The sequence below is a fragment of the Haliotis rubra genome, unplaced genomic scaffold (genome assembly GCF_003918875.1).
Source record: "Haliotis rubra isolate DU_JTF1 unplaced genomic scaffold, ASM391887v1 Scf290, whole genome shotgun sequence".
NCBI lineage: Eukaryota > Metazoa > Mollusca > Gastropoda > Lepetellida > Haliotidae > Haliotis > Haliotis rubra.
In genome coordinates this window covers 274000-828774 of record NW_025766958.1, presented here as the reverse complement: position 1 = coordinate 828774, position 554775 = coordinate 274000, and the positions used below count along the sequence as shown (strand labels likewise).

The window sequence follows — 554775 nt, the reverse complement described above, 5'->3', positions numbered from 1 at the left end:
TAATTATGTTAATCAGGTCTTGTTTGGATGGGATTTGACAGATTTGGGCGTAGATCGATGCTCATGATGTTAATCACTTTACTGTCTGGTGACCCATGAAGATCCGGGGTAGAATAGGTCTTCAACCCATGCTTGCCACAAAAGGTGACTATGATTGTCGTAAGAGGCGAATAATGGGATCGGGTTTTCAGGCTTGCTGACTTGGTTGACACATGTCACCGGTTCCCATTTGCGCAGATCGATGCTCATGCTGTTGATCACTGGCTTGTCTGGTCCAGACTTGATTATTTACAGACCGCCGTCATATAGCTGGAATATTGCTGAGTGTGGTGTAAAACTAAACTCAATCACTCATTACTGTCTGGTCCAGACTCGATTATTTACAGACCACCACCATACAGCTGGAATATTGCTGAGTGTGGCATCAAACAACAAACAAACAAACAAACACAATAACTGTAAGCAATAAGCAACAAAATGACCAGGGTAACATATACACATGACTGGTCTCTATCACTGGAGGTGAGTGTGGGTCATAACCACCTTGCTTGCCTCAAGCAACCTCAATGTGTCAGCTTGCTGGGCCTGACTGTGTTTTCATTTAAATTATTGATTTCATTAGATAAAGAATTCTTTGTACACGGTTTACATAAGCATGTCAGTCCACTATAAATATACAAGTTAATTAGAAACTTGCATGTTTGGTCAAGATAAGATGTATAAGATCATAGGATAAGGGGCCCGATCCACATTGCATTCATTGCATACTGAGATATCATAACTACAGTTTGTCATAGGTTTGCAATTTATCATAGTGCTACAAACTTGTTTTGGGGCCCAAGGACTAGAAAATAATTGATTTATTGGCTTATGCAGAGCAATTTGATTACATTGTGTTAAAGAAGAAGAAGAAAAGGTTCTGACACTTATTATTTGCAATGTGCATGAGGTCTGATAAGTAATTATGGTTAATAAAGTTTTGCAATTATCGTGATTATGTAAATTAGGTTTGAACTTTTTCACCCAGCTTTGTTATATTTGTTTTGAACTTTTCCATCCTCATCAAGTGCTACATGCTTTATTTTGATGGATATCGAAGTATTTAACAATTTCTCTTGTTTGAATGAAAGTCAAGAAGTAGAACTTGCCATGTTTGAGATGATTGTGAAAAACATGTCTACCATCATCATGATAGATAATCATTATCATCGTGGCTGTAAATTAGTGTAAATGCATTTTTAAAAATAAATAGGACATGTTCGATTAGATCAGAAACGTGAAATTCTAAGTCAATGTTTTATGTTGATTATGTCTATGTGAAGTTCTGTGTGGGGGCGTGCAATAAACACAATTAGAAACACAATGATATTTTACATGCTCAATACTTGTGTACAGAGCCACATGAAGAATCAATGGTCAGATGCTTTCACTCTGGTAACAGTAATATCTGACTGATTGTTGTTCTGATTGTACAGGGAAGGCGAGAATGCCAAGTTGTTAAACGTTTGCTTAAGACCAAAGAAACTAGGTTCGAATTCCCACATGGGTACAAATATAAAGCTTGTTTCTTGTGTAAACCGCCATGGAAGTTTACTCACTCACTCACTCACTCACTTATACACCCACTCACTCATACACCCACTTACTCATAGTCATACACCCACTCACTCACTGTGCAGAATTCTCATCTCATGATGTTGATCACTAGATTGTCAGGTCCAGAATTGCCTAGTTATGTAATTTACAGACTGCCTCCATATAGCTGGAATATTGCTCAGTCTGGCTTGAAACAAAAAAACTGAAACAACAACAGATTTGAATTTGTTACAATTAGTCTGCTTTTACACAATCTTTAGAAAAATTTTTTTAATCTTAGAATTTCAAGCCCATTTTTATGGAAACAGTAACTGATGGGCTACGAATGCCTTGTTTACCAGTGATTCATATATTCTGGAATATTCCATGTAAGCTATGAATCTAACATTTCCAACAAAATCAATACTTATCCTCCACAATCTGCGTCCATATTTACCATATTAATTAACTTTACCTACTCTACATACAGTGCATCACAATATCACAAACATTACACAGAGAACATAGCTGGTGTTGCATATATGTATATACCTGTGCTTGACAGGTGGAACAGTAGCCATGGTAACCACGCTGGGAAGTGTTATAAAATAAATCTCATCAGCTTTGTTTGAGGCAGCCTGGTAATGTGAAAACTATTATCCAATGGAGTTGTGTATCATGGCCAAAGTGGCGAGACTATATATCCCAATGACAATGACTTAAATATGAATAATTTCCTTCTTGGCGATTCAAGGTTGAGTAGCCTTGAAAACCACCTTTTTATAATAACCAAGTGTTATATTCAAAATTGTCATTACAATAAGACTATTCCCATATTTACCCATTTATTACCGCTAATAAAATAGAATCACAACATAGAGAAATTCATTTCTGGAGACAAGACCACATTTGCAGAAAAATGGTCCCCTTTACAAATATAGATGGAAGCAAACAAATGTTTGATCATACCATCCTTTCTCTCCTCTATTTTTCTTTGTACTTTATGCATACACCCACTAATCATGTCCTCTCCCATTTATTCCGCAGCTTGAATATATGTATTCTTTGTATTATCCAGCTGTATGAATATTGTATCACTTGCTATCGCAATTAAAAACAAAACAAAAAAACAACAACAAACATTACACAGAGTATATAGTTCCTGTTGCATACATGTATAAACCTATGCTTGACAGGTGGAACCAGACTGGGAAGTGTTATAACATAGATCTCATCAGTTTTGTTTGAGGCAGCCTGGGAATGTGAAAACTATTATCCAATAGAGTTGTGTATCATGTCCTAAGTGGCGAGACGATATATCCCGATACCAGTTTAATCAGGCGAGACGATATATCATGCAAGTATTGGCAAGGAACATGCGAGACAATTATCATCACGATACAATGGTGGCGATACGATACAACCAAAACACATTTCAGTTACTTGAAGACAAGTATTCTACAGTTCACAGAATTTGAAAAATGTTCACGATTATACACCAACTCCTTTGTTTATGTAACAAAGATAACAGATACAAACAATTTCTAATTCATTATAGTTTTCGTAGTAAATTACGTAAGTAGTATCAGGATGAATTGTCTCTTGTGGCGATACATCGATGTATTATGGACCCTCGCGATATTAATATTCTGATGTATTGCCTAAATGTGTTGTGTATCGATGCACTCGAATTGCGCAGTTGATGTTGCAAACATCGATACTATTGATGAAGCGTTACACCACTAGTATCCAAGTACGTTTGTACATACATTGTTTATAATGTTTCTTCTGGGATCTTGGCACTGTATCACTGTAGCATGTGTGGTGTAGTTTTGACTGGGCACAATAAATGAAATAACACTTATACTATGCATAAGAAAAATACGATATTACCTGGCTTATATTCTGTCTGTAATGTACAACAAATATATAACTTTCGTGCCATTTAAGATGATTTGTTGCTTTCGAATGTGTATTTATTTACCATATTATCGGTATGATTTTGTAGCAAATGGACTGTAGTTTTGACTGGGCACAATGCACGAAATAACAGTTATACTATGTATTAGTGTTGGGATTTGGTTCAAATCTCATAACTGATGATTGGTTCATTACCACCGATCAATCATCGAAAATAATTGGTTAGCGTCATTTATGAAAGTTGTTAATGCACATACAAGTAAGGAAGAAAAAATGTAGTTCTTTTAGGGTTTGTTTGGCAAAATTTCACATCTTTAAAGGATGACTGGTATGTTGGGAACATAAATTTCTTGGAATCTTTATGACTTGAAACGAGCTAGCAGTGCTAACGAAGTGTAACAGACAAAACCAACCATGTGAAAAATATTGTTAATGAAAACAAATGTTCCAGAATTGTTTGTGTTCGACTACGAGAAATTATGATCGATTGCTTGGTCGTTTAGTCACTTCGACCAGTCTTCAATTATTTCAATTAATCGGACCACCGCTACTATGCATAAGAAATGTATGATATTACCTGGCTTTTAAGTTATATTCTGTGTTGTGTATAAGAAATGAATAACTTTCATTCCATTTAAGACGATTTGTTGATTTTGAATTAATATTTATTTGCTAGTTCATCAGTGCGATTTTGTAGCAAATGGACTGTAGTTTTGACTGGGCACAATACATGAAGTAACAGTTATACTATGTATAAGAAAAATAGAATATTACCGTGTTTTGTATAACAAATGAATAACTTTCATGCCATTTAAGGCGATTTATTGCTTATAAATGTTTATGTATTTGCCATTTCATAGGTGTGATTTTGTAGCAAACGGACTAGTTTTATAACAGATATACTATGGACAAGAGAAGTATGAGATTCCCTTGCTTAAATTCCATGTTATGTATAACGTAGGGTGAGTGAGTCATTCATGGCCCCGAAGACCCGCATTATGACAAAGACTGACTGTATTTAGTTTGTACAAACAATTCTCCAATGGGCTTTGTACTACTTACCTTAAATTTTGGCTGGATTCTCAGCAGGAACAGCATCAAAGGACACAATGATCATGATGATTTACCTTGCACCATGTACATGTTGTAAGGTGTCAACTGTCGTCCAATATCTTGAACAACAGCTCTTCAAACAGATGCCACAAGATAGCAATGCAGAGAGCCTAAAACACATCCTGTTATTGCCTGTTTGAACAACATACAGCCTGGATTGTGTGCAGAAAAAGCCTAAAAACACATCCTTTTATGGCCTGTTTGAACAGCAACATACAGCCTGGATAGTGTGCAGAAAAAGCCTAAAAACACATCCTGTTATTGCCTGTTTGAACAACAACATACAGCCTGGATTGCCTGCAGAAAAAGCCTAAAAACACATCCTGTTATGGCCTGTTTGAACAACAACATACAGCCTGGATTGCCTGCAGAAAAAGCCTAAAAACACATCCTGTTATGGCCTGTTTGAACATTGCCTGCAGAAAAAAGCAACATATCCTGTTATTGCCTGTTTGAACAACATTGCCTGGATGCAGAAAAAAAGCCTGAAAACACATCCTGTTATTGCCTGTTTGAACAACAACATACAGCCTGGATTGCCTGCAGAAAAAGCCTAAAAACACATCCTGTTATGGCCTGTTTGAACAACAACATACAGCCTGTATTGCCTGCAGAAAGAGCCTAAAAACACATCCTGTTATTGCCTGTTTGAACAACAACATACATCCTGTATTGCCTGCAGAAAGAACCTATAACACACCCTGTTATTGCCTGTTTGAACAACAACATACAGCCTGGATTGCCTGCAGAAAAAGCCTAAAAACACATCCTGTTATTGCCTGTTTGAACAATAACAGTATACAGCCTGGATTGCCTACAGGAAGAGCTGAAAAATATGTTACTTTTTTACCTTCTGTTATACTAATTTGAACAACAGCATCTACTCTGGGGGCCAGTAGATGGCCCATAAAAACAGAGCATGAAAAACATGATTTTACATTACTTCAAGAGCATATTCTGAAAATATGATCCAATATTTAAACAACGGCATGCATCCTGGATTGCTTTTGAAAAGAGTTTAAAACAAGTTACTTTTTACCTTCTGTTACATGTTGTACAAGTATAATCCAATATTTTAAGCAACAGCATACACTTGACTGCTAAGGGAAAAAGAGCAGATGCTTCGATTTTACCTTCTGTCATTACAATGATTAACATAATGGAAAAAATAATCCAATATTTTGAACACCTGCATATAACTGGCCTGCCAACAGCAAGAACATTCAAGGACTTTATTTTTCAAGTCACATGATGTGCGATGTTGGAATATTGTAAAAATGTAATCCACTATTTGGACCCCTCGCATGTACTGCCCACAGCAAGAGCATTCAAGGACATTACTTTTTAACTCACCTCATATACCATGTTTAAATAATGAAAAAATGTAATCCTTGAAAATGGGCAGGCTCACATGAAGTTTACAGCCATGTGGTAAACACCTTCCTTGTGTTGTGATTGTGTGTGGTGCCTTCAGTTTCATGGGCGGCACAGCTTGGAGGTTTGACGTGGGTCTCGGATATTGATGGCTATAAACATGAAGGACAGCCTGTTGAGATATCAGATCCTGCTTGTATGGATGACGACAGACAAGCTGTGATTGCCAAGGTGGCCTTAATTCAGATGGATTACTGATTGGACTGAACAGAGAGGTGGTACACTCACCTGAATTTCTTGTTGTTGATTCTTATTCTCCTGCTAATCTTGAACGGTTCTACAGACAACTTAATCAATGATGATGCTCAAGAAGATCTCTTACACTGATGTTCCATGGAATATTTTCTGATTGATTTGTGTAATTTGTCTGAACCTAAAAATCCTGAACTGTGAATCCCTAACAAGCAGAAGACATGTTATGATCATCATGATCATGAACATTTGACTTCTTGGCTTCTTCAAGTCATCGTTTTCATTTGTATGTGACCCAATGTTCACACCCACTACACTGACTTCTCCAATGGCAAATCTTCCGCTACTGGACAGGGAGGATGAGAGGAGGACTCTCCTTGGTCCGGAGGATATGCAGAACCTCGAGATCTACATTGAGGTGTGGACAGGTTTTTGAAAATGTATCCAAGCATAGTGCAAGGAGACTTTCCTTGAATTACATGTCTTAGCGTTGATGGTAGTGATGTCAGATCATGTGGCCATTCTGGCAACGGGGAAAGTAATGGCTTGTGTGTAGCACTGCTGCATGGTTAGACTAGGTCCCTAGCAACCATTGCTTACTGTGAGAGGTGACTTACTTGATTGGTACTTTAGCTCGGTGATTTTGCTGTGTGTGAAAACAGCACATTGGTATCAAGTGTTCCTTGTAATATCAGTCACAGGTTTGTCTGGTCCAGACTTGTTTATTTAACGGTCGCTCTCATAAAGTTTGTTTGTTTGGTGTTTTACACCACACTCGGTAGTATCCCAGCTATATGGCGGCAGTCTGTAAATAATCGTGTCTGGACCAGACAATCCAATGATTGATATGAGCATTGATCTACTCAGCTGGGATATGATAACATGTGTCAACGAAGTCAATCTCCCAATTGCGTAGATTGATGCTAATGCTGTTGATAACGGATTGTCTGGTCCAGGCTTGATTGTTTACAGTCCGCCGCCATAGAGCTGGAATATTGCTGAGGGTGGCATTAAACAACAAACCAACCAACCAACCAATCCTCTGTCATACTGCTGGAGTATTGCTAAGAGCAGAGTCAAACCCACCTCACTCACTCCTACATTAGGAAGCCTGTCATTGGTGGATGTTGTGTTTCAGTTCCAGATCTGCCGGCGGAAGCTGGAGAGCAAGAACGAGGCGCTGATGATCCTGAAGAAGGAGATGGATGAGTGCCGGAGTGAGCGCGACCAGTTCAAGCTGATGGCCGAGCAGCTCCGGGAACGCTACCAGGCATTCAAGAAACAGCTTGTGGGATCAGTGAGTGTCTTGAAGCTTTGTTCATTGTTGTTCGAGGACGGTTGGGTGGCCTAATGGTTATGGCGTTTGCTCCACCATGCCAAAGGTCCAGGTTCCATTCCCCACATGGGCACATTTCATTGTTCACGTTTCAGGGTAGGTGTCCAAATTAGTATGTTTCATTCATGATGATGGATTGTGGTTATCAGGGCAGTGACATTCTGTGTCACAAATATTCAGTCAGGAGTTGATATATTAATCGTTATATTCAGTGAAACGAATTACATTCTTTGACATGTTTTGACCCTGTTGACATTTAGCATGACAGTGACCAGTCAAATTAAATGCATACAATTGCTGTCTATTATCCTGCCTGGCTTGGATAAATTCCATTTTGCATATCTTGCTTTCAAAAATTTCAATTGTAACATTACTATCGACTATCTAACTCTAACCTATCTTAGAAAAGAACCACTTCTTGAATTCAATGAATGTGAACTTTTGTATATGTTGACCTGGAATGAAGCTGGTAACATTCAGTCACATTCATATACTTGGAATATTGTTGACTGTGGCATTAAAGAACAACCAAAAGACATATAACATGTTTCAAAATAATGTGAACAAGACCTGGAGTAAAGGCCTGTTGCTATTGATAGTTGCCCTAGACCTTTAGAGTTGTGTTGCAAAGTATATTTGGAGGCAGTGTGCAAAATAGTTTCCAAATTTTGAAAGTTAATAGCCCACAAAATAATTCACTAGCCTGAAATCTGAATGTAGAAACTGAGCAAAAGATTACAAAAATAGATTAGAGAGAATAAGATATTGTCGCCATAACATGGGTTTCATCATTAAGCTGCTGATATGATGACCAGTTTTGTCAGACCATAATCTTGATGATTTAAAAGTTTAATATAAATTAACAAGTCGGAGAGAGTGGAGATTTACTGGCCCGACTGAATGTTTACTTGCCACGGGCTAGCGGGCCAGTGGCTATTTCGCACACTGTTTGGAGGAAGAAACAAAAGCTAATTAGGTGAGGAATGTTTCGAGAGCTGATGACTTATTGTTAGAGCTCTCAAGTGTATAACGATCTGGTGGTTGCAATTTGACTTGTGTCAAACCAATGAAAGTTGCTCATGATATCGACCTTTGGTTTGATATGCCTAAATTTGATTATATCATATATGTAGTTATATATACAATAAGACTACAGTATATACTAATATTCCCACACATGTATACCTCTGTGTCACACTATTTATTTCATCGATACAGTCTCCAGCCGGCCTTGCCAACAACCACCACGACGCAGGTTACTACATGGACATGCAGAATCAGGTACTTGTGTACTCATGTAGCTTCAGTCTGTGCTAAATGGGAGGTGTCGTATTGGATAAACATTCACTCATTAAGACAAAGACCCGGGTTCGATTCCCCACATGGGTACAATGTGTGAAACCCATTTCTGGTGTCCCCTGCCGTGTTATTGCCTAAATATTGCTAAAAGCGGCTAAAACCCAACCCAACTCACTCACTGTGCCAAACATTGATCAGTCTACAATATCTAACTTGTATCGTGGAGTTGACAATCTCGAATAAACGTTGATCAGTCTACAATATCTAACTTGTATCGTGGAGTTGACAATCTGGAATAAACGTTGATCAGTCTACAATATCTAACTTGTATCGTGGAGTTGACAATCTCGAATAAACGTTGATCAGTCTACAATATCTAACTTGTATCGTGGAGTTGACAATCTCGAATAAACGTTGATCAGTCTACAATATCTAACTTGTATCTTGGAGTTGACAATCTCGAATAAACGTTGATCAGTCTACAATATCTAACTTGTATCTTGGAGTTGACAATCTCGAATAAACGTTGATCAGTCTACAATATCTAACTTGTATCGTGGAGTTGACAATCTCGAATAAACGTTGATCAGTCTACAATATCTAACTTGTATCTTGACAATCTCGAATAAACGTTGATCAGTCTACAATATCTAACTTGTAATAAACGACAATCTGAATAAACAGTCTACAATATCTAACTTGTATCTTGGAGTTGACAATCTCGAATAAACGTTGATCAGTCTACAATATCTAACTTGTATCGTGGAGTTGACAATCTCGAATAAACGTTGATCAGTTGATTCATGCACTTTGAGCATGCTCTTACTTAATCTTGTTTTTGTTGCATGTTGATCAGATTGTGTTGTTGATGGGTCCATCATGTCTGGCTATAAATGTGTTGCATTATCACAGAGATACGTTCACAAAGATAAGTGAAATGCACAATTGATATGTGAAGCACTTTTACCATTGTTCTGTTGTTGGGTAATCCCATACGGTATAGGGCCCATGCTTGCCACAAAAAGTCACTTAAATAGGGGTTGATATCAATGGTTCGATGTGTTTCATATTACCTTGACTGTAATGATCAATACTCATGCTATCAAGCCAGTCTCGTCCCACCTTCACTCACTGCAGGCTGATCAGATATATGTTCCTTGTCATATTCTTGATTGCATCTGCTGACTTGGTTGACACGTGTCATCGTATCCCAATTGCTTAGATCGATGCTCTTGCTGTTGATCACTGGATTGTCTGGTCCAGTCTCAGTTATTTACAGACCGCCGCCATATAGCTGGAACATTGCTGGGTGCTGTGTAAAACTAAACTCACTCACTTGATTGCATATTGTCACATATCAGGGATAGAAATGCAACATTTATGATATTAGGTGTGCATATGTGAAAATAAGTGAGCCCATACTTTTGGAAGATCCTGTTGAACTTAAAACATGACAATGTTGTCATTTCAATTTAATGTAAATAAATCAGTAAACATCTTGGTATCCTGGAAAGAGCTGGATTTCCTGAACAGTCATGGCTGCAAGAATAGTTGCTTGTTTCATATTTCGTAAATACTCGTTAAATTAGTACCTGCATTCACACTCAGATGTCTCAAAAGTTCTTCCAATTCAGCAACAGGTAACTCTTGTTGGGCAAGGTGAAAGGCAGTAATAAATAATTAGGCAAGTCTTTCAAATTCTTTCTCACTGAGATATTTGATTCCCCAGGTTTCATTTTTTATGCAGTTTTGGCAAGCAAGCGAATGTTCATCACTTTCCATGAGTATTTCCAGTTTACTAGTTAGGAAACCTCTTTACCCAGAAACAAACCGATTTGGTTTACCATCCCTATTGACTGCACAACCAAAGTAGTATAAACCTTGCAGTAGATATAGTTTGGCACCAGTCACATTCAGTGCCATGGCATCCAAATTAAGTTCTGTTTTAATCACTTACAGATCTTGTTGAAAGAAGCCCTGATCCCTTGTCAGGAAATTGCTGCCATGCCTATGATTAACAGACTTGCCACGCCCACAATCAGCTGGTTTCCCTAATTTTAGAAAGTGAAGGAAATGAATGTCAGTTGTTCATTAACCAAGACTATTTTGTCTGTAGAGTCTGGTGAAGTTGTTGTGTGAGACGAAGGAGAACAACAAGTCGCTCCAGTTCGAGGCTGACGATCTTCGACAGAAACTGGCTGACGCACAGGGTGACATTAAGGTGAGTGTACTTGAACATGTCTCTGTGTTTCTGCTGCTGAAGAGATGACCCTAAAGATGAGGTGGACTGTGGGGTAGCCTAGTGGTTAAAGCGTTTGCTCGCATGCCGAAGACACGGGTTCGATTCCCCACATGGGTACAATGTATGAACCCCATTTCTGGTGTCCCCTGTCGTGATATTACTGGAATATTGTTGAAACTGTAAAAGCAGGGTAAAACTAAACTCACTCACTCACCTAAGATAGATATACATTATTCCATGGTTTGTGTCTGATCCATGTAAACCCTTAACAGTAATATCATCAGGATTTGAAGTCTAGTTTCTAAATTTGGGGACCTGTGAAGGTCCGTGTTAGAATATTGATCTTCAGTAACCCATGCTTGTCGTACGAGGCGACTAACGGGATCGGGTGGTCAGGCTCGCTATCTTGGTTGACACATGTCATCGGTTCCCAATTGCGCAGATCCATGCTCATGCTGTTGATCACTGGATTGTCTGGTCCGGACTCGATTATTTACAGACCGTTTCCATGTAGCTGGAATATTGCTGATTGCGGCATAAAACTAAACTCACTCAATCTAAATTTGGGATCTTCATTTAATAACATCTTTTGTAATCCATACCATACGTTGTTATGAACATCTTTTGTACATCATCATCATCATCATCATCATCATCATCATCATCATCAATATTTTTACTGGTTTTATAATGCAGGCACCCATTCCACAAAGTGATCATAGTGCTACAGTGATCGTAAGCCTGTGTAACAGTATGAGAGTTACGGTTACCTTAGCGCTAAGATCGCTTTGTAAAATGGGGCCCAGGCCCTCAAACCTGTATATACACTACATAGTACAGCTAGGGACACAGAACACCATCCTATAGTCTCTCTCTATAAAAGATTGTTACTCAAAACTTATCTTGATCTCACAAGTGAGAAGCCTGATACATTTTCTCCAACCTATAAGACTGATTTATACAACATGATAAGAATAGAGATGTTATTACCTGCCTATTGATTTCGTGAAATTGGTGCTGTCACAGATTTGTGTCGTACGTCATATGTCAACATTACCATACAATATTTCTGATGGGGCACAGATGGAAGTCAATTGATTTAGTTGATATCAATAGTTTGGTCAGGTATATAACAACAACATGTTGGAGAGTTGTTTTCATAGGGTGATAAAATGCAGTCAAGTTTTTACCTGCATAGGATTTTGTTGAATATGTCATCGCTTGACTTAGTCTGCATGTCAAGTCACAGCCAGGTTGTGAATGTTATAAATCGGTGCGGTCATCAATTATTTGTTTTTTGGGACTCATGGTGTGATTAAGACTGCACATATTGAAACAGGGCTCCAGATAATTTTTCAACATCAGGAGTACGTATTCCTTATTTTTGCAGTATAGGAGTACTTGAAAACCTTAAGAGTACAATTCGAGTACTGAATGGAATTTAATGCAGTATCAGTAATCTTGTGTTTCGTTTCATATATGCACCACAACATTGCTACTCTTGTGTAAATGGAGCAATAAACAATAAAATAATACGTTTTCAGATAAATACATCTGTAAATCATTCTGAGACCATACACCACTGGTGTGGTGCGTATCCGCTATGTTTTCTAAATTATTTCCCACCGTATCATGCATTTTTTTTAGCCATACATACGCCGATACAGCCCTTATCTGGAGCCCTGTTGAAACATATGTTATATTTGGGATTACACATTCTCAGATTACCAGATTTCTCAGATTAACTAGATTACCTGTCATCAGACTTCGCTATTTATGGAAGCTGCAGTGGCTAAGTGGGTTAAATGGCTGACTTTGTGAGTTGGCGATCAGGTGCCTGACTCTGAGAATGTGGGTTTGAATCCCAGATGGGAATCAACTTAACAAATAGTCTAGAATCTGTACTTTACTGAGAAGATGTAATCCAAAATAAAACATGTTGTATTTGATATCTTTCTCAGTGGCATTGTGTATTCATGCAAATATTGAAGCCATTTATTAAATACACTGAATGAATTAAATGTCTTCCTTCATAGTTTACACCTCCGTGTATGACATCAAGATATATCGGTAATAGCCCAAGGTCTGTCGAGAATATATTCTGGTAATCCAGAGCCTTGGATGATAGAATATCAAAATCCAATCATCACTGGACTCAGACAGATGTCACTCTCCAGGAAGTGAAAGATAGGATTCAGAAACGTGTGTTTGTCGAGTACACATTATAATCAATAAATGTGGGACCACTGTGATACATGTGGTTTTCTTTGCTCTCATCTTTCAGAGTAAAAATTGCAAGAGATTCCATGTCATTTGATTGGCTAACCAAGTACAGACTATATTATCAGATCAGTTGTAACTGAATCACAGGTAGATTAGGACAATGCAGGACAAAATGTGTACACAGCTGATAGCTATTTCTGGCTTAGTTTACTCATTGTAATATTTATCTATACACATAAAATTATGCCTTGCATTAGAGGAAATACAACGGAATGGTAAATTGTCTTTCGTGCAGTGATGTTAGATGAGTGATTTTAAATGGCAAGTTTCTTATTTTGATTTTCTATTGTTTGTTAACATTGGATGATATGGTGTACTTTTAGACTGGGCACAGTACACCGATTAACAGTTATACCATGCAGACAAGGGACGGTGGGGTAGCCTAGTGGTTAAAGCGTTTGATTGTTATGACGAAGACCCGGGTTCGATTCCCACATGAGCTTGCAATACAATAGTTCAATGTTCAAACAGTAATTGTCAACTAATGTCAAGTGTAAATGTAACGCTCAATTTGAAAAATAGATTTTAAGATATGGTGAATTTACTCAGATGTATGGAACATGTTATTTAAAGAATTTCGGCACAATCGGGCTGGCTTGCTGTAAATTTAGACCATCCATCAGAAATGTAGCCCATCTCGGGCAGTCGGACGGACCTTGTTTCATTGTCTCAGGATATATAGACAAGGAAGTATTATATAAGAAGTAAAAAAAAAATAGTTTGCACATGACAATTTAGAATTGTCATGGTTGCTATGTATTGCAATCTCTTATTTGTATAATACATGTACATGTTTTATTTGGGATTACACTTCCTCAGAAAAGTACAGTTTCTAGTACTTTTTGAGGATTGACTCCCATCCTTTAATGTCCGCAATGTTTTGTCTGTTTGTCTCTATTTCTATTGTATTTTAAGTTCACATCCCCTCAACCATGATTCTAGCCTTTATTCCAAGTATGATAAACATAAGGAGTGGCACCACATGTTACACTTGTCGCAAGCAGTTTTAAATATATGTAAAAATATGTAACAACCCACATTGTCTATAAGCTTATTTCAGCGTGTGAATGTTGTCTGATGCGTGGCTTAGACTATAGAATGCCCCCCATAGATGCAGTCAGTTTGACTCTGTCAAGGCTGAGAAATTATGTGCTATTGATATATAGGAGGTGGGGAAAATGTGGAAAGGTGTAACTTCGTCCATTATGGATAGAAACCGCTATTGATACACTAATGGCCTTAACATCTGTTACACATGTTTAATTATGAGCGTGTATGAAGGTTTTTTATTAGAATGGGAAATCGATGCATTTGTTCGCTTTGTCTTCTGAATGTGCATGAAAATGTTGATTTATGAATTTTGTCAATATCACCTTATTTTTCTTGGTAATAAATTAGCTACTAATTTCTTTGTACTTTAGATAAGCCTGTAGTGTACTTTTTGTAAGAATGTGATACACACATCAATAGTAGGGCCACCCTCAAATAGCAGGATCACGTTACCATACACTAGGCCATGATGTGATACACATCTAAAAAGCAGGATCATGTTACCATACACTAGGCCATGATGTGATACACATCTAAAAAGCAGGATCATATTACCATACACTAGGCCATGATGTGATACACATCTAAAAAGCAGGATCATGTTACCATACACTAGGCCATGATGTGATACACATCTAAAAAGCAGGATCATGTTACCATACACTAGGCCATGATGTGATGCACATCTAAATAGCAGGATCATGTTACCATACACTAGGCCATGATGTGATGCACATCTAAATAGCAGGATCATGTTACCATACACTAGGCCATGATGTGATGCACATCTAAATAGCAGGATCATGTTACCATACACTAGGCCATGATGTGATGCACATCTAAATAGTAGGATCATGTTACCATACACTAGGCCATGATGTGATGCACATCTAAATAGCAGGATCATGTTACCATACCTGGGTCATAATGTGATGCACATCTAAATAGCAGGATCATGTTTCCATACCTGGGTCATGATGTGATACACATCTAAATAGCAGGATCATGTAACCATACCTGGGTCACAATGTGATACACATCTAAATAGTAGGATCATGTTACCATACCTGGGTCATAATGTGATGCACATCTAAATAGCAGGATCATGTTACCATACCTGGGTCATAATGTGATGCACATCTAAATAGCAGGATCATGTTACCATACCTGGGTCATAATGTGATGCACATCTAAATAGCAGGATCATGTTACCATACCAGGGTCATGATGTGATACACATCTAAATAGCAGGATCATGTTACCATACCTGGGTCATAATGTGATGCACATCTAAATAGCAGGATCATGTTTCCATACCTGGGTCACAATGTGATACACATATAAATAGCAGGATCATGTTACCATACCTGGGTCATAATGTGATGCACATCTTAATAGCAGGATCATGTTTCCATACCTGGGTCATAATGTGATACACATCTAAATAGTAGGATCATGTTACCATACACTAGGCCACGATGTGATGCACATCTAAATAGCAGGATCATGTTACCATACCTGGGTCATAATGTGATACACATCTAAATAGCAGGATCATGTTACCATACCTGGGTCATGATGTGATACACATCTAAATAGCAGGATCATGTTACCATACCTGGGTCATAATGTGATGCACATCTAAATAGCAGGATCATGTTATACCTGGGTCATCATCTAAATAGCAGGATCATGTTACCATACCTGGGTCATGATGTGATGCACATCTAAATAGCAGGATCATGTTACCATACCTGGGTCATGATGTGATGCACTAAATAGCAGGATCATGTTACCATACCTGGGTCATAATGTGATGCACATCTAAATAGCAGGATCATGTTACCATACCTGGGTCATGATGTGATACACATCTAAAGGATCATGTTACCATACACTGGGCCATAATCGTGCAGGATCATGTTACCATACCTGGGTGATACACATCTAAATAGCAGGATCATGTTACATCTAAATGCACATCTATACTTGGGATCATGTTACATCTAAATAAATAGCAGGATCATGTTACCATGTGATGCACATCCTAGCAGGTCATAATGTGATGCACATCTAAATAGCAGGATCATGTTACCATACCTGGGTCATAATGTGATACACATCTAAATAGCAGGATCATGTTACATACCTGGGTCATAATGTGATGCAATAAATAGCAGGATCATGTTACATACCTGGGTCACAATGTGATACACACATCTAAATAGCAGGATCATGTTACCATATCTAAGGTCATAATGTGATGCACATCTAAATAGCAGGATCATGTTACCATACCTGGGTCATAATGTGATGCACATCTAAATAGCAGGATCATGTTACCATACCTGGGTCATAATGTGATACACATCTAAATAGCAGGATCATGTTACCATACCTGGGTCATAATGTGATGCACATCTAAATAGCAGGATCATGTTTCCATACCTGGGTCACAATGTGATACACATCTAAATAGCAGGATCATGTTACCATATCTTGGTCATAATGTGATGCACATCTAAATAGCAGGATCATGTAACCATACCTGGGTCATAATGTGATACACATCTAAATAGTAGGATCATGTTACCATACACTAGGCCATGATGTGATGCACATCTAAATAGCAGGATCATGTTACCATACCTGGGTCATAATGTGATACACATCTAAATAGTAGGATCATGTTACCATACCTGGGTATTGATGTGATACACATCTAAATAGCAGGATCATGTTACCATACCTGGGTCATAATGTGATGCACATCTAAATAGCAGGATCATGTTACCATACCTGGGTCATGATGTGATACACATCTAAATAGCAGGATCATGTTTCCATACCTGGGTCATAATGTGATGCACATCTAAATAGCAGGATCATGTTACCATACCTGGGTCATAATGTGATGCACATCTAAATAGCAGGATCATGTTTCCATACACTCAGGCTATGTGATGCATCTAAATAGCCATGTTACCATACCTGGGTCATGTGATGCACATCTAAATAGTAGGATCATGTTACCATATCTGGGTCACAATGTGATACACATATAAATAGCAGGATCATGTTACCATACACTAGGCCACGATGTGATGCACATCTAAATAGCAGGATCATGTTACCATACCTGGGTCATAATGTGATGCACATCTAAATAGCAGGATCATGTTACCATACCTGGGTCATATGTGATGCACATCTAAATAGCAGGATCATGTTACCATACCTGGGTCATACATGGGTCATGATGTGATACACATCTAAATAGCAGGATCATGTTACCATACCTGGGTCACAATGTGATACACATATAAATAGTAGGATCATGTTACCATACACTAGGCCACGATGTGATGCACATCTAAATAGCAGGATCATGTTACCATACACTAGGCCACGATGTGATGCACATCTAAATAGCAGGATCATGTTACCATACCTGGGTCATAATGTGATGCACATCTAAATAGCAGGATCATGTTACCATACCTGGGTCATGATGTGATACACATCTAAATAGCAGGATCACGTAACCATACCTGGGTCATAATGTGATACACATCTGAAAAGGGGGATCATGTTTCCATACACTAGGCGGGTTGTGATACACATCTAAATAGCAGGATCATGTTACCATACCTGGGTCATAATGTGGTGCACATCTAAATAGCAGGATCATGTTTCCATACACTAGGCAACGATGTGATGCACATCTAAATAGTAGGATCATGTTACCATACACTAGGCCATGATGTGATGCACATCTAAATAGCAGGATCATGTTACCATACCTGGGTCATAATGTGATACACATCTAAATAGTAGGATCATGTTACCATACCTGGGTCATAATGTGATGCACATCTAAATAGCAGGATCATGTTATCATACCTGGGTCATAATGTGATGCACATCTAAATAGCAGGATCATGTTACCATACACTAGGCCATGATGTGATGCACATCTAAATAGCAGGATCATGTTACCATACCTGGGTCATAATGTGATGCACATCTAAATAGCAGGATCATGTTACCACACTGGGCCTTGATGTGATTCACATCTAAATAGCAGGATCATGTTACCATCCACTAGGTCATAATGTGATGCACATCTAAATAGCAGGATCAGGTTACCATACCTGGGTCATAAATAATGTGATCACATCTAAATAGCAGGATCATGTTACCATACCAGGGTCATGATGTGATACACATATAAATAGCAGGATCATGTTTCCATACCTGGGTCATAATGTGATGCAGACCTAAATAGTAGGATCACGTTATCATACACTACTAACTTGTTTTTTACTGATTACAGTGTACGATAACATTCGCTCACTAACCCTGATTGTTATTATCCCCAGCAACAACGAAGTTGCAGGGAATATAGAAACGAGTTCTGTCCGTCCGTGCGTCCATCACACTCTGTCCGAAGCATATCTCCTAAACTATTTGTGATAGCTTAACCAAACTTGGTACACATGTCAACCATGGCCCCTAGATGTGCCTTTTGGGGGTTAGACCCAGATTTTTTTGTGGTTTCCATGGAAACGTGACTTAGGCTGTGGCTATGAGGATGTGATCTTGTCCAGAGCAGATCTCCTAAACTATACATGCTAGCTTCATCAAACTTGGTACACATATAAAACATGATCCCTAGATATGCCTTTTGGGGGTTAGACCCAGACATGAATTATATTTTTATCCCCCGCAACGCGTTTTGCGGGGGGTATTAAAATGGACTCCGATCGTCGTATGTCGCAAGTGCGGCGCGTCCGTGGCGTCAGGTAACATTTGTCTTTTCCCGAGCAGAACTCGTTCACTATTTCTTCACCAAACTTGGCACATAGATAGATCTGGTGGTGTACTGGTGCCTTTTGGTAGTTTTGAAATTCTAAATTTGTCTTTCCATGGCAGCAGAACTCTAAATTAGTGGTAGTGCAAAACCGTTCATTATTTCTTCACCAAACTTGGCACATAGATAGATCTGGTGGTGTACTGGTGCCTTTTGGTAGTTTTGGAATCTTGAATAAAATATTTTTGGCGTTTCCATGGCAACAAGTTTGACATAGACTGAAATTGGTGATAGTGCTCCTTTCTGGAGCAGAACTTTAAAAACCTTTCAATACTCTCCTTCCACTTTTCTATATACACACCTAAATATTTGACATAATCATAACTCGTAGACATAATCATGAAGAGTATTTTGCCATTGCGGGGGATATTGATGACTTTGTCTTCTTGTTTGTGGTTGCCATGGAAACATGACTTAGGCTGTGGCTATGAGGATGTCATCTTGTCCAGAGCAGATCTCCCAAACTATACATGCTAGCTTTATCAAACTTAGTACACATATCAAGCATGATCCCTAGATGTGCCTTTTGGGGGTTAAACCCAGATATGAATTTTATATTTTGGTGTTCATGGAAACATGACAGCCTGTGGCTATGAGGGATGTCATCTTGTCCAGAGCAGATCTCCCAAACTATACATGCTAGCTTTATCAAACTTAGTACACATATCAAGCATGATCCCTAGATGTGCCTTTTGGGGGTTAAACCCAGACATGGACTTCATTTTTTTGTGGTTTCCATGGAAACATGACTTAGGCTGTGACTATGAGGATGTCATCTTGTTGCATTTCCATGGCAACAAGCTAGGCTTCAACTGAATTTGGTGGTAGTGCTCCTTTCTGGAGCAGATCTTAAAAACCTTTCAATACTCTCCTTCTACTTTGCTGTATACACTCCAAAGCATTTGACATAATCATAAACCAGTAGACATATTCATAAAGAGTATTTTGCCGTTGCGGGGGATATTGATGACTTTGTCTTCTTGTTTTACAGTTATTACGAGAGCAGATCGCCAGACAGAGAGTGGGCACAACCGATGAAGGGATCAACACACGACACTTCCCAGCGTACGAGAGAGAGGATCTGGTGGCTCAGCTCGAGGCAGCCAGAGAACAGGTCAGTGTGGTCTTGGCTTGGTCAGCTGAGACATCAATGATCATGAGTGTCTGCAGTTCCTTGTATAAGGGGTGCCGATGTCTTGGATAATAAAGTGCCTGAACATTATTGTAACTTGGCTACCACCTTGCCTTGGATCAAAACTTAAGAAATCTAGTATCATGTCTGTGTCAAGACATACTTTGGACGTGTATAACATGAGAAGCTTGTTTCATTCCACCATGCCAAGTTTGAAAGCCGTAAAACTAATCCAGTTTCATTCATGTAATGTGTGAAAATGTATTTCGAAATTAATGAGTGACAGATAATTCACAATTCCTCATAGGTCATATTGTCTATCTGACAGTCAGCCCACTTATGCTTATGGGCTGTGTACATTATGTTCCTATTTGAATACATATAGCCATGTCTGCTTTATCTGATGTAATAGAATGAGTTTGTAAGTCAAATGAACCTTATGAACTTTGTGAAAGACTGCCAATGTAATCTGAGCAGTCATTGACCAGAACACTTGCTGGGGCCTAAAAAAAATGTTGTGATTCTGATTAACCGACTGACCCTTGAACTCTGGTGCCGACCCTATTTTTTTTATGAATAAAATATGCATTAAGATGCCATTGATTTTTCTCTGCACCAACAGACATTGGTCATTCTGATAGAAAAAGTCGACATGATGGCCGCAAGTTTGTACTTTACTTCTAAAAAAAATGTAAAAAAAAAAAATCCTACCTACCTACCTAAATTACAAAGAGTCTGTAATCGAAACCACAACATTTTTTTTCATTTGGCCTGGTCACCCTTTTGCTTGAACCAGGCTGTATCTTGATTTGGTCAGAATAGAGACTACAGCAAAGAGAAGCTGTGTGTCATTGAGGATGATAGGGGAATAACTTGTACAAATTGATGAAGTATTGATGATGGATATGGCATGTGATGCTGTGGATTGTACAGGTCACTAGTCAGGTGAAGTAACTCAGTGTTGATCACAGAGTTGTTCTTAGTTCACCAGTTTGCTGGAATTTTTATCCCAATGCTGAAGCGTATGTGGGGCGGTGGGGTAGCCTAGTAGTTAAAGCGTTCGCTCGTCACGTCGAAGGCCTGAGTTCGATTCCCCACATGGGTACAATGTGTGAAGCCCATGTTTTGTGTCCCCTGCCATGATATTGCTGGAATATTGCTAAAACCACACTCACTCACTCACTGAAGCACATGTAGCATATTTTGGTGTCTCCTAAGGCAAGTGGATTTTACAGAAATCTATCATTGTCCGCTTAGCAATGAATGAGTACCCTGAAGGATGGAAGTATTATCTAATCCACTAATTGGGGAAATAATGAGGCCTTTGAGCATGCTTTCAGTTGTGGATTTGGTGCAATATACACATGTACTGATAGTGATTATTATTTGTTGGCAGTATGTGCAGCTTGAGAGGGATCTGCAGCAGGTGCTTGACGAGAAGGAGGAGCAGGTGACAGAGAGGGACGCCTACAAGACCAAGTACGAGCGCCTCAATACAGAACTCAACTACATCCTCAAAGGCGATGAGAAGAAAATTGTGGATATTGATGCTTTGGTTAATGAAAACAAGTAAGCTTAAAAGTATTTCTCAGTAGTTGCTGATAATTTTTTTATGGGTGGCAGTGAATGACTGAGTGGTCCTCAGTTCATCATCCCTGTCATAAAAAATCTGATTGATGGACGGGCCATGTGGTCTGTAAATACTTGGGTTGGGCAGGACAATCCAGTGATTGACATCATGAGCATCAATCTACACAAATGGGATAAGCTGACGTGTCAACCAAGTCAGCGAGCCTTACCACCAGATCCTGTTAGCTGACTCTTGCGACAAAGATGGGGTACTGAAGACCAATTCTAATTCAGGTTGTCTGGTCCAGACTCGACCGCTGCTATATGGTTGGAATATTGCTGAGTGCCGTGTTAAAGGACAAACAAAAATGACAAGTATTTCTGTTTCAACATTAACTTTCTCTTATGTCTGATGGGGCTGTGGGGTAGCCTAGTGGTTAAAGCGTTGGCTCGTCACGCCGAAGACCCTGGTTCGATTCCCCACATGGGTACAATGTGTGAAGCCCATTTCTGGTATCCCGCCATGATATTGCTGGAATATTGCTAAAAGCGGCGTAAAACCGAACTCACTCATGTCTGACCTCACTCCATCATTTTCTTTGAAGGTCCGGATTACAGTTGATCTTCAGTAACCCATGCTTGTCGTAAGAGGCGACTAACGGGATCGGATGGTCAGACTTGCTGACTGGGTTGACACACATCAGCGTATCCCAATTGCGCAGATCGATGTTCATGCTGTTGATCACTAGATTGTCTGGTCCAGACTCGATTATTTACAGACCGCCACCATATAGCTGGAATATTGCTGAGTGCGGCGTAAAAACTAAACTCACTCACTCATTTTCTTTGAGGATGTGTATCTGTGGTTGAGTAAATGTAGACTGGTGATGGTTTCTAGCATGCCGGTGACTAAATGCTAGATCCACCTGATACTGTGTTTCTTACTGTCTGCTTGTCTGGTGCAGGTATCTCCTGGAGAGGCTGAAGCAGATGGAGGAGGAGAAGACGATGGCCATGGCGACAGTCTCCAAGTACAAGGTGATGATACATAGTTAACCAGGATGACATGCTAGTGTGAGGTAGTTGACAGATGTTATTGTCAGAGTGGTGGAGTATAGTCCTGTGTACAGCACAGCTGACCAATCAGGTGCAGTTAAGGAACATTGGCTGTGGAGAGATGTTGAGATAGTGAATGTCTTCAGCAGTGGATTCCTGGTGTTTCCTAAGGCTTTAGGGCTTAGGCATATGTGACATGTTTGGGATTATACTTTCTCAGTAAAGTACAGATTTGGGTACCTTTGGTGGGTTGAGTCCCATGTTTGGTTTGTACATACATTGTCCAAGTCAGGCACCTAATCCCCAGCACACAAAGTCAGCCATCTAACCCAATCAGCCATCTAACCCACTCAGCCAGTTGTCCATTTTGTTGAAGCTGCAGGGGCTGAGTGGGTTAGATTGCTGACTTTGGATGCTGTCAGTTAGATGCCTGACTCTGAGAGTGTGGATTCGAACCCTGAATGTTACATTTGACCACTTTCTATATGGCGTTATGTATTCATAAGCACATGTTGTACATATGGGTCTCATAATAGGGAGAGTGACTTTCTTCAGAATATGTCTCTGTTCATAGGTACCCGGTAGGATGAGATGGTCATGTGCCTGTTAACCTTCTAGCACCTCAAAGCAGCTTGGGTTGTATACTCCTCAGGGAGCTGAGAATGGAAATTTAGAGTACACAGATCCATTGACTGGGGTTCTAATGTGTCAGGATGGGTCTGTTGCTTTATGAATGGATTCAGTCGTGTGTTTATGTAGACCGAATGTGTTGTAACTGAGTATTGACTTTTCTAGAGCATGCTGGAGAGGAAGAAGAACAAGGGCATCCTGAAGCTTGGTCAGAGTCGGAGTGGTGGACTGGTCATCTCACAGAAACAAGGTAGGGTTCTCATGTAATGGTACACAAGTGGTTGAGTGAGTTTAGTTTTATGCCGCACTCAGCAATATTCCAGCTATATGGTGGCGATCTGTAAATAATCGTGTCTGGACCAGACAATCCTGTGATCAACAGCATGAGCATCGATCTACGCAATTGGGAACCAATGACATGTGTCAACCAAGTCAGCAAGTCTGACCACCCGATCCCGTTAGTTGCCTCTACGACAAGCATTGGTTACTGAAGGTTCATTCTAACCCGGATCTTGACGGGTACATGGTACACAAGTATCAAGTGAATGAAACATGGACATCAATGGACAAAATGATTGATCATATTAATGGATGAATTAATGAACAGAATGCTTGATGAATTGATGGTTGAATTAATGGAGGGAGAAATCAATCGATGAATGTATGTTTAAATTGGCAGATGAATTAATGAATGAATTGATTATGGACTCATGGATCCACTAATTTCCACATGAATAATTAATTTATGAATTAACAGATGAATTGATCAATCAGTTGATGGATAAATTGATAGATTACTTAACAGATGACTTCATAGATGAATTAAATGATCGATGACTTAATAGGTGAATTAATAGATAAATCACGGTTTTACCTTGAACTACAAAACTAGGGATCGAGGGGACCCCAGTTACTAATTTTGAGGGTTCTTACAGGAAGTGTTAGAGTTTTGTGAAGTATGACAGTACTGTAGAGCAATATACTGTAAGATGTAATAATTATGTTTGTATTAAAAGGGTATTTCATATTTATTCTGGAGAATGTTTGGTACAGTGAAAACTAATCTAGTGTGTATTTATTCTGCATCCAGTCTATACATTTGTTAGTTCTGGATGCATATGGCTGTGTCTTGTTAAACGTTGATAAATTAATAGATAATTGATACATTGATTGCTGAATTATTAAGCTGTATGCTGATGTTTGATGAGGCGCATGTGTGTCCACAGTTCAGCACATCCTGCAGAGTCAGGCTGGCATCCCGGGCCACACCGCAGTCGATGGCAGACCTCCAGGGGCTGTGCAGCGCTCTGCTGGACACCATCAACGACAAGAGTCTGGCGCTGTCCCATCAACGCAAGACAAACAAGTAATGCCTCTTTATTACATAGAGTATGTTCAACGTGTGTCACAGTGGCATCTTGTTGAGAAGTTAGATTAAGGGTACAAATAATACTGCATGAAAATAGAAGGAATAGTGTATGAATGCATAATATAACATGAAGACACAAACTCGTTGTTGGACGAATAATATAGGGGCGGTGGGGTAGCCTAGTGTTTAAGGTGTTCGCTCGTCACGCCGAAGACCCGGGTTCCATTCCCCACATGGGTACAATGTGTGAAGCCCATTTCTGGTGTCCCCTGCCGTGATATTGCTGGAATATTGCTAAAAGCGGCGAAAACTGAACTCACTCACTTACTCATAAAACAATGTTCTTTTCCAACACATTTTTCTTTGTCTGTCCAGAATTCTGGGGAACCGTGTGTCTGAACTGGAGAAGAAGCTGAAGACCCTGGAGGTGGCTGGGTTGTGGAACGTCCCAGGTAATCAGGGGTTCGAGGAAGGTGCGTAGATGACAATCTGACTAGGTGGAGGCTCATTTGATAGAGCATGCCAAGTCTACTTTCACCTCCTGGATGCAGAGCCCTGGAACCCTGCTGTTTCTCCTGTCTTATACCTTTGTCTTGATGGTATTGTATTGAAGGGATGTCGGGTCAAATATTCACTTGTATGGCAAAGGGAGAAGGATTGGGCAAAGAGCTACAAATGCATTTTGTCTCACTTCCATTATATCGCATGTTTTGAAAACCTGGGTTGTTTTTTGTGTGTGTGTGTGGTATTTTTAGCATGGGAGGAAAATTATTTATGTTATTTGTCACTTTATTAAAATTAAAAATCATTAGATTTTGCTTCAGTTTTGCTTAATACTTACCATGGCACATTCTTATGCATGATTGATTTTCCATCTCCTTTTATTCATATTTTTGTAATTATCAAAATTACTTTTTGTGATACACAGTTTCATAGTGTAAACTCCAGAGATGTGTAGATCCCAAGTGTAAGGGTTGGTTATAAAACTGTACGCACTTATCGTGTCTCTCATGGCGGGATTCAGACTTGATTATTTACAGACCGCCGCCATATAGCTGGAATATTGCTCAGCATGGCATAGAACTAAACTCACTCACTCTCTTGTAAAACTAGAACTTGGAGTAAGGAGACATAACAGTTGAGATGAGATGTTAACTCTGTTTAGTAGCTAAATTGCACAGCCTGCAGAAGATGCAAGGGTTCAGTTAGATTAACTGACCTCATTCCCAGTTCCTCCTTTGGATAGTACCCGTGAAGATATGGGTTAGAATTGATTTTCAGTAACCCTTGCTTGTCGTAAGAGGCGACTAATGGGATCTGATGGTCAGGCTCCCTGACTTTGGTTGACACATGTCATTGTACCCCAATTGCGTCGACCAATGCTCATGCTGTTGATCACCGGATTGTCTGGTCCAGACTCGCTTATTTACAGGCCGCCGTCATATAGCTGGAATATTACTGAGTGTGGCGTAAAACTAAACTCACTCACTCACTCTTTTGGATAGTTGATGAACAATTATAAGTTCTTTGTCAATGTTTCAGTCGCTTAACACAATACATCGTTCAATGCTCTTAGATTTTTTCTTCTTCATTTATTATTTTTATGCTTATGTTTCTTTATCTTCTTTTAAAAAAATAATTTTCATTGTCAACAATTGTATTAAATTGATGAAACTACCTGTGATTTGTTTTTCAAATATTAGTCCATTTTCAAAATCAGGATACCAGTATTAATCAGCCATGGTATTAAACGTAACTGAAATTCGGCATAGGTGTAGCTAATAGCTGGGCCTAAACATGACAACATGTATGTTTAATTGTTTATAATGAAGCTGAAATTTTACAGGTTTTTATCATCTAAAAATGCCCACCCCAATGTCATATTACTGGAAGTTTTGTTTTGCCAGTATTGAAGAAGTCACATTTGACCAGTAACAAGGCTTTACCAAGCTTAAGGATCATGTAAATGTAAATACAGTATAGGTCGATCCAAGTTCGTTTAGGGCGTCACTATTCTCCCTGAAACATCACTGTCCTAACCAACATCGTGGAAGTACTTTTCTTTTTTTCTCCAGAATTTTTGGCACATATTCCTCTTCAACTTCCTGTAGATGTGTGTTGTGTGTCATAAATTTATTTCTGCACAAGCCATTGAGCTACAGGGATACATGGCTCTACTTTTAACACTTATCTTCAACACAGCTCACTCGATATTACAGGAACTATCCAGAGTCTTGCCAAGCTGAAAGCAGAGTGTGAGGAGATGAAAATGCTGGTTCCCCGACAGATGTCTCAATCAAGTGAGAACTCTGACCAGAGGGACATCCTAGACAGCCTGGATTCGGACATCTCTTCAGTCTCATCCACGCCCAACATTAGCCCTGCTCACAAAGGTCAGACACCAGGGGGGACAACTCTGTTAATGGAAGACCTAGACTTGCTGCCCACTAAGGAAGAATGTATTCGAATAACGGACAAAGGAGAAGTTCAGTCTCTTCTAGGTAGGTCAGAGAAAGAAAATCTTAATTATTGCTGGATTTACAATGTATTGATGTATTGAATATTTCATCAGGTACGTGTATTAAGGGATGTCTGTGAATCTTGTGATTGCTACAAATCCATGAAGATCCAGGTTAGAATTGGACTTCACCAACCCATGCTTGTTGTTAGAGGAAACTAATGGGATGGGGTTGCCTGTTATTTTTTCAGGAAAATGTCCTTTGATAAAGGCACAGAAAGCTTAGCCGAAAACAATTAGGGACTGTTCATAATCTATAGCTAGAGGGTGATGATGATTTTTATGGACAAGCATGTACAATGTAAATGACTTTCCCGATAGCCACATATTTAATTGAAATAGCAAATGGCAGTTTCTCTTTAAATTTCACGAGCATGTTAAACTGACAATTTGAACTTCAATAAAATAAGTGATATTCAGCCATACTGACTCTTTAACTGCATCATATCATGACTAAACATGGAACTGAATATATACGACTATTCTTGCAGGCGATGGAGACTGTTCCAGTTTTAACATTCAGTGCAGTGGATCTAATGAAGATACTACTGATGAAAATCCTGAAGAGAGCATTGAAGAGGAGGTAACTCTTGATGATGTCGAAGACAAAGAGACAGCTGAAAAATTGAAAACATTAATGGAAGATGTGACAGCTAAAATCAAGGAACAGTCCCATGGTGACCAAAGCTCAAGGCAGTCAGACCCTGACGAAGATTACATAGACAATTGTGAAGATCCCTTGTTGAAATCAGAAACTGTTGAAAATGGCATTGATGACAGTAAGGGAGATAACTCTGATCAATCTGCTTCCCCTACTTGTGACCAACCTTTACTTGAGGAAAATGGCAGGCAGGACAATTCAGAATCATTGCATAATGTACAAGTGTAAATCCTTTTAATGAAAGTATTGTTATTTCATGATTTAATGAATGCTAAGATTGATGTGCAATGTTACATCCTGATCAGTTCAGAGATGTGTATACATAAAGATTATTAGTTGTGTCCAGTACCGTATTTTGTGTGTGATATAATTAGTGAAAATAATCGATGACTAAGGTTGTGGCAAGTCTCTGTTTCGTGTCATCATTTGACCCTGGTAGTTTTGTGTTAAACAATGAGTGTATAGAGAATCTGTTTGTTCAGACACCCTACTTTTCTTTAGCTTACCATTAAGAATATCTGCCTATGTATCATGCACTTACCCTACCCCTCTCCCTATTTCCATCGGGGCCTAGATGTCACTTCCTGGTTTTATGCTGCTTTTAGCAATATGGTGCAAGTATCATGATGAGGGACACCAGAAATGGGCCTCATACACTTTCTTAACTTCATGTAAAATATTTTAATTTCATTGGTCAATGACGCTTTAACAAGTTTCCGTGTGACCCTTCCCAGGACTTTTACCATGGGGGTAAGATAAATACGTTGTATGCTTCTCCCTCGGGGTAATACAGTCTGATGTACGCCTTTTTGTAGCAGTGTTACCCCTCACCTACCGGCTCAGCTGACACTGCTACAAAGAGGCGTACATCGGACCATATCACCCTCGAGAGAAGCATACAACTTATATTGTAGCAATGTGGGGAATTGAACCTGGGTCTTCAGTGCAATGAGTGAATGAATTGAACACTTGGCTACCCCACCGCTGTGACATCCTGACTCCAACCCAGCATCTGAGGACATGGAGTGTCTGCATTTTAAGTTCATTGGTTGTTTGATAAAAACAGATACTTTGTTATAGGTTGTCTGCTCTGCTCTGATGATATGGACACTTGTGAATCCCCGCATTCCTTACAACATGTACAATGGTGTGGTATAAAAGGTTTCTGCTGTAGTCCAGATAAGGGGAGTTTGTTATTTTGGAACTATTGAAGATGCCATATTTTTATTTTACTGTCATTGAAATCCCAAAGTCTTGTGATATGGTTGTGTTATACATGATTGTTGTTGTTATTATAGTCTGTTTGCAGTGAAAACATGCCGATGAATTTCACTTTAAACAAAAAAAATAAATCAAATTAAGTGAAATTAAGATTGCGAATCCACACAATTTTACCTTGCCAACTGAACATTTAAATCTCAGAGTTTTATTCAACTCAGGATAAAAGTTGTTTAACAAACGATCATAATTTCAAATCGCTATTATTGGTTTGTATTACAAAGGGGTAAGCGCAGTAGATGGAACAGTGAAACAAATGCACGTGCGGTAAGTGATGAGCGTTAACTTAGACCAACCCTACTTGTTCTCGGTGTTTCAGTTAATGTGCATGCCCCCTTGTAATACAAACCAATACTAGCGATTTGAAACTATGATCGTTTGTTAAATAACTTTTATCCTAAGTTGAATAAAATTCTGAGATTTGAATGTTCAATTGGCAAGGTAAAATTATGATGATTCGCAATCTTAATTTCACTTTATTCAATTTACTTTTTTGTTTAGAGTGAAATTCATCGGTATGTTTTCACTGCAAACAGAATATATCCTGAATGAAATCTTAACAGTAGATAATCATCATTGTGCCATTGGACTATTACATCTACTCAAGAGGTTCACTGAGGTCTGGAGTTCAAGTTGAATCAATTCTAGTGATGAGGCATACATGTTTTAACAATGTGTTTGGCAGGTGGCCTGTTTTGGGTCCAAGGCACATAACATTGATTAAGGTGTTCATCTTTAATTTCAGTTAATTTCTTAAGCAGAATAATCACCATTTCCTCTGAATGGTTGCATAAATAGTAGCATATTACAATTGTTGTGTTAAGGTTGTGTATATGCATGGAACCATTCTTGATATTACTCAATCTTCTGCTTCTGTTACTTCATGCATGTTTCCTAGGTCTGTGGAAGAATTCCCATTTATTGTCTGTTTTATGGGTTTCTAACTGATTTTGTCGTCGTATCAGTGTAGGCCAATATAAAGAGATGCAGAGAGAAAGGTGACACAGCAATTGAACATTTACGCTCGTCTTCTATACCCAAACTAGTAATATTTACTCTGGACAATTGAAAATCCAATGGTTTTAGTCAGTAAGTTTTGCGAATAAATTCCAAGGCAGATGACAACTGTCTGAAGATCAGTTAACAGATTAGAAATGAGATCAAGTAATTCTGTATTTAATTTTGAAAATAACAGTCTGTGTAAAGGTGATTGGTGTTATATTCCTTAATACATTGTATTTAGTCAAGGCAAAATGTTTCTAACATGTTTTAAATACAAGGCTTTTAATAATAAAATTGGTAATTTGGATAATTGTAACTGTCAAAGGGATAAACATTTAAATGATCTAAACCAGGAAAAGCGATATATACGACTTGCTGTCACTTAGAACTAGAAAGTTTTCTTTCATTATGAAATCCCTTGAACTCTAAATCTCATCTTGCGGCAGGCAGGAGGTCACGTGAGGACGATCACAGACTGATTTCCTCAACTAAACATGCATCATATCTGTAATGGAGATTGGGTCTAATTTACCTAATATCTAGCCAGTATTATACTGTTGAGGCGTGCCAGTCATTTCTTCCATCGTTAATATGTTGAAGATGATCATTGTATGTTTTTCATTTATTTAATTTATTCTGTAACAAGGACTGCAGCTTCACAGCCGAAATCAGTGATATCTGTATTTATTGAGGACGATTGATCTCACTGTAATGTGAAGTGTGCTTATATGTTTATATGCCATTACTAAATTTAAGCACAATTTATAAACTTTATAAAGTATGTTGCCATGCTTACTGCAAGTCGTAGAAACTGTACAGGGAAGGGTGTCTCACTGAATGTTTCCAACATTTACTGTTTCATCTCATCATCTCATCTTTGTTGAATTTAGTATTTACTGATAGAACATTGTGGATACCTTGTAGAAAGTGGTCAAATGTAACATGTTTTATTTCATTGTTTTGGCCATGGGAGCATTGCCAATTTACACTCTCAGAGAGGTAGACAAAGTGTGATCTAGATTACCACTTGTCAGACTTTGACTTTTGTGGAAGTCGCGGTGGCTGAGCGGGTTATGCGGCTGACTTTGTGTGCTGCTGGTGATTAGGTGCCTGACTCTGTGAGTGTTGGTGTGAATCCTGGATCCTCAACCCAGAAAAGTGTAAAAGAATCTGTACTTTACTGAGAAAGTGTAATCCCGAATGTAACATACGTTACAGATAGAACATTGTGTCAGAAATAATTGTTGACTGGTCAGTTTCGTCTATTGGTTCAATCGTATAATGATCTGGAGATGGATGGATGAACCAGGGTGTTTGATTGGATATGGGAAATAGATCTGATGAACAGCCAGCATGTGTAGTACTTGAGGATCTTCGAATGTAATGTAATCTCACTTGATATTTTGAGTGCGAGGTCAAGGGTTCATATGTCAGATGGAATTCTACACCCTTATATCAGATAGAACAGATATCTACTCAAGAAATCGATTATTTACCTTGCCATGACATTCCCTAGTCAAACTTGTTTGTTTTTTCTTTCTGTTATTTTAACTGCTTTATTGTTATATTTCAGGGTGTTCTAGAGTCATATATGTTTTAAGTTATGTTTGTGTTTACTAATGTTTTATTTCAACACAGAAGGTGAAAAATGCAGTGTTGATATGGTGTATCTATTGTATTGACATATTTTAAAGGGACACTGATCTGGAGCAATTCCCAGGGACTGGTTGTTGCTTTTGTTATTGTTTTTCCCCTGAGACTGCCCGGATGATATCCCAGAATTCTTGACTTGGTTGTGATCTCTGCTGCGCCATTGGTAGAATAAGGGCGTATCCTTACATTGATCAACAAGGCTGACCTGTCTGAAAGTCAGTTGAGCTTATGAAGTGGTATGTTGGTCTGTCATGCTGTCTGTGGTACATATATCTTCTCGGAAACCACTGGACCTGAAAATTCACCTGATGACACCCAAAGTTCTGCAAGTGGTTTGAAACTGGTTTCCAATATGGCTAAAATTACGCCAACAAAAATATTCAAATGTAATAAAATTTTGTGCAGTGTAGCTCAATTTTACATTTGGGTTTTATAAATCTTGACCTTGATTTTATCTTTGTATTTCAAACATTACAAAAATTACTTCTAACATTTTTGTTCAGAATGCCATGAAATATTTGTATGTGTTGCTCAACACATCTGTTTACATCATATTTTGAATATAGACCTATATTTAACATTCTCACTTTGACTTGCTCTTAATAGTTTTTACGCATCAATATTTATGCCGAAAATATATGAATATCAACTTCAGTGTGTTTTTGCCATCCATGTGAGCTACAGTGCTGTGATGCTGTTTTTCAAGTTGTCAAGGGAATAGAAATTCTCTGTGCAGATTTGTCCAGATTATGCTCCATTCATCAACAACAAACTCGTGCCTGATAGTGTCAACATCTGAGACTAGGCATTTAACAATATATGGCTTAGGGCATGCAGCAATATACCTAAACTTCTGTTCAATGCAAAGTAAAGTCGTTGATCTCCATAAAAACTCTTTCCTTGCAGGACACAGAATACTATTCACCAAACAACTGCTTGCCTTTTCAAACATTCCCTATTTCTTTTCATAGTATATTTCAAAGACATGATGATTGTTTATTGCCAGAAGTTACCATTACCTATCATTTTGTTTCTATATTGCCCTTGTTCTTTGTGAAATGACTATGAAAGTATTATTGTTACACTGCATTTAAATCAGTTTAATTGTGACAGCAGTTGTGTGTATATATTGATGTATAAACTGTTCAATCTTATGTAGATTGTAGACTGTGATATATTCGTTCCAGGGCCATTCTATGTTAGTGTTAGATTTTATGTTAACATATCAGTGACAGTTAGTGACTATCAGTGAATACATGAGCATTTGTGTCAAGATTGCAAGCCCCTACTGCAAACATTTCTGATTTAAATCATACAAGGAGAAGACATGATAAATAAACTAATTATGAAACCTTTTATGTGTCATTTTGTTGGACCAGACAATCCAGTGATCAACAGCATGAGCATCGATCTATGCAATTGGGATACAATGGTCCCATTAGTCTCCCCTTACGACAAGCATGGGTTTCTGAAGACCAATTCTAACCGGATCTTCACGTTTTTCAATTATTTAGTGACTCTCGTCAGATATCTTGAATGCTGTTGAATGCCAATAAACAAAACAGTTTACTTGAACGATGGCTGTACCAATCAAAGATCTCGTATCCAAAAGTACTGATGATCAGGGTGTCTATTTGGACACTGGGTGAAACAATGCAGGATTGGCATGCTGAAATGCACACACAAAAAACCAGCTAAGCTATTCCTCGTTTATTTTCTCCAAGAATTGAATTGAATGCTTGTACTTTGTAAAACGTATTCTTCAGAACTTCGTGGCAATATCTGTACATTATATTGATCCTGCCACCTAACACAGTAGGCGCTATAATCATCCTTCTGGACATGTTGGTTAATGTTATATGTCCATTATTCGATGCCGGTCAGTCCATTTGGAAGCCAGAGCACAAGACCAAATGTTAATCATTCCATGCACCAAATACTCAATAATAACAGCAGCACACAATCAGAGTTTGGGATGTTAAATGACAAGTTGAGAAGACAATATAGGGAACTGCCATTGCTGGTTCAGCTACAAATGATCACTTCACAAACCAAACTTAGAAAATGGAGCCACTTATCTGGAAAGGGCACAAAAGCCATCAAATTAGTCTGTTTGACTTCATTTTAACCGATGAATTGCTCACTAACACAAAATCTAATAATTGCAACAAAACCAAATTTTGCAGTCACATGAAATCGACAGACCAACTCTGATGATTTGTCTCATAATTTTGGACACGCGAATAAAAAGGTTGTTGAACAAACGATCATTATTTTGTTGTCACTTTTCCCTATTTCTTACGAGGGGACCACTTGCTGGCAGAACAGCCAGGTAATCAACAAGCATGTGCAATGAAATTTCAATTTCACAGTGCAATGCGCACACCTGGCTGTTCTACCAGCAAGTGATCTTCCCTCGTAAGAAATAGAGAAAAGTGACAACAAAATAATGATCGTTTGTTCAACGTTTTTATTCGGGTGTCCAAAATTATGAGACAAATCACCAGAGTTGGTCTGTCGATTTCATTTGACTGTGCAAAGTTTGATTTTGTTGCAATTATTAGATTTTTGTGTTAGTGAGCAATTCATCGGTCTAAAATGAAATCAAACGGACTATAGTAGGGATGACGATAAACATTTGCGGTCATGTGAAAAATAAGCTGTTCTTTAACTTGTTTTGAGTAGTATACTTGATGAACTTATATACATGTAAACTGACGTACAAAAGAAAGTACACACCTGATGCTTTGGTAAAATGTTTTCCTGAAAACAGCGTAATATTTAGAAAAGTGTTTTGATTGCGACTCGCAAGTCACAAACATGGTGTACGTGTTGCCATACCATAGATATCGTGCCCAATGTGAACATTGCTAGCAAATTATTTACGTTGTTTTAATAGTCTCAAAACACCAGGTGTGTACTTTCTTGTATACATCAGTATAGATGATTGTGCTAAATAACTATCACGATGACACATTCATGCAAATAGCAACTTGATCCTGATGTGTATTTGAATACACCTGCCCTATACAGTATATACAACGATGACAAAGGTTATCTGATAAAGCAACGTAATGTCTGAAGTAATTTCTTCTAAGCACAAAAACATGACTGCCTCTACCTTTTAAACAGCATCAGGTGATGTACCTGTCGTGTACACCTTGAAATAAGCCATCATATGCATTAGGTTTTTGTCTTCTAAATGTCTCATGTTTTTCACCCAGAAGCTCAAGCTGGTATTGACGATTATGACGTTGACTTGAATTAGTTTGAGACTAGACGTCCTCAGGAATGACATTCTTGGATAGTTGAAAGGCCGACCTATCAAAGCAATTATATCCGGTTTCAGCCGGTGTCAACCAGTGTCAACCTTACGCTTGATAGAAGTCCCCAATACTTTCTCGCATTTTGAGTAACAGTAAAATTGCATCTCTTTCTTCGAGTAACAGTAAAGTCGCATCTCTTTCTTCGAGTAACAGTAAAGTCGTTTTCTTTCTTCGAGTAACAGTAAAGTCGTTTTTCTTTCTTTGTGTAACAGTAAAGTCGTTTTCTTTCTTCGAGTAACAGTAAAGTCGTTTTTCTTTCTTTGAGTAACAGTAAAGTCGCTTTCTTTCTTCAAGTAACAGTAAAGTCGTTTTCTTTCTTCGAGTAACAGTAAAGTCGTTTTTCTTTCTTTGAGTAACAGTAAAGTCGTTTTCTTTCTTCGAGTAACAGTAAAGTCGTTTTCTTTCTTTGAGTAACAGTAACAGTAAAGTCGTTTTCTTTTTCGAGTAACAGTAAAGTCGTTTTTTCTTTCTTTGAGTAACAGTAAAGTCGTTTTCTTTCTTTGAGTAACAGTAAAGTCGTTTTCTTTCTTCGTAACAGTAAAGCCAGTAAAGTCGTTTTCTTTCTTCGAGTAACAGTAAAGTCGTTTTCTTTCTTTGAGTAACAGTAAAGTCGTTTTCTTTCTTCGAACAGTAACAGTAACAGTCGTTTTCTTTCTTCGAGTAACTTCGTTTTCTTTCTTCGAGTAACAGTAAAGTCGTTTTCTTTTTCTTTGAGTAACAGTAAAGTCGTTTTCTTTCTTCGAGTAACAGTAAAGTCGTTTTCTTTCTTTGAGTAACAGTTAAGTCGTTTTCTTTCTTCGAGTAACAGTAAAGTCGTTTTCTTTCTTTGAGTAACAGTTAAGTCGTTTTTCTTTCTTTCTTTGAGTAACAGTAAAGTCGTTTTCTTTCTTTGAGTAACAGTTAAGTCGTTTTTCTTTCTTTGAGTAACAGTAAAGTCGTTTTCTTTCTTGAGTAACGGTAAAGTCGTATTTCTGTTTTGTGTAATAACATAGCTAAATATTTTTGCCAACTTCGACGGTGCAAAACGCGAATGGAATGTCAACATACATATTACTACTTCTATCTTAAACCTGCAGGTGACGATGACCCCCGAGATCCCCTGCTATCCCGAGTGACTCTCCCAACTCTCATGAGTGATTCTTCACTGTCTGTTGTCAAGTCAACTAAAAGGTCGGACACTGAAGCCACCTCAATAATTTGCTTCAGTTCAAGGAAGAAGTGTGTAAATACCAAAGGTGAAGCAGATGTTGCCAGCGTCATCTAAAATTCCTTGATTTGGTTACCAAAGCAGTTACAACACAGTTTCCTCTGAAAGAAAAAAACGATATTTAATACAGTGAGCTCTTATAATGCGCGTGAGTGAGTTGACTGAGTTTAGTTTTATGCTGATTGTAGCAATATTCCAGCAACATTGCGGCGGGGGAATCAGAAATGGGCTTCACACATTGTACCATGTGGGGAATCGAACCCTGGTCTTCGGCGTGACGAGCGAACACTTTAACCGCTGGGCTACCCCACCGCCCCGGGCTCTTATACAAGTGTGCCTGGTAATAGGGAATGATTAAAGTGAAAGTCTGTCTGATGTTTTATGTCAGATTATTAGCAAATCGGAGCCTTAAGTAGCTCTATAATGGTTGGTCTTCGTTGGTCATATCCTTGGCACATATTGCATCAGCTTTGTGCAGAAACATACTGTCCAAGTCATCACTTAGACCATAAAACGATCTTAGCGCTACAACGTACGTCCTACAGGTTTTTAAGGCCTTTAATCCAAACATTATAAAACAACACTTGTATTGGTACCGGTTTTTACAGTACAACCAGAAATTATTGAGAATTTAAAGATTGTAATTTTTTATTTTTTTCGCTCATTACTTACATATTAAATGTGAATATTAGCAGAACATAACTCCAGATTCAAAGACAGGTGAATAGTTAGTATTATGTCAAGTCACCATGGGCAGCAATGCAGCCTTCAATGCGGCGGGGCATACTACTCATCAAAGAAGTTAGAAAGTCGTGGTCCATGCTGTCCCATTATCGGACCACCTCTTCTTTCATTTCAGAAATATTTGTCAGATTTTTCTTATTGACACTTTCCTTCATAAGTCCCCAAACATTTTCTATTGGATTTAGGTCAGGGCTATAGCTTGGCCAATCTAATAATGTCATATTTTGGGTCCGAAACCAGGCCTGTGAATGCTTTGAACGATGTTTTGGGTCGTTGTCCTGCTGGAAAATCCAAAAATTTCCATAGAACACGAGAGCAGATGGAAGTAAATGTCCCTCGAGAATATCTGTGTACCGCTCACTGTTCATATTCCCTTCAAATACACAGAGGGGCGTTGCCCCTAACACAGATATGGCACCCCACACGTTACATTTCGGACTGTACTTTGGGCGCTGATACAAAGGTTTTTCAGTTTGTTTGGTCCAGAATTTCAGTGTATTAGGAAACACCCAAACAGAACTTTCATCTGAGAAAATCACATTGTCCCAGTTAATATTTATATGCTGTAAGCACCAGTTCAACCTTCGCTCCTCATGCTCGGTGATGGAATTCCTCGAATTTTCTGCCAACCCATTGCATGCAGCTCAGTTCTAATTGTCTCCTTACAGACAGCCACAGTTCCTCTATCAATCATATCCAGCCTTAAGTTTTCTAAACTCCTTCGTTTGTTTTTAGAAACAAAAATACCAAGCCGCCTCCTGTCACCGACAGTCAATTTTCTGGGCCTACCTGCGCCTCCCTAGTGCTCAATGCCATATCCATTTGCAATATTTTTCAAAACACGATAAACAGTGGACAAAGGGACCCCTGTTCTACTTGAAATCACTTTAGCTGATCTGATGTCCTTGTTATAATACTCTAAAATCAACTTCCTCTTCTCTAAATCATCCATACTGAGGATCACTGAAACTGTCGTCTGCTAGCATGTAAACAAAGGGGGATAACTCTTCACAAACTACTGAAAAAGGATTAACGGAGTTGTCTCTCTTGAATGAAACCAAGCACTTGATAGCTGGTCAAGGTTGTTCATACTAGAAATCCAATTAAACATATTCCTAAAATTCTCAATAATTTCTGGTCATACTATAGTACAATGGGTGTGACTTTTGAAATTGTTTGGTTTGGTTGTTGTTAAACGCCGCACTCAGCATTATTCCAGCTATATGGCGGTGGTCTGTAAATAATCGACCCGGGACCGGACAATCCGGTGATCAACATCATGGACATCGATCTAAATGGGACACGATGACATGTGTCTACGAGTCTAACCGCCCGATCCCGTTAGTCGCCCCTTACGACAAGCATGGGTTACTGAAGATCAATGCTAACCCGGATCTTAATGGGTCTGAAATTGTATAAACTAAACTTACACTGTCGAACTCGAACCCGTAAGTAACCTTGGTCGTAATCCTGGCCTCTTCCATTAGACCAAACACAGAGGTATTTTCCTTGATCGGAAACCTGGACTCCATCTCTGAATGAATACAAGCTCAAGTAGCTTCCAGTAGTCTCCCAAATAGGGTCAGGGAAACCAAGGGAGATAACTGTCATCCCGAACAAAGACCTTGTTTCGTCGTTGTACCCCTCCTCGATCTCTTTATACCACTGTTAGAGAAACGTATAGTTTGTCAACAAAACCACAAAGTTGATAAAAATACTAACTGAGACCTAAAACACCGATTCATTTGCTTACACAAACATGAATCTAACAATGTTTCTTGGCTGAAAACCATCTATATAGAAACACACCTTCCCCTGGCAAAGGAGTTAACTAACTATTAAAGTAGACTCTTCACTCTTACAAACTGGGCTGGAATAACGAATCTGTACATGTGCGTTGTCCAATCCGAATTGCGAAACGAAATCGATATCCCGTCAACGAACAACATGGCGACCGCCGTAGAAATTCGGTCGACTGCGGTATTTGTAGAGCATGTCTACCTTCAACTGGTTGTCAGCGGATATTTTCCCAATCTTTTCTTGTATTCAATCAAAGTGAGAAAGTCATTTTATTCGCTAGGTAAGACCCGTTGTATCTGATAAGATGTTAATTATCGATTACAAGGTCTTGACAGAGCGCCGCCATTTTGTTCGAAACAGACGCACGCTTTCGTCACCACTCGCCCTTTCCGTAACCTCCAAGCTATTCGGCTTGTCCCCGACTAAACTGAGACGCACGTACAGTTTGATTGGTCAGTAGAAGGAATGTAGGAGTGACATAATTTATAATTCCAGCCTAGTTAGGCAATGATGGAAACTGGACTTTTAAGGTCAGTAAATTCTTTTGGCCTCGGATGATAAGCATCTTGGTAGTGTTGAACGCATTCATAATCAATATTTCTAAAAACAAAATAAGGTGAAACGTGAATAATAAACACAATATTTTAGGGACGTCTGAGTTCCACAAGTAACCTTATTCACTCGAAACTCCTTCTCTTGTACAGTTCCCTGCAACTGAATTTGCAATTGTCAGTTCCTTATTGGACATCATGTATTCTCTGAACTTGTACAAGAAACATAACAGACTAACTATCTCAACACTACCTGTACAGTGGGTGTGTTGTCGCTCTCTGCTCGACATTGTAAGACGCTGTTTTCACCGACAGTGACACTCCTGTTCCCCATGAAAGGAGCTATGACACGTGGACCAATGTTCCCTGTAACACAGAATGAAGACGAGGAGTTGTTGTGGAGGTTGACAATACCAGTTACAGCTTCTCAGTACCATATCCATACATGTTAAACTTTTATATAGTCCATTAAAAACTTGTATAGTTCGACTGCTGTAACAGTCATGACAGGTTCACTCTCCAATGTTGAGGAAGGTGCAAACCATTTTTACATTGGCAATCAAGAATGTTTAACATATGGCCTTCTCCATATTGGTGGGATATTCCAATGCCACCATTGTGCGGAGAAGTGCATTGTAATGTCAGGGTGGCTGCCGTTCTGTCATGGAGAAAAGTGGAAGAAGAAGCTTTAAATATGTTCAAAATGTATGTTGTTTAACGCCGCACATTCACATCACTGTACCCGTGAAGATCCGGGTTAGAATCGGTTTTCAGCAACCCATGCTTGTCGTAAGAGGCGACGAACGGGATCGGGTGGTCAGGCTCGCTGACCTGGTTGACACATGTCATCGTTTCCCAATTGTGTAGATCGACGCTCGTGCTGTTGATTACCGGGTTGTCTGGTCCAGAGTCGATTATTTACAAACCGTCGCCATATAGCTGGAATATTGCTGAGTGCGACGTCAAACAAAACAAAACTACAACACTGTAGGTGTTTATAGTCGCTTTCCATATCTGTGAACACACAAGTTGTTTTTATCCAGAGTGTATTCGTGGCATCATGTTTACAACCCGGTACATGTCATCGTATCCCAGTTGGGTAGATCGATGCTCATGATGTCAGTAACTGGATTGTCTGCTCCAATCCAATATTTACAAAACTTATGACGTCAAAGGGTAGAGTTCTTGTACTCACGAGGCAGGACAGTCAGAGTTGTTTCCTCCCGGGCACCTGACTGCACGACGTAGCACAAATACGTCCCAGCATGCTCCATACTGACGTCATCTAACTGAAGTATATTCAGATGGTTCATCTCGTCACGTGACCACGTCTCCCCTGACCCGACGAGGCGGTATGGGATGTAGTCGATGAGAAGAGCATGTCTGATGTCACACACGGGCACGCTGGTGTCTGGCTTCACTAACCACTGAAAACACAAAAACGGTGGGTTTTTCTATTTTAAGATTTGTGTTGATTGCCCCTACTCTTCTTAAAGGCCTTAAGTTTGTGAGTGAGTGAGTTGGGTTTTACGCCGCATTTAGCAATATTTCAGAAATATCACGACGGGGGACACCAGAAATGAGCTTCACACATAGTACCCATGTGGGGAATCGAACCCGGGTCTTCGGTGTGACGAGCAAACGCTTTAACCACTAGGCTACCCCATCCCACCGCCCCATCCGTTATGAGGGTAACTGAGAGTAGGTTCACACCGTATTCAGCGTCAACCCAGCAGTATCATGCCTGGGAGCATCGGCAATTGGCTTCAATGACATTCTACCAATGTTGAGGATTGAACCGGGGTTTGGCGTGACGAGCGAGAGCTTCAACCTCTACGCTTCCCCTGAAACCAAGTGTATCGGACCGTTGTTTCAGAATGAGTGTGTGACTGAGATGGGTTTTACGCCGCTTTTAGCAATATTCCAGCATTATCACGACGGGGGACCCCAGAAATGAGCTTCACACATTGTACCCATGTGTGGAATCAAACCTGGGCCTCCGGCGTGACGAGCGAACGCTTTAACCACTAGGCTACGCCAGGTTATTTCGAAATGATGACTTTGCCTCAGCAAATGTTGCATTTTGAATTTGAAGGTTTACTCCATACGTATCTGAGGTCCAGTGAACCAAACTTACACCATTACTTAGACCACTCCATTTCCAAAGCATACGTACTGCAAACAAGGGTTTTGTTTCTCCTCTGACATGGCAGTATATGGACACGCTGTCTCCTTCCTGTACCGTCACACGCCGAGGGGTCAAGGACACGATTCCAGACAGTGACTTGCTAGCCTCGTTCTCGTTTCCTTGTAATGTGAAAGAAGGAAACACTGAAATGGGAACTGTCAGCCCCCTAGTAATTTTGATTTAAGTCTCTTGTTCAAATTTCATGCCGTGCCGTATTTAACAATTCTCTAGCGTTTATCTTCAAATATGCGGGGACTATATCACTTTCAAAATTGGCATTTAATCAACTTTAACTAAGCTGAAATTCGGATATATCTGTGAAAAGAGTTTCATTTCCATCACATTGACATGGGCCTACAAAAATCGAGGAGCCAAAATCGAAATATTACCATACATATAAACAAAAACGGTTTAGTAGGATATAGATAAGCGATATTATTTGGACCTACGCCCCATTGTTCATGTTATCTTATGAATAATTCTTTAAAACTTGAATACATTTTCAATTTACGGAATATTTTCGAATCTATGACAAGCGGAGGGGCGTAATTCTCAACAAAATGTCGTAGCACTTTGTCCTACCAGCCACTTGTGTCATATCACATTGTCCTGCTCTTACACATTATATACACCTGTGCATTAATTAAGCACCACCCTATTTTGAAAATAAGATGTGATGCTACAGAAAAGTTAGGGTATAGCCATCAATTTAATCAACCTGTAGTTAAAGAAGCTTTATCCACTGACAGTTTTACAAATACCATAACCTTTTCTATTCTTTATGAAAGAATATGTTGATGAAAATGTGATGGGACTGAATTTTTACCCAAAATAACTATTCCTCTCCTGCTCAGACTACACAATTAAATTAAGTTTGGACTAAAAATAACAATTCTGTTATATACCAAGATGACATCAAGTAAACTTTAATTATGCATAATCAGGAAGAACCCGAATGTCAAAGATTCAGACCTTTTTCAAACAATTCAGATTGCTAATTGACAAAAACTGAAAAAGGTCACATTGATAAGATTTGGAATAATTTTTTTTATGATTTTAAGTTTCTTGTAATGAATAAACACTTCTCCTTACAGGATACTGATAAATGCAGCTAATACCTGTTTGTTTTGTTTGTAAAACAACTTTTACTGCATTTTAAAATTTTCCTTTTTTTTTATTTTGACTGTAACTTTTCCTAAATCTTAGTTTACAAAATTTCATCCATCCACAATAAATGACGAATGTACAGGCCACACAAAAATCAATTATTACTTTCACTTTTCAACATAAGGTAACTTGTTTTAGGACAGAAAAACACCTGTTTTTAATATAGGCAATTATCCTAATTAAAATACATGGTAATTTCAATGATGTTTTCGGTTTTGAAATGTTAAATGCTTGCTCTATCAAATTATAAAGGTTATTTTTTGGAAAGAGTTTTAGAATTTCATTTCAGACAAAATCAATTGGAAAAAAAGGGTGGTGCTTATTTTATGCACAGATCTATAAATTGCACTTTGACACTTATATGCCTACAGGAAGGCATGGCATGCTTCCCTTTTCGCGAACACCTGGTGTCATCAGTAATTTTCAGGGATTCATTCATGTTATGTACCTCACTATATTGCCTACAACGACCAATTGAATCTGTTTCTGAGACTCGTTATTCTCTGGCTTTGACGTTCTGTATTCTTGATTTTAGATGTCTACGTGACCTTACCTTGTCACATTAAAACACATACTTACCGTTTTCTTGAAAGGTCACGGTGGCTTGACCATACATAATAGTACTTCCTGTTTTGTTCTGTACCAAACAATTATACTGTCCACCTTCACGGGCGGATAACCAGTGACCTTGCACAAGAGCTGAAAGTTACATAAAAAGCAATGAACTTTATCTTAAACTTTACAGCTCTTTTTAAAACACGGTAATTTCATTGTCAATATTATGGTCATTTCTAACACCAAATTTGACACCTTTGTCGGGAAAAATTGTCTTTCTACATAGAACCTATCTCGCTACTGTGGTAACAAAAATAAGATCCATTTGAACTAATGAAGGAAGATTAGTTCCAAAGTGTGTAAAAATATAAATTAAATAATTGACAGGGAAAACTAGTTCTAAGCTATACGTTTCTTTGTAGCTTTTTCTGGATTATTTTGTAAGGTTCGTTTAAGATACAGTTTGTACTGTCAATGTTTCCTTGTCATTCTCAGTCACTGAACCTTGCCACTGAACTAAAACTAAGGACAACATTATTCTTACGACTGATAGTCATGGTGCTGCTTATTTCTTCTACACAAGCATCAACGACCCTTGACTGATTGAGGTGATGGAACACGAACACTTTCGGGTCAATAGGTTGGCCTTCCTTCTCCCACTGGAGGTAATACCCCACGTCAAGGGGCACCCGAGCTACACACGTGAGGGTGAAATTTGGTGCGCTGGTTGAAACTGATAAATCTTCAAGCTCTTCTACAAAGGCTGGTAGACCTGTGAAATACATTGAAGTTAAAAAGGTTGGTGAAATATTGATGGCTTCTATAGCTCATAAGATCCTGTAGTAACAACAGAGGTTTGTAGCGAACTATATGAACCGGCCAAGTCTTCTATAGTTCAGATATCCGAACATCCCCGAGGCATTCCCTGATCATACAATCTCCGCGTTGCAGCTCAGATTGGGCCTTTTAGCAATATTCCAGCAATATCATGGCGGGGGATACCAGACGCTTCACACATTATACCCATGTGGGGAATCGAATCGTGATGGACGCTTTAACTCTCCCACCGCCGAGTAAAAACATTGATAGGATATGTCTGAGCACTGATTAATAATTAGTAACGTTTGTTCCCCCTCCCTCTCCCTTTGGGGCGTTTGAACTAACATGGTCTCTTGTGGAACATTGCCATGACATCAGTCTATGTATTGCAATACAAGAACTGGCCCCACGTCACTATTAACTACAGACTTGGGTCTAACGCCTCTCTGAAATATATTTTTCAGCGCGACAGCTGTCTGTGAAAGAAAATCCCAAAGTGACAGGCATGGCTGTTCTTCGGTTGGTGATGTGACTGAGGTGAAATTTGCATCAGAAATATTGCATCCATGATCTTCAACTGAACACAGTATGTTGCTGGTAGATCGAAGTTCATTACCACCCGGATTTGGGATTCAAATATAAACTGAAAATTAGAGAAACGGAATAACTGCAGATATTAGCCAACAGACTGTAAAATGTTGAGTTTGCAGTTTACCAGGAAACATTCAACTAGTATTATATTTGGTTGAAGCGACTCGATGATACTGACACTGAAATAAACCGTGAAGATCCGGGTTAGAACTGATCGCCAGCAACCCATGCTTGTCGTAAGAGACGACCATTCTAAGATGCCTAGCGGTTAGAACAATCGAAAAAAAAATACATTATCAAACAATATAGGTATAGTTTTTTGATGACGTAACAATTGAATGACGTTAACCCGTCACTGCGCCATTCTAGTGTGCCCCCTCGTAATCGAACCATTTTACATTACGTCACAATGTAAGCGACGTCACGATGCATGTCAGTTGTCATCGCCTCGTACGGCCTCCTACAGTAAACTACACCGTTGCATCCAGTTTCTTGGTTTGCTGTTGCTTCACGCAGCTAACATCACTGGTGGAAACATTACGTTTATGTTTTACGACGGTTAAAATGTGTCATTTCGACTCACAAGTTTTCAGCGACACGGTAACGTTCGCAATGTTTACATTCCCACAATGCAATCGTGGAATGTCGCTTGACTACTCAGCTTCCTCTGGATGTACTGATCTAAACTTACGCTGGTAGTAGAAATGCAACGTTCATATTGCCCCATATGGTTTACGTTAATGACAGATGTAATTAATATAATTCAGAGAAGATATTTAATCCGAACGTAAACCGTCATCAAACTGTTATCATTTGTTTTTTTCTGGTAACGTTCGTCTTAACGTAGGGGGCAGACACATCAATAGAACAGCGCACCAGTTAGCCCTGTGCGAGGATTCTTAATTTAGGTCACCGACACCGTCGTTTGTTTTCTGCCTTAAATTAATCGTAATTATCTTTAGAAAGTATTAAATTTGGCATCTTAGAAAAGAAATACAGTTCGCTCTACCACCATGTATAGTGTAATAAAGCACACTTTCGCCCTGAGCTATTATAACGTTAAAGCACTCGGACGCAAGCGTCCTCGTACTTTAACTATAATAGTTCAGGGCGAAAATGTGTTTTATTACACTATACATGGTGGTAAACGAACTATATTTTTAAATAGGATCGGGTTGTCAGGCTCACTGACACATTTTATCGTATCCCAATTGCGTAAAACGATTCTCATGACTTCAATCACTGGATTGTCTGGTCGAATATTTACCGACCGAGTTCATATAGCAGGGCCTAGATTTTCGAAGCTCTCTTAGCGCTAAGATAGTCGTAAGTGCCATACATGAACAGAAACCTACGACCATCTTAGCGCTAAGAGGGCTCTTCGAAAATCTAGGCCCTGGAATATTGCTGAATGTATCGTTAAAGAACAAACTAACGAACGACAATTAAATATCTTTGTGATTAACCAAACAATCCATGAAGATCCGGGTTAGAATTAATCTTCAGCACAATATGCTTGTCGTGAGAGACAAACAGGATTGGGTGGCCAGGCTCGCTGTCTTGGTCAACACATGTCATCGTATCTCAATTGTGTAGATCAATTGTCATGACGTTGATCACTGGATTGTCTGTTCCAGACTCGCTTATTTACAGACCGCCGTCATATAGCTGGAATATTGCTGATTGGGAAAGAATAAACAAACAAACAAAAGAACCAAACACTATTCTTACCTGATTGAGGTTGCACTTGCACAATAGTACTGTTGTAACCATAACCGAAGGTATTGGCAGCAAGACAAACGATTTTCCCATTGTGAGCCCTTGTCACGTTCGGTAGTCGCAGAACATCGTCGTTTTGTGCCGTACTCTCTAGGACGACGTAGGACTTGGAGTGCACGGACAAGATGCTGGTTGGGTCGTAACGGGAGGTGCTGTTAGCCGGTACCTCCAACAGCCACTGATGGAACATGAACATGGATTATGGAACATGCAACATGGATGAATTCTCGGTTATCCAGCGTCACATATATCAAGTGTTAAGGATAAATACCTACCTACCCCATCGCTCCTATATCTGTGTGTATCGTGCGTGCGTGCGTGCGTGCGTGCGTGCGTGCGTGTGTGTGTGTTTGTGTGTTTAGGCTAGTGCTGAAAGCGTTCTCTCTTCACGCTGAAGACCCGGGTCCAATTCCCCACATGCGTACAATGTGAGACGCCAATGTCAGGTGTCCCCGCCGTGATATTCCTGGAATATTGCTAAAGTGACGTAAAAACATACGCACTCGCTCACTCACTCACTCACTCATATATCAAAGCACATAACTCGCTCACGTGAGCGATTTGATTGAACGTATGTTTTAAGTCGTTCTATTCGACCCGTGCTCAAAAAGAAGTTGTGAATGGGTGTACATGATAATAGCATGACGATATATTACACTGGTAGACTGGATTTCGCCAAGTATAATGTACAAAATTATCATATTAGGATAAAAAGAAACTGACATACAAAAGAGTGAGTGAGTGAGTTTAGTTTTACGCCGCCTTTAGCAATATTTCAGCAATATCACGGCGGGGGACACCAGAAATGGGCTTCACACATTTTACCCATGTGGGGACTCGAACCCGAGTTCGAGCGAATACTTTAACCACCAGGCTACCCCGCCGACCCTACAAAAGAGAGTAACGACGGGGGTATATTTTCACTTGTAAGCCACAATAATTTCAAAATATTTACATTGTGTTTAGGAAAATGATCCCTAAGCACCAGACGTGTACTTTCTTTTGTACTTTACTTTTCTTTCTTTTAATGGCAACACCCTCGTAAATTTTACACTGCACAAGAATAAAAGGGATAAATGTTTCACTGTGTAGGTTTCACTTGGAGTGGGAAATGGATTTCACAGATTGTACCCATGAGGGGAATCGAACCCGGGACTTCGGTGTGACGGACGAACACTTTAACCACTTACCCCCACTGGTTTCATCTGGAATTTGTATATGACTGCAGAGGCAAGATGTGTGGACAGGAGAGACAAATTGTTGAATACATGTTTACGTTGGCTGTTATTGATATTACAGCATCATCGCGGTTGGTTTGTTTGTTGTTTAACGCCGACCTCGGCAATATTCCAGCTATATGGCGGCGGTCTGTAAATATTCGAGTCTGGACCAGACAATCCGGTGATCAACAGCATGTGCATCGTTAGAATATTGATCTTCAATAACCCATGCTTGTCGTAAGAGGCGACTAACGGGATCGGGTGGTCAGGCTCGCTGACTTGGTTGACACATGTCATCGGTTCCCAATTGCGCGGATCGATGCTCATGCTGTTGATCACTGGATTGTCTGGTCCAGACTCGAATATTTACCGACCGAGTTCATAAAGCTGGGATATTGCTGAATGTATCGTTAAAGAACAAACTAACGAACGACAATTAAATATCTTTGTGATTAACCAAACAATCCATGAAGATCCGGGTTAGAATTAATCTTCAGCACAATATGCTTGTCGTGAGAGACAAATCAGGATTGGGTGGCCAGGCTCGCTGTCTTGGTTGACACATGTCATCGTATCTCAATTGTGTAGATCAATTGTCATGAGGTTGATCACTGGATTGTCTGTTCCAGACTCGCTTATTTACAGACCGCCGTCATATAGCTGGAATATTGCTGATTGGGAAAGAATAAACAAACAAACAAAAGAACCAAACACTATTCCTACCTGATTGAGGTTGCACTTGCACAATAGTACTGTTGTAACCATAGCCGAAGGTATTGGCAGCAAGACAAACGATTTTCCCATCGTGAGCCCTTGTCACGTTCGGCAGCCGCAGAACGTCGTCGTTTTGTGCCGTACTCTCTAGGACGACGTAGGACTTGGAGTGCACGGACAAGATGCTGGTTGGGTCGTAACGGGAGGTGCTGTTAGCCGGTACCTCCAACAGCCACTGATGGAATATGAACATGGATTATGGAACATGCAACATGGATGAACTCTCGGTTATCCAGCGTAACATATGTCAGGTGTTAAGGATAAATACCTACCCCCATCGCTCCTATATCAAAGCGGGGAGGTGGGGTAGTCTAGTGCTGAAAGCGTTCTCTCTTCACGCTGAAGACCTGGGTTCAATTCCCCACATTCCCCACAAGCATGGGTTACCGAAGACCAATTCTAACCCGGATCTTCACGGGTCAGCTAGATTAGGCATCCCACATACAACCCACGGGTATCGAACGCAGTCTTGACGTGAAGATCAATGCTTTCACCACTGGGCTACCCGACCCAGAAAGGAAAAGAGGAACATTGTTTGTCAGTGTTGTTATTGGCGATATCGCCGTTGTTATAACACTTTTGTAGAAGGTTCTCTAATTGAAATACCCGTGAAGGTCCGGGTTAGAATATTGATCTTCAATAACCCATGCTTGTCGTAAGAGGCGACTAACGGGATCGGGTGGTCAGGCTCGCTGACTTGGTTGACACATGTCATCGGTTCCCAATTGCGCGGATCGATGCTCATGCTGTTGATCACCGGATTGTCTGGTCCAGACTCGATTATTTGCAGACCGCCGCCTATAGCTGAAATATTGCTGGGTGCGGCGTAAAACTAAACTCACTCACTCACCCATTCTCTAATTGAAAAAAACCCCATGATATTCAGCAGCTGATTGGATCATTAGAGTGAGTGAGTGGGTTAGGTTTTACATCTCATAATCATGATAATGTTCCAGCAATATCACGCCGAAGACTCGGGTTCGATTCCCCACAAGGATTCAATATGTGAAGCCGATTTCTGGTGTCCCCCGCCGTGGGATAGTGCTGGAATATTGCTCCCTCACTCACTCAGCTACTCGCCCAACCTTTCTCTCACTCACTCACTCACTCACGCACGCACTCCAACTCACCCAAACACGGGTGAGACGACAAGGCACATACACGCCCAGCGTATGTTAACTCACCATCACTTATCCTACCTGGATATGGGAGTTGAAGTCGGACTTGTAGTTACACTTGAACACTGCCGTGTCTCCGCACCTGACCTGAAGTTTGGGTGGTTCCACCGTGATAGCCCTGGGCTGCAGGGGCTGGGAGTCTGTCAGGTAACAGCCTACATCTTTACTATGGAACTCTCACACAGTAAACACCGACATGTTTAATAGTTTAACACAGTACTCAAAATACTCACCATCATAGTTTTCACCATTCATAAACTGAACCTGATTTCAGAGATTTCAGATGATGAACAGAATTTCAACCATACATTGGGATATAGTACATTTCCATACGAGGACGGGGGAACGTTTTAGTCACGAATCATCTCGGTACAAGTGACCGTAGGATTCAAATTATAATTGCTGATTTATTTCCCTAGAAAACGGACATTCTTGTACAGTTCCGAATGTAAATACTAATGTCTGTTCCACGATATTTTGTTGTGAGTATGTTCTCGTACCTACGTGTCCTGTGTTCTCTGAAACCACGTTAAGTATCTGATTTATTCATCTTGAAAACGAAAACTCTTGAAACTGAACAGTTCCGAATGTAAATAAAAATGTCTGTTCCACGACATTTTGCTGTGAGTATTTTCTGGTACCTACGTGTACTGTGTTTTGTCTGAACACATGTTAAATATCTGATTTATTTCCCTAAACAATCTCCATACTGTGCAGTTCCGAATGTAAATACTAATGTCTGTTCCATGATATTTTGTTGTATGTTCTATTCCCTACGCTGTACTATGTTCTCTGAACACATGTTAAACTTCTTATTTATTTACCTAAAAAACGAAAAATCTCGAAACTGTACAGTTCCGAATACAAATAATAATGTTTGTTCCACGATATTTTGTTGCATGTTCTGATACCTAAGTTGTACTGTGTTCTCTGAACACGTGTTCAATGTATGATTTATTTACCTAGAAAACGAAAATTCTCGAAACTGTACAGTTCCTATTGTACATACTAATGTCTGTTTCCATATTGTGTTGTTCTCTGAACACATGGCATGTATCAATATGAGACTCTTACCAACCACGGAGACTGTGTACGTCTTGGTGATTTTTCCATATCTGTTGACGGCGCTACAGATGTAATCTCCGGAGTCCAGAGAGTCCAGATCCCGGATGGTCAACACGTTGTGATTCAACCCATCGCGCAAACGAATTTTTTTCCTATCTCCCACCACCTCCTCGTCATACCGATACCACGTGACTTCAGCGGGTGGATTGGCGGACACGGAACAGCGCAGGCGCAGAATGGCACCCTTCCGGCTGATGCTGGTTCTTGTTTCGCTGCCATGAAGAAACTCAGGCGGTTCATGACCTGTGAGAGAATGAATCAAACATACGTACAAAATCGAACACACGTACAGTCGGAAAACATGAAAGCATATAATAGTATATGTTTTCTTTCCCAGGTCTCTTCGCAACCGTTATTGCACTGTAGGTGAAAATGAGAATAAGTACTGATGATGCCTTACTTGTTTCCCTGAGTAAATTTACATAAGGTCGTACGTAAGGTCGTTAACAATACGCCACAGTATGCATGTTGCCCTATTTTGCATTACCTAACCCATCCCAGAACAATACGAAAGCAATCTGGAATTACTTCTGTCAGCATTGGACATCATTCATAATTGAGTGTAGAGCAGCCTAATTCGTAGTGTGAGTGAGTGAGTTCAGTTTTAAGCCGCTTTCAGCATTATTTCAACTTTATTTCATCAGGGCGGGGGTACACAAGAAGTGACTGATGTGCTGATGACATAATGTCTCCAGCAACGGTGACATCATGGGAATCGCAGACGTTCTGTAGTGGTGGCTTGACATCAACGACGGTGAGAGCTGATGTCAACCTTCTATGATTGTTGGTGGTGGCACAAGTGTCTTGACATCAGCAACGGTGACCATGTGTGGTCTCGCACACGTTCACAAGTACTTGACATCAACGACGGTGACCTTGTGGTCTTGCACACGTTCTGTGAACACAAGTATCTTGACATCAACGACGGTGACCCTGTAGTCTTGCACACATTCTGTGATGGCAGCACAAGTATCTTGACATCAACAACGGTGACCGTGTGGTTTTGCACACGTTTTGTGGTGGTGTCACAAGTAACTGAACATCAACGACGGTGACCGTGTGGTCTCGCACACGTTCTGTGGTGGCAGCACAAGTATCTTGACATCAACGACGGTGACCGTGTGGTCTCGCACACGTTTTGTGGTGGTGGCACAAGTATCTTGACATCAACGACGGTGACCGTGTGGTCTTGCACACGTTCTGTGGTGGTGGCACAAGTATCTTGACATCAACGACGGTGACCGTGTGGTTTTGCACGCGTTTTGTGGTGGTGTCACAAGTAACTGAACATCAACGACGGTGACCTTGTGTATTTTCGCACATGTTCTGTGGTGGCAGCACAAGTATCTTGACATCAACGACGGTGACCGTGTGGTCTCGCACACGTTTTGTGGTGGTGGCACAAGTATCTTGACATCAACGACGGTGACCGTGTGGTCTTGCACACGTTCTGTGGTGGTGGCACAAGTATCTTGACATCAACGACGGTGACCTTGTGGAAACGCATACGTTCTGTGGTGGTGGCACAAATTAGCTTGACTTCAACAACGGTGACTGTGTAGACTCGCTCACGTTCTGTGGTGGCACAAATTAGCTTGACTTCAACAACGGTGACTGTGTAGACCCGCTCACGTTCTGTGGTGGTGTCAAATTAACTGAACATCAACGACGGTGACCTTGTGGTTTCGCACACGTTCTGTGGTGGCAGCACAAGTATCTTGACATTCAACAACGGTGACTGTGACCGTGTGGTCTCACACGTTCTGGTGGTGGCACAAATTAGCTTGACTTCATCTTGACATGAACGACGCTGACCGTGACTGGTCTTGCACACACGTTCTGTGGTGGTGGCACAAGCTTGATCTTGACATCAACGACGGTGACCTTGTGGACATTAGCTTGACTTCGCAACGGTGACTGTACGTTCTGTGGTGGTGGCACAAATTAAGCTTGACTTCAACAACGGTGACTGTGTAGACCCGCTCACGTTCTGTGGTGGCACAAATTTAGCTTGACTTCAACAACGGTGACTGTGTGTAGACTCGCTCACGTTCTGTGGTGGCACAAATTAGCTTGACTTCAACAACGGTGACTGTGTAGACTCGCTCACGTTCTGTGGTGGCACAAATTAGCTTGACTTCAACAACGGTGACTGTGTAGACCCGCTCACGTTCTGTGGTGGCACAAATTAGCTTGACTTCAACAACGGTGACTGTGTAGACTCGCTCACGTTCTGTGGTGGCACAAATTAGCTTGACTTCAACAACGGTGACTGTGTAGACCCGCTCACGTTCTGTGGTGGCACAAATTAGCTTGACTTCAACAACGGTGACTGTGTAGACTCGCTCACGTTCTGTGGTGGCACAAATTAGCTTGACTTCAACAACGGTGACTGTGTAGACTCGCTCACGTTCTGTGGTGGCACAAATTAGCTTGACTTCAACAACGGTGACTGTGTAGACTCGCTCACGTTCTGTGGTGGCACACATGGCACAAATTAGCTCACGTTCTGTGACTTTAGCTTGACAACGGTGACTGTGTAGACCCGCTCACGTTCTGTGGTGGCACAAATTAGCTTGACTTCAACAACGGTGACTGTGTAGACCCGCTCACGTTCTGTGGTGGCACAAATTAGCTTGACTTCAACAACGGTGACTGTGTAGACCCGCTCACGTTCTGTGGTGGCACAAATTAGCTTGACTTCAACAACGGTGACTGTGTAGACTCGCTCACGTTCTGTGATACGTTCTGCGACCGTGATATGTTTTCTCGCCCATTGTAGCCTACTATGATTTCAGGAGCACTAGGGGGCAGTTCAATGATCATATTTTACGGAGAAAAGCAAACAACAAATATTTAGAGCTGCACAAACCAAAGCACCACGTCGATAAGAAACGGCAACTATCTATTTGAATTCCTAACAGTCATTAACACGGAACAAAATGCCATTTCCACTGTGTTTTGCGACTGGAACCTGGTACAGTCGACCCGCAGCTGGCAAAAGCACAACCCATTGACCCAACCGCCCAATCCTGTCGTTGTTATTGACTGCATGGAATACGCAGATCCGTGGGCTAAAACGCGAAGTCGTGAGTTCAAGTTTGTTCAGCAGTTGTTTGGGCAACACAGACGTTTGTTCAGCATGTCAAGCTATATGTCAACTCAAGGCATAGCTCAGACACAGCGTCAGAGCAAATGATATTGTTTTACGCCGCACACAGCAACATTCAAGGAGCACCAGTACGACCAGTCGGGATTCAGAAATCCAGTAATTAATATAATGAGAGAAGATCACTTGGGTACGATAACATTCTAACTACATCTTAAAATAATAATAATAATAATAGTCCATTTATATTGCGCATTTATCCATGCACATTGCATGCTCAAAGCGCTGACATATTACCCCTGGTCAACGAGTACAGAACACTCCGTTTGGAGAATACTACCGGTCGCCTGTCAGGCTCTCAAGGTTCAAATTCAGACTACCATCATATCATACCAGGTACCCAGTTTTACTGCTGGGTGGACAGAGGCAAGTTTGAACAAACTCACTTGCCTAAGGTGAGACCACATGTATGACATATGCTTCGTTGTGGGGAAGGACTGAAGTCCTAGAAACTCTCAGGAGTCAAGCTGCCAAACACGGTTACCCATTCGAGGACTGTCCGCGACCACCGTTGCTTAAAGTCAACTGATTGTGACCTGTGCTCTACGCGCAGGACCGCACACCACACCACACACATGCTTTTTAGATATTACTAATAGCCCATTTAAATATGTACTTGTTGTCAATATATGCGTGAGAACAAAACTCTGTTCCACTGGAGATATCGCTTGTCTGCGATCAAACGATATCTCCAAGGAGATATCGCTTTGACAGTAGAGTTTGTACAATGCTCTGACGTCATCAATTACATGAGATCAAATGCTTTGACGTCATCAATTACATGACTCACAATGCTATGACGTCATAAACTTGTGTCGTCTGATATCAAATATATCAACTCGAGTTGATAAAGTTACAAATATCCGAGGCTTGGGTGAGATTCTCTATGTATAAAGGGTTCCTAACTAAGAGGGAAATAGTTGATACGTGTTAATTCAATGTTACAACTACAAGGCGTACAGTTCTTTCCTACGAAGGGATGAGCCAAACAACTGTTTTTGACCAACAGCACACGTTTTTTCAGAGTGAGTGAGTGAGTTTAGTGTTATGCCGCACTCAGCAATATTCCAGCTATATGGCGGCGGTCTGTAAATATAGTCGAGTCTGGACCAGACCATCCAGTGATCAACAGCATGATCATCGATCTGCGCAATTGGGAACCGATGACACGTGTCAACCAAGTCAGCGAGCCTGACCACCCGATCCCGTTAGTCGCCTCTTACGACAAGCCTAATCGCCTTTTGTGGCCACCATGGGTTGCTGAAGACCTTTTCTACCCCTGATGTTCACGGGTTCTTTTTTTCATCAGATGACACGTGCAGGTTTTTTAGGTTGTTTATAAAAAAAATACTGAAGACAAATGACTTTTATCGTCATTTTCCAGATTATCTTCTGTCATTGTTACAGCCGTCCGCACAAATAGTGATACGGTCTTGTATCAAGGATGCAATTAAAGCTCCCATCAGCTCCAAGCAAAAGGAACTCTACAAAAGCATCATTCTGGTGTTTTTTGTTTTGCATTCTAAATCAGTCACTCACACCACACACGAGTCCCAAAACCATCAAACAGACCCTGGAATCATGAGTACTAATTTGGGGGTTATCTGCCACCTGAATTGCATGCCCGTAATACAAATTCAATAAATTAAATAAAGACCAAGCACGTACCTTTTTGTAAAACTCCAGAAACTCCCCAAGAAGACAAAATTACATATATAACAACAGCACGCAGGTCCATTTCACAGGCAGGCGAGGGCGAATTGAAGTCGTCATTCGCCAAAATGCGTCTCGTTCAACTGAGGACATTTGACCTGATTGGGGCACTTACCACACAGGAAATGGTGACTTCATGTTATAATGTTCGAGCTAACTGCGTGTCACGCTGAATATCTCACCAACACTCAGTGTGCTTCGTGGGGAACGTGTTAGTTTTTGTCGCCATTGTCGACCATTGTTTGGGTTATTTGTGGCTGAGGTTGAGCTCCGGTGTGTGTGGCGGTAGAGAAAGTGACTACAATTATTCAAATCGTTTGAAGTGATATAACATGGGAACGGATATAGTCGAGCGAATGTCAAACGGACTGATGGCACGAATCTGACTGGCTTGATTGAAATTTGCAAGATACGTTTGGAGGAATGTCTGGTTGAAAGCTTTATGTGCTTTATGTGTTTACGGAAGGACAGGTGGCCCACTGGTTGAAGCATTCACTCGTCACGGCGAAGGACCGGGTTCGATTCTTCACATGGGTACAATGTGTGAAACCCATTTCTCGTGTCCCCGCCGTGATATTGCTCGAATATTGCTAAAAGCGACGTAAGGCTATACCCACTCACTAACGTGTATACGAGAGGTCAGGTAGTCCAGTTGTTCAAGCGTTCGCTCGTCACGGCCAAGGGCCGGGTTCGATTCCTCACATGGGTACAATGTGTGAAACCCATTTCTCGTGTCCCCCGCCGGTGATATTGCTGGAATATTGCTAAAAGCGACGTAAAACTATACTCACTCACGTGTATACGGGAGGTCAGGCAGCCCAGTGGTTAAAGCGTTCACTCGTCACGCCAAGGACCGGGTTCGATTCCTCACATGGGTACAATGTGTGAAACCCATTTCTCGTGTCCCCCGCCGGTGATATTGCTGGAATATTGCTAAAAGCGACGTAAAACTATACTCAGTCACGTGTATACGGGAGGTCAGGTGCCAGGTACACCCCACAGACAGTATACCAGCGCTGAGCTGACAGCCCAGTCTTCTCCCCTTATACCGACCGCCTTGAGACAGGGTAACAACAACTACCACATTTTAACACTTTTAGTATGATGTGGCCAGGTGATACACCGCCGACCTTCCGCTGTCCGGACAGACGTTCTATCCAGTGTATCCACTACATCACGTATACGGTCTCCTTTTGTTAAGTCTAAAATGAGTTTAAAGAAACCTCTTGCTATCTGCGCAAGCGGTCGCGATGGTCTGATTTGACGGGCATGCAACATGTGACTGTTACGCCTTTCTCGAGTACCGAGGCATTTCGCGATACAGTGTAAGCCATTTGGTGATATATTCCATTTGGTTCAGGGCCGAGTTGCGCAAGGTTATCTTAGCGTTAAGGTGATCGTAACTCCCGTATGTTAACAAAGGCTTATTGCTAACATCGCTTTGTACAACGGGACCCTGTACCCTGGACCACATGGTTAGAATTGGTCTTCAGCAACCCATTGTGGAGGAATGGTGGTCAAACAGTTGAAGTGTTTGCTTGTCATGCAGGTTCAATTTCCCAAATCAGTAAAATGTGTTAAGCTCATCCTCTGTCATACTGAACCCGTGAAGATCCGGGTTAGAATTGATCTTCAGTAACCCATGCTTGTCGTAAGAGGCGACTAACGGGATCGGGCGGTCAGACTCGCTGACTTGGTTGTCATCGTCATCGTATCCCAAGAGTATAGACCGATGCTACCGACGTCAGTCACTGGATTGTCGAGTCCAGACTCGATTGTTTACAGACCGCCGCCATATAGCTGGAAGATTATTGAGTCCGACAGACGAGAACACCAAATACAGGAGTGAGTGAGTGAGTGAGTTGGGTTTTACGCCGCTTTTAGCAATGTTACAGCAATATCACGGCGGGGGACACCAGAAATGGGCGTCACACATTGTACCCATATGGGGAATTGAACCCGGGCCTTCGGCGTGACGAGCGAACGCTTTAACCACTAGGCTACCCCACCGCCCCCAAATACAGGAACCACCGTTCATTAAGATGAAGATAATATCGTGTATTTCGCGATAAACGGGTCACAAAAATCCCTGCTGTGATGAAACGTGAGATGTGTATCACACTTTCACATGTCCCCGACCCGATGGTGGTACTTTGTAACTTAAATGAACAAGAACTTTTTTAAACGCCAGTTTCTTTTGTGGGGATATCACATTCAGTCTAAACTAATGGCGTTTACCTTTCGAGGAGGTGTCAACGCTTGTAATTTGATACCACGTTACAAGACGCGTTGTCTTTGAGGGACCGTTTATAAATTATATACTAGGAGGTTGACGATGATTTTAATGGAGGAGCATGTACAATGTGGATTCACACACACACACACACACACACACACACACACACACACACACACACACACACACACACACACACCTAAATTTATGTGCAAAGTAAGTGAGCTCTGTTGTTGTCAGATGAATTTTGTTTAGTTATGATTATACGTATTAACAAGTGCGTAACTTTACGGACACAATCACTCAGTCATTATGTGGTTCTTGTATATACCGAAGATGTATGTTAAGTGATAGCTATTGTTGAAGTGTTTGTGTATGGGGTCCTAACCGCACAGATGTTTTATTGCAGATAAAGACTTAAGATGTGGTGACAACCGAAGCAGCTGGAGAAGGTACAAACAGGATATATAGATATGCACTTGTTTTTTTACCTGTCACAATAAGACATACCTACTTCATTAAAGCCACAAACCCACACCCCTCTCCCTTTAACCCTTTAAAAAAAGTTAAACCGTAATCCTGTCATATGTGATAACTAAGAGGTTTTTCCGAAAAGCTACCGTATCGACTGTTTCTAAAAATATGCTCGTGTTTCCATTATAGAATCAAACTAAAAACTTCGAATGAATTAATGCAACGTTGCCATTAATACGCACGAACTACGATATGAAATATTGCGACTCAAACTAGAAACGACAGCATCGAGGATTATTACTGCAACAACATTTCTATCTGTTTCAAATCATCGCCATTCGCTTTGCTTGGTTTAGCCAATAACTGCAGTAGTCGCTATAACCATGGATTGCAGGGAAGTGGCAACGAATCATTAGTCTGTTATTGCACTAATAGGATAATATTTAGGTATTTGCTGTCTCAATATCAACCCCACCTCCAGAAGAATGTGCAAATACTGTACGGTTGTGCCGTAAATGAATCAAGAGAGAAGTACCGAAAGTGAATATTAAAAAGACAACAACTACTACTTCGTTTTTATTTATAATGTTGTTTGAAAACTTGGTTATAGAAAAGTCGTCGAAGACCTCCTCGGCATCCAGCGCGTCTTCGTCTACGACCTCGGCTACCCCGGATCTTCGCCTAGGACCTCGGCTACCCCGGATCTTCGTCTAGGACCTCGGCTACCCCCGGATCTTCGTCTAGTACCTCGGCTACCCCGGATCTTCGTCTAGGACCTCGGCTACCCCGGATCTTCGTCTAGGACCACGGTTACCCCCGGATCTTCGTTTGGGACTTCGGCTACCCCGGATCTTCGTCTAGGACCACGGTTTCGTTTAGGACCCTACGGATCTTTTGTTTAGGACTTCCCCGGTTACCCCCGGATCTTCGTCTAGGACGTCGGACCTTGGTTACCCCCGGATCTTCGTTTAGGACCTCGGCTACCCCGGATCTTCGTTTAGGACTTCGGTTACACCCGGATCTTCGTCTAGGACCTCGGATACCCCCGGATCTTCGTCTAGGACCTCGGCAATCCCGGATCTTCGTTTAGGACGTCGGTTACCCCCGGATCTTCGTCTAGGACCTCGGCAATCCCCGGATCTTCGTCTAGGACCTCGGCAATCCCCGGATCTTCGTCTAGGACCTCGGTAACCCCCGAATCTTCGTCTAGACCTCGGCACTCAAGAGATCTTCGTGGACCCCCTGGTGCATAGACTTCTCTCGCTGGTGAGTATAATGTTAACTTAAATTAATATTGCACATCGCTTGATACACACACGTACTTTGAACATGCACACACGCATTATTTTCGCAGTTACATCAGCAACACAAACAACAACATCAACAGCAACATCGACAACAACGCCGGTAACAACAGTAACTAGCACATCAACGTTAACTTCAAGGATCCTGTGGGCGAGCTGTCTAAGGTGTCAGGCTGGTGATCCAGCGACCTTCAGGTGCCGGGATCGAGTCCACCTGTGACCCGGTGTAAAAAACCTTGGAGTCAACTGTTTGTGCTGACTTTTTCAGTGTTGTCACAACCCCTAGTGTACAGTACACAAACCTGTTCTCTTACAAGAACCCACGAATCCGTTGGTAAATGACCAGATGGTGGCCACATGAATACGTGCAAACACCTACAGCAACGTGCTGCACGTAAACTTGGACAAAGTACTGTGACTATGTGTCCCAGTCCACCCAGCTGTGAATGGATACTTCGTAAGGATGGGAAAGCCACCATTATCTTGGTGTGCCTAGTGATCCCCAGGGAGTTGAGATTGATAATACGAAGTGCCGCTGTGAGCAGCCAAGCCGGAACTCGGCGCTATGAAAATAGATTATTACTATAATAATAATAACATTTTATTTGTCCCAACATCGGATGACGATGACAGCTGAAATGAAATTGATATTATTGGTTACGTTAAAGAATAAAATTGAAAGTAGGAAAGGGGAAGTATAATTTCATTGCTTACCTTTGAAATGATTTGTTTAGGAGTGGGTCCGTTCTCAACTAGTTGATCAGAGATACTACAAATTGGCCTCGGGTCCACTTCTGTTTTCTTCTTCCGTGATAAATTTAAAATTATTCGTTCTAAATTATGGATTTTTTCTTCTCTTGTTTTAGATTTTTCTTGCTCCTTCGACTGAACAATTTTTTGCCAAATGTGTAGTGATTTGTTTAGAGACATAATAGAGAATGAGACTTGTGTGCGGGTGTTGTATCTTATAACATGAAGAATGTCACGTGTAGATTACAGTACCGGGATTGCCATGAAGCGTCCGATATTAGAATACGATAAACAAAGTCATTGTGATGCATTTAGGTAAATGGAGTCCAGTCCGAGTCGACGAGGGACGAAGATTAATGATTGAATATAAACGTACATGTCACGAACTTGTGATAAAAGGTGATAACATGGGTTTGACCGTTGGTAGGTAGGACGCTGACCTGTAACTTACATGTATGCAATCCACTACATGTTATACTCTTTCATTCACTCCAAAGAGAAAGCGTAAACTCGGTTGAACTGAGAAATTTATGGAATTGTCTGGGGGACACCAGAAATAGGCTTCATACATTGTGCCCATGTGGGGAATCGAACTCGGGTCTTCGGCATGACGAGCAAACGCTTTAACCACTAGGCTTCCCCGCCGCCCCATTCCACTAATAGACAGGAATCTACATGTGAACAGGAACTCGTTTTGCTATTTTGGAGGAGGACAAGAACTTTAGACTGTAAACCTCTGTAATTGCAAGAAGCAAGGTGTTGTGCTGAGAGGGTAGGCAAACCCGGAAGACGTTGATGGTATATAATTGTTTAATCTTCTAATTATGAATATCTATCGATTTTTTTGATTTTTTACTGATTATATAAATAAAAGAGACTTGATACAATTATTCCATGCCTCGTGTCGTATGTTAGGCCACATAAACATAATTTCTTGTTTCTCATTACCGCCCGACCATAAAATTTGGTCAGACACTAATTTTTTATCTTTTGCACTGGTAAATTTGCGTGTATAAACCCGGCAGACTTCTGAAATCCGTCTCAGCTTCCGGCATTCCAAGTTTTCGACTATCTATTGTATAGAAAATCTGAAAAAATAAATAAATAAATGAAAATAAAATCAGCCCTTCCCATCCATTTTTTAAAGAAAAAAGTGATGAGAAACAAGAAATTTATTTTATGTGGCCTTAATACAATGGAATCTCCGACGATTGCCACATGTAGTTGTTGCAATTTTTGGGAGGACACCCTTACCACCGCCACCATATACCTGCGCGTCCGGGAATAGCGTCCCTCTTATCTATCATATGAGTAAATATCGATAGATACGAGGGTCACAAGCGTGAAGGCGTTTCGTAAACTCCATAGGTTTGACACGTAGTGATACGGGGTAATGTGAGCTACTATACTATACTACTCACAATTTGATAGGGAACATGGGAAGTTTGAGTGAGTGAGTGAGTGAGTTTAGTTTTACGCAGCTTTTAGCAATATTCCAGCAATATCACGGCGAGGGACACCACAAATGGGCTTCACACATTGTACCCGGTGGAGTCTACTAATGCCTACAGTGAATAATGCCTACAGTGTTAAATAAACAACTTTATTACCCACGTGGTCAACGTATGGGAGTTGCATACTAATCTCGTACGTCACACGTGTGTCGTAACGACTTGACCTGAGATTCTAACGATTTGATTGGATAACCGATGACCTCTCAGTTAGGTCATGTTGTGACGGAACTACTTTTTCATTCATAACAAACACGTGGATCCATTCATTCTACAACTAAATGCATTGTGGGAATGTAAACATCGCGAACGTTGCCGTGTCGCTGTTTTATTGTGAGTCGAACTGAGACATTATACCCGTCGAAAAACGTAAACGCAATGTTTCCACCAGTGATGTAAGCCGAATGAAGCAACTGCAAACCAAGAAACGGGGTGCTACGGAGTAGTTAACTGTAGGAGGCTGTACGAGGCGAAGACAACTGACATGCATCGTGACGTCGGTTACCAAGGCAGTGACGTCATTACAGTGACGTCATGCAAATATTGTACTACAGTACAAAACTCTTCCGCAACCTCTTTATGAAACCGGTTTCGGTTTGAAACCAAAATATTAACAAAACTACGTTATTTTGTCAATTTAATGCATGTAAGACGTGGGTAATAAATAAAATACCACACTCGGTCTCATTACATACGAATTATACGAAACTCGTGACCTTCCTATGTTATCCAGTGCTGCTGATTGCACCTGCCTTCAACCTTTCAATAAAGTGGCATGGTCCTATTTCAAAGTGCACTAATGCCTACAGTATATAGAAAACAGTAACTTTCTATGTTGAGAGACATTTTATTTGGTCATTCATATACATATGTACATTCATATACATATCTTTCACATTGTTGTCATATTTTTCTTAATTTTCTTAAACTTTATTCATATCTTTCACATAGTAGTTTGTTTTGAGATAAATAAATTTACATAAATAAACATAATCATTTATTTGGATTAAAATGTAATTAAAACTTAATTTGATTCATGATTATATATACATATATACATCTTTCACACAGTCAACTACCACATTCATTAATAAAGTCATTGTGGTAACCAAAAGTAATTTACATGTATACACACAGTTTCACACATTCATCAACATAGTCATTTGGTTTTCAAGCTAGCTTGATCAAATATCCTGCAGCAGTCAGGAATTCCAGGGGTGTCTTGATACCAGATGTCCGCTCGGCCTTCAGACGAGTGAGTCTCTGGTCAATTTCTGTGTACGTCCTCTTGCGGGGTGGGGGACGGGCGCCATGAGCCATCTGCACCAGCTTATTTCTCTCCGGTTTCTCCAGCTTCTGCAGAACCTTCACAAGAGCGAAAATGTTCGGGTGGGCTCTCTGGACGGTCTTGTTGAGATGCGAATGCCAACCCTCGAGATGATTGTTCGTCCTTGGACCGCTGGTGTCGTGGTGATTCCATAGTCCGGCTCGGAACCGTGCATGGTCGTCTACCCAGGTGCTGGTGATGTAGTCCTGGAACTCATCCTTCTGTCCAATGGCAGGGGCGTCGTCCATGACCTCTATCCAGGCATTTTGTACCATGGCCACTGGGAGGAGGGGGAGTGCTGCTGCTCGTCGGACCCATCTGTGGACCTCAGGATCCTGCTGGTAGGCTTCGCTGAAGCCGAGGTTCTGTACTTTCCTCCAGAGAGCCTGGCTGTAGTGGAAATAGCATCCACGGACGTCGCAGTTGGGGATCTTGTCGTTCAGGAGACGTAGCAGGCGTTCATAGGTGCGGCGTTGACGATTCGGCAGTAGACAGAAGACCAACTGGGTCATCTTCCCTCCGACTAGGCCATGGATGACGTACAGCTGATCCCAGAGAGGAGGACAGGAGTAGAAGGTGCCGTCCATGTAGAGGGTGTCCACTTCTTGCAGGAGGGTGAGGTGGTCACTTGTGGCGAAGCAGAGAATCTTGTCATCATCTCCGTCATCAATGCAGAGGAAGGGCAGTCCATCTGTAGTCTCCTTGAAGAAGTCGGGTAGATTCACCTCGCTGAGCGTCTGGGGAAGTGGCGGCATCATCTTCCGTCTCTGCTTGTAGAGTCCACTCTTCATAGAATGGAACGACTTGACTGTTGCTGCTTCACCTCGGTCAAGTCGGGAAATCTCCTCATCGTAGATCACCTGAACTGGCGTCGTCTCAGTCTGTACCCGCTGCCTCAGGGAACTGGCAATCTTCAGGGCTACCTGGTCTTCTTGTGGGTGGTTGTGTGGGGTCTGATTCCGAACAAACTGTCCGACTGTCGTACACTTGCCAAAGCAGCCACCCTGAACACACTTCCAGTGTACACACGTCTGTCGCCTGTTGTTGAGTCTGTAGCGGTATCCTCCCAAGAGTACCTGCTGTCCTCCTTTCTGTGATGTGAAGTATTCGACTCGCTTGGGATTTGCCATGATTTGCAATGAAGATTTGTATCACAAGCATTTTAAAGCAATACATTTCCTTCTCCTTTAATAATCTCTCAATTAATTACTCTATTCTTCAATTTTAAAGCAATACATTTCCTTCTCCCTTTAATAATCTCTCTATTAATTACTTTACTCTTCAATTTCCTTCTCGTGTGAGAACTAAATGCGTATGGAATTATCAAAACATAAGCTAGCTAACGATTTAATACTCTTGATCTTACTCTTTACTCTCCTTGCTGGCCTCCCCTAATCCCTTTGTAGGCAATAGTGCACACTAAGTGGAACAATCTACTTGTGTGCAGGTAAGCGTATCGCTGTCACTGCAAACGTTGTAGCTATTATTCCCTGTAGGCATTATTCACTGTAGGCATTAGTAGACCTAACCTTGTACCCATGTGGGGAATCGAACCCAGGTCTTCGGGGTGATGAGCGAACGCTTTAACCACTAGGCTAATCCACCGCCCAGATCCATTGTTAAAAGGACATGTAGGCGGTGCCATATACACATTCAATGACATTAGATGAGCATGCAGCCACACTTTTCTTGCCTTGATGCAAACGTCACGTTGTCAGCTCACACTTGTGTGTGGATTGTTGAATGCATAGGCGTAGGAACAGTTTAAAAGTTGGGGGGCAAGATTTCGAAATTGATAACGGGGGGTGGGGTGTGGGGTGGAGAGAGGAGATATATGAAAAGGACAGACGAGTTCACTTGCTTTGCAATTTCTCCACAAAGAGTGTCCCAGCCCTTGTCTGCAGCTTTAGAATACTTCACAAGAAGGTCTTTATAATAACTTATTCTCTTTATATTTGGTCTTAAATATCTGAAAAATAAGAAATTGGAGTCACTGTCATTTTTCTTTATGATAATCATATTTTGGGTGCTGACAAATGGAACAATAGGGTACTGAAAACAATAGTTTTATACTATAAATATATTATAATTACATTCAATAACAAGGCAGAAGTGAGCACAGCTCACATACCCCCGCTTATAGTCTGATCGCCTTCAATACCATTATTGAATACCAAAATAATACTTTAGGAAAACTTTCAATTTTGGCATCATGCAATTGAAAGCCAAAACCCACAATGGCACCATAAGGGTAAGTTCCATGCCAAATTTGAAGTTTGTAAGTGGTATAGTTTTGAGTTATGCTCAGAGAAACCATTCCGGACGCACGGACACACGGGCGGTCGGGCTGAGCGCTATATACCAGCGACTACGTCGTAGCGGGGGTATAATAATGCAGCCATTCTTATTTCATACATGAATTCGGCTTTCAGATAAAACCAGCTCTCTCACTGCCAATGTATGAGTTTGAAATCGTGTCTTATTGTTATTGTTTAGATTTTCAATAAATAAATCAAACAGCACCTATTATACTTAAAATATGGCTATTACTGTAAACTAAATGTTACTGTATAGACTACACTGTAATGTCAATGTATGTTGTCAACTTACAGCTGATTCGAATCCATGTTGGCTGTTAATAACAGACTGACTGCCCCTACTTTCACTTTTGAGTGACATGAATTAAAAAAATTGGATTCTATCATTAGCGGAATTTTTTTTTTGATCATGTTATTTTATCAACGTTACCAGCGGCTTGAATTTGTATTTAATTCTCCATTATGGTCCCTAAAAAAATTTCCAGCTTGTAAAAATATGGGGGGGCAGCTGACCCCCTGCCCCCCCCCAGTTCCTACGCCTATGGAATGTTTTGGCATTTCGTTACGTTTGTCATTACATTTAACACTGAACGTCAAAGATGTCGTTTGATATCCGAGCAATTGGGGAGCATCGGCATGCTTGAATCAGGCTTCTCACAACGCAACATCAAACCAAAGCGTTGTTAACAGAGCGTGGAACCGCTTGGTACGGCAGCACACCGTCATGGTGGTGGTCGTCAAAGGTCGATTACACAACACCACTTAATTACCGTTCGGGCACATCGTCATCCTTTCTGGACAGCCATCAGCCTCCGAAACGACCTCCATAACGCCTCGGGCGTTAACATACCAACCCAGAGAATACGGAATCGTCTTCATGCAGCTGGCTTCAACTCCAGGAGGGAACGTGTTCGCATCTCTCACAGTACGTCACAGGCGGAACATTTGATTTGGGCTCATGGTCATGTAGTGCATGAAATAAGGCCCGTTCGACCGCCGGGGGCGGGCTAGATTTCTGACAGACGGTCGATATTTACAGCTAACCAGAACAATGGTCTGGTAAAATTTTTGTAGATAACATGTTCCATGAGTCAATCCAGTGATCGACAGCAAAAATGATGATGAACCGACTGTTCAGAACTGCGGAATGTCAGTCATATATATTACATAACACACACGTTTTAATACACATATTTTTGACAATAGGTTTATTGCACAAAGCTGTTGTCATGCAGCTCGCCCTGGAATGTGGTTCATAGTTGCTTCAATGTTCATACATTATACAACACAAACTATTCATGTCTATGTTATACAGTCGTTGCCATGACAACAACAGTAACCAACAAAATATCACAAACAATGCAATATTTAGTATTCTGAAGCCAAATTAACATGGGTAATCATTAACCTTGCTGCACTTTTCAGGTGTTCAATCAATGAGCAATGGGGAACTTTAGAAGTCGGCTTCCCATATTGTACCCTGTTGGAACAGGGAGGCTGTGTGTCAAGATGAACAGGGACAAGATTAGCAGGGTCTACCTGTATTTCTTGAGTCAGTGACATCCTGAACACAGGTATCTGCCCATCACTTACAAACACCGAAAAGTACTAAAGAGTATAGGGCTCTCCCCAAATCCATGTAAATGTAATTTGTTGTGAGAGAATTCATCCTGAACATTAAATAATATAAGGACCTATTCATGAGATATGGTGAGTGAGTGACTTGGGTTTTACGCTGCTTTTAGCAATATTCCAGCAATATCGCAGCGGGGGACACCAGAAATGGGCTTCACACATTGTACCCATGTGGGGAATCGAACCCGACCTTCCACGTGACGAGCGAACGCTTTAACCACTAGACTACCCCACCGTCCCCTGAACATTAAACAATATAAGGACCTGTTCATGAGATATGGCGAGACCTTAAAATATCAAATATTGCACAAATCAAAATATGTGATATATTCTCCTTTGACACACTTAGAACATGTCCACTTGAAAAAATAATTTCATTGGAAAACTATTTGTCACATGGCTCAATATTTGACATCACATAACAGAATAACAATCAACAACTTTTAAGTAGAGTATTGAAGTTTGACAAAGCTGAAATGGCTGGCATCCTTGTTCATTGTGACAGCAAGGTTGACACTTTTATCTTTCCGTCCATGGCGCCCATGAGGCAGACTCTTGTGTCGACAGATGGCGACCAGTCTACGGTTGTGACTGGACTCTTGTGACCCTGCAGCTCCATGATCTTCACGATGCCGGGGTCAGCCTCTCTGGTCTGGAAGAGATGAAGATTGTGGGATGTGGTTGTGTATCTTGGATCAGTGAGTGGTCAGTTGGGTGTGGAGGGTCAGCATATGGGCAGTCAAGTGTTACCAGTATTGGTTATCATTCCCTTGATCAAGCATTTTGTTATTCCCCTTGACAGAACATGATTATCATTCCTCTTGACAGAGCATGGGTTATCATTCCCCCTTAGTAGAGCATGGGTTATCATCCCCTTGTTAGAGCATGGGTTATCATCCCCCTTGTTAGAGCATGGGTTATCATCCCCTTGGTAGAACATGGGTTATCATCCCCCTTGGTAGAACATGGGTTATTATCCCCCTTCGTAGAACATGGGTTATCATCCCCCTTGTTAGAGCATGGGTATCATTCCCTTGATCAAGCATTTTGTTATTCCTTGACAGAACATTAGAGCATGGGTTATCATCCCCTTGGTAGAGCATGGGTTATCATCCCCCTTGTTAGAGCATGGGTTATCATCCCCCTTGTTAGAGCATGGGTTATCATCCCCCTTGGTAGAGCATGGGTTATCATCCCCCTTGGTAGAGCATGGGTTATCATCCCCATTGGTAGAGCATGGGTTATCATCCCCCTTGGTAGAGCATGGGTTATCATCTCCCCTGGTAGAGCATGGGTTATCATCCCCCTTGGTAGAGCACCGGTTATCATCCCCCTTGGTAGAGCATGGGTTATCATCACCCTTGATAGAGTATGTGTTATTGACCTTGACACAACATGGGTTATCACCCCTTTGAGAGAGACACAACATGGGTTATCACCCCTTTGAGAGAGCATGAGTTATTCACCATGACAGACCATGGGTTAACAAACCCATAAAATAACGTGTTATTCAAGTTGACAAAATATTTAGGAGATACACATACTGTGTTGGAAAATCAGAGGTATATAACAAAATTATAACAGCTCTAAATTTGATTTAAAACCGAAAGCGTAGGTGAGGTTTAAATAAAATATTTAGAGCTATTATAATTTCGCTATATACCTCTGATTTTCCAACACAGTGTGTTTATCTCCATTCTACCATAACCGTGTTATTAAGATTTTAAAAAAATACATACTGTGTTGGAAAATCAGAGGTATATAACGTGATTATATACCTCTGAATGACTTTGATTAACCAATCACAATCCAGTATTTACTGAAGTCATGGTAGAATGGTTATTGATTCCTCAGCAAATCATGCATACATGATATGTCAGAGCACATGACAAATTATTGTAAATGTTTACCTGATACAAGACTCCTTTGTTTTTATCACATGTGAGTATATACTGGCCCTCGGGGTCAAAAGCAAACAGTCTCCCCCGCGGTACTTCCTTGTTCCCTGTCGGACTGGTGGCCAGGAACGGCAGTGCTGCCCCCTGGTGGATTGCCAACTCCTGAACTATGGTGCCAGTCTTGTGGATATTCCACTGTATAAACTGGAAGTGAAACATTACAGATGTAGCCACAATACACTGGATTAGTATTTCTCATAGGCTTATGCTGTCCCCTAACATGTCAATATACCTATCTCAAGTGTCCATACTTCTGTCACCATAGGGCCGGTGGGGTAGCCTAGTGGTTAAAGCGTTGGCTCGTCACGCCGAAGACCCGGGTTCGAATCCCCACATGGGTACAATGTGTGAAGCCCATTTCTGGTGTCCCCTGCCGTGATGTTGCTGGAATATTGCTAAAAGCCGCGTAAAACCAAACTCAGTCAGTCAGTCAGTCTGTCACCATAATGAATTTGCCCCTCTAAAATCATCAATTTTTAACTGGATCAGCTATCAGTGAGCATGGTTTATGCTGCTTTCAGTAATACTCTAGCAATATCATGACAGGGGGACACCAAAGAAGGGCTTCACACATTGTTCCCATGTGGGAATGAAACCTGGACCTCTGGCATGACAAACGACCACTCAAACCACCTGGCTACAATGTTACAGTCACTAACCTTTGATCACTCATATAGGCTACACCTTTCTGATGGTGTGTCATTGCATGCCTCTTTCCTCTTATTAACTACTGCCTTTACGTACTGTCTACACAGTTACGTCCCCTACCTTCCCATCCCCTCCCATACTGAAGCAGGACGTCTCATCAGAGCTGAACTGTACAGAATGGACCTCCCCATCGTGAGCCCTACCTTCCCATCTCCTCCCATACTGAAGCAGGACGTCTCATCAGAGCTGAACTGTACAGAATGGACCTCCCCATCATGAGCCCTACCTTCCCATCCCCTCCCATACTGAAGCAGGATGTCTCATCAGAGCTGAACTGTACAGAATGGACCTCCCCATCATGAGCCCTACCTTCCCATCCCCTCCCATACTGAAGCAGGACGTCTCATCAGAGCTGAACTGTACAGAATGGACCTCCCCATCGTGAGCCCTACCTTCCCATCCCCTCCCATACTGAAGCAGGACGTCTCATCAGAGCTGAACTGTACAGAATGGACCTCCCCATCGTGAGCCCTACCTTCCCATCCCCTCCCATACTGAAGCAGGACGTCTCATCAGAGCTGAACTGTACAGAATGGACCTCCCCATCATGAGCAGGCCACTGGGTGATACACTTCTGTTGCTGGATGTCTGCAGTAAAAGATCTCATGTTACAGACTTTCAGTACACACTGAAAAGAAAACCATTCCGCTCTCTACTCCATATAATGAATGCAAACACTTCAAACATTGTGATTTTTTTTCACATTCAGTTCAAATGCATTTTCTTTGCAACAGTTTCCGCTGCCTGTTAATGCCACACTCATCAAAACATGAGCAACATCACTACTGCTGGCAAATAATCAAGATTGTACTAAACAAACTAGAGACTGACATTATGAGCACCACTGAGTGAGTGAGTTTTGGTTTTATGTTGCTTTTAGCAATATTCCAGCAATATAATGGCAGGACACAAGAAATGGGCTTCACACATTGTGCCCATGTGGGAAATTGACCCTAGGGCTACCCCCCGCCCTTATGAGCAACGGTACTATGATGACATGCAAAATAGGCCACCACCCCGATCCACTCAGTCACTCCTTAGATTTGGGTCGGTTGTTGTTTAACGCAGCTCTCAGCAATATTCCGGCTATATGGCAGCTATCAATAATTCAGTCTGCACCAACACAATCCAGTGATCAACATCACCAGCGTGTATCTACTCAGTTGGGACACGATGACATATGTCACCCAAGTCAGCGAGCCTGACCACCCAATCCTGTTAGTCGCCTCTTACGACAAGCATGGGTGGCTGAAGACCAATTCTAACCCGGATATTCACGGGTAGATTGACATGATAACATCACTTGTCATCAGCGTACAACGACATGCAAGAAGATCACCACCCTCACCCCACCACTCCGACCCAGTTAGTCATTGCAAGAAGTACTAAGGACCTAACTTCTACCACAGAAGTACTAAGGACCTATTCTACCACAGACACCCCCTGGGAGAAAAGACTCCAGCAGACTGACCAAATATCCTGATCCTTCCATCCGCAGCTCCGGTCATCAGCAGCTGACCATTATGGTTGTACTGACAGCAGTTGATGGCCACAGGGGTCGGTTCCAATGGGAGCTGTTTCTGTCAACACAATACCCCACACCTTCAGACATCTCACGAACAAAGACTGAGTACATCGTATCATTGCTTCATTCTAATGGCTACCAGCAAAGTGAAAGCATGATAAATGATACTTTATTACATGACGCGACTTTCTACTATTATTTTTATTATTATTATTGGATATTTATATATTTATATATTTTTTCCCTCTATCATTGGATGTCAGTCTCAACGTCACATCATATTATCAATCTCAGCTCCCTGGGGATCATACAACTCTTGCTGCCACAAGGCGCACTGAGTTATTGTGCCTTTCCCATCCTTACAAGGTACCCATTCAGAGCTGGGTGGACTGGGATATATAGTCACAGAACTTTGTCCAAGTTAACTGCATGTTGCTGTACCCGCAACAAGGTGTTTGCACGTATTCATGTGGCCACCATCTGGTCATATAGCAACGGATTTGTGGGTTCTTTTAAGTGCACAGGGTTGTATACTGTACACTTGGGTACTAGGGTTTGTTAGACTCAGTATAGCAGTGTTGGGAATAATTCTGAGCCTAAGTTTCCTTAGACTGTGACGACACCAGCAAAGTGAAAACATTTTGAATGATACTTTATGACTCCAGCAAAGTGAAAATATTTTAAATAATACTTTATGACAACAGCAAAGTGAAAATATTTTGAATGATACTTTATGACACCAGCAAAGTGAAAATATTTTAAATAATACTTTATGACACCAGGAAAGTGAAAATATTTTGAATGATACTTTATGACACCAGCAAAGTGAAAATATTTTAAATAATACTTTATGACAACAGCAAAGTGAAAATATTTTAAATGATACTTTATGACACCAGCAAAGTGAAAACATTTTAAATAATACTTTATGACACCAGCAAAGTGAAAATATTTTAAATAATACTTTATGACACCAGCAAAGTGAAAATATTTTAAATAATACTTTATGACAACAGCAAAGTGAAAATATTTTAAATGATACTTTATGACACCAGCAAAGTGAAAATATTTTAAATAATACTTTATGACACCAGCAAAGTGAAAATATTTTAAATAATACTTTATGACACCAGCAAAGTGAAAACATTTTGAATGATACTTTGACACCAGCAAAGTGAAAATATTTTAAATAATACTTTATGACACCAGGAAAGTGAAAACATTTTGAATGATACTTTATGACACCAGCAAAGTGAAAATATTTTAAATAATACTTTATGACAACAGCAAAGTGAAAATATTTTAAATGATACTTTATGACACCAGCAAAGTGAAAATATTTAAAAAAATACTTTATGACACCAGCAAAGTGAAAACATTTTGAATGATACTTTATGACACCAGCAAAGTGAAAATATTTTAAATAATACTTTATGACACCAGGAAAGTGAAAACATTTTGAATGATACTTTATGAGACCAGCAAAGTGAAAATATTTTAAATAATACTTTATGACAACAGCAAAGTGAAAATATTTTAAATAATACTTTATGACACCAGCAAAGTGAAAATATTTTAAATAATACTTTATGACACCAGGAAAGTGAAAACATTTTGAATGATACTTTATGACACCAGCAAAGTGAAGATATTTTTAAATGATACTTTATGACAACAGCAAATGAAAATATTTTAAATGATACTTAATAACACCAGCAAAGTAAAAATATTTTAAATGATACTTTATGACACCAGCAAAGTGAAAATATTGTAAATGATACTTTATGACACCAGCAATGTGAAAACATTTTAAACGATATTTTATAAGAACATGTCTCACATCCATCTTCATAGTGCGGAGATCCCACAACATGAGTTTTCCTGGCTTAGCCATTGCGGAGGTTTCCGAAGACCCACTTCGGAGACGCTGCACCGTGGCCGAACACACGAAACTCATGCCCACAGGGTTGGCTGTGATGTTGATGATCCTGGGACAAGCAATCAATGTCATCCTTATCACAGCAAATATAACAGTAAAAGTAAAGTTAACATAACTCTAAATTAAACTAAACATCAACCATTTTACCACAGATTCTTTCATGATCTGTGCCTATATGTAGCAATAGCTTAAAAAATGTTTAAACAGGAACACTCATGATATAAGCTAAACATGAACAGGCCCAAATATCTTTAAAAAAATGTCTTTTTGCCACCCTAGAGAGAAAATCTTGTTGAAAGACTGACTGACTGAGTATGGTTTTACGCTGTTTTTAGCAATAGTACAGCAATATCACGGCGGGGAACACCAGAAATGGGCTTCACAAATTGTACCCAAGTGTGGAATTGAACCCAGGCTTTCGGCATGAGGAGCAAACACTTTAACCAGTAGGCTACCCCACCGCCCCCTTGTTGAAAGGGAGTTGGTGAGTGAGTTTAGAGTTATCATGCCAGGGATACCAGAGATGGTCTTCACACATTCCCCATGTGGTCAGTGTATGAATTAATTTTGAAAAGTCACTGACAGGCTAGTTAAGGAAACATGTTGCTAGCCCACATCATACTTCACTGGCCCTGCAAAATATCAATATCAATATGCACATTGGTCAGAATTGGTGAGGTGCTTGGTAATGGAAGATGGTAAGTTAATGTCACCCCTTGGAACAATATAAATCAAACAAGCACAAAAAAGTATGATTTCTTTCCTTATTCCTCAAATACAAGTTGGAGAAAACACTGCTGTAATGTGCAGCTCACTTCTAGTGCAAAACTTTTGCGGACCGACTTTCAACACCATATCATGTACATTACATAAAGAACCAAATTATCTGAGATGTTCAGCTAGCCAGTCGGGATAGCTTTAACAATATAATACTGTCACGATTCACAATCAGCTAGCATTTGGCTAGCGGGCCAGTAGCTATTTCGAATGCTGCATGTGGTGTAATGAGCAATACTTCAACTACTGGGCTACCCCACCTTCCCGTTCATGGTACTGGGTCGTCTCACTTCAGTCCCTTGAATTAGGTCCTCAAACTATGGATAAACCCGTTTTTATCATCGAATCCTTTCCAATATATTCCTTGCTTCATACCTGGGATAACTTTGGTCTGCCTGAACTTCACGAAACGTCTTGATCTCTTTGACATCAAACAGACGAATATTTCCTGTACGGTTGCCCAACAGAAGCTGGAAGAAACAGAAAGATGATGATTATCATCGTGTTCATCATAATGAGTGAGTGAGTTTGAAAATTTTAACTATAAATTGTATATTTATATACTTATCCTGTCTCACGACTTCCACCTCTCTCTCTTCATTCGACCATGAGTGGAAACGAATTAAAACTTTGCTTCAGGCCTACCTTGCCCCTCTCCCGTGCTGTGCGTGCCTTCCTGTGTCAGTCGTGCTCACTAGTCCATGACAGCACGAGGCATGCGCAGTCCTCACCCATGTGATCACCTCACATACTCATTCTCGATCTTGGAGCCATAAAAGGACAAAACCGGAACGGTGGTAATCTATGTAGTGGGGAGGTAGGGAGGGACTTTATCGCGTGAGATAGGATAAGTATATAAATATACAATTTATAGTTAAAATTTTCAAATTTTTAAACTTATCCTATCTCACGACTTGCACTATCCCACGGTAGGAAGGTGGGTCATAGATTACCGAAATTCAAGCGATAACAGCTAAGTGTTATGCCCAAACAACCGTGAGGAAGCAACTACAAGGTAGGCCAATAACTACCAAGTTACTACGCGATGCGAGGGTTAGAAGCGAACCCAATTGACTTACTAAGCACAATTGCTCCCAGGAACCGAGATTCCCGAGCAATGTGGTGTTCAGTCACTACCTTCACAAAGTGAAAGGGCGTAAGCCGAGTGTAATCAGTCGACGCCCACGATTTCCAAGGTACCCCGTAATAAAAGTCTAACGACTAGTATCGGGCCAGCCCTGCTTCAAACAACCCCACAGACACCGTCCGAGGAGGGTGAAAGAGAAATTGAATCGGTAAAACTCACAATTTTAACGTTCAGTACCACAACATCATCTTATGACTTCCACTACTTACCACAGTAAGATCACATAGATGTGTATAGGCACTTAGGAGCATGAACGCTACTGAAGTGTAACACTTCGGGAAAGACTCACTTCACTGATTTAATTACTCCGTGGAGCAGAGGACAGTAAGTGAGGTGGCGACTCTCTGTAGTCTCAAACAAATGAGAGGAGAAATCTATATCCCGGAAGAAATAAAGACGTAAATCAGAAAAAGTTTTTCAGATTTATTCAGATTGTACACAAGCAGACACGATCGCGACTTGGGATCAACTGCACAGTGGGATCCATATAGCATCGGAGCACAAGGAAGTTCATTATCTGCGATGTTGTGCCGCTGATAACTGCTGGGCAAGGACGAGTGGTCCAAACTGATGAAGGCCTTGAATATCCGTCACCGACACATCTCTGAGGTAATGAGATGAAAAAACTGTGTCAGATCGCCAAAAACAATCCTCCATTATGGCAGTTAACGAGCAGTTGCTATGCAACGCCATGAGAAGCCAATGCCCTGGTTTCATGAGGGTTGACTGCCGTAGGTATTGTAGCTCGTAGCCAATATGAGAGTGTTGTGCGAGAGACTTCCGCCTTGGAAGCAGTAGACAAGTTGTATAAACAGTCTCAGTCTCTTACGCAGACAGCGGCGCTCTTGCGATGCTTTAAGGTAACGCTACGAAGTGTAACACTTCGGGAATGACTCACTTCACTGACGTAATTACTCCGTGGAGCAGGGGACAGTAAGTGAGGTGGCGACCCTCCAGCGTCTCAAAAGCGAGACCTGCGATGGTTAGTTCGAACCCATTGACTTACTAAACACAAGTGCTCCAGGGACCGGGATTCCCGAGCAATGTGGTGTTCAGTCACTACCTTCATGAAAGTGAAAGGACGCAGCTTAGCGAGTGTAAACAGTCGCATTCCCTCGATTTCCAAGGTCTGACGACCAGTATCGGGCCAGCCCCTGCTTCGACACAACCCCCACAGACACCGTCCCGTGGAGGGTGAAAGGGTAATTGAATCGAAAACTCACAAGTCCCAGAAGAATCGAAGACACAAATCAGAAATAAAATTCAGAATTTTATTCAGATTGTACACAAAGCAGAAACGATCGCAACTGGTGATCATCTGCGCTGAAGCTGATGGTTGTCCCGAAAAGCGAACAGGCGATAATGACAATGCTGAATTCCAATTCGTTGTGATGAAGGGCCCTTTCTCCTGATGACCACTGCTAGGCCACTTGATGGAGAAAGTGAGCGCCCCAGCTTGCAAGATGTGCCAACGAATAGGTGTTGAGTCGGTATGAAGGGCACCCTAGAGACTCCAACACAAACATTCCACTTGTTGAGCCACCAACGAAAGACTGAATGTAGTTGTGGGAAGACGAATCAACTCCCTGGGGTTGTCGTCCCCGATGTATGGGCACAGAACCATCTGAAGAGAGCAAGTTGCAGCTGGCCCCTGTAAGTCAGCACTTGTGCCGACGCCAACCACCCTAGTAACTTCTGCCACTGGCGAAAAGGTGTGGGTTGGACCAACACTAGTGGTGCGTTGCACTGAATCTTGTCCCACCTCTCCTGGGGCACAAACATCATGACCTGGCATGTTGAATATTGTCCCAATAACAAGAAACAGCGGGTCGGTGTTACCCCTGATTGCTCCAAATTTAGCAGCCATCCTAATTGCGTGAGCAACTTGATGATGAACTGTCTGTGGAACGGAAGGACGACTGGATCCTGCTGGGCTTGAACACAGTCGTCGATATTGTTGTCAATTGTCACGCTTCGACAATGCAGGTAGCTTGTTATCAGAATGGGTATCTGAGTAAACAACCACGGGGCTGCGCATATGCCCATACAGCAGGATCCTCCATTGGTATCAATGACGCCCCATAAAAGTAAATCGAAGATACTTCCGATAGTCTGGATGTATCCGGATGTGAAGGTAGGCGTCTCACAGGTCGAGGGACTGACTGACTGACTGACTGAGTTTAGTTTTACACCGACTTTAGCAATAATCCAGCAAAATCACGGCGGGGGCACCAGAAATGGGCTTAACACATTGTGCCCATGTGGGGATCGAACCGGGGTCTTGGGCGTGACGAGTCAACGCTTTAACCACTAGTCGAGCAACTACGTCAGTTCTGACGGAGTGCTCAATGTCATATGTTTGGCGCATGGAGATTGTCAGTCAATCTACAGGAACGTTCACATTATAAACAAATTGTAGAAATTCGTAGGATCGGTGACCTCAGGAACGTTTCTTTTGGCCGAACAAAATAATGGTGCGCCAGGTGGAGTGATATAGGTAGTAGATCGCTGCCTGGTGACAGTCCTTGCATAATGCAGTGACCTCTGAACTCAGTGCTTGACTAGGCAAACCGTTCACGGGTGTTTCTGTCCGTCACCCTCAATAAGCAGTCTCTCTCGACTGGCTGTCAAAATCCCGACACAGTCACTCTTACCGGGAATGGCAGCGTTCGTTGTTACTTGCATTTATAGGCTGGAGTTTGGTATCCGATTCGTGGGACCAAGAGAATTCTGCAAGGGCACTTCATAGTCACTCTAATCATCAAAATTCCGGTAAACTAACAGTAGTCCGCCATTTGCAAATGTTACACACGAGTGACAAAAAATACGGACAACATGGTCTTTGGTTAACCGGGCGAGTCACAACCCATAAATTCCGGGCTGAGCTATGCTGGCTATTTGACAAAACATTGCTGGTACCATGCGCAAGAACTTCATCCATTTGTTATCTGTCCAGAAACTTGCTTATCATGTAAAACAAAGGGAGCTGAAGATGACGAGCCGTCTGCAACAATTGCACCCAGGGATACACAAACACGCTGTTACCAGTAGTCTGTAGTAACAAGACTCATCGGAGCGTCCGTAGAGTATTCCTGGCTAGCAAGCACGTATCTAGTTATGCCATATCGGTGGTTGCAGAACTGATATCTACACCGAAGGGTAGAATCGCTTGAACCGAATCATTCATCAAAAGTGAAGATCGGATGGTAGATTAAATCTGGAATGAGATGAGCCCCGTCACGGAGGACTCTTGAGAACTGGGATCATCAGGCCGTCAAGTGCCGAAGCTGATATCTCTAGTTGACTGCGCTACTAACAACACATGTAAGTCAAATCGGCAAGGTGAAGCACATAGCTACTACCTCTGTACATTGATCTTGAACGGCCAGGTGAACTGGTTCGACGATAGGAGCTTTTCGACCAGGTGAAGCGATCATGAGCGGCTGGTAAATCAGTTCAGGGTGGAGAGCCGAAAGTTGACGGATCTGAATCAGTCCGATGTGATCTGAATCGCGACTGATCAGAATCGGTTCGGTAATCCAAAACGGTTAAATGAACTCAGCTGATGGAGAGATCTAGAACGCTCAGATGAACCGGTGAGGCGAGGTGAAATGTTCCGCCGAGGTGAATCGTTTCGGTGCTGTGAATTGAACCGATGATGTGAACTGTTTCGGCGATAAGAAACAGTCTTAATATTATGGCGACTTGAGTCAATGTCGTATTCACATACGGCGTGACGAAACGGTTCGGTCTGGTGAATCTATTCGTGTATGGCGAACCGATTCGGTGTGGTGAATCGGTTCGGCAATTTGACGGTACGGTCTGGTGAAACCATTCGGTATTGCGAGCCGATTCGGTGTGGTGAATCCATTCAGTATGGCGAACCGATTCGGTGTGGTGAATCCATTCGTAATGGCGAACTGATTGGGTGTGGTGAATCCATTTGGCGATGACGAAACGGTTCGGTCTGGTGAAACCATTCGGTATGGCGAACCGATTCGGTGTGGTGAATCGGTTCGGCGATTTGACGAGGTAGATCGGATGTGTGAGTCAACTGGCAACACAGAGCGTTTTGATGAGGCGGAACCACGAGAAGACATCTAATGATGCGCCCATAAAATTATCACCGTCTGACATGGGCAACTGCGGACGACGAGCAGGTAATACCGGTCGTTAAAAGCGGGGGTTTGTCGGGTGATCAACTGTTGAAGTGTAATGAGCTCTGACTGCCAGCCATCGGGAGCAAGCATGTCTACATGCTCTAAAACGCCCTTAATAAGGGAGCACATTCCCCGACAACGCTTGCTCCAGGAACATGACGATTGGGGATCCGAGGAAGTAAATATTGTCACAGTGTGCGAAAATTACGCTTACTGAGTCTAGACTGACAAGATCGGGATATCCTGATTCACCTAAAGTGAATGAGACCGACTTCGAGAATCACTCTGACGAAAACACACCGTACGGCTAGGTGAACCAGATCGAAATGGCCAACCACCTCGACCAGGCGAGACTGAACGACTACGGGAATCAAAACGCTGTGGTGAATTGATTCGACTATGAGATGGTGCGTCGAACTGAAACCTATGTTGAGGTGAACTGAGTCGGGAATGTGAACCCGTTCGTCCTGGTGAACCCCTTCAATTACGTGAATCAGTTCGGTCAGGTGAACCCATTTGATTACGTGAATCAGTTCGGTCAGGTGAACCCATTCGAAGATGTACTGGTGAGCCGCTTCGGCAGGGTGCGCCGGTTCGGCCTGGTGAGCCGGCTCGGCAGGGTGAGCCGGTTTGGCTGTGTGAGCCCGCTCGGCCGTGTGAGCCGGTTTGGCATGGTGAGCCGGCTCGGCCGTGTGAGCCGGCTCGGCCATGTGAGCCGGTTTGGCGGGGTGAGCCAGCTCGGCGGGGTGAGCCGGCTCGGGAAAGTGAACGAGACCTAGAACGACTCCTCCCAGCCGTGGAAATAGGAGAGCGGGTACGTTCCAACCGCCCCGATCCCCGCTTCGACGATGAATGCTTTGAAGTTCTCGAAGTCTGTGATCGTTCCGAAGAAGCAGACCTACGAGATAATGTAGATTGCAGGTCTGGCGAGACTTAAATATCGGTCATTACCACCCTGGTACGCTTCATGAGAACTTAAACTGGGTGAGGGAAGCTCCCCTAAAGCCTTCTAACGCTTCAGATAAATAGGAATCCGACGAAGCGTCCATAAAATCTTCGCCAGGAGAGACGGGCTGCATTGAGAACGGTGAGCAGTGAGGGTGGGGCGATCTAAGCATTGTTTCTTAGCGGGAGATGGACCAGACCCCGCAGAATTAGTCCTAGCCCTATCTGCCAAACGTCTGGCACAAGCACGTTTGTAAGATTTAAACGCCTCATTAGACAGACCTGAACACTTCGGAGAGCGTGTGTCCCAGTCACAAACACCCACACAATCAACACACGATGTGTGTGGGTCCCATGCTGAAAATACTTTATTACAACGGCGCAAAACATCCGTTTACTGGCCTGAACAGGCTTAACCATTTTGAGCAAATCTCAAAGTTTTAATTCGTTTCCACTCATGGTCGAATGAAGAGCGAGAGGTGCAAGTCGTGAGATAGGATAAGTTTAAAAATTTAGTTTTACGCCGCTTTTAGCAATATTCCAGCAATATCACGGCGGGGGGACACCAGAATATGGACTTCACACATTGTACCCATGTGGGGAATCGAACCTGGGTCTTCAGTGTGACAAGCGAACGCTTTAACCACTAGGCTACCCCACCGCCCCGATCATCATAATGATGAGCTTCCTTACTTATGATGACATCTTTAAACAATTAACAGATTAACGTACACAAATTTTGTAACATAAGAATTAAAAGTAAACCATTGTTGGAACTCTTCAGAGACATTGTCTGCTTGACAGGTTATTCCTGCAAACTTGAACTAATATTTATGTAAGATATGGAAAATGAAATCTGTTTAATATCATAAATTGTTACTCGTTTTTAATGGTTTGTAACCAGCGCAACATACATAGATATGCTTGTTTGCTGTGTAAACTTGCACTAAGCAATACTACAGCCATAAAACAGAGGGTAGTCTGAACCAGATGATCCAGTGATAGTTATTATAAGCAAATGTCCATGACATCAGGGTACAATGAAATGCTTTCTCTGAAGTCACCGAGCTTGACCATCTGATCCATGAAGTCACTGCTTACAAGGAGAATATATTGACGGGACAGTGTCTTGCCGTGCCTCCCTGCCTGGGTACCTTAACCTGACCAACTCTGTCACACACACACACAGTGAGGTGAGGTGAAATGGCTTTTAACGTTGTACTTAAGAATATTTCACTCATATGATGATGTGCATGCGTGTGTATGTGTGTCGGCTTGTACTAGCCCAGACTTAAGCTGGTTTTATAGTGCTAGCTCACTGAGATACCATGCTGCAGTTAAGCAAGAATACCCCACTCAGACTCCGAGCCGACCAGTCCTTGTTGTACCCATTAATGCTGAGCACCAGGCAGGGAACAGCAAGTACCATATTGTAAGGTCTTTTTAGTATGACGCAGCTGGGGATCGAACCTGCGACCTTCCGCTCTCTGGGCGGACCACTACACTTACTACAACCACTACACTAACTACAACCACTACACTAAGGAGGCAGTTCACCGAGCTTGACCATCTGATCCATGAAGTCACCAATTACATGGAGTATATATTACCTTGTGTGACATTGACTCCCCACTGGGGTACTTTAACCTGACACACAGTGTTACACACACACAGTGAAGATGCTCACCCATCTGTCTGACTTGCTGGTCCACTCCAGAGACAGGAACGCTGATTTGGACATCACCGTTGCTGTGGTTGCCGGCTGAGGACTCCAGGTCCAAACTCTGAACAAAGGAGATCACTGAGCTTATTTATCAACACTATCATATTTTACCTTCATAAATAAACTGCAAGTGAATCAGTGGCACTTGTGATTTGTAACCAGGCAATTATAAAGCGATTATTTTGAATTAAAATCTTGCCAAGTAGTGCTCTTTCCTGATTGACTGGATGAAAATGGTAGAGGCCGTGTATTGAATTACTGTGTCACTGATTTCAAATTGATTCTAAATATATTTTGGTGTTAATCACTTGCATAAAAGTACACTATTAGGTCAGGTTCCTATTTGGTTATTATTGTTAATGTTTTTATTTATACAATTACACTTCAAGATATTTTTGTGTTTATGGAGATGCAAATGTAGAGATTGGTGCGAACACTTTGCGTTAATCCTGTTATTATGTTTTTCTGCAGAAATAATCAATTCAATTCTTAAATGATCTAAAATATATTGACTGTTACAACTGTACATCCTACATTACAGATTGTTGAAGACAACATGGCCGATGTCAATACTTCAAGGAAGGGAGATAACTCTGATAAGGCTAGCGTCTCCAGTACACACATTGTACTCATGTTGAGAGCCAAACCCTGGTCTTCAGCTTCATGAACTAACACTTATGTGTGAGTAATTATGCAAAACATTCCTGCACAACATCCAGTTGATACTATGGTTACCAAGTAGGAAATACCTTTTGAAATAAAGTAGATGTTTGGCAAATGTGATTCAACAGTGACAAGACTGACAACAGTCCATGAACATTAACAACAAACTTACTTGACCACACCATCAGCGTCAAGACTAGCGATGTACTGCCCCGAAACACTGAACTTGCCATAAGATATAGCTGAGTGATGCTCTGCATATTCGTCCTGCAAACAAGATTAAGATCAGCAAACACCAACAATACAGTCATCCGTCGCAATAACACTCTTCGCGATACCGCAGATTCGGTTGAACCCGGGGTAATCCGTGGCTCCCATAAAAAAATAGTTGCCTAACAATCACACATCTTCACAACATTGAAAATGTAATATTTTAAGTAAAATTGATATTTTATACTTATCCTGACTCATGATCTTTTGCTTAGCTCCCTCTTCTATGCGAATGTTAGTGGAACACTTGAATCCTTTGTAGTTCCCTAAAGCGGATGTAAAGTACACTCACCAAGAGTTACCTCCCTTTCCCCGAGCAAACAGTCATGTGACCAGCCTTACTTGTCACTCTCTCCCTTTTCGCCCGAGCGGATGGTTGGGCGAGCACTGGAGTCCCGTATATGGCATATATCCTTTATATTTAGATCCTATTTATTGTAATTACCGGTACGCTGTGTATGGTATTTGGCTATAACTAACATGATTATATGTAAAAAAATTTTGAAGAAATTGTTTGTATTTTGTGACATATTGTCATCGTAATGTAACTTGTTTACATTTCATGAAATCTTGCAGTGTTTGCAGGTACCGGCTATCAGTGGCTGATCCTCACCCCCAATGCCCATCATGCATTAAGCCATGTTCTTCTACCTTGCGTTGTACATATTGCAGTGGTTTATCAAATTTACAATTTAATCAATATTTGTCTTACCATATCAACAAATCCGCTGTTGAGCTCTGGTTACCGGTAATCATGTTGTAAAGTAGCAAAATGCAGTGCAGTTTGGAATTAACAGTGTTTATCGTACATATCACATATTTTCAGATGCTAAAAACATTCAGGGCTTTCTTGAATAATCAGATGAACAGCAGAACGAAATACGATTTTATTTGGCGTTATTACCGTATTATGCAGGTGTCTAATAGCCGAGAGTCATCCATGGACCCCAAGACCCGCGTTATGGCGAGGGATGACTGTACTTTGTTTCACCTTATTTTATAGCTTAATGTAGTAAGATGAGCAAAAGTAGCTCTCTCCCAAATCACCAATAATACAAGGAACCTTAAAGGTTCCAACCACCAAAACATCTTCTTCCAAAATGAAACCAAGCACCATATTGATAGTGAGGAAATAGAGATCTTTACTTAGATGACAGACAGTGATTTCAACCATAACATCATTGACTGGCAAAGGAGAGGATCAACTTGCTCAATGCAAAAAGAGGATGGTATTTCTTCAGCAAACATACCTGACTTAGCAACAGGAAAGGACAATCTCCTTCTGCAATAAAGATTGAAATACACCTTAGTTTAGGACATTGTGTTTTATTCAACATTTCCCCACAGTGTTTCAATTACATTATGGCATGTCCGTTCAATCATACGAATGTGGTGGTAAAGGCACCATCATGCAGGTCTCACAAACACAAAATTTGTTTTCTTCCAACAAATCAAGAATCAATTGAATGAAAAGTGGGATTCAAACGAACAATCACAGGATCCGGCCATGGCTAAGGGATGTAACTCTGGACAGTGAATTGTTGCAACAAAGAGAATCTGTCCCCTAATTCAAACACCATTTAATCTAAAAAACCAGTTTGTTTGTTGTTTAATGCAGTACTCAATATCCCAGCTATATGGCAGCAATCTGTAAATCATCAAGTCTGGACCAGACAATCCAGTGATCAACAGCATGAGCATCGATCTGTGTAATTGGGATATGATGACATGTGTCAACTATGTCAATGAGCCTGGCCACCCGATCCTGTTGGTCGCCTCTTACGACAAGCATGGTATGCTGAAGACCAATTCTAACCCGGATCTCTGCACGTCTCAAGTGAGTGAGTGAGTAACACTGAGTATTGCTTTTAGCAATATTCCAGCAATATCACAGAAACCAGAGACACCAGAAACGAGCTTCACACATTGCAGCCACTGCTCCTCATCTCAAGTGACCAGTAATGCAAACATATCAGTTTCATGAAAAACTTGTACCAAGATTAAACAGATCGGGTCTGTATCGTTACCTGGAATATTAGCCACGCCCTCAGAGGAACTGACTGAGGCAGAATCTGGCATGTCAACTGGCTTGACCTTCTCCGGCTCGCTACTGATACTTTTAGCTGGACTGACTGGTGGGGTGGGGTGGGTTCGGCGAGCACCCCCAAAGGGTGGGGCAGTCTGACTGTTTGCTGAAGACGGGTAGAGGACAGGGGTGGATCTTCTGACACAACAGGCTTTATCTCTACTTTCTATAACATACAGCCATAAGAAATTCATTATCAGATTTCATCCAAATTCCATGAGATGTTAGGCACTTATGTTCTTAATAGTTTCTGTATATCAATAATGGTTGATTAATGTGATTTCCATGGAACATGAATAATCGGCGTGTCTACGTAAATGCTGTATTTCATCAAGTAAAGAATGGAGAGTTTGTCTTCATTTTAGGTACTCTAGAACCAAGTCCTGGTGGGATGAAAATGATTTATTCATAATGGCCTGAACAACCCCAAAACACTTTTAACTCTGTAAACAATTCAAGAGGTTAAAAGAAAAACATGCCGATGTACACTGGTCAGCTTTTGGTAAAACTAGAAGAAATAAATAAACACCATTCTGTATCTCACCTTTTCATTTTGCTTTTTGGCATCTAACCCAAGCAGTTCCTTCCTCTGCTTTTCATACTCTCCAGGATTCATTCTATTTCTAGGTGGCACCACAATATCAGGAGTTGTCATGGCAACAGGCCCTCCTGAAGTCTGAAACCCAGTCAGGGGGCTGACGATGGCACACTTTGTGCTACTCTTCTGAGGGATGGCTTCGGAGGCTGGGTGATGGGGTGGGTTACTTTGGAGACAACTTTAGCTGGCTTGGGGTCAACTTTCATGAGGGTTGGTTCTATTTTCCTCCGACCAATCAGAGGGGAGGTGAGGTGTAGAGGGAAGCGACGAGTCTTTTGTTGTTTCTCTTGAATTGTCGTGTCCCTGATTAAAAATCACAAAATATATTTCCAATAGATTTTAGTCTTTTCAAGATGAAACAGAAAATCATTATCTCTTACCTATTTATGGGGACCATGGATATAAATGACAATCACTCTCATGCATGTATACACACATATAATTTGTATTGTGTTCAACACAAACATGATGAAGCCATTGAAGTCAAATGGTTCTTTCAGTAAGTCCTTGGAAGATTTGGTTGGTCAGTGTTTTTTATATTCCTTTATGTCCCTATATATCAAAAATGTATCATGGCCATGTCAAGTTGGTAGCTCAAACTCAGAACGAGGCTAAATCCAAGATGGCCACCAAAAAACCCCAACATTTTCAAAAAAATGTCAATTCCAAGCTTTATGAGAAACGTTCAGCAAATAGGTTGGAAATGTAAAACAGAATTGTGGTGCTAATGTGATTAAAAGTATTTAATTAATATCAAGTTTTATTTAACTGATACCTTTAAATCATATTTTTCCTGATTTTTAAGTGTCGAAGTTGTAAGCTCAAAAAACATTTTCAAAAACTCATCATTTCATTTATTCTGAAGACAGCTCTTTAACTTTAAAAGTGAGAGCACCTTCAAGTTCCTTAAAGTGGTTTGTGATAGTCACTGTTCAGCATCATAAACGTCAGCATTGACGCTTCGGCATGTCATGTTCCTCGCATACCGTGTTGTCACAAGTCTGGTTCCGACATGTCACAGTGCATTTCAGTGCATTGGTAAGGCATTGACGCTGATGATGAAGTGGACGTTTATGATGCGGAACAGTGACTAGGAAAAAATATGATTCAAAAGGTAGCAAAGAACACAACTTGATATTAATTAAATCATTTTAATCATGTTAGCATTATTTGTACCTCCCTATTTTCATTTCCAACCTATTTGCTAAACTTTATTTACAATTAAAGTTTGGAATTGACGTTTTTCGAAATGTTGGGATTTTTTACGGCCATCTTGGATTTAGCCTCGTTCTGAGTTTGAGCTACCAAACCGACATGGCCATCATACCTTTTTGATATGTAGAGACCATAACAACTTAAAGAAACATAAAAGTGTTTGGTCCCTCAGTGGTACCGAAAAATTGTCTGGCTCATGGCCTAAGGGGCAACTTCAGGGAAGTAAGTATGGTAACGGTCATGGGCTACAAGACTTGTATTGAAACATGTCTGAACTGACTCTGAAAGTCCAGAGAAGTCGTAGATGAGGTCTGATGCTGAAGTTTTGACCTCTGTCGGCATGTCCTGTTCCTTCTGTAGCTGCTCTGCCTCGGCCTGCTGACTCAGTAACATCACCTGTAGGGAGGAACATCCTCAGTAATGAAGGGAGGCTCTCCTCAGGGGAGTTCAAACACTGACTATACACTCTGTTAAGATGTGTTAATTTTGTTCTTAAAATACCCTTGGTCCATTAACTGCCCTAGCTTCTCAGACAGATTTCAATACACCACCAACATAATAGACATTACAATGTGATCAGTTAAATACCTGCAAGATACATAAGTAAGTGAAAATTGACATTTATAGCGATGATCGCTACCGCTGTCAAGATTTCAGTTAACTGCATGATTTGCATGTGTATCGTTAACCGGCAGCAACCAATATTTTCTGAACCTTTTCATGTTTGTTATGAAGGTGCTCAATTGTGTTGACTAGGCTCCGCCATTATATATGAAGCAAATGCAAGTGATATGTAAAGTGGAATCTGATTGGTCTGCTGGAGGAGCAAAGAAAGGCCTCATAACTCATTGTCACACACAGAGTTGTAAAACATGGTTATCACACAGATGTCACACTGTTAACATAGGTATCATACAAATTTCTCACACACTCAGCACACAGATATAGCACCGATATCACACACAACTATTCACCTTGTGTTTCAACATGCTGTTCTCCTCCTGAAGCATCTTCATCCTCCGAAACCGTGTTCAAAACTCAGCAGTGTTGGCACAGGTGAGAGAGTCAAGGACTGGGACAATTAGTTTCTTACACTCACAACTTATTATTACTATATATAAAATATTTTCTTATTTCGTATTAGAGTGCCCAAGTTTGCACCATCATAACCAACAAACTTAAACTCATAATCAGGGCATCTCTGGGCCCAAACACACAATCATAGGATTCTTGCACACCCAAGGGCAGTAACTCTAGTGTGCCACCACGCCTCTTTCCACATTTTTTATCACTAACTAATAGCAAAATCGTCACTATATAGAACAAACTTATGGAGAACAACTTCTTTTTATTTGTGAGTGCGACGTCCGATACAGATTCTTGTACCGTTGTCAAGCAGCAATGGAACATGAAGAAGGGGGATGTATATATATACTGAATGTAACAATGTAACAAAGAAAACAACATAATTAACATAATTGGCTAGGCAGTAAGCTGATGAAGCCAGAGAGTAGACAAAGGACAGGCGGGGAAGCTAATGTTGTACAAATAATAATGAGATGTTTATACAGCAGAGTTTATAAATAATACAGTAGATTGGGCTTGGTGGATGAATACATCATAAGCAGATGGAATGAAGTATCCTTGGTCTCGGTTGATGGTTGGCAAAAGTTTGTTCTATATTGTACTTCCCAACTTCTAAAATGCCACTCAAAATAAGAAAAAATCGTCAATCTTAAGCAACTGTTAAGTAACATGATCCTGTTTTCATGTCATGGGTGGGGAGATTTCTCTACAAATGACACATGACCATCAAACATGGCGCTGAGACTTATACCGGTAAATGTTACGGTACTTTCAAGAGTTCTCATAATAAATATGAGGGTCCTACAAATTCAAGAAATGGTGCTGATAATCACCAAATTATTTTCTAAATAAACATTTTAATTACAGAAAATTTATGTATGTTTAGTATATTGAAAATTATTGTGCATCCTTCACAACACAATAGATATTTTTTTCTCCATCCATTTTGTACATCTGTGTGTATTTGGCACACATTCATCACAAAACCCCTCCACATAATTATCACATTTGTTGACTGAACAAACATTACTGTAAACCAATCAAGACAATGACGGTACTCATGGACAAAAGGATATGCATGGCCTGAAGGATGACGCTGAGGAAGTTGTGGAGAGACAGGATGAGGGTGTCCTGCCACTGTTTGGTGAAATACATGGAGAAAAGCGGGTTCTCCTGGGGGTTCTGCAGAAAGGGAAAGGCTGAAATCAAATCATATTTTGGGTTATTAATACATTGACAGCTGATATTAATTATTATATTTAAGACCAATGACAATTTTATTCAGTTAAACCATATACAAAATGTAGTTATTTTAGTTTAAACCTGAAATTAAATTAGCACTCACCGTTTACCGAGTTCAACAAATAGTGTTATAGTATACTTTTCTGGCCTCAAAACTGACAAAACATGAAAGATAAATAATCCTGTCATCAACATGATCAGTTGACAGAATAATAATAAGATTATCACAGATTCATTTTCAAACTAGTCAAGAACATTTACAAGAACATAACAGTAGAATTAGCATTTCTCCACAAATAACCACTCTCTGCTATCACATGTAATCTGTATTTGAGTTTGAATTTGACAAAACACATGTTATACATGGAAATTAACAAATGATGATCTCTGTTAGAATTGATTGTCATCAACCCATGCTTATCCTAAGAGGCAACTAATGAGTCGGTTTTCAGGCACGCTGACTTGCTTGACATATGTCATCATATCCAAATATCCCCTCCTGTAAAACTGTACAACAAATTTGGCTATGGTAAAAATGGAAGATCCTTGTCAACATACCAAACCACTCTCGAAACTCTGGTTGGTTCTGTAGTTCTGGTGTCATCTTCTCGAAAAACTCAACAACCTTGTCCGGCTTGTTGGTCTGAGCTGCATTGATGACGTACATCTTGAGAAGCCCCACCTCCAGCTTGCGGACGCTTGTCATGTAGCGTTGCTCTAGACGGGCGAACAGCCGGCGGTTCATGTACACCCAGTAATCTTTCAGGCTTAACATGTCGTAATTGGTTATACATGCTTGAAGCTGATCGATGATTTTGTCTGCCTGCAAAGACGGACCAAAACAATAAAAATGTGTAACATATGTTATATTTGGGATAACACTTTCTTAGTAAAGTACAGATTCTAGTACAGTTTGGGTTGAGTCCCATACGGGATTCGAACCCACACCCTCAGAGTCAGACGCCTAGACCGCTCAGCCACCGCGGCTTCCACAAAAATGGAAGTCGGATAACTGGTAGTCTAGACTGCGGACTTTGTGTACCCCTCTGATAAGTGTTAACTGGCACAGCTCCCACGACCGAAAGCTATGAAATACACAATGCCATTTTAGAAAGTGATCAAATGTAACATATATTATATTTGGGATTACACTTTCTTAGTAAAGTACAGATTCTAGTACAGTTTGGGTTGAGTTTCATCCGGGATTCGAACCCACACCCTCAGAGTCAGGCACGTAATCACCAGCACACAAAGTCAGACCCCTAGACCACTCAGTCACCACGGCTTCCACAAATATGGAAGTCGGACAACTGGTACTACAGTGGTAGTCTAGACTGCGGACCTTGTGTACCCCTCTGATAAGTGTTAACTGACACCCCCGATTGACTCCCAGAGTGTTCTAATCCTAAGAAAGAATCCCAACTCAATCCCAAAAATGTACTTCAGAATCTGTACTTTTACTAAGAAAGTGTAATCCCAACTATAACATATGTTACAGTTGATCACTTTCCTGGACTCTGAGCATTTCAATCCTGGATGGGACTCAATAAAGATGTGATTTAAATTAATCCCACTAGATCAATCACTTCAATGGGAGGTTGCACATGTTGTTAGAAATCATTCACTGGTCTGTCCAGTCAAGATTTGAATGTTTACAGGCCCTCTTCCTTTAGCTGATTCTATGCTTTGTTGTTAGTGTGTCATCATACATCAATACCAGTCATTAGTTTGTTGGGTAATTTTGAAACATATTTACATTGAAAATAAGCCCCTTCTCCAATTTACTTGAGGACTCTGATTGGGAAGTGCTCATTTATAGTGAAAACATGACATACCTTGAAGTTTAATCAGAATGGTCAGTTTATAACCATAACATATCTGCGAGTTGTTGATAATGATGACACAAAGTGGAGATGATGTCAGCGAATAACAACCAACAGCAACATAGAGATTGTAATGTAATACATGTCTGTTGTGTGATAGAAGGACATATTTTGACATATTGACATAATGTGATATATCATCAGTCTACAACGAATTTGCATGCTTAGTTAAGAGTGATACAGACTTTGGGGAATAATCCCTCAATGAAAATTTTCAAGTATGAGTTGTCTATGACATTCAAGTTGAGGGTCTGTGACATAAGGGCCTTCATAATTTATGTGTGTGGGGGTGGGGGTGGGGTTAAGAATTGATGATTTTAAGGGGGTCACCCATTTTGTTCTGAGGAGGTAGGGGGTCATCAATTTTGTACACGTTTCTAAGGGGGTCAGCAAGTTTGTACATAAAAATATTTTAAAATTATGCTTAACAAATATTGGAAGGGAGGGTCATTGATTTTGTACATGACATGCAGTGTGTGTGTGGGGGGGTGTCACTTACTTTGTCATATAAATTTTAGCGGGGACATTCACATTGTACATGCTTCTCCATATAAATCATCATCAAAACCCCATCCCCGGCCATAAATTATTAACGTTCCCTAAGATGTTCACGATGTTCAACGAGAAATTATGGGAATATCACAAATTATGATGTCGTTCTGATGATTCATATCATCTTATCTAGCCTGGTAATGTTATCATAATAAAGTTTATCATCAGTTAAATCGAAATCAACATGATCACTCTAAACATCCGAAGATCCTCCATTCAAAGACTGTCACAGGTTTACCTTACACATTTTCTCTCGGTATAATTTCAGATACCAGAAGGTGACACAAACCAGCAAACGACGAGACACACCCAAAGGTACAAGACAAAGAATCTGTGACGACCACCATGAAATCACAATTTCAATTGACAATTTTCAATTTCAATTCATTCCATTTCCAGCAGATACAAACGTTTGTATGATATAGTTTACTGAGACAGCATGCTTGCAATTACAAAATGGATGTTACCCGTAATCCCTTTTCCTTATCATTCTTGAGCTCACTGTCGAAAGCCTTCTGTGTTTGTGTAAGGCCACGAAACAGCAAATAATCTTTGACAAGTTCGTCTATTCTTCCAGCAGCTGCGGCCATGTTTATGATCATGTGCCCGTGTCAGCGCCCTCTCTAAACATTAGATATTAGAGTCAAGGGATATAACTCGTGACTCGCGTACTGATAAAAAAAGTTAAACTTGGACATGATTTTGCCCTCAACTCATTTATTTCTCACATAAACCAGTCACGTTGGTAATAAGATTCAATTGTAAAATGTAAAGAATGGCAGCGTTTAACACACACGATGATTGAGTTTTTAGATTGAGTAGAAATAAAGTTATATCCGCGGTAAGAAATGCAAAGAAGATGTACATGAATAAAATTGATGAACAAATAAATAATGAACATGGTACAAAACATGGTGGCGTTTAGTTAAGAATTATATAAAAGCAAAACACACCACTAATATTAATACTTTTCCTTCGATAATCCAAAACGATAAACTATATGATGATAGTGCTGATATAGCAAACATTATGAATGATTTCTTTGCAGATCAGGCAAGAGTAGCTGCTCCTAACAGGGATATTCCTGAAATTCGTTTAGAGGTAGATAACCCATTATGTGACTTAACACTCAGTCCGCAAGAAATCCATGATATTCTCTCCTCTGTTGATATCATTAAAGCAACAGGCCCAGATGGTATAGGCAATAAATTTCTGAAAATGAATGCTAGACAATTAGCAGTTCCCTTATCTGAAGTTTTAATCTATCATTAAAGAATACAGTGTTTCCTGATATCTGGAAGGAGGCATCAGTTGTTCCTATACATAAAAAAGGCAGTACAAATGAATGCTCTAACTATCGACCTGTCGCACTAACAAGTTGTGTAGCAAAGATTTTCGAAAATGCATTTTTAAACATGTATTTAATTATTTTAGGGATAATGAAATGCTTACAAACTTACAATCCGGTTTCATGCCAGGCGATTCAACGGTTAATCAACTAACGTACCCGTATGACTTTATAGCGGGTGCATTAGATAGCGGTAAGGAAATTAGGGCTGTATTTTGTGACGTAAGTAAGGCTTTTGACAAGGTCTGGCATAAAGGTATTATACATAAGCTAAGACGTTATGGTATCGGGGGTAACTTGTTGAAATGGTTTGAGAGTTATCTAGACAATAGAGTTCAGCGAGTTGTTATTAATGGTTACGCGTCTGATCAAAGATCAATCCTAGCCGGGGTTCCCCAAGGCTCTGTCTTAGGACCATTATTGTTTATAGTTTATATCAACGACATCGTTGAAGGAATAAACAGCAATATCCGTCTCTTTCTGATTGGGCTGACAAATGGCAAGTTACATTTAATCCTAATAAAACAGATTCTATACAATTCTCTCGTAAAGTTCAGCCCAGCCCAAAACGAAACTTAACAATGAAGGATGGTAATATTAATGACGTTAATAGCCATAAACATTTGGGACTTACTTTACAGCACGATTGTTCCTGGACTGATCATGTTAACTGTATCGCTAAAAAGGTTGCACCCATGGTAAACTGTCTTAGAGGTTTTAAATATCGTCTCTCACGTAGAACTTTACAAACAATGTACAAACAATATATCTTACCTATTTTCGACTATTGTTGTCACATCTGGGACAATTGTACCAAACAGCAAGCACTAACACTGGAAAAACTTAATCTTGATGCACTTAGAACGATTTGCGGTGCTGTTCGCGGCACGAGTCACAACAAAAATTTATGATGAGACAAACTTCCAACCACTATGTACTCGAAGATACATCCAAAAACTAACGTTTTTCTATAAGATGGTTAATAATTTTACTCCAAAATATCTGAGTGATCTCGTCCCTCCTAAGGTATCTGACACAACAAGCTACATTTTCCGAGACCGCTTGAAGCTCCAAACTATCGATAGTAAAAGTGCAAATTATGCTAAGTCATTTCCCCAGATACAGTAAGATTGTGGAATTGTTTGTCTACCGATTATAGAGAAACGGCTACTTTGGGTAGTTTTAAGAAACAGATTAATGGGTCAAATAAGAATAATAGTCAAAATTACTTCAATTTAAGCTTTGGAACAAGATTCTGTCAGATTATCCATTCACGCCTCAGGCTCGGTTGCAGCGATTTAAACGCACATAAATATCAACGATTTATATCCTCAAATCCCTCTTGTTCTTGTGGCTACTGTTATGAAGATCCAATTCACTATTTCTTTTCGTGCGTTAATTACACTGACATAAGACATAAAATGCACTTCTATACTAAAGGATATGACATCAAATCAATACTATACGGCCACTCTCATGGATCTACTAAAGGTAATCTTGAATTATTAGAATCTATCCATTCTTTCATTGTACTGTCAGGCAGATTTGAGTTGTAATATATAAACGAAATTGCACTTACTATTAAGCATTTTCCGACACTAATGGTTCTAACGTTAAAAGTGGCATGTTACAGTTTATGATTGTTACATTTCCAGAAAGCTATTGTTTATTGTTTGTTGATATCATGTTTTTCTCCGTACGATTATTATATCTATAATATATCTGTATTCCGGAGCGGTATTCATATAAGCACCATACTGCTTGTTTACCAATCCGGTTCCTCTTTTGGAAATAAATATGGCAGCGTTTAAACCACACACGATGATAACATACTACTAATTATACATTTACTAACTATACACGTCATTAAAATGGGTCTAGGACAATCCCAGGTAGATTGCCACCTGAACAATTGCCACCCGGACAATTGCCAACGGATAATGGCCACCCAGGACAATTGCCACTTAGGACAATCGCCACCCAAAACATAAAAAAATAATTCAGTTTTGTTACCAACGTTTATTAAGTTTGACATGGTAATTAATAACAAAAGATAACCCTTTCTTCCATATGACCAACTTTCAGCATCACAAGACAAATCTTGTACTTCAACTTCAATCTAGACTTTAAGACCAAACACTATTAAAATAGTATTGTATTAAATAGAGTTGCATATGATGCATGTACTATTACATGCATAATACTTTAACATTGCACTAATCATCTTTGCACTCACAAATAAATACCCTATTACATAGTCATGCACAGTCAGCACACATAACACATTTCTTAAAGTTCATCTAGAGGATCTCAATTCATCCTTCTGTTGTGGGCCACAGTGACAGAAACATGCCTTGATCTCATCATCCGAGATTTGTACTGCTTTTCTAGCAAAGTCTGTCTGCTCACCTTATCAAAACATTCATCTCAACGTATGTATATAGAAGACAGTAGGACCAAAGCTTTAATAAATTGGTTATCTAAACACTTGATGTTCTTAGCACTTTGATCTTATTGTTTTAGTGCTTTGAATGCATTCTCTCGATTATGTTAGTAAAAATGTCTTAAGTTTTCCAGTTTGATCTTTTTTTCTAATCAATGTACATTTTTCCATTGTCTCAATTATTTTAGTAACTATGCCTTAAGTTAACAGGCTTTCATCAAAATCAAAATTTCATCAAAGTCAAATTACTTCAAGTTTAAAAATTGATCAAAATTTGAGAATACCAAAAAACATTGACTTTTCATCATTTAAAGTTGTGATTATAGACAACCTGCATTCATTTTTTCTAATAAAATTGCATAAACATTCTGGGTGGCAATTGCCCTCGGTATTATAGTAAAAATAACTGGGTGGCAATTTTCCTTGGTGGCAATTGTCCTGGGTGGCAATTGCTCAAGGTGTCAATTGTCCTGCTCCCGATTATTATTTAGAGAGGCATTTCAGATCTCTTACAATGTGAGTTGCAAACGTCTCTTGAAGCTAGACCAATTGGGAGACGTGAGATACTGTTATTTAAGGGTTCATAACGCTGTTGGAGAAAAGCCCCACATCTAAATAAATAATGAAATTAATCGCTCACAGCAATTGAATCACAGAGATGGCACTGGCGGTCGTCCGCCTCATCGATGTGGTTAGATCTGGTTATGTAATTATCGGGGAACGAACCGAGGGTAGGGTACCTGCTTCGCGAAAGAAAAATGGCTTATACCAAAACCATCTTGATGCTAAGATGTCTTCATACAGTCTACTGCCATGTTCCGTTTGTCTCCTATCTATTGTTTCGACATCTGAAGGGGCGGTGGGGTAGCCTAATGGTTAAAGCGTTCGCTCGTCACGCCGAAATGTCGTCGACATCTGAATTCTGTATTGTTCAAGACTACCAGCTCACGAGAGAAAAGCGATCCATTTTCATACATGCGAAATTGAATTTCCTATATCAGAAATGTTTGAAATGCCCAATACTGTTTTGTAGATATCCTTTGCTGTACTCAATCAAAAACAAATGTGAATATATTCGCGAATTTGTTTTGGATTTTTTTGCGAAATGACAAGAACTCGTTATTCGGCTGGTCCCGGATTAACACGAGTTGGAAACGAATGCATTATGTTTTTTGGTTCCTCGGGATAGTCAAGTGATTTAAAAAGTGATGGCTCGTCACTCCATCACCCACATGGGTACAATCTGCGAAGCCCATTTCTGGTGTCGCCCGCCATGATATAGCCGGAATATTTCTAAAAGCGGCGTAAAACCATATTCACTCACTCACTTGTTTTGTCAGTACTTTGTTCACGGATTGCACAGAAGCTATTTTCATCAGCATCTCACTTCAGGATTTCGCCTTTTCACGCGTGCTATATGGCGAAACCAACAAATCCTGACACAAGTAAGGGGCACAACTCTGAACATGAAACAAGTACGCCTCATACTGCTGCCCCATACCTTTCTCCAAGCGAGAGTTCCTACATGTATCTGACACTGCAATGTACATACACAAGATCCTGGCTCGATTTCTCACATGTTCTCGTTTAATGAATTCAGAAGCTAATTCTAATGGTGTCCTCCCATAAGAACGTCCACCCATGAGAACTACATCCCATGAGAACTACATCCAATAAGAACTATATACATCCATGAGAACTACATCCCATGAGAACTACATCCAATAAGAACTATATACATCCCATGAGAACTACATCCCATGAGAACTACATCCCATGAGAACTACATCCAATAAGAACTATATACATCCCATGAGAACTATATACATCCCATGAGAACTACATCCAATAAGAACTATATACATCCCAGAACTATGAGAAACTATATACATCCCATGAGAACTACATCCCATGAGAACTACATCCCATGAGAACTACATCCAATAAGAACTATATACATCCCATGAGAACTACATCCAATAAGAACTATATACATCCCATGAGAACTATATACATCCCATGAGAACTACATCCAATAAGAACTATATACATCCCATGAGAACTACATCCAATATAGGGCTTCCACGGGTACTCTTTGAGTACTCGAGGACGAGTCGGGTTTAGCTGGACTCGAGTCCATTTTCAAGGACTCGAGGACTCGAAAAGGGAGATAACTCGAATTATTGACGTTGACAGACTGTCTGCCATGTGCTAAGCATGAGCGGCCGTTAACGTCTAATATTAGATAAGATATAACTTTATTATCCTGGAGGAAATTCTTATACATCCAACTGTCTCAATATGAATATATACACAGTTCACAAAAATATACACAATAATTACATGCAGAAAACGAATGCTATTTTACACAATAAAACTGACATGATATAATTCAATTAACCACATAGGTAAAGAGGCTGAATAATTCTAGTTGTAATCACGTGATGGTGATTCAAAATATTGTTGCATTCACGAATACTCGATGGTATGAAAGACTGTCGAACTCTGTTTTGAGGGAAGGTAATTGACAGCAGCGTCCAGAAGGAAGTAGTTCAAAATGATAAGATCAAATATGTCAACTATCAAATCTAATTTTAGTTGCCTTTGTGACAATCTGGCGCTCATAGATAAAGGGAATATACTTAAAAGACACTCCAGAAATTTTGCAAGCAGTATTGACAATTTTGAAAGCTTGTTTTTTGTTGCAATGAGACAGACTCCCCATACCAACATAGAAAAATTGTAGGTCAACACACTTTGAATAGAGGTTTGATAAAAAACTGTCATTACGGTTTTGTCAATGCCTTGACAATAATAATCTTCAGAATCGGAAATTAGGCCAGTAACAGTGGCGTCATCTGCGAATTTCACAGTAAACACGTCATATATTGACAAGTAACAGTCATTGGTATACAAAACGAAGAGTACGGATGAAGGAACACAGCCATTTGGTTCTGCAGTAGAGGTTGAGAGAAAAGAAGATTGATAGCCATTTACACTGACATACTGAGTTCTATGTACCCATCTGATAATGATTTTATTAAGACCTATATTAAATAGTTTACTCCTCATAAGGTGTGGCTGTATGGTATTAGTTGTTACAATTCTCTGCAGATGAGAGTAAATATTATACATCGTTTGAAATTTCACTTCTTAAAATGATAAGGTAACTATCTTGACAATTGATAGACATGGCGAAAGATAAAAAATCAAATGTATGGGCGTATCTTGATCTGGATAGAAAAAATAACCAAATGCTGCCTGTGCGGTATATCACTGCGTTTTGCAGGCAATACAAAGGTGAGTGAGTGAGTTTGGTTTTACGCCGCTTTAGCAATATTCCAGCAATATCACGGCGGGGGACACCAGAAATGGGCTTCACACATTGCACCCATGTGGGGAATCGAACCCGGGTCTTCAGCGTGTCGAGCGGACGCTTTAACCATTAGGCTACCCCACCGCCCCTGGCAGTACAAGAAGTACGATGAAAAAAACAAGTGTCAAGTAAACATCCAAATACTGATTCTGACCAATGGGAAATGTTAGTCACATAACGATATGAAGTCGGAATGAAGTAAGTAGTCACTTGTGTGATCGGAACACATGTCATGCAAGTTACGCTATTGTTTGCTTGAAAGGTATGAATTTCGAGTACTCGGGTCCGAGTCGAGTCTCACCCCTCGAGTACTCGAGTCCAAGAAAATGGACTCGTTGAAGCCCTACTCTGTGAAGACTCCAGAGATATTATCTCCTGTGTGTGGAATCGACGGATTTTATTAGATATTTGTTTTCATTTTGTATTTACGTAAATATAAATGATATTTGTATTAACACGACAGCCGGATGAAATATTTACTGTATATCAAGATCAAAGTCCTACATACTCAGATATAACGCTCAGCTCCTCTGCCCCGTAAGATTATTCAGGGCCCCGTTCCTCAAAGCGATCGTAACGCTACGACAATCTTAAGTCTATGTTAAAGTATGGGGTCATATAAGCGCGACGGTCGTTAACGTGGCTCGGGTAGCCTAGTGGTTAAAGTGCTCGCTCGTCACGCCGAAAGCCCAGGTTCGATTCTCTTCATTAAGACGCGGTATTGCGGAATACAGCAGAGCGCGACCTAAGGCCATACACACTCAGTGACATACTAGACCTCATCACTGTGGTGGCCATAAGAGGATGAATAGAGTGTTAAAGTTAAGTGGATCAGACGTCATCGTACCTATCAGATATCACTAGATTATTTATGGTCTGTCCTCATACAGCTGGTATGCAGCTGGCCGTTGGGTTGAACAACAAACAAACAAACAAACAGAGCATCGAATAGATCTCAATAGGCCTTCCCGAATAAATCACACGCCTTACTTGCTAACCTTACTTACCCGTGAAAATCCGGGTTAGAATATTGATCTTCAGTAACCCATGCTTGTCTTGTCGTAAGAGGCGACTAACGGGATCGGGTGGTCAGACACGCTGACTTGGCTGACACATGCAATCGGTTCCCGATTGAGCAGATCGATGCTCATGCTGTTGATCACTGGATTGTCTGGTCCAGACTCGTTTATTTACAGACCGCCGCCATACAGCTGGAATATTGCTGAGTGCGGCATAAAACTAAACTCACTCACGCACTCACTAACCTTGCTAAGCCAATGTGTCCGATGCGACCTTACAATCTGACTCACCAAACCAGTTATCGGGATATCCATAAGGTTTTAAGAGTTTTCCATCTCATCTCCCGACAGCCGTGAATTTTCATCCTACGTGAAATAATGAAAAAGGTGTGTTTTTTTATTTTTTCCCCACCTCTATAACAAATTATGGCCTGGTGTCATATATTTTACCCTTCCCCACTAAACAAATCCAGGTCGTCTAGATGTTTTTTCATGTACTTTTGTCAAACATCTGTTCTCGAAGCAAAGCGACTCGATCTACATTATAAATTGATTTAAAGACCGTTACCAATGGATCTAAATTTTACAATTTCAAAAAATAAGTAACACATTTTGTGAAAGAGTTGGGTTTTGAGTTTCCGAATGTCCGAGTATCCGGTTGCTTTTTCCACTACACAGAGGCGATGTGGAGGAAGACCCAAGCCGTCGGTCTTGCAGTCCAGAACAAGGAAGACCCAGAGGTTCAGCGATGGATCCATAGAGCTGCCGCTCTTCCTCTACTTCCCCTTGCAAAGGTACAGGATACCTGGCTGGAAGCAATGCAGACAGGACCAGACGTTCTCAGAACCGTTGACTTGAATGACTACGTAGTTTCTGCCTGGGTTGATGACGATGCTCTCTTCACCCTTGTACTGTGGAATCACTTCGAGAATACCAGCCCTAGGACAAACAACAGTCTGGAAGGATTTCACTCCCGGATCAACCGTTCTCTGTCCTGCCGACATCCCAACATTTTCAAGTTTCTTGAACTGATGTGCCGGGTGGAAAAAGTAGAACGGACGAAGATTGCCCAGCTCGACTTTGGTGCTGCGCCTCCAAAAGGAAGCGCGTGTACAAAGAAATTGACAACAGATAAGATCGATTGAAAATGCAGCTTCGTCGAGCAGAGAAGACTCCACTTGAGTATTTGGATGCTGTCGGCCACCTTGGAGGAAGTGCCTATTGACACTCCCAGTAAAACAATCTAGTGAGATATGTGAAACCCAGTAAAACAATCTAGTGAGATATGTGAAACCCACTAAAACAATCCAGTGAGATATGTGAAACCCACTAAAACAATCCAGTGAGATATGTCAAACCCACTAAAACAATCAATGTGAAAACAATGTGAAATACTTTACAGTGCTGATATATATTATTATTATATGAATAAATATGAATATAACATACAAAATACAAAAGTTAAGAACACAAGCTTGTTTTGTTTTCACTTATAGTTCACCCTGTAGCTTTTATCACCCTGTAGTTCTTATGGGAGTTTACCGAGTTTTCCGACTTATTGGTCCACCTGTCCCGACATAGGTATCAGCCTGGTGCAACCGACCCTGACCAGGGTTGTTTTAGACTGTAGTTCTCATGGGATGTATATAGTTCTTATTGGATGTAGTTCTCATGGGATGTAGTTCTCATGGGATGTATATAGTTCTTATTGGATGTAGTTCTCATGGGATGTAGTTCTCATGGGATGTATATAGTTCTCATGGGATGTAGTTCTCATGGGATGTAGTTCTCATGGGATGTATATAGTTCTTATTGGATGTAGTTCTCATGGGATGTAGTTCTCATGGGATGTATATAGTTCTTATTGGATGTAGTTCTCATGGGATGTAGTTCTCATGGGATGTAGTTCTCATGGGATGTATATAGTTCTTATTGGATGTGGTTCTCATGGGATGTATATAGTTCTTATTGGATGTAGTTCTCATGGGATGTATATAGTTCTCATGGGATGTATATAGTTCTCTCATGGGATGTATATAGTTCTTATTGGATTAGGGCTTCAACGAGTCCATTTTCTTGGACTCGAGTACTCGAGGGGTGAGACTCGACTCGGACCCGAGTACTCGAAATTCATACCTTTCAAGCAAACAATAGCGTAACTTGCATGACATGTGTTCCGATCACACAAGTGACTACTTACTTCATTCCGACTTCATATCGTTATGTGACTAACATTTCCCATTGGTCAGAATCAGTATTTGGATGTTTACTTGACACTTGTTTTTTTCATCGTACTTCTTGTACTGCCAGGGGCGGTGGGGTAGCCTAATGGTTAAAGCGTCCGCTCGACACGCTGAAGACCCGGGTTCGATTCCCCACATGGGTGCAATGTGTGAAGCCCATTTCTGGTGTCCCCCGCCGTGATATTGCTGGAATATTGCTAAAAGCGGCGTAAAACCAAACTCACTCACTCACCCTTGTACTGCCTGCAAAACGCAGTGATATACCGCACAGGCAGCATTTGGTTATTTTTCTCTTTTCTCTATCCAGATCAAGATACGCCCATACATTTGATTTTTTATCTTTCGCCATGTCTATCAATTGTCAAGATAGTTACCTTATCATTTTAAGAAGTGAAATTTCAAACGATGTATAATATTTACTCTCATCTGCAGAGAATTGTAACAACTAATACCATACAGCCACACCTTATGAGGAGTAAACTATTTAATATAGGTCTTAATAAAATCATTATCAGATGGGTACATAGAACTCAGTATGTCAGTGTAAATGGCTATCAATCTTCTTTTCTCTCAACCTCTACTGCAGAACCAAATGGCTGTGTTCCTTCATCCGTACTCTTCGTTTTGTATACCAATGACTGTTACTTGTCAATATATGACGTGTTTACTGTGAAATTCGCAGATGACGCCACTGTTACTGGCCTAATTTCCGATTCTGAAGATTATTATTGTCAAGGCATTGACAAAACCGTAATGACAGTTTTTTTATCAAACCTCTATTCAAAGTGTGTTGACCTACAATTTTCTATGTTGGTATGGGAGTCTGTCTCATTGCAACAAAAACAAGCTTTTCAAAATTGTTAATACTGTTTGCAAAATTTCTGGGGTGTCTTTTAAGTATATTCCCTTTATCTATGAGCGCCAGATTGTCACAAAGGCAACTAAAATTAGATTTGATAGTTGACATATTTGATCTCACCATTTTGAACTACTTCCTTCTGGACGCTGCTGTCAATTACCTTCCCTCAAAACAGAGTTCGACAGTCTTTCATACCATCGAGTATTCGTGAATGCAACAATATTTTGAATCACCATCACGTGATTACAACTAGAATTATTCAGCCTCTTTACCTATGTGGTTAATTGAATTATATCATGTCAGTTTTATTGTGTAAATAGCATTCGTTTTCTGCATGTAATTATTGTGTATATTTTTGTGAACTGTGTATATATTCATTTTGAGACAGTTGGATGTATAAGAATTTCCTCCGGGATAATCAAGTTACATCTTATCTTAATATTAGACGTTAACGGCCGCTCATGCTTAGCACATGGCAGACAGTCTGTCAACGTCAATAATTCGAGTTATCTCCCCTTTTCGAGTCCTCGAGTCCTTGAAAATGGACTCGAGTCCAGCTAAACCCGACTCGTCCTCGAGTACTCGAGTACCCGTGGAAGCCCTATCACAGAGTAAACAGAGCCGTCATGCATTAATAACAAACACTGAAAAATAACACAAAGAACCTCCGAGGTTTCACAGAAAAGGCACGTTGGCATCACTGATACTGATCGAAACCACACAGTGGGAATCAAAACGGCTTAGCACGATTAAAAACTACCATTGTGCCTGCATGTTAATAATACAGGAGAAAACGTTCTAGTTTGTTAGTCTACCCCTCCACAAAGGGTTCGCTGTTGATATCTGCATTGTTAGTAAAGGAAGTTGTCTGAGAACAGCCATAGTCAATATGTTGGTCGGCGTGGAAGGATTGTATTTGTCAGGGATTGATGCGGGAAGTAGGTCGTTGATTGTCTGTAGAGATCTTTCGGTGTATCCGTTAATACAGGAAGTGTATCCAAGAGTAAACATTTAGGGGTGGGGTGGGGACGGTCGGAAGGCTGTTTCTATATATTGGATTCGGGGAAGGCTCCATATTGCCAGATCTGAGTAGCTGGTATAGATATGTAGTGAGACACATGGGTAGAAAACACGTCGACGATTTCAGTGATGTGAGATGGACTGATTACAATAACACACACAGATAGACAGTGTGCTTGTGTGAAGAGGTGTGTGGGGATTTCTAATTTCTGTTATTGGAATGGTTTTGTTTGTTTGATGGTTAACGCCGCACTCGGCAATATACCGGCTATATGACGACTCCTGTAAATAATTGAGTCTGCACCAGACAATCCAGTGATCAGCATCATGAGCATCGATCTACGCATTTGGGATACGTGTGACCACCCGATCCGATATGACAAGCATGGGTTACTGAAGACCCATTCTAACCCGGATTTTCACGGGTAGAGGTGAAACGGGGTTTGTTGTTGTGTTAAGGACTGTTTTTCACTTACATAACGACGTACGATCTCTAAGCACTATTTCTCTTTGTTTTATAGAGCTAGTCCACCGATATAGATTGTCATCGTTTAACATGGATCAACCAAAGAAATACTCACTACTGACTCCGAGCCGAATAGTAATCGTTCTATTCCATTGTAGCCAAGCGCGAAGCAGAAACTACGAGGTACCATCTTGTAACAACGTTTGGTGTTGCTTGATGGTGGGGATCGAACCCGATCTTCAGCTCTCCACGCAGAAGCTCGATCCACTACACCACGGGGCTGTTGCACACACATACAGATAACTATGGAATCCGAGAACATTTGTCGCATTGTCGCGTGTCGCATTTTGGTTTATTTTGCCTCATTTTACTTGTTTTTGAGAGGGCAACAATGCGACAACGCGACAATGTCCCTTCCAGGATTCCATAGATAACTGATTGAAAAAGTTCCTTTGCAGTTGAAAAGTGGCACGGGGACCGTGCAAATTTGCATTAATTACCATGAATGCTTTGAATGCACCATGGGTGTTACCAACCTTGCAAGTGAGTGAGTATGGTTTTACGCAGCTTTTAGCAATATTCCAGCAATATCACGGCGGGACACCAGAAATGGACTTCACACATTCTACCCATCTGCGGAATCGAACCCGGGTCTTCGGCGTGACGAGCGAACGCTTTAACACCACAGCCTCACCAACCTTGTAAACGTCTAAGACCTACATTCTATGACCTTCATTGTGTCATGTATCCAATTCCAAACCGACACGCCATGCTCTAACCGAAATAACTGCTCAAAGCGGTGTAAAACACAACTCACTCGTCCACTTATTGAATATCATGTCGATATATACAGTTGCATTACACCCACACATACGATACTTGACGCACGCTACTCTTCTCCACGTGTTCCAAACTGCCCTTTACAACACTAAATACATTAGCTAGTATCTATATGAAGCCCGGGACGACGGATAGAGACCACATTAGGGGACAAAGACGCCTTTGTAAATCCGTCCATGACGTTGACCCCGAGGTTAGTTTCACAACACGTTAGGGTGCCCCGCAGCCTTTCACAGGACAATTTGTAACAGTTTAATGACGACAGCCAAACGAGATTAAATCATGTCACCCTCTGAAAAGTCTTCACAGTTTAGTTCATTAACCTTGTTTGGAGCGTCACGATTCCATCTCTCCGCTATACCCATCTCTGTCCGTTCTATTATCCAGTTAAGCGGTGCATACAGAATTAAGCGGGACACTCCGCAAATAGCTTACAGCGGTAATGGAAGAGGGCTTGGTAAGATGAAAGAGACGGGTCATTCTTACCAAGATGAGACGACGACGATAAGGGCTGCTGATGGCGGTTGCACTATATTGTTTTCACGTTGCAGCTATTATTGTCGTCGTTCGACGATGGAATTTTAACCCGGATGATATTTGTCATGTTGTATGATCACCACGTTGTATCCGTTTTAAAGTAGTTGTCGTGTTGGTTTAGCATGGGATGTTACCAAGATGATAGCTGCTATACTGCATTGGCATCATTTTGGCGTCATTGTAGAGCTGTTGTTGAAACACGGGATGTCAATGAGTGAGTGAGTGAGTTTAGTTTTACGCCGCACTCAGCAATATTCCAGCTATATGGCGGCAGTCTGTAAATAATCGAGTCTGGACCAGACAATCCAGTGATCAACAGCATGAACATCGATCTGCGCAATTGGGAACCGATGACATGTGTCAACCAAGTCAGCGAGCCTGACCACCCGATCCCGTTAGGCACCTCTTACGACAAGCATATTAGCCTTTTGTTGCTAGCGAACCTAACCAACGTGATTTTGCCAGGATCACCCAACCTCTCTGCTGCATCATCGCGATATTAAATATGTCTTTTTTTCAGAACACGGCTAGTCACTGAATTGTCCATGTGTATAAGTGTTTAGTTTATCAATAGTGAAACCTTGATGATTGGTTGCTGGACATCGATAGGTCATTTTAATCAATCGCAAGGGTGAATCAGCATCGAGCAGGGCCAGTCGTAAGAGGCTACTACAAAAACCCGGTGACGTCAGTTATAACAAATCATCTGACCCTGAGTGCTACCCGTGAAGATCCCTGTTAGAATTGGTCTTCAGTAACCCATGCTTGTCTTAAGAGGCGACTAACGGGATTGGGTGGTCAGGCTCGCTGACTTGGTTGCCCTATGCCATCGGATCCCAATTGTGTAGTTCGATACTCATGCTGTTGATCACTGGATTGTCTGCTTCAGACTCGATTATTTACAGACCCCCGCCATATAGCTGGAATACTTACCCCGAGTTCACTGTGTGCTGCTCATACTATTAACCACTAGTTTGTCTTGTCCGCACCTGGTTGTTAAAGGCCGACCTGATATAGCGGTAATATGTCCGACAACAAACATTAGCAAATGGTGGTTTGAGACTAACGATGGTTTGTAATGAAATTTGTCAAATGGTCCCTGGCTGAATTATGCAATAAGACGTGTCACCGTGGATGTGACAAGGGAGATTAGTTAAAAACCTGCCGAGAAAGAAAGGTCATTATAGCATCCCATTTAATAACTTTGTCACCGGGGAAATTAGGACAAAGGTTACAGAGATAGACAGTTTCAAATTAGTACAAAGTAACACCACAAAATATAGTCAGTGAAGTTACACTGTGCAGAGATTGAAATCTGATCCGTGTGGGGGCTTTGTGTAGACATTGTATAGAGCGTGTGTAGAAGGTGTATAGGCAATGTGAAGACCGAGTGTGCATTGTGTAACATCACATAGATATGGAAAATACGTAGGACACATTTGTTGTCTTATTGCCATGTCTGTGGGAAGTATGCAGTGAGTGAGTGAGTTTAGTTTTACGCCACACTCAGCAATATTCCAGCTATATGGCGGCGGTCTGTAAATAATCTAGACCAGACAATCCAGTGATCAACAACATGAGAATCTATCTACGCTATTGGGATACGATGACATGTGTCAACCCAGTCAGCGATCCTGACCACCCGATCCCGTTAATCGCCTCTGACGACAAGCATGGGTTACTGAAGATCAATTCTAACCTGGATATTCACGGGTTTGGGAAGTATGTAGACAGTGTATAGAGAGTATATGGACAGTGAAAACACAAGAACTGACAATGCGTGGACAGTCTGAAGACCGTGTATATGAGATGTTTGGACAAAGCGAAGACCGTGCACGTGACATATACAGACAGCGTGAAGACCATGTGTATGAAATGTTTGCACAAAGTGAAAACCGTGTGCATGAAATGTGTGGACAGTGTGTAGGTTGAGAGTGGTGAATGTGAGGACAGTGTGAAAGTCGTGTACATGCAGTGTGTGGACAGTGTGAAAGTCGTGTACATGCAGTGTGTGGACAGTGTGAAAACTGTGTGCATGCGAGTTGTGGACAGTGTGAAATCCGTGTACAAGCAGTGTGTGGACAGTGTGAAATCCGTGCAGTGTGTGGACAGTGTGAAATCCGTGTACATGCGATGTGTGGACAGTGTGAAAGCCGTGTACATGCGATGTGTGGACAGTTTGAAAGCCGTGTACATGCAGTGTGTGGACAGTGTTAAAGCCGTTTACATGCAGTGTTTGGACGGTGTGTGCGTGGGGTGGGGGGTCAGTGTGTGGACGGTATGTGCGTGCGTGTGTGTGTTGGGGGGTCAGTGTGTGGACGGTGTGAGTGTGGTGTGGTTTGGTGTGTGGGCAGTGTGTGTGGTGATTGCGTAGGCCGTTTGTAGGCAGTATGTGGACAGTGTGTAGGCAGTTGGTCGGCAGAATGTGATGAATGTGTGAGCAGTGAGATTTTTTTCGGGGTATTGACCGAATGTGACCTTTTACTGATCTATTTTTGCCGAAAATGTCGCCATGTTGTTGAATGAACACCTCACTCACATTGTTTTCAAATACCTATTTCTTTATGTTTCTTGTTTGAACGGCAATCTAATTAAGATGGAGAAGTTACACATGGGACGAAAAAGAACAGATGAGTCTGAAAATAAAGATCATAAAAAAGGTATCATGAAATACTCACGTCTATTGAATAACGTAATTTGGTTCTATATTCGCAAGTGCTTGGAGTCTGATATTTAGTTAAACATATGTAAAAACCACGTCTTTATTACAATAAGGAGCGACGTTTTGCTATAGGTTCTAATACCGTTATCGCTTGTATCATAACGGTGTCAGGGCCTAAACCGAAACGTCTCTCCTAATCGTTCATCCATATATCTTATTTATCATATCTTATCTCATTTACTTGGTACTCCAGCTTCTAAACAACCTTCAGGTAAGTTATCCTACATGCACTGGTGCATTTCATTTCCAGCGGAACTTTTTTATATCTCCATGTTTATTTACAGTGTTTCAAATCAAACTTGTTTTTCAATGCATAAAAATGGCTTTCTAGATATGGCTTGTTGGTATTTTCTATATACATGTATATCATTATTCTTTTTCACATGTATAAAAAACTGAGTCACCTAAAACTGTGTGTATAATCTTTCCGCCTGTCAAGGACACGTCATATACCCATTCTTCTTCAAACCCGCACCAATATGGAACTGTTTTCCCAGACACCATGCAGCTAATCCACTAAGACGCCGTCGTATAATGTTGCTTGGTAACCAAGAGAAAATCAAAGAAAACACATGTTCCATAATATTTAACTTAACAGTGTCATGGAGTCTCTCACAACTTTCAACCTTTTGCCTACTTTCCTGTAAAATCCTTCCCATAACTTTTCCATCTCGATTAAGCTGGGTTCTTAAGCCTGAAGGTCGGAGTCAAAGACATGAAGAACATCATGAAGGTGACAGTTGCGCCATGGAAGTTGTCTGGTGGAGGCCCCCAGCTTACTCTGTCTCCACAGGACGGTAGGCCTGGAGGGAACGTCAAGATATAGACAGATGTACAGTCAAACCAGAGTAGGAAGGATGGCAAATTATGCATCTACCTGCTGGATGAATATATATGACACTCTGTATAATATGGACCCCTTGTAGTCCGACAGGCTCGTTGTGAGGATGAGTTCTGATGTATTGCTGTCTAGAGAGAGAAGACCACATGGTTGTTTGTTAGTTTGTTTGTTGTGAACTGCCGTTCTCAGCAATATATGGCGGCGGTATGTAATAATCGAGCCTGGACCAGACAATCCAGTGATCAACAGCATGAGCATCGATCTACACAATTGGAATAGAATGACATATGTCAACCAAGTCAGCGAGCCTGATCACCCGATCCCGTCATTCGCCTCTTACGACAAGCATGGGTTGCAGAATACCAATTCTAACCCGGATCTTCACGGGTAGAAGACCACAGGTATAACAGCTAGACGTGACGCTGGAATATTGTGTTGATTGGCATGTGTCAAGGATTGAGGTACATAGGTTATAGTGTGTTGCAGTACCAACATACAATAGTCAGATGTCCCGGGATGTAAGAAGATCTATTTGGCCCTAGATCTATTCAGTTTGTTTTCACATTCTTGCGACAATGCAAAATGCATTCAAACACTATAAAATATTATCATATCTTCACATCAATTATCATGTATTGTGTATACAATTATAGCTGTGGAGTAGTCTAGTGGTTAAAGCGTTCACTCATCACTCCAAGACCCGGGTTCGATTTCCCACATTGGCACAACATGTGAAGCCCATTTCAAGCGCTTCCCCTCTTGATATGGCATGAATATTAATAAAAGCGGAGTAAACTTATTCTCACTCATTCTCATCCCTTTTTATTCAAAACCTGAAACCTTTCATTATGTTCTGTTCATTATATTCTGTTATATCTGTTCTGTATCCTCTTCTGTACTGTTCATTATATTCTGTTATATCTGTTCTGTATCCTCTTCTGTACTGTTCATTATATTCTGTATCCTCTTCTGTACTGTTCATTATATTCTGTTATATCTGTTCTGTATCCTCTTCTGTACTGTTCATTATATTCTGTATCCTCTTCTGTTCTGTATCCTCTTCTGTACTGTCCATTATATTCTGTATCCTCTTCTGTTCTGTATCCTCTTCTGTACTGTTCATTATATTCTGTATCCTCTTCTGTTCTGTATCCTCTTCTGTACTGTTCAATATATTCTGTATCCTCTTCTGTACTGTATCATTCTTCTGTTCTGTATCCTCTTCTGTATCCTCTTCTGTACTGTTCATTATATATCTGTTCATTATATCTGTATCCTCTTCAATGTATCCCTCTTCTGTACTGTTCATTATATTCTGTTATATCTGTACTGTTCTGTATCCTCTTCTGTACTGTTCATTATATTCTGTTATATCTGTTCTGTATCCTCTTCTGTACTGTTCATTATATATTCTGTATCCTCTTCTGTACTGTTCATTATATTCTGTTATATCTGTTCTGTATCCTCTTCTGTACTGTTCATTATATTCTGTTATATCTGTTCTGTATCCTCTTCTGTACTGTTCATTATATTCTGTATCCTCTTCTGTTCTGTATCCTCTTCTGTACTGTTCATTATATTCTGTATCCTTCTGTTCTGTATCCTCTTCTGTACTGTTCATTATATTCTGTATCCTCTTCTGTACTGTTCATTATATTCTGTATCCTCTTCTGTACTGTTCATGTATCCTCTTCTGTACTGTTCATTATATTCTGTATCCTCTTCTGTACTGTTCATTATATATATTCTTGTTATTATGTTCTGTATCCCTTCTGTACTGTTCATTATATTCTGTTATATCTGTTCTGTATCCTCTTCTGTACTGTTCATTATATTCTGTTATATCTGTTCTGTATCCTGTATCCTCTTCTGTACTGTTCATTATATTCTGTATCCTCTTCTGTACTGTTCATTATATTCTGTATCCTCTTCTGTACTGTTCATTATATTCTGTTATATCTGTTCTGTATCCTCTTCTGTACTGTTCATTATATTCTGTATCCTCTTCTGTACTGTTCATTATATTCTGTTATATCTGTTCTGTATCCTTCTGTTCTGTTCTGTTCTTACTGTTCATGTATATTCTGTATCCTCTTCTGTACTGTTCTTACTGTAATTGTTCTTATATTCTCTTCTGTATCCTCTTCTGTATCCTCTTCTGTACTGTTCATTATATTCTGTTATATCTGTTCTGTATCCTCTTCTGTACTGTTCATTATATTCTGTATCCTCTTCTGTACTGTTCATTATATTCTGTATCCTCTTCTGTACTGTTCATTATATTCTGTATCCTCTTCTGTACTGTTCATTATATTCTGTATCCTCTTCTGTACTGTTCATTATATTCTGTATCCTCTTCTGTACTGTTCATTATATTCTGTTATATCTGTTCTGTATCCTCTTCTGTACTGTTCATTATATTCTGTATCCTCTTCTGTACTGTTCATTATATTCTGTATCCTCTTCTGTTCTGTATCCTCTTCTGTACTGTTCATTATATTCTGTATCCTCTTCTGTACTGTTCATTATATTCTGTTATCTGTTCTATCTGTTCATTATCTTCTGTATCCTCTTCTATCCATTATATTCTCTTCTGTACTGTTCTGTTCATTATATTCCTGTTATATCTGTTCTGTATCCTCTTCTGTACTGTTCTGTACTATTATATTCTGTTATATCTGTTCTGTATCCTCTTCTGTACTGTTCATTATATTCTGTTATATCTGTATCTCTTCTGTACTGTCCTCTTCTGTACTGTTCATTATATTCTGTTCTGTATCTGTTCTGTATCCTCTTCTGTACTGTTCATTATATTCTTGAATCCTCTTCTGTACTGTTCATTATATTCTGTCTGTTATATCTTCATTATTCTGTATCCTCTTCTGTAATGTTCATTATATTCTGTTATATCTGTTCTGTATCCTCTTCTGTACTTGTTCATTATATTCTGTATCCTCTTCTGTACTGTTCATTATATTCTGTATCCTCTTCTGTACTGTTCATTATATTCTGTATCCTCTTCTGTACTGTTCATTATATTCTGTATCCTCTTCTGTACTGTTCATTATATTCTGTATCCTCTTCTGTACTGTTCATTATATTCTGTTCTGTTCTGTATCCTCTTCTGTACTGTACTGTTCATTATATTCTGTATCCTCTTCTGTACTGTTCATTATATTCTGTATCCTCTTCTGTACTGTTCATTATATTCTGTTATATCTGTTCTGTATCCTCTTCTGTACTGTTCATTATATTCTGTTATATCTGTTCTGTATCCTCTTCTGTACTGTTCATTATATTCTGTATCCTCTTCTGTACTGTTCATTATATTCTGTTATATCTGTTCTGTATCCTCTTCTGTACTGTTCATTATATTCTGTATCCTCTTCTGTACTGTTCATTATATTCTGTATCCTCTTCTGTACTGTTCTGTATCCTCTTCTGTACTGTTCATTATATTCTGTATCCTCTTCTGTACTGTTCATTATATTCTGTTATATCTGTTCTGTATCCTCTTCTGTACTGTTCATTACATTCTGTATCCTCTTCTGTTCTGTATCCTCTTCTGTACTGTTCATTATATTCTGTATCCTCTTCTGTTCTGTATCCTCTTCTGTACTGTTCAATATATTCTGTATCCTCTTCTGTACTGTTCATTATATTCTGTTATATCTGTTCTGTATCCTCTTCTGTACTGTTCATTATATTCTGTTATATCTGTTCTGTATCCTCTTCTGTACTGTTCATTATATTCTGTATCCTCTTCTGTTCTGTATCCTCTTCTGTACTGTTCATTATATTCTGTATCCTCTTCTGTATTCTGTTCTGTATCCTCTTCTGTACTGTTCATTATATTCTGTATCCTCTTCTGTACTGTTCATTATATTCTGTTATATCTGTTCTGTATCCTCTTCTGTACTGTTCATTATATTCTGTATCCTCTTCTGTACTGTTCATTATATTCTGTATCCTCTTCTGTACTGTTCATTATATTCTGTATCTGTTCAGTTTCTTCTTGTGACCAGCTCTGTATAATCTTCTGTACTGTTCCATACCTTCTTCTGTATCTATTCTGTATCTTCTATATCTCTTTTGTCTATTTTGTGTTGTGTATTTTATGCAAAGTTTCTATCTGTTCTAAATTTTCTTCTGTGCTGTTTTGTTCTGATATAACAAGAAGATAATAAACTTGCTTGACAACGGTGTTAGTACCTACACCGAAACGTCGCACTCATTGCAATAAAGAAGTTGACTATCCATAAACTTGGTTTTCCTTCATCTATACAACTTCTAAAATGCCTCTCAAAGAAGTCAAGAAGATAATACAAGCCAAGAAACAGAGCAAATGCTTTTCAAAATAGAGGAACGGTAGCATACAAATGTGCCTCGTTTTGAATGCCCAGCTTGAACTTTCTCATGAACCAGACGGACACAAAAAGCTAAGCGTCATGCACTTTCCACCTCATTCAATTGGAGAGACAGATACATGCCTCTTACGAAGGAACAGTACGGTTCCTCCTGGTGACAATGCCCTTTAAGTGCCAATTTTCTACATGGACTATTTCCCCATCCCAGCATTAACTAATTTTCCGTCGTGCCAATTTGGTCGAGCTGTGAAGAGGACGTTGGCGGGTCCACAGAATTGCATTAGGCCTGCCTTAGCGCCAAAGTGGACCTCTTCTTGAATACCGGTGGGATTTAAACGAGAAAGTCAAGCACACGTTCTACCTTTTAGCCATCTAAGCACACAAAAGGTAAGTCGGTATCCATATATTGCCAATGTAGTATTTTTTTAGTTTTCTTAAAACCTTTCTGTGTCAGATAATAGATTAGAAATATTTTAACTGTTTCTATTCTGCAATACCAAAGGACAAATCGGTACCTACATAGTACTTGTGAGTAATCATTGTAAAGGGAATGGCAGCACGGTAAACATAAGCAATTGAACATGTCATATTTTCTCATATTTGTATTTGAAAACATTTCATTTTAGGATGTGGAGCTCTGTACCTTACTCGTTCTATAGTGAAATACATGCGTATACTTCAGTAATTTGATACATGTCGACATGTAGTCAATACCTTCATCATATGCCAGTTCAGTTATTAACATCATCATGATTGTATTCCTTCTTATGGGAATGAAAATACTTTGCTTCAAGATAGCATTGTAACTCGCAGAAACAAGAAGATTCCAATACGTTTAGCATCCCGTGCAATAATAAATAATAAGCAAGCACATGTTGCTTGGATGTGTTGACCTTGCTTGTGTTTGTTCCTTATCCAACCTTCTTACAACAGTTTCTAACCATTTAGTACCAGCATATTTAAAATATATCAAACTATATGAAAAAAATATAGAATTTTATCTCATTAGTCAGGTTTTAGATTATATTGATTTTCAACATTACTCTTATCATCATGGGGGCGGTCGGGTAGCCTAATGGTTAAAGCGTTGGCTCGTCACCCCGAAGACCCGGGTTCGAATCCCCACATGGGTACAATGTGTGAAGCCCATTTCTGGTGTCCCCCGCCATGATGTTGCTGGAATATTGCTAAAAGCCGCGTAAAACCAAACTCAGTCAGTCAGTCTTATCATCATGCTAAATATGTTGTTGTAAGATATTACTCGCCGAGAGTGGATGCAAAACAGCTGATGTGGCGTTAAACAATTTTCACTCACTCACTAAGTCAAAAACATTTACATCACAAGCAGAGCTTCAGTATATGGAATATGATACAACGTGTTTTACTTCTTTTAAAGAACGAACAGACCTTTAACACTCGTGGTATTTCATGAATCATACTTCTATTGATATGATATGCATGATATAATTCTCAATAGTATAAGAAAGGATTCTTATATAAAACTACACTAGATTCCTTTGTTTTCAGAAATGGCATTTGAACGTATTAGAAGCATTCGTAGGAAGTGTGAGCATTCCACGAAGTTGGCCCTGTTCATCGTGTTTTATACCAACATGTTGGACAGTCTGTTGTTGACGGCGGTTGGTAAGTACTTGTGTTGCAAGTCAAGTATCACTAAACAGACAACCTGCAGGTTGAAAGAAAGTATACAATTTAAAACAGAACCAAAATCGTTACGAACGTTTATCAGCGGTTAAGACAGGCGTATCGGAAACATCACCATCCAATAGCCACTTCCTGTCTGTTTCATTATTAGCCAAAAATCAAACGTGGGTTTGTTTTTTTTCTCAGACAGTTTATTATTGTAGCATTAGCATTGTCACATTTGGTTTCTATTACGAAACACATTTTACCCCTTTCAGCAAACGACCCCTGAAGATCCGGCTTAGAATTGATCTTCAGTAACCCATGCTTGTCGTAAGAAGCGACTAACGGGATCGGGTGGTCAGGCTCGCTGACTTGATTGACACATGTCATGGTATCCCATTTGCGTAGATCGATGCTCATGATGTTGATCACTGGATTGTCTGGCCTAGACTCGATTATTTACAGACCGCCGCCATATAGCTGGAACATTGCTGAATGCGGCGTAAAACTAAACTCACTCACTCACTCCCTTCCTTTCAGCGAACTCCTACTGTCCTCACTGATTTCCAGCAGCGATCCATTCACATGATTGTCAAGTTGTGTGGAATGTGTTTCGGCAGATTAAGACTATTAAGATTATTATCCGGCTTTGACCTTTTCAATTTATCCCTCAAAGATACCTTTTACGCGAAGTCGGTTGATGGTCAGAAAGGAAGGTATATATTTTTTTATTAAAAGTCTATTTTAAAAGCCATGCTGGGGAATAAAAGTGTTTAAAATGTATTTCCTTCATTGGTTTATTACGTAGTTGTCAATTTAAATTCAGGACAGAGTAATTTTAATATTTAAGTTTCTTTGTTCAGGTAAATACTTTTGAAATGTCGATTTTATTTAATTTATGTAAATTATGCAAGCATTACAATATCTTTCATATCATTATCAACAAGATATACAACATCAACGCCCGAGAAGAACTGTCTCGAGTTTCCCATATGGCATATAATTCAAAATAGCAATGGAAATAACGTGATGTAAAGTGCAATTCTATATTTTTTAATTATTTTTTTAAAAGTATTTATATTTCTATTATTAATAAGTAATTCTATATTGTTCATCTGTTTGAAAGATAAGACGTACTCAATGACTGAGGGTCGGTGTGTCATTGATAAACTTTGCAGTATTCAGTTGTTCGGAAACACTTATTCACAAGAGTCGGTAATGACCTTTGGTTCGAACTCTGTGATTAAATGCAAAGGTGGGTTAAGATTTATAAAACATATACCTAAGTATTATCCTTTATATAATTTGGCTATATAGTTCAAGAGAACAGTCTACCAATATTTGTAACTTTGCACTTCCATGGCTGGCATACCATTCACGTTGGTACAGAACGATGACTTCAATATATTGACCACCAATTAAATGCATGTAAATATGACACTAACACCAATATATTCATAATGACATACATTTAGTAAACATTGATATTTTCACACAAATACATTACTCCGACATTTTCATTAATCCGACATTTTCGTTAATCCGACATATTTCTCTGCAACCACAAGTGTCGGATTAACGAGAGTTGACTGTATAACCTTATAATACTGTCAAAATATTGCTATTAATACCCTCCTAATAATTTATGGTGAAGTGCTGAAGGATGATATATTTATATATATATATATATATATATATATATATATATATATAGAGAGAGAGAGAGAGAGAGAGAGAGAGAGAGAGAGAGAGAGAGAGAGAATGAGTATATCTATACTCTCGGAAATGAATTGTATAATGTTGAAAACATGTTTTTATTATATTTTTCATCTCTGAGAGTTTCACAATGATTTCATTACGGTACAAATGGGTGCTTTAAGCACAGATTACTAACATTTATATGATTAGTTATGTCTCTTGTATGTGCTCATTTTATCATCTATAAGGTTTCTTGAGTAGATTTGTTTATCGAAATATGTATTATACTTTCCCAATATATCTTTTTACGTGTATCATTAATCATTAGTCAAGGGTCTGTTTCTGCTATTTCTATGGAAACCCGCAGCAAATTACCATATCCGACGAACCTTCCTTGAATAATTGAATTGAGAGCGTCACATTTCTCAGCGTGAAACAGAACATATCTTGGGGGTATAAATGTAATTACCATCTGAGTAGAGTAGCTTATATATGGAACAACCTACGGCGGTTTTCACTTCGTGTTGCAGTGAAAATTGAACAATAAAAAACATGTTGCTGAGGATGCATGCAAATGTGACTTTTGCCCAACAGCCTTGATGTTGGATGTGTGCATTTAAAGGATCATTGAACAGATTCGTTAATGTGTACATTTTGATTTGTGGAAAAGGACGCCGTAGGATGAAGTCAATAGCCGTGATGCTGTATGGTGAACGGAACCTGTAGATGGGAAGTTATTTCTGTATACGCTAGGCCACAGTAAAATGGACAAGGCTCGTTTTACATAGCGGCCTAAACGCTAAAGGGAACTCCCACACTAGAGCATATAATTGAGATACGCATAGTGCTTAGATCGCTGTAAATAGATCGAATTCGTTGAAGTAACTATCTTCATCATCTGTATTTCTCGAAGACCCACCAACGATGGTGCAAACCCGATGGCACAGGACGTCATACGACGTCATTCCATGATAACGTAAAACACATGTAGATGTCTGCTACTTTAGATCCTTTGTATAAGTAAGGTTCTTAATAACCATTTTAGACCAGCATCTTGTATATAACCTGTTTTGAAGCCAGTTACATCCTCTATGCCATCAATATAAAACGCAAGTACAACCTGCCTTCTTTTGGGGTGATGTATTCTGATATCTTATCATCAATTGCTTAGATCGTTTAAATTAGATCGATTTCGTGGAAGTAACTATCAAACCCCATTGCACACGACGCCATACTGGTAATGACGTCATAAGACGTCATTCCCCGATGACGTAACACACGTAGGTGTCTTTGTCTCCCTTTGTATTATTGAAGCTGTTCATAACTATTTTCGAATAATATCTAGTATCTCTGTTTTGAAGCCAGTTACCTTCTCCTTGTCATCAATATGAAACTTACAACCGCCGTTGTCTTGTGGTGATGTAATCTGACATTTTATCACCAACTACATGTTAGTATTATGCGCGCTATATTGTGGCTTTCATGAAGGATGATAGTTAACGCTACTGGTGGCCGAAACACAGATGCTAAAGTAAAACAGCTGGAAGATTACACCATCCGAGGGGAAGCTGTATCTCACAATTTTGCCAGAATGTTTTGGGCATCTCATATCACGATAGCCCCATAAACACATGCTCTGTCATCGTATCCAAGGTGGCAATCACTGGAATTGTCTGGTTCAGACCCGATTTGTTTACAAACAACATCATACAGCTGTAATACTGATGTAACAAATATCTGCTCGCGATATAGTCACAATTTAACAATCGACTCTACTTTTGGCAGATATTTCTTATGAAGGTGGAAAAGGGTTTTGTCGCTTCTATCTATAGACAAGTATGTGAATCTATGTCGTCATAAACATCTGAATATCACAAGGACATGCATGTCAATGTTTCTATACATCCCTTATAGAACTGGCAGGTTTAATTCCCCATGATATTGTTTAAATATTGTTAAAAGTGACGCTTAACAACTTACTCTCTCATTCATGGGTTTAGACACGTTAGTCTGTTTGATGCAAGGAAGCAGGATCTTGAGATTTCCAATTAATGTTTAGTTTAGCATGTCAGTAAATGTTCGATTCTAGTTTGTTCTGATTGTAATTCTGCTCTGACCGATTTTTCAAAGTTTCTACGTAATGTAAATGAACACTATGTCCCACGACCTTGTCCCTATCTTCTTCGTAGTCATAGACGCTGTGATTAATACTGCAATTATACTTGAGGGACTTGAAGCCAATTTGCTAGGACTGACAAACTGACCAGCCACAGCAGTGACGTAGATACGAGTATGTATATAGATACAGTGTACCAACAGAGTAGAACATGTTCTGTTCCCTCCCATTATCAGAGTGGTCAGTGCAGTTTATGCATATGTGTAGTGTCGTTTGATCTATAGGATTGTAACCGGTTTTGTATTCCTGTTTCGGTTGCCATTAGCCTATTCGTATCGAGGATCGTAACTGGTATTGTATTCCCGTTCCAGCAGCTGTGATCCCACTTGTCTACCGGGTCATTATTGGTTATATTTTTGTTCAGGTTAACCTTTTGCTCTACATAGTGGCAATCAGTCTAAATCTCTACACGATCGAAACTGGTTCCATATTCCTGATTCAGTTCCTGTGATCAAATTGTTAACCGGATCGTTACTGGCTGAATATTCCTGTTTCAGTTCCTGTGGTCTTATTGTCAACCGGATCGTCACTGTTTTAGTATTCCCGTTTCAGTCCATGTGATCTTATTGTCAACATGATTGTAACGGGTTTAATATTCTCGTTTCAGTTCCAGTCATCGGGTTTAATATTCCTGTTTCATTCTGCAACCCTATTGTCAACATGATAACAGTTTTAAGTTCCTGTTTCATCGTAAACCTATTGTCAACAGGATCGTAACAGGTTTAATATTCCTGTTTCTCTGTAACCAACAGTCTCTTTAATATTCCTGTTTCAACCTTATTGTCAACAGGATCGTAACAGGTTTAATATTCCTGTTTCAGTCTCTGTAACCCTATTGTCAACAGGATCGTAACAGGTTTAATATTCCTGTTTCAGTCTCTGTAACCCTATTGTCAACAGAATCGTAACGGATTTAATATTCCTGTTTCAGTCTCTGTAACTCTATTGTCAACATGATTTTAACGGGTTTAATATTCCTGTTTCAGTTTCTGTAACCCTATTGTCAACAGGATCTTAACAGGTTTAATATTCCTGTTTCAGTCTCTGTAACCCTATTGTCAACATGATAACTGGTTTAGTATTCCTGTTTCAGTCCCGATCATCCCTGACATCTTGCTGGATCTGGATGAGGCCAACTTTCACTCCAGGAACAGGACCTTGTACAGAAATGAATCAGGGCAAAGCTTGAATCACACCCAGAGCCAGTCTTTGACACAAAAAGCCTTCTCCCTGTCCGTCAGTGCTCTCAATGAAAATACTAAAGTTGGATGGCTGCTCTCCTCCAAGGCGATAATACAGCTTATAGCGGGACCTCTCATCGGACCGCTCTGTAACAGGTAATGGGTGTTAGCGTGTATACATACTTCAAACAATGACAACCCCTTAATCTGGACACTGTTTTTCCGGAAACATTGCCCCCATATCATTTTCTGTTTATATGGATCTGTGAGTACGGAATTCATTTTCTTTGTTAAATCGTGATGCAGGTTTGTATACACATTTATAACCAACGACACCTCGCCAGATCAGACCCTGAAACTCCGGACACCTCTCGTTTATGAAACGTCCACTGATATTATTTGTGAAAATGTTTGCAATCTGGAGTCTCTAGCATTGTGTTTAGCATCATCAATATTAATAATTTGTTGCACTGAAATAACTATATGCTGGAATGTGGAGGGTTTCGAACTGACAAAATCAGGACTATTTCATTCATTCATTCATTCATTCATCCAATTCAATTAAGAAACTTTATTAATATTAGAACACCAACATGATATCTTTATGCATTTCAGCATAGTGGCGGCCATTGCTTTTATACAAGTACTCGTAGCAGATGAACCGTGTTCTCATGTTTCCCCGAATGCGTGCCTACAAAATGTCATTGTGATGTTTGGACTAGCGTCATAGAAAACTCCGTGCAACTGCCAACCAAATTCAATAACACAGAACAGTAAAATAGTACATTTGTTGGATTACCGAACTGATGACAGCACAAAATACATTTACGTTCTTTAATCTAGCTGTAGCCCTAAATTGAGAAAACTCTCAAAGAGCGGTACGTCAATCAATGTTTTGGAGGTACTGAGGAATTTAAAGGTTTGTAAATACTATTAACATGTACTGCAAGGATGCGTGAAAGTACGTAGATACTAGACTTGCACAAGTCTCTAAGCTAAAAAATAATAGTTTAAATGATAATTTCTAAATGAATAATAGACAACGGACTGGGCTCCTTAGTCTGTCTCACAGCTGCCAAGCCCTCTCTGCAATGCTAAAGCTCTACATGAAGCAAGTCTACATTCCCTCACGTTCTGAATCTCTGGTCTCCTTGGGGCTCATTGTCAGTTTAAATGGGTTTATTTTGTTACTATCAAAGTTACATATATTCAGAGACTAAGCGTTCGTCTATGGTGTCCTTAGAGACCGGATTTGCCTGATTTGTACTGGAACACCCATGTCAATATTGTTACCAACATGTCGTGTGGCGACAGCCTTATCTGGGCAGTCCTGTCAAGAATCTTAGTTGCTTACAGTGATGTGCATGACTCGTGGCAGCAAAATGACAGATTTGACCTCAAATTCACTCTCATAGCCTCACAGCAATAGGCACCTGGTAGTCTCAGTGTTAGTTTGCCTTTATGAATGAAATGGACCAATGTGGATACTGTCCGCTTATCTAGTCTTGCCTCTTCGAAGGATAGAATTACTATACATCCATGAGCTCAGCATTCAGTACAGCCTTGGGGCAAGGCTGCGTAGATACCTACATGACAACCAGCATCCGCCCCATACGGTCAGTATAATCGCAACTTAGTTTCAACGAGCAGACCATTCAAGCGATCCTCATCAACTGGGCAGGGTGTCCTCGTCTTATTGAATTATTCTTGTCAATCACCTCAATTACATCACAAAGCCAGTCTCCTTCTTCAGCAAATTGCGATTTCATGGACAGAGCATCTCAATTCCATCCCGTGATTCGAAGTCACTCGATTTCACGCTTCTCGCCCCCTAATGACATGAATGGATCTGCTAAACTTAAGGCTTACATTAAGGCGAAAATTTAGCACTTAAATGCTGTCATTAAGACTGAAATATAGTCTTTTATGCAATATTTTATGGATAAAAAAGTCTTTAATATCGTTCGCTTTCCAAAAGAATGATTAAACAATCTCGATCTGTAAAATATAGTCAGAGTTTTATTAAGGATGAAAATAATGCGTTTAACACAAAAATGTTGAACGTTGATCAATATTGTAACGCAAGAGTAGCTGAAATGATGGATTCGTATTTGTCAAAGTAATATGAAAGCGAACCAATCGTTTGATGAAAGCTAATAACGTAAATCATATTTCCATGGACATTCTTAAATTCGGAGCTGAACATCATCTAGCTGCGACTATTCTGCAATCAACATTTTTGGGGTGTATTCACATTTTGAATTTGGGGATTCATGTTTATATGTCCCCAACGCAATGTCTCTGAATATATATAAGTTTGGAAGTTGATAGAACCAATAATTCCATTTATATTGGAGAGGAGAGGTAGTGGGAAGGGAGAAAATCTAGACTTGCTTCATTGAAGGCTTAAGCATAATCTGTCTCACAGTCCCTGAACCGCAGTATTTTCCCTTCCGCCTCAGCCCTTTCTGCCATGTTAAATGGGAGTTCAATGAAGCAAGTCTAGATTTTCTCAGGTTCTGAATCTCCATTCTCTCTTGGGCTCCTTATAAATGTAAAAGGAATTTTATTTGTTCCTATCAAAGTTATATATATTCAGAGAATAAGCGTTAGACTAGGCTTGAGCACTGAAGAATGGGCTGGGTTTGTTTGTTGTTTAACGCCACACCAAGCAATATTCCAGCTATATGGAGGCGGTCTGTAAATAATCGAATCTGGACCAGACAATCCAATGATCACAAGCATGAGCTTCGATCTACGCAAATGGGATACCATGACAAGTGTCAACCAAGTCAGCGAGCCTGACCACCCGATCCCGTTAGTCGCCTCTTACGACAAGCATGGGTTGCTGAAGATCAGTTCGAACCCGGATCTTCACGGGTGGGTGGACGGAATTTGTTTTGCTTCGGGGACTGTGAGACAGACCAGAGGTACGTGAAAAATCGGGTCGTCAGACTCAGTCACCTGATAATTGTGTGCCATTGTTCATAATATCAACCACAGATTGATGCTCATGATGCTGATCACTGAATAGTCTGGTCCAGACTCGATTATCTACAGACAGCCGCCATATAGCTGCAGTGCGGCTACAAACTAATGGAAAACCATTCAGTATAATTTACCGCAGCATCACGGTTCGCTTATTCAATTCTTAAAGAACTGACGTCGTGTTTCGAGAGGTAACCATTTGTTTTCCATGCATCGATCCTACTACATCGAAACAGCTTTACAGTAATCTATCCCAGACTCGGCAACTTCGTGGCCGAAAACTCTCAAACCCTTCTGTCTCACAGAGCCTAGTTGTCTAATTACAGTGGATTAATAGTTAGTAGAGATGCAACCCCTGAAGATCTGGATTAGAGCTGGTCTTCAGTAACCCATGCTTGTCGTAAGAGGCGACTAACGGGATCGGGTGATCAGGCTCGCTGACTTGGATGACACATGTCATCGTATCTCAGTTGCGTAGATCGATGCTCATGCTATTGATGACTGAATTGTCTGGTCCAGACTCGATTATTTACAGACCGGTAAAATATTGCTGAGTGCGGCGTTAAACAGCAATCAATCAATCAATCAATAGTAGAGATACAGTTGTTATTTTAGTTTTCTTACCCTAATTGCCCTCCCTCTCAAACAATCACAAATAACTATTTTTCAGAGTGGGTTATCCCATAGTCTTGTTCTGCGGGTGCGTGGTGATACTGGCCTCAGCTCTAAGTAAGTACATGTTTTAAAGTTTTCATTTAACCATTTCACGTTGCTGAAGCAAAACAAAATAGATACAAATGCTATATGTCTGCTTAAATTAATCATGGTTTACCGATTGAGAATGTGATATATATACTAGTACTTAAAATAAACAACACCATACAATGAATTTAGTCTTTCACCGGGGTGGTGGGGTAGCCTAATGGTTAAAGTGTCTGCTCATCACTCATCATGGGTTCGATTCCCCACATGGGTACAATGTGTGAAGCCCGTTTCTGGTGTCCCCCGCGGTGATATTGCTGGAATATTGCTAAAAGCGGCGTAAAAGCCGACTTACTCTTTCACCACTTTGGTGGAACACAAACCAAGAAACAAAACTTTGGATTGGAATCCACCATAGTTTCTGTCACGCTCCTTGCGCCAACCGTGGTTCTCTGTAAGAGCGCGATGTCAAGAGTTGATTTCCAAGTTGAAACTAAATGATAACAGGGAATGAGTTGATAAAAGAACCAGGCATGAAACCAGCAAACAACAAAGTATTGCGATCTAATAAACAAATGTATCTTAAATTTAAAATTTCCAAATTAATACACAAGGTATGAGTGGCTGTACAAAATGGTGCAGTCGTGAAAAGACTAAGGCAGTCAAATACAAAAACAGTGATTATAGCATTAAAGACAGGGGTTCTATTCACCTGGAACAGTGGTCAAGTATCCCAAACAGGCCTAGGTGTGGTATACAGGTTCGACTGATCGTCACACAATTGCTGGTCCTCTTTTAACTTGAGAACGGCGGGGTAGCCTAGTGGTTAAAGCGTTCGCTCGTCATGCCGAAGACCCGGGTTCGAGTGAGTGAGTGAGTTTAGTTTTAGCAATATTCCAGCATTATCATGGAAATAGGCTTCACACATTGTACCCATGTGGGGAATCGAACCCGAATCTTCGGCGTAACGAACGAACGCTTAAACCACTAGGCTACCCCACCCCCTATTAAACTAGGAACATTGTTACACAGTGAATAACACTGCAACATAACAGTAAATAGCAGGTATGTATTATACGTTTTCAGTTTTTGCCTGTTCCGAGTTGTATATCCCCCTGTTCTTCGCCCGGGCCGTTCAAGGTTTGGGATCCGCTGGCACCGTCATAGCAGGTAGGCAGTGTTTATAACACAACACCCAGCACTTTTGTCTCCCAGACAATTTTTACATGGATAATTCCCCACACAGCAATATTACACTTGTCAAACAGTGAAGGAAATGTAAAATGCACGTAAAGACAAGCGATGCGTGTGTCACATTGAGGTCATGTAGGGTATTACATTAAACATTCAGCATGAAGATTGATATTTGCATATCTTTTTCTATATTTTTCTTCACTATTTTGTTTCGGTCGATAATCAGGACTGGCTCATTGTTTGATCTGCATTCTAGAAGAAGAAGTTAGTCAAAATGAAGCATACACTATGTAGATGACAACGTCTTGTTTATTACATAGAGCGACATTTCGCTGTCGATTCTTTCCTAAAAGTAGCTTGATAACGCATAATTATCGACTTCTCGCGTTGACGTCGTTCTATGCTATATGCAATAAGTAGTTGTACAAGTATAATTAACTTTAAGGGACAGGGTGCGTTGACGCGTTGTCTATGTTAAGGCATGGGATATATCAAAGCCATAAAAATCAAACTTAATACATCATGCAATTTTATGTCAAAAACAGGTGCGCCTAACATTAAAGATTGCCTACAAGTATAAAGTAAAGTAAATGTGTGTGCTGAATCTTAGTGCACTTGGTAAATGGCAAAGCCAACGAGGAGGGTTGCCACAATTTATCTCATCACTTAGGGGGTTGGGGAATTAAATCTTATAATGCAACTTAGAATGCAACGATGACTTATCTCGGTGTCCCCATCCCCATAGGTAATTAAGAAATTGCCCGTCCAAGACTGTTGGATTTACACAGAATTACGTTCTCAAATGAAATGAAGCAGAGTCTTTCCTATTCCAGAAGCACAATATTTAAAATTGAAATATTAAAACCAATTTTTTTTTATTCCATTGATACAAAATGAAGCGGGCAGGGATAAAAAGAAGCTTGGCAGTCTAGTTTTCCCAATTGAGCACTTATATATCGATTGTGCAGTTTCACAGGAGTGCTGGTAAAACACCTGCAGTGTCAATTGCAACATTGATTCTTGTTCTGGACCATTGCCTCCATGTATGCATTATTTACAGGGATGAGTATAGTTGCATCTCGATACCCGGATGACAGAGCGAGAAGCGGAGCTATGGGTTTAGCTATGGGAGGAGCAGCATTTGGAGTACTTGGTAACGCTATGATTTTAACAAATCAATATGACATTGTTTTTTCACACGTTCATGGTGGGGGATAACCTGGTTCGTCGCACAAGAATGACGGGGTTCGATTCTACATTAAGGTTATAAAGTTCGTGGCTTATTTTGGTGTGACCGAGCGCGGTAATGCTGGCGAAAGAAACTCACTCACTCACTCACTCACTCACTCACTCACGCACGCACTCACTCACTCACTCACTCACTCACTCACTCACTCACTCACTCACTCACTCACTCACTCACTCACTCACTCACTCACTCACTCACTCAATCACTCAGTCACCAAACTATATTGAGGGATCTTGACCTGCGCCACTCATACAAGTCAAAACATTGAGTATACATCAGTCTCGTTTCCTGTTGACTGGGTTCCGTCCTATCGCGCAACTTAGTATAATAACCAGTCCAGAATTTTTAGACCAATTCATTTAACTGGATGCATAACTATTAATCGGTATTATTTGATACATCTAAGCAATTGTATAATGCAACACTACGGTCCTTATAACCCTTGCAAACATGTCGTGCAGCGAGCTCTGACAAACAGAAACCTGGAAATCGTGAAAATATCAAAAGTAGGCTCTGCCGCTAAAAAGCTAAAAAAGTTTGGCGGTCTGGTACGGACTTAATATGATATCAATCACACTGTCCGTTACAGCACTACACTGCATAAGCGCAAACAATACTTAACAGGTGTAACCAATGAGCTGAATGAATTGTAAATCATTTTACGACCTCATCAAACTGGGGCAGTCTGTGAAGTCTTAGTTAAGGTATGCTGCCAACACCTCGCCAATAAAATATAGAAATACGATGTTATTAAAGTTTAAAATTAAAATTCATTTGTAAATACCATTTTCTTATGGAAACAAGAAAGTGGAAGTCAGTGTAACCATAGTTGTTTGTGATGTCTATTTTCACTTTCACACGAGAAAATTTGGATCGGCTGAAAAGTAGGTCATTGTCTGAATAAGTTAATGAGACTCATGTTTCGGTTTGCACTATCAGTTTTGTCAGCTCATTCGATGATATACGTACGGAAAGTGAAACCAAAAATCGTTTCAATTCAATATTTGTATGACACTGTTTCCTATTTTGACAGTTGGCTATCCGTTTGGAGGATTTATGTACACGTTCGTGGGCAAAATGTCACCATTTCTTGTCATATGTGTCCTCATATGCGTCGACCTCGGTAAGATGTACATGAACTTCACCCTGTCAATGTATGTATGTATGTATGTATGTATGTATGTATGTATGTATGTATGTATGTATGTATGTATGTATGTATGTATGTATGTATGTATGTATGTATGTATGTATGTATGTATGTGTGTGTGTGTGTGTGTGTGTATGTATGTATGTATGTATGTATGTATGTGTGTGTGTGTGTGTGTGTATGTATGTATGTATGTGTGTGTGTGTATGTGTGTGTATGTATGTATGTATGTATGTGTGTGTGTGTATGTATGTATGTATGTATGTATGTATGTATGTATGTATGTATGTATGTATGTATGTATGTATGTATGTATGTATGTATGTATGTATGTATGTATGTATGTATGTATGTATGCATGTATGTATGTATGTATGTATGTATGTATGTATGTATGTATGTATGTATGTATGCATGTATGTATGTATGCATGTATGTATGTTGGTTTTGGGGTTTTTTTGGTTTTTGTTGTTGTTGTTGTGTGTGTGTGTGTGTGTGTGTGTGATGTGTGTGAATGAGAGAAAAAGAGAGATTATTTAAGTTTGAACAAAGCTAGACGTTTGAGGTGAATCGTTTAAAGGAATATCAAAGAATATTTATGATTCGATTCTTCGTGAAAAGATAATCAACATATTCGAGCAGGTTTTTATGAATTTTTACAATTTTATTTTCAGGATTACAATGGTTTGTCTTCAATCTCTCAGTCACGACTGAAGTAAGTAACATGAATATCATCAATCGAAGATTATTTTGTTGTTAACTTATATCATTTCACCAGTCACAACATGTTTGGTCAACCATCGGCCCCAAAAGATGTAGAAAGAGAGAATACATTTTGTTTCGCATCAATGTTATATATATTATGACGGCCTATTTCTTCCGCAGAGTAACCCAAAGTTTAGAAGAAACTTCATTCGTGTCTTCTGTACTAAAAGGTTATTCCGTATATATCATACACCTCGCTCACATAGAATAGTGATCTCAGTACGTATTCATGAAAGGTGCCCGTATTCTGATCAAACAGTGAATTCACAAACTGAATTCACTGATTCACCTGACAAAAATCAAGAGAACATGGTAAAAATCAACATTAAAATTGAATCAATTTCTTCATAAAGTCTTGTGGATAGTTTCTTCACCTCTGTCATACAATTTTGACGACAGCAACTTTAAAACAATGCGAAAACATATTCCCTATTTTCTGTCACCCAAATCCAAATTAATTACCATGTATCTTCTCTATGTATGTTTTAGAGTGATTCCTATGTACTCAAATATTGTTTTCATTTTAATGTATACAGCTATGAAGACAAAGATAATTATTTACTACGTATTATTTCATATTGTTTGTTTTTGTGATGTCGTCCCAGTGTTTTGTTTACTGATTTCATTCTGAACCATCCTTTTCAGAATGCCTGTCGATCCACACCTCTCCACAAACTGTTACGTGACCCCTACATACTGATAGTGTCAGGTGAGGCAGTGCCACGTGTAGTGTTTGTCAGCTGTTAAATCACACATGAAAAACTGACGTCAATAATTGTAATTAAATGACACATTTAATTCTGTCTGCAAAAATACTTTTTGACTGGAGTTCATTTCTGTAAATATATTTAGCAAATAAACAAAGTCTTCCTTTATGATATAGGTTAGGCAGTGGTCTTTGAGTGCTGGCGCTTAGGCGCCTGACCCTGAGGGTGTGGGTTTGAATCCCGGATGGGACTCAACCCAACAAAAGTACTGGAATCTGTACTTTACTGATTAAGTGTAATCCCAAATATAACATATGTTACATTTGACCTCTTTCTAAATGACATTGTGTTTTTATAAGATGAGATGCTGAATCCCTAACAAATAAATGAATAAAACTTGGTCACCAATAGTCAACTATGTATATAACGAACACGCTTATAGAGAACTACGGATATAACGAAGTGATGTGTTTATTACCCCGGCCACTTGTCGATATGCGGATAACGAACTACGGGTATTATAACTAACTATATTTAGCAGACACTTTGAGTTAGATATAACCGTAGTCTATTGTATTTCAAAGCAATAAATCAACAAGTCCCTATAACCAACCACCTTTACATAATTTCATTGTTAATATATTCCTGTAGGAGTCATCATGATCACGACGATGGCCATGTCGGTGTTAGAGCCGACGGTGCCGCTTTGGATCCTGGACAAGATGCATGCCCAAAAGTGGCAACTTGGTACAACATTTGCTTTCAATATTCCTTGTTTGTTTTCTGTTCGGCACAAACACTCCTCGAATGTCGGCGTATATATACTGTGAATAAAAAGTTAAGCGCCACCCAGTATATTTTGGCCAATACAGGTAGTCTCATAGGAAATCTTTCAGAAAAAATACAACTATAATAATTTGGTTTAGTACTTTTAGTTTAAAAACAAAACCATTGTGGAAATTATCTTTTACTTTAAACAGGATGTAGGCGCTTTTGGAAAACATGCATTATGTTTTCCTCCAAAAGGTTTCCTTCTTTTGAAAAGTGAAAATCAGAAATGACTGTTATACGGTCACATGATTGTCATTTTTGACAAGTGAAACCTACGTTTAATAGTGTTGTATAAGCAGAATAGGAATAGTTATTTTGCTTTAAAAAGCAGTGCCATCGTATCTTTAACAATATTTCCTTTAATTGTAAATACAAATGATTATGATATCTCTAAATCAGTTACCAGATGAACCTTCTCTAAATATGGACTTATCTTCTCAATTATTTGAGCCTAACATTTCCACAGCTTCACATCTTAGTTTTGAATAGGCTGGCGCTTAACTTTCTATTCCCGGTATATTATCATGGTATCTTGAGTCTTATTTTCACAAGAAAATGCTATCTGTTTTACTATGTTATCGCCCATGTTGATAAATAAATATTCAATAATTTTCATTCGTGTCTTTTGTACTAAAAGGTTATTCCGTATATATCAGAAACTTAGCTCACATAGAATAGTGATCACACTATGTATTCATGAAAGGTGCCCGTATTCTGATCAAACAGTGAATTCACAAACTGAATTCACTGAATCACCTGACAAAAATCAAGAGAACATGGTAAAAATCAACATTAAAAAGTGAATCATTTTGGTCATAAAGTCTTGTGGATAGTTTCTTCACCCCTGTCATACAATCTTGACGACAGCAACTTTGAAAGCAATGCGAAAACATGTTCCCTATTTTCTGTCACCCAAATCCAAATTAATTACCATGTATCTTCTCTATGTATGTTTTAGAGTGATTCCTATGTACTCAAATATTGTTTTCATTTTAATGTATACAGTTATGAAGAGAAAGATATTTATTACGTATTATTTCATATTGTTTGTTTGTGTGATCTCGCCCCAGTGTTTGTTTAGATAACAGCAGTTTCCTTTGTTTACTATGTTCGTATTGTGTTCATATGTGTTCATATATGTTTGCACGAAGTCAGTGATCTTAAGAACAGCTATACTTGTGTAAATACGAATCCATGCCCCGTTTCACAAAGCTATCGTAGCGTTATGACTGTCGTAATGTTACAGCATAGGAGGTATGACAGTCGTAACGCTACGATAGCATTGTGAAACTTGGCCCTGTCTTACATGTTCACGAAATGTCTTAACAGGACCTAACTGTACCTATTTCATCTCTTACCATGAAAGCTCCTTAAAGATTTTCCCACACAGAATATTTTAATTGTTTAAAGAGCAAATTGATACATTATTACACGAATGATTTTTTTTCTTCACGCAATAATAAGGCTGTTATGAACAATTTTCAGGCATAGTATTTCTCCCGGACAGTGTTGGGTATTTAGTTGGAACCAACTTCTTTGGAATCGCAGCCAGAAGCATAGGAAGGTATGTTCGTACGCAAATATGTTTCCTAATGACGCTAATGATGAATAAATTACTTAGAATTATACTTGATTGAGTATGGCTTCACTTTTAGTAATCATTTCACGGTTTGGATATCAAGAATGGGCTTCAGGCAATGTATATATACCTATGTATGTTTTGTTTGTTGGTTGGTGTTTAACGCCTCATTCAGCAATATTCCAGTTATATGGCGGTGGTTTGTAAATAATCGAGCCTGGACCAGACAATCCAGTGATCAAAATCATGAGCATCGATCTACGCAATTGGGATACGATGACACGTGTCAACCAACCTGGCCACCCGATCCCGTTAGTCGCCTCTTACGACAAACATGGGTTGCTAAAGACCAATTCTAACCCTGTAAGGAATCGAACCTTAACGAGTTAATGACACGCAATCTCACCGCCCCATTGTAATTGTTAACTCTTTTAAATACATCCATAGCGGCAATAGCATAAATGACGATTAAACTCTTAAGACGGTTATTGTTTCTCCATTTGTAACACAAATTAGTATTGTTTCACTATATGGTTTTACAATGGCAAAACTAACGATGTCGGTATTAAAGTTTTAAATAGTTGTAAATTTCATAAAAATACAATAAAGTTAGTAACAATATCAAATAAGAAAAATAAATTTAAACACTCTTAAATGATTTCTTCTCTAGCCGCATTACAATTCATGTTGTCTCACTACAAAACATGAACTAAAAACGTATTTCTAAACTAAGTATGTCGGTTTTCATATTAATGTTTTGATAAAAGAATTTATAAAGTGAATACTTGTTCTCTTATCCTTATATGTGTCTCAGATCGTTGTATTGATTTCGTGTTATAGGTGGATCACCACTCTATGCTGTATGCTACTGATTGGCCTGTGCCTCGTCTGTGTGAGTATTCATGATCGATATGTAGTTTATTCCTGTCGCCATGGGATCACCGTGCAGACCGCTGAGATTGAGTGAGTGAGTGAGTATGGTTTTACGCCGCTTTTAGCAATATTCCAGCAACATCGCAGCGGGGAACACCAGAAATGGGCTTCACACATTGTACCCATGTGGAGAATCGAACCCAGGCCTTCGGCGTGACGAGCGAACGCTTTAACCACTAGGCTACCCCCACTGTCCCTTCCGCTGAGAAGAAGATGGCCAGATAGATTGATGATGTGTTTCTCTGAATAATTTATCTTCGAGGAACGAAACTTAATTCTGAGTGAGTGAGTGAGTGAGTTACATTTCAGCACTATCACGGCAGGGGACACAAATTGTGGATTGCATCCTTTGATGCTTTTCAGGACAGAGTTACGACAGGGAATTTTTGCTTGTATATTTGTTTGTTTGTCGGGATACGACGATGGTCAATGAGCCAAGTTGCTAAACCTGACCATCTATCCCATGTAGCTGCATATTACTGACCTGGAAATTTCTAATGGGGTGCTATACCTATGCTACACCGTGACATGATTTTAGCTCCTGAACATTATATACATTTATATTCGTTACATCATTTCTCCTTCGACTGCAAACTACACGAAGAGTGCAATTTAACTGGAACGGAAAGAGTAATTAGAATGTGTTTGTTCAGCCAAGGCCGTGTTGTGTCCTCAAGTCCGTAAATACAGAAAACTACGGTTGTAAAGAAACTCCAACGACCACTAATTTTAATTCGTTATAACCGTAATTCGTTATAAGAGTGTTCATGATACCTTAATTCATGAGTGTTCGTTATAACCGTAATTCGTAATAAGAGTGTTCGTGATAACCGTAATTCGTGATTAGAGTGCTCGTTATAACCGTGATTCGTAATAAGAGTGTTCGTTATAACCGTAATTCGTCATGCATTTTGTTATGAGAGTGTTCGTTATAACCGTACTTTACTGTACATATAGTTGCTTACATGTTGTAAAACTGAACACTTTCACTCAAAGCATTAGCCACCTGTTCTCTGTGCATGTCAGGTTCTAAATTGCCCAGTAACATATGCCATCTTAATACCCTCTGATTTGTTTCAGCTTCCTTTCGCAACAAGCGTACCCCAGCTTATCTTACCACACTTTGGCATAGGACTCGGTATTGGTATGTGTTATTATTAAATAAAACAATTATGTACTCTTAAAACCATGCGAGGAGTCATTAGTATGCCAAACATTCAAAGACGTCACTCGATGAGTTTCGTAAATGAAACACCTTCACTCGCTATAACAATCTCTAATGCATATGTCAAACTTTCAAAGACGTCACTGGATGATTTTCTTTAATAATGCAGCGTCAGTCGTTAATTTCAGATTCAACGCATTCTCAAAACTTGATGGATGACTTTCGATAATAATGCACCTTCTCTCGCTATTATAATCTCTAATGCATACTCCAAACTTTCAAAGACGTCACTTGATGACTTTCTTTAATATTGCACCGTCAGTCGTTAGTATAAGGTTTATGCATTTTCCTAATTTTCCCAGATGTCTGGATGGCTTTCTTAAACACTGTTTCAGGCATTACGGATGCCGCCTTGTTTCCTCTGCTGGCGCTTCTAGTGGACACGCGCCATGATGCTTTCTATGGAAGTGTGTACGCTATTGCCCAACTCGCTGTCTGCTTGGCGTATTCAATAGGTAACGGGGCATATATATTGTACATGATTGTATACAGGTTCATGTCGAATATTCTAACATCCAGGGTCCCGATCCATAAACGTTCGTAGCGCTACGACATTCGTAAGCATATGATAAACTACAGAGTTGCAACAGGTAACGTTATGAACGCTTTGTGGGTCGAGACCCTGAATACAATAAATATATGTTTTTATGTGCATTGGACAATGGGGCTGAAAACCAAAACTAGGGAGGTGTTAAATTCAGCATGACAGTTGAGGTGTTGACGATGTGAATTACAATCTGATAATGGAGTTTGGCATCACCTTCTTGGGTTATTCAAGAAGCACATGATTCAGTGTTTAATCATTTCACTTTGCCCATTGGAATCACTGGAATGTGTCTTCGCTAATATATTGAAACTTAATTATACTCCGTTGATATTTCATATATTATGTTATATGAATATAAAAATATTGAATGTCAGGTTACTCTCGTGGCAGTATTACGCGAGTAAAATAAGAATATATATCATTAAATATCAAATATACTTTCAGGGCCATCGGTGGCCGGGCAGATCGTCAAGGCAATTGGCTTTCCATGGTAAGCGCAGATAACATGCAACCAAATATTTTTGTTTATTTTTCACACCGCATTTAGTAATATTCAGCTATATGACGGGGGCCTGTGAATAATCCACGCTAGAACAGGCAATCCTGTGATTAGTGTCAAAGCACTTTGTGTTTCGATACCGTGACAGGTATCAATCAAGTCAGTGTTTGTTTTTTTGTTTGTTGTTTAACGCCGCACTCAGCAATATATACTCATGCCAATAATGGTTGTCACCCTCCCCACCCCAACCCGTCACACCCCCACCCCACACCAATTAAAAAAATTGAAGGGTGTGACAACCATTATTGGCATGAGTATATAACCGTGGTCTGTAAATAATCGAGCCTGGACCAGACAATCCAGTGATCACCAGCATGAGCATTTATCTACGTAATTGGGATACGATGACATGTGTCAACCAAATCAGCTTGACCACCCGATTCCGTTACAACAAGCATGTGTTGCTGAAGACCAATTCTAACCGGGATCGAGGGTTACCAAGTCAGTGAACATCCATAACAGCATTGCTTGCCAGGGACTACTTGTCACAATTATATGGCCAAACATTTATCTCAAATCAGGAATGCTATACAGTTTACGAAATAGTTTCCAAGTTTTGGTAGGCAGGCGCGCTAGCTATGCCTGCAAGTAACTAGCCCACAAAATAATTCACTGGCCCGAAATTTGAATGTAGAAACTAAGCAAAAGATAACAAAGAGGTGAAACACCATCATTTATCAGGCCATAATCTTGCATGATTCAAAAGTGCATTATATTTTAACAAGTCGGAGAGAGTGATTTATTTAAAAAATGACCCCATGAAAATTCACTAGCCACTCGGGCCAGTGACTGTGGATATTTACTAGCCCGACTGGATTTTTACTAGCCACGGACTAACGTGCCAGTGGCTATTTCACACACTGATGTTATAGTGTTATTGTGACGACAATAGGCACATGTAATAACAACCTATTAAACAAGGACAGACATATAGTAGAGTGAGTGTGAGTGAGATCAGATTTATAGTCACATCCACAGCTTCAAGATACACAATACACCAGACAATTAGCTGTGTATCTTCTGTAACTGTGTATCTGATGTCTGTATTTACACACCCATGAAGATCAGGGTTAGAATTGGTCTTCTGCAACCCATGCTTGTTGTAAGAGGCGACTAACGGGATCGTATCCCAACTGCGTAGATCGATACTCATGATGTTGATCACTGGATTGTCTAGTCCAGACTTGATTATTTACTGACAGCCGCCATATAGCTGGAATATTGCTGAATCCGGCGTAAAACTAAACTCACTCACTCACTCACTCAATCACTCTATTTACACATATACCGAATAGAAACGGACCATAAATTGCCAGCAGTTAAAGTTAGACCATCTTATATTTAAACGTACGGACGTACTTATTGTCTGAATCCCCAGCAGGATGTAGGTACAGATGAAACATAGACAAACGCTTAGTCTCTGAATATATATAATTTTGACGGTGACAAAAAAATCCAATTTAAATTGAAAAGGAGCCCCAGTGAGGACATGAGGAAATCTAGACTTGCTTCAATAAGGGCTTTATCGTTGCAGGAAAGGCTAGGCAGTAGGGGAAATAATGCGGTTCTGGGACTGTGAGACAGACTGGTAAACACACGAACTAATGGACGCCTGAGACATCGATACCGTTAACATTGTAGCTGCTGATATCGTATAGTTGATCACCTACTTTTACAGGTTGATACGAGGAACTGCGATCCTCAATCTGCTGTATTGTCCCTTGTGCTTGTTCCTGAGAAAATTTCCCAGGACGGATGAAGAAATACCAGTGAGTTTCCTTTGTTTGTTGTTAAGGCATAGTCAGCAGTGTTCTAGTAATATACGTGTATGAACCATCTAGTTGGAACCTGACACACCGCTGAGTGATGTTACTGTGTAATAGTGCTGCGCAATATAACCGGTTTACCGGTATTTACCGGTTCAGACATGAAAACGATACGTATTGCGATGCGCTGATCGAAAACCGGTATTTTGACATGCATTCGGAAAACCTCGTAACACTCGGACATCTTCGGATATTTCCGTTTTTTAAGTTGTTCCTTTCCTTTTTTGTATTTGTGCCAAATATTATTTACATTTGGTTTTAGTCATGATTAAAAGTTTTTATTAAATCTTAATCAAGCATAGTGATTTTGTTGTGTTTTTGCTTTATAAATCAAGCATTAACTCGATTATACGTAGTTTTTTGTTGAAAAAAACCTTCTTGCAATATATTGGAATACATATCGCAATATACGCTTTTGCATCGCAATATATCGCAATATGAAAATTATCTGCAATACCCACCCCTACTGTGTAACATGACGTCGGGGTTTGATAACCTGGGTTCCGTTTCACAAAGCTCTCGTAAGCCTCAGATCTCGTAACTTTTCTCGTAGTATTCGTACCTCCTATGTTACAGGGCCAGGGCCTCCTAACACAAAGCACTAAGGTGATCGTAAGTCACTAAGGTAACCTTAGTACAGTGTTAAAGAATGGGAGTTAAGGTTAACCTTAGTAAAGGTTGTTTCGTGAAAGGAGCCCCAGATGATGACAACCCCACCCCATTACCAAGTCACCGAGCATGACTAGACAATCCATTTTGTCTCATTTTGAGACAGGTTTTCCAGGAACCAATTTTAGATACTTAGAAGTGAGTGAGTGAGTTTAGTTTAACGCCGATTTTAGCTAGTATATTCCAGCAATATCACGGCGGGGACACCAGAAATGGGCTTCACACGTTGTACCCATGTGAGGAATCGAACCCGGGCTTTCGGCATGACGAAATGCTTCAACCACTAGGCTACCCCACCGCCCCAGATTGTAAGAAGAATTGTAAACTATTAAACCAATTGGACAAACTAACCCACTGTACACAGTCGTACCAAGGCGTGCAGGCTTCCTTCACGGTTGTTCTATTAATCCGTCAATGAACAGGTTGACTTACACAGGACATAGAGTTAGATATCACTAAGGTCACCGAACTAGAAGCGATGTGGTCAATGGACGTAACGATACTGATGTTATGATAACATTGATTTCAGGTTATCATGGCCCACAAGACGGAAACCTACACGAAGGACACGGACACAGAGAACAGTAGCTTTTCCTACGGGCGTTTGTGTGAAGATGACTGAATTGTAAGAAGGGATACTTGCACACTCTGATGAAATCTTCCCGTAAAAGGAATTCTCGGATCAAACCTCCAATATATGAACGCCCACACGCTGAACGCCCACAGGCGTAATTCTACAGGACATTTTACATAATACACATTGATTGTTTGTTCTTTAAGGCCGCTCCGCAAAATTCAAGCTATGTAACTTTAGACTGTAAACAGTCAAACCTGGACCAGACAATCCAGTGATTGACATTCTGCGCAACGTCCTGTCGAGGCACTGACACACAATCAACCAAGTGGCCTAACCTGACCATCCAATACACAAGTCGCCTCTTACGATCAGCATGGGCTTCTGGGAATCGCAACGAAGGTGTCATATAGTGACTAAGCAAATGCGTCATGTGTGAGATATATATCTAGAGTGTTTAATGATGTACTAAATAATTAACTTTAATGTCATAAAATAATGTCATGGTTCATGAAACAATCTGCTTTTACATATATAACCAAACATTTATGAGTTATTAGTGTTACGTCATGACTTTACGTTCTACTGTAATGTGACCAAGTGTATATGGCGCTGCGTTTGCTATAACAATAATGGTTATTTACAAAGCGCTTGTTTCCACGTACTTGTGATGCTCAAAGTGCTGATGGAGTATAACCCAAGTTGCCTGTAAGGCGCTAAGAGGTTAACAGTCATATGACCTATCCCACCGGGTACCCATTCACTGCTGGGTGAACAGAGGGAATTCACTTGTCTAAGATGAGACCACACGTGTCGTTGAAGTCCAAGAAACTCTCAGGAGTCAAGCTGCCAAACACGGTCACCCATCCAAGTACTGTCCGCGACTTCAGCCTGGTTCCCGGGGCCTGCTGCGCAACGCATCCACACTGACCCCAGTAAGGTCTGCGCAATGGCGGCTGTCACTACTGGGCTCCTTGTCAAATATTTACTATAGAAAAATCCGAGATTGGGTGGTTAGTATTTTTAATATCATTTTCATCCATGCTAATTCCAAGTATACGTCACCAAAACTACGACCATCGTTACTTTTAGAGAACGTGTTTCGAGACGCGAATTTAGCATTGTAAACAATGACACACACCCCATTTTCAACACTGACATGTGCGTTGATATTTCGTGTCAGCTTGCTATTGTCACGAAGCGTAGCGCAGCAGACCCCGGGAACCAGGCAGTGAAGACTTAGTACTTTGGATTCGAAACCACCATCAACTTTTTTCGCTCCGTCTCTGTATGAGTGAGTGAGTGAGTTTAGTTTTACGCCGCACTCAGCAATAATCCAGCTATATGCCGGCGGTCTGTAAATAATCGAGTCTGTACCCGACAATCCAGTGATCAACATCATGAGCATCGATCTGTGCAATTGGGATACGATAGCATGTGTCAACCAAGTCAGCGAGCCTGACCACTCGTCTTACGACAAGCATGGCTTGCTGAAGAGCAATTCTAACCCGGATCCTTTCGGGTTCCAGACCTGTAAATATTGGTCTTTTTTCAGTTTTTAGGACATAAAGGATCTGCGGTGTATATTGTATTAACCAGACATCGGTGAAAACCAGATTTTCTAGTACTGATTTGACCTGTAACAAAAACACGATCCCGTTAGTCGGTTCTTACGACAAGCATGGGTTGGTGAAGACCAATCATAACCCGGATCTTCTGTATGAATTGTCACCTCTATATAAGTGTCTGCGTGCCCGTATATACTCTCCGTAGTTCCTCGATTGCCAAGAGTATCATGTTACATAGCCTGGGCCCTTTTGCGACTCTACCATTTTGTTAGGAAGTGACGTCACTATCCATGTCACTTATTACAGAAGTGCAGCCATAGCTGCTGTGTTCAGAAAACAAGTGAACGACTGCCATTCAAGCCGGCAATTTATGCCTGAATTCATGCATTATGCATGTGCATCTCGATTGCAATGTTGTGTTAGTGCAAACTCTTCCCTTTCCACAAACACATTTCTAACCTCAATATCAAACAATACTTTATTGGGCAAAACAACTCCACGACCACGATTCATGGTTTCCTCAACCTTGACTTCCGGTGTATATTTAAAAAATAAATAGGTTCAAATACTCCATAGATACCTAAATGTCATTTCAGATATTACGACGTTTCTTCTGCATTTCAGTATATATCATGAAGTCCAAAGGTTAGGGGGAAATGCTCCTCAGGGATATGTTTTTCGGGGGAGAAAGGGGGGGGGGGCCCTGATCTGTGACACACAGTGACACCTTCAGCAGTACCTTTGCCCTGTGTGTCCTAGTGCACCGAAGCATTGTTATTCCCACAGTGATTGCTGACACAGACAAAACAAAGGTGCGCGACCAGGACTCTCTGGCTGAAACACATTTTATTCAAAAAGTATATGGCTCGGTAAACAAGCCGTAATGGCTTTTGCGAATACTTCTCCATTACAAATATTTCGAAGCGAATCTATAATGACAATAATAATGATGATATTTATATAGCGCCGGTTCCACATCACTGAGGGACATGCTCAAAGCACATCATTGCATGTATACATATATACAGAAGACAGACAGCAGTAAAGACAATTAGTGGTAGCGTCAGAAGAGGTATGTTTTTATTCCAGATAGCGTAGGTGCACTCTTGAGGTTAGTCGGGGGGTGCATTTATCTGACAGAATCGAGTTTAATTCAAAGTGAAGTTGGGTAGCATTTTGAACATCCCATTAGTTGATGCATCAGTTGGTTCCATAGCTTCATTGTCTCGGGTGGGAAAGATTTTTCATAAAATTCATAGTGACATCTTGATGTCCGAATATTAGCAGTGTTTCTTAATTCCTGAGTACGTAATGTTTAAACCAGAAGAATACGTAGGTATAAGCCCAAGCATAATTATTACTCATACACTAAGGCTTAATTGTGCTTAATTTCTGATATTAATTTTGCCGCGTGAACTGGTTAATCCCAATTGCACCTCCCTATTTGAATTGTATTTTATCAGAAATTAAGCCCTTATATTGCACCTTTCCATTTGAAATGTATTTTATCCGAAATTACGCCCTGAAATTGCACCTTCCGATTGAAATATATTTTATACGAAAATAACCCTGGGAAGGTGCTATGTTCAGTACGTAGATCTGGGACTTAACTACTGAAGGTCCTGGTATTACACGTCAAAGCTGAAATATACATAAGCTCCAAAACTTCGGTAAACGATAAACGGAAGAGCTACTTTGCTGCCTTGGCAATACTTTGTCTTTCAGATCCCAAGCTTCCTTAGCGAAGAGAAGACAACAGGGAGTCCATCTATTGGACGAGGAACAGGCATTTCCTCAATAACTGGATATTTGTTCAATAGATCCCACCTACAGTTTACAGCAAGTTCGACAAGGAAACATTTAAGCATGAGCTTTCCTAGTTCTTTGCCAACACACACTCTTCTTCCAGCCCCGAAAGGAAAGAAGGTTTCTCTTTCCTTTGTCAAAGCATCCCATCTGTCAGGGTTGAACTTGTCTCCATCTGGGAAACTGTCGCTTTGTTCTTGAGCTTCACGAATGCTGAAGGCGACAGTCCACCCCTTGGGTATTTGGTAACCCTGAATCCAAATGGAACAAAATAAAATGGTTTTTTCCAGAGTTGTCATGTTATATTTGTAACTGCGATGCATTTTGTTACATCCTGATTCGTGATAATGTTTCAGTTTGAATGAAACGAGTTCTTAAGAGCACCGTGTAATCAATATAAGCATATGTTTCACTGGAATGTGGTGAGTGAGTTTGGTTTTACGCCGCTTGTAGCAATATTCCAGCAATATCACGGCGGGGGACATCAGAAATGGGCTTCACACATTGTACCCATATGGGGAACTGAACCCGGTTTTCGGCATGACGAGCGAACGTTTTATCCACTAGGCTACCCAACCGGCCCGGAAGGTGGTGATTCTGAAATTCGAGTTTTGCAAATTGTATGCGGAAGTATACAGACACCGTTGAACTTTGATGTACCGAACTATGGCTGTCTCGAAATAGAAGCTTGGTTCCTTCGTATGCTTTGTTTATTCATTACATTTCAGTTGTGTCGAAACTTAGATAACTCGAAATATACTACCCATCAAAGGTTTAGACTCACTTAAAGCACTCACTATATGTTATGCATATATGTGTGGTTACATCGAAGATGAGTTTCTCCAACTAACTTTGGGGAACCAACTGCAAACTTTATGCAGATGAATTGCACGAGGATCATGCATGAAATTGCTAAAAAGCATGTGCAAGTATCGTGCATGTGAACAGCCGTGTTGTGGTGTAAAACTTTGTTAAAAATTCGCCAATTTTCACTCAGTTTCATCATTTTTTTAACCCATGACAATAATCTTTTCAACGTTACGAATTTGTTTTACAATGCATCAGTTCATGTGTAAACAGTACTATTAAACAGTATGGTAAATTTTGCAAAATCTAGTTTAGAAGAGTTGACTTAAGCAAGTGGCTACATTTACACTAGTGAGTCTAAACTTTTGATGGGGAGTATATTTAGGTAGGTTCTTTTAACTTTTGACTGCAATTCGTCTCTAAATATCCGATTAAATGTAAACATGGTTATGGCTTTAAAACAAAGTTTACGCGTTTAAATTTACTTACATCTAACTCGAAGGTTTTGAGTGCCTTTCTGAAACCTCCGCCGACAGGTGGCGCAATTCGCATCACTTCCTTCACAACGTTAGATACATACTTCAGTTTCCCTAGTTGTCCAAGGGTTATCTTCCCTTCATCGTCGTCGATGTTGTGTTGTCGTAGTTCATCGACTACGTGGTTAAGCACCTGAAACGTTATGCATGAAAGCACATTGAAAACTGTAGACATATTTCCACATAACGAATAAGTAAGACTCACAATAATTTGAAATGCAATGTCACTTTTTTATGGCTTCTCCTGCTGATCATTAGTCTGAAATACATCTTCAAGCCTGATGATGCTGATAGCCCACCTCTGCATCTAAAGATGTTCTCACCTATCTGTTTGAAGCAGCACTCACCTGTCTATTTGAGGCAGTACCCACCTCTCTATTTGAGGCAGTACCCACCTGTCTATTTGAGGCAGTACCAACCTGTCTATTTGAGGCAGTACCACCTGTCTATTTGAGGAAGTACCAATCTCTCTATTTGAGGCAGTACCCACCTGTCTATTTGAGGCAGTACCCACCTGTCTATTTGAGGCAGTACCCACCTGTCTATTTGAAGCAGTACCCACCTGTCTATTTGAGGAAGTACCACCTCTCCATTTGAGGCAGTACCCACCTGTCTATTTGAGGCAGTACCCACCTGTCTATTTGAGGCAGTACCCGCCTGTCTATCTGAAGCAGTACTCGCCTCTCTTTTTGAAGCAGTGCCCACCTCTATATTTAAAGACGTTCTCACCTATCTATTTAAAGTAGCACTCACTTCTCTATTTGAAGGTACACCCACCTCTCTATTTGAAGAAATACTCACCTTTCTATTTAAAGCAGCGCTCACCTCTCTTTTTGAACTAATACTCACCTGTCTGCGCAATTGGGAACCGATGACATGTGTCAACCAAGCCAGCGAGCCTGACCACTCGATCCCGTTAGTCGACTCTTACGACAAGCATCGGTTGCTGAAGGCCAATATTCTAACCCGGATCTCACTCTCTGTTTGAAGCAGTACCCACCTCTCTATTAAAAGAAGTATTCACCTTTCTATTTGAAGCAGAGCTCACCTCTCTGTTTGACGAAGTACTCACCTCTCTATTTGAAAAAGAACTCACCTTTCAATTTGAAGAAGTACTCACCTCTCTATTTGATGAAGTACTCACCTCTCTATTCAAAGCAGCGCTCACCTCTCTATTTTACACAACGCTGACCTATCTATTTGAAGCAACTCTTATCTCTCTATTTGGAGAAGTACACACTTCTCTATTTGACGAAGTACTCACCTCTTTATTTGAACAAATACTAACCTATTTATTTGAAGCAGAGCTCACCTCTCTATTTGACGAAGTACTCACCTCTCTATTTGAACAAATACTAACCTATCTATTTTAAGCAGCACTTACCTCTCTATTTGAAGCAGTATCCATCTCTCTATTTGAACAAATACTAACCTCTCTATTTGAAGCAGAGCTCACCTATCTGCTATTTAAAGAAGTATTACCCTTTCTATTTGAACCAGTACTCAGCTCTCTATTTGATGAAGTTCTCACCTATCTATTTAAAGTAGCACTCACGTCTCTATTTGCAGCAGTATCAACCTCTCTATTTGAACAAATACTAACCTCTCTATTTGAAGCAGAGCTGACCACTCTATTTGAGGAAGTACTCACCTCTCTATTTGAACAAATACTAACCTCTCTGTTTGAAGCAGAGCTCACCTCTCTATTTGACGAAGTACTCACCTCTCTATTTGAAGCAGCACTTGTAAACCTCTCTATTGGAAGAAGTACGCACCTATTATTTGAAGCAGTATCAACCTCTCTATTTGAAGAAATACTCACCTTCTATTTGAAGCAGTACACATCACTCTATTTGAAAAGGTACTCACCTTTTACTTAAAGAAGTACCCACCTCTCTATTTGATGAAGTACTCATCTTTTACTTGAAGAAGTACTCACCTCTCTATTTGAACAAATACTCGCCTTTCTATTTGAAGCAGTGCTCACCTCTCTGTTTAAAGAAGTACTTACCTCTCTATTTTTCCCCAAGTAGAGGAGTAGGGAGCAGGCAGCGCTGCCAGAGGTCACATGTCCGGTGAAGAGCAGCTCCATGACCACCTCCTTCAGCTCCGTCCGTGTCAGCACCTCCTCCGACAGTTTCATCATGTACGTGAGGGCATCGGGGGCACCGACCCAGTCCTTCCGTCGATCCAGAAATTCACCGATCTTCTTCATCAGTTTTTCGCGAACTATCATACCCTACAGTCAAACATACAATCAGGATACAAGTCTTAATTCATGATATAATATTATTATATTTTTTATTTTAATATTTTTTTTTATTAAGAAGATAATACGCAAATACAAATACATAATTACCAATGGTACTAAAATGGAAAAACATGACGTCATACAGTACAACCAGAAATTATTGAGAATTTAAAGATTGTAATTTTTTATTTTTTTCACTCATTACTCACGTATTAAATGTGAATATTAGCAGAACATAACTCCAGATTCAAAGACAGGTGAACAGTTAAGTTGTCAAGTCACCATGGGCAGCAATGCAGGCTTCAATGCGGCGGGGCATACTACTGATCAAAGAAGTTGGAAAGTCGTGGTCCATGCTGTCCCAATATCGGACCACCTCTTCTTTCGTTTCAGCAATATTTGTCAGATTTTTCTTATTGACACTTTCCTTCATAAGTCCCCAAACATTTTCTATTGGATTTAGGTCAGGGCTATAGCTTGACCAATCTAATAATGTCATATTTTGGGTCCGAAACCAGGCCTGTGAATGCTTTGAACGATGTTTTGGGTTGTTGTCTTGCTGGAAAATCCAAAAATTTCCATAGAACACGTGAGCAGATGGAAGTAAATGTCCCTCGAGAATATCTGTGTACCGCTCACTGTTTATATTCCCTTCAAATACACAGAGGGGCGTTGCCCCTAACACAGATATGCCACCCCACACGTTAAATTTCCGACTGTACTTTGGGCGCTGATACAAATGTTTTTTCAGTTTGTTTGGTCCAGAATTTCAGTGTATTAGGAAACAGCCACACAGAACTTTCATCTGAGAAAATCACATTGTCCCAGTTAAAATTTCTATGCTGTAAGCACCAGTTCAACCTTCGCTCCTTTTGTTCAGGTTTAATGATCGGTAATGGAATTCCTCGACTTTTCTGCCAACCCATTGCATGCAGCTCAGTTCTAATTGTCTCCTTACAGACAGCCACAGTTCCTCTATCAATCATATCCAGCCTTAAGTTTTCTAAACACCTTCGTTTGTATTTAGAAACAAGAATACCAAGCCGCCTCCTGTCACCGACAGTTAATTTTCTGGGCCTACCTGCGCCTCCCTAGTGCTAAATGCCATATCCATTTGCAATATTTTTCAAAACACGATAAACGGTGGACAAAGGGATGCCTGTTCTACTTGAAATCACTTTAGCTGATCTGATGTCCTTGTTATAATACTCTAAAATCAACTTCCTCTTCTCTAAATCATCCATACTGAGGATCACTGAAAATGTCGTCTGCTAGCAAGTAAACAAAGGGGGGATAACTCTTCACAAACTAATGAAAAAGGATTAACGGAGTTGTCTCTCTTGAATGAAACCAAGCACTTGATAGCTGGTCAAGGTTGTTTATACCAGGTTGTTTATAACATATTCCTAAAATTCTCAATAATTTCTGGTCATACTATATGTATGAGGTGACCGTAAAGTGTATCGGTATATTTTGCTTGTGAGATACCCATAATCAGAACCTCTTTGCACCTGTAACTCATTTCACAAAGTGAACAAAGGATACACTTCCATGTGTCTAAATCCAAAGAGTTTATCTTTATTTCATATCATCTAGAATTACAATGACAGTTAGGATACTTTATGAACATAGAAATGAAAATCATAATTGGAGCTATAGGTGTTTTACCTTGTGGAATCCTGATCCTGGAATGTTCAGAGGTATGGAAAAAAGTCCCTCTGCAAACACAGCATATAACTCCATCAGTTCTTCGATTTCTTTCTCGCTGACTTTAAAGCCTATCAGTACGTGACAGGCAAACCTCAAGGACAGCTTCTTGCATTCATCGAAGCCCAATACGGTTGCTTGGCTGCACCATCTCTTTATGTAATAGCGAAAGGTGACCTGAGATTCCAGAAGGTAAGAAGACATGGCCTCGTGGTTGAAAGCCTTGCCGATGGACTTCCTGCGTGTTTTGTGGATTGGTCCCTCGGAGTGGCTTACTGTTCCTTCGCCCATGAGAGTCCGGACACTTTGTGGCCAGTAAGAAGCCACGAGAGAGGTCTCTCCCATCAATATCTTGCGGACGTTCTTTGCTCCAAGGACGAGAATGGTTGGATTCCCAAGGATGTTGGTTTTTGAGACGCTGCCGTAGGATTTCAGCCTATTCCTGTAGAAATTGGCACCCTAAAACATGAAAAATGAACCTATATATCCGAATGTATTTTATCGTCTATTGTAAAAAGTATTCTATTACAAATGATCCGTAAAGGTCAGGCCACCTAAGGGATCGGGTGATAAGCTCGCTGCTTGGTTCGTGCATGTCATTTTATTACAGATCCATGATCATGATGTCAATCACTGGATTATCGTGTCCATAGTCGATTATTTACAGACCAGTGTCATACAGCTGGAATATTGCTGAATGTGGCGTTAAACAACAAACAAACAAACAAACAAAACCTCTCTCTTGACAAAGTATTAAGTTCCAGACTACAATTAGTTAAAACCAAAATATGTCAATAAATATCTATAATGCAGTTTAACTAATAAGAAAGGTCATTTACCATTAACACAAAATGAAGACTTTCCCCAATCAAAGGAAGTCCCATGCTGCCAGGCGGTAGTGGCAGGCTGCATGTGCGGTCTCTGAGACTATAGTTATGCATGTTCCACAACTTCCAGATGATAAGACAAAGAGCGACTGGAACCACTGACGCCAAAACCTTTAAGGAGTCTTCCCTAAAAACAAACGTCAGTGCAAAAGAAAACCCAGCCTTTTTTACTCACAAACAGATTGAATTTGGTTTAAAGTAACTGTGGTAGGATATGAATTTACCACGCAATGTCAGCGACGACACTAGGTGCTCGCGAAACAAACGACAAAGAAAAAATAGATAGAGATTGTTCTTTATGTTATCCTTATCCAACTTGAGGAGGACAAACTGTAACATATAATTTCAAAATTAGTTGAATTTTAATGATCAACCAACATTTTTTCATGAGTTTATCAAATAAATCAAACAAAATCAGCGATGTGCCAATGGTTTCAAACTTACCCGGAAAGCATTGTCTCAGAATTGCTTGTCTCTCCCACACCAAATGTGTTGTTCAGTAGGTGACCATATGATGCTGTAGTTCTCGCCAAATGGTCACATGGTCAAATCAGAAATGAGCCAGCACTCCCCAAACAGTGATTCGTACTGCAGAGCTCGGTAATGTTTGCGCTACTGTTCGTGTGAAAATGAGCATTGGGTGTTGGTTTCATTTGTAAAGGCCTTACGTAACAATAGCATGCACTCCATTTGAAATGTTTTGTTTCAACAGTTTTCACATGCTCAACGCAAAACAAAGCAATAGTCTATAAATATACTCTTTAAAAAAAAGTAGGGGAACTTCATTTTTAGTTTACGATTGAAAACATTGGAAGATATATTGGAGTCAATCAATGTTGATATGATAATAATGAATGTTTTGAGAGTGCATCACTACTTGCAATTCCTTATGACCATAGTTGTTTGTACATTTATCGCTCTTGATACGGTCTTCATTCAGTAGTCTGTGATTCCACCACTGAGGGTCGGACGACGAGGCATGCTGTGTATGAGTCTCCCAATAACCCACTGGGGGAGTCTGTTCCATTCTTCCTGAAGCGCACGACCAGGTTCATTCAGCGTAGTCGGCGGCCTTTGACGTTGACGCACACGTTATCCTACATGTCCCAGACGTGTTAAATGGGGGAACGATCAGGGCTCATTGCTGGCCATGCAAACGATAAATGTTGTGTTGCTGGAGGTGATTATTGACGATACGTGCATTGTGAGCACGGGCATTGTCATCCTGCAAGACGAAATGACGATCGAAATGCCTAGCAAATGGGACAACAAAGGATGTCAGTATGTTGTCCCGAAAGTACTGCCCTGTGACCCTTCCTTGCACAACATGAAGAGGGATTCGGTCTGTCATAGTGATACCACCCCATACCATAAGTGTCCCACATATAATTTGGTCGTGTGGTCTCGCGTTGATGTTAGCGTGACGTTCATTTCTTCGTCGCCAGACCCGACCACGCCTGTCAAGGAAGTCCAAAGTGACTCTAGAGACATCCCAAAACATGACACGTGACCAACGACGATTCCTCCAGTGTCTACACCATTCTCTTTTTACAGCCATATGACGATCAGTCAAGGGTGGCACAACCCAGCATGCAAGTGAGCCGCATGGAAGCGATTCCTAATCGTCTGACCCGTAACTCGAACACCAGGAGTCTGATACAAATTTTCTGCAATTTGATGCCGATTCGCTCGATTTCTTAAAGCCTAGTTCCGAATGAAACGATCCTGTCCTCTCGTTGTTGACCTTGGACGACCTGGACGGTTTGAGAAGAATTTCCGAACCAACTGTCGACGGAATAGATTCGACTAAGAAGGCCAGTTGTCGCCCTTGTTTTGAAAGACTTCCATCGGCGCAATCGCTTGCGGTGGTGTCGTAGAGTTCGGAACTGGAACCTTAGAAACTGGAGGCGAGTCTGGTTCAGTTATGACTCACGATTTCTTCTTCACCGGTGAAATGGAAGACAGTATGTTTACCGTCGGAGAAATGAACGTTTTGCCCCTAGTTGCATTTGACAGGTCGACAGATTCGGTCGTGTCATGGTGTGGGGTGGGATGTCCATCACACAAAGATCTGATTTAGTGGTGGTTCACGGCAATTTGACAGCAAATCGGTACATCAACAAAGTCCTTGCACGTCACATGCTTCCGATTATGGACCGACAGAGGGAGTTGTTACAGCATGGCAACGCTACTTCACATAAAGCAGGCGTCACGGCCCGCTACCCTGCCAATTCTAACGTCAAAGTCTTGTCATGGCCTTCACGATCACCAGATCTAAACCGATAGAACACCTTTGGGATGAACTCGATCGACGCGTACATCCAGTCTGTACCAAGAAGGTGCCGAGCAGTAATTGCTGCCAATGGTGGCCGTACAAAGTACTGACTTTGACGCCATCCTGTGGACCATGTAAACAGAAACACAGCAATAAAGGAGTTAGGCGTACTCATTGTCTATGGACATGTGAATTTCCACCTTTTTCCCATTGACATTGCATGAAATAATTGCTCTTAAAATGAAGCAATAAATTCTTCTAAAATGCCTTATGCGTTTGGTTTGTACTTCCCATTGGTTTCCCTATTTTTTAAGAGTATACTATCAGATTTCTGGAATAATATTGCTCCCAAACCATTACGACTCAGAAATATGAAGCTTCGGTAAGCGTGATATAATGTTGCTGCAGACACAAATGCAAAACACTTACGATGTAATAGAGAGGATTAGTAACGTTCTAGTTGAAGTTATAAATACAGTCAAGTGTTTTTGTTACAAGTCAAATCAGTGCTAGAAAATCTGGGTTTCAGCGATGTCTGGTTAATACAATATACACCGCAGATCCTTTATGTCCCAAAACTGAAAATGACAAATATTTACAGGTCCGGAACCCGTAAATCCGGATTAGAATTGCTCTTCAACAACCCATGCTTGTCGTAAGACGGCATCGGGTGGTCAGGCTCGCTGACTTGATTGACACACGTCATCGTATCCCATTTACGTGGATCGATGCTCATGCTGTTGATCACTGGATCGTCTGGTCCAGACTCGATTCTTTACAGACCGCCGCCATATAGCTGGAACATTGCTGAGTTCGGCGTAACACTAAACTCACTCACTCAACAACTAAACAAAAAATGAAACTATTGTCTGGAACAATACATGTACTAAATCCTAAAAAAACTCTTTGCAAAAGATTGCCCATCATTTGAACATAATCAAAATACCTATGATTTGAAACACACAATGCCACTATTGTACTTTCTATTATAAAATCATCGGCTTCCAGTTGAAACTGACAGGTGGAAGAAAGTACCATTGTATGAAAAAAGATGGCAACTCTGTAATCAAAATGATATTGGCGATGAATTCCACTTTATATTTTCTGTTCATTATCACTTGTTTGTGGTGCAGTATTTGAGAGGTCGTTGCATGGAATGCCGTTCCTGACAAGATGTTGACATGTGCCATCAACACAGACTTTCACAGTGCATGACACATGTGTTGACAATAGCTTTAGGAATGTTGAACTCATTTAAACAAAACAGGCATCACATATTTCAATGGAAGAACTTCAGTAAACTTATTTCAATTTCAAACGAGTGTTATTACAATTTGGAAGGTGACCCGTGACGATCCGGATTAGAAATTGATCTTCAGTAACCCATGCTTGTCGTGAGCGGCGACTAACGGTGGTCAGACTGCTGACTTGGTTGACATTGTACCCCAAAAGCGCAGATCAATGCTCATGCTGTTGATCACTGGACAGACCACCGCCATATATCTGGAATATTGCTGTGTGCGGCGTTTAACAACAAACACCAAACCGAGCATGATGGTGAAAAACCAAGGCTAGTGAGTGAGTTTAGCTTTACGCCGCTTTTTGGAATATTCCGGCATTATCACGGCGGGGAAATGGGCGTCACATATTGTCACCCATGTAGGGAATCGAACCCGGGTCTTCGGTGTAACGAGTGAACGCTTTAACCACCAGGCTACCCCACCGCCCTCCAAGGCTCTTAATTAGGATACAGTTGGGATTCACACAAACGGTCATCAAACCCTGTTGCTGCTAAGGGTTTAGCGAAATCAAATAGAAGCACAATATCAAGTTTTGGATGAGTAGATGTGGAGCGATGAATAAAAAATATGAGCAACTTTATTATACACTTAAACGTGAAAGAGAAAAATGATATTCTATCTATCACCTTTGGGACGATATTCAAAGAAGGCTGAATGACTTCCAATCAAGTCCGACAGCTGCGGCTGGAGAGGCACTTCCCATAGTAAGTGCATATGGCCTTCATCAACCGGCTAATTCATCCCATGTACAGACGATGCAACACCTTCCACGATGCCCACGGGGGACCACATACTTTACTGACCTTTAGGTATCCTAATTGAGGTACCATTTTTGGTGATTTTGTTTGTGTGAACTCTAAATGTGATTCCCGAAAATGTGTTGACCATAATTGTCAGGTTTTGAACTCAATCCTCCGTTTTGACTCTTAATTAGAGCGAATGAAAGTGTGTGGTTTAAGATTCAACAAAACGGTGTGGCGTTTCTTTTGCGGCTCAGTATATATAGCACTATAGTCAATCCCATCAACATGCATGCTCAAAGCGCTTTGGTTTTCCCTCGTTGTCAATGTCAACGGCACATGGTATTTTCAATCTCAACTCCCTGGGGATTATACAACTCGTCCAGCCACTAGTTAATGGACTATCCCATCCTTACAACGTACCCATTCACAGCTGGGTGGACTGGGACACATAGTGACAGTGCTTTGTCCATGTTTTACTGCACGTTGCTGTACCTGCAACTAGGTGTTTGCATGTATTCATGTGGCCACCATCTGGTCATATACCAACGGATTCGTGGGTTCTTTTAAGTGCACAGGGTTGTGTACTGTACATTAGGGGTTGTGACAACACTGAAAGAGTCTGCACACAAAGTTGACTCCAAGGTTTTTACACCCGGTCACAGGTGGGCTCTATCCCGGCACCAACATGCTCGCTGGATCAATCACTATCCTGGCGCCTTAGACAACTTGCCCCTTGTCACATCAACTCAGTAAATGGCAATATGTATTTCCCGAAATTAATTTGGTCAGCAAGCCTGGACATCGGATAACTAGCCCCCAGAGAATACACCTCGGACCGATCAGCTGATCGGCGTATCATTCCGTAGACGCGGGCACAGAGAGTGTTACTGTAAGTGACTTTAGAGTGTTTTGTCCGTGTGGAGTCTACGCCTCTGTTCAGAGCACTTGAGTTATGAGTTGGTAGCGTTCAAAACGGATATTTTATGTACAAGAGGCTTGATTTACATCGAATGACAACCGTAATTACCTGTCGTTATGCTTACTGACACTGTAAATAGTTTAGTTTATTTCCAATCACTACTCTTCTCTTTCTCTCGGGGCGCCATGTTCTTTTTACGTTGATGCTAAGACCAAAAAGGATGGTTTGATGGATGTTATTATAAGTGGTGATTCTAAAAAGCAATGACAATAAATATAAAGATTGCAATTGATACAGATGTATGTTGTCACGATTTTTATTTGATTTTCGAATACCGAACTATGTTTTATCCGGGCGTTAGTTTACAGCTGGGAGACTTTGGATTAGAATCGATTATTTTGGATTAATTTTGTTTAAATTTAATAAAACAAACTGGAAATACTGAATAAATGGCATATTTCATGTGTCTAGTGACATATGATGTATCTGTCATCTTGTGGAGTAAAACACGTAATTTTGTTACACATGAAATATCCCCAATGTATTTTCTATTTTCATTTCGACCATGTGCCCTGTTTTAGTAAATAACGTACTGCAAAATATGTTGATCATGTTGAGGTTGTAGGTAGTTTCCAAATCGGAACCGGTATGTAACTTGGTACCCGTGAAGGTCCGGGTTTGAATTGGTCTTCAGCAACCCATGCTTATAGTAAGAGGCGACTAACGGGATCGGGTGGTCAGGCTCGCTGACTTGGGTTGACACATGTCATCGCGTCCCAACTACATATATCGATGCTCATGATGTTGATCAATGGATTGTCTGGTTCAGACTCGAATATTTACAGACCGCCGCCATATAGCTGGGATATTGCTGAGTGCGGCGTAAAACAACAAACAATCAATCAATGTAACTTGTCCTCTCCCTGTGAAAGCGGGGACATTTAACTGAAACCATGTATATCATCTCTGCTGTATGCCAGCATCAGCGGAGGTCATTCATGTTGTGTCAATTCCAGCATGACCCAACCGTGACATTGACATTGTAAAAATACTGCCTAACAATAAAACAACAACATGCGCATTTGTTTGATTTGTTTTATTTGCAAAAATGGTGACACATAAGCAAAATCAGCGTGGTAGTATTTGACCTTGTAGACACAGAAAGCAGACTGAAGCTGGGTGTCTGTAAAATATATTTGAAAAGCACACGTCCGTGTCTATTTGGTATGAAACAATATAGTAAATGTTCCGTATCTGTCCATCAGATACTGTATTGAATTATTTTTATACACAACTGAGATCAATTTCAAAGTAAGTACTGACCACAGCAAATATATTGCGATAATTCCAAAACTGAATCGGGCGGTGGGGTAGCCTAGTAGTTAAAGCGTTCGCTCGTCATGCCGAAGACCCGAGTTTGATACCCCACATGGGAATGTGTGAAGCCCATTTCTTGTGTCTCCCGCCGTGATATTACTGGAATATTGCTAAAAGAGGCGTAAACCCATACTCACTCACTCACTAACTCAAAACTGAACGTTTCTTATAACTTGTCATGATAGCGTTTTCTGTAAAACGTTTCACTTTGAGATTCTTACTTCTCTATTCAGCTACAGCTTCAGGAAACACACGACCAAAACAAATTGACGAATAACATTGAAATGAATTTCTGCTTTGTTTCTTATGTACTGTTCACTACTGGAAAATCTATTTGACTATTAACGTTAAATAGAACGTTAAGATAACGTAAATACGTTAGCATCAACCTTGTGTTGACGTAAAAATGACGTATCACAACGTCAGGCCACAACGTTGTGACAACGTAAATGGAGTCCACAGAGTAACGTAACAACGAAAGCATAATGTTGTGACAACGTGAACTTGTTTGCTGGGATATTGTCTAATTATAGGTTACCGTTAACACGAATGTTAGTATTGAGACACATCCAACTGATACAGGCGTAATTCTTAATCTTGGATACTACTGCTGTCTGTGCCCATATAAGGTATGTCGTGACGGAACGGTTCCTGTTACAATACTGATTATATACTGATTTAAACTTTGCAAATTTGAGCTATGTCGTAACCAGAAACAAATATGTATCAATAATATTAACAAGAAATATTACACCATATAAAAGTGTCAACAAATGAGAGTAAAATAGCTAGACTGTCACAAATATATATTTATTAATTGGCATGTCCAGTCCATTTGATTTCATTTGAGACCAATGAATTGCTCACTAACACAAAATCTAACAATTGCAACAAAAGCAAATTTTGCACAGTCACATGAAATCAAACGGACTGTAACCATAGCGACTGAGCTTATATTCACAGTCACATGAAATCAAACGGACTGTAACCATAGCGACTTAGCTTATATTCACAGTCACAGCAGCACTGTTTCAACCAAAGATTGAGCCAAACAAATTATTTGGCTTTTAAAATTAACTTTTAACATTTTTTCAGTGACATATTTCCCCGGCTAATTCACTCCTAACAGACCTAGCTATCAATGACATTATCAACCAAGAATTCATGAACAATCAGAAGTAATCATTACATTGTCACGTGTAAGCATAACCTATAGCTTTCCATAAATGCTTGGTTTGGGTAATTTGTTGTTTAACGCTGCACGCAGCAATAGTCATATATATGGCGCAGATCTGTAAATAATCGAGTCTGGACCCGACAATTCAGTGATCAACAGCAGGAGCATCGATCTGCGCAATTGGGCTACGATGACATGTGTCAAACAAGTCAGCGAGTCTGATCACCTGATCCCGTTAGTCGCCTCTTACAACAAGCATGGTTTACTAAAGATCAATTCTAACCCGGATCTTCACGTGTAGTTAAATGCAACCAGTGTGAAATAGATTATATTTGTAAGATATGGCATTCTTAATTGGGCCTGCAGATCCTTTTGAATATCAGTATGTGCGTTATCGGTTTCATATGTGGCTCTGTACAAAATTCGGTGTAAAAATCTAGGCTTCTACGACGACGCTTGCTCAAAAGTGGCATCAGGATTACATTATTCAAGGCCTGAGAAACACATTAAAATTTAACTCATCAGTAAACAAATACGATGTCCGAGACAATTGCCTGGTTTGACTTGACTTTTGACATTCCGTGTATTGTTCAGGTGAGCAATTTCAAGTTTTGATGACAGCTGCTTCCGGCTGCTGACATTTTCGCTGACGCCTGGTAACATCGATGTTTTAAAGGGCTATATGTAAACATGCTTCTGCTATTATCGGAACGGCACTGCAGAGACAGATTTGTACTGATTATGGAACTAGTGTTGTCTCGTTTATACACAAGACCGTGTAACCATTATTGCCGGCAAGTTGCCACCATGGATGCCTTGTCTCCGGATCTATTTCTAATGCAGTAATTAAAACAAATTGTGTTCATTTGTTCTTTAACGCAATCAGCAAAATTCCAGATATATGGCAGCGGTCTGTAAGTAATCGAGCTTGGACCAGACAATCCGGTGATCAATATCATGAGCAACGATCTACGCAATTGGGATACAATGACATGTGTTAACCAAGTCAGCTAGCCTCACAACCCGATCCTGTTAATCGCCTCTGACGGCAAGCATGGGTGGCTGAAGACTAATTCAAACAAGGATCTTTACGAGTTAGTTATCAAAATGGTCGTGCACATTTTACCCGTTAGACTACTGATAAATATGATTTTATCATAAAATTTCACACAATGCTCCTAAAATTTAGTATGATAAACTCCTGTTTCATCTTACTGCTTGAAAGTACCATTAATAAATTTAAACATTTCAATGTTAAGAACACATGGATATAGGCTTCTAGTTTTGAAACATGCTTTGAAACGTGCAGCAGCTTTCCGCTGATCCGTTTGAAAACAATAAGAAGCCGTGCAATTAACTTCTAGTGAAGACACGAAGACAAAGTACAAGAACGTTGTGACCTTCTCACGTTTAGCTGTTGTCAGAAATAACAAGCAGTCTCACTTAATTAAATAGCAGTCTACTGTCCTCCTCACATATCAGTCATGCAAATATGTCGTTGGGAAACTCGTATACTAAATCGTCTTGTGCTACAACAATCGGTATCCGTCTTTCACTGTGTTTTGGCATAACACGCTACACGTAGTTATTACTTCGTAGTTCCAATTCCAAGCTGTGTTAAAATTTGGCTCCGTTAATTTCGAAAACAGGTTTTTTTCAGTCACTGATAACGTTCATCCACAAGATTTTATCTAATCCCTTTAGTTGGACAAGGGCAAGGTGTTAAATTAATAATAGACACATTCAATGCATGTTTCAACCACACCTGTGGGTGAGAAACCCATGTTAGACAACTGGTATCAAAGATATGTGTGAGATCGAATTCCAGGTCCGTGATTGGCTACTCCATGGTGATGACCTAAGTTCACTTTATGACGGACTACTTTCCTGGTTGTAATTTATTGATATGTTAGTCGTGCTTCGGTCGAACTGTTTTTCGTCTGTGTCGAAGCGTTGTGGCTTTCGTGTGATGATAACTGTTCTTACGTCTTACGTAGATTTCGTGATCACATTCGCCCTATTAATCCACAGGCATGGAGGAAACGTTTGAGTTGAGGGTCACACCAGGTGTGAGTAGTAAGCAGAAGCTCGGATGACGTCACATATGATCGTTGTGCAATATATTAATGCGCCACTCAAATCTAACGATTGACAAAATATATGTGGGTATGATGCTAAAACGGTGCGGTTTTACCGCAGTTGTGCCTCACAGATTCTCGTGTCGTAGTCTCTGTTTCTCAGCTTGTAGGACTTAACACATCAGATACAGATTCCAGCCACTGTCGTCGGCTGATGTATGGTTGTTGAACTCGGTGATCAGTTGACATTCATCATCAGCGACCCGGATGTTGATGCCATAGCAACTATTGTCGTAGTAACATCTCCTGGAACACTCCGCCCGCGTCAGTCCAGCCTGAGCCTGGTTTGAAGAAATCATCTTCTTCCCCGAATAAGTATCGAATTGTCTATCTGCAAACAATCAAAATATGGGTTAAAAGTCACAAGCGAATGAAACACAACATTTAATGGATCTCTGATACGATTGAGTGAATGAGTTTAGGTTTACGCCGCACTCAGCAATGTTCCCGCTATATGGCGGTGGTCTGTGAATAATCGAGTCTGGACCAGACAATCCAGTGATCAACAGCATGAGCATCGTTCTACACAGCTAGGATACAATGACATGTGTGAGTCAAGTCAGTGAGAATGACCACCTCTTACGCCAAGCGTGGGTTACTGACGATCAATTCTAACCCGGATCTTCACGGGTAGATCTCTGATACGGATATGGTTGTACGTTATATATCACACAATGGAAAAGTTGTTATTGTCACATGTTCTCATTGCCATATGGCTGCAATTTTGGCGATGCAATGTAAACGTTTAACTCACTCGCTATTGTTTTACGCCGATTTAGCAATTGCCAGCCTTCTCCCGGCGGAGGGACACTCTACATGGACTTCTTACGTATCAGGGAGATTTGGCAAAGTGAAACAGACTACATATGTAAGTGTTGTTTAATATCACCTTCAGCAATATGCTTCTGTATTACAACGCTATATACATAAATGGTCCTAATTAGATCTCCTCATCATCATCATCTTCATCTTCATCATTATCATCATCTTCACCATCATTATCATCTTCATCATCATCATCATTATCATCATCATCATCATCATCATCACCTAACCAGATAACCAGTGACTGATGGTATGACCAGCAATCCAAACCATTGGGGCACCGAGACACACAATTAGCCGACTCATGGAGTCTGACAACTGATCTATTTTGGTCTTCTACTACCCGATGCACACGTTAGCTCAGCCTTAGAGACCTGTGGCTAGGCTTGAAAATCTACAGATACCAAAATATTCCTGATTTCAGTTTCAATACGAATATTAATTTCCCCACAAGTTCAATTTGTACCTTTGAACAATCTCTACGTCTAACAAAAGAAGGCGAGGTGGGATAATCTAGTCGTTAAAGCGTTCGCTCGTCAAGCCGAATACCCGGGTTCGATTCCCCACATGGGTACAATGTGTGAAGCCCATTTCTGGTGTCTCTCGCCGTGACATTGCTGGAATATTTCTAAAGGCGATGTGAAAACGTACTCACTCACTCGCATATGTTAGCAGTAGACAGTTCTACTCCGATATTCCCACTTGGTCAATAACACTTTTGAGAACAATTGTTAACACGGAATTGATGACTTCGTTACATGTGGCAACTTTAAGACCCCTAAGGAAGTCACTGTTGATCAGTTCTGTAATCACGTGTAAGGTCGCATTCAGCTGAGTATCATTAACGAACACATAATGTGCTTTGCCGCTAATGTCTCCCCTCAGACTCTGACTGTCACACGAATCGTAGACAACTCCCACTGTGGTCCATTGGGAGAACATACTGCATGGTATCATTAGGTTTGTTTCATTATATCTATGCGGTGAGGTAGCCTAGTGGTTAAAGCGTTCGCTCGTCACGATGAAAAACCCAGGTTCTTTTCCCCACATGGTACAATGTCAAGCCTGTCCTGATATATAATCGATATAAAATCTCTAACTGTCCTCTGTAACATGTCTTTTCGCAAATATCTGTTGAGGTTTTGATATGTATACATATAAAGTGGGGGTGGGGGTGGGTGGGTTTCTAACAGGTATATCTAACACACTTACATGCATGTAGAGCCAGCCTCACCTAGAATATGATACAAATGCAGCTGTTTTTATGTATTATTTTTCTACATATTATCAGTCAGCCTCAAGCAAATTGGTTTTGCTATGTTTCAGCCTCACGATCCCCATTTTGTGTGACTTTGTATCTTAGCTTGGTACTCCCAAAAAACATAAAATCTGCAATAAAATCCATCACAAACTTCAGGAAACCAAATATGCAAGAAACATTTTTGCATGTTTGAGATTGGTAGAAGTCCGCTAGAATCAAACATATTGAAACTACAATCGCTTGTTCAAGTGACTCCCCATTCTGTTTACTGAAAGAACTCGAGAAAGAAATGATGGATTTTGTTCAAATTTGGTACCAAATTTTATTGACTAGATGTACCGACACCAGTTGCATTAAGTGACCTTGAGGTCATTTTCAAGGTCACAGCGAAGGTGTAACAGTTTTGCACATGCCAAGCTTGGTAGCCGCGAACTCAGGAAAGAATAGATTCTGATCCAATTTTATGTAAAGGTGTATTGGCGGGATTTCCCCCTACACCAATTGAAACAAAATACATGTATGCAAGAAACATTTTGTATGTTGGTAAAATTCCGCTTGAATCAAACTTAGATATTAAACTGCACAAAAAAGCAATTTGAAACTACAATCGCTTGATGAAGCGACTCCCCCCTTCATGTTTACTGAAAGAGCATGTTTTGGAGACGCTACCCATCCCCCTTTCAGTTGACGTCATCATAAGAACATAACTTATCCTAATCTTTTCACTTATTCATACATGATGTCAAGGGTTCAAACTAAATACTGAATGGTCACACAAGTGTCAGCTCTCAATATATTGTATATCTTGACACAATGCTTTTGAAAAATTAAAATGAGGGTGTCCTTAAAAAAACAGTTCCCGTCTAAATATAAATCAAGCCATCCAAATCTTTGAATGTTAATGGTGACGGGAAGTCATCCAATACTATGCTGAACATATTTTATATGGTATTATCTGAGATCATACCATTATCCAAGAGCTAGCGCAATAGTGCCGTGGTAAGGCGTCTGCCTATAACGCTGAAGGCCCGGGTTCGAGGAGGCACCTAGGTTCGGGTCCTGAGACGGGTACATGACACTTAGATCCACATTGTCTCAGTTCACCCAGCTGTAAAATGGGTGATGTGCTATCAATGTGAGTGTTTAGTTCATTGCGCCTAACAGGCAGCATGGCTGTATGATCCCCAGGGAGTTGCAAAAAGTACCGGAAACTACGATAGTGTCCTATGATCGGGGATAGTAATGTACGTAGCGACGTGAGCAGGCAATGTGCCTGGATATGAGCGTCATATAAGCGGACTATTACTATTACTAGATACCAAATGACAGATCGTTTTCTATTTTCAGCAAATTTGTAAGACACATTATACCCCAATGTGTTGTGATGACTGATATCTCGTTAACCACATTACCCACATGGAGTTTTGGATATGACTTTGCTAATGATTCCTTCAAAATAAAATGGAAGCTTTTCAAACATTGGACATAAAGACTGACTGACTGACTGAGTTTAGTTTTACGCCGCTTTTAGCAATATTCCAGCAATATCACGGCGGGGGACACCAGAAATGGGCTTAACACATTGTGCCCATGTGGGGAATCGAACCCGGGTCTTCGGCGTGACGAGCCAACGCTTTAACCACTAGGCTACCCCACCGCCCCGAACATCAAGAACATACATTAGTTAGACTGACTACTTTTTCAACGCCCCTCGTAACATACTTAAAAGAAAAGAGAACGTCTAAGGAAAAAAGCATTTCGATCTCTGAATACTTCTGAGCTATTTAAATACAAAAAGCAAAGGAATAAAGTAAATAATCTGAAAGGAATAACCAAGGAAAACTTTATATCTAATTTTGATAACTATTTATCACCCATTCCCCCTCTTGTCACTGATGATTCTGGCATACCTTCAGTTTTTACAGAATTGGATAACGCTCAAACATTAAATGAATATTTTGTATCTGTTTCAAATGTTAATAAGGGCGGCAAAACTTTGCCACCTGTTAGCCATCGCTGTGTTAACATTATAACAAGTGTCATTGTAACCGAAAAGGAGGTATCTGATAAGACCTTACCAGCAAACAAATCTAGTGGACCTGAGGACATTAACATGAGAGTGTTTGTACATCTATAGCTGAACCTCTTTGTTGTATAATATATCATTGAGTGACTGTATTTCCTACAATGTAATGTCACTCCTATTTTGAAAGAAGGAGATACATCCCTCCCAACTAATTACAGACCTGTTAGTTTATTATCTATCCTTGGGAAATTTACAAAATATCACAATAATGTTTTCAACCATGGACATTGGCCAAGTTCCAGACGTGATCTTCAGTAATGAACATTTGGAGTGTGTACATCAACATAAACATCTTAGTGTTAACTTATCGGACAATACAAAGTGGTCTCATCATGTAACTGCTGTACAAGAAAAGGTCACTAAAATAGTTCCCTCATTACGATCGTTAAAGTACGTCCTATCTAGAAATATTCTATCAAGCATGTATGAAATGTATGCTAGACCTATCTTAGAATATGCGTCTGATGTCTGGGATAATAAATTATTATCCCGCAGATATTTGTGATAAACTTTAAATGGTTCAGCTTGAAGCAGCAAACATTGTAACCGGTCTGCCAATATTCGCTTCAAGAGCTAGTTTGTACAGTAAAACTGGTTGGTTACCTTTATAAATTAGACATACGCATAAGAAACTTTGAACATTTTACAATACTGTTAACATGCAAACTTCTGATTATCTTATTGACTTATTTCCACCATCTACTGAAACTATTTCTCAATACAAGTTGTGCAACAAGTCTAATTTGGCTATTCAATCACAGTTCTTCTTTTATATAAGATTGTGCTTTTTATGGAATAATTATTCCTCCACAATAAAATGTACCAATTCATTTCCTTTATTTAAAGTTAAATTATCTGAAAAAATGACGTTCATGTAGTTCCTCAAATGCTGATAATTTCTTTCTAAAATGTCCAAAGTATATTTCAGCTGCCAGTTTGATTTGATACAAGGCTTTGAAATCCTAAAAGTTAGCTTAGATATAAACACCAGTCTGTACAGCAGCCTTAATGTCCCCTAAAATATAAATGAAAATATACTGAGTCAAAAAAGAAACTTCACATTCCTTCTTCAGGGCACTTTAAAAGACCAAGAGATGGTAAGATTGTTAAATTGTTATTATTTCATTGCTGAGATCTGTGTGATGTACTCGATACACTGACAGTGCCATAATCAGTTCCATTGGGCTACACCGCCGTTCCAAAACATGGGTATACAGAATGTCAAGTCACAAGAATAAAAATGCGAAATTTCTCAGTTCAATATCGTGTATGGCCGCCCCGCGCATTCACCACTGCCAAACACCGTCTCCTCATCGACTGCCTGATGCTTGTGAACACGTGGTTGGGGATTCTGCGCTATTGCTCTTGCAAGGCAGCGCCAAGTTCCTGCAAATTCTGAGGTTGGTTCCTAAGACCACAAAGTCTTCTCCCAAGTGCATCCCAAACGTGCTCTATTGGATTAAGGTCAGGGGACCTCGATGGCCAGTCCATGACGTTGATTCCAGCGTTTTGGAGGAAATTTCGTGTCAACATCGCGGTATGCGGCCGAGCATTATCATGCTGGAACTGTAGACCTGGGCCATGATCCGCCATCAAAGGAACGAGTTCAGGGGTGAGCACCTGGTTGCGGTAAGCAGCAGCTGTGAGGTTTCCACGGATGACCAGAAGTCGGGAACGGTTGTTCCCACAGAAAGCACCCCACACCATGCAACTTCCGCCCCCGAATCTGTCGACATCCTGTACACAACATTGGACATACCGTTCACGACGTCGTCTCTAGGGTCTATACCTGTCGTCCACGAATCTGAGGGTAAACCTGGATTCATCGCTAACGACGACTCGATTACAGTCTCTCTGGGTCCATCGGAGGTGACGTTGGGCCCACAGCAGACGTTGACGTTGATGAAACGTCAATATTGGCCCACGATATGGACGTTGAGAATGGAGATTGGCAGCCCGCAACCGATTTCGAATGGTCTGTGAGGACAGTCGACCTCTAAACATCTCAACCCTGGTTCGTGTAGCCGGCAGAAATCTGTCACGTAGGTGTCGTATGACGATTTGACGGTCGTCTTCTCGTGACGTCACACGTGGACGACCCGACCTTGGGCGATCAGAAGTGGTGCCAGTTTGTTGTAGACGACCTCGCAAGTCATACACAGTACGACGGCTGCATCCCATTACTCTTGCGACGTCAATAACTGATCTTCCCGCTTGCAACATGCCAACGGCCCGTTCACGTTTCACACTTGACAATCGTGGCATTTCAAGTACGGTTAGAACTGTGGTTTAAAAGTGTTTTTTCAATTCTTGAGGCCAATGCAAACACGTGCATATGAAGAAAACTTCGATGCGAAGATCACGTGATCGACTGCATGTGCAAAACCTGATTTGTCACTAACGTCGTTTGCACGACGAATGGATGGGTTTGAGTGGGTTTTGCGAACGTTTTTCTAGAGTCGAAAGATAGGGATCCCATTTCGGATACATAGATGTATCATCAGAGAAAAATTATTCATTATTTTTCAAATTACATGTTGTGAAGTTTCTTTTTTGACTCAGTATATTTTTAGTCAAGTCCATAAATTCATTGTACGTAGTAAGCGTTTCAATTAATGTGTAATATGTCACCCCTCTGTTCATTGTCCATTACATGTATTTTCCTTGTTATTGTCGGAAGCCGGCTTTAATAAGTTGAATAACTTGAGCACAATCCCTTTCAATACTGAATGAAATTTATGAAAACAACTTAAATACATGTAGAGGGTTGGGATGGGGATGGGATGGGATGCGTGGTGTGTTCTAACCGTTATATCTAGCCTAGTTTAAGACATAGAGGGGGCGGTGGTTCTAACGGTTATATCTAGCCTAGTTTAAGACATAGAGGGGGTGGTGGTTCTAACGGTTATATCTAGCCTAGTTTAAGACATAGAGGAAGGGGTGCTAACGGTTATATCTAACATACTTAAGACATAGAGGGGGATGTGGGGGTTCTAACGGTTATATCTCAAATACACGTGGAAGGGGGAGGTCTAACGGGCATATCTAACATACAACAATAAAAACTTTCATGTATTTATGACCCACATTTTCGAACCTTTTATCAGCCTCTGAAAAGGAGCTGGTAATAGATCTTTAATGAGCTTCGTCCTTCAAGCCTGAAAACCTTTTAATACGGTTGAATGATCCTTTGTCATTTATCAAAAAGTAGTGAGGTTATGCATTTTTGTTATAGATTTCTAAAACCAATGGACACTATTGGGACGTTGGTAACTTTTACCAGACATTATTTGAAGACATTTCTCATGGTCAGAATATAACCGACTTTAATAAAGATAAATTTGAGTGCCCTTGTCATATCATGTTTACAACACAACTGTCTAAATCTTGGTATTTTTGGAACCAGAGAAGGGGCATGCCGATATTTAGGTCGTTAACATACTTTTATTTGTATGACATGGTCACGAATATAATCTGCTATTTATTACCGAAGTCTTTAATTTAGGAAATTACGCGATAATCTACTGTCTAACAAAGGCAGGCTCCCCGTCATCGTTGTATTTAGAAGGCGGCTTCTTAGAAGCAACGTGACGTCATAACATTGTTCATGATGTCATGTCACCATGACAAAGTGATATTTTACCCGGTGCATATCGTATGAAAACAAATTATCCCCGATATGTTTGCCCTCGTAGGTTTATAAGCATTGTTATCATCATTCTTTGAGGTTAATCATCCGTTGATTTATTTGTTGCATTTTGTGCGGTGAAACTAAATAAAGTGATTTCTTTAGTATACCCATAACAATTAAGGTGTTAACTTACATTGTATACCCAACATAAAGAAGTTTGACTTTATTTTGATAGCGAGCACATATGATCGATTCCTTGAAGTAAATGATACAATAATTAATTCAATACCATTTCTACATTTCATTTTAAATGCATCAATCAAATACAAATGAGTAGACAGATTGACTGCTATGTGGCAAGGAATAACCAGGCGCTAGCGATTCATGATATCCTTAGCAAATGTAACATAAAATTCCCTCTCATAAACTACACTAATATGTAGTAATATGATGAAGAAAATAATTCGAACCAGGTTAAACTGTGACAACGCAATATATGAATGTATGATCGAAACATAAATCATAAGAAATCACATATGATCAAAACATAAAATTAACTTCCAATATGTCATTGCGTCAATATAGAAAATAATTCGAAAATGAAGAAGAATAAACGTACATTTCAAAGCGCAAACAAACAATATCCTGTTAATTTTGAATATGCTATGAAGAACTTCAAATTGTAATAGAAATAACATGAAATTATTGAAAGCTATTGCTCGTAACATATGTCCTTGCGTCAACATCGAAAATAATTCCATTATGAAAAAACAATTAACTTTAATATTCGAAACATACACAAATAATCTCTGGTCTCGAATAATTTCACAGCCGGTAGAATAACATGAAATTATAGAAACCATTTACTAAGAAAATTTGAAAATTAGTAATTCATTAGTTTTTGAGATATTGTAAGAATACACGCTGTGACCTTGAAATTGACTGGCGTTAGACGATACTCCCAATGCATCTTGGTACTACCTTTAAGCAAAATATATTAACTCTGTCTTGTGTTTTCGCACTAAAGAGTTAGACATGTGCAAAACAATTTTCACTGTGAACTCAAAATGAGCTCAAGATCCCCAATCAATTGGTGCAGGGGAAATCCCGCCAATACACCTTTACATAAAATTGGATCAGAATCTATCAATTCTTTCCTGAGTTCGCGGCTACCAAGCTTGGCATGTGCAAAACTGTTACACCTTCGCTGTGACCTTGAAAATGACCTCTAGTCACTAAATTCAACTGGTGTCGGTAAATCTAGTCAATAAAATTTGGTACCAAATTTGAACAAAATCCATCTTTTCTTTCTCGAGTTCTTTCAGTAAACAGAATGGGGAGTCACTTGAACAAGCGATTGTAGTTTCAATATGCTTTTTTGTTCTGTTTAATATCTTAATTTGATTCTAGCGGACTTCTACCAATCTCAAACATACAAAAATGTTTCTCTCATATTTGGTTTCCTGAAGTTTGTGGTGGATTCTATTGCAGAATTTACGTTTTTTTGGGAGTACCAAGCTAAGATACAAAGTCACACAAAATGGGGATCGTGAGGCTGATACATAGCAAAACCAATTTGCTTGAGGCTGACTGATAATATGTAGAAAAATAATACATAAAAACAGCTGCATTTGTATTATATTCTAGGTGAGGCTGGCTCTACATGCATGTAAGTGTGTTAGATATACCTGTTAGAAACCCACCCACCCCCACCCCCACCCCCACTTTATATGTATACATATCAAAACCTCAACAGATATTTGCGAAAAGACATGTTACAGAGGACAGTTAGAGATTTTATATCGATTATATATCAGGACGAATATCATTTTCGTCATTTAGCTAAGATTTGTCAATTCTTTCTTGGGTTATCGCGCTAACAACAATCTTTATATCTGCAAAACCCTCAGACTTTTGCTGTGACCTTGCAAATTATCTCAAGGTCAGTCAATTTAACTGGTGTCGGTGAATCTCGCCAATATACCTTGGTACCAAATTTGAACAAAATCCATCATTTCTTTCTCGAGTTATCCCCCAAAACAAGCTTGTATGATGCATGAAATGCAGCGAAAAACAAACACACGCGTATTTACGAGTGATTAAATCTGTTATTACAATATTTACGTAAATATTTATTACATTTTACCGCAACTAGAATTATTACAATTTACGTCAATTTTTATTACAATTTGCGTATTACAATTTACGTCATTTTTTATTATAATTTACGTTTTTATTACAATTTACGTCAAGTTTATTACAATTTGCTGCAAGTATTACAATTTGCTTTTTTATTACAATTTACGTCGTAACAAAGCCTATTTCTGGTGTCCCCAGCCGTGATGTTGATTGCTAAAAGCGACGTAAAACTAAAATCACTCACATTCATCATATCTAAAGTATAAACTCAAAGCATTACCTTCCAGGCATTGGTGAACAGGAACACCTTCAACTTTTACTTCACAGATGATTAGAACGTCATCGTTAGGGTTGGTTATGAACTCTGGTAATTTGAGCACTCTAACATATCTCCCAATTGTCCCTTCAGCACAGGTCAAATTAACGTTTTCACCGAGTGACGCTTGCCCAGGGTGAGATGCACACGTTGTCATGTTGACGCCTGGGCAATGGACTGGGCTCGCTTTGTACACTTCCACTTTGAAGTCATGAAGCTTAAAACCTGAAAACAAATACATATTTTACCATGTATTTCAAGGTGAAACAAGGGGGTCGTCACCCAATCAAAACCGATGAAATTTATCAAAGCGCGATGTCGAGATAATGCATTGCCTCGCCTTGAATACATATTTAAGTCATAAATATAAGTAAATAGCTGTCAAAATGTTAGTGGTATTGTTCGTGTATCGCTCTTTGATTAATTGCCTGTGAAGATACGGGTTAAAATTGGTCTTCAGGAACCCATGCCTGTAGTGAGAGGCGACTGACGGGATCGGGTGGAAATTTGCGGAGTGCGGTGTTAACCATACACAAGCAAAATTGGGGTGGGGTGGGGTGGGGGGGTTGGGGTTCTGCTATTCTTTGCATGGTTTGGTAAGGTCAACGCTGCAGCAATGTCCCTTCTGGGATTCAATAATTTCAATCTGTCTGTCACATTGGCGATATGTTTTGTAGACTAAAATGAATGTGTCACAATAGGCACCATAAACCATGTTATAACTTGATATCTCACCCTCTGTCTGTCACATTGGAGATATGTTTTGTAGACTAAAATGAATGTGTCACAATAGGCACCATAAACCATGTTATAACTTGATATCTCACTCTCTGTCTGTCACATTGGAGATATGTTTTGTAGACTAAAATGAATGTGTCACAATAGGCACCATAAACCATGTTATAACTTGATATCTCACTCTCTGTCTATCACATTGGAGATATGTTTTGTAGACTAAAATGAATGTGTCACAATAGGCACCATAAACCATGTTATAACTTGATATCTCACCCTCTGTCTGTTACATTGGCGATATGTTTTGTAGACTAAAATGAATGTGTAACAATAGGCACCATAAACCATGTTATAAGTTGATATCTCACCCTCTGTCTGTCACATTGGAGATATGTTTTGTACACTAAAATGAATGTGTCACAATAGGCACCATAAACCATGTTATAAGTTGATATCTCACCCTCTGTCTGTCACATTGGAGATATGTTTTGTAGACTAAAATGAATGTGTAACAATAGGCACCATAAACCATGTTATAAGTTGATATCTCACCCTCTGTCTGTCACATTGGAGATATGTTTTGTAAACTAAAATGAATGTGTCACAATAGGCACCATAAACCATGTTATAAGTTGATATCTCACCCTCTGTCTGTCACATTGGAGATATGTTTTGTAGACCAAAATGAATGTGTCACAATAGGCACCATAAACCATGTTATAAGTTGATATCTCACCCTCTGTCTGTCACATTGGAGATATGTTTTGTACACTAAAATGAATGTGTCACAATAGGCACCATAAACCATGTTATAACTTGATATCTCACCCTCTGTCTGTCACATTGGAGATATGTTTTGTAAACTAAAATGAATGTGTCACAATAGGCACCATAAACCATGTTATAACTTGATATCTCACCCTCTGTCTGTCACATTGGAGATATGTTTTGTACACTAAAATGAATGTGTCACAATAGGCACCATAAACCATGTTATAAGTTGATATCTCACCCTCTGTCTGTCACATTGGAGATATGTTTTGTAAACTAAAATGAATGTGTCACAATAGGCACCATAAACCATGTTATAACTTGATATCTCACCCTCTGTCTGTCACATTGGCGATATGTTTTGTACACTAAAATGAATGTGTCACAATAGGCACCATAAACCATGTTATAACTTGATATCTCACCCTCTGTCTGTCACATTGGAGATATGTTTTGTAAACTAAAATGAATGTGTCACAATAGGCACCATAAACCATGTTATAACTTGATATCTCACCCTCTGTCTGTCACATTGGAGATATGTTTTGTAAACTAAAATGAATGTGTCACAATAGGCACCATAAACCATGTTATAACTTGATATCTCACCCTCTGTCTGTCACATTGGAGATATGTTTTGTAAACTAAAATGAATGTGTCACAATAGGCACCATAAACCATGTGGTATGTCCCTGTCAAATAACATGTTACGTCATCTGGTAGACTTAAAAGGTTTATTTGTTGTCAGAACAGCCAATGATATAAACATATAGAAATAAATATCCTATCTTTTCATATGCAAACTGTCACAAAACGTAATGTAAGAGATTCTTTACATTCTTTGTTAATGTGAAAATTCGCTCATTTCGTGGTGTCGTCATTTTGCTCAAAAGTGAGTGTGCTGTCTGTCGCATCCTTTCGTAGCGATAGTTCTCGCAATTGCTAATATAAGCACATAAGCTGATGTGTTGGTCTATTGTTCGACGACATCCATGGCAACATACCAGCTACATGACGTCAGTCTCCAGATAACCCATGAGCACCGATCTACGCAAAAGGAAAATATGATGGCATGTGTCAACCAAGTCAGGAGCCTGACCACCCGATCCCGTTAGTCGCCTATTACAACAAGCATGGGTTACTGAAGACCAATTCTAACCCGGATCTTCACAGATTATTGCAATATGTGGAATACTTCAAATTGACATAGGCAGAAGCAAATGCTTTTGCAGACGTTCTATTTTTAATTGACACCAGATTATAAGATGGTTCAGTGTTGGTTTGAATCAGTAAAATTCATACCAAATAATGACAGTTATATTCTTCAAACTGGTCCAGACTCGATTATTTACAGACCGCAGCCATATAGCTGGAATATTGCTGAGTGCGGCGTAAAACTAAACTCACTGACCTGTTTTACCTATTCTGTTATCCTTACCATGCATATCACCCTATTCTGTATCTGCACCGTTGTAATCCTGTAGATGGCCAAGAGATCCACTGTCCACCACTGGTCAATTTCTCCGTGTAATGTGTGAATGCAGCTACGTTTGTCGAAACGTGGGTTGGCGTTACCATCAACAGCCCGATCTGCGATACCATTCTCGCCAACTGAACTCTGTGTTGCTGGTTTACCCAAAGCAATGTTGTTTGTTCCAACACCTGCTTCATGTCAAAGTAGATAACAAATTAAATTAAAATGTAAAACGTCAACCCAAAACAATACATAGGCCTTGGCTATGTTCAAAAACAGATTCCTATCCGTGTAAAGAGAAAATAAGATTGATTTTGGTGTAGCAGCGAAAATGCTACTGTGCCTATGACAAATCATGGGATTTCAATCCAATACCAGAAGCATCGTCCCATGTCAAAGCAAGGGTACAGACACCGTGGTCTTCTGGTCTGAACGTTCAGACGTACATAGCATTCAGACAGTATCAGACATACAGGCCTTGCAGCATGAGAGATAATTTTATGGATCTATGAACTCCTTTCAACATTCAATGTGACGTTTTGGTGTAGATTGTAAAGCCTCCAGCATGTCACTTCTAAATGCCATTTCATGAAATTACAGAGTTGCTTTTGTTAGAGTGAATCAATGAGTGTGGTTTTACGCCGCTTTTATGAAATTGCATATTCCAGCATCTCACGGCGGGGGACACCAGAAGTGGGCTTCACATATTGAATCTATGTGGGGAAATCGTACCCGCGTCTTCTACGTGACGAGCAACCGCCTTAACCTCTATGCTATCCCACCGCCCCTTCTTTTCTTATACGTACACATTGTTCAAAGGTACAAATTGAACTCGTGGGGAAATTAATATTCTTATTGAGACTGTGAAATCAAGTATATTTTAGCATCTGTTGATATTCAAACCCAACCAGAGATCTGTACGGCTGAGCTTTTTACATTCAAACTCTGAAGTGATGAATACTGATACTTCAGACCTAGCCAGAGATCTGTAAGGCTGAGCTTTACATTCAAACTCTGAAGTGATGAATACTGAATCCTTCAGACCTAGCCAGAGATCTGTAAGGCTGAGCTTTACATTCAAACTCTGAAGTGATGATTCAGACCTAGCCAGAGATCTGTAAGGCTGAGCTTTACATTCAAACTCTGAAGTGATGAATACTGAATCCTTCAGACCCAGCCAGAGATCTGTAAGGCTGAGCTTTACATTCAAACTCTGAAGTGATGAATACTGAATTCTTCAGACCTAGCCAGAGATCTGTAAGGCTGAGCTTTACATTCAAACTCTGAAGTGATGAATACTGAATCCTGAGGCTTTACAGAGTGATGAATACTGAATCCTTCAGACCCTAGCCAGAGATCTGTAAGGCTGAACTTTACATTCAAACTCTGAGTGATGAATACTGAGACCTAGCCAGAGATCTGTAAGGCTGAACTTTACATTCAAACTCTGAAGTGATGAATACTGAATCCTTCAGACCTAGCCAGAGATCTGTAAGGCTGAGCTTTACATTCAAACTCTGAAGTGATGAATACTGAATCCTTCAGACCTAGCCAGAGATCTGTAAGGCTGAGCTTTACATTCAAACTCTGAAGTGATGAATACTGAATCCTTCAGACCTAGCCAGACTTAATATCTCTTACGTAGGACTTAGTTTCTCCTACGTAGGACTTAGGACTTAGTTTTTCCTACGTAGGACTTAGGACTTAGTTTTTCCTACGTAGCCCTTAGTATCTCCTACGTAGGACTTAGTATCTCTTACGTAGGACTTAATATCGTCTACGTAGGACTTAATATCTCTTACGTAGGACTTAGTTTCTCCTACGTATGACCTAGGACTTAGTTTGTCCTACGTAGCCCTTAATATATCTTACGTATGACTTATTTTCTCCTACGTAGGACTTAATATCACCCCATCGTTTGATCTATCATGCATACATCTATTCACAGAGAGAGAGAGAGAGAGAGAGAGAGAGAGAGAGAGAGAGAGAGAGAGGAGAGAGAGAGAGAGAGAGAGAGAGAGAGAGAGGTGAGTTGGGTTGGGTTGTCTTCAGATGGGCCTAGGTTGGATCGCATACAACGCTCGTTTGCGGTTTTCGTTTTTTCATGATTGTTTACAAGTTGACTTGACTGGGGTGGACAAGTGTTGAGTGCGGCGTAAAACAATACGAAATTGAAAAAAGGCAAAAGATTGTCATTATAGTTGTTTGTATAAGTATTAGGGAATAAGTACGCATAGATTGCCACCGATAGTCTAAGACACGCCTGTGCACGCAGATTATGATTCATGTGCGACGACCTCTGTTATATCCAACGCATAATAGTAAAGTGTAACAAAGTGCAACATATAACAGTGAACTAACTGCAACGCGTAACAGTAGAGCGAGGCAGTAAAGTACAACAGTCCAACACATAACAGTAATTTGCTACAATCAGTTGAACACATGACTCTAATGGTGAAGGAAACAGTAGACTCTTCTAGTAAATGAAAGACATGATAGTAGACTCTAATGGTAAATGTAACACATAACTGTAGACTCTAATGGTAAATGCAACACATAACTGTAGACTCTAATAGTAAATGAAACACATGACAGTCCTAGGGACGAGTAGTTAAGAATGGGTTTACAGGGCCGGTGAGATACGGCACGTTGCGTTCTCTGGCATTCCCTCTCTGCAGATGATGCTGGCTTTCAGGCTGACGCAAGGACTCGATGTATGGCCCAAGCAAACATACAAACACAAAATCTTCTTCATCTTGGGGGGTTCCTGCTGCTGTTGTGTCCCGGCATACAATGGCTGCTATTGCTTGGGAGGCCTTATTTTACATACTGTGGGTCCAAACGTGCCCCAAAGCTGGCCGGCGTCCACGTTTCATCCGTAGAAAGTCTTGACAGAACGCGCAAAACGTGTCAAAACCTTGATCAAAACGTGAGAAACGTGAGGGAACCAATCAGACTGCGACAGGCTGGGGGGGAGGGGGGGAGTAATGGCATCCGTAATGCGCCTTCCATCTTCCGGGACTCCGCAGCCTGTTTATCCCAACGTGATAGTGAGTGAGTTTAGTTTTACACCGCACTCAGCAATATTCCAGCTATATGGCGGCGGTCTGTAAATAATCGAGTCTGAACCAGACAATGCTGTGATCAACATTATGAGCATCGATCTACGCAGTAGGGAACAAATTACTTGTGTCAACCAAGTTATCGAGCCTGACCACCCGATCCCGTTAGTCGTCTATTACAAGCATGGGTTACTGAAAATCAATATTCTAACCCGGACCTTCACGGGTCACGTGATAGATCGTGAGAGAACTTGACTTTAGAGGAAGGAAATGGCCAAAATCCCACGGCGCACTACGTTTCGGGGAAACGGGGCTGCCGTGGCCGCCAGGAACATAGTGTAGCTCTATCATTAGATCATATACTTTCCTGTGTGCAAAGGACAGCAAAATAACTAGAATATCAGTTATAAATTTAAAACTCGTATGACACTCTAAAACATCTTAACTATGAAAGACAATACAATAAAAAACAGGCTATAGATTGCCAACAACTGAAGGTAGATCACCATACTAGGGACCATGGAGACTTAGAGAACCCTTGCTTCCTGCATGGACCCGAGTTGGATTTACACCATCCCTTCAGCTGTCAGCAAGTTTAGACAATTAGCCATAAAATAGAATAACACATATTCTACAGTTCTGTTGGACTTACGTACCCCCACAGGAGGACAATAATTTTACGATACTTCAACCCCCTGTATGGATACAGCCACTCACAATCTCAGCTGCTCAATTAAACTACCAATTTTAAAATATTTGTCTGTTTACAAATCATATATCAAAATTGATATAACAATTCTATTTTTTTTAAATGCAATTATTTAATGACAATTGACGTTAAAAAGATCCTTCACTGTTTTCACATTGAAATTCTTATCCCTCGTAATGGAAAAATCAATGCGACCAAACAGGACATGCTTCATCTCAGTGGATGCCAAAACGGAGGATCTTCACCTTGCAATAAATATTCATGTGTATATCGCGTATGGCCAATGCGACATCGCCGCATGTTGACTTCCTCAAATCTGGACTGACAACCCAAGTAGGTGTATGTTATTTATTGATACCTACTTGGGTGTCCCACTTCTTTTGCATTAGATTTCGGATATATGATCTAATCACGGCTTTATAATCAGAGTATGGAATAAGAAGTGGTGTCACAGATTGGTTGAGTGCTGCCTTAGCAGCAGCATCAACCATTGTGTCACCACCATTGATTCCAACAATGTAACTAACAAGAGTCGATGTCGCATTGGCCAGTAGCAAGATGATTATAGTAGCAAGACAAATTTTTAATAGCCTGAAGGCAAGAAAGAGAGTCTGAAAAGACTATGTATTGTTTGTATTTAGGGTGTTTAGAAATGTATTCAAGATATGCTTGCTTATATGGCATTAGCTTCTGCTGTGAAAATCGAGCTGTTGTCAGGTAAATCAAGAGGATATTGTTCTGGGTCCAATGACAGTGGCTCAATCCACATGACTCCAAAAGACAGGATAGACAAAATAAAGAATAACATACAAAACAATGAATACACAAGCAAACATTGATTGGTTAAAATATGATTAAATAGTATTATATAAACTATCGACTTTGTTTTATTTTTGGAACTATAAACCGATGCTATACTCATTCCATCCCCCCTAAGATCATCTGGCAACTCGTAGTGTTCATGACCATACCAGTTGGCAGTGTGACTTGTCAAAGGTCTTTCTCCTGTCTTCGAAGGATCAAGCTGTGGACACGTGCAACAATGAGCACTGAACGTCTAACTGGTCTGGAAATGCTGCACACATCATAATTTTAAGGTTGATCACAAATAGAGCATTCTTTCTGGCTGACTTGTCTTGTTAAGTTGAAATGAGAAAACTGATTGAGTGAGTAATATTGACTGACTGATTGACTGAGTTTGGTTTTACGCCGCTTTTAGCAATATTCCAGCAACATCACGGCGGGGGACACCAGAAATGGGCTTCACACATTGTACCCATGTGGGGATTCGAACCCGGGTCTTCGGCGTGACGAGGCAACGCTTTAACCACTTGGCTACCCCACCGCCCCTTGAGTATTATTGAACAAACCTGAAGATAGCATATATATTCTTCCAAGGCATTTAGAAGTTGGTGTAGTAATACAAGACAAATTTTATGGATTACAATTTCTTGATTTATTTTTCACAACGTTATCAGGGGAAGAAGGGGAAAGAACTAGCCCAGAAACGTTGTGGAAAATAAATCAAGAAGTTGTTATCCATAAGATTTGTATTGTATTATCGTGCATATGACGTGCAATTTCTGGACTGTCAACTGAATTTAATAATACAAATATTGTATATCAATACTTAAATTGAACCGAACGGTTATTTTGCATATATACAGATCTAAACATATTTATAAAGTTAAGTTCAGAACAGTACGAAGAGATGCTACAATTTTGAACAAAGAAACTTTCTAAAAAATAACATGAAAAAATTGTCAAACGTAGCAGGAAAAAAAATAATATTTTATACAAAATTGTAGATTACATATGTGGAGTCATTTTACCTTCAGAAAGCAGGAAATTGCATCTGAGTACATCTAATTTCAAAATATTCACGGTGGAGCATGCCCCGGACCTCTCTAGATCCTCGGCCGCTTCACGGCCTCAAACGCGGATAGTGCCCCCTGCTATTAAGACAAGTTAACTACTGCCCTTGGATTAAAGGCACAATGTCACACATTATCGACAATATATTTGCCTAAATGTTATATATATATTGGGGGCAGTGTAATGCAACGTTGCATTAATTCATTCGAGAACAATTAACTTATCAATGATAAATACACTCAGGTTATAAAGACTGGTCGACAGTGGAACAAAAAGAGCGTCATCCATTGTATTTTTAACTGGCATACAATCATAAAATGGTATTACTATACACAACATTTCTATATAGAAACGGGCTATAGATTGCAAGGAACTGAATGCAGATCAAATGATATTATGAAAACGTAGTACATTTGCTACCCAGTTGGATTATTATGAAATATTTGACATAACAAAGCCTAACTTTTAAAGAACATTAATTCTACGATTAAGACGCTGTTAGACATAGAACTACTTGGAATGATGTGGTCTTTCATACACTCTCTGGAGGACAATGATTGTATCCTACTTCAGTTCCCTTTGAGGGTACAGCCAATCTTATTATTAAATTTATTCCATAACGTTTAACTAAGTCCTTTATTGTAGACGTGTAGATAAAAATATATGGAGCAACTCAATTACTTTAAAGCTTAGATGCAACCAACAAAATAAACATAATTAAAACACAATAATCATTTATTCATGACATATAATATACATTGCTGATTATGAAAAAACAAATAAACAAAATATAAGCGTACAATCATAAATCAAAAGTGCAATATTTTGTACTTTGGTTTCCTACCCTCGAAACGAAGCACCCGGGATACCGAACCCAGTCAGAGCGGGTGGGTGTGCACTTATATGTAAGGAACACTTTCGTTTGCTTCTTCATTTGCCGATACCCTCAGGGCTCTTTGTGTGTGTATAGGCATCCCGGTTCAATCCGCGCGAACCTATTCACTGCGCATGCTGGGTTTTTTTTAGTGAATCGTTTGAATTCCGATTTTGAGGGATTTTTTCTCATTGCGTTTTTTTTCAAGTTTATAAGTTGAATTGACATTTTTGATAATTTGTTACTGTAAGTCCATACCTAAAGGTATCAGAATCTGCAAAGTTGTGTTTTGCGTTGCATGTAAGCTTTAAAAACCTATAACTAAATGAGGACTTAGAAGATCAACAAGATCAGTAACGTCCCACTCGCAATCGTCAAAATGTTATTCTCAAAGAAAATATTTGCATGAAATGTCGAGATTGTCTATCACCTTGTCAGTGGATGCCCTTCCTTGGCACAAACAGCATATCTTTAACGACATGATGGCATGGCTCGTTGCTTCTACTACCGTCTTCGCTTCGCCATGCCTGTGGCTTTGACTCAGAGGTCCATCCACGGTACGACCCTGAACATGTCCAGGGCGTCATGGAAAATGACAGCTTTAAACGTCTTTTGAATAGGCCCTTATACAGCCTCAGAAGAATTCCAGTTAACAAACCTGATCTTGTCCTTTTTAATAAAGCCAATGAATGTATTTATATCTTTGAATTTCCTGTCCCTTTTGACAGCAACGTGATTGGAAAGATTCAGGAAAAGCATGCTAAATATGCGGACCTCGCCTTTGAAATGTCTCGCTTGCATCCCAAGTACACTGTCGTCAGCTTTCCCATTGTTCTCGGTGACCTTGGTTTGGCACCTCCTGATCTCTTGGCGCAGATCAGGAGAGTGCCCGGGTTCTCAACCGGGAGCACACCCCCTTCTGACACTCTGGGTAATGCCCAGAAGGCTGCAGAGTTGGGGAGACTACATATTCTCCGGAAAGTTCTTGGTGGGTACAACTTGGCAGCGTTTCCTGGGAGAAGTGTCATTCGCTCTCTGGGCTGCGTGTAGAAGGGCAAGGGTTCTGAGCTGATGATAAGCCTTACCAGCCTGACTGTGCCAGGATCACCCAAACCCTCTCTGCTGCACTTTCATCTTAATCTGTGAAACATAATAATAATAAATGGATATTTCTTGTGCATCCAGAGAGTGCTCAAAACGCTTCACATAAAAGAGTACCTAGAGTCCATGAGGAAAATATGACACTTCTTCAAAAGACCATCAGAACATTTGGCAGTTATAGGTTGTAGAATTTTTTAAAGATGTAGGTTTTGAGTCCCGGCTTGAATGCTTCTAATGATGAAGCATTTTGTATGGGAGAAGGAAGACACAGGATTGGTATTGCAAATTTGAATGATCTATGCCCACAGAGTTTGAGGATGAACTTGGGGAACTGACAGATGATCTTGATTCTGGCAGCGGAGAGAACGGGCAGGCATATATGTTGACATCTGTAAGAGATATGGCTACAAGAAGATGGTTCACATGTTGCTCCATGGTGAGACAAGGATCAAGATAACCACCTAGGTTCTTGACACTGGGTGATAGTGGGATATCTGAGTTGGCTACTGTGATGTCCGTAGAGTTGATCCTTTTCAGACATTGCGATGTGCCAATCAACATAGCCTCAGTCTTATCTTCAGCTCATTTGTCATCATCCATGAACTAATTGCCTTCGTACACTGACATGCTCTTGATCTGGCTTTTGTACGTCCTCTCAGTACGCGGTGATTCTTTCATCACAAGAGATACATTAAGTGCAACAGAGGTCGGGGTTGAATTTCAGACAGCAAGGTCACCCAGGGCAACCACAGATACTGCGTACGATCGGCTTGTAACGATACACTGGCACTATTTCAGACATAGCCATAGGAAGGCATGATTCTGTCTTTTAAAGTTTTATCGGTAGCGATCCATGAACTGTAAGGTAACTTCCAGACCAAACGTCACCTTACCTGAGCCAGCAGATGGAAAACAACTTGTGAAATATACACATATTCACAGTACATTTATCAAATTTCCTCCCGGAATCTTTTCACGATAACAATTTTCTTGTTTAAATGGACACGGAACCAGTTGCCCTGACGAGTGTTTCTTTGTTGTACTTCGTAGGAAAGTAAGAAACGTGAAAGTGAGTGAATGAATGAGTCATTAATACTTAACGTCACACTATTTGCAATGTGTGCAATAGTTTAGTCATATTGTGACGAGAACAAATTTGATACAAGGAACACATGCATGTTTTAAAACCCGTCGTCAACGGACAGTCAAAAAACTAGAGTATCACAGTTGGAGATGTAAAACTAGAATGAAACGTAAACACAAGTTGAAGTGTGACGGTTAAGTGTAACGTTTGACATAAGTGTTAAATTTGAAAATGACACCAAACAAGATGAAATGGACACAATGACTTTCAACTGTTTGAATACAGGTTCCTATAACCGAGAACATAGAGGTGATATAAAAGATTTGAACTCTATTCAAAGCATGTTCGAGAACTGTTCAAATCTGTTACCACTCACTTATATCATATATATGTTGATAAAGTTGTATCTGTACCAAGGATCTTCAGACTTTGGTCTTTCACAAACAAACAAACAAACACAACACACACACACACACACACACACACACACACAAAAATGGTCTGTATCTATTTTGATTACCTTTTGAATTTAGAAATGAAGCATATGTATGTTATTTGATACATTGGCCATTGTACACCAACATTTTCGCTGCTCATCGCAGGAGTTGTTTGTTGACACTGGGCGTTATATTAATATTCCTCGTAATCATAGAACTTGAAGCCTCTATAACGTTCATGCTTTGGAAGACGAATGCCATTGTCTTTTTATCTGCCCCGCATATAAAAACCTTAGAAAGAGATATTTAACATCCTACTGTAACACCCATCCAAATGAAATAAAAATGACTATATTATTAACAAATGAACATACTATTGAATTACAGAACCTGTCAATGTATATCTATTTTGCATTTATACATAGAAAATCTGCTTAAAATATTTGACATACGATTTTCTGCTGCTCAGTTGTAAATATTGTGTATATAAATGTACTATAGGCCTGTGGCCTTTCAAGTACCGAAGAAAGATTGATTGACATACCAATATTAGAAAAGGTACATACCTGATATTGTACATGTGTACACACACATAGTCAACCAGTGTATGTTTGTGCTATCCATTGCTCTCCTAGCGTATTTCTGAACTTGACACCTTCCTCAGAGTGAACATAGCATTATAACGTACCGTCAGATAGCCACAGACTGCCACGGAGATCGATTACCTGTTTGCCGTACTTTGTAGAAATCCTACACCGTAACCGTTCACTGGTGCGTTTGGGGCGGTGATGCCAGTAACATTGAAAAATGGAGTTGTAACTCCACTCCTGAAGAAGAGAAGTTCAGATCAAGAACTCTACAAATATTATTGGCCTGTCACAAATTTACCATTCACCTCAAAGTTGATTGAGTGTGTGGTCTCAACAAGTTTCAAGGAACACATGACCTTAAATGGGTGTTTCGAAGTTATGCCGGAATTTTCACTCCACGGGAACCGCACTCGTTAAAGTTCACAATGACATCCTGAGAGCTCATACTATTCTGATGTATACACTTGAGACCAGGATGGGTATTAGATGCACTGCTCTTCAGTGGTTTGAGTCCTATATATCAGGTTGGCATCAATCAGTGATCATTGATGGTCACATCTCCAGTCCTAAGGATCTTGCTTACGGCGTTCCCCAAGGATCGGTTCTTGGACCTCTCCTTTTCACCATTTACACATCTCCTCTACGTGACATCGTCAGATCCTTCAACCGTGGACTGCATTTATATGCTGACGGCACTCAGATGTACTTATCTTTCAAACCCTTAGTTTCTTCATCAGTTGAGTCTTCATTTCACACCATTGAAGAGTGTGTCAGCAGCATAAAAAACTGGATGTCGTCACACTACCTCAAACTGAATGACGATAAATCAGAACTTATAGTTTTCCACCCAAAGCGTCTCCGAACCAGTATCTATCTTCCTAAATTCAGCATCGGTCAGTGTGAGATTCAGCCAAACCCTGCGGTACGTAACTTGGGAGTTATTAATTATTCCTCACTGTCCATGGAGCCACACATCAATAACATCTGTAGAAGGGCGTACTACCACATTCGCAACATCGGCATGATTCGATGATACCTGGACGTCAGGACAACAGTATCCCTTATTCAGGCATATGTAACATCTCGGCTGGACTACTGTAATGCGCTTCTTGGGTCTCCTAAATCATCTTATACACAAGCTTCAGAAGGTGCAGAATACAGCAGCCTGAGTGATCCCTCAGTCAAAGAAATCGGACCACATTACTCCCGTTCTTCACTCACTTCATTGGCTTCCCGTCCATTACCGGATAAAATATAAAACTCTACTCCTTGTTTTTAAAAGTATCCACAATCTAGCTCCTCAGTACCTCCGTGATATGTTCCACCGTTGTACTCCTGCACGTTCCCTCCGATCAAATGACCTGTGTCTTTTCACAATTCCTGTGACTAGGACAAAAACATATGGTGACAGGTCACTCGAGACGGCTGGAACAATCTTCCATCTCACCTCAGAACACAACCAGATTTAGCTGTTTTTCCATCAAATCTAAGTCTAACTCTATGTAATATCAAAACCATCTTAGAGCAAAAGCGCCTTTGAGCGGTTTATGGATATGTATGTATGCATGTATGCATGTATATGTGTATGTATGTATGTATGTATGTATGTATGTATGTATGTATGTATGTATGTATGTATGTATGTATGTATGTATGTATGTATGTATGTATGTATGTATGTATGTATGTATGTATGTATGTATGTATGTATGTATGTATGTGCATGTTTAGGCCGCATTAAGCGATATTTAGTATTGTACCACCTGGAACAGAAAAACATGGCCCGTGTTAAGTAAGGGAATGAAAGCAGGGCCTTCAGAATAACCAGGTGACGCTTCAAGCACATGGTTACCCCATGGTTGGAGAGACCCTTCAAAACAGCGTTCGAAATTAACGTCTGTCCTTAGGCCCGAAGTCGATCGAAAACCCATAGCTTTTGTTTTCCTTATGGCCAACAGCTTTTTCATTCCTAATAAGTAATAGCATTATTTTACAGAAAATAGCATTCAGTAATTTCTAGTTTTTAAATATAGGGCCTACACATTCTGTTCAGGACCCACAACTTTTTATGTTTCTGGGTCCATAGAGCCTGCAGCTGTTCTGGGTTACGGGCAAACACTGCTTTAAAACCCATTTGCATCATGAAGAATAAGGTGACTGTCAAGTTGCAGTACCTTCACATGACGCGCCTTTCAAGAAATTCCAGAGTGAATTTCAATTCATCTGAAAACATTACATTGGTGTCTCGAAACACCTATATCATCTGGGTAGAATGTGTCGTATTGACACAGTGGTACGCCACGTAATCATGGAACACGTTATTGTCTGGTAAGCAACGCAAGTAAAAGCAGTTTGATTGGCTGTTTGAACACGATTTCTTCAAGCCTGGTTTCCGATTAATCGATCCTAAACTTGTTCTTTTTGCCCTTAAGCGCCCGATCGTTAATAATTCACGTCTGCAGAAACGTGTTCAAAGGTCTGCAGGACAAAGACTGAGAAACATAAAACGTGACTGGCTACCTCTCGCCGAGTTCTACAGTCTGATGCATAGCCATAACATCTTGGGCATTCATCACGTTGTAACCGATCCACGCCCATCTGATTACAACTTTTGCATTGGGACAAGAGACGAACGTTCTGTGTTACTGTGGATAATAAAATTCAGCAATACTTATATCTCTGAATGATTTGATAACCTTTCAATCACTGATGCATCAAAATCAAGAGGGGCGGTGGTGTAGTCTAGTGGTTAAAGCGTTCGCTCGTCACTTCGAAGATCCGGGTTCGATTCTGCACATTGGTACGATGTGTGAAGCCCATTTCTGGTGGATCTGTAAATCTGTCGGTGAACGTATTTTCTCAGAATACCATGGGAAAGATGATTTTACCTTCACAGTTTGGAGGCTTGGAGGTGCACGTGCATTCAATACGTCTGAGAGAGTTTCATGATACATATCGCAAAGTTCATCCAAATCAAAGAGGGTGGATTGTTCAGTAAATCTGAACTAAGCAGATCCATTTTCAAAGCAAACCTATCTATTGCTTTCAGGTTTCGACATTTAACTATTGTATGCTCACGTTCAGGGGCCGACATGTTAATACTGAAAGTTATTTGGAAGTGATCTGAAAGCTGAAGATCTTCCGCATGAATATTTGCTATCAGATTGCTGTCCTCCCGTGACAGTGACCAGTCCAAGGTTTGGCCGGGTCCCCACTAGGCTGTTTTAAACCATACACATCAATAATTGATAATTGAGAAGAAATTTCTTCTATTCTTCAATGTGAGCTTTTCTTTCGAAGGTGGAGATCTATATATATACATGTACTACGTCCTGACAGCACTTTGATCATGAGAAATAATCACATCTATCAGCTCAAATGACTTTATCTCAGACAAGGGCAAAGGCGTAAGTACCATGTAATACAAAAAGCATCTGCTTACACTTTGAAATTCAATAAAAGCATGTATTTATAAGAGATATATTGAGGTTCTTGTAAAATGTTTTCTATTTTATTGGTCAAAGTCATCAGAACGCGGAGAACGATTTTATCCAATCACACGATGACTAGTTTATTGTAACAATGTTTATAGAAGTGACAAAAAATGTTTATATTTAATTGTGTGGCATTCGCGACTTTTGCTTGTGTCAGACCATACACTTACTCCGTTTTGTCAAGTTGTTAAAATCTATTTGCATCAAAATACAAGCATTTTAACAAATTAACGTTTAGGGAACTACATTATACAGTTAATATAGATAACAAATGAGGTTAAATATTCAGTCATTTGGTCTCCGAAAATCATGAGTAAAAAGTTTAAAAGTGAGATCTGTAAAAAAAATAATTCTTTTTTCTTTTCCTTTTTGTAAAATTGCAGTCACAAACAGAGGTTCCATCTGCTAGTTCAACCAACACGAATTCTAATAACTGTTCTGTCGAGGAAGAAGGCGCGACTTGTAAGCCATCACTAGCATCAGATTCACCGAAACTAACTTACAGTTTCTCTGGTACTGATATTGGCTTGTACACAGAAGTGAAATCAAATCAGATCAAATTCGATCTACTCCTCTGAAAAATTTACATTCAACAGATGTAAGGGCTGACAAAAATATCCTTTAACGGAATTTAGAGGTGTAAAACGGAAATGTAATCCAACACATCTTGATAACAATGATTGGCTGAGATATTCTCCTTCAACCGATGGCGTCATTTGCTTACCATGTGCTCTTTTTGCAATTGACAATCAAAAAGGCGCATTTGTTACATCGTACGTTCATGATTGAACAAATATCGGGACACTTATTAAGAGACATACCAAACTTGATTTTCATCACTTTTGTGCCGGGAAATCTCTGAATTCTAGAACAATTATCAGTCATAAACAGGATGATATTTGTTGCCAACTTACTAATGCGCACAAGGAAACCGTTGAACGAAATCGTTCAATTCTCAAAACACTAGTTGAGACACTCGTTTTGTGCGGGAGACACAATATTACTATTAGAGGTAATGATGCTGAGAAAAGCAATTTTGTAGCCCTCTTGCATTATCGTGCAAAGAACGATGAGTTATTGAAGAGCCATCTGCAAAACGGCCCAATTAGAAACAAATATTTATCACCAGCCATTCAAAATGAGTTTCTTAATATTTGCTCATCACAAATTAGAAACCAGTTGGTTAATGACTGCAATTCACAGAAAAGATTTTCTCTCATTGCTGACGAGGCAACAGATTCATCAACCAGAGAACAAATCTCTATCTCTGTTCGACACATTTCATTGAACGACCAGGGTCGAACTATACTCAAGGAATCAATTTTCGGTTTCACTAAGGCCTTATCCGAAGTATGGGGTTACGAAATGCTATATGAGGGGTCAAGGTTATGATGGTGCCTCAAGCATGAGTGGTCATTTGAATTGAGTACAAGCCATCATGAAGCATTCTTTGTTCACTTTAAGTCTCATTGTTTGAATCTGGCCTTGGTTCATAGCTGTTTCATAACATCAGTCAAGAATATTATGTCAACAGTACAAGCATTGCCTTTGCGTTTTCGTATTCGACAAACGTCTCTTGGCATACACTAAGGAACTGGAATCAAATGAGAATGCTCAGGAAGCAATGGGGCGAAAGCGAAATATTACTGAACTCTGTGAAACACGTTGGGCAAGTCGTGCGGGTTCGCTATCCACTTTTAAAGCATCATTCGATGTTATAGTTGAAAGTTTGAGTGTCCTTGAGCCCTTGATGTTCCATTCAGTCTTTTGACTTCATCATTGGCCTTTTTGTTACTCAACACATAATCAAGTACACAGTTCAGTTATCTATCATGTTGCAGTCTCCGACATTGACCTTATTCGTACATCAAGCGAGGCCTCTGTTTGTCATCAGCAGTTTGAGACAGATTCGTGATGACGAGTCTGTATGGGGGGAACTTTTCAGTGAGGCATCTGATATGGCAAGCAAATACGACATTATTCCTACTAAGCCAAGGTGTGAGCCGTCAAACGATGCGCGACAATGCCCCTACATCCACACCTGAATTCTACTGGAAGAGGAATCTTGTTTACCCTTTGCTAGATCATATGGCTCAGCAATTAGAGGACAGGCTTATCTGTCCCAATGGCCGATTCGAAGCTCAAAATTTTGTACCTACTTCGGTCCATAATATGACCGAGGAAATGGGTAGGCGAATATTCGCACAGGTCACTGAGCTGAAAGAGAACTCACATGAGCAACGAACGGCAGAAATCAGGCGATGGCAATCACGTTGGCAAGATGTTCCAGCAGAGGAGAAACCATCGTGTTTGTTGGCAACACTGGACTTCGCAAAAGAAGGTCTTTATCCAAATATCCACGTTGCCCTCAAAACACTTGTGACAATGCCAGTGTCTACGGCAGCTGCTGAGCGTTCCTTCAGCGCAATGAGACGTGTTAAAACGTATCTCAGGTCAACAATGGTAACGGAACGGCTTAATGCACTTGTACTACTTCATATTCACAGGGATTATGATGTCAACTTTGATAAGGTGGTGGATGATTTTGCCGAAGGAAAAACCCGCAAAATGGCACTTCTCTTCAAGTAGAGTTGTTGCATACAGTAACTGATGATAGCAGATCTGTTCCTGACTGTTTTTCAAACAATTTCATAGTTGATTTAGCTCTTCTTGTTCTTGTTCCCTTTACAACGTTCATGTTTTTTCTGAGAGTTCCGGTTTTATTGTTTTGTGGTTTAGTGTACGTGTACTTTATAGGCCCAAGCTGAAACAGTTGCCCTGATATGGTGTTTAAAATAGTTACAAATTGTTTCACAGCGTTATTATTATTCCAGATAATGTTTGTTATAACCTGCTCGTTTGGTTCGCCTGGTGTTTTAGTCAGTTTGCGGTAATCGTTAATCAAAACGTTAAGCTGTGCTTACAACTGAAATTTTCCCGCGGGGGGTGTTAAATCACGGATACTCAATACATCTCTCAGATAATTGCAACTCCACATCCTTTTGTTTTCGCGTGATATACACTAAACGCCAAAAAGAAAGGTTACCCTCCTTTCTTAATGACGGAGGTACCTATCTTCAGCTGGCGTTGTGATGCGTGGACGTCCACTTCTTGGTCTGTCTGCGGTGATCCCAGTCTGTCTGAAGCCCTGAATAAGTCTTATAACCGTGATACGGTGGCTTCCGAGGGCGTTGGCAACAGCATTGTATGTCGACCCCATCTGCACCATCCCAATGGCTCTTTCTCTTTCTTCAGCTGTTAATCGTGGCATATTTCTCGTACTTGTGTATCATATCATGTATTCTAGGCTCTCTTTATACCCTATAGAATCATTCTACATGTGAAATGGATGCAAATACTGCTTGACTATTGCTGCGTTTTGGCGACTGATATTGCTATGTGTAAACCGAAAATAGAAAAATGTTATTTTGCACAGCAAAAATGTTAACAAAGATAATTTTAGATGTTCCTACACATTTTTTTCACAATATCAAAGACACGTTTTACTTGTATTCACTAATGCAAATCAGCAGAAAGTGCTTTAAAAGCCTGAAATCATAGGAATGATTAGTTTACAATTTACACACTCTACAACAGTTGTTTCTTGTTTTAATAGTTGAAAATGGTCACTTTAAATATTTTATTTCAACATTTCTTTTTGACATTTAAATCACTGTTATTGGTTTCTTTCGGCATGAACGAATATAGGACAATTCAACTCTTCTGAAAAAGATGCATTTCACCTAAATATGAATGCATTTGAGAATTCTTTTTCGTGATTTGCATAAAGCTGTGTTGTTAAGCATTCTTGTAAACTAATACCTTCTAACATATCTTTGATAGTTTTTCAGTAATTCATAAAGGTAGGAGGGTAACGTTTCTTTTGGCGTTTAGTGTATGCTTGAAATTGAATCCATTATTAATTTTTCTATTAACTCTGCATGCCCTAGTTCTATTGAGTATATCTGGACTTGACTTTGTAGTATTTAGTAAACCTTGGCTTGACCTTTTTCTATTGATAATGCCCTAGTACTATTTGGTAAATCTGGACTTTGTCTTGCTGTACGATCTGATGTCCACTTCTTGTCTGACAGTCTTACCCCAAAACTTTACATAGCTGTTATCAATGAAAACGCTTTCTCATATTGACAGGAAAGAATTAGCACCACGATAGGTTGTATATCGTGAAGAGACTGGTCATGCTTCTGTGTCTACATTGAAGGATAGTGTTGATGTCAGTACAAGTGATATTGATTGTATAAGTGATAAGTTATCAGGTGCCTTATATATGCATCATACTTATAGCCATCAAAAAAGATCTGAAAGTGACATGTGCACTTGATCCCAATACACCAGACTTTGAGTTCACGGATATCAGCTCTGCTGTGCGAATGACAACGGTGACGTCAGCAACCACATACTAGACCAGGGCCCCGTTGCACAAAGCTCTCGTAAGCCTAAGATCTCGTAACTTTTCTCGTAGCATTCGTACCTCCTATACTGTAAAATAGGAAGTATGAATGGTACGAGAAAAGTTACGAGATCGTAGGCCTACGAGAGCTTTGTGAAACGGGGTCCTGGGCATCGTTGTACAAAATAACCTCAGACTAGACTGTCGTAAGTTAACGCTAAGGTACGGACGTTACGAGAACCTTAGCGCTGAGATCGCGTTGTACAAGGACACCCTCGTAGCTATTGTACAAAGCGATCTTAGAGAAATCGTAACTCCAATACCTAAACAAGACTTAAGACTGTCTTATTGTTCCGTTTGTTTTGAAAAACGACACCCAGCTGGATGAATGTATGTATAGTAACCACCTACCAGCTTTCAGTGAATGTCTATAAGAACGTTCATAAACAATACAGAACAAAGTTTATGGATAACAACTTTATTTCGTGAGTGCGACGTTTTTGATGCAGATTCTTGTACCGTTGTCAAGCAGGAAGTTGTTATCCATAACGTTTGTTCATTATTGTACGTCACAACTTCTAAAATGCCACTCAAACAACGTAACGTTCGTGTGTTTTGAGGAGCATGATCAATTGTGTACTTTCTTCTGTACGTCGGTTTATAATAGTTATATCGTCACGCCGAACACCCGGGTTCGATTGCCCACACGAGTACAATGTGTGAAACCAATTTCTGGTGTCCCTCGCCGTGATTTTGCTGGAATATTGCTAAAAGCGGCGTAAAAGTGTAATTACCCGTGATCTTCCGGGTTAGAATTGCTCTTCAGTAACCCAAGCTTGTCGTGAGAGGCGATTAAAGGGATTGGGTCGACACATCGGTTGTCATCGGTTCCCAATTGTGCAGATAGATGCTGATGCTGTTGCTCACTGGATTGTTTGGTCCAGACTCGATTATTTACAGACCACCGCCATATCGCTGGAATATTGCTGTGTGAGGCGTAAACCTAAACTAAACTGGGTAATAGTGTGCTATATGTAGACAGAATTCTGGAAGGTACTACAACCCTATGGGTCTTTCCACTCTATTCTGACCCAGGGAGAAGGAGGCTTTTGTCTTAGGTATATGAGGGGATTTAACTCTTGCCTCTTAAGAAGACCAGAAAGTGTGTGAAGATCATTCATACCCTGGGTACTCCGCCAAGGGCCTATTTTGGAAACTTCACCATTCGTTATTGCTATGTTCACTGCTTTTGTATAACACTACTTTGAATTTGTACTCCCAGTCTACTTTGTACTGACAATGTAATACCTTTGCAGCTATTTGTATTAATTTCTAAACGTAGTTAATTTTATAATATAAGTGTTAATTATACCACATGGCTATGTCGTTTGTTGGTTTCACATGGAGTTCTATTACGGACTCATTCCCTGTTAACTAGTGCATCAGTTTCAACTTGGGAATCAATGCGTAGCAATGTGCTGATTGCTTCCCACAGCATTGGTATGTAGCAAATGAAATGAAGAACAAATCTTTTGTTTCTTTATTTAAAGTTTACAAGGTTTTGACAACGTTCAGGTCTGCGGAATGAAATGTTTGCTATAGGCGGACATATTATAAAACCCATTTGCAATGTTTGCTCTTTCTCTGCTGCATTGCCCTCAGGCAAGTAGTGATGCTTTCGCCTATTTCCTTCTCGTATTTTCTCAATGGTTATGGATCATTCCTCTCACGTCATGATTGTCAAGATTCAACTTTGCATTCTGCTTCTCCTTCGCCTGCTGAACATTCTTTGAGCCATTGTGGACATATTAATGACAACTGTAAAAGAGAATAAGCGGACCCTAACAGACAATGGAGTATTTACGGAGGATAATTGATATGCGCCAGCACAGCTTGATTGTGATAGCATTCATCAACAATCTACACTTATTTTGAAACCAAAACTAAAATAATTCTAAAGTAATGTATGGTTGTGTACGTATGGCCTTTCTATCATGTCAGTGAACTGCTGCCTCCACAACACCATTCAATGTCCATGGCATTTGAAATGTGAAGACAAAACAATTCCCAAGGGAAAACTAGGATACACTTCCATTGTGTAGCTTCTAATAATATACTGAGGACGAATTCCCTTACATTATTCAATGGAGACGATCGCGAACTGTAGGGTCTAATCAATATCAGTACCTTACAATAACAAGTCGAAGTGTCAGTCCCAATATGATTAGGGGCGGTGGGGTAGCCTAGTAGTTAAAGCGTTCGCTCGTCACGCCGAAGGCCCGGGTTCTATTCCCCACATGGGCACAATGTGTGAAGCCTATTTCTGGTGTCCCCCGTGATATTGCTGGAATATTGCAATGCCCCTGGTGAACACATCACCTGACTCAGTGCAATGCATGGTGAACACATCACCTTGACTCAGTCCAATGCATGGTGAACACATCACCACAAGGGACCATGACTCAGTTCCAATGCCAGTGAACACATCACCTTGACTCAGTCAATGTTGGTGAACACATCACCTCCGCCCAATGCTGGTGAACACACCACCTTGACTTGACTCAGTGCAATGTTGGTGAACACATCACCATGACTCAGTCAATGTTGGTGAACACATCACCTTGACTCAATGTCCAATGACTCAGTGGTGAACACATCACCTTGACTCAGTCAGTCAATGTTGGTGAACACATCACCTTGACTCAGTCCAATGCAATGTTGGTGAACACATCACCTTGACTCAGTCCAATGTTGGTGAACACATCACCTTGACTCAGTCCAATGCTGGTGAACACATCACCTTGACTCAGTCCAATGCTGGTGAACACATCACCTTGACTCAGTCCAATGCTGGTGAACACATCACCTTGACTCAGTCCAATGTTGGTGAACACATCACCTTGACTCAGTCAATGTTGGTGAACATCATCACCTTGACTCAGTCAGTGCAATGTTGGTGAACACATCACCTTGACTCAGTCCAATGTTGGTGAACACATCACCATGACTCAGTCCAATGTTGGTGAACACATCACCTTGACTCAGTGCAATGTTGGTGAACACATCACCATGACTCAGTGCAATGTTGGTGAACACATCACCATGACTCAGTCCAATGTTGGTGAACACATCACCATGACTCAGTGCAATGTTGGTGAACACATCACCATGACTCAGTGCAATGTTGGTGAACACATCACCATGACTCAGTCCAATGTTGGTGAACACATCACCATGACTCAGTGCAATGTTGGTGAACACATCACCATGACTCAGTCCAATGTTGGTGAACACATCACCATGACTCAGTGACTCAGTGCAATGTTGGTGAACACATCACCTTGACTCAGTGCAATGTTGGTGAACACATCACCTTGACTCAGTGCAATGTTGGTGAACACATCACCATGACTCAGTGCAATGTTGGTGAACACATCACCATGACTCAGTCCAATGTTGGTGAACACATCACCATGACTCAGTGCAATGTTGGTGAACACATCACCATGACTCAGTGCAATGTTGGTGAACACATCACCATGACTCAGTGCAATGTTGGTGAACACATCACCTTGACTCAGTCCAATGTTGGTGAACACATCACCTTGACTCAGTGCAATGTTGGTGAACACATCACCTTGACTCAGTGCAATGTTGGTGAACACATCACCATGACTCAGTCCAAATGTTGGTGAACACATGACTCAGTCCAATGTTGGTGACTCACCATGACTCAGTGCAATGTTGGTGAACACATCACCATGACTCAGTGCAATGTTGGTGAACACATCACCATGACTCAGTGCAATGTTGGTGAACACATCACCATGACTCAGTGCAATGTTGGTGAACACATCACCATGACTCAGTGCAATGTTGGTGAACACATCACCATGACTCAGTGCAATGTTGGTGAACACATCACCATGACTCAGTGCAATGTTGGTGAACACATCACCTTGACTCAGACTCAGTGCAATGTTGGTGAACACATCACCTTGACTCAGTGCAATGTTGGTGAACACATCACCATGACTCAGTGCAATGTTGGTGAACACATCACCATGACTCAGTCCAATGTTGGTGAACACATCACCATGACTCAGTGCAATGTTGGTGAACACATCACCATGACTCAGTCAATGTTGGTGAACACATCACCATGACTGAATGTTGGTGAACACATCACCATGACTCAGTCAAATGTTGGTGAACACATCACCATGACTCAGTGCAATGTTGGTGAACACATCACCATGACTCAGACTCAGTGCAATGTTGGTGAACACATCACCATGACTCAGTCCAATGTTGGTGAACACATCACCATGACTCAGTCAATGTTGGTGAACACATCACCATGACTCAGTGTGCAATGTTGGTGAACACATCACCATGACTCAGACTCAGTCAATGTTGGTGAACACATCACCATGACTCAGTGCAATGTTGGTGAACACATCACCATGACTCAGTGCAATGTTGGTGAACACATCACCATGACTCAGTGCAATGTTGGTGAACATCACCATCAGTGCAATGTTGGTGAACATCACTCAGTGCAATGTTGGTGAACACATCACCATGACTCAGTCCAATGTTGGTGAACACATCACCATGACTCAGTGCAATGTTGGTGAACACATCACCATGACTCAGTGCAATGTTGGTGAACACATCACCATGACTCAGTGCAATGTGGTGAATGTTGGTGAACACATCACTTGACTCAGTCCAATGTTGGTGAACACATCACCATGACTCAGTGCAATGTTGGTGAACACATCACCATGACTCAGTCCAATGTTGGTGAACACATCACCATGACTCAGTGGTGAACAATGTTGGTGAACACATCACCATGACTCAGTCCAATGTTGGTGAACACATCACCATGACTCAGTGCAATGTTGGTGAACACATCACCATGACTCAGTCCAATGTTGGTGAACACATCACCATGACTCAGTGCAATGTTGGTGAACACATCACCATGACTCAGTCAATGTTGGTGAACACATCACCATGACTCAGTGCAATGTTGGTGAACACATCACCATGACTCAGTCAGTCAATGTTGGTGAACACATCACCATGACTCAGTTGGTGAACACATCAATGTTGGTGAACACATCACCATGACTCAGACTCAGTCAAATGTTGGTGAACACATCACCATGACTCAGTCCAATGTTGGTGAACACATCACCATGACTCAGTCCAATGTTGGTGAACACACATCACCATGACTCAGTGCAATGTTGGTGAACACATCACCATGACTCAGTCAGTCACACTCAGTGTTGGTGAACACATCACCATGACTCAGTCCAATGTTGGTGAACACATCACCATGACTCAGTCAGTGTTGTTGGTGAACACATCACCATCACCATCACCATGACTCAGTGCAATGTTGGTGAACACATCACCATGACTCAGTGCAATGTTGGTGAACACATCACCATGACTCAGTGCAATGTTGGTGAACACATCACCATGACTCAGTGCAATGTTGGTGAACACATCACCCTTGACTCAGTCCAATGTTGGTGAACACATCACCATGACTCAGTGCAATGTTGGTGAACACATCACCATGACTCAGTGCAATGTTGGTGAACACATCACCATGACTCAGTGCAATGTTGGTGAACACATCACCATGACTCAGTGCAATGTTGGTGAACACATCACCATGACTCAGTGCAATGTTGGTGAACACATCACCATGACTCAGTGCATGTTGGTGAACACATCACCATGACTCAGTTGGACTCAGAACACATCACCATGACTCAGTGCAATGTTGGTGAACACATCACCATGACTCAGTCCAATGTTGGTGAACACATCACCTCTCAGTGCAATGTTGGTGAACACATCACCATGACTCAGTGCAATGTTGGTGAACACATCACCTTGACTCAGTGCAATGTTGGTGAACACATCACCATGACTCAGTGCAATGTTGGTGAACACATCACCATGACTCAGTCCAATGTTGGTGAACACATCACCATGACTCACCATTGACTCACACTCAGTGCAATGTTGGTGAACACATCACCATGACTCAGTGCAATGTTGGTGAACACATCACCATGACTCAGTGCAATGTTGGTGAACAACACATCACCATGACTCAGTGCAATGTTGGTGAACACATCACCATGACTCAGTGCAATGTTGGTGAACACATCACCATGACTCAGTGCAATGTTGGTGAACACATCACCATGACTCAGTGCAATGTTGGTGAACACATCACCATGACTCAGTCAATGTTGGTGAACACATGTTGGTGAACACATCACCATGACTCAGTGCAATGTTGGTGAACACATCACCATGACTCAGTGCAATGTTGGTGAACACATCACCATGACTCAGTCCAATGTTGGTGAACACATCACCTTGACTCAGTCCAATGTTGGTGAACACATCACCTTGACTCAGTCCAATGTTGGTGAACACATCACCTTGACTCAGTGCAATGTTGGTGAACACATCACCATGACTCAGTGCAATGTTGGTGAACACATCACCATGACTCAGTGCAATGTTGGTGAACACATCACCATGACTCAGTGCAATGTTGGTGAACACATCACCATGACTCAGTGCAATGTTGGTGAACACATCACCTTGACTCAGTCCAATGTTGGTGAACACATCACCATGACTCAGTCCAATGTTGGTGAACACATCACCATGACTCAGTCCAATGTTGGTGAACACATCACCATGACTCAGTCCAATGTTGGTGAACACATCACCATGACTCAGTGCAATGTTGGTGAACACATCATCATGACCTGATTCCCTCCAATGTTGGTGAACATATCAGCCGTATGTGATAACTTTCCGCCCCAAAGTATTCCTACTTCACGATATATCCTATCTCAAGGCGCGTTCCCACGTTACAATTTGTTGTATAAAATTTGTGAATTGCAACGAATTTCAAAACGAACTCCCGAGTTGGACAGATTTATGTTGCATCCAACTTGTCGGAAGCGAGTTGCAAGCAATAGAACTTGCTCTAGTTTCTGATCTCATCACACCTAAACCAACATAACAGTTACAATCTGGGAACAACAATCAACTGTTCTTTTGTTTGTTTGTGCTTTTGTTTGTTTATTTGTTTTTTTAACGCGGACATAGCAATATTCTAGCTATATGGCGGCGGCCTTTGATATTGAAATCTTGACCAGACAATCCAGTGATCGACCGTCACAGCATTTAGCATCTCTCTACGCAAATGGGATACGATGACATGTATTAACATATTAAGCTGGCCTTACCACACTTACGACAAGCACGGGTTGCTGAAGACCAATTCTTACCCGGGTCTTTACGATTAGAACCATCAACTGACAGTATCAAGAGCCCAAAGCCCTGTTGAACATACATGTAAATACTTTTTCTAAAGTAAAGAGTTTTATTGCTTTTATTTCCTACGCAGCTGCAATTGGAACAAATTTCCACTGGATCTCCCCCACATGGGTACAATGTGTGAAGCCCATTTCTGGTGTCCCCCGCCGTGATGTTGCTGGAACATTGCTAAAAGCGGCGTAAAACCAAACTCAGTCAGTCAGTCAGTCCACTTGATCTCAAGACTTCACACAACTGACCTTTCGATATGGAGTCACGACACCAAAGAATTTCACTCAGCAAACAACACAGAATTGTGTATATACATGTATAAGTCTTGAGTTGTACTTTCACCTTCACTATAAACAACCATTTGGTGGATGTAATGTATTGCTTTACAAAATTAAAGAACTTCTCGTAAGAAATGCTATACAGAAAGAGTGAGTATGGTTTTACGCCGTTTTAGTAATATTCCTGCAATATCACGTCAGAGGACACCAGAAATGGGCTTCACATATTGTACCATGTGGGGAATCGAACCAGGGTGTTCGGTGTGACGAGCGAACGGTTTAAGCACGAGGCTAAACACACACACACACACACACACACACACACACACACACACACACACACACACACACACACACACACACACACACACACACACACACCATTAGAAAGACGATAGTATGACAGACAGTTCCAGGTATTTGTGGGACGCTTCAATATTTTGTCACCACAAGTGTGACCACATAACGGGGAGTCGTCCTACATGCTCTCAAGGATATTACATAATTATATGAAAGTGTTTCCATGAACACTTTTGTAGCTATAATTATAAGTTGAAATTATATAAGTGGCCTTGACATGCCTCATTCTCCATTCAGCATACGCTTGTCAACGAAGCTGAAGCATCTGTCCAGTAAATGACAGTATTCACTGACGATCTGACCTCAATACAATTGAGTGAGTGACTTTAGTTTTACGCCGCGCTAACCAATATTCCAGTTATATGGTGGCAGTCCGTAAATAATCGAGTCTGGATCAGACAGTCCAGTGATCAACAGCATGAGCGTCGATCTACGCAAATGGGATACGATGACATGTGTCAACCAAGTCAGCCTGACCACCCGATCCCGTTAGTTGCCTCTTACAACAAGCATGGGCTACTGAAGATCAATTCTAACCCGGATCTTCACGGGTCAGCTATAATTGTAAGTTATTACAGCTGGAATAATAAATGGCCTTGCCATTCTTCGTTCTCCATCCAGCATACTCCTTTCAACGAAGCTGAAGCACCTGCCCATTAAATGACAGTATTCAAAGAAGATCTGACCACAATACGATTGAAAAGATACTCACAGAACGATGCTTTTCATTTGGCTACTGTGTACTAGAAGACACAATAAAAATGACATTGAAGCCCTTTAACTTCCATGCATCAGCTTGTTTGTACACTATATTTCTATGTGACTAATGCGATTCTCTTTCAAATTCAAGATTCGTAATTCGTAATTCTAGTACAAACGGATTTTGTATTTCTGGGTCTAAAGAGTATAAAGCTGATATTGTTAAGTTTCATCACATATGAAGCTAAACAAGTGAATAGAACTCTATAGAAAACACATGTGTAATTATATTTTCCTTGATATCTAAACAAAGTCTCAGCCAAACCTTAGTGTTTAATAGAGAAGGCTAATCGAAACTGTCTGTTACAAGAAAGTCTAAGATTTTGCTGACACCTTGTTCAGCGACTTTATCGGAGGAATGGACAATTATCTTTCTAGACAATATGATATGTTCAATCTAATTTAAAAAACGTGCGGATCTAAAACTTTAACCATTAGAACACTTTAAAAAGGGTTAAAGATTATTTTTAGCTTTAACATTACATTTAATCTATGGCTAGGTATTCTTTACTTAACATTTCAAAGGGCAAATCTTGCTGACACCGTGTTTAAACCTGTTGCGACTTTATCGGAGGAAAAGATATTAATCAGGGCCTAGATTTTCGAAGCTCTCATAGAGCTAAGATAGTCGTATGTTAATGTTATTGCATGGCACTTACGACTATCTTAGCGCTAAGAGAGCTTCGAAAATCTAGGCTCAGGTCATCTTTCTGCACACTGTGATATGTTCCACCAAATTTCCTCGCAAGGCCTAACACTGCGGATCTCAAACTTAAGCCATTAGAACTCTTTGAAAAAAATGGTTAAAGAATATGTATCTTTAACATTTAATCCATAGCTAAGGTATCCAATTACTGAGCATTTATTTAAGGGCAACGACTGCCATTGTGTAACGATTGTTCTAATCACTAGGCGTTGGAGAAACCTAGTGGGTAAAGCGTTCGCTCGTCACGCCGAAGACCCGGGTTTGATTCCCCACATGGGTACAATATGTGAAACTCTTTTCTGGTGTCCCCGGCTGGGATATTGCTGGAATATTGCTAAAAGCGGCGTAAAACCAAACTCATTCATAATTTGGTAGTGAATCCAGTGCTGTCCATGGTAACCTACATGTGCAGGATTTGTGGTGGGCAGGGATACATGCTGTCTTTCTTCAGTATCCAGTGAAGATGCATTTTGATTTATATCCTTTAATCATATTTATAATCACCTTTAAATAATAACCCGGTTTACTTTTTGAGTGAAACCGGAACAAGGTTACAAAAGAGAGTGTCTTGTAGGTATTCTTTCAAAAGATAAAATAAAATAAAAGCTGATATATATCTCAGAATATATTTGTATTTATTAAAAGAAGGACAAGTGAAATTCAATCTAAATTCAATGATCTACAGTCAAACAATAACACAGATTAAAGAATGATACAATATTTAACATCACAATTCTAGTTGTATAGAAATAACACGTAAGCACGTTCATAGTTGTAGATTTCATTATTACTAGAAAAATAGAAACTAAAAAAGAAAAGAGGAATCGCATGTTACTCCGATTACACAAATTGAAAGTAGACAATAAGAACATTAACCAACATTCAGTTACAGGATGGAAAGATAAGGTGACGATACCTATTTATTCTGGCACCGAGGAATGAGATCTTCGGAAATGGAGAGCGAACATTATGGCAACATGTTGTTTCTTTCATATAACTACATAAGTAAAACCCCCGTGTCTTACGTAAAGACAGACAGAACTAGACACCGTTTGTTTAAATGAGTTTACCAATTTTTCTAATATTGTATCCCCAAATGTGACAAATCAGGATATACAGAAAGTAAAGAATATATGCCAGAGAATATGCCCTAGTCTTTCTCACAGTCCCTGAACCATATTATTTCCCTACAGCCTAGCCCTCCCTGCAATGCTAAAACCCTAAATGAAGCAAGTCTAGATTTCCCCAGGTCTGAATCTCTGGTCTACCAGGGACTCCTATTCAATTAAGATGGATTTATTTGCTACAATCAAAATTATATATATTCAGATTAGCGTTAGTCTAAATATGCCCCAAATATCAACCGATTCCTTTTGGGCAAAAAAGTCAAAATAGTTTTAAAACGAATGTGATCGGATCACTGAAAATCAGTTATGACACACACAGAAACCATAGCTCTACTGCTTGCACGCACATGTGAATACAAAATTATGTGGATAGGGTTAGGGTGCCGGGCTTCTGTGTATGAGTGAGTGAGTGTAGTTTTACGCCGCTTTTAGCAATATTCCGGTAACATCACGGCGGGGACACTAGAAATGGGCTTCACACATTGTACCCATGTTGGGAATCGAACCCGGGTCTTCAGCGTGACGAGTGAACGCTTTAACCACTAGGCTACCCAACCGCCCAAACCGAGCTTCAGATGTATGGCAGTAACAAAAGCAAACTGATTAATGATTAATCTATTTAATATTTCATAATATGAACAGCTAAAAGTAATATCAGAAAGCTTTCAAGACAGACAGATAATTTTATACGTCTAAAGGCCAACTGATTCATCATACTAAATACAATTAATCATATATTTTCTCTAAGAGCCTCTTTATTGATAATTTTTCTGTTGACAAACGTGTACATTAAACCATAAAAAGATTATCATAGTATCAATTTCGGATAATTGACAGTCTATTCCCCAAAAATAGAAATAACTTTAAAATGTCCCACCGACGTGCACAAAGAGGACAATTATATAAGCATGACTTTCACCATCAATTACATGACACTGTTTACACGACATCGCATCATACGTATTACGTAGATGTGGTCGACAGGGGAGCTATGCTCAGAATTATACGTACAATCCGTTGACGAGAGGAAGGAGGTGAGGTGAGGTGAAATTGGGTTTTACGTCGTGCTCGAGAATATTTCGCTTATATGAGGACGTGCATGCGTGTGTATGTGAATGTGCGGATGCTTGTACTAGCCCAGACTTAAGCTGGTTTATAGTGCTAGCCCAATGAGATACCATGCCGCAGTGAAACATGAATACCCCACTCAGACACATTATACTGACTCCGAGCCGACCAGTCCTTGTTGTACTCATTAATGCCGAGCGCCAGGCAGGGACCAACATGTACCATATTTTAACGTCTTTTGGTATGACGCGGTCGGGGATCGAACCCGCGACCTTCCGCTCTCCGGACGAGAGGAAGGAATATGTTGAGTTCAAACATCTTTAGTTGGTTACACAATACATGAAATAACATGTATACATAAATGAGGTGAGTGGAGTTCCTGCTCAACACCAGGGCGTTTCCTACGATCGGCATTATCCTGCCCGCGGTCGTCCCTACACTGGCCATCGGAATACCGGACTCCTAGACAATATAGATGTGAGCATATATAGTTACAGACAACAATGGACAGGCGAAGACTCAACAATGGACAGATAGAGAAATAGTAGCACTTCCTTGACCAGTAGATGTGATGGCAGACACGGCCAAGAGGGATGGCCAATTAAGGATATAAACGTCATATACAGTAATTAATGAAAGTGACAGAGTGGTACAGGGTGGTTGACAATCAATCAAGACAATGTATACTGCGGTAGTGATAAGGAATAAGAATGCAGATTAACGTCATACAAATAATTACAATTATGTCTAACATGGCTTGGCTACATAGTTTAGGGTTTTTCTTAAATATTTGGAGGATGGCTGTTCTTAATTAGATGCTATGACAATACTAAATATTAGCACTGATACAAACAAGCTGAATATCAAGAGTAATTTGTCCACATCTACATCTAGTAATTAACGTTCTATATCTACAATGCTCAAAATTTGATAAATATTTCTCAATTTGTACAAGTTGTGTTATCACAAGCATTTGACATGGGAAATATTATAAAGAGGACAATTGCCATATTCACAGATTGTAGTTCTATGGCTATGGAAGCGTAATAGGATCATAGCCCAAAAAAATGTGACCTTCGAAGATCTAAGCGTCATTTACCTAGATCTAAGTATCAAGGTTTACCTAGATCTAAGCTACGTAGACGAAGGGTGGTGTTTTGGACTGTGGCACTAATACACTTCTATAGTCATTTTGCTTCTGTATAGTAAACAAAATACAAAATTTGAAATGAAAAGAAAATACAGTTATATTATTTAATTTTATACACATCAGAATAATACTTTACATAAATATATAAGACTACTTCCTTAACCGAAACATCATAACGTCTGTTTACTCACTCAAATGAAGTTTCACAGATTACCGTACAAATTACTGAGGGGGTGAAGAAAGTCCCAATTTTACAGGCATTAACTGCTTTCATGTGCTCACCTTTAGAGAACTATTTCTTTGTATTTTCTCCCATTATAAACACATAACTGTTCTCAGTATCAATATTCTTGACAGGTTACAAGAGTTTAAATGTAATTCATCATACATCTTTGTATAAAATTGTCAACAAACAACAGAGCAATTGTATTCAACATTTCCCCTAAAATAGACACTCAATGCTGGAATTTACTTTCCAACTAATTCGTGCATACACAACGACAAGAGTACAGGAATAAGAGAGCAACCTTGTCTTACCCCACTATCTAAATAGCTCGGTCATGTGTTACCATTGCTTTATATACATATATATGTACACTTACTGCGGTAACATATAGAAGAAGGACTGCAAGCTGAATCATTCATTGAATTATTCACAGGCGCTAGTTGCAGAGAGGAGCTCTTATACAAATACTAGTAATAGTGTTCTCTGCTTAATAACTGTCCACCATCATGTCTAATCAGTTCCCAAAGTCACTTTCAAAACTGTTACTGGAATGAAATAAGATACTCAGGATATGCCTGCGTATCTCTGAAAATGACAAATATCTTTGGATCTGCAGGATCGTCTACAACGCTGTCATACAGTTCTGGCTGGCCAGGGTTCTTTTGTGGTGGTGTTCGTATCTGAGTTTGTCCCTGGGTGTATGATCCTGTGAGAACTTTACAGAGGAAAATGTATCGGTTGCCCTGACCATCTGTCGGTGCATATCGGTCCCTCGCAGCATAGGCGGCGTCAGAGGTAAAGTACGCTCCTTCTCCTAGGGCATTATCTGGAATCATAAAATATAACCTTGCATAAATACGTCCAAGTAGCAACAATGTAAAACCGTCTTAAAGGTTGTTGGAAATGTTGCTGGTTAGTTCGTGGTTGTGAATGAACCTCACTTTCTTTGTCGCAGTAGCTCCTGTTGAAGCCATACGTCATGATGCTCATGGTCGCCTCTCGTGGAGTCCCATGCCACAACGTCCTTTCTACTTGTGCGCCAGGGTTCTGCGTCTCCATCTGTTGTTTTTTTTGGCTTGGTACTGTTGGTAGAGGGTCTTGCTTTGAACTCTGTCGATCTGGACACATAGCAATGAGCATCAGCACAATAGTTTGTTTGTTCAGTGTTAAATTCTCAGGTATATTCCATGATGGCCGCTTGTAAATAATCCAGTAAGAATACCCAAAAAATGATTGATATTAAGAGCAACGAGTCAAAACATGTATCAACTATTTCAAAGGGTCTGATTGATATTTATGTTTTAAGAAATTCGATTTATGTAAATTCTAGAAAATTCAATTTCGGACAAAGAATGGCTACGTTATGGTCATCAATATTGTTTTCAATATGGAAGCTCTTCCTGCTGTAGACGTCCTTAATGACGGATTCACAGGCTTTGAACACACCCAGGGACTGGGAACAAGCACATAACATTTTTGGTTTCATTCCCGTGGTTTTGGGTTTGCTTGTTGCCAGCCAAGTCAGCGAGCGTGGTGCTTGATGAGATGACGTCTCCAGAGGCTAGAGTGTGTCACTTACCCTTCGTATCTGTGCAGGCAGATTTCCCAAAGCTCCTGTAAACGTCTGCTGTACCCTGTTGAATTCTAGGTTTCCATTTGGTACCTGTCGAATCTTGACATCTTCTGTAGGAGTCATGCCATCCCATGTGCTTGGCAAGTTGGCGGACGCTCCTTAAATGATATACATAAAACTGAATATATTTTCATGCAGGTGAATGACAGCTTGGGGACATTATGCCAGTGACAGAGATAAAACATGAGCATGACGGAAGCACGAGGGGATGAGGGCACGATGACAAATAATTAGCCAAATGACAGAACCTGACGAGGCAATATGTCTCTCAACAGCAATGCATGGACGGGAGCCTCTTCTACCCGGCTATGCATAGGTTATGGCAATTAATACTTATTTATGTGAAAATGCCAGAAGATATGTTAGATTGCAAGTTCGTGTTATACACTTTTGTCTATCATTACTTCTTTGTGCAAGGGATATTCCAATATTCGTAATGGTTAGCTGCACTCATTTAGAAGAATGATAACAGTGTGCATACAATTCTATTTAACCAGATATATTGTTCATAGATACACTACGAAAGATGATTATCAAGGAAACGGTACCGCCCTGATTAATTACCAACAACATTAAATTGATGATAATCAACATATACAACAATTCTAGTTATATGACGGCAATGTGTAAATAACCAACCAATCCAGTGATCAACATGGTGAGCATCGATCTACGCAATTGGGATACGATGACATGTGTCGACCAAGTCAGCGAACCTGACTGATCTCCCGATCCCGTTAGTCGCCTCTTACGACAAACATGGGTTGCCGAAGACCAATTCTATCCTGGATCTTCAAGGGTACGGGGAAAAGTACATGTACGCACATTGTTTTGAGTAATCAACATTTGAGAAACTCATATATCCCTGCTTTCCTAACTTTACCACAAAAATGTAACCCAGCAATACTTCACCTGCAACTTTATCTCGACGAATCATTCTCACTGTGTCAGTCGGATCTTCTGAAGGATACTCTACCCATCCGGTGAAATCAAAGGTATATCCCTCGTACTCCAATTTGTCCTTTTTTTTATGTGTGTAAGCTTTCTCCAGCATTGCATTAACTTTCTTATCATATGCAACAACTCTCTCATCGCCTTCTTCTGTTAGCTCTACATATGACCATTCAACAACTCTTTGTAGATCGTCGGCGTATTCCTCGTCTTGGCGCTTCTTGTCCAACGCTCGAATCATCTCGTGAACCTTTTGACTTGCATCAGGGAGATTGTTCTTTAGGCCGTGCAGAGAGATACGTCCTAAGGCTCTGTTTACAGTGATAGTAACTCCACAGTCTTGTTCAATCTTTTTGAGATCATTGATCTGAAAAGAAATCGCATGACATCCCATCAACTGAAATGATGTCTTCTAGATCTCCCTTAGTACTCCCAAATGAACGGAAATACACTCACACACACATACATTATAACATTACATACATTACATGCTTGCGTGCGCACATTTCCTTGCCGAGGAGGCGAAGGTATCGAAGCACAACTGATTCGCGTCAAAATTGTATATTTTGTACATCATTGTTTAAGAACATGTATGGAAATCATGAACTCACCTCATCTGGGGACCACACTTGAACAGACTTCTCCTGTATAAGTAATGTGTCTGCTTTGCTGTCCCAGTCTTTGTAAATCATGTCAACAGCTTTATTCACATTGGCGTCAACGTCGGTGTAAATCCATATCTTAACGTCTGATGGGTTAGGAACAGCCCGGGCTGCAGGAGGTTCTTTTCGAACGGGAGGATCAGGTCGAGGGGCCTGAACAGGTGCATCACGCTTCCGTTCCTTACTGCTGAACAAGTTGCCAACTGCCTTAACTGCTCTGGCAATCGACATTGTAGCACTTTCATCTCGCTTTGCTTTGTCTGACTTTAGTTTATCCCTGTAGGCTTCCAGTTCCTCGTCCCTCTCTGCATCAATTTCTTAAAAAGAAATTCCATCTCTAATCGTTTTTTTATTGTTTGATGTTTAACGCCGCACTCAGCAATACTCCAGCTATATGTTGGGGTCTATAAATTATCTAGTCTGGACCACACAATCCAGTGATCCACAGCATGGTCATCGCTCCACTCAATTGGGATACGATCCCGTTAGGCAATTCTAACCAGGATCTTTACGGGCCCCATCTCTATTCAATAGACACACATGTGCTGCAGAGACAACCCCTTCAAACATAATTGGCATTGTACTACAAGGACGTTGTCTATGATTAGTTAATGATTTACAATGAATCAATGTTGATAAATCATTTATATCTTGTCATATACATTATATGCTGACTGACCATCTGAACTAACTTGGGCCGAAGGTCTACATTCTTCATGAAAAATTGTGTGTCTATCTAAATACAAAGATTCAAACTTGTGACAAGATGAATGAAAGGCGGCATTAAAAAATGTCCGTCTCAATGTTACCTTTCTGGGACGAAGGTAGTGTTCCTCCAATAAGCTCAATGTATTTCCTATGTTCAGCTTCAAATGCCTAGAAATAACAGAAGCAGTTTACTTAAAAGAAAGATTCTACAAAATTACAATATCCCCACAGTAATATATTTAGGTGGCATTTTAGAAGCTACAGAACAGATGAAGACATTTTTCTGAGGTTGTTCTGAAATTGATTTCCAGAGTACTGGACCGGCTTTAGAGATGGTTCTGTCACCCCAGGAGCTGGAGCAACCAATATAGACAACAAATTGCTGGATCATACAGATGGAGCTAGGTCAAGATGAAGAGTAATGAAAAGTAATAAAGAGTAATCACCTGAATTGTCCTCTCGTCTCCGGGGTAGACAATAAATAGCACATCATTGATGGTCGTCTCTGGGTTGTCCTTCCCGAACTGGACTACAGTGTCATACATCAGCTTAGCAACAAGGTCTCTGGAGTATCCGAGGTTACCTGTTCCTAACGCAGGGATGGCCATTGTCTTCCAGCTTGACTGATGAGTCTTCGTGAGGAGGGCATTGAGCGTGTCCGTGAAGGTCTTTTAATAAAACAAAGTGAATTCTTTAATATATATGCCATGTAGAAATTAAAATCATTATACATTTTATTTTCGTTCTATCAACATATTGATTATAGGAATTGCTTTAATCAAAGAGATATAATTTTTATTGTTGAAAAATGTATTGATTCGGATAAAGTACAATGACATGTGAACTTTTGAACACAGATAAGGTCAACATGTTGAATATATTAAGTTGTGGGTCATACTTAAATGAGAGGTGCACCAACCACAATAAAAGACATTTATACTTTATATCAAAGTCAGTTTGTGAGATAAAGCCGGATATTGGACACATTTCGACAGTCCCATATACAAACAGTTATTTCCCGTCTTCATTAGTCATCTAATTACTCGTGTATACAGATTCGTGAAACTAGAAACCTTAGATACTATGACAGGCAGATCAAAACTTCACCTTACATTCATGATCAAAACGTTTCAATCTTACTACCTAAATCAGAATGCAGTGTTCACTTCCGTCTTAATTACATTAATTCCAGTCAGAGAAATGCAGTAGAATGTTGAAATTCTATGTTCTGTGCTAATGATTTGATTATCAAATTGCGACTATGGGTAAAACCTCAATGTAAACATACTATACCGATTGGTACCTTGCACAGGGAGTATGTGTTTTTGCCAGAGGATTTGGCCTTTTATTTTCAGTTTCAAGTATTTCAAGAACCTTCCAAAGAATGCATCAACGAGAATAATTTTTTGTTGTAGTTGTTTCAACGCCGGTCTCAAGCAATAGTTATTCCGGCATCGATATCAATTGGCATCGATTAGTTTGGGATGGGACAATGACATGTGTCAACCATGTCAGCGAGCCTGACCACCCGATTTTAGGAGTTTAAGGAGTTTATGGAGTTTAAGGAGTTTGCCAAATGTTAGGAGCTTATGAGCCAAATGTCAGGAGCTTATGCCATACGTCAGCAGTAAAACTTCAGGAGTTTAGGCCAAACTTCATGGAGTTTATGCCAAACTTCAGGAGTTCGGGACTCTATGCCAAACTTCAGGAGTTTATGCCAAATGTCGGGAGTTTATGTCAAACTTCAGCAGTTTATGCCAAACTTCAGCAGTTGAAAGAGTTTATGCCAACAATTCAGCTGGAGTTTATGCCAAAATTCAGGAATTTATACCGAACTGCAGGAGTTTTTTCAAAATTTCTGGAGTTTATGCCAAACTTCTGGGGTTTATGCCCAATTTAGAAGTTTATGACCAATTTTCTTGACCTTAAGAAAATTCTTCACGAGGTTTCCAGAAATCGTTTTTGAAAAGTATAGGATCGTGAACTTCATGTACATTTAGTATCAAAACAAGCATACCTCTATCCTCGCTTCACAAACGTGTTTAAGAATAAGTGCCTGAGTATTACCTTTTGGCCCGTTATGGCCTTCCATTGTGGTAGAACACAGTGGTAAATTTGTTCCACACATTGCATATCGCCTCCTTTTGTGACAGCGATACCTCCCATGGGGACACCTTGTGGGTACTTCTTCTTGCATTCGATCTGGATTGCCTTGCCAGCATGCTTCAACAGTGACTTAGACACTTGACCTTGACTGAGATCGAGATGAGTGTTGCTGGAGTTGACGATCACATCAGCCTAACATCAAGAAGTGCTTGCAGCTATAGTGGGTGAATGATTTTATGTTTACGCTGCTTTTAGCAATATTCCAGCAATATCATGGCAGAGGACACCAGAAATGGGCTTCACACATTGTACCCATGTGGGGAATCGAACCCGGTTTTTCGGCGTGACTAGCCGACGCTTTAACCACTGGGCTACCCCACCGCGCCGATTGCAGCCATAGACTCATATAGTTCATGAGATGGTAACAATAACAAGTTAAAGTTCAAAGCTAACATGACAAAAAGAGTTTGGGTTCTAACAAAAGCAACCAAACCCTTCCAAAATCTCTCCAAACAAATGTCTGCTAAAAGCAGAGTCCATTATGCAATTCAGACAAAATCATCAACAGTCTTTAGGTGTCAGTATCAATTGCTGATGATATTAGGTGTTAAAATAGTTTTAGCATTTGTAAATATACTCATGCCAATAATGGTTGTCACCCCTTTAATTTTTAACTGGAGAGGGATGTAGGTGGGGGTGAGGGGTGGAGTGGGGAGGGGGTGACAACCATTATTGGCATGAGTATATATGCGTCTATTTTGCAGTATTTTGTGTAAGTTGCTTCCACATAGCATTGATGTAAAGAACCATTCGCTTTTGTTTGGACTCAAAGTTTGAGTATAAAATCCCTGACGTACTGATATGAAATTTAATATCATTTACTTCTGACGAACTATCTCACCTCCTCTACTCCCATGTCAGCTTTCACAAGTAGAATCCTGGGTTTAAGTCTGTTGGAAGTGGGGGGAGGGTCTTCCTCTAGACCACCGGATGCTTCTCCAAAGTCATCCTCCTGGACTGTATCACTTTCATAGCGACTTGCATTTACTACATATCAAGAAATACATAAATCTGTCAACACCATGAGCATCAGTCTATGCAATTGGGTAATCTCAGTTAACTGGTGCAAAACATTAAACAAAAAACCAGATAAAAAAATACAATGACAATACGAGGAAACAGCGATTCTTGATTAATTACCAAAACGTATTCCACTAAGGATAAAAAGCAAAAAAAGAAATGACGAAATCCATCTCAATTGTTCATGGCCTGGTTTTCCATTTTCAGTTTGTTTTTGTTTTTTTGTTGTTGTTTTTTTCTTTTATATTTGTGTGTCTTGTAACATTTTTTGAAGTGACAATATTCACAATACATTTACCACTATTACAATTATACATTACGTTAGTAAGTGTATTAATGGACAAACACGCCCTTATAACTCACACTTTCTGTGACCCATTCCTCGACGTTGTCCCCCATGGAGGGAATCTCTTGTATTTAAGCCCCCATCATTGCCCTTCACATTTCCCTCACCAAAGACATCCATTGCAATGTCCCACAATGGCGTACACTGTGGCCAGTCTTCAGTACAAAGGAAAACATGCTTCACGCTACTGTCTCGGTTGTCACAGAAGAATTCGTGCACAGCTTCAACCACAGCCTGCAAGGCGTCGTCAGAACTAAGATACAGTGATACGGTTCGGGTATTGAAAGCAGGAAATGCCACAGATCTCATGCTCTTCTTGGCAGCAGTTTCCAAACTTTCGCAGACAACAGTCTTGATGACGTACTCAGGGTCGTTGTCACCCGTTGGTCCAACGCCATAGATAATCATTCTGCAGCTGAGAGCGCCTGCTGAACTGTTGACGACATCCCCTTCCGTCATCTGACCTGGCAGCCGTCGGATCTCTGAAACAGCTGCATCTCCAGCTGCAATACAAATTGGGGAATACGTTAGTCCAATAACGATGCTGGGTAATGAGAGAATGTATTCATTCCCTGACCATAACGTTAAGAGTGACTGAGTGAGTTAACTTTTACACCGTTTTTAGCAATATTCCAGCAATATCACGGAGGGGAACACTTGAAATGGGCTTCACACATTGAGCCCATGTGGGGATCGAACCCAGGTCTTCGGCGTGACGAGCGAACGCCTTCACCACTAGGCTACCCACTGCCCCGATAACGTTAAGAGAATATTCTTTTGTCACATTATTGATTAAGTTGCAGAGCTGTTATCGTTAATGCCTCATTTAACAATGGTGCAGCAATAGTACCACAGGGTACACTTAAACCTGGCCCATCACTCAGTAAGTGAATGGAATCAGGGCCCTAACGTTTTAACCACAATGTTACCCACCACCCATAGAAGCTTGAATCATAACATTGGATGAACCTACATTAGAACAACTCAACCCATAACATCTCACTTCAGAGAGTGCGATTGTGCAATAGTGTAGATCAGAAAGACTGGAAAATTATTAAAATATCCACTCAACTTCATTTCAGAGAGTGCGATTGTGCAATAGTGTAGATCAGAAAGACTGGAAAATTATTAAAATATCCACTCAACTTCATTTCAGAGAGTGCGATTGTGCAATAGTGTAGATCAGAAAGACTGGAAAATTATTAAAATATCCACTCAACTTCATTTCAGAGAGTGCGATTGTGCAATAGTGTAGATCAGAAAGACTGGAAAATTATTAAAATATCCACTCAACTTCATTTCAGAGAGTGCGATTGTGCAATAGTGTAGATCAGAAAGACTGGAAAATTATTAAAATATCCACTCAACTTCATTTCGGAAGAGTGCGATTGTGCAATTGTGTAGATCAGAAAGACTGGAAAATTATTAAAATATCCACTCAACTTCATTTCAGAGAGTGCTATTGTGCAATAGTGTAGATCAGAAAGACTGGAAAATTATTAAAATATCCACTCAACTTCATTTCAGAGAGTGCGATTGTGCAATAGTGTAGATCAGAAAGACTGGAAAATTATTAAAATATCCACTCAACTTCATTTCAGAGAGTGCGATTGTGCAATAGTGTAGATCAGAAAGACTGGAAAATTATTAAAATATCCACTCAACTTCATTTCAGAGAGTGCGATTGTGCAATAGTGTAGATCAGAAAGACTGGAAAATTATTAAAATATCCACTCAACTTCATTTCAGAGAGTGCTATTGTGCATATAGTGTAGTTCAGAAAGACTGGAAATTAATGGACAAATCCAAAAAAACGATCAGCTTACATCGTGCTTCTGATGCTAAAAATGGTTTATACTAACCTCTACTGATCACTTCCCAACCTTGCTCTGAATCACTGCTTAGTCCAGGAGTGACTTCCACCACAACTGCATCCACGTCTGGGACCAAGGAAACCAAATCTCCCACAGCAACATGCAGCTGCGCTTCATTTGGATGATAACAAACGAAGGCAACTTCATGGACCATGGATGTTTCGTCTTCACTCACATCTTCAGTATTGTCTTTGTTGGCTTCCCTCAGTGAGATGACGCATCTGGAATCGCGTTCAATCTTTTGCAAGACAGAGGATGCGCCTTCTAAGTAGCCTTTCATTCCTGGACGTGACATATTCTGCATGTGTTTTGTTATTCTTTTAGTGATGCAGTCTATTAGCTTGATGGCATGTGGCTGTCCAGCTTTTGTGGACTTCAAAGACAAAGCAAAATCAGGACCTTTGTTTCGTCTTACAAAATTGACACAAAACTGCTCCAGTTGTTTCTCTATTGCGTCAAGTTCATTCTCACAATGGAGCATCACAAATTTTAGTTGGATTGCATCACTCTTATATGGCACAGTGTAAATGGTGTTTCCCTGAAAGAACTTTTGCAGGACAGACTCTACGGGCGCACAATGTTTGCTGACTGCGGTTATGACTATTTGATGCTTCTCAGGTTCTGGGGTGATGATGACTCTATCCTCGTGTGCTCGAGTAAGTTCCGACACACATTCCTTGAACATAGCTGATGACAGTAGCATCTGACTTTCGCGATCAAGTGGCAATGTGATTTCTTTCAGTGAGGTCCCTATGTACCTTAAAACATCTGCGATCTTATCTTCAGTGATATAGTAAACTATGACCCCTTCTTTACCTGGTTCCCAAGATCCACTCAAAGGAGAAGGCTGATCCTGTAGGTTTTTTATGAGAACCTCAGATACAGCCCTATGATGCAGAAGTTCGACTTGTTTCGGAGTAAATCTACTTACGTTTGTCTGCTGCTGTATTTTACTCAATTCCTCATAAGCTTTCATTTTGCTACATTGAACATCCTCCTTTTGACCAGTGAACCGTATTTCCCCTTTATCGTCATCCACTTCCACAAGCAAGTTTTCAGTTTGTATAGTTTCCAACATTCCTTGCATTTGTAAAAGCCTCAGTTTTGCTGGCTTTGTGGACAGTTTGTCCTCAATTTCATTTTTCTTCCTATCGTACTGTTTTTGTATGCCATCTACAGTCTCTTGTATTTCACTGACAATGTTGGACAGCGTTTCCTCAGGACCTGTAATGACAATGACTCTTTCCTTGTCTGAAAACACCTGTATTTCCTGTGGAAATTGTGTTTCTGTCACTTTCGATTTGACTTGAGTCCATATATCACTACTGACCGAAATCTTCTCCACTTTGACTGAATTCTGTTCATTTGTAAACTCAGCCTCTGCATTTTCTCTCCAGTTTTTACAGATAGATCTTGCATCTGGAGTATTCAATGAAAAATTGGGCGTGAAGGTTGCCACCCTGTCTATCAGATTCAAGTCAATATCTGTATTGGCATTCGCCATTTTCTCTTTAAGACAAACACTTGCTGTATTGTTTTCCGCAAGATGTCTTAATGTCCATTCATCCAAATCAGAAACTGTGAATGTGGCCGGCAGTTTTGAACAAGGTGGTTCCAAGAAGCCTCCAGACTCTCCAAGACACTGGAAGTAAAGGCTAACTTCAACTGGAAGATTCATCAACTCGTGTTTTCGTTTGGACACACTCTCAGCAACTGCAAATAGCACAATTTCACATTGTCAGGGTGAAAAACAACAAATTACCGGACGGACCTAAGAAAGCACAATTACGCAAAACAAATTTCATACTTATAATTATAATGTCACGTCATGATTTTTGATGTGGGTTATTTTCCACAAAAGACTAACGAAACGTGTTAGCGCATTATATATTGTTTTCATTGCTGAGACCTTTTGCATTCTGGAACCTGATGACTGCATATCTGTCTTGACTGTTCCTGGTGACATCTTCTACATCAGCTCCACCACTTCGCCTGGTGTTCTCGAAGTATAGCTTCAGCTGTTCCTCTGTTATCTGATCTGGGATGTCCCACACTGTTATACTGGTTGTCTCTGGGACAGTCTCGATGTTGAAGGCAACTTCCTTTCCTCTTTGTTTGAAAGGTTTCTCCTTCATTGTATTTTTCAGGAACTCCAAATCTGTAACAGATGTGTTTGTAACGGCCAAATTGCAAAATGCAGTTTCTGTCTCATACTAATTTGGTTTTACTTGATAATTAGTCACTGTGGGTTTTTTAAATGTAGATGATTATGCAACCATAGAAAGGTCAATCTCATTCATGTCTTTTCAGTAGATAAGTTTTCGTTTCGTGTTTAAACAAATTAAAATAATATATATGCTCCAAAAAATATGGGGATCGAGAAATATGAAGTGAATGCCAATGATTTTAACAAAGATAAGTGTTGACGACGAAGGTCCTAGGTCCAAGCGGTAATGTCCATGAAATGAAGGGTTGTAGCGATCGATTACAAGAGCGATTATTTTGACATATTGGTCTGTTTGTCAATTGTATTGATCCAGTTACAGTGGAATCCAATTGACTTCATTCATATTTAATTCTGTGAATATAATAATTGGCTATACCATAATAACACTTTATCGTAGTAATGCAGCCTATCAAATGTTTACATACTACTTCTGCAAGTGTAACAAGTACAAAACAAGTGTGTAACAAATACAAGTATGTAACAAGTACAAAATATACAAATTGTAAAATGTTCTGGAAAAGCAATCTATTTTAATATGTCTTGTCTTATGTTCCTGTTTGGAATCAGTTCATAACACCTTAAACAATAATACAATTCTTAGTGAAAAGGTTTACATTTTCACAAGTCCATGATTTATTTTTAGTCACCACTGGGTCATGGGTGGAAAGTAGTTCCTATGCAAATTAGCCAAGTCTTAATGAGGTCAGGTCTGCTGTCTTGTCCTTGGTTTTTATTGGCTGAAGATGTGCAGCATCTTGATTGGATGTTGAATTTAGTTGCATTTGGAAAGTGTGAAGTTTGTTCACTTGCTGTCTTTCTCCCAACCTGGCAAGGTGGTTTGAAAGTCATGGATGGAGGATTTTGACTTTGGTGAATTACAGGTTAGTTACACTTGGTTTTATATAAAAGGAATAAAATACAAAAATATGTTAAATTGTTGAAAGGTTAATTCAGTATTATTGTAACTGAATTTATGCATTTGGGGGAGATATATTTTGACCTATGGTTAGAATCGTTGGTGTCAATAATTTCACTTACAATTGATTCAGATTAATGTTTGAGTCCAAACAAATTGTACGTTTAATTTACTGGTGAGAATTAGCATTTCCATGCTAATTAAAACATACATATTCTAGGTCCTTGGTGTTTTGTTGGTGCCTCACAACATGTGGCCAGTTCGAAACAAGTTGTCCAATAGATGGTAAGACACGTTGATGTTTCATTGTTATTTGAAGATTCCTATGGATATTAATATGAAACTGAACCATTGATTTTGTGATGTCAATTTGTTTTGAGTTCTTTTTGTATGTTCAGTGGTAGTGCTGTGATTGTTAATTATCTGAACAATGTGCAATCAAATGAATGTGATAAAATAGGTATTTTGATGGAGTGTTATATATTCATATACATTGTTTCAGACTTGTATTATTTATACAAACTACCGTAAAAAATCCGGACTACAGCCTCAACGGAGTTGTGTTGTTGAGTGAGATCCATCCCCGTTATACAAGGTCGAAATGTTCATACACAAATAATTCCACAGCATGTCACGTAAATGTGTCAAATTTTACTTGAAACTGAAAATATGTAATCCTGATGGGTCCTGTTGGTGTATTCATTTCATGTTTCTATCAGATCAAGGTGATGGGGTAGCCTAGTGTTTAAAGCGTTCGTTCGTCACGCCAAACACCCGAGTTCGATTCCCCACATGGGTACAATGTGTGAAGCCCATTTCTGGTGTCCCCGTCGTGATATTACTGGAGTATTGCTACAAGCGGCGTATAACCATACTCACTCACTCACTTCAAATGAAAAAGTCTGTCACATGTTATGAGATTGTTGCAAAACGCTTGCATCCTACCTTTGAAATCTTCCGAGAATGTTACCAAAACATCTCCATCTTCTTCCCCAAACAGAAGCTGCCGGACATCAAGATGTGTCTTCCCCTCCATGTAAAGGATCAGTGCATCATAACTGTGCATGACCGGTACGCCCCTGAGTAGTATTTTGTCCTTGTACATAACTTGGGGTGAGGCCAGCTTTACCTGCAGCAGTCTACCAGACGGTTTGTGTTCTCTTGTGACTACTCTCTTCGCAACTTGAAACAGTAAAAAGCATAAGAAAATAAGGACAACGTCATTCACAGCTGAACCGTCAAACACTTGGCTATTATGATACATGTATACTCATTTAAAAAGGTAGGGGTACTTCATTTTCAAATTACGATTGAAAAAATTGGGAGATACAGTGTATGTCGGAGTCAATCAATGTTGATGTGATAATAATGAATGTTTAGAAAGAGCATCACCACTTGCACTTCCTTATGACCATAGTTGTCTGTACAGTAATCGCTCTTGAAAGATGATTGGTGTATGACGTGAAATTTGCATATTTACGATTTTCATTTTCAAACAAAAATACGACGGCTAGAAACACAAACACTAACAACTGTGTGTCGCAAGATGATTGTCAAAATTAATGGTCTACAGTGATCTATCGACCTTCTTTAAAACCGTCAAAATCAAGAATGACGCCCAATGCATGTGTATGGGGCTACTGCTTTGTGCATGTGCATTCCATGCGTTGTGTTTAGGGTTGGTGATAAAGAGAAATGGTGGTGCGTTCATAAAATGTCTGTCTTTGAAAAGTGTGTTAACCTGGAAAAAATCTACCAAACTTTCTATTCAACACTGTTTAAATGAAAATCAGTAATGACTCATCTAACGTATAGTACCCATCAACAGTTTAGACTCACATAAAACACTTACTATGTCTTATGTATGCGTGCATGCGCGCGCGTGCGTGTGTGTGTGTGTGTGGTTACATCGAAGATTAATTTCTTAATTTGGGGGAACCAACTGCAAACTTGATGTAGATGAATTGCACGAGGATCATGCATCAAAGAGACGAAAAACATGTGCAAATATCGTGCATGTGAACAGCTGCGTTCTGGTGTAAAGTTGTTTAAGAATTCGCAAATTTGCACTGAGTTTCATCATTTATTGAACTCATGACAATAATCTTTTCAACGTTACGCATTTGCTTTACAATACATTAATCATGTCTATACAGAATCTTTAAAGGGGAAGTGTACACGAATAAATCACATTTATTCTTATGTGAATCAAAGTGAACTGTTTTAATTAGTTAATACCAATGTTTGAAAATATACACTCATTTTTCTTACAATGTAAGTATAACCCTCAAAATAAGTGCTGAAATGTTATGCCAATCTGAGGTATTCGTTTGCCGAGCTAAACAGGCCTGAGTTACCGCCCTTTGATTATGACGTAATTGGTGCCACTTGATTTTAAACTGGTCTCCTGTCTAGTCCAAAATCAAAAGATAATAATACTGATATTAATCACGTGAAAAAAGGTTTGTGAAAATACGAAAGAAGCATAAGAACAGAAAATGTAAGCAGCAGGACGGATTGATCGTGTGTATTTTCATTCATTACCACCCCTCAGTGAAAATACCAATATGTATAACAATGTTGACGTCCGTATGACATCACTATCGGGAATTTAAGCGACTCTTTCAAAATGGCGTGTTCACTGACACGAGTAGGCCGGAGTTTTCGAAGGAAATTTTTGTTGTTTCAAGCAACGTATATGCATAAATGTGACATGTAAGTAGTCCGTAAATTTTGTCAGTCTACTGGTTGTTATTTTCTTTTTGTTTTCATTGTGACCAAGGGAAATAGTCAGAAATTAAGAGAAGTACCGTCATCGTTATGCGTGAGTTTGCGTCAGTTATGTCGTCATGCTTTCAAAAACTATAATATGTTGTGAAAATCATTTTCGTGTACACTTGCCCTTTATACAGTATGATATATTTTGCAAAATCTAGTTTAGAACAGTTGACTAAAGTAAGTGGCTACATTTACACTAGTGAGACCTTGCCATGTTTATTATTAATGACAACAAGCATTGTCACTAAGGTGACATAATCCCCCGCAGCAAATTATGAAATCAAACTTATAAAGTAATGAAAGTTAAATGTCAACAAAAGCATGACCAGTCAACCGCTCTTGATATCTTGCTCTTTAGGTGTTAAAACATGCACATATTTTCAAGACCGACTTTGACTTTGACATGAATGTCATAGTGTATGAAATATGCAAAAATAGCACTAAATAAATTGTTAATTGAAATACATTCAAGAGAAGTCTTGAAAGTCTATGAAGAAAATCCAGTGAACCGTTCTTGAAATATCTTGCTGACAATTCAGGTTAACATGCTGAAATCTTCAAAGTGTCATCGTGACCCTGAAAATTATGTGAAGGTCACCAAAATTGACTGGGCCCTGGGCCTTCCCTAGATGAAGCTTGGTGTCATATATAAAGAAAATCCAGTGAATATTTTTTTGCGATATCTTGCTGACTATCTTAACATGCCATTTAACATTCTGAAATCTTCAAAGTGTCCCCGTGACCTTGAAAATTATGTGAAGGTCACCAAAATCGACAGGGCCCTGTCCCTTACTTAGATAAAGCTTGGTATTGAATATGAAGAACATCCAGTGAATGGTTCTTCAGATAGCTTAACATGCAGGTAAAACGTTAAAGTCCCCTTGTGACCTTGAATGATGGTCAAGGTCACCAAACCTGACTTGGACCTTTCTTATACTGTGATGAGCCTAGGTACCAAATATGAAAAGAATCTAGTGAACGGTTCTTAACATTTCCAGTTCGTATATTCATATTCGGACGTACGGACGGACGGAAGGAGCCTAATACTATATCCCCTAATAACCTTTTGGTTATCAAGACACAATTTTCTGCATTCCGTAAATGTTATAACTCTTCGTTTGTATCGTGCTCCAATTACATTCTGTGAACCTGGGTCGATGGCCTACATTCGAAATAAACAACATTCGTTAATTTTCATCATAATTTTACAGATGACATAAGGAGTGTTATCTATTTCGTTCGGATCTTTGGGACAAACTCTTCAAGATTATCATGAAGTGATTTATTCGAGCATATTTAAGTGGATATTCAACGCAAGTAAGAGAGTTCTTATGGACGTCAACATCTTTATTATAAGGAACCGAACATCATTCACCTGATGAAGGATATACTCCGAAACTGTGTTCCTCATAACACAGAAGATGACATCCATCAAAACTCTCACTTCTAAATGCCAATCAAAGACCTGTACTCAACGCACTATAAATATGCATTTCAAGTAGTTTAAAAACTCTTACCTTCTTCAGTCTCAAATGTTATATAGATAACGCCTTTCTTGTCATTCCGTTTCAGATCAGTTGTAGGACCTCCACCTGATTTGCGTTTGTTCTCAAAGTACAATGCAATTGAGTCGTCCGTGGCCTTTTTGTCGTAGCCTCGTATCTCAATCGTGGTCGCGGGCTCTTTGTCTTCCTCATCTGCATCGGATTGCCCATCTAGTTCCTCCATCCCTGCTTTCACTACCATCAAGGTCATACCTCCAACACTATGGCTACTCTTGTTCAAAACTCGATCTGCCACTGAAACAATGTAATTGTGATTGAGACAACGTTTCTGAACTGACGCACGTCGGTATTCTGTTGTGAATGAGGGGCGGTGGGGTAGCCTAGTGGTTAAAGCGTTGGCTCGTCATGCCGAAGACCCGGGTTCGAATCCCCACATGGGTACAATGTGTGAAGCCCATTTCTGGTGTCCCCCGCCGTGATATTGCTGGAATATTGCTAAAAGCGGCGTAAAACCAAAACCAGTCAGTCAGGCTTGTGAAAGAGTATGATTTGACGATTTTCATTCTGAGAAGATCGGTTAGGTAGACATATTATATGACTTTCAGTGAGTGAGTGAGTGAGTGAGTTTTACGTCGCTTCTAGCACTATTCCGGCAATATCACCTCGGGAGATACATTGTACCCATGTAGGGAATCGAACCTGGTTCTTCGACTTGACGAGCGAACGCTTTAGCACCTTCGCTACCCCACCGCCCCCATGGCTTCCAGGGCCTTGATTTGAGAATAGAAGGGGATAAAGGCTCCAAATTCATCACTATGTATATGTACCTGCTTGCTCTTGGAACGTGATGTATATGACACCATTTTCTCTGTGGTACTTTTCAATCTCTCCCCCGCCAGATTTTTTCTTGGATTCGAAGTACATCTGTATCGTGTCATCATCAGATTTTGCTCCAAACCCTGTGATTGCGACAGCCTTTGGAGACCAGTTTGGTCTTGACTTTGGCCTCTCGAGTGTTACAGTCAAAGGGTAGCCTTCAAGCTTGTGATCCTTCTTTGCTTCAACATCCTGGGCAGCTAGTTGTAAAATGATATAATGAAATAACATCAAAACAAATATAACATGCAGGAGTGTTATACATTGCCTTGAAAGAAACGCATTTTGATCAAATTTGGCGTCAATGATAAGTTTTGAGAATGGGAAATGTAGACATCATCAAACTACTTGATGTGAAATTTGCTTTTTTAATTTATCCCGAATGGTATACATGATTAAGACATCGATTACAACATGGTTGGTTGGTTTGTTGGTTATGTTTAACGCCATTATTGAACGATACCCTAGCCGTATGTGAGTGAGTGAGTGAATTTAGTTTTGCGCCGCAACTATATGGCGGCGGTCTGTAAATAACCGAGTCTGTACCAGACAATCCAGTGATCAACAGCATGAGCATCGATCTACGCAATTGAGATACGATGACATGTGTCAACCAAGTCAACGAGCCTGCCCACCCGATCCCGTTTGTCGCCTCTTACGACAAGCATGGGTTATTGAAGACCAATTCTAACCCTGATCTTCACGGGTCACCTAGCCGTATGTGATAACTTATTGTACTGGTCCCACTGCCCGTTCATCTATAAGAAACCCCAACAAATCCCATTTTTATTACAATACGCCACCTTATAGCTGGAATATTGCTAAGTATGGCGTTAAACAACAAACAAATGCTATTAGATGTCTTATAACGAGATCTTTCAATAACATATTTACAATGTTTGTGCAAGGCTTTTTCTAGCAGTAAATTCGGATTTTGTTCGCACAATACAAAGACTAAAACGGATATTCTGTACCCTGTTTTGTTTGACTAGAATAATAATATGCCCGATTCCAAAAAGGCGATGATGAACAGAAAACAGACATCTGCTACGTACCCCCATCCTTCATAAATTTGATGTAAAACACATCCTTATTCGGTGAAAACCATGCTCCACTGACACTCCCTCCTCGTGAACGTTTGTTTTCAAAGTACATCTCTAGAGTGTCTTCTGTCATTGTTGGCGGGAACCCTGTTACTGCGATTGTGTTGGTGTCCAACTCAGAAGGACTCTCATCAGGATCGTACAGAGACACTTTCAGAACGCGACGGTTGCATACATGATCCTTCTTCTCGGCTACTCTCCTTGCAACTAAAGAATGCTAAATTGTATCCGTGTCCAAATAACAGTAAAAAGAGAGAGCAACATTCGACTGGATTTCAAGGAAGAATTTACCTGATATGTATGACAAACACAGTTAGTATTTAATGTAAGAAAAATAATAAAACATATGCCACTCCTTAAAGGTCACATGCAACGTAAAACACAACTTTGCAGATTCTGATACCTTTCGGTATGGACTTACCGAAACAAAGCGTCAAAAAATGCAAATTCAACTTATAAAGTTGAAAAAAAACGCGATGAAAAAAAACGCGAAATCGGAGTTCAAACGTTTCACTAATTTTCCCCAGACTTTTCTGGGGAAAACGGGTTTCAACAGCTGGGCTGCGCTCATAGCACGTGCGCAAGTAAATAGGTTCGCGCAGCTTGGAAGCGGGTTGTCGGGTGAATTCTCGGTGAAGGCTTTGGTGTGAGCTATTTTTCTAATGTTTTGTTGATATCTCACAGGCGCGAGATTTTTATATGTTATGACAGTAAATTAACTGTTTATATAACTTCATTTGTCTATTTCACCACACGTTCTTCTTACCGAGTCACTTTCTCAGTTCGATACTTAAAAGCAATGTCATTATTTAGCGTTGACACAATTTCTAACTGTGATATAGATATGTCGTTGTCACAGACAAAACTCAATGTCTTGTTTTATTGACACCTGTGTGTCTGCCTGCCTGTCTGCTAATGACAATATTCAATACACAGCTGCTATCACTGACCACATGCAATTCGAACTTAACACCAATCAGGCTATACACCATAAACAAAACGCATTGTTTATGGCCCGAGTTCGGTCTCTGTCACATTATGTAATTACACAGACAGGCAGGTGTGATACTTGAACACATGACATGTTATGATGTCTGTTGATTGCAAAATGTTATACACAAAAAATGAGCATGTATTCACAAAACCCAACATCTCTATATATACACACACAATGAGCCGTGAAGGCGGCATCTGCTAATGAACCAGCCGTTACACTTGAGTGCACACCCAACCGCTCTGACTGGGTTCGGTATCCCGGCTGCTTCGTTTCGAGGGAGGTAAACCCAAGTACAAAATATTGCACTTTTGATTTGCGATTATACGCTTATAATTTTGTTTATTTGTTTTTTCATAATCAGCAATGCATATTATATGTCATGAAGAAGTGATAATTGTGTTGATTTTTGGGTTGCATGTGACCTTTAAGAGAAATCCACAGTGAGTGGTTTTCACTAGCCATACATATTAACACAAATAAGATAGGAACATAATATATATTCTGAGTACATGAACTTGAGAATGAAATGGAATTTCAATGTCAGTAAGAACTTCAAAAAGAGCTTTTAATGACACCTAGCAATGAACTTTGATATCTTTAAAGTCATTGTCATCATTTGTCACATAAAGTATATAAATTATATAAAGAGTAATACAAAACAACTAAATAAGATCTACCCAGGGGGGTGACGACACAAACGATTGAACAGTTCAGTGAAACTCGGAAAAATACTTGGGCCATTTAAACATAGTTTTTCATACCATTTATTGTTGAATTTTAATTCCCACAATGCCAGGTTTAACAAAAATCAAAGTGGCAATGTTATGCAGTTTTGGAGAAAGGAGTCACACAATTGGAATTATTTTGGAATGTTGATATTTTCTTCAATTCACAAGTTGTCAGTGTTTTCAATCAAACAATGTAAATTCTGTAAGACAATTGTTATTCAGTCAGATATCAAAATATGCCATCTAAATCGGTAATGGGTCCATTAATCTGGGAAATTTGGATCCAGAAAATGCCTAGTAATATCCCTGTGGTTTAATATTACTTTGTCTAAAAATATGTACGAAATATCCAGATTTATTACATTATTACCTTCTTCACTCTCATAAGTGATGTAAGCTGTCTTCTTCTCCTTGTCCATCTTAATCTGTCCTTGTATTTCCCCTCCTCCCGACCTCCTGCTTTCGAAGTACATCTCTAGGATATCGTCAGTGGAATCTGGATCAATTCCTTCAACAAGGATGGTCTGGAGAGGCTCTGAAACAAAGGTCGAGATAAAATATAGTAAAGTTCCTGTAGATCAAATAGTATTTCTATTGTTTTCACCTCGCTTTCATTCATTAGTATAGTCACTAAGAAGTAGTGCTAAAAGTTTACATGTATCCACAATGGACGGTTGTCGAAATTGTATTATCACAAAGATATGCTGAACAAATGAATGGCGCAGCTGATATTTTGTAAGATATTTTAAGATATATACTCATTTCTACAAAATCCCTTGGTAGAATTCATTTTTGATAAATATAGCTTCCTTTATTTGAACAATAACATTCATTTCGATTTACGTCATTACACAGAGAGAGATACTACCTTTCTGCCTCTTATAATTTGGATGTTCATTCATATAGCCCTCTTGTTGAGCAGCAGGAACAGATGGCATAGGATGTTGTTGGGTAGTGAACGACTGATGCTGCTGCTGCTGCTGCTGTTGTTGTAGGAAAGGTTGATGTCTGTAATGCCCTTGATGCTGTTGTTGATCATGTAGTTGCTGAGGAGGAGGAAACATAGAAGATGGTTGACCATGGAACTGCTGATAATACTCCAAGTCAGCTTGATTAGGAGCCCGATAGGGCGGGGGTGGTTGTGCAGGGTATCTTGTGTTTGGGTCAATGATTGGTCGTTGGTGTCTTGTCTGGGGATGATACCAATACAGTGGATTTTGCATCTGAGGAAACCTGTGAATTTGATAACCCGGGTGATGAGTTCCATGAGGTCCAGGAAACCTTTCTGGTCCATATCCAGCATGTGCCATGTTCTGAGGTCCCTGGACGTTTGAATGCACATCTGGGTAGCTATACATATTTCCTGCTGAAGGGAAACCGGACTGGGCATCTGCTTGTCCTTGGTAATACTGTGGAGGTATGTTCCCATGTTGGTACTGACCATGTACGTCGGAAGCCACTGGACCAGTATTGGTTTGTTGGTAAGAAGCAGTCGCAGGATCATTCTGAAACTCATACCCTCGTTCCTGTGAAATGTACTCAGGCTGTTGTGGTAACCCAGGTGGCGCACCTGGAGGTACTTCATAGTTTCTTTTGCTCTGTTCATAATGAGCAGCATCACGCGTGTACTGAATCTGAGTCTGTGGTGTCTGTTCCGGAAGTTCTTCTTCAGCACCTGGAGGTACTTCATAGTTTCTTTTGCTCTGTTCATAATGAGCAGCATCACACGTGTACTGAAAATGAATCTGTGGTGTCTGTTCCGGGAGTTCTTCTTCAGCCATGTGCCATTCTTCATTTTCGTTTCCTTGGCTTTCATAAACATTCTGCTGTGGCGACTCAAAACGGCTCTGAGGTCCTACATCGTGCCGTTCATGTAAATAACGTTCAGTCTGGGGAACATGTAGCTGTGGATGTATTAGAGTGTTAGATGTTCCATAATTCTGTCCGAATCTGTCCCCACATTCAACATCTGACTTGTTACATTCCTCCTCCTTATCTGGATTCGAGGATCCATGCGGATTACATTCATTCTTATCATACTTGGGAGAACGATCTTGGTTATTCTCAAAGGCATCTAAGCCTGCCTCTCTCTGAGGACTGTGCAGTGGACCTTTGGGCCCATACAAGTCATTATCATTGTCAACATGCTTGTAGGAACAATCTGGTTCATTTGCATGGGCGTCTGTTTCCGTCTGTCTCTCAGAACCGGTCAATGGATTATAAGGCCCATACAAATCATCATCGCTGTCATCATTCTTGAGGGGCCTCACTGGTACATTTGATTCGTCGTCTGTGTACGTCTCTCTCTGAGGAGTGTCCAGCGGATTCGGAGATCCAAACAAATCATTATCATTGTCATCATTCTTGAGGGGCCTCACTGGTTCATGTGATTCGTCGTCTGTGTACGTCCCTCTCTGAGGAGAGTCCAGCGGATTCTGGGATCCAAACAAATCATTAACATTGTCATCATTCTTGAGGGGCCTCACTGGTTCATTTGATTCGTCGTCTGTGTACGTCTCTCTCCGAGGAGTGTCCAGCGGATTCGGGATCCAAACAATTTATCATCAATGTCATCATTCTTGAGGGGCCTCACTGGTTCATGTGATTCGTCGTCTGCGTACGTCCCTCTTTGAGGAGTGTCCAGCGGATCCGGGGATCCAAACAAATCATTATCATTGTCATCATTCTTGAGGGGACTCTCTGGTACATTTGTGCCGTCGTCTGTGTACGTGTCTCTCTGAGGAGTGTCCATATCAGCATCGTTATCATCATGGTTGTCGGAACTATCTGGTTCGCTGTCACTATGGGAATCTGTGTCGGTGGACCTCTGCTGACTGATTGCTTCTTCGTTGACATTCCTATCTGGGTATATACTGCCACTCTTGTCGTCAGTGGATGAAACTTCACTTCTGATATCCATATCTTGAAAACTATCTCCACTCGTGTTCCCAAGTGACATGTCAGTCCTGCTGATATTGACCCAACTTTCAAGGGATGCATCTCCCAAATCTGTCTCCTGCTGTGGATGTGCCTCCCCGCTGTTACTGTGGCACGGTGAGACTTCATCTTCAAGTTCTTCTACAGCTTTAGACTTCTGTGAAACTGAATCCTTCTGTTTGCTATCAGAAGGGGAATTGTTGTTATCTTCATCCTGAGTGTCGGTGCATGTCACAGCAGGCAGATCGGTATTAATTTCTGATCCTTTTCCGCCTGTTTGGTTACCAGTTTGAACATCGGTTTGTATCTCAGGAAGCTGGTTATCGTTTGGTTTAGATTGCCTTTCGAGGCTACTGTGAGCATTCTGTTCTTTCTTCTCTTGATATGTCGTTTCTGTTTTATCATTAGAAGCCTCTTCAATCGTCTCTGGGGATGATCTGGCATCCACATATTCATCAGAACAATCCATCTTCTACAACACTGGGCTGTAATGAAATAAATGCAATATTCATTACAACTATCGTAGCTCAAATTTGGCATGTTGTAACATTAGTTCAAACAGGTAATAAAAACACAAGGTTAACGACTCGTGAAGATATGTAGAAATGATCTTTAGCAATTCATGCTTGTCGTAAGAGGAGGCAGGATCGAGTTTTCAGGCTCACTGACACATGCCATCGATGTTGATCACTGGATTGTCTGGTCCAAACTCGATGATTTACAGACCGGCGTCATATTGAGATACTGTTACTGAGTGTACGGTTGAACAAAAACAGCCAATCCATACTTATCGCAAAAACGACAAAGACAAACAGAAATATCTATTAAACAAAATCAATATATGCATTTCTAATGGTGTACACATTCACGGCTGTGGAAGAACATAAGCACCGCATGAGGAGTAATTAGAGACAGATCACAACAGTGCATACAAAAGACATGCCATCGTGATTTTGTCCCCACTACATCGCGGTTTGATGTGAGAAAATGGCAGTCAAGCAATTGGCATGACTTAACTCTCATGCCACTGATCTCAATACAGTGGAATGTGTCAAATCCGGATTCTGTGTAATCCGGTTTTCTCCATTATCCGGACTACTCTCTGAGTTCCGGCAAAATTGTTCTTAATTTATCTTTAAAGCTTGCTTTATAATATGGACTCTCTCAATTACGGATAATATGTAGCACTGTCAAAAGGCTAAAGTAGACGTGAAAGACATGGATGGTATTGGACAGATGCAGATCAATATCAAGAACAACTCTGAGAAGGTAATCAAACTTGGGCAAACCTTTGAATGTAACATGATTAAGATCATTGTTGATAAGGGACAGATTCAGATCAATACCAAGAATAACACTGAGTGGATGCTACATGATTAAGCTGATTGTTTATCACTAGGATATTTGAGGGACACAGTTTCATATCCTGAAGCGGTATCCTCCCAAAACGCAGACCCGTTGAAACAACACTTCTTATAGTTTCATTTGTTTGAGTGGCATTCTAGAAGTTGGTGGTATAGTGATGACAAAACGTTATGGATGATCAACGTCGCCATTGATAAAATAAAGAAGTTGATCATCAATAAAGTTTTGTCATCACTTGTTATGGTTGCGACCGCCTCCGTGGTGTAGTGGTTAGAGCGTCCGCCCGGAGAGCGGAAGGTCGTGGGTTCGACCAAAAGACGTTAAAATATGGTACTTGTTGGTCCCTGCCTGGCGCTCGGCATTAATGAGTACAACAAGGACTGGTCGGCTCGGAGTCAGTATAATGTGTCTGAGTGAGGTATTCATGCTTCACTGCGGCATGGTATCTCAGTGGGCTAGCACTATAAAACCAGCTTAAGTCTGGGCTAGTACAAGCAGCCGCACATTCACATACACACGCATGCACGTCGTCATATGAGCGAAATATTCTCAAGCAAGACGTTAAACCCAATTTCACCTCACCTGTGGTTGGTTGCATCCGTGATTAGTAGAGGTCTGACAATTGGGAGTAGACTGTGTATGTGCGCTGAATTGCATTTGGAACAGTCACAATAGCCTAAATTGATAATTCCCTTTAAACAAAGTAAGCTCAAACCTCGAAATATTTGAGCATTGAAAGTGTGTTCATTAGCCAGTTAGTCAACTTTATGGCATATAAACAAATCTCACTCTAGTTTCTGTCAGTTTTAGTTTTTAGTGTTCCTGATTTCTCTCAAATTAAGTTTTACACCGTAGGTCACTACTATAAGGTACCGTCGTTCAGTGAGACGCAAAGAATATCGGATATAGAGCCACATGTCTGTTGTCCCTAAAATATACTGTCGATTCCCATTGTGCTTTCTTCCAAATGTGTAGAGCAGCACGCTTCCTGGTATATAGGACTTATAAGAGATACAGCTGATAAAGAAAGATATCATTATATCAACACATATTAGAAATAATACGGATAAAGCTAAATATGTGAAAATGTATAAAAGTATGACGATAAAAGTGTGAATATGTACAGATCATGATCAGAGCGTCGCCGGTATGTAAAAACAATAATACATCAAGAGATGAAAAAAAGTGTGAAAATGTACAGATCATTATTATGGTGTATTCAACCTATAATATATACGTACATATGTTATATTTGGAATTACACTTTTCAGTGAAGTACAGATTCTAGTACTTTCGTTATATATTTTATAACATTTATAACATATGTAACATCTGACCACTTTCTAAATGGCATTATGTATTCATATAATATATACAACAAATGAAGATGAAAGTATGGAAATGTACCCATAATGATCAGAACGCAGCTTGTTTATAATATTATGAAATATACAAGAGATAAATATATATAAAGTGTGAAGTAATATTTTACCTTAGTAAAATATATTTTGATGTGTAAAATTACCTCCCTTTCACATTTTCACTCACGTTGGTTCCGCGCCCACATTGCGTTTGTCGTCCAGCGTTTGCTATTTTGTCAATTGTTTGTTTACGGTCACCAAGTCGTTTGTGATGGCCGATGTGAAGCCAAAACACAGGAATGCAGGACTTAAAATTATGGAAGCTTTGGAGTCAATCAAACATTCGCCTCATGATGAAGGGTCACCTAACGATCCGACCACGTCGGCGATATTGACGTCACCAGTTTTCGCTTCAAGTTCACGTGGTATGGATGACGATACTCGTTCTTTGGAACTTGAATGTGAAGCCCTTGAAGCTGAAATGAAACGTCTACACCTCGAGACCAAGCGGATGAAACCTGGTAGAGCGCCTTAGACAGGAATTAGCGGTTGGTTAATCTAGCCAAAGTGTTGAAGATGATAAAAATGGCGTCTCGGAGTCGGATGTGCTCGAGGCTGTGACAAGTAATGGGTGTAAGAAGTCAGGAAAACTAAGAAAACTTGCTGATTATACATGGGAAGATTCTTTTGATACCTTGGGCATACAGTGGAAAACAATACACCTTGGCAGGGGTATTATGTTGAATAATTGGAATGTAATAAAATCTTGGGAAGATGAGGACATATGCGATGTGCAATGTGGACATATGCGAACATTGGTGTATTGAAGGACATGATTCAGAAGAAGGAGGCTGATCTCGCCGACGTGTTAGACTATTAGAAATACATGCGGGATGTGGCACGTCTACCGTCCAGGTATGTGTGGGGCAGCGTGCTATTGTATGACAAGGGTTATCGTCAGAGGCAGCATGATGAGGGGTTCTCATGAGGAAAACCCTACCAGGAAATCAGAGACTTTCAACTTGTACCCAGGCCTAATTCTAACACCTCGAAAGCACTACGTCCTATGGAACAAGACGGTAACTCTAAGCGTCAAGGGTCCCGTGGTCCGTTCACGGGTGATGGGAGAGAAATCTGTCGTCGCTTCTACGGCAGCTGCAGCCGGCCTGAGTTATGTACACTTGCTCATGTTTGTCTGGTTTGTCGCCAGGAAGGACACTCGGCCCACCAACACAACCCCCAGGTTCCGGTGCACAGGAGTGCCGGACCTGGCAGCCAGCCCGAGCCCAGGGCAGCCTACCACGAGGCAAAATACTTTCGTCAAATGACACAAAATCACTAACCTACGAGTCTTGGGGAAAATGGTTACCACAGGGCGACCCAGGCAGAGAATATATTTTAACTGGAATAATGCATGGATTCAAATCAGCGGAACTTGATAACGCTAATTTATTGAATGTTTTTACTTAAAATCGTAACTCTACTTTAGTAAAGAAAATTGAAACAGTGAAACAAATTTGTGAGGGAACAGATCGGGCTAATTATGTGATAACCGGTTCTAAACCCGCAGTTGTGAGCCCCTAGGACCAATTCCCAAAGTCAATGGTAAAGTACGTCTAATTCATGATGGAAAGACTCCCAAACAATGCAGACATGAATTCATACATGATTGATTGTGAGTGATACATTGACCTTAGGTACGCTCTTCGACTTATCAAACCCGGCAGTTATTTTGCTAAGGTGGACCTTAAGAGAGGTTACAGATCGCTTGATACCCAAGCAACTTCGCTTTGACTGGATTACACTGGTGGTTCGGAGGGTTGCTGGCGTAACTTACATTACTCTTACTATTATTCCAATGTATTTATATAGCGCCATAGTCCATCCCATGTGCATGCTCAAAGCGCTTTGTTTTTGTTTGTTTTGGTTTTTTGGTTTTGGTTTTTTTCCCTCGATCATTGGATGTCAATATAAACCATCGTATTTTTCAATCTCATACAACTCGTGCAGCCACTAGGCGCACTAAGTTAATGTGACTTTCCCATCCTTTCGAGGTACCCATTCACAGCTGGGTGGACAGGGACACATAGTCACAGTACTTTGTCCAAGTTTACTGCACGTTGCTGTACCCGCAACTTATGATTTACTGGAACAAAGTTGATAGGCCCTGTCAACAGATTGTTTTCCTGGGAATGAACACTGACACACTGAGTGGGACGTTATCACTTCCTGAGGCTAAATTGGCTGATTTATGAGAACAATTGACAGCAGCTTCCACGCGGATTTCCAGTGGTGGCTGTGTTTTTGGAAACGTTATAACGGAACCACCAACACACGTCGAATGTCTAGTACTACTGTCTACTGTGTGTACTGACGCATGTGATGAAGAGGCAGGGGTCACTACAATGGTGATTTCTATTACATAAACTGGAATACTGACCTGCCAACAAACTGAAACATGGGTCTCATTAACCTATTCAGACAATGGGCTACTTTTCAGCCGATCCGAATTTTCTCGTGTGAAAGTGAAAATAGACATCACAAACAACTATGGTTACACAGAATTGTAATTCCTTGTTTCATAAGAAAATGGTATATACAAATAAGTTTTAATTTAAAACTTTGATAACATCGTATTTCTATATTTTATGGCGAGCTGTAGGCAGCATGGCCTTAACTAAGACGTCACAGACTGCCCCTGTTTCATGAGGTCGTAAAATACTTCACAATGCATCTGGCCCACTGGTAACACCTGTTATATGGGTTTTTTGCGCTTATGTGTAGTTCTGTTACGCACAATATGATTGATATAATATCAAGTCCGTACCAGACCAACAAACTTTTCTAGCGGGGGGTCCTCGTTTTGAGATTTCCACGATTTCCAGGCTTCCGTTTGTCAGAGCTCGCTGTACGACAGAGCACGCTGCACGACGTGTTTGCAAGGATTAGAAGGAGCGTAATGTTGTGCTTAGATGTATCAAATAATACTGATTAATAATTATGTATCCAGTTAAATGAATTGGTCCCAAAATTCTGGACTGGTTATTGTACTAAGTTGCGCAATAAGACGGGACCCAGTCAACAGGAAACGAGACTGCTATGTAATCAATGTTTTGACTTGAATCAGTGATAAGCACATACATGTTAAAGAGACTCTGGCTATTTTACTGGCCGCCTATAAAGTGTGGTGTCAGCTCTGGAAAATCCAGAGTATTGTTGTAAAAAACTGATAAGCAGGTTTTATAGCAAAGGCTTCTATTAACAAAGGGTCATGTAGGATTCCATTAGTTATGGATTGGTTGAGGTACCTCTGGTGGTTTATAACTTGTTTTAACATTGCTCTTAGAGCTGAATATATTCCTGACTAGCTGATTATATTTACATGAACCAGGAAGCTTGTCCAATGTATATGATATTATGCTACCCCACTGGAGTTTGTTTAGTTTTAACTTAGTATTGTTATGCTCTCACATGTCACTTGCTTTCATCAATTCCAGGTGGAGGCAATGTCTAGTCCGACCTAAAGCAGACTGTAGCCAGTTTATGTCTCAAGGGTGGTCGGAGTTAACGAAATGCACTTATAAGTTCCAGGTGAAATGTCTCATGGAATTTAGTGACTTAACTTGAGGGAATCTGGTACCATTGTCCTCTGATACGATTGCTCTTTACGTTGCAGACTTAGTCGACTTTAAGGAGATGAAATACTCATCCATTAGCAAATATTAGAATGCTGTTAGTAATTTACACAAGGTTAATGGTTTTGATGATCCATTAAAGGCTGATTGGCATTTAAACCAGCTCTTGGAGGGAGTCAAGTGTGAATTTGGGGACTCTGTCTTGCCCTATTCCGATCACCTCTGAACACCTACTTCTCTTGAAAGGTAGTCTTGAAGGCAAATCTTTGTTTAGCTCATCCGTATAAGTGGCATGTTTCCTTGGACAGTGTTCAACAAACAAGAAATGTATAGAAAAACAGACTTGGACTCTACGGAATGTTGCGTCCGGGATGTTTTTGGGGTTTTTTGTGCAGGTCAAAATGCAATCCAATTAAGCATATAACTGTGTTTGATTTTTGCGTTATGCTCACGGGTTATCGTATTTCTTTGAAATGTAAAAAGACATTGCTGTTCCAACAGATATTGCTTGATGTTTTCCAGCCGGACACTGGCAGCCATCCTCTCGAGCTAGCTGCAGTCATGAGATGTCTCTGGCAGCAACACAGGCACTTATCTGCTACACATCCGCTGTTGTGTAATAATGACTGGACTCCTCTGTCCTGCTGTGTTTTTCTTAAGCCTGTGCGCGAAATGGTGTCACTGTGAACATAACTGGACACTTTTCAGGCGCGGTGGTGCCAGTGTGGCATCATGTTGGAATGCCAGGACAACACTTTCAGGACATAGGCTTTTCGAAAAGCTCAGCATACTTAAGATACCTAGAGTTTAGCTTTAAAATGAAAGCACTGAACGTTTTGGCAATAATTTACCATGTTAACCTTCCTATCTTTAAATAGATTATTAATTACTCATCCAGATATTTACTTTTTCTTCATACCTCCTTTTCCTTTCCAACTTTTATAGACTGGGGTTGGGGATTCAATCAGGAGTCTTTCTTCGCCCCGCATGTTGGCACCTTTTCATGACACTTATTTGTTTGCTTAATCCTTATATATTAAAGTTCCATTCTCTTGACATATGTGCCTTTTGTTGCCTTTAACGAGTTGACATCCAGATTGTTAAAAATGTACACATAATAATCAGAACATCACTGTTGTGTAAACATTATAATATATACGGGAGATGATAGATAAAGGTGTGAAACTGTATCCATAATGATCAGAACGTCCCTGGTGTATAAAATATATAACATATACCACAGATGAAGATAAAAGTATGAAAATGTACACATGATGAACAGTATGTCCCTGGTGTTTACAAACTATATTCCACAGATGATGAGAAAAGTATGAAAATGTACACATGATGAACAGTATGTCCCTGGTGTATACGAACTATATTCCACAGATGAAGAGAAAAGTATGAAAATGTACACATGATGAACAGTATGTCCCTGGTGTATACGAACTATATTCCATAGATGAATATAAAAGTATGAAAATATACACATAATGAACAGTATGTCCCTGGTGTATATGATATGAAAATGTACACATAATGAACAGTATGTCCCTGGTGTATACGAACTATATTCCACAGATGAAGATAAAAGTATGAAAATGTACACATAATGAACAGTATGTCCCTCGGGTATACGAACTATATTCCATAGATGAAGATAAAAGTATGAAAATGTACACATGATGAACAGTATGTCCCTGGTGTATACAAACTATATTCAACAGATAAAGAGAAAAGTATGAAAATGTACACATGATGAACAGAATGTCCTTGGTGTGTACGAACTATATTCCACAGATAAAGAGAAAAGTATGAAAATGTAACCATATTGAACATAATGTCCTTGGTGTTTACAAACTATAACATCTTCCACAGATGAAGATAAAAGTATAAAACTGTACGCAAAATGAATAAAATGCCCTTGGTGTAAACAAAGTATATTCCACAGATGAAGAGAAAAGTAAACTATGAAAATGTACACATAATGAATAAAATGTCCTTGGTGTATACAAGCTATAATATATTCCACAGATGAAGATAAAAGTATGAAAATGTACACATAATGAACAGAATGTCTTTGGTGTATGCAAACTATACTATATTCCACAAGTGAAGATAAAAGTATGAAAATGTACACATAATGAACAGTATGTCCTTGGTGTATACAAACTATATTCCACAGATGAAGATAAATGTATGAAAATGTACACATAATGAACAGTATGTCCCTGGTGTATACAAACTATATTTCACAGATGAAGATAAATGTATGAAAATGTACACATAATGAACAGTATGTCCCTGGGGTATACGAACTATATTCCACAGATGAAGATAAAAGTATGAAAATGTACACATAATGGAAAGTATGTCCCTGGTGTATACGAACTATATTCCACAGATGAAGATAAAAGTATGAAAATGTACACATAATGAACAGTATGTCCATGGTGTATACGAACTATATTCCACAGATGAAGATAAAAGTATGAAAATTTACACATAATGAACAGTATGTCCCTCGGGTATACAAACTATATTCCATAGATGAAGATAAAAGTATGAAAATGTACACATGATGAACAGTATGTCCCTGGTGTATACAAACTATATTCAACAGATAAAGAGAAAAGTATGAAAATGTACACATGATGAACAGAATGTCCTTGGTGTGTACGAACTATATTCCACAGATAAAGAGAAAAGTATGAAAATGTACACATAATGAACAGAATGTCCTTGGTGTATACGAACTATAATATATTCCATAGATGAAGATAAAAGTATTAAAATGTAACCATATTGAACATAATGTCCTTGGTGTTTACAAACTATAACATCTTCCACAGATGAAGGTAAAAGTATAAAAAAGTACGCAAAATGAATAAAATGTCCTTGATGTATACAAAGTATATTCCACAGATGAAGAGAAAAGTAAACTATGAAAATGTACACATAATGAATAAAATGTCCCTGGTGTATACAAGCTATAATATTTTCCACAGATGAAGATAAAAGTATGAAAATGTACACATAATGAACAGAATGTCTTTGGTGTATGCAAACTATACTATATTCCACAAGTGAAGATAAAAGTATGAAAATGTACACATAATGAACAGTATGTCCCTGGTGTATACAAACCTATATTCCACAGATGAAGATAAATGTATGAAAATGTACACATAATGAACAGTATGTCCCTGGTGTATACAAACTATATTCCACAGATGAAGATAAATGTATGAAAATGTACACATAATGAACAGTATGTCCCTGGTGTATACGAACTATATTTCACAGATGAAGATAAAACTATGAAAATATACACATAATGAACAGTATGTCCCTGGTGTATACGAACTATATTCCACAGATGAAGATAAAAGTATGAAAATTTACACATAATGAACAGTATGTCCCTGATGTATACGAACTATATTCCACAGATGAAGATAAAAGTATGAAAATTTACACATAATGAACAGTATGTCCCTGGGGTATACGAACTATATTCCACAGATGAAGATAAAAGTATGAAAATGTACACATGATGAACAGTATGTCCCTGGTGTATACAAACTATATTCAACAGATAAAGAGAAAAGTATGAAAATGTACACATAATGAACAGAATGTCCTTGGTGTATACGAACTATATTCCACAGATGAAGAGAATAGAATGAAAATGTACACATAATGAACAGAATGTCCTTGGTGTATACGAACTATAATATATTCCATAGATGAAGATAAAAGTATAAAAATGTAACCATATTGAACATAATGTCCTTGGTGTTTACAAACTATAACATCTTCCACAGATGAAGATAAAAGTATACAAATGTACGCAAAATGAATAAAATGTCCTTGGTGTATACAAAGTATATTCCACAGATGAAGAGAAAAGTAAACTATGAAAATGTACACATAATGAATAAAATGTCCCTGGTGTATACAAGCTATAATATATTCCACAGATAAAAATAAAAGTATGAAAATGTACACATAATGAACAGAATGTCTATGGTGTATACAAACTATACTATATTCCACAAGTGAAGATACAGGTATGAAAATGTACACATAATGAACAGAATGTCTTTGGTGTATACAGACTATGCTATATTTCACAAGTGAAGATAAAAGGATGAAAATGTACACACAATGAACAGAATGTCCCTGGTGTATACAAACTATACAAACTGTACACATAATGATGGGAACGTAACTGGTGTATAAAAATCGTAATATATACAGGAGCTGAACATAAAATTGTGAAAAAGTAACCAAAATGATCATACCTCCCTGATGTATACAAGCTATAAAATGTACAATAAATGAAGATGAAAGTATGCAAATGTACACATAACGATCAGAACGTACCTGGTGTATGCAAACTATATTCCACAGGTGAAGGTTAAAGTGATAAAATGTATCGAAAATGATCACAACATCCCTGGTGAATACAAACTATATTCCACAGATGCAGATAAATGTATGAAAATGTACACATAATGAACAGTATGTCCCTGGTGTATACGAACTATATTTCACAGATGAAGATAAAAGTATGAAAATATACACATAATGAACAGTATGTCCCTGTTGTATACGAACTATATTCCACAGATGAATATAAAAGTATGAATATGTACACATAATGAACAGTATGTCCCTGGTGTATACGAACTATATTCCACAGGTGAAGATAAAAGTATGAAAATTTACACATAATGAACAGTATGTCCCTGGTGTATACGAACTATATTCCACAGATGAAGATAAAAGTATGAAAATTTACACATAATGAACAGTATGTCCCTGGGGTATACGAACTATATTCCACAGATGAAGATAAAAGTATGAAAATGTACACATGATGAACAGTATGTCCCTGGTGTATACAAACTATATTCAACAGATAAAGAGAAAAGTATGAAAATGTACACATGATGAACAGAATGTCCTTGGTGTATACGAACTATATTCCACAGATGAAGATAAAAGTATGAAAATGTACACATAATGAACATAATGTCCTTGGTGTATACGAACTATATTCCACAAGTGAAGTGAACAGTATGAAAATGTACACATAATGAACAGAATGTCCTTGGTGTATACGAACTATAATATATTCCATAGATGAAGATAAAAGTATAAAAATGTAACCATATTGAACATAATGTCCTTGGTGTTTACAAACTATAACATCTTCCACAGATGAAGATAAAAGTATACAAATGTACGCAAAATGAATAAAATGTCCTTGGTGTATACAAAGTATATTCCACAGATGAAGAGAAAAGTAAACTATGAAAATGTACACATAATGAATAAAATGTCCCTGGTGTATACAAGCTATAATATATTCCACAGATGAAGATAAAAGTATGAAAATGTACACATAATGAACAGAATGTCTTTGGTGTATACAAACTATACTATATTCCACAAGTGAAGATAAAAGTATGAAAATGTACACATAATGAACAGTGTGTCCTTGGTGTATACAAACTATATTCCACAGATGAAGATAAATGTATGAAAATGTACACATAATGAACAGAATGTCTATGGTGTATACAAACTATACTATATTCCACAAGTGAAGATACAGGTATGAAAATGTACACATAATGAACAGAATGTCTTTGGTGTATACAGACTATACTATATTTCACAAGTGAAGATAAAAGGATGAAAATGTACACACAATGAACAGAATGTCCCTGGTGTATACAAACTATACAAACTGTACACATAATGATGGGAACGTAACTGGTGTATAAAAATCGTAATATATACAGGAGCTGAACATAAAATTGTGAAAAAGTAACCAAAATGATCATACCTCCCTGATGTATACAAGCTATAAAATGTACAATAAATGAAGATGAAAGTATGCAAATGTACACATAACGATCAGAACGTACCTGGTGTATGCAAACTATATTCCACAGGTGAAGGTTAAAGTGATAAAATGTATCGAAAATGATCACAACATCCCTGGTGAATACAAACTATATTCCACAGATGCAGATAAAAGTGTTGAAAAGTACACATAATGATCACAACATCCATGGTTGATGAATACACAATGCAATATAAAAAGTGGTCAAATGTAACATATGTTATATTTGGGATTACACTTTCGTAATAAAATACAGATTCTAGTAATTTTGTAGCCGTGGTGGCTGAGCGTTTTAGGCGGCTGACTTTGTGGGCTTGTCATTAGGTGCCTGACTCTGAGGGTGTGTGTTAGAATCCCGGATGGGACTCAACCCAACAAAAGTACTAGAATCTGTACTTTATTACGAAAGTGTAATCCAAAATATAACATATGTTACATTTACATCCTTGGTTTATACAAACTATAGCCCACAGATGAAGATAAAGGTGTTAAAATGTACACATAATGATCAGTACGTCCTTGATGTTTGAAATCATTGAACGGGATATATGTATCTGTGTGTGTATGTGCGTGCATGCGTGCGTGCGTACGTGCGCGTGTGTGTGTGTACATGTAAACATAGTGACCAGAAGGTGTATAAAGGTTATTACAAATGCCAAGGAATAAGTATGCTACTCTTTAATTGAACACCGATTCATTATACGATTTTTCTGGCGTGTAAACGTACTTTCGCAAGAAATACAAGAGAATGTATTTGTGAATATGTCTTTGATGATGTACTGACAAACAATTCTAGACCGCTGGAGTATACTAGTAACTATTACTAAATAACTAATAAGGTATGTAATTGTCATTTGTGAGAAAGCCTTTACTTCATGTACCCCCTATTTGTTCTTTACAACATTATACATAACAGATATAGAATCAATGAAAATCAGGCTAAAATATTCTTATGTTCCAACGTGTCAATCGGAATGTTTTGATAAACGAAATTTAAAACATCAACACCAGTGAACAACCAGTCTGGACTATCTGACTGACTGACTGAGTAGGGTTTTACGCCGTGTTTAGCAATATTCCAGCAATATCACGGCGGGGGACACCAGAAATGGGCTTCACAAATTGAACCCATGTGCTGGACTATCTCCCATGATGTGCAGTATATGACTTGTAGCTGTAAACACTGTCAATGAAAACATTCTTCTTGCCGTAAACAATCCACGGACATTTGACAGTGAGATAACCCCTGAATATGCCCAGATAACCCCTGAATATGCCCAGATAACCCCTGAATATGCTCAGATAACCCCTGAACATGCCCAGATAATCCCTGAATATGCTCCTAATATTCGGTGGTCACTGCATCGTTATCACAGCATTAACCACGACAGGCGTATCGGGCACATACACAGCGTGTGTTACTTCCCTTGAGTAACACATGACCTGGTACAAAGATTACACCCTCGTGCTTCTAGATTTCTTTGAGAGGCTAAACACACCATGGCCAGACTGAAACAACATTTTGTATTTACTCATATATCCTATACCGTGTTCGTGATAATAAAATTGCAAAAATGATATGGTTCATTTTGTGCAAGAAGAATAAGGAAATGATACTGCCACTGCATTGCATGACCTCGGCTTTGTCATTGACATGTGGTTTACCAGAAGCATGTTCTCAACTATAGACATGTAACAAACCTATATTGGATATCACATACATGTAATTACCGATATATGCATTACCACGGACATCTAAGGGCATGTTAATTAAAGCGAAAGTAGGCAGTATCGCCATTTGCAAATGTGTGTATTCAGACATACATGTATATCATTGAATAGATGTCTACAAGAGCCTGAAGTATATTATTTATATTATACATTCGTCACAGATTGGTTTTAACGTTTTCTTCTCTAAAATGTAAGGGGTACTTTGCTGTACTATTTTCCTGTAATATTTTCCTATCTTAACAATAAAAGAAGTCAATATAACGTCTATCTCTGTATATACCATTACACACATACCTCTAGGTCAAATGTTTACTGTTCACATATTTAGCAAATGATTTACATTCAACTAAACAGCTATGAATGTATTTTGTTATTCCTGCGTAATTGGATGCTACATATTGATCATTGACTTGTGTCCATTGTGTAAATAAACACATATTTCTTTGTCATGAAAATCTGTGGGACATTACCTTTTCCGGGATCTCCAGGATGAAGAAAAATGGGTTCTGGACACAAGAAATGGGTAAACGGTGCTCTAACACCCCTCCGATGTTTGTGAATGCAACATGTCGTTCAGTTTCTAGAATCGAAAGTGATAGTAGACACGATAAACCAATCGGAAGAGTGAGTATTTTTAGCGAGGGAAAACCCAGTCACCTCCAAGAAGCTTATCGGCTTGTCACGGAATAACACGAGTTGGTCACGAATGCTCCAAGAAGCTCTTCGGCTTGTCCCGGAATACCACAAGTTGGTTTACAGAAAGGGGCGAGTGTTGGCGACAGTAACACATTCTGGTCATGATTACTCTGAATCAAATAAGTCTCTTAACCAAAACTGTGGTTTACATCACATAGTAGATGAATATTTTTATGAATTTTTAAAATCCTTGAAACAGTGTCTGTTGTAATAAACGCAGGTCCGGTTGAGCTGTTCTTTGGGAATCGTGTGCATTTGTAAGGATACTTGCGTTCTTGGTCCTCTTATCACCCCGCTGTCTGTCAACAATCAACATCCAAACATGTTAAATTTGTGTGTGGAAATATATACTTCTGTAAAAACACACACTGTAAATGTCAGATGCATAGGTTTATCACATGCATGCCATATATATTGTCAGAAGCATGCCATATATATTGTCAGATGCATGTCACATGTATTTGTCAGATCCATGCCCCATGTTTGTCAGTTGAATGACATGAATTTATGAGTTGAAGCCCGTGTATATACACAAATAACGTAATTAACCACCCCCTGTATTTTTGCAATGATTGTTTGCAATGATAAATTTTCAGCACGTACATAACACTTCTCGTGGTGACCACAATGGAAAAACATGAGTTTTTTTCTGAGCCGCGTGATCCTTTGACTCATAAAAACAACAAAATGATTGGAATCCATGATGATCTTATGATGATAATTGCTCATTTTAAAAATACCCACTGATTTTCATGCAAAACCATGTCTGTACAGGTATGGTCCTGGAATGTTTAATGTTGAATTTATTGGTGAATGTGAACATTCAAAATGTCATTTTGCGTGTCTTACACGATTCAAGGTCAAGGTCAATACCGAGTGTAACCTCCATGTGACTGTATGAGAGCCACCACTCTCCTCCTCATACCCCCTGTCAGCCTCCTGATCCTCAGAAGGGCCAGTCTACACCATTCCTCATGTAAAGCAGCTTCCAACTGGACCAGGTTCCCTACAGGAGGATCCCTTTGTTGCACACAACGACCAATCATGTCCCAGATATGTTCCAAATGGTTAAGATCGGGGCTCATTCAATAGTGAAAAATGTCAGGGGGTGTTTAACTAAGTTCTTTGTGTAGATACCATATGCCTGCCACATATATCTGTGCAATGAAACGTGTATGTTGCAGATGCATTTGATGTGGATTTTGTTTCAGATGCACACCATACATAATTGTCAGATGCACTTCAAACAACTTCATTTGTATGATTCAGATTCTTTCAACTGTCAATATGCCCCTGTAATATGTAGTAATAATGAATGCATGTAATTGTCATTTTCTTTCATTTTAATGTCTATTTGGAGAGACCAATGAAGATCCGGGTTAGTATTGGTCTTCAGCAACCCAAGAGGCAGCTAATGGGATCTGGTGGTCACACTCACTGACTTGGTTCACAAATGTCATCGTATCCCAACTGTGTAGATCGATACTCATGCTGTTGGTCACTGGATTGTCTGGTCCAGGCTCAATTAATCACAGACCGCCACCATATAGCTTTAATATTGCTAAGTGCAGTGTTACACAACAAACAAAACGCTGGACAAGGAAAACAAACAAGAAGCACCCGTTTTCACTTGCAATGCATATGTATACTTTATTTTATCACTAGTCTTATGTACAAAACTTGAAGCTATATACAAGAAATACCTTTGTACAACAGCTATATACAAGGTGAAGAAACGTTTTGGTTGCCATCAAATAGAATATGTACAATGATACATAAATGATACAAAGTGTTGACCTTCAATTATGACACCTTGTGACAAAATCTCAAAGGTAGGTAGTGTTATTGTTGTCAGTATATTCCTCATAACCTTGCTTATGATTTCTTTCCATTCCCGATTATAAGTATTTCAATATGCAGTTTCTTTATGTCAATGACAAAAATATTTATATGTGTATGTCAATAAAAATTACAGACTCAATTTGTTCACTTAATTCTTGCATGTTCATGTACCATAAGGACCGTATTTCCTCTAATAAACACTCAGGTGCTAATTTTTCAACGACTTCCATACCCGGTGCTTATCAGAGGAAATACGGTATATTAGATAAATATTACATTATAACTATACACCTATCCTTTAACATTCCATATGTCTGAAAAAAGACAGTGTGTTTCTTCTATTTTGATAAAATTAAAACTTGTGTATAAATATTTACCAGACTCACAGAGTACTTTAAACATTAAAGTCGTTAAAACAATGGCCCAGTTAATGGGAACAAGGTGATGAAGGTAAATATGAGTATCTGTTGCTAACTTTGATTTGAGCACAAACACAAAATATCACTGGAAAAACATGACAACTAAAATTTGCTTTAAAAACTAAAAACATCTGCATGAAATGGTTTCTGATATATATAGGCACATGATTTTATTATAAAAAACATATGTATTGAGCTGAATAGGAACTATGGGTCCATGAATAAACTAATTCAGGCAAATTACAATATTTCCATGACATTTTTGTTTCAATGAGCAAAGGCTTATCAATGATGTTTCCTGCATAGACTAAATGTTGAAACTATGAACAAACACATGTAACGATGCATGTGGAACACAAAGTAATGTAATACATACCAAATGCTAGTGTTAATGTAAACATGAATATAATGGTTGTACATTGTAGCAGGCTTCAAATGAAAGACAAACCTTACAAGATACTTCAATCTGAAACAGCCATATAAAATTCATTTCCAAAATAAATCAGGCAACATTTGACTATAACACAGTTGGTACAGGTTGATTACAATGCATTGTTCATGTCTACAAGTATGAGTGAGTGAGTTGGGCGAAATGGGTTTCACACATTGTACCCATGTGCGGAATTAAACCCAGGCCTTCGCCGTGACGAGCAAAATTGTTAAACACTAGGCTACCCCACTGCCCCTCTACAAGTATGAGCAAGAAACCCAGAAACGATTAAAGCCAAAGATTGTCCTTATCAAGAGCTGTGCTATGATTGTAAGAATAAAATAACCCCTTCCTATTATTCCTACATACTGATTAGATGTTGGAATGAAATGGAAGAAAATTGTGCAAGAATAAAAAATAGTAGGAATCACAATTTGTTTGAAAATATTACCAGCCACACAATCAGATATCTAGTGGTAGGTTGCTTTTGTGTACACCAATATCTGTCACATATTAGTATTTTGGGGCACCTTAAAAGGTGTACCAATATGTCATTTACAGGCATACGTAAGAGAAACCTAAACAAGATGACACTTGGCATTATTCCTAATCTCCAGTATCAACCTGAGCCTCACACTAAGAAGGTCCGGGTTAGAATATTGATCTTCAGTAACCCATGCTTGTCGTAAGAGGCGACTAAAGGGATCGGGTAGTCAGGCTTGCTGACATGGTTGACACATGTCATCGGTTTCCAATTGCATAGATTGATGCTCATGCTGTTAATCACTGGATTGTCTGGTCCAGACTCGATTATATAAAGACCACCGCCATATAGCTGGAATATTGCTGAGTGCGGCGTAAAACTAAACTCACTCACTCACTCTAAGAACAACTTTTAAACCAAACGAAGATAGTTGTGGTGGTGGGGTGAGGATAGTGGGCTGGTGAAGTAGGGTGGTTGGTGTGAGTGAGTGAGTGAATTTAGTTTTATGCTGCTTTTAGCAATATCACGGCGGGGGACACCAAAAATGAGCTTCACATATTGTGCCAATATGGACAATCGAACCCGGGTCTTCGGCGTGATGAGCAAACGCTTTAACCACTAGGCTACCCCACTGCCCCAGGGTGGGGGATGTTGGGAGTTATGTCCACGCTATGAATGGCATGAAGAGATATTCCTTCAGATCAAGTACACGGCTACACAGGAAAGTTTGAAGTTAAAAATATACAGCAAAAAGACCTTAAGGAATGATTACACTTGCTTCAATGACGTACAGCACAATAGACAGAGAGGGTCTTACCAAAAGTAAGTGATGGCCATGCCACTGAATATCATGAAAACAGAACAGTATCAACCGGAAAGGATGGTCAATGATCCAGTTATGACAAATGTTGACCAGTACCTGGTCATTAGATCACAGGAGCAATAACACAGGCTTAAAGGTCAGTTACCACAATAGCAGGACATAATTAACTCACAGAATGGACACAAAACAAACCTATTACTTCTTTCTTGACTTCTTGTACAGTGTTCTTGCTGTATTTGGGATGATCAAATAAACATGAATGCAGTAAACGTTGTTATCCATCATTAAGAGTGTCAGTGTTCTCAGTCACCTTTGACCAAAACTCCCCCAAATACATGTATAAACTGATTATAAGTCAACGTTGTGTTACCCAGGTAAACCAAGGTTAACAAGGTACTATTCAAAGAAGCGAAAATGAGAAATTATAAGAAACATTAAATACAAGAACATCAAAGGAAAACAGAAAGTTCAATTTGTGAAGATGAATTTGATTTAAACTTATGATATATATCCTGACTGAAGACTATACATTCGTATGCACACAAGATTTCCATTTTAAGGAACAATGAAGCGTTAAAGAACTGACACTGTCCAGTTCTAAAATAACATTTGCTCTCTACAGAAAAATCAACAGATACAAAAATATAACTATTTGCATTGCCAGCATATAACAAGTGGGTTCATATGGACAATAGTTTGCTTCGGGTCAGTGGACAACAATTGAAATGAACATGTCATTAAATGACACAATACTCGAAAACAGAAAATGAGTTCTTGCAAACATGATATGAATATCTTCGATACTTTAGCCATTCCAGACATTCCAGTGATATATATCATGAAAAATCTTGCTGCAAATTGTCTACTAAAAGAATTTGTGCAGGAACCTAGACCAAGTTAGGCAACATACATAAATACAATAGCATCACTTTCAGATTCAGCAACATCCAGGAGATGAAATGAACAGATTTTAGGAGACTGAGTGAAGACACAACCACACTTTCCATGAACAAGTGGTATCAAAAAGTAATTTTCATATACACTTAAATTTTAGAATTTTCAGCTGCCAAGAGTTTAAGCCATGGGCTTAGCCACAATGTTCTATGCATAAGCTTTACTCACTGAGACCCTAAAGTTTCAAATACATGCATCTGCACTGGTTATTTCAATAATCGCACTTAAAAAATTCCCAAGACAGGTCCAAGTTGATTTTATTTCTCATTACTGCATCATCCATAGTGTTGATATTCTGTTCACTTGTAAGGCAAGTATTTCATATCTAGGATTATAGGGTCACCTTAAGCATGGGGACAAGGATCTCACAGTTATTTCCAGTTGCATCACTTTTAGGTTCCACTGGCGATGGCAAACCTTTGTATTTTGTCTGAAATAACTGTTCCAAGGACTGGTTTGGTGTAAACTTCCATAGTACTGTAAATGTACTCCTCGTTCATACTGATCATTTTGTGCAAATAACTTAAAATATGTCACATTTAGATCGAAATAGAGCTCAAAGATATTGGTAGTGTTTTCTTATATTATTTTAATTAGAGAATAAAGTCAGCACATACTTATTCATTCTCCACTTCTACATTTGATTCAGATTGCATGTTTTAACGTCCACTTTCTGTACCTCTGGAACAAAATACACTGAAAGGTTATTTGCCCAAAAAGGTGGAATGTTCTACAGTTAGAAAGAAATGATATTAGTGAGCAATTCTTGCATTGCGGTCTTGAATATCAATGGATACACAGTCAACTGTATTATCACATATGTGTTTCCTGTATTCACATGTGAATAGACAATGTGAATACAAACATGCTTACCAATGCTTCAAATTCACAACTGAAAATATCATCATACCATTATATGATGTATATAAGACTATGAAGTCTTATCCCATTCTACCCCAGAAGTTCTTAATATTTTAAAGTTTGACACAATTAAAATTAAACATCTAGATTCTGTCTGTTATTAAATAAAACACATAAAGTTCATGACAAGAGTGGGTTGTCACAAAAGTTCAAAGCAGGCTATTGAAAATGACCTGCTTTATCAATTTAAACTACTTTCATAAATATCTCACATCTTAATCTCCATCTTGTTGGAATATGATATTCTGTCTGTGTTCCCATCTTCATATTAACAAATTTACAAAATGTTTTTTTAAAAATTCAAAATTAGAACAAAGTCCTACCCCACATCACCAGTGTTAACAGCTGAATGAGCTGAGATCTTTAAATTCTTGTTACCATGGGGCAATAAAACCAGACATTAACTTAATGAGCAAATCCACTTATCATTAGGCTAACCACATGCTGAATTATTGAAAGTCGCTGTTTACTATGAACCTCTGTGATGATCACCAAATCCCAATTCCCAAACTGTCAACATTATAATTTAACATTTCACTGACAACTTAGAATACAGGGTATACAATTTCATTAATAGCTATTTTATATACACAGATCTGTAACAAAATCTCATTGGTCAGGTTATCGATCAACGTAAACAAGACTTTACAAGTGGAACCGTGAAACACTTAAATACAATAAATTATTTCCATACTTTACTGACATCAATATACAAGTCTCCATTGACATCAAACCCTTGAGAAATCTCCAAACCATGATTGTTTCATTGTTTCAAACTGATAAAACACAATCTGACAATATCACACATGTAAAGAACCTTTCTGCCTGAAAAAGAATTCAGCACATCTAGAAATGATGGGTGTTAATGAATGGCACTTTAATTTGAAAGTCTGTTCCTTTTGGCTTCTCTTCACCATCTGAATATTTTGAAGAAGTATCTGTTTACATCTTGTCATATAAAGACTAGAGAAAAAAGCTGAACTGTATCTGCCAGCGCACCCTGATGATCTGGGTCCCGATCCACAAGGTCTTCATAAAGTTACGACATGTCATAACTCTATAATTTACCATAAGCTTACTGATGTTGTAGCGCTATGAACGCTTTGTGGATTGGGACCCAGGCTTGTTCCAACATTTGTGGAAAGTGTTCGTAAAGTTACGACCTGTCGTAACTCTATTATTTACCATAAGCTTACGAATCCTGTAGTGCTATGAACGCCCAGGCTTGTTCCGACATTCGCCCATGAGTGGAGGTGTGTACAGATGATACTGCTCGGATGCTGGTCGGACATCAGTGAGGATGATGATGGTGGCAGCAATGCCAGCGGTTAATATCACATTTGCTGAAGACACTCCTCCACAGTTACTCTCATGACGAGTCTTCTCTCGACTCGCGGTGTATCGACAACACTTGAGCAAATTTCTTTTTATCACTGTTCATACGTATTGTGTCTATACTGCGGAACAAATTGTCTGCAGATATGTCCTCAGGTAGTTTTGTGAGAAACTGGGCAAGATGGATGAAGTCCATGTTAATGAGAATTCCTTCATACAACCTTAATATTCCTGAAAAAAATAGTAAAGCAATGAAACAATACCATTCATATATATATATTTCTAAACATTTGTAACATATGACAATGATAACTAATTGTGAAACCAATTGCCCATATCACCCAACTAATTCTGTTTGGTCGTGACCCTATTCAGATCTGGACGCAAGTCCTCATAATTACATACAGATTGTGAACATTTAACAAGTTTTATTTGTTTGCCCATATGATATCTGTTTTTCTGATATCATTTTCTCCACTGTGAAATATCAAAACCAAAATAAGAAGTGGGGTTCTTTCCGCAAACCTACCATAGCTCTGATATGATTGTAACTACTATACTTAAACGTTGACATATGATCATCATAGACACATAGAGAATTCCAAGTACTTTGCTCCATTGCTGAATCCCCTAGCTTCTGTAACTCATAGTGAGTGAGTTTAGTTTTACGCCGCACTCAGCAATATTCCAGCTATATGGCGGTGGTCTGTAAATAATCGAGTCTGGCCCAGACAATCCAGTGATCAACAGCATGAGCATTGATCTACGCACTTGGGAACCGATGACATGTGTTAACCAAATCAGCGAGCCTGACAACCCGATCCCATCAGTAGCCTCTAAACGACAAGCATGGGTTACTGAAGATCAATTCTAACGCGGATCTTCACGGGTCTGTAACTCATAGCCCCTTAAACATCTGGTGCATATCCTATTATCAGTCTCACCTAAAGCTGTGCGAAATAGAAACTCCTCGCCATCACGACAGAAGACATCCCAGACCCGACAGGCTACATCCAGAGGTAGAGACTTGCCATAGATTAGAAATATCCTGAAAATATACACAGAAAGTCAACACAAGTCAAAACTACTGCACTGATGCAACAGTAACATGACCTCTGCTGTTAGCTATCATGGTGGACAGGATATGGTATCTTCATCCACCATTCATGTATTAATATAGGAGAAGAGAAACCCTGTAAAACAAGAATGATGCATCTTCTTGCTACCTCATTGGGCACAAATCGTCCTTCTGTTGACCCAATCTGATCTAATACAGGGTTTTGGACGATGCGCAAATGTGTGTCCAGTACGCACAAATGTAGAGAATGGACATAGAAAAACAATACACAGCGTCCAAAGGAATGCAAAGTATTATTCATTGTACCGAGTGATCTTTGACTTTGCTAAATGTTTGGTTGTTTCTTTCAGAGCTGATTCGTGCATCATTTCATCCATCAGTCCACATGATCAATGATTCATTCCAGTCTCTAAAGAAATTATCAAAACGTACAGTTCTACACAGGACCCTCATAGTGTCTGTAGGGACCCTTAAAACTAATAATTGGGGGTCCTGGGACAACCATGTTTGTGTGTCAGGTAAAACCCTGTTAATATCATCAAAATCAGACCTTTATTCCCCTGCCATAATACTGCTGGAACACTGCTAAAATGGCATAAAACCCAACTCCCTCACTAACTGATCCACTCACCAGTCTAGAAGGTAAAGGTTAGGTGTGAGAGCCTGGTCGACAAAATGATCGTGTAGATGGGGCAGGTTTTCTCTGAAGAATTCTGTGAATGTGTCATAGTAGGCCATCATCTGAAAAGACAAAAAATAATAATAAACCAATAACATTCAAGTTGCCAGATTCAGGTTCAGACTTGTTGCTAAAGTTACATACTCAAAGCGATATTTGATAATCGTTGGTATAATTCCTATGGAAACAAAACCACACAAAAAATTCAAATATTTCAAACCCTATGCATATAAATCAATTTTACACCCGCAACTCTCAAGGTTATAGACGTAAGGAAAATAAAGAAATTTATGGGTGATCTCAAGAGATACTTTTAGCTTGATACCGGCATAAGAATCTCCACAGAAACATCGCTCTATGAAATTAACAAGAAGTTGTTATCCATAAAGTTATATGCCTCATTATCGATATAATGAGAGTTTCATGTTGAGTTATCACTTAACAAATACTGGAACAAGAGACAGCTGTTACTGACCATGGCCTCATCCATACGGAAAAAGGTGACTTGACACGGTCGGTTGAGCAAGTTGGCGAAACAAACAAAGGCATCTGCCACATCCATGTTTAAGAGGAGGATGGCAGCGATGAACGACATACCCTGAACCTGGAAGGAGAGATGATGAAGATGTACATCAGCTGCAGGTAACATATCCTCATCCTGTGGATCAACAGCAAACATTTCCCCATGGAAATATTAGTTTAACTACCATATATGGCTGTGTATAATGAGACCCAATGTATAAGGTTGTCCATCTTCTAAAATCATTCAAAATCGATGGTAATCTAACCTTCTTTGATTGGCATTCTAGAATTTGAAAAGATGAAGAATGAGGAAATATTTTTATGGATTTACAACTTCTTTATTCTGTGTAACTATTTTGTCTGTTTTGTGAATAAAAGTGAAGGTAGATTTTAATTTAACCATAAAGTTAATTATAAAATGCCATATATTTCTATGAGTGTGTGGGTGAGTGAGTGAGTGTGAGTGAGTTTAGTTTCACGCCGCCCCAGCAACATTCCAGTTATATGGTGGCGATCTGTAAATAATTGAGTCTAGGCCAGACAATCAAGTGATCAACAACATGAGCATCAATCAAAGCCATTGGGATATGATGACATGTGTCAACCAAGACAGTGAGCTGACCACCTGATCCAGTTAGTCGCCTCTTACGACAAGCATGGGTCACTGAAGATCAATTCTAACACGGATCTTCACGGGTACCGGTTCTGAGAAAAAAACATTGCAATACATATTGCAATATACCAGTAAAACAGAGCAGTTCTAGCAACTACACCAGAACTTACATATCCCACATCAGGCCTGTAGCATGCATAAGCTCCCAGTAGGCTGTGAAGGAGGTCGTGATATGGCCCGCCCTGAAACATTACAACAGTCAACACGTTGTGCATCACCAAACTAGGATAAGACACTACCTGTCAAACTGTCTTATTCATCATGAAGCCCAGTGTACTGCTCAAATAACGGTACAACTCCTAACTGAAATTGTCTAGTTGAATTATCTCCCTTGGATTGTCAAATACAACTATGATACAGAGGTTTTATTCATGCAATAATAATTCTAACCAAAACATTGTTAATTTGCATGATTGTTGATCATAGTGTATCTGTATATAAACTATTTAGTTGACACAAACAAAATATTTACCATTTTGTGTAACAAGTCTAAGTAAATTTTATTACCTCTCAATTTATGTAATTAGCAAAATCTGAGCTTGCAATCATTTAATGATTCCAAGATATAACAACTTTCAGGCAGCAGTAAACGTGTTTAAGCCAAGATTCAAACAAACCACTGACTGCTAATAAAACCCATGATCTAAGCCCAATATTCTATGTAGAGGTAATTATATTCATAACGTTATCCAAGGACAGGTGATCTCCCACAAAGTATGTACACAAACTTAAATGAACAAAACCTAATGATACAATGATGTTTTTTTTCAATGAGTATGTTCAGTAATCTTCAAGTGTCACAATAAACTCCTGGAACTACACAGTCACTGTTACATACCTTCTGGAATATACAGAGTTGAGGGAATGTTCGGGATACGTCAAGTTTGATGACATTGACGCTGTCTTCTTTGTTGGACGGAGGTTCATTTGAGACTGAAAACACAAAAATACAATAGTTGTTTGAGAATTGAAAGCATTAAACAAAACATACATGAAACATTCAAATTTGTATTTTATAACAAACTCTAGTGACAGCATCCCTATTAGAAAGAGAGCATCTCCAAATTATTTCTTATATTCCTGTTAATGCAGATTTTCTTTGAGCAGAAAGTGCCAGGAATTTGTAAAACATTGGATTGAATGTGTGATGTGTTATGGATGAGAAATGATAAAATGAAAGAGTTATCTCCCCTTGAACACAAACCTTCTGTTGCTCCTGACGACTCACTGGCTGATTCTTGCATCAGTTTGATCCGGTCCTCTGCTCGGCTTACACAGATCTCGTACAATTCTGAGAAAAAATCACAATTATGTTTTTAGGGTGTAGCTTAAAAATTTGTCTTTAAACTGAACAACAGAAAAAATGAGAAAATGAAAATTAGAAACTTACATCAGTGGATGACTTAATACTTGAGTTTGAGTCAAGATCCTGGATAGGTTGAACAGTAAAATATGCTAATCATTCTCCAATTTGTTTTAAGTATTCATTTGTGAAATGATTGAACTTATTTCATGAATGTGTAACTGAGAGCAAGCAACAAGCAGTTTAAAGGAACTCTTCACACCCTCAGGCCATGTTACAGAATCACCCAGATCCCACACTGTGCCCAACAAATCCTAATTAGCCAGATCTTACAACAAACAAAGAGTACTACGAACACATTCAGCCCTGGAATCCCCAGAGATCCGCCATGTGGGGTGTTGCTATACCTACCCTGAGTGATGTTTAGGTCATTGCCGAGAGCCAACCTCCACACCTTCCCCCGGACGTTGGGCGGCAGACCGATCCACCACAGGTCACGTGCCTTCTTACTGCCTTTCCTGTTGGGGGAAACAAAAAGCGTATATCATCTGAATTTCATTTTCACACTCCTCTCATATACAGAAACGATTATACCAGGGTATTTCATCTCAATGCCTTTTGGGGAACACACAGAAGTTCTCTTATTAAGCATACATGATATCAGTCACTCCGTCCCAACTGTGCATCTCAGTGACACTCCGGCGCAGTGATGACTTAACTTAACATCACTACCACAGGCATAATTTGCATACGCAAGCTTTTCGGTGCTCTTCACCATGTTTTACATTGTTACATGTATATTCTTCCACAACTACGCAAGTAAGGTTTATGACAATACATATTTAGATATCAAACTGGCTGCAGCGTTTGTTCTCCGTCGGCTTCGATGACAGCACGTGGAGCCGCAAACCTATGTAAACAAAGGATCGCTACGCAATTCGAAATAGTGTTACATGTTTCAGCATATTTTCTCAGTGAAACTAAACCATTCTATCAAAGATGTTTAATTAGACGTATAGACTCATCAAAAATAAAAGAGTTAAGAAATATTACGTTATATTGAATGGACTGTGTAAGATGTGACGAATCGTCACATCTTTCTGGCCTGTGGCAGAGGTACTATGCTGGCTGGCCACATGGAGCTCTGGGTAGGAGAGTGTGGTGTTCCACTGTGTTCTAGTTGGGTGGTCATTGTCCTGATCTCTAGACGCCCACACTATCCCATGCTGGTGCTGGTTATCACTCACAATATGCAGATCAATAATCGCAGAAGGACTTCCTGAACCCCCCTCCCTCTCTCACCACCCGCTCTCCATCCAAACTTTCCATCACTGTAAGACCCCTCAAGCCTCTCCCCCATTCACTGTGTCTCACAATGATCTCTCCCCACCCGATCTCTTTAACCCTCTCCCCCACTCACTGTGTGTCCCAGTTGGGCAGGACTTCGTTGTTCCAGATACGTGCTGCGGCCACCAGCTGGTCCTCCTGGCGTAGCTGCTGCTGTAACTGCCTCTTCTTCTGCTTCATCTCCTTTTGTTCTGCAATCCAATGACAATGTTGTACTCACTGTCCACTACTTCTCTGTCAACCGTACATCATACAAATCACAAGTACTGCAACTTCATCATCACAAAAACATTTATCCCATTCAGAATGCTTAATAATGATTCTTGTCCAACCATATAAAACATTATCAAGAGACAGGTCAAAATCTGGACAGCTAGTTCTTTTCTCCCCAAATCCAAGTTATCAATATAATCACTGGTCAAAATTTAACAGAGAACATGTTGGATTTGAAAATAGTATATCACATATAAACTGTAGCAAATAGTAAATACCATGTAACACATATGGTCACACCTTAGGCAAGCAGGTTTGGTCAAAATTGCCTCTGTTCACCCAGCAGTGAAAAGGTACCTGGTAGGATAATATGGTCATTTGACTGCAAACTTTCTAGTGCCTGACAGGCATCTTAGGTTAACCAAGGTAAATATATTAAGAGCTCTACAAATGTATTATTACTACTGTACTACCAGATGGTGAATATGACAACAGTCGAACATAATCTTGGAGTGGTGTACCAAGCTTCCATACAGTATTCTCGAAATCAAACTTGACTACCTTTTCTCCGTGCTGCTTCCACCATTGTTTCATACTCTTGTCGATGTTTCTCTGCTTCTTCAGGATTTTTGGATGGGAGGTTCCTGAAGCCAAAGAGTTAGTGATTGAAATCTTATGTTGGGATTTTGAATGACTGAGCTAAATTCAATGTCACCTTAAACTATATTTCAGTCACTCCAGTTTAATGTAGATGGAAAGCCTTAAGAGAAGAATATTGTAAATGTTTCAAAACCCACCAGAATGTTGCTGACAAATGAAGAATCATAACTGACATATCTGAAAGTCACACACATGGGCATGAAAACAAAAATCAGTAATCTGTTACTCAAGGTTGGAGAAACGACTAAAGTGATGCAGGTGTTACACAGTGAGTGAGTGAGTGAGTGAGTGAGTGAGTGAGTGAGTGAGTGAGTGAGTGAGTGAGTGAGTGAGTGAGTGAGTGAGTGAGTGAGTGAGTGAGTGAGTGAGTGAGTGAGTGAGTGAGTGAGTGAGTGAGTGAGTGAGTGAGTGAGTGAGTGAGTGAGTGAGTGAGTACTGGGTTTTATGATGCTTTTAGCAATATTCCAACAATAACATGGTAGGGATATCAAAAATGGGCTTCACACATGTACCCATGTGGGGAATCGAACTCTGGTCTTTGGCGTGACGAGAGAACGCTTTAACCACTAGGTTACCCCACTGTCCCTTACCACTTCAGAGACACCCAGATTACTGACAGAATAATGATCACATTCAGAGATTTCATCTAGCTGATCTGACCATCTAAGGGGCATAACTTACACAAGAAACACAAGACAGATTGCAGTGAGTTTGGATATAACAGCATAATGTCATAGCGCCAGTGTTCTTTCAGAAATCATCTAAAGCCAACAATCAGAGACATGATGTTTAACAATGAACAACTCTGCTGATGAAAATCTCAACACGAAAGGTCACCTCAGAAATGCATTCTTGTGCTTATGTGATCTCAGCCAGATATTGTGAAAAGAGTCTAAAGAATCAGCTTTTGATGGAAATGTGCGGACAAAATAGAATGACAAAATTCAATAATCATAAAAAAATGATTTTATAAACCCTGTCAGCTCTCACCAAACTAATATCCGTAGCATCTTAACTCATGGTAATTTGAAATGTAGTCTAGGATATTAACAGCAGTAATATTCATATATGCAGTCAACCCATGATAGACAACCACAGCCAGATAAATACATCACTCTTTGGCCTTCTCCGTTCCATCGTCCTTAGCATTCAATCCATATAAGCCCATCTATTGAATAATGCATGTAAACTTCAAACACAATCGTTTTCAACCATATTGTTTCATGCAAAGCGCAGCAGACTTTTTACTACTTTTTACCTCTGCAAAAAATGCATACTGGTCTGCATCAAAGACCATTTCATGAGTTTCACAACCCAAAATATCCTTGCATCAGCAACAAAGTACTTGAAAATTGTCGCTTCTCCTCAGACTGCAGAGGGCAAAGCTTAATATAAATGTTGCAGGACTATTTCAATCAATATCTCTTGGAAAGAAGGAATGAGGTTTGTTGCTCAATTTTATGAAAATTGGATCCTAATGGCAGCCTAGGAAGGCGTATTGCATGGTTAGAGATAGAGTAATTGTATGTTCCCGGTTTCTGTTGCAAGAAAATCGCCTGACTAAAGGACAGCAACAACACACATCATGATAGTCTCACACTTCGGTACACATCACGACCTCTTAAAGAGAACCTGAATAAATGTCTAAGATCTCCTGTGCTTTTAAAAGATGATGAAAAAAACATGACATGGTTTAAAAGACCCATCACACACACTGTTCGAAAGAGAGTCTGAGTTGTCCATACGAAGAGCTTTGGGGGAGCTGGATCATCTGTGAATGTTGGTTAAGGTATAGGATTTCATCAGCTTAATGTTGGAGAAATGACTAAAATGATGCAGGTGTTACACAGTGAGTGAGTGAGTGAGTGAGTGAGTGAGTGAGTGAGTGAGTGAGTGAGTGAGTGAGTGAGTGAGTGTGAGTGAGTGAGTGAGTGAGTGAGTGAGTGAGTGAGTGAGTGAGTGAGTGAGTGAGTGAGTGAGTGAGTGAGTGAGGTTTTCACAGCGGGAGACAACAGAAAAGGGCTTCACACATTGACAAGCATGACAAGAGGACGCTTTAACCATTAGGCTACCCCACCGCTGTAGGTGTTACACACAAAGCACTTTGTGAAATGGTTAGGTGGTGAGAAACCTAGACCCGAAAACAGGCCGATCCGGCCTTCACAGCACAGCACAGCATTCTGTCACAACTATATGAATGTAAGGGATCTCAGTCACTACGTACATAAACAGCCAATAAATCATCCATTTTGGCCATCTGATCCACAGTCATGATCATCTTGTTGGATACTAACGCTAACCTGTGTCCACTTCACACTGCTAAAGTATCAAAATACTTGTATATTTGTAACTGTGCAACTCTGTATTTTATTATTCAGAAGAAGAACATGAAAGTTACTGCATGTTCTAACTAATGTGACACTTTTCAAAATATCCTTGGTGGGATTAATATTCCACTGAAGAGTAATTCATTGGTGCCACTGTGTTTGATCACCATCAGAGATAGTGTGGTAAATGAACCCACTATAGGCAGATCCTGCAACAACTAAGGGATGTAACTCAGCACAACAAATTCGAGTGACTTAAACATTGACAATAATGATGATGATGATGATGATGATGATGATGATGATGATGATGATAAACAATGATGAGCACAATGTACTGAGAACAGTTACATGACTATTGCCACACAAACATCACATCCCCAACATATGATGAGAGCAGTTTACTGGCAACAGCTGTCTGTCATCTCACAGAGTTACTCATCCTCACATGCATTGCCTGCACTTACTGTTAAATAGCCCACTGACCCCATCAAACAGGTTTGTGGCTCAGAATGTTTCACTTTAACATGCTACATTCACCGGGGTTCAAAACTATCTAAAGTCTGCTTGTGGGAGCACAATATTATTTCCTTGTGGACAACCTCTGTTAAGGTAGATGGCAATTCTGTAGCACATCATTTAGGAGACAAGTGTCAATACAAACTAGCCCCTAATTTATTTACTACAGTCAGTGGGTTGTGTTTAATGCTGCTATGCTACAGATATATAACGGCCTGGCAGTGAAATATGATTTAGGTCACTTTCGGTATTGAGTGAGTGAGTTTAGTTTTACACTGCACTCAGCAATATTCCAGCTATATGGCGGCTGTCTGTAAATAATCAAGTCTACATCACTGCAACGGTAAAACCTACAAGCACTAGCATGGAACTGAAAAACCTTGAAGCAACCAGGAATTCAGACCCACGATCACAGGATTCTGGTATGCTAAAAGGAGGCAACTCCGGATAGAGAATTGCAACAACTTGGATATAGGGCCTTAGATATAGGGCCACCTAGGCAGCCCGTGTACCATTTTAGGGTCAGACTTGTTTAGGGGTTAGGGCGTAACACAGACTGAAACTTAAAAACATGCACTCAGTAACAACATTTCCTGAATATATCCATCCTCCATCATGTCACAGGGAGACTCACATGGGTCTGTTCTCCAGAATAAGGGCTGTGGTGGAGAGAACTTCAATATCTTGTTTCTTGGTTGTTCGACTGGCAGGGAAATGGGCACTGGCTCTCTGCTTGGCCTGATAGTCGGTGGAGATCTGAACCGAGTCCTTCTCTGTGGCGGCTTTGGGAGGTATTCGACCAAACAGCTTCCATCCTGGAGCACTTTCTGAAGACGCATTTTCTTTGGCTTTCCGGGAAAATAAATTTCTGAAAAAGAAGAAGCAACTTTTGAACAAGTTTGAAAACATTTTGCGAATGGTAAGAAACAGAAACGTACACCCAGTCAGTTCACAGTATCTTCAGATACCTGAAAGAAAATATTATTACTGGCACTGAGACTAAAGTGGATGAACTACATAAAGAGAAACGAATTATGACACATCACATAAATTTATATACAACCTAATCAAGTCTAATTAAACATACTAAAACTAAAACTAGAGAGAAAAGCTACAAAGTTTGATCTAAACGCTACTTGTCCATACTGACAAGGAAAACTACAAAGTTTGATCTAAACGCTACTTGTCCATACTGACAAGGAAAACTACAAAGTTTGATCTAAACGCTACTTGTCCATACTGACAAGGAAAACCACAAAGTTTGATCTAAACGCTACTTGTCCATACTAACAAGGAAAACCACAAAGTTTGATCTAAACGCTACTTGTCCATACTGACAAGGAAAACCACAAAGTTTGGTCTAAACGCTACTTGTCCATACTGACAAGGAAAACCACAAAGTTTGGTCTAAACGCTACTTGTCCATACTAACAAGAACATGACAATGATGGATAGAGCCCAGTGGTAGATTGTTTACATGTTAGTTATTTAGGCCGGTGGACATCTGATCCCGCCAGGTCTTGTTGTAGCATCTACAGCGTGAGGTCTCAGACTTTGGACCAAGATAGTGGTATTATGTCACCCATGGGACACCGCTCACGGTGACTCACACTTTCTGTCAAACACTTTATGAGCAACAACTCCATCAAACTGACACAACTCTACTCACATACTACGTCCATGGAGATGAATCATGTAACGTTAAATATGTTATTGTCATATTTCAAAGTATATTTTCTTTTTAATTGCGAATGGCATATCTATAATGGGATATATCTCCACTGTGATCAACTTTATCATGTTGTTTTAATGTCTAATTAGGAAATGAACATTTCAATCGTTAGTTTTAGATTTAACGATAAATTGAATCTGGAAACAAAAGCACAGCATGAGGTTTCAAATGTTGAATTTAGCATGGTTAGAACCCACATGTAACCAAGGTCCACACATACGACACAGAACGTTTATCTCCACTCTACCACCATTAAATATTTCACAATCAGTTTGGTATCAGCAAATATATTGACTGAAGGGGTATTTCGAGTCCCGTGCCTTGAGTGGGTTGTTGATCTGAATTACGGAATCACCGACAATAGCATTAAGACAAAATATGACATTCTGTGAATTCAAGCAGTTTGTGTATATTGTAAAACTTCACTCAAACACAAGAAAGCATGTAGCACGGCTACTTTGCAAGTTATCATGAGTTGGGCACTCATAAAGAAAACTAAGCACGCCTTACAAGGGTTTCGCAATTCATAGCTGTCATTATGATGTGAGGACGCTCATTGTGAAATCACAACTGTATGCAGGAGAGTGCCAAATTCCAAAGTTCATTGTCCCCAAATTTTGAAATACATTCTCAATTATACTTTCTGCAGAATATGTATTGCCATTAAATGAGTCACCACATTTGCATTTTGTAACCAATAATTGTACAAACAATTATTTAGATTTTTCAGGGTCTTTTTCCATTACTGTGACAAATATTACAATATATTTTATGAATTAGGGTAGCCTAGTGTTACTGCAATCACTTGTCACGCCGAAGACCGGGCAGGTTCAATTCAATACATGGGTAGAATGTGTGAAGCCCATTTCTGGTTTCCCCTGCCGTGATATTGCTGGAATATTGCTAAAAGCGGCGTAATACTAAACTCACTCACTCACTAATACTAAATATGGCCATGCTGTACAAGGACACTGCTCCCGGGTAAATCGGGATCCCAACGTATCAGCAAGCTGTAACTGCTTTCTCATCAGCTTATGTTATACCCTACGGTCAAGAAACCTTTGACAGATCTATGTACTTCAACACAAGGCCACCTTGTCACACTTCACTGATCCCACCCTCAATGAACCTTCCTAAGGCTATGGGCTTGTGATCATTGCAACTGTTTTGTTTGAAGACAGCTGTGAATATTATGTTTTATTGCATCATAAAGCTTGACCCCAGTCACCTCCTCCTGATGGGGATTATAGTCCAAAGGTCCTTCTGGTTCCCAAGTGTACTATTTAAATCTAGTATCTCTCTGAAAGCTAACCTCAACACTGGCATCCTGATAAGAAGCCCTCGCTTATTGTGAAATACTGATATGGGTTAGAATAAGAAATAATGTTCGCTGAAATTTTAGCTCAACATTAATATCTCATCATAGTGGTTCAATGTCATCCACTGTCAGTTCAACAAGCATGCTTCCAAAACACCATATAGTATGTGATGATCCTTTCTCAAGGAAGAATGTCAACAATTTGGAGACGCTAGCAACCATGATTGCAGGTTCAAATCCCTGTTCATCCAGATGACGTATCTGGGTTTAGCAGTACCAAATGCATGAACTTGGGTTTCACCAAATTTGTAAAGTGTCTGAGACAATCATAGATTCAGTCTTTCCTCCCACAGAACTCACTCACTCACTCAATCACCCACCCACTCTCACTCACACACCCACTCACACACCCACCCATTCAAACAAACAATGTACATATACCCTGTACCAGTTACGTCATCCAAACACACCAACACCCCAAACCATGATCAGTTGCTAACCTGCCCACACAATACCTCAAGGCCATTTACTGAAACAGTCCAACACAAAACCATGTTTACATATTCTTGTGAACTCCTCAGGGTGTTTCTTCCCTTGTGTCAAGTTTTCCCACAGTAGAAACCATAGCTGTTGTTATGATAATGTCTAGGCTTAAGTTTCACACTGTTATCAGTCCTGAACACCTTATCTATATTCATAGGACACACACCACTATTACCCCCAGATTGATTACCTACCCTGGCTAGTGTTACACTATGTATGCTGACCTACACTGTGGTGGACACAAAATCCTATCTACAAACTTGTATACGCTTAATCTTCTTAACTAGAGAACATAAGCCATCCACACTTTCCCGTCAAGTTGAAAAGACCACAACAACTTAAGATGTCATAAAGAATGTACGCGTCTTCATCATCAACAAACAGGTATCGATTCAACTCATAAGGGTATCAGCATGTTGATGACAATGCAGATTTTACCGGATTAGTAAAAGGACACACGTCAAATGTCATGTTACAAAAAGTGCTGTCTTTTCTCCACCAGTCGCCAGAGATTTCCCTACATGACAGACTGACCTTAAGGATGTCTGGTATGAGTTCGTAATCACTGCAGAACTTGAAATGTCATGCATGGGAGTTGTAACGACATAATGTAAGACAATCTGTCACTGATATGAAGCTGTACAGCCTACACTGTAAGGAAAACCATCAAGGTTACAGCTTATATATGTCAAAGATGGAAATATTTCAGTTAAACATACAAGGTGAGAGTGGGCTTAGTTATACCTGCTGTTCCCTTGTGTTACATCCACACATGAATCTGTTAATGGTGTAATCCCGGGTCATCATATATATGATCATTAAGGTCTGTTAGCATCATACCAATAACATGTGGACTCACCTGCGTGGTCCACATCCAGACCTGGGTCACTGAGGCCTGTGTCTATGTCACCTATTGATCAATCCCCAGAACTGATGAAATTGACAAACATTTATTTCGTGAGTACAATGTTTTGATATTCATAAAGTTTGTCAACATTGTATTTCTCAACTTCTAAAATCCCACTCAAAAAGCTCCAAAATTAAGTTGACACACTTTGATGAGACTGTTATACTATCAAAACAGCACAGAGCCCAACTCACTCACTCACTGTTATCACATCTAGACTTGAGACTCACTAAGGCCTGTAAGTCACTCAATGGCCAGTCTACATGAGTAAGCTGATTCACTAAGGCCTGTAAGTCACTCAATGGCCAGTCTACATGAGTAAGCTGATACACCAGATAAGACTGACATACTATCCCAACAGCACAGAGTCAACTCACTCACTCACTCACTCACTATTGTTATCACATCTTTATATTATTGATCAACATCACTGATGTTTCAATAATGATTCTAACTTCACATTATCAACTGCGTTTTCTCTGGGACATCCCTCCTTCAACATTGATCCCGAGAATCAAATTTCTCATGTCCTTTGTCACAGTAGGTCTAAAATTATAAGTGTGTCAATGATGTTGTTTCGCAAGACACTAAAGGGAATACTGATTGTGGGATTACAACAGTCATCCTTTCTCCACCAGTCACCAAGGAGAGATTTGCCTACATGACTGGCTGACCTGTAGGGCTGAGGTCAGACCTACTTACAGCAGGAAGCCTACTTAGATTAAGTACACAGCACTGGAAATAGCAGCTACATTTTCATAAATACTCTGGCTAAAGCTGTGGGCTATGGGCTATGGATGTCTTATATACAGATTCTCCTATTCTTGGTGCTTAGATACTGAATTCTTAATAACGTCTGACCACTTCAGTTCCATTCTATTTAAAGCTGTTCCTGGTTAATCTGCAAGAGGCTGAGGAGGAGGAGGGAAAAAAGGAAAATTGAAAATGTTGGTGTGGATGGAAGGAATAATTGAAACAGCTTCATCAAATTATGTTGATATTATGCAACCACTTCAATTCAGGGTATAAGAGTTCAGCACACATCCTGAATGCACACATCGACCTGCCCTCTGACTTACCATCCATCCACCCACCCTCTCTACTCACTCACCCTATCCACCCACTGACCCTACCAAAACACCAGCTAACCCTATCCAACCACCCACTCACCCTATCCATCCACCTGCCCACTCACAATATCAACTCACTCACCCTATCAACCCAACCACTCACCCTACCTAAACACCATCTAACTCCTATCCAACCATCCACTCACCCACCCTATCCAACCAACCACACACTCACTCCCCCTATCTAACCACCCATCCACCCACCAATTCATCAACCTACCCATTCACCCTTTCCAACCAACCTCCAACTCATCCTATTCAACCACCCACCCAATCACTCCCCTATCTAACCACCCATCCACCCACCAATTCATCCAACTACCCACTCACCCTTTCCAACCAATCTCCGACTCATCCTATCCAACCAACCACACACTCACTCCCCCTATCTAACCACCCATCCACCCACCAATTCATCCAACTACCCACTCACCCTTTCCAACCAATCTCCGACTCACCCTATTCAACCAACCATCCAATCACTCCCCCTATCTAACCACCCATGCACCCACCAATTCATCCAACTACCCACTCACCCTTTCCAACCAATCTCCGACTCACCCTATTCAACCAACCATCCAATCACTCTCCCTATCTAACCACCCACCAATTCATCCAACTACCCACTCACCCTTTCCAACCAATCTCCGACTCACCCTATTCAACCAACCATCCAATCACTCCCCCTATCTAACCACCCATCCACCCACCAATTCTACCAACTACCCACTCACCCTTTCCAACCAATCTCCGACTCACCCTATTCAACCACCCACACAGAAACATAACACTGAAGATTCCAAGATATATCACAAAATGAAAACAAACCACCACCCGCAACAAGTTTCCGACAACATTGTATGAAACTGACCTTAAACCAATCACTAAGTGACCAGACATAAAATATCCCATAGTATGTCAAACCAACACAGTTCATGAAAGCACAGACACATCACTCCAAATGTAGCCCCAATTATACCCATCACAAGACTTTTAATATCTGTTTCTTTTAATTTTCAACAAAGACAGTTTGTGCCAGTTCTCATGAAGCTGTCACAAGCCGTTACAAACAGAACAACAAGAGGTCATCTAACATGACATCTAACTGTGTGCAGCTGTCAAGACTCGAGGAGAAACTCATTCTTCTGTTTCCAAAAACAAAGCAAATGTAATTTCCTCAAAGATGAATATTCATGTGCTAGAAAATAACTGACAGTAAAATATTCATGTTGAATTAAATCCTAAAATGTTTTGGAATTCATCACTGTCATTTCCAATGCCATGAGGGGAAGATATTTTTTCATCACCAAATCAATTTTAAATCTCAAACCCATTCCTTAAACGGTTAGCAAACTTCTCCAAATGTAATTTACATCAGTATGCCAGAATATGAACTGACGACGTCTATTTGTTGAGTTGCTGATAATTTCAAAACCAATTAAAATCTGTTTGCACTTGAGCAAAGATTCCAACCAACCGAATCCTAAAAACTGCAAGCTTGAACACAAAATACATCGGTGAATACCCAATGAGCATTAAATAAAGAAGTCTATCGCATTTAGCAGAGAAGGGAAAAGATCGTCAGCCTCAACCTGTTTAAGTCAAGTGATTGGCAAGATAGAACTATGCACTAAATCTCACTTCGGGTTAAAAACTGATCCCCATCAATGAACAACTGAAATATCAGAAACACACACATGAACAAAGACGAGACAGATTCAGGGATCAAGTGAGCTACAAAACTGTGAAGCAATGCTTTTATTTTCTGATTGATGCGGTTACTGGGAATCGATCAAGGATGGAAAACTTTGCTGTACTTAGCTGAAGAAAATCAGAGTGATTTAGTGAAGAGCACGAACTTTGTTGTATTGGTTGATTAAAGTGAGGGTGAGTGCATCAGTAACGGCACTGAGGCTTACAGTGGCGAGAGGGCTTAAATGTGTGATGAGAGTGTAGGGCTTAGCAGTATTTTCAAAAATTGTCAGCAACACGACAACAAGAATGTGTTGTTTATTTTTGGTTTTATTGTTTAATGCCGCACTCAGCAACATTCTAGCTATATGGCGGCGGTCTGTAAATAAACAAGTCTGGACCACACAATCCAGTGACCAATAGCATGAGCATCGATCAACACAGTTGGGACAGGTTGGCATGTGTCAACCAAGTCAGCAAGCCTGACCACCCGTTCAAGTTCGTCGCCTTTCACGACAAGCATTGGATGCTGAAGATCAATTCTAACTCAGATCTTCAAGGGTACCACAACCAGAAATACTAATGACTGGGAACAAAACCTAGGTCATGTTGAGATGAGAAAACACCTGTAACCATTGGGCTGCCCTTCGACTAATAAACAAGATAACATTGTAAGTGAGAACAGTTTTTCAGGAAAATAACATCATAAGAAGTCAGCTTACTTAAACCTGACGAAGGAAAAGAATACAACTATGTTCATGAGGCCTTAGGGGGTACTTCTTTAAGCTTCTTTGTAAATATAGAAGAAATATATTGGTCCAGTCAGGTTATAGTCCGTTTGAGACAAAATGATACCGATGAATTGCAATCTAACACAAAAACAAATAGACATAAAAACCAAAAACAAACCAACGCTGACTGCAATAAAAACAACAGACCAACTCTAGAAAAAAATTGCATAATTTTTGTCACAAAAATAAAAAAGTTGTTTAAGAAACTGTCATCATTTATTTGTGCGTTTTCCCAGTTTGTTACAAGGGCACAGTGGCAACTAAAGGAACAGCGAGAAAAAGCGAGATGCATGTGCATTAGTGACGTCAGGGACGTGTAATTACTGCTGATTGACAAAGTGAGAGAAAATGAAAGTCTATAATTTACAATGTCTATGATTTCTTCAAGGATAAAAATGACAGGGGATGACCCAAGTATGCAATAACTAAGTTCATACAGCGCACTGCCTGTGCAGCTGGGGTGCGTCATCTCGCCAGCTCAAAATTGTTTTGTTGAGAACCTGTTAACGCACGTGCATCTCGCTTTTCGCGCTGTTCCTTTAGTTGCCAACGCCCTTGAAACAAACTGGGAAAATGCACAAATAAATGATGACAGTTACTTAAACAACTTTTTATTTTTGTGACAAAAATTATGCATTTTTTCTAGAGTTGGTCTGTTGTTTTTATTGCAGTCCGTGTTGGTTTGATTCTTTTATATCTATTTGTTTTTGTGTTAGATTGCAATTCATCGGTATCATTTTGTCTCAAATGGACTGTACATGAGATGGAATAGCAAGTGCCCCTGAACAAACCTCAATGATAACACAGGCAACAAAGGTTTTATTGCAAGAATATATAATATTGGTCACCCTCTTGGTAGTCAATACTGAGCATTTTCAAAGGTGCAAATCAAATCCATTATCAAATAAGTATTTGATGTTGGCATTTTAAGATTAACAAAGTGCATGATCTTGCCACAGTAAAACCATTAATTTGCTGTAAAACAAGTCATAATCATTAAAGAGGGGACACCCAAGATGAAATCAGACTTAAAGAGATCCAACCATATCAAGTGACCACCAAATAACAACATAAGGATTTGGAAAGGAATTGTCAAAAGGAATATAACATGTCATTGCATTCTCTCAAAGGGGAGATAACTCAATCAAAGAAAGACAACTCCGTAAAGTTTTGGTAAGTTTAGGTTGAACATATCAGGATGTTAATTTAACCCCGAACATATAAATATATCTCATAGTTCTCACTTAACATACGTGAATCATAAGTAAGACAAATGATCAGTAATTAATAGTAATAGTTAAAAACTCCAATGAACGTAATCAAAGACACATGGAGGAAATTAGCTATTGCCAAAATGTCAAGCATAACAGCCAAAGGTCTGCAGTTGGTCAATATAACATTAAACAGCACTTGACTCCAACGCTAAGTACTATGTAAGGGGATTATGGCCTTGTATTGCCCAGCTGCTGCCATACATGCAACCTTGCCCAGTGTATACAGGACACATTGTAACCCAGATACCATAGTGCAAAGCCTCCATGCACTGGGCCAATGTTTGGCAGTCAGTGGTGGGTCTTCCAATAATTCATTTTCATTTACAACAAACTATTTCATGAACGGCAAGCTGCATCATGTTTTCCTTGTGGTTGGAAAAATCACCAGCTTATGGTTGCTCCTGGATTACAGTAATTCAGTTGAAACTGAACTATGGCATCAATCAAATAGTTACTTTCCTTTAGTTCAACTAACGATCAAAGTGAAATGGATTCAAGTCGTATAAACATCACTTTGTCTGCTTGCTCCAAGTTGAAAGAGGCGACTAATGGGATCGGGTGGTCTGGCTCGCTGACTTAGTTCACACATGTCATCGTATCCCTATTGCACAGATCAATGCTCATGCTGTTGATCACTGGATTGTCTGATCCAGACTCGATTATTTACAGACCACCGCCATATAGCTGGAATATTGCTGAATGTGGCATTAAACAACCAACCAACCAACCAACCAATCTTAGTACTGGTATCTTTGCAGGAAGTATTTCAATCAAAATTGAAAAGACAGAGATTTGGCTTTCACATGATACAGCTTAAGTCACAATGTCAAGATCAAGACTGGATATTCGCAACATGGAGCAAAGACATTCTTTTACCAAAAACATAATTTCTTATTAAGATATAAAGTTTCAGATCGTGAACCACATAGCACATTTGGCCATTCTTTATCTGAAAGGAAATCAACGATCAACCTACTACAATACTGTTGCAACTACTGCAATACGACTGCAATAACTGCAACGCCTCCTCTAGTCACCTCTACATCTCAGAGACCAACACATGATCAATGGTTCCAGACTACAGCACGTCCATCAACCTCCAGCAAGGAGAAGTATCTGACCTTTAAGCTGGTAAACAAAAGTAACTCAAGTAGGTTTATATAACTGGACAGTGAGACACTATCACAGTAGTGGTATCAGGAAGCCTAGTATCTGCTGGAATACACAACTTCCCTTTCAGACAGTAACAGTTCGCATCAACAAGGGGGGTCTGCTTGGTTGGAAGGGACCAGTTGGCCTCAATGCAGTTATGTCCCTTTGATGTACTCTCATGCACTGGTTCTTGAGTTTACATCACTGGTCCTAAATATACTGAAGTATATGATAAGCAGCCATTCCTTATTATGTGCATAAATCAGCAGTCCTTATGATGATAAGCTTTACAAGACACAAGTCGTTATTTTGTGTATAGTGAGTGAGTTTAGTTTTGCGCCGCACTCAGCAATATTCCAGCTATATGGCGGCGGTCTGTAAATAATCGTGTCTGGACCAGACAATCCAGTGATCAACAGCATGAGCATCGATCTGCACAATTGGGAACCGATGACATGTGTCAACCAAGTCAGCGAGCCTGACTACCTGATCGCGTAGTTGCCTCTTACGACAAGCATGGGTTACTGAAGATCAATATTCTAACCCAGACCTTCATGGGTCTATTTTGTGTATAATAAGTCACTAGTCCTTATGATAAGCTTTATAAATTAAGAGTCCTTATTATGTGAATAGGTTACTAGTCCTTGTGATGCTAAGCCTTACCAGTCACAAGTCCTTATAACGTATATAATAAGTCACCAGTCCCTATGATAAGCTTTTTAAGTCAATGATCCTAATTGCGTGTATAACAAGTCACTAGTCCTTATGATGCTAAGCTTTACAAGTCACAAGTCCATAAGATTAGCACAATAAGTCACAAGTCTTTATAATGGCATATGTCATCAGTAACTTATTCATAGTTTCTTCAAGTGATGTTGATAGCATAATTATGCAACCTTTCCTTTATGAAATGTGTAAAACCTTCCCAGATTTCTACTTACACTTTGACAGTAACGTCCTCTATCAGATGATAAGAACAGGCCATGAACGTGTGTCGGTGCTACAACCCTTAGCTAATGGTGTAATACAAATGAGATATGTCACCAATGTCCTGCTCGCAGATCAGTCAGTATGCACAGAATGTTGAGGGACTGATTCGCTGTTCCTGGACTTTGACAAGACATTCAATCAATGAAGATTAATGACAGCACACATTATAGTTTCAGACTGCATCTACTTCAGGCATTGCTTCTTTTGTTCCAGCTTATAACTGTAGCCTTTGTAAGACAGCAGACCTCAATTATGGTAACCCACTTGAACTCTGAGTGAATGAGTGAGTGTGTGAGTGAGGTTTCACGCCACTTTTAACAATATTCCAGCAATATCATGGCAACATCACATTGTACCCATGTGGGGAATCGAACCCGGGTCTTCAGCCTGTTGAGCGAACGTTGAATTAACCACTAGGTTACCCCACCGCCTCTTGGTTAGGGGAGAAAAGGCATAACACTAATACACTACTCATGAAATCTATCAAGTCTGAATACAGAAGCCATCAAATTTCAACTCATTTGGGATGACTAAAATGCAGCAGAATGTGCAGATGGAAAAGGGCTTCACAAAAAACAGCATCGGCAAGGAAGGCCTTTGACGGGATCAATGAGGTGTGAGCGCCACCAACACCTGCAGCTGTAATCAACATACCTGAGTCGACACAGCACAGGTAGTCATGTTGCAGCTAGGCAGGGTGTCTCACAGGGAGTGGTTTTCACTGAGCCAAACATTAACATACATTCCACACTCAATGTTAACCAGCACAGTTGAGTTGCAGATTGATTTTCCACCTGTGTATTTCTTTGTACTTTTGAAGCAGAATCTTCATTCAGTTAGGGAGTGAATACTGCCTTATGCTTCATCAGCAAATTTGCTGATCTGAGTATAAGAAGTCTCTAGTCAGCCTTTGTTACATGCTGATTGAAATGCAGTGGTAATCTGATATGTCTGAATAGATAGGATAGAATCATATGTGGAATATATCTACAAATTACAGGTGAGAACTACCAAGGTGTACAAGTGTCTCTCTCCAGTCGACATGGGGTCCAGAGAAGCTGCAATACCACAACAGAAGTATTTGTTGGTTTGTTGTTATTGTGTTGTGTAAATAAATCAGACAATGTAGTGATTGACATCATGAGCATGGAAATGGACCTGATAACAACCATACTGGTGTGCCTCACCACCCCATCCCATCTAAGACAAGCATGGGTAGCTAAGACCATATCTAACCTGGATCTTCCCAGGTAATAGGGTGGGAGATGTGTGCCTGTGAGGGTCAGCATGACAGTCCAGTAGACAGGGGTACACAGACACCCTGAACCACATTATTTTCCCTACTACCTAGCCCTCCCTGCAATGCTATAGCCCTAAATGACTGACTCACTGAGTTTAGTTTTACGCCGCTTTTAGCAATATTCCAGCAATATCACGGCGGGGGACACCAGAAATGGGCTTCACACATTGTGCCCATGTGGGGAATCGAACCCGGGTCTTCGGCTTGACGAGCCCCTAAATGAAGCAATGCTAGATTTCCTCAGGTTTCCATCTCACTGGGGCTCCTTTTCAATTTAAATGTGTTTATTTGTTACTGTCAAAATTATATATTCAGAGACTCAGCGTTAGTCTAATTCCATACCAGAGGTTAGGTGACTTGGCCTAAGGAGTGTGGGAGGTGAGTAGATGTGTCAGTGTGTGTAGGCAGGGTGGATCCCAGATCGTAATGTCAGATTAAGGGGCAGGTCCCAGGGGATGGGTTATCTTCCCTCACTTCATCACAGACCACTAATACAGGTTATGCTAGGTGTGCTGCTGACTCACAGGTATTACATTTCACAAGTTCATCTTCCAGTGAACATTGTTTTACACAGCTGCCAGGTAAATGTGAGCTGTACTTCCACACACTGAAATCCTCAAATCTACAATCTCAGCAGGTTGTGGTTCATAGCATGATTAAATATCCACGTCAGTGTGTCACACATAACATAGCCTCACTGACAGTTATATACTGAGGCCTCACTGATGGCTATATACTGAACTGCTTGCATGGGTTTCTTGGGCAAAATACAAAAAAATGAGTTGAAACTACTTCAGAAATTATAGCCAAAACCCCTATGAAGCATCCAAGATATACTGTTAGACATTAATTGATCCAAATATTACTAGTTCCAAACTTTTGGACTGGTTCTAACCCAAGTATCACTATAATTACAGGGATGAGAATGAGTATGAGTGAAAAAAGAGGAAAATGAGCTGGGCGGTCTTGGGGGCCGCAGCTTTAGACTCTTCACAAGAATGACCCCAAAGCGATCAAATCCGCAGAATTCTGTGGATCCTTGCAAAATTCTCATAGCTGTAATTAACAAATCCAAGTTATCATTTCTAATTTCTTGTACCGATAGTTACATCTGGCATATTTAAAACACTGCTACAATAAACAAATAAACCAACAACTAAAAAACAGTGGCCATCAATCAAATGGGCCCAATGCATGCCAGTTAGTCTAAGAAAAGTTAATGAATGTTGTTTAAACATGAAAAGAGGAGCTGGTAATCTCCAAACAATTAACTGAAAGTCTGTTTTTGCTTTGAAGGTGTTTGGGACACTAAGATGTCAGATCCACATAAAGCAGACCCTGAAACAAAGAACCCATTCGATGTCATAAAGCACCTTGCCCAAAAAACCTGGAATACTCCGCAGGTCAGAACTCTGCAAGACAGCTTCTCTGACATTTTATTTCAAAGAAAAGACTGTGAGAAATGTCAAACCACCAACCCTGTGTCTAACCATTGTCAAGGCTCAACTATGTTTTCATGGCAAATATTTCAACAGTTTCTGAAAGCTTGACAATGCCTAAAGGCCAGGGTCTGTTCGTTCATGGACGGATAAAACCAGTGAAAATTGCCCTGTGGCAGGTAACCAAATTGATAATGTGGTATTTGCACCATGTCATAGATTGTAGCCCTATTCTTATCTGCCTCTGTAGGTTTGTGATGTATGCCTCACACGATAGTTCACCTGTCAGGTGTGATAGATGAGTATGCATGTCTACCTGTGCTAACGAGGAAGTCTCTTACCACCTGGACATTAGGTTAATGAAACTGGATATTGTCTTGTGGGATGGTAAAGCCTTGTTAGGGAACGGAATCTTCAGTAATGATACTACTACAGTAACAACTAATAATGACAAATGTTGTTGCTTAACGCTTCACTCAGCAATATTCAAGTCATATGATGGCGGTGTGTAAATATATCGATTCTGGACCAGGCAGGCAAGTGATTTGACACCATGAGCCTCGTTCTATGCAACTGGGATTCAATAACATGCATTAACGAAGTCAGCGAGCCTGACCATCAGATCCTGTTACCACCTGTAACAGGAAGCATGGGTTACTGTAGAACAATTCTAACCCTGTCACAGGGTAAAAATGATAATAATGATAATAGGATATGGCGCAGCTGTTGTATGAGTTTACCATGTTGAATATAAGAATACAGCATGGGAGACCATTGATAGACAGTCACTGAGAAAGTAGCCCTTCTACACAACTTGAGCCTAAGATAGCTTGCCGATGACTAATAACATCTGTCACCAACATCAACATATTCTCCCATAACAATACTACTTATTCCAAATACTGAAATTACAGATATCAAATATCAGCTGACAGGCAACAATAATAGAAATAGGTACATGTTGGTCTCACAGTCCCTGAACCAAATTATTTTCCCTACCACCCAAAACGAAGCAAGTCTAAAATTCCTCAGGTTTTCCAAGCTCTCTGGGCTCCTTTTCTATCTAAAAAGAATAATTTATTTCTATCAAAATTATATACATTCAGAGACTAAGCGACAGTCTATCAGTCATAAACCATGGACATATTCATCTGGGTACACTGCCTATGTGAGTAAAGTGCAGTAGGCTGGTGACATTTCCTCTACCATGTACATCAACCTAACAGATCATCAGTGCGACAGGAAGCTCCTAGCATCCTCATCACAGTTGTCATAAGCCCCAATCTCCATCAACAGTTCTGACATATGAAAACATGCCTGTATAAAGGTTAACAGACCTATGGTGTTCTGCCGCTAACGACCACATGGGTAGATAGTAGAGTTTATAATAATGGAATCGGATGTAAGTTGACATGTGTTCATCCCAACAATTTCCGGGAATTTTGGACAGACTATTGCAGTAAATTGAAAACAAGCTTCTGTGATTATCTTGAAAATTTTAAAAATTTGGTTAGAAAAATTCACTTTCTAAATTCATGAAATTTTAACAAATGAGAATAACAGGGACAAACAAATATTTTATAATTTATAAAATTACATTTACATAACTGTACAGTGTTTGATAGCTGTCACATCACAGAGCATCTACATTCAGTGGGAAAACATTCAATCACATCTGAAGATCCAGCCTGAGGGTTTTACCTCTGTAATCAATCAGGTTATAATCCAGGTCAATTATGAGTTACTCAGAAGAAAAGTATGTCCGAAGTGGCAGGTGCTTCATAAACATAAGTAAATCATCACCTCTCTTCAATGTTTAAACAGGAAGACATTTCTAACGACGGACACCTTGACTGACCCACAGAGTGTTCACAGTCGAACATGAAAAACAAACAAGATTCCATTACTCACTTGCTAAGCCTTACAGGAATTACTTGCACATGATGAATAAGAAGATCGGTTTCTGAACTCTCCACGTGGCCATTCATTACAACTGTGTGCTGCCCACTGTAATATTCCATAACTTTCATATTCCCATCACATATGAAACCTGGATCGAGCTGTGGTCTGAATCACCAGCCACATCCCGTAGACTCCACAGCTCCGTAGCGGTATAAAGGAAGGAATATTGTCATCATACAGTTATCCTAAGCAGCGTGGCGACAGCTTGAAGCAAAGACAGTCCCACTCACTATGTGAGCCTTGGTCGATAGGTACTACACAAAATATCAGCCCATCTCCAGTCAAGACGTTGTTGGGGTTTATTGATGCGGAAAGATCGCACACATGCTTCTGCTGGCAGATGAGTGTCAATTCATAAATACATATCGATGTCAGTGGTATTTAGGATGTAAATCACATTTTCCAGCACAGCACCATCCAACAACATCTGTGTGATCATCACAAAGGAAACATTCAAAATGAGGAGCTTCTGTCAAGGCACACTAAAAGTCAACCTCACTATTCTTAATGGGAAATTTCAAACAAAGAAACTATTTACATTTATAATTGATGCGGAAAGCTTTTAACGGAAATATCCCTTTCACAGTTATACACACATATCTATTACTTCTCCATCAAGCAATTCTGAACAGATGACTCATGTATAACACCAATAATTTCCTGGATGATATCACCAAACTTTCAGTAGGTAACAGTTTCCTTCAACATAGATTGACATAAGCATTCAACAGTTTCCTTCAACATAGACTGACATAAGCAAACAGTTTCCTTCAACATAGACTGACATAAGCATTCAACAGTTTCCTTCAACATAGACTGACATAAGCATTCAACAGTTTCCTTCAACATAGACTGACATAAGCATTCAACAGTTTCCTTCACATAGAGCATTAAGCATTCAACAGTTTCCTTCAACATAGACTGACATAAGCATTCAACAGTTTCCTTCAACATAGACTGACATAAGCATTCAACAGTTTCCTTCAACATAGACTGACATAAGCATTCAACAGTTTCCTTCAACATAGACTGACATAAGCATTCAACAGTTTCCTTCAACATAGACTGACAACAGTTTCCTTCAACATAACAGAACATAGACATAAGCATTCAACAGTTTCCTTCAACATAGACTGACATAAACATAGACATTCAACAGTTTCCTTCAACATAGATTGACTGACATAAGCATTCAACAGTTTCCTTCAACATAGATTGACATAAGCATTCATAACATAGACTGACATAAGCATAAGCATCAACAGTTTCCTTCAACATAGACTGACATAAGCATTCAACAGTTTCCTTCAACATAGACTGACATAAGCATTCAACAGTTTCCTTCAGACTGACATAAGCATTCAACAGTTTCCTTCAACATAGACTGACATAAGACAACAGTTTCCTTCAACATAGACTGACATTTCAACAGTTTCCTTCAACATAGACTGACATAAGCATTCAACAGTTTCCTTCCTTCAACATAGACTGACATAAGCATTCAACAGTTTCCTTCAACATAGACTGACATAAGCATCAACAGTTCAACATAGACTGACATAAGCATTCAACAGTTTCCTTCAACATAGACTGACATAAGCATTCAACAGTTTCCTTCAACATAGATTGACATAAGCATTCAACAGTTTCCTTCAACATAGACTGACATAAGCATTCAACAGTTTCCTTCAACATAGACTGACATAAGCATTCAACAGTTTCCTTCAACATAGACTGACATAAGCATTCAACAGTTTCCTTCAACATAGACTGACATAAGCATTCAACAGTTTCCATTCAACAGTTTCCTTCAACATAGATCAACATTCAACAGTTTCCTTCAACATAGACTGACATAAGCATTCAACAGTTTCCTTCAACATTCAACAGTTTCCTTCAACATAGACTGACATAAGCATTCACTGACATAAGCATTCAACAGTTTCCTTCAACATAGACTGACATAAGCATTCAACAGTTTCCTTCAACATAGACTGACATAAGCATTCAACAGTTTCCTTCAACATAGACTGACATAAGCATTCAACAGTTTCCTTCAACATAGACTGACATAAGCATTCAACAGTTTCCTTCAACATAGACTGACATAAGCATTCAACAGTTTCCTTACAAGGATAAAAAAATAACTGATTTAAAATCCCTCGCTTAAAACATTTCTAATTTTGAAATGTGGAATAAGGAACCAAACTTCACCCGAACTTTGGATTTGATAGACACTGATCACTAAGAATATCCTGAATTGTCCACCAAAGAGCCCATGTCTTACTGCCTCAAGCTGAACTCAGCCACTCTACACAGTCTCCCACTAACATGCAACGCTTATCATAAAGTCTGTTACAGACGTGCGAGCAGGGCTTATTGTTCCACGGGTGACTGGATCCAGGTGAGTCTTTGTTTCCCCATGTTAACTACCTGATCACCTTAAAGGACCTGCTTACAGCTACCTGAAGCCAACAGGTGATAACAATAGAAACACTGACATCCAACATCTGTTTCTGATACACAAGTTATCACCTGGGCTTGGTGGAGTGTGGGGGAAATTCTTCTGAAATTTGCTGCCGTTCACTGGGTAATTTAGATTTCAAATTTTGACATAAGCTACAGTGTTAATGTTAAGAAGACAGCTGTCATACAACAGAAAATTCTGTCATTCAGGTTTCAAATGTCTCTGCTCTTGGTGTGTGGTGGAGGTTGACAGAAACATAGCATATCAATATCTGGGTGGTGTGTACAGTAAGTTGTCATGTCACACATACATACAGATCACCACTTACACCTGCCCCATATACATAATGTAATACCATAATCCTTCACGGGTGTAGAAAAACATGAATCAAAGGCTAATCTTACCTTGAAAGTTAAACAGCTTAATGAAAATTCTATGGATTTCAAGTTATACCTGCCCCATATACATTGTGTAACAATAATCCTTTATGGGCGCAGAAAACATGAAGTTGGGGTGAAAATTAAAGGTAATCTAAGGCTAATATCTTAAACAGGTAAATGAAAATTCTATGGATTTCAAGTTATACCTGCCCCATATACATTATGTAACACAATAATCCTTTATGGGTGCAGAAAACATAAATTTGGGGTGGAAATTAAAGGTACTCTAAGGCTAATATCTTACCTCGAAAGTTAAACAACTAAATGAAAATTCTGATTTCGAGTTACAACAATGTTAAAGGATGAAAATGTTTTGACTGACACCCATGAACCCGGTAGTTGTTCATGTCAAGCAGACCTGGGTAGACATAAAGGACACAGTTAGTTACCTGGAGGGGTCAGGGAAGACGTTTATAAAAATAAACCAATATCCATACGTCCCAAAACACTTTCACTGAATCAATACTTTTCTTCTTCCCACAATCCAGCACAGGTAGGTCAATCAATAGAAAACATGAAGACGAACATTTGTGATGTCTGTCAACAAACTACTCACTCTGCAATGGTGATAATCTTCTCCCCCGTGCACAGAACAGTATCCCCGATATCTCTTGGCATGTTGTGGGACATAGAGGACCCACACACTGCGTGACAGTGAGCTAGTAACCCATCCACTGTTTAATCCACAACTGTGGTGTCTGTCGACTGTATCTCCGACTCACTGGCTTGCTAACAGCACGACGGCAGACAATCACTTCCCTCCCCTTGTTTCCTCATGCTCTCCGACACAAGCTCTAGAAACGTGACTGAGGCCAACCTGGCCTACCGGTCTGTTTGAACTCACGCCACTGTTGAACTCACACCACGATATAGGTAGCAGGATGGAGACAGGTATATATTTATAACACCAAGCTGAGGATAGACATATTGCTGGTGTCGTGATTTGGACCAAGCTATTCCGAGTAGTCATGTGACTGAAGCCTGTGTTGTATAAACAATCAGTCAGGCGTGTTGACATGCACCACCGACTCCTGACAACTCCCTCTGGTGGCTGGAGTGACAAGGGTGACTGTCACCACCAGCAGCAGGTCAGGATACAGTTCATACAAAAGGACATAGCACATTTACAGGAACACATATGTCAAGCCAGCAAGCTATCCCTGTTGAACTGGTGTAGGTTCATATAACGGGGGAAACGGCCTATGTTATAAATTATGTTAAACATGTTCTGACAAGTGGTTGTTAGAGCAAAGATAGATAACCTTAATGGGCCAAAATATACAACAAAACATTGCTAAGGATCAAACCCTTGACTACAGATAACTATTTTTATCTTTAGCAAATGTTCTGTAGTATTGATCCTTAGCAAATGTTCTGTAGTATACTTCAAAGGGCAAAGTGACCCTGTCAAAGTAAAGGAGGTAAGCAGTAGGACTGACTGAGTATGGTTTTACGCCACTTTCAGCAATATTCCAGCAATATCACGGCGGGGGGACACTAGAAATGGGTTGCACACATTGTACCCATGTGGGGAATTGAACCTAGGCTTTCAGCATGATGAGCGAACGCTTTAACCACTAAGCTACCCCATCGCCCCTAAGCAGTAGGATAATCGTTAGTGCTTATGTGGGTGCTGCTATATAATTTTATTTGTTAAACCAAATAAAGCATGCTTGAAGTCAGTCATTTGTGTCAGGACATTTAATAACAGTCAGATATTGCAATTAACATTTCTAATGCCAGACCACCAGAAATGGGCTTCACACATTGTACCCATGTGGGGAATCAAACCCGGGTCTCCGGCATGACAAGCAAACACTTTGACCGCTAGGCTAACCCACCACGCCCCAAATATTGTGAGTTAACACTGGTTACTCTGTATCAGATCTGTGTTAGAACTGGTTTCCTGCAACCAATGCTTGAAATAAGAGGCAAGTAATGGGATCAGGTGGCCAGCCTCACTGTCTTGGTTGATGCATATCATCGTATCACATCGTATTGATGCTCATGATGAAAATGACTGGATTGTCTGGAGACCACCATCATGCAGCTGGAATATCACCATGGGCAGCGTCCAACAACAAAACAACACATCAGCTCGTGGTAGTGAAAATTCTTATTGTGGCACAGTTTGTTATTAGCATTTTGTGAAACAGAAAATTATAACTCCAAACTTAATTATATACAGACCGCTATGTATTCATACCACCACCGCAGCGCTATTCTGAGCACTGACACAAGTCACAGCAACACAACGATCCACACACAACCAGGAAGTCAGGCTCACACATGGGTCACCTGGATCTACAGCAATATTTACTTGTAGGATTCAGTTGGACCAATCAAAGGACACAAACAACAATAATAAGCAAGGAAGAAGAGGGTTCGTAATAACAATATTTATTAACTGAGCCAGTACTAAACCACAGAATAAGACTGCGTAAATTGTTCGTTGCAACATCTTTGTAATGTGGTGGACCCTGTGGAGATCTAAGTTCAGTTAATTTTGTACGACACTGACTCAGTCATAATAAATTTGGAAGAGACTTTTTTTAAATTACAACGGACATTTCCAAATTTGGTTTAGATTTGCGAAAATGTCCTGTCAAAAGTCACTAATGCCATTATCTGCAGCGAAGTCCCTGTTGTAAGAGGTATCTTGACATTTTGTCCCAATAACAGAGTTATCTTATTTCAAGATAGAACAACAAAATCCGAATGGCATGCCAGAATGATGCTAATTTCAAGACTTTATGGACTTGCCCAATCATTCTTGTCTTGAGTTGGAATCCCTTTTTACATACCGGTATATGAACAGTCTGGGAAGCAGACTTTTCTACTCTAATTGGGTGAACTTTATGGCATTGATAATACCTGACTACCTGTCACACTATGGTCATGTTCTTCAGACTGTACCCTAGTCTGGGCAGATCTGGCACCTTTAACATCAGCATACAGATACCATTAGCTCTGATGTCCAGAGACTAGTGGACATTAGAATGGACAACCTGTCATCACTCATTATCCAGCATCATGTAAGAATGTCGAGTTTTGATTGGTTCAACTGAGTCTGATAAAATACCATGTACACCCGTCACAATCCGCGAACAGGGAGTACAAAAGTCATATTACCCGCCACGCCTCGGTGACGCGAAGTGAGAAAAGCATGCATCCCCAAGCCTTTAGTAACGTGCGCTGCATCGATCAGCTGGTGTCAACATGGCAGCAAGGAAAAAGTTTTGCCACAACAACTGAGAATAAATTGATGCGTATTGTTTTCTTTTGATTTAGTAAAAACATTCGGCTAGATAAATGCGTTATCACATCATGTCGAGGGAAATACAGGGTTTTATCAGTCCGTCGTACCTCCGGCTCGGGGAATACAACCTTACTCTGGACTGATAAAACCCTGTATTTCCCTCGACAAGATGTAATTACTCTAAAAAATCAAAATATTATATAACTCTTGTCTGAAATGAGATGTGGACATGTTGGATTTAACTTATAGCATCGGCTCCTGCTCAGAGCACAAATTACTACTTAAAGCATTGTTCATGAACCAGGGTCAGGAGTACCAGCTTTAGTATTTATGCTGATAGTGGTGGAAAGTGGGTGAGCCAATGAAGATGTCTTCACAGCTCTAACAAAAGTTCAACTCTATCACCAACCTCTGTAATGAATGAAAAATCTGGGTCAGTTTAATCATTGGTTGACATCTTGACCAAAAAACACAAGTTTCACAGCTCAATGCCAGCTCATTACAATAACTCCAGTCTTATTTTGGTGAGCTCAGTCCCTGAACCGCATGACTTTCCCATTGCAGCCCTTCCTGCAATGCTAAAGCCCTAAATGAAGCCATTCTAGATTTCTACAGGTTCTGAATCTCCAATCCCACTAGGGTTCCTTTTCAATTGAAAAGGAATTATTTGTTTCCATCAATATTATATATATATATTCAGACACTAAACATTAGTCTAGTCAGTTAATGTTACCATGAGGTACTGATAATCTTTGTGACATGGAGTCATCATGGGTCTCTGGTGAAAGCAGTGAAATGCTAGACGCTATACACTTTCTCAACAGGAACAGCAATGTGACAGTCTGATACTTTGGCAACAAATAAGTTTCTAGTCTAAAACAAACATATTTTCTTCTGCTGCAATAACATTAGCTTAAAACAGCCAATATCTGGGAACATCTTCTGAAAAGGGTCAAGTTAGGGGCAGCAGACGCAAGGGTTTTGGGCACAGTCTTCATTTCAAAAGCATGGCCATCTTTATGACCATCTAACAGCAGAAGTCATCACATCTTTCAGTGAGTGAGGGTATAATGCTTATAACTGAATCAGCATTATCTCAGCTATACAAGGCTGACCTCATTCAGCAGCTCAGTGCTCTCTTCTTATTCAGCAGATCAGAGTCTGTTTATTCATCAGATCACACAGGGCTTCACACTGTTGGGAAGACTATTGAAATGAGATGGCAACAAGGCCACATCTTAGAAATATACAGCTAGGGATCCATAATGCTCAGAAATTGGCATCATTTCATCTTCTGTGGTCAATGTTCCAGCCCCGGCAATCTAGGCATGGATCAGTACAAACACATGACCATTGGTTCCTAACCATGCTAACAGGCTGAAAATATGAAAGAATACTGCATACATATTATTCATGAACTGTCTTCAAATAGTCTAGTCAGCCACGAAAATCATTACACAATTACAAACACGAACTGATTACCGCCTCGTTTTCCATTGACTGCTAGTTTAATGTAACATCGGTAAAAATGTGTGAATTTAAATGGCTTCCGTATTTTACCCCATTCCATGTGCGTACAACTTCTGCTTACCACGTTCATGAGGGTCCGTATAACCTTAGTGTTGATTATATATATTTTACATAAAAACTGTAATTAAAATTACACAATGCTAGGTTATATTTCTTTGGGTTAAATAATAGTACTCTGTATTATATTTTACTGATGACTGCGTCAGAATTCATCCCGTTATATTATTGTGCATGTTTGAACTTGTTCGCTGCTGATTGCTATTTTCGGCTCAAATACACACGGTAATCTTAATCTTAATTAATTTATAGAGCAAAAAAAACACTGTAATTAAAATTACACAATGCTAGGATATATTTCTTTGGGTTAAATAATAGTATTCTGTATTATATTTTACTGATGACTGCGTCAGAATTCGTCCCGTTATATTATTGTGCATGTTTGAACTTGATCGCCGGGAAACATGTGCACAGCTGATTGCTATTTCCGGCTCAGATACACACGGTAATCTTAATCCCTGCAAATAATACAATGCCCAGCAAAAACAACTTAGAACTTAAAAGGTAAATAATCTTGTCTAGTGATGTTTAATTGCAAATTGACGTCTCTACTGACAAAGTCGTCTTCCGTTGTTTGTTCATGCGAAGTGATACGATGTTGTTTTCTTACCCCTGGAAAAAAATTTGACGAAAGCGTAACCCATGGATAAGATGACCTCCTTCTACAGACTGAAAATTCGGCTTATAGACGGTAATATACGGTAGTTCAGAGACCTTACCAATGTGGCTCCCGATCTTGTCATTAATGAAATTTACATGTAAAACCATAGGCAACATAAATACAATAAATGACAAAATGCTTCTTCACATATGTCCATCAGTATTAAAACGCTCAATGGGAAATTTCACAACTGACAAAACAAATTTATTTATTATCTTAAGCCATTTTTAACTGCTTACAGAAGCGGAGAAACATGACGAGAGAATGTCATGAACAAATATAACAGAAAGAAAAGAGCAAACAGGAGGCATGACAACATGGGGGGAGATTGAAATAGAGGCCAATCATCGCGTATCAGTCAGCCAATAACTGTTGCCGTTATTTGAACATGCCATCTATACAAACTCATGACTGGAAACAAACTCAAGGCCTAAAAAACCCAGAGACAGCCTCATTACCTTTCTTCACAGATGAAATAATCCTGTTGACTCTACTTGTTAGGAAATTCTTCAAATGTTTCAAATTGTTTCAAAAAAAAAGCTTGAAATGTCTAGAAGAGTCAACATTACTAAGCTTAAACTCACAATATTATCCTCTCTGTGTAAATACAGGAGAAGCCGTCGAAGTCTTCCATTTACTTTTGCTCTGAGTAACAAGTTCCTGTTTCACATTACAGTTTGAGCCATTGCAGGCTTGAAGAAATTACATCAGTGAGTCAGTGAGTTGGGTTTTACACCGCTTTTAGCAATATTCCAGCAATATCACGGTGGGGACAACAGAAATGGGCTTCACACATTGTGCCCATGTGTGGGAATCAAACCCGGGTCTTCGGCGTGATGAGCAAACCCTTCAACCACTAGGCTACCATGCCGCCCCCTCCATTACATGAGAATCCTAGACATGGCAAGTTTATGATGAACAATCAATCTAGGTTCAACACAAGTTCAAACTCATGTCAAAACTTTTCTTGTCTCTTGTCTTATTAAGACAGTCTCAGGAGAAATTTAGAGCCCTTATTTATCACAATATTCTCTCCAGTGACAATGATTAAATATCTGGTTCAGTTGGGCTGTCATTAAAATGAATCACTGATAACCAGTTGATAAGATATGACAAATTAAATTTGATGTTTTTGCAACACTTCTACCAAAGTTGTTCAGAAATACCCTCAAATTATAGAAAAAAGCCTTGTTATAACCATTGCACATCCTGTGTAATGTATTTTCTAGGGTCTGAGAGACAGATTACTCTACTCAGTGTGAAACTTGGTATACTTTAATTGCATGAACTTTATGGCTTTGAAATATACATAATACCTGGAGGCTTCAACTACAAAAAACATTTTGTTCTTTTCAGCTTTTATGAATAATTATTTGTTTGCACTTTCATTCAATTTAAATTAATGTCACTAAATTACCTCAAATCAACCGATATTTTACATTATCTTTTGATGTATTGAGTGAAAAATTCAGTAAAACAAAAAATAATCACATGACTCAAGAAATTTTAGCAATAACAAAATGTTTTGACAACCAGATTCCTGATAAATGGACCACAACCAGCAATTATCTCCCATGACATCCACAGAAACAATATGGCTTCCGTATGACCTTGTACTCCAGACCACAAACTGTGTAGTCTACAGAAGCCATCATAGTTGTAGGCCAAACTACACAGTAATTGGGCAATTGTCTAATATCAACAAGCCTGGTGAATCTGATCATTAGATGACCACATTATCAAAGCAGTCTGTATTTACACATCACTTAACCCTCGTGTGTTGTGGTGGTCAGGGCTGTGCCTGTTGGAAGCCAAGCCACTCACTGCTGTCATGTTTCACATTCATGGAAATGTTTGCTGATTAACCTGCCACACAGATTTGTGACTGACCATTTTGCTCATGTTTCCTAAATGGAGTTTTGGTATACCTTGTTATGGGTCGTTATCTCATTATCATCATGAAAAGATGAAACAAAAGACTGACTGAGTTTGGTTTTAACGCCGCTTTTAGCAATATTCCAGCAACATCAAGTGAGGGGACACCAGAAATGGGCTTCACACATTGTGCCCATGTGGGGGATTATAGAACCCAAATCTTCAATATTGTCAATATGTAAGTATTGTATGTTGTTGTGTTTGCAAAAGCTGCATAAAACAATAATCTCTCAACCAAACAGACTCTAATGACGCCTTTGTATAAATCTCAGCTCTCATAAATGGCTAAGCTGTTTTCCAAAATAATAATACTTTTTATTGTTATCCCATATGAAGTTGCTATTCATCAGGTTTGATGTAATAGTTTCCAAATGATCAGAGAATGGTCACACACATTAAGCCTTGATTCAAACAGATTAGTTCCACAGAATGAACACTATAAATGCAAACAGCTAGTTTATTGTTTAATGTAGTTAAACCCAAACTTTCAGCTTTATGATTTACATTATCTTTGATGTATTGAGTGAAAAATTCAGTAAAACAAAAATAATCACATGACTCAAGAAATTTTAGCAATAACAAAATGTTTTGACAACCAGATTCCTGATAAATGGACCACAACCAGCAATTATCTCCCATGACATCCACAGAAACAATATGGCTTCCGTATGACCTTGTACTCCAGACCACAAACTGTGTAGTCTACAGAAGCCATCATAGTTGTAGGCCAAACTACACAGTAATTGGGCAATTGTCTAATATCAACAAGCCTGGTGAATCTGATCATTAGATGACCACATTATCAAAGCAGTCTGTATTTACACATCACTTAACCCTTGTGTGTTGTGGTCAGGGCTGTGCATGTTGGAAGCCATTGCCACTCACTGCTGTCATGTTTCACATTCATGGAAATGTTTGCTGATTAACCTGCCACACAGATTTGTGACCGACCATTTTGCTCATGTTTCCTAAATGGAGTTTTGGTATACCTTGTTATGTGTTGTTATCTCATTATCATCATGAAAAGATGAAACAAAAGACTGACTGAGTTTGGTTTTAACGCCGCTTTTAGCAATATTCCAGCAACATCAAGGCGGGGGACACCAGAAATGGGCTTCACACATTGTGCCCATGTGGGGATTCGAACCCAAATCTTCCAAATGGATATTGTCATATTCAATTCGTATTGTATTTGTTGTGTTCTGAAAGCAAAAATCTCATAGCTCTCTCATAAATAGCTCATAAATAGCTTCTAAGCTGTTTTCCAAAATAATAATACTTTTTATTGTTATCCCATATGAAGTTGCTATTCATCAGGTTTGATGTAATAGTTTCCAGATGATCAGAGAATGGTCACACACATTCGCCTTGATTCAAACAGATTAGTTCCACAGAATGAACACTATAAATGCAAACAGCTAGTTTATTGTTTAATGTAGTTAAACCCAAACTTTCAGCTTTATGACCTGTAATCCACAAAACCTTGAATGTGAATTGATAACACAGTAACATATTGGAGTAACATATAAGGTCACACTTTATATTTTAACAAATTTTTGGTAGGTAAAAATGCAATGATCAATAAATGTGTATGGGCTGATATGTTTAAAAGACTGACTGACTGACTGAGTTTGGTTTTACGCCGCTTTTAGCAATATTCCAGCTACATCAAGGCGGGGGACACCAGAAATGGGCTTCACACATTGTGCCCCTGTGGGGATTCGAACCCGGGTCTTCAGCGTGACGAGCCAACGCTGATATGTTTAAAAGAAGTAATTATGGATTATTACAGTGTTTACTATGTATATATAGTAACCCACACACATTTATAGACTAACGCTTAGACCCTGAATATGTATAATTTTGATAGTAACAAATAAACCCATATAAACTGAAAAGGAGCCCCAGTGAGTTGGGAGGTGGGGAAATCTAGACTTGCTTCATTTACGGTGAGTGAGTGAGTGAGTTTAGTTTTACGCCGCACTCAGCAATATTCCAGCTATATGGCGGCGGTCTGTAAATAATGGAGTCTGGACCAGACAATCCAGTGATCAACAGCATGGGCATCGATCTGTGCAATTGGGAGCTGATGACATGTGTCAACCAAGTCAGCGAGCCTGACCACCTGATCCCGTTAGTCGCCTCTTACGACAAGCATAGTCACCTTTTGTGGCAAGCATGGGTTGCTGAAGACCTATTCTACCCCGGATCTTCACGGGTCTTCATTTAGGGCTGTAGCATTGCAGGGAGGGCTAGGCAGTAGTGAGTGAGTGAGTGAGTATGGTTTTACGCCGCTTTTAGCAATATTCCAGCAATATCACGGCGGGGGACACCAGAAATGGCTAGGCAGTAGGGAAAATAATGTGGTTCAGGGATTGTGAGACAGAATAACATATTTACTGTATCAAGAGAATTATTCAAAATTGATGATGTAAATAATTAATGATTACTATTAATAATTACTTCAAATTGGTTTTTACAGTTGTCACTCAATGTTTTCTAATCCATCAAACATGTCTAAGACAGATATTGGTCAAATTAAAATTAAACATTTAAACTATTGAAGCTCCAGTTGGTCAGAAACAAACTGAAAACTTTATAATAAAAGTGTTGCCTCCTACTGTGAATGACCTTCAGTGTGTGTGATATCATACCCCTGTATGGCCTGTGATCACATTTACAATGTGCATGCTGTACACATGTGATCACCTTGAATGTGGGTCATTGTTTGTTTTTTCCTCTGAGCTCAGCTCACACATTTCCTTGAAGTATAATGAACTTAAATGAGGAGCATTGTGAATCTTTGTGAATATGATTAAATAACGGATAACAATCAGCTGAGTGTTTTATAACAGGAGATCCATGCAGTCTAACTGTTCATCACCTGACTTAGAATGTGTCAATCACATGACCGATGACTGACAGGTCAGAGCTTAATCACTTTGACCTACTTTTTGTCTTCAACAGATATGTCAAGCAGATCAAAATTAAATTTCGATTTTGAATGCATTATTATTGGCAAAAAACAGACAATCAGATCGCACTGAGAGAATAATGGTTATGATGAAAATAGCACTGGCAAGGATGAAGATAATAAGAAGAGATGCATGGCTCACTGCTTGTCAGCAATTGGTTCAAATTTCAAGATTCATCATCGGTCTTAAAAAGCAATCGATGATCAGTTTTTGTCCTTTCAACGGTTTGCAATATCAGTTTACATATTTTTGTACAATCGGCGAAAATCTGTTGAAAAGGAATCGCGTTAATAACAAAACAAAACATAATGGAAGCAATTTGAGAGACAAGAATGTTTTCATATCCTTCTACAACATACCAATTAATAAAAATAATGCTAGTCAATTTGTATTGCAATTTTCTATGCTCAGTATCATGCTCAAAGTGCAGCCAGGGAAGAAAGATAAAAAATCTGATACAAGAGAAAGATTTTGAGTAGATCTAAAGGTGGAACAGTTTGGAGAAGCAAAGCATTCATGGGGAAGACAGTTCCACTGGCATGACAAAGTGAAGGACAAGTTTCACTTTAGGTTCAAGAAAGAGATTTTTGCATTTTTTCTCGACTGAATGAGTAGGTGGGTAAATTTTATGCCACTTTCAACCATATTAGACCCATTATGTTGGCAATAAATATTCCCTGAAAAGTGATTGCTATATATATCACAGCTAATATAGGCCACTGCTAAAACCAATAAATAACCATTAAAATATATCTTTTGAAAACTATAACTCCCATATCACCACTATTTAAACCAGTTTCCACCAAGTCAACTGCCATAACCATTTACTAAATAACGGCTATCACTGAATAGATTCATATGAGTAACTCTGACAAGGCAAATTCCTTTTAAACTTGCAGCAATACAATGCGACCTAAATGTATCAAGTCTAGGTCCTGAATCTCCCAACTCGCTGGGGTTCCTTTTCAATTTAAATCGGTATATTTGCTACTCTCAAAATTATATATATTCAGGGACTAAGCATTAGTCTAGGCCTAAGCCTGAAGGAACCTGCACAACACACAAAGGAACACAGTCATCCCCCCAACCACTGTTGTGTCTACAGAGAATACAAACCAGACCACGTCCAATGAAGCTTTCCCAACATGAGTGACCGCTGGTCAATGCCATGATAAACACTAGTATGTGTCTGGACTAGGTAATTGACTTCAGGTGTCGGACAACCCTGACTGTGATTCTACTGAGAGGGAATTTCAAAGATGGCTGCTGTGGAGTTACTGGTCAGACTAATGAGATGTGTGATCAGGTGCTGCTCCACACGAGTGAGTGAGTGAGTGAGTAAACTCACTGAGTGAGTGAGTGAGGACAGTCACTCAGGGCACACTTACAACCATCTAATTCCCAATAACCTGTCCTTTAAAAATACAGTATACAACATACATTGTAAACCAAAAGTCAGTGTGTTCCTTAATCTGATTGGTTGAAAAACATGATCAAATGGTATTCGATTCCCAGAAATTCGCTGCGTATTAATACATATAAACATCGCTCACACCATTGTATTGTTACGTCCTCAGCTGTGATGACGTCATTAAAATCATATTGTGACGTCAAGTCTGAATGACGTCACAAATGAACAGTTCCAGATGCTAACATAGGAGGCAGCCGAAACGGCCGGCTGATGACATTTCACTGCTGTACCCATACTCGGTGTCAATGAGTGCAGACACAAATACATGTGTAGACCTTTTGGTTTACTTTTGTGCTTACAATGTCCATAAACATCATGTGTTGGCCAATTTCCGGGTGTTATTGAGTATTTGAAGCACGGGAATATTTCATTTGAATGGCCAATTTCCGGGTGTTATTGAGTATTTGAAGCACGGGAATATTTCATTTGAAACCTCCGGCTGACGCCGTCGGTTCAAAATGAATTCACATGCTTCAAATATTCAATAACACCCGGAAATTGGCCAACACATGATGTTTATGTAGAGGGTAATGTCCTCTCCATTCCTTACAAATAATGGAACCGAGGCCCCGGAGGGGCCGAGGCACATTATTTTTAAGGAATGGAGAGTTACGAGGATATTACCCTACTTAAATTACATTCGAAGTATTGGGAATATTTCTGTTATCAAAATTAAATATCAAATTGACAAAATGAAGGTTTTATTTTGAAACTGGTACACATCGCTCCATTCCTGAAAAGTAATGGAGCGAACAGACAATGGAATGACTTCACAAATGTAATTTAACTCCTAAGTATACAGACCTACTCCAGATGAATAGACAATAGTTCTTGTCATGAAATGTTGAATTCAGTGTGTGACTTAAGCTCTAGTTCCACACTCGACTCTTGTAAAATTATGTTTGGACTTACTAGCTAAGCAAGTAATCGCCTCATAACATTAAAATCTTAAAAAGCCTGGTTACATCCATTTTAGTGCTCTTAGACACAGGTTTTTTGCACAGGCTGATTTATGTGTGAGTGAGTGAAAGACAGCAGAATGTAATCCTGCTGGAAGCAACAACAGCAATATCTCACACCACAATGAGACTTTGCTTACAGATTATACCAAAGGGAATTGAACCAAGGCTGTTTGAGAAGCACATCCGCTCACTGTCTCAAAATAGAAACAAACAGCTGTGATATATTTTCGTGCATAGTTTTAACATTCAGAAAGGTTTCTTCTTCCCGAACATGCTCAAAAACATCTTTCATACATGTTCTATTGATGACAGAAACCTAGGTTCCGATTATTAATTATACATTTTCCTGTTTCTTTTTCCGATTTCAACCCCCCTCTGCCAACCGCTCAAATTTAAAAAAAAAAATTGAATGAGGTTTTATAATCAAAGCTGAAAAAGCAGAGCTAGCTCACTAGATTAGTCTCTCACTAGATCTGATCAGTAAATTCCGGCTGAAACATGTAAACAACTGTGCCTCTCTGACATTTTTTCTTCAGCCATTACTACCAACACCCTTCTCCATACACTTTCACCAAAATCAGACTCCCCATTCTTATTTCCATGAATCTAGACCCTCCTACCTTATCAAAACAATCACGAGTATAATGTGTGTGGTTCCTACATACTGCATTCCAACAACTATACACAACACCCCAGTCATTCAACACACAGCCCACTTACCAACAAGGGACCATCTCAATACACATTTCTCTGATTTATTCCCCACAAAATTTCAAACCAATCTGCCATTATTCCCCAAACAAGATAATGACATGGATAGAATTTATTTCATATTTTTTCAGATCTCAAACCCTCCCTTGTCACACCCTGATTGTAATGTGTTCTGACATTCCTGAAGGCTTTATAAAGTTATATACTGATAAGTTTTGTCCTATCAGCATGTTGCTATCTGCTCTCAGCTCGCATTACCTGAGCAGTTGTGAGGTAATCGTTATCTAAGGTTGTAAATTAGGCAGTTTTCTGAAGTGTTTATTTACTTGAGGAATTTGGGTTCACCATTTACTTGAAGTGTGATGGACCGGTATGCTGTTTATTTTTACATTCTCAAAGATCAAGGTACACATTGAACCCGTTATACAAGTTAGCCAGCATAATACATGGAAACATAAACAACTGACAGACAAGAATGTATTTCAGGATCAATAGCCAGCACATTTTACACAATATCAAACTCAACAAGTCCTATTAACAGTCTATTTTAACACCTTTTTCTTAATTTACTCATAAAATTGTTATAAACACATTCAATAAATATACACCCTAAGGCTTTTTCACACTTTATCCAAACTTGGAATGCGTTAAGTTTCCTTTTACACCTATATTTTATGCTTGTCTCCAATGTTACTTATAAAGATTTGACGCAGATGTCTGATCCAGTATGAGTAATAGACAATATTGCAAAATGGAACTGAGAAAAGGTGTTAAAGACAGGTCGGGGAAATGGGATCTAAGATCATGACAAGTCTTACTCACTCACAGGGGTGGTGGGGTAGCCTAGTGGTTAAAGTGTTCGCTCGTCAAGCCGAATACCCGGGTTCAATTCCCCACATGGGTACAATGTGTGAAGCCCATTTCTGGTGTCCCCCTCTGTGATATTGCTGGAATATTGCTAAAAGCGGTGTAAAACCCAACTCACTCACTCACAGCTCTCCACTGTAACAGCATTTTTGGGGCAAGACAAATTTCTATTTCATTTCAGCTATTATATAAATGGTGTATTGAGAATGTTGGACCAAAGTTTTTCCGTAAGTCTGCAATCTCAAACCAATGTGATGAAAACAACAAAACCAAATGTACTCATGGAAAGAGTAAGAAAGTCAGAAACTTTATCAAAGTTCACTTAAGACATACTTAGACACATAATATCACTACACTTGTGGTTTAAGGGCAAATTAAAGGATTCTTGTAATGTCCACATCTACACTTTAGGCAGTGATGTGAACCTGAGTTTAACAAAAGTATCATGCTGACAAGGAGCAAACAAACATTTTCCTGGACCATTCAAGGGGGATAACTCAATGGCAAGTTGCCATAGCTGAACAACACTATTCTCAAGTTGTCAACCATTCAAGGGGGATAACTCCATGGCAAGTTACCACAGCTGAACACAAACTATTCTCACGTTGTCAACCAGTCAAGGGGGATAACTCTATGGCAAGTTCTCCAGCCATCCAATACAGTGATAGGATAAGTGTGGTTTTACAAACAAACATCACATATATTGCAATTGCAACAGTTTCCAGACCTTCAGATCAATACCACAGCACTGACAGCATAGTCAGTAAACAGAACCAGGCCATTACTTTATTCAGCTGTAAACGTAATGTGCCGCCATGATTTCAATTACCTTCACACAACAAAAACTCTCCTGATAGAAGTTAAATCAATACGTGGATGGTGGACGAGACACAATATACCTCTGTTCAGCAGGGATGAAAACATATGCTTACACCGGCGAAACCAATGGATTCAAGAAGACATAACAATTTGATAGTTTACAGCAGGACCATCTCCAATCATGAGCCCGCAAAATTATCTGGCCCCTCTGCTTCTGACCCTCACAGGAAAGATAAACACGTACATGGTTGTTCTGGAGATCAAGAAGAACTGATTGGATATCAGTTTCAAGTATTGTGGTGCTCCAACCAGACGCCTGCCTTACAATCTGCATCCATTACATACAATTACGAAAACAACGAAGGAGTACAGAATCAGGAGCCGAGAACATGTGGCATGAAAGCCTGAAATGTGTTTCAAGGACACAGAGACAACTTCTTTAAAGGACTGACTAAATCTTGGACTATGTAAATGATGATTGATTGATTGATTGTTGTTTAATGCTGCACTCAGCAATATTCCAGCTATATGGGGCAATCTGTAAATAATTGAGTCTGGACCAGATAATCCAGTGATGAACAGCATGGGCATCTTCTACGCTGATGGGATATGATGACATGTGCCAACCAAGACCAAGTCTGACCACCTGACCCCGTTAGTCGCCTCTTACGACAAGCATGGGTTTACTGAAGACCAATTCTAACCCAGATTTTGTCAAGATGAAAAAAAGACACTATGCACAATGAAAATTTAGGGGACAAAATATGAAAGGACAAACAGTTCTTATAATGAACACAGAAAAATCTGAAAACAAGTTCTAGATCCTCAACTTGTAGGCAGGTTCTATGCCCTACACTGATCAGTAGCCTCCATCTGAAGATAACAACTGAACAAACCGCATAGAATTCAAGTGACTGAGTTTGGTTTTACGCCGCTTTTAGCAATATTCCAGCAACATCACTGCGGGGGACACCAGAAATGGGCTTCACACATTGTACCCATGTGGGGATTCGAACCCGGGTCTTCGGCGTGCAGAACCAATGCTTTAACCACTAGGCTACCCCACCGCCCCCATAGAATTCAAAACAACACAAGGAGATCAGCCATCTGAAGATAAGATCTGGATCACAAATCTGAAGACAAGCTCCAGACCCTCTTCTTGTAGGCAACGACTTTGCCCTACATAGATCCACAGCTTCCATCTGAAGACAACACCTGAACAAAACCGCATAGATTAAAACCAGAATTCAACCCAACACAAGGAGACCCTGAATCAAATCGAATGTCCTCAGGGCCAGCAGACATCAACGCCAAAGGAACCTGTCTTCATTTTCTCCTGCCTCAACCTCCCTTCTTGCCACAGCATCAATACCGGACGAAAATCCAATGCCATAATTTCCATTTATATTACAAAACTGACACATTTTGGTGCTCTGGGTACCAGGGGTTAAATAAGCCATAGAGCTCACGTCTGGTGCAATGTAATCGTCATCAAGACAGGGACTTCCTGGGCTAAGTGCCAGAACACTCTCTTGATAATAGGCAACATGGCATGCAGCTCATTCCATACACAGTTCTTAACAGTAAGAGTAAATTTTGCAACAAAAAGATCAATATCTTTCAATCAAACCTAACTTTTAAAGGTTAAAGTATCTTTTTTCTACTTTTTGACCTATAAAAGATATATATCTGCCAAAGCTGAAAGCTTTTTGCAAAAGTTGTTCTCATTTTTGTTTAGAAAGAGTTACAGCATGCCCAAAGGGCAGACATTGTTCCCGCTCTGCTAATTACCAATGAGTTTTTTCAAGTTCTCTTGAAGGGCTGTAACAGTAGATCTAGGGAGTATGTAACACATTTTATTTCTCTGCATACCCAACAGCTGCTATCCTGCAATCATTGTGTAATAAGTCTCAAAACACTTTTAGCAGAGACTCTAAAACATCCACTTGAAATCTGAATTTAAGCCAATTGACTATTCCATTAACTTTTTCACATGCACAGTGTGCGAAATAGTTTCCAAATTGTGCTCGCCAGTCGGGTCACCTATGCCTGAAAGTCACTAGCCCACAAAACAATTCACTAGCCCGAAATTTGAATGTAGACACGGATTTCATCATTAAGCTGATAATATGATGAACATTTTAATCAGGCCATAATCTTGCATGATGAAAAAGTGTGTTATAACTTAACAAGTTGGGAGAGTGTGATATATTTATAAAATGACCCCATGAAAATTCACTAGCCAGCCGGGCCAGTAACTGCGAAGATTTACGGGCCCGACTAGATTTTTACTAGCCACAGGCTAGCGGGCCAGTGGATATTTTGAACACTGCATGCACATGATCTATTTGAAAACACATTGGCATTTGACTATACTTATTTAAGTTTCACTTATCAAACATATTTGAATGTGCTATATCTACTAATGGAACAGTTGAACCATAAGTAGGGCTGTGCAATATAACCGGTTTACCTGTGTAACAGGCCAAACTTTCCCCCTTGCCAAATCCGGGGAAACTTTGGCCTAGGCCAAACTTTCCCCACTCTTGAATCAACTTTAAAGGCTACTTGTTTCAAACCCTTGTTCTTATATCAAAAGGGTGAGATTCTGGCCGAGCTAGGCTATTTCTTCCCAAACCTTGTTTTCATGTTCATATTCATCTTGAAAAAGTCAGAAATGAAAACAAGACATAGCTATTCACATGAACACATTGATAAGATATTCATATTGATGTCAAGTTCCATTAACAATTTACAGGTCATCTTCATCTTCATATATAACATGTACATGGTTCACATTTTGTTTCAATATCCTTATATCAGGTGACATGAAAACGATATGTATTGCGATATGCTGATTGAAAACCGGTATTTTGTCAGGCATTCGGAAAACTTTGTAACACTCGGAAATCTTTGGACATTTCCGTTTTTCACACCGGAAGTCAAGTTAAGTTCGGTTTGAAGTTGTGTTCTTAATTTTTGCTCAAGTGTTTCACAATATTTTCAATCTGAATGTTTCAAATATTTACTCATTAATGATCTCTGATATGTCCTGACCAGGTCAAGTTGCTGTCTAACATCTCAGGGCTTTTTCTGAGAATGGAGAAACTAGTTCAAACTAGTAACCAGTGTTGATGTTAAATTGTTCTCTTCCTTGTTTCATGTGTGCCAAATATTATTTACATTTTTATTTTGTCATGATTAAAAGTTTTTATTTAAGCTTAATCAAGCATAGTGATTTTGTTGTGTTTTTGCTTTATAAATCAAGCATTTATATAAACTCGACTATAAGTAGTTTTTTGTTTTAAAAAACTTCTTGAAATATATTGCAATACATATCGCAATATATGCTTTCACATCGCAATATGAAAATTATCTGCAATACACACCCCCAACCATAAGTCACCAATACTTATTTCAAGGATTTATAACGCTGTTTGTTTTTGTTGGGTTTTTTAAAAATAGTTTTTTTCTTCTGTTTCATTATTTTGTTTTTTGCAAGGGGTGTGGTCAGGGTAGGAGTTGATGGATGTATATATAAGAATTCTGAAATTCATCCTAATTTCACAAAGTGAGGTGAAATAATGTGTTACTGAGTTGTCTATCCTGGTAGTCATTACGAAAAGACATTTTGTGATAAACTATTCTGAGACTGTCATGTGCCATCTCCTTGAACATCGGCCTGCTTCCAATGTCAAGCATGTTTCTAGATACTTCACACCAAACATTATCGAACAAATTGTCCTTCAATCCATCTGCCGCAAGGAAACTCAAAATTCTTCAAACTGTTCCTCAGAGCGACAGTTACACAACACCCATACTGTATTCCCAGGTAAGTATCACAAGGAACCAAATTGACAAATAAAATTCAGGTTAGTATAGCATCCGCTGACTTCTCATCAACCACCATACCAAACAAATGACTAAAAATCAAACAAATTAAAGGAAGAAGAAAACAAAAATGTCAAATCAGTACAGACTACAGGACCCATGCCACAGAGTGAGTGAGTGAGTGAGTGAGCAAGTGAGTGAGAGTGATATGTGAGTGGATATGGTTTTACACCGCTTTTAGCAAAATTGCAGCAATATCACAGCGGGTGGACACCAGAAATGGGCTTCACATATTGTGACCATGTGGGGAATCGAACCCAAATCTTCGGCGTGACATTGAGGACGCTTAAACCACTGGGCCACCCCACTGCCCAGCCACAGAGTGACCTCAATGCTACAACTATCATAAACCTATGTATGATCATCTCAGCACTAAGACTGCTATGCGGAACAGGGCCAAGATCCACACATCAAAACAAGAAAAGTCATTAGTCACAAAACTAATTCCAATCCGACCCCACCCAACAAGCCGTCCCCACCCTGTAATTCAGGCTGTCCAATATCTCAGGTATTGATCCTACCTGCCTCTGCAGCCATAAAGCATGTTATATAAGCCGGTTCTACCAGTTGTCTCTACCAGCAGGCTCTATCGCTCGGCTCTATCGGTCGACAGAGTGAGGTGAACTGTACATGGATTCAGTTTCCTCTTATAACTTTATTAATACATGTTATGCTCTTTAATGATTCGGAACTGATACAATATCCCTATGAAAAGGACAATTTTCATTTCCTGGCCGACAAAATAAAGGTTGTGAAACATTAAAGGAAGGGGTGTAATCCGTCATATCCGTCTTTTAGGATGGTAAGGGTGTGAGTGAGATACTGTAATTTTTGTATTTGTAGTTTTCCAGCTATATTATTGTGGTCTGTAAATAATCGAGTCTGGACCAGACAATCCAGTGATTGACATCATGAGCATCTATTAACACGGTGACATTTGTATCCCAATACACGAGCTTGAACACCTGATCCTGACAGTCGCCTCTTACAACAAGCATGGGTTGCTGAAGATCTATTCTAACCTGGATCTTCATGCACGCTGAGATACTATGACTAACAAATCCATAGACTTTCACAAAATTGGACTTAAAATATCACTAGTTATATTGGATATACTTAAAAAGAGTATAAAAATAAACATTTCTTCACCTACATTCAATTCGACAGCCTAAATGCAAAATTCTTGTAAGCAATATGTGTCTTCCCATTGCTCAGACACAAAATGACGAAGAATGTATCCCAGTCTAAAATGGAAGCAAAAGACCTTTACAGAGTGTTGTTACTGACAAGTCTATTACTGGTGGCCTCAACTACCGGCTTGTCATTACACTCAAGCATTCATTGTCGTTACATGGTCATTATCTGTCTCCCACGCAGCACACAAAATGTTCTATATGCAGCCATAACAATGATAGCTTGATGAACCTGACAAGCAAATTATATAAGTGAAGACACTGATTGAACTTGAAGGCCACCAGCAATAGCTGAGGACAGATATCTTGGTTGCCAACACCTACATTGTCTTTTATGCCTTGCTTTGACATAATGACACATTCTAAACACTGATGTTTTTATCAGGTGAAATAAACCATATTTTCTTGCATATTGTGCACACCTTTTTCCGCAAAAAATACAGCTGTGTATATTTATGGTAGACACCATAATGCATTTGTATATTTTTTCCCAGTATTTGTGAAATATTTGAGCTTTTCATGTTCCTTGTGAAACATTTACGCAGGTTAAACTTGGATCATTTAGCTCGTAATTTAAGGATCCAATAAACAAAGCTGTTTCGGTTCTGTTACAAAACCATGCATGATTCATATAAAGGTCATTGTTGCTACATACATCCTGATTCCAAACAATAGAGTCAGTTAGTCAGCCAGGATACAAGACAATCGCCATCATATATCTCCAAGCACTTCAGGATACAGTTGACAATATGATAGCGTCATTATTGTGCAGGGATTGAGAAATTGGATTAGTCTTAGTCAGCACTTTTTCTGCTGCATCAGCATTCGTGATGGTGTGGTTAGTTCAGTGGATAATGAAGCAGTGGATGTACAGCAACTAGTTATCAGGAAGTGCTGTGGTGACTACTTTGCAATGTCACACAAGAAAGTTGGTTTTAACAGTTATTAAGCAACAATCACCACTGTTGTCTCCACCACCTTCTGAATAACAGCTGGGTATGATGACAAACTGCATCACAGGGGGCTAGATGATACAGATAAAAATATAATACCACAATTCATCATCATCTTCTTCATCATCATCATCATCATCATTGTTGTCGTCAACATCATCAACAGTCCTATTATCATAAGGTAAATAATGATATAAGCAACTGTCACTGGAGTATTCAATACTATTTTGCAGGATGTTTTTTTCAATTTGATAAAGGGCATCAACAATAAGGAAGTATTTTCTGGTATGTGACGTCAAACTACATCAGCTGTTTCACATATGTAGTTGGTCTTTCAGTTAATCATCATCATCATCATCATCATCACATCAGCAGCAGCAGCAGCAGCTATATGAGAGCGCTTCTGTCAGAGACTCCTCATGAAAAACATGATCATCAGAATATGAAACTCAGCGCCAACGTTCTATAATGGCAAGGCTGACTCTGTGACAAATCTGAGGCTAACAACCAACCAGTAGTCACAGCTCCTTGTTCAATAATCATAACAACAAAATTCATTTCTCAGTCTACTCTCTAACAAAAACCCCAATAAATCTCCGTCCATCATTACAACATAGAGGTTGCTTATTCTTTAAATTAATAAGGCTGCAGGTTTCATCAGTTCCTACAATGGCAAAGACTAACAGTCTCAATGTGGCACCTCTGAAGTCATACAAGACCATAATACTGTCATCAAGGAAGACTCCTTGCTTTCTGCACAGGTTGATTGCCTTCTGATCGACAATTACGGAGGCAGTTCCTTGCCAACTGAGCAGGTTCAGATCATTGAAGCAGTTTCTTCACGTTTTATATCCTCATTATATTAGTGTTGTGCTGGATTTATGATCAAACAGAATATAATACAACTTGTATCACATCTTAAAATGTTACACTCCACTCTTCATATTTCTTCCAACAAGCAGCTTTGTAATAAAGCCAAATTACTCATTTTTTTCTTATTATTCTTATTATGTATTAGGAAGTGAGTCAGCTGGAGTCTTAAAGTCCTTGAAGAACTAAAATATGGTTGCGACTATGTCATATATTTTAGTTGAGCTGAAACAAATCTTCCGAAACTAAAAACACATGTTCAAAAGTCTAATATGCATAAAAGATCTAAAGACCAGACACTTGTATCTACACAGTAACTACTTCCAGCTTGCTTTTTTTTTTCTCAATATTCGACCCAACAAGAAAGCTTCCATCACGTAAACATATTCTTGAGTATGTTTGGTAAAAGTTTAGATGAGATTCATAATAAAGAGATAGTTAATTACTGTTTGCATGTTTGAGCAATAGCTGTTTGATGTTGAATGAGTTTAGGTTTACGCCGCTTTTAGCAATATTCCAGCAATATTAAGGCGGAGGACACCAGAAATGGGCTTCACAAATTGACCCATGTGGGAAATCCAACCCGGGTCTTTGGTATGACGAGTGAAAGCTTTAACCACTAGGCTACCCAACCACCTGATGTTGAGAGGAACTGCAAATGAATCTGACGCTTGAAGACTAGGGCGGGTGAGTAACTGGGCTAATCATCCACAGATTCTTATAACCTGCTTTCTGAAAATTATACATGAACCTAGTTTTTAAAATTGAGCATGAAAGTCATTTGTCCTTCATCCACTTAAGCTTTCAAAAGCTTGAGGGTCCACAGAATCAAAACCTATTGAAGTCAAAACAATAACATTCATGAAAAACCAAAAATAACATGAAAAGGACAAATCCATCAGTATGACTGCCATCACTGTCTCCTCTGAACCTTCACCCCTATAGGGGCGGTGGGGTAGCCTAGTGGTCAAAGCGTTCGCTCGTCACGCTGAAGACCCGGGTTCGATTCCCCACATGGGTACAATGTGTGAAGCCCATTTCTGGTGTCCCCCGCCGTGATGTTGCTGGAATATTGCTAAAAGCGGCGTAAAACTAAACTCACTCATTCATCCCTATATACTAACATCATATCTGGCTAAAGAGTGAGTGAGTGAGTTTTACCCTGGCTAAAGAGGTCTGTCCAGTAACGGGATGGAATCTTACAAACCAGTGGGTGATAGCATCACAACTCAAGTTCATATTTCCATACGGTTACCCATCCAGATATATTCATGTACCTGGAAGATGGCTATTCATTCATAACAGTAAATGCTACCTTTTCAATCGTTTCACTCAGCAGAATCAACCAAACTGCAGAGAATGAACTCTTGATAGATTAACTCTCTTATGATCAGCAAAGGTTATTTGGAACCTACTTTAACAGAGATTCCCCAGAAGTGTTTTTTCTTGCACCAAGCATGGGTCATTGTGAAGTGTTGAATTATTCAATGTATCAACATAATAATTATATTTCTCCATTGATAAATCAATACTTGAGCGATTAATCAATCAATGCCCACTGACAAGACAACCGATAGAATAGTTCTGCTGTGGACACACAAAGCAGCATCAATGGTCTTCTGGTCCTCATGTGTACAGTTAGAGTTCTCTCCCCTTACACCTGCCAATCATCTGTTCACTATCAGCTGACCAGTAGCTTTAGAGAGTGTTTATCTATCGACATATTTAGCTGGACTGTTGGCACGGTTAAGCACATACAAATCAACACAAGAAACATTATTGACGGAGTGACCTATTTGAATCAATGATTTACACATCATCTCCCATCTTATCATGTATAGGCACATTTCAGTCAGGTTATTTCTTAACACAGTGTTTGTTGCTACATCAGAAAACCGTAATTACGAATGGACACAAGAGAAATCAGTCTGAAACCTCTTTGAAAGTTCATTTTGAGCATATGAGGCATACTATTAGCACATGTAAGATGCTCATTAATATCACAGGATTAATGCATCAGACATGAAAACTCCATTAGGAGATCTGTTTTCAAGAAACTAATCAATAATGTTACCTTTTAAACACATTTGAAACTTCTCAAGCAATCACAACACTGAGATTTGGTAGTAATAATGTCAAACAAGAAAGAGTAAACAGAAAAAGGCTGAAAATAACCCAGGTCATCACTGGAAGGACACTCAAAGGAGGTCAAACTCAGCAGACGTAAACTATTCAGCACAATTCAGAGTCACTATACAAGTCCTTTGGGAATCAGCAAACAGTATTTGCTCACACAAGACGAATGTATGCAACTTTTATGTACTGACATGAAAGCTAGGGACCATCTCACAAAAAGACTGTCTTCTATCTATGCCACAACATATTGATATTCTACCAGGACATTTTAGATTCCTGAATTCTGACTGGTCTACAATAACGTAAGTTGGATCACTTGGCTTTATGTGGTTTTATGCATCCCTCGTTAGGTTTTATTCCATGAGCCGGTGAGGACTGGGTAAATGACATTGTAAAAGAATTTAAACAAATTGGAAATTGATAGAAAATATCTGTTGAGCTGCGGTTAACTTGTGTTATGTCACAACTTTCATCGATGGTCTAGCAGCATGCACCTTTTGCTTCACAACAGGGCGAAAGGGATTTCTTCTCCCACTCAGAAATCCATGTGAAGTATGTTTCATTCAGATGAACGTAAGGGATTTATCCCTCTAATACAAATTTAAAGTATTTCATCAATATATCACGTAAACTAATCAGACCTCAACATTCATGGAAGTAAGATAAAATTCTGTAGGACAAAGATTTAGCTGATCTTGTATCACCCAAGATGAAACAAAGTAATTCAGAGCATATCTTTCTCAAACAAAAATGCTGAAACTGCCTTTGAGAGGCTCCCCTGTGCATGTCAAGTGTATAATCAACTGTAGCAAGAGCAACTTGGCAAGGATAAACATGACTTCCATGACAGCTAAACTAAATATACATCAAATGCATTTCAGAACAATACAATAAGAATATTCATATCTTGTATGACATCTAACAACATAGCCTGTCAAGAGTACAACAAGTCTTCACAATGTGACATTTAAAAAGACAATAATTAAACATAACCTTGATGTATGTATTACTCTGAATTGTGAACAGCAGCACTTGGATGATAAACAGCATCAATACAGTCTGGTACAAAAACATGTTTCACAGAAATGGAAGCTCGACATCACTTTGACTTTCCTTACAAATAACACTTAAACACGACACACCTTAAGTCAATGACGCACCTGGACTCAAAACAGCAGTGAACCTAATCATATCATCAACACAATCAGATAAACAAGTACCTCTTCAGATACAAAGTTTGCTTGTTTGTTGTTAAATGCCACACTCAGCAATATTCTAGCTATATGGAAACAGTCTGTAATAATCCATAATCCAGTCTGGACCAGACAATCCAGTGATGAACAGCATGAGCATCGATCTACACAATTGGGATACGATGACATGTGTCAACCAAATCAGCGAGCCTGACCACCAGATCCTGTCAGTAGCCTCTTACAACAGGCAAGGGTTGCTTAGACCAGTTCTAACGAAGATCTTCATGGGTTCAGATAAAAAAGAAATAAATGCAATATATGTTAATGGTTTAGTTGCTTGCTTGAGTAAGCCCGAAGTGAAGAATTATCGATACAGCTCACTGAGTTTGATGAACAGAGTACAATCTTTCCTACAACCAAATCATATCCCAAAAGTTTTCTCCACTTTATAATATTGATTACTATGGTTACTTAGTGTTTATCATTTACCACTTACTCAATAACTCCCCAAACAAGATCAGCGAGGGCAGAATTTACAAAACGACAAGTTCCTCATTCAAGAGCAATCAATAGAGATGCAATTCTACCCATCTAGCACTCGTACATCCAATGATGATAAGTCCCAGAAGCACTGGCAGCACTCCTTGAACTCTACGTACTCGGGTCTCTCACCTAGGACCCAGGATGGGATATCAATCAGGTAGAAACCAATACCTCGGTACCAATAACTCATTCCAAAATAGCAGGGTGTTAACAGGTGAGCTGACCCAGATACCTGCCCTATTAGTTTATTAGGTTTCAAAATGTTTTCTGTTACATCCAAATGCCAATATTGTTTTTCTTAGGACAGACTAATTCATTGTGTCAACATTTAATTATCTTCAGCTTGCATCAAGGTGATTCATAGATTCCAACCCCATTCCAAACAAGCAAGGCAGTGGCAGGTGTTTTGACCCAGATTCATAGAGAATTAGCCTGCCTGAGTTTCAATATGCTTCGTGACTCAAAAACTAAATAAAAATACTGTTTTTTCCATTGTTGAATAATTCATTGTAAATTGTAGCCATCTTTAATTATGTTGAAGTTGCATCATCCAAGGTGTGTGGATGATTGTAAAGCCACTATATTACCATGTCCTCCTTGGTGGCTCCCAAATACTATACATACCACTAAGTAATTCTAAGGATCATAAGGGGTCAGTCCTTTGGCTTGTTACTTTTAGTCAGTGACTTCAGTAAGGCCATAGATACTCTATATTTACATATCATTCTCAAGCCAGAGTTACATTTGAACACTCACAGCCTAAGTCAACAAAGCATTAATATAATTGTAACTCTCTTCCTTAAAGCTGTGGAAATGCAGTTAAGCTTGGGCACTATTCCTCAAAGAGGTCTTTGTATTCAGATGATCAGAACACCCATGCTTCAACACTAACTTATGACAATGCATGCTCAAAGATCACTTGAATAACTACCCGTGAAGGTCCGGGTTAGAATGAGCCTTCAGTAACCCATGCTAGTCGTAAGAGGCGACTAACGGGATCGGGTGGTCAGGCTCGCTGGCTTGGTTGACACATGCCATCGGTTCCCAACTGTGCAGATCAAAGCTCATGCTGTTGTTCACTGGATTTTCTGGTCCAGACTTGATCATTTACAGACCGGTGCCATATAGCTGGAATATTGCTGAGTGCGGCGTAAAACTAAACTCACTCACTCACCTTGAGTAACTGGGGTGAAGTCAAGGCACTATTCCACAACTAGATCTAAATATTAAAATGACCTTAATCCCATCCATAAACGACGACTAACACAATGCCAGCCATAATCCTGATGTGCTTTAAAACTGACTTCTGACAACCCTAGCACCAAAAGAATTTGTGGAATATAACCCAGTTCTTTCAACATCAGTTTCCCTGCTGGACAGTTGGTTTTTGTTCTAACTGTAGACCATTATCCTCACTAAGGTCACTCCGACCTGGGAACCAACCTCTTATGATTCGGCATGAGTGAGTGAGTGAGTTTAGTTTTACGCCACACTCAGCAATATTCCAGCTATATGGCAGCGGTCTGTAAATTATCGAGTCTGGAACACACAATCCACTGATCTACAGCATGAGCATCGATCTACACAATTGGGATGTGATGATATGTGTCAACCAAGTCAGTGAGCCTGACCACCCAATCCCGTTAGTCACCTCTTACAAAGAGCATGGGTTACTGAGATCAACTCAAACCCGGATCTATACAGTTTCTGACTGCCAAAGAGCGAACATATTCAGATGGAATCTAACAGACTCAAAGATAGACTAACATCTAGTCTCTGAAATGTACATATGTTACAGAAAAATAAACGGTTTCTAAATCATGTTGATAAGATATATGAAAAAGGAGCCCAGAGACTTTCTTCATTTCCTGTGGCAATCTAGACTTGCCACACATTCTAGTACAATGGGCTGCATTGGGTATATTTGATTCTGACAGACTAACTAACAAAAGGGCATTGACAATCAGAGAACAGAGGGATATCTGAGCTCAACTTTTCATTCTACTGCAGCCATGACGCAGCTTCCTGGTTAATCTCCCTGCCACAAACCTATACTCTCATTTGTTTCATCTCAGCGGTCTCATTCTCTTTTGAGATAGGTGTCCGCTGAATCCATTTAAACTAACAGAATTGATAGGAGCCTGGTACAAATGATTGATGAATAGCAGAGAGAAAACTGCAAAAACAGCATGGCTGGGGCCAAGGTATGAAGTTCTGGACAATTCATTTTGTAGTAACTGTATCTGTCAGATGACTTGTGCAAAACATCAAAGAAAAGCCAAAATGTTGGATTAATAACTCTTTCTATTTTATCCACGTAATTTACTTTATTCATTCTGATGGCCATTCTAATTTCAGGATGTTTGAAACAGCATGGCCGTCACACGAATCAATCTGGTGTATATATTGGTAAGTTGATCAGTGTGATATAAGTCGGAGTGAGTGAGTGAGTACAGTATGGTTTTATGCCGCTATTAGCAATATTCCAACAATATCACAGCAGAAGATACCAGAAATGGCCTTCACACATTGCACCCATGTGGGGAATCGAACCAAGTTCTTTGGCTTGACAAGCCAACGCTTTAACCACTAGGCCACCCCACGGCCCCGATAAATGTTGGATATGGAGAAAGTAAGAAAAATGTGCTGATCTGCCCAAACATCAAAACATGTACATGTGAAAACTCTAATGAAATGAAGCATAAATTGATATTTATTATACTAAAACATATTTGACTGTCTGTGATGAAGATTATGAAAAAGTAATCATACAAAAGAAGTAAAAAGACTTTTTAGACCGGCCATTTATTGTTAGTGGGGGAACAGGGAGCATGAGAAATGTTAATGAAAATGAAGCAAAGTATGTAAATATGACACAGTTTAAAGATCAACTTCATTCCCTTCAGCCTTTCCATCACTAAAAGCATCTGCACGTCTTGCAAACATTAATGAAGTAAAAATTGAATATCTTCCATACAAAAGTATAGAAAATTACAGTAGAAGCAGTGACATAATAGAAAGAAAATTACAATTCTTTAATATCGCATCAAGATGTAACCCATCCCGTTCACACATTAGCTCATGGAAACTCCATAATCATCTCGAAGAACGGCAGTGGATTATGGTTTGATTATGGTTTGATAAAGGCTAATAAGCCAATATTATTGTATCCAGTGTCAGCCTATGTCTCCCAGGAGACATTAAACAAATGATAGCACTGAATCAGAGAGTCTAATGGACATCTGATTAATGATCTGCAGCAAGACGATGACAACAAACGGGAAACGAGGCTGGACTTAGATATACATCAAGACAACAGTGTAACCACTTACATAGAATTTATAGCACTGACCTCAGTGGAGGGATAACATTTGAAGGAAATATGTCAACAATGCCTGTAATATTTCAAATATTTGCTTCCCTTTCTGTTTGAGTTGGATGTGTTAGAGTTCTGTTGAATGTTTGACAATCAGTGATAACAAAATTACAAACAAACTTCAAGCTGTGTGTGGTAAGGAGGGTATGGAGTTTGTTTGTCTTTGACGATTTCAGTTTTTCTTCAATATTCATAATGGAAGTTGGGTTGTTAAGTTCAACTGGTGTTGATCTATCAGATGTTTGAAAATGACCGTTTTTTATCACTTGAAAAGGATGATGCCTTGTCTTTAGAGGAATGGCTAAAAGGTCTACAAAGGGCATACAAGGACAGGACAGTTCTCAAGCACTTCACACTTGTTCACTAAGTCATGCCACTAGTGAAAAAAGGTCTGATTTTGAGTCCATGCACTCAAACTGGGTGGATTGTTGTTCATGCTATTAACCACTAGTTTACATGGTTTAATCTCCATGTTATTTTATTTTACATACTTTGCTGTGACAACATAGACAACTCTGTACTGTTTCCAATTTTTAGGTCCCTCTTATGTAGAGATGATTATTTTTGACAGGCTCAATGGCATGGCAAGGGATATTGGTTGTCAGCTTAACCAAATGGGATTGACTGCAGCTCAATTTAATCACTGGACTGTCTGGTCCATGCACAATTTGATATCAAGCTGTAAAACAAACAATACATGGTTCAGGAATGACCAGTCTGAACTGCCAAACTACAACATTGACTTCAGCCCACCATGATGTATATGCCCTCAATGACAGACAATAGTGAGTGAGTGAGTTTAGTTTTACACCACACTCAGCAATATTCCAGCTATATGGCGGACCAGCAAAGGAGTGATCAACAGCATGAGCATTGATCTACGCAATTGGGGTACGATGACATGTGTCAACAAAGTCAGCGTGCCTGACCATCCGATCACATTAATCGCCTCTTATGACAAGCATGGGTTACTGAAGATCAATTCTAACCTGGATCTTCATGGGTCGACAGACACTTAGTCCACAGGGGATCATGTGTCTGGGGTCAGCCCTGTTTCATGGCTGTGTCTGTCATGGCTGTGTGTGTGGATCACACCATCACCAGTATTACACTATATACAGCAGGGAGAGCCCCACACTGCCATATATATCCCCATGGTTTAACCTGTCAAGGACCCTGATTCCCAGGTCAGCAAAATACTTCACATTCTCTGTTTCAGGGTCCTGAGGCATTGGATTCGGACAGGTTGACATTGCAACAATCAGCATGGGGAATGTTAACTACATCAATACAGAAATTTTCACTGTAGGAATAAGTATCAATACTCTGTGGGTCACTCTTTAACCTGCCATGCATACTGACCATTCTTTTAGACTATACTAGCTCACTGTAGGAAGAAGTATCAATACTCTGTGGGTCACTCTTTAACCTGCCATGCATACTGACCATTCTTTTAGACTATACTAGCTCACTGTAGGAAGAAGTATCAACACTTCATGGGGTCACTCATAAACCTATCACGGATACTGACCATTCTTTTAGACTGTACTTGCCTTTATATAACAACCTCTTTGGGGTTTTGCTTTAGCCTCATCCCAGATTTGAGGTTTTATTTTCTTCAGGGAGGACCAGGTATGAGGTATGAGGTTTTACTTATACTTAAGATCAAGCAAGTTGATCAAATAGTGTAGCAGTCAAAATTTGGACTTAGATGTTTGGAATGTGCAATTTTCTAAAACCAAAGACAAGAATTAACACTTTTTCATCATGGATGATGGAAATCCACCTCCTTCTCAGTTTTCAGACTCCACTTTAACCACAGAAGTGGTTGAAGAAGGTGCTTCATTTAAAGGCTCAGTGCATAATCCAGACTTGATATATTTAAAAGTCAGTGAGTCCGGTTTTATGCTGCTTTCATCATTAGTACAGCAATATTACAGCAATATCATGGCGGAGATGCCTGAAATAGGATTCAAACACTGTACCAATGTGGGAAATTGAACCTGGGTCTTCTACATGATGAGCGAACACTTTAACCACTGGGCACATCTCATGATCAAAACATCATGTGATGGCACATGAAAGCATATCAGTAATCACGATGACAACACAACATTTTCAGAGAATCAGCTGGCTGCCTGTTAACATATTTTCTACAGCTATTTCCTGTTAATCATGACAAATACATTCAAAACACAAGCAAAAGTCATTCTTACTGTGTAATTGACAGAAATGCATCATTGTTTACTCCAGTAGAAAACTGCTTTTCCAAACAAAACATCAACTAGGAGTCTGACTGAGTTTGGTTTTACTTTAGCATTATTCCAGCAACATCATAATACACCCAGTATTCTTTACCCATGTGGGGATTCATGATCTTAACTGAGGCTACCCCACAGATTGGAGTCTACTGCCATCATAAAAGTATCTTTTCATGATCTAACTGAGTGATTGAGTGTATATGGTTTTACGCCGCTTTTAGCAATATTCCAGCAATATCATGGCGAGGGACACCAGAAATGGGCTTCACATAATGTGCCCATGTGGGGAATCGAACCCGGATCTTCGGCATGACGAGAGAACGCTTTAACCACTTGGATACCCCACCGCCCCTGATCTAACTGAATTATCTATATAGGAGACAATTTATCAGGAAAATAGGCTTAATGTCAACCTGCAGTCTCTATTGTACAAAGGTCACTCAATCTAACAGGAAAAGGATTCTTCAACCTATACTTCCTTACCAATAACCTTCAACTTCAAAACAAATGGGTCATGTCTCACACATCAATTTCTATTGTAAACATATCTTGATTATTAATGGTGCAGCTCTCATTGTGTTGTCACTCACTCTAAGAAATCAGCAGAACAGCAAAATCAGATAAATATAACCAACACTCCTCACTACTTTGTTGGAATTCAAGATGTCCAATGACCCCATGTTTGTTGTGAGGATAGGATGAAATGAAGATCAGGTGGCCACAAGGAGTAACAATAACCAGATCCTGCCACATAAATTGGGAGACAACTCTGCAAGTATTGCTGAGCTTAAACAACCATACCACTTGTGCAAACTGAACAATTCAGAAACACAAACATTCACTCATTTAATCTTAACTGTTTTAAAGTTATAGTTTAAAAAATCCCAAACACTCCAGTATTCCCCAATTCAAAATTCATTACCATGACAACCACCTACCTTTCTCCAACCAAATCTTTCCCCATGTTGTCTACGCAGTCCAATGCACAAACCTGCTTCTGTGAAGAACACAGGGTGTGGCTGAGAGACACAAACAACAGAAGACAAATTAGCCCAGCGATCACGTGTAAACTGCTAATCACAATATTGACACAAGGACTTACATATCGTGTCATCCTCCATCTATAATGCTGGCTAATCATCTCAACATCAGCAGCAGCATGATGTGTCAGGAGACTGCATGGCCAGTAGCAGGATGCGTGCCTCACCACGACACACTTGTTGATTAAGCATGCAGGAAAACATTCACTGACATATGTTTTTCAGCTCTTGTGTTTAACTTGATGTGGAGGTCAAGAGGAACCAAACCTGCTTTTGCATTAAGTAACCCTTCAACAACAGGACATGTTGTCTCCTAACTTTATCACTGCTCAACAAACCTTCGTAAATCATTATCTGTAAGTACTGTTTTCATGTTAACTTCTTAAGTTTTTGAAAATTTTAATAATGAAATGGGGCAGTGGGGTAGCCTAGTGGTTAAAGTGTTCATTCATTACCATAAAGACCCAGGTTCGATTCCCCACATGGGTACAATGTGTGAAGCCCATTTCTGGTGTCCCCTGCCGTGATATTGCTGGAATATTGCCAAAAGCAGTGTAAAACTAAACTCACTCAATAAGGAAATTGTTTTATTACTAATCCAGTTTTCTGAATAAAATGAGAACTGTTTATAGCAATAAAAAAGCAAGTTAAAGTCCATACATTATATCAGTTTAATTTCTGTTTTCACTTTTCATAGGAGAAAGCTTAATAATTCATTCTCGACACAAAGTAGTGTTTTAGTGTACAAGTTAGTTGATTTTCTACACCAATTACATGACATGGAACTGAACACAAAGAATGTCCTTCATACATTGTGCCCACATGGGGAATCAAAATCAAGGTTCCAGGAGAACCAACATTACCAAAATCTCTAATTTTTACATGGTTGTCATAAGCTCTTTTGACTTAATTCTTAATTTTATTTTCCTTGCTAAAATAGATACAAGATTGTAACATTTACTTGTTTGTTTTTTAATGCCAAGATCAAACAATCCAATGACTGATATACACAAGTGTTAACAAAGTCACGCAGCCTCACAAACCTGTAAAGATCCGGGTTAGAATTGGTCTTCAGTAACCCATGCTTGTTGTAAGAGGCGACTAACGGCATCAGGTAGTCAGGCTTGCTGACTTGGTTGGCACATGTCATCATATCCCCATTGTGTAGATTGATGCTCATGATGTTGATCACTGGATTGTCTGGTCCTGACTCGCGATTGTTTACAGACTGCTGCTATATAGCTGGAATACTGCTGAGTGCAGGAGTTAACAACAACAACCAACCAACCAACCAGTCGAGCCTCACAACAAGACCCATTTAGTCATATCTTACAACCATCATTGGTTGCTGGTGACCTGCACTGACCTGGACTCTCTACTGGGATTTCATGTGAAAAATATCACCCCGGAAAGGCACCATGGGGAGTAAATATGTCCATTGATTCATCATTGGTTTCACCGTATTCAGAATTACCTCAAATGACCAAACCCTCAGATGTGGGTTTCCATCAGCATAATCAGATACTATATAGAGTCCTAGTGATCAGGAACTTATCACTGTCATCGGCTGTAGGCTCTGATCGATAGACAAAATGAAACTGATGACTTTATTTAATCAGAAACACAGCATGAGTGATGGTCTTAATCAGCCCATAGATGCTGGTTTACACCAGGGTGACATCCCTCACTAGGTGTCTGTGATGGCCATGATGAAGTGACAATAACTCGGTGATAGTGGTGTCTGCTGGACTGCACACAACTATGTGGGTTTAAGCTGCCCCTTGCGCATCTATAGGTGGAATGGTCAGTGGGGCTGGAGCTTAGAGAATGGCAGCTATGTAATGGTCAGTAGGGCATGAATGTCAAGAATGAGGGCTGGAATGGTCAGTAGGGCTGGAATGTCATGGTAACAGCCATGGAATGGTCAGTGGGGCTTGAGTGTCAAGATAACAGGGTTGGAATGGTCAGGAGTGACAAGAAGGGCACTTCTGGTCAGTGGGACCTGGGAATGGAGCCAGTCATTGCTCTCACCATTGTTTTCATCTATCATGTATGTGTGTTGGGTATTACTCTTCTGGAACAATCAGTCCACACCCTCAGGATCTAATCGCACAATATGCCATACATCACTGACAACAGGTACTCTGTTAGACTTGCACAAGTCTCTAAGGTAATAATAAATAGTTTAAATGATAATTTCTATAAAATCAATATTCCAATCCTCTAACGGACTGGGGTCCGCTTATCTAGACTTGCCTCTTTAAAGGATAGAATTACTATACACCAATGGGCTTAGCATTCAGTACAGCCTTGGAGCAAGGCTAGTACTCTGTGAGAGAGTCAGGTTTTCTGCTGCTTCAGCAAGATTCCAGCCAAATACAAGAGAGTGGACATGAGAATCAAGATCTGATGCAGGAGCAAGAATTAGCTCTGAAACCTCCGTAATAAAGATAAAAAAGAAGTTGTTATCTATAAAACATGTCATGTATTCAAACAATACCACATTTTGAAAGAAATCAAAAGTGAGTGAGTGAGTATGGTTTTACGCCGCTTTTAGCAATATTTCAGCAATATCACAGCAGGGGACACCAGAAATGGGCTTCACATATTGTGCCCATATAGGGAATCAAACCCAGGTCTTCGGCGTGACAAGAGGACGCTTTAACCACTAAGCTACCCCACTGCCCGAAAGTAATCAAAAGAATTATATTAGATACATAATACATAACACGCAGCTTGCCTCACAGGCAAACATACAGGAAGTGACAAGTCTTTGGAAACTGAGCAGATCGAGGATAAGTCTTCATTGATTTTGCCTTGACAGCTCATGGAATATTTGCCCATGATCTTAGCACACCTTCATCTGAGGAGACCAACTTTGGGGAGTGACATTTACTAACATATACTTGGTATTTGCAGAGTTAAGATTCATGTAACATGGTAAGCAAGGGGAAATCCTGTTATTTATCTGGATAAAAAGGTACAGATTATTTCATCTGACTGTTTCCACATAGATGATGGAAGTCATGTCAGCCTTGTGACATGATTTAATAGAAAGGTTTGTAAGTTAACATAATGACATATTATATGGATAAAAGTTGACTGCAACATCTATTGCAAACAAACAAGAGGTATTATCATGATTATAACCAGTTGTTAGCTTGCCAGGTTCAATGATATAAAGTCTGATAATACTCTAATTATGAGTATTATTCAAACAATACCATGTTTCATCAAAGCAGTATGGGTCTCTAACCAGTGTCTATTTGGTCTTCAGTCCATCATACAGTAATATTACTGACATACATATAATTATTTTATAATGAATTTGGTGGTAGGGCTCGGTGACATGGTTGGTAGCTTGAGATTGTACCCCGATAGCTAAGTAACAGCCTTTCAATGTGTGTGTATGTTATAGAAAGAGAGTGAGTATGGTTTTACGCCGCTTTTTAGCAATATTCCAGCAATACAACGGCAGGGGACACCAGAAATGGGCATCACACATTGTACCCATGTAGGGAATTAAAGCCGAGCCTTCGGTGTGACAAGCTTTAACCACTCCAAGGCTACCCCACACCCCCCATTAGAGAAAGAGGGAGAGAAAGACAGCGATAGAAAGAGAAAGAGGGGGAGGGAGAGTATTCTTTCTGCCAAGTCAGTCTATTTCAGTTGTCTTATTTTCAAATTTTCCAACACTGACAGATGTTTATGTTTGTGCTGAATATAACAGTGAGGAATCTATATTGATGCCACCCCTGCAACACTCAGGCATTGACAGCCCCTCCGCTGACAACAATAACCCACCTGAACAACGCTGATTACAATGATATCGTCTCCCATTATGGGAGACAATCAATAAGTCATTAAGACAAGCATCAATTACGCAGGCGACTGATCTAGATAGATCCTGACAGATGAAATAAACATGTCCTGTCTATACATTAAAGCCCAATATCAACATGTGGCCGTGCTGTACTCAAGATCATGAAACTACCTACCGCTTTGAAATTACCAGAGTAACAGCAATGTGATTTGGTTCAATAACATCGCTATTGTATAAATCATGTCTGTGCATAGAGTAAAGGTTTATACACTGTCTTGGAATCGGTAGCAATTAATACTAATTGTTATATTTCTATTTTGAATCTTGTAATTGTTACACTTCTATTTTGAATCTTGCAATTGTTACACTTCTATTTTGAATCTTGCAATTGTTATTCTATTTTGAATCTTGTAATTGTTACACTTCTATTTTGAATCTTGTAATTGTTACACTTCTATTTTGAATCTTGTAATTGTTACACTTCTATTTTGAATCTTGTAATTGTTACACTTCTATTTTGAATCTTGCATTTGTTATACTTCTAATTTTGGATCTTGCAATTCCTTTGGTTTACGTGTACCATGTGATAAAACAATACATTTAGATATAGAACCTAATCATGTGACTGACACCAACCCAAAATAATGACACGTCACATGATCAGAACTGACATATCACGTGATGAATATCGACTCTGCCAGAAAACAAGATGGCATCTGGTAGTAACATTTCACAGTTTGCAGGTCACTATAATGAAACAGAGAATGGTTTGAAAGCTTCATAAACTTTAGACTGAATTTCAGCATAATATCCCAAATGATTTACACTTGATGCGGCTAAAATGCAAAAACAAAAATCCTTTGGCTCAACCAATTCTGCAGTGTGACCACCTGAGGCCTCCTTCCCATATTGACCTCATCAGGTGAAATTATTTGCATATTCCGTTTTACAGAGTAGAGAAAATCTGCTTATTCCATGACGTTCATATACTTAAGATGCAGTATGTCTTTGATAAGATTGCAAAATATACTCATGGAAGTGAATAAGGGAACACATGAAAGTACAAGTGTTCCTTTATTCTTTACCAGGTTTCTTCACAAGGTATGTGTTGCAATGTGGGTGAAATTCTGGAAATAAAAAAAGGAACACTTGTACCTTCATGTGTTCCCTTATTTGTTTCCATTAGTATAAATTTGCTCCCTGGAACGATTAGGTTATTATCAAATAACTCACATTAGTTAATCTTTTCTCAAACAGAAGGGGTTGTGGAGTAGCCTTTAATGGAGTGGCATTAAATGAAGTCCTAGGTCTGAATCTCAACATGGATACAATACGGAAAGCCATTCTAATCCAAATGTTTCAGATCACTATTCTTTGAAATTAATCGCTTTCTTTGGTTGTCCTTGGCATAACCAACAACCTCCTCTATTACAAGTAAAATATATTTCCTTAAACGCTGTCACAAATCAGACAGTGCAATAGTTCGGATTGCTTCACACACCATACTGACAAGTCGAACCATTCCGTCATAAATCCTATTTCTTCATCACACAAACGTCTAAGTTCTAATGCCTCGCACTCTATGTTCCCATAATTCATTTCTCTCCTCGCTGGTCCATTACACAATATACAGAACATCCATACAGCTGTACCATCATTAGCACCGGTTGCCAGGCAACACTGTCCATTGTAGTGTTATGAGATAATAACCCACCTTGAGAGATGGGGTGGTGCACTCAGTACCATCAGCAACAGGTTCTCCCAAGAGAGAGAAGCATGCTGTACTTCATTTTTCTTCAATCACAACACAGAGGACAAGGGATGCCTATAAGCCTTGTTGCACTTCAATGACAAGTTCTTCGGAAACAGACACATTATCAACTTACAAACACAGATACATAGACAATCAAAATGAATAATGCTGCTAAAATATCCTTAACTTTGAGAGACATGAAGTATAAGATGCAAATAGTAAAACTGGTTTATACGTATCTCCCAATAATCAATCAAGTTTGTTCAGAATCACTACCTGCTCCCTCGTTCCCATGCAAAAAGTAATTGCACATGTTAATTCGAACAGTTACACTGACCGGAATCCCATAGTTCACTACAAGACTCTATTCAGCAGCTGCTAATAGTCCAATAAGTCGCCACGAATAGCTAAGAATTTGCTAATGCAGGGTATAGAATATGCAAAAAGAGGTACCTTCTAATTTACAGTCTTATAAATCAAGATCAGAATCACGACCAAAGTCAAGTTGAAAGACTATCCTTGAAGTTAAACTTGAGCTTAACCTTAAACCTTCTGTATCCTCTTACCACAACCTTATTTATTCACCAGTTACATGTACTGTCAAATGAACCATTCCGTTTTCTTGAAGCTACTAATGTGCAGTAAATGAAGCTTGAAATCATCCCCTTGTTAAATTGCAACGTCTCTAAAGATCTAAAGGTCATCTAAAGATGAATAGAAGCGAGTCAGTTTGGTTTCATGTTGCCCTAAACAGTATTTGAGTTGTCATGGTTATATTGCAACAACCTGAAGTGTGAGGAAATCCCAAAGAGATCCAGGTCTAAGATATTTTCAACTTTAGTGAAACCAAAAAGTGAGTGAGTTAAGTTTTACGCCGCACTCAGCAATATTCCAGCTATATGGAGGAAGCCTGTAAATAATTGAGTCTGGACCAGACAATCCAGTGATCAACAGTATGAGCATTGATCTACGGAATTGGGATACAATGACATGTGTCAACCAAAGTCAGCGAGCCGGACCACCTAATCCCGTTGGTCGCCTCAAATCCAAAAGCAAAATTAAGGTGTTGTCTTACAAATTTATAATCACCTTTCTAACCAGGAGGCAGAATATCAGTTTCTTTCACTAAACTAGTTACAATAGCCTGCCTCACAGTCCCTAAACTATAATATTTTCACTAAACCCTACTGGAATGCAAAAGTCATAAATAAAGGAAAGTCTAGATTTTCCTCAGGTGGCTCCTTTTCAATTTTTGGAGTTCTTTTCTGCTATCAAACTTATATTATACAGATTCAGAGACTAAGTGTTGCTGAAGGGGTCGTTGTCGGCACAGGTACTACAGATACGTACCCCAGGTACGGTTCTGTATACAGATATCTACCCTAAACAAAGTCAAAATACAGAAATGTACCCGCTACCGTAAAAGACGGACGAATCCATATGCCGCAATCCAAAACCGAAACCGCATGTAGGTGTTCCCGTTCAACTGATTGCGATTGGTATTCATATGCATCGCGAAATATCCGTTACTGTGTATTTTCATTACTTAGATAACGCAATCAAATGTATCTAATACAACAGCATGACAGTTCCGATCAAGAATACGACACAATGGGAATCGAGTCGTCCTAGGGTACGTTTCAGTATTCCCATTATGGCCAAAGTACGTTTCTGTATACAGAAACGTACCTGGGGTACATATCTGTAGTACCCGTGCCAACAACGACCCCTTCAGCCTAAGTGTTATTCTAGTTCAACACCGTGGACAGCTGGCCTCCTTTCAAGTCTCCAACACTGACCCAGAAACCATGAAGGCTCCAGACAAGATAATGAGTGGCACCAGTGGCCCCAGTGTGACCCCAGCCCAGCCCCTGACATTGTTTCAGCATGGTGACTCAGTAGGGGCTGATTCCACCAGAATGAAGGGGTGACAGTGATCAAACTCTGTAATGGCCTCAGCAAACCCTAAATTGATTGAATGGATAGCAGAAGCAACAGAGAATTCCCTTGGTGGTCATCCAGACTCCACTGGTAGTGCTGTGAGTTGTGTTAATGTTGTTACCTCAGAACACATTCTGGTCAGGGCAACACATTCAACACTGTCATAATCACTCTCATGACCGGAGTTTCAATATGCAGGATTACTGCTTCTGGTTACAAATACATGATTGATAACCAGTAGCATGAATATGTATGTCTCCGGAAGAGATTCAATTCAGAAACGTTGAGACCTGGCCTCTTGGCGATGCTATGGAGAAAGAATTAGCCGTTGGCGGTTAGAAATATGCCCACTGTTCAATCTGACGATTGTTTGTTTTATCCAATGCTCAAGAGTGGGAGTGGGCCCACATGCACAAAGCAATCTTAGCCCTAAGACTAGACTAAGGCTTAGTCTCTGAATATATATAATTTTGATAGTAACAAACAAGCCCATTTATATTGAAAAGGAGCCCTAGGGAGACCAGAGATTCAGCCTGAACCTGAGGAAATCTAGACTTGCTTTATTTAGGGCTTGGCAGTAGGGAAAATAATGTGGTTCAGGGACTGTGAGACAGACTACCCTAAGACCATCCTATTCTGTGCTAGACAGGGATTGGGAAAGGCAGGGGGCCATGGGCCATTTTGCACATTAGAATAAAAAAATGGCCCATTAAAATTTTGAAGTTTACTATTGCTACAAGGGCAGTGGCCCATTCCAAATTCAGAAAATGGCTATTAATCCTGAAAATGGCCCATTGTCAAAGTTCTCTATCGCAATCCCTAGTTAGAGTATGGGAGTTACGATCATCGTAACACTAAGATCACTTTGCGCAAGTGGGACCAGGGCCCTGTTTTACAACTGTTTTAAGTCTATGTTACAGTATAGGAGGTACGACAGTCGTAGCGCTACGATAGTTTCGTGAACGGGGCCAGTACTGAAGATCCTCAGAAATAAAGTTCGCATTGTACCATTCTACTGAATACTGAACAAGCCCTACTGGAATCAATTAAGTTTCAGACTTTCTTCTGATATGTGACACGTGCACTTCATGCAGTCCAGCACAGGATGTCAAACAAAACAAGAACTTGTGCCTACTTTAATTTGTTCATTGTTCCAATTTAAGTGAGATAAACAAGCAGCCTTAAAAGCAATCTAATGCAAGGCAAAAACAATGTTCCAGGTATCCGTGGTAACCTCTGTATATATATAGTATACTTATATATACTGCAAGAAACTCCAAGATAGGTAAATCAAAAGGATGTCATTCTGTCTCTGCACATAAAAAGCAGCATTTCTGCAATTTAGTTGCATAAATTTAACTAAAGTACATGTATTTGCTATTTGTGCATTGAATTGTTAATGATTCCACATTCCCTCTTGTACATTCTCGCACTGTTCAGACAGTGTGAATTTTAAAGCACTTTTCAAACACAACACAAAAACAGTTCAATAAAACATATCAAAACATATTGTACCGGACAAGTTGGACTGCAGTTTTACATCCTGTACTTTGAGGAGTGAAATTGCATTTTCAAGCAAACGGCCAAAGCAGGTTTAAATGTCATTTTGACAATTCAAATCGTTGTTCAAAAGGACAGCCAGATCTGGATAAAAAAGACCTTTTTCAATAACCTGTGAATGAATGAAATTTCAGTCTAAGTCAAACTTGTTGCCATGGAAACGCCAAAAATATTTTATTCAGAATTCCAAAACTACCAAAAGCCACCAGTACACCCACCAGATCTATCTATGTGCCAAGTTTGGTGAAGAAATGGTGAACGGTTTTAGAGTTCAGGGCCTAGATTTTCGAAGCTCTCTTAGCGCTAAGACAGTCGTAAGTTAATGTTAATGTATGGCACTTACGACTATCTTAGCGCTAAGTTAGCTTCGAAAATCTAGGCCCTGCTCCGGAAAAGAGCACTACCACTAATTTCATTCTAAGTCGAACTTGTTGCCATGGAAACGCCAAAAATGTGTTATTCAGAATTCCAAAACTACCAAAAGGCACCAGTACACCACCAGATCTATCTATGTGTCAAGTTTGGTGAAGAAATATTGAACGGTTTTAGAGTTCTGCTCCGGAAAAGACAAATGTGCACGGACGGACGGAGTCCATTTAATACCCCTGGCAAAACGCGTTGCGGGGGATAACAAAAGACTAACCATTGCCAAGAAGGTTCATATTTCTTTCTTAATTCTTTTTTCAAATTGAATGAAAACAATGTTAGCTGGAGCTTCAGTTATTAAAGTTGAAATATTGATGCCAATTCTCAGTAAAAATGTGTCATAAAGAGAGAAGAATCTAAAGCAGATCATGATGAGATTGTCCAGGGCTGCAATTGTAAACAATAAGGATAATCCACATAGGTTGTGACTAACAATTGTAAACAATAAGGATAATCCACATAGGTTGTGACTAACAATTGTAAACAATAAGGATAATCCACATAGGTTGTGACTAACAATTGTAAACAATAAGGATAATCCACATAGGTTTGTGACTAACAATTGTAAACAATAAGGATAATCCACATAGGTTGTGACTAACAATTGTAAACAATAAGGATAATCCACATCGGACTAACAATTGTAAACAATAAGGATAATCCACATAGGTTGTGACTAACAATTGTAAACAATAAGGATAATCCACATAGTGTGTGACTAACAATTGTAAACAATAAGGATAATCCACATAGGTTGTGACTAACAATTGTAAACAATAAGGATAATCCACATAGGTTGTGATTAACAATTGTAAACAATAAGGATAATCCACATAGGACTAACAATTCACAGACACTTGCACTAGACCTATAGAACATTCAGTATAATTCAAGCATTCAATCAACATGATAAGGATTCCAGTATTGCTACAAATTATCATAAAAACATTTAAGAAGTACTGTAACGGGGGCTTATGTATAGTCAATACATTAACACTACTAACATTGTATAGCCTGAAAGCTTTTACCCAAATGCAATTATCACATTAATGAAACGTTGATGGAAAATTCTGCTCTCCTTCAAATCACTTTCCCATTTCATCAGTGGTTGTAAAGAGAAAATGTTATTTTCCCACCAATATCCCTCCCAATCAAATCAACAGTCACCTTTGTATATGCTGCCATACCCCATCGACCATAAAACTTACACATTGCAGGAACCAGCCACCATCACAAATGTATTGCCATTGCTTGACTGATCTCTATATTTATAGAATATATATACATCAAGCTGATTAATGTCCTTGGCATTGTCAGCACCCTCCAAATATCTAACTTTCTGCCTTAAGGCATAGAATACATCCCAGGGTATTTTCCATCAGTCAGGCTGTTTCTTCTGGATATATTAGTGGACAATTCTGTGATGCATGTGTTACTTGGAAAAGACTACATGAGGTTAGCTGGTTCTGATTGTAATCATGTTAATACAGATTTTGTTAGTTTTTAACTTGCATCTTCCTTCTTGGAACTGCCTCTGCATAATTTAGCGTTATCTTCAGAAAAACATCATTTTGTAATTTTTTGCATACATAATACATAAATCATGAACTCTGATACAAATATGCTGCTTCTGAATGTGAATATGATAATAATAGTCTTTAAGAAAATTATAAAATCGAGAGAGTTTCTTTGAAAAAAACAAACTTTTTTTAGCTACTACTCCGTATCTTCAAAATGACCGGCCACAACATAGCAAGGCTACGTTGATCAAGGAGAAATCTATCTTTTGATGGTTCTCAATGGAATAGCTAATTTCAGGCACGACAATGAATGCAATCGAAGAAGTCCACACCCACAACTGGACCTATGCTCTCTCACACTCCATTGATACTATTACCAGCCTTCATAGTTTAGTAGAAACCATTTCCCTACAAATGACTCTACAGAAAGACATTTAGCAGACGGCAATGTTCAGGGCAATGAATGCTCCATCACGTCCCCTCACACAAGCTACAGGCCTACAAGATGAAGAGGGTTCATGCCACACTACAACCATCTTGTCCAATCAATTTACACGCTACAGATACCCTACTCCCAAATGTATCCTACCGGTACTTTCCTTATCAGGAGCTTAAAATGCTAACCACAACATCCATATTCTATCCACTCAAATTGAAAGATATTCACTTCTAAAATAGAAGTGAATGATTTAAAGGAGAACTTTGCAAGTCATGTAGATACATAAAATACTGGAAATCATGTAAATACAGATGAATTAAAGAGTATTTTGCACCATTTTCATCAAAATACCTCATTTAAACCTAATTGATGTTAAAAATCCTAAAAATGAAGTCGTCACTACATCCCGATGAAAGAAATTCTAAAATTTCCAAAGGCACAAACTGTGTTCAAAATTCAAAATGAGCACTGCCTTTAAAATTTCCCGATTTTATCTTTGCATCTGTATACAAAGGGTGTAAAAACTGAATTGTGCATCATCCACAGCCCTTACATATCAAATAGCAAAACTGAATAAAGTAAAAAACAGACTAAATTTTAAAAGCAGACGAAATGGAAAAATAATGTCTACCTACAGCTAATGCCACACATAATTGTTTTTGTCAAGCATCCGCAGTACTTCTCTTAATGACGATGCTCAAGTCCCTTTGCGAATTTCACATGTTGCAAAAATGTCATTCCAAAATGAATCGCTAGTTGGCCTAAATCATGAGCAAATAAGTAAGTGTGTTAATAGCACTATAAGAAGGTTGACATATGGATCCTCTCCTTGGAAGTCGGCCATTTGGGATTAACCACAACTAATTCGAGGCATTTTTTTTGCTTGATAAATCAAAATCTCACTTTGTGCCACTCTCTATCAAATTCCAATTCCAGTAATGTCGTTATGATCAGCTCAAAAATGCTGCATGTTTTCAAAGTGACAAAAACATAAATCTTAGGAAAAGGGACCTTAAAATGTTACAAGCATACATCATTAAGCAGCGTACACCAAAACCAAACCATGACCAACTTCCAAACATGACTGTCCACAGTTTCTTGTGAATATTTTCAACATTTGAAACAGAAAACAGGAACATAATTGGAGATTGTATGAGCTCAGTAACTGTTCCCCAAAAAGTTTATTTTCATTAACATTTTAACAAAAATATGTTCACTTATGTTCAATTCCTGATAATAATTCTATGTTGTTGAGAATAGTTTTGATAGACACCCTCCTTGTTAATTTTAAGTGGAAAGGGAACCATTCCTCAAAGCGATCATAGCGTTATGACAGTTGTAAGTCTATGTTAAAGTATGGGAGGTACGATCATCTTAGCGCTATGGCAGTTGTAAGTCTATGTTAAAGTATGGGAGGTACGATCATCTTAGCGCTATGACAGTTGTAAGTCTATGTTAAAGTATGGGAGGTACGATCATCTTAGCGCTATGATCGCTTTGTAGAATGGGGCTCTGGGCCCTTGTCATGGTAAATGCAGTAATTACAAAAAATTGGTCAGGATACCTGGTTGACTGGAAGTAATAAGTTGTAATATGTACGGTTCAACTATAAAAATCAACCACAGATTGTTTAATCCAGGTTTAGCATTTTAATAATGCACAAATAATTAAATATTTGAATGATTTGTTTTCAACTCTTTGATGTTTTTATTTATTATGAGCATCATAAGTGCACTTCACTATGTTCAATAGCCAAGTGCCTCAAAATCCAAAACTCAGAAAACGGGATCTTTTGTGATTATTAACTTTAGAAACTAGTCAAAACTGCGAAATATTCATCAGGCTGATTTTCAAAGTTAAAATAGGAAACAATTTCCATGACTTATATTCAACCTTGAAACCATTCCTGGTCATACTTGGGGCGGTTTCAATTACAATATATTTTTTACAAATTATCATATTCTGGACCATAATTCCCAGCAAAGTTAGATCCAAAACTATTATCTATATCAAGCAGAAAGAAATGTTGATCTATTATTCTATTACTGAACAGGTAAAAAGAAAAGGAAAATTATCTTTACATTCATGAAAAAAAAATCTGTAATTTTCATGGAACAATAAACAGATGAAATATATCAAGATAAAATGGCTACCTCTTTCAGCTCATCTATATTTTTTGTCACACACTGTAACACATGTTAACAGTAATACTTAACACATCGTATTCTACTATATTTTAACTTAAAGGGTCAGTGTTCATAAGCTTCCATAACTCAATAAATCACGGCACACAAAGATATCAAGTTCTTATTCATGAAACATCCTCAACATTAACTCATGTTCCACAAGATGGATGGTTCATATCTCAACCTCTGAGACAATGTCAGATGAGTCAAATCTACCCTTACAAAGGAAACTAGCAATTTACTTTGTCCACTGACGAACAACACCTCAAGGCAAGTCTACCCACAATCCATCAAAATACATGTACACAAATTCCATTTGCTGCATCAAGAGTGTTTTAGCTTTCATCTAGTCTGTTACACATGAGTAATATTGGAAAAATGATTGGGAAAAAACACCACTCCTCTCACACTTTGAGTGACCTCAATCAAGTTGAAGTGAGTTATGAGGAAAAGAATGCTGGGTTTACGACCGTTCTGCGAGTGTGTAATTATTAGAGATGAAACGATGTATCAGCGCACTGGTGCATTATGAGTTTCCTGTAATTATATTATACGATATGATTTTTTCTGTATCGATACAAGCATATACACTTGCTAAAATACATACTACTCTTTTAATGTCCACCCAGCATTTTCGTCAGCCAAATGTAAAAAATGTATTGTAATCATCATTTCAAGTGTGCTGCTAAAAATAGCAACTATGAACATAACTTCTTTGGGTGGCATTTTGGAAATTGGGATGTACAACATTGAACAAACTTTATGGATCATAACAACTTCTTTTATTTTGTGAGTGCACCGTTTCGATACAGATTCTTGTACTGTTGTCAGGCAGGAATAAAAGAAGTTGTTACCCATAAAGTTTGTTCAATATTGCTATGAACATGTTTCTACAGCTTGCCTCTCCTGAAATACAGTCAAAATATTTCCACACTATTTGACAAAAGTATGCACATCAAATAACATATCATATTGTTACTTAAGTATCATGTTGTGACCTTGCTGTGATTTGTTTCATTACTAATGCATGTGTGGGCTTGTAGTTAAAGGATTCGCTCACCACTCTGAGGGGCCAAGATCAATTCCCCACATGGGTACAATGTGTGAAACTAATTCACTAATATGTGTGTGTTTGTTTCCTATCATACTCAGTAACATTCCATCTATATGACAGTGGTCTGTAAATAAGCCAGTGAGCAAAACTGTCAGGCATGTGTCTATCTCAGAGTTGTCTCCCTTTGTTAACCATTTAAGTACATGTCACTGGAAAATCATAAAGCTGACAATTTGGGAATTAGACTGACTAAACATGGCAGACACTGAAATCAACGCACACCATCAGCTTAACACCAGCAACGTATGGTCTGTGACTAACTCAGAGTTGTCTCCCCTTGTCAGCCATTTAAGTATGTACACGTCACCGGATAATCACAAAGCTGACAATTTGAGAACTTGACTGACTAAACATGGCAGACACTGAAATCAACCCACACCATCAGCTTAACACTGGCAATGTCAAGCCTATGACTAACTCAGAGTTGTCTCCCCTTGTCAGTCATTTAAGTACACGTCACTGGATAATCATAAAGCTGCCGATTTGGGAACTTGACTGACTGCGTCCATCACCAAAGAAGCATAGCGATGAATACTCAATACTCATTACAATGGCCACTTCACAACATTCATGCTCAACAAAAAACTTCAATTTCACAGCTGCCCAAACAAATATAACCTTTTCCTAGAAGTGACATCAGGTTGAGTGGAATGTGTGATATTCAAAGAAAATATTCCAATATCTAATTCCTCAGCTACAGAGTAATTTCCTAACTCAAACACACTGCACCAAGTTACAACATCTATTGTGGAAGTTGTAGCATTAGCAAACTTGTGAAGCGAAATTCCTGAACTGTGTTTGAAAAGTGGAATTTTCACCAGTGATGACAATAACAGTTAGAAAAGAAAAGTATTCACAAATCATTTCAAAACATCAAATTTCCATAACGTTTTACAAATTGTCATTTGAACTATTTATTTTCTGCATGATTTGAATTTATAAACTTGAGGAAATTATTAAATTTCCAGATTGGATTTGTTTTTAATTTGGCCATGGTGATATTTCACAAGTTCAGGGAGACAGTGAGATTTCCACTAATTTCAGAGGGTTTAACTATACTCCAGCAACATCCCAACTGGGATACCAGAAATTGGCTCCAGTAATTGGATCCACACATTTGGGAATTGAGCTTGGGCCTTCGTGTGACGAACACCTTAATCTATCATCCGTCATAACTATCATATGCAGATACTTGATGTATGTTTAATTAACTAGTTTCAGTTTTAAATTAGCATGTGACACTGAATGGATCTATATCCGAAATTGAGATCAATTTGATGTTTCACAACCCTTCTAGCAGCAATTCAATTAGGAGTGGACATACTGTGTTTTGAAATTTGATGTAGACCCACTGTTGAGTAGGTAGCTATCTCTTATTTTAATTTAGAACACAGTGCTTTAACTAATTTTCTTTTTGAGGAAATACAGTGTACAGTTCTGATGAGTGCTGAGCAACCATCTTATATAAATTGATGAGTGAGCTATTGATGTGTACACACCAATGTATTCATGTGCACAGATATTATGTGAATAGGCTAATTCAAAAGAGGTCTCAGTAGCAAAAGAATACATCCCATCTACCAATCAGAATCAAGCATTCTTCAACGTCATGGCAGAATTGATTGCATCTTGGCTCAGAAACCTGTGCAGATCCAGGTTAAAAGTTATCTTCAGCAACCCATGCTTGTCGTAAGAGGCAACTAACGGCATCGGGTGGTCAGGCTCGCTGAGTTGGTTGACACGTCATCAGTTCCCAATGGTGTAGATCGATGTTCATGCTGTTGATCACTGGATTGTCTGTTGATTATTTACAGACTGCCACCATATAGCTGGAATATTGCTGAGTGTAGCATAAACTTAAACAAACTCACTCACTCACTGTTTTCAAGTAGATCCAAGTAGGCAAATATATGATTGACTGAATAATGTTATGCAAGATGTTTACAGCCAGTGTTAAGTAAACCGGAGGAGAATGTAAAACATAACGACAATACCAAAACATGTTGTATCTTCTACCATGGAACCAGCCAGTCCTGGCAGGTAAAGGACAGGTTATTTATTCCAGACACAGGCCAGACAGCTTACAAATGCTATCAGTGATGGATCTAGAAATAGGATGATCAGGGACATTTGGCCCTGTGTTCTAAAAAACAGGACATTCATCAAAAACAGGAGACAGAAAAATAATGCATGTTTCTTCTTTTTAACTAGGTCTTTGAACTGACTGACTGAGCTTGTTTTTTACACCACTTTTAGCAATATTCCAGCAACATCACGGCGGGGGACACCAGAAATGGGCTTAACACATTGTACCCATGTGGGGATTCGAATCCTGGGTTTTCGGCATGACGAGCCAACGCTTTAACCACTAGGCTACCCCACCGCCCACAAGGTCTTTGAAAGTACAGAAAAACAAACACTTCAATAAAGGGCAGTGTTTTTACACGGAAATGTCACACGATTCTTAGCTTGCTGTGATAAATAACCAGCATTGTGGAGTCATTAGTCTTCCAGGAGAAGTATAACAGATAACTTTTATACTAAAAACCTACATGCAATCAATTTATAGTTAGGGGGACACATGGGTCAGTGGGATTGGAATATATGAGACATTTATGTTCTTGTACGTCAATGCTGCAAAGGTGTGCCTTAGATCCATCACTGCACTATGTGCATTAATTTCCAACACCACACACAAACAATAAGTTGACTATCTTAACAATTTTAGCTCTAAAAAAGGGCTTAACAAATTGTATCCATGTGAGAAATGAAATTGGTATACCAATCCAAAACTTCTCAGTGACACATCCTCCAAACCAAATCTGAGGTACTATCATTACAGATTAAAAATTTGGAATGGGGATGCTCAAGCTCTCTTTGTGGCAGAGGATCAAGGTCACAATGACCCATGCATAAAAGCTGGGAGGTCGCAATACAATCTTTGAAAAAAGGACATGACTACTGTCTTGAACATGGCTCCTACCGTGTTTATGTCTTGTCATATTGACTACAATTAACTAAGTTTACTAGACTGAACAGAATTTTACTAGACACGAGCTTCAGACCAGTGGCTATAGTCACAGACAGCTACAAATGCTACAACCACGAACCCACTGAAGCATGAAGGGGAAAACAATTAGTGACATCAGTAAGCCATTTAATCATCACAACCATTATTTTCAAACACATGTTAACAAAACTAATTAATTCAATTCAAACAGCAACCAAACTCTTACATCCCTTAGCTTAAGAACAGCGTCTTAATTCCAACAAACTGATTAAACCTTCATTAACTGTTACTAATTGTACCTCATAGAAACACTGAGTCTTTAATGAGACTAAAAAACATGGCCGAAGACGGTTCCAGCCGTTGGCTGAGATGTGGGTCCATGCATCCCTTTGTTTGTAGAACAAATTGAGCTGTTAAACACCTCCTTACAGCAGCCAGTCATGTAATCAGCTCCTCATCTGCATCCCTCAGCTGCAAACATTGTGTAACATTTCACTAATAGCATCAAAGGGGCTCACTCCACCTCAGCTAACCTGCAGCAGCTAAGTGGAAATTCATTTTGAGAAAGTATTTATTAATTAACTCAGGGTGGTCTGTGTTGTTCAATGAGATTGAAGTCAATGCCATAATGCAAACAAAGAGGAACAGCTTGTTCCATAATCTTCTTGACCAAACATGGATTTAGAGCTTTTTCAGCTGATTTAAGTCTTAACATATGTACCAGCAAAAGCAATTGGTATTCATGATTTTATTGCTGATCTTACTTTCCTGAAACAAATTTTACTGGACTCTGGCTTTGTATCCATGGCTATTCTAGACTTGCATGGTCTGTATTGTGCGTATTTGTTTCAAGGTCTGTAAACCTGTGAAGATCATGGTTAGAATTGCTCTTCACCAACCCATGCTTGTCGTAAAAGGCAACTAACGGAATCAGGTGGTCAGGCTTGCTGACTTGATTGACACATTTAATTGTATCGCATAGATCGATGTTCGCGATGTTCATCACTGGATTGCCTGGTCCAGATTCGATTATGTACTGGCTGCCGCCATACAGTGGAACTTTGCATGCTTAATTTCAGACACTACATAATTGGTTCCAAATCAAGACCCTTGAAATGTTACATGTCCCTGTTCAAAATGACTTGTCAACAAGTCCTGTTTATCGACTGAGTTACCTGTATATCAACATGGGTTACACTTATCATCTGTTAACATGGTAAACAGTTATTTTTTTAGTGTATGAATGTCTACGTGTCACTAATCTTAAACCTGTGCTTATGCCAATTCATCTGCAGATCAAGTGTCTAAGAGGCCAGTTGGCCCTCGTCATTTACAAATGGAGCTACATATCTATGTTGATATCAATGCAGAAGTCACGCTTACATGTTGTGATAGCTGACACGTGATTAACCCTGGAACTATCATATTCTGCATGTTTTTTGTACTCTCATGTTCTGTATGCTCTTTATACTACCATATTCCATATGTTATTTATACCATATTCTATATTCTTCTTATGCATAACTATAACAGTCAATGAAAGATATATTTTAAGGCAGTCTTGCAATCATGTGACCATCAGTGATGAATTGTTACCGGAAAATATGGTTCAGCTGAAAATTGATTGGGAGACAAGACAGTGTGTGAAATTAAAGGAATTTTGGGTTCTTACAAATGCAATTGATTCTCAAAATCTCACAAATCCATCAGTTTGTAACATATTTTGATTGGTTTACGGATTCAACTGAATATAAAAAAACAACAAAATGTGGAAAAAGAACTCTCTTAAAACGCAAACTTACATTAAACTGCTGGGTAACAGGTCTAACGTTGAACCAAAAAATATCTACCACTTCACAAATGGCAAAATATTCAGATGAGTGCAAAGAAGAAAATCTGAAAAGACTTTTTATAGTTTCTAAGTAAGGTGACATCAAAGCCATAGAACTGCTGTTCTCTTATCAAATAGAGATTTCAAACTAGTCATCGGGAAAACATGATCCCCATTTTTACATATTCTGACTACAGTCATATAATCTTTAGTCATTGTTCGGTACAAGAAGCAAAATAGTATAATATTTATCCAGAAAGTAATTTTGGGGACAGAAAACCCTGTAACCATGGTAACAATTAACAAATCAATGTGAGCAGCAGAAACATAATCAAAAGCCATTGTTCGTACGGTCACATGCACACAAATGTATTATCTCTAACCACTGGGGTGCAGCAAAGCTGAGTGTTTTCATCATTCAATCAACAATCAAGTCCGAGTATATGAATATGTCAGTGTTACAGAGAGTGATTAAACTTTGTTTAATGCCACACCAGCAATTTTGCACCTATTTGCAGCAGTGTTATAGAATAGACATTGTTCCATATCAAAAATAACAACAGCAAAATCATTAAAAGAAACTCGTTGAGGAAAAATGCAAAACTAAGATATTATGCACAGAAGAACGTTTGGTAAGCATTATTCATGCAATTTAAAATTAACACATTTCTGTTTATGATGCTTGTAAGGATATTTCTACAATGTTTTAGTTGTCTCATGTTGTAGAACATTGATAATCGTTCCATAAAATGTTCCAGTGAGAGAGTGAGTGAGTTTTATGACGCTTTTAGCATTATTCCAGCAATTTCATGGCAGGAGACACCAGAAAAGGGCTTCACAAAATTGTACCCATGTAGGAAATGGAACGCGGTCTTCGGCGTGGCGAGTGGACGTTTTAACCACGAGGCTACCCCCCAAAAAACCTAAAATATTCCAAAACTTCCAACCAAATTGGTTAAGCTACTGAAGAATGTCCTAAAGAAAATTGGATATAACCATGAATACATTCTCAATTATTTTCCAAAGACTTTAAATACAGGTCAAAGTGGTGGTAAACTCACTCACTAACACAAATGACATCCATCCAAAGCAATCATGCCTTCGCCAAAGAATGAGTTCATAATTTTGCCACAAGATAAACTTTGTATCCAAACGCAGACTGATCAGAACCATGATGGGATTTCATTTGTCTGCAGTGCTCTGCACTAAGGCTGCAGCTTAACAGTGCCAATCATCACTATAATCACACGGATTAAGATACAGTAATTAGTATCCGAGTAGCTTCCCGACCCTTTGCATTGCATTCAGTCATACAACAACTCACCCTGCACAAATTCCTGGCATGCTAGGCAGCTAAATTATTTCATGCATTTTATATGTACAAGTGTTAACTGCAACAGATACTGACGTGAACCATCAAGAGATCAAGAATGTACCTGTTATTGGGCAGTTATACATATTTATCAGATATACCCTGTGGCAATTATTCTGCTTGTTCATTACATTTTGGTTACCAAGGTAACAAGGTCATCACATCTGTTTGATTGACAGCACCACTGGACATACTGAAAGGGGTATATGATATTATTCCAGAAAAAAAGTGCAATTTCATCAAGAACGTAGATGTATGGAAGAGTAACATTACATTGTAAATTCAGAATATGTTAGGTTTGAAATGAAAGCTACATTATTAATATTATTATTATATGGGTATTTGTGAACCACTATAGTCCATCCTATGTGCATGCTCAAAGCATTTTTTCCCCTCAATCATTGGCTGTCAATCTCAACGGCACATCATAATCTTCAATCTCAACTCCCTGGGGATCAAACAACTCATGCAGCCACTAGGTGCACCAAGTTAATGTGACTTTCCCATCCTTTTGAGGGGGGCGGTGGGGTAGCCTAGTGGTTAAAGCGTTGGCTCGTCACGCCGAAGACCTGGGTTTGATTCCCCACATGGGTGCAATGTGTGAAGCCCATTTTGGTGTCCCCCGCCGTGATGTTGCTGGAATATTGCTAAAAGCCGCGTAAAACCAAACTCAGTCAGTCAGTCAGTCAGTCAGTCCTTTTGAGGAACCCATCCATAGCTGGGTGGACAGGGACACAGTCACAGTACTTGGTCCAAGTTTACTGCATGTTGCTGTACAACGCAACTAGGTGTTTGCACGTATTCATCTGGCCACCATCTGGTCATTTACCAACAGATTCGTGGGTTCTTTTAAGTGCACATGGTTGTGTACTGTACACTAGGGGTTGTGACAACACTGAAAGAACGGAATGATATTAAACCTGACATTATTGATTATAATGAAAACCTTCAGCAATCCGAAACATGTACACGGGAATGTGAAATATTGATGCTGTGTCTTATTGAAAACATTAATATTTTTCCCACGAAAATATTAATGTGAACTCTCACAAGTCCATTCTGGTTAAAACTTGTCTGTAAATCTCAAAATAACTTTCACCATGAACAGTGAGTGGACAACACTATACAAACAAAACGTAGATGGATTTCAACTGATTGTTACATAACGGTTGCTCAGTATTTTATTCTGACATTTTTAACTTTTCATGCTTATAGTCACAAAATAACAATTGTAACATAGGTTATTTTGGGGATAACACTTTCTCTGTAAAGTACAGATTCTGTTATATTTGGGGTTGAATCAAATCCAGTATTCGAACCTTCACTCTCAGAGTCAGAATCATGCATAAAATTGCCAGCTCACATCGTCAGTGATTTAATCCACTCAGCCGCAGAGGCTTCCACCAAAAGGAAGCTTATCAACTGTAAGTCTAGCTCACATGCCCCTCCCACAAGTGTAAGTTCGTATTTCGTGGTCATTACTTTTCAAAAAACACAATGGTCAACAGAAAAGAATTGAAATGGACATCGAAAACTGTGTCCACACAGATCATATGAAAAATCTGTCAAGTCAGCACACTTGTGCACATGTCATACATCAAGACAGACCACTTCACAATAAATCTGTCTTCATAAATGTCATGACTAGAAAGCAATAACTGTCCTGATGGTAAGGAAATAGTTGGTCTGACAATCAAAACACTGCTCTATCACCTGAGCGAGCTCATTAAGCCTGACATAAATTAATGAAGCTGCAGAATTTGCTGGTTGAATGGCCAGTGGAATCAATACCCTTATGAATCCATCAAGCAGAGACCTGATGTCCTCATCATTAGAATATTGGTAATTTGGTAATCAACACTACCAACAGGCAGAGTGCAGGCATACGGCTCGCATAAATACCAAGCATGTACCCCGCAGGTCAATAGTCAGTATATGTGTGTGATTAATAAAACATAATGACTATCTGATACAGTCCAGACTGTCACTGAAAATCTTGCTGGCACTCTTCAATATGAATCTGAGCTTGGCTTGGGAATTGAAGTTTAAGCTAAAATAGGTACCAGTAATGATGGTTGCCTCTAGTTCTTCAGAATGATCAACAATACAAGACAATTAAAAGCAAAACAAACATCACACCTGTCAACTGTATTGTTGATGTTTCTATCGTAGTATGTCCCACAATTTTTATCATCATATCTCCATTAAATGCATTTAACCTGTATTTCTCATTTCTCATTCGGTTTATCAATGTTTCAGCTATTTTGTACAATACCACTCTCTACATATCGCAGCAACTCTCAAGATAACAGTTAAATTTTCATTGGAATCAACCAGACTTGAAACCATACAGTGAGCTCCACCTGTATCTTCAAGTCTGCTCCATGTTCTCAGTGCAAGTCCCAGCTGTCAACATCTGGAATAACCTGCCATTCTAACTAAAAAAGTATGACACCTCTGAACATGCTGAAATTTAACTGATTAAAAAATCGAAACCTTAAAGAAAAATCACAAAATGCTGAAAGTGAAATTGCTCAAGTTAAACAAATGAATCCATTGTGCATTTCAAGTAATTTTTGTGAATGATATCACCTGCAGTTGTACATCATCTTTGAATGTGACTGTAATGTAGTGTAACAATGTTGCATCTAAAAACAAGACAATGTACAGTTTTCAATAGAACTATCTGTCTAACTATGGTTCAGAAAATGTAGTGTTATGAAATAAGCAGGAGATGGTGTAATCAGAAAACACTGCAGCATACTTGTCATTGTATGTTGACATCTTCGGCATATTCTAAATGTACAATAATAAGCCGTCAATTGGGCTATTACAGTTGTTTACAAACATATGATCCAGATACATATTAGTGGAGAATGGAAATGATTGCAATGTTTTTGTTAAACCATTGTCACATGGCTCAATGCATATAAATGATGAACCTTCTGTATGGCATGTTTTAGACATTCAGCTGTTGAATGAAAAAGGACAAGAGTCTTACTAAACAATGCAAATAGATAAAAAATGATGGCATCTTGGTTAATCAATAAGTTTAGACTACTCCATGAGCTATAAAGTGTGGATGAAAATCTATTTTGGAAATTTGTTTGTATTTACCTTGAGAGAAATCCTGAAAATGTTTTGCGCTTAGACTTGCCACCCTTGTCTTCAATACCACTGTCCTGTGACACATTCCGGCAGCGTTCATAGGAGTTTCTTGAATGCAAATTGACATCCATGAATCCACCATCTTCCATATCAAGAGATATACTCTTTGACTCCCCATATTCTTCTCCTAAAGAGGCTGCTGATATGGAGAAGTCAGTTCCAGTGCTTATACTGGACAAACTGGACACATCAGTGTATCCTCTCATAACTGAATCTCCACTAGATACATGAGGTAAAAGACAATCAACACTGTGTAGTGTGATCTGATCTGCTTCTCTTACTGTCAAAGAATCAGGACAATAACTGGCACTACCATCACTTCCATCTGGAGTACCTGCCTCTTTGACATCAGATCCATTGACAGACCCTTCTTGAGATCCATTGCAAACTGAATCTTCATTTCCCACAACTGTTTCCCCATCATTAATGTGACTTTTACCAAATTTGTTACTATCAGAAGAATTCTGTCCTGCTACAAGTTGTTTTGTTGTAGGGATGTACAACAATGGTAAAGGCATACTTTCTAACACACGAGACAGTCTGTTTGTATTGCTTGTGCTCCCAACTGACACAGGTACGTCTTGCGTTAACGTTACTGGAGACATCACCAGGCCAGACATTATCCCTTTCGGAGCTTTCTTGTTTTGATCTTGACAAGGAATATGACCATTTTGATCAATAGCTGACTTTGGTTGTGCTGTAGATGTCTCAGTTGATTCCCCAGTTGTACTGGAATTGTCCTCACTGTTGCCGTTCAACACAGTTGCATTACTCTCTTGGCTACAGTTTTGACCATCAACACTTTCACTGCACAATATGGTGTCTGAACTTGAAATTGAATGACTTGCATCACTCTCCTTATCGTAGGTGTTATAGAGCACGTCTATGGAACCATTTCCTTTAAGATCACAATCTAATGCGCCGATATCATCTGCATGTTCCTTGGTGTCACTGGCCTCCGAACGTTCGTTTGGTATACCCTGAACTCGTGATTTCAATTTATCAACATCTTCATAAGTGTCAAATAAATTAATGGTTGTCACACTACCGTCGTTCTCCTCTTGAGTCTGCCGCATCTCTACCAATGTCTGATCTTCACCCTCCTCACACATACCTTTTAATTTCATTCTTTCTGACACGGGGCCGGCAGGTTTACCCATTGTTGACATTCTTGGCGACTAACACTGCTCGCATACCAGTTCAACTCACTGGTCTGTGGTGCTCTAGTGGCCATTCTGGACAACACTCAGGGTTCAGACAAGCCGAGTAGACAAGTATACAATTGAGCAAGTAAACAAATACATCGTATTGCTGAATGTGATCACATAATGGTCGGGTTATCACTGAGTTTACATGCACACAGTTACGTTTCAACTTTGCTGGCAGCCATTACGGAAAATGCTAATTAGGGGGGTGGGTATTCATAGCGATGAACCAAAGTTTTCAATATGATATCTAACATATTTTTACCAGAAATTGACGTGCCTATACACAAGCCTTTTTATGTCATTAATTGTCGGTCCGATGCACTCATGAAAAATTCTAACAAGACCCAAATTATAAGAGTAGTGTCACCTATTCTATTTCCCATCATGCCTTGTTGAACGCGCCATTTTGGAAAAGGTGGCAGAATTATGGAGTGTCTGATGTAAAAGATGGCTTAATAAATACATGTTCTGTTTTAAGAAGACTCTGGGGTATGATTACTTAAATAATGATCGTATGAGAATAAATTAACAGTTTATAACTAATGTCAATCACTCTGAAAGGTAAAACAGAAGGGTTTGTACGAAACGGAAGCTGCAATTGAGATGATCACATATTTCGCACCAAACGTACAACCAAGATCACGAGGGCTAACGATATCATTTTTGACCGGTGTCGGCTTTTATACGAATTTGTACGAATGTATGGACGAAACTAGACCGACCATTATGTGCGCAACAAGGTGAAATTAGAATCGGAATAGGGGCGTTTAATAGGTTAGACCTGTGCTCATTAGATAACAAAATGCACATATAAGACAAGTGATTAAAATGATATAACTGACTTGGTTGAAAAGAGATAATTGTCAAAACACTCAGGGATTTCCCGGTGGCATACAGTCAAATGCCCAATTTTGGAATGTTTTTACAACGATCTTACAATTCTCGTCCATATTAAGTTAATAATCAATTATGGTCATAATTGGAATTAGTGTTATGGATGAAACAAACCTGTTTAAATTCCTGCATGGGAAATTACAGGGTCACAAGGGAAAGAGTTCCTTTCCGTTCCCCCAACCCTAAACCTAACTCTAAACCTAACCCTATTATATATTTTGAATTTTAGTCATTTTGTGAGTTCTCTAGTAATTGTTTTGTGGTAAGACGTCCATCCATATCCCCTAATTTTTTACGATGAGGAAGACATTTCTTTGAGCAGCATTTTTAGAAGTTGGATATGTCTTTCAGTATGTTCAGACCAATTAAAGAAACATGTTAAAACTCATCCTTATCAGATGAGGACAGATATTGGAGCACCTTTAGAATACAGCACCACAACTTCTCGTGAGGACGATCTCTGCTGTAGGTGACGTGTCATTAAGACAAGCAACCAGTTTGTGAGAACCCGTCGGACGCGAACCCGCGACCTTCGGATTGTTAGCTCGACAGCTAACCGACTGAGCTACGTCCACACTGTTGCGAAATGTGCAAATTTATCGAGTCATTCCTGTGACGTCACGGAAATGAACGGAAAGAGTCGAATAGGTCACGGACAATTACGAATGCTACAGGTAGACTTGGTGTCTCGTGATTTTATTCTCCGGACAATTGCCGAATGGATCCGATGCCATTTGGCACACTCGTCCCATTCCGTAATCTACAAATTAACGTGTGGGCATGGAATGAGCCGATATGCCTCAAACTGAAAAGGGTTGTTGACGTCATATGTAGATTTCCACGGTGCATCATGAATGACGCTTTTATATAAATCGGTGATTTTGTGACAGAAAAGTGATGTAGGGAACACTGTAAGGATAATGTGGATCGCACTAAAGAACGAGGGAGACATGAGCATGTGTAGTGGCGGCACTTTCGGGTGAGTTAGCCTTCGAATCATTACTTTACAAAATTTATGTTGCGTGTGAAAGAGGCTTGAGTGCAAATTCCAGACCAATTTCCATTAGCCCAAAATTTCTACATTAAACCATTTCATAATGTACTTTCGACGTTTTGGGTTTCCCGTTTTTGTGTGAAAAAAAAGTATTAAAATGCAAAAAGGAAAAACAACAAATGGTACTCACGTATTACACCAGACATGTACCTGCTATATAGGATTAGGTCCCCAACCCTAACCCTAAACCCTAAACCCTCAGCCCTAACCCTAACCCCTTGAAATAATCCTAATAAATAGAATGCATTGACCGAACCACCGGACATGTACCTACTATATTGCATTAGGCCCAACCCTAACCCTAAACCCCAAACCCTAACCCCAAATCCCTAACCCTAGTCCTAGTCCTAGTCCTAGTCCTAGCCCTAGCCCTAGCCCCAATCCCTTGAATTAATCCTAATAAATAGAATGCATTGACCAAACCGGCACAAACACGACTGACGTGTCTAGTGTAATGCATTATTACCGCTTCGAAAAATAAAATACTAATAAAACACTTTTCTATGTAATGGTGCAAATTACTGAATGACAAAAATATATATGTAAATTAAAATTACAAAATACAAAATACACAAAACATAACACCTCAGCAGCCCGTAATACAAATAAATATGAGAGTATTAGTGAAAAAAGAAAAATATTTCAAACTGGTGCTTGCAAAATATTACGCATCCGCCGGTATGCAACTACTGGAAACTCTCAACATCGTTGGGCTTATGCAATGACATAGCTCATAGAGATGAAACACCAGTGAGCGGAGCTTATACACACTCGCTGAGCCAGACAACCGTGTTGCCATGCAGGCGTCATAGGGCATTGTTTCGAGAACGTGCGTTAGAACAAAATCACATAACATTACGTAAAAGGGTATTATGACGTATTTTTAAAGTTTGTGGTGCTGTATTCTAAAGGTAGGCCGAGGTATATATATTCAGGTGACTAGAATGAAATTTAAGGGGGATACAGGTGGAAGTCTTTCCGCTGAAATAATGCTAAGTGTCATCAAACAACAAACACACTTTTTGATCATCTGATGAAGGTAGAAAACATCACTCACTTTTGTAGATCACAATATTCTTCAGAATTGAAATCAGCTATGAATAATATTTGGTGGGTTGAAATGTTTCTCAGCACTTGTATATTAATTTATTTATGTACTACCATTTCAGAATACATTAGCACGATATGAGTGCCTGTTTCCAGAAGTATGTTGGTAAACAAGGTAAAAGGAAGAAAACTGAGGACTCAGACACTGAAAGAGCTGCTCCAACACCAACAACAAATACAGATGAGGTAACGCCACTCACTCCAGTCAACAATGCCGATGATGCACTACCATATTTGAATACCGGTATTTTTTCCCATCAGATAAAATATCACACCCATGAAGATCAGGGCTTTAATTTCTTCAGCAACCCATCCTTGTCCTTAGAGCAATGAGAGTTCAGACTTGCTGACCTGGTTGATGCATGCCATTGTTTCTCAATTTCGTAACTTGATGCTCATGATGTTGATCACTGGATTGTCTTGTCCATATACTGTAAACGTACTTATTTTCGCATGGTGCAATTTTCGCGGAATTGACAGTTTAGACTACATCGCGCGGTCAATTATTCGCGCAATCAGTAATTGCCGGAACTGCCAGCTGTCTCTTTGGCCGCCGCTAATAGCAGTGAAAACAAACAGAGTGGCTTAACCTGTCAGGCGGCGTTTATTGCTTATTCACAGGAAATCCCTATCTGTGCGATATACTAGTACACAGTAATCCGTTTACTCCCGGAAGACATCAGTCTTATGTTCCAAATTCTGACGATTTGACGAATTAACTTAAACTGTATATGAAGCTCTTTGTGATTTCAAACAAGCCAGGTTGTTGTGAATGAGATGATTGAGTGTTAGTGACTATTCGCTTCATGATGTACTGGTGAATAAAATCTTAATGAATAAATAAAATACTGCAGTATTATTTCTTTCCGAGTCGTTTCACGGTAATCTGTTTTGTATCAAACCATCTGTCATGTGACCAATTTCCATGGCGGCCACAACACACATTGCTGTTTTCGCAATTCGGCAATGGGATTTGGCTCATTATTTAATTATGTTTTGGGAAATCCATTACAGCGACAGTTAAGTATGATCAGTCGTCATTTTAAGATTCCCGTTGATTTCTGTCTTCAAACGTGATGTGTTATGGTAACAACTCGGGGGCGAGCGTGGCTAGACTGAATGAATGACAGGTTTATTCGCGGTGTATAAATAAAACCTGCGCGAAATATAATACGTTTACAGTAGCTGGAATATTGCTGAGTGTTGAGTTAAATGACAAAGCAAACACTGTTGCTTGAACAAAGCTACGAAATTTGCTCAAATGGTTAGGCTTGGTTAGCATGTCAATCTGACACGATTCCCTAATGATGTGAGACATTCTTTTATTACCCACGTGGTCAATGTATGGGTAGTTGCATACTGATCTCGTACGTCACACGAGTGTCGTATCGCGTTGACCTGTGTCGTAAAGACTTGACCTGAGATACTAGCGATTGATTGGATAACCGATGACCTCTCAGTTACGTCACAGTGTGACGGAACTACTTGTTCATTCATAACGAACATGTGAATTCATTCATTCTACAACTTATATGCATTGTGGGAATGTAAACATTGCGAACGTTGCCATATCGCTGTTCACTTGTGAGTCGAACTGAGACATTATATCTGTCGAAAAACATAAACGCAATGTTTCCACCAGTGATGTTAGCTGAGTGAAGCAATTGCAAACCAAGAAAAGGGGTACTACAGAGTAGTTTACTGTAGGGAGCTGTATGAGGCGATGACAACTGACATGTTACCAAGGGGACAGTCGAGAATGACGTAGTGATGTCAATACAGTGTGACGTCATGCAAAAGTGACTACAGAACAAAATTCATACGCAACCTCTTTATGAAACCGGTTTTGGTTTGAAACCATAACAATAACAAAAATACACTATTTTGTCAATTTAATGCATGTAAGACGTGGGTAATAAATAAAATACCACACTCGCTTTCGCTAGGTCAGATACCATAAAAAGAACACTTGTTTCATATAATTCGTATGCAATGAGACCTTGTGTAGTGTTCTCTATTTACTCTTAAACACTGGTTTACAGACTGTTGTTATAGGACTGCAGCATATAAACATCCTGTGACTAGTTGCAAGCTCTATATTTCAGGTTGTCATATCTGATGACTCAAATGGACATGGGAGGACAGATAGGCTAAAGAAGCGAAGAAAACGCAATGAACACGTAGATAAAGACGAGGAACTAGCAAAAGCTGAACAGTTGATTCAAAATGGTAAGAAAATAAACTGATGAAGTATTTTGATGTCAAGGTATACACACACTGCACTTTTATTGCTTTGACTGAATAAACAACATCATTATCACTTGGCGTGAACAAACAACAGAAGACGACTTTGTCAGTAGAGACGTCAAATTTACTATTAAACATCACTAGACAAGATTATTTACCTTTTAAGTTATAAGTTGTTTTGCTGGGCATTGTATTATTTGCAGGGATTAAGATTACCGTGCGTATTTGTCTCGTTACACAAAGCCGAAATAGCAATCAGCTGTGCACCGTTACCCGGCTGAACAAGTTCAAACGCGTGCACAATAATATAGCGGGATGAATTCTGACGCAGTCGTCAGTAAAATATAATACAGAATACTATTATTTAACCCAAAAGAATTTTATTTACAATTTTTATGTAAAATATATATAATCAACACTAAGGTTATCACGGACCCTCATGAGCGTGGTACGCACATGGAATGGGGTAAAATCTGGAAGCCATTTAAATTCACACATTTTAACCGATGTTACTGTAAACGTATACAATGAATGTTTCTCAGTTCTCAACCCAAACAAAGGAAACATGGACAACACAATTTAATCTCGGGTGTGTAAATATGCCTGAACAATGCACTGATATGTTTGGTATAACATATATTATATTTAGGATTACACTTCCTCAGTTAAGTATAGCTTCTAATAACTTCGTAGGTTGAGTCCCTTCTGAGATTCAAGCCATCACTCTCAGTGTTTCGCACCTAGTCACTTAATGTATATTCCCATGATAAGTGTGCAATACCATGTGTATCTAGATACAGTATGTTTGTCATACGTTCTTTTAATCTCCGGGGTGGTGGGGTAGCCTAGTGTTTAAAGCATTTCTGGTGTCCCCTGCCGTGATGTTGCTGGAATATTGCTAAAAGCGGTGTAAAACCAAACTCAGTCAGTCAGTCTTTAACTCTCCCTTTGTCAATCAGTGTTGTCATGTGAAATATTACCATGGTGGTAAACTTCTGATACATGTTTCACTTTGGGGGGTTCTCTTCCACGTTATGCTTGCAACCCAGGATATTACTGTAAAATTGTTAAAAACCTGAATCAAGAGTTTATGGTATTTTGTACAACATTGTAGGTTTTCGTGCTGAGACTGAGAGGCAACCCTATTTGTACCACTGTCTTCTCAAATATTTTGTGTGCAGAAAATGAGAAACTAAATGTGGGTAGTAAGTAATAGATCTTTGCCTTTATGGTACATTACTTGGTAATGGTTTTGCATGCAGTACATCATTATTTGGTATCTGTTACTTAGTTGGTAATAATAATGTACGTCATAATTTGTCTCTTAGATTTCGGGATTACTGTTGATGATGGAATGTCCAGACAGGAAATTATTGAACTGGCTGTAAGTACCATTTTCACTTCTTTTCATATACTTCATAAATAAGTGATTTTATCCCTTCGACTCTGATATAGACAAGACTTCATCCGTCTGTGCATCCGTCTTTCTTCCTGCCTATCCGCCTGTCATCATTTTGTTTCCGGAGCATAACTCAAAAACTGCTCTATATCTATCAACAAAACTTTGCAGATATTTCAAACAGATCCTGGATTGATGCCTTTTGCTACTTGAGGACGATTTACATTTTTATCCCCCCGGCATGTAATGTCAATATCTTTCTTCAAGACTTGGTAGATATATCAAACATAAGCTAAAGTGGTGCCTTTGGCTATTTACAAGTTTATGTAATTTTTATTTTTCTTGGTTTCCATGGAAACGATTTGGACTTAGTCTCAAATGGGAGGGGCTTCATTTCTGGAGCACAAATTGAAAATCGTTCAATATCTTTCAGCACAACTTGGCAGATATATGTGACAGATGTTGAAGTGGTGCCTTTTGCTATTTGCAGCTTTTGTTATTTTTATTTTTCTCGGTTTCCATGGAAACGATTTGGACTTAGTCTAAAAAAACAAATCAAGTTGGACTTTAAGTAACCGTCAGATGATTTGTTCTTTCAAATATGTGGGGGCCGGGGGGATATGTCATCTTCTGATGACTCTTGTTTCCCTGTCTCCATGGAAACAAGTTAATCTGAGCTGAAATGGAGGCAGGTCTCAACAAAACTTGGTAGATATATCAAACAGATCCCAAAGCGGTGCCTTTTACTATTCATGGATATTTAACATTTATATTTTTCTCAATTTCCATTGAAATGATTTGGACTTAGTTTCAAAAGGTAGGGGGGTGGATTTCGTTTCCGGGGCACTGCTTAAAAGCCATGAGACACTTTTTATCCAAATCGGGTACACGTATTCACCAAGGGCTGAAGTGATGCCTTTTGCTATTTAGGAATTCGAAGAAAATGAATTTGCTTCTTGTTTCCATGGCAACAAGTTTGACTCTGACTCTGTTCATAGTTTTGTTTTTCTGGATAGGTATTCTTGCATGAATTGTGCACACACAAAGACCATGTTGTCAACTGCTGACTTTTGCTTTTAAATATTTGTTATATTTGTATTTCTTTCTTTTGACTTTGATATTGGTGTGTACCTGATATAGAAGTACAACGTTACAATCCCAATTCCATGTTATTGTTTTGATTGCTCAATAATTATTCTTGTATACAGATGGACAGATTAGACCCAAATTCTCTCATCAAGTTGGATTTCAGTAACTGTCACATGATTTGTTCTTTCAAATTTGTGGGGGCGGCGCCAGGGGGATTTGTGTTCTTTGGATGACTCTTGTATTATCTTTGGTGATGTAATAGCGAGACCCTAGTGACAAACTCTTATTTTTTCACTGAAAACCTCAAGTACAACACAGTGCACTATTATATGCACAAATACAGTTCTATAATGCACCATAGCAAAAACTGGTTCCCTATTATTATATCCCGCAACACGTATTGCGGGGGGTATTTGTATGGACTCCATCTGTCTGTCCATCCATACATGTGTCTGTACAAATTCGTCTTTTCTGGAGCAGAACATAAAAACCGTTCTAAATTTCTTCACCAAACTGTGCACATAGATAGGTCTGGTGGTGAACTAGTGCCCTTTGGTAGTTTGGATTTTTTTATGATAATTGTTTTGCGTTTCCATGGCAACAAGTTTGACTTTGACTGAAATTGGTGTTGGTACTCTTTCTGGAACAGAACATAAAAACCATTCAATGTTTCTTCACCAATTTGGCACATACACACAGTAGTTGGCCATAAGTGAGTCATCATTAGTGAAATTTCCATAGACTTACATGTTAACTATTGCAAGAATAAATTTCATAAATTGAGTAGAAGTTATTATATTTTGATATTTTGCAAACATCTTGGAAGTCATCTTCAGCTACGTGTACATAATTTTCTTTCATCTTTCCATTGATTAGTTATCGAATGACACCTGATTAAGCACCATAAGTACAACTTCATTTTAATCTATCCCATAGATAAACCATGTTAAACCTGATTGGTATGTCTAATATGTGTTGTTTAAATAGTTGCAGTTTTCTTAATAATCGTCGGAAAATTGAATGGAAATTATGTGTATGTAGCTGAGATGATTTCCCAGCTGGTAGATAAGTATTGAAAGCAATTCGACTGAAACTAAATTTATGAAAAACATTCTTGCAAGAGTTAATTAGCATGCAAGTCTATGGAAATTTCACAAATGATGACTCAGTTATGGCCAGCTACTGCAGATAGGTCTGGTGGTGTACTGGTTTTTGGTCAGCAAAAACAAAGCTTGCTTCTGAAGAGAATTCTCCAGCCCCTTCTCCATATTCTTGTGTGGTGGCGCAGGTGTTGGAAAAAATCACATGATAAACACTATGTCGAGGTGTTATTTGTGCTCTTAGAAAACTGGGTCTTACAACTGACAATGTCCTTGTAGTTCTTACTGCAACCACTGGAAAGGCTGCAAGCAACATTCAAGGAACAACGCTCCACTCTGCATTTGCTCTACCAGTTCGTCAGATGGGCAAATTGAAGTAAAATGGAAACGTATGGATCATGACACATTATGTACAGTGATTAATATCATAAATAGTGAAAAGACAGAATGTATGAAGAGTGAAGCATGTACAAAGTAACTATCTGTTACAAGTACCCTAATATAATAATCCAATATAGGTATTGAAGATTCAGAAATAATGAAGTCATAAAAATGCTTTCAAAAGTGTTCCTGATCTATATTTTCTTTGGAAAGAAAATTTGCCATATTCACGTCAAAACATTTGACATAGTCATAGCTAGTTGACATATTCATAAAATGTACTTTGCTATTGCGGGGGATATTGACGACTTTGTCTTCTTGTAGATGTGATAAGTTCTGGATATAGACTGTGCATGGTTGATTTGTATTTGATGTATTTCCCTGCAGATGGTTCTCCTACAGTCCAAGGAAGAGAGAGAGGAGTCACCAGATGCCAACAAACCCAGATCTCTCAAACAATGTTCTTCAACAACTCGAACTAGGAGAAGCACATCAGATGATGATGATTCATTAGATTTGAATGTCCCAAACTCATCAATAGGAGAAAGAGGGAAATCTCCCATTCTTAACAAACCTCAGTTTTCAAAAGAAGATATTAGAAACAGAAGAGGCAATAAATCCCCCTGAACCCAGTACATCGTTTACTGTAGAGGATGGTGTCGGGATATCTCTAAGGAAGATTTCAAGAAGGAAAGTGACAGGAGAAGGATGCAAAGATAACTCACTTGATGATGTGATATTTAAGGGAGGAAGTGGAGATGCTGTGGATGATGATGAAAAGGATCCACCCGGCACGAGGGTGAGCATACCAGTAATTTCATTCATTGTAATCATAGGTCTATGCTTTGGTCAGTTTCAAGCACTCAGCCATATTCCAACTATTTGACAGGGGTTTGGCAATAGTTGAGTCTATACCAGAAAATCCAGGATCTAACTTAAGAGAATGGATATATGCAATTTGGATAAGATGTCATGTCAACCAAGTCAGCGAGCCTTGACCAATTGGTCCTATTAGTCGCCACTTGCGACAAGCATCGGTTGCTGAAGACCAATTCTAACCTGGAGCTGTGTTCCAAATAAAGAAGTTGACATCCGTAAAGTTCTCACCTTTCAGGGGTGGAAATAACCCATTGCCAGACGTCCGAGTCCAGTGTTTTTTTCTGTCGGGCAAGCAAATTTGTATATCACACTGTACCGGTGTCCAGTTGACTGTCCAATGCTAATTATGTTGTTTATTTAAAAAATCAACAAGAAAACGGCCAGTATGGTGGAAAAATTATCAGGGCAAGTGATTTTACATGTGCCACTGTACCGGAGTACACTAGCAATTTTAAAGTTATTTCCACCCCTGCCTTTATGTGTAGCACTTCTAAATGCCATTCAAAGACCTCAGTATGATATTAATATCTGTTAAGGCCATTGGTCCTTCAGAGTGAGTAGGGGCGGTGGGGTAGCCTCGTGGATAAAGTGTTCGCTCGTCACGTCGAAGACCTGGGTTCGTTTTCCCACATGGGTACAATGTGTGAAAACCATTACTGGTGTCCCCTGCTGCGATATTTCTGGAATATTGCTAAAATTGGCGTAAAACTAAACTCAGATTGAGTAAATAGTATCACTGTTTCAGTATAAGACGTTTCCATGACATTATTTCATTTTGTTGTCACAGAATCAAAGGAAGATTGCTTCAGAGAAGCGTCAGAGGAAGCGAAGACTCACTGACGAGGCTGTTGGTGATGAAAGTCACAGCTCACAGGAAGCTGACAGTGCTAACACCAGGCTGAAGAAGTCTCGCAATCTGCTGCTGAACAAGCAGCAGCTGGAGACCATGCAGGCAAAGACATCCACTCTGCTGAAGAAGTCAGCTGCCAAAGTCAAGCTGTCTCAGGTAGTACTCAACTATTTATGTCCAAATGAGTGAGTTAAAATATAACATCGCTTCGGCATTGTTTCAGTCATATGGCGCCATGGCCAAATGAACTTGGGGAGAAATTTTTTTTACATGGAGAATAAACATTGAGCCTCTCAGATATTTTTTTGTTATCAAGCCCATTGATAATTATGACCAGTCATATTTTTCTGTACAAATACCCATTTTCAATAATTTCGAAAAAGGCAAATGAATCAAAATGCTTTGTTGAGGGCTTAGTTTTGAAACTTTTGACAACTTCTTTATTACCCAAATCACAGACAGTTAAACAGCACAGTGCCTAAGCAGTCTCTAAAATTAAGATGATCTTATAGACTTCCTCCTATGGTATTTGAATCTGGGGTGCCTCAGAAATTTTAATTTTGAGCATTTTTATACAACTTTTTGAACATTTTTATACAAAGGATCCGAGTGCAGCCCTAAATTTCAAACACTATTGTCACATCCTGTCTCTATGTGTAACACTTGATTATTTGAACCACTTAATAAGGCCAGGCCAATTTTAATTGTTTTACAGATTTTCGTCCTCAGAAAACCTAATGGCATCAGTAACATTCCTTTTAAATACTTACGGTGTTTTACTTTCATGGATTGTATATGGGGCAAATAACCCCAGAAAACCTTTTTGATTTACATTTTGGCCAATAAAAACATTAGGATTTATGAGTGGGGAAAATGTGTATATGGGGCAAATAACAACCCCAAAAAATCTTTTTTGTAAGTTTACATTTTTGGCCAATAAAAACATTAGGATTTTATTTTTTGAGTGGGGAAAATGATTTATTTTTTTCTTATTCTTGAAAAAATACGACCGGAGGATCCGTAAAACAAGAAATAAAATTGGTCTGGCCTAATAAAGGTCTTTCAACACGTGTTATTCATCCATCTGTTGACCTTGTGATTGATCTCGGGATTGAAGATCCAGGTTGGCATTGGTCTTTATCAACCCTACTTCTTGTATTAGGCGATATGGGGCGGTGGGGTAGCCTAGTGGTTAAAGGGTTTGCTTGTGACGACACGCCGAAGGCCAGAGTTCGATTCCCCACATGGGTACAATGTGTAAAGCCCATTTCTGGTGTTCCCCGCAGTGATATTGCTAAAAGCGGCTTAACACTAAACTCACTAATACTTTAATAGGCGATTAACAGCATCAGGTGGTCAGACACATTGCGTGTCATCGTATCCCACTTGCATAATCGTTGTGCATGATATCAGCTGCAGGATTGTCTGTTCTAGATTTGACTATTTATAGACAGCCATCTATCGTTAAAAAGTTGCTCACTGCAACATTCAAACAAACAAACTGAATGTTCCATCCCTGCTGTGTTTAATCCAATAGCATGGCACCAACATTTGGAAATGATCTTGATTTTTCAGCTGATTATACTAGTAACAATATCTTGTAGTTCGTCACTGACCACAGGATGATGTACTAGCCATTCAAGGGTTGGTTACAAAGTAAACTTAATGTGTAATACACTGTGAGGACCCTGAATGAAACCTAATGAGGGGCAGTGGGATAGCCTTGTGGTTAAAGCATTCGCTAGTCATGCCTAAGACCCAGGTTTGTTTCCCCAAATGGGTACAATGTGTGAAACCCATTTCTGGTGTTGCCGCTGTGATATTACTGGAATGTTGCTGAAAGTTGCGTAAAACCATTCTCACTAACTCTCATAAAGTCATGTTGTAATTGTTCCTGATGGGAGCTCAGTAAAACAATGTTATACATTAAGGTGCACTGTATTGTCCTCCTGCATGTATTGTCTGTGTCCCAGTTGATGCAAAGTGTGTTTTGATGATGGTCATTTTGCAATATTTATGTGTTAGATGAAGGATTTTGCATCTAATTCTTTAGAGGTGATAAGGAGAAAACTAATTTCTTTTATGTACACATGTTAATGTATTTACTAAATAACATGTGAAGTGTCAGTTTATGCTCACAGTAATATTCAGTGATGGATCTTGAGCCCGGTTTTGTGGCATTGGCACACAGATCCATCACTGAATATACCTGGATGAGGTGGTGTAGCTCGCTGACTTGGTTGACACATGTCATCATATCCCAATTGCTTAGATTGATGAATCATGATGTTGATCACTGGATTGTCTGGTCCAGACTCGATTATTTACAGACAACCGCCATATAGCTGGAATATTGCTGAGTGTAGCGTTATCTAATAAGGTCCATGATCATCCGATTCCATCACTGAATATAACAGGATAAGGTGGTGTGGCTCGCTGCCTTGTTTGACACGTCATCGTATCCCAATTGCGTAGATCAGTGCTCATGCTGGTCAGATTCAGTTATTTACAGGATGCCTCCATATAGCTGGAATATTGCTGAGTGCTGTATTAAACAACAAACCAACCAAACAACTGCTGTTAGATAGGATTGAATATTGTTCCTTGTGTTTTATACCAACCAACAGACCGCCTCCGTGGTGTAGTGGTTAGAGTGTCCGCCCGCGGAGAGCGGAAGGTCGTGGGTTTGATCCCCGACCGCGTCATACCAAAAAGACGTTAAAATATGGTACTTGTTGGTCCCTGCCTGGCGCTCGGCATTAATGGGTACAACAAGGACTGGTTGGCTCGGAGTCAATATAATGTGTCTGAGTGGAGTATTCATGCTTCACTGCGGCATGGTATCTCAGTGGGCTAGCACTATAAAACCAGCTTAAGTCTGGGCTAGTACAAGCAGCCGCACATACACATATACATGCATGCACGTCGTCAAATGAGCGAAATATTCTCAAGCACGACGTAAAACCCAATTTCACCTCACCTCACGTCACCAACCAACAACAAACCAAAACTCAGACAGCTAATACTGCTGGTTACCTTTTTGTTCTAGTGTAGTTTTGCTCTGTTGTTTTCATTATGGGGGCTTAAGGTTAAGATAATTTCTGTGTTTTCACACAACTCCAGTTTATTTATATTGGGATTTTATGACATCTTCACAACAGTCTGTTCGCTACACATTTATAGGCCAAGTGGAGTTGTCTCCCTTCAATCACTGACCATTACATCAGATGTGCATGTGACATGATTCATCTTCAAATGTAAACGTGAACTGTGAATGTTTTCTCATAGAATGAGGTGTTTTTGCTAGGTGGGTAGAAGTAGGTTTATAAAAGCTTTTTGAACTCATTTGTGCTTAAAGCACAAACTTCAGACTGCGAGTCAGAATTTGAAATATTTCCTGTTTGTTGTTCATTGTTATCAGTGAGTGGACTAGCTGATTTCATTACATACGAAGAACTTCGGCTTGCAGATTTGTTACCAAGACTGCCATATTTGTGACATCTCAGGCCAAACCTATATTTATGTACATGTATTAGGTGCTCTCAGTTCTAATTTAGTGGGTTCCAGAGGTCCTTGTGTTTCTTTTCAAGGTCATTTTTTATTAGAATCATGACAAGGTGCCCCTGATATGCTACAGCCGTGGTCAGCATGAGCATCTAAGCGTCCCTGTCATAACCCTCATGTAAAGTTTCTAACTCTTTGGATGGCTAGCCTCGTGATTACAGTACTTTGCCGTTGCATAGAAGGCCTGGGTTAGATTCAGTTGTCCTTCACTGTGATATTGTAGGGAAAACTGCTAAAAGCAGTTCTCACTCACTCATTCATCCACTCACTCACTCACTGACACACATTCCAATTGTGTAGATCGATACTCATTCTGTTGATCACTGGATTGTCTGGTCTAGACTGAATTATTTACAGACCACCACCATATAGCTGGACTATTGCTGAGTGTGGTGTTATACAACAAACCAACCACACACATCCACTCAAAATTTGGAGGTCCCTAGATTAAAATACATTTAGATAAAACCCAAATTAACCTGGATCTCTCCCTTTCATCCTCTTTCTCTCTTCCTCTTTCTCTCTTCGTCTTCGTCCTCTTCCTACACTCTATCCTTTTAGAACAGTTATAGGCATATGCACATTAACATAATTGTTTCGAATGCGCTAGAATCAGCATAATTTTGCATGGTTGAATTGATGGTTTGTAAGGCAGACTGGAATCAATAATATTTACGAATTATATACAAATACCATTCCATTTCATTATTATGCCAGCTGTTGTTTGTGGCTGATAGTATGCATGATCGTCAACATAAATTAGATAAGAGGCTTGGAAACAAGCTGGAACACTACGGAAATCAGACAGACAGGTTTGAGTTTTGGTCATAGAATCATATTTTTGTTGTTCTGATAGTACCTTTTATGTTATTTTAGGTATTTGGTAAAGAAATGAAAAAGCAGAGCTCCAGATAAGATTTAGCTCATGTGGGTACTGTACCCACTGTATTTTTTTGGAGTGGGTACTATAAATGTTGAGTGGATGTTTCAATTTCCGTTACCCACTGCTTTCAAATATGTGCGTATTTCAGTCATTTTACTCACTTAAGTATTATGTCATTGAGTAAGTTTACTAAGCAGGTATGTTCTGCCTTATGTCATACCTAATCAAAACCAACTTAAATATAATGGAAATCACTCATCCTATACTGACAGTACAACACTTGCCCTATACTGATAGCAATCGATGTCATTTTCATTACGCAAGCGATTTTTATAAATATATTCCGTATGCATTTGTTTTAAACTTTTTGCATATCTAACATTTTAAATGCATAATTGGTACGCAACAATTATTTTTCAATGCGTAAATGGGAATTTTCTATGAGTATTTTACCCGGATACGCAGCTTATCTGGGCCTCTGTGAAAAAGTATATTTTCTGTCTTCATCAAAGTGAGTTAAGTAACTAGATCTGTAAAGATTGGATCATTGATGATTCATTCTCATGATTGAAATTCTTGTTGGCAATACAGTAATGACAAGGTAATATGTTCTCGAGTCAAGTTAGAATATTGATGATTTGAGAGATGGATAAACTTACCGGTAAACAGTAATGGAAAACCTACTGAACCATTTGTTTGAATGAAAAGTAAACTTATCTGCATCAAATGAAGACAAGCTGTAATTGTAACAACTAGCCCTGCAATCTGCTACACATCTGACATGGCAGGATAGGACATTCCAACATGGTAAATGGTGCCAGGAAATCCTCATTGGGGGAGGAAGAGGGGTTCATTACTACCCCAATACTTTTACCATGGTTGAAATGTCCCCATGTGTCTTCATACAAGGGCTGTAATGATGCATCTTGTTACAATGTGATGGCCATCTACAGGGATTTACAGGACGCAAATTCCTGCATCCTATACTCATAAAAATTGACCATGGACGCAACAAAATATATTAGCGCGTCCACAGGGACGCAGAAAAGTCCAAATGCTTTTTGTAAAAATTACGATCAAGTAGCAAGTTGTTATCACTGAGTTTGCTACTAGCCGGGGATAATTTACAATTTAATTACTGTAACAATGTGATAAACATGATACATAACACAATAACAGTAACTGATTTTCAACAATATTACAACATAGTATTAATAAGAATATTTAAGAGTCTGGAACCCCATTTTGTAGTCCAGGACCCCTGAGAATTAAGAGTATGACTCACAGGGACCCTCAAATACAGGACTCAAGGTAAATCCCTGCATCTAGGTAGAGAGGTCACAACATGGAACCTATACACTTAGTCAGCATTGCTCACGTGTAGCAATAACCATTGCAGGACTTGTGTAAGGTACACTTATATGAATAGATCTTCAGCACATTGTTTTGTTATTAATGATGTATATGATAAACATCTTTTCAATGACCAGCAGCCTATGAGAGTAACTTTGGAATATGCTTGTTGACGCCTGTCTCATTGCATCCTTTTCAGTTTATTATACAGGGTTCGCACAGATTTGAAAAGTGCTTGAATTTAACTACATTTGATGAAAAGTATTTAAATTTGAAAATTTACCACAAAAGTACTTGAAAAGTACTGGATTTGTTAGTGTGTCCTTGAAAAGTGCTTGAAATTTCATTAAAATATTTGTTGTGGTTCCACTGACAATCAATCGATTGTTTTGATTTAATTGCGTCTATTTGCTGGTTCCTTACATCATGAAACAAGAGAAACGGGGCTCTCTCTCTGAATCTGGCGTTTGCGCTGCATTCTGATATATCATTGTTAATGCTGGAAGAGGCAATGTCGAAACCGAAAGTGAAACTTGTCTCCGATATTTTTGGGGAAAAGTGTTGCTTGAAAACATCATGTGTCCATGAAAAGCCCTTGAAAAGCCCCTGAATCTCATGGGCTCTTGGCTGTATGAACCCTGTTATATTTGTGTTGATGTATGGCCTTTAATCAGTAAATCTTACTACACTTATTGAAATGTCATAAAACACACTATGGACCTGTGGCTAAAGACGCGAACTGGACCAATGGCGTTTGTTGTTGTTGACTTCCAGTCTTTGGTTGTCAAGCCTGTCATGTTGATGTTCCAGGAGAGTGTGTCAGGTGGCAGCCAGCCCACCCAGACAGTGGAAGTTGATACAGAAGAAACTCAGGCACCAGGCTCACAGGAGTTATTTGAAGGAGAAACTATCCCCATGGTGAGAGATTATTAATACACCTTCATTCCATCTTGACCTGTACCTTTTAACATTCCAGTTAGGTTACTGGGAGCAGGGTCACAGGCCCAGCAGAGGCAAATAGCTTTCAGATTTTTGTCATGTTCAAGAATACTGAAATTGCGGGATCCTATCCAAATGGGACCATTCATGATTTATGGCTAATGATGGGGTGATGATTTTTTTTAAAGAGGTGGGTGGGTGGTCACCCATTTTGTTTTGTTTTGTTGTTTTTCTTCTTTTTCTTCTTTTTTGTTTGTTTTGGGGGGAAGGGGGTGCCAGCAATATATTAATAATAATATTAAAAGAATTATGGGAAGGGGTGGGGTGGTGAAATTTTAAGGGGGATGGGGGGTCATTCACATTGTACATCCATAAAAATCATCATCTGTCATCAATCAATCATAAATCTCACCAACATATCACCAGTAGGACTGCTGAGAAGTGTTACCATAGTTACTATCATTTTGGATCTCATCGTGCTATTGGTCTCATTTGGCTTGTTCAAGCAGATCAATTATTAATATTATGAAAGGTTACTCAAGACTTCACACCTCTACAGTAGCGCCATTTCAGTTTCATCTAGCCAAAGTATAAGTGAAAAGCAGACACAGCAAAAGCTATCAGTTTATTGTAAACTTACAATAGTACAGTATGAATGTGAGAGTGAATTAGTTGCATTTTTTGGTTGTTTTTGGGGGGTTTTGGTTTTTGGTTTCAAAAAAGAAAATATCAGAATTTCTGTCAATTAGCTTTAATGCTGTACAAATAAGGGTCACCCTTTCCCAGGAGGTGATCTTCAATCTTGTAACAGGGACTTTCTGACAATAACTACATTGAAGTTAAAAAACATATGAAAGGTTACTTGTATTTTGTATATTGTATTGATTTTGTCATGATTTGTACTTCTGTCCCCTTGTTTTCCTAATGCTTAGCCTAGTTAATGATATGTGTGACTATTAAGCCCATTTCTGGTGTTCCTTGATATTGCTGGCTGGCTAAACTCAGTCAGTCAGTGAATTCAGTCAGCTCAGCTACACGTCTGCTGCAGTATGACTATGCTTCTGATTCTGATTCCAATCCCTCCTGTTGCAGGATTTACCAGGAACAACAGTTTCAGATGAAGAGGCCGACCACCACAAGGGCAAGACAAGGTACAGCCCACTATTGAGTTGTTTGACTGTACAGTGTACATACCCCTGAACAAACAAGATATAGGTGACAGTGATGTTCATCAAGGAGAGACATTAGAAAATAAACAATGTGTGAAGAGTGAAGATAATGTCATTTAGTACCAGATTAATCTTATCAAAATATGGCAATGACCTAACAATACACATGGCACAGTTGAATATGTCGCCTCAAAATACCATATTTTTAAACTTATCCGATCTCACGGTATGCACTTCTCTCTCTTGATTCGACACTGAGTGGAACGATGTAAACTTTTTTCCCTTGGCCTCTCTTGTCCATCCGCCAAAGCACTCCATGCTACCCTCATTATAAGACAGCTTCCTAGTTGTCATGCAAAGCATGCAGCATGCACCACTAGCTACCCACATGACTATCTCCGAATCATCATTCTCTTTCTTGTCGCACTTGAGTGTGAACGTATGTCTACAACATGGGGAAAGCTGACCAGCCCCAAAAGAGGAAAAAATGTTCCCGGTGTAATAAAGTGTTCTCCGCGAGTGATCCACATGCGTATTGTGTTGACTGTATGGGACAGTGTAAATGGGACTCTCGTTGCGATAAATGCAAGGATCTTACCTTCGAGGCGTTTGGTGACTACACTCCAGCTTGCGCTCGTCATGTTGCTGACAGAGCTCATTATGCCGCTTCACTTGACGGACCCAGTCCCTCCAAGGAAGGAAAGTTTAAGCGTCCTACTTTGTCTGCTCGGCGGTCACAGTTCCCTCCCTCGAATGAAGAGGATTTCATGAGCGTCATCAGATTCTGTTAAGACCTTCGAAATTTGTTGGACTCTCAACATTCCAGCCTGAGTCCTTCGTCTTCCACCACGTCCCAGGTAGTGGTTGTCGAGACTGCTACCACCCCTCAGGATACCTCTACACAGCGGGACCTTCGAACTACACTCTGTCTCTCGTTTTCCGGACCAGTTATCTTGGCAACCTGGCTTATCTGTTTCAGACAAGAATCAGCTCGTCACAACGTTCGCCGAAACGGAAGACTTCACCGAGATGGCATGTGGTGAAACGACTTTTTGTCGAAACGGCCTTCTTCCAAGCGGTATTCAGCGGAATGCCTCTCTCCGGATCATCTGAGTACTTCCCCGAACTCTGTTGGATCCTACAGTCACGTCTCCTCAGCATGAACGCGGCTTTCACCGAGTCGTCTGGATCAGTCTCCTATTATTATTATCCCCCTCAACGCATTTTGCGGGGGGTATTAAAATGGACTCCGTCCGTGCGTGCGTGCGCGTCTGTCCGTCCGTGCACATTTGTCTTTTCCAGGGGCAGAACTCTAAAACCGTTGAATATTTCTTCACCAAACTTGGCACATAGATAGATCTGGTGGTGTACTGGTGCCTTTTGGTAGTTTTGGAATTCTGAATAAAATATTTTTGGCGTTTCCATGGCAACAAGTTCGACTTAGACTGAAATTCGTGGTAGTGCTCTTTTCCGGAGCAGAACTCTAAAACCGTTCACTCTTCGACTCGTTCACATTCAACTAAGCACACGCCTCCCTCTGCTTCGTTGAGATCGGTTCTTCGTTCCAAGTCACCTCCTCGGACTTCGTCTTCTCATCATCATGGGACTTCCTGTTCTGCGCTCTCGAACCGTCAACCTAGATATCCTTCACGGTTGACTGCTGCCTATCGTTCAAGATCCAGGGATCTTCGTTATCGTTGCGATACCTCCCCTCCTCGCTCCCATTCTCCTCAGCGGGCCTCCATTTTTCCATCCTCTCCCGGTTCGTCCCCCGCCAGACACAGATATGGTTCTACGGATCGTCGATCTAATCAACAGGGTTCCGAGCTTCGATCACAGCATGCTACGACTTCTGACGGGACTCCTGCCTCCTCGCATCTCTCTCCTCGGATTGTGCCAGATTCCTGGACTCCTGCGCAGGAAACTACTCCTCCCCCAGATCTGGCTGTGGTTGTCTGCAGAACGGGACTTGCACATCAACTTCGAGTTCTTGGCGGTTCTTCTCGCCATTCGACATTGGGTGATGGAACTTCAGGGGTCCTCCCTGCTGATTCAGACAGACAATTCCAAGATCGTCTGGTACGTCAACCATCTCAGGTCGACAGGTTCAGCTGGCGTTTCGCTTCTTCCATCTGAATGACTCCCTCGCCATCGATGCTCGAGCCAGACACATTTCCGGAGTCAGGAATGTCATCGCAGATGCGCTGTCCAGCTCCGATCGGCTGTCTCCCAAGGAGTGGCAATTGAAGCCACAGATCTTTCGGGAACTGGTCTTCCCGTTATCAAGGCCCCAAAGCCGACCTATTCGCCACGTGGTTCAACCCTCAGCTCCTGCAGTTTGTCTCGCCGATACCAGACCAGCTAGCGTGGGCTCTCGACGCTCTGGCGATTTAGCGGGAGGGGCTCAACTCTTACGCCTTTCCCCCTCCGGCTCTTCTACCCAGAGTCATCCAGAAACTCCTGGCGACCAGGCGGATTCTACTGCCTTTGGTCGCGCCTTACTGGCCAGTCAGGAATTGGTTTGTCGATCTCGCACAGCTGGCAGACCTCAACCCAGTTCCTCTTCCCAATCGGGACGACCTACTGTTACACCCTCACTCGGATCTGCGTCATGTATCCCTTTGCACCCTGCACGTTTGGCGCATCTGCAGAAGTCCTTAATCGCCAAGGGGTATTCTCGGAGAGTGGCTATGGCCATCCCTTCTTCTCATCGGACTCCTGCTCACTTTATGATGAGAAGTGGAAATGTTTTGAGAGATATTGCACATCCAGAGGCATTACATCTCCCGTTTCTACTTCGCCTCAAATTGTCGCTGAGTTTCTTCAGCATTTGCGGTCGTCTAAGAAGCTAAAGGGTTCCAGTTTGGCCACTTATCTTGCTGCGATTAACTCAGTCCTGGCTACCACTACAGGCTCTAAGGTTTCGACGGTTCCGCCTCTTCATTCCGTTGGGGTCCTCAACATCCAGGGTGGAAGTGTCTCGCACCACATTATCCTTTTGGATGAGAGCCACCATCCTATGGGCTTACACTTTCGCTGGGTTACCGGCCCTGACAGCTTCCAATCCACATGAGACACGGGCGTTAAAGCGTCTACAATGGCTCTGCATAGTAACTGCTCTCTCCACGCCATTATGGAGGGATGCTTCTGGCGATCTGACTCGGCCTTCTCCTCGCACTACCTTCGGGACCTCTCAGTCAAGGATGTCCAAGGCCAGTACCAGTTTGGACCCCTTGTTCTCGCACAACAGCTGTCTACGGCCCACCAACGCAGATAGGGAACGGTCCCACGCAGTTGCTGCTTCCCTGTATTTTCCTGAATATAAGTCTGAACTTGATGTCTGCCTTAGGTTTTGATTGCTTATGGGTTAGAACTACTTCACTTAGTTTTATACTAAGACACGGAGATACTACCACCTCGGTGGTTGGACGAATCTGAAGCTCGATTCTGTATCACGATGTGGAAGGGTTCGACATATCATGTTTCCTGACCTCTACTTTTCGAAGCAATTACGTCAATGAAGTGTGTCATTCCAGTGGATTTCGTTGCGTTCTGACTCCAAAGTTGTCAGGCTCATCCTTTGACTAAGCTTATGTAAAGGAGTGAGGGTCAATTTGATGTTGACTGGAACTGAGTTGTTCTTCTCTTTCACCGGCCCCTGGTCGGTGTCTGTGGGGACCGTCGCGAAGCAGGGGCTGGCCCAATTATTGCCTATGACTTTAATTTACGGGGGTACCTTGAAAATCGTGGTGAAGTGACATCCTTTCTCGCTGACCTGCGTCCTTCTTCGGAGGTTGCGGCCGAACATCACATCGCCCGGAAGCACCCATCTCACTGGGAGACGTGCTTAGTAAGCCAAGGAGTTCAACAGAACTCCGCACAAGCATAGGAGTTGCGCTAGTCGTAACAGGCCTCCCTTGTGCATCGCTATCTACGGTTGTTTCCAGTCTACACAGTTCTACTGTTCGCACTGACAAGACACGGGGTATCTGCGTCCTGCCATCCAACCGTGGGATAAGTGCATACCGTGAAATAGGATAAGTTTTAAAATTTGGAAATTTTAAATATAAATTGTATATTTATATACTTGTCCTATCGCACGCGACGGATTCCCGCCTATCCTCCCCGCTATGCAGATTCTCCAAGATTGATATTCCAGTGGCTCCAAGAATGAGAATGATGATTCGGAGATAGTCACGTGGGTAGCTTGTGGTTCATGCCGCATGCTTTGCATGACAACTAGGAAGCTGTCTTATAATGAGGGTAGCGGTAGCTTGGGCGGATGGACAAGAGAGGCCAAGGGAAAAAAGTTTACATCGTTCCACTCAGTGTCGAATCAAGAGAGAGAAGTGCATCCGTGAGATAGGATAAGTATATAAATATACAATTTATATTTAAAATTTCCAACTCTGACAGTCTGTCTTGATCAGGAACATGCCTCAATCCTAGAACTGCCTGATAAATTGCACATGGATGTTCTCTTTGGGACTTCAGAGCAAAGTGTTCTGTGAGGTACTAAAGCTATGTATTCTGCCAAGTTCCTTTAAGTTCTGTCTCTCTTTCCTCAGGGCCTTGAGGAGTGAAGGCAAGAAAGTTGCAGCTGCAGAAAAGGTAGGTTTTTTCCTTGTTTAAGAATCAAGACATCACTGTATCATCTATTATACAAGCTTATATTTTTTGGCATCCCTAACTATACAAAAGCTAATGTCAGACTAAGAAAACAGCACATAGGTAATTTTAGGTTCATATAGCTTCAGTTGAATGCTGGTATTTACATGACAAAGCATAAAATTGTATTTCCAAATATAGTCCAGTCGGACCAACTCTTAGTTCATGTAATTAGAGAAACTAGACTGTTTTTACAAAAGTTTCCCCATATTCTGCACATTCCACAACGTGAGGGTGATGATCAAGATTTTCGTGTTTAACTTGGTTAATGTCAGCAAGAATAAGTGTTGTCAAAAATAAAAATTTCTGTTGATACTAAGCCCATCTGAATTGGAACAGAATATCTCCCAAATTTGTCTGAAAGAGTTGGTAACTCTGACAGAGATATATTTTCATGCTTTCGTTACAGGATTCTCTGTTGTCCCCCTTGATTCCCATGAAACGCAAATATTCAAAAGCTGCGTAAGTATTTACTTTGTTGCTTGTACAAACGTTAACTATGATTTGTCAGCCATTTTCATGGTCTTAGGTGGATAGGTTGGTTTGACAATTGAGACTTATTCAAGTCAACAGTAACAGTGCTGCCTAAATATAGCTTAGTAAGTCTTCTTACCTTTCCATGTCAACCACTCTTCAAATTACATCCCTTTCCATGCTTATTTTCCTTTGATTCATTCGGCTTTGGCCTTGATTGGTGAATTCTTTGTCTTCTAGGTGTCTTGTAATTTTAATAAAATCTTTTCTTTCTTCTTTTTGAATCCAAACAGGTTACTCAGGAGGTCACAGGAAAATGTAAGTTCATGTTTTGGAGTGTTCTGATGTGTAGTTGATCATGATGAAAGGGACATCCCACATGTATTTGTGTTGAATGACTAGTCCAGTATGCTTACCATGACAACCTCTAGTATAGATATCTATCATGATACCATTTGGGGCAGTTGGGTAGCCTAGTGGTAAAAGCATTTTGCTCGTCACACCAAAGACCCAGGTTTTGGCCACTTACCTTGCTGCGATCAACTCGGTCCTGGCTACCACCACAGGCTCTAAGGTCTCGACGGTTCCTGAACTTCAGTATTTGCTCTGGTCCTTGAATGGTTGGTCCAGTATGCTTACTGTGACAACCTCTAGTTTAGATATCTATCATGATACCATTGGGGGCGGTTGGGTAGCCTAGTGGTAAAAGCATTTTGCTCATCACACCAAAGACCCAGGTTTTGGCCACTTACCTTGCTGCGATCAACTCGGTCCCTACATACGTACAATGTGTGAAGCCCGTTTCTGGTGTTCCTTGCTGGGATATTGCTAAAAGAGGCACAAAAATTAACTCACTCACTCATGATGTATAGGGTGGTACTGAATTTGGGCACTACATGTTCCATGTTTAATGCTGGCTGGCTGACAACCAGTCATGTCCTTCAATAAAGTTTATGATTGACTCAAATTATAGGTAGTTTATACTTTATGCAGTCAGATGAATGTTTTGTTTCTTGAGAGGTGAGATAAGGCCTGATAATTGCAAAACTTCGTAAATATTACCTTTTTGAGAAAAGACATAGAATGAAATTCTGAATGGATACCTGGGAAGGCTTGTTGTGTGTCATTGGGCTCTGAGGGATGGATTACTGCTCAGTCATTTGACCACTGGATTGACTAGCCCAGATTGAATTTGTTGCAGGGTGTCATGATATCATATGGCTGACTGGCATAAAATAACATTCAGTCACTCACTCAAATAACTGCTATCTTTATGAAGTTTCTTAGCATTATTAAACTATTTGTTCAAAAATTGAAAACGATAATCCTTCTGGAAATTATTGCTTTGTAATACTTCATGTTAAGAATCAGTGTACCGTAAATATCTTTCATAAACTAATTTCAACTTGGGTGATGGAATGAGAAATGGAAGTAAGTATTGTGAAATTTCTTTCTGTGTGTTACCCATGAAGATCCGGGTTAGAATTGATCTTCAGTAACCCATGCTTGTTGTAAGAGGCAACTAACGGGATCAGGTGGTCAGGCTCGCTGACTTTGTTAACACATGTCATCATTATCCCAGTTACTTAGATCGATGCTCGTGCTGTTGATCACTGGATTGTCTGGTCCAGACTCGATTGTTTGCATCCTGCAACCATATAGCTGGAATATATCTGAGTATGGCGTAAAACTAAACTCATTCACTCACTCACTTACTTACTCACACTTTCTTTATGTCCAGTTTTCTAAGTTCATGTGTGCATGTTTTATGTATTTCAACAGGACACTTCCAGAAGAAACTACTATGCTCCTGTCTCTGCTGACCACATATCCTACACTAAAGTCATCATCCAGCTGTTCGATATTTATTTCCGTAAACTGAGCAAGGAGCAGGTGAAGGCCGACTCTTATATTGAATGGGGGGAATCAGTTAAACCTGGTAGACATATGACCCGTACAATTGATGCCAAAGGCCGTGGACAGAAATCTTATTCTTGGAGTTCTGAATCAGATGAAGAAGTTACAATTCGTTTTGAAAAATCCTCCGATGAAGAAGTTGAGAGCGGCGAAGGCCGTTTAAGAATTAAATCCCGGACGGGAGAAAGATTGTTACGAGCAACAAAATCCCGGAAGCTCGTCCACAAAAGTAGTTCCCCTGACAGTCCTAAGAGCTCAGAGACTGATGTGAATGAACATAAACGAATACAGCCACGACGAATAATCCCAACACGGAGAGATCCATCGAACGAGGATGAGGAGAGTCTTCCAGATATTGGAATTAGTTCAAGCGACAAACCCCCTGAAGCAGGTCAGTGTCATTTCAGTGAGGATGCAGTGGCGGACTCGCCAGTCTTCCCCACGCTTGTACCACAGACTCTAGCCATGGAGGAGGACCTCTATATGGCTGACACAGAAACGTTTGAGCCAGAGCTGACGGAAGTACAAAGCAGGGACTCTGACAGTCCCATGGAAATTCAGCCAAGGAAAACCATAGTGAACAGTCCAACTGAAATCCAGAAAAGGGAGACAATAAAAAGACTGGAGGATGTGAAAGAAAGTGGTGATCCCAAATTTACTTCAGAAGTTTTGCCAAGGAGGTCGTTAAGAAAATCTAGTCCGTCAACCGTGACCTGCTCTCAGGATTCGAGAAAAGACAGTATCAGTCTCAGCCCCAAACTTCCTGGAAGTCAGGCTAGCAGCCAGAGCAGAGAGTCAGGTTCCCTCATTAACTCCCAAGGGGAGATTAAATCTTTCCAAAAAGCAAAGTCTGAGAAGACGATGACTTTTGATTTTGATATAGACGAAGATGATTCCAAAGATTCTGATGTTGGATGTTTTGTTACCAAGAGGAAGCATCAAGTCAGCCCCAGACAAGCATTTGTTGGTAGTTCCCTGTCAATATCTGAGAGTGGGACTAAACGGGATGTACAGGACAAGGCCGCCAGAGGTAAGGAAAGACTTACAATAGACATTGTGTCATCAGATTCTGAAGGAGAGATCCCTGGCAAGGAGAGACTTCCTTCTGTACATGAAAGCCCTATTCTCTCTGTAAGGAGAATCGGACACAACTTCACCAGGAAGAAACGTGCAAGCATGACCACCACCAGACAGGAAGCCATGTTGGATGATGATTTCTTCAGCAAGGACAATTCTGATTTTGAAACAAATAAGTCTGGATTAAAAGTGAGGAATTTGAGTCCTAATTCAAAACAGCCTGCAGTAGCTTCAACGTCAAAGGACAGGATCATTCCAATAATTGTAACAGACACTTATGAAAAGGAATCTACTTCTGCCAGTACCTCTCAAGTTAAAGGGAAGAACTTTAGGAGTAAGTTGCACTTTGCTGACTCCGACGATTCTGGGGAGGTAGTTGAGCCAGGACCGGAGCTGTGCACAGAAGGAAAGGTAATAATGTCAGATTTTGAGGCTTTTATGGGTGTTGGTCTTGATGAAGATGGGTGTTGGGGTATCTACCAATCACACCCAAAGTCCAACTTCAATTTCTTATGTGAAAACAATGAGAGCCTTCTTTTGTGATGTTGATGTGTGTCCCCTTTTTTGATATTCTGGAATATTGAAAATGTAGTGTACAGCCATTTCACTCTTTCTGTTTGCACATTGATGACACCATAGATCGATAGATGAGTTCACAGAATAATCGTTTGTGTTCACAGATCCAGTGCCCAATGTGTTCCAAGCTGTTCCGAGTTAACCTCATAGAGCGGCATGCCTCAGACTGTCTTGGTCAACAGGAGGTGACATCAACAACAGGAGATGATGGTATGCAGCATCAGTCTGACACTTTAACCCCTAGTCTATCACCTCAGTAACGAGGGCTTTATAAATTGGGACATATTTTCCTTATCCTGACTCATGCTCTTTTGCTTGTCTTCTTCTTCTTGCGAACATAGTGGAAACACTTGTATCTCCTTAATTGAAGCTCCCTTCAATGTAAAATCACTAATCAGTACTCACCACGAGTTGCTCCCCTTTGATCCCTTTTGGCGGAAAGGTGTCGCCACCTCATACCTCGTGGCTTCACTCTCTCCTTCTTCGCCCAGTGAGCAGGATGTGAGAGCCTGTGTCTCCTTACACAACATATCCTTTGATTTTTCTTAGTTTTTACCTCCTATAGTGTACTATAGAGGTATAGCTAGTATCCTTCAGCAATTTGTATTGATTATTTATCGTATTTCTACTGTTTATTCACGGTATTCGTGATTGTTCAGCTAGTATTACGCTGATGAAAATCTGTACTATTTGTAGATTACGCTTTTCTGCCTCAGATCCGCATGTAATATGCCCTAGTTGTTCTACTGCAGTGCTTTGATTCACGCTGCAGTTATTGCATTAATTTATCTAATTCTGCATTTAATAAATACTATCTTTGCGCCTTAAGACGTGCTGCAGATAGGTCACGCAAACAAGGGCTAAATATGGCTGATACCCAGATACTCCATCTAGTCAGCTGCTGGCGATCGACCCCTACCGCCTGGTGTTCTGCTAGAGACCCCATCGAAGAGGGACGGGATGCAGTCCGTCACCTCTAAGAAGCGGCCGCCTCCCCAGACATCCCGCCATCGCAGATAAAGTCCAAGAGGGCCTCGACGCCTTCTCAACGCAGACTTCGTGACTTCAGGGCAGCGCCGACATCCAAAGGAAGTCTACGAAGACAGCGAGAACTTTCTCAGCCGAGATCGTTCCAGCCGAAGAAAGGGGCCTCTACGATGACCAGCCGATTATCATCCCCGACATACGGCACAAGAAGCGGCCGGTGTCAGCGACAGTGACTTCAGCAGAGATCTTCATGCAGCCTGATGCCTCTACACCGATGTCAGACGTTATTGCTGTGGACCCCATCATTAACACCGCAGAGAAGGCGCAGACAACATCGTCGCAGACCATCCCTGATGACCTGATGCAGCAAATTATGACGATGATGGAAGACCGATATAGACTGCAGAAGCAAGGACCGAGCCTTCGCGAAGGCTCCAACGTAGACAGCACCCCAGAGGCACCCCCCGTCAACGTAGCAGCCAAGACGATGTCACCTTCGCGAAGGAAGGCACGGACCACCTCCACGAAGGACCTAGATGTACAGCCTTCGCGGCCTTCGCGGGCGGATAGATCTTCACCCTCGCCATCTTCATCCCAAGATGTGGACTCGACCATCAGACATCACGAAAAGCCTTCGCTAAGGTCTTATCGTGAATCCTCGACCGACGCAGAGGAAGCTTCGCCGGGCATTCGCTGGCCAGCTGAATCCAGATCTTCATCATCTAGAAGGACATCGAGGGACTACACAAGAGCTTCGCTGGCTATCAACGTTCTCCTCACAGGTCACCGAGAAGATCAACCCATAGACGAGATCACCTAGACGATCTCCTCTTCGCTCATCACCACCAGATCACCTTACAGATCACCATACAGAGCTGCACAAGCATCGCCGGACGTAGAGACAGAAGCACGCAGTCCAGAACAGCACCAACCTCTCATCAATGATGATGGTATAGAGGATGATGGAGGAGTTATTTTCTCCGATGCTGAGATACGGTATTGGATGGTCAATAACCTAGATCTCTCATCACCATCTAAAAATGGCAATGTGGCGCAGACATATCTGATGAAAGAAGACGATGCAGATGCTATCACACTACCACCGATCGAATCCCGATTGCAGCAGTTCCACAGAATCTAGATGCAGCATTCCACAAAGCCACGAAAAGTTCAGACACCACATCTACCAAACTTTCATGCCAAGAAGTTCTCCACGCATAACATGGACCCCTTCTTCAAAGCTCAGGACATCGATGAGAACTATAAGTTGATCAACGATGTCAAGTACAAGAATTACAAGATTGATGATCGCAAGTTAGTCCAGATAGAAACCATGACGAGACGTATGTTTTTTGGTTTAAATAGATCTAGAACGATCAATGAGACTCTTATCACCAGATTTCGTGATACGACTTCTGAGGATGATAGAATGATTTATTCTGCCTTACTTATGCAAAAGAAAGACCAGCAGTTCCTAACAGATCATCTTACATCTATTTCAGCAGCACTGACCTTAGCTCGTCGTCAAGGCCTCCTCGCTTCCTGTAACTGGGGTGAGAACTTTACAGCCCCACTGTATACAGCCCCGTGGTCTTCAACATCCATCTTTAATGGAGAAATAGACAAAGTTTCCAAGGAAGTCACTAAGGATTCCAGAGAAGTCCTGATGATTAAATCGATGGACACACTAGCCAGTGTCATCCGACAGACCTCTCAAAGATACTCAGGAAGATCTAAATTCACGGGCCTACAGAGAGCACGAGACAGGAAGATAGCCAGCTCTAGAGGAAAAGATTCTTTTCGTCGCCCATTCGGCAACTATAGAGGAGGTTCAGGAAGAGGCAGGACACCCAGAGGTTCCCGCAACTATAAACGCTGAAAGACAGGTTCGGAACGACTGGAGTCTTCCACCCCCAGCCGTTCCAGTACAACCATCTCAAGTGGGTGGACGCCTCCAACTTTACTGGGAAAACTGGGGAATATTACAAGACCCTTATGTCTCCAACATTCTTCGTCACGGATTTCGTATCCCACTAAAGGCCAAGCCTCCGCTGACAGTCAACCCTCACAAGTTCGACGTACAGGCACAACAACTACCGAAGTTAAGAGAGGCTGTTACATCACTCTTAATAAAGCAGGCCATAGAAGTACTAGACCAAGACAACATAGAACCAGGTTTCTACTCCCCAGTTTTCCTAGTTCCCAAGAAAAACTCCAAGGAGAAATACAGACTCATCTACAACATGAGCTTTTTCAACAAGAACTATCTACGCAAACCACCGAAGTTCCGCATGATACATTTACCTCAGTTACGGCAGTTGATTCGCCCCATGGACTACATGGGCAGTATCGATCTACAGGACGCTACCTGCACATCCCGATACACGCCAAAGCCAGGAAATACCTACGGTTTACCTTAGACGGGCAACATTACCAGTGGAAAGTGCTCCCATTCGGAATATCATCAGCCCCCTGGCTTTTCACGAGGATAACGAAACCGATTATCACCTATCTTCATCATCAAGGGCTACGCAGTGCGTTTTACCTCGACGACGGGATACAAGTAGATCAAGATCCACAGCATCTCAAACTACAGTTAAATTACATCATAAAGCTACTAACACAGCTAGGATGGTTAGTAAACTTACTCAAGTCGGACCTAGTACCGTCACAAGACCTACAGTTCCTAGGCATTCGATTTATCACAAATCTCAACCGTATCGTCGTACCAGAAGACCGTTGGATCAAGATCCAACAGACCATTCCACCAGCTCTACGCTCTCCGTTACCACTTCGACAATGGCAGAGCCTCCTAGGTCTCCTCACATCAGCCCAAGACATGACAGTCAGAGGCAGGTTACAGTTACGTCCCTTACAGGTCTTCATCAATGCACATCTCGACGATTTACAGCCATTCAGTCTACCGAAACATCTCAGACCTCATCTACTATGGTGGACAAAGAAATCGAATGTCTGCGAAGGGATTTGTTTAGCAGAGCAGGAATTCAAAACCCATCTATATGTGGACGCGTCACTTCAAGGTTGGGGAGCTCATCTCGCCAACCAAACGACATCGGGAATATGGAATCAACAAGAAAGCAAACTCCACATAAACAACTTAGAGATGAAAGCTGTAATCAACGCCATTCTACATTGGAGCACATTTCTACAAAATGCGCACCTGATGATTCATACAGACAATTCCACAGTGGCGTTCTACGTAAACAAGCAAGGCTCAACGAGATCACTGAACCTTTTGAATCTAAGCTTTCAACTATTCGATCTAACCCACGATCTAAATCTACAGATCAGAGCAGTTCACATTCCCGGAGCCAAGAATGTACTAGCAGACGCTCTATCTCGGCCTCATCTACCATCACCGACAGAGTGGATGCTCAATACGGAAATATTTGCTCAGATAATCAAGCCGCTAGCAGCCGCTAATAGATCTATTCGCCACAAGATTCAACAATCAGTTACCGACATTCGTGTCACCAATCCCAGATCCACAAGCTTGGGAAACGGACGCTCTAAGTATATCTTGGGAAGGCCTCAACGCTGCAGACGCTGCTTCCGCCAGCCAGCAATAATACCTCAAGTATTACAGAAAATCAAACAAACACAGAGTCTACAACTCACTTTGTCGCTCTCTACTGGCTGTAGCCAGAGTATGGTTTCCCAGTCTAATTCAAGAAATCGGTCAACCAGTATTAGAGCTACCCAAGCCAAACCTGTTAATACATCCACACACAAAACAAGTGCATCGGAAACCCAGAAGTTTACCAACTTCACGTGATGGACTGTATACAAATGTGTTTAAACAAGAGAGGATATTCTGCCAGGGCGGCAAAAGCGTCACGCTTTGCCTTACTTACGACACTCAACTCGTGAATCTTGTACGACGACAAGTGGCACAGTTTCGAAAATTATGCAGCTAATAAAGGATTTACAGCGAGGGATGCTTCACATCCTCAAGTGGCAGACTATTTGTGTTACCTGCGGCAAAACAAACATTTAAGAGGTTCGACGATATCAACATATCTTGCCGCGCTTAGCTCTGTGATTACTATGAGAACGGGTGTCAAGCTGACAAAATCTCCAGAGTTACTGGCCTTACTACGTGCTTTCCGATTGGAGGACCAAAAGCGGAAGTTCCACGCCCCAGCTTGGGATCTGAATATAGTGTTACAACACCTCACAAGTGAGGCTTATGAACCCTTGGAATCGACAAACTTTGAATTTCTCTCACAGAAAACACTATTTCTGCTATCTCTAGCCACGGCAGCAAGAATATCTGAAATTCACGCTCTGGATTACGAAAGGATACAGTTTGATGACAATCAAAACATAGCGCACCTCGGATTAAGATGGGATTTCATCGCTAAAAATCAACTACCAGGTCAACCAGACAGGTTATTCCATGTACCAGCTTATCCTCCATTCTCGATCACAAGATACACAAGACTTGTCACTGTGTCCAGTCAGAGCTCTCAAAGTTTACCTACGACGATCCAAAACAAGGCTTAAGATTTCTCAAAAGATTATTCATCCCCTTATCGCCAACTTAATCAAACAGAAGTCTCAAGCATACCATATCTATTTGGATAAGGACTGTCATACTTCAAGATATACAAGGCAGCAGGCTTGGACCCACCAACAGCATCAAATCCGCATGAGATTAGGGCACTGGCTTCCACCCTCTGCACGGTAACTGTTCATTGAACACTATTATGGAAGGATGCTTTTGGAAATCGAACATGGTGTTTGCGAATCACTACTTGAGAGATATCACCACAGAAGATGTCTCTGGCATTCACCATTTCGCCCTTTGGTCCTCGCCAACAGCTGACAGTCCCTCGTAGGCGTTAAAATATTACAATCACAAAGTTAATATGTATTATATACATAATTTAGTTAGCTTATAACTCTGAGGAGTTCTAGAGCTATGTATATATATTCAGCTTAGGTCTTTCACCCCTAAGTATATATGGACATTATATTTAGTTGTACAGCGACTCTATCAGAGTCACTTATGTATATATAATTTATGTAATGGGTTTTTTTCAATATATATCAATGTAATACACAATTATGGCATTATAAAACCTATGGTTATATACAGGAAATATCCTAAGTCTATGCCTTCATGAAGTTCCCATACCAGTTATTACAGTTATATTTATACAAAATCACTAATTATAAATCCAAAGTATTCTGTTACTCCCTCCTCCGTTCCGTAGGATTCTACAAGCAAAAGAGCATGAGTCAGGATAAGGAAAAATATGTAATTTTTAGAATAAAATTGATATTTTATACTTATCCTGACTCATGAGGTCAGCCCTCCCATCCTCCCCACATAACACTTTGGATTTCCCTGTAAATTCAAGTGTTGGGCTCGCAAAATCAGGAGAGAGTGAAGCACGAGGTATGAGGTGGCGACACCTTTCCCGCCAAAAGGGATCAAAGGGGAGCAACTCGTGGTGAGTACTGATTAGTGATTTTACATTGAAGGGAGCTTCAATTAAGGAGATACAAGTGTTTCCACTATGTTCGCAAGAAGAAGAAGACAAGCAAAAGAGCATGAGTCAGGATAAGTATAAAATATCAATTTTACTCTAAAAATTACAGGTGCAAACTTTCTAAGCAAGACAAGTATGGTCAGGGGCACACATTGACGTGTCTCTGGCGCTGCAGATCACTCACTGTTGTAACCCTTATTTGTGTCGTTATGCTATGAAAATCTGTAGAACTGTTTGTATGTTCCTTGGGGCTGGAGGCTAACAGGATCAGGTGGTCAGACTCACTGACTTGGTTGACACATGTCATCGTATCCCAGTTGTGTAGATCGATGCCTGTGCTGGTGATCACTGGATTGTCTGGTCCAGACTCAAATTATTTACAGACTGGCGCCATATAGTTGGAATATTGCTGAGTGCGGTGCTAAACAACTGAGCAACCAACCTTAGTGCTTGAGCGATTGATGGAACAATCAGCCAATCGATATATCTCGCTTGCGGACCCGTGAAGGTCCTGGTTAGAATGAACCTTCAGTAACCCATGCTTGTCGTAGAGGCGACTAACAGGATCGGGTGGTCAGGCTCGCTGGCTTGGTTGACACACGTCATTGGTTCCCAATTGCACAGGTCGATGCTCATGCTGTTGATCACTGGAGTGTCTGGTCCAGACTCGATTATTTACAGACCGCCACCATATAGTTGGTATATTGCTGAGTGTGGTGCAAAACTAGACTCGCTCACTCACTCACTCACTATATCGCTTGCGTCATAAGATTAAAAAGTATGTTTCTTATTGTTATGTTTGTTAAATCAAGACCTAAACAACTGATCCAGTTTCCTGACTCGTAAAACTGCCATGTAAACAACATACTCCCATGTGTGTCTCAACAAGAAGTATCCTCAAACATGTTGATCGTGGTATTAATCGGTTTCGTTTGCCCACTGTTATGATGCTGCCCACATTAGCTTTGTGGTGGGGTTTATGATTACAATTGATTACTGATCAATTACGGATCTCCAATTATCAATATACATATTGTGAGCGACAACCATCACTAATGCTCCTAGGTTGTGATCACCATACTTGTACAGTTTGATTCCCGAAAGTGGGAGATATCTGGGCTATCCTCCCACATTTAGATGACATCAATGGAATAGGCAAGGCACTTGTCTGCTTGTCTTTGACTCGTGAAAATCTTCAGGGACTGGTCTTTTTCTCTTGGCATCTATTTTAGATGATCTTTTAGTCTGCACAAGTTTGATGTGATCAGTGGAACCTACCCCTACAGGACATTGTTTTAACCCAACTATTGTTCAAACAGATGCCCAATTCACGGAAACAATACTCAAATATACTGTGTACATGGTATAAGGAGGGTGAGGTAGCCTGGTCGTTAAAACATTCGCTCGTCACGTTGAAGACCCAGGTTCGATTCCCCACATGGGTGCAATGTGTGAAGCCCATTTCTGGTGTCCCACGCCATGATATTGCTGGAATATTGCTAAAAGGGGCATAAAACTAAATACACGCACACACACACATGGTATAAATTGTATTCGTCCGAGGTGATATGTTATCAGCATCAAGAAATGCAACGACAGTTGTGATCAGCTAACGGACCAGATGTTCTTACCATATAGATTTATGTCCTTCATAACTGATGCTTGTCGTAAGAGGCGACTAACAGGATCGGGTGGTCAGGCTCGCTGGCTTGGTTGACACACGTCATTGGTTCCCAATTGCACAGGTCGATGCTCATGCTGTTGATCACTGGAGTGTCTGGTCCAGACTCGATTATTTACAGACCGCCACCATATAGTTGGTATATTGCTGAGTGTGGTGCAAAACAACAGTTGTGATCAGCTAACGGACCAGATGTTCTTACCATATAGATTTATGTCCTTCATAACTGAAGATGATGTAGACTGTATGCTGGTTAGTATTCATTTACCTTGCACATTTAACACTCACTTTGAAAACAAGGGAGATGTATTTTGTGACATAAACAGCTCAAATGATGTGTTCTATGTCCTGTTTTGTGTTTCAGCACACCTGCAAGCTTCCGTATCCAGAAGGTAAGATATAGCTTACTGGATGACTTCTACATGGGTTTCTTGTTCCCTCATTTATCACATAATGTTTATTTGTAGCAGCAGTGTAGGATTCACCCACGGTCCTTAATTTACATAAATATCATCACTTCACTAAGAGCAAAACAACTGTTAAATTGGGTTTTGTAAATGTTTCATTTTTAACAGTTTTGGTGTCGTAAAAAATATAAACTTATCAGGAAAAAAGTGTGTGAAAAGTGAGTTAATAGTGACCACTCTGAGAATTACAAAAGGGTACTTTAGTCCGTTCTGAATAGTTACAGGGTAGTTGTCACATCCTTCATGCTAAAAATTAAAAAATTAGGGGTCCCTCGGTTCAATTACTGTAGAAGCCAGCCCAAGGTCCCAAGAGCACCCGACCTGTGAAGATCCGGGTTAGAACTGGTCTCCACCAACCCATGCTTGTCGTAAGCTGCTTGTCTGGGACTCCCTTGATTCAGTTACTGAAAAAAGCTAGCCACAGGTCCCTAGAGCCCCCGACCCATGAAGATCTGGGTTAGAATTGGACAACCCATCCTTGTCGATAGAGGTGACTAACGGGATCGGGTGGTCATGCTCTGGCGTCCTTGTTGTGCCACAAGGTCAGAACAGAAAAGATCCCAGTACGTTATGCTAATATCTACCATATATGACGACAGATAAGCTGATCTTATAGATATGATGAGGTCCTCATGTGACCCTTGAAATCAGTATCGAAATGGGATGTTCCATAAATGAGCCGAACCACAACTATCTTTCATCTTTCATCTTCTTGTCGTGATCAGTCTTTGGACATAGTGTAAGTGTGTTCTGGTGGTATGGACAGATTGTGTGAGTATGTATCCTCTGTTTTCTAAATGTGAAAATAGAATGTGCCTGTGGTGCAATATAGAAAGAGCTCTGTTGCACTTGCAGTGTTCATAAAGCTGTCCCCTGTACCCTAGTGTTTGTCATGTGACATAAGTGAGTGAATGCTGTTTTCTGTAAGTCAGCATTTTCCTGTTTATTACACAGGGGAGTGAAGCATTTGGTCTGCAACAGCAATCTTCTGACAGAAAACGTGAGCCATGTTTATTTCATTTTCTGTTCTCCCATCAATTAATGCAGAGTTCATGTATTCACTGATTATCTTTGATATTTTTCACTTATAAGATCCAGTCATGAGGATGGTAACAAGGGAGACTACTCTGGCAGGACTAGAACTGTTAAGGAACAAGGTAATATGCTTTCATTACATAGATGCTATCAGTCCAGTAAAATTATTGATGATTATCATGCCAGATGTACTAATTTGTCAAATTTTAAGTAAAATGTTCAGCAAAACAGTAGAAACTGTGACTAGTTATGAAAGCAGTATATATATTGTAACAGATCCAATTTGAAGATCTGGGTTAGAACTAGTTTTCAGCAACCCATGCTTGTGAGAGCGGCGACTGTAGTGCTCGGCTGGTGAGGCTTAGTGACTTGGTTGATGCATCATGCCGCATGTCATTATATCCCAGTTGCCTTGATCCATGCTCATGATGTTCAGGATCCTTGAACAGGAAGTTCAGAATTGTATACTGAAATGATAAACGAGTTGTGATCTCCACCACTGTCTGCGTTCTTCCTTTGTCAATAATGAATCTATTTTAAGTTCCAGATGATGATGTAGAAGAGCCAGTACCAGTCAGAGTTAAGCCAATACCACAAAGGTATGAACTCGAGCTTGTGTCACGGAAACTCAAGATTGGTTTGATTTGGTTGTTGTTTGATTGCTGTTGTACCCAGCAATATTCCGGCAATATGGCTCCGGTCTGTAAATAATGGAGTCTGTAAATATCCCTATTAGGGCAAAGGGGAAAGTGCAGTACTTGTCTGTTTGGCTTACTTGAAAGGATTGTAGTTTTTCCTATATTGTGTGATGCAAAACAATGTTTGTTAAAAAGCCCTCATTTATGACATGTTTATTTGTAGCAGCAGTGTAAGATTTACCCACGGTCCTTAATTTACAAAATATCCACACTTCACTAAAAGCGAAACAACTGTTAAATTGGGTTTTGTAATCATTTCATTTTTAACAGTTTTGGTGTCATAAAAAATATTGACTTGTCTGGGGGAAAAGTGTGTGAAAAGTGAGTTAATGGTGAACACTCTGGGAATTACAACAGGGTACTTTAGTCCGTTCTGAATAGTTACAGGGTAGTTGTCACATCCTTCATGTTAAAAACTAAAAAATTAGGGGTCTCTGGATTCAATTACTGTAGAAGCCAGCCCAAGGTCCCAAGAGCAACAGACCCGTGAAGATCTGGGTTAGAATTGGTCTTCAGCAACCCATGCTTGTCGTAAGAGGCGACGAACGTGATTGAGCGGTCAGACTCGCTGACACATGTCATCATATCCCATTTGCGTAGGTCGATGCTCATGCTGTTGCTCACTGGATTGTCTGGTACAGGCTTGGTGATTTACAGACCGCTGCCATATAGTTAAGCAACAAAGCAAAGAAACAACCCTAGAGCCCCCTTTTGTTTGTGTTTCATACACAAACTCACTTCTATCTTGTTTGCCTTACAACCAGTGTGTATGGATGTTTTCCTATCCCTTCCTAATTATTGGTGAGATACACAAGAAACATAATTAATTTAGGCACATTCATTCCATTGTTAAAGGGTGGTGTGTAGCTTCGTCGTTAATCTGTTTGTTAGTCACACTGAAGACCCAGGTTAGATTCCCCATATGAGTACAGTGTGTGGAGCCAATTTCTGGTGTGCCCCACTGTGATATTGCGGGAATGTTGCTGCAAGTGGCATAAAAACAAACACACACTCACTGACTCACTCTTTTATTTATAATACATGTTGTTTCAGTCGGAATATGGAACAGTGCTGCGTTTGTAACAAGCTGGTGAGACAAGACCTCATCGAGAAACACACAGATCAGTGTATAGCCAACAGAATGCGGCAAGCAGAGGAAGTAGGGCAGGATGTGTATGACCTTGACCTTGAAGCTGATGAACCAGAGCCAAGAGCCACCCGGTCCAGAGGACGAGGTACACAGATGTCTAGTTTTGAATCAACCTGGCATCAGTTTGAGGACTTTAATCAGTGATTTGGTAACTTTTGGACCAATTGGGTATTGATCTGTCCTCTACTCTGCATGTCTTGGTGGGTTTGGTTTTAGTGTTAGTCTGTTTACAGTATGCATGGAGTAGATGGGATATTCTCTCGTATTTCATTTTGTTTCTTTTTGAAATTCATCATTCCAACAGTTTACATCACGCAGAAATATTTGTTCAGTAATACACATTTAGTGTATGGATGGAAGGGAATTGTTTCTTCCTGAAGGACGATTGACAATAGGCCCTGTAATTACATCATCTCACAACACACTTCACCAATTACAGGACCCTTTTATTTTCTGTATGGACCCTTGAAATTAATTATTGGGGGTTCACTAAACTCTTATTTTGGCTCATGAAGGCATAGATGATAAGAGGTTATTAGTTAGATGGGGGCGGTAGGGTAGTCTAGTGGTTGAAGCGCTCACTTGTCACGCCGAAGACCCAGGTTCGATTCCCCACATAGGTACAATGTGTGAAGCCTATTTCTATGATAGTGCTGGAACATTGCTAAAAGCGGCATAAAAGCAAACTCACTCACTATTAATAAGATGGCATGGTAGATTCAGTGACCATGTGGATCATGCATCCCAGCTCAAAACATCAATCACAGGATTGTCTTGTCCAGACTTGATTAATTAACAGACTGGATGCAGCAGGAATAGTTGCATGAACTATTAAACAACACACACGACCACCTTCAGACAAAAGAGCATTCTATTAACAAGCGACTTCCTTGTTCGCAGCCTCCCAGCCCTGGGCAGTAGTTTCAGAAGCCATCAGAATGTGTGGTAATTTTGAACTAGCTTAGCAACAGGCATGGTGGCAGTATCCCGTTTCAGTGTGGTAGATCCGCTTTCAGTTTGGCACCTTGTATAACCTTTCCATTTTTTGCCTGCTGCCATAGCACTGAACCTGTTCCATTAGGTGATAACAGTACTGCCACTATCGTCAGCTTTGGGAGTGTTGCTTGTGTTTGCGTTGATATATTGTTGTGGTACGGGGTGGTGGGCTAGCCTAGTGGTTAAAGTGTTCGCTCGTTACGCCGAAGACTCGTGTTCGATTCCCCACATAGGTGCAATGTGTGAGGCCCATTTCTTGTGTCCCCCTGCCGTGATAATGCTGGAATATTGCTTTAAGCGGCGTAAAACCAAACTCACACATTCACTCATTGTGGTACAGGACCTAGGATCAGAAGAGAGTAAACGGAGCCAGTGGTGACTTGTTAATCTGAAAGTTTCATCAATGCAGCAGTGTACAGCAGTATTGAAGTCACTGTAATAATATGTGATAATGTTTTATTCCACATCAATAGGTATGGTTTAACTTCTGCGTAATGTGAGAATGTTTCATAAAACAATGCTTCATGAATTATATGTCCAAATGAATACAAGGACAGCAAATGTTTAACTGTATAAGTATAAGTGTTTATTATGGCCACCGGTGTTACCTCAGCAAGTGCAAGCAATTAGATCGATGAAGCAGAAATAACCCAGTCTTGTTCTGTTGCAGGGCACCAAATTCCATCAGGGATGCAACGAAACGTGTAAGAAGAAATTTGATATATTTGCCAATTAGTTTTAGCACCAACAAATGTTATTCCATCAATATTTTGCATCATGCAAACCTATTCAGGTCAGGTCAGGTCAGGTCAGGTCAGAGGGGGACTAGACAAATAAAAAGACAGCTTTAGAATTAGTCCTGTCTCAATTTCGTTTCAGTGCACAGGATCAAATGTTTATCATTTGACCAAGGTAGTGCTGTTACATGTGTTTTTGTTGGACAATGGTAGGACGTGCTGATTGTTCTGAAAACAACGTGCTGTGTGTTAAAAAAAATTTGTTTGGCTGCTGTTTTGTTTTTTTTAAAGTGTATGAAGCACTGATTAAAAAAACTGCTGTCTCCACAAAAGACAAAAAAATGGGCTGTCCAAGGTCGTAGATACTTTTGCCTTCTTGTCTTCTGGGTTTGCTTGCCAGTCATTTGCAGACTACATCTACATTCAGCTGGAATATGGCTGAAAGTGACATACTACAACACTCACTCAATCAAAACAACACTGAACATGGACATGAACGGTCCTTCTGTAATCCAGTACCTTGTCATTTCCAGAAAGTATCGCATAATGGAGGAAGAAACAGATTCTCTGTCCAGTGAGATGTCTGACAACCACGACCCCAACTGGACAACAGCACCTACAACATCGGAGGTTGAGTCAGATTCGCCGATAAAGTTCAAGAAGATATCCCAGTTAGAAGAGGTAGAAATGGACTTCAAAAACCAGTTTAAGTCCAAGTCTGCAGGAAGAGGTGGTAGAAGGGGTGGCCCCTCCCGTGGAAGAGGACGAAAGTGATACGTACACTTGTACGGTTCTGACTGTACCTTATTTCTGGAGACATATATTCTGGACAGTTGTTTGTAATATCTCACTATACCATGACCTGTATGCTTGATGGGGCAGTGGGGTAGTCAAGAGTGTCACGCTGAAGGCCCGGGTTTGATTCCCCACATAGGTACAGTGTGTGAAGCCCATTTCTGGTGTCCTAGCCGTGATATTGCTGAATATTGGTAAGAGCGGCGTAAAACCCAACTCACTGCATGATTGATTCATTATTTAAGACCACTTCACACGAAACTGGACTATATGTGCATACAGGGTTTCTATGTTCGTTGTTTGTTATTTTTGTTATATAATCATGATAAGTATGATAGGAACTACTATTACTTGTTACGGAAATCGTATTGTGAACTGGATATGTAACATTGTTTGGCAATGTGTCGGGACTGAAAATAATCTCGACAGAAAGCGAATACATGTTAATGAGGACAATGAAGTAGACCAGGTAAAGTTTGTTTCTTAAGGACTTGCCACACAGCTTAACTTTGTCCAAAGACTGGTATTTAACGTCTTTATTGCCAGTATTAGAAACTGAGAAGCAATTTTACAACTGCATAAAGTAATCAGAGGAAGTGTAATGTAATGTGTGTTACATACAAACCTTGTTTTTCAAAGTACAATTTTAGTTCTCATAAATTCAGCAAGATGCAGTTTGTATTATTTCATGTTGATAGTCATTGCAGTTACAGGGCTTGAGAGAGAGCACCAGGTGCAACCTAAGAAAAAAACCTAGTTGCACCTGCCAAATTCAAGTTGCAATGTAGTGTGTTAAAACGTCAGAGGTTTCAGTGCACATAAACATATTTCCGTGATGTAGTACCCATGAAACCATAGCAACACAGAGATGCAGCTGATCCCTGTTTACAAGAGCTGTCATAATCTATAGAGGTTTAGCTAGTATCCTTCAACAATTATATATTGATATTTAGTTGTGTTTCTACTGTTTATTCACGGGGCCTTCGTGTTTGTTTCAGTGGATTACGTTGATGAAAATTCTGTACTGTTGCAGATTACGTTTTATTCTGCTGCTGATCCGCATTTAATATGCCCTAGTTGTAATCGCCATGTTCATTTTTTTCGCGTTGCAGTTGGGTACGGTACTAATTTATCCAATTCTGCCTTTTATAAATATTTACTTCGCGTTTGAGGGCCAGCGCAGAGCAGATAGGTCGCTGTGATGCAGAGTCTAGCATGACTGATACACCTGAACCCCTCACCAGTCTACTGCTGTTGGTGGACCCCCTCCGTGTGGTGTTCGGCTAGAGTGGTGGAGGCGTGGGGACGTAGTCCGCCAGCCTCAAAATCCTGCTTCCCCAGACATCCCATCGTCACAGCCGAAGACTAGAGGGTTTCTACTGCATCTCAGCGCGAGACTTCCGCACCCCAGGGCAGCATCGACCTCTGAGGGGAAATCAACGAAGTCTACTAGAACTTTCTCAGCCCGAGATTGTTCCCATCGTAAGATTTGGGCCTGTATGATGATCAGCCGGAGCATCATACCTGATGTACATCAAAGAATGACCGATGTCGGCAACAGTGATGTCAGCGCAGATCAACATGCAGCCTGATGTACCAACGCGCTGATATTCGATGATCTTCCTGAAGGTCCATTAAGCTACCAACACTCAATGCAGACTTAGCACCCCAAGGGCGGCGTCGACCTCTGAGGAAATCAGCGAAGTCTACTGGGACTTTCTCAACGAGATTGTTCCAGCAGCTGAACTGGGCCTCTCGATGTTCAGCCGATCATCATCCCCGGCGTGACGCCACACAAGAAGCCGACGGTGACAGCTACAATGACATCAGCAGAGATCGCCATGCAGCCTGATGTCTCTACACTGATGTCCAGGCGACTTCCCTGATGGCCCCGCACCGCTAACATCGCCAGAGAGGGCACCGACTACTTCGGCCGCAGACCATCCCAGATGAACTGTTGCGGCAAATCATGATCATGATGGAGGGCCACTACAGACTGGAGAAGCAGCCAGCCCAGGGCCTGAGCAACTTTCGCGAAGGTTCCAGCGCTGGAAAGAGCGACACCCAGGTCACCACACAAGTCTGCACACAAGTCTACAGTCAGGTCTCCCCCAGCGTCACCCGACATAGAGATAGAAACACACAGTCCACCATCAGAAGAGCATCAACCTCTCATCAGCGATGCTGGGATAGAAGATGATAGAGGCATCATTTTCTCAGGCGCTGAGATCACGATATTGGATGGTAAACAACCTAGATCTCTCTTCACCTTCCAAGGTGGCAACTCGCGCAGACATACCTGATGAAGGAAGGCGATGAAGACACCATCACATTACCTCCGGTCCCGACCGATTGCTGGCGGTGCCATAGAATGAGGACACAGCCTACCATAAAGCCATGAAAGTTCAAGCGCCAGAGGCATGCATGTTCTTAACCTTAATAGATCTAGAGCGATCAATAAGATTCTTATCACCAGAGTTAGTGACCACGACTTCTGAAGATGATAGGGTGATCTACTTTCGGCTCTACTTATGCAGAACCAGCAAGAACCACACCTGTATGAAGCTAGCGGCTCATATATTGTTGGGACTATAAACACTTCGCTAAGGAAGTCCCAGGCAGCCTCCAAGGAGCTAGAGCCTCACCAGTTACAAGGGGCGTCACGGAGGAGTAGCGCTTCACCGACCCCACATCCTGTTAAACACAGAGGCGTTCAGCGAAGCAAGCTCATATATATATATATACTAATCGGGCTTTGACTTCGATACCTTAGCGAAGGTCAGCGAAGGCTAAGTGGCTCAAGTCTACTTCACCCAGAGATCTAGAGGGATGCTTGAGGCTTAGCGAAGTCTCAGCGTTCACCGAGGAAGTCTCCTCCAAAGGTCTCCATATACTAGCCACTTCGTCATATATGGCTACTTTCGTCAGTCCGTTCAAGACAGCACGCATAAGTTGTCTATCAACTGTATGCCAGATGCGATCTATAAACCCTGGCGAAGACAATTGCACAGGCTATTTACAACACAGAGCGTCGCTGTATTAATTAGTCAGCGTGACGTTTCATAGATCTTCACAGAAATCAACTGTTCATTATAGATTGCTAGAATATGCAATCCCGGACGGCGATCACGATTATCTACATGCGTGACCATTCAGCATATCTGCAGACAATTCAATGCTCGAAATTGAACAGCAGCCTTGTTACAGCGAGTATAACTCATAATGCGTCCAGCGTTTCTGAGAAGAAATATGTACAACAAGTTCAGCTTTAATTCTACAATTAGGACGATACATTCATGTATACAGTCTACAAGCTGACAACTTGCAAGTTTATTGTACCTTTATATAAGGAAGTCGAGATTATATTCTAAACTGAAGTTACTTTCCGACAGCCAGGAAAATAACCTACCCAGCATTAATATTACAGATCCCGGGTTATTTGGCGGAGGTTTGTAGCGTTTACCATTAACCCTCGAAACACATGGTCACTTCGGGTAACCGGGAAGCTACGGTGAAGACCGGCGATTATGCTAATATCAGCGGCGGCAAGATTTTATACAAGGTTTTTTCCTGCTACACGGTGACATCACAGCGGGGTATTCTTCAGAATCAAAATGCCTTGTTCTGCAGTTGGACGCGATGGACAACGACCTACGCGGAGGTCGATCTTAGTTCACAGTTCAAGACTTACGTTACAAGTGACAACTATATATCAGTGAGCGAGCAAGCCTCCTTACAGTCCAGTTAATCTGAACCTTCATGATTGGGCTGCTTTCTTCAAGTTAGAGACCTCCCCTGTCAAAGTTAGGGCTGAGGGCACGGCAGTCAGGCGATTTTACATAAAGTTCAGCGAGGACAGACACACCTGGTTGTGCACCTACATGCGTCAAAGGACCGCTTGGCGAATTACCTAGGCGGCGGGATACAAGTGGATCTAAATCCACAGCGTCTCAGACTACAGCTGAATTTCATCATCAAGCTACTAACACAACTAGATGGTTAGTAAACCTACTTAAGCTTTCTGATTGGAGAATTAAAGCGGAAGTTTCAAGCTCCAACTTGGGGATCTGAATATAGTGCTCCAACACCTCACAAGAGTGAGGTTTATGAACAACGCCTGGATGACATACTTGGACTCCATGATCACGATGATTCTATCCGCGATGGCCAGCAAGAGCACTGTAAATTTATCTCCACCGAACCAAACAGGAAGGAAAATGCAACAGATTATTTCCTCTATCATCAACTTCGCAGAATGAAGTCTCGCATACTATATCTCCGTTTGGATCAGAACTGTCATACTACGTGCATACAAGGCGGATGGACCCAATCCGACCCTCCATGAGCTTTTAATACTCATGATATTAGAAGCGCTAACTTCTACAATTGATTTACACAAATGTTATTTGAAATAATGGAGGGTTTATTTCTGGAGATCCGATATGGTGGTTGCCAACCATTATCTGAGAGATATCACCACGAGGGCGTCTCAGGTATCCACCAATTCGATCCCATGGTCCTCGCACAACAGTTGACAGTTCCTCGGAGAAGATAAGTCAATCTTACAGATTTCTACTTATCTTATAACAGTACTAAATAGCTACATGCTATATATAATTTGCTTAAGTTCCTTTTATCATCACAGTACTATGATTATTACATCATACAATATATAAGTTAACAACTCTACAGAGTTTGTTATTATATATTTACCTTAAGTTAATCATATCTTAAGAGTAGTACTATGGTTACATGATAAATGCATTAGCTAAACAAACTCTACAGAGTTTTTGGCTATTATATCGTAGCAAGTTAAATTATATCCCTAAGCATGGTACTATACTCATATTGTAAAATATATTAGCTAACAAACTCCGCGAGGAGTTTTGCTATTATATAGGTAGCTTAAGCTTATTCATATCTTAAGCTCAGTACTATGTTTATATCATATAAGTATATTAGCTAACAAACTCTAAAGAGGTTTTGCTATTTGGCTTAAAGATGTCATCATATCTTAAGCAATATGGTTACATTATAACAGGTATTAGCTAACAAACTCTACTCATATTGTAAAAATATATTAGCTAACAAACTCTCACGGAGTTTTGCTATTATATATGTAACTTAAGCTTATTCATATCTTAAGCGCAGGTACTATGTTTATATCATATAGGTATATTAGCTATCAAAATCTAAGAGGTTTTTGCTATATATATTGGCTTAAGTTTCATCATATTTTAAGCTTTATGGTTACATTATAACATGTATTAGCTAACAAACTCTCTGGAGTTTTGCTATTATATGTAGCTTAAGGTTTCCTTCATAAACTCAATACTACTCAATATAAAAGTATTTTAGCTAACAAACTCTAAAGGGTTTTTTGCTTTTATACAATTAGCTTAAGTTTCATCATATCTTAAGCAGTATGGTTTACATTATAAAATGTATTAGCTAACAAAAACTCTAACGGAGTTTTGCTATTATATATATATACGGTAGCTTAAAGTTTAATCATATCTTAAGCTCAGTACTATGTTTATAACATAAAAAGTATATTAGTTAATAAACTCTAAGGGTTTTTGCTATATACATTTAGCTTAAGTCTAATCTTATCTTAGAAAGCTTAGTACTATGGTTACATTATAAATCTATTAGCTAATAAACTCTACAGAGTTTTTGGCTATTGTATATGTAGCTTAAGTTAATTATATCTTAAGCACAGTACTATACTCATATTGTAAAAAATATATTAGCTAACAAACTCTACAGAGTTTTGCTATTATATATGTAGCTAAAAGCTTATTCATATCTTAAGCTCAGCATTATATCTATATCATATAAGAGTATATTAACTAACAAACTCTAAAGAGTTTTGCTATTATATAATTAGCTTAAAGTTTAATCATATCTTAAGCTTAGTACTATGTTTATATCTTAAAAGTATTTTGGCTAACAAACTCTAAGGAGTTTATACTAGCATATTAACAAGCTTAAGTCTATTAGTCTTAAGCATTGTATTAATGTTATATATACTTTATCATAATAAATTACATTGTAATAACCTTTATATGGCAACTGATAAGTTAACAGCTGGAATTCATCAGTTCAGTGCCTTTATGAAGTTCCCATAGGGTTATTACAATCATCACAGTTCAAATCACTAATTATTAAAATCCAAAGTATTATATATTCCCACCTCCTTTTCCGTTCGGATACTACAAGTAAAAGAGCATGAGTAAGGATAAGGAAAAAAATATGTAATTTTTAGAGTAAAATTGATATTTTATACTTATCCTGACTCATGAGGTAAGCTCCCTCCCATCCTCCCCACATAACACTTTGGATTTCCCTGTAAATTCAAATGTTGGGCTCAGTATATGAGGGAGAGAGTAGAGGCACATGGGTGGAGGTGAAGCCCTCGTTTCGCAGCTTGTGGAAGGGAGGTAGCTTCGTGGTGAGTACTAATTAGTGATTTTACATTGAAGGGGCTTCAATTAGGGAGATACAAGTGTTCCACTATGTTAGCAAGAAGAAGAAGACAAACAAAAGAGCATGAGTCAGGATAAATTATAAAATATCAATTTTACTCTAAAATTACATTTTGGTGCCACAGCTATTCAAAGTTTAGAAGACATGACATGATTATGCTTATAATGTTAGATTTATTGTTGATTTATTTCCTAAAAATTGTAGGCGTTAGGGGTAGCCCTAGTGGTTAAAAGCGTTAATTCGTCCATGCCAAAGACCTGAGGTTGAATCCCCATGTAAGATTTACAATGTGTGAAGCCCATTTCTGGTGTGTCCACCAGTGATGTTGCTGGAATATTGCTTTTAAAAGCGGTAAAAACTCAGTCAGTCAGTCAGTCTAAAAATTGACTTGCACCTGGCTCAAGGTTGACTAATAACTAGGTTACACTATAATATTGGGTTGCACCAGTGCAAGTATCAAAGCACTAAATTGAGCACTGAGGTTATGCTGAAGCTAAGGCCTCACTCATGTATGTTATATCACTGCAATTGTGGCAGCCTGGCAGCGATAGAAATCATCAGGTATACTGAGAGTTGGTACAAGTTCAGGGCTATTAAAGGTCACCCATTTGCTGCTAATCTAGTACACAAGTTGCTCAGTCGTGCAACATTCATAGGTTTGAAACCAAGATTCACTCTGATTACGTTCCTATGTTTGTCAACACAGTATCCATGGTTAGTTGTGGACATCGCTATAGCTACCAGCAACATCAGTTTCATGTGATCAGCACAGTATGTTCTCGGCAATATGTGAATATGTGATTTCATGTTCTATAACCATGTTACATAATCAATTGTATATATTTTATGGTGAGAGCAGATATCAGCAATATTTATCTACAGAACTCAGTCTAAGTAAACTTAGCCTCAGTATTATTCGTTACCCTACTATACTGAGGTCTAACAAAACCGTATGGAAGGTCGCGTCAGGTGACCTTTGAGCGACCTATGACCGCCCAATCAAACGCGAGACGGCCGAACAGAATTCACCAATCAGACAACGGCTACTATTTTGCGTACGGCGGGACTTGCAAAATGGCGACTCAAGATGAAATTGACAGTGCGCTCGGAAAAGTTCTTCCGCATTTCCGGTGTAAAAGAGATGAAAAGCAACAGAAAGAAATTTTTAAAGTGTTTGCTGGCCGATAGCGACTGTGTTGCCACACTACCAACTGGATTTGGCAAGTCACTTGCTTTTCAAACTTACATTCCCGTTCGTCGCGTGTTGGATTCTACACATACCGGCAGGATGATCGTTTGCTGTCCGCTCGTGTCACTAATGCACGATCAAGTAGATAAACTCTCCTCCATTCCGGGCATTGCTGCAGCATACAGAGGTATGAACATTTTATGTTAATCTTAAAGAGCCTAATATGTAATGAATTTGTTTTAAATGTACTTATTATAGGAAGCATTATATTTTGAAAATTACACTAATGTTCCTGTTATTAGCTACATTTCTTAATTAAATTCATGTACATGAGACGTCAGTAAAATATTTGGTACGAAATTCTTATGTAAAGCTTACCTTTTGCTGCCAATTATAACAATTTTGATTACATTTTTGACACCGCACAACTTCTATCATTATCAATTCTCGACAGTCATCTTGAATACACAATTTTAGACGAGTATAATTTAGTACCAATACTCCTAACCTCCATTTCTGAATGTTTGTTTACATGGTTCAGTGTTTGTAATAACCACTTTAACCATCTGTGAAAACATCTCCGCCAGAAAGTCAAAATAATCTTATAATTCCTATAATTCAGCTTGTTCATCTTTGTAGGTTTCCAGTGGAGTCAAGTGACAAACTTATTCAAGAGGGATCAGTAGATATCATCTATGCCTCTCCAGAGACACTTGTTGGTGACCCACTTTGGAGAACAGCACTACAAAGAAGCTCAAAGTTGATGTGATTGTCATCGACGAGTTCCACACAATTGCAACATGGTATGTCTCATCAAAAGACTAAAATGTCAACAATATCATCTATACAGCTTTAAGTTTCTTCATACTTGATATAACCATTTTATCACAAAAGTCATTTTTATTAAGGTTGGACACATTTGTTAATGTTTTTGCAGTTTTAGACCAACCTGACATTTGAACAATTAATTGAATATTTGTTCAAGTAACTGTTAGGTTTCATAACTTGTTTCAGGGGACATGGGAGTGATGGTACCGAAAAGACTTTCAGGAAATGGTTTGCTCACATTGGGAACTCGCGATCATTGTTTCCTGATGCATGCATACTAGCACTAAGTGCCACATGTACAACACAAAATTAAAGCGTGTACTGAAAGTGCTGTCCTTAAAAGAAAATACATATGTCATAAACATGTCTCCAAACAAGACCAACATCAAACTTGTTGTAGCTAAAGTGCCCAACACTGTTGAAAGTGCCATGTCTTGGCTTGTGGGCCCGGGTTAAGAGACTTAAGAATCATTTTCCTAGAACTGTTATGTACTGTCAGACTATCAGGGGATGTAACAAGAATGTATACCTACATTACGAAGAGCAGCCAGATCTTGTGAAGCAAGTGGACATGTTTCATTCACATACACTTGGGATAAAAGATGGACATTTTACAGGGCTTGAAAGATACCTCAAGTTCACTAAGGTTGGTGGGTGTGTACAAGTCGCTTGGCATGGAGTGTTGACACCTAGCAGGTTTGACAGTGTTATAATATCACGGAAATCCAGGTAACACTGTTGATCTTGTACAGGAAATGGAGTGAGTTGGACCGAGGAGGTCACATAGCCATTGCACTGTTGTTGCACAACTCCATTTCACTTGAGAAAGTCTGACACTGAAGTAAGAAATGTGTACCAGTTAACAGAATGCAGAAGAATGTCTCTCATGACATCATTTCTCACAGTGAAACAGTTGGATGAACTCAAACTTGAAACCGGCTGTCATACTTGTTGTGACATCTGTGCTGAAAGCGTGTTCATGTGGAAAGTGTTCTATGTTGAAACTAGAAGAACTGTTTGCAGGAGTGGAGCCTGTTCTATCAGACTCTTCAGACAACAGTTCCAGTACAGATTTCTATTACACATCCGATTCGGGTGGTGAATCAGATTTTTAGCCTCAGCTTGCAGAAATGATGTTTGATGTAGATAATGAACTGCAGCAAGTATTTTCATTTACATTGAGTACCTGTCATGGAATTTATGATATCCACAACAACAATCTTGTGTTGATTTCATGTAATGATTTAACGTCTAAATGTGTTGGAAAAGTAATGCAAATGAAATAAGTATTTTTAATAGACAGTGCAACCTGGATATAATGCCGTGTTTATGCCAGAACAGATTTTCTGCCCTTATTAAAATGTATTTTGCATTTATGTGCAAGTGTACATGTGCTATGTAACTGAGAAATAAAGAATAATCAATAAGAGACATGCCTTCTCCTGGCAAAATGGTGGCATTATAACTAGGGTATACTGTATTAAATGAGGGAAAAGATTCAGCAGTGTTTGAGAATAAATGCTTTTATTAAAACATTTAGTCTTGCAATCTACTGGGATGTTTGTACATTTCTTTACCCCATGCTGTAACACAGCCTCAAAATGGTCTTAGCACAAAAGGCGATCTTAACTCCCATGCTGTAACACAGCCTCAAAAGCGATCTTAGCACAAATACAATCTTAACTCCCATGCTGCTAACACAGCCTCAAAGCAGTCTTAGCACAAATACAATCTTAACTCCCATGCTGTAACACAGCCTCAAAAGCGGTCTTAGCACAAATACAATCTTAACTCCCGTATGGTAACACAGCCTTAAAAGCGGTCTTAGCACAAAATCGATCTTAACTCCCATGCTGCAACACAGCCTTAAAAGCATCTTAGCACAAATACAATCTTAACTCCCTGTAACACAGCCTTAAAGCGCAGTCTTAGCACAAATCTGATCTTAACTCCCATGCTGTAACACAGCCTTAAGCAGTCTTAGCACAAATACAATCTTAACTCCCATGCTGTAACACAGCCTTAAAAGCCCAGTCTTAGCACAAATCACGGTCTTAACTCCCATGCTGTAGCACAGCCTCAAATCGATCTTAGCACAAATCGATCTTAACTCCCATGCTGTAACACAGCCTCAAATCGATCTTAGCACAAAGATGATCTTAACTCCCATGCTGTAACACAGCCTCAAAGCGGTCTTAGCACAAATCGATCTTAACTCCCATGCTGTAACACAGCCTTAAAAGCAGTCTTAGCACAAATCACGATCTTAACTCCCATGCTGTAACACAGCCTCAAATCGGTCTTAGCACAAAGATGATCTTAACTCCCATGCTGTAACACAGCCTTAAAGCGGTCTTAGCACAAATCCTCGATCTTAACTCCCATGCTGTAACACAGCCTCAAATCGGTCTTAGCACAAAGATGATCTTAACTCCCATTTTACACAGGATTATTGTCAATGTAAATGTCAAGATGTTTGATCAAAGGATATTAAAATATTACCATCCACATGATTTACCTCTCTTTGTTCTATAACATATTTTTTAGAAATAATAACTAAATCTAACCTGAAGAGTTACTAGTTTAAATTTGAGAATATCGAGAGATGGTGATTGTGATTAACAGTTACTCTAAAGATACATACACACCTGTTGGAAATTACAATCAAGCTTTTAAACTTTCTATTGCAATAAACATTTTGGACATGCAGTTAATATTGCCTTATAATATTCTGGCACAAAAGGCTTATCAGAGTGTTCAACACTATTATGATGTTGAATGTAATGCTTTGAACATCAGTGAACTTGAATAACAAGTCAAAGAGTGAGCACACATCCACATATCCCGGTGAATTAATATCACAGCTTGTTTCACAATCAAATATGCTTTGTTATTGGAGGAGGCGTGCAAAGGGGACTGTTGGTTTGTGGCGATGTATCATAGTAGACAGATTTGATTCACTGTTGGCAAATGGATTCCTGTCACTACACAGATCCTTGCAGTGGAGTGAGCGGCTCAGGTTTTCGTTGTGAGCACATCTAATTGTCTCAGTTCACTCAGTACCTTGTGTACATACGGCACCATAGTTTGGCAAGAGTGATGAAATCCCTTCCTCTGTTTCAGATTGCAAAATGTCTTCAAAATTCCGCTGAGACTGGGTAAGATGTGGGTACTCCTTGGAATGCTGAATGATACTCTCTTTGGTCTTGTGGCGGAACATGCAATTTTGCTGTCGATTTAGCATTTCCAAGTTACTCATCAAAGAGCAATGTTGTTGTTTTTTCCCCTTGCAAATTCACAAATCGATTAGCGACAAAATTAAGCTGCGCTCTGTTCTGCTGGCAAAGTGCCTGAAGTAAGGGCAGTTAAATAATACCGAACCGATGACATATTTCACCTTGTTTGTCTTGTTGTACAATGGAAGTTCATACTTTCTTGAGCGAACAGATCGACAACCATCAGCCATGTCAACAGCTTGGTCTAAGTTCTTGTAATGAAGCATTGTCAGCTTAAACACCATTAAAGATGGTCTTTCAACTGATCTGATTTCTTGGTTTTGCTTTTTGGTTTCTTTTTTCTGAATGTTCACATTGTGAAACTTTGCTTCATGTGCCTTAAGTGACCCAATATATGCATATGTCTTTTTCACAAAAAATGACACCTTGACCACGCCTTCATCAAGGTTTGACACCCAGTAGTTTTCCTGATGTTCAGGATTTGGAAAGAACCCTTCTCAGGGATTCACAAATGTCCTCTGAATCTTCAAAAACCACTCTTTAATGATTTCCTCTGAGATATCATTCAGCCACTGTACCCTTTCCCTGCTGACAGGTCAGTGAAGTTGTCAGGAAAGCTTATCTTGAGTGTCAGGGTCATCCAAATGCAAATGGTGTAAGAACAGCAGCAAGCATACATGCATCCAAGATGATGTAATACAATATTTTTTAAAGGGCGATAAGCATTTTCACATCTCCCTTTACATTTCTCATGTTCAGCAGGTTTCCTGAAGAAATACACAGTTCCCTTGTCATTTCCACTTTTTGTGCTGTAACTCATCTTGTGTATTGCCTGAAAGAAGGAAACATTTAGTATTTGATAATATTCTTATCATGCATAAAACAAGCGTAACTAAATTATATCCAGTAAGTTAACATGTACAGATTGAATGCAGTCTGAAGAATAGTTAGTTCCTGTCTGATAGGTTGTATCAAAAAAGATTTTTCAGTCATTGATCAAAAGGTTCAACTCCCTCAGAATTAGAATTATGAAAGTCTATCCTTATCATTACCTCGAGTAAATTCATCCCAGTCTGTGAAAATCCTCTATCTTTGAGATGAATCCTTCAAAGTCTGTCTTTTCGGTGTTAATCCATTTCCACTACAGACTGTTGGTAGCTTTTTGACTGAACCCTTCTCGCATCAGTAAAGTCTGTCACCTGAAATGAATAGATATATGTACAGGCCTGATGAGGTAAAATGTGAGAAAAATGTTTCTTTTTTTACAGATACCTGTTCAAAGTAATGGGTATGTCTGAAAACAATGCTTGTTAACTTTGCCTCCCAGAAATACTGATTCCACTATTTCTCCATCGGCCAGAATGGCACATACTCTTGGTGAGATCAGTCAAGAGCTTTATGACATCCTGTAGTCTTGTTTTCATTACAGTCAAAAGCCCAAAGCGGATACTGAAGCAAGGCAGAAAAAAAAAACCATTGATATTATTCAAATGGATTGGAATCAAGAGTATCGCGATTATTACATTTTCACTGTAAAACAAATGCATCCCACATCACAGCCATGACATGATCCCTTTGGCTTCACCAGCGAGGCAATAACAATATGATACAGGGGGTGATCAAACATTTCAGCTGTAAATTAAATAATGAATTAGCTCATAAATTTAGTAAAGATGGATAATTGTTTGGTCAAAAGGTCACTAAACACAGACTAAATATTATTTGGTAAATATAAATAGCGTTACATGTGTATTGATTGAAGCATGTCTTGATTCCCTGCTGTTGTTGACTGTATTCATCAATGGTAGATGCTGAGGGAAGATTTTTTCCAAACTTGCTGTTCAGCTCAGGGTGATTAGCAATGACTGATGTTAAGAAAACAGGAATGTCATCTCTCTCCAGAAACAAAGCCTGCTCTTCCTTTGGGTGGATGTATAAAGGTCAACAATTCCAAATCCAATGGCATTTATAACTTTTTGTATAGGATGCAGATGGCTGTGGGCAGATTCATGTCAACAATGTAGCATACATGTTAAACAGATGAAGTGATACAGTTTTCCTGTCGAGGTCCTGTAGGATGGCAGAATGTTTTATCCCAATTGTCGCAATCAGTTGGATACTTCTTCTGTCCTCCAGCAGCCCATTCATTCTTCATATCCTTGATCTCTGAGCTGAAGCTCACTTTCCCAAGAAAGCAGCTTCTTGATGTAATGTAACTGGATGCATAGTGAATCCTATACTGTGACAGCCTCTGAATAGCCTTGAAAGAGAAATACATTTGATTAGGTATGTAACTAAAAATGGACTAAATAGTTGAGTTATTGTGATGTACTACTTCTACAACCACTTTCCTTCAAGAAATACATGAAACAATTTACATGGAATCATAATAATCCTGTGTAAATGCTGGAAGTGAATAATTAGTGGTAATGGTGTTGTAAGTCTGTCATGCATACACACATAAATACAGTGCTTACTAGAACTTAATAATTTGCTGCCATGTATTACATCAGACTGTCAGAATACTGTTGTTGATGGAAGATGAGTGCTTATACACTTAAAGGGTATCTTATGTCACCCATGTTCATAAACATTGTTGCAATCACCTGGGGCAATTTAATAAGAAATCATGGTGCTTTTATACTGAAAATTACTGCCATAATTAAAAACGTTTTACATATCATGAGCATATTCAAAAAGTACCTTCTGAGTACAACCACCATGGGTGGGAAAGAAGAAAGCCTGATATGTACTGGAGGGCTGACATGTCTTGGGATCTACCATGAAGACCAACTGCTGCCGTCATCAACATGTGGCGGAATGCCTTGCTGGTTGCTTGTATTGGCATCACTCACAATTGCTGACAAAATGGAACAAAGTCCTGGGCACCTGGCTGTAAGTTCATGGTAGAAACTTTTCCCATGTGAAATTCTGCTAATGTCATCATGAGTTTTCAGCATTAGAAGTGACTGGAGTGCTCTTTCTGCATAAGGTTCTGCACTCATGTGCAACCCACTTTGAATGGAGCTTTTTAATGACATCCATTGGTTTTGAAACAGTTATGTGGTCTAAAACAACCTTATTAAAGTCAGATCCTCTAACTATGGCCCTGCATTTTTCTTCTGCCCTTCTTCCTCAACAATCTTTTTTTGCACAGCTCTGGTAGAAGATTGTGACCTAGGTAAAAACAGAATGTTATCACAATTTTTTTTTTCCTGATGCATTAGTGAGTGAGTTAACATTCAATGTCACACCAGTAATTTAATAATAGCATTATTTGGACAATACTTAATAAAAAAACAGGCAATAGATTGCCATCAACTGAAGGTATATCACCATACTAGGAACCATGGAGACTTACAGTACTTTTGCTACCTGCATGGTACCTAGCTGGATTTATATCATCCTTCAGCCGGCTGGCTTATTTTGGTCAAATTTAGCCATAAATTAAAATCACCAAAAATACTCACGTTTCAAAGAATCTGGTAAGTTGAAATGTACTTTGAAAGTTTCTTGACTTACGTACCCTCAGGAGGACAATGAATTTTACAATACTTTAACCCCTTTAAGGGCTACTTGCATCAAATTAACAGTAACTAAAGTCAAGACCCCCTCTCCTCAAATCTGCCTTTGTACCCACAAATAACAAATGCCACCAAAGATTTTATCAGTGAGTATATAGATGATTTTTTGTATTATTTTCATTTAATACTGAGAGTCTGTTGTGTTATGCTCAGATGTTTAACTACCCAATAACTAGACCTGGGTATGATACTGTTGCAAAACAGCATGCAAAATGAACATCTGAAAAAATTGAATAGAACTATTAACCTCTTACCCAGAACCTGAAGATGGAAACTGATGAATTACAAGGCAGTCAAAAAGAATAACATATGGTTCAGTTAAATCTTTAATCCACTTAATAAAACTTTTTTCAAGTATAGATAAACTTTTTTCAAGTATAGATAGCATATAACATATGTGGGTGAATTGAACTTTCACTTCATTGCAAATCAAAAAACAGAGTTAGTATTAAAACAAGCCGAGTGCTTGGAAATCTGAAAATTATAGTTAGTATAGGTTAGTATAGTCAACATAACTACAAAAACGTAACATGATCAAAGCTAAACTTTAAAAGTTTCTTAATAATATACTCTTCTTTTTAAGTAAGCTGTTAAATTTTCTTGTGAAATCACCATACACATTTTCAACTCAAATTTTTGTTTTATGTAAAATTAGCTTGATTTGCATATTGAATGACCATTTTAAGGTTTCCATGACTTTGATGTTTTAATATTCCACCAAGAAAATTATAAGTCTTTTGCTTTAGCCATTAGTAATACAAATAATGTGAAATGTCTCTCATGTTAACATCTCAAAATCATTATCTAGAATATGTAATACTTGGACACTCCAATTCTAACTTCAAAGCGTCCTTTTTAATTATTTGTTCTTGTTCAAAGAGTGTTTTGTTTTTGGTGAAAGTTTAAGTAGAACATATCCATTTCAGCTGAGTACACAAAACACAATAAATACTCAGCTTTAAACTCAAATCATGCAGTGGAGATTCACAAAAACATTAATTTTGTATTCATGATCATTCCAAACACCTCTACTTCTCGTCAGGTCTTTCCAAAGTCAGGAGATTTTTCTGACTGTTTAAAAAGTCAATGTAATGATCTTACGTGCTTTGATCTTTTTGGCTTCAAATTGTCTAAGGCATGAAAGATTTTTGAAAAATTAATACAAGGAAAAACTTACAGGTGATTCAGATAAATGGTTAATTATATATGTCCTTTAGTTATTTTTTTATCAATAATACCGCTGATATAACCAATTTTTTAAAAGTGTAATACTTCGTGTTTGACTTGAAGATTAGTTCAGATGGCTTGATATATTCCTGGAAACATATTAGAAAATAGGTAACATTAACATTTTAGCATGCTGTAGTTGTGTGTGTTTTAACTCACCTTCACTGCTTGGTAAATTCTCAACTCCTGGTAACAGAGGTATGCCTGGCAACATTTGCTTTGGGGAACATACTGTTTTCCTGTTGGAAGATTGCAGTGGCTGCAGAGTAGATAGCTGCACGGGGGTACTTTCGCACCACAGTTGTAGGAAACAATTTTGTAGCTGTGGATAGCTTGGCTTCTTGTCCTGAATGTGGGGATCTTAGCAGTCTTTTGGTTACTGTTTGTTTTCGTGGCGATGGCAAAGTCAAGAGGGTGTTATCTACAGTTTTTCTTGACTTGTTTAGCGATTCAATCTGATTTTCAATTTCCTTCTTCATTTTAAAAACGTTCTCAACCCGTCTGAAGCATTTAACACACACGCCATTGGAATCTTCACACGACGGTTCCCTTTCAAAATCACCAATGACTAGATGAATCTTCTCAATCCTTTCAGAATTGAGTTTGAGTTTCTGCGTGAAGTGTTTTTGGATTTTCTCTTCCCCAGTCGCTGACACTGACCTCTCAACAAACGAAAATCCGCATAAAACACAGATATTTGACCATACGAGTATATACGCTTTGGGGTTACTGTTGACATGGTCAGATGGTTTACCGTTAGCTAATATTTCCGCAAGCTGACATCCTTGAATAATGACAAAACGATATTTTCCGCGACTGTTTATCTCTCACGGTTGTGGCGCGCTCCATGTGCATCAACCGGAAGCGATCGTTACGGAAAATTGCATTCAGGAATCGTTCGGGTACAAACTTTTTCGAGGTAAAAGTTCAAAGGGTTTATTACCTGCAGATGTCGACTTTCGCGATCTGGTAAGCTCTGTTCTGATTGGTCAATCTCAAAGGTCACCTGACGCGACCTTCCATAAGTTTTGTTAGACTCCAGTAGAGGAGTGTAACGAATAGTATTGAGACTAAAGTTTACTTAGACTGCTGGGCAGAACTGTGTGATATTTACTAGGAAACGCTTAATTTTGGCAGAGGACCATGAATTCCATGAATTCCTTTCAACATCTAGTAGGCAGTGAAATTTTAGGATTGTTGATTGTTTAGATGCACTTTTCTTTACGCCTTCAAGTCTTGCCAGTGTTTTACCAGGGTTTAAAGGTTTGTAACATGAATGACCTTTCACTTGGTGTGTTGATTTGAGAGTGTAGGGCCAAACTGACTAATCATTGAAGATTTTAAGGGTATATCACACAGATACTGAGGTAAATCAGTAGTTTCCTGTAGACTGCCACTGTCTGTCTGGATCAAGTCAAATGTGCATTGGTTGTTTTGTCACTGGGATTGGTTGAAGGGAAGATGTTTGTCCATGGGCATTTACTCAAGATTATAGGGTCTAAGTGTTGAGAAACTGAAACTCAAGATTGAAGGGTGTAAGTGTTGAGAAACTCAAGATTGAAGGGTGTAAGTGTTGAGAAACTCAAGATTGAAGGGTGTAAGTGTTGAGAAACTGAAACTCAAGATTGAAGGGTGTAAGTGTTGAGAAACTCAAGATTGAAGGGTTTTAGAGTTGAGAAACTCAAGATTGAAGGGTTTTAGAGTTGAGAAGTTCAGATTAAAGGGTCTTAGTGCAGAGAAGTTCAGATTAAAGGGTCTTAGTGCAGAGAAGTTCAGATTAAAGGGTCTAAGTGAGAAACAACACTGCTATATGTATGTATTCCTTCTTGCATATTCAAGGCTTTTCCCCAGGAATGTGAAAGTAGTCATTCAGTGTTTTGTCATTTCAAGAATACAATCTTGTGAAAATGTATGAAAATCAAAATGGGTCACTTGCCTTGCCAGCATACATTGTGATAAGTACATATTAAAAACTACAATAAATTATGAATCATTCTTTTTCACTAGCAAACTCTTTCACACCATGTGAGCCACCGAAAATTAGTCAGGTTATACTGTCTACCACCTGCTGCTAGTGATTGTTTAGATACACTATATCTCCATGTGAATAAGGGCTCTGTTCTTAAGATTGTTGAATTGTACAAAATTGATGTTAATAAAACCTTTCAGGGTTGGCATTAAGGCCTTTGTATTTTGTCCATGATGAAGCTATACCAAGCTGGATGCTACAGCTCATTCAGCTTGACCTGAGCTACTCTACATATGCATGACCCGGAGGTACAATGGCACAAACGGCAGGTGGAGTTAACATTCTCTAGTTATTAATGTTGCATTTCCGTGCAAAACATGCATGCATGGATTCGTTACAGAACTTGTCCCAGAAAACAACACTTCTGAAAAACAATCATTTCGTGTTTTAATTGAATTGTTTATCCAGTCATATGCTATCTAGTTTGGTTTACTAACTTTACAATGTACAGGCGTCAGTTACTTTCACAATCCGATTCACTCTCGCTATCACACTCTACACCCCAGGTCAATTATCTTCTTTTTTATTTCATGTTCAACTGCAATATGTTTGAAGCTTCATTTTTTAAAAGAAAGTTGAATATTGCCGGCTGATTGTGAAACTGCATCTCAACACTGTGATGTGAAAAGGTGACCTTTCGGTCAATAATAGACCCAACCAGCTGTGACACGCGGTCATACAATACATTAGTATTCATTTGATCAGGTCCAAGCTTCGAACATGCTGTACTTCTGTTGTACAAAGGTGCACATGTGTGGCTTTTATACCAGTACAATGGGTGCATGTGTTGTCCAACAGAGTAAGCACCATGATGGACAAAGGAGATGACCCATGAAGATCCGGGGTGGATTTGGTCTTCAGCAATTCATGCTTGTCGTAAGAAGCGACTAATGGGATTGGGTGGTCAGACTCGCCCGACTTGGTTGACACATCACATCCCAAGATCTATGCTCATGCTGTTGACCTCTGGATTACTTGGTCCAGACTTGATTATTTACAGACCATTGCCATATCAGTGGAATATTGCTGAGTGTGGCGCTATTAAACAAAACCAACCAACTACAAAGGAGATAGTATAAGGTTCCTTTGTGTCCACTGGAAATGTTAGACCGCCACCGCGGGTGTAGTGGTTAGAGCCCGAAGGTCGCGGGTTCGATCCCCCGACCACGCCATACCAAAAGGCGCAAAATATGGTACTTGTTGGTCCCTGCCTGGCCGCATTAATGGGTACAACAAGGACTGGTCGGCTCGAGTCAGTATAATGTGTCTGAGTGGGGTATTCATGCTTCACTGCGGCATGGTATCTCAGTGGGCTAGCACTATAAATCCAGCTTCAGTCTGGGCTAGTACAAGCAGCCTCACATACACCGCATGCACGCCGGCCATATGAGCGGGGAAATATTCTTCAAGCAGGGGCGTAAACCCAATTTCACCTCACCTCACCGGGAAATGTTAAATTTTACTGTTATGGGAAAAGGTGTAATACTTGATATGTATGTAGCGGAGGTATTCTGTATACACTGTGTGTTGGTTCAATGATAGCCGAACACTTGTGTGGGGGTTTCAAGGGATTTATTCGGCGCTGGTGAAGTGGGATAAGGAGATCCCCAGTTGGCTGAACTATAACAAAAGCGCCCTGAATAACAAAATATCCATCAATTAATACATGTCTCTTGTCATGAAATAATGATTATCATGTTATACATTCAATATGGTTACCACTATACTATTAATACATCTGATAACTGCCAATCATCCAGATTTAAGCAAAGACATGTACTCTGATTATTACTCACATATATAACAATTATGATTACTAATATTTACAATCACATTCTGAAAAATAATACCTCACCTCGTCTCAGGGGCTTAGGCAGAATAGAGGCCAACAGTTACTAAAACATCTGATTCTCAGTGAACCTAAATAAACAAAGTATTGCCTAAGTATACTGCTAGTATATACAGATATACATCATAAATGGCGTTAGCGAACACATAAATAGTTATTTACCCTAATACATACATAAATATGCATATAGAAACTAAAACCTTATAATAAACATACATGATACATTACTGTATCATGCCAATCATCGAAATAGCTAATACATATACTTATACATACTACATATGCATGGTACAAATTACAGCATCATGGTAGTATACTAGTGTACTAATTTACACAATACATCATATATTTGTCTAAAATACTAAGCATGCATATATTTATAGACAAACACCTTACATACACTAAATATGATAAAACACTATTCCTTAAAATATGTAATCTAATACACTAAATCCTAATAGCACTACAACACATGTAATACTAAAAGATCTAGCAACTTACCCCCATAATGTGCTGGTGCTGTGCAGGTATTCTGGTCTCAAGGAGAAAAATGTATACTACCACAAATGAAAGGCAGTAGAAAGCTTTAAATATGATGAGAGAAGCTGAAACCTATGAAACAATAGGAACCTTGACAACAGGCCAATGCAGAGATTGAACCTGACACAGATCACTTACCCTTAACAATAGACCCCAAGCTAGCTTACCAGTGAATTAGTTAAACAGTGCAAGTGTTAGTGTTAACACAGGCCAGTTTGATAATGATAAAGTTTTATACCTAAGTTTAAAATAATGAAGTTTAACACATTAAAATGACATTTATTTACACACTGTTACATGTATAGGTTAATCACCCTTACAAAGTGGTTATTTAAATAAACGGCTTACACCACAAGGGCATACTTATTTAATACCGCGTGTAATGTATTTGGCATGATGAAGATTATCAAAATGAGTACAATTTTATTGTTTTTCAATCGAAATAATTGCCCCAGGGCAGTTATTCAGTTATGCTAATTAAACACTTCCAGGAACAATGGACATAACTTTCCAAGCGTGGTTTAAGTTCAGATGGCTCCCATGAAGATCCGGGTTAGTATTGGTCTTCAGTAACCCATGCTTGTCGCATGCGAGGTGATTAACGGGATCGGGTGGTCAGGCTCCCCTGACTTGGTTGACACATGTCATCGTATCCCAATTACATAGATCGAGGCACTGGATTGTATGGTACAGACTTCGATTATTATACCCCCGCTGAAGTAACGGGGGTATATAATATTCATTCCGCCTGTCCGTCCCGAAACTTTGTCCGAGACATAAACTCCTAAAGTTTACATGCTAGAGTTCACCAAACTTCACACACATGTTAATCATTACCCATTGATGTGCCTTTTCTATTTTAATTTTTTCAGAATTTGTTTTGTTGTTGTTTCCATGGAAACATGACTTGGTGCAAAATGTGTTTGATGGTTACCTGGCCACAGCATATCATCGAAACTATACATGCTAGGTTCACCAAAACTTAATACACAAGTTAATCATGACCCACAGATATGCCATGTGCTAAAAAACAATCTTCATCTACATCCACTTCATTGTGTGTGCAGGGACGGTGGGGGTACCCTAATGGTTAAAGCATTGGCTCGTCCGCCCGAAGACCGGGTTGAATCCCCACATGGGCACAATGTGTGAAGCCCATTTCTGGTGTCCCCAGCCGCGTGATGTTGCTGGAATATTGCTAAAGCGGTAAAAACCAAACTCAGTCAGTCAGTCAGTCATTGTGTGCAGCAAGTTCAATTGTATGTCAGGGTTTCCAATGAAAACACAAAAAATAATGTTTCCATAAATTATTACTGTAATGTCAGGGTACATGGCAAAACTATTATCTAACATGTATATAAAAGTTTAGTAGTGTCAAGGAGAAAGTCTTGTGAGCTGCTGATCCTTGTCACATTATATATATCAATATCAGTCATTTCCATGTCCCACAGTGGAAGCGGGGTATGTGAGCTGTGCTCACTTCTACACTTTGTTTACAGACGCTGGAATACCGCTGAGTGCTGCTTTTAAACTAACAAACCAAATGGTTTATGGACAAGAAGCTCGACCTTTGAAATTTCACTATGGACACGTAAGTAATTCACGTAAACTTTGATGTTGAAGGCGCTATAGAGTCACTTTAATCCGCTTAGGTGTTGTTTTAAGATTTTCCATAACCGAGTATATCGTAAGGCGGAACATAGTTCACTCAACATGTCATCAATGTTATCATACATATGAGTGTGTGAATTCACATGATGAACATATTTAAAAGGAAGGAACACGCGGTAGATTGCATCTAATTTCGTATGGCAAATACACAGTTACATCTCGGTGGAAGATACCTGTGTGTTGGTTGGATTTATGAGTGAAGCTAAATTGGATATCCTGAAGTGCACAGAAAAGAAGTGTAATTTCACCGCGCCAACTGTCAATGACATTGTGACGATGGTGAAAGGAGACCACGCCATCCCTCGGTGTCCAAGTAGACATAAAAGGTAAGCATCTTGTCAATGCCTGATATCAATCTGTTACTAAGGAAAATATAAAAGTAAAATAGATATATCAAATCTGGGTGCCATGTTTTGCTATTAATAGATTTTTGTTAACAATTCTAACAATTTATATATAGCAAGAGTGGGTGTAACGTGGTCTGTGTAAAAGAATGTGTAAAAAGAAATTAATAAATCTACAACTTTCACTTGTCATCTCACCTACCTCATGTTGTGATTTTGTACAAATGGATTCAATATGCAGAAAATCACTAAGATGCAATCCCTGTTAATTGCATATATGCAAGACAGGACCTTTCTTAACTGACCTCTATTAGACATCCATGCCCTGTCTAAGGTGGTACCCTCTAGTCTGAATGTAATCACACAACACTCATCTCCCAGTATTTTCAACAGCAGTCTTCACTGTCAACTACATTCATCTAGTTGTCAAGATAATAGTACCGCCAATCAGCATCTATGAATACACAATTCCATTTAGAAAGTGGACACATGTAATGTTATATATGGAATAACACTTTCTCAGTAAAGCAGAGGGAAGTGGGTTCGAATCCTGGATGGGACTCAACCCAAAAGTACTAGAATCTGTACTTACTAACTAAGAAAGTGTAATCCCAAATATAACATAAAGTACATAGATTCTAATACTTTTGTTGTGTTGAGTCCCATCCAGAATTCGTACCCACACCCTCAAGAGTCCAACACCTAATCACCAGCACACAAAGTCAGCAATCTACCCGACTCCAATACCACATCCTATTCTTCCTTCAGTTTGGCCAACAGTTTATTGTATCCACATTCCTCCAGGGCTCTCTCAAGGTTCTGCCACCAGTAAGGAGCCCTCTTTAAGTAGTTCCAGAGTGTCTGGTTCACGTATGGCCGTGGCTTGACATCAGACTGATTACGTATGTGTTCCTGAAAAGATATCATAGACATTTTGCATCCCATTTAAGGAACTCACTTGCAAAACCAAAAGAATCAGATTGTGTTAACTGAACTCCATCAGTTCCCCTTGTGAGACATTATTGCTGAACTGGTAAAAAAGCTCTCCAGTATTTGTCAATATGATGAAAATGACAGCCATCAAAAGGTAATCCTAGTGCATTTGAGGAATGGCACAAGGAGTGAGTACCATGGATTGTCTGATAAATGTCCAACCTCACTGTGACACTGGACACCACCAAACTGTGTTTAAAGCATTATGACGCAAGACCACCTCCCATGCTCCCCACCCCCACATTTGCTGCCTCCCTTCCCCCAACTACTACTACATACATTGGACCTGACAGAAATATCAGACCTTTTCCTCACAAAAAAGATAGATCCACTATCCTCGCACACAAACAGGAGACCCCATCCCTCACACAAACAGGAGACACACCATCCCACACACAAACTAGCGACCCACCATCCCTCACACAAACAGGAAACCCACCATCCTCACACACAAACAGGAGACCCACCATCCCAGACACAAACAGGAGACCCACCATCCCTCACACAAACAGGAGACCCACCATCCCAGACACAAACAGGAGACCCACCATCCCTCACACAAACAGGAGACCCACCATCCCTCACACAAACAGGAGACACACCATCCCTCACACAAACAGGAGACACACCATCCCTCACACAAACAGGAGACACACCATCCCACACACAAACAGGAGACCCATCATCCCACACAAACAGGAGACACACCATCCCTCACACAAACAGGAGACACACCATCCAACACACAAACAGGAGACACACCATCCCACACACAAACAGGAGACCCACCATCCCACACAAAACAGGAGACCCACCATCCCACACACACAAACAGGAGACCCACCACCCCACACAAAACAGGAGACCCACCATCCCTCACACAAACAGAAGACACACCATCCCTCACACAAACAGGAGACCCACCATCCCACACACAAAAACAGGAGACCCACCATCCCTCACACAAACAGGAGACCCACCACCCCACACACACAAACAGGAGACCCACCACCCCACACAAACAGGAGACACACCATCCCTCACACAAACAGGAGACACACCATCCCACACACAAACAGGAGACACACCATCCCACACACAAACAGGAGACCCACCATCCCACACACAAACAGGAGACCCACCATCCCACACACAAACAGGAGACACACCATCCCACACACAAACAGGAGACACACCATCCCTCACACAAACAGGAGACCCACCATCCCACACACAAAACAGGAGACACACCCATCCCACAAACAAACAGGAGACACACACCATCCCACACACAAACAGGAGACCCACCACCCCACACAAACAGGAGACCCACCATCCCTCACACACAAACAGAAGACACACCATCCCTCACACAAACAGGAGACCCACCATCCCTCACACAAAACAGGAGACCCACCATCCCTCACACAAACAGGAGACCCACCACCCCACACACAAACAGAAGACACACCATCCCTCACACAAACAGGATACCCACCATCCCTCACACAAACAGGAGACCCACCATCCCACACACACAACTAGCTAGACCCACCATCCCTCACACAAAACAGGAAACCCACCATCCCTCACACAAACAGGAGACCCACCATCCCAGACACAAACAGGAGACCCACCATCCCTCACACAAACAGGAAACCCACCATCCCTCACACAAACAGGAGACACACCATCCCACACACAAACAGGAGACACACCACCCCACACAAACAGGAGACCCACCATCCCTCACACAAAACAGGAGACCCACCATCCCTCACACAAACAGGAGACCCACCATCCCACACACAAACTAGCTGACTCCACCATCCCTCACACAAACAGGAAACCCACCATCCCTCACACAAACAGGAGACCCACCATCCCAGACACAAACAGGAGACCCACCATCCCTCACACAAACAGGAAACCCACCATCCCTCACACAAACAGGAGACCCACCATCCCTCACACAAACAGGAGACACACCATCCCACACACAAACAGGGAGACCCATCATCCCACACAAACAGGAGACACACCATCCCTCACACAAACAGGAGACACACCATCCCACACACAAACAGGAGACACACCATCCCACACACAAACAGGAGACCCACCATCCCTCACACAAACAGGAGACCCACCATCCCACACACAAACAGGAGACCCACCATCCCACACACAAACAGGAGACCCACCACCCCACACACAAACAGGAGGCCCACCATCCCTCACACAAACAGGAGAGACACACCATCCCTCACACAAACAGGAGACCCACCATCCCACACTCAAACAGGAGACCCACCATCCCACACAAAACAGGAGACCCACCATCCCACACACAAACAGGAGACCCACCACCCCTCACACAAACAGGAGGCCCACCATCCCACACACAAACAGGAGACCCACCATCCCTCACACAAACAGGAGACCCACCATCCCACACACAAACAGGAGACCCACCATCCCACACACAAACAGGAGACCCACCACCCCACACACAAACAGGAGACCCACAATCCCACACACAAATAAGATACACTATCCTGGCACAAAAGGGGAGGTGGGGTAGCCTAATGGTTACAGCGTTCGCGTTGTCACGCTGAAGACCCAGGTTCGATTCCCCACCTGGGTTAAATGTGTCCATTTCTGGTCCCCTGCAGTGATATTGCTGGAATATTGCTAACAGCGGCATAAACCCATACTCACTCACTCAGTCCTGGCACAAATAGGAGATCCATCATCAGGAATCCGATACACTCACACCAGGTTAACCACAGTCCCTATTTGAAAGTATATACTGAAACACATACACATTGATAATCCTTAAGACATCCCCTGAGATGCAGCTGCAGCAGTCCTGGGTCAACCCTTTCAGTGAACATAGGCATGATAGCCTCCATTTTCTCTTTCATGTTGTCATCAACTTCAGCAGGATACTGAAAATGAAGAGAAGTAAATTCAATACCCACAGGATATGCTTGTGTGTACCAGCTATAGGACAAGCATCCATAAACAACAAGGAGAGTTCTGTGGATAAGTTGTACATCCATAGAACTCTCCTCGTTCATCATACCGATATCTAGATGCCACAAGCATCCATAGTTACATCACCACTATGGCTCATCGTACCAGATGGTTTGGTTGTTGTTTAAATCCGCACTCAGCAATACTCCAGCTTTATGGCGGCGGTCTGTAAATAATCCAGTCTGGACCAGACAATCCAGTGATCAAGATCATGAGCATTGATCTACGCAACTGGGATACAATGACATGTCAACCAAGTCAGACCACCATATCCCATTGCCTCTTACAACAAGGGTATTGAGGCTGAATAAATATACATGTAATGTTATGGCATTGGGTGAATGTGGCAGAGTTCCCCTTCAGTATAATTACATGTTAAAATCGGTTAAATATTGGAGTAAGTTGATTATGATGGATAACAATAGAATACCTTATCAAGCTTATTGTATGCTTAAGACACTTGATGATGTAGGGAGAATTACATGGGCATCGCATATCAGAAATAGTTTATTTCAATTTGGTTTTGGTATTTTATGGATAAGTCAAGACATAGGAAATGTAAAAATGTTTATCTCACTTTTTAAGCAGAGATTGTCTGATTGTTTGAACCAAGATTGGCATCATACTGTTTCACTTTTGAGCAAATGTCAGACATACTGTCAATTTAAGACAATTTTGCAAGTTGAAAGATATCTGTCCTTAGACATTCCATGGTATTACAAACATGTTTTAAGCCAGTTCAGATGTAATAACTTCAAACTTGCAATTGAAACAGGGAGGCATAATAATACACTGTACTGTAATAGACTTTGTTTATACTGTCATAGCAAAGGCATGTCATTAGTTGAAGATGAATACCACCTATTGATGGTTTGTCAATGCTATAAAGATGCAAGAATTAAATGTTTCCACCATACCTATATTAAAAACCCAGGTAGGGAAAGTTTTGCAACACTTATGTCATGTAAGGATGAAAATGTTTTGATAAGTATTGCTAAGTTTCTGATGAAGGTTCGTAAAATTACACATTAAGATCCATATGTTATTTCTTCGATATGTTATGCCTATACACTGTGCAAAAATGCCAGACAAATTACAAAGCAAAATTGTATGATTGTTACGACATACTGTCACTTTATGACACTTGTGCAAATTGAAAGAAATTTTTCCTTAGATATATTTTACAGTATTATAAACATGTTTTAAGCTAGTTCAGATATAATAGCTTCCAACCTCCAACTATAACAGGGAGGCATAATACACTGTACTGTAATAGACTCTGTTTATATTGCTATAGCAAAGGCATACCAGTAGTTGAAGATGATTACCATTTAATTGTCAATGTTTAAAAGATGCATAAGATTGAATGTGTTCCACCATACCTATATATTGGTAACCCCCGTGGAAGGATATTCCACCTTACCTATATATTGGTAACCCGTGTAAGGATAGTTTTGTTAGACTTGTGTCATCTAAGGATGATGTTTTGATAAGTATTGCTACTTTTTCTTTAGAAGGGTATATTATGCCTGTACATTGTGCAAAAATGTTTCCATAGCTTTCAAAGTCAATAATGTATGACTGTTACTGGTTTTACCAGCATCAAATAAAATGTAAAATTATTCTGTAATGTGGGCCATGGCCTTATATACTGAAATAAAACTGTCTGTCTGTCTGTCTGTCTGTCTGTCTTACAACAAGCATGGGTTACTGAAGATCATGAAATACACAATGCCATTTTAGAAAGTGGTCAAATGTAAAGTATGTTATATTTGGGATTACACTTTCTTAGTAAAGTACAGATTCTAGTACTTTTGGGGGTTGAGTCCCATCCGAGTTAGAACCCACACCCTCAGAGTCAGGCACCTAATAAGCCAGCACACAAAGTCAGACACCTTGACAGCTCAGCCACCGCGGCTTCCACAAAAATGGAAGTCGGACAACTGGTAGTCTAGACTGCGGACTTTGTGTACCCCTCTGATAAGTGTTAATTGGCACGGCTCCCACGGCCAAAAGCTATGAAATACACAATGCCATTTTAGAAAGTGTTCAAATGTGGTTCGAATCCCGGATGGGACTCAACCCAACAAAAGTACTAGAATCTGTACTTTACTAAGAAAGTGTAATCCCAAATATAACATACGTTACTGAAGATCATGTAATGAAATGTTGTAGTGTACTGAAGATGTGGTAACTACTTTGATTACAGGAACTTTGTATTTCTTGTCAATAATTTGGTACAGTGACTTTTCTTGTGCAACTCTTGGAATGCAATAATATTCTGCATCTATTCTGTACATTTAGACCGCCTCCATGGTGTAGGTCGCAGGTTCGATCCCCAGCCTCGTCATACCAAAAGACGTTAAGATGTGGTACTTGATGGTCCCTGCCTGGCGCTCGGCATTAAGGGGTACAACAAGGACTGGTCGGCTCGGAGTCAGTATACTGTGCCTGAGTGGGGTATTCATGCTTAACTGCAGCATGGTATCTCTCAGTGGGCTAGCGGTATAAAACCAGCTTAAGTCTTGGCAAGTACAAGCAGCCGCACATACACATACACACGCATGCACGTCGTCATATGAGCAAAATATTCTCAAGCACGGCATTAAACCCAATTTCACCTCACCTGTAAATTCATGTGTACTGGACACACATTTCTGTGTCTCATAACACTCTGACCTTCAGGACATTTGCAAGCCTTGTACCACTCATGTTACTAGCTTTAAAGGGGCGGTGGGGTAGCCTAGTGGTTAAAGCGTTCGCTCGGCACGCCGAAGACCCGGGTTCGATTCCCCACATGGGTACAATGTGTGAAGCCCATTTCTGGTGTCCCCGGCCGTGATATTGCTGGAATATTGCTAAAAGCGGCGAAAAACAATACTCACTCACTCACTCACTCACTAGCTTTATATGTTCATGTTGACATTATTGTCTTTTATAGATACATCACTTAACAATGCCATCACTCTGCAACAATACATGCCTGGATTTTTAAGACATTTTTCAATGGTTCACCGATGTTTCCACATAAACAGAACACATAACCAAAAACATTTGCAAACTTACTGGTTCTTTTTTTAATTTCTTCCTCTGTTTGGGATGTTTACGTGTAGCTCTTGCCTCTCTGTCACCATGACTACTCCTTACATGACCTTGAGTTGCCCCAGAAGGTGAAGCTCGTTCCATCCCAGCTCCCCCATCTGTCCTCTTGTAAATCACTTGGTCCGTACGTCTTGAACTGGTTCCTGATTGTCTGTTTTCTGATGTTTTGCGGGGTTTTTTTCGACTTTCCTCACGAGGTGGACCAAGGGGGTCCATAAGACAGTGGGATGGAATGGAGTGGTGACTGTCCACATCTGATGGATTGTACTCTTGTCCATGTTGACCAAATGAACTGACTGCTTCTCCTCGTCCACTGGCTTGACCACCTGCTGATCTCCCAGGCCTACAGAAGTTGCTGCTGTCTGATGGTTGTGACCTCATGGGGGAGTGATAGCCTGATGATGAATCAGTTTGAATAACAGAACTTCCACAAGAACCTACTGTTAAAGTGGTTAATTGACTGTAGATGGATGGCAGATCACACCCTGTTTCATCCCCAACATAATCATCATTAACTCCCATCTGTAGATGTGTTGGGTCATCCAGCTGGTCCCTGTTCCCTGTTTCGAGAGTCTGATTATTTGAATTACTGCCATGTTGGGACTGGGGTGATGTTTCATCTCTGAAGATTTCGGCATTGTTTGCACAGTCCAGGATCTGTTGGGGCTTGATCCATGTTATAGCTCTGTTGTATGTGTTCTACCCGTTGTATGTGTACTCCCTGACCTGGGATGAAGGGAGTTCATATTCCCTTGACCAACCATCAAGCCAGGTACCTCATGGTGTTGTGGCTGAGGCAATGAACTGCTCTCCTGTCCAGTATTACAACCACTGATGTCACCATCCCTGTCTGGGAGCTGACTTCTTGTCCGTGGAGCTCCATGGCTGTGATGGGTTTGGTTGCCATTAGTGTCCTGTGTAGGCAGCACGGACATCCTAGACTGACCCAAACCAACCTCCACTTGGTCCCTGTCTGCAGTCCCACCACTTCTTTCCTCATCCCACAGAATTACTTTACTGCCAGTGTCACAGTTGTCACTTCCATTAGTTGTCATACTCCTGGTGTTCATTGTCTTCTAATCAATCTATTCTGGCAAAATATACAAGCTAATTAAATGAACTCATTATTTAGAATGGGCACTTAACATCATAGAATTTGAATTTTGAATTTTTGACAGGCAAGATATAGGTAGTCTCCGATAAGTATAAGTTTATGTGCACTGAAAATATGTGCACAGAAAATAACACTTTAGCTATCAAACAGTTATAAACATTTCGTCTGTTGTTATCAACGATATCATATCGGATTTTATATTGGTAAAACGAATCTCACCTTTTCTGCCCACCTGTCAGGAGGCTGCCACCTCATCTATTTATGGTATCGGTTTTACCAGGGGATTCCCCGACTACTTTCGCTATCATTTACTCCAAAAATGTCCTCAGAACGACAACAAGAATTGAATATGTGATATAATAAACGGACTTGATTTACAATGAGCGACTTCGATCAACATTAACCGTTCATAGTTTTTCCAGTGTTTCCATATCTATTATATGGTTTCTGCTCGTACACAGCGACCTCCTCTATTAGGGTCCGGGGTTTGAGACTTTGAGACTAAGTTCAATCCTAACTCCACGCAGAGACAAATTCACAGTTGGCACTGCACGAAGTTTATAACTGAATTTCAATAACAAACGTCCAGGACGCATAACCAATCCATTCCATGGCTGAGAGTTGGCCTTTGTCGTTACTGTGGTAGCCGCCGTGCCCACCACGTTCCCACTACGGTCGAACTTTACACATTTTATGAAATGATTAAATTTTAAAATAATACATGCATATTTAGTCAAAACTTGTAGAGCCTGATGTGTGTACCGTTTTAAACAGTATCGTTTCAAATGGAAATATGTCTTCTCCTTTCCTTCATGTTCGCTATGTAAGTTTCATTACAAAAATAATGTCGGTATTTTGCTTCAGTTATGGTGCAGCTTCGTTTGTATTTCATACATACATCTGATACATCTGGTGGTTTCTTGATGGTGTACAGCTGCAGATGGAGATACTGTTGGTTGTACGTCTAGTTTGGTGATTGTACTCTTGGTTGTACGTCCAGCAGTTTGGTGATTGATACTCTTGGTTGTACGTCCAGTTGTTTGGTGATTGATACGGTTGGTTGTACGTCCAGTGGTTTGGTGACTGATACGCTTGGTTGTACGTCTTGTGGTTTGGTGATTGATACGCTTGGTTGTACGTCTTGTGGTTTGGTGATTGATACTCTTGGTTGTACGTCCAGTTGTTTGGTGATTGATACGGTTGGTTGTACGTCCAGTGGTTTGGTGATTGATACGCTTGGTTGTACGTCCAGTTGTTTGCTGATTGATACGCTTGGTTGTACGTCTTGTGGTTTGGTGATTGATACGCTTGGTTGTACGTCCAGTTGTTTGGTGATTGATACGGTTGGTTGTACGTCCAGTGGTTTGGTGACTGATACGCTTGGTTGTACGTCTTGTGGTTTGGTGATTGATACGCTTGGTTGTACGTCTAGTGAGTGAGTGAGTTATTATTTAACGTCACATCGGCAATATTTCAGCCATATCGTGACGAGTTGTACGTCTAGTGGTTTGGTGATTGATACGGTTGATTGTACGTCCAGTTGTTTGGTGATTGATACGCTTGGTTGTACGTCTAGTGGTTTGGTGATTGATACGCTTGGTTGTACGTCTAGTGGTTTGGTGATTGATACGCTTGGTTGTACGTCTAGTGGTTTGGTGACTGATACGCTTGGTTGTACGTCTTGTGGTTTGGTGATTGATACGCTTTTGTACGTCTTGTGGTTTGCGGATTGATACGCTTATTGTACGTCTTGGTGGATTTGGTGACGTCTTGTGGTTTGGTGATTGATACGCTTGGTTGTACGTCTAGTGGTTTGGTGATTGATACGCTTGGTTGTACGTCTAGTGGTTTGGTGATTGATACGCTTGGTTGTACGTCTAGTGGTTTGCTGATTGATACGCTTGGTTGTACGTCTTGTGGTTTGGTGATTGATACGCTTAGGTTGTACGTCTTGTGGTTTGGTGATTGATACGCTTGGTTGTAAGTCTTGTATGTTTGGTGATTGATACGCTTGGTTGTAGATTTGTGTACGTGATCTAGTGGTTTGGTGATTGATACGCTTGGCTTGGTTGTACGTCTAGTGGTTTTGAGTGATTGATACGCTTGGTTGTACGTCTAGTGGTTTGTCCAGTGATTGATACGCCTTCGGCTGGAACGTCATGGTTTAGTTGCTCGATACGCTGGTTGTGCGATCCGAGTGGTTTGGTGACTGATACGCTTGGTTGTACGTCCAGTGATTTGGTGATTGATATTCTTGGTTGGCTAGTTTGGCGATGATCCATACGTTGGTTTGTACGTTGTTGGTGATGATACGCTCAGGTTGTGCGTCGTAGTTGTGGTGATTGATACTCTTGCCGTTGTACGTCTAGTTTTGGTGATTGATGCACTTGGTTGCGTCGTCTAGTTTGATGATTGATACGCTTGGTTGTACGTCTAGTGATTTGGTGATTGATACGCTTGGTTGTACGTCTTGTTGAAATTGATTGATATACCTTGGTTGCGTCGTCTAGCGGTTTGCGACGTGATGCACTGGTTGTGTACGTCTGATGGTTGATCGATTGACATTCTTGGACGTAGGTCTAGTGATTTGGTCGATTGAATTACGCTTGGTTGTAATGTCTTGAAGGCTATACGAACCATGCTCGTGTTTTAACCACCCCAATCATCTCACGTCCTTCCTCACACTAATTTCTTAAGTACCCAGGTGCCTCCGTCGTTGTTTTAAAGGCTTTTATTGTTTATAAACCGCCGCAGAACAGGCGTTGCTCGCAGCTCGGTAAAATTCGACACCAATGAGCGCCCCAATTGCTTCGAACAGCCTTCAGCAACAATGTCAGTGATGGTTAACAGTAATGACATTTTCGCGGACCGCTTCATTCCTCTTCGGATTCAGAATGCGCTTTAAACCGAGCAGAAATATCAACTTTAACTCAATTATTTTCTGGTTTTGCCTAATTTCGATCAAACACACTGGCGACAATTCTCATCGGACCAGCGAACTGCTACTGTGACTCAATTGGTCTGGAGCCGCCAAGAAATGTTCTTTGGATGAAACAACGAACGTTAGATGCTGCAATTAATAATGCGGAAAACCTGCTGGCGGTGTCACCGTATGAATCATTCATTTCTGAACCGGAAGATTAACCATTTCGCAATGCCAAGACAACGAATATACGCTGCCGGCGGCGATTCTTATAATCCATTGTCCCCGCCTCTGTGAAAATATAATATACTAATAAATAAACAAAATCCTCTTATCTCTTCTTGTAAGTCGTGGTACGACGATGCAGCAATCATTTCAAATCTAACCACTCTTCATTAAACAACGAGAACGGCGGTCGCTGCAATACCTAATTATTTTAACCAATGACGCACTGGACTGAATCTACAGCATAAACTGTTGGAATTATGACCAAATGATCCGTTTGTCAAAACAAACGCTACTATTTGATTTCGGTTGATGACGAAACATAAAACAACTCGGTGTACTCAACCTTTACTACTATAACTGCCGAGCAAATCAGGCCATTGAGTTTGGATTTGGCGAAGCCCAACTTTACCAATATTCCAGCAATATCACACAGGAATTAGCTTCACCATTTGTATCATGTGGGAATCGGGCCAGTCTTCGGCGTGACGAACCCGAACAGCACTAATTCGCCAGATACTATAACGGCATAGTTTAGCCAATGCCACATTTTGGCATTGAAGACTATTTTTCGCCGATTTTGTTTCAAAACCTTGTTAGTGCAAGATTGAGTTTTGTCAATTAAACTATGGAAACGAATTAACACAGACTGGCGGTCGACTTGGTCGGGATGCGATTCTATTTATTCTCTCGAGATCACCACCGGAAAACTTCGACGTATTTCAGTAAACAGGTAATGATTTAGTATCAAACGGCAGGATGGCAAAATGGCTAAGAGCGTTCTTCGTTTCGTATCTCAACGCAAACTGTTGAACACCAACGAAGTGGTAATCTCGAACTTCGGTCGGCAGGATATACCATTGTGACAGAGGTATTATTCGATATTGCTTGTATCGCAACCGTTAGCGTCGCGCGTATCAACATGGTATTCCCTAGTGTAATATTGCTGTAAAAACGTACACTGCATTATCTTCCACGGGCGAGTTCCACGGCCGTCGAAATACTATTGAAGAATCAATTCGACTGGTAAAACCGTTTATTATGGAACTCGTTAAATATCCTCTTTATTACTCGCCCGTGATGGGTAATATTTTACGGCATTATTGCTGGTATTGCCGTAGGCTGGTTTATCAATTTATGTTGATGGCATCAACGATGCCAGCAACCGTGGGCTGGTACGTATTAAACTCAATGAATGGACTATCAAACTCGCTTTCGCTCGTTTGATGCCAAATCGATAACTCGTTTAATAAAAATGGTATTACACGGAAGCAGTTTAATTATCCTCTATATATCATTGCGTAAATCATTTTGCCATCGAGCAGCTTCATAGTACTGCTTATAGATGGCGCTGCATTCGGTTGGTTTGACGTGAGAGTATCCTCGCGCGTGGGCGAATCACGGATCGCATATGTTTTGTGCGGGCCGCTAACATGCCTTTAGCTATTCATTCATTGTCCCGGAACCAAACTTTGATGCTGTATACGGATAACGGATATTAAAACTGCGGACCTCACAAACCTGCCGGGGTTGGGGTGGGCATATTTTCAAATTCGCTGTTCGCTATCATTAAGCGTTGCGTATTATCAGGTTGAACGTATTCGACATTCAGACGAACGTTCACCTGAATATTTTTGTCGTTCGCATGGCTGGCAATATGTTTGCGGTATGCGAGCTTTCCGTACGAAAATATTTGAACTTTACATGCATGCTACTATTGGCGCGCCCTCTTAAATTTGTACATGCAATTCGGAATTGGCAGCCCTTATCAGAATCAATCACTGTCATATGTTGTATCATAAATTCCTTACATACCGGTATATGGCATATCCTCGACTAACTGATAGATAATGATATGCAGTCCACCGAATCTCATTACAAATTCTGCGCGGCTGCTATTCCCCAGATGGACGTTTACGACAGGATGATAAAGGTTATGGACCAAAACTACAGCTGTACCCTAATAAGAGGAATGGGACCTGGTCTTATTGCCGCTTTCATGGAGAATTATTCTTATCTCAGGGGACGCGGATCGTTATAATGTAAGTTACATGCTTCTTATACGCACGGTATTGCTTGATTGCCCTGGAGACGCGGGGTACAATGTGTTCCCAACGCACCCCATTTTCAGTCGCAACCTCATAAATATCATTGCTGGCGCTAACCGAAGTTCTTCTTGACGCACTGGTGAACGCTATCGCCACCATGCTACACTGACCAGCGACGATCACCACCCAGAGTAGATGTTGTGTATTACCGGCGGCGAATAAGCAGCTCGCATAACAACTTGAATTGTATGGGCGTGAACGGTGTATGGCAGTCAAACATGGAGATAAAAATAATCATTTCTAATCGTTTGCCCCTGAACCAATGGAACGGACGCCAATTGGAGGTTAACAACGCCCCCAAAAAGTAAAGGAGATAGCTCTCAAAAGGTTAATTAACATAACTGTCCAAAACCAACTGTCAAAATGTTGATTTATTCTACAGAAAAGTTCCGCTGGAATCGACCGTCATCAGATAAAGTGGTGGTCAGCTGCAAGAAGCTGGCTACCGCCTGTGCGGATTCGTTAATTTGACGTTCTACTCATTTGTCAGTTCATTTGTTTTAGTTCGGGCAGGTGGCGATACGTTAACTGAAAGTCTGCAGAAGTTAGATTCGTCATAACTGCCATAATCCTCAATTTGGATTCAATTCAATCAGTGGTACGATCCTACAAAGCGTATGTGCGTCAACGGTAGAGGTAACGGATCCCGATCACAAAAGCCGTTCGTAACGTTACGAATGTCGTAGCCTTCGAACGCTTTGAGGAATGTCAGATCCTGGATTCCTGCACCGTTGACTGTGAACATTGGACACGTTGATCTTGCAACATTTGGGTTTCTTTTAACTTCGTCCATCGTCTACGATAAGCACATTGGTGTTGGGGGTGGGGGTGTTTATGATTTTCAGCGCATCATGAATCCTGCGAGACCCTCTGCCCCTAGAGGTATAATCGGACAACTCCACTAAATTTATGATTCGGTTTACGGTTGCCTAGTTCCGGAATATTCTCACTTCACTATCTCATAGCGACGGTGGGCTATTGTAACGGTGGAATTTTACCTCGTCTGTTCTGAAAGTGATCGTTTGAGAAACACACGCATTACCTTTCATCTCTCTATCTCGCCAGTCATACCCTCTCAAAACTAATAATCTGCCATCGTCGGTGATCGGAAAACTGCTGTTTGAGATCTTCTGACATGACATGACGACACAGAATTTTATCGTTATATCTTTAAATTCACAACTCCATCTTTCTGCATTTGTTCACTTCCAGAATGTGCGCCATGTTACTCCGCTTTTTCTTTCTTTTAACTACCGGTTTAACAACTATAACAACGAAAACCAGACGGCCAACAGTGTGAAACACTCCTGGAGAAACTTACACTGCGACCGATGGTGGATCCATTTAACTGAAGCTCTAGAGAAATGCGAGAAAGAATCAGCAGCCTCCCTTTTCAAAGGTATTTCGACATCAGTGGACTTGGCGAAGTTCCGGGTTAGAATTGATCTTCAGTAACCCATGCTTGTCGTAAGAGAATTCGCGGCACAGGATGGTGCGTCAGATCGCATAGCTGGACTGACACAAGTCAATCGTATCTGAATGCGACGTAGAACGATGCTCATGATGTTGACCATTGGATTGTCACCAGTCCAGACGATTTAACTATAAAATGTAATTCTGTCAAAAGAAGCCTCGTTTGAAATGCTTTTCCGCTGACTGACCGACATATATAGTATTCAGTGACCGCGTGAATTACATTAGTGCGCCAATGCTTGAATAATAGTTGATAATAGCTTGTTGACAAGAGGCTCACAAAGAAGAAAGGAATTACCCTACCTAAAGCCCTACCCACCAGTTGGTATGGAGACAAAGTTACACACTGTATCCCGGTGTATTCAGGATCGAATATTTATCGAATACAATCCCAGAACCTGAATATGATACAGAGGCATCTAAATCGAAACCGTTTGTACATGTAATCATCATGAGGTGAGTGAGTTTGGTTTTACACCACTTTTAGCAATATTCCCAGCAATATCACTGCGAGGGACATCGAAATGGTTTCCCAATGTGCCCAGGCTGGCAATCCCAAGTTAGGGCCACCAGTGACGAGCGAACCCGCCCTAATTTCATACTGGATAATGAAGAGGAAGAACCCAATGAATTTCATACAGCAAAGATATACACAAAAGAAAATTGATTGGCTACAGTACTGTAATAACGTTTTTGTTTTACACCCAATCGTATCAACGTACTGAAATTCTATTGTCCATGGTACGGAGTTTGCGCTCACCTAGAAGTAACTTTGAAATCAGTCTCTTATGTTGTGTAGTGATGTTGGGATTCGAACCCGGACTTTACGTAGAGGTACGCATGTTTGTAGTATAGGACGATTGTGCAGTTGTTACATTCCATCTCAACAGGTCATTGCCTGGTGGTGAAATTGATTATGGTTTCACGCCGCCGTTGGCAATATTCCAGCAATATCATGGCGGAGAATACTAGAAATGGGTTTCACACATTGTCCCCATGTGGGGAATCGAACCCGGAGTTTTCCAGCGTGACGAGCGAATGCTTTAACCATTATGCTACCCCACCGCCCCTGGTCGTTGCCTGAACGCTACAGAGTGCTCCATTGCCTTTGGCCATCCACTATTAATGCTGGTATGTCACCTACTTCGTTTCAGATGAACTGCCGAAAGGATAGGAATCAGAAAATCAAAACTCTCAGCAAGGGAAAGCGACCCACCACATCACAGCAGACACAGAAGCAGAAGAGTCTAACGGATGCTGATTCAGCCTCTCCATCTGCATCTTCAACAGCCTTGCGATGTCCCGCGAGGCAAAGAGATCCAGATGATTTCTCTTCTTGGGAGCTCTGCGGACAATGATCCAACTGGACTTCCGCCAGGGCCTATCAACCAAAGGCAGACTGGTGCCTCATCCTGTGGACGGAACTTGGCCTGTGGTGGGGAAACAGATCAGTCAGTTTCGATGGAACAAAACGGACCAGTTGCTGAGTGGGAAGATCCTAAAACGTAAAGATGACATATGTTTGGAATGTGACAGTTCTGACAATAGTCAACGGACATATACACTAGACACGCCTTTGAAACAGGCTCCAGCTACATTGGCCATGAGCATATACCGACATCTAGATTCTAAAACCAGGACAGGAAACTACGAGGATCTAGCTGGTGAATTAGGTAAATAGCTCGATTAATTGATATAGCTCCCCACTTTTGAAAGACTAGTAACCATAGGATAGGTCACTTCCCTGTCCCTTGGATTGTAGCCTTGAGTGGTAGGAGGGGGAAAGGGAGGGGGAGAAGTACATTGTTACATGCTAAACTCAAATTGAATTCATTCAATTCAATATTAAGCATTTTCAACAAAACAAATTCGGGGACAGGGAATACCCCTACATGACGTGTTTGGCGAAAGGTACATATTGTGCGCAGTTTCTTGAGTATGACTCATAGAGGTAGAGGTGCAGAACAGTTTGTATTCGGGGCGAGGAGGCAGAATTTGGTTTGAGGCAAAGCATCATTTTCGTGCAATTCTGCCAAGACAATTTACTATTCTGAACTTGTAACTGAGCTAACAATGTTCACAACTCAGTTGTGAACTCAAAGACACAATATACTTTTCCAGCATTTTCAGGAATAGATGTTTTTTAAAAGAATAATCACAGGTGATACATAGTCTGTCTCAGTCCTGAACCCCATTATTGTTCCTACTGCCCAACCCCCTCTGCAACACTAAAGCCCTAAATGAAGCAAGTCTAGCTTTCCTCAGGTTCAGGAACTCCCATCTCACTGGGGCCCCTTTTCAATTTCAATGGGTTCATTTGTCAATATCAAAATCATATCTATTCAGAGAGTAAGCGTTAATCTAAGGTGATACAGGGTTTCTTAATGTTGGCGGGGCGGTGGGGTAGCCGAGTGGTTAAAAGAAGTCTTCGCTCCGTAACGCCAGGCGGCCAAGGTTCGATTCCTCACGGGCACAATGTGTGGAGCGTCGTAAAACCTCAATTTACTCACTCTGTAATGTTTGCTTACCAAATTACACGGTTGTTTTTGTTTTGTTTTTGTAGGGTTTAACCTTGAAGACCAAGAACCTTTGTTAACACCGAAAGTGTTATTCAGCTTTTCTCACAAAAATATCCCGAAGAAGAGTACATTCCGTGTCCTCATGGAAGCTCTCCATAAGATGGGGGAGAAAGGATGTACTGGAGGACATCAAACAGCACATCGGTCTGGTTTGTCAGGTAAAGGAGCAGGACAATGAACTGCATGACACGCCAACCAGGACATTGAACAGAACCTGCGAGAGAATGCTTGGGAAGGTTGCTGATCGGTGTGACGATGTTCCTGATGACCCAGGTGTTATCCCTTCTGATGTCACGCATGCAGGATATCATGATGGGTTCGGCATCCCTCTAACGTTAGCCAAAATGAAATTCAATGCACCTACAGCTAATCCAAGCGAGGGGCTATCACCACCCTAGGCCAAGAAGACTGTTCATGACAAGACATCAGAAAACAGGGTAATTGAAGATGATTTAGCTACAGCTGTTCGCTTAGAAGAAGGAGTGATGGCTCTGTATGGACAAAGACAGAAGAGTATAATGGGGAAGATCACAAAAGAATTGCCACTAATAGGCGTCAGAAATACCAGGTAATATTGATGATGGCGCAAAACCTCCCCACCATCCCTAAGCGTATTACCAGGCGATTCTGGTACAGGGGCAAGACCAAAACTATACTCTGCTAATCACGATCAAAGGGAAATTTATCTTCCTCCTGACGACATAAATGGCAGACCAACACGGAAACAACTGCCACATGGAAGATCAACGGAACAAAGCCCTTCTCTTGGCGAGACTGTCTCCTACCTCCGCGCACCAAACCGCGAGGACACTGAACATGGAGACCAGGCACTAGTGCCCACTCGGGGAAGACAATTGTCGCGACAGTGTACAAACATTCCCAACTTCGATGTTATACTTTCCACAAATGTGGAAATTAAGGAAAAGGGAGATTGTAGGGAAAATGGTACCTCGGAACCTAAATTCGCCGACTGCTATTCTTGGAGTCAATATTCTGAAAATGCAAGTGTCCATGACAGACTTGCACAGGAAGTCCTCGAGAAGGAACACCTCAGGGGTGGGGATCGACTGGAGTTCAATGGTTCAGATGGAACCAGAACGGCAGCCCCAGATGACACCGCCATAGATCACCATAGTAACCACACCCGGGGAGACAATGGACCAATCCAAGAAAAATTTGATTTGGGAAAACTCGGATGAACCTTGGTCCATGTCTTTCAATTGACGACAGTGAGTCTGAATCATCATCTGCAGGTCATGGCGATGAGGGCATGGTCACTGGTAATGGTTCTGTGGGTAACTCAGGTTTGGTGAATCAACAGCTATCTGCTGGTGAGGAACGGAAAAACCGCCCTTCCTTCCCAACTGGAAAACTTTATTTTGAAACTGTCTTTACAATTACATGATTGCATGTATACAAACACTCTTCCAAACTGGCAAACTTAACAAGAGAACTTGATTGATGGATGGACAGAATATCTATGGGCCACAAGCAAAAGGATGTGAAATACATTCCTTGCTTCAAAATGAAAGCATGCGTCCTGCTTAAGAGAGGTGATGAATGTAAATCTTTACTACCCTTTCCTCCTCATATCAGTCGTCTTCTACGACAAGCGAAGCTATTGATGACTTCACAACTGGGTGACGGGTATATGTTCGGTCCAGTACACTGGCTTCGTGTTATAAGTTCACTCTTTTCAAAATTTCGAACGGTGCATACGTTATACAGAGCTTAAGAAGCAATTTCATTACTCGATCACTCGTCATAGTAATCACCAAATAGGTTAGCTTCCCACTTAATTTCTTGCTTCTACATTTGTCTTTTTGAGATCAATTGTCATTCACATTTTGCCACCGACTTACATGTAATTTTAGGATGGTAAAACCATCTGTAGAAACAAAGGAGACCAATGAAACAGCGTCACGTGTTTCATATTCAGGTCTATGCATAAACATTCAGATTGACTTTTACTTTTGTCAGGTAGACAATTGACTTTCCTTTGCGTGTATTCAGTGTGAAGGATACGGTCACACATAGTGCAACCGCTATTTGATAGTAATTCACCGGTGCATGCTTATGATAGTGTCTGTATCGTCCGACGGACCTAATTTTTAGCATAGATTTCATATCGTTATGGAGATGGTTTTGTCGCTCTTATCTATACATATCAACTATTTCCTTCATTGTCTCTATATAAGTGTCGCTGGTACTTTTGTGGTACTGCTCGCTGTCCAAGGGGGCAGACTTATCCAATATATTCAGCACATAACATTCTGCTGTAGCAGCTTCGAGGAAAACAGTATTCTTCTTCTCAAAGAACTGCAAAAGTTTAGTCAAGTCATCGATAACAAATGTCGTGTATTATTCAAGAAATAAACATGGCCATTTACTGGCAAAAGTTTTATATTTTCCACGTATCTTGTAACTTGTAGTTTGAACCTGAAACCAGTTTAACTGATTGGAAATATGGCAAGAATAATCACATTAATACTGTCACAAGACTGTCATATTATCGTAAAGGGTTTAGCGCAACAAATCCTTTCACAAAGCATATGCACGATGGCATATGACACTTCAAACAGAAACAGGGGGCGATGGGGTAGCCTAGTGGTTAAAGCGTTCGCTCGTCACGCCGAAGACCCGGGTTCGATTCCCCACATGGGCACGATGTGTGGGCCATTTCTGGTGTCCCCGCCGTCATATTGCTGCAATATTGGTAAAGCGGCGTAAAACCATACGCGCACCTCACTCCCTCGAACAGAAACATGTTTAGTTTCAAAATGTTTTGTACAGCTTGTAACAACACTCTGCACACACAATATATGTTGTTAAAAAGACTGAGTTTGGTATTCTATAGCTGTCTCCACAGTAATGACGACAGTGATGAACGATGAGGAAATGGTCACTGGTAATGGTTCTTAATTGGGTAGCTGCTCAGGTTTGGTTCAGGTTCGGCTGAATTTCGGCACACAGGGCTTGTAACTCTAACAACTGCCATCAAGGTATGTATACTGTCAGTAACGTGCTTTGACCCCGTTAGTGACAGTAGGCCTACATACCTTGATGGCAGACTTTAGCAAAGCCTGTGTTCGGCACTTACAAACTGACTTCACAGTCGCCGATATTTATTATAGGATATTTATATAGCGCACATCCACGCATTAGTGCATGCTCAAGGCGCTGGTATTTTTTCCCTCGATCATTGGATGTCAATCTCAACGGCACATCGCATTATCAATCTCAACTCCCTGGGGAGTATACAACTCTTGCAGCTACTAGGCGCACCAAGTTATTGTGGCTTTCTCATCCTAACGAGGTACCCAATCACAGCTGGGTGGACTGGGACGCATAGTCACAGTACTTTGTCCATGTTCACTGCACGTTGATGTACCCGCAACTAATTGTTTGCACATATTCATGTGGCTACCATCTGGTCAAATACCAACGGATTCGTGGGTTCTTTTAAGTGCACAGGGTTGTGTACTGTACACTAGGGGGTGTGACAACACTGAAAGAGTCTGCGCACAAAGTTGACTCCAAGGTTTTTACACCCGGTCACATGTGGGCTCGATCCCTTTACCTCAACCTCGCTGGATCACTAGCCTGGCGCCTTAGCCAGCTCGCCCACCGCGCCCCTCTGACGCAGGTCTGCCAGGGGCATACGTCACATCAGTCAAGATAATGGCATTTAAGCCCGTTTCTGATCTCTCCTGCCGCGATATTGCTGGAATATTGTAAAGCGGCGTAAAACAAAACTCACTCACTCGTGAAAGGGTCGCCGGTACTGTCACATAATTGACACAGCAGAGGCTCCACTGCAATTTAACGCATCGGCGGGTTTTAAATGCTATTGTTGGAAGGTCAAGGTCTACACTCACGCTATCATATTATCTGATTTGAAATATTATATGAATACAAGCAATTTATGAATATCATCTGTAATATCACTGAAGTTCTGATCACCATGTAACAAAACACCATCAATGAAAATCTTTTTCAATTGAACTGTCTCCGATCTCTATATCCATTTAGGCAAATGTCCCTCTAAAATGTATCATTATATAGACATATGTAACAGCCTATTGGGCGAATGTATATCGGTGATGGAACAGAATGTCGTTTTCTGATTGGCTGAGCCCTCTTCTATTAATTTCAATGTACCCCGCTTACAATTGTTGCCGAAATAGCCAGAATATGTAGCAGACGACAAATGGATTAAAAAATAGTCACGTGACATCATGGTCGACCATGTGACAAGATACTACGACGATACGCTGTGTCGTTTTTGAGTAGCAGTAAGCCCATTTTAAAAACGGGCATCGCTATACACGATATCAACGCTGTTACAATTGTACGTAATAATATGGACACGCGCTGTAATTCATCAATATTGTAATTCCCGTATTCTTGAATATACGAATGGTCCTCTCAAAATAGGAGAAAATGCTACACAGTGTAAGATCGGAATTGTGATGATTTGTTTCAACAAGTACACTTTTCACACCTTATCTATTTTGCTTGATTTCATACAGACACTTTGTATTGATGACAAGACCATATTGCTTTAAAAGCAAACCACCCATGTTGATTAAATATTTTGTGAAAATTGGCCTTTGTAAATAATATTTGATGAACAAAGACTTAGCCCCCGTGTTGACGCATCAAAAGTGTTCTTGTTGCTGTACTAAATAGTCTACAGGACAAATTCAGCATTTTCTAAGTTAATAAATCAACACTTATATATCGCCACAAAATATAATAAATTCATTTTCCGACTTACTGTTGATTTTGTGCCAATGTTAGCGCACCTACCCGCTCTAAAACATACATACCTTTCTGACGTCGTCCGCGAGGAAGTTTGGAATATTTGCAATACGAGATAGCACTACGATCGCTTTGTGAAACAGCGGTCTGTTGACCCCAGCAAAGTGTTATTATACAATTGTAGACTGGTGATGAGGTCTATTGTATAATATTATAGGGTATTTATATAGCGCACATATCCATGCAACTAGTACATGCTCGAGACGCTGGAGTGTTCCCTTGATCAACAGTTGTCTTTTCAACCAACTCAACTCCCTGGGGAGTATTCAACTCATGCAGCCTGTTAGGCGCAGCGAGTTATCACACAGCCTCATCCACAGAAGGTACCCATTCACAGCTGGGTGAACTGGGACACATAGTCACAGTATTTTGTCCTGTGATTCTGCACGTTACTATTCGTTGGTTTCACATTATTTTTCAACTCGCTGTGGGCATGCGCAGAGCGTGTGAAAAATAACCACTGCATGTTTCCGGTTTGGTCGTATGTTTATCGATAGTGTAAACACTCCAAAGAAAACAAAAATCAAAACAAATATATAGTTTTATGTCGAATATAACTGCTCCCAATTGATTTATGAAACAGAGGCCGGGATTAGTTAAATAAATAGCTTCATTTATGTCAACAAGCTCTTGTATAAAGACATCTCACCACCACCGTCCTTCCCGCACATCCCCTTCTCACAACTAAACAAACACATCTCTGATGGAATTGCAACCAAAATAGGACATCAATTATTGAAAAGCAGAGGCAAATGGAAGTATGTACGCAACTATGAACAGTTGTCACAACGTAAATAATTTTCATAACAGCTTTTATTTAGGGTGCATTTACACTATCGATAAGCATACGATCAAACCGGAAACATGCAGTGGTTATTTTTCACACGCTCTGCGCATGCCCACAGCGAGTTGAAAAATAATGTGAAACCGCAACCAGCTGCCTGTACGTGTTCGTACATATGATCTTCACCATCGGATGAGTGGGTTCAACTTCTTAAAAGTGCAAATGGTTGTGTACTGCACACTAGGGGTAGTGACAACACTGAAAGAGCACAGACACATGCGCCTAAACAAAAAGAAGTCAATTCTGTCCCGCGCTGCGGCTCGAGCTGTCAGACAGACGCGTTTGAAATTCGCGCCTGGAAACTGGCACTTCCGCATACGAGCAACCTCGTTCTGACGCAGCTCGAGCGAGTGGACTATCAAAGTTCTGTACATATCACCTACTATACGTACGGATCCACTGGATGCTTACTAGAACTGCGTACTTTCAGTTACACTGTTGAACACTGAAAGATGGGAGTTACACAACAGGTGCGTCTATTTCTTATGTAGCCTATACTAAATTATCCATTTGGTAATTGTGAATTATAGTTTAATATCGAAAGTAGGAGTTCCACTTCAGATGGATCTCATGTAAATTTTAATCGTTTGGATTAAATCGATTCTTACGTTTGCCTCAAGCCATCATAAGTGAAATAGACCTGATTGATATCAAACTTAAACCATTGCTTGCATTGTAGACAGATTTAATCTGGTAGGGTGCGTTGTCACTGGTGATTACAGGGCTGTTAAACATATTAGATACTGGGCGGATACAGCTTTTTGAGGAAGGGGGGGTGCACACTATTGAGAAAAGGGAAAGTGCACACTTCATTTTCGTACGAGTTTCAATGGTCATTTAATAAACTTTCAAGACAAAAGGGGGGGGGGGGTGCGCACCCCTGCGCGCGCACGCACACACACACACACACACACACACACTCTCTGGATCCGCCTATGAGTTATATGAGATAAACTGATAGAATGTCCACTGTTCTGCTTCTAACTAATTTACTTGTCTTCCAACTTGTTAGGTCGATGGAGAATCCCTGTCCCAATACGCCTTAAGAATGTTGTTTAATACTCGTCTGGCTGGTTTTGCAGTCAGTCGAGTTGTATTTTTTATGTTTATGTTCACGGGTTTACACAGGCGTATCTAATTTTGAAAGAAGACTCCTAGTCTGTCTCACAGTCCCTGAACAGCATTATTTTCCCTAGCAATGCTTCGACCACCAACCCCGTTTTGTGCGGACACATCGTCATCCATTTGTGTCAATATCGTTTAGTTGAGAGTCAAAATCGGGTTTCAATCGACTTGCAGAAATAACGATAAAGAACTGGTAGGTGCCATAGTGGTGATCGATAGGCCAATCACCCATGATTATGTTTACATTAAGTTTTAATCGATTGTATGCGATGGTAGGGTAGCGATCGGCAAAGCAGGCGGGTGGGGTACACCGAAGTGTCCGGCCTTGTCATAATGTATTGTACTGTGAAGCATTTCGAGTCGGGGGTCATCTCAAACTTTTCATACTGTTCTTAACATCATTAATCCTCGCCAAGACTCGAGGGCCTGTGGTTCAGGCTCCCTTCTCAATGTTGCTCCTTTTCAATTTAAATGGGACCATTTGTTTCTATCAAAATTATATATCTTTTGAGACCAAGCGTTAGTCTAGAAGCCCCAACGACGACAGTTTTTGCTATTCTATCTATAGCAACATGTCATGTAGTTGGGATTTCACAGCCCAATACATGATCTTATGCAAGCCTACTAACATCTTATAAAGGCAACGATTTTAAAATAGGAAGAATAATCCAAATATTCTTTTCACTCACAGAGAGAACGAGCTTTTTCACTCGGGGCTGATAATTCGCACTTTAATGTCTAGTGTCACTCGCAGGTCACAGCACAGTACACCTGTAAAATTATGCTGAAATTCTAAAGGCTTGCTTTAGGCTTGGCTGATTTCATTGCTTGTGCGCTTATTTACAAACTAGAGACAAGATTACACAATGCCATTTAGAAAGTGGTCAAATGTAACATATGTTATATTTGGGATTACACTTTCTTAGTAAAGTACAGATTCTAGTAGCTCAAAGGCGGGTTCACTTCTTGTGCTGGCGATTAGGTGCCTGACTCTGAGGGTGTGGGTTAGAATCCCGGATGGGACTCAACCCAGAAAGTACTAGAATTTTTTCCTTACTAAGAAAGTGTAATCCCAAATATAACATATGTTAAACTAGAGACAAGTCTGACCACGTCATATGCAAATTTGCGCGTGGCAGCCTATGTCATCCAATCATCACTACGGCGTCGAGAGTGAGGTGCAATGAGTTCAGATAAATGCTGGGACTACCATATAAATGCTGGGAATACTATATCAAAGCCGTGTGCGAAATACGCATGATGTCTGAAAGCGCACATTAAATCTCCAAATCATCATCATCATCATCATCATCATCATCACAAATAGGTTTCAAATAGTGTACAAATGTTGGAAATTGAACCCAGACCTTCGTCTTTACGGAGGGACGCCGTAACCACTAGGCTACCCAAACGCCCCACGCAGCAATCACTAAACTGCCCATATGCAAATATATACTCTCCCCTAAAAAAAGAAACGCATCATGAAAATCGCAATTTCATGTAGCAATGAATTAAAACGTGATTCATTTTACAAAATGTTTTGCTCTGTTTATGAGTCCTATGGTGTTTATGTTTTGAAACATCACAACAAAACGCACCATCCGTAAAATACCCGTATTTAACAGCATGATTTTCAATTTCGGCGTGTAGTGTCACAGAATACACAATTCACATGCAATGCACGTGAAAGTTGGGGATCAGATAGACTCAATGATGGGTATAAAAGGTTGATCGCTGTCTGTCGATTATTCACTGTATTTGGAATATTGTTGACGAACGCAAAATGCCACGTCTAAGTGAAGCCAACTGTCATATCGCCATTGGTTTGCTTGAAGCTGACCAGTCTCAACGTGCAGTTGCCCGACGCATAAATGTTCACCAAAGCACCATTTCACGGCTCTGGGAGAGATATCGCCGGCAGAATGCGGTAGCAGATGCCCCTCGTAATGGGCGACCTCGAGCGACCACTGCGGCGCAGGATCGCTACATCCGGGTACATCACCTGCGTCATCGAACAGCTACGGCGACCAGTACCGCTCGACAAATACCCGGATTGAGGAGGCTTTCTGCACAGACCGCCAGGAACAGGTTGAGAGAGGCTGGTTTACGTGCCAGAAGACCTTATTTTGGCCCTGTGCTTCGACAACAACATCGTCGACATCGAGTTCAATGGTGCACCAACGTTCAGGCCTGGAACCTACCGAATTGGCGTAGAATCTGGTTCAGTGATGAATCACGATTTCTATTGGAACGACACGATGGAAGAATGCGGGTGTACAGACGTCGACGTGAACGTTTCGCCGACGCTTGCGTTCCCCAGGTGGACAGATTCGGCCGGGGCAGTGTTATGACGTGGGGAGCGATCACCTGCCGTAGGAGAAGTGATTTGGAGATGATCCAGGGCAACCTGACAGCTCAACGGTACTGTGACGAAATCCTACGCCCACACCTCTTTCCAATCATTGATCGCCAGAGGGAGTTGTTTCAACAGGACAATGCCAGGCCCCACACAGAACGTCACACTAGAGACTTCCTCCAGAACCACAACATGTGCATCAATGTGCTCCCCTGGCCCTCAAGATCACCGGACTTAAACCCGATCGAACATCTGTGGGATGCCCTGGACAGACGGGTGCGACACCGTAACCCTCAGCCCCAGACACTTCAGCAACTCGCACAGGCACTACAGGCACAGTGGGCTGCGATTGGGCAACATGAGATTCTGAGACTTATTCGTTCGATGCCGAGGCGATGCCGTGCAGTTCTGGATGCCCAAGGTGGTCTCACGAGGTATTGACTTCAGCGCCACCACACGTCTCCATGTGACATTCAAACTGACTTTCCTCGAGTTGGTGCCAAAGACGGATAAGTCTGCATTCCCAGTGTGCAATTTCGCTATATTTCATAGACTCATAAAGCCTACAAGATGTTTCAAAATAAACATATAAATACAGTTAAAATTCCTATATGCGTTTGTTTTTTGGAGAGTATATATAGGCAGGTAATTAAACTCGATCATTTAAACTCTATGAGTAAGAGGTGGATGATATTTTTGTTGTCTCGTGAACCCGCTTTTATATCATCGAGTGACCTGGTTACGTTGATATTTTAGTAACTATTCTCACAATACAAGAGAAGAGATAAAAAAGAAACAAATGTTCTCTTCATTATGAATTCTTTTTACAACATTAGAACCAAAGCATCTCCTCTCCCAAACAGATGGACAGTACTTCCTGTATAGAATATGATTTTATATAACTTATACTTTTGCAGATAAATACGGTATTTATGCAAACACAATAATGACATACACATGATGGAACTTCTTCTAAGGATATTAGCTGATATTGACCTTCGTTAGAACGTATAAGTTGGTTCAACGTGTTTAAGTTAACATCTATTATTCATTCGAATATTTGAACCTTGTTTCCAGATATCCTCACACGAAATGAGCAGAGTGATGAAGAGTGCTGTAAAGGGGGTATTGTGCACAGTAATTTACAATATGGATCCACAAGTCATGCTCCCAATGATTTGCGAGACTGGAATTCTTACTGTGGATGGTAATGATCCGTACTATGTAAGTATACTCTCACCTTTTGATAACATTTACAGCCGTCTCTGAATTGAGCTTGTAGGCTAGAACCTAGCCTTGTTCCAAGGCTGTTCTGAGGGCTAAGACACTGTATAGTAATTCTATCCTTAAATTAAATAGGCCAGCCATTACCACTGGGGAGTAGGCCTACAGGACGTTAAACACCAAACACACAAAACAACAGCACCTTAACTGACTGACTGAGTTTAGTTTTCGCCGCTTTTAGCAATATTCCAGCAATATCACGGCGGGGGACACCAGAAATGGGCTTATCAGCACCTTAACATTCGTAGTGTCCAATTAATCATTTGCTGTCTCTCCAACACTAGAGCTTGCCTAAACCCACGCTAACCCCTGCATCCATTTCCTGTGGTTACCCGCCCTTATAAGTACGTTTGCTGCAACCGTCAAGATCCCGGTTAGAAATTGATCTTCAGTAACCCATGCCTGTCGTAAAATACGACTTACGGGATCGGGTGGTCAGGCTCGGTGACTTGGTTGACACATGTTATCGTGTCCCAACTGTGTATAGATCGATGCTCATGCTGTTGATCACCGGTTTGTCTGGTCCAGACTCAATTATTTCAAGACCGCCGCCATATAGCTGGAATATTGCTGAATAAACTACCAACCAACCGTTTACTGCAAAATCGTACCAATGAAATGGCAAATAATATACATTCGAAAGCAAGAAATCGTCTTAAATGGCATGAAAGTTAGTCATTTTTCCACATACCAAATCATCTCTATAATTAGACATTGGCATGGGAGACATACACACATGCTTTCCGTGGGGATGCATTTGTTGGTTTTAATTAAATCGCCAAAGACCGAGTTGTTGTGCCCAAGTATACAAAACTAGGTCGTCAGTGCTTGGCTTTACTGCATGATGTGTTTTAAGCTTTAAACGTTATACCCCACTGAAACCTGAAGTAACAAATATAATCATATTTCATGTGTGAATGCCATGACATCGTAGAGATGATTGAAGACATGTTATGATTCTGATTTCATTGTCTATTGAAGGGAAAATTAAATAATATGATTCGACATGGGAGAGAGGATAATTCGGTCATAAACCACACCCTGCTTGACTATCTGTTCACTCGACACAAGTGGTGGATTGTTTTCATCACTGTCTGTCAACAGTGTGGATACCATGGAGTCATCGAGGCAATTGAAGGTATTACACATGGCAAATATACAGGTTATCCCCCGATGACTGATCCATTGTCAAGAGCCTGAGTCCTTTCGCAGACCAGACATTGTATTTAGTGAGGTAGCATCTTATAGACTGACATGCATGTATGTTTACAGGCGATGAAGTTTTCGATGAATTGCATCAAAATTCATAGTTTCAATGTTCTTTCTTAGTTTTCATGAAATGTCTGAATTTTATATATATTAAGACTTCAAAAGTCCCAACATAGAACTAATCAGTAATTATAATATAGAAATCCATGCAGCTGGAACTAACCAGTAATTAGAATATAAAGATTCACGTAGCTGGCAGTTCCTTTAATCCCTGCTTTAATGAAGCGGCGTACCTTCAAAGATACCTGCACATAACCATACACAGGTTCAAATTCAGTCGTTTGGTGTATATTCTGGTCTTTAAAGTTGTTTGTTCTAATTCCATACTTCAGGAAAGTTGACAACAACTGAGAAATCTGAATTACACCGGCAAATACAACGCAGTACAAGACAGCCCAGTATTGAGGGAAGAGCAGAGAGACACAGCCTGTCACATTCACACAGACCACCAGGTGTCCGGCAACATTCCTGTGAGCTAAGCCTCGTTCCTCCAACCATGGCCACGCCACCAAGTCAAAGAACAGATCCTGCACAGGGAAACATACCATGGGGCAGTGGTCAATGGGACACAAGAAACCAGAGCAAGCCCAGCAACACTGGTCGATCTCCTGGTCAGGAGTAGTTTCAATATATTTTTAATGTATTTTGTGTAAACTAATTTTATAAAAAGTTGAATATTGTTTCCTGAAAAGGCAGTCTTTAGTGTAGATAATCAAAATGTTGATATGAGATCACTAGGGCAAACAAATGAGACCACGTTTTTCTGTAAGTTTGAAGGGTCGATGTCATTCTCAGTAATGTATGTATACTTCAAATGAAAAAGGCCAGGTGGTCTAAATCAGTTAACTGAACCATTATTGTCATACACGACTTCTGTGCTCAAATATTTCAGTCCAGTAACTCACAGTATAAAACTGATTGCGGTGTAAATGAACAATCATTTCATTTGAATTCCTTAATTTCTGAAGTATTTATGCAGTTATAGCAGCTATCACTCACTCGATTTGTTTCAGGACCGTTGAACGAACTCCCTCCGCCACACATGCAAACTCATATTCGTTCATCGCAGAGCAGTCGCGACAGAAAGCCTGAAGGACCACAGGGCTTGTCACTTTCCGACAGCAGACGACAATTTGAGAAACGTTCGTCTGATTCAAACGTATTGGATGAAACATTAGCAAAGGCCTCGACCCGAACAACAGATCCTACACCGGGTAACATACAGTTGAAAGGTGGTCAAATGGACGTAGAGTACCAGAACACAGAGATGAACAGTAACATTGGACGATCTCCTGGTCAGTAACACATTTTATACGACTGCTGAACAACCTGCCTATTCACGAATACCTCAATGGTTTTACATGTGTTTTCTTGAAAAGACACATTTAACACATTTAAAACCCTGAAATTTCAATTAAGGTATTGTATGAAAAAGTTAGTTGAACAATTACTTGGTAACAATTACATGCAATTACAATTAGTGTAAAGTGAATGAATATTTCATTTCCAATCCAGGAGGCCTGATTGATGACGAGAAGAAAATCAATATCACAAAGGAATATATCCATTTTGCTCCAAAGACCGAAGGAACAGATACAAACAACCTGTCTGAAAATGCACCCTACAATTCTAAAGAGGTCAAAACAAATGTGGGAACAGTCAGTAACATCGGTTTGAATATTCCAGTTCCGGATAAAAATGCAGTAGGTTCGAATTTGACAGGTGACGAATCAAACATGGTCAAAGTCAGAAATATCTTGTCACTTGAGAATCCCAAGATCCAAAACCAGAGAGAAGATGACATGGATACTAGTGTCGTCACCGATGATGTAACAAACAAATGGATATACCCCAATATTCGCTATGACAACGGTGAAGGAAGAGATGATGACAATGGGAAGCAGGACTCTCCTGCTATGGATGGATCCGACACAGTACCTTATGTTAGTAGCTTAATCATTCAGACACAGCTTGGCCAGCAAAGAAAGCGTCATGGTACAGCATTTGATCAAGAACAGGTCATTGTTGAATATGAGAGCAGAGAAAAAGAAAGCTTGGAAGCTGATCCGCCAGAGAAGGAACACCGACATGATGTTGAAGGTCGATATCATAATTCCGAGGAAACGTATCGTAAAGAGAGTCAAAGTGTGAACAGCCAACATACAAATACACGATGTGACCACCAGCCCAAGGTGATGAATACCGAGAGACCCAACCCAGAATTCTCCGCATCAGCTGAAACACGGGCAGACAGTGATGTCCCCTGTGTATCCGGCCCTGACCACGTGTCTGAAAACGCTTACCTGGTTGGTAATATTCCCAATTTTGGATTGCTGGGTGATGCCGCCTTCGAAACGACAATACAAGGTGGTGATATCTCAGCTGATTGGATTGAAGAGGAAACTTCACAGAATGCCGTTTCTGACAGTCCGGGAGATGACGCATTGCCCACCGTTGATAATGGTTCGAATCCGACAAACCCAACCAAAGTGATGTCTGAGAAGAGAAGGTCCTCTGCCAACACCGACAAAGTAACTTCAAATGCACTGCAACAGGCTTGCTCGCCTCTACGTGAAACTTCCGGTGGGAGTGTATACCTTTCTCCATACTACAGTCCCCGATCTAGCTATCCGCAAGCAGCAGACTATACTCACATTCCACCTCCAGCCCACATTTTGTCACTGTCTGACACATCTGAACCTTCCCCTATCCATGAGAAATTAGCTAAGAGGGCACTTAAACAAAAGACCGAAGGAGCAAGTACAGTGAAACCCCGTTAATCCACAGCCTGCTATTTTGCAAACATTTTCATCAGTTTAATGATGGGGCCCCTGAAGGTCCGGGTTACAATTGATCTTCAGTAACCCATGCTTGTCGAAACTGGCGACTAACGGGATCGAGTGTTCAGTCTCGCTGACTTGGCTGACGTATGTCATCGTATACAAATTACGTAGATGCTCATGCCGTTGATCACTGGATTGTCTGATTTGACTCGATTATTTACAGACCACCGCCATATAGCTTGAATATTGCTGAGTGTGGCGTAAAACCAAACTCACTCACTGTTTAATAATGGACGTTCACATGTATATATCTGCATGGGGTCAGAACAGAGATTCCGGTGGCAGTATGTCGTCGGCAACCTATACTAGTGATATTACATCGTCTGGATTACATTGTATGGGTTAACGACGTGATCATTACATGTCATTGTACCCTCGATAGTGTGGGACGTTGCACACTATATCAATCAGTTGACTGTGTGGTCCAGATACGATCATTATCACCGGCATATACCTGGAATATTGCCCAGTTTGGGTTAACCCAACAAAGCCCCTACAATCCTGAGACTTTGTGGGATACATAGCATGTATGCAGATTGGACACGAAACACGGCGTCAGAATATGGAGCTTTCTTATGACTGTTGTGTCCATACAACACGGAGGCAAAATATAAATAATCACACTGACGAACCTTGTGTCCATAATCACACTGACGAACCTTGTGTACATAATCACACAGACGAACCTTGTGTTAAATAAGACATTGACGAACCTTGTGTGCATAATCACACTGACGAACCTTGTGTACATAATCACACTGACGAACCTTGTGTACATAATCACACTGACGAACCTTGTGTACATAATCACACTGACGAACCTTGTATTAAATAAGACACTGACAAACCTTGTGTGAACCATCACACTGACGAACCTTGTGTGCATAATCACACTGACGAACCTTGTGTACATAATCACACTGACGAACCTTGTGTACATAATCACACTGACGAACCTTGTGTACATAATCACACTGACGAACCTTGTGTACATAATCACACTGACGAACCTTGTGTACATAATCACACTGACGAACCTTGTGTACATAATCACACTGACGAACCTTGTATTAAATAAGACACTGACAAACCTTGTGTGAACCATCACACTGACGAACCTTGTGTACATAATCACACTGACGAACCTTGTGTACATAATCACACTGACGAACCTTGTGTACATAATCACACTGACGAACCTTGTATTAAATAAGACACTGACAAACCTTGTGTGAACCATCACACTGACGAACCTTGTGTACATAATCACACTGACGAACCTTGTGTACATAATCACACAGACGAACCTTGTGTTAAATAGGACACTGACGAACCTTGTGTGCATAATCACACTGACGAACCTTGTATTCAGCATCAGTTGGTGGATTAAGGCATTAACAAGGTGTTAGGAGCAATTTCTATCTTATTGACCTTTCCCCTGATTTTGTTGATATAGCATTTTAATGAACTACGTAACTGGCTTGCTCACGAACACAAACGTGTAGATAGCTAAATAATCAGCTTTATCCTTCAAATAAGTGTATAAAACATGAGCATTCTGTTATAAATGACACTGGGTTGCTTCGGATACTGTAACTTTAGACAGTGGAAGGAAAACAGTAAATACAAGCATTCCATCCTGAACTATTAGGGGTTTAAGTAATAAAGTCGTTTTGACATGAACACGTACTTAAAAATCCTTATTATAATGGACCATTGTTGCACCCCGTATACAACCTGATATTAAAGGTGGGTTGGCATGGTGTTGATGGCGGATACAAGGTGATAGCACTTACACAGCGGCGGGCATGGAGGTGTACGCGTATGGCTTCTTTAGTGTGTCCGGATTTGCAGAACAGAACGGCGGTACCGCGACGATAAACCCATGAAGATTCGAACCTTCAGGTGCGATCATATAGTGGAAAAAAACAAGTTACCGTTTGTCAGCACTGATGGTGTTTGATGAGATGTTTACAGGAACCGAAAGAAAATGTGATGGGCAACCGGAGCCTACTTGTTCAAAACAATCCTGGCGTTAAGACTATTATATATCTATGTTCAGTGAGTGAGTTGAGTTTGACGCCGCTTTTAGAAATATTCCAGTAACATTCCGGAGCGGGGACACCAGAAGTGGGCTTCACACAGTGCACTTAAATGTGGTGAATCGAGCGGGACAAGAGAAAGTCCAGACCAGACCTTAATTTTTAATGTTGAGTATTTACTCCAGGCACAAGAAATGTCAAACGGGAACCTTTGTTTGGTAATCTGAGTGGTGTTACCACTAATTATACCTGTTATAATTTATTAACTGACCATCAAGTGAATGATGGCACATAACGGTTACAGCAAGGGAGTAGTATTCGCTGTATTGCATGCAATTTTAATTGCCTGAAAAACCTTATGGGCCGATACTGTTTTGAGGATACGAACGGAACTTGTGTTTTTAATATCATAGGTAAACGACATCATGTTTTTAATGGCATGATTACATATCGAGGTAAAAAACACAGAAATAGGATCAAATTTGATCAGTCATTATACCATCCAGACATTAGAAAATCTGGAAAATAACTACACTGCTGGGATACTTTATTACAGTCAGACAAGAATTACCAGGAATTTTTTTCAAATAAGGGCATCTTCATCTTTATCCACCCTTCCTAATGTCCCACTGTTTGGTTGAAGAAATGCTGCCAAGGTGGACAGCAGCCCAGTCCCCGTGTCTGTTAGCTTGCAGCTCGGTTTCGTACTTTCACTGTTGGCGTGAAACATTAATCACTCTGGATCAGTGCCCTTTTTAGTATGCACAGACAGAGTTGAAATTAATTGTGACCCTGAATGATCATCCAAGAAGGAAGGAGCAAAGAATAAATTTTAGACGTAATCTCCAGACATATCAACTGACAACACATGAACCACACATATCGTAGAGCTGATTACAAATCTTAAATTCCAACCTTCTGCTACGTTCTCGTTTTCCCAGGCAGACTATATAAGGGGGAGTGGTCACTCCTCGGAAAGACCCTAAGCTATGCCTGGCTCGTCACGTGACCAGTGTAGCCAATGTGGCGGCAGCGTAGTTTTTAAGATTGAGCCCGGTTTATTTTCAACAGCTGATTACATACGCTGAGTGTTGTGACAACTGAAAACCTACATGTAGAAGATAAGTTACCTATTCTGTCACTTCATTTTGAGTCAAATAATTGTTATTAGTGTCAGTATTAGTACATTAGATTTGTAGTAAAGTTTCAAGTCGGTATGTTGTAGCTCGCTGGCTTCAATTCTCAGTACACAGCGAAGAAAGACTAAATTCTATCGCTTAAAACTTCTTTCACATATTCGTTTAATTTTTAGAAGGGAAATATACCTTTAGTTGAAAGGTGTCTGCAAGTAATAGTGATAGTTCTATAACTACTTTTTTTTTGTTAGGGTGTATTTGAGGTGTGTGAAAAATAAGACATATCGCCGATCTGCCATTGAAATACTACAGGGCGTTGTTTGAGTGTTTCTAGTTATTGTTCTAAAACATCTTTCACATGCACCTTTAATTTTTATGAGGGGAATATACCATCAGGTGAAAGGTGTTTACAAGTAATAGTGATAGTTTTATAATTCAATTTTTTTTTGTTAGGGTGTATTTGAGGTGTGAAAAATATGACATATCGCCGATCTGCCATTGAAATACTACAGGGCGTTGTTTGAGTGTTTCTAGTTATTGTTCTAAAACATCTTTCACATGCACCTTTAATTTTTATGAGGGGAATATACCATCAGGTGAAAGGTTTTTGCAAGTAATAGTGTTAGTTTTATAAAAAAAAAAATTTTGTTAGGGTGTATTTGAGGTGTGTGAAAAATATGACATATCGCCGATCTGTTCCGATACGCCATTGATGCTTGTGATGCTTGAGTGTTATAGTTCTAAAACTTCTTTCTTTCTTGTTGATCTTAGTATTTGACAAAACTGGAAAGGTCTTTACAACGCTTTGTGATAGTTCTAAACTTTCTGTTTTTGAGGGGTCTGTGACAGTGTCAGTTAACATTCTGTCAATGCCCATGTCATTCCACACATGCAATAAGATATCTGAATTAGTTACTAATGTAAAAAAATGTCTCAAAGTAGATTTTTTTTTAAAAAGGACAGCTGATGTTAACACCTGTGTTCTACCGATAGTTTTGCGTTCTTTAACACGTTTGGGGAGGGGTGGCCGTGGTGTATCATTTATTCTTTCATTCATTCACATATGTTCTTTTTCTTTTGTTCTATTTCTTTTGCTCTTTTTCTTTATTTCTTTCATTAATTCACATATAATTCTTGCTCTTAAATCATTCATTCATTCATTGTAAAATTCCGACTGATACGGCACCCGTGAAGAGCGACCTCCTCTTGGTGGGTGCTGGGTAACGCCAAGAGCTCTTCGACCCCCCGTTGTTGACCCGGGGGTATGTTTGGTCCACCAACCTGTTGGCCGTGGGTTGCGCCCCTGTGTCGGTGGAGGAAGGGATTCTGGTGGTTGAGGGCACTGGTTCCAGGAACAGTGTTCCTTTGCCCAACACACCACTTCGGCCCTGACTTCACCTAGACGGGTGGTTGAATGGGCCCGGTTCAACCAATCGGCTGGTCATGTCGAGCCCTGTGCATTCTTTGTATTTACACAAATTCTATTTTGAACTGTATTTATTGACTTTAGGTCTCGGCTCTTTTTGTCTATAATACATTACTTGATTTTGACCTATGACTTAACTTCTTTGCCTAGAGTCTTATGCCCAGAAGGCTGTGGCTCATGGGCCAATCTGGTAGGATTTATCTTTTAAAGATACTTTCTGCTTAAGTATACCCTCCTAGTATCCTTGGTGCCGTCTGCAGGAGACCCACAGACATGAGGCATCGTCCTTGTTGACACTCCGTGGTGGGTGGGGAGCTAGGAGGGTGAACCTAATTCCATACAATCATGGCACCCCCACTTAAAAACCGATCTCATGAATCGGATGATTCGTGTTCTTCGGAGGATGAGGCTACTGTAGTCCTTGCAAACGCTGACAACTGGCCTCGTTTCATTGTGATGTCAGCACCGGATGGTGGCCCTTTGAAATTAAATCCTTTTGCTGTAGCGAAAGGCATTGAAGGTTTGGCAGGTGATGTTAAGGAAATTAAAAACTACGATCTGGCTCACTGCTAATTGAGTGTCGGAAACTGATACAGTCTCAGATTCTGCTCTCAAACAAATCATTAGCTAATGTTCCTGTGGAGGTGTCCCCTCACAGGACACTAAACAGCAGTAAAGGCATTGCCCGTGATATTGGACGGTGCCTTTCGGACATGAGTGAACATGACATTGTCAAAGAACTACATTCTCAAGGCGTTACTCATGTTAAACGCTTCACTGCAAAAAGGAACAATGAAACCTTCAATACTAATACCTATTTATTCACTTTTTGTCTGCCAGTACACCCAAGCTCACTGAAAGCGGGATACTGCAACTTACGGGTAGATACTTTTATCCCTAATCCCCTAAGGTGCTACATCTGTCAAAAATATGGCCATGGGTCAAAGGCTTGCCATAATACAGCTGCATGCCAACGATGTGCTGGGACATGTGCAGACAGCAATCTCTGTGACAAGCCTCCTGTTTGCGTTAACTGTTCTGGTAGCCACCCGTCATCATCTAAGGAATGCCCTACCTGGAAATTGCAATCCAGAATTTCGAAGGTGAAACATGAACAGAATATTTCATTCTCAGAAGCAAAAAAGACTGTTCTTGCACAAGAACAGTTGGGTCCGTATCAGCTTCTATTCTGGCCTCCAAACCAAAACATGTTTCCTGTTCTTCAATCGGTTGCCAGACGGATTACACGTGGGCTAGGACTTCTGCCCCTACCCTACTGTCTGCAGAGATCCAGGCGAAGCCTTCACAAGTCACCTCCGCTTCACAAACTGTGTCTTCATCCAAAAGTGTCATGCAATCTAAGACACCTTCCGAGAAGGATACATCTGCTTCTCAGAAACAACCAAATATATCAGACACAAATGTGAAACAAAATGTTAAAAAAATTATCCAAATCTAACAATGGCACATCCAAAACGTATCCAAATAACAGACCCCCAAAGGGGTCGGACAATCAGGTCCAGCTTTTTAACAAGTTTGGATCTCTTGAGGACATGGATGTGTCTGACCATAGCCATGGTAGGACACATAGCTTGTCACCCTCAAGGAAGGTGAGGGGTAGATCTCCTGTTCATCCGCCTAAGAAATGATGTCTTCACCCATAATTCAATGGAATTGTAGAGGAATTAGGACTAATTTAAATGATTTACAGTTATTAGTCCAAGATTTAAATCCGTCAGCAAGAAACTTATTTGAAACAGACAGATACATTTGACCTCCGTCAGTTTAATGCGTATCACTATTTTTCTCCTCCTGGTGATAGAGTTTCTGGTGGAGCATCTATTCTGGGCATGAGGAACAATGTTATCCATAGCCCAGTTCCGCTTAAAACAAATTGCAAGTCGTTGCAATTCGGCTTACATTACAGGTTGCTTTTACTTTGTGCTCTCTGTACATCCCACCTTAATCGGGTGTTCAACTAACTGAGCTGCAAGCTCTCTATGATCAATTACATAAACCCTGTTTAATCATGGGGGATTTAAATGGCCACAACCCACTCTGGGGTGGTACTAATACAAACACCAAAGGTAAATTATTGGAGGATTTCATTTCAAATAATGACATGCATTTATAATGACGGTGACAATACTTATTTACATCCTGGCACAGAAACATATTCAGCTCTTGATTTGTGTATTACGGTCTCTAACCTTTTGAGTGAATTTGAATGGTCAGTCCACGACGACCTTTGTGGAAGTGACCATTTCCCAACAATACTAAAACCCGTGAATCCATCTGACGTTCCTCCATTATCAAGATGGAATTTTAAAAAAGGCTAACTGGCCTTTATATGAAATTCTGTGTGCCGATGCCATAAAATGTTTTTCAGATAACCTAAATGACATAGCTGACGAGTGTATCCCAAAGTCCTCTTCAATTCCTCACATACGAAAACCATGGTTTACAGATGAATGCAAACAGGCTAGAAAGGCACGGAAGAAAGCTGAACATTACTTCCGTCGCCATCCTATGGTCCACAATTTAGACAAATTTAAAATTGTTAACGCTAAATAACGGCGTACTCTCAAGCATAGTAAACGCCAATCTTGGCGAAACTATGTCTCAAGAATCAATTCGCGCACACCTATATCAAAGGTGTGGAATATGATCCAGAAAATCAAGGGTAAGGGCTCTAAATCTAGCATTCACCATCTCAAAGATGGGAATCAGTTATTCACTGATAAATCAGATATTGCAAATAAATTTGGTGAGACGTTGGCCAAACATTCTTCCTCATCTAATTATGTACCTGAATTCCAAAAATATCAAAAACAGCAAGAAATCTCTTAATTTCAATTCAGACAATGGGGAAGACTACAATGAAACCTTTTCGATACATGAGCTACATACTGCTCTTGATCAGGCTCATGATACTGCTTCAGGGGCTGATAACATACATTATCAACTCCTGAAGCACTTACCTGAATCATGTTTAGAGACGCTCTTACATATTTTTGATGACATTTGGACATCTGGAAATTTTCCTTCGTCGTGGCGGGATGCTATTATTGTTCCAATACCTAAACCTGGACGTGATCATACTGATCCTTCCAATTATAGACCAATTTCCCTGACTAGCTGCGTTTGCAAAACCATTGAACGTATGATCAACAATCGACTTGTTTGGTACTTGGAAACCAATAACCTTATAACTAATATACAATGTGGTTTCCGTAAAAACCGTAGTACCATCGATCATTTAGTACGTTTAGAGTCTTTTGTGAAAAATGTCATAATTAATAAACAACATGCAGTGGCGATATTTTTCGATTTAGAAAAAGCATACGACACATGGAAACATGGGATTTTAAAAGATTTACATGACTTTGGATTACGAGGCCGTTTGCCTCAATTTATATCCAACTTTTTAAATGACAGGCAATTTCAAGTCCGAGTGGGTTCAACCCTGTCTGACCATTACAATCAGGATCAGGGTGTTCCACAAGGCAGTATTTTGTCTGTCACATTGTTTAGTATCAAGATAAACAGTTTATCAAAGGTTTTAAAGGATTCAATTGATGGATCACTTTTTGTGGATGATTTTAATATTTCTTGTCGTGGTAAAAATATGCATACCATTGAACGGCAATTGCAGTTGTGTTTAAATAAAATAAATAAATGGTGTCTTGAAAACGGCTTTAAATTAATTGTCTACACTTTTGTAGAAAATATAAGCCGCATAAAGACTCAGAACTATCTTTAAATGGCACTCCCATCAAAGTCGTTAAGGAGGCCAAATTCTTGGGTCTAATTTTCGACTCCCATTTAACTTTTTTGCCACATATTAAATCACTTAAAGCCAAATGCCTGAAGGCACTCGATTTGTTGAAAGTTGTTTCTAACTCAAAGTGGGGAGGGGATCAAGCTATCCTCCTCCACCTATATCGATCATTGATCCGCTCGAAACTTGATTATGGCTCCATCGTATATGGTGGAGCTTGCAAAAGCAACCTAAAACTACTTGATTCTGTCCACCACCAAGGCCTAAGACTTTGTCTTGGGTCCTTTAGAACCTCTCCTATTGATAGTCTATATGTTGAAGCAGATGAGCCCTCTCTAACACAACGTCGTATAAAATTATCTTTACAATACATTACTAAACTATATTCTAGCGAGTCTAACCCTGCATTTCACTGTATCTTTAATCCCCTCTACGGGGATTTATACAACAAAAAACCTTCTCTTGTTCCGCCTCTTGGGCACAGAATTAAGCCCTTCATTTCTGCTGCCGGCATTGAGCTGGAAAATATAGCTCCTTCACGTCTTCTTTCTTCTCCTCCTTGGCAACTGGTGAGGCCTGAAGCTGACCTAACTCTGACAAAGTTTAAGAAATCTGTAACTAATGAATTACAATATAAACAAGAATATAATCAATTAAAAATAAATATAATACTTACAAATCCTTATTTACAGATGGGTCCAAGGATGGTGGCGCGGTGGCATGTGCCACTGTCATTGGATCCCGAACAATATCTTCTCGACTACCAAATAACAGCTCTATTTTCACAGCAGAAGCTAACGCCATATTAACAGCTCTTAAATATATTCAAAGACATCCCAAACATAAACAATATATAATATTTTCAGACTCTCTTTCCTGTCTTCGGGCTATTAAAAACTTATCCTGTAAACATCCACTTTTAATAGAAATTATTGAGTTATATAATGAACTTGCTACTGGCCAATGCGACATCGTTTTTTGTTGGTTACCAAGCCACATTGGCATTTCTGGGAACACAATGGCTGATCTTGCTGCTAAGGCAGCACTCAACAAATCTGTGACACCACTTCTTATCCCATACTCTGATTACAAAGCTAGCATTAGAACCTACATCCTTGATCTGATGCAGAAGAAGTGGGACACCCAAGTAAGTATCAATAAAGTACATGAATTAAAACCCTACATTGGTTACACCTACTTGGGTTGTCAGTCCAGATTTGAAGAGGTCATTATGCGACGATGTCGCATTGGCCACACTAGATATACTCACGAATATTTACTGAAAGGCGAAGATCCTCCGTTTTGCATCCCTTGTGATGAAAGAATCACAGTCAAGCATGTCCTGCTTGACTGTGTTGAATATTCAATCACAAGGGATAAGTATTTTAATGTCAAAACATTGAAGGATCTTTTTTATAATGTTAATTATCATTTAATAGTTGAATTTTTAAAAGAATTAGATTTGTTGACTGATTTGTAAATAGCTAAATATTTTATGATTGAAAGTTTGAATTGGTAACACAGATTGTTAGTGGCTGTATCCTCGAGGGGGGTTAAAGTACTGTAAAATTATTGTCCTCCTGAGAGGGTATGTAAGTCCCAAAACATTCAAAGTAAATTTCAACTTTCCGTTTTTTAATCGTAATGTGTAATTTTAATGTATGGCTAGATATATCTCAATTGCTAACAGCTGAGGGGATGATGTAAATCCAGCTAGGGTCCACGCAGGTAGCAAAGGTACTGTAAGTCCACATGGACCCTAGTATGGTGATCTATCCTCAGTTGTTGGTGATCTATTGCCTATTTTTATATTGTGTTGTCCCCTATAGTTAACATGTTTTAAATTTAATTACTAGTTTTACATTTATATCTGTGATATTCTAGTTGTTTTTACTGTCCTTCGTCGACAGGATTTTATAACGTACATATATTCCATTTCAATGTCAAATGTTCTCATTTCACTTTTTATTGTATAAATAGTTTTCGTCGCGATATGGCTGAAATATTGCCGATGTGACGTTAAATACAAACTCACTCACTCCGACTGATACAATACACTGGCTGAAGTACTGTTAAACGCAGCCGAAGTTGCGCTGGGAACGAACCAAGTCACTGTGTGCGTTGGAGCATGACGAGGCACACGTTAATTAGAACAAATGGTAAAGAAAGCCAGCGAGTGACCTATCCCTGTTGTAGAGTATCCCTGGTTTTCCTAAACAGAAAGCAAGACTGTTACATTGTCACTTCCCTTCAACAAACGATGGTAAGCATTGTCAAAACTCGCCTATTTCCGTAACGACGACTTGTCCGGTAACACTCGGTTTCATTCGTAACTACTCGTGTCATTCCGACGAGCCTGCTTGTAGACCACGGAAAGAGTTTGTTACGAATGACTCGACTTGATCCGGAAAATCAAATGTAGCAGATACCACGTGACGTCTTTCTGTACGTCACAACGGGAGACGGGTCATGGTGACATTGCACACTTAGCGAACCAAATATGTGAAAGTGTCAATTGTAATCATCATACTATACCAATTATATTCAGAGCACGTAACTCGTTAATCAAATTGGTAACGAAGAAAGTTGTCCAGTTATTCATCCTCAAGAATTATCATTCTCTTGAGAGAATGCCTGTTCTATTTATAGTAACTGGGAAAATCCCGTCAGAGCTGTTATCATTTGGAGCCGCCCGCCATCGCCAAGTCGTGAACGAGTCGAGTGACGAGTGGATTTAAGGATCGGTTACGCCAAGGTTAGTTATGTTATAATAACGGATCCTGTGTTATTCTATGAACTATTCACCTGTGCGGTGTTGTCCTTAAACTATGGAAGAACAGGCTAATAGTAACTTTGCTGTCGTAATGAATTACACCACTCCGCGATGTGGCAAATGCTTCAATTTTCATGCATAGACGAGACAACTTCACAAGGGGAAAATACTGCGTTTCTATTCAGCTATGAAGGTAGATATACTGATACTATTTCATTTATCTCCATTATATGCTCTGGTACAACTATATATGCTGCCGGGGAAATAACCCACACGGTAGTCCATCACCACCCCACCTTAACATGAAACATTGTGTAGTAATGACAGGGATCATTGTGCAGTAATGACAAAGATCAGTGTGTAATGAGATGGGTCAGTGTGTAGTAATGGCGTGGATCATTGTGTAGTTATGACATGGATCAGTGTGTAGTAATGACATGGATCAGTGTGTAGTAATGACATGGATCAGTGTGTAGTAATGACATGGGTCAGTGTGTAGTAATGACATGGGTCAGTGTGTAGTAATGACATGGACCATTGTGGAGTAATGACATGGCTCAGTGTGTGGTAATGACATGGACCATTTTGTACTAATGACATGGATGATTGTGTAGTAATGACATGGACCATTTTGTACTAATGACATGGATGATTGATTGGTAATGACATGGATCAGTGTGTAGTAATGACATGGATCAGTGTGTAGTAATGACATGGACCATTTTGTACTAATGACATGGACCATTTTGTACTAATGACATGGATGATTGTGTAGTAATGACATGGACCATTTTGTACTAATGACATGGATGATTGTGTAGTAATAACATGGATCATCGTGTGGTAATGACAGATCATTCTGCAGTAATGATGTGTATCATTGTGCAGTAATGATATGGTTCATTGTGTAATGACAAGGATCATTGTGTAGTAATGACATGGATCATTGTGTGGTCATGACATAGATCATTGTGTTTTTATCTTTGGTAGTCTGAAAGGCCTCACATGGACCATTACATGCAGTAATATTACTGGTTATCACTGTTTTCACAACTTTAGCCTTCATTCATTTACTGAAGAACAACATGAGATGGTAGTGTTGTGTTTCTCAGTATGTTTTACAATTAAATGTTTATTCTCTTCTACAGTGTTTACCTACTCACTAACTAGACAAGAGCAGGTGCCCTGGTGTGAATACAGTCACATACTCACACAAGTATGATATCAGCATGATCTGTTTTAACATGCTTAAGGTGTTGTTGGTAATCTCAGAACACAGATATTGTAGATGTTGTATGTGTCATGGCCACAGAGGTTGTCCAAAGTGTCTTATTTAATTTTCTTTGTTTATAATTTTTTTTTGCATTTTTATCTTTATTTACAGATGCCTTCAAATTTGGAAGAAAAACTGAAGAAAGCAATAAATAAGAACTATGTACAAATAATCAACACACTGGATCCCAAAACGGTGTTGACACATCTGAAGGAGACTGGCATCCTCACAGTTGGGGGTTATGACACATACTATGTAAGTAACCATGGTAACCACCCATCAAGTATAACGCTAAATAGTAGCATCATTAAAATGGAATTTCTATAGGCATTTATAGAACTGAAAGAAAATATGAGTGATGCAGTAAGCATGATTAGAATGAATGATTGTCAACTTCCACTCACAGCAATTTTCAAGCCAATGATTCCTTGAAATGTTTTGTGTCAGTCTAAGTAAACTTAGGCTCAGTATTATTCGTTACACTGCTATACTGAGTCTAACAAAACAACCTAGTAGAATGTCGCGTCAGCTAACCTTTGAGCGACCTATGACTGACCAATCAAACACAAGACGGCCGAACCGATTTAACCAATCAGACAACGACTACTTGTTAAGGTTCGGCGGGACTTACAAAACGTTTTTTGGATTTTCTCTTGCCTGGTCGCTGACACTGATCTATCAACAAACAAAGATCCGCATAAAACACAGATATTTGACCGTGCAGTATATACGCTGATGGGTTTCGAATGACATGGTTACTATTTGCTTATATTTTTGCAAGATGACATCCTTGAATATTGACAAAAACACTATTTTCAGCGATTGTTTGCTCATTGCGCGTATCACTCGGAAGCGATCGTGCGGAAAATAGCATTCAGAATTGTTTGACTTTTTGAGGTAAAGGTTCAAACGGTTTGTACGAATGTTAACTTTCACGATTTGGTCAGACCAAAAGGTTAGCTGACACGACCTTCTACTAGGTTTTATTAGACTCAGTATAGCAGTGTAACGAATAATACTGAGCCTAAGTTTACTGAGACTGTGTTTTGTATTGAGTTGTATGTGTGAATTCTTTAGAATGGTTCACCTACCCTTTTCCCTTCTGTCCCTTAACATGATTACCATATCTGTATCTACATCATTTATTTATCTATTCGGGTGGTGGGGTAGCTGAATGGTTAAAACGTCCACTCATCACGCTGAAGACCCAGGTTCGATTCCCCACATGGGTACAATGTGTGAAGCCCATTCAAAAGGGGTGTAAAACTAAACTCACTCACCACTATTTGTTTATTCAAGGAGGAACTCAACAATATGCTTACTCATGGAAAAACTAAACAAGACATCAACATAAGGTTACTTGACATTCTGTACACACGAGACAAATGGTGGATAGCCTTCTTAAAAGCATTGCATCAGTGTCAGCTTCAAAACATCATTGGCATACTGGAAGGTAATGTATCAATTAATGTTCTTGTGGATATTGTTGTCAATGTATGTACGTACCCATGCCTGCACAAAGTTAAGATGTGCTAGATCGTGGCCCAGTTCTCTGTTGTTCTGAATTTCAAGTGCAGAACCTTAATCATGGAAGCATCCACTGGTTTGAGATGATGATTCAAACTAACTCAGTATTTTTTTTGGCACATGACTGTATCAAATCTGTTTCTTTTCCTTATAAAAGATGTAAGGATTGTGGTTGAAAAGGCTGATAGAAATGACCAACTAATTCTGTGAGATTTTATGAATTGCCTTAAAACTTGACGTTTGTTTTTTAGGAGCTTTGTCAGAAAGAGAGGTGTATCGACTGCATCGAGAAATAGGGGAAGATTGCAGGCCTAGAAACAATGGGAGACCACCTAGATCTGACAGAAGATCGTATATCAGAGACAGACAGCCATCCGACACTGAGTCAGATCTGGGTTCACAAACAGATAATGACAAGTATAATTCCCTTCCTGACTCAAGATCTCAAAGGAAAACTTCCCCTGAAGTAGATCAGGAAGTACCATGGCTGAACTCTCCAAAACGATACCGTTCGGATTGCAATGCAGCTCCAGATGCTATACCACCAAATGAACTCAGTTGGACACAGGAGTCCCATGGTTATGTACCCAATGGGGATCTTCAGCATCCTGAAGAACAGGATGATCCTTCACATCTTCATCTAAGTGAGCCTAGGGCAGCACAGACTCAAACCTCGATGCGTTATGAAAATGGATCTTCCCATAAACGTTCTTTTCACAGTGGACCTACTCAGTCTTATCCCGGATACAGGCCTGCAGTAGGGAAAACAGTATTGGCTCGATCCTCATCTGCACCTTCAGGTCCTCAGCATTCAGATGACTTGTGGCACTCCAGTCCAAGACAGAGCCACAATCCCAGCAATGCATTCCGAGGGAGCAGACAGAGAGGTCAGGGTCAAGTGTCCAGTGGTCAGCTCTCTCCTGCCATCACATCTCCTTCAGCCTTAAGTGACCAAGCCACACGGCAAGACAGAGCAATTGAAGGGGGTCCAAGAACAAGTGGTCCACTGGGTACACAGACTTGTGGTCCTCAGTCAGATAGACCCACCTCTTGCAATGACCACTCATCCTTAGCTCCTTTGTCAAGACAAGAAAAGATTCATGTCAATTTCAACACTCCACTGAGTAACGTACCAATGAAAGTACTCACACTGCTTCACAGACTCGATCATGATCAGAAGTGGAGTGAACTTGGTTGCATCTTAACTGACAGTGAGTATGATATTGTGTCCAGGTATAAACCGTCGTATACCAAAGGGAATTCCTATTATTACCATAAAGAGCCAGTAAGCTTCTACACATCTTGTTTCAGCTTGAAAGCATAAAGAATTTATGAGAAAAATATTGCAAAGAACCTCTGGCAGCATCAGCATGATAAATATGCTTCTTGAATAAAATGATTGTTTTACAGTCATCATCAAAATTATGCAGTTCTAGATAATCGTTCTACTACTAGTTAGGTATTGTTCGTTACCCTTGGTTAGAACAAGTTGCCATGAACCCATGCACATTGCACCTAAAGGATATGGGGTTTAAATGAGAGGTTTGAATTGGCTCAGTAACCTATACTTGTTGCTTCATAAGGGATTCTGGGTTAGAATAGGCCCCATAGCCTATACTTGTCGCTCAGTAAGGGATTCTGGCTTTGAATGGGCCTAGAAAAATAGGCTGGTCACTTCTGAAGGAATTCTGGGTTTAAATAGACCCTGTAGACTATGCTTGTCACTCCATAAGGGAATATGCTTATTGCTTCTTAGGGAATTCTGGGTTTAAATATGAACAGAACCTATGCTTGTTGTTCCATAAGGGATTCTCGGTTAGAATAGGCTCAAGTTACCCATATTTGTTGCTTCTTAAGGGATTTTTGGTTTCAATAGGCCCAGTAACCTATGCTTGTCACTCCATAATGGATTCTGGCTTTGAATGGGCCCAGAAAAATAGTCTGGTCACTTCTCAAGGAATTATGGGTTTGAATAGATGCAGTAACCTATGCTTGTCAGTACATAAGGAATCTTAGGATTCTGGCTTTGTATGGGCCCAGTAATATATGCTTATTGCTTCTTAAGGAATTCTGGGTTTGAGTAGGCCCAGTAACCTATGCCTGTTGCTCCATAACTGTTTCTTGGTTTGAATAGGCCCAGTATTATATACTTGTTGCTTCTTAAGGAATTCTGGCTTTGCATGGGTCCTGGCTAGCTATTCTCGAAATGTTCGTATCCCTACGAACTTCTTAAGCCCATTCTTAACACATTGGCTACGATCAAAGTTAAGAATTCTTAGAGCTACGAACGTTTCGAGAATAAGGGCCCAGAAAGATATGCTTGTCGCTTCTTAAGGAATTCTGACTTTGAATAGGCTGACAATGTACTGAGACAAAATAAATTTAACCTTGACGCTGATTAATTCTAATGCAAATTTGTATTTCAGAATTTTTAAGTCAGGACTATGATAAAATACTGACATCTAACCAAGAAGAGCCTAAGACCAAGCAGGTTCTGGATTTCTTCAAGGCAACCGAGGGAGAGAGGGCAACTTTGGGTAGACTCATAACAGCTCTACAGAAAATGAAGAGACGAGACATTTTATATGACATAAAGGAACTGACTGGGTTGACCTTTCAAGATGAAGAGGATGAGATCAATGAACATACGAGAAAAAACAGCTGGGCTGGAACGAGCAGTAACATGGTGGACTTGGACATCCCAACTCCTGACATCACACCAGCAAATGTAAGTAGTGCAGCAAGAGCTGATGCCATCGGCCAATTTGAACAGAGTTCCATATCCTCCAGCACTCTTCCTGTGACAAACCCAAACAAATCCAAAGATGAAGCCCAGCAGTCCTGCATCAGAACCACAGAAGGTGAAGTCTCACAGAGTTCCTTCACTGGCACCAGATCTGGCATGTATACAAGTAATCAAATCATCTTGTCACAACTTGAAGAAGAAAAGAAACTAGAGGAAGCACTGCAATGTGAAAATCGAAGAAATCAGAACAGGCCTGTAGAAAGTCCCAATGAAGAGCATCCGATAGAACCAGAACATGGTAATCCTCCATGCCTGGAAAGTGACTCCTCTGATGAGAACAACCTTCATCAAAATTCTTCCAACAATGCTGAAGGGGGTGCTACAAAAATGGAAAATGCTAAAAACCAAGATACCAAACCAAAACCAGAACTTGAGTCCAAAGTCATCAATACCAGGTCCAGTGACAGCCCAAACAGAGATGCAATTGCCAGTACGAACCAACAGCCAAAGCCCTGTACAACTCCTGCAGCTGCCTCCAGTTCCCCTTTACCCAGCTCTATGAATTCAACAGGGACCGAAGCTGATCTTTGTCAAAATGGTCAAACTAGGATATTTTATCCTCCAGAACTTCCTGTACATGCCAAGGACGAAGGATCTCCTACTTCAGAGAAATTATCTACCAGTTTTAAAGCATATGAACCTGTATCTCCTGGACAGCTTCCCAACTTTGATAAGATCCAACCTGTTTCACTTGAATCATCAGGAAGATCAAATACTTCCCAAAGTATTCATGGACACAATGTTGCAGCTTCAAATAATCCAAATCATTTGTTGGGTCCCGATTCTGGTGTTACTGCTGGAACTCACCCTAAGGTAGGAGATAAGACGTCACCAAACAGTGATGTAGCTCACCATGAAACTATGCCCAAAACCGTAGCAGACTCCAGTGATGATAGCATTGAAAATGGCAATACAGCACCTAAGTTAATCTCTGGGCAACAAAGTTCTAGTGTCGAGGCTACCACACCACCTGAACCCACTGGTGCAACAGGGAGCCTTGGACCAGACTTGGATGTAACGTCTGATGGCAGTGTATGCTTTGTCGGAACACTTGGAAGCTCCATTCTGGATAATACACAAAGATACACTTACCCGGAGAACAGTGAAGATATTGGAGAAAGACATATTTTGACTATGTCTGAGGCATCTGTGTGTCCATCCAGCATTGCTAAGTATGAAAACAAAGTACTTCAACAGTCAATATATTATGAAAGAATGACAGACACTAAAGGGTGTGATGAAGGTGGCTTTATATCTTTAGGTGAAAGTGTTGAAGAAGAGGAGGAAGTAGGGGAACTCGCATCAGGACACACTGAGGTCAAGGAAAAGTCTTGTCAAGGTCAAGGTCACTCTGGAGCAGAAGGATCAAGAAGCATCAATGGAGGGCTTGGAGTCCCTGATGGGACGGCGACAGCAGACTCCAGAAGCATTGCACCTGCTGCTAATGGAACAGGAGTTATGTCTTCAGCTGCATCACCTCCTTTGAAAGGAGCATCAGCATCCTCAACTACTGGATGTACGTCCTCTTCAGCAGATGGAGACACTTCCACTGGGCATGCAGGGACATCAGCTAATACAAATAGAGGGACTTCCTTTTCAAGTGTGATTTACTCAGGATTGAAGCTGGTTAAATTTTTTACTATCGCCACTGATGTAAATAAGTTTTATTCCTCTTGATTGTCCTTTACCCTCCTGTGTTTGACTGTGCCTTACCTGGTTGAAGCTCAACCATCAACCGTGTTACAGCTGTACATAGATCAAGTTCATTTAGAAAGTTTCACTGCCTTGTTGACATGTTATTGATAATTTGCTTCTGTCGATTAATCAGCATCTTTTGGTGTCTGTCTAAAGACATTGTTCTTCCAGATTTAACCCCTCACCTCGGTTGTTGGCGCAGATGTGAATATTGATTGTAAGAAGTAGCTACGATGGGGCTTTAAGTTAAGGATAACTTGACATTATAAGTTGTATGCTCCTCTCGAGGGTAAAACGGTCTGATGTACGCCGCTTTGTGGCAGTGTTACCCAAGGGAGAAGCATACAACGTATTTATCTTACCGCCATGTTAAATTGACAAAATATTATTATATTTTATTTGGAAGATCGCTACCGACTATATGACATGTAAACAAAATCGGGTCTGTTTCTCAAATGGAATCAGTGAAACATATTCTGACAAGCTTAAAACTGCTATAAAAATGGTTAATTATGTTTAAGTTGAGTGTGCAAACGATTCAATGTATATAATAGTTTAAATAAAGCAGTAAAAGTCAGTGAAATTAATGTGTACATAATGAACTCAAAAACAGCTTATCGAACGGTTTTCGAACTCCGTGCTCTGCATGTGTCATATTATGACGTCATATGATTGTTAGCGATACAGCTTCTTGGCGGAGAGTTTGGCGGTTACCGTGGCAGCGTGTAATATTTTTTCCAGTTGTCACCCTCCTCAGAGGGGTGACACGGAAACTTGTTAAAGCATCATTGACCAATTAAATTAAAGAATTTTACATGAAGGTAAGATAATCATTGTTACACATAGTGTACATTTATAGAACATCATACTAGTGCATTTGGACAAAATGTATGAATGAGAAGATGTCACAGTAGGAGAGAAACGAGCACATTTCTATGTTGCATAAAACCCTGGTGATGTAATGGATTCGTTTTTGCAAGAGATAGTAAAATGAGACCCAGGACTACCTGAAATGCCTTTACCTATGTTTTTAATTTGGGCGGTCAATCACAGCTATCTGTTCTGATGGAGAGACTCAACCTTCTTCATGATGTATATCTGTTCATATCAAAAGTCATCAATAACACTAACACAAACATTTGTACAGATGAAGACAACATTACAAGAAGGTTTTATCTGACTATTCGTAATCTAGTGGCCATTTTTCAATAGGCCTAAAAAGATAGGAGCAGCCCCAACTGAAGGTATAACGCACAACAACCTAAATTTTGTGGTAGATATATTTCATAGTGACACTTCAGACTAAAGCTGTGTCTGGTCAGGATTCATTTATTTAGTATCTGTGATATGACCTTATATTGGCTGGACTGTTGATGGTGTAAAACATCATCCAACCACTTTTCTTGAGTTGATGTTAGGACTATAAGACTATAGTCATCTTTACACTTTGTTGCCTTGTAATGCAGAACATGTTAGAACTGATGTAGGTCTCATATTTATTTCTGTCAAGTAAGCTGCTTGGTTTTGCTAAATTTGTTTGAACCCAACACAATCCAAAATACTTGGTTTAACAATTCATTTCTGAACTATTTTACCCAAGTGAGACAAGATTACGACCCATTTCAGATGTATTTTCCCACCGACAATGTGCTGACTAATGATATTACTGAAATATTGTGAAGAATGAGTTATGCTTTGGGGTGATGGGTATTTATTTTGTGTCTTTTAAACAAATACACAGTTTATTTGGAGTCCAAGTGCTTTGAAAGAAATAGCTCCACTTACAGTGCTCAAATAACCCTTTTACTGTGCCATTGCTACAGTGCTGAAGTATGTACTTGGTGATGTACAGGTATTAGTGCTTGTTATTAAACAGGTGTGACGATATGACGAGGCCACAATATGATGCATATCCCGTTAGGGGTGCGATACGATTTGTATGCCAATACAGTACCTTTTTTTCATAAGTTCATATTCTCTCACCTTTTTGTAAGTGAATCACAACCCTTAATCTTTTTTTAAATTTCAGACAGCATGATAGGATATGGTAGGACAGAAATATATAAACTTGGAGGCACTGTGCAGATTCTGCTATTTATTGCCAACCAAGAAATACCAGAGAATCTGACAAAGTCTGGTTCTTGAAGAGTTTCTGTTATTATTACATGGTTTTACATCAATATAACTTGTAAACAATGTATCATATGTATTGCAGCACAGGAGTTGTATATTTATGAGTTTATTCACAACCATTGTATTGCGATATCATACTGTATTGCCATATCGTTACTACCCTAGTCATCAAGATGTCATAAATATCACTGAAAATATATGATAATTTGTAGATTTTTCAGTGAACAATCTGCTAGTGCTATTTCCTTCAACTGTTATTATTTCACTGTGTCTTTGTGGATTGTATTTAACTGTTATGCTTGTACATGGCTAGCATACTGGTCAAATCAGTTTTGTAAGCTTTTGTCATCATGGTAATATTCTTACCATGTAAAAATATTCTTGATGCAAACATCAATTGTTAATGTATTATGTATCCTAGAAGTAGTTGTGCTTTGTTGAGGTGATTGTTGCAAACATATCTCGCCTGTGCAGTTAAGGGCTATCAATATAGATCATAGAGATATATAATCGTTATTCCGTCACAAAAGTTTACATACAATATTATCGATACCACAATTTTCATATTGATAATCATTAATAATTTTTCCTATCGGCGATATTTCCAATTATCAATGTTTTTTCAAGCCATTGTACAGTTACAGTTGAAGCTGTCTAAACCGGCACACGTCGGGACTGAATAAATAATCTGGTTTTGACAGCGTGCTGGAATGTAGAGCTGACATGGTTACCTACGTCTAGAACTAAACCAGTTTTATCACTCTCATATACATTGTTGTATAATGTGGTTCTTTCAAGGCACTAATCACATGTACAAGTACACCCATACTGAACTAAGATTAAAATATCTTTGTCGGCAACCATGTAGTTTCAACACAGGATTACTGACTCCTTGCCACACGCCGGATTAGACAGCGCTGATTACTGTATAAACACATACATATTCGGGTGGCTCATTTCATGCCGAGATCCGGAATTGACAGCTGCCGGATTACAGAGCTTCTAACTGATGATAAATGTACTAGCCATGGACAGGACAGATTTTATGCCGATGTTGACAACTTGTCGGATTGGACAGCTGCCGGTTTTGACAGCTTCCACTGTACCATTGTTTTTCTATGCCTGATTGATGGCATATATTACATTGTATCAATTTATTTGAGCTAATGGCATTTGCTTTCTTTTGATTTTCGTTTTTCCATGTTAAACGATCTTTGATATTGCTTGTTATATATGATTGTAAATTATAAGAGTCTAGTCACTAGTTATAGCCATACACTAGTTTACTGTAGTAAACTTGATTTATACCAAGCTGTTCTGATGCTTGCCTCGTAGCCTCCTCTGGGGCAATATATCAAATCTTTGACGAAAATAATGTTTCATAATTTATTTGGTCTACAGATTCAACCAACCGCAGCCAATATCCACATTTAGAAAGTTAAGTATTGTAGTTCAAATATATTTTTGTTTGCCCAAGTCCTTTTTTCATGGATTACAAAACCCAACTCACTCACTCACTTTTCCAGTTTTTTTAGCTTGATACATAAGCTGCATAAAGTTGGTTTATGAAACTGCCAGCCATACATGGAATATATGCAGGAAAAACATTAAAATTCCTCATAAGTCTCTGTTACTAACTGCTGACTTGGCAACTGAAAGTTGTGAATTGTCATATCTAGAAGTAAGTGTATGAATCAAGGATGCTCGTTACTGTGTTCATTATAAAAGGTGCTTATTGATGGCTTCAATAAAGATTCTAAACAGCAGCTTCATACTTTTTTCTTAAATACTTGTTCGATGGTGGTGCTGTTCGTGGGTAGAATGTGTGTTGTTTAGTGAGTTGGTGGATGTGTTGTTTGGTAGAGATGGTGGTGTGAAGTGGGTATGTTGTTTGGTTGTGGTAGGTTGGTGGGTGTGTTGTTTGGTAGAGATAGTGGTGGGAAGTGCGTGCATTGTTTGGTTGTGGTAGGTTGATGGGTGTGTTGTTTGGTAGAGATGGTGGTGTGAAGTGGGTATGTTGTTTGGTTGTGGTAGGTTTGTGGGTGTGTTGTTTGGTAGAGATAGTGGTGGGAAGTGGGTGCGTTGTTTGGTTGTGGTAGGTTGATGGGTGTGTTGTTTGGTAGAGATGGTGGTGGGAAGTGGGTGCGTTGTTTGGTTGTGGTAGGTTGATGGGTGTGTTGTTTGGTAGAGATGGTGGTGGGAAGTGCGTGCGTTGTTTGGTTGTGGTAGGTTGGTTGGTGTGTTGTTTGGTAGAGATGGTGGTGGGAAGTGGGTGCGTTGTTTGGTTGTGGTAGGTTGGTTGGTGTGTTGTTTGGTAGAGATAGTGGTGGGAAGTGCGTGCGTTGTTTGGTTGTGGTAGGTTGGTTGGTGTCTTGTTTGGCAGAGATGGTGGTGGAAGTCGCGCATTGTTTGGTTGTGGTAGGTTGGTTGGTGTGTTGTTTGGTAGAGATAGTGGTGGGAAGTGGGTGCGTTGTTTGGTTGTGGTAGGTTGGTTGGTGTGTTGTTTGGTAGAGATGGTGGTGGGAAGTGGGTGCGTTGTTTGGTTGTGGTAGGTTGGTTGGTGTGTTGTTTGGTAGAGATAGTGGTGGGAAGTGCGTGCGTTGTTTGGTTGTGGTAGGTTGGTTGGTGTGTTGTTTGGTAGAGATGGTTAGGAAGTGGGTGCGTTGTTTGGTTGTGGTAGGTTGATGGGTGTGTTGTTTGGTAGAGATGGTGGTGGGAAGTGGGTGCGTTGTTTGGTTGTGGTAGGTTGGTTGGTGTGTTGTTTGGTAGAGATAGTGGTGGGAAGTGTGTGCGTTGTTTGGTTGTGGTAGGTTGGTTGGTGTGTTGTTTGGTAGAGATAGTGGTGGGAAGTGCGTGCGTTGTTTGGTTTGGGTAGGTTGGTTGGTGTGTTGTTTGGTAGAGATACTGGTGGGAAGTGGGTGCGTTGTTTGGTTGTGGTAGGTTGGTTGGTGTGTTGTTTGGTAGAGATGGTGGTGGGAAGTGGGTGTGTTCTTTGGTTGTGGTAGGTTGGTTGGTGTGTTGTTTGGTAGAGATAGTGGTGGGAAGTGGGTGCGTTGTTTGGTTGTGGTAGGTTGGTGGGTGTGTTGTTTGGTAGAGAGTGGTGGGAAGTGCGTGCGTTGTTTGGTTGTGGTAGGTTGGTTGGTGTTTTGTTTGGTAGAGATAGTGGTGGGAAGTGGGTGCGTTGTTTGGTTGTGGTAGGTTGATGGGTGTGTTGTTTGGTAGAGATGGTGGTGGGAAGTGGGTGCGTTGTTTGGTTGTGGTAGGTTGGTTGGTGTGTTGTTTGGTAGAGATAGTGGTGGGAAGTGCGTGCGTTGGTTGGTTGTGGTAGGTTGGTGGGTGTGTTGTTTGGTAGAGATGGTGGTGGGAAGTGCGTGCATTGTTTGGTTGTGGTAGGTTGGTTGGTGTGTTGTTTGGTAGAGATAGTGGTGGGAAGTTGGTGCGTTGTTTGGTTGTGGTAGGTTGATGGGTGTGTTGTTTGGTAGAGATGGTGGTGGGAAGTGCGTGCGTTGTTTGGTTGTGGTAGGTTTGTGGGTGTGTTGTTTGGTAGAGATAGTGGTGGGAAGTGGGTGCGTTGTTTGGTTGTGGTAGGTTGGTTGGTGTGTTGTTTGGTAGAGATAGTGGTGGGAAGTGGGTGCGTTGTTTGGTTGTGGTAGGTTTGTGGGTGTGTTGTTTGGTAGAGATAGTGGTGGGAAGTTGGTGTGTTGTTTGGTTGTGTTGTTGGGGGAGTTATTTGGTGGTGTTGTTGGGTGGGTGTGGTGTTTTGAGGTTTTGGTGGTCATGGGGTTTGTTGTATTTGTGGTGACAGTGGTCGGTGCGTGCGTGATGTTTGGTGGAATTGGTGGTGGTGCAGCACTCCACAGTATTCTAGATATATGACGGCAGTCGAGCCAAGACCAGACAATCCAGTGATCAACATCATGAGCATCAATCGATGACAGGTTGCTGAAGACCAATTCTAACCCGGATCTTCACAGGTGTAGTTGGTGGGTGGGTTGGCAGTATTGTTTGGTAGTGTTTGGAGGATACTCACTTATGACCCAGTGTCTGTACTCCCTCCGTCTTGGCTACTTGGTAGAACTCACACTAAACCAAGTGTACCATGGCACACAATCAGCCATGTCACAACTGTAAATGGCCAATTCCTATTCTCCAACTGTTCTTCAGGAAGTCTCACTACCCAGTACTTTGCATATTTCTAAACTGTGTCAGTGTGCAGACTTTTGAACCATAACTGTAAGGAACCGGAAAAGTGACTTAAAATTTGGAATTATTTCAGTTCTGCTGGGGCGGCGGTGTAGCCTAGTGATTAAAGCATTCACTCGTCACGCCGAAGACCCGGGTTCGATTACCCACATGAGTACAATGTGTGAAGCCCATTCTGGTGTCCGCATGATATTGCTGGAATATTGATAAAAGTGGCGTAAAACTAAACTCACTTATTCACTCACGCAGTTCTGCAGGAAGTGCAGTGGACTAAGTTCTGAAAGGATTGCCCTCAGACGATATGCTAATGACTAACAAACACTTCAACAAGACCAATCACCACCCCTTCCCACCCTGACAGATCTGGATGAAACTACAGTGATTGAAAACAAAAAGTATTCAGTAACATGACTAACCTGTTAACTTCCTTTGCTTTGTGAAAAGTCACAGCATTTTGATGACCAGAACATCCATTCCTTTGTGAAAGGTTATGTCTCAGACATGGTCCAGCTGATTTTAATACAGTCATGACAAGCCCATGTTACAGCTTAAGTGTATAACTTTAACACATTAGATCACACTATCAACAAGAGGGGCGACATTGACAGAAAACGTTATACCTTCAACAAGAAGGCAGCATTGTCATCAAAATTAAGGGCATGATTGTCAGATTGAATGTCATACCATCTAAATGAGGACAGCATTGTCAGATAAAATGTCATACCATGAAACATAATAGCAGCATTGTCAGAAAAACATACCATCAATAAGGTGCCTTTGTCACAAATGCATTATACCATCAACATAAGTTGCAGCATTGTCAGAAAAACATCATACCATCAGCAAGAGGGCAGTATTGTCAGAAAAAAACATAACATCATCAAAAAGTGAGAAGTATTGTCAAAACAACATCAATTCATCATCAAGAGGGGTCACATTGTCAGAAAAAAGTCATACCATTAACATGAGGGCCAGCATTGTCAGTACAAACCCGCCATACCATCAGCATGACGCAGCATTACCTCAACACTATATACCACGAAAAACAGGGGCACTATTACCAGATCATCATACCAACTAAATTGGCAGAATATCATACCATCAACGTAATTATGAATGCATTAATATGCAAATATACATTAAGTATCACTTGTGCTGTAAGCTATCCTACTCTATTGAGATCAACAGGTTAATTATTTAAACTACGTCAGCTACAAATATAAATGTTTCGAATGTCAGTCCAACTGAACGTCGGTCACATTGTTCTCCTTGTTGGTACTAAAGCAGACGACAATGTCACGTGACCCATCTACAACACGTAAAAACTGCACGCGCTGGAAAAACCCAGATACTGGGACCGGCGAATTTTGATTGGATGATATTCACCAATGAAAACATTGAATCCTTTTATTCATAGCCTGGCAGAAAGCCAGCGAGGCCTGAAACTTTGGGATTCCCAGATGTGTAGTCGAAAACGAAACTGAACTGGAACGCGGCTATCTCTGATCACGTAAACTAATAAAGTACTCAAATAGCTGTTCTAAAAATACTGCTGATGTGTTCTGAATGCGATATTATAATGTCGTAAAAGTGACATTGAATACCAGAGCATTTAAGTAAACACGTGACGTTGGCTTTGGGTGAAATGTGTGACTGGACATTATTCTGTCACTGTTGGGATTTTCCCCCTATGTAAAAATGTAAAAGCAGGCAACGCTTATTGGGTGCTTTGTGTGTGTGTTTTGCGGGGGGAGGGGGGGGGGGCGTCATCTATTCGCCACCACTCGCATGTTTCCGTAACCAACCACAAAGAGTTGGCCACGTGTGCGATTTTTTGTCAAAGCCGACCAATGTGAATCGGGTGGTTCCTCATGTTCTATAATTATTTAACCTGGCGGGAATTGGTGCACGTGCAACTGGTCCCTCTAGAATCGAACATGTGCGTAGCTCGAATATCGTTACACGAGGAATACAGAAATACAACATTCATCTTAATTCCTGACATTGCCAAATAACTGAATGAATGTTTGTTCTCTTTACTTGAGTCAGGTCCTTCTTCCTGTTTATTTTTCTCGGAAAAAAAGAGTTGATAATTCATTATTTTTTCATAAACGTGTCCCTTTATCTTTAAAAGAAAAAAATGAAGCCTTTCTTTTTCCATGCATTTATTTCACACGGGGCTCCTTCTAGCCTGGACAGAAGCTACAAGTTATAAAAGAGATTTTATTGCTAAAAGCGGCGTTAAACCAAACTCAGTCAGTCAGTCAGTAAAAGAGTTATGGCGAGCGAATTCTTCGACCACTCGCCGCTCCTAACATACACGTATTATCGTATAGTGTCAATACGAAGTACTACATGGTACAGATACAGCTGTAGCTGTAGAAGTCAGTCCACGGGTAAGGACATAAATATGCAAATACTGACACAATCTCCAATACTTGCAGGGGCGGATACAGCTTTTTTAGAAGGGGGTGGGGAGGGGTGCACAGTATTGAGAAAAGGGGTTGCACACTTCATTTTCATCGGAGTTTCAATGGTCATTTAATAAACTTTCAGGACAAAAGGGTGCACCCCCGCACGACGCCCCCGATCCGCCTATGACTTGAATGATTTCGGCATTCAATAATACTTAACATATATCGATTAAATAGTAAGTATACCTTTCTGAGTCTGCAAGATTTTCAGTTTGTCATAAAGTTCGATAATAATTGTTAAGTTATGACAATCTTGAACAAATTATTTGGGTTCACTATATATATTCGTTATCTGTATAATTCATTTTACATTATTTGTCTGTGTTATTTTTGGGTTACAATGTGGGTTAGCGCGTCTGTCCTTGAACAGAAGCCAGATGATTGGATCCCCGGCTAAGTCACATGACGAGACGTTAAGCCATGGTATTTGTTATTACCATGCCTGTTGGTCGGCAGTAAAGGGAGACAACAAGAAACGGTCTGCGTGCATACATTTCGATATATATAATCAATAATTTTAAACGCAACATTAAAACCCACTGGGCTATATCCTAGCTCTGTGTGACAGTAAGTTAGTATTATTATTTGTTTGTTTTGTTGTTTAACGCCGAATCAGCAATATTCCAGCTATATATTACGACGGGAGTTCGTAATAAATTGTATAAGTGGACTTAAGGACATTCAGGCTGATAATGTACTATCAATCATCGTCTGTGTCATACCATCTACTTGCACACGCCTGTAGGTATTGCACAATTCACCTTGGCTCACAGAGTTACTGCCCTTGTTTACCGAGCTTCCAAACCATAGTGAGAAAACAGCTTGAGATGTCTGGTCTATTTAGGGTGAGCCTGGGGGGGGGGGGGGGGGGCTTTTCGCCCTGAAGTCAATTATGCGTAATTGTAAATTCCCGGTTATCTCCCAATTGACAGACACCCATTTGACAGACACCCAATTGACAGACACTGAACAAGAAGGTTAATTAGGGTAACACCTACGGGTATAATGGAACAGTCCACTGTCTAGTGAGTAGAGCAGGGTGAGCCTGAAACAGGTTCGTTACTGAGAAGTTTGATTGTGGGTAAATAGAACTTTCTCATGATTAAATGATAAATGATTTCTCTTCTCAAAATTGATTTTACTACCAAGTACTATCGAATATAAAACAGGTTTGTCACTGAGAGGTCTGATTGTGTTTATTGATAGAGAAGACCCCTCCCAATAATAGGATATGTACAACTGAAGTTAACTGAGAAAACGTTTTGTTGGAGAGATATAGATATGTACATATTTGAAAACATTCTGATTTGCAGTAAATGAGACACCTGCATTGCCATGTATGATACGATTAATACCAATCGGTGTTCTAATTTTAACAATACTTTCTAAGATTGTAACAGTTTATGTCTTTGAATAGTATACAATAGAGATTCAAGGAAGTAATGAAAAACTCGCCATATATCTTAATATTGTGTGCAAAAAATATAACTTCTTTATTCCATATGAATAATATTTAGGTTCACATTTGTCTTTTTTTTATTTATATGATACAACAGTGTCGCAATTTCTAATAGCTAAGTTAATGTTTTCAATATGATGATCCCGCTAGACTAGAAGGTTAAACCGAAATGTTTATGAAAATATTTGGACAGGGATGTTGGGAAAAACAAACACACAATATGTACACAGAACATTTCACATAATTAAAATATTAAAATCTCAAGTTTCAGTTCTAAGTACACGTTGATCACTGGATTGTCTGGTCCAGACTAGGTTATTTACAGGCTGATGGAATATGGCTGAGTGTGGTGTTAATCAACAAACAAAAAGAATTTTAAAAGAATTTCGTGATCGAGCGGTAAACATGTTTCATCAGGAATGGCATTTCACTCTAGAAAGCATCTCTCGTTACGAATGATATAGAGCATTTAAAAACCTATTACAACCTGAACTGTATTTATCTAAACTTACTTTTAAGTGTAACAGAAATATATTTGTCAAATATAGGACTGGTTTGTTGGACTTAATGATAAATAGAGGCAGAAAACTGTCCATCCCAAAATCTGAAAGATCTTGTCCTTTATGTAGTTCTTCAGTAGAAGATGAACTACATTTTACCCTTGACTGTCCATTTTATGAAGATTTACGTTACATGTATATCCCAGAACGTTATCTGTCGGAACCACCACTGATAGCTTTTACCAGTTTATTAACAACTAATAATGAATCCACCCTATGTAATCTAGCTCTCTATGTTAAATATGCATTTATTCGTCGTAACGAGCACTTACAGTTAACCATGTCCTAATGTATGTAACTCGCTTGTATAAGGGCCGGTGGCCTAAAATACAATAAACGATTGTCTTGTCTTGTGAACAAACAAAACCAATCAAAGTATACTAAGATGCATAAGTCACTGTTATCATACAAATTGAATGATAACTTGGAATTACTAAAAATAATTTCCGTATTACCTAAATGATCCGTGTACACAGCAAGCCACTTGTATTCTTGGTCAGTGGTGTAGTGGATGGTGCGCCTGACTGGAGATGGATGGTCAGTGTTCCGATCCCCTGCCGTGGCATGGCAAAGGACGTCAGAAGATAGTACTTGTTGTTGCCGTGTCTGGTGCTCGGCATGACGGGAATAAAACAAAGACCAGTCAGCCCGGAGTCAGTGTCCAGTGTCTGACTTGGATACCAATATTAAACTGCAACAAATACCCAAAAGATTGATAATACACGAATATCTTAATGAGTAAAAAAAACAAAAACATAAAAACATTCACCTCAAATTTAACGTGTAAAGCTTCTGCAAATGTATCTTATTGGAAAATAAACGGATTTATCATCAAAACTTGTGTCACGAGAACGTGTTTTATTATTTTTGTTCCTGAAATCATTAGAACACCCGGTCTGACTATCCTGTCCAGTACGTTATTCAAACCGATCAAAACTTTCTTGGACAATCTGACAAAAATTGAGTTAGGTATTTTTAAAAACACAAAGAAATTACCTGTCATTAATAAAAACTATGAGCTCAATCAGTAGTTTTAATATATATAATATTCCATTGTTTTATCAAACAATTTAGTCAATATCAAAGGTATTTCAAACTAACTGTTATTGCTTCAATTATAGATTTAAACAAGCTGTTCAAAACACCCCTGCAATCAAATTACATTATAATACTAGATAATACTCTAATTAACATAAAAACACGCAAGTAAACTTACACATTTCCTCAGAACCACGCAGGTACCCGGGATAACAAGTTGGCATGTATGTGTATATACGTATTCTGGTTGATAAGTGATATGCCACAGGTGAATGTCCTCACTTCGTCGGAAGATATCTCGCAACCGCTGATTGGTTAAGAGTTGTGAAACCGACACAGTCAGCCAATTGCTATGTAGCTTGCATTAACTTCCGAAACTATATATAGCCTGTTACGTGGGCGTGGTTATGTGGGATCGTATCATATGTGCTACTCAATATAATTTGAGTATAAAGCTAATATGTCTTGTGGATATTGAAACACACAGCCTTCAACTGGGAACGTTCTTTGACTTTTTAGTTGTATGTGCGGATATTATATAGATTTCTACCAATAATTTACTTAAAAGTTGATACCTTTTCGATACGTGTATATCGATCACTACATTTTGGGTGGCCTATTTGCTATAGTTGTTTGTTTGGAAATATGACGTCGGTATGTTTGAATTCGAGATGACATGCAAATAAACTTATCATTGACGTCCCTCGTAACGAGGATATTGGTTAAGTGGTTGGGTGAGTTTAGTATTACGCTGCTTTTAGCGATATTCCAGCAATATCGGGGGAACTAGAAATGGGCAATGGACCCCAGTTCTTTGACGTGACGATCGACCCCTTCAACCACAAGGCTCCCCCAACCGCCCCGCAAACCAGGAGAAGAAGACATTGAAGCATGGAAATATTTCATTTGAAATCTCCGGCTAATGCCGTCGGTTCCGAATGAATTCCCGTGTTTCAAACAATCAAAACACTCGGAAATTGGCCAACACATGATGTTTATCTCCTAATTCATTAACGGAGTCACAGAGCCTGCATGACAAGCCGACCCATTTAGTCTCCTATTACGACAAACACAGGTTACTGAGGGTACATTGAAACTGGAATCACCATGCATGGATGGTTCGAAGGGTGATTAATCAGTGTACTGTATATTTTTTAAAGTTTTATGATGTGTTATTTACTTGAGATTTGTTATCGTGTCATAAAGCAACCTCAATGATCGGAAATCGCAAGATGTGACCCTTGAACTCTGTTATGGCGCCCTTATATTACCAATTGCGTTTGCGGGTGGCGCAGCAGAGATCGCAACCCAGTCAAGAATTCTGGGATATCATCCGGGTAGTCGCGGGGGAAAACAATACCAAAAGCAACAACCAGTCCCGTGGAATGGCTTTGGAAGAGTGTCCCTTTAAGGCTGACGTTATCTCTCACGAAACAGTCCAAACTCAGGTAAACCCAATTTAGGATCGAAATCTAAAGCCCAACATAAACACAAGGTTTTATTTTTTTTAATGTATTTTATAAATGTATTTTATTTGACAGAATCACTTTAATCTTTCAAATAAAGATAACATAAGCAACGATTACATGGTAAATTATTACTTCATTTGGGAAAAAAATAACATTTCTATATCTTAAGGGCTTTTTTGACTGAAAGAAGTGAAAACACTTACTCACCCAATTATTGCAAAACAGTACAACGTCTGTGATTCACCACTCGATGACAACCTGTTGCTATCTTCAGTATGTTGGTTTCCTTATACGATAGGGGCGGTGGGGTAGCCCACTGGTTAAAGCGTTCGCTCGTCACGCCTAAGGCCCGGGTTCGATTCCCCACATAGGTACAATGTGTGAAGCCCATTTCTGGTGTCGCCCGCCGTGATATTCCTGGACTATAGCTAAAAGCTGCGTAAAACCCAACTCTCTCTCACTCCTTATACAATTGTTTCTCATTTGAACGTTCCCTTTTATTTGCCAATCCGCCATTAAGCATTTTATTATATAGAAATACATCGAGTATGTTACTTGTTTTAACATTTGGGGTTTTTCTTTGTGTGTGTTGAATTTGGAAGTACTTTAATTTCTATTCACCGAACGGTTGATTCCTAATCTTCCCATAAATACGGATTTCTGATGACGTCACAAAATGACACATAATCAGATAACTATCTCATCCTAGACCAAAAAATATCAGTGTTAACCTTCGATTTCTATTAACGACATATTTTACACCTGCACTATAAACCTAAGAGTTCTAGTTCTGAACACTATGAGACACCCTTCCTGTAACAGATTTAGAACGCAGTCGGAGTGTTCTGATTTAGACACAATGTGTTCTGCCGTCAGAACACTAGTGTTCCCCTTACAGAACGCTCGTGCTCTAGATTTCAGAACACTCTTTGTGTGTTCTGTATGTGTTCAATTTAGAACATCCCCGGACGTCTCGGACGCTGTAACAGATTTAGAACACCCTTTGAGTGTTCTGAGCCTTATTTCAGAACACTAGTGTTCTCAAACTTTCACCAGCCTAACATGAACGTATAAAATCAACAACAATATGAAATGATTCAAAGCTTTATTAAAACTTACATTGAGTACGAAAACGTGTTATTGTTATTATCATTTTGTTAGACCGCGGACGGCTAAATTTAGTGTAGGAGAAGAAGATAACTTTAACTGCAACAACTCATTCGTGCACATCTTATAACATCTGCAGTTAAAGTCGCACATCATTGAAGAAAACGCTGAAAAAAAGCTCCTATACCTCAGGGTCGGGCAAGGATGAGATAACTTTCCCCATTTCTCTGAACCTACAAAAACATCGTGTGTGCTATGGGATAGCTTAAATTGAAACTGTAGTACATCGCTATCAGTTTCAATACCGCGGCCATGATGCCACCGTCGACATTCACCTCGCATGCATTACACGGTGTCGGCAGCGATTTATAGGCCGGCCAGAGCATCACCTCTGACGAAAGCGACGATGTTTGGACCCTCTGAGGCTTGCTTATGTCTTCAGAGCCCCGTCAATCTCATCAACGGTCACATCCTACAATAGATAATACAATTTTACACTAAATAATTCATTTGAAAGATATGATGTGGCATACACGTAATTTCAAATTTCAACTGAACTTAATTCACGACACACAATATTGAATGAAAATACAGTTTTATTTCACCCATACACAAATACGAAAAACGCTTATTCAACGGTTTTAGTCAATACAAAACAGGTTCCATTTTGTAAGAATATGCAATTCACGTTTGTACGTTGTGGAAGAATCTTTGTAACCACTATATAAGTTTCCTTACATAACAGAAAATAAAAGTATGTAATACATGAATTTTAATATACCACTCACCGTTTAACTTCTATTATTGACCTCTTTGCGGTCTTTGTCATCCGGATGGAGTCTTGTTTTGTCTTCGATAAACTAAATCACAGGCAGCAGTTTCATTTTGACCTGTGGCGCCAAACGACTTTCGGTAGCGTTGGGGAAGAGACAACTGCGCGTGCTTATCATGACGTCACTTTGTTAGAACATCAGTTGTTCTAATCAGAAAACTCGCGGTCCGAAAAGATATCAAATCAAACCTTATAGAACAGCTACCTTCCTAACGTGTTCATTTTATCAAATGTAACGGAACACTATGCGTTCTGATAGTCTTCTTTAGAGGTTGCTTATTCAGTTATTTATGAATTGTAAACCATATATAACCAGATTTTACCCAGTTATTTAGAACATTTTAAGGAATCATTTTCCTCTTGCAAAATACATGTATTTTTATTCTCCTTCTGGGAAGGAAAGGTTAAAGTTAAAATACAAAAATTATTACCAATTTCTTTAAATTCTTTTTTAAATGTCCGCTTGAATAATGTTCAACATTGTCTTAAAATATCTTAACAGGTTAATGATTATGTTCAACGTATTTTAGTCATTTCATTTGTTGTAACCACATTCATTTACGAAATCACAGTCTTTTAATAACACATTGTGTTCTGAAATTAGAACACCTACCTCACAGACTTTGAACACATGTGTTTTTAAAACAGAACACGCCTGTTCTAAATATGGCCTATGTGTTCCAGAATATGCACGGACGCGTCCACTGTTCTGCTTGAACCTTGTGGTTTAGAGTGTGTCATTATATATAGATCTATATAAAAACATGCAACTAGCTTAAGATATAACTTATTGAAACATAGTGTATATCCAATTGCTGTAATGCAGCCTGTAACATCTTATTGTGTGAGTACGTGGGCCGGAGGCCTTAAATAAAAAGAAACTTATTTTTTCTTTCTTCTTCTTTTTCTATAAGCGATATTTGAAGTACGCCTACGTTGAAATTGAAAATATATATTGCTTGTGATTTTTGATTGACTTACGTCATCCAATATATATTTCCTATTTTTGAACATATTGTATTCAGTATTGAAAGGGATTGGGCACAAGTTATTCAACTTATTCAAGCCCGCTCCTGACAATTACATGGACACAAATTACACATTAATTGAAACGCTTACTACTTACAATGAATTTATGGACTTGACTAAAACTATTTTCATTTACAGTTTGTGGCAGACTGAGGCTGCCGTACAGAATGATGTTAATATCGAAGTTAACTTTTAGGATTTCAAAGCCTTGTATCAAATCAAACTGGCAGCTGACATACTTTGGACATTTTAAAAAGAAATGATTGGCTTCTTCCACCAGAGCACCACAAAGGCAGATTTTACTTTCAGATAAATTGACACGGAAAAGATCAGCATTTAAAGAGCTACATAAATATCTTTACTTAGTGTGTAGAATATTAATATTTCCTATGTTTAGTTATGGTAAACAAATATGACAATTCAATGTGAATATTTTATCGATCAGTGCTATGACGAACGTGTTATATTGAAACACAGGTATTCCTTGTTTCAAGATGTACCAGGAATATTTCCCAAAACGGAAAGACACTTTTAAAATATTTAAGTCTACATCAAACTAAATTAAGTTACTTTGGCTCTACACGCAAGGACCAGGTGAGGTGGGGTTATATCGAAAAATCAATAGGAAATTAAAAATTCATTTAATGAAATGTTCCCATGGTTTTGGTGTTTTACGCCGAACTCAGCAATATTCAGTCTATATGGCGGTGGTCTGTAAATAATCGAGGCAGGACCAGACGATCCAGTGATTAACAGCATGAGCATCGATCTACGCAATTGGGATATGATAACATGTGTCAACCAAGTCAGCGAGCCTGACCACCCGATCCCGTTAGTCGCCTCTAACCCGGACCTTCACGGGTGTTTTTCATGGAAAAGATGTACATGTACGTACATTATGTAAAACCATTGTTTTTGATCATCTAGCTACACCACGTACTGGCGTTCTTCAACATATCGGTTACATGGTATACTTGGAGTATATATAATAACAACCCACAGGCTTACCTTTGCCAATAAGATACACATTGATAAAAAACATACACCACCCGCCTCTCCATAGGTAAATCCGTGCAGGCAACTGTGTAGAGCGAAACAACGACGTTCGTCATGCCAAGTCGTAGCAGCAATGAACAGCTAGACGGTCTGTGGTTGGCTAATCTTAACAGCCGTTTTCCCCGAAACTAGGTATATTCCTTGAAACACCTTAATAATGAAACAACAGATTTGATTTCAAACACAGAGGTTTATGAAGGCTTGGTTTTCGAATCCTCCTCAGTGAACCCTCCCTGAGTTTGTGTAGAATGTTACTCTCTATACAATACTACTATATCCGGAAAAACAGTGTGTTAATCTGGCTGCATGGCAGGTATTGTGACACACACACTCGACAGACTGCAGGTGGGCCTGTTCCTGCTCCGGGGTAGTATGTATGTTACAGGGAATGTGTGAAACCAGGGATTTCACGTAATCCCTGAAAGAGTCAGTGATTTCATGAAATCACTGTAACCCCCCATGCAGGGATTTCAACTATTCTAAAATTTCAAGGGATTTCATGAAATTACTGAAATATTAGCTCAGGGATTTCATGAAATCCCTGTAAGCCTTTATTGAACAGTGTTCAGTAAAGACAGTCGATCCATTATTTGTCTGGAAACTAGATCTAGCAGCTGGTGATTGATCTAGTCACACATAGATGTGAACTTGCAATAATGTAATCAAACGTCTCTATACTTTGACTGGTAACAGGATCTAGGTTGAGGGGCATAGTTCGCTCAATTAATATACATGAGTTTGTTTAATCATACTGAAGTGTTACTGCGAGAATATCAGCCATAAATCAGTGGTTGTGAGTGAGCGTGTGAGTGGGTATGGCATTACCGGGAGAATCGAACCCGGGTCTTCGGCGTGACGAGCGAACGCATTAACCACCAGGCTACCCTGCCGCCACTACAGTGCTTATGGATTCTGCTAGATTTTACGATTTCAAGGTCATTTGATTAATTTCTCTCCTGCTACCACGTCCACCGTTTTATTGATCGAGACAGTCTTTATTTGGGGCGGTGTGATAGCCAAGTGGTTAAAGCGTTCGTCACGCCGAAGACCCGGGTTCGAATCCCCACATGGGTACAATGTGTGGAGCCCATTTCTGGTGTCCCCCGCGATGATATTGCAGGAATATTGCTAAAAGCGGTGTAAAACTAACCTCACTCACTCACTTTATGAAGCTGGCACAGCAGCCTAGGTGTTGTCAGCATGTCAATAAATACTGAGAGATAAACCGTACAGATGGTAATGTGGAACACGAAATAGTGTAATCGTACCGATAATTAATAGACTTTCTTTTGTAGGAAATGGATCTATAAGGGACTCATTTAAAATTAATGTGGTTCCAGTTGTGTTATGGTGAACAGGCACGCTTGAAAATACTGCCATTGGAGTGAGTGAGTGAGTGAGTGAGTGAGTGAGTGAGTGAGTTTAGTTTTACGCCGCACTCAGCAATATTCCAGCTATATGGCAGCGGTCTGTAAATAATCGAGACTGGACCAGACAATCCAGTGATCAACAACATGAGCATCGATCTGGGCAATTGGGAACCGATGACATGTGTCAACCAATATTCTAACCCGGACCTTCACGGGTGCTGCCATTAGAATCCACTGGGGTTACACAGGTGTATATCTCGATCTGTTCTGTAATTATCGCGGCTTACATGGGACGGTGGGGCTAAAGTGATGTAGGACCTACACGGATAAACGTCTGTACCACTTTATACTTCCCCACGAGCATGGATCATATTTGGGATTGGATCTCAAACATCTTGGAATCGTGGAGTAGCCAAGGGACGCACCTCTACACAGCAAATTGTTGGAGGGTATTCGAGGGGGCTGTCAGTTTGAACGCCATATTCTGTACGAGCTTATGTTTGATAGAAATGAATGAAACACTGGCTACAGGAGCGAGACCAAAAACACAACTTTGTAACACGCATAAGGGACCCTTCATAATGTATGTGTGTGCTGATTTTTATGCAGAAGCCTGTACATTGTGAACGACCCACCCTAAAATTTATGTACAAAGTATGTGACCCCCACTTGCATATCCTGTACAAAATCAATGACCCTCGCCCTCCCTTCCCATACTTTTTAAATAGCCTTATGTACAAAATTAATGACATCCCCAACCTCCCCGAGAACAAAATGGGATGTCCCCCAAAAACCCCCAAATAAATAAAAATAATCCCAAAAACAATAATCATCATCACCCCTAGCCATAAATAATGAACGGTCCCTAAATCAGTTAATAAACTAAATATACGACCAATACTTTATATCTAAATATCTGAATTGTTTATGCATATCAAATGCAAGTTGAACGAGACATTTTTCTTGTTCTTGTCATCACCAGAACATCGTGTAATGCTTTCAAATTTGAAACAGGACTTATAGTAGATTCTTTTCCTCAGCTCATGTCACGGATACAGCCTTTGATATACGATAAGTGTCCTTTGTTTGAATGCTGAGAAATACCATATCATCACCTATCCTTGAGTGAGTGAGTGAGTGAATAGATTCACACCATGTAGGGAATGGATCCCGCGTCTTCAGCGTGATTAGCGAACGCATAACCACAAGGCTACCATGCACCTGTATTGATTTAAGTGTTTGTTTAATAACGACCCAAAATATTAAATCAAGATTTGTTGCTTTTCTACTTGGTATTGTTAGCACATATAAAGTGATGTGACTCGCCATGTACTTCCTTAGTGAATGGTAGTCCTGTCATCCTACGTCATGTAACCTAACTTTACACAATCACAATCGACACGTGAAGATCCGGGTTAGAATTGGTCTTCAGCAACCCATGCTTGTCGTAAGAGGCGACTAACGGGATCGGGTGGTCAGGCTTGCTGACTTAGTTGACACATTTCATCGTATCCCAAATACGTAGATAGATCCTCGTGCTGTTGATCACTGGATTGTCTGGTCCAGACGCGATTATTTACAAACCGCCGTCATATAGCTGGAATAATGTTGTGCGCGGAGTTAAACAAAAAAATCCAAACACACACAATCACAATGATATAACAAACCATACTTACACGAATCCATCCACAGTGTGCTTCTGAATCTGTACGCCCCAACTGCCATGGATATTGTTAAACACCGTTGTTTCGTCACAATTTCCTTAGGAAAATTAACTTGCCGATTTCATTTGTTCCTGTTTCGCGTCACGCGTGCTACTTCCTTTCACATTTCCTAATGATGGGCTTTTGCCAAATCAATGATACTACGACACTGAAACAAGCTGCCCACATAATGTATGTTCAAAGTTGCATATGAGATGTGTGGGTGGGCGTTACCACATTGTTGGGTCTTTACCAGGACACAGTTACAGGACATTTTGTAGGTGTTTTAAGTGTATCTGTCCATGATATTGTCCCCAGTATACTGTGGGCCCATTGACAGAACCCGCTGGTGGTGGGTTCGAATCCCAGACCCGCTCCCATTACGACCCTTGGTCAGGCAACAGCATGCGAAGATGTGGTTTTGTTCTTTCTTCCAACATGAAGATGGAACCTTGGATAAAAATTACATCCTGTGAGGACAATGTGGTATGTGTCAGTATTATTCACTGTGCAACAATGTTCTAAGCGTGTAACAGAGTGCAGGAGAGGGTTTGGGGGCCTTCTCACAATATTCTGACCCAGGGCACCCGTGAAAATCCGGGTTAGAATTGATCTTCAGTAACCCATGTGGTCGTAAGAGGCGACTAACGGGATCGGGTGGTCAGGCTCGCTGCCTTGGTTGACACATGTCATCGTATCAGTTTCGTAGATCGATGTTCGTGATATCCATCACTGGATTGTCTAGTCCAGAATCGATTATTGACAGACCGTCGTCATATAGCCTTGATAGTGTTTTAAATAACAAACAAACATACACACACAGGTCATAGACAGTCTTAATTAGCTAAATTAGCCTTAATGTGCTAAAGCAGTTTTCTTGCTGTTAAGACGCAAAATTCAAACCATTTATCACTTTGATTACCTCATCAACTTCTTTACAAGATATCCATATTGCTTGCCGCCAAGAAATACAACAAAAATCACAGTATGGTTTTGTTTTTTAGTTTTTTATTTTGCAAAGGCGTTTAATTGACATGACAAATCCAAGACAGTGGAGTTTATAGAGCATTTGTACAGCTATACAAGGGAGATAACTCTGTCATCTCACTGAACACAGGCCAAGAAGGCGCGCCGTGACTGAGGTACTGGAACAAAGCTGGTTCGTCCCCAATAGGTCCAACGCGTGTCACAATATACTCGCGACAAACTGCCTCCAATATGACCTAAACATATAAACGCATAAATTTCTTGAAATTTGACACAGACCTAATATTTGTAACTGCATGGACAATCATCTGGAGGTTAAAACAGCCCTCATATTGGTAATCAAAATTCTTCACCGACACTTTTGTGAAACAAAACACTTTCATGAAATTTGACAGTGGCCAAAGATTTGTAAGTGCATGGACCTATTGTGGGACAAGCCTTATTGCATCACAAGGTATTCAGCAGTACAGACGGTGACAGAGAGTGGATGTAATGAGTTTATGACAGGCTGCACAAAACACTTCACCATCATAGTGATGACAATTACATTGTAACAATGCCACAACTTGAGCGTCAATACATTTCTTCACTAGTGACATGTGCCCTTCAACCAAAGAAAACAATCTTGGTAAAATTATCCAAGAAAAAAAGGAAACAAAAAAAATTGGTTATGACACATCTGAATGTGAATCAGATTTGGACAAAACTATTATCTGCCCTAACACAATAAAATGTTCCTGCTAACATCTCTTTGGGGACCACTAAGGAAAATGGATGACACATACTAAGAAAAGGGAACTACCTTGGTCAAGATTGGTCTATTATGCCTTGTTTGAACAATTTACAACATATCACTGATTTATGGAATGATGAAGAGTTTTAAAACAAAACCTTACTCCTAGGACTAATCACATGTTCTCTATCTTCCGGAAGTTCTTCCTACTCTATACTTTGCTCAGTGTCAGTGCATCAGCTAATGTGTTATTCTGTTACCTGAATAACAATCTGTATGGTTCAACAATATTTATGACTAAAGAGTACACTGTTTATAACATATTTGTTTTAAAAATGTAGCTACTTCTCAGGAAGAGTCTATTTATGTAAATGTTCTACCCTGTGATTATGAAACCTATCTTCACTTCATGAACATCAGCCTTCATGTGAGCAGACGTTGTGGATAAACACAACAGTTGGTTCACTGACAGCTTGAAGACATTCTGTGTTCACCTGAACATAAATTAGTGCGCAACCAAAACACTGAATTTTCTAATATAATCAATATTTCAGGCAAAACATGCTTTCCTGTAAACAGATCCTAAAATATTCCTTTATTGATATGGAGAGACTGTTTTAATGTTATTAATGACTTATGCAAAATAAACCAACTAGACGTAAAAATCTCTAATTCTTGATGTATAATTTAATCTATAATACAAAAATAACTGTAGAATTCTGAAGGAAATATCCCTTATGACAACATCAATTTAATGCATAATCAAACACTGAAGTCAAATATAAGGGCATCCACTGCTTTTTCAAATCTTAACATGGATTTAAATTCAACGTGAACAACTTCAATGTTATATTGCTATAAGGCACTGCATCTACAATTAAATGCAAATTCCTGACAATGTTCTAGAACAACTGAATTAGTAAACTCAACAACTAGAATACCATCAATTCTAACAGTCAGAGGCCTACTGAGACCAGTATTTGCTAAATCAGCAAGTATTCACATCACTTAAACAATATAGTTTTTAAACGCCAAAGGCAGAATATCTAAAACAAAGTGACCAGCATTACCAAATTTCTTTGGAACTCCTTAGGAACACAAAACGGGTTTCAATGTGCCTCTTAAATTTGTAATTTTAAACATCAGTTTAATTCATGACTCTTTCATAACTCCAAATATCTCAAATTTGGTAAAAAGATATTTGAATATGATTATGCTTGATGTTTGAATAATCCTGAATAATCTAACCAATGACAACGTTTCTATTTCAACTCAGTACATGGCTGCCTATTTCTACAGCATAAGCTCTGATGTAGCTATTTGCAGTTCACCGCAATAAACGGACAATATCTCTCTGGTTCATTAGCAATATCAAAGATGATAGTAAAGGCTGATGAAATAAAAATATAGGTTGTCAGGTAAAAGGCATAAAAATGTGCTCTTGTGACTGCTGCTTCTCAGCATAGAAAAATATCTTTAGTCCTTCAGAAAATGGAACAATCTCTTTTCCCTCACCTGAAGAATTGTTCCTCTATAATTAGGACAACTCATTAACCCTTCAAATGTTCAACAATGGAATTTTTACAACCCTAAATTGTTAAAAATCCTACTTATTATACCAGCAAATTTAAACCTTTGATCAAATCAAATGCTCTTGTCTCTTGTGAGTTATTCTGAGAACCAGGATTATTACTTTTCATCAACATTAGAATCTTCTGGTGAACAAACTTAAGAACAGTCACAACCTGACAATTGAACCCAAGGATCGGGGACTACAGAACCCAAAGATTGGTATTATCTGTGATGTTGATATCAACAGCCCTGGAGAAAAGGTTGTGAATGGATGACAGTAAATGTGTCAAGTTTATGTTACCAGTACACACTGGCACATACAGAGCATGAACTCCACGAGAAAGTGGTCACATTCCACTGCAGTGCCTTCTACAACCAAACACATACTGTTCACATCAATATTTCTTAAGTCTGTTCATCAGTATCAAACAGGTGAGTACTGGCTCAACAATAGGCTTCCACGCTAATATCTCCCCGACAGCTATTGTTTAACAATGGACAACATGAGGAAGCTGACTGGACAATACGTGTGATAATGTTGACATCGGACTAGACAACAATGCAATGGCAAGGATAATGTCATGACATTAAGACAAGTATTGAAGAGCTTACTACCGGTAAATGTCAAATATTCAGTCAATGAAACATTTTAATTAAATAAGCCATTTATATTTAATTTGAAATATTCAATATCTGTCAGCTGAAATTCTGTATTCATATTCAACAGACAAACCACAACATCATAGTTTTAATGAGAAGATTGTCATTTAAATGTATCATGAAAATAATAAATTTTCACGACTTTTAATATCATAGTCAACATCTAAATCATATATTCAAGGATTTGAAGTAGTGGTAAAGACTTAATCTAACCTATTAATTATGCCATTTAGAAAAGTTTTGCAAGATTTCCCTCAAACTCTCAATTATATATCCATTCAAGTGGAAACGTTTTCAAGAGAAAACATTGCTTTAAATCACCTGATTGTCACGTCTTGTATTATTATTCAAAATATTGGATTCTATGAAAATACAGGAGTGAGAGTATAAGGCTGTTACAGTGGTTTCCTACAGCATCAGGCTGCACCATCAGGGAAATATTTCAAATAAATAGTGGGAATCCTCCTAATATATATACTGATAAAACTGGTTGTCTAGACCTGATTCCAGGAACACCTGTCTTCGTACACAACAGAATGACTCACAGTTAAAAGGTCTGAATAGACTATTTGCATTTCCAAAATTAAAAAATCCTTCAAATATTAATCATCCAAAAAATAAAATAACATTCCTGCCAACATCTATCTTTGTGTTTTAAGTTTTTAATTTTGTTTCAAAGGTAAAGTAAAAATGTCTTTAAATAAAGACCAAAGTTTTTTTAAGACAGGTATTTGAATCACTAACATATTTGTCTAACATGACAATGAAGTATGATTATGGAACATGTAATATTACAACACTATACACAGTTCAAATGTTGAGTATGTACACTATACATACACATGACGGATAATATCATGCACAGCTTTGGCAGTTTGTGAGCAGTTGTTACACACATACTAGCTTCTAACAACTACTTACAGCTCTGACAGAAGGCAAACATCTTAACAGACTTCATGAAAAGACTAGGCAATTCAGAGTGTTGTACCTGGATAAATATTTGATTGATGTATTTAAATGCATGGTCTGGATACTCATACAAATGCAAGTTACTCTGGACTTAATTTAACGTTCAGCAAAGTCAGAAGGAAAACAGTATGTGCTCATCTTGAAGCAGACTTCATGAATAGACTAGGTACTTCATGACAATTTAGGTGGATATATATTTGATTGGAGAGTTTAAATGCATGGTCAGGGGACTTTTACAAATCAAATAACACATACCTTACTCTGGCCTTCCAACTTTCAGCAAAATTTCTTGCTGCGTTTTTTAATGTCACATCTCTTTTGAGAACCTAATTTACTAAACAGTTACTACATTTCTGGAAAACACATAGTCTTCTATTTGGTATGTAATAAAATCAAATCAGTTTGTTTCCAGATTTCATAAAAAAAACATGTCTTAATCAATACCCCCTCCCCTCTAAACGACATGGTGTATGTTATCTATTCGGACTTCTGTTGTGGACACAATAATAGCTCATGGGCTTATTAGCTCATCTGTATACTTGAATCAGTCATATGACCAATTGATTTAGTTTTTTTTATCCTATCAACTCAAAAACAAAATAAAAACTTTAAGGAGGGTGAGATATTTTTGGCCATGAGACAACTCCTAACATTTAATTTACACATTGCAGCAATTTGTTAAGTACTGTTTTATTCCCAGATGCAACTATCCACCCACATTAATAAAGTCTCTTCCTGGACTAGCTGCATTCAATATTGAGTTCTACAAATTGAATAGATTTGATAGAAACCATGCACACGAACATTTATATGTATCCATTCCAACAGAGTAACATATGTTTACAAAACGCAAATCACACAAGGCATACAATGTTTTAAGGAGCTTGTTTGTTTGAGCAAAGGACTTAAGATCCTAAAAACAGTACATCTTTGGTTGGCAAATAAATCTTAGGTAATCATACGACTGGTACATGATACGTATTAGTACCGTCCTATCATTACTTCACAACTATCAACATAGCATACTCAAGACTCATGACAGATGCCATTACACTGGTGTATCATATCTTCACATGCTACGACAAATGACAGCACATAATACCATTACATACATGGTTTACTGGTAACCATGGCAACTTATAAACAAAATGCAGATATTTTCAAAATTTGCTATAATTTGGAGATACGACACAGGTACAGATATATATGATCACAGTATGATGCATATATTTAACAATTCTGTTCGTCATTTTCAAATGTACATATATGGAGAAAGGAAAGGGAGATAATCCTTGCAAGTTAAACATTAACATACTTTTTTCATTAAGATTTAATCCATCAAGGGTTATAACATAAAATTAAGTCATAAAATTTCACTTAAGTACATTTTGATGGAATAATATCATAGTTTCTCATAGTTTGATGACTATAAAACATTTTTTTTTTACATAAAGAAGAGGCTACAATCCATACAATACATTTTTGTCATTTCATAATGACAAGTCTCTTTCTAACTGGCTAATGAAATTTTCATGAGAAATAGATGATAGTCATGACTAACACAATGTTGGCACTGACGAGAAACCAGGTAGGAAAGGCGGGATGAAGCCAAATCTTGGAAAACATTCCTCCTGTAACTATGGCAACACAACCGGTTCCACAAGTAACACAGAACACCACATCATGATGAAGAATGTCATATTTGCACAGTACGGTCATTAATGAACATCATTTAAAGAATCATGTTTGAAAAGATCATGTGCCTTATGAAAATAGAACCATATGAGATGTACAAACGAATATTCCACGTGAATTAGATCTTCCAGGTCTTGGAGATGGAATGCCCTCTGAAACACATCAAGATCAAAGCTGATTGGAAAAGGCAGATCTCCTTCTCTTCTTTCCTTGGAGACACTCTATGAAGCAAGCTTGACAAGATACTGACAGACCAGAAAACAGACTGCTGCAGACATATTGGTACACCTCCTTCATCAACAGGTCAGTTCTGTCCTACAAGAGATGCAGCAAGCAGATGTATCTCTCCATGTCTGGTAACACAGAGTAGACGTCCGTCTGCTTCCATTACAGAATAGTCTGTCCTCTGATGTCCTTAGCTGACACTTCTGTTGGTATTCATAGTAACTTCAGTCAGATGTCTCTTGTGCTGTGATGTCCAAAGATATCAAAGCTTCCACTGAACATTTCTACTGTTGTGTCCACAGATTCTGACAGTTGATGGTAACTTCTGTCCCTGCCATATATTCATAGTTATACCACTCCGACATAACATCAAAGTACAGTAGATGCCTGTATAGATGTCTGAAGTAACTTTGACCGAGGTTCTCCTGCTTTGATGTCCACACCTAAACTTAATAATTTCATTAACGTCACATGTCTGTATCACACAGTATGACCTTCAACATACCATTTGCTGTAAAGTGACCGAGCAGCTGTCTGCTACCAGGAGCCTCTAACGTGTTGTATTTGTCAACACTGGAACAAGCATTCACTGTCCACAAACTTCTCCAGAATAATAAGCATTAGTCCTCAATCTCGTGAGTCGAGCACATACTCAAGTCGAGGCAACAAGTGTCGCATGGTGTATGGATGTATGGATGATAGTAATGCAGGGATACTACCAACTCTGAGATGCGTTAATGTTGTGGTTTGGCAATGGAGTGTTCAGGTCTAGCTTGTGGAGAGCTGCCTGGCTGTGCCGGACCGGATCTGCTTTGCCTCTCCCATCAGCGTGTGCAGCATTTGACTCAGTTGATCATCATCCACCTTCAGGTCGTCTAGAACACCGTCGGTCATCGAGTTACGATCTGCAAAACACAAACAGCAGTGAGACCCAGTGACACCAACTTCAAACTTATTTTTGTCAAAAATCCTAATTTTTAGAGTAAAATTGATATTTTATACTTATCCTGACTCATGCTCTTTTCCTTTCTGCTTGTCTTCTTCTTCTTGAAGAGCACACATCAGTAAAGAACATAGTGGAACACTTGTATCTCCTTATTTGAACACTTGTATCTCCTTATTTGAAGCTCCTTCAAAATAAAATCACTAATTGGTACTCACCACGAGTTGCTCCCCTTTGTCTCCCCTGGCGGAAAAGGTGTCGCAGCCACCCTCTGGCCATGTGCTCCACTCTCTCCTGATTTAGCGAGCCCAACACTTGAATTTACAGGAAATCCAAAGTGTTATGTGGGGAGGATGGGAGGGCTAACCTCATGAGTCAGGATAAGTATAAAATATCAATTTTACTCTAAAAATTACATATTTTTCCTTATCCTGACTCATGCTCTTTTAACTTGTAGCATCCTCTGAGCGGAGGTGGGTAACAGAATACTTTGGATTTATAATTAGTGATTTTGTATAGATATACTGTAATATCCCCTCGGGAACTTCATGAAGTCTTAGATTTAGGATGTATCCTGTATAAAGAAAACCATAGGTTATATAAAGCCATTAAAGGGAATTACATTATGAATATATTGAACAATACATATAAATTATATATATATATATATAGGTGACTCTGATAGAGGCACTGAAATTGACTATATCAAGTATATGCTTAAGGTAGAATACTTAAGCTGAACATATATACATAGCCCTAAAACTCCTTAGAGTTATAAGCTAGATGAGTATGTATAAAATACATATTAATCTTGTGAGGCTAATATTTTAACGCCCTCTGAGGGACTGTCAGTTGCTGGCGAGGACCAGTGGTCGAAATGGTGAATGCCAGAGACATCTTCTGTAGTGATGTCTCTTAGGTAGTGATTAGCAAATACCATGTTAGATTTCCAATAGCATCCTTCCATAATCGTGTTCAAGGAACAGTTACCGTGTAGGGCGAGGGTAGAGGCCAGTGCCCTGATCTCATGTGGATTTGATGCTGTTGGTGGGTCCAAGCCTGCTGCCTTGTAGGCACGGAGAATGACAGTCCTTATCCAAATAGATATTGTGGTCCGTGACACTTCTGTTTGATTCGTAGGCGATAATGGGATGAATAAACGTTTGAGAAATCTTCTCCTTGTTTTGGATCGTCGTAAATAAACTTTGAGCGCTCTTACCGGACACAGTGATAGGTCTTGTGTATCTTGTGATCCGAGAATAGAGGATAGCGCCGGGATGTGGAATAATCTGTCTGGTTGACCTGGCAGTTGATTCTTTGCAATGAAATCCCATCTTAATCCGAGGTGCGCTGTGTTATGATTGTCATCAAACTGTATCCTCTCGTAATCCAGAGCGTGAATTTCAGACATTCTTGCTGCTGTGGCTAGCGATAGCAGAAACAATGTTTTCTGTGAGAGAAATTCAAAGTTTGTCGATTCCAAAGGTTCATAGACCTCACTCGTGAGGTGTTGTAACACTACATTCAGATCCCAAGCTGGGGCGTGGAACTTCCGCTTTTGGTCCTCCAATCGGAAAGCTCGTAGTAAGGCCAGTAACTCTGGAGATCTTGTCAATTTGACACCCGTTCTCATGGTGATTACAGAGCTAAGCGCGGCAAGATATGTTGATATCGTTGAACCTTTTAAATGTTTGTTTTGGCGTAGGTAACACAAATAGTCTGCCACTTGAGGTTGTGAAGCCTCTCTTGCTGTAAACCCTTTCTTTGTTGCATAATTTTCGAAACTGTGCCACTTGTCGTCGTACAAGTTACGAGTTGAGTAACGTAAGGCAAGCGTGACTGCTTTTGCCGCCCTGGCAGAATATCCTCTCTTGTTTAAACACATTTGTATACAGTCCATACGTGTAGTTGGAACATTGCTGGGTTTCCGTGCACTTGTTTGGTGTGAGGATGAATTAACAGGTTTGCGCGCTTGGGTAGCTCCAGTGTTGGTTGACCGATTTCTTGAATTAGTATGGGAAACCACGTTCTGGCCGGCCAGTAGGGCGCGACCAAAGTGAGTTGTAGGCTCTGTGTTTGTCTGATTTTCTGTAATACTTGAGGTATTATTGCTGGCGGCGGAAACGCGTACGCATTGAGGCCTTCCCATGATAGACTTAGAGCGTCCGTTGCCCAAGCTTGGGGGTCTGGGACTGGTGACACGAATGTCGGTAGCTGATTGTTGAATCGCGTGGCGAATAGGTCTATTAGCGGCGCTCCTAATTGCTTGATTATCTGTGCAAAAATTTCCCGGTTGATCATCCACTCTGTCGGTGATGGTAGATGAGGCCGAGAGAGAGCGTCTGCTAGTATATTTCTGGCTCCCGGGAATGTGCACTGCTCTGACATGTAGATTTAGATCTTGTATTAAATCGAACAGTTGAAAGCTTAGGTTCAAAAGGTTCATCGATCTCGTTGAGCCTTGCTTGTTTATGTAGAACGCCACTGTCGAATTGTCTGTATGGATCATTAGGCGCGCATTTTGTAGAAATGTGCTCCAATGTAGAATGGCGTTGATTACAGCTTTCATTTCTAGACTGTTTATATGGAGTTTGCATTCTTGCTGATTCCATAACCCTGATATCGTGTGGTTGGTGAGATGAGCTCCCCAACCTTGGAGTGACGCGTCTACATACAGATGGGTTTTGTATTCCTGCTCTGCTAAACAAATCCCTTCGCAGACATTCGATTTCTTGGTCCACCATAGTAGATGTGGTCTGAGATGTTTTCGGTAGACTGAATGGTTGTACATCGTTGAGATGTGCGTTGATGAGACCTGTAGGGGGCGTAACTGTAATCTGCCTGTGACAGTCATGTCTTGGGCTGATGTGAGAAGACCTAGTAGGCTCTGCCATTGTCGCAGTGGTAGCGGAGAGAGTAGAGCTGGTGGAATGGTCTGTTGTATCTTGAGCCAACGGTCTTCTGGTACCATAATACGGTTGCGATTTGTGATGAATCGAATACCTAGGAACTGTAGGTCTTGCGATGGTACTAGGTCCGACTTGCGTAAGTTTACTAACCAACCTAGTTGTGTTAGTAGCTTTATGATGTAATTTAACTGTAGTTTGAGGCGCAGTGGATCTTGATCTACTTGTATCCCGTCGTCGAGGTAAAGCGCACTCGTAGCCCTTTGACGATGTAGAAATTTGATAATCGGTTTCGTTATCCTCGTGAATAGCCAGGGGGCTGATGATATTCCGAATGGGAGTACTTTCCACTGGTAATGTAGCCCTTCTAGAGTAAATCGTAGGTATTTCCTGGAATCGGGATGAATGGGGATGTGCAAGTAGGCATCCTGTAGATCTATGCTGCCCATGTAGTCCATAGGACGAATCATCTGGCGTAACTGAGGTAAATGTATCATGCGAAACTTCGGTGGTTTGCGTAGATAGTTCTTGTTGAAAAAGCTCATGTTGTAGATGAGTCTGTATTTCTCCGTGGAGTTTTTCTTGGGAACTAGGAAAACTGGGGAGTAGAAACCTGGTTCGACGTTTGCTTGATCTATTACTTCTATGGCCTGTTTGGATAGGAGTGATGAGACAGCCTCTTTTATCTTTGGTAGTTGTTGCGCTTGTAAATCGAACTTGGGGGGTTTGATTGTCAGCGGAGGCTTGTCCTGTAGAGGGATACGAAATCCGTGTTGAATAATGTTGGAGACGTAAGGATCTTGCAGTATTCCCCAGTTTTCCCAGTGTAGTTGGAGCGTCCACCCACTTGAGCTGGTTGTACTGGAACGGCTGGGGGTGGAAGACTCCAGTCGTTCCGAACCTGTGTTTCAGCGTCTATAATTGCGGGAACCTCTGGGTGTCCTGCCTCTTCCTGATCCTCCTCTATAGTTGCCATATGGGCGACGAAAAGAATCTTTACCTCTAGAGCTGGCTATCTTCCTGTCTCTTGCTCTTTGTAGGCCCGTGAACTTAGATCTGCCTGAGTATCTTTGTGAAGTCTGACGAATGGCGCTGGCTAGTGTGTCCATCGATCTAATCATAAGGACTTCCCTGGAATCCTTAGAGACTTCCTTGGCGACCTTGTCGATTTCTCCGTCAAAGATGGATGTTGTCGACCACGGGGCTGTATAAAGTGGGGCTGTAAAGTTCTCCCCCCAATTACAGGAGGCGAGGAGGCCTTGACGACGAGCTAAGGTCAATGCTGCTGAAACAGATGTAAGATGATCCGTTAAAACTGCTGATCTTTCTTTTGCATAAGTAAGGCAGAATAAATCATTCTATCATCTTCCGTCGTGGAATCCGAAATCTAGTAATAAGAGTCTCATTGATGCGTCCTAGATCTATTTAACCCAAAGAACATCGTCTCGTCATGGTTTCTATATGAGCCAACTTGCGATCATCCATCTTGTAAATCTTGTTCTTTACATGGCTGATGATCTTATAGTTCTCATCGATGTCCTGGAGCCTTGTAGAAGGAGTCCATGTTATCGTGGAGAACTTCTTGGCTTGAAAGTTGGGTAGATGTGGTATCTGAACTTTCGTAGCTTTCTGGAAAGCTGCATCTAGATTCTGTGGCACTGCCGCAATCGGGTCGATCGGGGGTAGAGTGATTGCATCTGGATCATCTTCCTTCATCAAATACGTCTGAGCTGTATTGCCACTTTTAGATGGTGATGTGAGATCTAGGTTATTGACCATCCAATACCGTATCTCTGCATCAGAAAATATGATTCCTCCATCATCCTCAAAACCATCATCATTAATAAATTGTAGATGCTCTTCGGGACTGCGTGTAGCTGTCTGAATATCTGATGAGGTTTGTGGCGATCTAGTTGACTTGTCGCGCTCTATGTGGAGATCTGATGGGTGATCGACCTGGTGATGAAGCGGTGGAGATCGTCTATGGGATGATCTTCTGGAGACTTGTGAGGTGAATGTTGATAGCTTCGCGAAGCTCTTGACGTCCCTCGATGTTCTTCTAGGCGATGAAGATCTGGAATCATATGTCTTTTCGCGAATGCCTTGAAGCTTCATTTAACGTCGGTCGGGGGATCGATGATATGACCTTCGCGAAGGCTTCCGTGATGTCTGATGGTCTGAGTCCATATCTAGAGATGAAATCGAAGATGGTGATGATCTCTCCGCCTTCAGCGAAGGCCTTCCAGCGAAGGCTGTACATCTAGGTCCTTCCGTCAAGGTGGTGCGGGACTTCCTTCGCGAAGGTGACATCGTCTTGGCTGCTACGTTGGCGGGGGTGCCTCTGGGGTGCTGTCTCGTTGGAGCCTTCCTTGAAAACTTCGGACCCTGCTTGCGCGGTTTGTAGTGGTCCTCCATGATGTTCATAATCTGCGCATCATGTCTTCTGGGATGATCTGTGGCGAAGTCGTCGGCGTCTTTTCTGCGATGGGGTTCACATCAATGGCGTCTGGCGTCGGTGTAGAGCATCAGGCTGCATGGAGATCTCTGCAGAAGTCACAGTCGCTGACACGGTCGCTTCTTCTGCCGTAAGTCGGGGATGATTATCGGCTGATCATCGTAGAGGCCCAACTCTGCTGCTGGAGCGATCTCGGCTGAGAAAGTTCTTGCTGTCTTCGTAGATTTCCCTTTGGAAGTCTGCGCTGCCCTGGGTGTCCTCAATCTGCGTTGAGGCGGCGATGAGGCCCTCTTAGACTTAGTCTGCAATGGCGGGATGTCTGGGGAGGCGGTCGTTTCTCCGAGGTAACGGACTCGTCCCGTTCCTCTGCGCGGGGTCTCTAGCAGAACACCAGGCGGGAGAGGGTCGATCGCTAGCAGCTGACTGGAAGGAATATCTGGACTCTCTGCCATGTTTTGCCCTTGTTTGCGTGATCTATCTGCAGCGTCTTAAGAGCATAAAGATGATATTTATTAAATGCAGAATGAGATAAATTAATGCAGTAACTGCAGCGTGAATTAAACGCGCGGCATTAGAACAACTAGGGCATATTACATGTGGATCGGAGGCAGAAAAAGCGTAATCTACAAATCGTACAGATTTTCATGAGCGTAAAGCTAGCTGAACAATCCGCGAATACCGTGAATAAACAGTAGAAATACGATAATTAATCAATACAAATAGTAAAGGATACTAGCTATACCTCTATAGTAACCTATGAGAGGTAAAACTAAGAGATTATCAAAGGATATGTGTGTAAGGGAGACACAAGGCTCTCACATCCTGCTCACTGGGCGAAGAAGGAGAGAGTGAAGCACATGGCCAGAGGGTGGCGACACCTTTTCCCGCCAGGGGACAAAGGGGAGCAACTTCGTGGTGAGTACCAATTAGTGATTTTATTTTGAAGGGGCTTCAAATAAGGAGATACAAGTGTTCCACTATGTTAGCAAGAAGAAGAAGACAAGCAAAAGAGCATGAGTCAGGATAAGGAAAAATGATGGACCCACGATCACTGAGATAACCGGTCCCTCTTGAGTGGGCAGGTATGAGAGGCAGTGGCATCTCTTTATTCCAACACACTTCCAGCACTATCCTGAGATTGTGACATGAGACTGCAAGGTTGAGCGATGTAGACTTACCTTGGTGACACTGAGATTGTCACATGAGACTGTATGTTGAGCGATATAGACTTACCTTGGTGACACTGAGATTGTGACATGAGACTGCAAGGTTGAGCGATGTAGACTTACCTTGGTGACACTGAGATTGTGACATGAGACTGCAAGGTTGAGCGATGTCGACTTACCTTGGTGACAGATACAGTGACGAGGGGCTGCGTGACCTCCACATCCCCCGGAGATGACCAACACGCCAGCTGGAGGTTCTTGAGGACGCACCAGTACCGCCTCCACTTGGACAGGTCATCATCCTCCTGGAAACAATCAGTACAATGTATAATGTACAATGTATCAGTACAATGTATAAGTACAATGTACAATGTATCAGTACAATGCATTACCAGCATGACATACTTAAATCGCCAATATCACTGCAGGGACACCAGAAATCGTCTTCACACATTGTACCCATGTGGGGAATTGAACCTGGGTCTTTGCCTTAATAAGCAAACGCTTTAACCAGTAGGCTACCCTATCGACCTGCATAAATATGGCTTCATGCTCAATACAAACTTAATATCAATGCAGGCTAATACTGTTGATACCTCAGTTTCGACTACAGATTTATCATTCATCATCAGACTACTTGTGAGACAAATATCGTGGATATAACATGTGACATACCTGTAGATTCAGGAATCCTGTGACAGTGGGGTCTGCCAGACAGTTGGGGAGAGCAGCTAGGCGGCAACAGTAATGTCCGAACAATGGCAGCTCATGCACACTACCCTCTGGAAGAATGATTAATTTTTTGTCAAAATTTGTTTGATAAGAACAAATGTACACCTCTTAGTATTTCTGAATCATCTACGTAAAGATATGAGTAGGCTTAGGGCATGACTTTGATAGCAGACAAAATCCAATGCTTGATGCATACAATACAGACATGTTAGTTTGTTTGTTGTTTAATGCCGCACTCAACAGTATTCCAGCAATATGGCGGCGGCCTGTAAATATTCAAGCTGGACCAGACAATACATTGTAAACCAAAAGTCACTGTGTTCTTTAATCTGATTGGTTGAAAAACGTGATCAAATGGTATTTGATTCCCGGAAATTCTCTGTGTATTAATACATACAAACATCGCTCACACCATTGTATTGTTACGTCGTCAGCTGTGATGATGTCATTAAAATCATATTGTGACGTAAAGTCCCGAATGACGTCACAAATCAGCAGTTCCAGATGCTACCATGGGAGACAGCCGAAACAGTCGGCTGATGACATTTCACTGCTGTACCCGTACTCGATGTCAATGAGTGCAGACACAAAAAACGTGTGGACCGGGGTGTTATTGAATATTTGAAGCACAGGAATATTTCATTTGAAACCTCCAGCTGACGCCATCGGTTCCAAATGAATTCCCATGCTTCAAATACTCAATAACACCTGGAAATTCGCCAACACATGATGTTTATCTCCTAATTGATCAACAGCATGAGCATAGATCTATGCAATTGGGATACAATGACATGTGTCAACCAAGTCCACCGATCCCATTAGTCGCCTCTTACAACAAACGTGGGTTGCTGAAGATCAGTGTGGGAACTCGACAACCCAGAATGCATCACATCATCAACTAGAATACCCTGAGGACAAACGAAGTTACAACAAGTGTATAGGTTGTCTTACTATAAACAAAATAACAGCAACACAACAGTGATGGACACATAGAACAGGTTGACATCCTGAAAAACGGAGTCAAACCAGTCTTTAATTTGAGTGAACACACTACCCATTAGCCCAACATTTAAGAACAACTATTTCCATATTTCCCCACACACCTGCATTTGTCTCCAGCTGAAGGTCAAATGTCCTTATAGAGTCATCAACATCAGATAACTTCAGTGTTCCTTTGGCCACAAGCTCAAACTTCGGTCCTCTGTGGTGAAAGAGTAATGAAAACATATAACATCTGCAGTGTAGGAAACTGTGATCAATACAAATGATATACAGAGCATCTTGCATGTGGTTTGATAAACACTTGACATCATTGTGCCAAAAAGAACATGCATAAGATATCTTCATTAAATCAGTACAAATTGTCCAGATTTTGTGAGAAAGATAGCTATTTTGATGATATACTTACAGAACCATGTTTCCAATTATATCCGAATCATTCTGAAATAAAGGAAACAGATAATTAAATTCCATTAATATGAATCACAAATCCATTCAAAACAAGTGTACATGTACCAACACAAATAATGGGAGATAACTCTGTAAAGCTTAGCTGGACAAGCCAGTCTTTGGCCATTTTTTGATGGATAAAATAGAAAAGGACAAATTATCATCATCAGCTGCATACAGTGGAGACGGCAAAATTCATCTCATGCAAATGTTATCGAGGGCTGCCATCAGGTGAAAGGCGAGTCTAATCATCATACGAAATAAATTTGCCAACCAATTTAACTAATTTTCAGAGATAATGAAACTTTCAAAACGACACATGACAAATGTTCTCTTGGGCCCAGCCACTTGCTATATTTTTTAGTTGAAATACGTATATATAAACTAAAAATAAGAACTTTGAGTTCGTTATAAATTGTTAACTGTATGTTAAAAGTAAAGAAAGTTAATGTTTAAAGAGCAAATAGATTGTTCTGCATGACCAGGATGTGTGTGCCCAGTCAGAGGTGACTCACCAGGCCTGACAGCCTCTTCCCAACACTTCTCCCCACGGAGCCCGAGATATCGTTTATCTTCTTCCTCAGTTTCTTTGGAGTGTTTGCGATGGAGAGATCATCATGGAGCTTGTGACAATAGACCTCTACTTTACACTCAAAGTCATGGGGGATGTTGTTGCTGCAACAGAGCAAAACGGTTAAAACATGTCTATTCTGGGTGCTTGACACCAACAAATCTTAGCATGTCTCTATTCTGGGTGCTTGACACCAACAAATCTTAGCATGTATCTATTCTGGATGCTTGACACCAACAAGTCTTAGTATGTCTCTATTCTGGATGCTTGACACCAACAAATCTTAGCATGTATCTATTCTGGATGCTTGACACCAACAAATCTTAGCATGTCTCTATTCTGGATGCTTGACACCAACAAATCTTAGCATGTATCTATTCTGGGTGCTTGAAACCAACAAATCTTAGCATGTCTCTATTCTGGGTGCTCGACACCAACAAATCTTAGTATGTCTCTATTCTGGATGCTTGACACCAACAAATCTTAGCATGTCTCTATTCTGGGTGCTTGACACCAACAAATCTTAGCATGTCTCTATTCTGGGTGCTTGACACCAACAAATCTTAGCATGTCTCTATTCTGGATGCTTGACACCAACAAATCTTAGCATGTCTCTATTCTGGGTGCTTGACACCAACAAATCTTAGCATGTCTCTATTCTGGGTTGACATGACACCAACACAATCTTAGCATGTCTCTATTCTGGGTGCTTGACACCAACAAATCTTAGCATGTCTCTATTCTGGATGCTTGACACCAACAAATCTTAGCATGTCTCTATTCTGGGTGCTTGACACCAACAAATCTTAGCATGTCTCTATTCTGGGTGCTTGACACCAACAAATCTTAGCATGTCTCTATTCTGGGTGCTTGACACCAACAAATCTTAGCATGTCTCTATTCTGGGTGCTAAATCTGACCCAACTGATTTTACAGGAATCAAACTAAGGTTTTCTGCATGGACAGAAAACACTCTTACCACAACTTCTTTGAGTGTCATTTTAGAGGTTGGGAAGTCCAATACAGACAAACTTTATGGATAACAACTTCTTTATTTCTTGAGTGCGACATTCTGATACAGATTCTTGTAGCGCTGTAAAGCAGGAGTGTGCCACATATCCATATAGTTTGTCTATATTGTACTCTAACCACAAGACTAGCAGGTATCCTTACTAACAAGCAGCATGTGTTTCACTTACAATAATATCACATCATCGAACGTGATGTCTGTCATGCTCCTGTCCACGTTGCTGATCATCGTGGTGTCAAAGATCTCCGTGCCGATCTTCAGCAGGCAGAATACAGCATACCGACGGTAATCTGGGGACAGAGATAGCACACTTACTTCCCTGACCACTACACTGGTACACTGGTACAAGCACACAACAGCTTATCATCTTGTGTTCCAGTCTGCTTCAGACCAGAAACTCAGTCACGACTTTTTTCCATCTTTTCATTACATGGAAAATTCACTTATCTCTATTAATGTATGCTTTAGCACTTGGGTCTGAGTGGTCATTTGAAAATTCATGCATGAAGTAATATGCAATTATTTTGATTTCTTTACATTTCTTATTCTGTGGTTCATGGAGTTTTGCTAACCAACAATCGCTTGGTTATGATTAGTCATTATTTCTTATGCTTTTTAGTTTTTAAATAAATTTCAAAAAAAAATTTAATCATAGTATTTTAAATAACGTTTTGAGAGTTGACTTATTTTTGGTCTGCAGAATAAAGAGCCCTCTGATTTTGCCTTTTTTTAGTATTTATTTTTGCATTTTAATATTTAGGAGTCAGCAGATTAGTAAACCAAGCTATTAAAACAGCCTGAGGTTATTTATTTACTTTTGAGAAGGTTTGTACTCTTTCGAAGCAACAAACTATAAAAAATCTAAAATAGAACCAACAAGTGATAAAAATAATTTAGCTACATTGAAGTTTTTGACATGGACATATGTTCAGTATCAATCACACTGTAGGCAGTACATTTCTGGCATAGGTAAACACACCTGTCAGTGTGACTGATTGACAAGGCTGGACACCCCCCCCCCCCCCTGGGGTGAATGTGACAGCGTGTCCTCAGGGGACCCCCTCCAGCCCACTACCACACTTAAGTAGTTGTGTGGATAGTAACATTTCTAGTTTTTCCATTGGCATGGGGGCTGACACATGTGTCCCTGATGATCAATCTTGTAGGCAGATCCTAATGAAAGCTACTTAATCATTCTGAAACCATTAAGCATTAATTTGGGACGGTTAATATTTTTATTTTCCCCCCTTTGAACTTTGGATATCTCAAGGTATTGAATATTCATAATAATCTTATAGATTTTCAGGAACTACTAAAATATTTATGACACGTTTCAGTTTTCAATCACACACTTTCATGTTTTGTCCATAAATGTTCTTGTAACTAAAACAAAACCTTAGTGAATCCCTTAAATATAGGTAACATTCCTCATCCCTTTGATCTAACATATCAGCACTTTGCTGGTCTCATGATTAGACACCTGTGCCCCGTTTCACAAAGCTATCGTAGCGCTAAGGTCATCGTAACTCCCATACTTTAACTTAGACTTACAACAGTTGTAACGCTACAATCGTTTTGTGAAACAGGTCCCTGGACATTTGTTCGATGATCCCCAATTTTGGATGCATAAGAAAATAAATGTAAAAAGGTCAAAATGTCATTTTGACTCAATGTTGAAAATTATAAAAATATAGTTTCTAATGCAATGTGAATAAGCAGAAAATTAAAAAAGCATTGTAAAATGCATAATAACTCCTTTTATAATATTTTTTCGGTATGTGAAATATTAAAGCCTGAACCAGCCTTCTATGACAAACCCGTACATTTTACCCGGCTTAGTGTTATCAATTTATCAGTGAGAGCCACACTATGAGTGTCAAGGTCAGTGACAAAGGGTTGTTATGTTGAGAGTTGCTATACCTCCTTTATTCTTGAAGTGGTCACTATCCTTCCACATAAGTGGTATCCGCACATCTGAAACAGGAAGTGGCAACATGAAGAGTGGTACAAATGTGTTCGTGCAGATTGACACTAACTTCGGATAACACGCTTTACTGATGATAATGATTCAAATAACATCTGACATGCAGACTAAGGACACCATTGAACTACTGATGCACCCTGACAGATTATCTCAAAGTATTGAGTGGACGTTGGGTAGCCTAGTGGTTAAAGCATATGCTTGTAATGCTGAAGACCCAGGTTCGATTCCGCTCATGGGTACAATGTGTGAAGCCCATTTCTGGTGTCCCCCCACCATGATATTGGTGGAATATTGCTAAAAACGGCATAAAACCAGTCACAAAATAAAATTCAGCAACTGTACATGTTTCTAAAATATAGATATTTTGAATTAGCACAAATTCATAATGGTCAAAGAGCTTCAACACAAGCTATCCATAGAAATTTCTAAAATGTGGAGGGCTTCCCAATTTTATCATCATTAAAATGGCAACAAAAATGATTTAGCTTCTATGACTGCAGTAAAAGAGATTTCATGCAATAAATGTAAATACAATGTATATACAAAAATATTTCATTTACCAAAAAATAATGGAAGCAAAGTTAAGAACATATCACTAGAATGTTTAACAAACAATTGACATAATTCTTAAAAACACCCACTAGGCATGGTATTTTTGGTCACAAATGCAAAATATATCAACCATAAAATTTTTTTGCTGTGGTTTGTGCATGTTTCTTCTCTATAAGTATTCTAACTTTACTACATAGCATATGCACCTGTCAATGTAGGAACATAGAATTCAATCAAATCATTACGCATATATTTTGCTTTTTGTCTGTTCTTATCTCATTATTTGTTTGTCTTCAAGTATTCAGTGATATATGTTCAAAACAGGACACTGGTTGACAACCAGCTGAAACTGGGAGAACGTTATGGAAACATCATCAGTTTTGACACATCTACACCACAAGGTCGGCTTGACCTACAGTGTACTCGTAGGCATGGAAGTCTGCCTCAAATGGCAGGAGAGTTATCATGACACTTCTACACAACTTTAATTAATCTGCTTTCACAACACTTGCACAATGAGCTACAACATTTGAAGGAACTGACACCTCGAGCCGATCTTGTTTCAAGCCAGACTCTGTGACTCCTCTTAAATATAATTGGATATGAAACTCGTTCTTTCAAAATTTAAAATGAATAATAAAAACTGCTTGTAAGAAGTTTATTATCTTATCAGCAGCATGGAATTCACTTTTCAAACTGTAAACCTGGAGTTTCTTGTGATTTGTCAATTTTAATCCAGTAATTATCTCTAAGACATAATTAAAGATGGCTGCCGCTGATTCCGAGTCCAGTCAAAAGCCTGTTGCATGTCATAAGTACTCTATGTTCTGGGTGGCCAGTGAAAAGAAGACTTTCGGGATCAGTTATCTGACATCAGCCAGCTTCTTCTGGGGCATATACAGTTCCCTATTTTCAGATCTTCTCAGTAACACATAGCCCCGGTTAACGAGATCCAAATTCTATGAAGCGGGTTCCAACGCAGCAGATTGGTTTGTATCAGGCTATCTGCCACCCAATCAGCCCAGATTAGATATTTCTTTACGGAGTCTTTGACTTGATGCTTTCTTGATGTGTTTTCTCCCAATTACTGATTTAGGACAATCGCACAGCTTTATAGCTGCAAGCTGAACACAAAGCCGTGTCGTCATTTAATGACAAGTCATATAACAGTGTACCACAGGACCTTGTTACCCCAAAGCTGACTTCTTTGACTGTGGTCTTATTTACTTAAGAAAGTACGGATATAACAGCTTTCTTCAGTTATTTGACTTGTTATAAAAAAAATTGGAACTCTTTAATGCCAACAACAACAGAAATCTGTGATCCTTTTCTGGTTTGTTTGTTGTTTAACGCCACACTCAGCAATATTCCAGCTATATGATGGCCATCTGTAAATAATCGAGTCTGGACCAGACAATCCAGTGATCAACAGCATGAGCATCGATCTACACAATTGCGATACAATGACATGTGTCAACCAATTGACTGAATCAGGTTTGTCATAGGATTATGACTGACTGACTGACTTTGGTTTTACGCCGCTTTTAGCAATATTCCAGCAACATCACGGCGGGGGACACAAGAAATGGGCTTCACACAATGTACCCATGTGGGGATTCGAACCGGGTCTTCGGCGTGATAAGCCAACGCTTTAACCATTAGGCTACCCACACCACCCCATAGGATTATGAAGAACAATCCTTAAGGATTAGCATTACCATTTAGCAATCCCTCACCATCTTGTAAACGATCAAACCAAACTGTAAGGAATCTCTATCAGCATCCAGTACTGAGATGGAAAATGTCCATGTTGGTTCACATTTCCCTCTATATATTATAGAATATATATCATTCACAATACAGAATTATTGAGATAACATCCATGCTGAAGGGGTATAATAACTACAGTTACTACAACTGAAGAAGTTATTGTTTCATTGAAGTTAGAATAATCGCTTGAGCACAGAAAACATATTTAACTTCTTGTGTATGATGTATATGAATGTAGGACAAAAAGTAACAGGAAAAAAAATATTTTATTCAGAATTCCAAAACAACCAAAACGCACCAGTACACCACCAGATCTATCTATGAAATAGTGAATGGTTTTAGAGTTCTGCTACGAAAAGAGCACAACCAACAATTTCAGTCTATAAAATTGTATAAACATATACAAACACTTAATTAGGATTGGGATGAGCTTTGATCATCTTCTTATTTAAGTTGTTGCTGTTACTTGCTGTTACTGAGCAACTTCTCACCTAGTCAGCTCACTTGATCGTATAAACAACTTTGTTAGGTAAACTTTCTCCCAGTTGATGACGCGAGGGAGGGTATGGATCATCTGGAGGACATTGTCCCTGAAGATGCCGAGGAACTACTCACCTACTTTGACGAGAACTATGTGACTGGCACCTACAGACACATTAGACTCAATAAGAACAACACTTAGTTAGAAATAAACTTGCTGTTACTGACTTTGTTCATTGAAATAAAACTTTCTCCCAGTTGATGACGCGAAGGGTATGGATCATCTGGAACATTGTCCCTGAAGAAACTGAAAAGAACTTGTGACTGGCACCTACAGACACATTAGACTCAATAAGAACAATTTAGTTAGAACTAAACTACTTTGTTCATAAATAAAATACAAAGAACTAAAAAAGTGTTTATTGTTTTCCTGTTAACTTTTTTTCCGTTTCTTTTTTTCCTGTTACTTTTTTTTCCCGATCACCGATGTAGATAGATGTCCCTTCCTTCAATATCCTAAGCAAACATGGTTTATGAAGGCGAATACGGTATGTTGGTTCAGCACATCATTCCACAAAGAGGTAGTTTTTCCGATGTTATCAGTAAGGTTTTACAGTGCTGTTAAGCACAATTCCAGCTCCATTGGAAACAACAACAAAAACGTCTTCTTTGTATCCCTTGAGGGGAATCATAATTCAAATCTGAGTCTTACAGCATGTTGAAGTAACATTAAACCCACTAGACCACCACCCACTGTATTTCAGCAATGTCAGATGAGGTAAAATGGGATTTGACCCTGCATTCAAGATTACACAGAATATTTTACATGGTCATGCCTGTGTGTGTGTCTGCTACGAATACATGTAATTTCGAGTTCTGCTGTTTTATAGTGTGAGCCCACTTGCTACCATGCCACACTTTAACATGGTGGCCTAGTCTGTCTCACAGTCCCTGAACCACATTATTTTCCCTACTGCAAAGCCCTATCTGCAGTGCTGAAGCCCTAAATAAAGCAAGTCTAGATTTCGTCAGGTTCAGGTTCTGAATCTCTGGTCTCCCTGGGGCTCCTTTTCAATTTAAATGGGCTTGTTTGCTACTATCAAAAGTATATATATTCAGAGACTAAGCGTTAGTCTACATGGTGGTCCTACCTTGACACAATATACTGACTGAACAGACCAGTCCTTGTTTCCTTAATGCAGAGTGTCAGGCTGGGCAAGAACAGGTACTAATGATCTTTTAATGTCGTAATGTATGATGTGAATAGGCGATAGAGCCGCCAACCTTCTGCCCTCTTGGCAGACACTATCCATTAGTTAACTGTGCAGACTGTCTTTAACAGGGTTGGTAACTTTAACAGGGTTTTACTTAGTCCTACAAAATAAGGGCCCAGGGAAGCCCCAATATATAATTTTAAGGGACCTTAAAAGAAATAAGGGCCCTGTAAGGTAATGAAATAGTGAAATGGACTGTGAACCATAACTTTAAATAGGAACCATTAATATTATACATTCATAACCAGGATGTAATATCCAACATTCTGCACCTATTCTATACATTTGTGCATACCAAACGCATATTTCTGTGTCATGTAAACACATATTCTTTTATCCTTAACCCTGTGAAACTAATTTTATGTTTTGTATAGCATTGTGAGTACCACAACATCACTTCAATACATTAACACCAAAAAGAGTATTTGAGAAAAACAATACCCGAAGAAACTTAGCATTACTTGAAAGTTTCTTAAATATACCCAGCACAGGGACAAATAAGTAACCGACCCGTGAAGGTCCGGCTTAGAATATTAGATCTTCAGTAACCCATGCTTGTCGTAAGAGGCGACTAACGGGATCGGGTAGTCAGGCTCACTGGCTTGGTTGACACGTCATCACATATCCCAATTACGCAGATCGATGCTCCTGCTGATGATCACTGGATTGTCTGGTCCAGACTCGATTATTTACAGACCGCTGCCATATAGATGGAGTATTGCTGAGTGCAGCGTAAAACTAAACTCACTCACAAATAAGTAACCAGGCTTTAAAATAATCGCTGATGAGAGTAGATTTTCTGAGATGATTAAAGCCAGAGAACAAACACAAAGATATATTTGTACCATACTCATATTGGTCATGAGACTGATGACATTTGGTGCAGGTAAACAGTGATCATTATAATGTCCTCTCTCATCAAGCCGCAATGTCTGGACATAACATCAAGGGGATTTCTTCAGCGGTAAACTTATGGGTGAAAAGCTAAACAGTCGGGTGAGGAGCCAAACAGTCGTGAAAACTGTATCATTAAAGCAGCTTATCTCACAAGCCTTCCAGGAACTTTATCAGTGACTGGAGAAAAGCAAGGCAGACATTTTGAATTATAGGACAGGTTTTGTTTTATCTCTAAGACGAGCTTAATCATCAGAGCTGGTGTTGCTAATGCATCTGAGATCTTATATAAGTTGGCAAAATAGGTACAGGTTTTTAACAAGGAGTAACGAAAAAAAATCTAATTTGAATCAACCAATTTCACATTATGATCAAAATCTTTCTGGCAAAGAGTGAGTCAGACTTGTGTTTCTATGGGGTTTAAACAGCATTCAAAGCAGACTTATGAACCGTCTCTATGAACCGTTGAAAATGAGTCCTTGTGAGATGGGATGTTCAGACCCGAGAAATACTCCTGACTTCCTTCGTTTATGGACTATGCGTTACAGAAAGGGAAAGGACTGGTGGAAGGTAGATTGCTCATGGGCTGTCAGAAAGAGTAAGTACTTCAGTTTATCTTGACATTTAAGTTGAGAGAAGATACCAAAATAAAGCAAGTCTTAGACGCTTACAGCACTGGTATACTGCTCACAAACCAGTGAGTCAGTTGGGTTTTACGCAGCTTTTAGCAATATTCCAGCAATATCACGGTGGGGGACACCAGAAATGGGCTTCATACATTGTACCCATGTGGGGAATCAAACCGGGTCTTCGAAGTGACGAGCCAACGCTTTAACCACTAGGCTACCCCACCACCCCGCTCACAAACCAAGAATCGTAATTGGGTAATCCACTGCCATCGGATTGTGACAATGCTAAGGGATATAACTCTGCACAGCAGATTGTGACTGGATGGGTGGGTGTCTGGAATAGCTGTGTGGTTCAGAAATTAAGCCTGGAGAAGCCAAACCATTGACAGATGGGGGGAGTTTGGCTCCCTACAGTGGTCAGGTAAGGCAAAGGTTTCATAGAAGTTCTGGACTTACCTGAGACACTAACTTTAGCTGTGCATGGCAGCTGGTTGCCTTCCACCGATCTGAAGAAATTAATTACGTCGTTAATCAATCATTTCAACAGAGGATTAGTCAAGAGCATTAATGTTGTACATATGGAGTTACAATGGTAAAATACAACATAAAATTCTGATCCTGATAACTCAAAACTACCATTACCATTAGAACAAAAGGAGTAAATATTGACTTGTAATTAAAGACAGTATTATACCAGTCAACTTCAGACAATCTCCCAGACAATTTGAACATATGATCAGGGCATTTGAAGAAATGTTTTTTTCACACTCACTGATTTTTGCCGAGCACCTCGTCTGTTTTGCGTTTCTGCAGCTCATGCATGTACGCGTATATCCTCGTGTTGGAAGTGAGGAGGTTCTTGGCCGCCTCCAGCATCTGGGCAGGGTGTTTGGATGCAGCCAGCAACTTGGCTGTCCCCTCACGCATCTTCATCTCATGGTCTATCTTCTGCTTCAGATCGTGATCCTGCAACACAAATGGACACTTAGTATGCTTGAGTGTTATGAGCTATAGAAAGTTCTTTTTCTATCAAGAAGGACCTAAATTACAGTCACATCTTGGCCAAACAACATAGTGGTTGATAGTATGATCAACGTTTATACTGTCGAGGTACAATCCAATAACTACCAGATCCACATAAATTGCCTCCTAAAGACAACCAATAGAGTGCTCGGGACCAACCAGTATTTAAACCCTTGTTCTGACCCAGTATCAAGTTCTGTGATGCAATAGCAATGGGTGACTTTCCCAAAATATTAGAGTACATAATTTGATATGTTCAGTTATTTCTAAGAGAGTAAAACTTTATACTGACTGACTGACTTTTGGTTTTACGCCGCTTTTAGCAATATTCCAGCAACATCACGGCAGGGGACACCAGAAATGGGCTTCACACATTGTACCCATGTTGGGATTCGAACCCGGGCCTTCGGCGTGACGAGCCAACGCTTTAACCACTAGGCTACCCCACCACCCCCTCAAACTTTATACAGGATAAGGAGTGGATATTGTTCATGGAGGTAAAACCAGTACACAACTCAACATGTTCCAGGTGATAACACTCAACAGTGGACCACTCTCACTACAATTTGTTACAGCAGGTTGTGCTGCAACTTTATGAGGCTGCCATACATTACAACTATTCAGTTTTTGTGCATTGCATTGTGATGTGAATGCATAAAGTTATTGCGACCTTACGAGGTTACGAACAACTGGTTTTGCACATTGTAACCATGTGGGCCATGGCACTATAACGACGCACAAGTTCCAGATTTGACATGATGCTGTACAGATGATGATGTGACATCAGCCATTGACACTAATGTTAACCTTTTCTCATTAAATGGTATGAGAGGATCAGAACATGTAGTAAACATATTTCAATCAAGATATGTTTTTACATCATTCTGACCCACATTCGAGCAATTATTAAAAATTCCATTTTGTTTCATATCAGTACCCAAAGGCAAAATTATGAGAGAAATGTTCTGTAAACCAGCTAACTGATAGGTTTGGGTTTGGTTGTTGTTTAACGCAGAACTCAGCAATATTCCTGCTGTATGTCAATAATTGAGTCTGGACCAGACAATCCAGTGATCAACAGCATGACCATAGATCTACGCAATTGGGATATGATGACATGTGTCAACCAAGTCATCGAGCCTGACCACCCGATCCACTCGTAGATATACGAGTCAATATGCAAATTTTTATTTTGGCAATTTACAAAATGTTATAGCTAGTTTACAAATGGACTGAAAATCAGTCCGAAGAAAGACTGAATCAGGCTGAAAATCAGCTCATTTATTTTTTCACAATAACAAATTCCAAATACTTTAAATTTTAATTTCATCACCAAATATTTAGAGGATTCATAAATTGCCTGTGATTGAAAATTTACACACTGACGTATAGCCGTGGGGTTACTACAGGGTCCCCCTGGCCAATTAGAACAAGCCCAACAAGCAGAACAGCCTATTCATGTTCCTACCAGTCAGTATGCAAAATAGTTTCCAGTGAGTGAGTGAGTGTGGTTTTACTCCGCTTTTAGCAATGTTCCAACAATATCACGGCTGGGGACACCAGAAATGGGCTTCACACCTTGTACCCATGCGGGGAATCGAACCCGGGTTTTCGGCGCGACAAGCGAATGCTTTAACTACTAGGCTACCCCAATGCCCCCAAAATAGTTTCCAAATTTAGCTATGCCTGAAAATTACTAGCCCACAATATAATTCACTGGCCCAAAAATTTGAATGTGGAAACTAAGCAAAAGAACAGAAATAAATGAGAATAAGATATTGTTGGCATGAGCCGGGTTTCATCATTAAGCTGCTAATATGATGAACATTTTTATGAGGCCAAATCTGCGTGTTGTAAAAGTGTATCATAACTTAACTAAACGGAGAGAGTGATATATTTACAAAATGACCCCATGAAAATTCACTAGCCAGTGGGGCCAGTGATTGTGGGGATTTACTGGGCCGGCTGGATTTTTACAAGCCACGAGCTAGCGAGCCAGTGGCTATTTTGCACACTGCTCACAGTGTACATCAATATTCAAGCGAGGTGACTGGGGTAACTAGAGACTAAGGCTTAGTCTCTGAATATATATAATTTTGATAGTAACAAACAAGCCCATTTATATTGAAAAGGAGCCCTAGGGAGACCAGAGATTCAGAACCTGAGGAAATCTAGACTTGCTTTATTTAGGGCTTTAGCACTGCAGATAGGGCTTGGCAGTAGGGAAATTAATGTGGTTCAGGGACTGTGAGACAGACTAGGGTAACTACACAGTGTCCTCCTAGTCCACTAGAACAAGCCCAACAAGTACAACAGCCTGTTGTTTCATGGTCCTCCCAGTGTATATCAATATTCAGGAGATGTTGTGTGTGTCAACACCCAGGTGTAACAGCCTCCAGCCAGACTAATCAGTGGTATCAGGTGTAAATACCCTTTCATCCCTGGACAGTAGACAGGACAGGCAAGAATGACCACCACTAATGACCAGTGTTTTGCCTAGCAGGTGCCCCTCCCTGTAATAAGGGTTGGTCTAAGCTGTCATTGTTGTACTGGGTACTGGTATAATCTCAGTGCTGATTAGATTGTGAGTAGATGGTGTCAGATCAGGCAAACAGGAAACTTACAGGATCCGGTTACTGTTTGTTTACTTTGTTCAATGCACAATAAACTTTGAACACCATCCAGTGTGCATATCAACAATTCATTTGCTTATTATACAATGTTTCTAACACTATATTTACATTTTGAAACACCAAGGAGTTTTGGTTTAAACATATTTATTTCATGAAAAAAGCAACGACAGAATTTTCATGAACTGGATTGGTCAAAAAGAACTTATATGAAGACTGCTCCAATATACATAGATATATGAAACAGTTTCATGACAAGAAAAGATGATATCTAAAATGAAAGTAGATGATATGACATGTAGTCGGAAAATTAAAATCATGATGGTTGTATACATTTAAGGAGTTTTGATGTTGAACTGTACAGAGGACATACTCCAGTGTTCACGAATAGCGTCTGACCCTCTGACATATCTGGTGGATTCCCAACGGGTCTGACAGACGTCTACAACCCACCGGCCCCAGTGTTGGACTGTATATTTCACAATGACTTTGACTGAAGTTGTTATATGTGACATGTGACACTTGTTTGCAGTTTATAAATCTTATGTTTGATGATAATTTCAATGCCAATTATAACAAATATTAAATCTGAAAAGTGTGTATAATTTTATTCTGTGGGTCCTGTGAATTTTCAATGGGTCAGACAGACATCTGAAACTTACAGGACCCATGTCCTGTTACTTGGAAACACCATTCGTGAACACTGATACTCACTGAAATCACTGAGGACAAACTTACTTTACACAGCATTTGTTGGTACCTTTCACAAGGAATAAATTTACATTTTCACTTCATTTGAATAAATACTTAAATTTAACTAACACTGAAGTTTTGAGAAAATATATTCCTACCGATAAGAGGACTGGACGGCTCTTGGTTGGTCCTCGGAATTTGCATACAAAATGAAAAACTTCATCGTCATCATCTGAACTGCTGTACGACATGATGACAGCCCAAGGACAGCAGAACAGTGTTGGTTTACAATGTCCTCATAAGTTAAACCATTTCCTTCATATAATCCGATGACCACCGATAAATCCACAAATTGCAACAGAATCAAAATCCAGAGATGTCTTCAATATACAGACCGGTAGAGATATAATGTTGTGTATCATATCAAATATTCACAGTCAAACAAAGCACATCCGACCCAACTGGAGTGAAGGAAATCACAACTCCACCTGATGGTATCATAAGTTGTGACCAGAATAACGTCATGGGACAGCTCACTGCACACTCTCATTGGCTTGAGGGACTCTGCCAAACTGTCAATCACTGAATAGCATTGTCTTTAACCTTGACAACATTAAAAATATTAAGTGAATTAGGCTGGTATCCCATTGACATGATGTGGTTGATAAAGTCCAGGTGGAGAAATAGTCCAACAATCACCAGCTGTGTAATTCACGTCACGGTCTGAGCATCACTTCCTGTGTAGCAATGGACTACTCCCAGTAGGAATTTATGCTTCACTGACCAACTCCTTCACATTTCTGATACAGACCAAGCCTTATACAGGAGATACAATAAAACTGAACTCAATAACCAATTAAATTGAAAAAGAAATATCCTACCCAAAATTCAACCGAAAAGAGTAAGCTTCATGGGCTAAAATTAACACTATATTTAGAATTTGACAATACTCTTAAAACAATTAGCACAAATTTTCATCAAATCTGAAAAACATCTGTATTTTCCTTTAAATTATGTTAAATAAACAAGACTAAGCGAAATGATTTTATGAAATGAAAAAGTCATAATTTCAGAGAAGAGAATCGAAGTCCACAGCAGCATTTATCAATGTTGTCATTCCTAACTGTAATATGGCAGCCTGCCTACTTCACTGACAAACTCCAGTAATTGACAAACAGGTCCCTCATTGCCTGCTGTGAAATGCTCCAGCATGTATAGCACCTGTAATCTGGTTAGTAGCATAAGTAAGCCAGTAAGTAACCCTCGTTATCACCTGTCTCAGTGACCAGTTCAACTTTGACCCAGCACATGACTTGTCACATGACCTTGGCCCCAACAGGAGGGAAGACTACTGCAGACCCCAAGTACTCTGGTATTGCATACAGGAATGGTATAAAACCAGTTATCCAATATAGCTTAATTTCATACAAAATACTGTATCACTGGTTTAACACATGGATAAAAATCCAATATGAAAAATCAATACTCACAGGGAAATATGAAGATAAAGCTATTTTCTGACAGAGACTGTTCTATGTTCTCATGTAATTTATTTTATTTCATGATTTCTATAATTAGGTCAATATAAACTATAATTTGGATTAGAGATGTGAACTTATTTATTGTATGTTTCATAAATGAATTATTTACCAAAACATTATCAAGAAAAAGTTGAACAATGGATCTCTGAACAATTCATCTGCTTTTAGCATAATTTTTTCAGACACTATTTAGAGTACTCCCTGACCCATATTCAAACAGTAAAACCACTTCCTTTATGAACATAATGAAAAATTCAATTTTGTTCACATTTCTTTCACAGAATCTGAATAGTTCATTCCCAGCCACGTTGTGTAAGGTTATGTTATGTCTAGCCAAGTAACTAATACAGCTCCTTCACAGGCTCTTACAACTCCCATTCAGACTCCACTTGGTTCTGCTGTAATCAGCTTAAGGCAGCCCTACAAATGATGTAAGGCGAATATCTGAAATCCAGGTGTATGCTGAACACACCCACTGACTCACCTGTAATTAACCAACTAATTAGACAACTCCTAAAATATTTGAACAAGTGCCCCTCTACCTGTGCACTCGACACACACAGTGATATTCCTGTTTGAGAGGTTTTCTTTCAGTAAACACTCCTCCATCGTTTTACCGAGTAAATTTGACAAACCTAAAAAACAGATATGGACATTCATTCATTCAAATACAGAAAGATTTTCATCAATAGTTAAAATGTTCTGGAAAACAGGCCATTCTCCATGTGTAACTGTGTGATATAAGAGAAATATAAACATCAAAACTTCATTCATTTCAGGATATACTTTGTATTATATCTTAAAAAAGGGACATTTATTTTTAAATAGGATACATAACATACACAGGGAGACTTTTTGTTCTTTCGATATTCAGTCAGCATGGGAATTACTATCTGTTCTGCTGAGGTTTTAAGCCTGCCCTAAAGGTCAGTGAGCCAAAACATTTATGCTAAATGTCATAACACTGACCTTGTATGTTTTTCTTTGGAACAGTAGAGCTTGCCTAAGAGAATGTCTACACCTTTCATGTATTACCCACCTCTCCTGTCAGTGCAATCATTTAGCACTAACTAGAACACAACTTTTACCTTAAAACAATCAGTAAATTGCATGAGAAAGGGTCCATCATTTAAAAAACCTAAAACAGGCATTCCTTGCCTTCTGCAGTGATTCATGCACTCCTATGTTAAAAACATCTCATGTAACACTGGTACAGATCCCTTGCACTTAGATATATTCCATCTATTTCCAAGACAAACTTCAAACTGTTTCGCATTCAGATTATTCATATGGGTTAGTAATTCAGAGAAATTCTTTGACATCACTTCAATGATATTTCCTTACATAACTTTTCAAAGTTTCTGCAAAGAACAATTGTTCCCAGAGAGAGGTCTGGCATGCTTTGTTTGCAAGACAAATGTTTAGGTGACACAAAACTTGCCAAAGGGGCACCTGTCATAGCTATGTCATATTTTTATGCAATTGTCTTCATGACTTGTAAATTGACTCAACTTTTTTTTATCACAACCATTCTCATGGAGGTCCCACAGATGGCTCCAGATATTTGTAAGCGCAACAAACTTTGATCTTGTGATGTTGTATGCAGGAATACTCTGCTAGCCTGGACTTCTGCGATATTTGTTATGGAAGTCAGTTGGGTTTCACACTTGTAGAACATGCAGAAAAGTAAATATATCAAGCCTGATGGTAGAATAGCGTACATAGGCCGAAGTGACACAACAATTGGACATTTGCAAACCTCTGAAAAAGGATGTGGTGATGACAGATTACTACATGAACTGACTATAGACTTATTACCCATTGCATAGCGAGGAATAATTTGGTTTAATATGTGTTATGACCATATGTATGGTTATGACTAAAAAGTGTGGGGATTTCACCACTTTTGGGAGAGGAGAGTATTATTCATGCAGCTAGGGCTTGGCACTAGAAATCCACCATACTGTACAGGAACCAAACTGACGGCCATCATGTATCGGCAGTTCCATTGGAGCCGCAAACACATTGTGACGGAACTAATTGCAGCAGATACATCAGAGAAACGTTTCCGAGAGTTGATACTGAAGTTGTTACTGTTACAGACAGGGGTCATAATCAGCTGAAGGAGGTCTGACAGGCTGCAAGCAGATGCCTATTCCAACTGAGAAACATCAGGCGTACATCACTGAGACAAACATTAGCTAATATTGGTGCGGGAATCAGTAAACACAACTCAGACAGTTTTCATCAGAGTAAATTGACAAAGGTTTCACGAATCCTACAGGTTAAATAATGTGTCAATATCATAAACAGCTGAAGGATCTTTCGCATATGAAACCAACAGATTTAAATGAAACCACTATAATAAATATTGTCAAAGATATGCGAAGTTAGAAAATCTGGCCAACAGAATATTTAAAAAAATATATATTAGATTTTATGTTACTTAAGAAAAAATAACTCCACTCAGACATTTCTACTGAAAACACTTCAGGAGGATTTGACAATTTTTTCCTGAATCATTCCTTGAAATCAAATACCATATAAGAAACAGATAACACATTGTCCCACGCTATTCATAAATTTGCTCTCACAATAAAGTATTTGTACATGCTGTTTACAAAAGGAAGTTCTTATGAATTTGTCCAGCCATTAAGTCCAAAATTGGATCAATATTTAGACAAGGGAAACTGTGCCTCGAAACAAGCAAATATCAAGAAGCATGTTTATCGAGACAGATTTTTATGAATTCATCAACAAGGCAAAACAAAACAACAAAACTTTGAGTCATGGGACTCGTTGTCCTTAGCTGCCCAAGGCAGATGGGTTTGAGACTGAATGATCCACTATAAACTAAAGTATTAATCTTGCTGGAAAACAAGTAACTCATTTATTCATTCATTCATTCATTCATTCTTCCTTTCTTTCTTACTTTATTCATCTATTACTTTCTGACATAAACAGTCATCAAAACAGGCCCAGTTCACTCGGTAGTGATGACAGCTTCTGTTATCATATGTCAGTGAAAAGTATGTAAATACTGGAATGGTCGAATTTCTTTGTGTTAACAAGGAACAGAAATGACAGTTAGGGCACTGATCCAAAGGGAGATAACTCTACATGGAATGTGATCAACTTGATTTGGGACAGATTTCAGCCATGACTTGTTAACACAGGAAATGATTCATAGAAACTACATCAATCAGTCTTATTTGATGTCAGCTTCACAGATTACAAGTATCCATTGTGTAAACATGTTTCCACTCTTTATCAATTCGCTCTGCTGCCTGTATTTCCTGAGTCAATGACTCCAGTGACAGGGGAAGGCAATAATTCATTGATTTATGTGTCAAGAACAGATTCACTTCACTCAAGTTTTCAAAAATAGGATGATTTACAAATACCCATTGATAAAGATTTAATACACAGACGTGGGTCATTTGATCAAGTAAGTACAGGTGTTGACGTTCTTTAGAAATTCTGCCATATTTTTAATTCAAACGTCCCAATAAAAACCTACCGGTACCACATACCTTTTGACATATGCATCTCAATAAAACAACAAAAATATCGTCTGGGTTTTTCACACAAAGCCCCTCTTCAGTTGCCCATATAATTATATCATACACAGGCAGTAACTATGAACACAGGACTTCAAATGGCACGACAGTCGGAAACCCAGTCTCTAAGGTATCTGTCAAGGTAGTTACCTAGCATATGCCAGTACCACCTGCTACAGTCTCACTTGAAGACTCTAGTCTAGAGAACTGGTTTAGCCCCGTCACATCTTGGACACATGCCTGCAACCCTCCACAAGGTCCTCATGACAATATTATCTCAAGTTCATCCATCTTCAAGTACCTCTACAACCTCAACAAATGACACTCATCATGTTCACCCACAAATAGGTGCTGAAATTCCTAGATCTATGAAACTTTTGATTTCCCCACCTCTTCAGAACTCAGTGTACATTTAGCTTCAAATAAAGTCTGGCATGACGAATGCATGACGAATGGAAAAAAAAACTTGAATGTGAAAACAGTTAGAGGAAATCTGGAGATGGTCTCATAAACATGATTGGGCTTAGGGGAGAGTCATGTAAAATGAAACAAACTTTGAGGAGGGTGGCAATAAAAATAGGATTTTTAAACTAAACCATCTCTTCTCTATCGGAAGTGATTATGGTTTAGGGACAAGCATTTAACGAAGGCCTGCAAAAAGATGACAACTTTTTTAGACAGTAATAAGAAAAATTCCATTACTATAAAAGAAAAACACTTCAAATAATTATTTAGTCAATCATTGTTGAGTTGAAGTTTAGGGACTTACGAAAACACTTCTGGAATTATCAGAAGATTGACACAACCTAACAATTCACGAACAAAGAATGAATGTAAAGGAACCAGGTATTTATTCGGGACAACCGTTAGAAAGTGTTCAACTGTATATGTTTAATGTCTCTGCTAATATATTTATTGCAATCACTATCATTAACACAATATTATTCACATTGGGAGACATATTGTTGAACTACATTACGCACACTTGCCTGACAGTACCAGCTGAAAGTCAGACTACCTTATTCATAACATGTCTGCAACATACAAATTGATGTATAATGAAGCCGAGTAGAGTTGGGTAACAGAAAGACTATTTATTATTTAGCTGGCGACTGTGTCTAATTGAAACTTGTGCCACAGGCTCTGATTATGGAATTCCTTTGATGAAATATCATGTTAATGTTGATTGGTCAGTTCAACAAAGAAAACAGAACACAAATAAATAATTACAAACTAATCCTCTTAGTCATCCAGACTAATTTTCGTTCTTATTCTGTTGTCATGTTTGAAATATTTGAGACATCCTACATAACATTGGAAGTGCATCTTTACCATAATACATAGAACATATTAATACATGAAAACGCTCACAAGTTATACCAGTATTAAAAATTAAGAATAAAAGTAACTTTAACAATACAGACTTAGAGGTATATTACTAATGCAGATCCCCCTTAACATTGTACTGCAACAGTTTCCAGACTGGGGCTGAAGACACTATGCATTGCCATCACATTAAACTCAAACTGAAGTGTGATGAGTTATTTCAAGCTCATCATTCTGCTTTATCCTTCTGCGGAAGTTTGTATTAAGCTGGAAAATCTAAAAATACATAATCTGGCAAACATTATTCCAATTGATGATTTATAATTGTTTGGGGCAAAGCATCAAAAGATCACAAATTTGTTTTGGTTTTGTCAAAACACTGAAGCATAAGACTGCGATTAACATTCAATTAAGATATTTCCTGCCTTCCATCTCGTTGCAGAAAATGTCACTTAAATAGGCACAAGAAGTTATCCCAAGTATTTCATTGTCCTGCTTGTTTCAATTCAAGTAATGCTTATGGCAAGAAAGGCAGAGAGTCAAACTGTTCCACTTGTGGAAAACAAACATGGCTGCCATTGTTAGCATCTCAATGAAACTCCCCACACAACTACTTCCACAGTGACATTCTTTTGTTTCCCAGGCCTTCAGATGACCAAGTCCATGTGGTGATGGTTACTTGGAGACACAGGATATCACACATGGAACAGAACATTTATGGACTGACATTTTATTGCCTTATGAGTAATTCTCAACCTTCTCACAGAATGAAACCACAGGTCATGTTTGGTTGAGAGGAGAGTCAAACTGAAATAGATCTGTTTTACCATGTGTACTCAACCTATTGCTCTTTGACAAAGAGGGACATAAAAAGACTGGATGGGCTTCCAGATTATTGAGCCAGAGAGTGAGTAACTGAGTTTGGTTGAATTCTTTTTTTGACCAGTTATTTCAGTTACCTGTAAAGAGTGAGTGAGTGAGTGAGTGGGTGAATTTAGTTTTATGCCACACCCAGCCTGTAAAGATGCTGTATCTGGAGTGAGGGAGTGAGTTGGGTTTTACACCACTTTAAGCATTATTCCAGCAATATCATGGCGGGGGACACCAGAAATGGGCTTCACTGGAGAATTAAACCCGGGTCTTCGGCATGATGAGCAAACGCTTTAACCACTAGGCTACCCCACCGCCCCTGCTTTATCAGTATGATGTAAAAGGATAGCCTGACGTGATGCAGGTCTCAGACTTTTACCATTATAATGTAATCCACAAGCATGGGTATAATGCTGACAAACCAAGAAACATAGTGAGGACTTGAACCCAGAGAGAGGCTGGACTCTGGGACAACTAAGGGACATAACTCTGCACAGCAACTCATAGAGGCCTAGAGAACATTATCAAGAGATGATTTTGTTATGGGTATTCGTTACAAGATCAGTCTTTAATGCATGTGGTATTAACCATGAATTCATTATTTATCAAACATATTTTACCATGAGTGTTAAAATGTTAGGACATGGGTTAGGATTCAAATATCACACTGAATAAACTGGTACAAAATTCCAGACTGTGTGTGAAGGCAAATAGCTGGTACATAGCTACATACCCTATCTCAGACTTCAAGCAGCAAGCATTTTGTATCTACTGTCAATATTTTTCTTCTTCTGAATTCCCTTAAAATATATATGTTGTTTTAGCCAATGTTTTTCAAGTTACTTAAATGAACAAATATATAGACTGTAACTCTTTATGCATGTAATTTCCTTGTGGAAGAAGTACCATTACATTTCTGTATTCCTGCTTGGCAACACTTACTAACCCTTTATCGGTTCCCAAAACTGTTTTTTATGGCAGTCTGTACTAGCAATCTTGTTTTTATCCATATTACTTCCAGATGTATTTTGGAATGTACGTCTATTCATATCCAGCACGTTTAAACATTACTGTTACATTCCTGGTATTTAAAACTACTTTCCACATCAACCTTATATACCTGCACTAACAGGATCAATAGTTGCTGCAGTGCACACTAAAAGAAATATATCCCCAAAACTTAATACACTATCAATCTTCTTGCAATCAAATCGCTCTCAGGATATCAGCGAACAAGAGAGGATCTTGCCAATCACTATTTTATCACTGGTAATAATGATTCCAGGTAGTGCAGAACTATCTGTGGGGCCCACAAAGCCAGAGGGGGCACCTGCTTAAACTGTTACTCTCTGACACGGTGTCTACTTCACCATCAACACAGGCAATCCTGGGCTGGGAAATTGCTGTACAACATCCTTATATTTAGGACATTCACCTGTGTTCTTGAGGGGCATCCATGTCATGTTAGCTGGGAGGTGTAGAACCTCCCTATGTTTAGGATGTTAAAGCCTGTGTTCTTGAGGTGCATCCATGTCATGTTGGCTGGGAAATGGGTGTACAACCTCCCTATGTTTAGGACGTTAAAGTCTGTGTTTGAGGGGCATCCATGCCAACTTGGCTGTGGGGAAACCCCTGCTTACATGGACCTGTGAGTCATCAGCTCTGCCAGCGTGGCCAGAAATGATGGCAGTTAAAAAGTCCACTTCATCAATGATGCAACAGTTCTGCAATGCTGGCAGTAGTTATACATACTTGAAATAGCTTCATGAACCATTCATATACACACACCAATGAGAAAGTAATTACAAGCTCATTAATAGGGAGGGAGTCTTGTTACACTCATTTCTGAAGTACAAAGTATGTTATGTATTTTTTTATGCATTTGTGTCTGAAGTTATGTACTTTTATTAGCATGAGAAGTCTTCTTTCATTAGGATGCCATTTCAAAAATATGTTTAGTAGTGTTCATTCAGTGCTTTTACATTAATATTATTATTCTAAAGTGAGTGAGTTTTTACAATATTCCAGCAATATAACAGTGGTGTGACACCAGAAATGAGCTTCACACATTGTACCCATGTGGAGAATCGAACCTGGGCCATGAACGTGACAAGCAAACATTTTAACCACTAGGTTACTTCACTGCCCCTATTGTAAAGAAATAACCGGGGGCAGCCAATACAATAAACTAAAGTTATAACAAACTCAGGATTAAATTTAGTTCATTATAACCATAGTTCGTTATACACATTTTGAAAAAAACAACAAGAAAAAAAAAAATCAACCAGTGTGCCATATATGTTTTGTGCGTCCTGTGTCCATTATTGACACTGTTTTCTGTTATGGTCAATACACAATGACCACATATAGGGAATCAAACGTGATAGTGTCACAAGCTATTGATTAACTCTTCCTCGTTCAGTTGTAGTCACAGAAATATCTTGTCTGGGAATCTACCAGTCAGTCTGCCTATTACAGCCAGAAACAGCTTCTCCTGCATGCATATCTACATCTGTCATCAGATTTATGTGGGTCTATCTGGCTCCTGTTTTACAGATTGGCGTATTTATAAAACATACTGAACCAAGTCAGACTGGGAAGCATCAACCTCCAGCACGGAGGTGCTGTCACAACTCATCAAGGGAGATAACTCCAACCCCCACAGCTGGCGGTACAATCTATTAAATAACAAATATTAGCTATATATAGCCTGTTTAGAGATAGTGAGTGAGTGAAGCTAGGTGTCAATTCTGTGATACTTGATGTTAGTGTGGCGTACTGGTTACTATGGGAAGGCAAACCGTTGGAAGTCCCACACTTGAACACAGACTAAAGTAGCATGAAGATGGAACAAGCCCAGGTCCCACCAAAACATCCTGTCATATTGCAAGCACTTGAAAAAAAGCATGGGAGCTGTGGACCCAGGAATTCCCCTGGGAGAGCCTTGTTTCAGCTTGGACAATGAGACAGGTTTGTGGTTCTGATGTAAGAAGGTGTGGCACATTTGTCAGATTGGTGCACACATGTGGAATCAATCCTGCAGGTGGCAGATAGGGGCTACTCACATCAACAAGAGATGGACACCACCTGTCCAGCCAGTCTCAAGGAACCTCTCTCTCTATAAAACCCAGTGCAACCCTGAGTTTCAGAGACCTCTCTCCCCTCCTCAGTGCAACCCTGTGTCACAGAAACCTCTCTCCCCTCCTTAGTGCAACCCTGTCTCAGACCTTTCTACCCTCCCCAGTGCAACCTTGTGTCTCAGACTTCTATCCCTTCCTCAATGCAACCCTGTGTCTCAGGGACCTCTCTACCCTCCCCAGTGCAACCCTGTGTATCAGAGACCTCTCTACCCTCCCCAGTGCAACCCTGTGTATCCGAGGCCTTCATACCCTCCTCAGTGCAACCCTATTCTCAGGGACCTCTCTACCCTCCCCAGTGCAACCCTCAGAGACCTTTCTACCCTCCTCAGAGCAACCCTGTGTCTCAGGGATCTCTCTACCCTCCCCAGTGCAACCCTGTGTCTCAGGGACCTCTCCACCCTCTCCAGTGCAACCCGGTGTCACAGGGGCATCTCTAGCCTCTAGTGCAACCCTGTGTCTCAGGGGCATATCTAGTCTCTAGTGCAACCTTGTGGCTCATGGGCATCTCTAGCCTCTCCAGTGCAACCCTGTGTCAGAGGAGCATATGACTCAGGGGCATATCTAGCATCTATAGCAACCCTGTGGCTCAGGGACATCTCTAGCCTCTAGTGCAACCTTGTGTCACAGGGGCATCTCTAGCCTCTAGTGCAACCTTGTGTCTCAGGGGCATCTCTAGCCTCTAGTGCAACCATGTGGCTCATGGGCATCTCTAGCTACAATCCCCAGCGATAAGAAACTCAGAAATGGAGGTAATTTCTGTTCTAGTAAATAAATGTATACATCATTCTTTCCTCATAGTTAGTTAGACCTTCTACAAACAGTAAGGTGAAAGTCACTAGGTCATCTCCAAATGCTGTCAGATATCAGACTCACAACATTAGAATAAATCAGATACATAATGTATTCACCCACCATATCTCAGGCAGAGGGCATTGTTCTACACACATTTCATGCTTAATTATACCATATCTATGACAACTTCCTCAACCAGCATGCATCCATTTGTCAGTAAGTAGGAGTCTAGTTGTCATGGGAATTGTCTGACATGTTGAAACAATTCCATTTTGAAATATGCCCTTTGTATTATGCTATGTCATCCTATATACACCATGTGATTACTAAACAAGGTCATTAACCATGAGTAACATAACATAACTGAGTGAGTGGGTATGGTGTTATGCCGCTTTTAGCATCATTCCAGCAATATCATGGCGGGGGACACCAGAAATGGCTTCACACATTGTACCCATGTGGGGAATCGAACCCAGGCCTTGAATGTGAGGCATGGACGCCTTAACCATTAGGCTACCCCATTACCCCCATAAAGTAAATTCAGTCAAGGTAACTGTTGTAAATGTTGACTTATTATAACATTACACCATTTTATTTTTCTTACAGAACACGACCTACCGGTAATGCCATATTTCCAAGTTCCAACCCTATCAAAGACTTTGCTTCACATAAACCCAACCATGCAATCAGACTCAGGTTTTAGCATATTTGAACACTGCTTTTTCCATGAAGCTACCCTGCTACACTGAATAAACAAAGAGCAAATCATTATTTTATTTGTTAACCATTTATACATTAGTATGGCTGTTCATCAAAATGCCCAGACAGTTAACAGTTGCCAGTCAATCTGGAAATCTCCACCAGAAAAAGCATTAATGAAATGCTAATGTCGAATGCTAATAACTATCAAAGCAAGTGCACATTCATGAAATGGAACAATATTTGTCCAGCTGACAGGCCTTCTGTCACCACACTGGAAGTTGGCTGACACAGCCACCCACTAGCTAGTTTACTACAAACTGTCAATGTTGTGGAACCAATAGGATGACAGGAACTACTCTATGTGAATAACATTATAATGTAAATATATACATTGGGTTACGAACAATATTCTTGTTTTTAATTTTTTTTCTTGTGACAACATTTACAGCAAGTGGTGGTGTGACATAGAGCCCAAGTCACAAATCAGTAAGTCACGGAGAGTCCATGGGTGAGTGAGCATGTTGGTAGCTTGACTCCTGAGAGTTTCTTGGATTTCAGTCGGGCCCACAATGAAGGACATGTGGCACATGTGGTCTCACCTTAGGCACTTGGTCAAAATTACCTCTGTTCAACCAACAGTGAATGGGTACCCAGTGGGATAAGTCATATGACTGTTAACCTTCTAGTGTCTCACAGGCAGCTTGGGTTAACCTGGGTAATATTGTCTTAGTGTCTTTAACATGCACACATGTCTGGATACAGGCACTTCATAAATGTCCATTATCATTATTTTTAAGTAAAGGTGAGTGATCCTGTTTCATGTTTTAGTCAGTAATATTCCAGCATTGTGATTATCACAGATGCCTGTTAATAAATTAATCTGAACCAAGCAGACCAGTGGTTGATAGTATGAGCACAAATCCAAACCATCTGGGCACGTTGACACACAGTCATTCAAATCATATATATATCACTCAGACTGACAGTATATTATTCAGCAACCTCCTCCTCACACCAAACCATGCACTATTTCCTTAACAATGCTGATTTAGGGCCAGACAAAGAAAGGTAAGGACATAGCTATGGATACATATGACCCAAATTGATGGATCTACCTGTAGACAGAAACATGTGTACTGATCACTCACACCTGGTGAAATGGTTACCTGTACCTGACGACGTTCAAGGTATGTTTCAACTTCCCTGCATGGTTCAACATTAGCAGCAAAAAGCATAGCTGTAACATCCTTTCAGTAATCATGCATAACAGGTGCTTGAAAAAATTATACTCATAAATTATTTTTTGAGATCAAAAACTTGGTGTTGCTTGATAAACATCTTTAAACCACATGAGAAATGAGTAATGTAAACATATTTGTGTTAAAGTGGTTTTTTCTTTTGTCTAAGAAGGATATCACATGTTTGGACTTAGTAAACTGTGAGATGTTTGACGTAGGCATAACTGAACGATTGCTCAAATGTTTCATTTCTTGCTTGGCAGAATGATTTCTGTAATTCTGAAGTTGATGGTCCATTTAGTTTAACCTGGCCTGAAGGACTGAGCCAAATATTTTTCTGTTTGGCCAGGTAACCTCATGTAACAATTGTCCACATATAAAGATAAAGAAAATCTACTAAGTGACTGAGTTGGGTTTTGTGCAAAGTGAGCTTGTTTTTTGGTCTCAGTATTCCAGCAATGTAATAGTAGGAGACACCAGAAATGGCCTTCACACATTATGTCCAAAATGGGAATCAAACCCATAGTTTTATGCCACTTTTAGCAATATTCCAGCAATATCACGGAGGGGGACACCCATGGGGAGGGGGAATCGAACCCGGTCTTCGAGGTGAAGAGCAAACGCTTTAACCACTAGGCTACCCCACAACCCGATGATGTTGTGACCAGGGCAATACGCTTGGTGAATTTCATAAAGAGTAAACCTTTAGTGCAGACGCAACTCCAGCGGGTGTATGATTTATTGCAAGCCTAATTGCTGAATCACCTCAACTCCTGACAGGGGCACCTGCACGATATCAACTACAGAAATTTAAATCTTGAAAAAAATCAACCGAAACAATTACCACTTCCAATTAATTCCGACTTGAACAAACCACACACAGACTCAGATAGAAGGAGAAACCATGCCACAGTTAATGAGCAGGAATACAGTTTCTCAGCTCCGCTACAACGCTTTCTTGGCACTGGGACCAAATGGTATATTTAGAAGGTTGAATAACACAGATTCTTGACTTCCCAGTGTTAAATGTATATAAGTGTAGCCTTCAAACCCTCCACCATGCATGCTTTCATGGTAACTGGTCTGAAGTTGTAACTGTATTGGACTTGACAGAAAGAAGGCAACCCACATGTATTACCAAATATTCTTGTTTCATTGTTGATTTGCTGATGGGCAAGGATTCTGAACATATGTATGTCAACAATAACCTTGAATAGCATTAAGGAATTCAGGATTTAATACTGGATGGATTTATACCACTATCAATATTTAAGCAAAATCACATGGAGATTATGGTGAAGAGTAGGACCTTAATCTGTCTCGGTCCTTGGCTGTATTATTTTCCTTTCTGGCCAACGTTTACTATTGTGCTTAACCCCAAATAACAAAAGTCTAGATTTTCAACACTTTCTGGTTCAGTGAGTGAGTGATTGAGTGAGTGTGATTTTACGCCACTTTTAGCAATAATCCAGCAATAACATGGCAGGGGACACCAGAAATGGGCTTCACACAATTTATCCATTTAGGGAATCGAATCCGGATCTTCGGCGTGACAAGCAAACACTTTAGCCACTAGGCTATTCCACTGCTCCCTTCTGGTTCAGAATCACTGCAGCTGATTTACACTTTGAAATTTAGTAATTCATTTCTATGATATAAAAACAAATTTTCACTATATTAACATGGTGAGGACTGTCGTATAATTTGGTGTTACAGTATGAGCTTGTAATGGCGGTGTGTCATTGTGTGTTGAGACAATTGGTCGATGCTCTTGCCATCAATACTGGTATGCCTGGTCCAGACTTATATTTGTTACAAGTGATACATCAAGTATTGATGACTGTATCATCAAACAACACTGACTCCAGTAATAGATCACATTAGACATGTCAGGACAGGCCGTTGTATCCATGAAGATCAAGGTCTACTAATTTTTGTAAATCTTTGTAAACTTTAGCACATATTAGATGGGATGAATTTCCCTCCTTGTGCAAACTCCGAGCATGTTTTGGGTGGAATATAACTAACGTTTGGATTGATTGATTGACAGCTGACAGTAAGGAGGAATGTCTGTGGAAAATTGTAAGATTTTATAGTGTGAGGACATCAATTAGACAGAAATAACAGTTATGATGTAATAGAGAAGTGTATTTGAAGGAATTATGTAATTCGCATATCCTAAACACTTGAACTTAGCTACTGAGAAAGTAATAAACTTTACACCATGATGTGGAGCAGATGGTTGAGAAACTTGAGGGATTGGCAAATTGTGTCTTTAAAAAACATGGAACAGATTTCAGGACAGAGACACTGGGAGACTCTGACTCAAGTTAAGGATTGGCCTGTTCATTAATTTTATCTCTTCACTCCTTCAAAAGTTGAAGGCATCAAGGAGAATATTATGAAATAGTTATGTGATTGGCAATGTTGAGCCTCAGTGTTGCTGGCAGCCAGTGTTAAGGATATATTCCAAGAGCGATAAGAAAACAGATTAATCTTGGTGACTCACATCCTGGCAACAGGTAATATTCCGACTACAAAAATTGAACTCTTTCCATAATACATGGAACATTATGGTCTTTGAAAGCTGTGGAGCTATGGGTCCGTAAATAAATCATTATTTTAGTGTGTATCATTACAAACACAATTTATCACATGTGTTATTGGACTTTTCCTGTCTGTTTTTAATACACTTGATAGTGCCAGGAAGGGGATTCAACCCTAAAGACAGAGTGAGTATGGTTTTACGTCGCTTTTAGCAAAATCATGGCGGAGGACACCAGAAATGGGCTTCACATATTGTACCCATGTGGGGAATTGAACCCACATCTTTGACGTGATGAGCAGACACTTTAACCACTAGGCTACCCAACAGCAGAAGGACAGAACTACTATAGAGGGAAATTTATCAAATATTAACACATATGAATCAAAATCATATTTGTGATGAGTAACACTAATTATTAACTAAATAATGGCTCTACATCTCTCAATATTAAGTTGGAGCAAATCAGCAGAGTGACGATAATGATTTGGGCAGAAAGACAACTTTGTTTATTGCCAAGCTATGAAATACCCTGAGGAAACACATTTTTCTAAATGTTTGAGATGTGACTTTAACAAAAAAAATCTGTTCAAAACAACCAGCAGAGTGATGATTTGGACAGAAAGATAAATTTGAGAATGTATTGCAAAGCTATACTACACCCTGAGGAAAATCATTTTTCTCAATGTTCATGAGACTCGATTTTAACAACAACAAAAATAAAAAAATGTGTTCTCAAGTGCACATAAATGTGAGGTCCTCAAGCATGAAGGTGTACAGTCAACAATCAATTTGAAGTGTTGGTCTTTGCAAGCATGAATGACAAATATTATCATCATTACAAAAGAGATTTGAAGTATCTGCCACATGCTCTCTCGCCCCTTCAATTGATGTGGACTAAGGTAACATTTATACTGGGACAAGATGAACCTGCTTCAGTGGGTGTGATGCTGTGTTGAGGTTGTGAGGCTGTGAGGGTTGATGACTGTGACACTGACACCCTCAACACAAACACACAGTGATTAGATCATAGCTCACTTAGCCTGGTGTGAGTTTGTGAACCAGTGAAGAAGTGCATGAGTGAGTGCAATTGATTGATTGATTGAGTGAGTGAGTACGGTTTTACGCCGCATTTAGCACTATTCCAGCAATATCACGGTCGGGGACACCAGAAATGGGCTTCACACATTGTACCCATGTGGGGAATCGAACCCGGGCCTTCGGCGTGACGCCCACATTGATCAAGGTTTAGATGAGTTCCTGAAAAGAGTCTTAGCAATATTCACTCTGTATCATAGTGTTTGCCAACAACTTCTATCTACTTGCTTGAACATTAGCATCTTTTTAATAATATTTTAGTCATGACCTACAAGCTTACAAGACTGAAAGGTATGTCGCTATTAAAGTTTGGTTTTCAAATCAAATGGTTTTAGCCACAAAGAGCCAGAGATATTTCAGCTGGGGAATCCAACCTGGGTCTATGGTGTACCACGAATATACTTTGAGTTAGGCTAGGCCCTTTTACTCAAGTTTTCTTGGTTTGTCATGGACTGGATATTTGCTGTGTTATCTCATTTCCCAGATATGTATGATCTGACCTAGATACTATGGTGTGCTGGCACTGATATCTTTCATCATGTAAAGACAATATGAAGTACAAACAGTTTTCACACATTGTTCTCCCATAAACATGATAATGAAACAAACCACACAGGGAACCAAAACCCACTAAGCAGCTGAACTAAGTTGTGTGCCACTACTAGTTTCATGCCATATGCTTTTCTGTAAGTGTAATGCAAAACAACAACTTTAGATGTCCATATGTGGTGTCAATAACATAATGGATCTAGAACCATAACCATGACATACTGCCAAGTATGCAGATAGCTAAGGCCAATAATCACAGACGGTGCTGTGTGGAGCTGGTGAGTCAAAGTGACACAGAATCTAGATGCACCATAGCAATGGTAACCCAAGACTGAGGGCCTGGGTGAGATATGTGTCTGTATCAGGCTTACAATGCTGATGGATACCAACACTAACTACAACCAACACATCCTTCTGACACAATGACAGCAACAATATCCCTGTCTTGGGCCTCAAGGTATCATGGTGTGGCCCTTACTATGTCTGTCTCTCAACATGTCTTTACCGTGAGACCTATGACAAGGACCATGGATGTGACCGTAGTCAAAGACAAACACTGCATTTATTTGGATGGATATATTTGTCCTTAAAGGCTTCAAGTTAAAACAAAATTTAAAAAGATTTTTTGAAAAGGAGACCCAGTGAGATGGTAGATTCAGAACCTGGGCTTTGCCATTGCAGATAGGGCTAGGCAGAAAGGCAAATACATGTAATGAGGTTCAGGGAGTAATAGACTACAGCTTTACTAAAGTTCTGACTAGGATTACAAGAAATGGTATCCAACCAAGCTGGTCCACCAAATTCTCCAGGGGCTGATATAAGTGCCCACTGAGTTTAATGACCACAGCCTCTACTGGTCTGTACAAAGATCTCTTGATGGACAGCTACCTTGCTGGAGGCAGGTCAGACAAACACTCCACCTGTCAGCCTCTCTCACCACTCCTTACTGACCCAGGTGGGGTAGCCAGATTTGTCAGATAGACCAACATGTGGAGCAAGGAATCAAAACTGTCCAAAATGCAGGTCTTTCGACCCAAAGTGTTGGTCTCTAATTTCAGCCATACAATATTGGGAAAATCTTAGTAATTCTCAACACCCATGGCTTTGAACCTTATCTTCAGATTGTAGTGTATCTGGGAAATCTTTACAATACTTGACAATGTCATGACCAATACTTGACCCTCAAAATTCAGACCGTAAGATGTTGGGAAAATCTTAACAATACTTGACACTGTCATGACCAATACCTGACCCTCCAACTTCAAACCGTAAGATATTGGGAAAATGTGAACAATACCTAACACTGTCACATGTATGACCCAATGATCAGGGCTGTACCTTCAGGCTGTATTGTATTTGGATAAATTAAACAATAACGACAAACTCTCATGTTTTAGCTCATACTTGGCCCTATAACTTCAGGTGGTATGATATAAGTAATATCTAAACAATACAGGCACACTGTCATGTCTTTAAACCAGTGACTGTGTCTCTAACTTCAGACTGTACAGTGTTTGCAGAATCTAAACACTACAAGCACACTGTCATATGTTTGACTGGATGCTTGGTTTCCAGGTTCAGGCAATACAACATTGGGTTAATCTGATTCCTGACACAGTCATGTGTTTGACCCATTGCCTTGGGCCTCTTAACTCAGGAAAATGTATAAAAAAATTCACTGCTTTGATCATCGTTAAGTGGGAAGTGAATGTTGTCCATGTCTTTTCAGAAACCTGGTAATGATTTATCATCATAAATTGTTATTGACAATTTGTGTAATTGAAGAAAAGATTCATACTTAATTTTGAACATGGCTGAATTAAAATAACATATTATATTGACATAACTGCACTTCAATATTAGTTGAAGTACATTTTTGTCAGGAAAGTTGAATTGTAGTGTTTCTTCATTAGCCAAAGGAATATTATGAAAAATAAGATGTTTCAATACTATTGTTTAACAACGCAACTTGATTTTATTGCTCTGCACAACCACCTTACATAAATGCATTTAAATGTTGTATATCTTAACCAAAAAATTCAAAAGATGTCACAAATCACAAACTGACAGGCACATGGCTTTCTGCTGTCTAAACTGACATCTTGAATATTACAAAATATTACTTGAGCTGGCTGACTGGCAGAAAAAGCATGAACCCATGTATTTCACTGAAGTGTATATGAATATGATTGTACAACTTAGACAGTAATAAAAAGCAATATCACCATGGGTAACCATAGTAACACTAATAATAGATGTCATAATCATACCCATATGGGTAATCAAACCAAACACCTCTTTTTTTCCGTGAAGGAATCACTAAACTGATAACTATATTGATGATTGGTTAGTGAATAACCTTCTGTGAAATGGGCCAGGTTTACCTGCCTGCTCCAGGCATGGGGCAGTAAAGGTGGTTGGCTTCTTACCTGTAGACTAGATGCCAACTGGCGGTAGTAGAATAAACTCATATCCTCAAGTATAATCGGAGGAGAAGTCGGTTCTTCTTCCCCAGCCATTCTTAGTGACTGGGAGCGACCGTAAAGTGAGCGATCAGGAGCTCCCATTGGTAAACGTTTATCCATGAAGAGAATGTGGACACTTTTATCCAGCTCCTGCAATAGTTCCGTAAATATCCCCTCACATGTAGGAAGCGGGCCAATGAAACCCTCACGCAGCCACAAAACAAACAGTGGGCTACAGCTGACGTAGGTAGGTAAGCTGGTTGTGTGATGTTAGACAATACTGCTACAATGTATGGGAAACTACCCACTTCTCAGGCTGGGGACTCGGTGGCAGCAGTTGTCGCACAGTGGTGCTGCAAGTCCTAGCACTTGGGTGTCAGATGTGGGATAGTGTGCTGAAGCCAAATTGTATGGATGTAAGTTTTAGCTGGAAAACATTACTAGGTAATTGTCTCATTGTTCCTGTTTCATGACTTCCATGTGTAGAGGACAAGTACAAAATAACTATTAGAATGGTAGGACTTTCTTAAATTTTGTTTCTTTTTCAAGTAAATGTATGTACCGTATTACTTAATCTTCAAAACTATTTCTGACTTATTACAATCAAAAGAGCAAAGCTTTATAGGAAAAGTACCAAATAATTGCATGATATCTCTTGATACATTTTACTTCAAAGTCTATTAGATTTTAAAGTTGTAGACTCTTACAAAAACCTGATCAAAGATAAATAACTTTGACAGTTTATTTTGTAATCAATATGGCTGCCAGGAGCAGACGACATGCTCTCTCAGGTGGATTTATATCTGTTATAATGATGATAATGACTGTATCAGTTACCTGTGGCAGTGTTGTCGGAGGGGTAGTCATTCGTCTGTGTCACAGAAGGGTTATACCTATTGTTCCCAGTGATTGTCAAGCAATAGGTCATACTGTAGGTGACGACTCGGCTATCTTCCCCTACTACTTTGCATGCTGATCTTGTGGACCTCGAGTTGAGTCGATGGCTTGAATTAAAGTCTTGATAATAGATATGGCTTATATATAGGCCGTCTATACTGCTTCTGTTAGGCTGCAAGCTGTGACAGTTGGAACATGCTGCATAGACTCAATATTCGGAACAGTTTCCTAGTCCAGTTTCTTCAGATAATGCACTGATGATGTATATCAGGTACCCATGGATATGTGATCTTGAACAAATGTTCTGATACAGTGTGTCAACTCCAGCCAATAGCAAGAACACTCAGCCCTCCACTGTCACACATCACAAATTAGTCCAGTAGAATCCAATTTACTTGTAAAAAAATCCTCTCCAATTTGCAGTTTTAACTGAAGGTCAGCAAGAACAGAAAACGTACAGCAGGAGGCTGATAAAAAACATCAGAAAATGAAACGGAAGGTGGACAAGTTTTCTCCAACTCCCTGAACCTGGTCAATGTTTCCCACTTATCGAATCCACCTGGGTGTTTCACTTAGCAGGCAGTGTGGGTGAGAGCTGCCAGGATGACAACCAGACCCAGCTGGCAGTGGTGAATGTACCTGGCGATATGACTACAATATGGAGTAGTACGTCCAGAATGTGTCCTGTATTGACACTCTCTCCCACAGGTCTGCTCAGGAGATTGTTATCCCAGCTGTATTGAAGGCCACTCGGTCCTGCTGTCTTATTTCTGCCACGTCTTTTTTGTGTCGTACCAGGTCAGTGTCCTTCCACTAGGTGACTGCAATTATCAATCACTCCCATCAAACTATTGCTTGTGTTGCTATTCCGGTCTTGGTATTTGCTCTAATCCACCGCTGCTATCAGAAACTTTATTCCAGGTGAAAGAAACCAAATCAAGGCCTCTATAAACTTCTATTTCTGTTATATTGCCTGTTTAAACAAGATGAAATACTTCTTTCCGAGGCAGTACCAATTTGTTGATCTGAGGCGCCTAAATGGTACTGCTCGCGGTGTCAAGGTCTCAGAATCTAATTCTGATTATTAATCACTTGAAGTAAAAGTCACAACACAGCATGTGTACATTGTTCTCTCACCCGATGACATTATTCGCAAAGGCATGTACGTCAATTCATAAAAAAACTTCTTTGACAGTAACCTTTTTATATGTCAAAATATATATCAGCAGTTTTGTTGAATGGAAAGTGAGTCAAACTTCCATAAACCAACTCATACCAGGAGTGTTAAAGCATTTCTATTTCGGTGATGACAAATCTGGTAAATGTAAAGTTTTTGATCATTTCCAGTTAGTCAGTGTAATTGTTTCACAGCGAAAACATGCACTTCCAGTTGTGTGTTGAGGTAGAGCCTCTGTTGACGAAAAAAAAAAAATCAGGCACAATACATGACCCATATATTACCAGGCTGTATTTCAACGTAATCCTCCAGATTCTCAACACATCATCCAGTTAATGTCTTTGTGCAAACCAGGTTCTGTGTCCGATTTTCACAATCTTGGGTCAGTCGGATATGCCGCCAGTGAATAATGTATACTTGTCACCCAAAGTCTATCCACACCTATCCACAATGTGTACACAGCTTCTTCCTCAAACACAGTGATAAATGGACATTGGCTCAAACGCTGGTCTGATTAGGTCTGATTCATGTTTGGTTCAAGAGGATTCAAACATTTGCATTCATTAAACTACAATAAACAGACAGTTCCAAACTTTCACAAAAAGTAGCCTGATGGTTTATGTGTAATTCTCATTCAAACATTTTTTTCCAAAAGTTCAATTTGATCAATATTTTGTAAAATCTTCCTGCATGAGAACTCTTATCACACTTTAAAAAATAACACCAAACTGTTAATTATCAAATGTCATGCTTAAATGATACAATGTCTTCAGTTCAAAAAGTGTGAATAAAGTCAGTTTTTTATTGATACAATTCACACGTCTGCCACAAAAGGTGTAAGCAGACGACAGTCAGTCAATTTGCAATCACCTCCAACATCAAAGCATATAACAAGCTCTTGTCCAACACTGCAATTCCTGAGGGAATCTCTACAAAAACCAACAATGTTGACGAAAGACTCACAAAACAAACCTGCCGAAATTGTTTACTTTTTGGTTTTTCCTCTGTCCAGGCTCAGATTTACACAGGTGAGACTTCAGTCATGATGCTGATGTCTCCAACTCATAGTACAGATTTCCATCAACTACTGTCATACTGTTTCCATTCTCTATACAATAAACAGAACAGATGATCATAAAACCGTTGATGTTGATGCCATAATGTTTTGTCTGTCAATATTTCCCATGTATGTCCATCTGATCTTCACTGTATACATTATCCTATATCACAGTCGATTTTATGTATTCAACAAGTAGTAGTGATCCTCCTGATATTCAAACACTGACATCACACAGATCTTAACAACAGAGTCATGTTTCTGAATTCAGAATCTTCCTCTGGTTAATCCATAGTTTATCAGCAGCTCTCCTATCTGCAATCCACTAATTCCTTGCAGTCCATCAATTTAGTCATCCATCCTGTTAGTCCACACTACTTGTTACAGTGCTGTTTGTACATCCAGAGGGTGACACTATTTATTGCGGGCTGTTATGTTTACCACAGACCCCTGGTATCCGGCCCAGTATTTGTGATGAAAGTGTGGACTACCTCAGATGTCATCCCACTCACACTGTCCAATGAAACTTGTACTGACCTCTATCACAGCCTGGACAGTCAGTATCAAGTTCATAACCTGGACAGGCGATATCAGGTTTATAATCTGGACAGCCGATATCAAGTTTATAACCTCTCCAGGCTACCATACGATTAGTTCAGTGTCGTGGACCCTCTGTAACATGTGACCGCATGATGTCCATTCATCCATTCAATGATAATGCCTTCATTCAAACCCATATAATACTATTTCCTTCAAAGCAATAAGCACACCATTGTGAACCGAGTGCATGGTAGCCCATTATCAAAGACCTGAATGAGACCTGTGCTGGCGGCCTTGGTGTCTCCCTCACCTGCCTCCCAAGCTTGTGTGATTACTACACTGTTATCCCCAAGACTTCATTGACAAACAGAAGCACACGGACAGGCCAGACGCCTCTATGGCTGCCCTCAACAAGAATATCTGTTTACATGGACATGAGCAATGAGTGTCCATTTTTCTATCAACATTGACATGGTTACAATACTACCAAATTTTACTGACTGAACCGTGGTTTGACTGTTTTCAGATTCTTAATGGCAGAGTTACACAAACACAGACTTGAAGGTCCCAGATTTCTGCACCGATTTGTCTTTACATCACAAAGCAGAAACATGATAACCAACCTTTTTACATGTCAACTTAAGATCAAAGGCTGAAGTAAAGACTAACATGTTATTTAATCTTTAGTGTTCTCTACCCAGGCAATCAGGTTATTCAAGTATTGAGCAGGAGGTCAAGCCACTTGGTCTTAACCCCATCAAGACATTTAGTGCTTGGTTACCGGGAGTGGTGACCGATATCTGATATGTACATAAGGCCATGAAATTTATAACCCTGGTTAACATAGTCTACTACTTTAGATTCTCCAGAATGTATATAAATCCAAGATTATATCTGTGAGTCATGCTTTTTCAAGAGGAACTGTAGAATCTGGAATGGAATGTTTCTCTTGTAAAGTATTAAAAGTTACAACAATTTCTAAAAAAAAGTATGACCCTGGTCTTTATGGAGTTTTGGGTGACAGCAGTTACAATGAGCAGATTGTCAAACATATGACTTGAACTGTTGAAAATCAAATATATCACCACTGTTTGTGAAGGAATGAGGTCATATTAAAATACTGTGACTTCAGGGAGAGTCACCCATTATGAACAGGTAGAGTATCAAATCCAGCTTCCTTGAGTGAGTGAGTTGGGTTTTACGCCGCTTTTAGCAATATTCCAGCAATATCACGGCAGGGGACACGAGAAATTGGCTTCATACCCATGCAGAGCAAACAGAGCAAACAGTTTAACCACTGAGCTACCTCATCATGCCAGCTTCCTTGATGACATGTCAACACTTTAATACAACTTTCACTGTCTTAATGACCTGCGACACCTACACACTCAAACGGCTTTGGGATTATCCAGGAATCTCCTGAATCTTTAATTCAGTCATTGAGTTGCATTATAACAATGACAATTTATGTGGGTTTTTTGTTTGTTTTTACAACAAAATTTGGCTTCTGTTGATTGTCTGTCATACAGACCTGGGTGCCGTTGTACAAAGCGATCGTTACACTAAGGTGAACGTAACTATGCTAACGTAACATCGACTAATGACAATCATAGGGCTGAGGTTATTATGTGCAACGGCATCCTGAACAAAATATAACAAAAGAAACTTGATACAGTTTGTCAAGTTGAGAAATTTTCATAATTAGAATGAGGAGAATCGCCTTACTACAACATTTCATGAGACAGAAATAACTGTAGAAATCCCATCACAGTTTTGAGATCGGTGAGAGCAGACAGGCAGGCAGGCAGTTCTCCACTTTCCCTGTCACCTACATCCCCAGGGTGATCCCCTGCACTCATCAGCTCTGTTGACTCTGGGATTACTGAGATTGATGGAAATCCAGGCAGGCTGGGCTCGAACTGTGACACAACACATCTCTCAGATCCCATGTGGTGATAAGTATCTAAATCACTAACCCACCTGCTTACAAAATTCAAGAGGATTATTGGAAAGTTGCAACCATGTGTCCTTTTCTTCTATAGACTGACTGACTGACTGAAGTTTTCGCGCAATATTCCAGCAATATCACGGCGGGGGACACCAGAACTTCAACCTGGGTCCTCGGCGTGACGAGCCAACGCTTTAACCACTAGGCTACCCCACCGCCCTTTCTTCTATAGAAGTAGAGACACTTTCCTTGTGCAATCTGATTGAGCAGGCTATTTTGGGATAATTCTCTATAATCTGGTGCTTGATTTCAGTCCACGCTTACACATTTTGTAATAAGTGCTGTTCATGAACTGTTAGATTACTGTAATTGCTGTATTAACTGCTCTGTTTGAAAAAGTGACCTTACTAACTTTCAGACCAGTCTGTAAGTTATTTTTGTAAGCGTTGTATACTCAGAAGCATATAAAGCATGCATAATTGCTCAGTAACTATCATCAAAACTTGCTTGATATTTAACAAGTTTTTGATTATAAAAGCACTCCTCATCAATGTTTCAGCACCAGGGTATTTATTAAGGCACATGTATACAGTTTGTCAATATCTCTTTGTACTCAGCATGATCTCAGACTGATAGACTGTTTGTTGGTTTATGGTTAACCAATATTCCAGCTACATGACAGCAGTCTGTAAATAGTCAAGTCTGGATCAGACAATCTAGTGATTGAAACAATGAGCATCGATCTACAGAGTTGGGATACGATGACATGCACCAACCAAGTGAGCCTGACCACCTGACCATGTAGCTCGCCTCAAGTCAGACATGGGTTGCTGAAGATCAATTCTAACCAGAAATCTTCAGAGGTACACGGATTAACTTGATACAAATAACATTTATTTATGCAGACAAAGTTGATTTTAAATGATTTGAATGTAACTTGCTAGGACTACACATAACCAAATAGCTAATATACTCCCAGTACTAAAGTCATTTTCTAGAACAGGGCCTCGTTTCACGAAGCTCTCATAAGCCTAAGTTCTCGTAGGGTCGTACCTCCTATGCTACGAGGAAAGTTACGAAATCTTAGGCTTACGAGAGCTGTGTGAAACGGGCCCAGACCCTGACATACAAGTGATGTATTCACAGTCTGAGTTCATCAACAATTCATCTTAGATAGCATACAGCCCCTGGGTATGGCTTTGAATATATCACTGATAAGCAGATTGGAGTCGGGGGAGATAACAAAGAGTAAATATTGGTGGCACAGCCTCCATCCCTCATCTAAATTGCTGAAACATACAACCAGGTATCTTGAGTCAATATTCCTGGCTAGGGCTGAAAGGATTCACCATAGTATCTGGCTATCAGGATATTTTGTGCCATGAAACTCGTGCCACAATGGTCTTTATTGGCGGAGTATGTTACATGTACACAGAATGAGGATATGAGTCCTATAGTTTTAGAATGGCTTGTAAAATTTTTTCTATAATTTTTTCAAACAGAAGTTAACTACACTTTTAAACTATCCCTGTGACTAAGGACTCCTAAACCCGTTCATCTGAGTGAGTGAGTGAGTTTAGTTTTATGCCACACTCAGCAATATTCCAGCTATATGACGCAGTCTGTAAATAATCTAGTCTGGACCAGACAATCCAGTGATCAACAGCATGAGCATTGATCTACGCAACTGGCCCCTTCATCTGCCATGTATCATGTTTTCATGTGTGACATAACGTAGATGCATCACATACAACATTAATATTAAGATATATATCATACGGCAATAAAACTATATGACATACACAATCACTATGTTTCTATTTCTGACACGCTGATTTCATGTCATTTTACCCTTGTAGTGAGGACGGTTGCTCGTAATATCAATCACTGGTTTGTCTGGTCTCGACTTCATCACTACCAGGGTATTATAAACTGTAATAATGATGACTGTGGTATTAAACAACAGATTTACTAAGTGCATGGTAATTTGGCACCTGATTTGGCAGTACTTAACCAGCTGGTGGGAGAATTAACCCAAGTGGGAACACACTGTATAAACCTGGACATGTTGTATACGTAATGCCACACACGTAGGTGGGGCAGTTGACCACATTCAAAATGTACACGACACTGATTCATGGGGTGTATTTAAATGGCAATGAATACTTAAATTAAAGGTCAGTTTGTCAATTATAATCTCTACTGATGTTGTGTTATACAAGCTGTTAGGTGGAGTTATGTCACCTGATACTGGAAGATAATACAGGAATCTGTCATAGGAAAAGAGCTGTGTTTTTGTAAAACAATATCTGTAATGTTCTAACTGTCGCCATGATAATTCAGATAAATGTTGCATATATTATAGTCTGTGAAGTATTCTATACTGACTGCAGATGACCTTTCCTGTTTCAAAATAAACGGAATTTTATAGAGAATTTTATTAGCAATGTTGTTGATATAATTTTGCTGTGTAGATAAATAGCCCTTACCAGACGAATCAACAATTGGGCAAATGTCTTAGTTTGAAAAGAGTTATAACCAATTGCCCGAGGGTGGAAATAATTGCCCGACGTCCGAGTCCAGTGGTTTTTTCTGTCGGGCAAGCAAATTTGTATATCACACTGTACCGGTGTCCAGTTGACTTTCCAATGTTAATTATGTTGTTAATTTAAAAAATCAACAAGAAAACGGACGGTATAGTGGAAAAATTATCAGGGCAAGTGATTTTACATGTGCCACTGTACCGGAGTACACTAGCAATTTTTAAGTTATTTCCACCCCTGCAACAAACGCTTGTTCAAAACACTGTACAAAAGAAAATCCATAAGCAATTGCCCGACATCCCCCATCAACATCCGACACACCGAACCACGTGTGCTACACTGTCAGGCCACTGTTGTAGCGTGGGTGGCCATACATCACTACAAGACAACAATGTCGGACATCAGGAAGAACGTGACACACAGAAGATGCCCGTGACTCCAGGTAGCTAACGAACAAACCACAGGTAGCAATGACCTGCTGGGGGATGAGCAACACAGGAAAACCAGCGTGACTAACATGTCTCACACAACTGGAGGCTACTCTGACTGCCCACAGGGGAAGCCATGACCACCAATGAAAGTCTTTTACCTGTTGTTTCTATACAGAGGTAGCATCACATAAAGAAACTCAATTGTGGCTTCACTTGATGAAATTCACCACAAGGGGTCCAAGTAAACATTCATATTTCATATAAATCACATCCATCAACAAAAAATGTATAATTTATTTAAAGTTTCATTAAAACATTTAAAAATAAAATATAAATGTGCTTGCAAGTTCCTGTTACCCCCCTCTCTCTCAATATTCCAGCTATATGGTGGCAGTCTTTAAATAATCAAGTGAGCCAGAGAAGCCAGGAATTGATATTATGATCCAAACATGGAGTATGACAACCAATTTGTCTGAAAATTCTGAAGATGATTCACTTGACCCACAAGTATTAACAACACATAAAGGTCTGATGTCTTGGATGGGAGGGCGCTGTTTGTATTTGTCAAGACACTCATGGATTCTATAGTGATGGTCCACTTTGATACTGTGACATAAATTAGGACAGACACACTAACTAATTCAACATGTCAAGCACCAGGCAGGTAAACACCAAGTACTGCCTCTTAACCACTTTGGGTGTCATGGCCACAGGATCAATTAAAACCACTGACCTTCTGTTCTCAGGGCAGACACTATATCCACTCTGCTTTTGGTCAAAGACTGCGTATTAACATAGAGTTTTGTATTAACATACAGTGGATAAAGAAACAATACAAGTTTGTATGTCATGATGTAATCACTGAAAATAACAGTGATTGTCATGCTTGTGTATTACAACACCCAAGAGGCCATTAACTACTGTCATTTTGAGGTGAGGTGAAATTGGGTTTAACGTCGTGCTTGAGAATATTTCGCTCATATGACAACGTGCATAAATGTGTATGTGTATGTGTGGCTGCTTGTACTATCCCAGACTTAAGCTGGTTTTATAGTGCTAGCCCACTGAGATACCATGCTGCAGTGAAGCATGAATACCCCACTCAGACACATTATATTAACTTGGAGCCGACCAGTCCTTGTTGTACCCATTAATGCCGAGCTCCAGGCAAGGACCAACAAGTACCATATTTTAACGTCTTTTGGTATGATGCGTATGATCGAACTTCCTTCCAATGGATCGGGTAATGAAAAAGAACAAATGTTTGTCCTTCCAATCTCCGGGCGGAGGCTCTAACCACTACTGTCATTTTGAACTTTCAGGTAATGAAAAGAACAAATGTTTGTCTTTTCTATCTAAAATTCCCCAGTTAAACTGTTGGAAAATACAACAGCTCAAAACAAATTCATCTATCCCTACTGTCAGTGAGAGATGAGGCATGAAATCCAGCCGGATTTCTCTGTAGTTGTTCAGAGCGTCACTGGTTTAAAGTAATTACCTGTGAAGTGAAGGCAGACTAGCATTACTTTGTTCAACAGTAAACAGTCACCCTTCCCCAAACTATCAAGTGTTTCAAACATGTACCAGGCTAAGCATGCAAATTGTTTTTCTCCCAGGAAGGGTTTAGTTCAGTGATATAATCTAACAGTGAGATAAAACAAGTGTTCAGTTGCTCTCACAAACTGATGTGGAAATGAACAGCTACAACAATAATGAGTGAGTGAGTGAGTGAGTGAGTGAGTGAGTGAGTGAGTATGGTTTTATGCCGCTTTTAGCAATATTCCACGAATATCACAGCAGGGGACACCAGAACTGGGCTTCACACATTGTACCCATGTGGGGAATCAAACCTGGGTCTTCTGTGTGATGAGCGAACGTTTAAACCATTAGACTCACTGACTGAGTTTAGTTTTACGCCGCTTTTAGCAATATTCCAGCAATATCACGGCGGGGGACACCAGAAATATGCTTCACACATTGTGCCCATGTGGGGAATCGAACCCGAGTCTTCGGCGTGACGAGCCAACGCTTTAACCACTAGGCTACCCCACTGCCCCTGAACCATTAGAGCAACCTACCGCCCCAATGAATGAATGAATCAATCAATGGATGAATGAATATATATCATAGCCAAAGTACAAGATAATGAATCCTGTCATGTGGTGATTTTGTCAGGCATGTCCATTTATTGTCCACACCAGGCAAGGCGGACAGGTATTTTATACAGAAGTTGACCTCTGACCTGTACTTAATTACCTCCCTTGTATGCAGAATGAGCCATTTACTGAAAGATGAATGGCTTTGCTTTCCTAAGGTTGGTATAAAACACATGATAACAATGGCAGTATAGCGTGTTTGAGACAGACTCCCAAGATGGACAGTTACTATTGACTTCACAAAGTGAAATCAGGACAACAGACATTCCAGAAAACAAATTGGTTTATAGATCCACTGACTGACTGACTGACTGAGTTTGGTTTTACGCCGCTTTTAGCAATATTCCAGCAACATCAAGGCGGGGGACACCAGAAATGGGCTTCACACATTGTACCCATGTGGGGATTCGAACCCGGGTCTTCGGCGTGACGAGCCAACGCTTTAACCATTAGGCTACCCCACCGCCCCTATAGATCCACTGACCCTAACAGAGCATAAACAGTAGGAACAAAACATAAATACCTTGGAAAGGAACTTATTTTTTCTTAATTAACTGATTCCAAACACATTCCCCACAAAAAACAAAAATGGGAAGGGACCAGATTAATAAACACTGGAATGACAACAAATTCAATGAAAAAAAGAGAAATTTGAAATACCCTTTTCTTATCTGACTTAACACACCAGGATTTTGTTACAAAACAATCTATAAACAGTGAAGACATTTTCTGCTTTAAGTAATGCCATGACTGTGTTTCTATGTTGACTCTAACTGCAGCATGTCAAACAAAATATTCCATCATTCTGTCACTTTCAGATTCTTTCATCTTCAAATTATTAGATTATAGTAGTAGTGATACAGGGTTTAACGTCACAGTCAAGAGTATTTGACTCATATTGCAGTCTGGATCTATGTATGTGCTAAGTCAGAACCTATGGTGTTGTATAGTGCTAACCCACTAGGAGGCCATTCCAGAGCATAACATAATATAACCAATCAGAAACATCATACTGACAGTGCCAGACCATTCATGTGTTATCCTCTAAAATGCTGACTGCAAGGTAACAACAACTACCATCTTTTACCATCTCTTGGTATGAACCAACTAAATACGCTGTCTTTAGGTAGGTACTCTTTCAACAACATCACAGATTTGTTTGTTTGTTTCTTTTTTAACACCTCACTCAGAAATATTCCAACTATACTGCACAGCAAAAGACACAATTCAAGAAATCAAAACAATTTATTCCATTGATCAAATCCAAACTCATGCTGAAAAGGTATAAACTCATGAATTCTGAGTTGCATTTTTATTGCTGGTCATTATATATGCCAGCGGTCTGTAAATAATCGAGTCTAGACCAGACAATCCAGTGATCAACAGCATGAGCACTGAGCATTGCTGAAGACCAATTTGAAACCAGATCTTCACAGGGCTATGCCACAGAGGTGATAACAAAATATATTTCACCTTCAAATCATGTTACTTTATTATAACATTTTCACATCACATATTCTTAATGAAAAGAAAATCTGAAATGAGTGATATTCAAAACATATTTGCCAATTATTCTTGTTAATCTTTATGGGTTTAAGGTCATATTTGTCATATTTCACAAAAACCAACAACACTGTTAGCTTTGCTGTTTGAAGATGATAAATCTGAAGTGTTTGACAATGAGACAACAAAGACATTTTCCTTTCTGAGAACCACACAGCTAGGAACAAAGACTTTAGTGCTATTATTTTCAACATTCTCAAATTATTTTCAGCTTCAGAGACTCCAGAAAAAAACTTGTTTACCCAAACCTAATAGGTCACCATATTTGTCACAAAAAGCTGAGATCCTTTGGCCTGGATGCACCTTTATATCTCAAGGTTACGCTAGACATGTATAATCAGGACTCAATAGGGCTGGTATTTACGGCAAAGACAAGCCAGATGGGTACCTGATACAGAGCTGTGTTGGAACAAGTCATACAAATAGACAGGCTTGATTACAGGGATGTATGATACCACCACCCAGGTGACTCTTTCTGAAGGAACTGCTTTTACGTATATTTAGAAAACACAACCGCTACTTCTGTTTTAGGTAATCTCAATAAGCCATCATTTTCATTTGAAATATTTGTGTCACGATGGTGCTTCCTTAATTTCAGAGGGTGTCATTTCATCACTGACATCACTATTTAAAACTTTGAATGACATTGGAAATAAATATTAAATCAGTGAGTGAGTGAGTGAGTGAGTGAGTTAGTATAGTTTTGCGCCGCTTTTAGCAATATTCCAGCAATATCACGCAATATCCGGGTGGGGGACACCAGGAATGGGCTTCACGCATTGTACACATGTGGGGAATTGAACCCCGGTCTTTGACGTGACGAGCGATTATGCTTTAACCACTAGGCTACCCCACTGCCCCTTTAATGAGTGAGAGAATAAATGAATAGTGTTTGATGTGATGTCAGCTGTCACAAATCTCTATTCACAATGAAAGTGGGCCAGACAAGCTAATGACTGGAAACATGACACAATTTATGCCAGTTATCATGAGGGCACAATAACACTCGGTCAGTCTGTACATTCAAGTCACCAATCCTGTCCATCCAATCTCCTTTAGTCGGACTGACTGAGTGAGTATGGTTCTACCCTGCTTTTAGCAATATTCCAGCAATATCACGGCAGGGGACACCAAAAATGGGCTTCACACATTGTACACATGCGGGGAATCGAATACGGGCTTCAGCATGACAAGCGAACGCTTTAACCACTAGACTACCCAAAAGCCCCTAGAGACGAAACAGAAGGAGGCCTCCCTTTTGTTAACTCTTACAACAAAATTGTGGTACTTGCAAGCTACCTGTCCCAATGTATTCAACAGGGTAATTAAAGTTATGATCTTCATCACAAATAATAAAGATCAATCTGCATTGGAAATCTCAATATTTGATTACTTGGATGGAACATGGACATTGATCCTGAAAGATTAGATTCAATCAACACTAAAGAAAGATCCTAAATAACCATGAGTGCACTCAACCAAGTGAACACACAGTCAGCTCTTTATAAGATGCCTCAAGGCTGAGGGTAAGAATCAACAATACTATCACTGTAAGTAAATGTACTGTGACATTAACTGGAAGTCTTGTTGACAGAAGTCAAGTGGATTGTAAAATCAACAAAGCTTTACCACGGTTGACTACACACCCACATCCTTACCGACCAACTGAAGCAAGACATGTCTGCAATAAATGCATCTACTTCAAACATCCTGAAAGGCAGGTGTCGACCTTAAGCCTGGCGGGACACCAACCCAGTTGTGATATCATACTGAGAACCAACCTGAAGATTAACCACTTCACGTAACTCAAAGAAAGTTTTGTCAATTATTATTAAACTTCCAAAATCCCTGCTTTCAATACATAAAGGATAGTTGTATTAACATGCTAAGGGGAATATATAATGTAAATAATGTTATATACTCAACAACAAAAAGTTAAGGACCACCCCTCTATTCAACATTTAAGTATTATGTGGATCATATTATGAACTATTAAATACTTTAATATTGAAAATTGGGGTGGTCCTGAACTATTTGTGTTGAGTATATAAAGGGATAAACGTAAGAAGCAGGGGTTAAAGACTTCAGCGATTGTGTTCATGAACAAAAGGAACATGAACTATTCCTGTTAACTTATTACATTGACATTATTGACATGAGCTTTGGGAACCAATGTGCGTGGAGTAGGCACTTCCTCTTCCTCCAGCACTGACCCTTGAGATGGGTAAGTGGAGGACACAATCCTGATGTAGAGCTTACTGGACTTTTTAGTTTCAGTAAATAAAAGGCATGTTTGACTAAATATATCAGAAGCGACCTTTGAAGGTTGTATGTGTACTCGAAATGAGTGACTGATATATTTTTGCTGCAGTCACGCCAACCTGTAAATATCCAGCCTATATATATAAACAAGTGGTTGACAATGTGATATACAATGTGACCTTGAAGAAGACTAGTTATCAAGGTCACACCTGACCATCTGATACTGATTAGCAGCTCTACAGATCACTAATCAAACCAACAATGTCAACAGTCAATCAAATATACAAAACAGTCCTGAAAAAACATAGTTCATTAAAACTTTCACATCACCTTGGTTGCTCGCTTGCGTAGTGCAGCTGTAGCAATGATCCTGATCTGGTAAAATATGGGATTCAAACCCATGATCATAGGATCTAAGGGTAAACAACTCTATAAGACAATTACAGCTTACTGAGTGAGTGAGTGAATTTAGTTTTACGCCGCTTTTAGCAATGTTCCAGCAATATCATGGCGGGGGACACCAGAAATGGTAATCACACATTGTACCCATGTGGGGAATCAAACCTGGGACTTTAGCGTGATAAGCAGATGCTTTAACCATTAGACTACCACACCCCTACAACTTAGACTGGACACACGCACAAAATGCAGGCAAAACATCTTCTCTGAAAGACTGAGATGAAAATGAAGCAAATTTACATCCACAGCAAAAACAACACCAGACATTTGGGTTACCTCTGCTGATAAGTATGCATGCTAATAAGATGACAAATCTAGGTTTCTGGGGTAAAGATTTAATCAGTATCTGGAGCCTATCTTGTGTGTAGTGTCAGAAATAAATGTAAAAAAGGTATGTTTGATTATGTAGAGTTAGCTGTTATCATAAAGTATTTTTTACCTTTTGTCAACAACGGCTGGACCAGCCAGCATCAGATGTCAGACTAAAAACATTGTGGGTAAACATGGTGGTTCTGGAAGACCCTCTCAACAAAAGGCTGGCATTGTGGGTCTGTGTCAACAATGGTGGATTCAGGGTAGATGGGTGGTGGGCAGATTATTACAATCTGTGTCTGTATCACAACTGATACAGACCAAACCTTGGGTCAACTCTTCAGTCATATGATCACATGTGATTATGACAGAATGACGCTGAAGTACACATGGTCTCATGTGGCAAATAAACAAGAATTTGTTAACAAAATATACAGAAATGGAAAAAATGTCTATATTTCGACCAACACTAACAGTTGAAAGCAAAAACTGTCTAAGAATTGCCCTTATTTCACCAACAATATCAGATGCATAGTACCAACACTGTGATATGCAAGTGCATTAACCACTTGGCCATAAACCACTCCGCCTATTCATCTATGTATCTATTCATCATGTTCAGCATGGATAGCACTCATGGCTCTACAGCAGTTTTACCTGATGCGTGGGCGAAGCATACAGTATGATCTAATACCCTACAAACACTATAAACAATCCACATCCTACTCATGAACTACAACTGAAGACTGCACAATTAGCACAGTCTTCTATGATGATGGTGAGCTGAGTCCAAGGAACCTGTGATCATTAGTGGTGTTCCGATTAATTGAAATAATTGAAGATTGGTCGAAGTGACCAAACGACCAAGCAATCGATCACATTTTCTCATAATCGAACACAAACGATTTTGGAACTGCTGTTTTAGTCTTTGAAACATTTGACCATGGAACATATTTTCGAAGTTGTCAGGGCCTGAAAACTTGTTTAATTCTTAGAAAACTCACTTCACTAACTGAAAAGTCATGACTGAATATTTCTTGAAGACCCCAGAAGGTTTATGTTCATGATATATCAACATCACTTTAAAGTAGCACGGTGCATCATGTTATACATATCTGCAATAACCAACCTGGATAGGAAAATCTGAAAATTGACGCTAACCAATTTTCATCGATGATTGTTCGTTGGTAATGAAGCAATCAATTATGAGATTTCAACCAATTCCCAACACTAGTGACCATGGGTTTGAACCTCACTCTGATGATGCCAGTGTTAGTCAGCACCATACCCAGGGGCTCCATCAAGGCGTCAACACTGAACACCAGCATGACTTTGGATATCCTCCGGGAATTAGCAGACGACCTATATAACAAGCTGTTACATAAGTGGACATTTTTCAAAGCCACAATACAATAAAAACTTGCTTACTAAGGACCCCCCAAAACAACTGACATACTTGGTATATTGGATATAGACTTGTAATGCCTTGTATTCAACAGGACGAAACCATACTACTCCTCCACCTCTCCTACCTCACAGGTTCTCCAGGTACTCCAGAAGTCGGATTCCTCCATGTTACAATGTACAGATTGCTCGCAGGTATTCTCAATGATATCCCTTCAACACGCAACATACAAATGAAACCCAAACACCTATAACTATTATTTAACGGTTTTAATCACAGACGTGGGCTGAAAGTTTACTCAAGGACAATGTGCTGCCTATCCCGGTCTACTACGTCAGTACCCTGCGGTATAATTATTTGAAGTAGACTGCATCACTTGGCGAGGATGAGCGCCCCCTACAAACAGGGCAAACTTGACAGGTATATGTGAGCGGTGATGCTTGGGAGAGAAGCTGAGACAGGTTAAACATGAAGCATATCCTGTTACACGTTGATGGAAAGCTTGAGTTAGTGATAGGATGTCAAGAGACAGGTGGATAGTGGGTGCATGAGTGAGTGAGTGCAATCTTGTGCAAAAATGAGTCTTACAAGCCAGCACCTGGAGCAATACCCTGTTGAATGAGGCTTAGTTAAACACAACAGTCAACATTCTTTTCAAATTAAAAATAAATACAGTCCATATTTCCATAATTTACAAATGTTCATCCCATTATTGATATTATATGAACCTATCATATGTTTATAAGAATATTTCCAACAATCCCCATGATACAGATGTCCTATCCTTCACATTTAAACTTGTACAATAGTTGTCAGGTGGTTCAAATAGCCATTCCAGATAGAGTGAGTGAGTGGGTTTAACTTTTAGCAATATTCCAGCAATATCATGTCAGGGGGCACCAGAATCCTTCCAGATAGACTAACGCTTAGTCTCTGAATACATACAAGTTTGACAGGAACAAATAATTAAATTGAAAAAGAACCCCAGTGAGATTGGAGATTCAGAGAGCATCACTAGAACACATAACTGACGAGAATGAGTATTTAAGCATTGAGCAAGCACACCATCCCTTTATTGACATGTCTAATATCATGCAATTGAAAAAAATGTAACCTGGGAAAATCTAGATTGCTTCCTATAGAGGCTTTAGCTTGTAGAAAAGTTTTGGTGGAAGTGAAAATAATGCATCTCAGGGATTAGTATGAGACAGACTACCCTTCCGGACTTCCTTCCTGGGGCATAGCTAAAGGGAGGCAACTCTAAGACCTGACTGCTCTCATCTCACATCAAGCTTTCAGTGTAATATAAAGAATACTGGAATAAAATACCTACCTGTATTTGAATTCACTTACAACATACACTAAAATTTAATATCTGACAAACCTCATCAGTATTCCAATATTTGAATGTTATCTGAAAACTCGATCTATATAATGATATTCCAGCTCAGCCAATTTGTTTCTGATGTACTGAAATCAATAGGACATCAGGTACACAAATTGATTTACACTATCTACCAAACCTCATTTCCTAAACAAGCAGACAAAAATCCTAGCAATGTCTTTCCCCGACATGTGTCCTAAATAATTCAATACTTAGACTGTTGATACAATTGCTTGCAGCTCAAATGTCAACGCGAGTCCTGTAACAGGCATAACTTTGTCATTAATCTAATAACCAGCAGTCTCTGACAAGCTGTGGTCATGACATGCACAAATCAATTGCACTGTCTGAGCTAGCAGAAACTAAACGGCACCTATCTACTCTCATGGATATATTACTCTAATCGGTCACCGCACTGCTTTATCGACTTTTCAACCTGAAATGGCTGACGTCTGGCTTGTCTTTGAAAGAAGATACTTGAAGGGAGACCATATCCAATATGGGAGATGTAACTTAATTTGGGTTGACTTCTGTGAGTATAATAGTGACAGGGGAAGGGGTATGGTACTGGGGATCTGTTCTATTCTGAAATCCTGATGGGGAACAAGCATGGGGTGCTGGGGACCTGTTTTACTCTTGATTCCTGATGGGGATCAAGCATTGGGTGCTGTGGACCAATTTTACTCTTGATTCCTGATGGGGAACAAGCATTGGGTGCTGTGGACCTGTTTTACTCTTGATTCCTGATGATGGGAACAAGCATTGGGTGCTGGGGACCAATTTTACTCTTGATTCCTGATGGGGAACAAGCATGGGGTGCTGGGGACCTGTTTTACTCTTGATTCCTGATGGGGAACAAGCATTGGGTGCTGGGGACCTGTTTTACTCTTGATTCCTGATGGGGAACAAGCATGGGGTGCTGGGGACCTGTTTTACTCTTGATTTCTGATGGGGAACAAGCATTGGGTGCTGGGGAACAATTTTACTCTTGATTCCTGATGGGGAACAAGCATTGGGTGCTGGGGACCTGTTTTACTCTTGATTCCTGATGGGGAACAAGCATTTTGGGGACTCTTGATTCCTGATTGTGAACAAGCATTGGGTGCTGGGGACCTGTTTTACTCTTGATTCCTGATGGGGAACAAGCATTGGGTGCTGGGGAACAATTTTACTCTTGATTCCTGATGGGGAACAAGCATGGGGTGCTGGGGACCTGTTTTACTCTTGATTCCTGATGGGGAACAAGCATTGGGTGCTGGGGACCAATTTTACTCTTGATTCCTGATTGGTTTTACTCTTGATTCCTGATTAGGGAACAAGCAACCAAGCACTCTGGGTGCTGATGGGAACAATTTGGGTGCTGGGGACCTGTTTTACTTTGATTCCTGATGGGGCTGGGGAAGCATGATTCCTGATGGGGAACTGGGGTGCTGGGACCTGTTTTACTCTTGATTCCTGATGGGGAACAAGCATTGGGTGCTGGGGACCAATTTTACTCTTGATTCCTGATGGGGAACAAGCATTGGAGTGCTGGAGACCAAGCATTTTACTCTTGATTCCTGAACAAGCATTGGGTGCTGGGGAACAAGCACTCTTGATTCCTGATGGGGAACAAGCTGCTGGGGACCTGTTTTATTTTTCCCTGACTGCTGGGCACTTTTACTCTTGATTCCTGATGGGGAACAAGCAAGCATGGGTTTTACTCTTTGCTGACGGGGACAAGCTGTTTTATGGGGAACAAGCATTGGGTTGGGGACCTGTTTTACTCTTGATTCCTGACGGGGAACAAGCATGGGGTTCTGGGGACCAGTTTTACCCTGGAATCCTGAAAGGGGGACAAGCATAGGGTGCTGGGAACAAGCATTGGTACAGTACCATGGAATACCAATGGATGCTTGAGACCTTTTCTAAATATAAATGCTATCTCTGAAAAATCATTGAGGTAGGTTATCTGCCTTGGGTAAACATTGCACAGCAAGCAGGCAATTGCAACTCTAGATAAAATTCATCTGTTGCCTAAACACATCTATCAATGTGTTAATTAGTGGTGTAACGATTCATCGATAGTATCGATGTTTGCATCGTCAACTACGCGATACGAGTGCATCGATACAAAACACGTTTAGGCAATATATCAGGATATTTATATCGCGAGGGTCCATGATACATCGATGTATCGCCACAAGAGACGATATATCCCGATACTACTTAAATATTACTTAAAGTTGTAGGGAGTATTGCATAAGTAATAGGAAGGGAGTCTCTTTGAAATTTTTCTGAATTTTAAAAACAAACTGAACCTAAAAGGAATTTGTTTGTGTCTGACAGCTTTGTTACATGAACAAAGGAGTTAGTGTATCAGTGAAAGCATGTGAACAATCTCTGTGAACTGTAAAGACTTGTCTTTAAGTAATTGAAACATGTTTTAGTTGTTTGACAAATAACACCATTTATTAACAACTATGAACGATGTCTTAGCTTTGTTAAGAAAGAGAAGATAAAATTTAGAAAGCATACTTATGAGTTTTTTACAGTGATTCTGATATAAATTACTGTATAAATTGCCTGTGCAAGCATTGGTGCAGAAACACAACTTTCCAAGGGAAACCTAGAGCAAGGTATACTGAATATATGTTTGATTGTACTTTCTTAAGCATTAAATGCTGAAACTTTATTACATGAACAGCATTTTAAGTGTGTGTAAATGTAACACATGTTCTGTCTGAATAACAAATAAAGATTCAGTCATTTTATCTATCATATATGTCCTGTTTTTTAGGATTGTAAAGTATCGGGATAAGTATCGTATCGCCATCACTGTATCGTGATGATAATCGTCTCGCAGGTTCCTTGCCAATACTTTCATGATATATCGTCTCGACTCATTAAACTAGTATCGGGATATATCGTCTCACCACTTAGGCCACGATACACAGCTCTAGTGTTAATAGTGAAATAACGTCAAAGTAAATATTATGCTAGGTGCCTTGTTCAACATCCTGAATATGTTGGCCTGTTGCATACCATAAACAAAGATTATCAGCTTCTGTATATTCACAGAATGATAAGTCAATACATCCAACACATCACAGTGGCTCGATGAATGAAATAGCCAACACAAACAATCACATTGGGCAAAAGTAGTATACTCGCGTTATGACGAGGGATGACTGTATTCTCTTGTCTAAGGGAAATCTAATATAAAGTTTACAAATGTACAATATATACAATTAATGCTTGCATCGCATGAAACATCTTTTTCAAAACTGAGAACATATTTTGTATATTATCCGTTCATGCTGATCAAAAACAAATACAGACACTTTAGTAGTCATACCCCGGTAATTAGTCAGCATGTTCACATCAGACAGCTTTGCTTATATCAAGGGGACTAGATATATACTCATGCTGTTGATCACTGGATTGTCTGGTCCAGATTATTTACAGACTGCTGCCATATAGCTGGAATATTGCTGAGTGCTGCGTTAAACTACAAACAAATAAACAAAGACATTTACAATGAAAAAGTTTAGTAATATGTGGTAAGTGGTGAATATACGTGGTATCTGTGCAACTATCATGTACAACAAATCTGAATGCATGATTTTTTAAAGAAAATATTTATTGTTCAGTGTATAAATGTTGCGTACTTACATTATTCAACTGTTGCAATTACCTGTCAATCATTGCAGTAAATCAATGGATGTAACATTTTAGAGAGCCTCTTGTGGTTATTGTAAATCTGATATATTTCCTAACCATGCCAGACAGTAGTGGTATATGGAGTGTCCTCTGCCAGAAACTATATATTTTTAAACTCAAGAGGTACTTAGTTTAATAAGTTTTATGAAGTTAATGCCCATTAGTTCTGCTGAGGATGTGATCAGTACTGTTGGTTTAATCTAACATGAGCCCAAACTAGACAAGATAGACATATTTCCGCACAGAGGATTAATCTTTTTGATACATGGCCAAAGGGCCTTGGTTCCATATTAGTCTGGTCTGTGTGCTTCAGACATACGATCTACTCTACGCCATCAGCAACACAATTTCATGTTACAAATCTCATACTGATTTCGATCAATAGTTCCCAGCTTCGAGACACCTTAGGCTGAGAAGCAAAGGACAATCACTGCAAAATGTTTGCAAGTGTCCTTCTGTAGGATTCTCATCACTGAGCTAAGTTGTCAAGTAAAGGTCACATCGAAGCATGCTCATTCGTGTACTTGGCTTCCATACTTATACCAGACGATGACACTCTGAATGTCCTCCCTCTAGGGATCCTCGGGTAGAATGTGTCTCTAGCATCACTTGCTTCTTGTCAGAAGGGATTAAACAGACAACTGGGTAGTCAACATGGGTAATTGCAAATTGTGGTGCTCCAATGGTGTAGAGAGTTGCTCATGCAGTTTACCTCTGATGGGCCAGGCTAACAGGACTGTCTACATGCAGGCAAAGGTGATATGGCTACAGGAAGCAACATCAAATCATGCATATACCTTTTCAGATTTAAAATTTCAGATTTGTTGCCATCCATTCCGGTTGTCACTGATATGAGATCTAAACACTTAGTTTCCATTTCTACATCATGTATGTATGTATCTTGTAAGAGTTGAGTCCAGTGTCAACTGGATGATCCAATTGGGTGACATGAGTTGTTGCAAAATGTGTTGTCTTAATGGCTCTTGTTGGCCAGGCCCCAATAGAACTGTCTACAGACAAAGGTGATATAGATACAGGCAGCAACATCAACTAGCTATTTCAGGCTATTTCTTTAACTTGGACATGGTACCATCCTCTACAGTACTCACTGACAAGAGATAAGATCTAAACCTTTGTATTCCATTTCTATACCATGTGCAGGAAATAAGTTCAAGGTAGTTTTTGGTAAGCTGCATCTACTGCAGTAATCAAATTGACACCATGAGATGTACACCATGAGAGAAAGCTGCACAAGTTAGCATATTATTAGATACCATTTCCATGAAATGAGTCAAATGTAGAAGCAAAATTGTTTAGCATGTCATTGTGTTTATCATAAAGACTTCTGGAAACAGAAACTACACCCACTGAAGTTCACTGGTGACACAAGTTTAGACATTAGCATGATTGCACCAAATGGGCCTGGATATGTATTTGCATTGCAACTATGAATTCTTTCACTACTGACTGACTGAGTTTGGTTTTACACCGCTTTTAGCAATATTCCAGTAACATCACGGCATGGGACGCCAGAAATGGGCTTCACACATTGTACCCATGTGGGGATTCGAACCCGGGTCTACGGCGTGACGAGCCAATGCTTTAACCACTAGGCTACCCCACTGTCCCAATTCTTTCACTTAAGCAATTGCATTACCGCAGTCCACTGTCAAGACATTGCCATCTATCAGTCAAATGATTGTCTGATGTCTGTACTGAACTAATTTTAAGAAATATCAATGTATTCTTTAGCGAAAGTGTGTCAAATGATTGTTCCATTAATAAAGTGTAAACCTTGCAGAAGCCTTGTATTTTTTTATGAATGAAAAAGATATAAAGCACAAACTTCCTGAGTGACCTTAGTGAGGTCATGGTTATCCAATCAAAATGAAAATGAGGTCAACAATACATGTGTGATGTTTAGTCATATCATCACACCACCATCCATCTCTTGGTCTCATGTGGGTCGAATTCATCTGGGCCAAAATGCACAAAGTGATCTAGATGCTAAGTCTACTATATTTATGTAAGGGTACAATCTTACAATAAAGATGGTACAAAGAACATGTTGCACAAGTGGACATAGACTGAGTAATAAATCAAACTTGTCCACAGCATATTTCCAGAATATTGGTTAACTAGAGGAAACAACTAGCCCTTCTATGTTCTTAATGTTCTGGACCCGTGAAGGTCGGGGTTAGAATATTGGCCTTCAGTAACCCATGCTTGTCGTAAGAAGCGACTAACGGGATTGGGTGGTCAGGCTCACTGACTTGGTTGACATATGTCATCGGTTCCCAATTGCGCAGATCGATGCTCCTGCTGTTGATCACTGGATTGTTTGGTCCAGACTCGATTATTTACAGACCACCGCCACATAGCTGGAAAATTGCTGAGTGCGGCTAAAACTCAACTCACTCACTCACTCTAAGTTCTGGACCAACAGTAGCCCTATCTAACCCTGGTAATACATACTAGTATAAACTACCCACCTTCAGACTGCCACAACACATGGACTCTGGCCGTGGGGGCAACTTCTTCTTCCTCAGCACCACTCCACTCCAAGTATCCATGGCCTCGCACATTGTCCTGACTTATGCCCAACCCGGCTCAATAAAGTTCCAGGTGTACTTGGTACAAAAGTCGTTATGACGAAACAACTCAATCCTTGGTAGCGAGACACTTATTTTGAAGCAAAGATTGAAACTGCAAACATTCAGGCAGAGTATCCATGCAAAATCGTTCAATGTCTGTCATACACAGCAAAGCTTCTGAATACAAATGACCAATATTGTGTATGCTCTCTGTACAAGTGATCTAATACAGATGATAGCAGGCGACTCAATGCCTGTTAATGCAAATAGTGAGCATTGTCCACTATAGTTTAGTCCACTCCAGTCCACATGTACTACAGTAATCTCGATCGGTGAGCTAATCAAGATGACAAGAGGCGACTTCAATGCCTGTTAATGCAAATGGTGTATTGTCCAATTCAGTCCACATGTACTACAGTAATCTGTACTGTTGATCTAATCCGGAGATGTCCTTGTGTGACCACAACGATACAGGTTCCTCTAAGTGATGAGCACAATATCTGGTGAGCTCCATGTACCAGCCAAGTTTACCAATATCCTTTTGTCTCTGTGTAAAACACACAAAGAGGATTGTGGATGTTCTAAACCCCAGGAATGCAAGCCACAAAGTCCCTTGAGTCACTTTCAGTCCGAAATCTCACCATATACCATGCTTATACTCTCAAACACATCCAGTGATGACACAGTTGTACTTCCCCCAGTTTCAACAACCGAAATGTAATCTCTGCGTGTAAATGTTCAAATACTGATCGCTCTAAAGGGGTACGTAAAGAAGATAAATACGTTTCAGCGGTTACCTTATGAGATTTTCAAAAGCAGGAAACTTAAACCACTTCAGTTACTCAAAGGTTACAAAGTTCAATAGCAATAAACCCTGCATTTCTTTAAGCATGAAGTCCTCTGTCAACTGTTGTGGGTGTAAGCTCACAGTGTTGTAAAATCCGAACAGTCTCTTAAAACATCACATCAAATCACCCGCTTCTGCTCTGTGATAGTCTCCTGTATGGGGAACACAGTGAACTCCGGACACACTAATATATCATATATCACCATGATAGCCATCAGCGTGACAGGAAGAGGGAAATACCTCCTGCAAATCTTTACATGAAGTCATATAGATTTCCGATTCACAATCACGTTGTTTTCACTATCACCATGAATTAACAAAACCTTCAGTTATAAGAGGAAGACTGGAATAATGGATGTGATCTTGTAAATTTATACAAAGTTTTCAAGCATTACCTCTGTTCCTCCATACACGTACAAGTTAATCCTTTGTAACAATATGCCAATCTAATTCAAAACTTCGCACAAGCTGTCGTAATCACATCCCAAACATGAAAGTATTAGGAAAGTCACACGTCAAGGACACATCAAGTAAAGTTGTCGCTGTTGACTCTGTCTCTGATGATGCTGTTAGCTGCAATCAGCTGCATGTGTTTCTAGGCTAAATCAAAAGTGAAATAGGCGCAGGAGGCTTGTTACCCGACCTCTGAGGGCTGCAGACCAGTTGTGGCGGTTATGTAACAAGAGGCTGTAGTTGAGAGGGATAGGAGCTTGTGTGTCCTTATTCAGCGGGAACACAAATAAATATTGACAATACTACATACTTCCTCTCAGATCTTCTTCCTTCCTTATGCCAAATAGTTCACAGTGTCACAACTCCCACTGGTTCATATCGCACCAATCCTTGATCCTTAACTGCAGCAGAAACAGTTGTATAATCACTGTTAACAACCGGTTTGTGATTGTTCTGTGATAACTATAAGTGTATGTTAACTGCAGCAATCACAGAACATGCACCTACAATTTAACCTTGATTATCCTGTGATAATGGCCACTGTAGAAAAATCACAGCAATCACAAATTTATCAGTTTAAAATTGTCATGAAGAAACCCCTCCACAGTAGGATAACAACAGAAGACTGACAGTGAACACTTGTCCAGCCAAGCTCTATTTATATGTTGTTGAACTTCAATGATTAGTTCCCACCCTTGAGATTCCTTCTGTTGGTTTTTGTCGGTCATAAAATGCCTCTGAGAGATGATATGGGACAGTGGAAATATTTCTAGGCTGCTCCTATGAATATCACTGTTTCAAAATAGTTGCCACTTGCTGATTGTATCCAGGAGGAATTAAGGGTCCGGATTTAACAGTTGTAGATTTACGATGACCAAGCTACGGATAGGATGGGAGGGAAATAGCAGTGACGGAAAAAAATGTTGCTGCTTGATACTCTGTTTGAACTGAGGATTATTCAGGATTCACAGTTTCATATCAGTAAATAGACTCAGTCAAAAGTGTATAAATATGAATCGATGAACATTTAGCAGACAATATCTTGATCCCTTTGTATACAAAAGCATACAAACATGAAATTTTCTTCAATAAAAATCCATTGGCATCAAATGCTGAGTATCTGGCATATGAGTGGAACATTAACCAAAGTGATTTGTGTATGGAATGTGTTTCAGCAATGAATGTTTTTGTACACTTTCCACATGTAATGACAAAAATGGTTCAAACTATCACCATTTCTTATCAATTTAGAAAATCCTTATTCTGCTTCCGACATTCATTCTGATGCCTAATATTCAATGAGGTACATCAGCTCGACTGCCAGAGAGGTTATAACAAAAGAACATGGCAGTCACACCAAATCAATGAGCCATCAATATTCACATGGTGGAAACTACAGAATAGATCTTTCCTTGAAAATGCAGTGAATTCATCTACCTCCAGGACTGGCCTCAGTCTTTACGTGTATGGATACAGAGGAGCTGTCTGCTACAACTGTTGGTAATGACTGGAACTCTCTGTTTCTTTTAACAATTATTTCCAATTTGATTAGTGATGTGCTGCCTCCAGGAAAGTGAATTGTGGTTAATGCACTGTGAAATTGTCAAAAAAGATCACTCTGCCATCACAATGCTACATTGAATATGATTTGATGAAATTAGAACTGGATGTTTTCTTCGAACATTGCATATGTCTATGTGCATATGTCAGCCATTAGACAAGTAACTATGGGATGGTGGTTTCCACTTTGTGTTGATCGTTGAATCAATAAACTAACATCCAGATCTGTTTCCTCACCAGCAGCCAATCGACCAAAATGAATGAAAACCTCATTCAGCCAAACTGAATGAAAATCACATCCAAAGTAAACAAATCACATGCAGGCAGCAGTTCCGATATTTCCTATTCAGTCCTCCCCTGGAGTGTTCTCACTGTTCACAATGGTGTCTGACAATTATTATCGTGATGAGCAGATGGGTGTTGCGAGTGACCAGTACATGGGGAAGGGGCGGAGTGTTGATACTCACAATGTCCTCTGTTTGGGGACAGACAACAACACGGACATGACATTTCAAACTGATCTGTCCAGTATACTAACAAGTGGACTGCACATGTTAGGCGAGGTTGGTTTATGTCAGCTGAATTGTCTGATGAGAGGCTGTAGATACACACCACACTCTGACCAATTAGACAGCACTCATTTGGACCTCCTGGTAAAATCTCCCTTCAATTCCAACCCTGGTTTGCCTACAGTCATAGAAAATTCCACACTCTCTGTCTAACGCCTCCAGCTATACTCGTTAGACTGCTACACGTTAAACCATTCCTCGAAATTCCAGCTTTGGGACTGTCCTCTTCGTCCTGATCATGAATAACTAATCAATCTCCTTGTTTCCATCACATTGCAACTGCTGATGGAAGTGTCGTTTGCTTCACGACTACTGGTGGGAGTTTTTGTATCTATGTTAAATGTCAATTATTTGTTCATCTTTCCTGTTCCAGAACTACTGGATCAATAGCTTTTTACACAAGTTCACAACCAGGCACTGAAAACATGTCCTGAGTTTGGTGTCATCTGCTCACAAAACATTTTAATCAACACAGTATGAGAACACCTGCCTCTATCCATTCCTCTTGGAAGTCCAGGAGCCACTGCACTGACTCCAAACACTACCTAATACATAACCAGTCATCTGATGATGAAATTTCCGATGAGTCACTCAAACCGTGAATAAATTCACATATTCACAGTCAGCAACAAATTGATTGGAATCAACAAGTAAGCTCCTACTGGTGTCAAATTGAGCATTGATGAGACTGATGAACACCTATCACCATGATAACAGAGGTCCTAATTTCTCTGTTTGATAACCAAGCATGTGGAGCAAGGCACATGGAATCTGCCTGGCTGGTGCTATTGATTCAAGTTCATGGCCACCATGAATAATGTATCCAGCATTTAGCAGCAGTGGTCAGACTCCAGGACAGTATCAGGCATTATAGACTTGCTCGGTGCTTAATGTGCTCCTTGCTCATGGCATTACCCCAAAACATCAATTATATCCCTTAACCATTGATTTTCGGGATAGCCCTGAAATTAATGCAACAAATATTGGTTTGCAAACAGGTACTGCCTGATTTTCACTCTCACAGGCATTAAAAGGCTTAGTTGTTGTGATACAATTCAGATTTTGTTACAATCTGTGTTATACATCTTCAAGGATAACAAAAATATTTTCAGAGGATGAAATAATACCATATGGATCTAGTTCCCATAGGAAGATACTAAAGCCAATGAAGTCCCAACATGAATGGTCTTTGTAGAAATAGTTTTGATGTCACTTCAAGTCAACAAGAAAATAAAATGAGTAGGTGAGCAGTATCACATCAGTTGAAAAAAGATAACTACAGCTAGTGATGTAGATGAGTGGATGCTTTTGTAAGGTCTTGGAGATATTCCAGCATTTTCTGGTGACCAATACAAATTAGCAATGCAAAACAATGATTGACAGCATGAGTAGTAATCCATGTCACCAGGGTCCATGACACAAAGTCAGCAGGGTCACATTTGTAACCTGCCTAATAGGCTATCCTCATTAGTCAGTTCTAACAACATCCATTGGACAATGGGGAGCTGTTCTCAGAAATCCACCCAGTGGCAGCTTCATTAGAATAATACAAGACTTCTGATAATCACTGGCAAGTATTGGAAATACATGGCCTGTGGACTCATTGTCAGTAGAACATCAGGACCTTCAAGAAGCCAAAGAACACAACAAGACAACCTCTAGTACTGCTGAAGGGGACTTTGTCTGCATAGGTACCACAGATGTGTACCCCAGATACGTTTCTCTATACAGGAATGTACCCACCCTAAACAAAATCAAAATAAAGAAACATACCTGGTGCCCTAAATGGGGGTCCATATTTTGCAACCAAAAACTGTTTTAAACTGAAAATGTATGTAGTTGTTACCGTTCAACTGATTATGAGTGGTCTTGTGCATTGCGATATATTTGTTACTGTGTGTGCTAGCTTTTTATATAATGCAATCAAATGTGTCTAAGACAAAAGTATGACAGTTCGATAAAAAAACAGCACAATGTAGAATGCACCTATCCTATGTAGACTAACAGCTAGTCTCTGAAATGAACATATTTTACAGAAAATAAAAGTTCCTAAATTAAGACTTTCTTCATTTTCTGTGGAAATCTAGACTTGACACATTTTATAGACTTGCGTGGGCTTTCTTGGATATATTTGCTTAGGGTCTGTATGACAGACTACCATCCTATGGTACAGTTCTGTATTCAGATTTTGGCTAGGGTAAGTACAGAGCCTTCAGCTCAAGTACTGGTAACTTTACTTGGCTCAACAGACTGTAACAAAGTCTAGTGTGGTAGACTTGCAAACTGTGTATGACCAATGTTCTCACAAGAAATGTGATCTGGCTTTTGTGGGATGTTATCAGTGGCCACTCCTCCTGTGGCCACAGACCCACAGCCAACCTGAAAAACATGCCACCCTTCCTGAACGCTACACCATTACTGATATAATCATTTCTAAACAGTCACATGGCTGAAACATATTTTCACAACCTTGTATTTATTTACTTATTCAAGTACTAAAATATAAGCAACACTGTTTACCATCCAAATTTCATATATAGTTATAAGATTAGCATGACCTCAGTTAACCTCTGAATCTTGTCTAATCCAAATATTTCAGACCATATATGTTGTTGTGAAGATTAGCATGACCCTAGTTAACCTCTTAGAATCTTCCAGATGTCTACAGAATTTGGCACACATTGATATCCGGATTCCATCTTTGTTAATGATATATATATAAATTTAAAAAAAATATCAAAACAGACTTATTGCATCCTACAAGTAAAACAAAACAAACCTTTGTATAGAACACAGTAAGGAAATTATACCTTCCAACCATTTGAAAACAATGAAACACATTTTTCCCTCCAAAATATTGCAATGCATTATCTTTTTTTACCTATGGTATATTTCTATTTGGTTGATATCAATAACCAACATTCTAGCCAGATGATTGTTCTGTTTGACTTTCTGGAAAAACACAAACAGTTGGCATTAAGACAAAGACTTTCGTTACTTTTGCAGCGAGAAAAAGTAAGGTCCGGGAGAAAGTATGAGTGAGTGAGTGAGTTTAGTTCTACATTGCTTTTAGCAATATTCCAGCAATATCACAGTGCGGGACACCAGAAATGGGCTTCACACATTGCACCCATGTTGGTCAGGAGAAAGAAGGAGGAATTATGACAAAAGATGCAGAAATCATTATAGATGTTTTCATAAACTGGTTTGCATTAAGCGATGAAACCATGGTGGCTCATTATGTCCCTAAATATCTCAACAACTGTTTGTCTTGTCTTCACAAACTCCACCCATGAAATCAATCCCCCATCAGACACAACCTCTATCAACACACCATGAGCGCTATCAACAGATCAGAACAGTTTTTCTTTAAATAAGCCCTTTTACCCAAATCTACAGAACATTGCACTTCTGATTCATCTCTCCATCTCTTCATGACTGACATTCATTACTGCAAGAGAAGCAAGACCTTGTGATAAGCAGCAGGAGGATTAAGTATATATATGTTTTATTCTGGCATTTATATATATTACCCCATCTCTCTGATAAGGCCAGCTGCACCCTAGTTAGAGGGCACTGGCCCACATTTCCTGTACCCTCATCACACAGTGTCTTCAGTCAGAGGAGATCCACACAACTCCATCAAGATCTTCAACCACGGCAGTATCTTGAAGGAATGTAGCATCATGATAAGTCAGTACATACGCTCAGTACCAAACTTTACAATAGCGAGTGAGTCTGGTTTTACACCGCTTTTAGCAATATTAAGCATCATCACGGCGGGTGACACCAGAAAAGGGCTTCACACATAGTACCCATGTGGGGAATTGAACCCAGATCTTTGGCCTGACAAGCAAACACTTTTAACCACAAGGCTAACCAACCTCCCCTTACTTTACCATAACTGACTGCATATTTAACAAACATACAGCATCCAAGAATGCCAAATTTCACAAATATCAAATAAAATTATAATCATTAGCCTTTTTTGTTGATACTTGAAAAAGTAATCTTCTTCATGTTCATGTTTCCAGTTTAAAACCATGTCCTTACTATCTTAATTATGTTCTTATCTGATCCTCCGACAGTTCAGAGCAAAATTCTTGGCTAACTATGTGATTAAGGAAGAGAAGCCCGAGCATCTTATCAACAAAAGCCTGTGCACTTCAGGCAAATCACGGGGTAGGAGAGGTGGTTGGAACTGTTTCTCAAGATCTGTCCATTAATTGGTCAGCCTTGTTCTTTGTGTCACTAGACATGCAACTAGCCCCAGGGTGAGTGAATCAGCAAATATTACTATAATGCCACATTGTCAGCTTTTTTTCTGGCATCTGTGGCCCCCACTCAGGAAGTAAATCAAGGTTACGCACAATGAAAACAATGACTCTGTTATTAACTATCACCAGGAAATATTTGGTGTAGCCTTTCACACAGACCCTGAAACAATTGTATCTAATAACGCCCAATATTTGACTGAGTGAGTTTAGTTTGACGCCGCACTCAGCAATATTCCAGCTATATGGCGGCGGTCTGTAAATATTCGACACTGGACCAGACAATCCAGTGATCATCAGCATGTGTCAACCAAGTCAGCGAGCCTGACCACCCGATCCCGTTAGTTGCCTCTTACTACAAGCATGGTGGGTTACTGAAGGCCAATATTCTAATCTAACCCAGACCTTCGCGGGTAAAAAAGGAAAAAAGACTTTGGCTCCTGTTCAATATTTTATTATGATCTTAACACCAGTTTTTCCAATTAAATATGTTTATTTACAAGATTAATATTTGGTGACATGTTCAGTAATAAGCAAAAAGTCTTTGACCTAGAAGGAGCAGCAGGGAGACGTGGGACATTGAGGGACTAGTCTGACTCTGAGTGTATAACTTGTCTCTTATTCAGAAGAGTTCAGCATTAATGGATTGACACTTATCGGAAATGGTTTCCAGATGGAAATAAATCAAATTTGACTGGTGATAAAGACCAGTGGCACTGGAAGTAGCCAACCCAGCCATGCCATTTTGCACTCAACCACAGCCAGCGAGGCAGAATAAATTGTAATGAAAACAATTTCTTTATAAACAGTAAACTATGTTCATAACGGACATGCTACCCGTGAAGATCCGGGTTAGAATTGGTCTTCAGTAACCCATGCTTATTGTAAAAGGCGACTAACGGGATCGGGTGGTCAGGCTCGCTGACTGGGTTGAACATGTCATATCCCAATTGCGTAAATTGATGCTCATGATGTTGAACACTGGATTGTCTGGTCCAGGCAAGATTGTTTACAGACCACCGCCATATAGCTGGAATATTGCTGAGTGCGGCATTAAACAAACCAACCAGACCATAACGGACATGCAATTAATGAACTGTTTTGTTCTTTGTGCTGGCCATCTGGTGTATATTTTACACCAAATGTGTGTAATGAAATATGGTTATTATAAACAAATAGTGAGTCCATTGAGTTTGTTATAGCCATACAGTAAATAATATTGGAAATCAGGCATGAAATCTAAGCATCGTTGTCATAAGCTTAATGCATTAATATGAATATGGTTTCACGCTGCTTTTAGCACTTGTTCCAGCAATGTCACAGCCATGGACACTATAAATGGGTTGCACACTATACCGCTGTGTGGAATCAAACCTTGGTCCTCAGTGGATACTTTAGCCTCTAGGCTACCACACCGCACATCAAAAGCGTAGTTGTACAAGGAAAAAAATGATTCAATAGGACCCAGGATGAAATAATGCAATCTAACTGGCATTTCTTTTTGAGCTATTTTTTATCATGCTGGTCATCTGAGCATGCTGAAATTATTTTTCAAAATTTGAAAGAAAGAAAGAAAGAGTGAGTGAGTGAGTATGGTTTTAGACCGCTTTTAGCAATATTCCAGCAACATCACATTCACAGCAGGGGACACCAGAAATGGGCTTCACACATTGTACCCATTTGGGGAATCAAACCAAGGTCTTCGGTGTGACAAGCAAACGCTACCCCACTGCCTCTTCAAAGAAAGAGATAATAGTGACCCTGAATCATTTTATTCTCCATACGTTTGATACTCATAAAAGCACTCAAAAAAGGTTGGTGAAATGTGGTAGAACTTCATATCAGGATTATTAAAATATAAATAAACTAAAATTGTGGTAACACAAGCATAGCTAACTGGTAATAAGGAAAACTGATTCAGATTGTTTTATGAACAAATATATATTTGATAGCAATGTTTTATCTGTCAGCCATGTGTACCAATCCATATCTGTTTAGGAAAGTTACCGACACACGTGATTTGTTTGGCCTCATACTAATCACATCAACACTCACACGTGATTCAATGCTACACAGGATCCCACTTCTCACATCTGGCAAAAGAAAACCAATAAATTTAAAACAGTTCGACTTTGAAGACATCTGTGAAAAATCCCATAACTACTGTTTATGGAAATTGATTTTTTTTTTTTATAGTTCATGTCGTTATCACCCAACCAATGCAGGCTTAGATAGATAATTGACACATGTGAGTCAACTGTTTGGCGTGAGTCATGGCTATTTATAAAACAGATCAGCTGACATATATTTGTCCCCAACTTGCCAGGAAGGAGACTGGAGTATCTAGGAACTAGCGGAAACCCTGCCCATGTACTCAGCCACTGGCAGCGTGAAATACAGCTCCAACAAAAACAGCTTTTCAATTTTATATGCAAACAGTATTCAAAATCTGCAAGAAAGGAGGCCTTGTCATAAGTTTAATGTTAGAAGTTACAGTTTTAGGGAGTCCTGGCATGACATGCTGATTCTTAGGAACATACCTTAAGGATCCACTTAGCTTTTTAAGTGACACTTTTCATTAAATCTAATGTCACATAATACGATTTTGTCATTTGATTTAAATATCTATCTCTATGCACTACTGACCAAAACAGTGACACACTGTTTGTATACATATTTATAATGTCCATAAATACATCTCTTCAAAGCGTACTCTAGTGGTTATTTATAATTCGTCCCCACATGGGTACAATGAGTGAAGCCCATTTCTGGTGTCCCCAGCCGTTATTGCTGGAATATTGCGGCGTAAAAGCGGCGTAAAACCAAACTCAGTCAGTCTTCAAAGCTACTCTAATCGTGATAATCAAGATTTTGGAAAGACACATTTTCAAGAACACATACATACATAGTTTTTTCCATCAAACATGGTCTGAATATGGTGGATACAGATCTAAATCTGTGATTTGCAATGGACCCATTGTGTTGTGAACAATGGTGAAAGGGACATAACCTCTCTCTCGCCTTTGTATGCTGATAATACCATGAAAGTGAGTGAGTGAGTGAGTGAGTGAGTGAGTGAGTGAGTGAGTGAGTGAGTGAGTGAGTGAGTGAGTGAGTAATTCTACCCAGGATAGTTAATTTAGCAAAGAGCAAATATTGATACATGTACAATCCCACACACATGATCAATTATTGAGTACTGCAAATGAATAGAATTTTCTTATGCTTCTTGTGTATAAAGATTGAAAAACAACGGTTTTTATACAATGAATTTGAAAATTGTGATATCAGGGGGCACAAATGTTTGGTCTCATTTGTGAAATATAGTTTGGGCAAAAGCATTATAAAAATACAGGCCCAACACCATTCAGCAAAAATTACAAATTACTTTATTGGTATCAGTTACAAAGTTTGCCTGAAAACTAACGATTCAGATCCAAATAG

General features: G+C 39.9%; 14 protein-coding genes, 1 long non-coding RNA gene and 1 pseudogene across 23 annotated transcripts; 7 read left to right on the top strand and 9 right to left on the bottom strand.

The window, feature by feature from the left end:
* Nucleotides 1-6445: 6445 nt before the first annotated feature.
* On the top strand, nucleotides 6446-29087 carry LOC124281923 (coiled-coil domain-containing protein 149-B-like). Its single transcript, XM_046717931.1, is given in 13 exon segments — nucleotides 6446-6652; nucleotides 7373-7531; nucleotides 8789-8851; nucleotides 10986-11090; nucleotides 20309-20431; nucleotides 21846-22018; nucleotides 22984-23056; nucleotides 23870-23954; nucleotides 24931-24965; nucleotides 24967-25070; nucleotides 25449-25525; nucleotides 27293-27574; nucleotides 28083-29087. Coding segments are annotated over 13 exon segments (1797 nt in total). The 5' UTR covers nucleotides 6446-6532; the 3' UTR covers nucleotides 28481-29087.
* A 7411-nt stretch (nucleotides 29088-36498) lies between these two features.
* LOC124281922 (immunoglobulin superfamily member 10-like) lies at nucleotides 36499-56173 on the bottom strand. Of its 2 annotated transcripts, none has more exons than XM_046717929.1 (11): nucleotides 56047-56173; nucleotides 51159-51452; nucleotides 50106-50239; nucleotides 48856-49081; nucleotides 44268-44495; nucleotides 43748-43867; nucleotides 41990-42120; nucleotides 41009-41240; nucleotides 40067-40179; nucleotides 38893-39127; nucleotides 36499-36819 (listed from the first exon to the last, which is right to left on the bottom strand). In XM_046717929.1, coding segments are annotated over exons 1-11 (1785 nt in total). In that variant the 5' UTR covers nucleotides 56117-56173; the 3' UTR covers nucleotides 36499-36817. The 2 variants fall into 2 exon arrangements, with proteins under 2 accessions (XP_046573885.1, XP_046573886.1); XM_046717930.1 differs by having other exon boundaries at nucleotides 50106-50224.
* Nucleotides 56174-67767: 11594 nt separating this feature from the next.
* Nucleotides 67768-92718, bottom strand: LOC124281940 (WD repeat-containing protein 91-like). The gene is given in 18 exon segments (XM_046717946.1): nucleotides 67768-68298; nucleotides 69557-69748; nucleotides 70788-70900; nucleotides 71784-71892; nucleotides 73678-73825; nucleotides 74929-75023; nucleotides 82493-82589; nucleotides 83364-83458; nucleotides 84712-84743; nucleotides 85489-85713; nucleotides 85861-85867; nucleotides 86244-86448; nucleotides 87641-87756; nucleotides 88335-88384; nucleotides 88387-88416; nucleotides 89523-89645; nucleotides 90247-90511; nucleotides 92591-92718. Coding segments are annotated over 18 exon segments (2184 nt in total). The 5' UTR covers nucleotides 92714-92718; the 3' UTR covers nucleotides 67768-68139.
* A 21717-nt stretch (nucleotides 92719-114435) lies between these two features.
* LOC124281948 (synaptic vesicular amine transporter-like) lies at nucleotides 114436-139119 on the top strand. The gene is made up of 17 exons (XM_046717954.1): nucleotides 114436-114591; nucleotides 115732-115848; nucleotides 120819-121062; nucleotides 124565-124623; nucleotides 125683-125766; nucleotides 126851-126943; nucleotides 128073-128162; nucleotides 128864-128904; nucleotides 129600-129663; nucleotides 130313-130408; nucleotides 131978-132056; nucleotides 132912-132963; nucleotides 134085-134148; nucleotides 134565-134684; nucleotides 135221-135266; nucleotides 137014-137104; nucleotides 138360-139119. The coding sequence occupies exons 2-17, from the start codon at nucleotides 115734-115736 to the stop codon at nucleotides 138450-138452; spliced, it is 1431 nt and encodes a 476-aa protein (XP_046573910.1). The 5' UTR covers nucleotides 114436-114591; nucleotides 115732-115733; the 3' UTR covers nucleotides 138453-139119.
* Nucleotides 139120-140799: 1680 nt separating this feature from the next.
* On the bottom strand, nucleotides 140800-148602 carry LOC124281921 (cytochrome P450 26B1-like). Its single transcript, XM_046717928.1, has 6 exons — nucleotides 148411-148602; nucleotides 147919-148093; nucleotides 147041-147538; nucleotides 145133-145360; nucleotides 143075-143254; nucleotides 140800-142029 (listed from the first exon to the last, which is right to left on the bottom strand). The coding sequence occupies exons 1-6, from the start codon at nucleotides 148419-148421 to the stop codon at nucleotides 141694-141696; spliced, it is 1428 nt and encodes a 475-aa protein (XP_046573884.1). The 5' UTR covers nucleotides 148422-148602; the 3' UTR covers nucleotides 140800-141693.
* A 6563-nt stretch (nucleotides 148603-155165) lies between these two features.
* Nucleotides 155166-206237, top strand: LOC124281920. The gene is made up of 3 exons (XR_006900002.1): nucleotides 155166-155210; nucleotides 158676-158764; nucleotides 206097-206237. It is a non-coding gene; the product is annotated as an uncharacterized LOC124281920 (long non-coding RNA).
* LOC124281919 (protein mono-ADP-ribosyltransferase PARP14-like) lies at nucleotides 201245-224127 on the bottom strand. The gene is given in 20 exon segments (XM_046717927.1): nucleotides 201245-202657; nucleotides 202773-202902; nucleotides 202905-202949; nucleotides 203411-203562; nucleotides 204377-204782; nucleotides 205027-205394; nucleotides 205887-205953; nucleotides 206232-206453; nucleotides 207853-208083; nucleotides 208793-208938; nucleotides 209335-209820; nucleotides 211180-212904; nucleotides 213101-213349; nucleotides 215280-215516; nucleotides 218630-218911; nucleotides 219445-219693; nucleotides 220549-220803; nucleotides 222692-222856; nucleotides 223190-223891; nucleotides 223997-224127. Coding segments are annotated over 20 exon segments (6507 nt in total). The 5' UTR covers nucleotides 224103-224127; the 3' UTR covers nucleotides 201245-202373.
* Nucleotides 224128-224176: 49 nt separating this feature from the next.
* Nucleotides 224177-225727, bottom strand: LOC124281939 (clumping factor B-like). The gene is made up of 3 exons (XM_046717945.1): nucleotides 224915-225727; nucleotides 224296-224756; nucleotides 224177-224210 (listed from the first exon to the last, which is right to left on the bottom strand). Exons 1-3 carry the CDS (start codon nucleotides 225725-225727, stop codon nucleotides 224177-224179), a joined length of 1308 nt encoding a protein of 435 aa, XP_046573901.1.
* A 20410-nt stretch (nucleotides 225728-246137) lies between these two features.
* LOC124281917 (TBC1 domain family member 12-like) lies at nucleotides 246138-333873 on the bottom strand. Of its 3 annotated transcripts, none has more exons than XM_046717924.1 (12): nucleotides 332428-333873; nucleotides 257130-257363; nucleotides 253551-253633; nucleotides 252850-252967; nucleotides 251841-251947; nucleotides 251331-251417; nucleotides 250965-251059; nucleotides 250237-250308; nucleotides 249407-249535; nucleotides 248884-248993; nucleotides 248119-248222; nucleotides 246138-247405 (listed from the first exon to the last, which is right to left on the bottom strand). In XM_046717924.1, exons 1-12 carry the CDS (start codon nucleotides 333645-333647, stop codon nucleotides 247209-247211), a joined length of 2556 nt encoding a protein of 851 aa, XP_046573880.1. In that variant the 5' UTR covers nucleotides 333648-333873; the 3' UTR covers nucleotides 246138-247208. The 3 variants fall into 3 exon arrangements, with proteins under 3 accessions (XP_046573880.1, XP_046573882.1, XP_046573881.1); XM_046717926.1 differs by lacking the exon at nucleotides 332428-333873 and adding an exon at nucleotides 276189-276623; XM_046717925.1 differs by lacking the exon at nucleotides 332428-333873 and adding an exon at nucleotides 272675-273105.
* Nucleotides 333874-334085: 212 nt separating this feature from the next.
* LOC124281916 lies at nucleotides 334086-376045 on the top strand. 5 transcript variants are annotated; one of them, XR_006900001.1, is made up of 19 exons: nucleotides 334086-334175; nucleotides 336804-336927; nucleotides 338847-338970; nucleotides 340317-340372; nucleotides 343345-343756; nucleotides 344624-344842; nucleotides 351297-351404; nucleotides 352518-352576; nucleotides 357163-357205; nucleotides 357672-357724; nucleotides 358030-358054; nucleotides 359519-361141; nucleotides 361411-361516; nucleotides 369858-369885; nucleotides 371053-371117; nucleotides 371537-371594; nucleotides 372747-373011; nucleotides 374510-374543; nucleotides 375110-375145. XR_006900001.1 is itself a non-coding variant. In XM_046717920.1 (19 exons), the coding sequence occupies exons 6-19, from the start codon at nucleotides 344783-344785 to the stop codon at nucleotides 375348-375350; spliced, it is 2685 nt and encodes an 894-aa protein (XP_046573876.1). In that variant the 5' UTR covers nucleotides 334086-334175; nucleotides 336804-336927; nucleotides 338847-338970; nucleotides 340317-340372; nucleotides 343345-343756; nucleotides 344624-344782; the 3' UTR covers nucleotides 375351-376045. The 5 variants fall into 5 exon arrangements, 4 of the variants coding, with proteins under 4 accessions (XP_046573876.1, XP_046573879.1, XP_046573877.1 ...); XM_046717920.1 differs by having other exon boundaries at nucleotides 372747-372928; nucleotides 375110-376045; XM_046717923.1 differs by having other exon boundaries at nucleotides 372747-372991; nucleotides 375110-375149.
* Nucleotides 376046-382947: 6902 nt separating this feature from the next.
* Nucleotides 382948-384979, top strand: LOC124281938 (probable ATP-dependent DNA helicase RecS). The gene is given in 6 exon segments (XM_046717944.1): nucleotides 382948-383251; nucleotides 383697-383797; nucleotides 383800-383852; nucleotides 384064-384182; nucleotides 384185-384318; nucleotides 384665-384979. Coding segments are annotated over 6 exon segments (1026 nt in total).
* Nucleotides 384980-386929: 1950 nt separating this feature from the next.
* Nucleotides 386930-390118, bottom strand: LOC124281937 (annotated as a pseudogene).
* Nucleotides 390119-398946: 8828 nt separating this feature from the next.
* On the bottom strand, nucleotides 398947-406546 carry LOC124281936. The gene is made up of 4 exons (XM_046717943.1): nucleotides 406448-406546; nucleotides 405456-406190; nucleotides 402176-402301; nucleotides 398947-399269 (listed from the first exon to the last, which is right to left on the bottom strand). The coding sequence occupies exons 1-4, from the start codon at nucleotides 406544-406546 to the stop codon at nucleotides 399111-399113; spliced, it is 1119 nt and encodes a 372-aa protein (XP_046573899.1). The 3' UTR covers nucleotides 398947-399110.
* Nucleotides 406547-421912: 15366 nt separating this feature from the next.
* LOC124281915 lies at nucleotides 421913-432141 on the top strand. Its single transcript, XM_046717919.1, has 7 exons — nucleotides 421913-422051; nucleotides 426140-426286; nucleotides 427328-427484; nucleotides 427948-428161; nucleotides 428204-428226; nucleotides 428629-428910; nucleotides 429131-432141. Exons 1-7 carry the CDS (start codon nucleotides 422034-422036, stop codon nucleotides 430393-430395), a joined length of 2106 nt encoding a protein of 701 aa, XP_046573875.1. The 5' UTR covers nucleotides 421913-422033; the 3' UTR covers nucleotides 430396-432141.
* Nucleotides 432142-441021: 8880 nt separating this feature from the next.
* LOC124281914 lies at nucleotides 441022-449354 on the top strand. Of its 2 annotated transcripts, none has more exons than XM_046717918.1 (5): nucleotides 441022-441598; nucleotides 443001-443144; nucleotides 444189-444342; nucleotides 444668-445627; nucleotides 446843-449354. In XM_046717918.1, exons 2-5 carry the CDS (start codon nucleotides 443001-443003, stop codon nucleotides 448897-448899), a joined length of 3315 nt encoding a protein of 1104 aa, XP_046573874.1. In that variant the 5' UTR covers nucleotides 441022-441598; the 3' UTR covers nucleotides 448900-449354. The 2 variants fall into 2 exon arrangements, with proteins under 2 accessions (XP_046573874.1, XP_046573873.1); XM_046717917.1 differs by lacking the exon at nucleotides 441022-441598 and adding an exon at nucleotides 441613-441809.
* Nucleotides 449355-470338: 20984 nt separating this feature from the next.
* On the bottom strand, nucleotides 470339-519606 carry LOC124281935 (rhotekin-like). The gene is made up of 12 exons (XM_046717941.1): nucleotides 519163-519606; nucleotides 495799-495992; nucleotides 495483-495532; nucleotides 489364-489417; nucleotides 487613-487733; nucleotides 486358-486517; nucleotides 485802-485833; nucleotides 485497-485594; nucleotides 484337-484443; nucleotides 483841-483966; nucleotides 483674-483683; nucleotides 470339-477096 (listed from the first exon to the last, which is right to left on the bottom strand). Exons 1-12 carry the CDS (start codon nucleotides 519316-519318, stop codon nucleotides 476960-476962), a joined length of 1245 nt encoding a protein of 414 aa, XP_046573897.1. The 5' UTR covers nucleotides 519319-519606; the 3' UTR covers nucleotides 470339-476959.
* Between the last annotated feature and the right edge of the window lie 35169 nt (nucleotides 519607-554775).

Bases quoted from the DNA above. Each gene is read 5' to 3' on its own strand.
- LOC124281921 (XM_046717928.1), bottom strand. The intron at 143,255-145,132 runs GTAAGTACTTCT...ATAACGTTTCAG, and splicing joins ACTTGGGGAAAAATAGAGAG to GTGCTTAACCACGTAGTCGA. The intron at 142,030-143,074 runs GTAAGTAAATTT...ATTTGGATTCAG, and splicing joins TCAAAACCTTCGAGTTAGAT to GGTTACCAAATACCCAAGGG.
- LOC124281939 (XM_046717945.1), bottom strand. From the start codon at position 225,727: ATGGATTGTTCTGATGAATATGTGGATGCCAGATCATCCCCAGAGACG. The intron at 224,757-224,914 runs GTGAGGCCCCTC...TTTGGATCCCAG, and splicing joins ACGACGAATCACATGAACCA to AATCCGCTGGACTCTCCTCA. The intron at 224,211-224,295 runs GTCAGATGTTGA...CATGTTCCCCAG, and splicing joins AAGGAGGAGGAATGTAACAA to ACTGAACGTTATTTACATGA.
- LOC124281915 (XM_046717919.1), top strand. The intron at 426,287-427,327 runs GTAAGTATACTC...TGTCTATTGAAG, and splicing joins ATGGTAATGATCCGTACTAT to GGAAAATTAAATAATATGAT. The intron at 427,485-427,947 runs GTATTACACATG...TCCATACTTCAG, and splicing joins AGTCATCGAGGCAATTGAAG to GAAAGTTGACAACAACTGAG.
- LOC124281948 (XM_046717954.1), top strand. From the start codon at position 115,734: ATGGCATTTGAACGTATTAGAAGCATTCGTAGGAAGTGTGAGCATTCC. The intron at 115,849-120,818 runs GTAAGTACTTGT...TTCCTGTTTCAG, and splicing joins TCTGTTGTTGACGGCGGTTG to TCCCGATCATCCCTGACATC. The intron at 128,163-128,863 runs GTAAGATGTACA...TTTTATTTTCAG, and splicing joins CCTCATATGCGTCGACCTCG to GATTACAATGGTTTGTCTTC.
- LOC124281936 (XM_046717943.1), bottom strand. From the start codon at position 406,546: ATGACAACTAATGGAAGTGACAACTGTGACACTGGCAGTAAAGTAATT. The intron at 402,302-405,455 runs GTAAGTTTGCAA...CTTCATTTTCAG, and splicing joins AGAAATTAAAAAAAGAACCA to TATCCTGCTGAAGTTGATGA. The intron at 399,270-402,175 runs GTATGTGTTTCA...ATATCTTTTCAG, and splicing joins GTCTTAAGGATTATCAATGT to GAACACATACGTAATCAGTC.
- LOC124281914 (XM_046717917.1), top strand. The intron at 443,145-444,188 runs GTAAGTAACCAT...TGTTTATTCAAG, and splicing joins GGGGTTATGACACATACTAT to GAGGAACTCAACAATATGCT. The intron at 445,628-446,842 runs GTGAGTATGATA...TTTGTATTTCAG, and splicing joins TGGTTGCATCTTAACTGACA to AATTTTTAAGTCAGGACTAT.
- LOC124281917 (XM_046717924.1), bottom strand. From the start codon at position 333,647: ATGTCAACAATGGGTAAACCTGCCGGCCCCGTGTCAGAAAGAATGAAA. The intron at 248,994-249,406 runs GTCAGTAACAGC...TTGTCTTTTCAG, and splicing joins TCCGTATGGATGAGGCCATG to ATGATGGCCTACTATGACAC. The intron at 247,406-248,118 runs GTGAGACTGATA...TATTTTTTTCAG, and splicing joins TCTATTTCGCACAGCTTTAG to GAATATTAAGGTTGTATGAA.
- LOC124281916 (XM_046717920.1), top strand. From the start codon at position 344,783: ATGCAGGCAAAGACATCCACTCTGCTGAAGAAGTCAGCTGCCAAAGTC. The intron at 344,843-351,296 runs GTAGTACTCAAC...TTGATGTTCCAG, and splicing joins CCAAAGTCAAGCTGTCTCAG to GAGAGTGTGTCAGGTGGCAG. The intron at 351,405-352,517 runs GTGAGAGATTAT...CTCCTGTTGCAG, and splicing joins AAGGAGAAACTATCCCCATG to GATTTACCAGGAACAACAGT.
- LOC124281935 (XM_046717941.1), bottom strand. From the start codon at position 519,318: ATGGATAAACGTTTACCAATGGGAGCTCCTGATCGCTCACTTTACGGT. The intron at 495,533-495,798 runs GTGAGTGTGAAA...TAATTTCTTCAG, and splicing joins GAGGTGCTCGGCAAAAATCA to ATCGGTGGAAGGCAACCAGC. The intron at 484,444-485,496 runs GTGTGTGGGGAA...TCATTCTTCCAG, and splicing joins TCAGCTGGAGACAAATGCAG to AGGGTAGTGTGCATGAGCTG.
- LOC124281922 (XM_046717929.1), bottom strand. From the start codon at position 56,116: ATGGACCTGCGTGCTGTTGTTATATATGTAATTTTGTCTTCTTGGGGA. The intron at 51,453-56,046 runs GTACGTGCTTGG...ATTCTCTCACAG, and splicing joins TTCTGGAGTTTTACAAAAAG to GTCATGAACCGCCTGAGTTT. The intron at 44,496-48,855 runs GTAGGAATAGTG...TGTATTTCACAG, and splicing joins GCAAGTGCAACCTCAATCAG to GTCTACCAGCCTTTGTAGAA.